Source organism: Stomoxys calcitrans, chromosome 5, assembly GCF_963082655.1.
Source record: "Stomoxys calcitrans chromosome 5, idStoCalc2.1, whole genome shotgun sequence".
In the NCBI taxonomy this organism is placed as follows: domain Eukaryota; kingdom Metazoa; phylum Arthropoda; class Insecta; order Diptera; family Muscidae; genus Stomoxys; species Stomoxys calcitrans.
In genome coordinates, this window is record NC_081556.1 from 108,393,681 (window position 1) to 108,957,700 (window position 564,020).

Below are 564,020 nucleotides of genomic sequence, written 5' to 3' on the forward strand. Positions count from 1 at the left end.
ATATTAATTATGCGATTTTGAGCTTGTTTTTTGAAGAAAAAACTTGGGAGTTGCACTAATCCGATTTTTTTGCCATAATCTTCAATACTGCATACTCAACTCGAAAAATTTTTTCGCATCAAAAATTTAAAATTTTCATAAGGGGTTAGCCTTTGCGAAAAAAATGCAAAAAAAATAAAATGTGAAATTTTATGTAATTTTGTTTATTGTACGAATCGTTTTCGAATTTCGAACTGCGGAATTGTGGAAAATGATCGAAATTCGAAAAAATGAAGGAGTTACAACGTTTTTGACTTTGAAAATGACCTTGAATTTTTACACCAAAAAAGATTTGGTTTTTGCAATGTTTTTCATAGAAAATTTTACACTATTCCTTCATGTAGCACCTCTACGGAAAGAGATTTTCCTCACGAATCCAACGGTGTCCTAAGAATTTTGAAATTCGCAAAACTAAAGATGTTACAGCAATCTCAAACTCACCTCGATTTTTTTACCATTTTTCGGATATTAATTATGCGATTTTGAGCTTGTTTTTTGAAGAAAAAACTTGGGAGTTGCACTAATCCGATTTTTTTGCCATAATCTTCAATACTGCATACTCAACTCGAAAAATTTTTTCGCATCAAAAATTGAAAATTTCATAAGGGGTTAGCCATTGCGAAAAAAATGCAAAAAAAATAAAATGTGAAATTTTATGTAATTTTGTTTATTGTACGAATCGTTTTCGAATTTCGAACTGCGGAATTGTGGAAAATGATCGAAATTCGAAAAAATGAAGGAGTTACAACGTTTTTGACCTTGAAAATGACCTTGAATTTTTACACCAAAAAAGATTTGGTTTTTGCAATGTTTTTCATAGAAAATTTTACACTATTCCTTCATGTAGCACCTCTACGGAAAGAGATTTTCCTCACGAATCCAACGGTGTCCTTAGAATTTTGAAATTCGCAAAACTAAAGATGTTACAGCAATCTCAAACTCACCTCGATTTTTTTACCATTTTTCGGATATTAATTATGCGATTTTGAGCTTGTTTTTTGAAGAAAAAACTTGGGAGTTGCACTAATCCGATTTTTTTGCCATAATCTTCAATACTGCATACTCAACTCGAAAAATTTTTTCGCATCAAAAATTGAAAATTTTCATAAGGGGTTAGCCTTTGCGAAAAAAATGCAAAAAAAATAAAATGTGAAATTTTATGTAATTTTGTTTATTGTACGAATCGTTTTCGAATTTCGAACTGCGGAATTCTGGAAAATGATCGAAATTCGAAAAAATGAAGGAGTTACAACGTTTTTGACCTTGAAAATGACCTTGAATTTTTACACCAAAAAAGATTTGGTTTTTGCAATGTTTTTCATAGAAAATTTTACACTATTCCTTCATGTAGCACCTCTACGGAAAGAGATTTTCCTCACGAATCCAACGGTGTCCTTAGAATTTTGAAATTCGCTAAACTAAAGATGTTACAGCAATCTCAAACTCACCTCGATTTTTTTACCATTTTTCGGATATTAATTATGCGATTTTGAGCTTGTTTTTTGAAGAAAAAACTTGGGAGTTGCACTAATCCGATTTTTTTGCCATAATCTTCAATACTGCATACTCAACTCGAAAAATTTTTTCGCATCAAAAATTGAAAATTTTCATAAGGGGTTAGCCTTTGCGAAAAAAATGCAAAAAAAATAAAATGTGAAATTTTATGTAATTTTGTTTATTGTACGAATCGTTTTCGAATTTCGAACTGCGGAATTGTGGAAAATGATCGAAATTCGAAAAAATTAAGGAGTTACAACGTTTTTGACCTTGAAAATGACCTTGAATTTTTACACCAAAAAAGATTTGGTTTTTGCAATGTTTTTCATAGAAAATTTTACACTATTCCTTCATGTAGCACCTCTACGGAAAGAGATTTTCCTCACGAATCCAACGGTGTCCTAAGAATTTTGAAATTCGCAAAACTAAAGATGTTACAGCAATCTCAAACTCACCTCGATTTTTTTACCATTTTTCGGATATTAATTATGCGATTTTGAGCTTGTTTTTTGAAGAAAAAACTTGGGAGTTGCACTAATCCGATTTTTTTGCCATAATCTTCAATACTGCATACTCAACTCGAAAAATTTTTTCGCATCAAAAATTTAAAATTTTCATAAGGGGTTAGCCTTTGCGAAAAAAATGCAAAAAAAAATAAAATGTGAAATTTTATGTAATTTTGTTCATTGTACGAATCGTTTTCGAATTTCGAACTGCGAAATTGTGGAAAATGATCGAAATTCGAAAAAATGAAGGAGTTACAACGTTTTTGACCTTGAAAATGACCTTGAATTTTTACACCAAAAAAGATTTGGTTTTTGCAATGTTTTTCATAGAAAATTTTACACTATTCCTTCATGTAGCACCTCTACGGAAAGAGATTTTCCTCACGAATCCAACGGTGTCCTTAGAATTTTGAAATTCGCAAAACTAAAGATGTTACAGCAATCTCAAACTCACCTCGATTTTTTTACCATTTTTCGGATATTAATTATGCGATTTTGAGCTTGTTTTTTGAAGAAAAAACTTGGGAGTTGCACTAATCCGATTTTTTTGCCATAATCTTCAATACTGCATACTCAACTCGAAAAATTTTTTCGCATCAAAAATTTAAAATTTTCATAAGGGGTTAGCCTTTGCGAAAAAAATGCAAAAAAAATAAAATGTGAAATTTTATGTAATTTTGTTTATTGTACGAATCGTTTTCGAATTTCGAACTGCGGAATTGTGGAAAATGATCGAAATTCGAAAAAATTAAGGAGTTACAACGTTTTTGACCTTGAAAATGACCTTGAATTTTTACACCAAAAAAGATTTGGTTTTTGCAATGTTTTTCATAGAAAATTTTACACTATTCCTTCATGTAGCACCTCTACGGAAAGAGATTTTCCTCACGAATCCAACGGTGTCCTTAGAATTTTGAAATTCGCAAAACTAAAGATGTTACAGCAATCTCAAACTCACCTCGATTTTTTTTACCATTTTTCGGATATTAATTATGCGATTTTGAGCTTGTTTTTTGAAGAAAAAACTTGGGAGTTGCACTAATCCGATTTTTTTGCCATAATCTTCAATACTGCATACTCAACTCGAAAAATTTTTTCGCATCAAAAATTGAAAATTTTCATAAGGGGTTAGCCTTTGCGAAAAAAATGCAAAAAAAATAAAATGTGAAATTTTATGTAATTTTGTTTATTGTACGAATCGTTTTCGAATTTCGAACTGCGGAATTGTGGAAAATGATCGAAATTCGAAAAAATGAAGGAGTTACAACGTTTTTGACCTTGAAAATGACCTTGAATTTTTACACCAAAAAAGATTTGGTTTTTGCAATGTTTTTCATAGAAAATTTTACACTATTCCTTCATGTAGCACCTCTACGGAAAGAGATTTTCCTCACGAATCCAACGGTGTCCTTAGAATTTTGAAATTCGCAAAACTAAAGATGTTACAGCAATCTCAAACTCACCTCGATTTTTTTACCATTTTTCGGATATTAATTATGCGATTTTGAGCTTGTTTTTTGAAGAAAAAACTTGGGAGTTGCACTAATCCGATTTTTTTGCCATAATCTTCAATACTGCATACTCAACTCGAAAAATTTTTTCGCATCAAAAATTGAAAATTTTCATAAGGGGTTAGCCTTTGCGAAAAAAATGCAAAAAAAATAAAATGTGAAATTTTATGTAATTTTGTTTATGTAATTTTGTTTATTGTACGAATCGTTTTCGAATTTCGAACTGCGGAATTGTGGAAAATGATCGAAATTCGAAAAAATTAAGGAGTTACAACGTTTTTGACCTTGAAAATGACCTTGAATTTTTACACCAAAAAAGATTTGGTTTTTGCAATGTTTTTCATAGAAAATTTTACACTATTCCTTCATGTAGCACCTCTACGGAAAGAGATTTTCCTCACGAATCCAACGGTGTCCTTAGAATTTTGAAATTCGCAAAACTAAAGATGTTACAGCAATCTCAAACTCACCTCGATTTTTTTTCCATTTTTCGGATATTAATTATGCGATTTTGAGCTTGTTTTTTGAAGAAAAAACTTGGGAGTTGCACTAATCCGATTTTTTTGCATAATCTTCAATACTGCATACTCAACTCGAAAAATTTTTTCGCATCAAAAATTGAAAATTTTCATAAGGGGTTAGCCTTTGCGAAAAAAATGCAAAAAAAAAATAAAATGTGAAATTTTATGTAATTTTGTTTATTGTACGAATCGTTTTCGAATTTCGAACTGCGGAATTGTGGAAAATGATCGAAATTCGAAAAAATGAAGGAGTTACAACGTTTTTGACCTTGAAAATGACCTTGAATTTTTAACCAAAAAAGATTTGGTTTTTGCAATGTTTTTCATAGAAAATTTTACACTATTCCTTCATGTAGCACCTCTACGGAAAGAGATTTTCCTCACGAATCCAACGGTGTCCTTAGAATTTTGAAATTCGCAAAACTAAAGATGTTACAGCAATCTCAAACTCACCTCGATTTTTTTACCATTTTTCGGATATTAATTATGCGATTTTGAGCTTGTTTTTTGAAGAAAAAACTTGGGAGTTGCACTAATCCGATTTTTTTGCCATAATCTTCAATACTGCATACTCAACTCGAAAAATTTTTTCGCATCAAAAATTTAAAATTTTCATAAGGGGTTAGCCTTTGCGAAAAAAATGCAAAAAAAAATAAAATGTGAAATTTTATGTAATTTTGTTCATTGTACGAATCGTTTTCGAATTTCGAACTGCGAAATTGTGGAAAATGATCGAAATTCGAAAAAATGAAGGAGTTACAACGTTTTTGACCTTGAAAATGACCTTGAATTTTTACACCAAAAAAGATTTGGTTTTTGCAATGTTTTTCATAGAAAATTTTACACTATTCCTTCATGTAGCACCTCTACGGAAAGAGATTTTCCTCACGAATCCAACGGTGTCCTTAGAATTTTGAAATTCGCAAAACTAAAGATGTTACAGCAATCTCAAACTCACCTCGATTTTTTTACCATTTTTCGGATATTAATTATGCGATTTTGAGCTTGTTTTTTGAAGAAAAAACTTGGGAGTTGCACTAATCCGATTTTTTTGCCATAATCTTCAATACTGCATACTCAACTCGAAAAATTTTTTCGCATCAAAAATTTAAAATTTTCATAAGGGGTTAGCCTTTGCGAAAAAAATGCAAAAAAAATAAAATGTGAAATTTTATGTAATTTTGTTTATTGTACGAATCGTTTTCGAATTTCGAACTGCGGAATTGTGGAAAACGATCAAAATTCGAAAAATAGAAGGAGTTACAACGTTTTTGACCTTGAAAATGACCTTGAATTTTTACACCAAAAAAGATTTGGTTTTTGCAATGTTTTTCATAGAAAATTTTACACTATTCCTTCATGTAGCACCTCTACGGAAAGAGATTTTCCTCACGAATCCAACGGTGTCCTTAGAATTTTGAAATTCGCAAAACTAAAGATGTTACAGCAATCTCAAACTCACCTCGATTTTTTTACCATTTTTCGGATATTAATTATGCGATTTTGAGCTTGTTTTTTGAAGAAAAAACTTGGGAGTTGCACTAATCCGATTTTTTTGCCATAATCTTCAATACTGCATACTCAACTCGAAAAATTTTTTCGCATCAAAAATTGAAAATTTTCATAAGGGGTTAGCCTTTGCGAAAAAAATGCAAAAAAATAAAATGTGAAATTTTATGTAATTTTGTTTATTGTACGAATCGTTTTCGAATTTCGAACTGCGGAATTGTGGAAAATGATCGAAATTCGAAAAAATGAAGGAGTTACAACGTTTTTGACCTTGAAAATGACCTTGAATTTTTACACCAAAAAAGATTTGGTTTTTGCAATGTTTTTCATAGAAAATTTTACACTATTCCTTCATGTAGCACCTCTACGGAAAGAGATTTTCCTCACGAATCCAACGGTGTCCTTAGAATTTTGAAATTCGCAAAACTAAAGATGTTACAGCAATCTCAAACTCACCTCGATTTTTTTACCATTTTTCGGATATTAATTATTATTAAAATTTTCATAAGGGGTTAGCCTTTGCGAAAAAAATGCAAAAAAAATAAAATGTGAAATTTTATGTAATTTTGTTTATTGTACGAATCGTTTTCGAATTTCGAACTGCGGAATTGTGGAAAATGATCGAAATTCGAAAAAATGAAGGAGTTACAACGTTTTTGACCTTGAAAATGACCTTGAATTTTTACACCAAAAAAGATTTGGTTTTTGCAATGTTTTTCATAGAAAATTTTACACTATTCCTTCATGTAGCACCTCTACGGAAAGAGATTTTCCTCACGAATCCAACGGTGTCCTTAGAATTTTGAAATTCGCAAAACTAAAGATGTTACAGCAATCTCAAACTCACCTCGATTTTTTTACCATTTTTCGGATATTAATTATGCGATTTTGAGCTTGTTTTTTGAAGAAAAAACTTGGGAGTTGCACTAATCCGATTTTTTTGCCATAATCTTCAATACTGCATACTCAACTCGAAAAATTTTTTCGCATCAAAAATTTAAAATTTTCATAAGGGGTTAGCCTTTGCGAAAAAAATGCAAAAAAAAATAAAATGTGAAATTTTATGTAATTTTGTTTATTGTACGAATCGTTTTCGAATTTCGAACTGCGGAATTGTGGAAAATGATCGAAATTCGAAAAAATGAAGGAGTTACAACGTTTTTGACCTTGAAAATGACCTTGAATTTTTACACCAAAAAAGATTTGGTTTTTGCAATGTTTTTCATAGAAAATTTTACACTATTCCTTCATGTAGCACCTCTACGGAAAGAGATTTTCCTCACGAATCCAACGGTGTCCTTAGAATTTTGAAATTCGCAAAACTAAAGATGTTACAGCAATCTCAAACTCACCTCGATTTTTTTACCATTTTTCGGATATTAATTATGCGATTTTGAGCTTGTTTTTTGAAGAAAAAACTTGGGAGTTGCACTAATCCGATTTTTTTGCCATAATCTTCAATACTGCATACTCAACTCGAAAAATTTTTTCGCATCAAAAATTGAAAATTTTCATAAGGGGTTAGTTAGCCTTTGCGAAAAAAATGCAAAAAAAATAAAATGTGAAATTTTATGTAATTTTGTTTATTGTACGAATCGTTTTCGAATTTCGAACTGCGGAATTCTGGAAAATGATCGAAATTCGAAAAAATGAAGGAGTTACAACGTTTTTGACCTTGAAAATGACCTTGAATTTTTACACCAAAAAAGATTTGGTTTTTGCAATGTTTTTCATAGAAAATTTTACACTATTCCTTCATGTAGCACCTCTACGGAAAGAGATTTTCCTCACGAATCCAACGGTGTCCTTAGAATTTTGAAATTCGCAAAACTAAAGATGTTACAGCAATCTCAAACTCACCTCGATTTTTTTACCATTTTTCGGATATTAATTATGCGATTTTGAGCTTGTTTTTTGAAGAAAAAACTTGGGAGTTGCACTAATCCGATTTTTTTGCCATAATCTTCAATACTGCATACTCAACTCGAAAAATTTTTTCGCATCAAAAATTGAAAATTTTCATAAGGGGTTAGCCTTTGCGAAAAAAATGCAAAAAAAATAAAATGTGAAATTTTATGTAATTTTGTTTATTGTACGAATCGTTTTCGAATTTCGAACTGCGGAATTCTGGAAAATGATCGAAATTCGAAAAAATGAAGGAGTTACAACGTTTTTGACCTTGAAAATGACCTTGAATTTTTACACCAAAAAAGATTTGGTTTTTGCAATGTTTTTCATAGAAAATTTTACACTATTCCTTCATGTAGCACCTCTACGGAAAGAGATTTTCCTCACGAATCCAACGGTGTCCTTAGAATTTTGAAATTCGCAAAACTAAAGATGTTACAGCAATCTCAAACTCACCTCGATTTTTTTACCATTTTTCGGATATTAATTATGCGATTTTGAGCTTGTTTTTTGAAGAAAAAACTTGGGAGTTGCACTAATCCGATTTTTTTTGCCATAATCTTCAATACTGCATACTCAACTCGAAAAATTTTTTCGCATCAAAAATTTAAAATTTTCATAAGGGGTTAGCCTTTGCGAAAAAAATGCAAAAAAAAATAAAATGTGAAATTTTATGTAATTTTGTTTATTGTACGAATCGTTTTCGAATTTCGAACTGCGGAATTGTGGAAAATGATCGAAATTCGAAAAAATGAAGGAGTTACAACGTTTTTGACCTTGAAAATGACCTTGAATTTTTACACCAAAAAAGATTTGGTTTTTGCAATGTTTTTCATAGAAAATTTTACACTATTCCTTCATGTAGCACCTCTACGGAAAGAGATTTTCCTCACGAATCCAACGGTGTCCTTAGAATTTTGAAATTCGCAAAACTAAAGATGTTACAGCAATCTCAAACTCACCTCGATTTTTTTACCATTTTTCGGATATTAATTATGCGATTTTGAGCTTGTTTTTTGAAGAAAAAACTTGGGAGTTGCACTAATCCGATTTTTTTGCCATAATCTTCAATACTGCATACTCAACTCGAAAAATTTTTTCGCATCAAAAATTGAAAATTTTCATAAGGGGTTAGCCTTTGCGAAAAAAATGCAAAAAAAATAAAATGTGAAATTTTATGTAATTTTGTTTATTGTACGAATCGTTTTCGAATTTCGAACTGCGGAATTCTGGAAAATGATCGAAATTCGAAAAAATGAAGGAGTTACAACGTTTTTGACCTTGAAAATGACCTTGAATTTTTACACCAAAAAAGATTTGGTTTTTGCAATGTTTTCATAGAAAATTTTACACTATTCCTTCATGTAGCACCTCTACGGAAAGAGATTTTCCTCACGAATCCAACGGTGTCCTTAGAATTTTGAAATTCGCAAAACTAAAGATGTTACAGCAATCTCAAACTCACCTCGATTTTTTTACCATTTTTCGGATATTAATTATGCGATTTTGAGCTTGTTTTTTGAAGAAAAAACTTGGGAGTTGCACTAATCCGATTTTTTTGCCATAATCTTCAATACTGCATACTCAACTCGAAAAATTTTTTCGCATCAAAAATTGAAAATTTTCATAAGGGGTTAGCCTTTGCGAAAAAAATGCAAAAAAAATAAAATGTGAAATTTTATGTAATTTTGTTTATTGTACGAATCGTTTTCGAATTTCGAACTGCGGAATTGTGGAAAATGATCGAAATTCGAAAAAATGAAGGAGTTACAACGTTTTTGACCTTGAAAATGACCTTGAATTTTTACACCAAAAAAGATTTGGTTTTTGCAATGTTTTTCATAGAAAATTTTACACTATTCCTTCATGTAGCACCTCTACGGAAAGAGATTTTCCTCACGAATCCAACGGTGTCCTTAGAATTTTGAAATTCGCAAAACTAAAGATGTTACAGCAATCTCAAACTCACCTCGATTTTTTTACCATTTTTCGGATATTAATTATGCGATTTTGAGCTTGTTTTTTGAAGAAAAAACTTGGGAGTTGCACTAATCCGATTTTTTTGCCATAATCTTCAATACTGCATACTCAACTCGAAAAATTTTTTCGCATCAAAAATTTAAAATTTTCATAAGGGGTTAGCCTTTGCGAAAAAAATGCAAAAAAAAATAAAATGTGAAATTTTATGTAATTTTGTTTATTGTACGAATCGTTTTCGAATTTCGAACTGCGGAATTGTGGAAAATGATCGAAATTCGAAAAAATGAAGGAGTTACAACGTTTTTGACCTTGAAAATGACCTTGAATTTTTACACCAAAAAAGATTTGGTTTTTGCAATGTTTTTCATAGAAAATTTTACACTATTCCTTCATGTAGCACCTTTACGGAGAGAGATTTTCCTCACGAATCCAACGGTGTCCTTAGAATTTTGAAATTCGCAAAACTAAAGATGTTACAGCAATCTCAAACTCACCTCGATTTTTTTACCATTTTTCGGATATTAATTATGCGATTTTGAGCTTGTTTTTTGAAGAAAAAACTTGGGAGTTGCACTAATCCGATTTTTTTTGCCATAATCTTCAATACTGCATACTCAACTCGAAAAATTTTTTCGCATCAAAAATTTAAAATTTTCATAGGGGTTAGCCTTTGCGAAAAAAATGCAAAAAAAAATAAAATGTGAAATTTTATGTAATTTTGTTTATTGTACGAATCGTTTTCGAATTTCGAACTGCGGAATTGTGGAAAATGATCGAAATTCGAAAAAATGAAGGAGTTACAACGTTTTTGACCTTGAAAATGACCTTGAATTTTTACACCAAAAAAGATTTGGTTTTTGCAATGTTTTTCATAGAAAATTTTACACTATTCCTTCATGTAGCACCTCTACGGAAAGAGATTTTCCTCACGAATCCAACGGTGTCCTTAGAATTTTGAAATTCGCAAAACTAAAGATGTTACAGCAATCTCAAACTCACCTCGATTTTTTTACCATTTTTCGGATATTAATTATGCGATTTTGAGCTTGTTTTTTGAAGAAAAAACTTGGGAGTTGCACTAATCCGATTTTTTTGCCATAATCTTCAATACTGCATACTCAACTCGAAAAATTTTTTCGCATCAAAAATTGAAAATTTTCATAAGGGGTTAGCCTTTGCGAAAAAAATGCAAAAAAAATAAAATGTGAAATTTTATGTAATTTTGTTTATTGTACGAATCGTTTTCGAATTTCGAACTGCGGAATTCTGGAAAATGATCGAAATTCGAAAAAATGAAGGAGTTACAACGTTTTTGACCTTGAAAATGACCTTGAATTTTTACACCAAAAAAGATTTGGTTTTTGCAATGTTTTTCATAGAAAATTTTACACTATTCCTTCATGTAGCACCTCTACGGAAAGAGATTTTCCTCACGAATCCAACGGTGTCCTTAGAATTTTGAAATTCGCAAAACTAAAGATGTTACAGCAATCTCAAACTCACCTCGATTTTTTTACCATTTTTCGGATATTAATTATGCGATTTTGAGCTTGTTTTTTGAAGAAAAAACTTGGGAGTTGCACTAATCCGATTTTTTTGCCATAATACTGCATACTCAACTCGAAAAATTTTTTCGCATCAAAAATTGAAAATTTTCATAAGGGGTTAGTTAGCCTTTGCGAAAAAAATGCAAAAAAAATAAAATGTGAAATTTTATGTAATTTTGTTTATTGTACGAATCGTTTTCGAATTTCGAACTGCGGAATTGTGGAAAATGATCGAAATTCGAAAAAATGAAGGAGTTACAACGTTTTTGACCTTGAAAATGACCTTGAATTTTTACACCAAAAAAGATTTGGTTTTTGCAATGTTTTTCATAGAAAATTTTACACTATTCCTTCATGTAGCACCTCTACGGAAAGAGATTTTCCTCACGAATCCAACGGTGTCCTTAGAATTTTGAAATTCGCAAAACTAAAGATGTTACAGCAATCTCAAACTCACCTCGATTTTTTTACCATTTTTCGGATATTAATTATGCGATTTTGAGCTTGTTTTTTGAAGAAAAAACTTGGGAGTTGCACTAATCCGATTTTTTTGCCATAATCTTCAATACTGCATACTCAACTCGAAAAATTTTTTCGCATCAAAAATTGAAAATTTTCATAAGGGGTTAGCCTTTGCGAAAAAAATGCAAAAAAATAAAATGTGAAATTTTATGTAATTTTGTTTATTGTACGAATCGTTTTCGAATTTCGAACTGCGGAATTGTGGAAAATGATCGAAATTCGAAAAAATGAAGGAGTTACAACGTTTTTGACCTTGAAAATGACCTTGAATTTTTACACCAAAAAAGATTTGGTTTTTGCAATGTTTTTCATAGAAAATTTTACACTATTCCTTCATGTAGCACCTCTACGGAAAGAGATTTTCCTCACGAATCCAAGGGTGTCCTAAGAATTTTGAAATTCGCAAAACTAAAGATGTTACAGCAATCTCAAACTCACCTCGATTTTTTTACCATTTTTCGGATATTAATTATGCGATTTTGAGCTTGTTTTTTGAAGAAAAAACTTGGGAGTTGCACTAATCCGATTTTTTTGCCATAATCTTCAATACTGCATACTCAACTCGAAAAATTTTTTCGCATCAAAAATTTAAAATTTTCATAAGGGGTTAGCCTTTGCGAAAAAAATGCAAAAAAAAATAAAATGTGAAATTTTATGTAATTTTGTTTATTGTACGAATCGTTTTCGAATTTCGAACTGCGGAATTGTGGAAAATGATCGAAATTCGAAAAAATGAAGGAGTTACAACGTTTTTGACCTTGGAAATGACCTTGAATTGTTACACCAAAAAAGATTTGGTTTTTGCAATGTTTTTCATAGAAAATTTTACACTATTCCTTCATGTAGCACCTCTACGGAAAGAGATTTTCCTCACGAATCCAACGGTGTCCTTAGAATTTTGAAATTCGCAAAACTAAAGATGTTACAGCAATCTCAAACTCACCTCGATTTTTTTACCATTTTTCGGATATTAATTATGCGATTTTGAGCTTGTTTTTTGAAGAAAAAACTTGGGAGTTGCACTAATCCGATTTTTTTGCCATAATCTTCAATACTGCATACTCAACTCGAAAAATTTTTTCGCATCAAAAATTTAAAATTTTCATAAGGGGTTAGCCTTTGCGAAAAAAATGCAAAAAAAATAAAATGTGAAATTTTATGTAATTTTGTTTATTGTACGAATCGTTTTCGAATTTCGAACTGCGGAATTGTGGAAAATGATCAAAATTCGAAAAATAGAAGGAGTTACAACGTTTTTGACCTTGAAAATGACCTTGAATTTTTACACCAAAAAAGATTTGGTTTTTGCAATGTTTTTCATAGAAAATTTTACACTATTCCTTCATGTAGCACCTCTACGGAAAGAGATTTTCCTCACGAATCCAACGGTGTCCTTAGAATTTTGAAATTCGCAAAACTAAAGATGTTACAGCAATCTCAAACTCACCTCGATTTTTTTACCATTTTTCGGATATTAATTATGCGATTTTGAGCTTGTTTTTTGAAGAAAAACTTGGGAGTTGCACTAATCCGATTTTTTTGCCATAATCTTCAATACTGCATACTCAACTCGAAAAATTTTTTCGCATCAAAAATTTAAAATTTTCATAAGGGGAAAATTTTCATAAAATGTGAAATTTTATGTAATTTTGTTTATTGTACGAATCGTTTTCGAATTTCGAACTGCGGAATTGTGGAAAATGATCGAAATTCGAAAAAATGAAGGAGTTACAACGTTTTTGACCTTGAAAATGACCTTGAATTTTTACACCAAAAAAGATTTGGTTTTTGCAATGTTTTTCATAGAAAATTTTACACTATTCCTTCATGTAGCACCTCTACGGAAAGAGATTTTCCTCACGAATCCAACGGTGTCCTTAGAATTTCGAAATTCGCAAAACTAAAGATGTTACAGCAATCTCAAACTCACCTCGATTTTTTTACCATTTTTCGGATATTAATTATGCGATTTTGAGCTTGTTTTTTGAAGAAAAAACTTGGGAGTTGCACTAATCCGATTTTTTTGCCATAATCTTCAATACTGCATACTCAACTCGAAAAATTTTTTCGCATCAAAAATTTAAAATTTTCATAAGGGGAAAATTTTCATAAAATGTGAAATTTTATGTAATTTTGTTTATTGTACGAATCGTTTTCGAATTTCGAACTGCGGAATTGTGGAAAATGATCGAAATTCGAAAAAATGAAGGAGTTACAACGTTTTTGACCTTGAAAATGACCTTGAATTTTTACACCAAAAAAGATTTGGTTTTTGCAATGTTTTTCATAGAAAATTTTACACTATTCCTTCATGTAGCACCTCTACGGAAAGAGATTTTCCTCACGAATCCAACGGTGTCCTTAGAATTTTGAAATTCGCAAAACTAAAGATGTTACAGCAATCTCAAACTCACCTCGATTTTTTTACCATTTTTCGGATATTAATTATGCGATTTTGAGCTTGTTTTTTGAAGAAAAAACTTGGGAGTTGCACTGAAAATGACCTTGAATTTTTACACCAAAAAAGATTTGGTTTTTGCAATGTTTTTCATAGAAAATTTTACACTATTCCTTCATGTAGCACCTCTACGGAAAGAGATTTTCCTCACGAATCCAACGGTGTCCTTAGAATTTTGAAATTCGCAAAACTAAAGATGTTACAGCAATCTCAAACTCACCTCGATTTTTTTACCATTTTTCGGATATTAATTATGCGATTTTGAGCTTGTTTTTTGAAGAAACAACTTGGGAGTTGCACTGAAAATGACCTTGAATTTTTACACCAAAAAAGATTTGGTTTTTGCAATGTTTTTCATAGAAAATTTTACACTATTCCTTCATGTAGCACCTCTACGGAAAGAGATTTTCCTCACGAATCCAAGGGTGTCCTAAGAATTTTGAAATTCGCAAAACTAAAGATGTTACAGCAATCTCAAACTCACCTCGATTTTTTTACCATTTTTCGGATATTAATTATGCGATTTTGAGCTTGTTTTTTGAAGAAAAAACTTGGGAGTTGCACTAATCCGATTTTTTTGCCATAATCTTCAATACTGCATACTCAACTCGAAAAATTTTTTCGCATCAAAAATTTAAAATTTTCATAAGGGGAAAATTTTCATAAAATGTGAAATTTTATGTAATTTTGTTTATTGTACGAATCGTTTTCGAATTTCGAACTGCGGAATTGTGGAAAATGATCGAAATTCGAAAAAATGAAGGAGTTACAACGTTTTTGACCTTGAAAATGACCTTGAATTTTTACACCAAAGAAGATTTGGTTTTTGCAATGTTTTTCATAGAAAATTTTACACTATTCCTTCATGTAGCACCTCTACGGAAAGAGATTTTCCTCACGAATCCAAGGGTGTCCTAAGAATTTTGAAATTCGCAAAACTAAAGATGTTACAGCAATCTCAAACTCACCTCGATTTTTTTACCATTTTTCGGATATTAATTATGCGATTTTGAGCTTGTTTTTTGAAGAAAAAACTTGGGAGTTGCACTAATCCGATTTTTTTGCCATAATCTTCAATACTGCATACTCAACTCGAAAAATTTTTTCGCATCAAAAATTGAAAATTTTCATAAGGGGTTAGCCTTTGCGAAAAAAATGCAAAAAAAATAAAATGTGAAATTTTATGTAATTTTGTTTATTGTACGAATCGTTTTCGAATTTCGAACTGCGGAATTGTGGAAAATGATCGAAATTCGAAAAAATGAAGGAGTTACAACGTTTTTGACCTTGAAAATGACCTTGAATTTTTACACCAAAAAAGATTTGGTTTTTGCAATGTTTTTCATAGAAAATTTTACACTATTCCTTCATGTAGCACCTCTACGGAAAGAGATTTTCCTCACGAATCCAACGGTGTCCTTAGAATTTTGAAATTCGCAAAACTAAAGATGTTACAGCAATCTCAAACTCACCTCGATTTTTTTTACCATTTTTCGGGTATTAATTATGCGATTTTGAGCTTGTTTTTTGAAGAAAAAACTTGGGAGTTGCACTAATCCGATTTTTTTGCCATAATCTTCAATACTGCATACTCAACTCGAAAAATTTTTTCGCATCAAAAATTGAAAATTTTCATAAGGGGTTAGCCTTTGCGAAAAAAATGCAAAAAAAATAAAATGTGAAATTTTATGTAATTTTGTTTATTGTATGAATCGTTTTCGAATTTCGAACTGCGGAATTGTGGAAAATGATCGAAATTCGAAAAAATGAAGGAGTTACAACGTTTTTGACCTTGAAAATGACCTTGAATTTTTACACCAAAAAAGATTTGGTTTTTGCAATGTTTTTCATAGAAAATTTTACACTATTCCTTCATGTAGCACCTCTACGGAAAGAGATTTTCCTCACGAATCCAACGGTGTCCTTAGAATTTTGAAATTCGCAAAACTAAAGATGTTACAGCAATCTCAAACTCACCTCGATTTTTTTACCATTTTTCGGGTATTAATTATGCGATTTTGAGCTTGTTTTTTGAAGAAAAAACTTGGGAGTTGCACTAATCCGATTTTTTTGCCATAATCTTCAATACTGCATACTCAACTCGAAAAATTTTTTCGCATCAAAAATTGAAAATTTTCATAAGGGGTAAGCCTTTGCGAAAAAAATGCAAAAAAAATAAAATGTGAAATTTTATGTAATTTTGTTTATTGTACGAATCGTTTTCGAATTTCGAACTGCGGAATTGTGGAAAATGATCGAAATTCGAAAAAATGAAGGAGTTACAACGTTTTTGACCTTGAAAATGACCTTGAATTTTTACACCAAAAAAGATTTGGTTTTTGCAATGTTTTTCATAGAAAATTTTACACTATTCCTTCATGTAGCACCTCTACGGAAAGAGGTTTTCCTCACGAATCCAACGGTGTCCTTAGAATTTTGAAATTCGCAAAACTAAAGATGTTACAGCAATCTCAAACTCACCTCGATTTTTTTACCATTTTTCGGACATTAATTATGCGATTTTGAGCTTGTTTTTTGAAGAAAAAACTTGGGAGTTGCACTAATCCGATTTTTTTGCCATAATCTTCAATACTGCATACTCAACTCGAAAAATTTTTTCGCATCAAAAATTGAAAATTTTCATAAGGGGTTAGCCTTTGCGAAAAAAATGCAAAAAAAATAAAATGTGAAATTTTATGTAATTTTGTTTATTGTACGAATCGTTTTCGAATTTCGAACTGCGGAATTCTGGAAAATGATCGAAATTCGAAAAAATGAAGGAGTTACAACGTTTTTGACCTTGAAAATGACCTTGAATTTTTACACCAAAAAAGATTTGGTTTTTGCAATGTTTTTCATAGAAAATTTTACACTATTCCTTCATGTAGCACCTCTACGGAAAGAGATTTTCCTCACGAATCCAACGGTGTCCTTAGAATTTTGAAATTCGCAAAACTAAAGATGTTACAGCAATCTCAAACTCACCTCGATTTTTTTACCATTTTTCGGATATTAATTATGCGATTTTGAGCTTGTTTTTTGAAGAAAAAACTTGGGAGTTGCACTAATCCGATTTTTTTGCCATAATCTTCAATACTGCATACTCAACTCGAAAAATTTTTTCGCATCAAAAATTGAAAATTTTCATAAGGGGTAAGCCTTTGCGAAAAAAATGCAAAAAAAATAAAATGTGAAATTTTATGTAATTTTGTTTATTGTACGAATCGTTTTCGAATTTCGAACTGCGGAATTGTGGAAAATGATCGAAATTCGAAAAAATGAAGGAGTTACAACGTTTTTGACCTTGAAAATGACCTTGAATTTTTACACCAAAAAAGATTTGGTTTTTGCAATGTTTTTCATAGAAAATTTTACACTATTCCTTCATGTAGCACCTCTACGGAAAGAGGTTTTCCTCACGAATCCAACGGTGTCCTTAGAATTTTGAAATTCGCAAAACTAAAGATGTTACAGCAATCTCAAACTCACCTCGATTTTTTACCATTTTTCGGATATTAATTATGCGATTTTGAACTTGTTTTTTGAAGAAAAAACTTGGGAGTTGCACTAATCCGATTTTTTTGCCATAATCTTCAATACTGCATACTCAACTCGAAAAATTTTTTCGCATCAAAAATTGAAAATTTTCATAAGGGGTAAGCCTTTGCGAAAAAAATGCAAAAAAAATAAAATGTGAAATTTTATGTAATTTTGTTTATTGTACGAATCGTTTTCGAATTTCGAACTGCGGAATTGTGGAAAATGATCGAAATTCGAAAAAATGAAGGAGTTACAACATTTTTGACCTTGAAAATGACCTTGAATTTTTACACCAAAAAAGATTTGGTTTTTGCAATGTTTTTCATAGAAAATTTTACACTATTCCTTCATGTAGCACATCTACGGAAAGTGATTTTCCTCACGAATCCAACGGTGTCCTTAGAATTTTGAAATTCGCAAAACTAAAGATGTTACAGCAATCTCAAACTCACCTCGATTTTTTTACCATTTTTCGGGTATTAATTATGCGATTTTGAGCTTGTTTTTTGAAGAAAAAACTTGGGAGTTGCACTAATCCGATTTTTTTGCCATAATCTTCAATATTGCATACTCAACTCGAAAAATTTTTTCGCATCAAAAATTGAAAATTTTTATAAGGGGTAAGCCTTTGCGAAAAAAATGCAAAAAAAATAAAATGTGAAATTTTATGTAATTTTGTTTATTGTACGAATCGTTTTCGAATTTCGAACTGCGGAATTGTGGAAAATGATCGAAATTCGAAAAAATGAAGGAGTTACAACGTTACAATACTGCATACTCAACTCGAAAAATTTTTTGCGAAAAAAATGCAAAAAAAATAAAATGTGAAATTTTATGTAATTTTGTTTATTGTACGAATCGTTTTCGAATTAAAGATGTTACAGCAATCTCAAACTCACCTCGATTTTTTTACCATTTTTCGGATATTAATTATGCGATTTTGAGCTTGTTTTTTGAAGAAAAAACTTGGGAGTTGCACTAATCCGATTTTTTTGCCATAATCTTCAATACTGCATACTCAACTCGAAAAATTTTTTCGCATCAAAAATTGAAAATTTTCATAAGGGGTTAGCCTTTGCGAAAAAAATGCAAAAAAAATAAAATGTGAAATTTTATGTAATTTTGTTTATTGTACGAATCGTTTTCGAATTTCGAACTGCGGAATTGTGGAAAATGATCGAAATTCGAAAAAATGAAGGAGTTACAACGTTTTTGACCTTGAAAATGACCTTGAATTTTTACACCAAAAAAGATTTGGTTTTTGCAATGTTTTTCATAGAAAATTTTACACTATTCCTTCATGTAGCACCTCTACCTTGAACCATGTAGCACCTCTACCTTGACCTTGAAAATGACCTTGAATTTTTACACCAAAAAAGATTTGGTTTTTGCAATGTTTTTCATAGAAAATTTTACACTATTCCTTCATGTAGCACCTCTACGGAAAGAGATTTTCCTCACGAATCCAACGGTGTCCTTAGAATTTTGAAATTCGCAAAACTAAAGATGTTACAGCAATCTCAAACTCACCTCGATTTTTTTTACCATTTTTCGGGTATTAATTATGCGATTTTGAGCTTGTTTTTTGAAGAAAAAACTTGGGAGTTGCACTAATCCGATTTTTTTGCCATAATCTTCAATACTGCATACTCAACTCGAAAAATTTTTTCGCATCAAAAATTGAAAATTTTCATAAGGGGTAAGTAAGCCTTTGCGAAAAAAATGCAAAAAAAATAAAATGTGAAATTTTATGTAATTTTGTTTATTGTACGAATCGTTTTCGAATTTCGAACTGCGGAATTGTGGAAAATGATCGAAATTCGAAAAAATGAAGGAGTTACAACGTTTTTGACTTTGAAAATGACCTTGAATTTTTACACCAAAAAAGATTTGGTTTTTGCAATGTTTTTCATAGAAAATTTTACATTATTCCTTCATGTAGCACCTCTACGGAAAGAGATTTTCCTCACGAATCCAACGGTGTCCTTAGAATTTTGAAATTCGCAAAACTAAAGATGTTACAGCAATCTCAAACTCACCTCGATTTTTTTACCATTTTTTGGGTATTAATTATGCGATTTTGAGCTTGTTTTTTGAAGAAAAAACTTGGGAGTTGCACTAATCCGATTTTTTTGCCATAATCTTCAATACTGCATACTCAACTCGAAAAATTTTTTCGCATCAAAAATTGAAAATTTTCATAAGGGGTAAGCCTTTGCGAAAAAAATGCAAAAAAAATAAAATGTGAAATTTTATGTAATTTTGTTTATTGTACGAATCATTTTCGAATTTCGAACTGCGGAATTGTGGAAAATGATCGAAATTCGAAAAAATGAAGGAGTTACAACGTTTTTGACCTTGAAAATGACCTTGAATTTTTACACCAAAAAAGATTTGGTTTTTGCAATGTTTTTCATAGAAAATTTTACACTATTCCTTCATGTAGCACCTCTACGGAAAGAGATTTTCCTCACGAATCCAACGGTGTCCTTAGAATTTTGAAATTCGCAAAACTAAAGATGTTACAGCAATCTCAAACTCACCTCGATTTTTTTTACCATTTTTCGGGTATAAATTATGCGATTTTGAGCTTGTTTTTTGAAGAAAAAACTTGGGAGTTGCACTAATCCGATTTTTTTTGCCATAATCTTCAATACTGCATACTCAACTCGAAAAATTTTTTCGCATCAAAAATTGAAAATTTTCATAAGGGGTCTTTGCGAAAAAAATGCAAAAAAAAATAAAATGTGAAATTTTATGTAATTTTGTTTATTGTACGAATCGTTTTCGAATTTCGAACTGCGGAATTGTGGAAAATGATCGAAATTCGAAAAAATGAAGGAGTTACAACGTTACAATACTGCATACTCAACTCGAAAAGTTTTTTGCGAAAAAAATGCAAAAAAAATAAAATGTGAAATTTTATGTAATTTTGTTTATTGTACGAATCGTTTTCGAATTTCGAACTGCGGAATTGTGGAAAATGATCGAAATTTGAAAAAATGAAGGAGTTACAACGTTTTTGACCTTGAAAATGACCTTGAATTTTTACACCAAAAAAGATTTGGTTTTTGCAATGTTTTTCATAGAAAATTTTACACTATTCCTTCATGTAGCACCTCTACGGAAAGAGATTTTCCTCACGAATCCAACGGTGTCCTTAGAATTTTGAAATTCGCAAAACTAAAGATGTTACAGCAATCTCAAACTCACCTCGATTTTTTTACCATTTTTCGGATATTAATTATGCGATTTTGAGCTTGTTTTTTGAAGAAAAAACTTAGGAGTTGCACTAATCCGATTTTTTTGCCATAATCTTCAATACTGCATACTCAACTCGAAAAATTTTTTCGCATCAAAAATTGAAAATTTTCATAAGGGGTAAGCCTTTGCGAAAAAAATGCAAAAAAAATAAAATGTGAAATTTTATGTAATTTTGTTTATTGTACGAATCATTTTCGAATTTCGAACTGCGGAATTCTGGAAAATGATCGAAATTCGAAAAAATGAAGGAGTTACAACGTTTTTGACCTTGAAAATGACCTTGAATTTTTACACCAAAAAAGATTTGGTTTTTGCAATGTTTTTCATAGAAAATTTTACACTATTCCTTCATGTAGCACCTCTACGGAAAGAGATTTTCCTCACGAATCCAACGGTGTCCTTAGAATTTTGAAATTCGCAAAACTAAAGATGTTACAGCAATCTCAAACTCACCTCGATTTTTTTTACCATTTTTCGGGTATTAATTATGCGATTTTGAGCTTGTTTTTTGAAGAAAAAACTTGGGAGTTGCACTAATCCGATTTTTTTTGCCATAATCTTCAATACTGCATACTCAACTCGAAAAATTTTTTCGCATCAAAAATTGAAAATTTTCATAAGGGGTCTTTGCGAAAAAAATGCAAAAAAAAATAAAATGTGAAATTTTATGTAATTTTGTTTATTGTACGAATCGTTTTCGAATTTCGAACTGCGGAATTGTGGAAAATGATCGAAATTCGAAAAAATGAAGGAGTTACAACGTTACAATACTGCATACTCAACTCGAAAAGTTTTTTGCGAAAAAAATGCAAAAAAAATAAAATGTGAAATTTTATGTAATTTTGTTTATTGTACGAATCGTTTTCGAATTTCGAACTGCGGAATTGTGGAAAATGATCGAAATTTGAAAAAATGAAGGAGTTACAACGTTTTTGACCTTGAAAATGACCTTGAATTTTTACACCAAAAAAGATTTGGTTTTTGCAATGTTTTTCATAGAAAATTTTACACTATTCCTTCATGTAGCACCTCTACGGAAAGAGATTTTCCTCACGAATCCAACGGTGTCCTTAGAATTTTGAAATTCGCAAAACTAAAGATGTTACAGCAATCTCAAACTCACCTCGATTTTTTTACCATTTTTCGGATATTAATTATGCGATTTTGAGCTTGTTTTTTGAAGAAAAAACTTAGGAGTTGCACTAATCCGATTTTTTTGCCATAATCTTCAATACTGCATACTCAACTCGAAAAATTTTTTCGCATCAAAAATTGAAAATTTTCATAAGGGGTTAGCCTTTGCGAAAAAAAATGCAAAAAAAATAAAATGTGAAATTTTATGTAATTTTGTTTATTGTACGAATCGTTTTCGAATTTCGAACTGCGGAATTGTGGAAAATGATCGAAATTCGAAAAAATGAAGGAGTTACAACGTTTTTGACCTTGAAAATGACCTTGAATTTTTACACCAAAAAAGATTTGGTTTTTGCAATGTTTTTCATAGAAAATTTTACACTATTCCTTCATGTAGCACCTCTACGGAAAGAGATTTTCCTCACGAATCCAACGGTGTCCTTAGAATTTTGAAATTCGCAAAACTAAAGATGTTACAGCAATCTCAAACTCACCTCAATTTTTTTACCATTTTTCGGATATTAATTATGCGATTTTGAGCTTGTTTTTTGAAGAAAAAACTTGGGAGTTGCACTAATCCGATTTTTTTGCCATAATCTTCAATACTGCATACTCAACTCGAAAAATTTTTTCGCATCAAAAATTGAAAATTTTCATAAGGGGTTAGCCTTTGCGAAAAAAATGCAAAAAAAAATAAAATGTGAAATTTTATGTAATTTTGTTTATTGTACGAATCATTTTCGAATTTCGAACTGCGGAATTGTGGAAAATGATCGAAATTCGAAAAAATGAAGGAGTTACAACGTTTTTGACCTTGAAAATGACCTTGAATTTTTACACCAAAAAAGATTTGGTTTTTGCAATGTTTTTCATAGAAAATTTTACACTATTCCTTCATGTAGCACCTCTACGGAAAGAGATTTTCCTCACGAATCCAACGGTGTCCTTAGAATTTTGAAATTCGCAAAACTAAAGATGTTACAGCAATCTCAAACTCACCTCAATTTTTTTACCATTTTTCGGATATTAATTATGCGATTTTGAGCTTGTTTTTTGAAGAAAAAACTTGGGAGTTGCACTAATCCGATTTTTTTGCCATAATCTTCAATACTGCATACTCAACTCGAAAAATTTTTTCGCATCAAAAATTGAAAATTTTCATAAGGGGCCTTGCGAAAAAAATGCAAAAAAAATAAAATGTGAAATTTTATGTAATTTTGTTTATTGTACGAATCGTTTTCGAATTTCGAACTGCGGAATTGTGGAAAATGATCGAAATTCGAAAAAATGAAGGAGTTACAACGTTTTTGACCTTGAAAATGACCTTGAATTTTTACACCAAAAAAGATTTGGTTTTTGCAATGTTTTTCATAGAAAATTTTACACTATTCCTTCATGTAGCACCTCTACGGAAAGAGATTTTCCTCACGAATCCAACGGTGTCCTTAGAATTTTGAAATTCGCAAAACTAAAGATGTTACAGCAATCTCAAACTCACCTCGATTTTTTTTACCATTTTTCGGATATTAATTATGCGATTTCGAGCTTGTTTTTTGAAGAAAAAACTTGGGAGTTGCACTAATCCGATTTTTTTGCCATAATCTTCAATACTGCATACTCAACTCGAAAAATTTTTTCGCATCAAAAATTGAAAATTTTGCGAAAAAAATGCAAAAAAAATAAAATGTGAAATTTTATGTAATTTTGTTTATTGTACGAATCGTTTTCGAATTTCGAACTGCGGAATTGTGGAAAATGATCGAAATTCGAAAAAATGAAGGAGTTACAACGTTTTTGACCTTGAAAATGACCTTGAATTTTTACACCAAAAAAGATTTGGTTTTTGCAATGTTTTTCATAGAAAATTTTACACTATTCCTTCATGTAGCACCTCTACGGAAAGAGATTTTCCTCACGAATCCAACGGTGTCCTTAGAATTTTGAAATTCGCAAAACTAAAGATGTTACAGCAATCTCAAACTCACCTCGATTTTTTTTACCATTTTTCGGATATTAATTATGCGATTTCGAGCTTGTTTTTTGAAGAAAAAACTTGGGAGTTGCACTAATCCGATTTTTTTGCCATAATCTTCAATACTGCATACTCAACTCGAAAAATTTTTTCGCATCAAAAATTGAAAATTTTCAAAAGGGGTTAGCCTTTGCGAAAAAAATGCAAAAAAAATAAAATGTGAAATTTTATGTAATTTTGTTTATTGTACGAATCGTTTTCGAATTTCGAACTGCGGAATTCTGGAAAATGATCGAAATTCGAAAAAATGAAGGAGTTACAACGTTTTTGACCTTGAAAATGACCTTGAATTTTTACACCAAAAAAGATTTGAATTTTGAAATTCGCAAAACTAAAGATGTTACAGCAATCTCAAACTCACCTCGATTTTTTTACCATTTTTCGGGTATTAATTATGCGATTTTGAGCTTGTTTTTTGAAGAAAAAACTTGGGAGTTGCACTAATCCGATTTTTTTGCCATAATCTTCAATACTGCATACTCAACTCGAAAAATTTTTTCGCATCAAAAATTGCGAAAAAAATGCAAAAAAAATAAAATGTGAAATTTTATGTAATTTTGTTTATTGTACGAATCGTTTTCGAATTTCGAACTGCGGAATTCTGGAAAATGATCGAAATTCGAAAAAATGAAGGAGTTACAACGTTTTTGACCTTGAAAATGACCTTGAATTTTTACACCAAAAAAGATTTGGTTTTTGCAATGTTTTTCATAGAAAATTTTACACTATTCCTTCAGGTAGCACCTCTACGGAAAGAGATTTTCCTCACGAATCCAACGGTGTCCTTAGAATTTTGAAATTCGCAAAACTAAAGATGTTACAGCAATCTCAAACTCACCTCGATTTTTTTTACCATTTTTCGGATATTAATTATGCGATTTTGAGCTTGTTTTTTGAAGAAAAAACTTGGGAGTTGCACTAATCCGTTTTTTTGCCATAATCTTCAATACTGCATACTCAACTCGAAAAATTTTTTCGCATCAAAAATTTTCATAAGGGGTTAGCCTTTGCGAAAAAAATGCAAAAAAAATAAAATGTGAAATTTTATGTAATTTTGTTTATTGTAGGAATCGTTTTCGAATTTCGAACTGCGGAATTCTGGAAAATGATCGAAATTCGAAAAAGTGAAGGAGTTACAATGTTTTTGACCTTGAAAATGACCTTGAATTTTTATGCCAAAAAAGATTTGGTTTTTGCAAAGTTTTTCATAGGAAACTTTACACTATTCCTTCATGCAGCACCTCTACGGAAAGAGATTTTCCTCAGATTAGCCTTTGCGAAAAAAATGCAAAAAAAATAAAATGTGAAATTTTATATAATTTTGTTTATTGTACGAATCGTTTTCGAATTTCGAACTGCGGAATTCTGGAAAATGATCGAAATTCGAAAAAATGAAGGAGTTACAACGTTTTTGACCTTGAAAATGACCTTGAATTTTTACACCAAAAAAGATTTGGTTTTTGCAATGTTTTTCATAGAAAATTTTACACTATTCCTTCATGTAGCACCTCTACGGAAAGAGATTTTCCTCACGAATCCAACGGTGTCCTTGGAATTTTGAAATTCGCAAAACTAAAGATGTTACAGCAATCTCAAACTCACCTCGATTTTTTTTACCATTTTTCGGATATTAATTATGCGATTTTGAGCTTGTTTTTTGAAGAAAAAACTTGGGAGTTGCACTAATCCGATTTTTTTGCCATAATCTTCAATACTGCATACTCAACTCGAAAAATTTTTTCGCATCAAAAATTGAAAATTTTCATAAGGGGTTAGCCTTTGCGAAAAAAATGCAAAAAAATAAAATGTGAAATTTTATGTAATTTTGTTTATTGTACGAATCGTTTTCGAATTTCGAACTGCGGAATTGTGGAAAATGATCGAGATTCGAAAAAATGAAGGAGTTACAACGTTTTTGACCTTGAAAATGACCTTGAATTTTTACACCAAAAAAGATTTGGTTTTTGCAATGTTTTTCATAGAAAATTTTACACTATTCCTTCATGTAGCACCTCTACGGAAAGAGATTTTCCTCACGAATCCAACGGTGTCCTTAGAATTTTGAAATTCGCAAAACTAAAGATGTTACAGCAATCTCAAACTCACCTCGATTTGTTTACCATTTTTCGGGTATTAATTATGCGATTTTGAGCTTGTTTTTTGAAGAAAAAACTTGGGAGTTGCACTAATCCGATTTTTTTGCCATAATCTTCAATACTGCATACTCAACTCGAAAAATTTTTTCGCATCAAAAATTGAAAATTTTCATAAAAAATGCAAATAAAATGTGAAATTTTATGTAATTTTGTTTATTGTACGAATCGTTTTCGAATTTCGAACTGCGGAATTCTGGAAAATGATCGAAATTCGAAAAAATGAAGGAGTTACAACGTTTTTGACCTTGAAAATGACCTTGAATTTTTACACCAAAAAAGATTTGGTTTTTGCAATGTTTTTCATAGAAAATTTTACACTATTCCTTCAGGTAGCACCTCTACGGAAAGAGATTTTCCTCACGAATCCAACGGTGTCCTTAGAATTTTGAAATTCGCAAAACTAAAGATGTTACAGCAATCTCAAACTCACCTCGATTTTTTTACCATTTTTCGGATATTAATTATGCGATTTTGAGCTTGTTTTTTGAAGAAAAAACTTGGGAGTTGCACTAATCCGATTTTTTTGCCATAATCTTCAATACTGCATACTCAACTCGAAAAATTTTTTCGCATCAAAAATTTTCATAAGGGGTTAGCCTTTGCGAAAAAAATGCAAAAAAAATAAAATGTGAAATTTTATATAATTTTGTTTATTGTACGAATCGTTTTCGAATTTCGAACTGCGGAATTCTGGAAAATGATCGAAATTCGAAAAAATGAAGGAGTTACAACGTTTTTTACCTTGAAAATGACCTTGAATTTTTACACCAAAAAAGATTTGGTTTTTGCAATGTTTTTCATAGAAAATTTTACACTATTCCTTCATGTAGCACCTCTACGGAAAGAGATTTTCCTCACGAATCCAACGGTGTCCTTAGAATTTTGAAATTCGCAAAACTAAAGATGTTACAGCAATCTCAAACTCACCTCGATTTGTTTACCATTTTTCGGGTATTAATTATGCGATTTTGAGCTTGTTTTTTGAAGAAAAAACTTGGGAGTTGCACTAATCCGATTTTTTTGCCATAATCTTCAATACTGCATACTCAACTCGAAAAATTTTTTCGCATCAAAAATTGAAAATTTTCATAAAAAATGCAAAAAAAAATAAAATGTGAAATTTTATGTAATTTTGTTTATTGTACGAATCGTTTTCGAATTTCGAACTGCGGAATTCTGGAAAATGATCGAAATTCGAAAAAGTGAAGGAGTTACAATGTTTTTGACCTTGAAAATGACCTTGAATTTTTATGCCAAAAAAGATTTGGTTTTTGCAAAGTTTTTCATAGGAAACTTTACACTATTCCTTCATGCAGCACCTCTACGGAAAGAGATTTTCCTTACGAATCCAACGATGTCCTTAGAATTTTGAAATTCGCAAAACTAAAGATGTTACAGCAATCTCAAACTCACCTCGATTTTTTTACCATTTTTCGGATATTAATTATGCGATTTTGAGCTTGTTTTTTGAAGAAAAAACTTGGGAGTTGCACTAATCCGATTTTTTTGCCATAATCTTCAATACTGCATACTCAGGTTAGCCTTTGCGAAAAAAATGCAAAAAAATAAAATTTGAAATTTTATGTAATTTTGTTTATTGTACGAATCGTTTTCGAATTTCGAACTGCGGAATTGTGGAAAATGATCGAGATTCGAAAAAATGAAGGAGTTACAACGTTTTTGACCTTGAAAATGACCTTGAATTTTTACACCAAAAAAGATTTGGTTTTTGCAATGTTTTTCATAGAAAATTTTACACTATTCCTTCATGTAGCACCTCTACGGAAAGAGATTTTCCTCACGAATCCAACGGTGTCCTTAGAATTTTGAAATTCGCAAAACTAAAGATGTTACAGCAATCTCAAACTCACCTCAATTTTTTTTACCATTTTTCGGATATTAATTATGCGATTTTGAGCTTGTTTTTTGAAGAAAAAACTTGGGAGTTGCACTAATCCGATTTTTTTGCCATAATCTTCAATACTGCATACTCAACTCGAAAAATTTTTTCGCATCAAAAATTGAAAATTTTCATAAGGGGTTAGCCTTTGCGAAAAAAATGCAAAAAAAATAAAATGTGAAATTTTATGTAATTTTGTTTATTGTACGAATCGTTTTCGAATTTCGAACTGCGGAATTCTGGAAAATGATCGAAATTCGAAAAAATGAAGGAGTTACAACGTTTTTGACCTTGAAAATGACCTTGAATTTTTACACCAAAAAAGATTTGGTTTTTGCAATGTTTTTCATAGAAAATTTTACACTATTCCTTCATGTAGCACCTCTACGGAAAGAGATTTTCCTCACGAATCCAACGGTGTCCTTAGAATTTTGAAATTCGCAAAACTAAAGATGTTACAGCAATCTCAAACTCACCTCGATTTGTTTACCATTTTTCGGGTATTAATTATGCGATTTTGAGCTTGTTTTTTGAAGAAAAAACTTGGGAGTTGCACTAATCCGATTTTTTTGCCATAATCTTCAATACTGCATACTCAACTCGAAAAATTTTTTCGCATCAAAAATTGAAAATTTTCATAAAAAATGCAAATAAAATGTGAAATTTTATGTAATTTTGTTTATTGTACGAATCGTTTTCGAATTTCGAACTGCGGAATTCTGGAAAATGATCGAAATTCGAAAAAATGAAGGAGTTACAACGTTTTTGACCTTGAAAATGACCTTGAATTTTTACACCAAAAAAGATTTGGTTTTTGCAATGTTTTTCATAGAAAATTTTACACTATTCCTTCAGGTAGCACCTCTACGGAAAGAGATTTTCCTCACGAATCCAACGGTGTCCTTAGAATTTTGAAATTCGCAAAACTAAAGATGTTACAGCAATCTCAAACTCACCTCGATTTTTTTACCATTTTTCGGATATTAATTATGCGATTTTGAGCTTGTTTTTTGAAGAAAAAACTTGGGAGTTGCACTAATCCGATTTTTTTGCCATAATCTTCAATACTGCATACTCAACTCGAAAAATTTTTTCGCATCAAAAATTTTCATAAGGGGTTAGCCTTTGCGAAAAAAATGCAAAAAAAATAAAATGTGAAATTTTATATAATTTTGTTTATTGTACGAATCGTTTTCGAATTTCGAACTGCGGAATTCTGGAAAATGATCGAAATTCGAAAAAATGAAGGAGTTACAACGTTTTTTACCTTGAAAATGACCTTGAATTTTTACACCAAAAAAGATTTGGTTTTTGCAATGTTTTTCATAGAAAATTTTACACTATTCCTTCATGTAGCACCTCTACGGAAAGAGATTTTCCTCACGAATCCAACGGTGTCCTTAGAATTTTGAAATTCGCAAAACTAAAGATGTTACAGCAATCTCAAACTCACCTCGATTTTTTTACCATTTTTCGGGTATTAATTATGCGATTTTGAGCTTGTTTTTTGAAGAAAAAACTTGGGAGTTGCACTAATCCGATTTTTTTGCCATAATCTTCAATACTGCATACTCAACTCGAAAAATTTTTTCGCATCAAAAATTGAAAATTTTCATAAAAAATGCAAAAAAAAATAAAATGTGAAATTTTATGTAATTTTGTTTATTGTACGAATCGTTTTCGAATTTCGAACTGCGGAATTCTGGAAAATGATCGAAATTCGAAAAAGTGAAGGAGTTACAATGTTTTTGACCTTGAAAATGACCTTGAATTTTTATGCCAAAAAAGATTTGGTTTTTGCAAAGTTTTTCATAGGAAACTTTACACTATTCCTTCATGCAGCACCTCTACGGAAAGAGATTTTCCTTACGAATCCAACGATGTCCTTAGAATTTTGAAATTCGCAAAACTAAAGATGTTACAGCAATCTCAAACTCACCTCGATTTTTTTACCATTTTTCGGATATTAATTATGCGATTTTGAGCTTGTTTTTTGAAGAAAAAACTTGGGAGTTGCACTAATCCGATTTTTTTGCCATAATCTTCAATACTGCATACTCAGGTTAGCCTTTGCGAAAAAAATGCAAAAAAATAAAATTTGAAATTTTATGTAATTTTGTTTATTGTACGAATCGTTTTCGAATTTCGAACTGCGGAATTGTGGAAAATGATCGAGATTCGAAAAAATGAAGGAGTTACAACGTTTTTGACCTTGAAAATGACCTTGAATTTTTACACCAAAAAAGATTTGGTTTTTGCAATGTTTTTCATAGAAAATTTTACACTATTCCTTCATGTAGCACCTCTACGGAAAGAGATTTTCCTCACGAATCCAACGGTGTCCTTAGAATTTTGAAATTCGCAAAACTAAAGATGTTACAGCAATCTCAAACTCACCTCAATTTTTTTACCATTTTTCGGATATTAATTATGCGATTTTGAGCTTGTTTTTTGAAGAAAAAACTTGGGAGTTGCACTAATCCGATTTTTTTTGCCATAATCTTCAATACTGCATACTCAACTCGAAAAATTTTTTCGCATCAAAAATTGAAAATTTTCATAAGGGGTTAGCCTTTGCGAAAAAAATGCAAAAAAAATAAAATGTGAAATTTTATGTAATTTTGTTTATTGTACGAATCGTTTTCGAATTTCGAACTGCGGAATTGTGGAAAATGATCGAAATTCGAAAAAATGAAGGAGTTACAACGTTTTTGACCTTGAAAATGACCTTGAATTTTTACACCAAAAAAGATTTGGTTTTTGCAATGTTTTTCATAGAAAATTTTACACTATTCCTTCATGTAGCACCTCTACGGAAAGAGATTTTCCTCACGAATCCAACGGTGTCCTTAGAATTTTGAAATTCGCAAAACTAAAGATGTTACAGCAATCTCAAACTCACCTCGATTTTTTTACCATTTTTCGGATATTAATTATGCGATTTTGAGCTTGTTTTTTGAAGAAAAAACTTGGGAGTTGCACTAATCCGATTTTTTTGCCATAATCTTCAATACTGCATACTCAACTCGAAAAATTTTTTCGCATCAAAAATTGAAAATTTTCATAAGGGGTTAGCCTTTGCGAAAAAAAATGCAAAAAAAATAAAATGTCAAATTTTATGTAATTTTGTTTATTGTACGAATCGTTTTCGAATTTCGAACTGCGGAATTCTGGAAAATGATCGAGATTCGAAAAAATGAAGGAGTTACAACGTTTTTGACCTTGAAAATGACCTTGAATTTTTACACCAAAAAAGATTTGGTTTTTGCAATGTTTTTCATAGAAAATTTTACACTATTCCTTCATGTAGCACCTCTACGGAAAGAGATTTTCCTCACGAATCCAACGGTGTCCTTAGAATTTTGAAATTCGCAAAACTGAAGATGTTACAGCAATCTCAAACTCACCTCGATTTTTTTACCATTTTTCGGATATTAATTATGCGATTTTGAGCTTGTTTTTTGAAGAAAAAACTTGGGAGTTGCACTAATCCGATTTTTTTGCCATAATCTTCAATACTGCATACTCAACTCGAAAAATTTTTTCGCATCAAAAATTGAAAATTTTCATAAGGGGTTAGCCTTTGCGAAAAAAATGCAAAAAAAAAATAAAATGTGAAATTTTATGTAATTTTGTTTATTGTACGAATCGTTTTCGAATTTCGAACTGCGGAATTGTGGAAAATGATCGAAATTCGAAAAAATGAAGGAGTTACAACGTTTTTGACCTTGAAAATGACCTTGAATTTTTATACCAAAAAAGATTTGGTTTTTGCAATGTTTTTCATAGAAAATTTTACACTATTCCTTCATGTAGCACCTCTACGGAAAGAGATTTTCCTCACGAATCCAACGGTGTCCTAAGAATTTTGAAATTCGCAAAACTAAAGATGTTACAGCAATCTCAAACTCACCTCGATTTTTTTACCATTTTTCGGATATTAATTACCATTTTTCGGATATTAATTATGCGATTTTGAGCTTGTTTTTTGAAGAAAAAACTTGGGAGTTGCACTAATCCGATTTTTTTGCCATAATCTTCAATACTGCATACTCAACTCGAAAAATTTTTTCGCATCAAAAATTGAAAATTTTGCGAAAAAAATGCAAAAAAAATAAAATGTGAAATTTTATGTAATTTTGTTTATTGTACGAATCGTTTTCGAATTTCGAACTGCGGAATTGTGGAAAATGATCGAAATTCGAAAAAATGAAGGAGTTACAACGTTTTTGACCTTGAAAATGACCTTGAATTTTTACACCAAAAAAGATTTGGTTTTTGCAATGTTTTTCATAGAAAATTTTACATTATTCCTTCATGTAGCACCTCTACGGAAAGAGATTTTCCTCACGAATCCAAGGGTGTCCTAAGAATTTTGAAATTCGCAAAACTAAAGATGTTACAGCAATCTCAAACTCACCTCGATTTTTTTACCATTTTTCGGATATTAATTATGCGATTTTGAGCTTGTTTTTTGAAGAAAAAACTTGGGAGTTGCACTAATCCGATTTTTTTGCCATAATCTTCAATACTGCATACTCAACTCGAAAAATTTTTTCGCATCAAAAATTGAAAATTTTCATAAGGGGTTAGCCTTTGCGAAAAAATGCAAAAAAAATAAAATGTGAAATTTTATGTAATTTTGTTTATTGTACGAATCGTTTTCGAATTTCGAACTGCGGAATTGTGGAAAATAATCGAAATTCGAAAAAATGAAGGAGTTACAACGTTTTTGACCTTGAAAATGACCTTGAATTTTTACACCAAAAAAGATTTGGTTTTTGCAATGTTTTTCATAGAAAATTTTACACTATTCCTTCATGTAGCACCTCTACGGAAAGAGATTTTCCTCACGAATCCAACGGTGTCCTTAGAATTTTGAAATTCGCAAAACTAAAGATGTTACAGCAATCTCAAACTCACCTCGATTTTTTTACCATTTTTCGGATATTAATTATGCGATTTTGAGCTTGTTTTTTGAAGAAAAAACTTGGGAGTTGCACTAATCCGATTTTTTTGCCATAATCTTCAATACTGCATACTCAACTCATACTCGCATCAAAAATTGAAAATTTTGCGAAAAAAATGCAAAAAAAATAAAATGTGAAATTTTATGTAATTTTGTTTATTGTACGAATCGTTTTCGAATTTCGAACTGCGGAATTGTGGAAAATGATCGAAATTCGAAAAAATGAAGGAGTTACAACGTTTTTGACTTTGAAAATGACCTTGAATTTTTACACCAAAAAAGATTTGGTTTTTGCAATGTTTTTCATAGAAAATTTTACATTATTCCTTCATGTAGCACCTCTACGGAAAGAGATTTTCCTCACGAATCCAACGGTGTCCTTAGAATTTTGAAATTCGCAAAACTAAAGATGTTACAGCAATCTCAAACTCACCTCGATTTTTTTACCATTTTTCGGATATTAATTATGCGATTTTGAGCTTGTTTTTTGAAGAAAAAACTTGGGAGTTGCACTAATCCGATTTTTTTGCCATAATCTTCAATACTGCATACTCAACTCGAAAAATTTTTTCGCATCAAAAATTGAAAATTTTCATAAGGGGTTAGCCTTTGCGAAAAAAATGCAAAAAAAATAAAATGTGAAATTTTATGTAATTTTGTTTATTGTACGAATCGTTTTCGAATTTCGAACTGCGGAATTGTAGAAAATGATCGAAATTCGAAAAAATGAAGGAGTTACAACGTTTTTGACCTTGAAAATGACCTTGAATTTTTACACCAAAAAAGATTTGGTTTTTGCAATGTTTTTCATAGAAAATTTTACACTATTCCTTCATGTAGCACCTCTACGGAAAGAGATTTTCCTCACGAATCCAACGGTGTCCTTAGAATTTTGAAATTCGCAAAACTGAAGATGTTACAGCAATCTCAAACTCACCTCGATTTTTTTACCATTTTTCGGATATTAATTATGCGATTTTGAGCTTGTTTTTTGAAGAAAAAACTTGGGAGTTGCACTAATCCGATTTTTTTGCCATAATCTTCAATACTGCATACTCAACTCGAAAAATTTTTTCGCATCAAAAATTGAAAATTTTGCGAAAAAAATGCAAAAAAAATAAAATGTGAAATTTTATGTAATTTTGTTTATTGTACGAATCGTTTTCGAATTTCGAACTGCGGAATTGTGGAAAATGATCGAAATTCGAAAAAATGAAGGAGTTACAACGTTTTTGACCTTGAAAATGACCTTGAATTTTTACACCAAAAAAGATTTGGTTTTTGCAATGTTTTTCATAGAAAATTTTACACTATTCCTTCATGTAGCACCTCTACGGAAAGAGATTTTCCTCACGAATCCAACGGTGTCCTTAGAATTTTGAAATTCGCAAAACTGAAGATGTTACAGCAATCTCAAACTCACCTCGATTTTTTTACCATTTTTCGGATATTAATTATGCGATTTTGAGCTTGTTTTTTGAAGAAAAAACTTGGGAGTTGCACTAATCCGATTTTTTTGCCATAATCTTCAATACTGCATACTCAACTCGAAAAATTTTTTCGCATCAAAAATTGAAAATTTTGCGAAAAAAATGCAAAAAAAATAAAATGTGAAATTTTATGTAATTTTGTTTATTGTACGAATCGTTTTCGAATTTCGAACTGCGGAATTGTGGAAAATGATCGAAATTCGAAAAAATGAAGGAGTTACAACGTTTTTGACCTTGAAAATGACCTTGAATTTTTACACCAAAAAAGATTTGGTTTTTGCAATGTTTTTCATAGAAAATTTTACACTATTCCTTCATGTAGCACCTCTACGGAAAGAGATTTTCCTCACGAATCCAACGGTGTCCTTAGAATTTTGAAATTCGCAAAACTAAAGATGTTACAGCAATCTCAAACTCACCTCGATTTTTTTACCATTTTTCGGATATTAATTATGCGATTTTGAGCTTGTTTTTTGAAGAAAAAACTTGGGAGTTGCACTAATCCGATTTTTTTGCCATAATCTTCAATTTTTTTTTGCCTTGCACCTCTACGGAAAGAGATTTTCCTCACGAATCCAACGGTGTCCTTAGAATTTTGAAATTCGCAAAACTAAAGATGTTACAGCAATCTCAAACTCACCTCGATTTTTTTACCATTTTTCGGATATTAATTATGCGATTTTGAGCTTGTTTTTTGAAGAATAAACTTGGGAGTTGCACTAATCCGATTTTTTTGCCATAATCTTCAATACTGCATACTCAACTCGAAAAATTTTTTCGCATCAAAAATTGAAAATTTTCATAAGGGGTTAGCCTTTGCGAAAAAAATGCAAAAAAAATAAAATGTGAAATTTTATGTAATTTTGTTTATTGTACGAATCGTTTTCGAATTTCGAACTGCGGAATTGTGGAAAATGATCGAAATTCGAAAAAATGAAGGAGTTACAACGTTTTTGACCTTGAAAATGACATTGAATTTTTACACCAAAAAAGATTTGGTTTTTGCAATGTTTTTCATAGAAAATTTTACACTATTCCTTCATGTAGCACCTCTACGGAAAGAGATTTTCCTCACGAATCCAACGGTGTCCTTAGAATTTTGAAATTCGCAAAACTAAAGATGTTACAGCAATCTCAAACTCACCTCGATTTTTTTACCATTTTTCGGATATTAATTATGCGATTTTGAGCTTGTTTTTTGAAGAAAAAACTTGGGAGTTGCACTAATCCGATTTTTTTTTGCCATAATCTTCAATACTGCATACTCAACTCGAAAAATTTTTTCGCATAAAAAGTTTAAAATTTTCATAAGGGGTTAGCCTTTTTTTTTGCAATGTTTTTCATAGAAAATTTTACACTATTCCTTCATGTAGCACCTCTACGGAAAGAGATTTTCCTCACGAATCCAACGGTGTCCTTAGAATTTTGAAATTCGCAAAACTGAAGATGTTACAGCAATCTCAAACTCACCTCGATTTTTTTACCATTTTTCGGATATTAATTATGCGATTTTGAGCTTGTTTTTTGAAGAAAAAACTTGGGAGTTGCACTAATCCGATTTTTTTGCCATAATCTTCAATACTGCATACTCAACTCGAAAAATTTTTTCGCATCAAAAATTGAAAATTTTGCGAAAAAAATGCAAAAAAAATAAAATGTGAAATTTTATGTAATTTTGTTTATTGTACGAATCGTTTTCGAATTTCGAACTGCGGAATTGTGGAAAATGATCGAAATTCGAAAAAATGAAGGAGTTACAACGTTTTTGACCTTGAAAATGACCTTGAATTTTTACACCAAAAAAGATTTGGTTTTTGCAATGTTTTTCATAGAAAATTTTACACTATTCCTTCATGTAGCACCTCTACGGAAAGAGATTTTCCTCACGAATCCAACGGTGTCCTTAGAATTTTGAAATTCGCAAAACTGAAGATGTTACAGCAATCTCAAACTCACCTCGATTTTTTTACCATTTTTCGGATATTAATTATGCGATTTTGAGCTTGTTTTTTGAAGAAAAAACTTGGGAGTTGCACTAATCCGATTTTTTTGCCATAATCTTCAATACTGCATACTCAACTCGAAAAATTTTTTCGCATCAAAAATTGAAAATTTTGCGAAAAAAATGCAAAAAAAATAAAATGTGAAATTTTATGTAATTTTGTTTATTGTACGAATCGTTTTCGAATTTCGAACTGCGGAATTGTGGAAAATGATCGAAATTCGAAAAAATGAAGGAGTTACAACGTTTTTGACCTTGAAAATGACCTTGAATTTTTACACCAAAAAAGATTTGGTTTTTGCAATGTTTTTCATAGAAAATTTTACACTATTCCTTCATGTAGCACCTCTACGGAAAGAGATTTTCCTCACGAATCCAACGGTGTCCTTAGAATTTTGAAATTCGCAAAACTAAAGATGTTACAGCAATCTCAAACTCACCTCGATTTTTTTACCATTTTTCGGATATTAATTATGCGATTTTGAGCTTGTTTTTTGAAGAAAAAACTTGGGAGTTGCACTAATCCGATTTTTTTGCCATAATCTTCAATTTTTTTTTTGCCTTGCACCTCTACGGAAAGAGATTTTCCTCACGAATCCAACGGTGTCCTTAGAATTTTGAAATTCGCAAAACTAAAGATGTTACAGCAATCTCAAACTCACCTCGATTTTTTTACCATTTTTCGGATATTAATTATGCGATTTTGAGCTTGTTTTTTGAAGAATAAACTTGGGAGTTGCACTAATCCGATTTTTTTGCCATAATCTTCAATACTGCATACTCAACTCGAAAAATTTTTTCGCATCAAAAATTGAAAATTTTCATAAGCCTTTTCATAGCCTTTGCGAAAAAAATACAAAAAAAATAAAATGTGAAATTTTATGTAATTTTGTTTATTGTACGAATCGTTTTCGAATTTCGAACTGCGGAATTCTGGAAAATGATCGAAATTCGAAAAAATGAAGGAGTTACAACGTTTTTGACCTTGAAAATGACCTTGAATTTTTACACCAAAAAAGATTTGGTTTTTGCATAGAAAATTTTACACTAGAAAATTTTACACTATTCCTTCATGTAGCACCTCTACGGAAAGAGATTTTCCTCACGAATCCAACGGTGTCCTTAGAATTTTGAAATTCGCAAAACTAAAGATGTTACAGCAATCTCAAAATCACCTCGATTTTTTTACCATTTTTCGGATATTAATTATGCGATTTTGAGCTTGTTTTTTGAAGAAAAAACTTGGGAGTTGCACTAATCCGATTTTTTTGCCATAATCTTCAATTTTTTTTTTGCCTTGCACCTCTACGGAAAGAGATTTTCCTCACGAATCCAACGGTGTCCTTAGAATTTTGAAATTCGCAAAACTAAAGATGTTACAGCAATCTCAAACTCACCTCGATTTTTTTACCATTTTTCGGATATTAATTATGCGATTTTGAGCTTGTTTTTTGAAGAATAAACTTGGGAGTTGCACTAATCCGATTTTTTTGCCATAATCTTCAATACTGCATACTCAACTCGAAAAATTTTTTCGCATCAAAAATTGAAAATTTTCATAAGCCTTTTCATAGCCTTTGCGAAAAAAATACAAAAAAAATAAAATGTGAAATTTTATGTAATTTTGTTTATTGTACGAATCGTTTTCGAATTTCGAACTGCGGAATTCTGGAAAATGATCGAAATTCGAAAAAATGAAGGAGTTACAACGTTTTTGACCTTGAAAATGACCTTGAATTTTTACACCAAAAAAGATTTGGTTTTTGCATAGAAAATTTTACACTAGAAAATTTTACACTATTCCTTCATGTAGCACCTCTACGGAAAGAGATTTTCCTCACGAATCCAACGGTGTCCTTAGAATTTTGAAATTCGCAAAACTAAAGATGTTACAGCAATCTCAAAATCACCTCGATTTTTTTACCATTTTTCGGATATTAATTATGCGATTTTGAGCTTGTTTTTTGAAGAAAAAACTTGGGAGTTGCACTAATCCGATTTTTTTGCCATAATCTTCAATACTGCATACTCAACTCGAAAAATTTTTTCGCATCAAAAATTGAAAAAAAATGCAAAAAAAATAAAATGTGAAATTTTATGTAATTTTGTTTATTGTACGAATCGTTTTCGAATTTCGAACTGCGGAATTCTGGAAAATGATCGAAATTCGAAAAAATGAAGGAGTTACAACGTTTTTGACCTTGAAAATGACCTTGAATTTTTACACCAAAAAAGATTTGGTTTTTGCAATGTTTTTCATAGAAAATTTTACACTATTCCTTCATGTAGCACCTCTACGGAAAGAGATTTTCCTCACGAATCCAAGGGTGTCCTAAGCATTTTGAAATTCGCAAAACTAAAGATGTTACAGCAATCTCAAACTCACCTCGATTTTTTTACCATTTTTCGGATATTAATTATGCGATTTTGAGCTTGTTTTTTGAAGAAAAAACTTGGGAGTTGCACTAATCCGATTTTTTTGCCATAATCTTCAATACTGCATACTCAACTCAAAAAATTTTTTCGCATCAAAAATTGAAAATTTTCATAAGGGGTAAGCCTTTGCGAAAAAAATGCAAAAAAAATAAAATGTGAAATTTTATGTAATTTTGTTTATTGTACGAATCGCTTTCGAATTTCGAACTGCGGAATTCTGGAAAATGATTGAAATTCGAAAAAATGAAAGAGTTACAACGTTTTTGACCTTGAAAATGACCTTGAATTTTTACACCAAAAAAGATTTGGTTTTTGCAATGTTTTTCATAGAAAATTTTACACTATTCCTTCATGTAGCACCTCTACGGAAAGAGATTTTCCTCACGAATCCAACGGTGTCCTTAGAATTTTGAAATTCGCAAAACTAAAGATGTTACAGCAATCTCAAACTCACCTCGATTTTTTTTACCATTTTTCGGATATTAATTATGCGATTTTGAGCTTGTTTTTTGAAGAAAAAACTTGGGAGTTGCACTAATCCGATTTTTTTGCCATAATCTTCAATACTGCATACTCAACTCGAAAAATTTTTTCGCATCAAAAATTGAAAATTTTCATAAGGGGTAAGCCTTTGCGAAAAAAATGCAAAAAAAATAAAATGTGAAATTTTATGTAATTTTGTTTATTGTACGAATCGTTTTCGAATTTCGAACTGCGGAATTGTGGAAAATGATCGAAATTCGAAAAAATGAAGGAGTTACAACGTTTTTGACCTTGAAAATGACCTTGAATTTTTACACCAAAAAAGATTTGGTTTTTGCAATGTTTTTCATAGAAAATTTTACACTATTCCTTCATGTAGCACCTCTACGGAAAGAGATTTTCCTCACGAATCCAACGGTGTCCTTAGAATTTTGAAATTCGCAAAACTAAAAATGTTACAGCAATCTCAAACTCACCTCGATTTTTTTACCATTTTTCGGATATTAATTATGCGATTTTGAGCTTGTTTTTTGAAGAAAAAACTTGGGAGTTGCACTAATCCGATCTTTTTGCCATAATCTTCAATACTGCATACTCAACTCGAAAAATTTTTTCGCATCAAAAATTGAAAATTTTCGTAAGGGGTTAGCCTTTGCGAAAAAAATGCAAAAAAAATAAAATGTGAAATTTTATGTAATTTTGTTTATTGTACGAATCGTTTTCGAATTTCGAACTGCGGAATTGTGGAAAATGATCAAAATTCGAAAAAATGAAGGAGTTACAACGTTTTTGACCTTGAAAATGACCTTGAATTTTTACACCAAAAAAGATTTGGTTTTTGCAATGTTTTTCATAGAAAATTTTACACTATTCCTTCATGTAGCACCTCTACGGAAAGAGATTTTTCTCACGAATCCAACGGTGTCCTTAGAATTTTGAAATTCGCACAATTAAAGATGTTACAGCAATCTCAAACTCACCTCGATTTTTTTACCATTTTTCGGATATTAATTATGCGATTTTGAGCTTGTTTTTTGAAGAAAAAACTTGGGAGTTGCACTAATCCGATTTTTTTGCCATAATCTTCAATACTGCATACTCAACTCGAAAAATTTTTTCGCATCAAAAATTTAAAAAAAAAATTTAAAAAATTTAAAATTTTTTTTTTTGCAATGTTTTTCATAGAAAATTTTACACTATTCCTTCATGTAGCACCTCTACGGAAAGAGATTTTCCTCACGAATCCAACGGTGTCCTTAGAATTTTGAAATTCGCAAAACTAAAGATGTTACAGCAATCTCAAACTCACCTCGATTTTTTTACCATTTTTCGGATATTAATTATGCGATTTTGAGCTTGTTTTTTGAAGAAAAAACTTGGGAGTTGCACTAATCCGATTTTTTTGCCATAATCTTCAATACTGCATACTCAACTCGAAAAATTTTTTCGCATCAAAAATTTAAAATTTTCATAAGGGGTTAGCCTTTTTTTTTTTGCAATGTTTTTCATAGAAAATTTTACACTATTCCTTCATGTAGCACCTCTACGGAAAGAGATTTTCCTCACGAATCCAAGGGTGTCCTAAAAATTTTGAAATTCGCAAAACTAAAGATGTTACAGCAATCTCAAACTCACCTCGATTTTTTTACCATTTTTCGGATATTAATTATCCGATTTTTTTGCCATAATCTGCATACTCAACTCGAAAAATTTTTTCGCATCAAAAATTGAAAATTTTCATAATGGGTAAGCCTTTGCGAAAAAAATGCAAAAAAAAATAAAATGTGAAATTTTATGTAATTTTGTTTATTGTACGAATCGTTTTCGAATTTCGAACTGCGGAATTGTGGAAAATGATCGAAATTCGAAAAAATGAAGGAGTTACAACGTTTTTGACCTTGAAAATGACCTTGAATTTTTACACCAAAAAAGATTTGGTTTTTGCAATGTTTTTCATAGAAAATTTTACACTATTCCTTCATGTAGCACCTCTACGGAAAGAGATTTTCCTCACGAATCTAACGGTGTCCTTAGAATTTTGAAATTCGCACAATTAAAGATGTTACAGCAATCTCAAACTCACCTCGATTTTTTACCATTTTTCGGATATTAATTATGCGATTTTGAGCTTGTTTTTTGAAGAAAAAACTTGGGAGTTGCACTAATCCGATTTTTTTGCCATAATCTTCAATACTGCATACTCAACTCGAAAAATTTTTTCGCATCAAAAATTTAAAATTTTCATAAGGGGTTAGCCTTTTTTTTTTGCAATGTTTTTCATAGAAAATTTTACACTATTCCTTCATGTATCACCTCTACGGAAAGAGATTTTCCTCACGAATCCAACGGTGTCCTTAGAATTTTGAAATTCGCAAAACTAAAGATGTTACAGCAATCTCAAACTCACCTCGATTTTTTTACCATTTTTCGGGTATTAATTATGCGATTTTGAGCTTGTTTTTTGAAGAAAAAACTTGGGAGTTGCACTAATCCGATTTTTTTGCCATAATCTTCAATACTGCATACTCAACTCGAAAAATTTTTTCGCATCAAAAATTGAAAATTTTCATAAGGGGTTAGCCTTTGCGAAAAAAATGCAAAAAAAATAAAATGTGAAATTTTATGTAATTTTGTTTATTGTACGAATCGTTTTCGAATTTCGAACTGCGGAATTGTGGAAAATGATCGAAATTCGAAAAAATGAAGGAGTTACAACGTTTTTGACCTTGAAAATGACCTTGAATTTTTACACCAAAAAAGATTTGGTTTTTGCAATGTTTTTCATAGAAAATTTTACACTATTCCTTCATGTAGCACCTCTACGGAAAGAGATTTTCCTCACAAATCCAACGGTGTCCTAAGAATTTTGAAATTCGCAAAACTAAAGATGTTACAGCAATCTCAAACTCACCTCGATTTTTTTACCATTTTTCGGATATTAATTATGCGATTTTGAGCTTGTTTTTTGAAGAAAAAACTTGGGAGTTGCACTAATCCGATTTTTTTGCCATAATCTTCAATACTGCATACTCAACTCGAAAAATTTTTTCGCATCAAAAATTTAAAATTTTCATAAGGGGTTAGCCTTTGCGAAAAAAAATGCAAAAAAAATAAAATGTGAAATTTTATGTAATTTTGTTTATTGTACGAATCGTTTTCGAATTTCGAACTGCGGAATTGTGGAAAATGATCGAAATTCGAAAAAATGAAGGAGTTACAACGTTTTTGACCTTGAAAATGACCTTGAATTTTTACACCAAAAAAGATTTGGTTTTTGCAATGTTTTTCATAGAAAATTTTACACTATTCCTTCATGTAGCACCTCTACGGAAAGAGATTTTCCTCACGAATCCAAGGGTGTCCTAAGAATTTTGAAATTCGCAAAACTAAAGATGTTACAGCAATCTCAAACTCACCTCGATTTTTTTACCATTTTTCGGATATTAATTATGCGATTTTGAGCTTGTTTTTTGAAGAAAAAACTTGGGAGTTGCACTAATCCGATTTTTTTGCCATAATCTTCAATACTGCATACTCAACTCGAAAAATTTTTTCGCATCAAAAATTGAAAATTTTCATAAGGGGTTAGCCTTTGCGAAAAAAAATGCAAAAAAAAATAAAATGTGAAATTTTATGTAATTTTGTTTATTGTACGAATCGTTTTCGAATTTCGAACTGCGGAATTGTGGAAAATGATCGAAATTCGAAAAAATGAAGGAGTTACAACGTTTTTGACCTTGAAAATGACCTTGAATTTTTACACCAAAAAAGATTTGGTTTTTGCAATGTTTTTCATAGAAAATTTTACACTATTCCTTCATGTAGCACCTCTACGGAAAGAGATTTTCCTCACGAATCCAACGGTGTCCTTAGAATTTTGAAATTCGCACAATTAAAGATGTTACAGCAATCTCAAACTCACCTCGATTTTTTTACCATTTTTCGGATATTAATTATGCGATTTTGAGCTTGTTTTTTGAAGAAAAAACTTGGGAGTTGCACTAATCCGATTTTTTTGCCATAATCTTCAATACTGCATACTCAACTCGAAAAATTTTTTCGCATCAAAAATTTAAAATTTTCATAAGGGGTTAGCCTTTTTTTTTTTGCAATGTTTTTCATAGAAAATTTTACACTATTCCTTCATGTATCACCTCTACGGAAAGAGATTTTCCTCACGAATCCAACGGTGTCCTTAGAATTTTGAAATTCGCAAAACTAAAGATGTTACAGCAATCTCAAACTCACCTCGATTTTTTTACCATTTTTCGGATATTAATTATGCGATTTTGAGCTTGTTTTTTGAAGAAAAAACTTGGGAGTTGCACTAATCCGATTTTTTGCCATAATCTTCAATACTGCATACTCAACTCGAAAAATTTTTTCGCATCAAAAATTGAAAATTTTTATAAGGGGTTAGCCTTTGCGAAAAAAATGCAAAAAAAATAAAATGTGAAATTTTATGTAATTTTGTTTATTGTACGAATCGTTTTCGAATTTCGAACTGCGGAATTCTGGAAAATGATCGAAATTCGAAAAAATGAAGGAGTTACAACGTTTTTGACCTTGAAAATGACCTTGAATTTTTACACCAAAAAAGATTTGGTTTTTGCAATGTTTTTCATAGAAAATTTTACACTATTCCTTCATGTAGCACCTCTACGGAAAGAGATTTTCCTCACGAATCCAAGGGTGTCCTAAGAATTTTGAAATTCGCAAAACTAAAGATGTTACAGCAATCTCAAACTCACCTCGATTTTTTTACCATTTTTCGGATATTAATTATGCGATTTTGAGCTTGTTTTTTGAAGAAAAAACTTGGGAGTTGCACTAATCCGATTTTTTTGCCATAATCTTCAATACTGCATACTCAACTCGAAAAATTTTTTCGCATCAAAAATTGAAAATTTTCATAAGGGGTTAGCCTTTGCAAAAAAAATGCAAAAAAATAAAATGTGAAATTTTATGTAATTTTGTTTATTGTACGAATCGTTTTCGAATTTCGAACTGCGGAATTGTGGAAAATGATCGAAATTCGAAAAAATGAAGGAGTTACAACGTTTTTGACCTTGAAAATGACCTTGAATTTTTACACCAAAAAAGATTTGGTTTTTGCAATGTTTTTCATAGAAAATTTTACACTATTCCTTCATGTAGCACCTCTACGGAAAGAGATTTTCCTCACGAATCCAAGGGTGTCCTAAGAATTTTGAAATTCGCAAAACTAAAGATGTTACAGCAATCTCAAACTCACCTCGATTTTTTTGCCATTTTTCGGATATTAATTATGCGATTTTGAGCTTGTTTTTTGAAGAAAAAACTTGGGAGTTGCACTAATCCGATTTTTTTGCCATAATCTTCAATACTGCATACTCAACTCGAAAAATTTTTTCGCATCAAAAATTGAAAATTTTCATAAGGGGTTAGCCTTTGCAAAAAAAATGCAAAAAAATAAAATGTGAAATTTTATGTAATTTTGTTTATTGTACGAATCGTTTTCGAATTTCGAACTGCGGAATTGTGGAAAATGATCGAAATTCGAAAAAATGAAGGAGTTACAACGTTTTTGACCTTGAAAATGACCTTGAATTTTTACACCAAAAAAGATTTGGTTTTTGCAATGTTTTTCATAGACAATTTTACACTATTCCTTCATGTAGCACCTCTACGGAAAGAGATTTTCCTCACGAATCCAACGGTGTCCTTAGAATTTTGAAATTCGCAAAACTAAAGATGTTACAGCAATCTCAAACTCACCTCGATTTTTTACCATTTTTCGGATATTAATTATGCGATTTTGAGCTTGTTTTTTGAAGAAAAAACTTGGGAGTTGCACTAATCCGATTTTTTTGCCATAATCTTCAATACTGCATACTCAACTCGAAAAATTTTTTCGCATCAAAAATTGAAAATTTTCATAAGGGGTAAGCCTTTGCGAAAAAAATGCAAAAAAAATAAAATGTGAAATTTTATGTAATTTTGTTTATTGTACGAATCGTTTTCGAATTTCGAACTGCGGAATTGTGGAAAATGATCGAAATTCGAAAAAATGAAAGAGTTACAACGTTTTTGACCTTGAAAATGACCTTGAATTTTTACACCAAAAAAGATTTGGTTTTTGCAATGTTTTTCATAGAAAATTTTACACTATTCCTTCATGTAGCACCTCTACGGAAAGAGATTTTCCTCACGAATCCAACGGTGTCCTTAGAATTTTGAAATTCGCAAAACTAAAGATGTTACAGCAATCTCAAACTCACCTCGATTTTTTTACCATTTTTCGGATATTAATTATGCGATTTTGAGCTTGTTTTTTGAAGAAAAAACTTGGGAGTTGCACTAATCCGATTTTTTTGCCATAATCTTCAATACTGCATACTCAACTCGAAAAATTTTTTGCATCAAAAATTGAAAATTTTCATAAGGGGTTAGCCTTTGCGAAAAAAATGCAAAAAAAATAAAATGTGAAATTTTATGTAATTTTGTTTATTGTACGAATCGTTTTCGAATTTCGAACTGCGGAATTCTGGAAAATGATCGAAATTCGAAAAAATGAAGGAGTTACAACGTTTTTGACCTTGAAAATGACCTTGAATTTTTACACCAAAAAAGATTTGGTTTTTGCAATGTTTTTCATAGACAATTTTACACTATTCCTTCATGTAGCACCTTTACGGAAAGAGATTTTCCTCACGAATCCAAGGGTGTCCTAAGAATTTTGAAATTCGCAAAACTAAAGATGTTACAGCAATCTCAAACTCACCTCGATTTTTTTGCCATTTTTCGGATATTAATTATGCGATTTTGAGCTTGTTTTTTGAAGAAAAAACTTGGGAGTTGCACTAATCCGATTTTTTTGCCATAATCTTCAATACTGCATACTCAACTCGAAAAATTTTTTCGCATCAAAAATTGAAAATTTTCATAAGGGGTTAGCCTTTGCAAAAAAAATGCAAAAAAAATAAAATGTGAAATTTTATGTAATTTTGTTTATTGTACGAATCGTTTTCGAATTTCGAACTGCGGAATTGTGGAAAATGATCGAAATTCGAAAAAATGAAAGAGTTACAACGTTTTTGACCTTGAAAATGACCTTGAATTTTTACACCAAAAAAGATTTGGTTTTTGCAATGTTTTTCATAGACAATTTTACACTATTCCTTCATGTAGCACCTCTACGGAAAGAGATTTTCCTCACGAATCCAACGGTGTCCTTAGAATTTTGAAATTCGCAAAACTAAAGATGTTACAGCAATCTCAAACTCACCTCGATTTTTTACCATTTTTCGGATATTAATTATGCGATTTTGAGCTTGTTTTTTGAAGAAAAAACTTGGGAGTTGCACTAATCCGATTTTTTTGCCATAATCTTCAATACTGCATACTCAACTCGAAAAATTTTTTCGCATCAAAAATTGAAAATTTTCATAAGGGGTAAGCCTTTGCGAAAAAAATGCAAAAAAAATAAAATGTGAAATTTTATGTAATTTTGTTTATTGTACGAATCGTTTTCGAATTTCGAACTGCGGAATTGTGGAAAATGATCGAAATTCGAAAAAATGAAAGAGTTACAACGTTTTTGACCTTGAAAATGACCTTGAATTTTTACACCAAAAAAGATTTGGTTTTTGCAATGTTTTTCATAGAAAATTTTACACTATTCCTTCATGTAGCACCTCTACGGAAAGAGATTTTCCTCACGAATCCAACGGTGTCCTTAGAATTTTGAAATTCGCAAAACTAAAGATGTTACAGCAATCTCAAACTCACCTCGATTTTTTTACCATTTTTCGGATATTAATTATGCGATTTTGAGCTTGTTTTTTGAAGAAAAAACTTGGGAGTTGCACTAATCCGATTTTTTTGCCATAATCTTCAATACTGCATACTCAACTCGAAAAATTTTTTGCATCAAAAATTGAAAATTTTCATAAGGGGTTAGCCTTTGCGAAAAAAATGCAAAAAAAATAAAATGTGAAATTTTATGTAATTTTGTTTATTGTACGAATCGTTTTCGAATTTCGAACTGCGGAATTCTGGAAAATGATCGAAATTCGAAAAAATGAAGGAGTTACAACGTTTTTGACCTTGAAAATGACCTTGAATTTTTACACCAAAAAAGATTTGGTTTTTGCAATGTTTTTCATAGACAATTTTACACTATTCCTTCATGTAGCACCTTTACGGAAAGAGATTTTCCTCACGAATCCAACGGTGTCCTAAGAATTTTGAAATTCGCAAAACTAAAGATGTTACAGCAATCTCAAACTCACCTCGATTTTTTTACCATTTTTCGGATATTAATTATGCGATTTTGAGCTTGTTTTTTGAAGAAAAAACTTGGGAGTTGCACTAATCCGATTTTTTTGCCATAATCTTCAATACTGCATACTCAACTCGAAAAATTTTTTCGCATCAAAAATTGAAAATTTTCATAAGGGGTAAGCCTTTGCGAAAAAAATGCAAAAAAAATAAAATGTGAAATTTTATGTAATTTTGTTTATTGTACGAATCGTTTTCGAATTTCGAACTGCGGAATTGTGGAAAATGATCGAAATTCGAAAAAATGAAAGAGTTACAACGTTTTTGACCTTGAAAATGACCTTGAATTTTTACACCAAAAAAGATTTGGTTTTTGCAATGTTTTTCATAGAAAATTTTACACTATTCCTTCATGTAGCACCTCTACGGAAAGAGATTTTCCTCACGAATCCAACGGTGTCCTTAGAATTTTGAAATTCGCAAAACTAAAGATGTTACAGCAATCTCAAACTCACCTCGATTTTTTTTACCATTTTTCGGATATTAATTATGCGATTTTGAGCTTGTTTTTTGAAGAAAAAACTTGGGAGTTGCACTAATCCGATTTTTTTGCCATAATCTTCAATACTGCATACTCAACTCGAAAAATTTTTTCGCATCAAAAATTGAAAATTTTCATAAGGGGTAAGCCTTTGCGAAAAAAATGCAAAAAAAATAAAATGTGAAATTTTATGTAATTTTGTTTATTGTACGAATCGTTTTCGAATTTCGAACTGCGGAATTGTGGAAAATGATCGAAATTCGAAAAAATGAAGGAGTTACAACGTTTTTGACCTTGAAAATGACCTTGAATTTTTACACCAAAAAAGATTTGGTTTTTGCAATGTTTTTCATAGAAAATTTTACACTATTCCTTCATGTAGCACCTCTACGGAAAGAGATTTTCCTCACGAATCCAACGGTGTCCTTAGAATTTTGAAATTCGCACAATTAAAGATGTTACAGCAATCTCAAACTCACCTCGATTTTTTTACCATTTTTCGGATATTAATTATGCGATTTTGAGCTTGTTTTTTGAAGAAAAAACTTGGGAGTTGCACTAATCCGATTTTTTTGCCATAATCTTCAATACTGCATACTCAACTCGAAAAATTTTTTCGCATCAAAAATTTAAAATTTTCATAAGGGGTTAGCCTTTTTTTTTTTGCAATGTTTTTCATAGAAAATTTTACACTATTCCTTCATGTATCACCTCTACGGAAAGAGATTTTCCTCACGAATCCAACGGTGTCCTTAGAATTTTGAAATTCGCAAAACTAAAGATGTTACAGCAATCTCAAACTCACCTCGATTTTTTTACCATTTTTCGGATATTAATTATGCGATTTTGAGCTTGTTTTTTGAAGAAAAAACTTGGGAGTTGCACTAATCCGATTTTTTTGCCATAATCTTCAATACTGCATACTCAACTCGAAAAATTTTTTCGCATCAAAAATTTAAAATTTTCGTAAGGTTAACCTTTGCGAAAAAAATGCAAAAAAAATAAAATGTGAAATTTTATGTTATTTTGTTTATTGTACGAATCGTTTTCGAATTCCGAACTGCGGAATTCTGGAAAATGATCGAAATTCGAAAAAGTGAAGGAGTTACCATGTTTTTGACCTTGAAAATGACCTTGAATTTTTACACCAAAAAAGATTTGGTTTTTGCAATGTTTTTCATAGACAATTTTACACTATTCCTTCATGTAGCACCTCTACGGAAAGAGATTTTCCTCACGAATCCAAGGGTGTCCTAAGAATTTTGAAATTCGCAAAACTAAAGATGTTACAGCAATCTCAAACTCACCTCGATTTTTTTACCATTTTTCGGATATTAATTATCCTTAGAATTTTGAAATTCGCACAATTAAAGATGTTACAGCAATCTTAAACTCACCTCGATTTTTTTACCATTTTTCGGATATTAATTATGCGATTTTGAGCTTGTTTTTTGAAGAAAAAACTTGGGAGTTGCACTAATCCGATTTTTTTGCCATAATCTTCAATACTGCATACTCAACTCGAAAAATTTTTTCGCATCAAAAATTGAAAATTTTCATAAGGGGTTAGCCTTTTTTTTTTGCAATGTTTTTCATAGAAAATTTTACACTATTCCTTCATGTAGCACCTCTACGGAAAGAGATTTTCCTCACGAATCCAACGGTGTCCTAAGAATTTTGAAATTCGCAAAACTAAAGATGTTACAGCAATCTCAAACTCACCTCGATTTTTTTACCATTTTTCGGATATTAATTATGCGATTTTGAGCTTGTTTTTTGAAGAAAAAACTTGGGAGTTGCACTAATCCGATTTTTTTGCCATAATCTTCAATACTGCATACTCAACTCGAAAAATTTTTTCGCATCAAAAATTTAAAATTTTCGTAAGGTTTGCGAAAAAAATGCAAAAAAAAATAAAATGTGAAATTTTATGTAATTTTGTTTATTGTACGAATCGTTTTCGAATTTCGAACTGCGGAATTGTGGAAAATGATCGAAATTCGAAAAAATTAAGGAGTTACAACGTTTTTGACCTTGAAAATGACCTTGAATTTTTACACCAAAAAAGATTTGGTTTTTGCAATGTTTTTCATAGACAATTTTACACTATTCCTTCATGTAGCACCTCTACGGAAAGAGATTTTCCTCACGAATCCAAGGGTGTCCTAAGAATTTTGAAATTCGCAAAACTAAAGATGTTACAGCAATCTCAAACTCACCTCGATTTTTTTACCATTTTTCGGATATTAATTATGCGATTTTGAGCTTGTTTTTTGAAGAAAAAACTTGGGAGTTGCACTAATCCGATTTTTTTGCCATAATCTTCAATACTGCATACTCAACTCGAAAAATTTTTTCGCATCAAAAATTTAAAATTTTCATAAGGGGTTAGCCTTTGCGAAAAAAATGCAAAAAAAAATAAAATGTGAAATTTTATGTAATTTTGTTTATTGTACGAATCGTTTTCGAATTTCGAACTGCGGAATTCTGGAAAATGATCGAAATTCGAAAAAATGAAGGAGTTACAACGTTTTTGACCTTGAAAATGACCTTGAATTTTTACACCAAAAAAGATTTGGTTTTTGCAATGTTTTTCATAGAAAATTTTACACTATTCCTTCATGTAGCACCTCTACGGAAAGAGATTTTCCTCACGAATCCAAGGGTGTCCTAAGAATTTTGAAATTCGCAAAACTAAAGATGTTACAGCAATCTCAAACTCACCTCGATTTTTTACCATTTTTCGGATATTAATTATGCGATTTTGAGCTTGTTTTTTGAAGAAAAAACTTGGGAGTTGCACTAATCCGATTTTTTTTTTGCCATAATCTTCAATACTGCATACTCAACTCGAAAAATTTTTTCGCATCAAAAATTGAAAATTTTCATAAGGGGTAAGCCTTTGCGAAAAAAATGCAAAAAAAATAAAATGTGAAATTTTATGTAATTTTGTTTATTGTACGAATCGTTTTCGAATTTCGAACTGCGGAATTGTGGAAAATGATCGAAATTCGAAAAAATGAAGGAGTTACAACGTTTTTGACCTTGAAAATGACCTTGAATTTTTACACCAAAAAAGATTTGGTTTTTGCAATGTTTTTCATAGAAAATTTTACACTATTCCTTCATGTAGCACCTCTACGGAAAGAGATTTTCCTCACGAATCCAAGGGTGTCCTAAGAATTTTGAAATTCGCAAAACTAAAGATGTTACAGCAATCTCAAACTCACCTCGATTTTTTTACCATTTTTCGGATATTAATTATGCGATTTTGAGCTTGTTTTTTGAAGAAAAAACTTGGGAGTTGCACTAATCCGATTTTTTTGCCATAATCTTCAATACTGCATACTCAACTCGAAAAATTTTTTCGCATCAAAAATTGAAAATTTTCATAAGGCTTTGCGAAAAAAATGCAAAAAAAATAAAATGTGAAATTTTATGTAATTTTGTTTATTGTACGAATCGTTTTCGAATTTCGAACTGCGGAATTGTGGAAAATGATCGAAATTCGAAAAAATGAAGGAGTTACAACGTTTTTGACCTTGAAAATGACCTTGAATTTTTACACCAAAAAAGATTTGGTTTTTGCAATGTTTTTCATAGAAAATTTTACACTATTCCTTCATGTAGCACCTCTACGGAAAGAGATTTTCCTCACGAATCCAAGGGTGTCCTAAGATTTTGAAATTCGCAAAACTAAAGATGTTACAGCAATCTCAAACTCACCTCGATTTTTTTACCATTTTTCGGATATTAATTATGCGATTTTGAGCTTGTTTTTTGAAGAAAAAACTTGGGAGTTGCACTAATCCGATTTTTTTGCCATAATCTTCAATACTGCATACTCAACTCGAAAAATTTTTTCGCATCAAAAATTGAAAATTTTCATAAGGGGTAAGCCTTTGCGAAAAAAATGCAAAAAAAATAAAATGTGAAATTTTATGTAATTTTGTTTATTGTACGAATCGTTTTCGAATTTCGAACTGCGCAATTGTGGAAAATGATCGAAATTCGAAAAAATTAAGGACTTACAACGTTTTTGACCTTGAAAATGACCTTGAATTTTTACACCAAAAAAAAGATTTGGTTTTTGCAATGTTTTTCATAGAAAATTTTACACTATTCCTTCATGTAGCACCTCTACGGAAAGAGATTTTCCTCACGAATCCAACGGTGTCCTTAGAATTTTGAAATTCGCAAAACTAAAGATGTTACAGCAATCTCAAACTCACCTCGATTTTTTTACCATTTTTCGGATATTAATTATGCGATTTTGAGCTTGTTTTTTGAAGAAAAAACTTGGGAGTTGCACTAATCCGATTTTTTGCCATAATCTTCAATACTGCATACTCAACTCGAAAAATTTTTTCGCATCAAAAATTGAAAATTTTCATAAGGGGTTAGCCTTTGCGAAAAAAATGCAAAAAAAATAAAATGTGAAATTTTATGTAATTTTGTTTATTGTACGAATCGTTTTCGAATTTCGAACTGCGGAATTGTGGAAAATGATCGAAATTCGAAAAAATGAAGGAGTTACAACGTTTTTGACCTTGAAAATGACCTTGAATTTTTACACCAAAAAAGATTTGGTTTTTGCAATGTTTTTCATAGAAAATTTTACACTATTCCTTCATGTAGCACCTCTACGGAAAGAGATTTTCCTCACGAATCCAACGGTGTCCTTAGAATTTTGAAATTCGCAAAACTAAAGATGTTACAGCAATCTCAAACTCACCTCGATTTTTTTACCATTTTTCGGATATTAATTATGCGATTTTGAGCTTGTTTTTTGAAGAAAAAACTTGGGAGTTGCACTAATCCGATTTTTTTGCCATAATCTTCAATACTGCATACTCAACTCGAAAAATTTTTTCGCATCAAAAATTGAAAATTTTCATAAGGGGTTAGCCTTTGCGAAAAAAATGCAAAAAAAAAATAAAATGTGAAATTTTATGTAATTTTGTTTATTGTACGAATCGTTTTCGAATTTCGAACTGCGGAATTGTGGAAAATGATCAAAATTCGAAAAATAGAAGGAGTTACAACGTTTTTGACCTTGAAAATGACCTTGAATTTTTACACCAAAAAAGATTTGGTTTTTGCAATGTTTTTCATAGAAAATTTTACACTATTCCTTCATGTAGCACCTCTACGGAAAGAGATTTTCCTCACGAATCCAACGGTGTCCTAAGAATTTTGAAATTCGCAAAACTAAAGATGTTACAGCAATCTCAAACTCACCTCGATTTTTTTACCATTTTTCGGATATTAATTATGCGATTTTGAGCTTGTTTTTTGAAGAAAAAACTTGGGAGTTGCACTAATCCGATTTTTTTGCCATAATCTTCAATACTGCATACTCAACTCGAAAAATTTTTTCGCATCAAAAATTGAAAATTTTCATAAGGGGTTAGCCTTTGCGAAAAAAATGCAAAAAAAATAAAATGTGAAATTTTATGTAATTTTGTTTATTGTACGAATCGTTTTCGAATTTCGAACTGCGGAATTGTGGAAAATGATCGAAATTCGAAAAAATGGAGGAGTTACAACATTTTTGACCTTGAAAATGACCTTGAATTTTTACACCAAAAAAGATTTGGTTTTTGCAATGTTTTTCATAGAAAATTTTACACTATTTCTTCATGTAGCACCTCTACGGAAAGAGATTTTCCTCACGAATCCAACGGTGTCCTTAGAATTTTGAAATTCGCAAAACTAAAGATGTTACAGCAATCTCAAACTCACCTCGATTTTTTTACCATTTTTCGGATATTAATTATGCGATTTTGAGCTTGTTTTTTGAAGAAAAAACTTGGGAGTTGCACTAATCCGATTTTTTTGCCATAATCTTCAATACTGCATACTCAACTCGAAAAATTTTTTCGCATCAAAAATTTAAAATTTTCATAAGGGGTTAGCCTTTGCGAAAAAAATGCAAAAAAAAATAAAATGTGAAATTTTATGTAATTTTGTTTATTGTACGAATCGTTTTCGAATTTCGAACTGCGGAATTGTGGAAAATGATCGAAATTCGAAAAAATGAAGGAGTTACAACGTTTTTGACCTTGAAAATGACCTTGAATTTTTACACCAAAAAAGATTTGGTTTTTGCAATGTTTTTCATAGAAAATTTTACACTATTCCTTCATGTAGCACCTCTACGGAAAGAGATTTTCCTCACGAATCCAACGGTGTCCTTAGAATTTTGAAATTCGCAAAACTAAAGATGTTACAGCAATCTCAAACTCACCTCGATTTTTTTACCATTTTTCGGATATTAATTATGCGATTTTGAGCTTGTTTTTTGAAGAAAAAACTTGGGAGTTGCACTAATCCGATTTTTTTGCCATAATCTTCAATACTGCATACTCAACTCGAAAAATTTTTTCGCTTCAAAAATTGAAAATTTTCATAAGGGGTTAGCCTTTGCGAAAAAAATGCAAAAAAAATAAAATGTGAAATTTTATGTAATTTTGTTTATTGTACGAATCGTTTTCGAATTTCGAACTGCGGAATTGTGGAAAATGATCGAAATTCGAAAAAATGAAGGAGTTACAACGTTTTTGACCTTGAAAATGACCTTGAATTTTTACACCAAAAAAGATTTGGTTTTTGCAATGTTTTTCATAGAAAATTTTACACTATTCCTTCATGTAGCACCTCTACGGAAAGAGATTTTCCTCACGAATCCAACGGTGTCCTAAGAATTTTGAAATTCGCAAAACTAAAGATGTTACAGCAATCTCAAACTCACCTCGATTTTTTTACCATTTTTCGGATATTAATTATGCGATTTTGAGCTTGTTTTTTGAAGAAAAAACTTGGGAGTTGCACTAATCCGATTTTTTTGCCATAATCTTCAATACTGCATACTCAACTCGAAAAATTTTTTCGCATCAAAAATTGAAAATTTTCATAAGGGGTTAGCCTTTGCGAAAAAAATGCAAAAAAAATAAAATGTGAAATTTTATGTAATTTTGTTTATTGTACGAATCGTTTTCGAATTTCGAACTGCGGAATTGTGGAAAATGATCGAAATTCGAAAAAATGAAGGAGTTACAACGTTTTTGACCTTGAAAATGACCTTGAATTTTTACACCAAAAAAGATTTGGTTTTTGCAATGTTTTTCATAGAAAATTTTACACTATTCCTTCATGTAGCACCTCTACGGAAAGAGATTTTCCTCACGAATCCAAGGGTGTCCTAAGAATTTTGAAATTCGCAAAACTAAAGATGTTACAGCAATCTCAAACTCACCTCGATTTTTTTACCATTTTTCGGATATTAATTATGCGATTTTGAGCTTGTTTTTTGAAGAAAAAACTTGGGAGTTGCACTAATCCGATTTTTTTGCCATAATCTTCAATACTGCATACTCAACTCGAAAAATTTTTTCGCATCAAAAATTGAAAATTTTCATAAGGCTTTGCGAAAAAAATGCAAAAAAAATAAAATGTGAAATTTTATGTAATTTTGTTTATTGTACGAATCGTTTTCGAATTTCGAACTGCGGAATTGTGGAAAATGATCGAAATTCGAAAAAATGAAGGAGTTACAACGTTTTTGACCTTGAAAATGACCTTGAATTTTTACACCAAAAAAGATTTGGTTTTTGCAATGTTTTTCATAGAAAATTTTACACTATTCCTTCATGTAGCACCTCTACGGAAAGAGATTTTCCTCACGAATCCAACGGTGTCCTAAGAATTTTGAAATTCGCAAAACTAAAGATGTTACAGCAATCTCAAACTCACCTCGATTTTTTTACCATTTTTCGGATATTAATTATGCGATTTTGAGCTTGTTTTTTGAAGAAAAAACTTGGGAGTTGCACTAATCCGATTTTTTTGCCATAATCTTCAATACTGCATACTCAACTCGAAAAATTTTTTCGCATCAAAAATTGAAAATTTTCATAAGGGGTTAGCCTTTGCGAAAAAAATGCAAAAAAAATAAAATGTGAAATTTTATGTAATTTTGTTTATTGTACGAATCGTTTTCGAATTTCGAACTGCGGAATTGTGGAAAATGATCGAAATTCGAAAAAATGAAGTAGTTACAACGTTTTTGACCTTGAAAATGACCTTGAATTTTTACACCAAAAAAGATTTGGTTTTTGCAATGTTTTTCATAGAAAATTTAACACTATTTCTTCATGTAGCACCTCTACGGAAAGAGATTTTCCTCACGAATCCAACGGTGTCCTTAGAATTTTGAAATTCGCAAAACTAAAGATGTTACAGCAATCTCAAACTCACCTCGATTTTTTTACCATTTTTCGGATATTAATTATGCGATTTTGAGCTTGTTTTTTGAAGAAAAAACTTGGGAGTTGCACTAATCCGATTTTTTTGCCATAATCTTCAATACTGCATACTCAACTCGAAAAATTTTTTCGCATCAAAAATTTAAAATTTTCATAAGGGGTTAGCCTTTGCGAAAAAAATGCAAAAAAAAATAAAATGTGAAATTTTATGTAATTTTGTTTATTGTACGAATCGTTTTCGAATTTCGAACTGCGGAATTGTGGAAAATGATCGAAATTCGAAAAAATGAAGGAGTTACAACGTTTTTGACCTTGAAAATGACCTTGAATTTTTACACCAAAAAAGATTTGGTTTTTGCAATGTTTTTCATAGAAAATTTTACACTATTCCTTCATGTAGCACCTCTACGGAAAGAGATTTTCCTCACGAATCCAACGGTGTCCTTAGAATTTTGAAATTCGCAAAACTAAAGATGTTACAGCAATCTCAAACTCACCTCGATTTTTTTACCATTTTTCGGATATTAATTATGCGATTTTGAGCTTGTTTTTTGAAGAAAAAACTTGGGAGTTGCACTAATCCGATTTTTTTGCCATAATCTTCAATACTGCATACTCAACTCGAAAAATTTTTTCGCTTCAAAAATTGAAAATTTTCATAAGGGGTTAGCCTTTGCGAAAAAAATGCAAAAAAAATAAAATGTGAAATTTTATGTAATTTTGTTTATTGTACGAATCGTTTTCGAATTTCGAACTGCGGAATTGTGGAAAATGATCGAAATTCGAAAAAATGAAGGAGTTACAACGTTTTTGACCTTGAAAATGACCTTGAATTTTTACACCAAAAAAGATTTGGTTTTTGCAATGTTTTTCATAGAAAATTTTACACTATTCCTTCATGTAGCACCTCTACGGAAAGAGATTTTCCTCACGAATCCAACGGTGTCCTTAGAATTTTGAAATTCGCAAAACTAAAGATGTTACAGCAATCTCAAACTCACCTCGATTTTTTTACCATTTTTCGGATATTAATTATGCGATTTTGAGCTTGTTTTTTGAAGAAAAAACTTGGGAGTTGCACTAATCCGATTTTTTTGCCATAATCTTCAATACTGCATACTCAACTCGAAAAATTTTTTCGCATCAAAAATTTAAAATTTTCATAAGGGGTTAGCCTTTGCGAAAAAAATGCAAAAAAAATAAAATGTGAAATTTTATGTAATTTTGTTTATTGTACGAATCGTTTTCGAATTTCGAACTGCGGAATTCTGGAAAATGATCGAAATTCGAAAAAATGAAGGAGTTACAACGTTTTTGACCTTGAAAATGACCTTGAATTTTTACACCAAAAAAGATTTGGTTTTTGCAATGTTTTTCATAGAAAATTTTACACTATTCCTTCATGTAGCACCTCTACGGAAAGAGATTTTCCTCACGAATCCAACAGTGTCCTTAGAATTTTGAAATTCGCAAAACTAAAGATGTTACAGCAATCTCAAACTCACCTCGATTTTTTTACCATTTTTCGGATATTAATTATGCGATTTTGAGCTTGTTTTTTGAAGAAAAAACTTGGGAGTTGCACTAATCCGATTTTTTTGCCATAATCTTCAATACTGCATACTCAACTCGAAAAATTTTTTCGCATCAAAAATTGAAAATTTTCATAAGGGGTTAGCCTTTGCGAAAAAAATGCAAAAAAAATAAAATGTGAAATTTTATGTAATTTTGTTTATTGTACGAATCGTTTTCGAATTTCGAACTGCGGAATTGTGGAAAATGATCGAAATTCGAAAAAATTAAGGAGTTACAACGTTTTTGACCTTGAAAATGACCTTGAATTTTTACACCAAAAAAGATTTGGTTTTTGCAATGTTTTTCATAGAAAATTTTACACTATTCCTTCATGTAGCACCTCTACGGAAAGAGATTTTCCTCACGAATCCAACGGTGTCCTTAGAATTTTGAAATTCGCAAAACTAAAGATGTTACAGCAATCTCAAACTCACCTCGATTTTTTTACCATTTTTCGGATATTAATTATGCGATTTTGAGCTTGTTTTTTGAAGAAAAAACTTGGGAGTTGCACTAATCCGATTTTTTTGCCATAATCTTCAATACTGCATACTCAACTCGAAAAATTTTTTCGCATCAAAAATTTAAAATTTTCATAAGGGGTTAGCCTTTGCGAAAAAAATGCAAAAAAAAATAAAATGTGAAATTTTATGTAATTTTGTTTATTGTACGAATCGTTTTCGAATTTCGAACTGCGGAATTGTGGAAAATGATCGAAATTCGAAAAAATGAAGGAGTTACAACGTTTTTGACCTTGAAAATGACCTTGAATTTTTACACCAAAAAAGATTTGGTTTTTGCAATGTTTTTCATAGAAAATTTTACACTATTCCTTCATGTAGCACCTCTACGGAAAGAGATTTTCCTCACGAATCCAACGGTGTCCTTAGAATTTTGAAATTCGCAAAACTAAAGATGTTACAGCAATCTCAAACTCACCTCGATTTTTTTACCATTTTTCGGATATTAATTATGCGATTTTGAGCTTGTTTTTTGAAGAAAAAACTTGGGAGTTGCACTAATCCGATTTTTTTGCCATAATCTTCAATACTGCATACTCAACTCGAAAAATTTTTTCGCATCAAAAATTTAAAATTTTCATAAGGGGTTAGCCTTTGCGAAAAAAATGCAAAAAAAATAAAATGTGAAATTTTATGTAATTTTGTTTATTGTACGAATCGTTTTCGAATTTCGAACTGCGGAATTGTGGAAAATGATCGAAATTCGAAAAAATTAAGGAGTTACAACGTTTTTGACCTTGAAAATGACCTTGAATTTTTACACCAAAGAAGATTTGGTTTTTGCAATGTTTTTCATAGAAAATTTTACACTATTCCTTCATGTGGCACCTCTACGGAAAGAGATTTTCCTCACGAATCCAACGGTGTCCTTAGAATTTTGAAATTCGCAAAACTAAAGATGTTACAGCAATCTCAAACTCACCTCGATTTTTTTACCATTTTTCGGATATTAATTATGCGATTTTGAGCTTGTTTTTTGAAGAAAAAACTTGGGAGTTGCACTAATCCGATTTTTTTGCCATAATCTTCAATACTGCATACTCAACTCGAAAAATTTTTTCGCATCAAAAATTGAAAATTTTCATAAGGGGAAAATTTTCATAAAATGTGAAATTTTATGTAATTTTGTTTATTGTACGAATCGTTTTCGAATTTCGAACTGCGGAATTGTGGAAAATGATCGAAATTCGAAAAAATGAAGGAGTTACAACGTTTTTGACCTTGAAAATGACCTTGAATTTTTACACCAAAGAAGATTTGGAAAGAGATTTTCCTCACGAATCCAACGGTGTCCTTAGAATTTTGAAATTCGCAAAACTAAAGATGTTACAGCAATCTCAAACTCACCTCGATTTTTTTACCATTTTTCGGATATTAATTATGCGATTTTGAGCTTGTTTTTTGAAGAAAAAACTTGGGAGTTGCACTAATCCGATTTTTTTGCCATAATCTTCAATACTGCATACTCAACTCGAAAAATTTTTTCGCATCAAAAATTTAAAATTTTCATAAGGGGTTAGCCTTTGCGAAAAAAATGCAAAAAAAAATAAAATGTGAAATTTTATGTAATTTTGTTTATTGTACGAATCGTTTTCGAATTTCGAACTGCGGAATTGTGGAAAATGATCGAAATTCGAAAAAATGAAGGAGTTACAACGTTTTTGACCTTGAAAATGACCTTGAATTTTTACACCAAAAAGATTTGGTTTTTGCAATGTTTTTCATAGAAAATTTTACACTATTCCTTCATGTAGCACCTCTACGGAAAGAGATTTTCCTCACGAATCCAACGGTGTCCTTAGAATTTTGAAATTCGCAAAACTAAAGATGTTACAGCAATCTCAAACTCACCTCGATTTTTTTACCATTTTTCGGATATTAATTATGCGATTTTGAGCTTGTTTTTTGAAGAAAAAACTTGGGAGTTGCACTAATCCGATTTTTTTGCCATAATCTTCAATACTGCATACTCAACTCGAAAAATTTTTTCGCATCAAAAATTTAAAATTTTCATAAGGGGTTAGCCTTTGCGAAAAAAAATGCAAAAAAAATAAAATGTGAAATTTTATGTAATTTTGTTTATTGTACGAATCGTTTTCGAATTTCGAACTGCGGAATTGTGGAAAATGATCGAAATTCGAAAAAATGAAGGAGTTACAACGTTTTTGACCTTGAAAATGACCTTGAATTTTTACACCAAAAAAGATTTGGTTTTTGCAATGTTTTTCATAGAAAATTTTACACTATTCCTTCATGTAGCACCTCTACGGAAAGAGATTTTCCTCACGAATCCAACGGTGTCCTTAGAATTTTGAAATTCGCAAAACTAAAGATGTTACAGCAATCTCAAACTCACCTCGATTTTTTTACCATTTTTCGGATATTAATTATGCGATTTTGAGCTTGTTTTTTGAAGAAAAAACTTGGGAGTTGCACTAATCCGATTTTTTTGCCATAATCTTCAATACTGCATACTCAACTCGAAAAATTTTTTCGCATCAAAAATTGAAAATTTCATAAGGGGTTAGCCTTTGCGAAAAAAATGCAAAAAAAAATAAAATGTGAAATTTTATGTAATTTTGTTTATTGTACGAATCGTTTTCGAATTTCGAACTGCGGAATTGTGGAAAATAATCGAAATTCGAAAAAATGAAGGAGTTACAACGTTTTTGACCTTGAAAATGACCTTGAATTTTTACACCAAAAAAGATTTGGTTTTTGCAATGTTTTTCATAGAAAATTTTACACTATTCCTTCATGTAGCACCTCTACGGAAAGAGATTTTCCTCACGAATCCAACGGTGTCCTTAGAATTTTGAAATTCGCAAAACTAAAGATGTTACAGCAATCTCAAACTCACCTCGATTTTTTTACCATTTTTCGGATATTAATTATGCGATTTTGAGCTTGTTTTTTGAAGAAAAAACTTGGGAGTTGCACTAATCCGATTTTTTTGCCATAATCTTCAATACTGCATACTCAACTCGAAAAATTTTTTCGCATCAAAAATTGAAAATTTTCATTTTTGCGAAAAAAATGCAAAAAAAATAAAATGTGAAATTTTATGTAATTTTGTTTATTGTACGAATCGTTTTCGAATTTCGAACTGCGGAATTGTGGAAAATGATCGAAATTCGAAAAAATTAAGGAGTTACAACGTTTTTGACCTTGAAAATGACCTTGAATTTTTACACCAAAGAAGATTTGGTTTTTGCAATGTTTTTCATAGAAAATTTTACACTATTCCTTCATGTAGCACCTCTACGGAAAGAGATTTTCCTCACGAATCCAACGGTGTCCTTAGAATTTTGAAATTCGCAAAACTAAAGATGTTACAGCAATCTCAAACTCACCTCGATTTTTTTACCATTTTTCGGATATTAATTATGCGATTTTGAGCTTGTTTTTTGAAGAAAAAACTTGGGAGTTGCACTAATCCGATTTTTTTGCCATAATCTTCAATACTGCATACTCAACTCGAAAAATTTTTTCGCTTCAAAAATTGAAAATTTTCATAAGGGGTTAGCCTTTGCGAAAAAAAATGCAAAAAAATAAAATGTGAAATTTTATGTAATTTTGTTTATTGTACGAATCGTTTTCGAATTTCGAACTGCGGAATTGTGGAAAATGATCGAAATTCGAAAAAATGAAGGAGTTACAACGTTTTTGACCTTGAAAATGACCTTGAATTTTTACACCAAAAAAGATTTGGTTTTTGCAATGTTTTTCATAGAAAATTTTACACTATTCCTTCATGTAGCACCTCTACGGAAAGAGATTTTCCTCACGAATCCAACGGTGTCCTTAGAATTTTGAAATTCGCAAAACTAAAGATGTTACAGCAATCTCAAACTCACCTCGATTTTTTTACCATTTTTCGGATATTAATTATGCGATTTTGAGCTTGTTTTTTGAAGAAAAAACTTGGGAGTTGCACTAATCCGATTTTTTTGCCATAATCTTCAATACTGCATACTCAACTCGAAAAATTTTTTCGCATCAAAAATTGAAAATTTTCATAAGGGGTTAGTTAGCCTTTGCGAAAAAAATGCAAAAAAAATAAAATGTGAAATTTTATGTAATTTTGTTTATTGTACGAATCGTTTTCGAATTTCGAACTGCGGAATTGTGGAAAATGATCGAAATTCGAAAAAATGAAGGAGTTACAGCGTTTTTGACCTTGAAAATGACCTTGAATTTTTACACCAAAAAAGATTTGGTTTTTGCAATGTTTTTCATAGAAAATTTTACACTATTCCTTCATGTAGCACCTCTACGGAAAGAGATTTTCCTCACGAATCCAACGGTGTCCTTAGAATTTTGAAATTCGCAAAACTAAAGATGTTACAGCAATCTCAAACTCACCTCGATTTTTTTACCATTTTTCGGATATTAATTATGCGATTTTGAGCTTGTTTTTTGAAGAAAAAACTTGGGAGTTGCACTAATCCGATTTTTTTGCCATAATCTTCAATACTGCATACTCAACTCGAAAAATTTTTTCGCACCAAAAATTGAAAATTTTCATAAGGGGTTAGCCTTTGCGAAAAAAATGCAAAAAAAATAAAATGTGAAATTTTATGTAATTTTGTTTATTGTACGAATCGTTTTCGAATTTCGAACTGCGGAATTGTGGAAAATGATCGAAATTCGAAAAAATGAAGGAGTTACAACGTTTTTGACCTTGAAAATGACCTTGAATTTTTACACCAAAAAAGATTTGGTTTTTGCAATGTTTTTCATAGAAAATTTTACACTATTCCTTCATGTAGCACCTCTACGGAAAGAGATTTTCCTCACGAATCCAACGGTGTCCTTAGAATTTTGAAATTCGCACAATTAAAGATGTTACAGCAATCTCAAACTCACCTCGATTTTTTTACCATTTTTCGGATATTAATTATGCGATTTTGAGCTTGTTTTTTGAAGAAAAAACTTGGGAGTTGCACTAATCCGATTTTTTTGCCATAATCTTCAATACTGCATACTCAACTCGAAAAATTTTTTCGCATCAAAAATTTAAAATTTTCATAAGGGGTTAGCCTTTGCGAAAAAAATGCAAAAAAAATAAAATGTGAAATTTTATGTAATTTTGTTTATTGTACGAATCGTTTTCGAATTTCGAACTGCGGAATTGTGGAAAATGATCGAAATTCGAAAAAATTAAGGAGTTACAACGTTTTTGACCTTGAAAATGACCTTGAATTTTTACACCAAAGAAGATTTGGTTTTTGCAATGTTTTTCATAGAAAATTTTACACTATTCCTTCATGTGGCACCTCTACGGAAAGAGATTTTCCTCACGAATCCAACGGTGTCCTTAGAATTTTGAAATTCGCAAAACTAAAGATGTTACAGCAATCTCAAACTCACCTCGATTTTTTTACCATTTTTCGGATATTAATTATGCGATTTTGAGCTTGTTTTTTGAAGAAAAAACTTGGGAGTTGCACTAATCCGATTTTTTTGCCATAATCTTCAATACTGCATACTCAACTCGAAAAATTTTTTCGCATCAAAAATTGAAAATTTTCATAAGGGGAAAATTTTCATAAAATGTGAAATTTTATGTAATTTTGTTTATTGTACGAATCGTTTTCGAATTTCGAACTGCGGAATTGTGGAAAATGATCGAAATTCGAAAAAATGAAGGAGTTACAACGTTTTTGACCTTGAAAATGACCTTGAATTTTTACACCAAAGAAGATTTGGAAAGAGATTTTCCTCACGAATCCAACGGTGTCCTTAGAATTTTGAAATTCGCAAAACTAAAGATGTTACAGCAATCTCAAACTCACCTCGATTTTTTTACCATTTTTCGGATATTAATTATGCGATTTTGAGCTTGTTTTTTGAAGAAAAAACTTGGGAGTTGCACTAATCCGATTTTTTTGCCATAATCTTCAATACTGCATACTCAACTCGAAAAATTTTTTCGCATCAAAAATTTAAAATTTTCATAAGGGGTTAGCCTTTGCGAAAAAAATGCAAAAAAAAATAAAATGTGAAATTTTATGTAATTTTGTTTATTGTACGAATCGTTTTCGAATTTCGAACTGCGGAATTGTGGAAAATGATCGAAATTCGAAAAAATGAAGGAGTTACAACGTTTTTGACCTTGAAAATGACCTTGAATTTTTACACCAAAAAAGATTTGGTTTTTGCAATGTTTTTCATAGAAAATTTTACACTATTCCTTCATGTAGCACCTCTACGGAAAGAGATTTTCCTCACGAATCCAACGGTGTCCTTAGAATTTTGAAATTCGCAAAACTAAAGATGTTACAGCAATCTCAAACTCACCTCGATTTTTTTACCATTTTTCGGATATTAATTATGCGATTTTGAGCTTGTTTTTTGAAGAAAAAACTTGGGAGTTGCACTAATCCGATTTTTCTGCCATAATCTTCAATACTGCATACTCAACTCGAAAAATTTTTTCGCATCAAAAATTTAAAATTTTCATAAGGGGTTAGCCTTTGCGAAAAAAAATGCAAAAAAAATAAAATGTGAAATTTTATGTAATTTTGTTTATTGTACGAATCGTTTTCGAATTTCGAACTGCGGAATTGTGGAAAATGATCGAAATTCGAAAAAATGAAGGAGTTACAACGTTTTTGACCTTGAAAATGACCTTGAATTTTTACACCAAAAAAGATTTGGTTTTTGCAATGTTTTTCATAGAAAATTTTACACTATTCCTTCATGTAGCACCTCTACGGAAAGAGATTTTCCTCACGAATCCAACGGTGTCCTTAGAATTTTGAAATTCGCAAAACTAAAGATGTTACAGCAATCTCAAACTCACCTCGATTTTTTTACCATTTTTCGGATATTAATTATGCGATTTTGAGCTTGTTTTTTGAAGAAAAAACTTGGGAGTTGCACTAATCCGATTTTTTTGCCATAATCTTCAATACTGCATACTCAACTCGAAAAATTTTTTCGCATCAAAAATTGAAAATTTTCATTTTTGCGAAAAAAATGCAAAAAAAATAAAATGTGAAATTTTATGTAATTTTGTTTATTGTACGAATCGTTTTCGAATTTCGAACTGCGGAATTGTGGAAAATGATCGAAATTCGAAAAAATTAAGGAGTTACAACGTTTTTGACCTTGAAAATGACCTTGAATTTTTACACCAAAGAAGATTTGGTTTTTGCAATGTTTTTCATAGAAAATTTTACACTATTCCTTCATGTAGCACCTCTACGGAAAGAGATTTTCCTCACGAATCCAACGGTGTCCTTAGAATTTTGAAATTCGCAAAACTAAAGATGTTACAGCAATCTCAAACTCACCTCGATTTTTTTACCATTTTTCGGATATTAATTATGCGATTTTGAGCTTGTTTTTTGAAGAAAAAACTTGGGAGTTGCACTAATCCGATTTTTTTGCCATAATCTTCAATACTGCATACTCAACTCGAAAAATTTTTTCGCTTCAAAAATTGAAAATTTTCATAAGGGGTTAGCCTTTGCGAAAAAAAATGCAAAAAAATAAAATGTGAAATTTTATGTAATTTTGTTTATTGTACGAATCGTTTTCGAATTTCGAACTGCGGAATTGTGGAAAATGATCGAAATTCGAAAAAATGAAGGAGTTACAACGTTTTTGACCTTGAAAATGACCTTGAATTTTTACACCAAAAAAGATTTGGTTTTTGCAATGTTTTTCATAGAAAATTTTACACTATTCCTTCATGTAGCACCTCTACGGAAAGAGATTTTCCTCACGAATCCAACGGTGTCCTTAGAATTTTGAAATTCGCAAAACTAAAGATGTTACAGCAATCTCAAACTCACCTCGATTTTTTTACCATTTTTCGGATATTAATTATGCGATTTTGAGCTTGTTTTTTGAAGAAAAAACTTGGGAGTTGCACTAATCCGATTTTTTTGCCATAATCTTCAATACTGCATACTCAACTCGAAAAATTTTTTCGCATCAAAAATTGAAAATTTTCATAAGGGGTTAGTTAGCCTTTGCGAAAAAAATGCAAAAAAAATAAAATGTGAAATTTTATGTAATTTTGTTTATTGTACGAATCGTTTTCGAATTTCGAACTGCGGAATTGTGGAAAATGATCGAAATTCGAAAAAATGAAGGAGTTACAGCGTTTTTGACCTTGAAAATGACCTTGAATTTTTACACCAAAAAAGATTTGGTTTTTGCAATGTTTTTCATAGAAAATTTTACACTATTCCTTCATGTAGCACCTCTACGGAAAGAGATTTTCCTTACGAATCCAACGGTGTCCTTAGAATTTTGAAATTCGCAAAACTAAAGATGTTACAGCAATCTCAAACTCACCTCGATTTTTTTACCATTTTTCGGATATTAATTATGCGATTTTGAGCTTGTTTTTTGAAGAAAAAACTTGGGAGTTGCACTAATCCGATTTTTTTGCCATAATCTTCAATACTGCATACTCAACTCGAAAAATTTTTTCGCATCAAAAATTGAAAATTTTCATAAGGGGTTAGCCTTTGCGAAAAAAATGCAAAAAAAATAAAATGTGAAATTTTATGTAATTTTGTTTATTGTACGAATCGTTTTCGAATTTCGAACTGCGGAATTGTGGAAAATGATCGAAATTCGAAAAAATGAAGGAGTTACAACGTTTTTGACCTTGAAAATGACATTGAATTTTTACACCAAAAAAGATTTGGTTTTTGCAATGTTTTTCATAGAAAATTTTACACTATTCCTTCATGTAGCACCTCTACGGAAAGAGATTTTCCTCACGAATCCAACGGTGTCCTTAGAATTTTGAAATTCGCAAAACTAAAGATGTTACAGCAATCTCAAACTCACCTCGATTTTTTTACCATTTTTCGGATATTAATTATGCGATTTTGAGCTTGTTTTTTGAAGAAAAAACTTGGGAGTTGCACTAATCCGATTTTTTTTGCCATAATCTTCAATACTGCATACTCAACTCGAAAAATTTTTTCGCATAAAAAGTTTAAAATTTTCATAAGGGGTTAGCCTTTTTTTTTTGCAATGTTTCTCATAGAAAATTTTACACTATTCCTTCATGTAGCACCTCTACGGAAAGAGATTTTCCTCACGAATCCAACGGAGTCCTTAGAATTTTGAAATTCGCAAAACTAAAGATGTTACAGCAATCTCAAACTCACCTCGATTTTTTTACCATTTTTCGGATATTAATTATGCGATTTTGAGCTTGTTTTTTGAAGAAAAAACTTGGGAGTTGCACTAATCCGATTTTTTTGCCATAATCTTCAATACTGCATACTCAACTCGAAAAATTTTTTCGCATCAAAAATTGAAAATTTTTATAAGGGGTTAGCCTTTGCGAAAAAAATGCAAAAAAAATAAAATGTGAAATTTTATGTAATTTTGTTTATTGTACGAATCGTTTTCGAATTTCGAACTGCGGAATTGTGGAAAATGATCGAAATTCGAAAAAATGAAGGAGTTACAACGTTTTTGACCTTGAAAATGACCTTGAATTTTTACACCAAAAAAGATTTGGTTTTTGCAATGTTTTTCATAGAAAATTTTACACTATTCCTTCATGTAGCACCTCTACGGAAAGAGATTTTCCTCACGAATCCAACGGTGTCCTTAGAATTTTGAAATTCGCAAAACTAAAGATGTTACAGCAATCTCAAACTCACCTCGATTTTTTTACCATTTTTCGGATATTAATTATGCGATTTTGAGCTTGTTTTTTGAAGAAAAAACTTGGGAGTTGCACTAATCCGATTTTTTTGCCATAATCTTCAATACTGCATACTCAACTCGAAAAATTTTTTCGCATCAAAAATTGAAAATTTTCATAAGGGGTTAGCCTTTGCGAAAAAAATGCAAAAAAAATAAAATGTGAAATTTTATGTAATTTTGTTTATTGTACGAATCGTTTTCGAATTTCGAACTGCGGAATTGTGGAAAATGATCGAAATTCGAAAAAATGAAGGAGTTACAACGTTTTTGACCTTGAAAATGACCTTGAATTTTTATACCAAAAAAGATTTGGTTTTTGCAATGTTTTTCATAGAAAATTTTACACTATTCCTTCATGTAGCACCTCTACGGAAAGAGATTTTCCTCACGAATCCAACGGTGTCCTTAGAATTTTGAAATTCGCAAAACTAAAGATGTTACAGCAATCTCAAACTCACCTCGATTTTTTTACCATTTTTCGGATATTAATTATGCGATTTTGAGCTTGTTTTTTGAAGAAAAAACTTGGGAGTTGCACTAATCCGATTTTTTTGCCATAATCTTCAATACTGCATACTCAACTCGAAAAATTTTTTCGCATCAAAAATTGAAAATTTTCATAAGGGGTTAGCCTTTGCGAAAAAAATGCAAAAAAAATAAAATGTGAAATTTTATGTAATTTTGTTTATTGTACGAATCGTTTTCGAATTTCGAACTGCGGAATTTTGGAAAATGATCAAAATTCGAAAAATAGAAGGAGTTACAACGTTTTTGACCTTGAAAATGACCTTGAATTTTTACACCAAAAAAGATTTGGTTTTTGCAATGTTTTTCATAGAAAATTTTACACTATTCCTTCATGTAGCACCTCTACGGAAAGAGATTTTCCTCACGAATCCAACGGTGTCCTTAGAATTTTGAAATTCGCAAAACTAAAGATGTTACAGCAATCTCAAACTCACCTCGATTTTTTTACCATTTTTCGGATATTAATTATGCGATTTTGAGCTTGTTTTTTGAAGAAAAAACTTGGGAGTTGCACTAATCCGATTTTTTTGCCATAATCTTCAATACTGCATACTCAACTCGAAAAATTTTTTCGCATCAAAAATTGAAAATTTTCATAAGGCCTTTGCCTTTGCGAAAAAAATGCAAAAAAAATAAAATGTGAAATTTTATGTAATTTTGTTTATTGTACGAATCGTTTTCGAATTTCGAACTGCGGAATTGTGGAAAATGATCGAAATTCGAAAAAATGAAGGAGTTACAACGTTTTTGACCTTGAAAATGACCTTGAATTTTTACACCAAAAAAGCTTGTTTTTTGAAGAAAAAACTTGGGAGTTGCACTAATCCGATTTTTTTGCCATAATCTTCAATACTGCATACTCAACTCGAAAAATTTTTTCGCATCAAAAATTGAAAATTTTCATAAGGCCTTTGCCTTTGCGAAAAAAATGCAAAAAAAATAAAATGTGAAATTTTATGTAATTTTGTTTATTGTACGAATCGTTTTCGAATTTCGAACTGCGGAATTGTGGAAAATGATCGAAATTCGAAAAAATGAAGGAGTTACAACGTTTTTGACCTTGAAAATGACCTTGAATTTTTACACCAAAAAAGATTTGGTTTTTGCAATGTTTTTCATAGAAAATTTTACACTATTCCTTCATGTAGCACCTCTACGGAAAGAGATTTTCCTCACGAATCCAACGGTGTCCTTAGAATTTTGAAATTCGCAAAACTAAAGATGTTACAGCAATCTCAAACTCACCTCGATTTTTTTACCATTTTTCGGATATTAATTATGCGATTTTGAGCTTGTTTTTTGAAGAAAAAACTTGGGAGTTGCACTAATCCGATTTTTTTGCCATAATCTTCAATACTGCATACTCAACTCGAAAAATTTTTTCGCATCAAAAATTGAAAATTTTCATAAGGGGTTAGCCTTTGCGAAAAAAATGCAAAAAAAATAAAATGTGAAATTTTATGTAATTTTGTATATTGTACGAATCGTTTTCGAATTTCGAACTGCGGAATTGTGGAAAATGATCGAAATTCGAAAAAATGAAGGAGTTACAACGTTTTTGACCTTGAAAATGACCTTGAATTTTTACACCAAAAAAGATTTGGTTTTTGCAATGTTTTTCATAGAAAATTTTACACTATTTCTTCATGTAGCACCTCTACGGAAAGAGATTTTCCTCACGAATCCAACGGTGTCCTTAGAATTTTGAAATTCGCAAAACTAAAGATGTTACAGCAATCTCAAACTCACCTCGATTTTTTTACCATTTTTCGGATATTAATTATGCGATTTTGAGCTTGTTTTTTGAAGAAAAAACTTGGGAGTTGCACTAATCCGATTTTTTTGCCATAATCTTCAATACTGCATACTCAACTCGAAAAATTTTTTCGCATCAAAAATTGAAAATTTTCATAAGGGGTTAGCCTTTGCGAAAAAAATGCAAAAAAAATAAAATGTGAAATTTTATGTAATTTTGTTTATTGTAAGAATCGTTTTCGAATTTCGAACTGCGGAATTCTGGAAAATGATCGAAATTCGAAAAATGAAGGAGTTACAACGTTTTTGACCTTGAAAATGACCTTGAATTTTTACACCAAAAAAGATTTGGTTTTTGCAATGTTTTTCATAGAAAATTTTACACTATTCCTTCATGTAGCACCTCTACGGAAAGAGATTTTCCTCACGAATCCAACGGTGTCCTTAGAATTTTGAAATTCGCAAAACTAAAGATGTTACAGCAATCTCAAACTCACCTCGATTTTTTTACCATTTTTCGGATATTAATTATGCGATTTTGAGCTTGTTTTTTGAAGAAAAAACTTGGGAGTTGCACTAATCCGATTTTTTTGCCATAATCTTCAATACTGCATATTCAACTCGAAAAATTTTTTCGCATCAAAAATTTAAAATTTTCATAAGGGGTTAGCCTTTGCGAAAAAAATGCAAAAAAATAAAATGTGAAATTTTATGTAATTTTGTTTATTGTAAGAATCGTTTTCGAATTTCGAACTGCGGAATTCTGGAAAATGATCGAAATTCGAAAAAATGAAGGAGTTACAACGTTTTTGACCTTGAAAATGACCTTGAATTTTTACACCAAAAAAGATTTGGTTTTTGCAATGTTTTTCATAGAAAATTTTACACTATTCCTTCATGTAGCACCTCTACGGAAAGAGATTTTCCTCACGAATCCAACGGTGTCCTTAGAATTTTGAAATTCGCAAAACTAAAGATGTTACAGCAATCTCAAACTCACCTCGATTTTTTTACCATTTTTCGGATATTAATTATGCGATTTTGAGCTTGTTTTTTGAAGAAAAAACTTGGGAGTTGCACTAATCCGATTTTTTTGCCATAATCTTCAATACTGCATACTCAACTCGAAAAATTTGTTCGCATCAAAAATTGAAAATTTTCATAAGGGGTTAGCCTTTGCGAAAAAAATGCAAAAAAAATAAAATGTGAAATTTTATGTAATTTTGTTTATTGTACGAATCGTTTTCGAATTTCGAACTGCGGAATTGTGGAAAATGATCGAAATTCGAAAAAATGAAGGAGTTACAACGTTTTTGACCTTGAAAATGACCTTGAATTTTTACACCAAAAAAGATTTGGTATTTGCAATGTTTTTCATAGAAAATTTTACACTATTCCTTCATGTAGCACCTCTACGGAAAGAGATTTTCCTCACGAATCCAACGGTGTCCTTAGAATTTTGAAATTCGCAAAACTAAAGATGTTACAGCAATCTCAAACTCACCTCGATTTTTTTACCATTTTTCGGATATTAATTATGCGATTTTGAGCTTGTTTTTTGAAGAAAAAACTTGGGAGTTGCACTAATCCGATTTTTTTGCCATAATCTTCAATACTGCATACTCAACTCGAAAAATTTTTTCGCATCAAAAATTGAAAATTTTCATAGCCTTTGCGAAAAAAATGCACAAAAAATAAAATGTGAAATTTTATGTAATTTTGTTTATTGTACGAATCGTTTTCGAATTTCGAACTGCGGAATTCTGGAAAATGATCGAAATTCGAAAAAATGAAGGAGTTACAACGTTTTTGACCTTGAAAATGACCTTGAATTTTTACACCAAAAAAGATTTGGTTTTTGCAATGTTTTTCATAGAAAATTTTACACTATTCCTTCATGTAGCACCTCTACGGAAAGAGATTTTCCTCACGAATCCAACGGTGTCCTTAGAATTTTGAAATTCGCAAAACTAAAGATGTTACAGCAATCTCAAACTCACCTCGATTTTTTTACCATTTTCGGATATTAATTATGCGATTTTGAGCTTGTTTTTTGAAGAAAAAACTTGGGAGTTGCACTAATCCGATTTTTTTGCCATAATCTTCAATACTGCATACTCAACTCGAAAAATTTTTTCGCATCAAAAATTGAAAATTTTCATAGCCTTTGCGAAAAAAATGCAAAAAAAATAAAATGTGAAATTTTATGTAATTTTGTTTATTGTACGAATCGTTTTCGAATTTCGAACTGCGGAATTCTGGAAAATGATCGAAATTCGAAAAAATGAAGGAGTTACAACGTTTTTGACCTTGAAAATGACCTTGAATTTTTACACCAAAAAAGATTTGGTTTTTGCAATGTTTTTCATAGAAAATTTTACACTATTTCTTCATGTAGCACCTCTACGGAAAGAGATTTTCCTCACGAATCCAACGGTGTCCTTAGAATTTTGAAATTCGCAAAACTAAAGATGTTACAGCAATATCAAACTCACCTCGATTTTTTTACCATTTTTCGGATATTAATTATGCTATTTTGAGCTTGTTTTTTGAAGAAAAAACTTGGGAGTTGCACTAATCCGATTTTTTTGCCATAATCTTCAATACTGCATACTCAACTCGAAAAATTTTTTCGCATCAAAAATTGAAAATTTTCATAAGGAGTTGCACTAATCCGATTTTTTTGCCATAATCTTCAATACTGCATACTCAACTCGAAAAATTTTTTCGCATCAAAAATTTAAAATTTTCATAAGGGGTTAGCCTTTGCGAAAAAAATGCAAAAAAAATAAAATGTGAAATTTTATGTAATTTTGTTTATTGTACGAATCGTTTTCGAATTTCGAACTGCGGAATTGTAGAAAATGATCGAAATTCGAAAAAATTAAGGAGTTACAACGTTTTTGACCTTGAAAATGACCTTGAATTTTTACACCAAAAAAGATTTGGTTTTTGCAATGTTTTTCATAGAAAATTTTACACTATTCCTTCATGTAGCACCTCTACGGAAAGAGATTTTCCTCACGAATCCAACGGTGTCCTTAGAATTTTGAAATTCGCAAAACCAAAGATGTTACAGCAATCTCAAACTCACCTCGATTTTTTTACCATTTTTCGGATATTAATTATGCGATTTTGAGCTTGTTTTTTGAAGAAAAAACTTGGGAGTTGCACTAATCCGATTTTTTTGCCATAATCTTCAATACTGCATACTCAACTCGAAAAATTTTTTCGCATCAAAAATTTAAAATTTTCATAAGGGGTTAGCCTTTGCGAAAAAAATGCAAAAAAAATAAAATGTGAAATTTTATGTAATTTTGTTTATTGTACGAATCGTTTTCGAATTTCGAACTGCGGAATTGTGGAAAATGATCGAAATTCGAAAAAATTAAGGAGTTACAACGTTTTTGACCTTGAAAATGACTTTGAATTTTTACACCAAAAAAGATTTGGTTTTTGCAATGTTTTTCATAGAAAATTTTACACTATTCCTTCATGTAGCACCTCTACGGAAAGAGATTTTCCTCACGAATCCAACGGTGTCCTTAGAATTTTGAAATTCGCAAAACTAAAGATGTTACAGCAATCTCAAACTCACCTCGATTTTTTTACCATTTTTCGGGTATTAATTATGCGATTTTGAGCTTGTTTTTTGAAGAAAAAACTTGGGAGTTGCACTAATCCGATTTTTTTGCCATAATCTTCAATACTGCATACTCAACTCGAAAAATTTTTTCGCATCAAAAATTGAAAATTTTCATAAGGGGTTAGCCTTTGCGAAAAAAATGCAAAAAAAATAAAATGTGAAATTTTATGTAATTTTGTTTATTGTACGAATCGTTTTCGAATTTCGAACTGCGGAATTCTGGAAAATGATCGAAATTCGAAAAAATGAAGGAGTTACAACGTTTTTGACCTTGAAAATGACCTTGAATTTTTACACCAAAAAAAATTTGGTTTTTGCAATGTTTTTCATAGAAAATTTTACACTATTCCTTCATGTAGCACCTCTACGGAAAGAGATTTTCCTCACGAATCCAACGGTGTCCTTAGAATTTTGAAATTCGCAAAACTAAAGATGTTACAGCAATCTCAAACTCACCTCGATTTTTTTACCATTTTTCGGATATTAATTATGCGATTTTGAGCTTGTTTTTTGAAGAAAAAACTTGGGAGTTGCACTAATCCGATTTTTTTGCCATAATCTTCAATACTGCATACTCAACTCGAAAAATTTTTTCGCATCAAAAATTGAAAATTTTCATAAGGGGTTAGCCTTTGCGAAAAAAATGCAAAAAAAATAAAATGTGAAATTTTATGTAATTTTGTTTATTGTACGAATCGTTTTCGAATTTCGAACTGCGGAATTGTGGAAAATGATCGAAATTCGAAAAAATGAAGGAGTTACAACGTTTTTGACCTTGAAAATGACCTTAAATTTTTACACCAAAAAAGATTTGGTTTTTGCAATGTTTTTCATAGAAAATTTTACACTATTCCTTCATGTAGCACCTCTACGGAAAGAGATTTTCCTCACGAATCCAACGGTGTCCTTAGAATTTTGAAATTCGCAAAACTAAAGATGTTACAGCAATCTCAAACTCACCTCGATTTTTTTACCATTTTTCGGGTATTAATTATGCGATTTTGAGCTTGTTTTTTGAAGAAAAAACTTGGGAGTTGCACTAATCCGATTTTTTTGCCATAATCTTCAATACTGCATACTCAACTCGAAAAATTTTTTCGCATCAAAAATTGAAAATTTTCATAAGGGGTTAGCCTTTGCGAAAAAAATGCAAAAAAAATAAAATGTGAAATTTTATGTAATTTTGTTTATTGTACGAATCGTTTTCGAATTTCGAACTGCGGAATTGTGGAAAATGATCGAAATTCGAAAAAATGAAGGAGTTACAACGTTTTTGACCTTGAAAATGACCTTGAATTTTTACACCAAAAAAGATTTGGTTTTTGCAATGTTTTTCATAGAAAATTTTACACTATTCCTTCATGTAGCACCTCTACGGAAAGAGATTTTCCTCACGAATCCAACGGTGTCCTTAGAATTTTGAAATTCGCAAAACTAAAGATGTTACAGCAATCTCAAACTCACCTCGATTTTTTTACCATTTTTCGGGTATTAATTATGCGATTTTGAGCTTGTTTTTTGAAGAAAAAACTTGGGAGTTGCACTAATCCGATTTTTTTTGCCATAATCTTCAATAATGCATACTCAACTCGAAAAATTTTTTCGCATCAAAAATTGAAAATTTTCATAAGGGGTAAGCCTTTGCGAAAAAAATGCAAAAAAAATAAAATGTGAAATTTTATGTAATTTTGTTTATTGTACGAATCGTTTTCGAATTTCGAACTGCGGAATTGTGGAAAATGATCGAAATTCGAAAAAATGAAGGAGTTACAACGTTTTTGACCTTGAAAATGACCTTGAATTTTTACACCAAAAAAGATTTGGTTTTTGCAATGTTTTTCATAGAAAATTTTACACTATTCCTTCATGTAGCACCTCTACGGAAAGAGATTTTCCTCACGAATCCAACGGTGTCCTTAGAATTTTGAAATTCGCAAAACTAAAGATGTTACAGCAATCTCAAACTCACCTCGATTTTTTTACCATTTTTCGGGTATTAATTATGCGATTTTGAGCTTGTTTTTTGAAGAAAAAACTTGGGAGTTGCACTAATCCGATTTTTTTGCCATAATCTTCAATACTGCATACTCAACTCGAAAAATTTTTTCGCATCAAAAATTGAAAATTTTCATAAGGGGTTAGCCTTTGCGAAAAAAATGCAAAAAAAATAAAATGTGAAATGTTATGTAATTTTGTTTATTGTACGAATCGTTTTCGAATTTCGAACTGCGGAATTGTGGAAAATGATCGAAATTCGAAAAAATGAAGGAGTTACAACGTTTTTGACCTTGAAAATGACCTTGAATTTTTATACCAAAAAAGATTTGGTTTTTGCAATGTTTTTCATAGAAAATTTTACACTATTCCTTCATGTAGCACCTCTACGGAAAGAGATTTTCCTCACGAATCCAACGATGTCCTTAGAATTTTGAAATTCGCAAAACTAAAGATGTTACAGCAATCTCAAACTCACCTCGATTTTTTTACCATTTTTCGGATATTAATTATGCGATTTTGAGCTTTTTTTTTGAAGAAAAAACTTGGGAGTTGCACTAATCCGATTTTTTTGCCATAATCTTCAATACTGCATACTCAACTCGAAAAATTTTTTCGCATCAAAAATTGAAAATTTTCATAAGGGGTAAGCCTTTGCGAAAAAAATGCAAAAAAAATAAAATGTGAAATTTTATGTAATTTTGTTTATTGTACGAATCGTTTTCGAATTTCGAACTGCGGAATTGTGGAAAATGATCGAAATTTGAAAAAATTAAGGAGTTACAACGTTTTTGACCTTGAAAATGACCTTGAATTTTTACACCAAAAAAGATTTGGTTTTTGCAATGTTTTTCATAGAAAATTTTACACTATTCCTTCATGTAGCACCTCTACGGAAAGAGGTTTTCCTCACGAATCCAACGGTGTCCTTAGAATTTTGAAATTCGCAAAACTAAAGATGTTACAGCAATCTCAAACTCACCTCGATTTTTTTACCATTTTTCGGATATTAATTATGCGATTTTGAACTTGTTTTTTGAAGAAAAAACTTAGGAGTTGCACTAATCCGATTTTTTTGCCATAATCTTCAATACTGCATACTCAACTCGAAAAATTTTTTCGCATCAAAAATTGAAAATTTTCATAAGGGGTTAGCCTTTGCGAAAAAAATGCAAAAAAAATAAAATGTGAAATTTTATGTAATTTTGTTTATTGTACGAATCGTTTTCGAATTTCGAACTGCGGAATTGTGGAAAATGATCGAAATTCGAAAAAATGAAGGAGTTACAACGTTACAATACTGCATACTAAACTCGAAAAATTTTTTGCGAAAAAAATGCAAAAAAAATAAAATGTGAAATTTTATGTAATTTTGTTTATTGTACGAATCGTTTTCGAATTTCGAACTGCGGAATTGTGGAAAATGATCGAAATTCGAAAAAATGAAGGAGTTACAACGTTTTTGACCTTGAAAATGACCTTGAATTTTTACACCAAAAAAGATTTGGTTTTTGCAATGTTTTTCATAGAAAATTTTACACTATTCCTTCATGTAGCACCTCTACGGAAAGAGATTTTCCTCACGAATCCAACGGTGTCTTTAGAATTTTGAAATTCGCAAAACTAAAGATGTTACAGCAATCTCAAACTCACCTCGATTTTTTTACCATTTTTCGGGTATTAATTATGCGATTTTGAGCTTGTTTTTTGAAGAAAAAACTTGGGAGTTGCACTAATCCATTTTTCGGATATTAATTATGCGATTTTGAGCTTGTTTTTTGAAGAAAAAACTTAGGAGTTGCACTAATCCGATTTTTTTGCCATAATCTTCAATACTGCATACTCAACTCGAAAAATTTTTTCGCATCAAAAATTGAAAATTTTCATAAGGGGTTAGCCTTTGCGAAAAAAAATGCAAAAAAATAAAATGTGAAATTTTATGTAATTTTGTTTATTGTACGAATCGTTTTCGAATTTCGAACTGCTGAATTGTGGAAAATGATCGAAATTCGAAAAAATGAAGGAGTTACAACGTTTTTGACCTTGAAAATGACCTTGAATTTTTACACCAAAAAAGATTTGGTTTTTGCAATGTTTTTCATAGAAAATTTTACACTATTCCTTCATGTAGCACCTCTACGGAAAGAGATTTTCCTCACGAATCCAACGGTGTCCTTAGAATTGCTTGTTTTTTGAAGAAAAAACTTAGGAGTTGCACTAATCCGATTTTTTTGCCATAATCTTCAATACTGCATACTCAACTCGAAAAATTTTTTCGCATCAAAAATTGAAAATTTTCATAAGGGGTTAGCCTTTGCGAAAAAAATGCAAAAAAAAATAAAATGTGAAATTTTATGTAATTTTGTTTATTGTACGAATCGTTTTCGAATTTCGAACTGCGGAATTGTGGAAAATGATCGAAATTCGAAAAAATGAAGGAGATACAACGTTACAATACTGCATACTAAACTCGAAAAATTTTTTGCGAAAAAAATGCAAAAAAAATAAAATGTGAAATTTTATGTAATTTTGTTTATTGTACGAATCGTTTTCGAATTTCGAACTGCGGAATTGTGGAAAATGATCGAAATTCGAAAAAATGAAGGAGTTACAACGTTTTTGACCTTGAAAATGACCTTGAATTTTTACACCAAAAAAGATTTGGTTTTTGCAATGTTTTTCATAGAAAATTTTACACTATTCCTTCATGTAGCACCTCTACGGAAAGAGATTTTCCTCACGAATCCAACGGTGTCTTTAGAATTTTGAAATTCGCAAAACTAAAGATGTTACAGCAATCTCAAACTCACCTCGATTTTTTTACCATTTTTCGGGTATTAATTATGCGATTTTGAGCTTGTTTTTTGAAGAAAAAACTTGGGAGTTGCACTAATCCATTTTTCGGATATTAATTATGCGATTTTGAGCTTGTTTTTTGAAGAAAAAACTTAGGAGTTGCACTAATCCGATTTTTTTGCCATAATCTTCAATACTGCATACTCAACTCGAAAAATTTTTTCGCATCAAAAATTGAAAATTTTCATAAGGGGTTAGCCTTTGCGAAAAAAAATGCAAAAAAATAAAATGTGAAATTTTATGTAATTTTGTTTATTGTACGAATCGTTTTCGAATTTCGAACTGCTGAATTGTGGAAAATGATCGAAATTCGAAAAAATGAAGGAGTTACAACGTTTTTGACCTTGAAAATGACCTTGAATTTTTACACCAAAAAAGATTTGGTTTTTGCAATGTTTTTCATAGAAAATTTTACACTATTCCTTCATGTAGCACCTCTACGGAAAGAGATTTTCCTCACGAATCCAACGGTGTCCTTAGAATTTTGAAATTCGCAAAACTAAAGATGTTACAGCAATCTCAAACTCACCTCGATTTTTTTACCATTTTTCGGGTATTAATTATGCGATTTTGAGCTTGTTTTTTGAAGAAAAAACTTGGGAGTTGCACTAATCCGATTTTTTTGCCATAATCTTCAATACTGCATACTCAACTCGAAAAATTTTTTCGCATCAAAAATTGAAAATTTTCATAAGGGGTTAGCCTTTGCGAAAAAAATGCAAAAAAAATAAAATGTGAAATTTTATGTAATTTTGTTTATTGTATGAATCGTTTTCGAATTTCGAACTGCGGAATTGTGGAAAATGATCGAAATTCGAAAAAATGAAGGAGTTTTTCGCATCAAAAATTGAAAATTTTCATAAGGAGTAAGCCTTTGCGAAAAAAATGCAAAAAAAATAAAATGTGAAATTTTATGTAATTTTGTTTATTGTACGAATCGTTTTCGAATTTCGAACTGCGGAATTGTGGAAAATGATCGAAATTCGAAAAAATGAAGGAGTTACAACGTTTTTGACCTTGAAAATGACCTTGAATTTTTACACCAAAAAAGATTTGGTTTTTGCAATGTTTTTCATAGAAAATTTTACACTATTCCTTCATGTAGCACCTCTACGGAAAGAGATTTTCCTCACGAATCCAACGGTGTCTTTAGAATTTTGAAATTCGCAAAACTAAAGATGTTACAGCAATCTCAAACTCACCTCGATTTTTTTACCATTTTTCGGATATTAATTATGCGATTTTGAGCTTGTTTTTTGAAGAAAAAACTTGGGAGTTGCACTAATCCATTTTTCGGATATTAATTATGCGATTTTGAGCTTGTTTTTTGAAGAAAAAACTTAGGAGTTGCACTAATCCGATTTTTTTGCCATAATCTTCAATACTGCATACTCAACTCGAAAAATTTTTTCGCATCAAAAATTGAAAATTTTCATAAGGCCTTTGCCTTTGCGAAAAAAATGCAAAAAAAATAAAATGTGAAATTTTATGTAATTTTGTTTATTGTACGAATCGTTTTCGAATTTCGAACTGCTGAATTGTGGAAAATGATCGAAATTCGAAAAAATGAAGGAGTTACAACGTTTTTGACCTTGAAAATGACCTTGAATTTTTACACCAAAAAAGATTTGGTTTTTGCAATGTTTTTCATAGAAAATTTTACACTATTCCTTCATGTAGCACCTCTACGGAAAGAGATTTTCCTCACGAATCCAACGGTGTCCTTAGAATTTTGAAATTCGCAAAACTAAAGATGTTACAGCAATCTCAAACTCACCTCGATTTTTTTACCATTTTTCGGGTATTAATTATGCGATTTTGAGCTTGTTTTTTGAAGAAAAAACTTGGGAGTTGCACTAATCCGATTTTTTTGCCATAATCTTCAATACTGCATACTCAACTCGAAAAATTTTTTCGCATCAAAAATTGAAAATTTTCATAAGGGGTTAGCCTTTGCGAAAAAAATGCAAAAAAAATAAAATGTGAAATTTTATGTAATTTTGTTTATTGTACGAATCGTTTTCGAATTTCGAACTGCGGAATTGTGGAAAATGATCGAAATTCGAAAAAATGAAGGAGTTACAACGTTTTTGACCTTGAAAATGACCTTGAATTTTTACACCAAAAAAGATTTGGTTTTTGCAATGTTTTTCATAGAAAATTTTACACTATTCCTTCATGTAGCACCTCTACGGAAAGAGATTTTCCTCACGAATCCAACGGTGTCCTTAGAATTTTGAAATTCGCAAAACTAAAGATGTTACAGCAATCTCAAACTCACCTCGATTTTTTTACCATTTTTCGGGTATTAATTATGCGATTTTGAGCTTGTTTTTTGAAGAAAAAACTTGGGAGTTGCACTAATCCGATTTTTTTGCCATAATCTTCAATACTGCATACTCAACTCGAAAAATTTTTTCGCATCAAAAATTGAAAATTTTCATAAGGGGTTAGCCTTTGCGAAAAAAATGCAAAAAAAATAAAATGTGAAATTTTATGTAATTTTGTTTATTGTACGAATCGTTTTCGAATTTCGAACTGCGGAATTGTGGAAAATGATCGAAATTCGAAAAAATGAAGGAGTTACAACGTTTTTGACCTTGAAAATGACCTTGAATTTTTATACCAAAAAAGATTTGGTTTTTGCAATGTTTTTCATAGAAAATTTTACACTATTCCTTCATGTAGCACCTCTACGGAAAGAGATTTTCCTCACGAATCCAACGGTGTCCTTAGAATTTTGAAATTCGCAAAACTAAAGATGTTACAGCAATCTCAAACTCACCTCGATTTTTTTACCATTTTTCGGGTATTAATTATGCGATTTTGAGCTTTTTTTTTGAAGAAAAAACTTGGGAGTTGCACTAATCCGATTTTTTTGCCATAATCTTCAATACTGCATACTCAACTCGAAAAATTTTTTCGCATCAAAAATTGAAAATTTTCATAAGGGGTAAGCCTTTGCGAAAAAAATGCAAAAAAAATAAAATGTGAAATTTTATGTAATTTTGTTTATTGTACGAATCGTTTTCGAATTTCGAACTGCGGAATTGTGGAAAATGATCGAAATTTGAAAAAATGAAGGAGTTACAACGTTTTTGACCTTGAAAATGACCTTGAATTTTTACACCAAAAAAGATTTGGTTTTTGCAATGTTTTTCATAGAAAATTTTACACTATTCCTTCATGTAGCACCTCTACGGAAAGAGGTTTTCCTCACGAATCCAACGGTGTCCTTAGAATTTTGAAATTCGCAAAACTAAAGATGTTACAGCAATCTCAAACTCACCTCGATTTTTTTACCATTTTTCGGATATTAATTATGCGATTTTGAACTTGTTTTTTGAAGAAAAAACTTAGGAGTTGCACTAATCCGATTTTTTTGCCATAATCTTCAATACTGCATACTCAACTCGAAAAATTTTTTCGCATCAAAAATTGAAAATTTTCATAAGGGGTTAGCCTTTGCGAAAAAAATGCAAAAAAAAATAAAATGTGAAATTTTATGTAATTTTGTTTATTGTACGAATCGTTTTCGAATTTCGAACTGCGGAATTGTGGAAAATGATTGAAATTCGCAAAACTAAATATGTTACAGCAATCTCAAACTCACCTCGATTTTTTTACCATTTTTCGGATATTAATTATGCGATTTTGAACTTGTTTTTTGAAGAAAAAACTTAGGAGTTGCACTAATCCGATTTTTTTGCCATAATCTTCAATACTGCATACTCAACTCGAAAAATTTTTTCGCATCAAAAATTGAAAATTTTCATAAGGGGTTGCGAAAAAAATGCAAAAAAAAATAAAATGTGGAATTTTATGTAATTTTGTTTATTGTACGAATCGTTTTCGAATTTCGAACTGCGGAATTGTGGAAAATGATCGAAATTCGAAAAAATGAAGGAGTTACAACGTTTTTGACCTTGAAAATGACCTTGAATTTTTACACCAAAAAAGATTTGGTTTTTGCAATGTTTTTCATAGAAAATTTTACACTATTCCTTCATGTAGCACCTCTACGGAAAGAGGTTTTCCTCACGAATCCAACGGTGTCCTTAGAATTTTGAAATTCGCAAAACTAAAGATGTTACAGCAATCTCAAACTCACCTCAATTTTTTTACCATTTTTCGGATATTAATTATGCGATTTTGAGCTTGTTTTTTGAAGAAAAAACTTGGGAGTTGCACTAATCCGATTTTTTTGCCATAATCTTCAATACTGCATACTCAACTCGAAAAATTTTTTCGCATCAAAAATTGAAAATTTTCATAAGGGGTTAGCCTTTGCGAAAAAAATGCAAAAAAAAATAAAATGTGAAATTTTATGTAATTTTGTTTATTGTACGAATCGTTTTCGAATTTCGAACTGCGGAATTGTGGAAAATGATCGAAATTCGAAAAAATGAAGGAGTTACAACGTTACAATACTGCATACTCAACTCGAAAAATTTTTTGCGAAAAAAATGCAAAAAAAATAAAATGTGAAATTTTATGTAATTTTGTTTATTGTACGAATCGTTTTCGAATTTCGAACTGCGGAATTGTGGAAAATGATCGAAATTCGAAAAAATGAAGGAGTTACAACGTTTTTGACCTTGAAAATGACCTTGAATTTTTACACCAAAAAAGATTTGGTTTTTGCAATGTTTTTCATAGAAAATTTTACACTATTCCTTCATGTAGCACCTCTACGGAAAGAGATTTTCCTCACGAATCCAACGGTGTCCTTAGAATTTTGAAATTCGCAAAACTAAAGATGTTACAGCAATCTCAAACTCACCTCAATTTTTTTACCATTTTTCGGATATTAATTATGCGATTTTGAGCTTGTTTTTTGAAGAAAAAACTTGGGAGTTGCACTAATCCGATTTTTTTGCCATAATCTTCAATACTGCATACTCAACTCGAAAAATTTTTTCGCATCAAAAACTGAAAATTTTCATAAGGGGTTAGCCTTTGCGAAAAAAATGCAAAAAAAAATAAAATGTGAAATTTTATGTAATTTTGTTTATTGTACGAATCGTTTTCGAACTAAAGATGTTACAGCAATCTCAAACTCACCTCGATTTTTTTACCATTTTTCGGGTATTAATTATGCGATTTTGAGCTTGTTTTTTGAATAAAAAACTTGGGAGTTGCACTAATCCGATTTTTTTGCCATAATCTTCAATACTGCATACTCAACTCGAAAAATTTTTTCGCATCAAAAATTGAAAATTTTCATAAGGCCTTTGCGAAAAAAATGCAAAAAAAATAAAATGTGAAATTTTATGTAATTTTGTTTATTGTACGAATCGTTTTCGAATTTCGAACTGCGGAATTCTGGAAAATGATCGAAATTCGAAAAAATGAAGGAGTTACAACGTTTTTGACCTTGAAAATGACCTTGAATTTTTACACCAAAAAAGATTTGGTTTTTGCAATGTTTTTCATAGAAAATTTTACACTATTCCTTCATGTAGCACCTCTACGGAAAGAGGTTTTCCTCACGAATCCAACGGTGTCCTTAGAATTTTGAAATTCGCAAAACTAAAGATGTTACAGCAATCTCAAACTCATCTCGATTTTTTTACCATTTTTCGGATATTAATTATGCGATTTTGAGCTTGTTTTTTGAAGAAAAAACTTAGGAGTTGCACTAATCCGATTTTTTTGCCATAATCTTCAATGCCATAATACTTCATACTCAACTCGAAAAATTTTTTCGCATCAAAAATTGAAAATTTTCATAAGGGGTTAGCCTTTGCGAAAAAAAATGCAAAAAAATAAAATGTGAAATTTTATGTAATTTTGTTTATTGTACGAATCGTTTTCGAATTTCGAACTGCTGAATTGTGGAAAATGATCGAAATTCGAAAAAATGAAGGAGTTACAACGTTTTTGACCTTGAAAATGACCTTGAATTTTTACACCAAAAAAGATTTGGTTTTTGCAATGTTTTTCATAGAAAATTTTACACTATTCCTTCATGTAGCACCTCTACGGAAAGAGATTTTCCTCACGAATCCAACGGTGTCTTTAGAATTTTGAAATTCGCAAAACTAAAGATGTTACAGCAATCTCAAACTCACCTCGATTTTTTTACCATTTTTCGGATATTAATTATGCGATTTTGAGCTTGTTTTTTGAAGAAAAAACTTGGGAGTTGCACTAATCCGATTTTTTTGCCATAATCTTCAATACTGCATACTCAACTCGAAAAATTTTTTCGCATCAAAAATAGAAAATTTTCTTCCTTTGCGAAAAAAATGCAAAAAAAATAAAATGTGAAATTTTATGTAATTTTGTTTATTGTACGAATCATTTTCGAATTTCGAACTGCGGAATTGTGGAAAATGATCGAAATTCGAAAAAATGAAGGAGTTACAACGTTTTTGACCTTGAATTTTTACACCAAAAAAGATTTGGTTTTTGCAATGTTTTTCATAGAAAATTTTACACTATTCCTTCATGTAGCACCTCTACGGAAAGAGATTTTCCTCACGAATCCAACGGTGTCCTTAGAATTTTGAAATTCGCAAAACTAAAGATGTTACAGCAATCTCAAACTCACCTCAATTTTTTTACCATTTTTCGGATATTAATTATGCGATTTTGAGCTTGTTTTTTGAAGAAAAAACTTGGGAGTTGCACTAATCCGATTTTTTTGCCATAATCTTCAATACTGCATACTCAACTCGAAAAATTTTTTCGCATCAAAAACTGAAAATTTTCATAAGGGGTTAGCCTTTGCGAAAAAAATGCAAAAAAAAATAAAATGTGAAATTTTATGTAATTTTGTTTATTGTACGAATCGTTTTCGAACTAAAGATGTTACAGCAATCTCAAACTCACCTCGATTTTTTTACCATTTTTCGGGTATTAATTATGCGATTTTGAGCTTGTTTTTTGAAGAAAAAACTTGGGAGTTGCACTAATCCGATTTTTTTGCCATAATCTTCAATACTGCATACTCAACTCGAAAAATTTTTTCGCATCAAAAATTGAAAATTTTCATAAGGCCTTTGCGAAAAAAATGCAAAAAAAATAAAATGTGAAATTTTATGTAATTTTGTTTATTGTACGAATCGTTTTCGAATTTCGAACTGCGGAATTCTGGAAAATGATCGAAATTCGAAAAAATGAAGGAGTTACAACGTTTTTGACCTTGAAAATGGCCTTGAATTTTTACACCAAAAAAGATTTGGTTTTTGCAATGTTTTTCATAGAAAATTTTACACTATTCCTTCATGTAGCACCTCTACGGAAAGAGATTTTCCTCACGAATCCAACGGTGTCCTTAGAATTTTGAAATTCGCAAAACTAAAGATGTTACAGCAATCTCAAACTCACCTCGATTTTTTTACCATTTTTCGGATATTAATTATGCGATTTTGAGCTTGTTTTTTGAAGAAAAAACTTGGGAGTTGCACTAATCCGATTTTTTTGCCATAATCTTCAATACTGCATACTCAAATCGAAACATTTTTTCGCATCAAAAATTGAAAATTTTCATAAGGGGTTAGCCTTTGCGAAAAAAATGCAAAAAAAAATAAAATGTGAAATTTTATGTAATTTTGTTTATTGTACAAATCGTTTTCGAATTTCAAACTGCGGAATTGTGGAAAATGATCGAAATTCGAAAAAATGAAGGAGTTACAACGTTTTTGACCTTGAAAATGACCTTGAATTTTTACACCAAAAAAGATTTGGTTTTTGCAATGTTTTTCATAGAAAATTTTACACTATTCCTTCATGTAGCACCTCTACGGAAAGAGATTTTCCTCACGAATCCAACGGTGTCCTTAGAATTTTGAAATTCGCAAAACTAAAGATGTTACAGCAATCTCAAACTCACCTCGATTTTTTTACCATTTTTCGGGTATTAATTATGCGATTTTGAGCTTGTTTTTTGAAGAAAAAACTTGGGAGTTGCATTAATCCGATTTTTTTGCCATAATCTTCAATACTGCATACTCAACTCGAAAAATTTTTTCGCATCAAAAATTGAAAATTTTCATAAGGGGCCTTGCGAAAAAAATGCAAAAAAAATAAAATGTGAAATTTTATGTAATTTTGTTTATTGTACGAATCGTTTTCGAATTTCGAACTGCGGAATTGTGGAAAATGATCGAAATTCGAAAAAATGAAGGAGTTACAACGTTTTTGACCTTGAAAATGACCTTGAATTTTTACACCAAAAAAGATTTGGTTTTTGCAATGTTTTTCATAGAAAATTTTACACTATTCCTTCATGTAGCACCTCTACGGAAAGAGATTTTCCTCACGAATCCAACGGTGTCCTTAGAATTTTGAAATTCGCAAAACTAAAGATGTTACAGCAATCTCAAACTCACCTCAATTTTTTTTACCATTTTTCGGATATTAATTATGCGATTTTGAGCTTTTTTTTTGAAGAAAAAACTTGGGAGTTGCACTAATCCGATTTTTTTGCCATAATCTTCAATACTGCATACTCAACTCGAAAAATTTTTTCGCATCAAAAATTGAAAATTTTCATAAGGGGTTAGCCTTTGCGAAAAAAATGCAAAAAAAAATAAAATGTGGAATTTTATGTAATTTTGTTTATTGTACGAATCGTTTTCGAATTTCGAACTGCGGAATTGTGGAAAATGATCGAAATTCGAAAAAATGAAGGAGTTACAACGTTTTTGACCTTGAAAATGACCTTGAATTTTTACACCAAAAAAGATTTGGTTTTTGCAATGTTTTTCATAGAAAATTTTACACTATTCCTTCATGTAGCACCTCTACGGAAAGAGATTTTCCTCACGAATCCAACGGTGTCCTTAGAATTTTGAAATTCGCAAAACTAAAGATGTTACAGCAATCTCAAACTCACCTCAATTTTTTTACCATTTTTCGGATATTAATTATGCGATTTTGAGCTTGTTTTTTGAAGAAAAAACTTGGGAGTTGCACTAATCCGATTTTTTTGCCATAATCTTCAATACTGCATACTCAACTCGAAAAATTTTTTCGCATCAAAAATTGAAAATTTTCAAATTTGCATTTGCGAAAAAAATGCAAAAAAAATAAAATGTGAAATTTTATGTAATTTTGTTTATTGTACGAATCGTTTTCGAATTTCGAACTGCGGAATTGTGGAAAATGATCGAAATTCGAAAAAATGAAGGAGTTACAACGTTTTTGACCTTGAAAATGACCTTGAATTTTTACACCAAAAAAGATTTGGTTTTTGCAATGTTTTTCATAGAAAATTTTACACTATTCCTTCATGTAGCACCTCTACGGAAAGAGATTTTCCTCACGAATCCAACGGTGTCCTTAGAATTTTGAAATTCGCAAAACTAAAGATGTTACAGCAATCTCAAACTCACCTCGATTTTTTTTACCATTTTTCGGATATTAATTATGCGATTTCGAGCTTGTTTTTTGAAGAAAAAACTTGGGAGTTGCACTAATCCGATTTTTTTGCCATAATCTTCAATACTGCATACTCAACTCGAAAAATTTTTTCGCATCAAAAATTGAAAATTTTCATAAGGGGTTAGCCTTTGCGAAAAAAATGCAAAAAAAATAAAATGTGAAATTTTATGTAATTTTGTTTATTGTACGAATCGTTTTCGAATTTCGAACTGCGGAATTGTGGAAAATGATCGAAATTCGAAAAAATGAAGGAGTTACAACGTTTTTGACCTTGAAAATGACCTTGAATTTTTACACCAAAAAAGATTTGGTTTTTGCAATGTTTTTCATAGAAAATTTTACACTATTCCTTCATGTAGCACCTCTACAGAAAGAGATTTTCCTCACGAATCCAACGGTGTCCTTAGAATTTTGAAATTCGCAAAACTAAAGATGTTACAGCAATCTCAAACTCACCTCGATTTTTTTACCATTTTTCGGGTATTAATTATGCGATTTTGAGCTTGTTTTTTGAAGAAAAAACTTGGGAGTTGCACTAATCCGATTTTTTTGCCATAATCTTCAATACTGCATACTCAACTCGAAAAATTTTTTCGCATCAAAAATTGCGAAAAAAATGCAAAAAAAATAAAATGTGAAATTTTATGTAATTTTGTTTATTGTACGAATCGTTTTCGAATTTCGAACTGCGGAATTGTGGAAAATGATCGAAATTCGAAAAAATGAAGGAGTTACAACGTTTTTGACCTTGAAAATGACCTTGAATTTTTACACCAAAAAAGATTTGGTTTTTGCAATGTTTTTCATAGAAAATTTTACACTATTCCTTCATGTAGCACCTCTACGGAAAGAGATTTTCCTCACGAATCCAACGGTGTCCTTAGAATTTTGAAATTCGCAAAACTAAAGATGTTACAGCAATCTCAAACTCACCTCGATTTTTTTACCATTTTTCGGATATTAATTATACGATTTTGAGCTTGTTTTTTGAAGAAAAAACTTGGGAGTTGCACTAATCCGATTTTTTTGCCATAATCTTCAATACTGCATACTCAACTCGAAAAATTTTTTCGCATCAAAAATTTAAAATTTTCATAAGGGCCTTTGCGAAAAAAATGCAAAAAAAATAAAATGTGAAATTTTATGTAATTTTGTTTATTGTACGAATCGTTTTCGAATTTCGAACTGCGGAATTGTGGAAAATGATCGAAATTCGAAAAAATGAAGGAGTTACAACGTTTTTGACCTTGAAAATGATCTTGAATTTTTACACCAAAAAAGATTTGGTTTTTGCAATGTTTTTCAAAGAAAATTTCATGTAGCACCTCTACGGAAAGAGATTTTCCTCACGAATCCAACGGTGTCCTTAGAATTTTGAAATTCGCAAAACTAAAGATGTTACAGCAATCTCAAACTCACCTCAATTTTTTTACCATTTTTCGGATATTAATTATGCGATTTTGAGCTTGTTTTTTGAAGAAAAAACTTGGGAGTTGCACTAATCCGATTTTTTTGCCATAATCTTCAATACTGCATACTCAACTCGAAAAATTTTTTCGCATCAAAAATTGAAAATTTTCATAAGGGGTTAGCCTTTGCGAAAAAAATGCAAAAAAAAATAAAATGTGAGTTGCACTAATCCGATTTTTTTGCCATAATCTTCAATACTGCATACTCAACTCGAAAAATTTTTTCGCATCAAAAATTTTCATAAGGGGTTAGCCTTTGCGAAAAAAATGCAAAAAAATAAAATGTGAAATTTTATGTAATTTTGTTTATTGTAGGAATCGTTTTCGAATTTCGAACTGCGGAATTCTGGAAAATGATCGAAATTCGAAAAAGTGAAGGAGTTACAATGTTTTTGACCTTGAAAATGACCTTGAATTTTTATGCCAAAAAGATTTGGTTTTTGCAAAGTTTTTCATAGGAAACTTTACACTATTCCTTCATGCAGCACCTCTACGGAAAGAGATTTTCCTTTGCGAAAAAAATGCAAAAAAAAATAAAATGTGAAATTTTATATAATTTTGTTTATTGTACGAATCGTTTTCGAATTTCGAACTGCGGAATTCTGGAAAATGATCGAAATTCGAAAAAATGAAGGAGTTACAACGTTTTTGACTTTGAAAATGACCTTGAATTTTTACACCAAAAAAGATTTGGTTTTTGCAATGTTTTTCATAGAAAATTTTACACTATTCCTTCATGTAGCACCTCTACGGAAAGAGATTTTCCTCACGAATCCAACGGTGTCCTTAGAATTTTGAAATTCGCAAAACTAAAGATGTTACAGCAATCTCAAACTCACCTCGATTTTTTTACCATTTTTCGGGTATTAATTATGCGATTTTGAGCTTGTTTTTTGAAGAAAAAACTTGGGAGTTGCACTAATCCGATTTTTTGCCATAATCTTCAATACTGCATACTCAACTCGAAAAATTTTTTCGCATCAAAAATTGAAAATTTTCATAAAAAATGCAAAAAAAATAAAATGTGAAATTTTATGTAATTTTGTTTATTGTACGAATCGTTTTCGAATTTCGAACTGCGGAATTCTGGAAAATGATCGAAATTCGAAAAAATGAAGGAGTTACAACGTTTTTGACCTTGAAAATGACCTTGAATTTTTACACCAAAAAAGATTTGGTTTTTGCAATGTTTTTCATAGAAAATTTTACACTATTCCTTCATGTAGCACCTCTACGGAAAGAGATTTTCCTCACGAATCCAACGGTGTCCTTAGAATTTTGAAATTCGCAAAACTAAAGATGTTACAGCAATCTCAAACTCACCTCGATTTTTTTACCATTTTTTGTGTATTAATTACGCGATTTTGAGCTTGTTTTTTGAAGAAAAAACTTGGGAGTTGCACTAATCCGATTTTTTTGCCATAATCTTCAATACTGCATACTCAACTCGAAAAATTTTTTCGCATCAAAAATTGAAAATTTTCATAAGGGGTAAGCCTTTGCGAAAAAAATGCAAAAAAAATAAAATGTGAAATTTTATGTAATTTTGTTTATTGTACGAATCGTTTTCGAATTTCGAACTGCGGAATTCTGGAAAATGATCGAAATTCGAAAAAATGAAGGAGTTACAACGTTTTTGACCTTGAAAATGACCTTGAATTTTTACACCAAAAAAGATTTGGTTTTTGCAATGTTTTTCATAGAAAATTTTACACTATTCCTTCACGTAGCACCTCCACGGAAAGAGATTTTCCTCACGAATCCAACGGTGTCCTTAGAATTTTGAAATTCGCAAAACTAAAGATGTTACAGCAATCTCAAACTCACCTCGATTTTTTTACCATTTTTCGTGTATTAATTATGCGATTTTGAACTTGTTTTTTGAAGAAAAAACTTGGGAGTTGCACTAATCCGATTTTTTTGCCATAATCTTCAATACTGCATACTCAACTCGAAAAATTTTTTCGCATCAAAAATTAAAAATTTTCATAAGGGGTAAGCCTTTGCGAAAAAAATGCAAAAAAAAAATAAAATGTGAATTTTTATGTAATTTTGTTTATTGTACGAATCGTTTCGAATTTCGAACTGCGGAATTCTGGAAAATGATCGAAATTCGAAAAAATGAAGGAGTTACAACGTTTTTGACCTTTAAAATGACCTTGAATTTTTACACCAAAAAAGATTTGGTTTTTGCAATGTTTTTCATAGAAAATTTTACACTATTCCTTCATGTAGCACCTCTACGGAAAGAGCGGAAAGAGATTTTCCTCACGAATCCAACGGTGTCCTTAGAATTTTGAAATTCGCAAAACTAAAGATGTTACAGCAATCTCAAACTCACCTCGATTTTTTTACCATTTTTCGGATATTAATTATACGATTTTGAGCTTGTTTTTTGAAGAAAAAACTTGGGAGTTGCACTAATCCGATTTTTTTGCCATAATCTTCAATACTGCATACTCAACTCGAAAAATTTTTTCGCATCAAAAATTTAAAATTTTCATAAGGGGTTAGCCTTTGCGAAAAAAATGCAAAAAAAATTAAATTTGAAATTTTATGTAATTTTGTTTATTGTACGAATCGTTTTCGAATTTCGAACTGCGGAATTCTGGAAAATGATCGAAATTCGAAAAAATGAAGGAGTTACAACGTTTTTGACCTTGAAAATGACCTTGAATTTTTACACCAAAAAAGATTTGGTTTTTGCAATGTTTTTCAAAGAAAATTTTACACTATTCCTTCATGTAGCATCTCTACGGAAAGATATTTTCCTCACGAATCCAACGGTGTCCTTAGAATTTTGAAATTCGCAAAACTAAAGATGTTACAGCAATCTCAAACTTACCTCGGTTTTTTTACCATTTTTCGGATATTAATTATGCGATTTTGAGCTTGTTTTTTGAAGAAAAAACTTGGGAGTTGCACTAATCCGATTTTTTTTTGTCATAATCTTCAATACTGCATACTCAACTCGAAAAATTTTTTCGCATCAAAAATTGAAAATTTTCATAAGGACCTTTGCGAAAAAAATGCAAAAAAAATAAAATGTGAAATTTTATGTAATTTTGTTTATTGTACGAATCGTTTTCGAATTTCGAACTGCGGAATTCTGGAAAATGATCGAAATTCGAAAAAATGAAGGAGTTACAACGTTTTTGACCTTGAAAATGATCTTGAATTTTTACACCAAAAAAGATTTGGTTTTTGCAATGTTTTTCATAGAAAATTTTACACTATTCCTTCATGTAGCACCTCTACGGAAAGAGATTTTCCTCACGAATCCAACGGTGTCCTTAGAATTTTGAAATTCGCAAAACTAAAGATGTTACAGCAATCTCAAACTCACCTCAATTTTTTTACCATTTTTCGGATATTAATTATGCGATTTTGAGCTTGTTTTTTGAAGAAAAAACTTGGGAGTTGCACTAATCCGATTTTTTTGCCATAATCTTCAATACTGCATACTCAACTCGAAAAATTTTTTCGCATCAAAAATTGAAAATTTTCATAAGGGGTTAGCCTTTGCGAAAAAAATGCAAAAAAAAATAAAATGTGAGTTGCACTAATCCGATTTTTTTGCCATAATCTTCAATACTGCATACTCAACTCGAAAAATTTTTTCGCATCAAAAATTTTCATAAGGGGTTAGCCTTTGCGAAAAAAATGCAAAAAAATAAAATGTGAAATTTTATGTAATTTTGTTTATTGTAGGAATCGTTTTCGAATTTCGAACTGCGGAATTCTGGAAAATGATCGAAATTCGAAAAAGTGAAGGAGTTACAATGTTTTTGACCTTGAAAATGACCTTGAATTTTTATGCCAAAAAGATTTGGTTTTTGCAAAGTTTTTCATAGGAAACTTTACACTATTCCTTCATGCAGCACCTCTACGGAAAGAGATTTTCCTTTGCGAAAAAAATGCAAAAAAAATAAAATGTGAAATTTTATATAATTTTGTTTATTGTACGAATCGTTTTCGAATTTCGAACTGCGGAATTGTGGAAAATGATCGAAATTCGAAAAAATGAAGGAGTTACAACGTTTTTGACCTTGAAAATGACCTTGAATTTTTACACCAAAAAAGATTTGGTTTTTGCAATGTTTTTCATAGAAAATTTTACACTATTCCTTCATGTAGCACCTCTACGGAAAGAGATTTTCCTCACGAATCCAACGGTGTCCTTAGAATTTTGAAATTCGCAAAACTAAAGATGTTACAGCAATCTCAAACTCACCTCGATTTTTTTACCATTTTTCGGGTATTAATTATGCGATTTTGAGCTTGTTTTTTGAAGAAAAAACTTGGGAGTTGCACTAATCCGATTTTTTGCCATAATCTTCAATACTGCATACTCAACTCGAAAAATTTTTTCGCATCAAAAATTGAAAATTTTCATAAAAAATGCAAAAAAAATAAAATGTGAAATTTTATGTAATTTTGTTTATTGTACGAATCGTTTTCGAATTTCGAACTGCGGAATTCTGGAAAATGATCGAAATTCGAAAAAATGAAGGAGTTACAACGTTTTTGACCTTGAAAATGACCTTGAATTTTTACACCAAAAAAGATTTGGTTTTTGCAATGTTTTTCATAGAAAATTTTACACTATTCCTTCATGTAGCACCTCTACGGAAAGAGATTTTCCTCACGAATCCAACGGTGTCCTTAGAATTTTGAAATTCGCAAAACTAAAGATGTTACAGCAATCTCAAACTCACCTCGATTTTTTTACCATTTTTTGTGTATTAATTACGCGATTTTGAGCTTGTTTTTTGAAGAAAAAACTTGGGAGTTGCACTAATCCGATTTTTTTGCCATAATCTTCAATACTGCATACTCAACTCGAAAAATTTTTTCGCATCAAAAATTGAAAATTTTCATAAGGGGTAAGCCTTTGCGAAAAAAATGCAAAAAAAATAAAATGTGAAATTTTATGTAATTTTGTTTATTGTACGAATCGTTTTCGAATTTCGAACTGCGGAATTCTGGAAAATGATCGAAATTCGAAAAAATGAAGGAGTTACAACGTTTTTGACCTTGAAAATGACCTTGAATTTTTACACCAAAAAAGATTTGGTTTTTGCAATGTTTTTCATAGAAAATTTTACACTATTCCTTCATGTAGCACCTCCACGGAAAGAGATTTTCCTCACGAATCCAACGGTGTCCTTAGAATTTTGAAATTCGCAAAACTAAAGATGTTACAGCAATCTCAAACTCACCTCGATTTTTTTACCATTTTTCGTGTATTAATTATGCGATTTTGAACTTGTTTTTTGAAGAAAAAACTTGGGAGTTGCACTAATCCGATTTTTTTGCCATAATCTTCAATACTGCATACTCAACTCGAAAAATTTTTTCGCATCAAAAATTGAAAATTTTCATAAGGGGTAAGCCTTTGCGAAAAAAATGCAAAAAAAAATAAAATGTGAATTTTTATGTAATTTTGTTTATTGTACGAATCGTTTCGAATTTCGAACTGCGGAATTCTGGAAAATGATCGAAATTCGAAAAAATGAAGGAGTTACAACGTTTTTGACCTTTAAAATGACCTTGAATTTTTACACCAAAAAAGATTTGGTTTTTGCAATGTTTTTCATAGAAAATTTTACACTATTCCTTCATGTAGCACCTCTACGGAAAGAGATTTTCCTCACGAATCCAACGGTGTCCTTAGAATTTTGAAATTCGCAAAACTAAAGATGTTACAGCAATCTCAAACTCACCTCGATTTTTTTACCATTTTCGGATATTAATTAAGCGATTTTGAGCTTGTTTTTTGAAGAAAAAACTTGGGAGTTGCACTAATCCGATTTTTTTGCCATAATCTTCAATACTGCATACTCAACTCGAAAAATTTTTTCGCATCAAAAATTGAAAATTTTCATAAGGGGTAAGCCTTTGCGAAAAAAAATACAAAAAAAATAAAATGTGAATTTTTATGTAATTTTGTTTATTGTACGAATCGTTTTCGAATTTCGAACTGCGGAATTGTGGAAAATGATCGAAATTCGAAAAAATGAAGGAGTTACAACGTTTTTGACCTTGAAAATGACCTTGAATTTTTACACCAAAAAAGATTTGGTTTTTGCAATGTTTTTCATAGAAAATTTTACACTATTCCTTCATGTAGCACCTCTACGGAAAGAGATTTTCCTCACGAATCCAACGGTGTCCTTAGAATTTTGAAATTCGCAAAACTAAAGATGTTACAGCAATCTCAAACTCACCTCGATTTTTTTACCATTTTTCGGGTATTAATTATGCGATTTTGAGCTTGTTTTTTGAAGAAAAAACTTGGGAGTTGCACTAATCCGATTTTTTGCCATAATCTTCAATACTGCATACTCAACTCGAAAAATTTTTCGCATCAAAAATTGAAAATTTTCATAAGGGGTTAGCCTTTGCGAAAAAAATGCAAAAAAATAAAATGTGAAATTTTATGTAATTTTGTTTATTGTACGAATCGTTTTCGAATTTCGAACTGCGGAATTCTGGAAAATGATCGAAATTCGAAAAAGTGAAGGAGTTACAATGTTTTTGACCTTGAAAATGACCTTGAATTTTTACACCAAAAAAGATTTGGTTTTTGCAATGTTTTTCATAGAAAACTTTACACTATTCCTTCATGTAGCACCTCTACGGAAAGAGATTTTCCTCACGAATCCAACGGTGTCCTTAGAATTTTGAAATTCGCAAAACTAAAGATGTTACAGCAATCTCAAACTCATCTCGATTTTTTTACCATTTTTCGGGTATTAATTATGCGATTTTGAGCTTGTTTTTTGAAGAAAAAACTTGGGAGTTGCACTAATCCGATTTTTTTGCCATAATCTTCAATACTGCATACTCAACTCGAAAAATTTTTTCGCATCAAAAATTGAAAATTTTCATAAGGGGTTAGCCTTTGCGAAAAAAATGCAAAAAAATAAAATGTGAAATTTTATGTTATTTTGTTTATTGTACGAATCGTTTTCGAATTTCGGACTGCGGAATTCTGGAAAATGATCGAAATTCGAAAAAATGAAGGAGTTACAACGTTTTTGACCTTGAAAATGACCTTGAATTTTTACACCAAAAAAGATTTGGTTTTTGTAATGTTTTTCATACAAAATTTTACACTATTCCTTCATGTAGCACCTCTACGGAAAGAGATTTTACACTATTCCTTCATGTAGCACCTCTACGGAAAGAGATTTTCCTCACGAATCCAACGGTGTCCTTAGAATTTTGAAATTCGCAAAACTAAAGATGTTACAGCAATCTCAAACTCACCTCGATTTTTTTTACCATTTTTCGGATATTAATTATGCGATTTTGAGCTTGTTTTTTGAAGAAAAAACTTGGGAGTTGCAGTAATCCGATTTTTTTGCCATAATCTTCAATACTGCATACTCAACTCGAAAAATTTTTTCGCATCAAAAATTGAAAATTTTCATAAGGGGTTAGCCTTTGCGAAAAAAATACAAAAAAAATAAAATGTGAAATTTTATGTAATTTTGTTTATTGTACGAATCGTTTTCGAATTTCGAACTGCGGAATTGTGGAAAATGATCGAAATTCGAAAAAGTGAAGGAGTTACAATGTTTTTGACCTTGAAAATGACCTTGAATTTTTACACCAAAAAAGATTTGGTTTTTGCAATGTTTTTCATAGAAAACTTTACACTATTCCTTCATGTAGCACCTCTACGGAAAGAGATTTTCCTCACGAATCCAACGGTGTCCTTAGAATTTTGAAATTCGCAAAACTAAAGATGTTACAGCAATCTCAAACTCACCTCGATTGTTTTACCATTTTTCGGATATTAATTATGCGATTTTGAGCTTGTTTTTTGAAGAAAAAACTTGGGAGTTGCACTAATCCGATTTTTTTTGCCATAATCTTCAATACTGCATACTCAACTCGAAAAATTTTTTCGCATCAAAAATTGAAAATTTTCATAAGGGGTTAGCCTTTGCGAAAAAAATGCAAAAAAAAAATAAAATGTGAAATTTTATGTAATTTTGTTTATTGTACGAATCGTTTTCGAATTTCGAACTGCGGAATTCTGGAAAATGATCGAAATTCGAAATAATGAAGGAGTTACAACGTTTTTGACCTTGAAAATGACCTTGAATTTTTACACCAAAAAAGATTTGGTTTTTGCAATGTTTTTCATAGAAAATTTTACACTATTCCTTCATGTAGCACCTCTACGGAAAGACATTTTCCATTTTTCGGGTATTAATTATGCGATTTTGAGCTTGTTTTTTGAAGAAAAAACTTGGGAGTTGCACTAATCCGATTTTTTTGCCATAATCTTCAATACTGCATACTCAACTCGAAAAATTTTTTCGCATCAAAAATTGAAAATTTTCATAAGGGGTAAGCCTTTGCGAAAAAAATGCAAAAAAAATAAAATGTGAAATTTTATGTAATTTTGTTTATTGTACGAATCGTTTTCGAATTTCGAACTGCGGAATTCTGGAAAATTATGGAGTTACAAAATGAAGGAGTTACAACGTTTTTGACCTTGAAAATGACCTTGAATATTTATGCCAAAAAAGATTTGGTTTTTGCAATGTTTTTCATAGAAAACTTTACACTATTCCTTCATGTAGCACCTCTACGGAAAGAGATTTTCCTCACGAATCCACCGGTGTCCTAAGAATTTTGAAATTCGCAAAACTAAAGATGTTACAGCAATCTCAAACTCACCTCGGTTTTTTTACCATTTTTCGGGTATTAATTATGCGATTTGAGCTTGTTTTTTGAAGAAAAAACTTGGGAGTTGCACTAATCCGATTTTTTTGCCATAATCTTCAATACTGCATACTCAACTCGAAAAATTTTTTCGCATCAAAAATTGAAAATTTTCATAAGGGGTTAGCCTTTGCGAAAAAAATGCAAAAAAAAATAAAATGTGAAATTTTATGTAATTTTGTTTATTGTACGAATCGTTTTCGAATTTCGAACTGCGGAATTGTGGAAAATGATCGAAATTCGAAAAAGTGAAGGAGTTACAATGTTTTTGACCTTGAAAATGACCTTGAATTTTTACACCAAAAAAGATTTGGTTTTTGCAATGTTTTTCATAGAAAATTTTACACTATTCCTTCATGTAGCACCTCTACGGAAAGACATTTTCCATTTTTCGGGTATTAATTATGCGATTTTGAGCTTGTTTTTTGAAGAAAAAACTTGGGAGTTGCACTAATCCGATTTTTTTGCCATAATCTTCAATACTGCATACTCAACTCGAAAAATTTTTTCGCATCAAAAATTGAAAATTTTCATAAGGGGTAAGCCTTTGCGAAAAAAATGCAAAAAAAAATAAAATGTGAAATTTTATGTAATTTTGTTTATTGTACGAATCGTTTTCGAATTTCGAACTGCGGAATTCTGGAAAATGATCGAAATTCGAAAAAATGAAGGAGTTACAACGTTTTTGACCTTGAAAATGACCTTGAATTTTTACACCAAAAAAGATTTGGTTTTTGCAATGTTTTTCATAGAAAATTTTACACTATTCCTTCATGTAGCACCTCTACGGAAAGAGATTTTCCTCACGAATCCAACGGTGTCCTTAGAATTTTGAAATTCGCAAAACTAAAGATGTTACAGCAATCTCAAACTCACCTCGATTTTTTTACCATTGTTCGGATATTAATTATGCGATTTTGAGCTTGTTTTTTGAAGAAAAAACTTGGGAGTTGCACTAATCCGATTTTTTTGCCATAATCTTCAATACTGCATACTCAAGTCGAAAAATTTTTTCGCATCAAAAATTGAAAATTTTCATAAGGGGTTAGCCTTTGCGAAAAAAAATGCAAAAAATATAAAATGTGAAATTTTATGTAATTTTGTTTATTGTACGAATCGTTTTCGAATTTCGAACTGCGGAATTCTGGAAAATGATCGAAATTCGAAAAAGTGAAGGAGTAACAATGTTTTTGACCTTGAAAATGACCTTGAATTTTAATGCCAAAAAAGATTTGGTTTTTGCAAAGTTTTTCATAGAAAACTTTACACTATTCCTTCATGTAGCACCTCTACGGAAAGAGATTTTCCTCACGAATCCAAGGGTGTCCTTAGAATTTTGAAATTCGCAAAACTAAAGATGTTACAGCAATCTCAAACTCACCTCGATTTTTTTACCATTTTTCGGGTATTAATTATGCGATTTTGAGCTTGTTTTTTGAAGAAAAAACTTGGGAGTTGCACTAATCCGATTTTTTGCCATAATCTTCAATACTGCATACTCAACTCGAAAAATTTTTTTGCATCAAAAATTGAAAATTTTCATAGGGGGTTAGCCTTTGCGAAAAAAATGCAAAAAAAATAAAATGTGAAATTTTATGTTATTTTGTTTATTGTACGAATCGTTTTCGAATTTCGGACTGCGGAATTCTGGAAAATTATCGAAATTCGAAAAAATGAAGGAGTTACAACGTTTTTGACCTTGAAAATGACCTTGAATTTTTACACCAAAAAAGATTTGGTTTTTGCAATGTTTTTCATAGAAAACTTTACACTATTCCTTCATGTAGCACCTCTACGGAAAGAGATTTTCCTCACGAATCCAACGGTGTCCTTAGAATTTTGAAATTCGCAAAACTAAAGATGTTACAGCAATCTCAAACTCACCTCGATTTTTTTACCATTTTTCGGATATTAATTATGCGATTTTGAGCTTGTTTTTTGAAGAAAAAACTTGGGAGTTGCACTAATCCGATTTTTTGCCATAATCTTCAATAATACATACTCAACTCGAAAAATTTTTTCGCATCAAAAATTGAAAATTTTCATAAGGGGTTAGCCTTTGCGAAAAAAATGCAAAAAAAAATAAAATGTGAAATTTTATGTAATTTTGTTTATTGTACGAATCGTTTTCGAATTTCGAACTGCGGAATTCTGGAAAATGATCGAAATTCGAAATAATGAAGGAGTTACAACGTTTTTGACCTTGAAAATGACCTTGAATTTTTACACCAAAAAAGATTTGGTTTTTGCAATGTTTTTCATAGAAAATTTTACACTATTCCTTCATGTAGCACCTCTACGGAAAGAGATTTTCCATTTTTCGGGTATTAATTATGCGATTTTGAGCTTGTTTTTTGAAGAAAAAACTTGGGAGTTGCACTAATCCGATTTTTTTGCCATAATCTTCAATACTGCATACTCAACTCGAAAAATGTTTTCGCATCAAAAATTGAAAATTTTCATAAGGGGTTAGCCTTTGCGAAAAAAAATGCAAAAAATATAAAATGTGAAATTTTATGTTATTTTGTTTATTGTACGAATCGTTTTCGAATTTCGAACTGCGGAATTCTGGAAAATGATCGAAATTCGAAAAAGTGAAGGAGTTACAATGTTTTTGACCTTAAAAATGACCTTGAATTTTAATGCCAAAAAAGATTTGGTTTTGCAAAGTTTTTCATAGAAAACTTTACACTTCCTTCATGTAGCACCTCTACGGAAAGAGATTTTCCTCACGAATCCAACGGTGTCCTTAGAATTTTGAAATTCGCAAAACTAAAGATGTTACAGCAATCTCAAACTCACCTCGATTTTTTTACCATTTTTCGGATATTAATTATGCGATTTTGAGCTTGTTTTTTGATGCGAAAAAATTGAAAATTTTCATAAGGGGTTAGCCTTTGCGAAAAAAATGCAAAAAAAAATAAAATGTGAAATTTTATGTAATTTTGTTTATTGTACGAATCGTTTTCGAATTTCGAACTGCGGAATTGTGGAAAATGATCGAAATTCGAAAAAGTGAAGGAGTTACAATGTTTTTGACCTTGAAAATGACCTTGAATTTTTACACCAAAAAAGATTTGGTTTTTGCAATGTTTTTCATAGAAAATTTTACACTATTCCTTCATGTAGCACCTCTACGGAAAGAGATTTTCCATTTTTCGGGTATTAATTATGCGATTTTGAGCTTGTTTTTTGAAGAAAAAACTTGGGAGTTGCACTAATCCGATTTTTTTGCCATAATCTTCAATACTGCATACTCAACTCGAAAAATGTTTTCGCATCAAAAATTGAAAATTTTCATAAGGGGTTAGCCTTTGCGAAAAAAAATGCAAAAAATATAAAATGTGAAATTTTATGTAATTTTGTTTATTGTACGAATCGTTTTCGAATTTCGAACTGCGGAATTCTGGAAAATGATCGAAATTCGAAAAAATGAAGGAGTAACAATGTTTTTGACCTTGAAAATGACCTTGAATTTTAATGCCAAAAAAGATTTGGTTTTTGCAAAGTTTTTCATAGAAAACTTTACACTATTCCTTCATGTAGCACCTCTACGGAAAGAGATTTTCCTCACGAATCCAAGGGTGTCCTTAGAATTTTGAAATTCGCAAAACTAAAGATGTTACAGCAATCTCAAACTCACCTCGATTTTTTTACCATTTTTCGGGTATTAATTATGCGATTTTGAGCTTGTTTTTTGAAGAAAAAACTTGGGAGTTGCACTAATCCGATTTTTTGCCATAATCTTCAATACTGCATACTCAACTCGAAAAATTTTTTTACATCAAAAATTGAAAATTTTCATAAGGGGTTAGCCTTTGCGAAAAAAATGCAAAAAAAATAAAATGTGAAATTTTATGTTATTTTGTTTATTGTACGAATCGTTTTCGAATTTCGGACTGCGGAATTCTGGAAAATTATCGAAATTCGAAAAAATGAAGGAGTTACAACGTTTTTGACCTTGAAAATGACCTTGAATTTTTACACCAAAAAAGATTTGGTTTTTGCAATGTTTTTCATAGAAAACTTTACACTATTCCTTCATGTAGCACCTCTACGGAAAGAGATTTTCCTCACGAATCCAACGGTGTCCTCCGAGTTTCGAAGTTTGCAAAACTAAAGACATTACAGCAACTTTAAACTCACCTCGAATTTTTTCAATTTTTCGCATATGAATTATGCAATTGTGAGCTTGTTTTTTGCACAAAACACTTAAGAGTTGCACTAATCCGAATTTTTTGTCATTATCTTCACTACTGTATACTCAACTCGAAAAATTTTTTCGCTTCAAAAATTGGAAATTTTCATAAGAGGTTAACCTTTGCTAAAAAAATGCGAAAAAAATAGAATGTGATTTAAGTAATTCTGTTTTTATTTTATTTTTATTTTATTTTTATTTTAATTTCGAACTGCAGAATGCTTGCCAATTTTCGAAATTCGAAAAAATTACGGAATTACTGCGTTTTAAGCATTGAAAACCACTTTGAATTTTTACACGCGAAACAATTTGGATTTGGCGATGTCCCCTGCTACGCTAATGATAATTAAGCACACAACATCATATAAAATTAATTTAAATATTTTATTAAAATAATTATTTTGTTTTTGTTTAACAACAAATGCTTAAATTCCTAGGTGGGGTGAAACATACTTCATTTTTTTGTATATTTCTAGCTATATATTATATAGTATAGTATATGCATGAATTTATTTACGTATTACAAATTTTGTTGATGATTTTGTTTTTTCATAATTTTTTTGTTTGTTTTTGGTTTCTTTTCAAATATATATGGACAAAAACTGGACTCTACAATAGGACTGATTTGAATTTATTTTTGGTTCTTGTTTTTTTAGTTTTTGCAATTTCTTTTTTTTTATTTAATGTGGACAAAAAACTTGAATTTTACAATAAAAAACAAGGTGACAATTCATTTTACTACTAATTTTTTTCTATACCAATGTGAGGGGAATTGTGAAGAAAGAAAACTCTACCTATACTCTTTCAAAGGCATACACTGTGTTTTCAGTGGATTAAATAGATTTTAGTTTTATGGTATGGTATTTGTTTGCCTCTTGTTTTATTTATTTTGTAACTATTTACATTCTCTTAATATAGTCGTATAACATAATTGATTGGATTGATTTTTGTTTTGATTGGCCTCGTCTCTCATCTTAGGGATGAGGTTTTAAGTAGTTTCAAAGAAAAATTTGTTTGCAACAAAGTCAACATATTTTATGGGTCGATTATGGATTGCAGTCCAACTTCAGTTGAGTTGCCATTAGCCTTATTTATTAGAGAAATTTTTACTTCTTTATAAAATGACATCTTTCTGCAATTTACTGATATTGAATGAAGCTGACAAAAAATGTCCCATTTTGTAGTAATTTTTAATTCATGATTTTATATCCTGGCAACAACACAACTATAGATGCGCGACAATCTATAATCCACCTCCTTAATGTTATTTGTTAAAACTTATCTTAGTGTTAAATAAAAATTAAATTATTTAAAAAATAATTTCAGAACAGTTAGCCCTTTAATTTTGTTTTGAATTTGATTTCATTTGATGTCAAATATGGCTAAGATGAGCTTAAAGTCTTAAGGTGGCCAGAATACGGTAATTCTCTTGCGTATTTGGATCAAAAGCTTCATGAAGTAGAGCAAGAGGTTAAGCAATGCCAAAATTGGGCCTTAAGATCAAACTGTGTATTAGGATAGGGCATACCCTACCCCAGGGGCGTAGCCAGGGGGGGGGGGCGATTGGAGATTTTCTTTGCAAATGGAAAAGCAAAGCCAGAGATAGCAACACACACCAACCACTATGGGACGCGTTTCGCCTTTGGTTATAAGACTTTTCAACCATATAAGGTGTGATGGCTTCAAAGGCCGTGCGTTGGTATGTTGTATTTCAATTGTATTTATTGCGAAAACGCCTCTATGATACAATTTCCACATTAACCAGGCTCGACAACCCTGTCTATTGAAAATTGCAAATTTCGGCCATGAACATTCTACTAAGGAACAGGGGCAAACTTCTCACATATCAATGAGTGCAGTCCGATTCAAGTTTAAGCTCAATGATAAGAGGCCTCCTTTTTATAGCCGAGTCCGAACGGCGTGAAGTTTAACATGGCACAGCACCTCACAAATGTTACCAGCATTAGGAGGGGAAACCACCGCTGAAAATGTTTTCTGATGGTCTCGCCAGGATTCAAAACCAGATGTTCAGCGTCATAGGCGGACATGCTAACCTCTGCGCTACGGTGGCCTTCTTACTAGTAGCTGTACCTTTTCCCAATGCATATGTTCTACGTGTAATGACAGACTTTTTTTCTGCAACAATTACACTGCCACCATGGTGCACTTGATGCTGTGCATCTGTTGGAAGTTGTTTGAATGGCCTCGAATGCTAGACAACGGCAAATGCTGTTTCTGTTGCTCCGGCCGAGCTCAGCCGAATTTTTCCATTTTCAAGTTTTTTGCCTGTTAAAGCGAAGATCATAAAATTTCCCAATTTTTGTTTGTTTCTCTTTCGAGACGAGCTCAATAAATGGGGATTTTCTTTGCAAATGGAAAAGAAAAAAATGCACAACATTAGAAAGGATACCAGAAATCTCACTCCTAAGAATTTTAAGAAATAATTTCGTTTGATTTTAGGGTTATTAAAAAAATTGCAGACTTTCGAGAAGACAATTTTTCCCAAAACGTGAGGGGAAAAATTGTTGTAACTGGTTTCAGTCGTCCACTTTACGCCAAGCCAAATTTCATTACTATAGCTTTTTCCTAACTCGAGCTAGAATATTTCAAAGGCCGCTCTATTCTTGGGTATTTTTCGTCGTTAATGAGTAAAAGCAATATTTTTTAAGGACCGAATCGCAATTTCATTTTTTGAAGAAAAAAGAAAATCTTGTATTAATAGTTAATAAAAGTTTCTTGAAGCCAAAAATTTTTTTTGAATATAGCTCCCATATATATGTTCGTCCGGTTTGCAGTAGTACTGCAAAAACTGGTCATTTGTTAACCGATTCTCTTGAAATTGGCAGGAAGGATTTTCTCTTGACTGTCGACATTACTGGTGAATTACATGGAATCTGTCAACAGTTCCCACACACAATAGCGACGACAATATTAAACAACTTGTCCCGCTTCGCTGCGCTTTCTTTAACTCTCTAATATCTATTTAGGGTGGGGACACTTCGCCCTGAATGTGGATATCGTGCTACTGTAGCCTATGGCCACCTATGACGCTGAACGCTTGCGCTCGAATCCTGGTGGAACTTCGGACAAAATTTCAATCTGTGGTTATCCCCTCTTAATGCTGGTGACATTTGCGAGGTACAATACCATGCAGGGTCATGTAAAAAATTCTCCCTAAAAAAATGTCGCACTGCGGCACACCGTACGGACTCGGCTATAAAAAAGGTCCCTTATCGTTGATAAACTCAACTTGAAGCGGAAAGCACTCAATGATGTGTGGGAAGTTTGCCCCCGCTCGGTTCATGGGCAAATTTTTACTCTGCTCCCAAATGCCTTTCTTTTGAGTCCTACATTACCACCCACTTTGATAAATATTTCTTGTTTACGGGATATTTCGGGATGGGATAGCCTCCCAGACACTTGGCCCATAAAGTAAATATAAGCTTCAAGCTCCACTTTTAAATACATTTTATATGAGCCCCATATTGGCATGATCGATAAATAAGTTCCGTTTGAAGGTGGAGTGCACCCCAGGGTCTTTGTTCCAAAAATGAGTACAAATTTCGTACTCTACTCCCAAATAGCTTTTATAGATGCTATCTTGAATTGTATATCAAATTCGTTTTTTCTTCCAAGCACCTTTCGTTTGAGCCCTATATCGTCGTTATTGATCTATATATCCATTTGACGGGTTTTGGATGGCCCCCCGACCCCAAAATAGAAACCATGTTTTTTTTAAGTGAGTGCAAAAAATGCCGAACGAATCGCATTACCAATCTCCCAGATCTGGTGTTTTTGGACATACGGGTAATGAGAAGTGCTTTTTAGGGAAGGGATGGCATCTCAGACATTTCGACTCAAATGTCAGGGTTAATCACCATCTTGTAAGGTATTTAGAGTCTAATGGCCTTCTTAGCGACTAACAGTATAGATTCCGCAGAAATCGCTCTACGGGCGACCACATGGCACTTCTGTCGGAACGTTGAAGTCGCTCCAATCCATCAGTTTGGTGAGAGTAAGGTTGTGGCTCTGGATATCTCCAAGGCATTTGATAGAGTCTGGCACGGTGCACTACTATCAAAGCTTATCGCATTTGGTGTCGCTAGTGGCTTCGTTCGATTTATTTCGAGCTTTCTCAGAGATCACACTATTCGAGTCATTATAGATGGGTTCTCATCCAATGAGCACAAATTGACGGCAGGTGTACCCCAGGGCTCTGTTCTTCCTCCTTCTCTTTTTCTTATTTTCATCAACGATCTGTTGGGGCAGACATCGAATCCGATCTACTCATTTGCGGATGACAGTAATCTCTGTCATTCGTACTCATTCGACCATTGAGCCGAGTCTTCGAAAGATTGAGGAAAAGAGGCGGTTTATGGACGATACACTCTGTCAGGGTTTGCTGTCCATTTCTGAGTGGGGTCAAATGAATCGAGTAGATTTTAATGCACGGAAGACTCAGTGCAGCTTGTTGTCACACAAATCATTCGTTGACCCATTACGATCATCTTTGTCTATCAACGGTGTAGATGTTGAGCAATCAAAATGAAAAGAGGCGGTTTATGGATTTGCTGTCCATTTTTATGAGTGAGGTGAAATGAATCGAGTAGATTTTAATGCACTGAAGACTCAGTGCTGCTTGTTGTCACACAAACAATTCGTTGACCCATTACGATCATCTTTGTCTATCAACGGTCTAGATGTTGAGCAATCAGAAGCTCTTGATGTTCGTTCGGGGCATGATAATACAAAGTGATGTCCGTTGGGCTAAACATGTATTTGAAGTGTCGAAAGAAGCATTCAAGTGTTTAGGCTTCCTTAAACGGTGTAAGAATTACTTCACTCCGTCTGATCTTCTTAACACCTAGACCACTATCATAAGACCGAAAATGGAGTACAACTCACATGTATGGGCTGGAGCTTCAAAATTATCCCTGGAGCTACTGGAACGTGTACAGAGGAGAGTGATGGCGTTGATTGGGGACAGTGGGGTATCCAACTCTATTGCCTCCCTTCATCATCGTCGCAATGTGGGTAGTTTGTCGCTGTTCTATCTGTACTTTCATGGTCGTCTGATATTCGTCTTCTTGTTCCTGATGTAAGGATGTATGTCAGGGATACTAGAGATTCCAGGAACTCACACCCGTTTGTAATTGATTGGGCAGCGGAATTCTTAGTTCGCCCGAACCGTTCGTATGTGGAATCGATTTCCGGCTAATGTTTTTCCCACCCACTTTGACATCCAAAACGGGCATATTAGCCGATCATGGCTATACCATAAACTCAAATGAAAGGTATTTGAAAGTACCTTGGAGAGAACGGAGCATATCGCAATTGGCCGATAATTCACAGGGTTGTTTGCCGATGTGGCGCAGTGGCAAACTATTGCCCACTCCATGGAAAATGCCGCGAAATCCGTACTTGGGTACAGGAAGCCTCCTCCAAGAAACCCATGGTACGACCAAGAGTGTCGAGATGCTACTGAAGCCAATAATGTGGCATATAGAGCAACCCTGCAATCAGTAGCAACACGCCAGATTAAGGAGAGGTATCGGGAGAAAAGGAGAGAGGAGAAACGTCTATTTCGCAGAAAGAAGAAGGAAATGGGAAGACGTGAGTGTGAGTGAATTGAGATGTACAGAAGTCAGAATGAAGTCCGGAAATTCTACCAAAGAATTAAACATCAAACCGATGGCTTTGGTGCAGGCACATCCTCCTGCAGAGACAAAGAAGCAAATCTGGTAACTGACACAGATAACATGCTGAGGAGATGGAAAGAACATTTTAACCCAACTGCTAGTGTCCGATATTGGCGGCGAAGAGGATACCGCAGAACCAATCCATGATGATGGCATGGAATGTTTACCTCCTAGTCAGAATGAGGTCCAAGTAGCAGTGACCCGACTAAAGAACAACAAGGCAGCAGGAGCCGACGGGTTACCCGCTGAACTATTTAAGACCGAAGACGACACGCTGATTAGGCGTATGCATCAGCTTGTCTGTGCAATCTGGCTACAAGAACGCATACCCGATGATTGGAACCTCAGCATACTATATCCCGTACACAAGAAAGCAGACAAGACGGAGTGTGCCAACTGCAGAGGAAAAAGTCTCCTCCCAATCGCATACAAGATACTCTCGAGCGTACTGTGTGAAAGATTAAAACCTAAAGTCAATGAGATAATTGGGCCATATCCGCATTGGCTTCAGACCTGGTAAATCCATCCTAGACCAGATATTCACATTGCGCCAAATCCTGGAAAAGACCCGAGAAGGACAAATCAACACCTACCACCTCTTTGTTGACTACAAAGCCGCCTTCGATACTCCTTTACGTTCAAAGGTATTTCAAGCCATGTCTGAGTTTGGTATCCCTGCAAAATTAATAAGACTTGCTGATAAGTATTCCTCAGATTATTCGACATGCAGATGTGTATAGATATGGCACACTAATCACAAGAGAACACATGCTACTCGCCTATGCCGACGACATCGATATCATGGTTGGCGGTCACCGAAAGTAGTAACTGCAAGCCTTTGAAAGAATCGCAAGAGAGTCAGTGAAAATGGGTCTGGCAGTAAATGGAGATAAGACGAAATGGATGGTTTCAACTCCCAAACAGCCTTGCACAACCGAGCAGATAAAGAAAATTGAGAAAGTTGGGAACCGTAACCGAAACGAATGACACCAGTTTTGGAGATAAAGCGAAGAGTAATTTTGGCAAATTGATGCTACTTAGGCCTAAGTAAGCAGTTTAGAAACAAGGCCACCTCTCAACAGACGAAGATTACACTATACAAGACACTGATAGTACCCGTGGAGATATATGGTTCTGAGGCATGGGTACTCGTGAAAGCAGACGAGGCAGTGCTTGCAGAGTTAGAGAGAAAGATTTTTTGTAAAATATGGGGACCAGTTTGCGTTAACGGAGAATATTGGCGATGTATGAACCACGAGCTGTATGACGACTATAGCATAGTTACACGCATCAAAATACAACGGCTGCATTGGCTAGGTCATGTTGTCAAAATGGATGAAGAAGCTCCAGCAAAGAAGTATTTTGAAGGCTAAAACGGGAAGATCAAGTTGCAAACCGGAAAGATCAAACTTGGTGTCAGAGATTTTAGAATGAGCGCAGAAGATCGAGGCGCTTGGAACGCTATTCTACGTTCGGCTAGTTAAACAAATATTCTGTCATAGCCAATTAAAGTAAAGTAAGTAAGTTTGCCTCACCTTTCTTGGCCATTGGCTGAACATCCGCAGCCTTCCAATGCGCCGGGAAGACTCCTGCACGGTAGGCAAGGTTGCGTAATGGACGAGCGAGCGTCGAAGAACACTTGCGTAAGGGAAGTGTTGATATTCCATCCGGGCACGGGGATTTATTTACGCCTAGATTCTCAAGAACCCTCAACGAAACACAAGACACGCAGTAGACTATAAAAACCCTTTGTGTGGTGAATTCATTCGTTTCTGCTTGTCATCTCTGTGAGAACAGAGTGGTAGCGGCACGCACCGGTTGATTTGTTGTTTGTGGATTAATTGCAGTGTGGAGTAACTATGTTGATGATGGTGTTGTTATTGGCTTAGGATGTTATGGGTATGATTCGTTTTTTTTTTGTTATTCGCGTTTTGTAAGATATTGTTATTATTATTGTTTGATTTGTTATTATTGATCTGTTTAAATTGGCACTGTGTTATGTTTGAATTTTGTTTGATTCTGTAACGGAGGGGACACTAAATGTAGCACTGTGCTACATTTACATGTGCACACGACGACGGACAGACAAAAACTTGTATGATGCTTCTACAAGCTTCTCGATATACGTTTCAACCGTTTTATGTAAAAATTTATTAAAATATAAAATAACTGTTCTGAAATTATTACTTGTACTATTACATTTATAACATAAATAGGAATAGAAAAATACTTAACTACATCGATATATATGTACTAAACTAAAACAAACTAAAAACAAAGTAATGATAATGAAATTCTTTGAGTTGTATTGATTATCTATTCATGTGTAATTTAGTAGTATTCATATATGATTAGTACTGGTTATTTATTCATAGATTTTGATTTATGTTCTTTCTTTCTCTATAAATTTTATTCTTTGAATTTTATTTAAGGTCACCTGGTATCACTCAAAAAATTAAAATATATATTCTTCATTTTTGTTGTTCTTAATCTTCTTCGTCATCTTCTAAACAAAGATTTTGTTTACGAAGTAGCAAAATTGTGTTTGCCTGTCATTCATCAGCAGCTTTGATTTACGTTTCATGCTTTACTCCAAACCTGAAGGGTACTTAAGTTAGTTGTATTTTATTTCATTATTTTTCTCAAATTTTTTTCCTTAGTTTACTAAAAAAACATCCTGATTTTTTTTTACTTTTCAAATTTGTGGTTTGTCATTATTACACATAGAGATTTAATGCTAGAATTTTGTGTATAGATGTTGGTTTTATTTCTTTGTTTTTTTTTCTCGTAGTAGGAAATATATAATTTTATAAAAAAAAATTAAAATCAATATTTCTTTGTAGAATTTTAAATGGTTTTAAATAGACAAAACAGATTTACATATTTATATATATTTGTGTTTTTTTTTTTTGTTCATTCTCATTAAATATCTATATATGCATATGTATAAAGTATAATTTGTTTAGATATCTAGAATTTGTCTATGTATTGTGTTAATTTATGTTATGGTATGTTTATGTATTGAATATATGTTTTAATGTATGTACGTGAGTGAGTGTGCGTGCAAGTGATCCTTTGTATGTCAATGATGTTTGCAATAAGAAACTAATTTGCAGGCCAAAAAAACAACAAAATAGCAAACATTAGTTAAAAGGGAATTTTATAAAAAAAAAAAAAAAAAAAATTGCACTAAAATCATTTCAACTTAAAGCTTTTGTTTGTTATAAGTAAACCAATTTAATAGAAAAGAAATTCGATTTTTTTCAAAAGCCAGCAAACATTTTGTGGGGGAGAAGCACAACTGAAAAGAAAATACATTTTAAAGTTATTTTTACACCCACAACCATAGGATGGGGGTATACTAATCTTGTCATTCCGTTTGTAACACCTCGAAATATTCGTCTAAGACCCCATAAAATATATATATATTCTTGATCCTCTCTGATGTTCTGAGTCGATCTAGCCATGTCCGTCCGTCCGTATGTCGAAATCACGATAGAGGTCGAACGCGTAAAGCTAGCCGATTGAAATTTGCAAAGATACTAAATATCGATGTAAACCTTTGGGGATTGCAAATGGGCCATATCGTTTCGGATTTAGATATAGCTCCCATATAATCTGATCTCCCGATTTGACTTCTTCAGTCCCTGGAAGCTGCAATTTTTGTCCGATTTGGCTGAAATATTGCATGCGGTGTTCCGTTACGATTTCCAATAACTGCGCCAATTACGGCCCAAATCGGCCAAGAACCTGATACAGCTCCCATATAATCTAATCCTCCGATTTGAATTCTTCAGTCCCTGGAAGCTGCAATTTTGCCCGATTTGGCTGAAATATTGCATGCGGTGTTCTGTTACGATTTCCAATAACTGCACCAATTACGGCCCAAATCGGCCAAGAACCAGATACAGCTCCCATATAATCTGATCCCCCGATTTGACTTCTTCAACCCTTACAAGCCGCAATTTTTGTCCGATTTGGGTGAAATATTGCATGTAGTGTTCTCTTACTAATTCCAACAACTTTGCCAGGTACAATCCAAATCGGTCTATAAACTGAAATAGCTTCCATATAAACCGATCTCCCCATTTGACTTCTTCAACCCTTACAAGCCGCAATTTTTGTCCGATTTGGGTGAAATATTGCATGTAGTGTTCTGTTAAGACTTAAACAACCGTGCCTAGTACGGTCCAAATCGGTTTATAACCTGATATAGCACCCATATAAACCGATCTCCCGATTTGACTTCTTGAGCCCTTACAAGCCCCAATTTTTGTCTGATTTGGCTGAAATTGAGCATGCAATGTATTGTTATGACTTCCAACAACTGTGCCATGTACAGACCAAATCGGTCTATAACCTGATATACCTCCCATATAAACCGATCTCCCGATTTGACTTCTTGAGCCCCTTACAAGCCACCATTTTTGTCGAATTTGGGTGAAATTGAGCATGCAATGTATTGTTATGACTTCCAACAACTGTGTCAAGTACGGTCCAAATCGGTCTACAAACTGATATAGCTCCTATATAAACCGATATCCGATTTGACTTCTTAGGTCCTTGCAAGCGGCAATATTTGGCCGATTTGGCTGAAATTTTGCATTGGGGAATTCTGTTACGACTTCAAAAAACTGTGACAAATACGCTCCAAATCGGCCTATAACCTGATATTGCTCCCATATAAAGCGGTCTTCGGATCATCCTTATTCGATTCCTAGAAGCTTTAGTTTTTGCTGGTTTGACAGAACTTTGGTATGTAGAATAAAATAATGCCCTTGAACTAGATTTATTTTGTATAAATTTTTATCAGAATCCATAGTTGTGGGTTCCCAAATATTCGACCCGGCCGAAAATAGCACGCTTTTACTTGTTTTCCATAGATTAAAACTGAGCAAGAAAGTAGCAAAAAGGTAGGAGAGAGAGAGAAAAAATGTTTATACACCAGGGAAAAGAAGGATATGGAAAGCCAAAGTGTGAGTGAATCCAGATGTTCAAGAATCAAAATGACATCCAGACATTCTGCCAAAGAATTTCACATCATGCCTATGGGTTTGGTACAGAAAATCTAGTAATAGTTTGTTTACTGGTGATCTATAAAGAACAAAGATTTCCCAGCGGTTGGTATCCGATAGTGGTGGCGAAAAGTATACCAAAAATCCGATCCCTGATTAAGATATACAGTGTATACCGCAGTAGCCAGAAGTAAACTGACAGAAAAATAACAAGGCAGCAGGAGCCAATGGGTTGCGAGCTGAACTATTTGAGTGCTAGAAAAACACAAACTCGATGATGAGAGCTTAAGCACACTATATCCCATACACAAGACAGGAGATAAGACAGTATGTGCTTACTACACTGAAATAAGTCTCATTCCCATCGTATACTCCACTGTTAAATTTCGTTAAAGAACAAGGGACAATTTGGCGGCGAAGGGTATACCACAAATCCTATCCATGATGACGGTATTCAATCTATACCGCCTAGTCCAAATAAGGTTGACGTAGAACAACAAGGCAACAGGAGCCGATGGGTTGCGAGATTCTATTACTTGAGAGCTAGGAAACACATACTCAACGATGAGAGCAAGCAGTTTCCAAGTACTACTGAAGTCAAAAATGCATCATACATAGCAACCTTGTTGTAAATAGTAGAAGGTAGAAGGGGAGAGAGAGAAAAGAAATGTTTATGCCACAGGGGAAAAAAAAGAATTGAAAATACAAAAGTGTGAGTGAATCCAGATGTTCAGGAATCGGAATGGAATACGTAAATTCTGCCAAAGCCTCCTCCAATGAGCTCATGATATGACCAGCAGTGTCGAAATGCTACTGAAATCAAGAATGCATCATACATAACAACCCTGTAGTCAGTAGCAAGACTCCAGGCAAAAAAGAGGCACCGTTAGAAGGGGTGAGAGAAAGAGAATAAATGTCTATGCCACAGGGAAAAGAGACACCAGGAAAGAAAAACGTGTGAGTAAATCCAGATGTTTAAGAATCAGAATGAAATCCGGACATTCTTCCAAAGAATTTGACATCATGCCGTTAGGTTTGTGGATATTTACATTGCATATATTTTTATACCCTACACTACAGGGCGAAAGCCCCAAGGGTACTATACGATTGGGACGTCAATAAGCCTGAGCTAACCAAATACAAGGGCTAGGTGAAAAATGCTCAGTACAATTACTGGGTGGCAGCTCCGTGAAGAATACATCTGAGGCCTCTAGGCTAAGGAATATTCTGTCCTCGAGACCTATTACGGTGGGGTTTATTCAGAAGTCACAGAATGTATGGACAAAGTAGACAATATAGACATTTCCCGGAAAATTCTTCAATGGACAACGTGACGACAGAAGAGTTTGTCACTGGTATGCAGTCGTCGGAGGTTATTGGGGAAATTGTGTCTGAGCCGAAAATCCTTTGTGTGATAAGAAGTTTCGACACCTTTATGTCGCAAGGCCCTAATGATGTATCACCGGTTAAATAACAAGCTGTGCCTGATAGACTGGCCATCTTGGCTAAGGTAGATATACTCTGCTTGTATCAGCATATCATATATACATGTTGGATAGAGAAAAGAAAACCTTACCACACGAAGGGGAAAGGTTTTCGTCCTATTAGTCTGTCATCATTTATTCTAAAGAATCTCATAGAGCACAATAGAAACATATCTTAGGGCAAAGGTTCCTGGAGATCGCTTGTCTTGGCAATAGCTTACTTATAGAAAGGGCAAGTCGAGTGAAACAGCCCTTTACAACTTTGTCGGCTACACAGAGGGTTCTCTCACTATCAAGGAATACACAATGGTAGCATTTCTCGACATTGAAGATGCTTTCAGTAATGTCGTCGAGACCCCTGGAGATCGCTTGTCGCGGCAGCAGCATGCACATAGTAAAGGCAAATCCACTGAAACAGCCCTTCACGACCTAGTCGGCTATATAGAGGGTTCTCTAGCTGTCAAGGAATATACAATGTAAGCATTTCTTGACATTGAAGTTGCTTTCAATAAAGTAAAACCGACATCAATCATGAAGGAGCTGGAGTTTCTAGGCATCAACACTGCCGTAAGAAAGTATATTAATAACTTACTTAGTAAGAGATGCATTACGGCAGGCTGGGGAACAGTAGATCTAAAAGGATGGGTCAGCAGGGGAACACCTCAAGTAGGTGAACTGTCTCATCTACATTGGAATATAGCCCTTAACGATATCTTATTGTCTCTGGAAGAAAAAGGTGCTGATGACGTGGCTATTGCGGTAAGGGGAAAGTTTCCCAGCACTCTTGGAGATATACTTCAGAGGCTCTAAGTAGGAGAGGGGAGTGGGCTACTGAAAGTGGTCTAAGATTAAGTCCGTGTAAGACAGAAGTGGTTCTTTTCTCCTTGGGTTGAGAGAATGTTTCATTCACTCAAAGCGCAAAATATTTGGGTGTTTTGCTGGAAAGACAATTGAACTTCAAATCAAACATTTTGGAAAGGGAAAGAAAGACAACTCTAGTCCTATACACCTGCAAGAGAGCTATTGGCAAAAGTTGTGGGTTTAGACCGCATGTCACCGTTGCACAGAGAGCATGTCCGCCTATGACGCTGAACGCCTGGAATCGAATCCTGGCGAGATCATCAGAAAAAATTTTCAACGGTGGTTTTCCCCTCAATACGGATGGTTCCACGCTCGACGGGCATGTGCGATTTGTGGCGTACTATAAAGAACTTGGACTGATTAATTCAAAAAGATTAACCGACCACTATAGTCGTTATCAACCGAAGATCCTTGCAATTCAAGAAATAATGGATTGGCGTATACGACAGCCATTTAATCTCTGGGGAACATGTTTCTGAATTCAAAAAATAAAGGTCAATAAACTGAGAGTGCCTGCCATGACAAGTCAATGTCTAATCGGTTATATCGAGAAGGTTACCCGACCATAGAAGAATCCTTCGATGCCAAAACGTACACCCTGACGGTATGCATTGACATCGAGGGGGCTTTTAACAATGTGCGGACCGACACACTGATCCAATCCTTAGACCAGTACCGGGTGGACACGGTCCTTAGAAACTGGATAAACCATATGCTAAGCAACAGGTGGATAAATTGTGTGTCCCATGGCATAAGAGTCGTCGTCGTCAGACTATGTGACCCCCTCGACCTCACCCGTACGGCAATTTACGCAACGGCAGCATCCCAGCGCAAATATTGCCAGGCCAGTGCCGGGAAGTATATCGTTTTTGCAGTTAAACTACAACGGACTTCATGGCAAGATCGATGAGATTGTGAACTTTATGAGTCGGAAGAGCATATTGGTCGCAACAATCCACAAGACAAAGCTGACCAACACCTGCAGCTTGCACAGTTGTCAGGGTTACAATGTGCTACGTAAGGATCGCTCAAGGAATGGAGGTGGGGGATTGGTCTTCGTAATACACCATTCCATCAAATATAGACCTATCTCGCCTGCACATTGAGCTAGTGACACCTACATGGAAGCATGGGGATACCAGTCAAGTCCGGTACTACCGAGATAAAGCTATACAACGTGTACATACCGCCGGTTTGTAGCTGTGTCCCGATTAATGGCCAGGCTTACAACCTTGATATAAGTGGGTTGCTATCTGGCCATAATCGTCTGGTTCTAGGGGACTTTAATGTGCATCACACGCCATGGCATTCTCCCTTAGGTAACGACCAGATTGAAAGCTCCACGTTTTGCACGGTGAATGAGGATGCCCCCACTAGAATTACAAGGAGGTGAAGCAGCTCGCCACACATCTCCATTGTGGCTGGAACACTTGGAGCAATGTAACACTTAGGCACCGGCTGGAACACTTAGGCACCGGTGTAGGCAAACTCTGGTCTACTGTTAAGTCACTCTCGAACCCCGGTAGACGGGATGACAGGACCTCAGTCACTTTTGGCGAAATAACCATGACTGATCGGAAGAAATGAGCCAGGTTGTTCAACCGTTGTGCTCAGTGCAACCACGGTGAATGAGGTGCAGCAGCTCGCCAGACATCTCCATTGCATTCCCAGATCTCCTGAGTGACGTATCCTGGCAAGCCGTCATCTCTTTGGGGTCTGACAACCTCCCCACAATTCTCACCATCGACCGACCACCCGACTTCATAACCTCTAAGCGCCGGACGTTTATCAATCAGAAGAAGGCCGATTGGTCTGGCTTCAGAGAATATACCAATCGCCGCTTCAGTAAACTACCACCCCCCTCTGATGTGATAGTGGAGAGAAAATTCCGAGACATCATTAACGCAGAGGCCGCTCGCTTAATACCAGCCGGTCGAATATCCCAAGTGCGGCCAAATTTCCCGGCGCAAGCAGTCATACTCGCAGACAAGCGTGATGGGATTCGTGGTATGGACCCCGCTAAACCCAAAATCAGCGAGCTGAATCTGGAAATAAATAGGGTAGTCAACGAACATAAGCGGAATTTGTGGCTGGAACACCTGGAGCAATATAACTTAGGCACCGGTGTGGGCAAACTGTGGTCTACTGTTAAGTCACTCTCGAACCCCGGTAGACGGGTTGACAGGATCTCAGTCACTTTTGGCGAAATAACCGTGACTGATCCGAAGAGATCCGCCAGGTTGTTCAACTGTAGTGCTCAGTGCAACCATCAGCCAGCAGTCGCTCTGCAATTCTAATAAGCCAGTGTGAAACTGAAATTCACCATTCGGCATTTGCACTGCTCTCATACATTGAAACGCAGAGCATGGGCGAAACAAATACAGAGTGGGAGAAGTGATATCGCGGTGGTGGTTAACTTATTAATTTCGGGCAAAGATGATTTGCAAATTGGCATTGATAAGAAAACTGGTTGATGCAAGAAATCTCAAATGGCAGATATTTTATTGTTTTTTCGTTCCCAAACCACTGAGCGACTTTGATAAAGTTAACAATTACTTTGGCTAGGTCATGTTTTAAGGATGGATATAGAAACTTCATCTAAACGGTTATTTGAAAATGATCCTGTTATTTATTTAACACAGAAAGGAAAGCAAACAAAACTTCGATGGAACCTCAAGAACTATGAGAATATATGGTTAACAACGCAACGCTATGCTATTCTAAAATGCCTAAAATTAATTTGCCAAGAAAAAAACAAACAAAAATTGGCGACTTTCTCCACAAAACTGCTTGCTAGTCCTTCAGTTTGCCAAAATAAGAACTGTTTATGATTTTTTCTTCTTACTGATTAGTGTTAAAAATAATAAAAAATGCTTACTTTATCAAGTTATAGATCATTCCTAAACAATTCATATTACTGTAAGTATTATAATATCAAATATTTTGGCTTTGATTACATCGTTAAATGTTCTTCGGACAAATATAAATTCTAAACTGTTTAAAGTTAGTTTTAATATAATTATTATATTTTTTTTTTAATTTTGTTTTCATTTTCAATATAAAATAAAACAAAACTCTTGTATGTTTAACTAACAAAGTTTATACCTGTGTCGGATGTTTGTATGTGTAGTGTGGTGAGTTAGTGTATGGTTTGAATGTGTGTGATACTTAAAGAAAATATCAAATGCATTCGCCAGGATTTTGAGCACAATATTTCGGAAATATGGGTTCAGCCTTCAAACCCAATTCCACTAGACGTGTACGGAATACCGACATACGTTTGAAAACCTCTTGCGGCACTGTATCCATATCGGATACATCATCAGGATCGGCCCATAATCTAAAAGAAAACAAAAAAATATATTAAAAAGATTCATTTAAATGTAAAGACTTAAAACTGTGATAAAATGGAGAAACACCTTGATTTTGGCAACGAAATTGATTTTAAAGTTTGAGGTTCAAATAAAATGGGGAAACACTCTACCTAAAAACCACGCTATTTTGACATCTGTAGGATCTGTAGTTTGGTTATCAAATGAAATGTATTTAAAACGAGTGAAAAGGCGTTAGGTTCGGCCTAGCCCGAACCCACCACCTCTGGTATATATGTAGACCACCTTTCATCATAATCCGGTAAAAAATGCATATTTTATGCCTCCATAGCAGATATTTCAAAATATGGTCCGATTTGGACCAAATTCAGCACGGACATTGAGTGGTCTAATAAGTACAAGTCATTGTTTGTAGAGCAAAATAGTGGTATTTTTGGTAGCTATATCCAAACATAGACCGATCTCAACCATATACGACACGGATTTCGAAAAACCTAACAGGTTACATTGTCAAATTTCGTCGAAATCGGACAATAAATGCGCCTTTTATGGTCCCAAGACCTTAAATCGAGAAATCAGTCTATATGGCAGCTATATACAAATCTGGACCGACCTGAGCCAAACTACAAAAAGACGTCGAAGAGCCTAACACAAATCACAATCAAATTTCGGCGAAATCGGACAATAAATGGGCTTTTTATGGGCCTTTTATGGGCTCAAGACCTTAAATCGAGAGATCGGTCTTTATGGCAGCTATATCCCAATTTGGACCGATCTGAGTCAAATTGCAAAAAGATGTCAAAGGGCCCAACACAACTCACTCTCCCACATTGCGGCGAAATCGGACAATAAATGCGCTTTTTATAGGCTCAAGACCTTAAATCGAGAGATCGGTCTTTATGGCAGCTATATCCCAATTTGGACCGATCTGAGTCAAATTGCAAAAAGATGCCAAAGTGTCAAACACAACTCAATATCCCAAATTGCGGCGAAATGGGACAATAAATGCGCCTTTTATGGGCCCAAGACCTTGAATCGAGAGATCGGTCAATATGGCAGCTATATCCCAATCTGGACCGATCAGAGTCAAATTGCAAAAAGATGTCAAAGGGCCTAACACAACTCACTATCCCAAATTTCGGAAAAATCGGACAATAAATGAGTCTTTTATGGACTCAAGACCTTAAATCGAGAGATCGGTCTATATGGCAGCTATGTCCCAATCTGTACCGATCTGAGTAAAACTGCAAAAAGATGTCAAAGGGCCTAACACAACTCACTATCCCAAATTTCGGCAAAATCGGACAATTAATGCGCCTTTTATGGGCTCAAGACCTTAAATCCAGAGATCGGTCTATATGGCAGCTATATCCAAATTTCGACCGATCTGGGCCAAATTGAAGAAACATATCAAAGGGCCTAACACAACTCACTATCCCAAATTTCGGCAATATCGGACAATAAATGCGCCTTTTATGGGCTCAAGACCTTTAATCGAGAGATCGGTCTATATGGCAGCTATTTCCAAATCTGGACCGAAGATGTCAAAGGGCCTAACGCAACTCACTCTCCAAAATATCAGCAAAATCGAATAATAAATGTGGCTTTTATGGGCTTAAGACTCTAAATCGGCGGATCGGTCTATATGGGGGCTATATCAAGATATAGTCCGATATAGCCCTTCGTCGAACTTAAACCGCCTATGGACAAAAAAAGAATCTGTGCAAATTTTCAGCTCAATATCTCTATTTTTAAAGACTGTAGCGTGATTTTAACAGACAGGCGGACGGACATGGATAGATCGTTTTTGATTTTTACGACGATCAAGAATATATATACTTTATAGGGTCGGAAATGGATATTTCGATGTGTTGCAAACAGAATGACAAAATGAATATGCGCCCACCTTCCGGTTGTTGGAAAAAAGCCCCTTTTTTCGTCGTGGTAGAAACACATCCCAGTGTGCCTTCTCCGCACGTTTATGGGCCTTGTCGGGATTAAAAAGAATCCGGGACCTTGGTTCTGTTCGGTTTGCCAGAACCGTCTCCTTCATCGGTTAGTGTCAATGAGGGGTAACCGGTGCATGGAGTGGGTGCAGTTCCGATCTTGCTGTGGAGTTTAGCTGCACTTAATATGTTGCAAGGTATTGTGCGAACATAGACAGCAGTTGGTCACAAGTATCGTCGTCGTCACCTTCGGCGTCCCCTACGTCGAACTATGTGAACCCTTTAACCTCTCCCTTGTGGCAATATACACAACAGCAACACGCCAGCCCCAATATTGCTGGGAAGTGTATCTTTCTTCCAATGGCATTGTAATGGTCTCCGAGGCAAGATCGACGAAATAGTGGATTTTATGAGTCGGAGGATCATATTGATTTAAGCGATTGAGGAAACAAAGCTGAGCGACACCTGCATGATTCACAGTTGTCACGTATATTATGTGCTACGTAAAAAGCGCATATGGAGTGGTGGTGGGGGATTGGCCTTCGTGATACACCATTCCATGCAGTAGAGACCCATAACGCCTGCACTTGGCGCTAGTGACCTCTATATACAATGTATGGGGATAGCGGACAAGTCCGCAACTGCCGAGATAGACCTATACAGCATGTTAATACCGCTGGTTGGTAGATGTGGTCCAGTTACTGGCAAAGTTCCCGACATATGTGGGCTACTGTCTAGGCATAATCGTCTGGTTCTAGGAGACTTTTGCACAAAACATTTCATGGCATTCTCCCCGAGGTAACGACAAGCGGTGTATAGCATTGGAAGAATCGATTGAAGGCTCTACGTTGTGCACGGTGAATAAGGTTGCACCCACTAGGATTACGAGTAGGTACAGCAGCTCGCCAAACATTTCCCTTGCATTCCCTGATCTCCTGAGTGACTTATCCTGGCAAGCCGTAATTTTTTATCTTGGGATCAGACCATCTCCCTATATTACTCACCATCAAACGACCACCCGACTTCATAACCTCAGAGCACTGGATGTTTACCAATCAGAAGAATGTCGGGGCGGCTTCGGAGAGGACACCAATCGCCGCTTTAGTGAGTTGCCACCCCACTTTAATTGTGGTAGTTTCCGGGAGAAAACTCCGAGCAATTATTATCGCAGCAGTTGCCCGCTTTATAACTGCTGGCCGAATACATAAGCATTGAAAAGCCTCTAGGGGGTGGGCTTAGCATCCCCTAGAAAAGTTATAGCCCAACCCCCATGATTTAATAACTCTAAAAATTACATTGTTTTCGACAAAACTTGCTATTTTTGTTTCAGCCCTTCGCTAATGGTCGAATATGGTAACGTCAAGCTCCTGTAGGTGAGCAAGCTCGTTCCAGTTCAAAGGACCGTTCGTCGAGGGAACAGGGTAGCCATTGAGTAGCCGAGCCTTAAAGGCACTCAGTATTTGTGCAAGAGCCTTTTAATGAGACTGTCCGCTCGATACCGCTGATCGTCCGCGACTGCCGTTGCAGCTACTCCGTATGGAGCATTCCACTATCTGCAACCTGTGGATGCGCCCGATAGCTCCCAGCTAGGCTTCTCGTCACAGCAATTAATATCACACAAATTGGACCTCAGCCTCCAGCCTGTGTGGTGCTCATTTCTCTCCCGTGCCGGAATTTTATCACCATGTACCAATTTTGTCTAAGTAACTGTGATATTAGATTCTAACATAAACTTAGTAGTAATTGATAACCTCCCAAACCCCTACTCAAACATTACCTTTCTCCCAACGCTGAGGCTCTGGGCCATAACCGATTGTCTAATTGTTCCTCATCAACTTGTTCGGTCCATAGGCAAACTTCACCACCCAGCACCTGAAAATACACGCACACACACACACAAAGTTTCATATTAAAAAAGGGGTCTGTAAGGTTTTAGGCACACATGTGACGCATACTTGTTTTCTGCGGGTCTTATCCAAACGCATACGCTCCCATGGGCGATGTTTGTAAACATTTTGCCATGTTCGGTATGGAGAGCAGGCAGCATCACCTGAAAATAACAAAAATTAATAGAAATTGTAAGTAGGTGTCTATTCTATAGTACATTTTTAAGCGGTTGTCAAAGTCGTTATTTACGACAAATTCTAAGATGTTTTGCTCGAGAAATCAAGGGTCTAAAACAAAGCTCTACTTCCGGGTTTTTATGATAAAAAAAATTCGGAATGATTGCCCATTATGGCTTGGTCGTTGAACTCATATATTTTTCAAAGTAATTTCCCAAAGGGTAGAGATACGGGCTGTTTGACCATGATAATGAATATCACTAGAATGAAAGGTTTTTTTGATTACAGAAAAGAAATTGCCAGACATTAAGGCGGAATGGATACAGACAAACATCCACGGGCGGACGTTTCGGGTGTCTGGTTAGGGCCCCATTATCAGCGACGTCGTGCAAACATTAGTTGTTGTTAATGTTTCTTACTCATTGCATATATTGCAACGACATAATAGAAGAGCAGCTTTCAATAGCCACCAACATTGGAAATGAACCAATCACGTTGATGCTAGATAGACACTTACATTTACTTTAATTGGCTATGACAGAATATTTGTTCCACTAGCCAAACGTAGAATTCCAAGCGTTCCAAGCGTCTGGATCTTCTGAGCTCATTCTAAAATCTCTGACACCAAGTTTCGAGATGTCTTCCACCACTTGATCTTTTCATCGGGCTTTTGGCTTTCCCGGTTTGGGTGTACCACCGTGTTTGCCTTCAAAAGACTTCTTTGCTGTAGCCTCTTCATCCATTCTGACAACATGACCTAGCCAACGCAGTTGTCATACAGCGCATATAGTTCGTGGTTCATACGTCGCCTGTATTCTCCATTAACACAAATTGGTCCATATATTTTACGAAGAATCTTTCTCTCAAATACTCCAAGTACTGCCTCATCTGCTGTCACAAGTACCCATGCTTCAGAACCATATAACAACACGGGTAGTATCAGTGTCTTGTATAGTGTAATCTTTGTCTGTCGAGAGGTGGCCTTGTTTCTAAACTGCTTACTTAGTCCAAAGTAGCATCTGTTTGCCAGTATTATTCTTCGCTTTATCTCAAAACTGGTGTCATTTGTTTCGGTTACGGCGGTGCCAAGGTATATAAAGTTACAGACTTTCTCAAAGTTGTGGTTCCCAACTTTCTCCATTTTCTTTATCTGCTCGGTTGTACAAGACCTTTTGGGAGTTGAAACCATCCATTTCGTCTTATCTCAATTTACTGCCAGACCCATTTTCACTGACTTTCTTTCGATTCTTTCAAAGGCTGCAGTTACTACTTCCGGTGAACGACCTATGATGTAGGTGTCGTCGGCATAGGCGAGTAGCATGTGTTCTCTGGTGATTAGTATGCCATATATATTCACATCTGCAGCTCATATAATCTTCTCCAATAGGATATTAAAGAAATCACAGGATAGGCTGTCTCCTTGTCTGAAACCTCGTTTGGTATTAAATGGTTCGGAAAGATACTTTCCCATTCTCAATGAGGAACGCGTATCAGCAAGTGTCAATCTGCAGAGTCTTATTAATTTTGCAGGGATACCAAATACCTTTGAACGTAAAAGAGTATCAAAAGCGGCCTTGCAGTCTGCAAAGAGATGGTAGGTGTTGATTTGTCCTTCTCGGGTCTTCTCCAGGATTTGGCACAGTGTGAATATCTGGTCGGGGGTGGATTTACCAAGTCTAAAGTCGCATTAATAGGGCCCAATTATCTCATTGGCTTTAGGTTTTAATCTTTCACACAGTACAGGAGTCTTATTCCTCTGTAGTTGGCACATTCCGTCTTGTCTCCTTTCTTGTACGGGACATAGTATGTTGAGGTCCCAATCATCGAGTATGCGTTCTTCTAGCCTGATTGCGCAGATAAGCTGATGCATACGCCTTATCAGCGAGTCACCTCCGGTCGTAAATAGTTCAGCGGGTAACCCGTCGGCTCCTGCTGCCTTGTTGTTCTTTAGTCGGGTCACTGCTAATTGGACCTCATTCTGACTAGGAGGTAAACATTCTATACCATCATCAGGGATTGCTTCTACGATATCCTCTTCGCCGCCAACGTTGCACACTAGCAGTTGGATAAAATGTTCTTTCCATATCCTCAGCATGTTATCTGTGTCAGTTACCAGATTTGCTTCTTTGTCTCTGCAGGAGGATGTGTCTGCACCAAAGCCATCGGTTTGATGTTTAATTCTTTGGTGGAATTTTCGGACATCATTCTGACTCCTGTACATCTCAATTCGCTCACACTCACGTATTTTCATTTCCTTTTTCTTTCTGCGGAATAGACGTTTCTGCTCCCTCCATTACTCCCGATGCCTCTCCTTGCAGGGTTGCTCTATAAGCCGCATTTTTGGCTTCAGTAGCATCTCGACACTCTTGGTCGTACCATGGGTTTCTTGGAGGAGGCTTCCGGTACCCAAGTACGGATTTCGCGGCATTTTCCATGGAGTGGGCAATAGTTTGCCACTGCGCCATTATATCATCGGAACATGGAGTGCTTTCATCAAGCAGTTGGGTCAGTCGAGTGGAATATGCCATTGTTATCTGTTGTGTTTGCAGCTTTTCAATGTCCAGCTTGCGTGCAGTGTCAGATCGTACTTTCCTCCACATGCTCAAACGGGTGCAAACCTTTGCTGCAACAAGGTAATGATCCGAATCTATGTTCGCTCCACGATTGATCGTACATCTAACGCGCTGGATGAATGCCTTCCATCTATCACAACGTAATCAATTTGGTTCCTCGTGTTTTGATCTGGTGGCATCCATGTGGCCTTGTGAATATTTTTATGTTGAAATCTGGTGCGACTAACTACCACGTGTTTTGCCGAGGCGAAATCTGTCAGCCTCAACCCTTTACTGGACGTTATCTCGTGGAGGATAAACTTTCCGACTGTTGGACCAAAAATGTCTTCCTTTCCTATCTTCGCATTAAAATCTACCAGTGCGATTTTAATATCATGGGCGTGGCAGCGGTCATATTCTCTTTCTAGGCGCTCGTAGAAAATATCCTTGGTCTGCTCGTCCTTGTCTTCCGTCGGGGCATGGAAACAAATAAGGCTCATGTTGAAGAATTTGGCTTTTACGCGGATTGTGGCTAGCCTCTCATCTACCGGAGTAAAGCTGGAGACAGATGTTTCAGTCTCCGACTAACCAGAAATCCACAGCCAAATTTATGCCTCGTGTTATGGCAGCTATAGTATAGTATGTCACCGTTTGGTGTTGAAGTGACGCCATTCCCAGTTCACCGCATTTCGTATAAGGCGGCAATATCAGCCTTGTACTTCTCTAATGCATCCGCCAGCGCGTATACTGCACCTTCTCTATAAAGAGTGAGGACATTCCAGGTGCAGATCCGCAAATCATGGTCCTTTTTTCGTTTGCGTGGGCCGTCAACGTTGGGGGGTCCATTTTTACTATTCCTTTGTTTCTCATAGTTTTCCGAGGGCGAGTTACTGGTCCAGCGCCCCAACCGCATGGGTTTTGTGGGATTGCACATGTATCCCTCGTTGTGGCGAGCCGCTTGGACCAAGTTCCGACGCTCGCTCCAGCCGCCCCTAACCTGAGAACAGACGCTGATGTTGGCCATTGGTTATTTGAAGGTGCCAATAACTCGCCTCGCCTGTCATCTCGAGTACCATTGGCATTCACCTGACTCCTCACTGAGACTCTCCTCTTGAAAATCGCTGACTGCCCGTGGCAGCATTTGCAGTTACTCCGCGTAAAACCGGAGCTTTCCACATAAGTCGGAGCTCAAAGTTCCAGCCTGTGTGGTGCTCATATTCATCCCGTGTTGGCTGGGACACTAGCTCAGTCGAAAATAGCTTGGAGGTCACTAGGTGAAGAAATTGGCACATGAAGAGATGTTGTATAATAGGCAACAGTTGTTAGTTTGATGTGGTATACCAAGATGCCATATTAAATCCTCTGAGTTCTTAGCTCATAAACCAGAGACAAGCAAGCTAGGAACTGTGAGCCGGCAGAAGGGAGGCTCAGTAAACATGATGGCTCTTACCAGGCTCCCGAAAAGTATTTGTCTTTGTCCATTCCTCCTGTATATCTGACATTTTCTTTTCTGTAATCAATAAAACCTTTCATTCTTGTGATATTCATTCAAAAAGCCGTACCTCTCCCCCTTGGGGGAGAAAATCGTATTTTATCGCTTAAAACCGCAAGCTCGATTTCGATTTTAGACCTTTGGTTTCTTGAGCAACAATTCTCAGAATTAGTCGTAGATTGACAATCATTTGTTGTGTTTTTTTGACCCCTACAAATTGACCCACCCTATTATATAAGTTAAAATAAAAAACCAACCTGTTGCTCTCCAATTTCCAAAGCCACAATCCAAATACCAGGCATCCACATGCGAAAATATCACATTAAAGCCATTGTCTAGCAGATCATAGTTCTCCTGCCACGTACTGCCACCCCATACCTGTACGGCAAATTGGGATTTTGGAAGACATCGCGTGTTGGTCAAACCACTGGACCAAACTGTTACATATTTTGGCTCCACATTGTTGTTGGCGATTTTTAAGCTTTAAAAGGAATAGGAAAACAATTAAAACGTATGTTAAGTTCCGCTGAAGGCGGCAGGGCCGAACTTAATATACCTGCCACCATGTGTACTGTGCTAACAAACAGAGACCTATTAGACCCCCTGCTCTTAAGTCTTTCTGTTATGGTTTGGTAATACTATGGTGTTCAGGTTTTCGTTTTTATGAGCTCACTACACTAGTCGGCTTCTTGAAAATGTCCATATTTCGGGTTTTTGATAAATCGGTTTCATGCCAAGTTAATCGATTTCCTACCAATGGTTCATTTCTAACCATATTTTGCCATATTTATCACTTATTTCATTGAATTTTTTTTTTGTAATGAATTTCGGGCAGAATTTCTTTAAGTTTTTTGAATATCGGACCACAAATGAAGATTTGGCAGCCCAAACAAATTTTCGCAATACTGAGATGACCAACTGTAGGTGCCTGCCAAAAGGCGCTCGGACAACCTAGGGACTTGAAATCTTGCACACGATCCCGCTACCACATCAGCTCTAACCCATAAAATTGCAAAGAGATATCTTTACCCGTTCTGATATGGCATATTTTTTACTAGTTTTTCTCGATTTTCTCCCACTGTGCGGCGTTCAGAGCGTATGAATTAGGGTCCCAGATGCTTTGGATACTCAGTCACCAGTCAAACTTTATGCCCGAATCTACTGCCAATTGAACTCCTAAAAATTCCGAACTGCTATACAAATTTACCCATGAGCATTCCATAACGGAACAGGGGCAAACTCCTTTGATTCAAGTTTAAGCTCTATGATAAGGGGCTCCCATTTCATAGCCGAGTCCAAACGGCCTGCCGCAGTGTGACACCTCTTTGGGTAGAAGTTTTTACATGGCAAAGTGCCTCACAAATGTCGCCACCATTAGGAGGGGATAACGATCGCTTAGAATTTGTCTGATGTTCCTGCCAGAATTCGAACCCAGGCGTTCAGCGTCATAGGCGGACATGCTTACCTCTGCGCTACGTTGGCCCTCCTAATGGAGGGAGGGGGGAAAAACGCTGAAAATTTTTTCTAATTTTTTGGCTTCGTTGGATACGTTCAACATCATAGACTTGGCTAGCTAACCTCCGCGCATCGATGGCTTACGGTGGCGGCGAACCGCTGCCCGGCACAGAAGGAAACTATTATCTTGTTCATCTGAGAACGCATAGCCATGAGGGATACCCTTTCGCCTTTCAAAAAGGTGGCAGGCATATTTAACCCTACAAATACTTACCGAGCCATGGCATTCATCATAAAGTCACACCAGAGACCTCGCAAATCAGTGTCATTGAAATATTGGGCCCAGCATTCCAAATTCACCTCATCGCCACCAAGATGAAAATAATCCGTGGGTCCCGTCGAATTCAAAAGTTCCTCATACAATCGCTGCAGTATCAGGTAAGTGTGATTGTTCTTGGGATTCAATTGGCCACAGGGAGGCTCACCACAATAAAAACTCCAAGGCTGTTGATTTATGCACAGACTCAATTCGCCCATGCCTCGTTTAGGACCCCAGTCCCAGCCATTGCCCGCATGGGCTGGCGCATCGATTTCCGGTATAACCTGTATGCCATGCAATTTGGCATAGCCCACTATGTCACGCACATCGGCGTCTGTATAAGTCTCGCGTTCCGAATAGGCACCATGGGCTGCCAACTCCGGATAGTGTTTTGAGACATAGGGGAAACTTTGTGAATCCGTGATGTGCCAATGGAAGCGATTAAGTTTGGCATGGGACATGCCGGCGATGGTACGTTTGATGGCCTCCACAGAGAAAAAATGTCTAGAGGTATCCAACATGAGGCCACGATACCGAAACTTGGGAGCATCAATTATTATGACCTTGGAAAGCGTTCTCAAAAGATTATCCTCATCATCGAACCATATCAGTTGTTCCAAGGTGGACAGAGCATGGCGGGCTCCAAAAAACGAGTTGGCAGATATTTGCACAAAGTAGTGACCATTTTCAACTGCAAATTACAAAATTTTGATTAAAAATCCCTTTTGTTGTAGACAGGAAACTGTCCATACTTACATGTACCCGTCAGACGATAGCTTTCGTCTGTGTCAAAATTTAAATGCAGGTCTGAGAATTTATGCACTGAAACATTTATGGTAAATGTTTCGATATCACAGCGTTTGCGGGAACCTCCAAATGCATTGGCCAGTATTGAGGCTGCTCCCACATTCTCGGAACGCAATCTGTGTGATTCCGTTTGCCCAGCGTCGACATAACGTCTTTGTACATGTTTTTTAATATCATGTACATCATCCACATGACCAGGATTGGAGGCGGTGGCGGCCGATGATCCGGCTCCCACTGCTGCTGTCTCAGCAGCACCACCCATCACACCTTCACTGCTGGCATCTCGAAAATCTAGCCTTTGTATTCGCCTAAGATCTTTGAGAAAAAGCTCAAATGATTGACGGAATTGTGATTCCACCTGAGGATAGGGTGTGTCCAAACGCAATTCTATATCTTCCATGGAAAATGTTAAAGACTTAGAACTAACGCCAGATTTAATGGTGGGATGGGGCCATATATTGATATCACCACATGTCATGGAACAGCTCATAAAAGGCACTCGTTTCTCTCCCTTGGCCAAGGTTAAATAATGATAGCGAACACATTTGTCGCCCTCGCATTTGTAGGTCCAAATTTTCTCCACAGGTCTGTTGGGAAGATAAAAAAAAAAAAGGTAGAAAATGTTTATAAAGTGAAAGTTTTTTTGTCGGCAGAGCGTACGCTGCCTATTAAGCTATGATAAATGGATAAATTTATCTGCAGAGTTGGGAGTTGAATTTCGATCAAGTTGGTCAAACTTGTCAAATGCAAGAAATCACGATTCCACAAAGAGGTCCGTGTTTCTCTCATGACTTAAGTTACCCAAGTCTCGTCACAAGTAATCACTGCTCATTTCTGTGTACAAGCTTAATGTCCGCTGTTCAATGGTCCTAAAACCGTTTATTGTCCCTTATCATGCGTCCTTTTGCCTTTATCTTACTGTCACGACTCCATAAATGTAAAATCCAACGAATTAAGCGGTATCCATTATCCGAATCCATCGTTTTATTTGTCCGTCAGCATTCGTCTTACGGTCACATTATGCCAGAATCACTTCACAAGTAGTTACGTCCCCGTACCGACAATGACCAACGCATTTTCTAGTGTTCCTTAGACACAAGTGCCTCTGTTCTGCTTCTGGCCCCGATCTATCCATCTGTTCAACTAGAAATGTCATCATAACATTAGTGATGCAAATTTGCCCATGAACATTCCACCAAGGAACAGGGGATACTTGTCCCTTTGTCCACTTTGTCCAGTCAACCACTTCAGGCTTCTACACAGTTCATAACAAGTAAAAGCGTGCTAAGTTCGGCCGGGCCGAATCTTGGGAACCCACCACCATGGATTCTGCTAAAATATGGGAGCTATATCTTTAGACCGATTTGGACCAAACTTGGCACAGTTGTTGAGAGTCATAACAAAACACTATGTGCAAGATTTCAGCCAAATCGGAATTGCGGGTTCCAGGGGCTCAAGAAATCAAATCGGGAGATCGGTTTATATGGGAGCTATATCAGCTAGATAGCGGATTCCAGGAGCTCAAGAAATCAATTCGAAGGCCGGCTTTTATGGTAATAGCTCCCATATAAGCCGATCTCCCGATCGGTTCTTGACCGATTTAAACTGTACTTAGCACAAATGTTGGAAGTCATAACAGACCACTTTGTGCAAAATCTCAGTAAAATCAGACAAAAATTTGGCTTTCAGCAGCACAAGACGTCAAATCTGGAGATCAGTTTATATGGGAGCCATATGAGGTTATACACCGATTTAGACCGTGCTTGACACAATTGTTGGAAATCATAATGGAACAACATGTGCAAAATTTCAACCAAATCGGACCAAAATTACGGATTCCAGGGGCACAATTAGTCAAATCGGGAGATCGGTTTGTATGGGAGCTATATCAGGTTATAGACCGACTTAAACCGAACATAACATCGCATGCAAAATTTCAGCCAAATCGGACAAAATTTGCGGCTTTCAGCATCTCAAGAAGTCAAATCGGGAGATCGGCTTATATGGGAGCTACATCAGGTTATAGACCGATTTCGACCTTACTTAGCACAAATGCTGGAAGTCGTAACAGACCACATTGTGCAATATCTCAGCTAAATCGGATGAAAATTGAGGCTTTAAGGGGCTTAAGAATTTAAATCTGCAGATCGGTTTATATGGGAGCTATATCCGAATCCGAACCGATATGACCCATTTGAAATCCTCAACGACCTACATCAATACTAAGTATCTATGCAAAATTTCAAGAGGTTAGCTTTACGCGTTCGAGCGCTATCGCGATTTCGATAGACGGACGGACGGACATGGCTAGATCGACTCAGGATGTCGAGACGAGCAAGAATATATATACTTTATGGAGACCTAGATCAATACTTCGCAGTGTTATAAACGGAATGAGTAGATTAGTATACCCCCATCCTATAGTGGTGGGTATAATGACGAGAGGGCTAAGAGTCTGGAGGGAAATCAAGTGTTTCACACACATAATCTTCTCTTTGCGGTGCAGTAAAACAAAACGTGCTTGAATGTCTCGCACTCCTCCTCGACATCCTAGACCCTCATAACTCAACCTCCCCATTCCGTTTGTAACCCATCGAAATATTGATCTGAGACGCACGATATCAATATTTCGTCTTGACATTCTAAGTCTATTTAACCCTGTCCGTCCGTCTGTCGAAAGCACGCTAACTTTTGAAGGAATAAAGCTAGCCGCTTGAAATGTTGCACGAATATTTCCTATGAGTGTAAGTCGATTGGGATTGTAAATGAGCTGGGGCAACATCCCCTTACTTTTCATTTGAGTCCCGTATTGATAGAAACGTTGAATATATCCGTTTAGAGGAGTTTTGTGGTTGGGGCGGCCCACTGGGTACTTGGACCCAAAATTTAATACGATATTCGTTTGCTGGTCTCCAATACCTTTCATTTCATACCAATATTGTGCCAATCAGTCCACTTTTGGTTTTGGGTGGTATTTTTGGGGTAAGGGGGAGGGTCCGGCATCATCCGATATCTAAAATAATTATATAAACTATATTTCAAAAACCTACACAGTTTGTGAAAATTTAAGAAATTCGGTTCAGCCGTTTTTGAACAAACAAACAAACCAAGTCTCATATAGCCTTGATGGGTCATATTCCCATTTGGGCCGTTTTTTGCTATGGGGTTTTTGATTCTACGGAACAAACATACAAACCTGAGTCTCATATAGTCATGATGGGTCATATGCCCATTTGGGACGTTTTTTTTTTGGGTAGTTCGATCTGATTTTGTATGCCAGATTCGTAATCTACTCCCAAATACCTTTCATTTGGGCCCCATATTGATATGATTTTAGCAGTTTTGGTGATAGGGCGACTTCCTGGGTACTTGGACCCAATACCTTTCATTTGATATCCATATTGTTCTTATTGGTACACTTTTGATTTTGGGTGGTGTTTATGGGCTAATGGAGGAGGGTCCGTCCCCTTCCGATGTCAACAAATTCTATCTATTCTATCTATTCCTTCTTTCTGACTATAATCGTAATATACCTTTCATTTGAATCCCATATTTTCATGCTCGTCCAATAAACCTATTTTAGAGTGTTATGGCGTTGGGGCGGCCCCCCAATTACTTGGACCCAATTTTTAATATGAAATTCGTAGTCTACTTCTGAATACCTTTCATTTGAGTTCCATATTGTCCTGATCGGTACATTTTTATTTTTGGATCGTACTTTTGGGGTGAGAGGGAGGGTCCGCTCTCAAAAAATTATATATCCTATGTTTCCACCCAGACAAACCTACAAAACCTGTAAAAATTGCAAGGTAATCGGGTAAGCCGTTTTTGAGTCTATAAGGAACAAACAAACACAAATTCATTTTTACATTCTTAACAAGTAAAAGTGTGCTAAGTTTGGCCGGGCCGTATCTTGTATACCCTCCACCAGGAATGGCATTTGTCAAGTTCTTTGCCTCTTTACAGGCAAACAAAGAATAATTGATAAAAAATTGTATGCTATTGAAGCTATATTAGGTTAAGCATAAGGCCCAACAAGGGATGACTCTGAGCTCACCATGGGTTATAACTAGTGTTGCCACTAAAGAAAATTATTTCGTACCAAAAGTATAAGAAAAATCCTACCAAATCCGACCAAAACCTGATATATTGGGTTGCCCAAAAAGTAATTGCGGATTTTTAAAAAGAAAGTAAATGCACTTTTAATAAAACTTAGAATGAACTTTAATCAAATATACTTTTTTACACTTTTTTCTAAAGCAAGCTAAAAGTAACAGCTGATAACTGACAGAAGAAAGAATGCAATTACAGAGTCACAAGCTGTGAAAAAATTTGTCAACGCCGACTATATGAAAAATCCGCAATTACTTTTTGGGCAACCTAATAGCTCCCATACAAACCGATCTCCCGATATTTAGGTCGCAATTCTTATCCGATTTGGCCGAATACATCCCCAATCGGTTCATAAAAACAGGTATAGCCCAAATAGCGTAGCAATTGTTATCCATTATCGTTTGTTTGCCTATAAAGAGATAATCGGCCAAAGAACTTGGCAAATGCGATTCATCGTGGACGATATATACGATTCGGCCCGGCCGAACTTAGCATGCTATCACTTGTTTTACGCAGTGCATTGCGTTGGTGATTGGACAGCCAGCAGTTGGAGGGAGGGAAGAGGGAGTAGTGTTTACTAACATTTGTCTTAAAATTCTGGCCAACCTCCTTACCTCAGGGATAAGAAGACGTACCTCTGCGTAACAAGCACCATGAAAGTATCAATAAAACAGCACCACGCTGTCAACATTCCGACGGTGCTGAAGGGAAACAATAGAGTTGAATACCTTAGCATCTTCGATCAACACCATCGATCTCCTCACAACCCGGCTTTGGAATGCTTCTTCTTCTTCGAATATATGTTTTGATCAACGGACATCACATTGAATCTTTATTGAATCAAGAGCATCTGATTACTCAACATCTATACCATTAATAGATAATGACAATCGTAAAGGGTCAGTGACTCATTTATGTGACAATAATTAGCACTGGGTATTACGTGCATTAAAATCTACTCGGTTCAATCGACCCCACTCCGAAATAGCCAGCAATTCCTAGTAGACTGTATAATTAATAATCCGCCTCGGTCCACTATTTCTTGAAGACTCGGTCTATGGTCGAAAGCAAATGAATGACAGAGGTTGCTGTCATCCGCAAATGAGTAGATCGGCTTCCAAGTCTGACTCAAAAGATCGTCAATGAAAATAAGAAAAAGGGAGGGACAAAGCATCGAGCCTTGTTGTATATCTGCGGTTAATTTATATTTAATGAATTGGAACCCATCTATAACAACTCGTATAGTGCGATCTCGTAGAAAGCTCGATATAAATCGAACGAAGTGATTACCCAAACCATAACAGAGTAGCTTTGATAAGAGTGCACCGTGCCAAACCCAATTAAATGCCTTGGAGATATCCCTAAGCAGGCATGGAGCGACCACAACGAACCCAGACAGAAATGCCTTCAGGTCTCCCGTAGAGCGATTTATGAGGATCCCATACAGCCGGTCGCTTAGAATATCGTAAGCCTTTAAGTATCTCACAAGATGGTGATTAACCATTCTCTCCATATCATTGGAAAACGCGGAGCATTTCGCAATTGGTCGGTAATTTGCGGGATTGTTCGCCTCGTCCTTTTTGGGTATCGGCTGAACGTTCGCAACTTTCCAACAATGTGGGTGAACTCTCGCACGCTAAGCAATGTTGAAGATGTGGCGTAGTTGGCATACAGACAGGTGAAAACGCCTAGGAACGGGAATTGTATTCAGGGCCTCTCTCTGACAATGTTTATCTGCCCCACATATAAGCACTGCCATGGTATTCTGTGAGGATTAATAAGGATTGGCCGAACAACCGCCGTAAACAGTCAGTGCATTGTTCCCAGGATTAACCCTCAACTCCTTTTTTATCGAGTTTTGAGGGGATAGGAACGCATTCATCCCCTTTGTCATTTCTTCGGAATTCCTTCTCCAGCTTCATTCTTGTTCCAAAATCATACGCAGGTATCTGTGGGTTAATAGAGCGCGGCAGCTCTTATCCAGCCAGTACATGTCCCCTGAAAACATCCAGCTTTCTCCTCTTGGTGTAAAGTAAGACCGTTAGCTCTCGCCATCCAGACAGCTTAAATTCGGCCTTGCCGAACTTTGGATACCCACTATCATAGATGTATTCATCTACATATTTTATTACAACTCCAACACTATATCCATTGTTACATCCAAATATGGGCAGGTCTGCATTAGGTGCCGAGTACTATTTCACAAGTCACAGTTTCAGCGAAATTGGGCAATAAATCGGCTTTCATAGGATTAAGACCCTAAATTCGAAGAACAGTCTGTATGACGACCATATAAAGGATTTGTTCAGGGACGCTACATAAGTAGTCCGCCAGGCACAGCGAACGACGCCATATTTTTGCCGCTCTTTTGACATTTCTCGTCAATAAGGTTTGTCATTTCATGTTGTAGCCAACAACGAGTCGAAATTATTAAAAATTTACTACCGAAACTCAGAGTCAGTGGGCTTAACGTTAAGAGCGTTACGTCCAATTTAGCGATAAGGCTCATTTCTGGCTGAATGGCTACGTCAATAAGCCAAATATGCGTTACTGATCAGACAGGTCAGGTCATTGCATGCCAAAAAAAATTACGGTTTGGTTCGGATTATGGGCCGGCGGCGTCATTGGGGCGTACTTCTTCCGTGATGATCAAGACCGACATATTACTTTGATTGGGAATCGCTATCGTTCAATGACAACAGAATATTTTTGGCCCCAATTGAATGATATGGACTTGGATGACATGCGGTACCAACAGGTCGGTTAAACATGTTCGGCAGGGGCTAATCTTGGAAACCCACAATCATGGATTTTCCAAAAAATTGATACAAAATAAATTTGGTTATTGGGTTATTAAAGATTCTAGGAACCAAACACGGATAATTGAGAAACCAGTTTATATGGAAGCTATATCAGGTTATAGACTGATTTGGACAGTACTAGGCACAGTTGTTGGAAGTCACAACAGAGCACAATATGCAAAAATTCAGCCAAATCGGACAATAATTGAGGCTTGTAAGGACTCAAGAAATCAAATCAGAATGCTAGGTCCAAAATTTAAGCCAAATCGGACGAAAATTTATCCGGATTATGGGAGCTATATCCAAATCTGTACCGATACGGCCCATATGCAATCCCAAACGACCTACATCAATACTAAGTACTTGTGCAAAATCAAGCGGCTAACTTTACGCCATTGACCGCAATCGTCATTCCGACAGACGGACGGACGGGTATGGCTAGATCGACTTTATATCGAAGAGGCGATGGACCATGCCCCTTTGCTCCAAAAGCAACCCATGGTACGACCAAGAGTGTCCTGTTGCTACTGAAGCTAAGATTGCGGCATATAGAGCAACCCTGCAATCAGTAGCAACGCGCCAGATGAAGGAGAGGTATCGGGAGAAAAGGAGAGAGGAGAAACGTCTATTCTGCAGAAAGATAAAGAAAATTTAAAGACGTGAGTGTGAGCGAATTAAGATGTACAGGAGCCAGAATGATGTCTGAAAATTCCACCAAAGATTTAAACATCAAACCGATGGCTTTGGTGCAGGCACATCCTCCTGCAGAGACAAAGAAGGAAAACTGGTAACTGACACAGATAGTGTGTTATGGATACAAAAAAAAAAAAAAAAACATTTTACCCAACAGCTAGTGCCTGACGAAGGCGGCGAAGAGGATACCACAGAACCAATCCCTGACGATGGGAAGAACCAATCTCTGACGATGAAGTTTTCGGGAGTATCATCAAGATTTTATTCAAGTCTTATGTAATAGTAGGATAAATGTGTCCTTTAACCCGAATAATGGGGAAAAATAAAATTTAAAATGATTTTTTTTTTACTTACATTGGAAATTCACTTAACGCCTCTCTACTGCCAACGGACTTTTCATATGTATTGATGTACGATTGAGGTTTGATGCCACCTTGATTCCAATACAAGACCATCAGCACAAATATCATAGCGGTGAGGAGCATTAGCAACGCTTTACGCAATGAAACGGCCAAAGCCATTTTGAAAATGTAGCGTAACCTGCAAAACAAACAAAAGAAAGAGCAACATTAGACAAAAACAAAAAAAGACATTCAAAAGAAAGGCCCTCAAACGAAATTAAAAGTAATAATACAAACAAAAAGAAAAAGTTAATTTAAAAATTGACCTAAGACATGAAAACCGAAAGTGTAAACTGGAAGGCCATACAGACATTTGCTAAAATGCCAAATGTATGGCTAAATGGATGAAATAGAAGTTTTATTGGGTACGAGTAGAAGGAGGTTGGTGGGCGGATGGATGGCAGCAGGAAACACCATCAATTTATGGCTACAAAAACTAATGAAATTGCGTTTAACAACAACAGCATTTCGCAAACACAATACACTTAGCCACCTATTGTTGGTGTCAATGGCGCCTTTTTGGCCAAAAATAATGGCATAGAAAGAAAGACAGACGTTTTGTGTCTGTCTTTTCTAGCCTTAATTATCATCGGCTTAGCGTTTTTTAGGGCTTATCATGAATTCGGCTGAAAAAAAAACAGCGAAAAACATGCAATCCATATGCGAACACACACATATTGGCAGCAGTTGCAAAGCACAGTGGGCGATTGTATGTTTTTAATTCCATAAACTCTACTTTTATAATATAGACCAAGGTTGTTGTGGCAAATGCAAAATTTCCCCAGAAACACTAAAATAAGGAACAGGTTTTCGTTTTGACAACTGCTGTCCGATTGAAGTTTAAGCTCAACGATAAACGAGCCTCTTTTAATTGCCGACTCCGACATCTCCTTTTGAGGAGAAGTTTTTATTTGCCTTATTTCAAAAATGGAGTCATTTGTTTCGGTTACGGTTACGCTTAAAATTGTTGACTATCTCCAGTTGTAGTTGCAAACTTTCTCCATTTATATACCCACCACTGTATACATTTACTTATTCCGTTTGCAACATATTGAAATATAAATTTTCGACCCTATATAGTGTACTAGCTGACCCGGGCCCGCTCTGCTGCGCCTTCTTTTACTTTATATGGAACAAAAGTTACCTTGGAATATTTATTTTCGACAATTGAAGATCTTTTAGTGAAATACCATGCTACGAAAATAGTATATCGCATGCCTAACAGTTTAACAATATAAGTGCCTTTATCTGAATCCCATATAATCTTTATTGATCTACGAATTTAAGTTTGGATGGAAGGTGTACTCCATTGTTAAAATACGTATTCTACTCCCAAATACCTTTATTTGAGCCCCATATTGCGATGGTCACAAAAAAATTGCTGTTTTTGGGGTATTTTGGGTATCAATTCTTGCGAAAATGGGTATCAATTCTTGCTCTACCCCCAATACCTTTCATTTAAGCTCCACATTGACATGGTGGGTAAATATGCCCGATTTAGGTGTGTATTGGCGATTGGGGTGGTCCCCCAAACACTAAGCCTGGAAAATTCTCGTATATCTATTCTCATATATCTATATATCATTTATTTGAACCCCATATTGCCATTGCCCTCAAAATTGGATATCAAATTCGTTTTCTAATCTCATTTTAACTCCTTATAGCAAAAATCAGCAAATATGTCCGGTTTGGGGTATTGGCCCTAAAAACTATGAATATTTAGTTCCACTCTCTTTAAGACCTAAATTGTCTTGGTGAGCAATTACGTCCTATTTGGGGGTTGTTGATATCACATACGTGGTCTATTCCCACATACCTTCAATTTAAGCCCCATATTTCCATAGTCGGCAAACATGACCGGCTTGGGCGGTGTTTTGGGGGATGGGCGGCCACTCAGTGTGTTGGGCTTGAAAATATATATCGGATTCGTGTTCCACTTTAAAAACCCTCTTATTTGAGCCTCATATTGCAATAGTCAGAAAATACTTACTATTTGGGTGGCGTTGTGGGGGTGGCGTGGCTCCGTATACACTTTTCCCGAATATTGATATCAAATTCGTGCTTTACTCCCAAAGACCTTTCATTTGAGCCCCATATTGCCATGGTCGTAAATTTGTACCCTTTGGGGGATGTTTTTGGGGAGAGGCGGCCCCTAAAAAACTTGGTCCCATATTTGGATATTAGATTCGTATTCTTCATTCAAATTCTTGTTATTTAAGCCCCATATTCCCATGGTCCGTAAATAAGTCCTGTTTGGGGGTGTTTTGGGAAAGGGGTGGACCCCTAGAAACGTGGTCCCACATTTGGATATCAGATTCGTATTCTACTCGCAAATACCTTTCATTTGAGTCCCATATTGCCATGGTCGGTAAATATGTCTGATTTAGGGGTGTTTTGGGGCTTGGGGTGGTCCCCCTAGCACATGGTCCTACAATTGAATATCAGATACGTTTTCTTATCCGAAATACCTTTCATTTGAGTCCCATATTGTCGTGATTGGTCTAAATATATGTTTAGTAGGTTTTGGGGTGGGGCAGCCCCCCTAGTTACCCCATCCGAAATTTGGATACCAAATTTTTATTTTTAGGGTTCTATATGAGAGAACACGAAATTTTGCTTAAATCATACCTCCCATCTCCGAGATCTGGCGTTTCTGAAAATAAGGGTAAGGGGGAGGGTCCGTCCCCCCTTCAGATATCAAGAATGTAGTAACCTATATTCACCACGGGGTCATTATGCACCATCTGTGAAAATTTCAAGAAAATCGGTTCAGCCGTTTCTGAGTCTATAAGGAACACACAAACATACAAACAAATAAACCTACAAACAAACACAAATTGATTTTTATATACAAGATATATTCTTGATCAGCGTAGAAATCTAAGACGATCTAGCCATATCCTTGCGTCTGTCCGTCCGTCTGTCTGTTGAAATCACGCTACAGTCTTTAAAATGGGACAGTGAGTTGTGTAAGGCCCTTCAACATCCAATTTGGCCCAGATCGGTTTAGATTTGGATATAGCTGCCATATAGACCGATCCGCCAATTTAGGGTCTAAAGCCCCTTAACAGCAACATTTATTATTCGATTTTGCTGAAATTTAGGACAGTCAGTTGGGTTAGGCGCTTCGACATCTTTTTTCAATTTAGCCCTGATCGGTTTAGATTTGGATATAGCTGTCATATAGAACGATCTCTCGATTTAAGATTTTGCGGCCATAAAAGGCGCATTTATTGCCCGATTTCGTCGAAATTTGGGACAGTGAGTAGCGTTAGGCTCTTCGATATTTTTCTGCAATTTGGCACAGATCGGTCCAGATTTGGATACAGCTACCATATAGGGGGCTTAGCATGCCCGCTTTTGACGCTGAACGCCTGGGTTCAAATCCTGACGAAACAATTAGAACAAATTTTCAGCGGTGGCAACATTTATGAGGTACTATGCCATGTAACTCATTGATGTGTGAGAAGTTAGCCCCTGTTCCTTAGTGGAATGTTCATGGGCAAAATTTGCATTTTGCCATATAGACCGATCTCTCGATTACAGGTTTTGGACCCATAAAAGACGCATTTATTGTCCGATGTTGCCAAAATTTGGAAAACCGAGTTGTGTTAAGCCCCTCGACATACTTCTGGCACATATGGCACAGATCGGTCTAGATTTGGATATAGCTGCCATATAGACCGATCTATCGATTTAAAGTTTTGGGCCCATAAAAGGCGCATTTATTTTCCGATGTCGCCGAATTTTTGGGACAGTGAGTTGAGTTAGGCTCTTCGACATTTTTCTGCAACTTGGCTTAAATCGGTCCAGATTTGGACATAGCTGCCACATAGACCGATCTCTCGATTAAAGGTTTAGGGGCCATAAAAGGCGCATTAGTTATCCGATTTCGCCAAATTTTTGGGACAGTGAGTTGAGTAGGCTCTACGACATTTTTCTGCAATTTGACTCAAATCGGTCCAGATTTGGATATAGCTGCCATTAGACCGTATTAAAAATCCGATTTCACTGAAATTTAACACAGTGACTTATGTTAGGCTTTTCGACTTCTGCGTCATGTATGGTTGAGATCGGTTTATACACAATTGAACAATGACTTGTACTTATTAGTATTTGGTCCTAATCGGAACATATTTCGATATAGCTGCTATGGGGCATAAGGTATGCACTTTTCACCGGATTTTGACGAAAGATGATTTACATATATACCCGAGGTGGTGGGTATCCAAAGTTCGGTCCGGCCGAGCTTAACGCCTTATTACTTGTTTTAATCTGATAAGGTTTACAGGGCTTTGTGGGAGTTGAAATCATTCTCGTTATCTTATCTCAATTTACTGCCAAATACACTTTGATTGATTCTCTTTCGATACTGTCAAAGGCTGTCATTGCTTCATCCGGTGACCAACCCATAAAATCGATGTCGTCGCATATATGTTAACATCAAAGATGTTTGCTGGGATGTCAGCCAAACAAAAAATTCTTTATATTGGATTTCGATACCAAAAAATTGCTGATTCTATTGATTAATTCATTGACCGCTGTCAGTCAACATTGTCCGCCTGCAACAACAAACAGTGAACCATCATGATTTGTAAGCAACAATATGAAATGGTAATGGTAATGAAATGTAAGCATTTCTACAGCTAACGCAAGAGTCAACAATCCGTATCCACCAGTACCGCAGGTCAACAGCAAACACAGCAAAGCGGGTAACCTGACACCTCATGACGACAACAATAACAAAATCGTCAATCAGCAAGAAACCAATAGCAGCACCAGCAACAGCACCAACCAACAGCAGCAGCGCCAACAGCAGCACCAACCAACTTCAACCTAAGTTTAAGATTTTTGATTCAGTTCTGTAAAAGCACTCAAATTAATAAAAACAGAAATGTAGTAACTGTTAACTGGCGCCCAACAATCCATCAACGCACCCGGAGGCTGTGACCAAGGACCAAAAAAACACCCTAGAAGACCACAGAGGCTGTAGCTACAACTACCGGCTCAACACACGTCAACAAGTAAGCGGACGATTCTCCAGGTAGATTTAACGAAAGGACAACGAAATCGCCTCCATGGACGTATGGAAAATCTTTATAGGGATACATTTGTAAGTAGGCAGTGAACAAAAAAAAGTTGTGAATCGTAGATTTAATAATTAAGAAGAATTTAAATACAAAAGTGAAAAAAATGTGAAAACTCTGGTAGAGAAAAAATTTTGGTGAATAATTAAAGAATTTAAAAATTGTAACTTCAGGAAATAGAAAAATCAATAGAATTAAGAAAAGTTGGAAAAAGTTAGATTTAATAATTAAGAAGAATTTAAGTACAAAAGTGAAAAAAATGTGAAAACTCTGGTAGAGAAAAAAATTTTGGTGAATAATTAAAGAATTTAAAAATTGTAACTTCAGGAAATAGAAAAATCAATAGAATTAAGAAAAGTTGGAAAAAGTTAGATTTAATAATTAAGAAGAATTTAAGTACGAAAGTGAAAAAAATGTGAAAACTCTGGTAGAGAAAAAAATTTTGGTGAATAATTAAAGAATTTAAAAATTGTAACTTCAGGAAATAGAAAAATCAATAGAATTAAGAAAAGTTGGAAATGGATCGCCGGAAATCCAGATCACGACGATTTCGAGATAATAGAGCAAAAAATTAACAATGTTTTGTCAAGCAATAATAGGCAGGTTGTAATAAATAATCTGTCTCTAAAAAAAATAGATGAACTCACAGAAAATACCAACAAAATTATAAAAATTGTAAAAACCAATGAAAATTTTATAACCATGCTCAAAATGAAAATTGACCTTTTAAAGGAAGAAATTGTTAATGTAAATTATGCCATTCACTGGGCAAAGTCCGGCATAATAAATTCATTTGTATTGTCGAACACTGAAGTGAATATTGCAAAAGAGCTTTTCGAGAAAGATTCAATTCCCTTTGTAAACATAGAAGAAATATTCGAATTCTCTGAAGTAAAAATTGCATCAAATGAAAAATCACTTATTTATATTGTCAATGTACCGACTACGAATTTAGATTCCTGCAGTAAACTCTTGATTAAACCCACTAAGAGTGGGGATCTTATTAATAAAATTGATTATAATGAAATACTAGTTTGTAAAAATGAATCCTATGGGATCCTTAAACCATGTAAATCTTTCAATAATCTGACTGTTTGTAATTTAAATAATGTCAAAAGAATAGAAAAAGAAAATTGTTTGTTAAATCTTTTAAAAAGCGTAGAAGCAAACTGTACTTTATTGAGACATAGCACCACCCCTACAGTAGAGGAAGTCTTGCCTGGGATGATTCTACTAAATCAATTCGATGGTACCATTCTCATCAACGACGAGCAGTACAATCTTACGGGAACCTTCATAATCAAGTTTCAAAACGCTTCCATAACAATTGACAACGAGACATACAACTATTTCCAAACAACGTATGCCGAACCATTACCTGCAATCCTACAACCTAGATCTCCTGGATCAAAAATAGAAGAAGTAACCACTTTGGAATTTGTAAAAAGGATCCATCTAAACAATACAAAAGCGATAGAACTGTTGAACATTAAAAACAAATGGAGTGCGGCCGTGCATTTACTCACAATAGCTGCAGCTCTCATTCTGGTATTGTTCTTGATAAGAAGAAAGCAGCGCCCATTGATTGAAACCGTTAATCTAGCACCTCCCAATCAACTATCAGTTCCGACATCGAATTCAACAAACTTTCCAAGAGACGTACCAAGATTATCTCAGATACCTTACTTCTAACGGTATTACGATCGAGGACGCTCGTAACTAAGAGGGGAGGTGTTAACATCAAAGATGTTTGCTGGGATGTCAGCCAAACAAAAAATTCTTTATATTGGATTTCGATACCAAAAAATTGCTGATTCTATTGATTAATTCATTGACCGCTGTCAGTCAACATTGTCCGCCTGCAACAACAAACAGTGAACCATCATGATTTGTAAGCAACAATATGAAATGGTAATGGTAATGAAATGTAAGCATTTCTACAGCTAACGCAAGAGTCAACAATCCGTATCCACCAGTACCGCAGGTCAACAGCAAACACAGCAAAGCGGGTAACCTGACACCTCATGACGACAACAATAACAAAATCGTCAATCAGCAAGAAACCAATAGCAGCACCAGCAACAGCACCAACCAACAGCAGCAGCGCCAACAGCAGCACCAACCAACTTCAACCTAAGTTTAAGATTTTTGATTCAGTTCTGTAAAAGCACTCAAATTAATAAAAACAGAAATGTAGTAACTGTTAACTTATATTCTCTTGTGAGTAGTGTGCCTTGCCTATTCACATCTGCATCTCGTATGACCTATTCCAGCAGGATATACAATAAAAGAGATCACACGAAAGGTTGTCTCCCTGTCTGATATTGAACGGTTTGGAGAGGTTCTTTCCCTGTTTACCTGAGGAGCGTGTATCAGCAAGCATCATCCAGCAAATTCACGCAGGGGCTGAAATACCTTTGAACGTATAGGGCTGTCAAAGGCGGCTTTGTCTTTCTCGGGTCTTTTCCAGGATTTGACGCAGTGTAAATATCTGGTTTAGATCTAGAGTCACACTGGTAGGGCCCAATTATTTCGTTAACTTTAAATTTTAAACTTTCACATAGTAGGTTAGGTTGAAAAGAGGGTGCAGATATTAATCTGCCCCATGCCACTATGGACATACACCTAAGCCAGTAATCGGCTTGTAGTGCGCTCTAAAAACTGTAAAGCAGCCTCTAAAAAGAAAATTTTAAGTTAGGAATTTCGTGCTACTTACAAAATCCTTAATTGTTTTCAATATCACTCCCCTAAGTTGGTTCATGTCCGATATTGTGTCTCCACCTAAGTGCCGGTATCTGTTCGACGCTAAAGCCGAGCAATGACTTAGGAAATGCTACAACGTCTCTTCATCTTCCCCGCATGCCCTACACATGCTATTACTTGCCGCACCGATTTTATATAAGTGAGCTCATAGTCCTATGTGTCCCGTTGTGATACTAACAGCTATACTGTCCTCCTTCTTGCTTCCTTTTAGAAATAGCATCGCCTTCTCACGATCTGGATCCCCCCATAGGATTTTCGCCGTCCTACCGACCGTTTCGCTGTTCTACAACGTTGCATGCGCATTCGACGCCCACTCCCTTATGTTGGACTGCGTCGACCCGAAAGGCTTCGGGTTGACCAAGTTTATTGACAGCAGTCCTCTGGCCTTCACCGCCAAATTGTGTGCCCTTCAAATCCCCTTACTCTGTTATGGCCCGGCAGCCAAACAATGCGGATTTTGCCATCCTCAGAGAAGGTGTTAATCTCCTTCTCACACTGCAAGACTGTTTGTGACCTTAACATCCTGGTTGTTATTGCCTTTATGGCAATTTTACTGTCCATAAAAATGTTCACACTCGACGTACTCGCGTTAGCACCACACCACTTCACGCATTCCGTGATCGCCCGGATCTCCGCTTGTAGGACCGTATTACTGTATTCGTATTCCGTACCGTATTCTCAATGTAAACCCCCAGGCCCACTCAGTCCTCTAACTTTGATCCATCCGTGTAACAGGATCTTCCAGATGGCAATACTAGGGTTCGGTCAGTCCAAAACTGTGCCGATGGCAGCAGTGCCTCGCATTCGACCTCAAGGCTCATCTCAGGTATCCGATCGGAAACCTCTTCCTTTCCTTCCAGGTTTCCTATCGTCGGCTCGATTATACCACGATGGTATGAGCTGCTCCCATCCTCAATCCATTCTCCCATCGCCTTAAGTCTCATAGCCGCAGTGGCTGCCTTACACTTAATCTGTATGTCAATGGGTCAGATATCTAGTCTGATAGTCTCCTGTGCCCTAGTGGGCGTGGACCTCATCGCTCCCCCTAAGCCAAGACAACATGTTCTCTGAACCTGTTGTATGGTCCTTATGTTGCTCTGTTTCTCTATAGCAGCCCACCAAACTACTGAGGCGTAAGTAAGTATTGGTCCAATCACGCTCCTGTAGAGCCAGTGAAACCTCGAATTCAGGCCCCATTTCGAGCCTACGGCCCATCATCTGTGAGCCTTCTCAGTACGCTCCTGAATGTGACACTTCCAATTATGTTTCCTGTCTAAGATCAAACCCAAGTATTTGACCTTTGTCAGATATCGAAATCGGGTTATTAGGGAAACGTGGTGCGATAAATTGGCCCACCTTCATCTTCCTCGTGAAGAGGCCTATTTCATTCTCCTCTGGGTTAATATTGAGACCTCTGGGTCTAGCCCAGTCATATGCCATATGCAAGACCCTTTCGGCCCTTCTGCATAGCTCGTTGGGATCCGTATCCCTTATAAGTATTATAACATCATCTGCGTAGCAGACGGGTTCAAATCCCTCCTCAGTCAGCATCCATAATAGATAATTTATGGTGGTCAACCATAGCAGTGGCGATTCACATAGTAAGCTCGATAGTATCTTGTATGAGTTGGGGAGGAGGCTTATTCCTCTGTAGTTGGCACATTCCGTCTTGTCTCCTTTCTTGTGTACGGAATATAGTATTTTGAGGTTTCAATCAGCGGGTATGCGTTCTTCTAGCCAAATTGCGCAGAGCTGATACATACGCCATATCACAGTTCTGCGGGTAACCCGTCGGCTCCTGCAGCCTTGTTGTTTTTCAGTCGGGTTACTGCTACGTAAATTTCGTTTTGACTAGGTGGTACACATTCTATATCATCATCAGGGATTAATTCTGTTGTATATTCATGGCGACCATCATGGGATACTAGCAGCTGGGAAAACTGTTCTTTCCATATCCTCAGCACACTATCTGTGTCAGTTACCAGATTTCCTTTTTTATCTCTGCTGGAGAATGTGCCAGTACCAAAGCCATCGGTTTGATGTTTAATTCTTTGGTAGAATTTTTGGACTTCATTCTGGTTTCTGAACATCTCGATTCGCTCACACCCACACGTCTTTCCATTTCCTTCTTCTCTCTACGGAATAGGCGTTTCTCCTATCTCCTTTTCTCCCAATGCCTCTCCTTCATCTGGCGCGTTGCTACTGATTGCAGGTTTGATTTATATGCCTCATTCTTGGCTTCAGCGGCTTTGTGGCACTACTGGTCGTACCATGGGTTCCTTGGGAGAGGCTTTTGGTTCGCCCCTAGGATCGATTGTACATTTAACACGCTGGTTGAATGTCTTCCATCTATTACAACATGATCTATTTGGTTTCTCGTGTTTTGATCTGGTGACAGCCATGTGGCCGTATGAATCCTTCGATGCTAGAATCTGGTGCTGCAAACTGTCAAGTTTTTTGGCACGGCGTAGTCTATTACTCTTAATCCATTATCGGAAGTTTCTTCGTATAGGCTAAATTTTCCGACTGTTGGGCCTAAGAGGTCTTCCTTCCCTACTTTCGCATTAAAATCTCCCAGAACGATTCTGATATCATGAGCGTGACAGCGGTCATACGATATTCACTTTCCAGGTGCTCGTAGAAAATATCCATGGTCATAGATATGCAGCCCTGTTCTTCTCCCTTGTCGACAACTGCCATCACCAAAGAGTCCCTAGCGACATTAGCAAAGGTTCTTAGACCCATCTTACAGTTGTTCGCCCTAGTTCTTTTAGGCATGGGATGCCCTCCAGGTGACCACAGCCTTTTGGCTGACTGCGGTGCAGTTTCCGAATCTAGATGTGTAGGCTTTGGGGTAGCCTGTGCAGCGAATTCCCTAGCCTAATTTAAGGAATCTCTCTACCTATTAGTGAGAGTCTTAGGATCATTCGCACCAAGCCTCTCAATAAACCTGAGAGCGATGGGTCTTCTATTATTCCAACCACTTAAAGAGCGTGTTGTTTTGCCGGGGAAGGCCGATGGCCTAGGCAAATTATAGGCATGCGAAGAAAGAATAGGTTCGGTCTTGTCCTTGAGACTCGAACCAGGTGTCTTCGTCAAAAGCCTGGAGCAGCCGCTCCACCAGTCGAGGGTTCAGTAGCAAACAATATGCTAAGGCCTGATACCACCACCGCAGCTGTTGGGTCTTTGGCGTCCATTCTAAGCCTACTCCCGGGCTGTAGAACTGCCACTCCACTGGAAACAGACGCAGTTCATCAACCGCCTAACGGATTCCTCTATCGCAGCTATCCTTGAGTGACTTAAAATATTCTTCCAAAAATAATGACCTATTACGAGTTGCAGGAAAATTCTTGCGGAGTGAAATAACAATACGTCCGCTCCACTCAATGGGCGCAAATAAGGCTTATGTTGAAGTATTTGGTTTGTATGTAGAGAGGTTAGCCACAATCTCATCCACGGGAGTAAAGATGGCTACAAGGTATTTCAGTGTCCGACTAAGCACAAATCTACAGCTAAATTCATACCTCGTTTCATGACAGCTATAATAATACCATACGGTGTAGTTGCGGAGCCTTTCCAGAACCATCCCATCACATTTCCTGTATGCAATTTAAGATGCTAAAATTAAGAAGATCGACAAAAGAGAATACCTTTTTAAATGGTGAAGATTATCACATCGCCCACTTGCCACATCGCCCATTGTTCAATAGTTGGCCCATGAATTGGTGAGTGAATAAAATGGATTAAAAATAAGTATAACGTTGACTGTGTCAGTGGTGGTAGCCATTTCCGTTGCTTACCAAAAACCATTGAGAGCCTGAGGGGGTTGCGGTGATTTCCGAAGAAAATTAACAAACCTTAAACCCTTGGACATTGTGTGAAAATTGACAAGAACATTTAAGTTTGTCTACAAATTGTGAAACCAACAGTTTTAATGTCTATGCCATAAGATTTGCTCTTCTACTTTTTCAGTTCTTTTTTTAATTTAGTGACGCCTTTGTAAACACACCTTTATCATAGCCGCCAATGTAGTCTTCCTCATCATCAGTTTCATGTTCATATTATAGAGCTAAGGTATTCGAGAAGGAGAAACGTAAGCAAAAGGTATCCTTTGAGGCAAGGCTATCTTGAGTGAGTGAGTGAACGAATGGGATTGTTACCTGCTGAGCGTAGCAACAGCAGCAACAGAGGTTGACGTGACCCATAAAGTTGCAACAAATTAATGATGAAATTGATTTAAATCAATGGCATTCCTTATTCAATCTTATTTGCAGCAAATTTCTAGGGGTATGGAACAATAGAGAATGCTAAAGAAATGTAAAAAAAAATCTAAAAAACTCAGTTAGGTACGGTAAGATTATAGTGGCAGTCTAAATCAGACTCACTGGCATAATTTTTTGGCCATTGTAACCATACAGTAGCGACAGATCAAATTCTTTGGTAAAAGTTAACTCAAAATCTCGGCCATCCCCGTACTTATAATTTGGGCTTATTACCAACTCGGCTACCGGGACAAACAAAATTTTAAATACTGAAAAATTTTAAGAATTTGTCTATTTTTTTTTTAAAAATTTTCTACCGCAATAAAAAAACAAGTAAAAAAGCGTAAAGTTCGGCCGGGCCGAACTTTGGATACCCACCACCTCGGGTATATATGTAAACCACCTTTCATAAAAATTCGGTGAAAATTGCATATCTTATGTCACATAGCAGTTATATCGAAAAATTATCCAATTTGGACCAAATGCTGGTAAGTACAAGTCATTGTTTAATTGCGTATAACAAAATATTGGTCTTTTTAGTTGTTATATCTAAATAATAAACCGATCTGAACTACATACGACACGGATGTCGAAAAGCATAACATAAGTCAGTGTGTCAAATTTCAGTGCAATCGGATTAAAAATGCGCCTTTTATGGGGCCAAGAATTTAAATCGAGAGATCGGTCTATATGGCAGCTATATGCAAATCTTGATCGATCTAGACCAAATTGCAGAAATATGTGGAGGGGCTTAACTTAACTCTTTGTCCCAAATTTCGGCAAAATCGGACAATAAATTCGCTTTTTATGGCCCCAAAACCTAAAACCGAGAGATCGGTCTATATGGTAGCTATATCCAAATCTGGGCCGATCCAAGCCAAATTGAGGGAGAATGTTGAAGGGCCTAAGACAACTCACTGTCCCAAATTTCAGCAAATTCGGATAATAAATGTGGCTTTTATGGGCCTAAGACCCTAAATTGGAGGATCGGTCTATATGGCAGCTATATCCAAATCTGAACCGATCTGAGCCATATCGACGGAAGATGTCGAAGGGCCTAAGACAACTCACTATCCTGAATTTCAAAAAAAATCGGATAATAAATGTGGCTTTTATGGGCCTAAGACCCTAAATTGGAGGATCGGTCTATATGGCAGCTATATCCAAATCTGAACCGATCAGAGCCATATTAACGGAGGATGTCGAAGGGCCTTAGATAACGAACTATCCCGAATTTCAGCAAAATTGGATAATAAATGTGGCTTTTATGGGCCTAAGACCCTAAATTGGAGTATCGGTCTATATGGCAGCTATATCCAAATCTGAACCGATCTGACCCATATTGGCGGAAGATGTCGAAGGGCCTAAGACAACTCACTATCTTGAATTTCAGCAAAATAGGATAATAAATGTGGCTTTTATGGGCCTAAGACCCTAAATTGGAGGATCGGTCTATATGGCAGCTATATCCAAATCTGGACCGATCTGGGCCAAATTGACGGAGGATATCGAAGGGCATAACACAACTCACTGTCCCAAATTTCAGCAAATTCGGATGATAAATGTGGCTTTTATTGGCCAAAGACCCTAAATCGGCGGATCGGTCTATATGGGGGCTATATCAAGATATAGTCCGATTTAGCCCATCTTCGAACTTAACCTGCTTATGGACAAAAAAAGAGTCTGTGCAAAGTTTCAGCTCAATATCTCTATTTTTGAAGACTGTAGCGTGATTTCAACAGACAGACGGACAGACTGACAGACTGACAGACGGACAGACGGACGGACATATTTAGATCGTCTTAGATTTTTACGCTGATCAAGAATATATATACTTTATAGGGTCGGAAATGGATATTTCGATGTGTTGCAAACGGAATGACAAAATGAATATACCCCCATCCGTCGGTGGTGGGTATAACAAGTAAAAGCGTGCTAAGTTCGGCCGGGCCAAATCTCATATACCCTCCACCGTGGATCGTATTTGTCGAGTTCTAGTGGAGCTATATCAAGTTATGTCCGACTCGGACCATAATTGAATTGAATGTTAGAGACCATAAAAGAAGTCATTGTGTATAATTTCAGCCAAACCGAATAGAAATTTGCGCCCTTTAGGGGCTCAAGAAGTAAAATAGGGGGATTGGTTTATAGGGGAGTTGTATCTGGCTATAACCGATTCAGACCATATTTGAGACGTATGTTGAAGGTCATGAGAGAATTTCAGCCAAAATAATTGCGCCCTCTAGAGGCTAAAGAAGTCAAAATCCCAGATCGGTTTATATGGCCGCTATATCAGGTTATGAAACGATTTGAACCATATTTGCCACAGTTGTTGCAAGTCATAACAAAACATGTCATGCAAAATTTCAGCCAAATCGGATACAAATTGCGCCCTCTAGTGGGTGTAGAAGTCAAGACCCCAGATGAGTGTATAGGGCAGCTCTATCAGGTTATGGACCGATTTCAACCATATTTAGGACAGTTGTTGGAAGTCATAACGAAACCGGTCGTGCAAAATTTCAGCTAAATCGGATGCGTATTGCGCCCTCTAGAGGCTCCAGAAGTCAAGGCCCCAGATCGGTTTATATGACACCTATACCAGGTTATGGATCGATTTCGACCAAAATTGGCACAGTTGTTGGGTGTCGTACTAAAGCGATATGTGCAAAATTCAGCTTTATCGGATAAAAATTGCGCCCTCTAGAAGCTCAAGAAGTCAAGACCCAAGATGGGTTTATATGGCAGCTATATCAAAACATTGACCGATTTAGCCCATTTATAATTTCAACCGACCTTCACTAATAAGAAGTATTTGTGCAAAATTTCAAGCAGCTAGCTTTACCTTTTCGAAAGTTAGCGTGCTATCGACAGACAGACGGACGGACGGACGGACGAACAGACGGACAGACGGACGTACATGGCTAGATCGGCTTAAAATGTCATGGCGATCAAGAATATATATACTTTATGGGGTCTTAGACGTTACAAACAGAATGACAAAATTAGTACACCCCCATCCTATGGTGAAGGGTATAAAAAGGAGGAACTTTCTATATAAAGGAGACTTTCAGAATGCGGAAGCAAATGACGAATGGCAGTCCGTACAGGCTCTCCCTGGACTGCAATTCCACGGAATATAGGCATTCGTCTTCTATATTCAGGGGATATACGGATGCGGAGGATGTTGGCGATAGACTGGTGACTCACGAGAGTGTGCACTGGGCACTATACACTTTTGGACCGGGGCCGTATCCCGGGGCCGTACCGCATTTATCCAAAGATGCTGGAGGAAACTTTCGACTATTTATGTGATGACAGTTCGTACAGGCTCTCAGGGACACCCTGTCACATTTTCTGAGGACACATTTTTCGGACTGCAACTCCACGGAATATAAGCATTCGCTTTCTATATGCGAGGGATATACGGATGAGGAGGATGTTGGCGACAGACTGGTGACTCATGAGAGTGTGCACTGGGCACTATACACTTTTGGACCATTTAAGTCCCCGGGGCCGTATGGTATTTATCCAAAGATGCTGCAGCAAGTTTTCCCACTATTTATGTGATGAATATGTAGGAGTGTTTAGGGCATATATAAGGTTTGCCTATATTCCCACATCTTGGAGAAGAGTCAAGGTAGTTTTCATGTCGAAGGCGGGAAAGCCGCAAAATAGTTCAGCGAAGGATTTTAGGCCGATTCGTGTCTCCTCTTTTCTTGTGAAGACGCTGGAGAGGATATTAGATCTTCATATCAGAAGAGAGTTGGGAACATCTTACTTCTCTCGCTGCCAGCATGTCTATATAAAGGGCAGATCCTTGGACTCTGCATTACATCATGTGGTACATCATATTGAGAGACATAACGATTACAAGAACTACACCCTGGCGGCGTTTTTGGATATTGAGGGGGCTTTTAACAACGTGAGCTCATCTGCAATTGATGCGGCACTTAGGGGAGCGGATGTGGGGAATGGTGTAATTGTTTGGATAATCAATATGCTATGCGGCAGGGAGATAGCAGCCAGTATTGGTGTCAGAAGGGTGAGGATTAATGTCACTAGGGGAACACCTCAGGGAGGGGTAATATCACCGCTGCTCTGGATCCTCGTGATGGACCATCTTCTTGTTAGATTGGAGAGGTTGGGTGTTGGAGTTGGTTGTTGGTTGTTGGAGTCTGTGCGTACGCGGACGATCTGTTAATTCTCGTCACAGGGAAACTTTTGGACACGACTTCGCAAGGCCATCGCATTTCTAATCCTTGGGTCTTAGACAAATATTTCGAGGTGTTACAAATATTGGGTTGCCCAAAAAGTAATTGCTGATTTTTTAAAAGAAAGAAAATGCATTTTCAATAAAACTTAGAATGAACTTTAATCAAATATACTTTTTTTACACTTTTTTTCTAAAGCAAGCTAAAAGTAACAGCTGATAACTGACAGAAGAAAGAATGCAATTACAGAGTCACAAGCTGTGAAAAATTTTGTCAACGCCGACTATATGAAAAATCCGCAATTACTTTTTGGGCAACCCAATATTTTACAAAGGATTTTTCTGTCAAATACTCCAAGAACTGCCTCATCTGCTTTCACAAAAACACATGCCTCAGAGCCATGTAACAACACGGGTAGTATCCGAATCATGTTTAGTGTAATCTTCGTCTGTCGAGAGGAGGCCTTGTTTCTAAACTAATTGATTAAAGTTCATTCTAAGTTTTATTAAAAATGCATTTACTTTCTTTTAAAAATCCGCAATTACTTTTTGTGGCAACCCAATATATGGAATAGTTTATGTTAATGGCGAGTATATGCGTGGTATGAACCACGAGCTGTATGACGACGAAGGCATGGTTACACAACGGCTGCGTTGGCTAGGTCATATTGTCAGAATGGATGAAGGAGCTCCAGCAAAGAAGTCCTTTGAAGGCGACTATAAAAGAAAACGCAAAAGGGGAAGACTAAAACTGCAATGGAGTGACCAAGTGGAGAACGATATTTTGGAACTGGGTGTCAGCAATTGGAGAAAAAGCACAAAAGATCGAGGCGTTTTGGCATCTATTCTACGTTCGACTGGAGGAATAAATTTTCTGTAATGGCCAATTAAAGTAAATGAAGATAATTAAAGATCAGACTATATTTCGATATAGTTATAATAAAGGCCGATCTGCCAAATAAGTGTGTTATGCTCATCCAATACTTAATATACCCACCGCAATAGGATGTGGGGTGGGTATACTAATCTACTCATTCGATTTGTAGCACCTCGAAATGTTGATCTGCGACCCTATAAAGTACATATATTCTTGAACGTCTTGACATTCGATCTAACCGTATCTGTCCGTATATGGAAACCACGATAGCGGTAGAATACGTTAAGCTAACCGCTCAACATTTTACGCAAATACTTCTTTTTGATGTAGTAGTAGGTCGTTGGTGGCAGGAGGCCACCGTAGCGCAGAGGTTAGCCAGTCTGCCTGGGTTCGAATCCTGGCGAGAACATCAGAAAAAATTTTCACCCTTGGTTTTCCCTCCTAATGCTGACAACATTGGTGAGGTACTATGCCATGTTAAACTTCTCTCCAACGACGTGTCGCACTGCGGCACGCCGTTCGGACTCGGCTATAAAAAAGAGGCCGCTTATCATCGAGCTTAAAACTTGAATCGGACTGCCCTCCATGATGTGTTAGAAATTTGACCCTGTTTATTAGTGAAATGTTCATGGGCAAAATTTGCATTTGCAAGTTTGTAGTGCCTCGAAATATTGATATGCGATTTCATAGTAGTAAATATAATCTTGATCGTGTCGAGATTCTGAGTCGATCAATCCCTTTTCGCCCGCCCGTCTGTGGAAATCACGAAAGCGGTCGAACGCATAAAGTTTGCTGCTCATCAGTTTTACACAGATACTTCATATTGATGTAGTTGGATGTTAAGAATTGCAAATGGTCTATATTGGTTCAGACTTGGATATATGTAGCTCCCAAATAAAGTGGTCCTTTAACTTAATTTTTGAGCCACTAGAATCTGCAACTATTATCCGACTGGACTGAAATTTTGCACATAGTGGTCTGTTACGACTTCCAACGATTGTGGCAAGTATGGTCCGAATCGGGTATAACCTAATATAGTTTCCATATACACCGAACTACCGATTTGACATCTTGAGCCCCTAGAAACTGCAATTTTATCCGATTGGGCTGAAATTTTGGGCGTGGTATTCTGTTATGACTTTTAACAATCGTGATAAGTATGGTTCGAATCGGACTATAAGCTGATAAAGCTCCCATATAAACCCATCTCCTGATTTGCCATTTTGGGCCCAAATTGTTATCCGATTGGGTTGAAATTTTCCACACGGTTTTCTGTTATGACTTTCAACGATCGTGGCCCGAGTCGGTGTATAACCTGATATAGCTCTCATATAAACCAATCGGCTGCAATTTTGCATACAGTGTTTTGCTATGACTGCCAACATCCATGGTAGGTATGAAGCAAATTGGTCTTAACCAGTGATAGGCATATGCGATTGTGTGTTTTTGACCATCTATGGTCTAAAAACAGTGCCGGGCTAATACACCCACACTATTTCATAAATTCGTGTACGTGCGCAAGAACAATAGACCATGGGAGTGGAAATATTACCCACAGAACCACATGTGCCCTATACTGGTTTAAAACCATATAAATCTACCTTCCGATTAGCCTTATACGGACCCTAGAAGTCTTAGTTCTTGCCTGGTTTGACAGAAATTTGATACGTTGTACTTTACAACTATGCCCTTCAACTAATTTTTTATGGACTTTTAGTGGAAACCATGGTGATGGGCTCCCAATATTAGCACGCTTTTACTTGTTACTTATTTTTTTTTTTGTTTTTTTTTTTACCTCATCTCACTGGGGACTAACAATGGGCAAAAAATAGCCTCTACATGAATCCACCTTATAATACACAAAACAAACTTTAAGTTCAAAAATATCAAAGCTGAAACTATAGCAATGACCTAAGACATATATGACGTTATTGCGGCGTTAATGTCCTATGCTTGCTGGGATATCCTTTTATAACATAAATGGTTGTAGGGAAGGGTTGTGTTACATTAACTCTTATTCACTTTACATTATCAAATTGAAACTGAGTGACACAATCACCGACACAAGTATGTATGTTTATATTTATTGCTCTTAATTACAATGTCAACTATTTTGTTCGAAAACTTACAGAAAACCTCATTCAACTTTGTAACTGAGTAAGGTGTTCGAAAAGAGTTAGACTTGGGATAATTTATTCCAAAATTGGAAACTTTTCCTTGAAAATAGTTTCGGACTTTCTTCAAAGCAAACATAAAGAACAGTAGTGTAAAGTTTAGGGGAAAAGTGTTTGTAATGGGGAAACAAGAACTATCGGCTATAGAATTTCCCAGTTTTGGTTAAAACTTAAGCCAAGTGTTTTCTAATGTAATTTTCATAGTTTTGGTTTATAGTAATACGCCAATTGGATGAAACGACCCTGTCAAACCATAACGATTAACAAACTATCACTGCCAATATGATAAGGAGGACACCGTAGCGCAGAGGTTAGCATGTCCGCCTATGACGCTGAACGCCTGGGTTCGAATCCTGGCGAGATCATCAGAAAAAAATTTCAGCGGTGGCTCTTCCCTCCTAATGCTGGCAACATTTGTGAGGTAATATGCCATGTAAAACTTCCCTCCAAAGAGGTGTGAGAAGTGTGTCCCTGTTCCTTAGTGGAATGTTCATGGGCAAAATTTGCAATTTGCACTGCCAATATGATGTAGGTTGTGTCACTAATTGAGAATTTAATTATATACAGTACTAGCCTAACCGGGCCCAATCCGCAGCGCCTTTTAATACCCACCACCATAGGATGGGGGTATACTAATCTAGTCATTCCGTTTTGTAACCCATAATGTATATAAATTCTGGCTAGTCTCGACATTCTGATTCAATTTAGCCATGTCCGTCCGTCCGTCTGTTGAAATCATGATAGCGGTCAAACGCGTAAAGCTGGCCGCTTGAAATTTGGCACAGATACTTAGTATTGATGTAGGTCGTTGGGGATTGTAAATGGATCATATCGGTTCAGATTTAGATATAGATCCCATATAAACCGATCTCCCGATTTGACTTCTTGAGCCCTTACAAGCCTCAATTTTTGGCCGATTTGGCTAAAATTTAGCATGTGGTGTTCTGTTATGACTTCCAGGAGCCCTTACAAGCCGTAATTTTTGCCCGATTTGTCCGAAATTTTGCAAGTGGTGTTCTGTTATGACTTCCAATAATTGTGTCTAGTACGGTTCAAATCGGTCTATAACCTTATACAGCTCTCATATAAACCGATCTCCCTACAAGACGCAATTTTTGCCCGATATGTCCGAATTTTTGCATATAGTGTTCCGCTATGACCTCCAACAACTGTGTTAAGTATGGTCCAAATCGGTCTATAACCTGATATAGCTCCCACATAAACCGATCTCCTGATTTGACTTCGGGAGCCCTTACAAGCCGTAATTTTTGAGTCCTTACAAGCCGAAATTTTTGTCCGATTTGGCTGAAATTTTGCATGCGGTATTCTGTTATGACTTCCACCAACTATGCCAAATGCAGTCCAAATCAGTCTATAAGGGGGTCTCTAGATCATCTTTCTTCGGTTCCTTCCTAGAAGCTTTAATGTTTGCTGGTTTGACAGAAGTTTGGTATCTAGAATTCAACCAACTTTATTTTGTATAAACTTTTTGCAGAATCCATGTTTGTTTAACGATCCTTAGGACAAAACAGAGTGAAAAAGGCAACTATGCAAATAAATCTCATAAAAGAAACACGCTAAAGTTGAAGAATTTTCAATTTTGGCAACTGAAATCGAGCGTCAATCCGTGTTGCCATGGTTGGGTTAGGCTAGGTTTAAGTGGCGGTCTGCCATCGGACTCACTAACACGTTTTCGTCCATTACGATACCACAGGAACAGAAGAAGGAAGATGCCTTCTAAATCCTACCGTTGAACCATCCAGTTCGCTTTAAAAACCCCAACAACTTGCGAATGTTCACATCCGTTAAATCAGACAGGTTCTCAAAGAAATGAGAACCTTAAGTGGAGCTCCTTCTGACTGCTAGTGCGGGACACACAGAAGGTGTTCTAGAGTTTCTTCTTCTTCGATTTTCTCACAGTTTCTGCAAAAGTCGTTGCTGGCAATCTTCAGTCTGTCAGCATGTTTTCCGATTAGACAGTGACCTGTCATGACGGACACAATGACTGAGACGTCTGTTCTAGCCAATGACAGCAAAGCAGTAGACATCTTTAAGTCTAGATTAGGCCACATAGTTTTGGAATGCTCACAGCCCCCTTTTTGTGACCATCTCTCCTTCGTTGTCCTTTCGGCCTGGTCCTGAAAACTTAGGTTATATGTCGCTAGAGGCATACCTACAGATTCCAGTATCCCTGGAATGTGTAGCGTAGTTCCTAGACACGCAAGCTCGTCTGCTGTAGAATTTCCTGGAATATCTCTGTGGCCCATCAGATGGTGTCGTCCTCAGTGCGGTTGTGATGCACAAACAAGCGATCCTTTGGATCCAATTAAGCATTGAGCAGTAGGTGGACTTTTGAAGCGCCATCCACCAGACCACAACACCATATAGCATTATACATCTTACGACTGCAGTATATACCCAATACATGACACGCGGTCTAAACCCCCAACTTTTGCCAATGGCTCTTTTGTAAGTGTATAAGGCAAGAATTGCCTTTCCTGTCCAGCAAAACACCCAGGTATTTTGCGCTTTCTGTAAATGGAACATTCTCGCCACCCAAGGAGACAGGAGACTCAATAAATACACATGTATTACATATGAATTTTGGGGTTGATACCCATCTTTACCCATTATAGTGGGTGCTGCCTTGTTGTTCCTTAGTCGGATCACTGCTACTTGGACCTCATTCTGACTAGGAAGTAAACATTCTATACAATCATCAGAGATTGGTTCTACTGTATCCTCTTCGCCGCCAACGTTGGACACTAGCAGTTGGGTAAAATGTTCTTTCCATATACTCAGCATGTTATCTGTGTCAGTAACCAGATTTCCATCTTTGTCTCTGCAGGAGGATGGGCCTGCACCAAAGCCATCGGTTTGATGTTTAATTCTTTGGTAGAATTTCCGGACTTCATTCTGACTCCTGTACATATCAATTTGCTCACACTCACGTCTTTTCATTTCCTTTTTCTTTCTGCGGAATAGACGTTTCTCCTCTCTCCTTTTCTCCCGATACCTCTCCTTCATCTGGCGCGTTGCTACTGATAGCATCTCGACACTCATGGTTGTACCATGGGTTTCTTGGAGGAGGCTTTCGGTACCCAAGTACGAATTTCGCGGCATTTTCCATGGAGTGGGCAATAGTTTGCCACTGCGCCATTATATCATCGGAAAAAGGAGTGCTTCATCAAGTAGTTGGGTCAGTCGAGTGGAGTATGCCGCTGCCATTTGTTGTGTTTGCAGCTTTTCAATGTCCAGATTCCGTGCAGTGTCAGATCGTACTTTCCTCGCCATGTTCAAACTGGTACGAACCTTTGCTGCAACAAGGTAATGAACCGAATCTATATCCACCCTAGTAAACGTGTATGAATAGACATGTGTAACACATATGGTAAATATTTAACATAAGGACCCCCACCAAGCGGAACCCCAACCACAGCATTATTTGTCACACATAAATTCACACACACATATTTAAAAAATTCAAAGGAATTAAAAACGTATTTGTGTTGACATCTATTCTGCCATGAAATGATGGGCGATGGCCTATAGTTGGTGAAACAAAGAAAAAACCCAAGTAAGGACTGGTTAAGGTCGGGTGAAGCCGACTTTTTGATTTCCTACACCACAGTTGGTAGACAGGCTAGGTCATCGAAACTTATATCAGCATAAATAGAGAAATGCAGAAATTCGACCAAAATCCGGACATATTGTGAGAGTCAAAGAGGAAATCGTTGTGTATAATTTTAAGAAGATCGTTTGATAAATGCGTTAATCTAAGGCCCTAAAAGTGAAAATCGGAAGCTTTACGTATATGGCAGCTACATATATCTTAATCTGAACAGGTTTCTATTAACTTTATCAGTGATCAGAAGGGTCATAAGAGAAAACTTAGTGCCACAGTTTGTGAGGAGCGGCTAACAAATTACCAAATTATTTAAAATTTGGACAGATTGCAATCCATATCAGCACACAGTGAAAAAAATATCATAGAAAAAGATTTATCTACGATAACAGCGTGAATGCCGTGCTTGCAGTGCGGCCATAGTCATCTGGCTAAAGTACAAAGTTTCACTTATCCCGGGGCTGAGGAATCATAGCCTTGACTGTGGAAATGAAAACTGAAGGGTCATTGCAATTTTAAATCCATTGTGATACCACAGTAGCGACAGACAAAGGCTTCTGGCGGGAAATCGAATCCACGACCCCTGCACTGGTAATCCAAGCACGCTACCAACTCGGCTACCGGGCCGCCCAAGATCGCGCTAAAATGCCCAACAACTTGCGAATGTTCACATCCGCTAAATCAGACAAGTTCTCAATGAAATGAAGTGGAACTCCTTCTGACTGCCAGTGGGGTACACAGTAGATGTGCAAAGGTCTCTTCTTCTCAATGTCCTCACAGCTTTTGCCAAAGTCGTTACTTGTCCACCTCCATCTGTCACCGTCTTTTTTCGATCAGACAGTGATCAGTCATGACCGACACTATGGCTCAGACGTCTGCTCTAGCCAGTAGACAAGGCCACATAATTAAGGAATATTCTCAACCCCTCCTAGATGACCATCTGTCATTCGTTGCCCATAGGGACAATGATTCTGAAGAGTCACCTTGTTTGTCACTAGGGGCGTACCCACAGATTTCAGTTCCCTCTGGAATGTATAAGGTAACTAGTCTCGCATGCTCGTCTGCTTTACAATTCCCTGGAATATATCTGTGGCCCAGAACTAATGTTTTAAACCATCTCGTTGGAGATTTGTGATAGTCTAAGGCGGTTTTTGAATTCAGAAATATGTTCCCCAGAGATTTAATGGCTGCCTGAGAAGATTTTTTTGCCAATCGTCGTTATAGCATTACATCTTAGCCCTTCCATCGCTTTTTAAATTACAAGGATCTCCACTTGATACGCACTACACTGGTCGGGTTACCTTTCCGATATAACTCGTGCTAGTTTTTCAGAGTACACGCAAAAGTCCTCCTGGTCGTGTAGTTTGGAACCATCCATATAGTAAAGGGTACATTTTTAAGAGCTATAGGAAAGTTAAAAAATCACATAAAATTCAGAAAAGAAAAACGCATGAAATCAATATTTGAATCTTTAGTACGGCCCATATAACTTGATGTTTGAAGATTATTTCATGCAAATGTTGACCGTGACTGCGCCTCAGATGGTCCATCCGCTTAGTCAAAATTTGGCATACTCTTTCCTACATTTCGGCCGGTATCTCACGACTAAATGCTTCAATGGTGTCTTCCAATGCGTCAATTGAAGCGGGCTTATGTGTATAGACATGCGCTTTAACATAGCCCCACCAAAAACAGCCAAAAGGCGTTAAATCGCACGATCTAGGCGGCCAATTGATCGGTCCCGAAGGTGAAATAAAATGTTCACCGGACTCGCCTCTCAATAAGACCATTGTTATGCGTGCTGTGTGTGCATGTAGCACCGTCTTGTTGAAACCACATGCCATGCAAGTCAAGCTCTTGCATTTTGGACAAAAAAAAGTTGTATATCATCTCACGGTAGCGCTCACCATTCACAGTTACGTTACGATTTGCATCATCTTTGAAGAAGTACGGTCCAATGATGCCACCAGCCCATAAACTGCACCAAAGTGTGGATACATTGGTAGCTCTTGCAATGCTTCTGGCTGATCTTCACTCCAAAATCGACAATTCGACAATTCTGCTTATGTACATACCCATTGAGCCGAAAATGAGCTTCGTCGCTGAAGAAGAAGAAGCGTGCGATGAACTCTCTTAACAATGCGCGTATTTTGATAAAAAATTCAACCATTTACAAGCGTTGTTAGTTTCTAAGACGATTCATGGTAAAATTATAGAAATTATAGAACAAACTGAAGATGTTTAACAGTGAAACAAAACACGAAGCGTGCGTTATCAAACAAATTTGTACTTTTATCAAACAAATCAAGGATAACAGTGTCCATACACGCCGCTTAGCCAAAGATAATGATCCCTAAGCCTCAGAACAGTGATCGCAGCAATTTGTCTAGCTACAATATCCAGAGGCATTAGGTGTAACATTACATCATCATCAGATGGTGTCGTCCTCAGCGCTGCTATGATGCACAAACAAGCCATCCTTTAGATCCGGCTGACTATTCAACAATAGGTGGACTTTTTAACCGCCGTCCACCAGACCACAACACCATATAGTATTATAGATCTGTCAACTGCAGTATACAGCCAGTTAATGACACGCGGTTTCAACACCCAATTTTGCCAATGGCTCCTTTGCAGAGGTGTAGGGCAACAGTTGCCCTTCTTACCCCTTCCTAAATGCTGGATTGAAAGTTCTATTTCCTGTCCAGCAAAACAGGTATTTTGAGCTTTCAGTACATGAAACAAGGAGACAAGTCCTTATGGCGCTTTATGCAGGCACCTCATTGGCTCAATCCTGGAGGGCTTTTAACCACGGGTTGATATAATGGGTCTACCAAAATTGGGCTAAGCGGATAAACCAATTGAGGTGCAGTCACGGTCAACATTTGCATGAAAAAATCTTCCAACATTAAATTCTATTGAGAGTACTATCGATTCAAATAGAGATTTTATGAATTTTTCAGAATTTCATGTATTTTTATATTTTTGTTTTTGAATAACTTTTCAGAAGCTTTTAAAAAATCACCCTTTATATTCTTGATAGCCGCGACATTTTAAGTCCACCTAGCCATGTCCTTCAATCTGTCCGTCCATCCGTCTGTCGAAAGCACGCTAACATTCGAACGAGTAAAGCTAGGCACTTGAAATTCTGCACAAAATACTTCTTATTAGTGTAGGTCGCTTCGGATTGTTAATGGGCCATATCGGTCCATGTTTTGATACAGCTGCCATATAAACCGATCTGGGATCTTGGCTTCTTGAGCTTCTAGAGGGCGCAATTGTTCTCCGATTTGTCTAAACTTTTACAAGTGGTGTTTTGGCATCACTTTCAACAACTGTGCTAAGTATGGTTCAAATCGGTTCATGATATAGCTGTCATATAAATCGATCTCCCGATTAGACTTATTGAGCCTGTAGAGGGCGCAATTCTTAACCGATTTGGCTGAAATTTTGCACATATCACTGAGGAATAAATTTCAACAACTGTGCTAAGTACGGTGTAAATTAGTCCATAAACTGATACAGCCTCCATATAAACCGATCTGCCAATTAGACTTCTTGAGCTTCTAGAGGGCGCAATTCTTACCCGACTTTGTTGAAATTTTGCATAATTTGGTATGACTTCCAACAATTGTGGCAAGTATGGTCTTAATCGGTTGATAATCTGATATATCTGCCATATAAATCGATCTCCCAATTTGACACTCTGAGCCACTGGAGGGCGAAAGTTTTACTCGATTTGCCTGAAAATTTGAAGGTGGCCGGTTAGGTTGAAAAGAGGGTGCAGATATTAATCTGCCCCATGCCACCATAGTTATACACCTGAGCTAGTAATCGCCTTGTTGTGCACTATAAAACCTAAAAAGTAACCTTGAAAATAAATTTTAATTTAGGAAAACCGTTCTACTTACAAAATCCTTTATTGTTTTCCATGCCACTCCCCTAATTTGGTTCATGTCTGGTATCGTATCCCCACCTAAGTACCGGTGTCTGTTGGCGGCGAAACCCGGGCAATGACATAGGAAATGCTCCAACGCACAGTGGGATGGTGAAAAAAATCTGGAAATAAGTCTGCCATTTTGGAACGGATAAAGATATCGTCATGAAATTTTACGTGGTTACAGCTGAGGAGTTATAACCATGTATTCATGAAGATATCTCTATCCATTCCAAAATGGCAGACTTATTTCGACTTATTTTTTTTTCTTTCATCCCACTGTGCAACGTTTCATTATTTTCCCGCATGCTCTACATATGCTATCACTTGCCGCACCGATTTTACATAAGTGAGCTCGTAGTCCTATTTGTACCGTTAGACACCAAAAGCTATACGAACATCCTCCTTACTTCCTTTCAGTAATAGACTCGTCGTCTCATGATCCGCATCACCCCATAGGATTTTCACCGTCTTATCGACTGTTTCGCTATTCTACAGTGTTGTAGGTGGTAATTTTCTATGATTTCTAACAACAGCCATGACAATTACGGTTCATATGGGTCAACAACTTGATATGGCTTACATATATATTGACAAAGCCGTTCAAAGAGCTTGACAAATGCGATCCATGGTGGAGGGTGTATAAGTTTCGACTCGGCCGAAGTTAGTACGCTTTTAGTTGTTTTTATACCCTACACCACTACTGTGGCAAAGGGTACTATACCTTAGTGCATTTGTTTGTAACACCCAAAAGGAAGAGAGCTAGACCCACTGATAAGCATACCGATCGACTCAGAATCACTTTCTGATTCGATGTATTGTAGCTATGTCCGTGTGTCTGTCCGTCCGCCTGACCATGTTAATTTGTGTACAAACTACAGGTCGCAATTTTCATCCGATCGTCTTCAGTTTTGGCCTAGAGACGAGTTTTTCGGCATAGAGACGAAGCCTATTGAAATTGGCAAAAATCGGTTCAGATTTGGATATTGCTCCCGTATGTATGTTCGTCCGATTTGCTGTAATAATGCAATTAAATGGTCATTTGTTAACCAATTCTCTCGAAATTTGGCAGGAGGGATTTTCTTATGACTTTCGACATTACTGGTGAATTTCATAGAAATCGGTTCAGATATAGATATAGCTCTCATATATACATATCGACCGATTTTCACTCCTAAAGCCATTGCAAGCTCATTTATGAACCAATCTTCCCAAAACTTTGTACAACGCCTCCCTCGATGACCACCACAATATCTGAGAAGTTTTTTCAAAATCGGTTCAGATTTAGATATAGCTCCCATATATATGTTCGTCCGATTTGCAGTAATAATGCAATAAAATGGGCACTTGTTAACCGATTCTCTCGAAATTTGGCAGGAAGGATTTTCTTATGACTCTCGACATTACTGGTGAATTTCATAGAAATCGGTTCAGATCTAGATATAGCGCTCATATATACATATCGACCGATTTTCACTCCTAAAGCCATTGCAAGCTCATTTATGAACCAATCTTCCCAAAACTTTGTACAACGCCTTCCTCGACGACTACCACAATATCTGAGAAGTTTTTTCAAAATCGGTTCAGATTTAGATATAGCTTCCATATATATGTTCGTCCGATTTGCAGTAATAATGCAATAAAATGATCATTTGTTAACCAATTCTCTCGAAATTTGGCAGGAAGGATTTTCTTATCACTCTCGACATTACTGGTGAATTTCATAGAAATCGGTTCAGATCTAGATATAGCTCTCATATATACATATCGACCAATTTTCACTCCTAAAGCCATTGCAAGCTTATTTATGGACCAATCTTCCCAAAACTTTGTACAACGCCTTCCTCGACGACTACCACAATATCTGAGAAGTTTTTTCAAAATCGGTGCAGAATTAGATATAGCTCCCATATATATGTTCGTCCGATTTGCAGTAATAATGCAATAAAATGGGCACTTGTTAACCGATTCTCTGGAAATTTGGTAGAAAGGATTTTCTTATGACTCTCGACATTACTGGTGAATTTCATAGAAATCGGTTCAGATCTAGATAGAGCTCTCATATATACATATCAACCGATTTTCACTCCTAAAGCCATTGCAACGCATTTATGGACCAATCTTCCCAAAACTTTGTACAGCGCTTTCCCCGATGACCAACACAATATCTGCGTAGTTTGTTCCAAATCGGTTCAGATTTGGATATAGCTCCCATATATATGTTCGTCCGATTTGCAGTAATAATGCAATAAAATGGTCATTTGTTAACCAATTCTCTCGAAATTTGGCAGGAAGGATTTTCTTATGACTCTCGACATTAGTGGTGAATTTCATAGAAATCGGTTCAGATCTAGATATAGCTCTCATATATACATATCGACCGATTTTCACTCCTAAAGCCATTGCAAGCTCATTTATGAACCAATCTTCCCAAAACTTTGTACAACGCCTTCCTCGACGACTACCACAATATTTAAAAAATTTTTTTGAAATCGGTTCAGATTTAGATATAACTCCCATATATATTTGTTCGTGAGATATTCAGAAATATTCCAATAAAGTGCTCATTTGTTAACCGATTCTCTCAAAATTTGGCAAGAAGGATTTTCTTATGTCTTCTAATATTACCGGTGAATTTCAAAGAAATCGGTTCAGATTTATGTATAGCTGCCATATATGTATTTCGCTCGATTTTAATTGCTAGGTTCAAAATTGTGCACAACTCTTTAATCGATGCCCACCACAATATGTAAGAAGTTAAGCTAAAATCGGTTCTCATTTAGATGTAGCTCCCATATATATGTTCATCAGGTTTTGGGTAATTTTCGATAATGTTGTCCTTTGTCAACCGTATTTATTACAGTTTGAATATATTTGCTCCAAATTTGATACAGATTGTTGAATAACCTATCTGAAAACATCCGCCGCGGTCCATTAAAATTGGTTTAAAATTATATATAGCTCCCACTTTGTACCTATATTATAGGTGTAGGGTATTAAAAAGTCGGCATCACCCGGCTTACTGGTTTTTTAATATCTATGGTGAATGCTATACCAAAATTTCTCAGGAGCCACCCTATTATTTCGTATGTTTTATTTGTAAAAGATAAAGTAAATATTTAACAAAAGGGCCTCAGGTACATAGAACCCCAACAGTAATTCACATGCATAAATCCTTTTACAAATACACACGTACACATACACACTCAAACGTAGAATAAATAATTCAATGAAATTGTGCCAGTATTTGTGTTGACATCTATTACGGCTGGTAATGATGAGCAACGATGAATAGTAGTAAGTAAATAAACAAATAGTGTACTGATGTTGTAATGATGCTGCTGTTGACGATGATATTCATGATGATGATGATGATGATGATGATGATGGATTGTCAGATAAGTTTGCATCAACATGGGTGCTTCAGAGCTTCTTCGTTGTTATTTGTGACATATGAGTATTCGAAGGGATTGTAGAAGTCAAGGCATTCCTAAGAGTTTCCACATCAACAGACAATGTACGTGTAGCAGTTGCAATGACAATGTGTCACGCCAATTGAATTTTTCTCATTCTAGGACTGTTAATTGTCCTTTGAGATTACAACTTAGCCCCATTGTGAGCGAATGTGCAAACGACCTCAAGCTACACTGTTGCACGTGAAGTCAGTAAACAAAGGAACAACGCCACTTTAAGGCAGGCCAGCCAATATTTTCCTGTAGATATTTCTAGCATTTCTAGTTAGTTGGCTCTTTAAAATGCTATAATTCAAGCCATGGTAACTGGCAACAGACCATGGCTATGGCTATGATGGTGATAAGTGGTCGGTGGCAGTCACTGTGCTTGCACGAACAAACGCCGACAACCCTCTACTTTTTTAAGGCCAATTTAGCAGCTCAAAAAAAAAAGCCCTAGAAGAGAAGCCAATTCATCGCTTTGTTTATTCCCGCCATTGGCTTTGGCCCTTATATGGGGAGGGGAAAAACAGTCATTCTCTAATTTGTCGGCTTTGGATTACATTTTTGTTTTTCATTGTTTTGGGCATTTTAATGAGTTGTTTTGTTGCACGACCACCACCATATGTTTTGGTGTTCATAAAAACACTCAGCAACACTGCAAAAAGGATTCAAGCCATAACTTTCAAGGACGGGCGCGCGCATTGCAAAGTAAAAAACAAAATCACTCTCACATTACATTACTATGAGCTGTGAATAATTAATACGCCTACTGCCTTAATTATTTAATGTTTAAAAGGCAACAACAACTGACAAATGCGGTCCAATTAATTATGTGAAATATTTCAACTAAAGATTTTATAGTGGGCTTGAGTTTCAGACAACCGTAGTGGTGAAAGTTGTAGCATACAACCCTTGTAGGTCATAGGCGGTCAATTGTTCGCCACAGGTGTTGAAAACTCTCAGATTAGAAAAAAAAGTGAATACGAACAAGTAAAAGCGTGTAAAGATCGGCCGGGCCGAATCTTATATACCCTCCACCATGGATCGCATTTGTCAAGCTTTTTGAATGAATTTTTCAAATAGAAAAACACCACCTTCAAAATTTCAGTCAAATCGAGTAATAATTGCGCCCTCCAGAGGCTCAAAAAGCCAAACTGGGAGATCGGTTTATATGGCAGCCATATCAGGTTATATACCGATTTAGACCATACTTGAAACAGTTGTTGGAAGTCATACCAAAACGACATATGGAAAATTTCAACCATATTGGATAAGAATTGCTAGAAGCCCAAGTAGTCTAATCATGAGATTGGTTTATATGGCGGCTATGTAAGGATGTGGACTGATTTAGACCATACTTGACACAGTTGTTGAAAGTCAAAATAAAACACTTCATGCTAAATTTCGGCCAAATCGGATAAGAATTGCGCCCTCTAGAAGCTCATGAAGTCAAGACCCAAGATCGGCTTATATGACAGCTATATCCGGTTATAGACCGATTTCAACCATTCTTAGCACAATTGTTGAAAGTCATACCAGAACACTTCATGCAAAGTTTCAGCTAAATCGGATGGGAATTGTGACCTCTAGAGGCTCAAGAAGTCAAATCGGGAGATCGGTTTATCGTAGCTATATCAAAACACGGACCGATATGGCCCATTTACAATACCAAGTTATTTAGGTATTTAAGTACATTGAGATACCACAGCAAGATGAGATAGAATATGACTTTTGGTTGGTTTGTAAACAGTCTCCAATTTCAAAAAGTTCAAAAATTCTAACAAGACCGCCTCGACATTCTGAGTCGATCAACCCATGCCGAAACGTCCGTCCATCGAAATCACCATAGCGGTACTTAATATTAATGTAGATCGTTAGGTATTGCTGATGGGACATATCGGTGTAGATTTGTCTGTAGCTCCCATATAAACCGATCTCCCGATTTGACTTCTTGAAGCCGCTGTTTTTGTCTGATTTGGCTGAAATTTTGCATGTGGTGTTCTGTTAAGACTTTCAACAACTGTGCCAAGTAGGGTGAGAGGACGAGGTCATTACTGAAAGGAAGTAAGAAGGAGGTCAGTATAGCTTTTGGTGCGGCAATGGAGAGCATGTGTAGGGCATGTGGGGAAGATGACGAGATGTTGGAGCCTTTTCTTAGCCATTGAATGGCCTTCGCAGCCAACAGACACCGGTACTTAGGTGGGAACACGATACCAGACATTAGGATATTAGTGGCATGGAAAACAATTAAGGATATTGTAAGTAGCACGGAATTCCTAACTGAAAATGTTCTCGATGTTACTTTTTAGTTTTTAGAGCGCACAACAAGCCGATTACTGGCTAAGGTGTATGTCCATAGTGACATGGGGCGAATTTAAATCTGCACCCTCTTTTCAGCCTAACCTAACCCATACACCGAACTCCCGATATGACTTTCTGAGCCCTTACAAGCCAAAAATTTGATGTAACCTGATATAACTCCCATATTCAACGATCTTTCGATTTGACATCTTGAGCCTCTGTAAATCGCAATCGGTAACGATTCGTTGTCGATTCGTACATGATAAAACTTTTTGGGCTTTGGCCGTCCCCGAATATATGCATGTTACGACAACCGTGTCCACTGCGCAGTTGTGTCATCTCTCTATCCACTGAGCCTCAGTGTCCGTCCGCAGTTATTTACGTAAATGCTCATATGCCAGCCATAGTCATCCGAATATATATTTGTTCATACAAACAGACGCTGGTCTCGTTTTACTAGCACATCGTAACACACACACACACATCTTTACTCACTGACTGGCTGACAACTCAACCATCTGTACATGTGTATGTTGATATGAACACACCATTCGCGCAGATGGTGTACATTCATACACACTCGTAATAAGGGTATACGATGATGTGGGAATGGGCATTTATATCTTGGCACAGGTGATGTCGTTATTCGGCGTCTTTTTTGACAAGACAAGTGGAATATATTTCTCACTTGGTTCATTTGACAGTCTGTACTTAATGTCACAATGTCAAAGTCTGTACTTAATGTTAATGTCACACCATTCTGAGGATAGGCATGAGTCGCTCGAGTAGACGAAACCATTAGACGTGCGGCATGGTCCGCAGTCGTTCACTCCCAAGTCCTTGAGATCTCATCAGCTCGTTCGCTTCCTTGCACGATCTGTTCGCTTCCTTGCGCGATCTGTTCGCTTCCTTGCGCGATCTGTTAGCTTACTAACGTGACTCGTTCGCTTCCCCTACGCGACTCGTTCGCTTACCAACGCCACTCGTTCGCTTCGCCACGCGACTCGTTCGCCTCCTTACGCGACTCGTTCGCTTCTATTCTGACTCTGCTCTTATCTTTACAGTGCCCAGCCAGAATAGTTGTGCTGCCCGAGGTTCACGCCCAAGCCATATCCGAACCCCGATTTGGCTGGAAGTTAAGCGAATACCAGCCGAACCATCCGTCCTAGTACCGAATAAATCTATCGAATATGAAGACCACCTGAACCAGCGGCTAAACTCCCGAAATTGCCACCAATTAGCCGAAGCGCCGCACTGACTGACACCTACCAACGCAATGCAACCAAGAGCTTAGTACACCATCATAAATTCTAGTAACTGAAATATATTATCAATAAAACCTAAATTGCTTATCCCGAAAGGAATATCCAAGTGTGTTATTATTTAAGGCTTGTCGGTCCTTAAAGTTAAACCCTGGACGACTGTTGGTCTTCGCCGAAGACAAAACCACGTTACAAATTGTTATTCGATTGTGCTAAAATTTTATACGTTAGCAAAGGCCTAAAATTGAAAATCCGGAGATGAATATATATGGGAGATAAATCTAAAACTGAACAAATAACTATGAAATTCATCAACCATCAAAAGGATTATAGGAGAAACCTTCGTGCCAAATTTTGTGAAGATCCGTTAACAAATTACTAAATTATTGAGAATTATTCAAAATCGGACGATCATATGTATGGGAGCTATATCTGTATCCAAATCTCAACCGATTTCTCTTAAATTCAATAGTAATACGGGGAGTCACATGGGAATCCTTTGTGACAATTTTCGTGTAAATCGGTTAAAAAATGACCAAATTATTGCAATACCAGTCCAAATCGGACGAAGCTATATCTATATCTGAAATTAACCAATAAAATCGAGACTTATAGGAGAATAACACGTGCAAAATCAATTTACAAATCACGATATTATTGCAAATTTAGTCTAAATCGGACGAACATATATATGGAAGCTATAACTAAATCTGAATCGATTTTTTCCAATTTCACTTGACTTCGTCTCTAGGCCCAATAAAATGCTTGTGCCAAATTTGAAGACAATTGGATGAAATTGCTACCAGTACTTTGGACACAAATTAACATGAACAAACGAACATAGCTAAATCGAATCAGAAAGTGATTCTGAGTCGATCGGTACAATTATCAATGAGTCGATCTCTCTTTATTTCTTTCTTCTGGGTGTTACAAACAAATTCACTAAGTTATAATACTCTGTACCACAGTTATGGTGTATGGTATAACAATTTCAGCCAAATTGGACAAAAATTGCGGCTCGTAAAGGCTCAAGAAGTCAAATCGGGAGATCGGTCTATATGGGAGCTACATCTCCCGATTAGATTTCTTGAGCTCCTAGAGGGCGCAATTTTTATCTGAGTTGGCTGAAATTTTGCATGTGGTGTTTAACCTGCTATAGCTGTCACATAAACACATCTCCCGATAAGACTTCTTGAGCTGCACGTGGACTTATGTCTTGACTTTTTATAACTGCATGGTCTAAATCGGTCCTGAAAACTTAGCTTACATGTCGCTAGAGGCATACCTACAGATTCCAGTAGCCCTGGAATGTGTAAGGTAGTTCCTAGTCTCGCAAGCTCGTCTGCTTAAGAATTTCCTGGGATATCACTGTGGCGCGGCACGCGGAATTTTGAACTGTTCAGGCATAACGTTTTTTTTTATCAAAAAGCGGATATTGTATCAACGATAACACAGTGTCCGTAGCCGCCACATGACCAATGAAGAAGCTCCCCTAAACCTCACGGCAGTGGTCGCTGCAATTTGGGTAGCCACAATGTCCAGAGGCATAAGATGTGGCATTTAATTCAGTGCTCCAGATGGTGTTGTCCTCAGTGCGGCTGCGATGCACAAATAAGCCATCCTTTGAATACGGCGGAGTATTGAGCAGTAGGTGGACTTTTGAAGCGCCGTCCACCAGACCACAACACCATATAGCATTATAGGTCTGACAACTGCAGTAAATACCCAATGCATAACACGCGGCCTAAACCCCCAACTTTTGCCATTGGCTCTCTTGTTTGAAGTTCAATTTCCTGTCCAGCAAAATACCCAGGTATTTTGTGCTTTCTGTAAATGGATCATTCTCTCAACCCAAGGAGACAGGTTCCACTGCAGGCAACTTGTATCTCCTGCTGAAAAGACCACTTCTGATTCCACCAGGAGTTTATCTCCACAAGATTCGTTAGAACTTGTCATGATCAGCTTCCGTACTATCCTTTGAGATACTAGCTGCTAAAATATAACGAGCTATCAACAAAAATACCATCTGTGTTACCGGTAGTACAAATGTCATTACACACAACATTCGATGAAGCTCAAGAATAAGCACTTATTTGTAATAATAGAAAAAAATCATTATTAGAAATTATGCCTAACAATAATAAGTTATTAGTTTTTGAATGAATTTACCTTTCTGGTAATGAGAGTTTTTTCTGAGCTCTTATAATATATTTGAAAAAGTCATTTAAAGAACTTGCCAAATGCGGTCCATCGTGGAGGGTATATGGAATTCGACTCGGCCGAACCTAACCCGCTTTTACTTGGTGGTATTAAGTGTGCACAAGAAATCGATTCTTGACACAGATGTCAGTCTACAACGACATGGGGTGAAGCGTAATCCTCAACCTATTCTTCAACCGAACATAAGAAAATCATAGGAGTTATATTACCATATAAAGATCTGGAGTAATGGGATGTGAAGTCACGGCAACGAAGACCATATACATAGCGTACTACACTGTTGTAGAACGTATCGATCTTCCGGCTGCTTCGAGAATTGCAGTTAGCAAATAGTTCACAGCCGTTGAGAAGGCTAGGTATAATAAATGACTTTGCCAACAGTATTCTTACCCATAGAGGTGTAAATTGTTGAGTGGCCCAAAGCGAGTGAAGCTTAGAATACCCATGACCAATAGCAGCATTAATATGATCTGTCCACGACAAGATACTGTTGAATGTCACCCCAAGATCTTCGCACGAGTCACGATCTCTAATCTCTGATTAGTCACAACAACAACAGGTTCGCAAGTGTAACGTGAAACCCATTTCTTAATAACCATACACTTGGACTTTAGGGGATTAAGTCACAAACCATTAGCATTTGCCCATGCATAAATCCGAGACAGGTCATGGTTCAGCATCCCGACATGGTCTTCTAAATATTCCTTAGGACTACTTATATAGACCTGCACATCCGCATACATGTGGGCCTTGCACAATGACAGCTGGTCTGGCACGTCGTTGCTATATAAAGAAAATAGAATAAGATCCAGAATTGATCCCTGGGCCACTTCTCGAATAACAGGCAAGGGACTAGAAACAGCTGACTTCGAAACCACGGATTGGGTACGATTGGAGAGATATGACATAATTAAGCGAACAGACGAGAAACGAAACAGGTGTTTAAACTTTGCCGCCAACATATTGTGATCGACTGTATCGAATGCCTTTGAATGGCCGAGGAGAACAAGGAGGTTTAATTCGTCATTTTCCAAGTTATTTCTTATATCCTCCATGACATCTGCTGGAGCACTTATACAACTACATCCGGGTCGAAAACCTGGCTGCTTCTCATAAAACAGAGAGTTTTCATTTATATATGAAAACATCTGCCTAAACATAATTTTTTCAAATACTTTGGACAGAAAACACAAAATGGAAATGGACCGAAACTCCCTGGAATTCTTGGGTAAGGGTATAATCTCAGGGCACTTCCATGCCACCGGAAATGAACTCCTAGTTAAAATACTATTAAAAATGTGGGTAATGTGTGCGGCAAAAATATATGGCAACAGTGCCTTAAGAAATTTTGGTTCAATGCCATTGAATCCAACTGCATCTGATTTCACCATGGAGAAACCAAATACCACATCGCTTTGTTCTATACTCTGTAATAAATGATTATTTAGAGGAGTATTATTATTTATTAATCTGGTTCAAATAAGATAATAATCAGTATTTGTCCTCAGATTATTACCAGCCACTGGAGTCCCGAAGGTCAGCTAGTGTCTTGGTATTAATTTTATTTTTATGTTTAATATGATTTTATAAAAAGGAAAACAAGACGATGAAGACTTAGGTTTGCAGTCTCTTTATTTGTCAAGGTACGGTAAAGAATGACAACTTATAGCTAAATGTAATGACTTATAAAGGGACAAGTAAAATCATGAAAACAATCTAGTATCCAATGGAATTAAAATGGAACAATTTGAAACAATGAAATACAAAAGTAAAACATATTTTCTCTCAACAAAAATTACAATTTATGAGGGTAGTTGGGACAGTTAAGGAAAATATAAATTAAGTTCAAATTGTCAAACATATAATTATAATAATCAACATTCATAAAAAAATCAAGGTAAATAAATACGGCCGTTACATCCTCCCCCTCTGGTGCATTAATCGCCTCGATGATGTCACCAGGACTTTAATGGTTAGTCTTGTTCGTCAATCGTGTGGACCTTCTGGGTGTAGAAGTGTGAGTGTTGTGTTGGTTGCTTCTTCCAGTAGTGCCCGCATTCGGTTGATTGTTGTGTTGGGTTGCTGGTGTGTGCAGCCGTTGCTGATGTGCGTTTGTATTGGTTGTTGTTTTCGGACGACCTCTTTTCCGAATCGGGTAGATTGGTGCAGAAGCATCGCCTTCATATGGTGTGAGCGCTGAAACATGATGTGTTGATATTGGTGTGTTTGGGTCATCAGTCTTAGCTATTGTGTAACAAGCTGATCCTTTTTCCCCAATAATAAGATATGGCCCATCACGTCGTGGTGTAAACTTTGAAGTTAAATTTTGACTTGCTTTGCTTAAGACATGCGTTGAGACCAATACTTTGTCGCCAATTTGATAATCATTTTGAGATTTGCGTTTTCGATCAACGTTTTCTTTATTTTTGTCTTGCATTTTCTCTTGTGTTTCATTAGCGATTTCAAGGGTATCTGCTAATCTCAATAAGTGTGGTGTGATTTGCGGTATAAAGTTCTCACTTTTGATTATGGCTTTGAAGTCATAGTGCACTTCGGTAGGAGATCTCAATTCTCTTCCAAACGTAAGATATGCCGCAGTGTGCTTTGTACTATCACATTTTGCAGTGTTCATTGCGAAACGAATTGATGGCAACATTAAATTCCATTGGGTATGATCCTTGCCAACACAAATTGACAGTTGGGTTTTAAGATCCCTGTTCTTTCTTTCCACAGGATTCGCTTCTGGGTGATACACTGGAGTGAAAGTCTGCTGGATTCCCAAACAAAAAGTCAATTTTTGCATCAAGGCAGATATAAATTGAGATCCGTTATCAGTATGAATTCTGCGTGGAACGCCATATCGAAGTATGATTTCGTTCAGTAAGATTAAAGCACAATTTTCTGCCGATGCTTCTTTAAGGGCAAACAATTCCATCCATCTGCTGCAGATGTCTTCGACGGCGAGGATCCATTGATGTCCATTGCTAGTTCGTGGTAATGGTCCAAATAAGTCAACGGCTATAATTTCAAATCGCTGTCTACTACTGACGGTTTGCAACAATCCAGCTGGTTTCATATTACTCGGCTTGTACTTTTTGCATTCGTCGCATGCTTTCACATATTTCGTGATATCCGATCTAATTCCAGACCAATAAAACAATGGGGCAATACGAGCAATAGTTTTGTCTATGCCATAATGTCCTGCTGTGGCGTCTTTGTGGTATTTTTGTAAGATTTCTTCTCGTAAAGAGTTTGGTATGACAAGCTGGCCGTTTTCCGAGTCTTGTTCAGAGCAATAACGATACAGAATTCCGTCGACCATTATGTAGCCACGACTTGCGTGTCTGTATGAATTTTCATCATTTTGTTCAAATGAGTCAATGATTTTCTTGAGCTCGGGATCGTCAAGCTGGGATTTGCGAAATTCTTCGGATCCTTTTCTAGGAAAATCGATATCAATCGAGTTACATTCGCATGAAATGCAACATTGTTCGCTTTCGCATGGTGGACGAGAAAGAGTATCTGCTACGACGTTTTGCCTTCCAGGGGTATATTCGAAGCGTAGATTATAGCTTTGTAGAAATAAAGACCATCGTGCTAGTCTTCCTGTTGGAGATTTTAAAGCAAAGAGCCATTTCAGCGGCTGATGATCAGTTAAAATGGTGATTTCCGAACCTTCTACATAGCCTCTAAATTTCTGTATAGCCCAAACAACGGCTAGAGCTTCACGTTCAGTTGTTGAGTAATTGCGTTCTGCGGGTATAAGCAGACGGCTGGCGTACTCTATAGGGTGTTCTTTATCTTTCTCCCCCTGCAATAGTACAGCCCCGATCGCGTAGTTGCTCGCGTCTGTTCTAAGAAGGAATGGTGCCGATTCTTGAACTTGTTGCAATACTGGAGGAGAACTTAACAGCTGCTTTAATTTATTAAATGCCTGGTTTTCTTCGTTCCCCCAGTTCCATGTAGCTTTCTTCTTTGTCAAATTCGATAGGGGTCTGGCAACTTTGGAAAAATCGGGAATAAATCGCCTAAACCAAGAGCATGTTTGAAGAAAAGACATGAGCTGTTTCAAATTCTTCGGTTTTGGCCGATTAATTATGGCTGCAGATTTCTCTGGGTCAATTTTAATACCGCTTGTAGTCAAAATATGTCCCAAGTATTTGACCTCTGATCTGCAGAAAAAACATTTTCTGTCATTCAAATGAAAACCAAACTTTTTAAGCTTCTCGAAGGTTTGATCTAAATCAGACAAATGGGTCTCAAAATTTGGAGAGCAAATAATAATATCGTCAAGATAAGCCAGTATTAAGAGCTTTGGCAGACTTGAGCGAAACTTGTCAATTATTCTTTGAAAAGTGGCCGGAGCGTTCTTGAGTCCAAATGGCATTCGGTTAAATACGAATATACCGAATGGTGTGGTGAAAGCTGTTTTAAGCTTATCTTCTTCTGCAAGTTTTATTTGCCAGTACCCAGATTTTAAGTCTAATGTCGACATATACGGTGTTGCTTTAGCTGCATGAAGTAGGTCATCAATTCGAGGTAATGGATATGTGTCGGTGACAGTTATAGCATTTAATTTGCGATAGTCTACGCACAGTCGAATTTCATTATCCTTTTTAGGTATAAGTACCACTGGAAATGCCCAGGGAGATTCCTTTTCTTCTATGATTCCATCTTGCAACATTTTATCCAATTCTGCCTTCAACTTCACTTTCATAGCTGGTGAGATCCGGTATGGTGGATTGGCTATTGGCAGATGATTTCCGGTATTAATTTTGTGCTCAATGTTGGCTATTGGAGCAACAATATTTTCAAATATGTCGTTATGCTTATTGATAACGCTTTTCAATAAATCTTTTTGACTTTCAGTCAAATGTTCAGCTTCGTTTTCTCGAAATTCAAAATCGATCGCGTTTAATGTACCCGCTTGCGGTAAAACTTCAGTTTCCGCTTGTTTTTTCATTTTCTTCAATGGAGGGAATAAATTATTTTCATTTGGGATTTCAAAATCCTGTGGTATAGCATCAGCAAATATTTTTGTGATACCTCCTGGAGAGTAGTCGTTGGCGGGAAATTCAGCAACATTATTTGGATGTGTTGGGTCTTCTTCGCCATATGCTACAAACCATGATAAAAAATCTTGAACGTTTTCTTTCTCCCTTTCGTTTTTTGTTGTACTAGCATTCATTTGACTACGTTTTTCAATAGCCTTAGATGGCGTACATTTAAATTCAAAGATTTTGGATGGTTCGTCAACAAAATGCCAAGTCCTTTGTGCTAAATCCATAACCATTCCACATTGCTCCAGAAAATCTATACCAATTAGGGTTCGATTGTTTCTTGCCTTTGGCAAGCAAACAAAACGAATTCGTTTAAAACGTTTGCCTATCAGAATACAGGCTATGGTCGATAAGACCATTTCTTTTCTCGAACTTCCGTCAGCCAATGTCACCTCTGCAAATACTTCTTGAAATGGGACCTCCTTTTTCTTCAATAACATGAAAAGTTCGTAACCAGCTATGCTTGTCCTGGCAGCTGTGTCCAGATAAGCTTCTTGGTCCGATCCATTGACATTTATATTTATGGTTGGAACATTTCTACCAACAATTGTGGTTTGAATACTATTTAAGTTTAGTTCCTTTGGGCTTTCCATTATCTCTTTGTAGTTGCATTTTGGACAGTTTGACCTGTAAAATCCTGCAGCACCGCAGCCATAGCAGTTCAATTTTACTTCATCTTTGGTCTTTCCCCTCTTTTCGACCTCTATTCGCTTGTAACATACATCGGCTGTGTGGTTCTTTTTACGGCAGTATGAACAACGAACATTTGTCTTTTCTCGAGAAAGTTGGGGTTTAATGACAATTTCTGTCTTATTTTCAGTCATGAATAGCTCTATTTCTCGAGCGCTACTGAGAAGGTCCTGAAACGTTTTCACAGCTTCTCTTGGCACTTTCTCCCGAATGTTGACATTGATTTGATAGTAGATCATATCAATAATAGCACGCTCGGAAACTTTTTCTTTTAACAATGCAAATAACCGCCGTTTTCTGCAGATAAAACTGTCAGTGCTTTCAGTCGGTTTCTGCTTGTCCTTAAAAATTTCGGAGTAAATTCTCCAATCAGATTTGATGGGCGCAAATGCACTTCTTAACAGATTAATAGCATCCTCGAATGTGCTAGCCTCATCTTTAACTCCTTGCCACCATGATGATGCATATCCTTCTAACAAAAGGGGCATACTAATAAGAGCCAAACGATCAGAAATGTGTGTCGATTCCTTGTAGACCAGGATTGTTGCAATAAAATCCTCCACATTTTCCTTATCACTTGAGCCGTTAAAACGTGCGCTGCAAGTACTAAATGTGGCGCTAATTTGCGGTCTTACTTGGACATTACTTAACAATGATGCAATTAACTGCTCGTTTAAGTTGTTATTATTTGACGAACTCTGGCTATTCCGATCGGAAAAATCTGCGTTCAGTGCTGAATAAGCCGTACTAGCATTTGGAATATTAGATGACGATTGATGCATATTTGCTGGGGCTGAGCCTTGAAATTGGAAATTATTTTGATGTGAACTGGTCGATGGCATAGTCCTACTAGTTTCGGTATTAGCAGACTGATCAATTGCCACTTGACCCATGTTCGAATTCTGATCGTTATTTACCGTAGAAACTGCATTATTTCCATTAGAATTCATGGTGTTATTTGGGTTTTGGCTATCCACAATACCTGCGCTTAAAGAATTCATGGTTGTTCTTGGCGTTTTCTTCATTGCAAGAATTTTCTTTATTAAGGCTTGATGGTAACCCTGTTGAGTCTATCTAAGAGAATATCTTTCTCCAGAAGAGTATGTATGTATGTTCGAATCTTAAAGATTGATGGAACGTAAAACACTTCGAATTCCAGTGAGAGCAAGAGAATTTAATCGACACCAATGGGAGAAACAGCTAAAGCTTTAAGCAAGACTTACTCCAACAACAACTTGTGTGTGATGAGCGAAACCAACATATGCACAAGCACAAGTTACGAAGTGATATTGGAACAGCGGCTTGGTAGGCAATGTGTATATCTCTTGATGTGATGATCACAGCAAAGCAACAACACACTGGTAAAACGAAATGCTGGGAAGAAGAAATGTTTTCGCAACAACAAAACCCTTTGCCTAGACTGTTGATAGACTGGAGCTGAAGCAACAGCAATGAGATGTGGAGTTAAAACATGCGGGAGTCACAACAACAACAACCAACCGTGGGCGATGACTCACGTATGGTGATTCCCTTTTTGTAACAACAACAAACAACTCAACCTGATGATAGCGACGGCAACAGCAGCATAAGTGGACGGCAATTGAATAAATGCGAAACACGTTTCTTCTTTTATTTTGCGAAAATTATGTTTTGCAAAAATTTAAATATTTTATGCAAAACTGTTGTAGAATTTTCAGCAAAATATTTAAAAATTTTACGGTGGGCGCCAATTGTAATAAATGATTATTTAGAGGAATATTATTATTTATTAATCTGGTTCAAATAAGATAATAATCAGTATTTGTCCTCAGATTATTACCAGCCACTGGAGTCCCGAAGGTCAGCTAGTGTCTTGGTATTAATTTTATTTTTATGTTTAATATGATTTTATAAAAAGGAAAACAAGACGATGAAGACTTAGGTTTGCAGTCTCTTTATTTGTCAAGGTACGGTAAAGAATGACAACTTATAGCTAAATGTAATGACTTATAAAGGGACAAGTAAAATCATGAAAACAATCTAGTATCCAATGGAATTAAAATGGAACAATTTGAAACAATGAAATACAAAAGTAAAACATATTTTCTCTCAACAAAAATTACAATTTATGAGGGTAGTTGGGACAGTTAAGGAAAATATAAATTAAGTTCAAATTGTCAAACATATAATTATAATAATCAACATTCATAAAAAAATCAAGGTAAATAAATACGGCCGTTACAACTCGAGAATTCAAAACTGTCACTGTGACGAACCTCAAGAGCGAAATAAAAATCATTGAAACTAGAATCTATGGGGTTGGCTGGGATATTAGTATAGTTATCAGAGGTGAAGTTATCAGAGGATCTGCAACCGATGCCAATGGCGTGAATAGCCTTCCAAGTCTTCTTCGAACCGATCGCCGAGGTGAAACGTCTGAGATAGCAGATGACTTTGGCTGATTTTATCAACTTATTGACTCGTGCTCTGTTGGAGCGAAATTTCTCTCGTAGATGCGACATCCTAAATCGCTTCCATCTACGGTATGCAGTGTTTCGGGTCTCAATTGCAACACGATTATCTGCTGAAAACCAAGGTTTAGTCCTTGGGCAATTTCGTGTCATTCTGACCGGGAGCATAAGATCCTGGATAGCACATACATTTACAGACAAAAAGTTCACCTGATCGTCTACCGATTCCATATGGTACAATAAACTCCAATCGAAATCAGAAATTAAAGAAGGCAGGGCTTCGTGATCCAGACTACTGTAATCTCTATATGAATAAGGCTCCTCGTGTGTGGTGTATCCACATTTATTATTCTCAATCGTTTAAATTATTTATTTCTAACAAAGTAGGTTAAGTTTTTATTTTCTTTGTTAGTTTATATAACACTTTTGAGTTAAAAAAAAAATATGTTTAATTGAGTAGGCATTGGATTGTCATTTTCTTTTCATTATACAGAAAAAATTGATTCATTCGAAAAAATATAAGTGACGTGTCAGGAAGCAAAATTAAAAATATTCATAAATTTGTTAATTGTTTGCGTTTTATTTCGTTTTGCACCCGGAGTCACGTCAATTGGTGACCCCGACTACACGTTAAAGCACATAAGACAATGTTTCATTCGCCAACCGGAAACGCCAGCAGAGCCCTAGATAATCATTGGTTCATACAGCGGTCAAAAAAAGTATTCATCATTCAATGTTTTTTTTTTAATAAGTCTACAAAAGACAATTGGAATAAAAACATATTAAACTAATGATGCAGTAGTGCTTGTGTGATATATATGTACACAATTTCATTGTTTTTAAAGAAAAAAATAGTATTTATTGGAACAAAAAGGGCCATTTTACAGCTGAACACAAAAAATTAAACAAAAAAAGTATTCATCATTGCAAAAAAAAAAAATAAATAACATAATTTAAAAAATTTAATACTTTGTTATTCGACCACCGCGTCTTATAACTTCTTTTAAACGGTTTGACATCGATTGGACTAATTTAGCGGTTATATTTTGGTCTATATTAGTCCATTCCTCCATTATCACCTGTTGCATTTGACTCTTGCTCGAAAAATTGCGCGTTCTCAATTTGCGTTCGAGATGTTCCCAAAGATGTTCAATTGGGTTCAAGTCGGGACTTTGAGGAGGAGTTTTAATGACTTTGGGGCAGTTATACAGCATCCACATCTTGGTATTTAAAGCAGAATGTTTGGGGTCATTATCTTGATAATATTGAAAGTTATTACCAAGCCCAAGTTTTACAGCACTATCTTTTAAATTCCTCTTTAAAATGTCAATGTAATACTTATGATCCATTACTCCATTAATAATTTCAAGATTTCCCGCTCCTGAAGCCGCCATACACCCCCAAACCATTAAACCACCTCCACCATGTTTTACAGTAGCAACTGTGTTTCGTTCTTCAAGCTCTGTATTTGGTTTTCTGTACACTATGACCTTTCCATCGCACCCAAAAAGATTAAACTTGCTCTCGTCTGCAAAAATGACTGTTTTCCAAAATGATTCGGGCTGTTTTACATACATTTTTGCGAAGTTTAGCCTTTTCACTCGGTTTATTTTATTTATAAAGGGCTTCTTACGTGCAGTTCTTCCTCTGTAACTATGCCTTTTGAGTGTATTTCGAATTGTTTGTGTAGTAACTTCCTTCCCTAAATATTCCATAGTGTTTTTACGAAGAATGGTCGCATTTGTCTTCGGAGTTTTCTGAACTTGCCGCACTAGCCAACGCACATCTCCAACTGAAAGTGCTTTTGGTCGACCAGATCTTGGTTTATTGTCAACAGTTTTCGTTTCTGTCCACTTTCTGATGATGGATTGTATAGTAGATCGTGGTCTATTTAATATTTCACTGATAGTTTTTTGAGTTAAACCATTCCTGTGGTGTTTTATTATCAAAACTTTTACCTCATCAGAAACCTCGTTTTGCTTACGACCCATTTTGAAAAAAACTATATTTTCAATGAAATTAAATATTTGCTGTCAAGGGCAAAGCCTCCTTTACTAAATAAAACAGAAAAGGGGGATTCCCAAATAATATTTGAATTTGACTTTGATGATAGCACATCAATGATGAATACTTTTTTTGTTCTGTTTTTGGTGTTATTATATAAAATTGCATTTTTTGCGCTAATTAAATTTATTTTTTGAATTTATTTTAAAACATATTACGAAAAATAAACTATTGCATAAAACTGCATTATTTATTTACTTTAAATTTTCTTCAATTACCCAAAATAAGTGAATTTATTATCAATTTTGCTAATGATGAATACTTTTTTTGACCGCTGTAGCAATATTACGTCAAACTCTATAATGGATGACCCGCTACCAACAGGCCCTGTGGAGGTTTCAAGAGTTTCAGGGAAAATTCCACCATTCTGGCGCAACAATCCAGCATAATGGTTCAAACAGGTCGAAAGCCAATTTATAACATCAGGAATAACATCCGATTCAACCAAATTCCATACAATTGTTGGATCCATAGACGCAAGCGTTCTTTCGGAGGTAAGCGACCTTATTCTCAATCCACCACAAACAAATATGTATGAAACGCTAAAGAAGAGTCTCCAAGAGCGTTTCATGGATTCGGAAGAGAAGCGGTTGAAGCGTTTGATGCGTGAAATGGAACTTGGCGATAAAAAACCATCAAAATTGCTTCGTGAGATGATCTGTTTAGCCTCTGGTGAGGTTTCGGATGAACTTTTAAAAACTCTCTGGATGCAACGACTTCCGAAGCAAACTCAAGCAATTTTATCGGTAAGCAGTGAATCTTTAAGCAATTTGGCGGCTATGGCCGATAAGATTTCTGAAACTGCGGAATCATGGGATGTTAGTGCTATATCCTCAAGAAAACCGACAGAGTCTACACAAATTCAGGATTTAAAAGCCAAAATTGAAGAAATAATCGAGAAAATCGAGGCACTCGCAAATCAATTAAGAAGCCGTTCAAAATCAAGAGGCAGGTCACAGAGTAAGTCACGTGATAAACCTTTTTGTTGGTATCATTTTAAGTTTGGTGATCGTGCTAACAAATGTGTCCAGCCCTGCTCATTTGTGCCATATTTTTCTCCGGAAAACTAAAAGGCTCCTCATCATCGGTGACGCATGAGGACTGCCAACAGATATGTCGCCTTTTTGTTCGTGATACAAACCTAAAATATGAGTTTCTCATCGATACTGGTGCTGATGTATCTGTGTTCCCGGCTACCTCAACTGAAAAACGCCAAAATCCATCAAGTCTTGAATTAATAGCAGCTAATGAGTCCCCTTTTAAAACATTTGGTATAAAAACTCTTACCTTAACTCTTGGCCTCAACCGAAAATTTACCTGGAATTTTATAGTTGCCAGTGTTAACAGACCAATAATTGGCGCTGATTATATTAGCCATTTTGCGTTATTGGTTGATGTAAAGAACAATCGTCTGATAGATAATACGTCCAGATCAGAAAGTAAAGCAACGTTATTTTCTGGATCTTTAAATACTGCAAAATCAATTTCATAAAACTCAGAATTTTGTAAGCTTTTTCTAAAATTTCCTGAACTGACGCAAAGGACAATCGTATTTCACCAGTGAAGCATGTTATCCACACAGAAGGTCCACCGGTTCATGCAAAAGCACGAAGATTGTCGCCTGAGAAGCTCAAAATTGTAAAGCGTGAGTTTGATTTGATGCTGCAACAAGGTATATGCCGTCCTTCGAAAAGTTCCTGGGCAAGTCCGTTGCATTTAGACCCGAAGTCAAATGGAGAGTGGCGTCCATGTGGCGTCTACCGTCGTTTAAATGCTGTTACCACTCCCGACCGCTATACTGTTCCTCACATACACGATTTTGGACACATGTTAAGCGGTAAGCAAATATTTAGTAAAGTGGACCTTGTTGAAGCATATCATCAAATACCAGTTGAAGAATCTGACATTCCTAAGACTGCAATTATAACTCCATTTGGGTTATTTGAGTTTCCTCGAATGAGCTTTGGACTTTGTAATGCAGCTCAGTCTTTTCAGCGCTTCATACACGAGGTCATACAAGGTTTGGATTTCTGTTATGCCTATATAGATGATATCCTCATTGCGTCAAACAACAAAGAGGAGCACTTGGAACATCTCAGGAAATTATTTTCAAGATTTCGAGAGTTTGGTGTTACTATTAATTATTCCAAGTCGGTGCTCCGAGTTGCAGAAGTCGAATTTTTACGATATGTAGTCAATTCAGATGGTATCAAACCTCTGCCATCCCGCGTAGAAGCAATCAAAGGCTACAAGTTGCCAGGAACTGAAAAAGAGCTGCGAAGGTTTTTAGGAATGATAAATTTTTATAGACGATTTATTCCTAATGCAGCACATCAACAGTCAAACCTTGATGCAATCTGTTCTGGAAATAAAAAGGGAACGAACGCAAAGATCCAATGGACAAGGGACTTACTTTCAGCTTTCAAGGAATGCAAGAACTCATTAGCTGATGCAGCTCTACTTGTTCATCCAAAACTCAATGCTCCGACATCTTTGTGGATTGATGCATCGGATACAGGAATGGGTGGAGTTTTACAACAATTTATTGGCGGTGAGTGGAAACCCATAGCATTTTTCTCAAAGAAATTGAGCTCGTCTCAAATGAAATATAGTGCATATGACAGAGAACTTCTCGCAGCACACTCAGCACTGAAACACTTCCAATATTTTTTTTTTTTGGAAGGAAGAGAGTTCTTTATTTGCACAGACCACAAACCCCTAATATATGCATTTAAACAGAAACCGGAGAAGGCATCCCCACGGCAACTGCGACACCTTGATTACATAGGGCAGCATACTGTCGACATAAGACATATTTCCGGAAAAGATAACACAGTTGCAGGCGCATTATCTCGATTGGATGCAGTATAATTACCATTACCTTTGGATTTCAACGAATTGGCTCGTTCGCAAGAGTCCGACATAGAATTACAACAATTACTAAAAGTTAACACATCTCTTGTCTTGAAAAAAATGTTTGTCCCTGGCTCAAATGTTGAAGTTTATTGTGATGTGTCAACAAAAGCAATACGACCATATAAAGGGTGATTTTTTTGAGGTTAGGATTTTCATGCATTAGTATTTGACAGATCACGTGGGATTTCAGACATGGTGTCAAAGAGAAAGATGCTCAGTATGCTTTGACATTTCATCATGAATAGACTTACTAACGAGCAACGCTTGCAAATCATTGAATTTTATTACCAAAATCAGTGTTCGGTTCGAAATTTTGACAAATTTTGTTCAGCGATGAGGCTCATTTCTGGTTGAATGGCTACGTAAATAAGCAAAATTGCCGCATTTGGAGTGAAGAGCAACCAGAAGCCGTTCAAGAACTGCCCATGCATCCCGAAAAATGCACTGTTTGGTGTGGTTTGTACGCTGGTGGAATCATTGGACCGTATTTTTTCAAAGATGCTGTTGGACGCAACGTTACGGTGAATGAACACATTTCGAACCGAACACTGATTTTGGTAATAAAATTCAATGATTTGCAAGCGTTGCTCGTTAGTAAGTCTATTCATGATGAAATGTCAAAGCATACTGAGCATCTTTCTCTTTGACACCATGTCTGAAATCCCACGTGATCTGTCAAATACTAATGCATGAAAATCCTAACCTCAAAAAAATCACCCTTTATAACACTTTTGAGTTTTAAAAAATATGTTTAATTGAGTAGGCATTGGATTGTCATTTTCTTTTCATTGTACAGAAAAATTTGATTCATTCGAAAAAATATAAGTGACGTGTCAGGAAGCAAAATTAAAAATATTCATAAATTTGTTAATTGTTTGTGTTTTATTTCGTTTTGCACCCTTAACCACGTCACCTGATTAGAGAAGCACGATGCGGAGGAAACATTTGAAATCTCACTGACAAAGAACAAATCTAGAAAGGTGCTGAGTCGGCATGGATGTGTTGGTCGGTAATAAGCACAATGAAGGCATCTGCACGGTGAAACCTTTGTCCTGCTATGATGACATCCGAGTCTGAAGAACTGTATCATTTAACCATAACTATACCCATGCCATATTCAGAAGGTCCACTGGGCTACATATGCCCGATGTAACTTCTAAAGCTCATTTCGGATATTTCGATCAACTTTCAAACGATGAATAGTACTGGACCTTAGACTTCATAAGCACCTGAAGGGCTTTCATCATGTCTCATTTGGGAGACATGATGAAAGTTGATTTCGGTTTTGACTACAGTTGTATCGGTATATAACCCTATTTCATTCCTAAATAAACCTTCCAAAATCATCTTGAGGGCGAGCTTCTAGTAGATTTTTAGAGCTGAAATTTTATCCAGATTAGTTTCTTATTGAAAGACATATTGAGTTTCAACTTCATAATACGATAAAACATAAAAACCATATAGACAGTATAAAACTTACCATGGTGAGTTTTCCACATAGGTTTTGAGGTGCCACACATGTAAAAGCATATTCATTTTGGCTCGTATTTGTCTTGAAGGTTTCAAAAAACTTTGGTCACAATTTGAGCATTAAGAAAAAAAACCAAATGGTGTTCTGCACACCTCACTATTGTTATGCCGATATTGTCACAAAATAAAAATAGATAAACTGATATATGAGTGTGAAGGCTTTAAATTCGCCTTTCATTATCACGCACTATAATGAATTGAGTGCAAACATGGTGGCACTTCTTCTCTCAAGCAATCATATTATGACACTCATTTATGCCGGTTTCACATATTCATAGTTATCTTAAAATTAAGCTAAAGTACAGTTTGTTGGGAGAGACGCAAAAAAACAATCCTGTGTAAGCCCAAAACAAAAACAAGCAACAGCGCGCTAAGTTCAGCCGGGCCGAATCTTGTATACCCTCCACCACAGATCGCATTTGTCGAGTTCTTTTCCCGATATCTCTTTTAAGGCAAACAACGAATAAAAGAAAATAATTTCTATGATATTGAAGCCATAACAAGTTATGGTGCGATACGGACCATGTAGAAGTCATTGTGTAAAATTTCAGCCAAAATGAATTAAGAATTGCGCCTCTTAAGGGCCCAAGAAGTAAACTAGAGTGATCGGTTTATATGGGAGCTGTATCATGCTATAGACCGAATCGGTCCATATTTGTCACGCATGTTGAAAGTTATGGTGGAAGCCGCTGTACAAAATTTCAGGCAAATCGGATAATAATTGCGCGCCCTCTAGTGGCTCAAGATGTCAAGATCCGAAATCAGTTTATATGGCAGATATATCAGGTTATGGAACGATTTGAACCATACTTAGCACAGTTGCTGAAAGTCATAACGAAGCACGTCGTGCAAATCGGATAGGAATTGCGCCCATTGGAGGTTCAAGAAGTCAACATTCAAGATCGGTTTATATGACAGCTATATCATAACCCTCCACCATAGGATGGGAGTATACTGATTTCATCATTCCATTTGCAACTCCTCGAAATATTCGTCAAGACCCCATAAAGTACATATATTCTTGATTATCATGACATTTTAAGTCGATCTAGCCATGTCCGTCCGTCTGTCTGTCGAAAGCACGCTAACTTTAACTGGTTTAACAGATGACTTTAAGCCGCTTGTCTGTGGCTGCGGAGAATTCCAAGGAAAAATTGACAGTAGATTTGCTGAAGAATGTTCTACTTCAAGACGCAAAATTTGATAAAGCTTCAGAGAATGAATCAGCATTACAGTCAAAAGGTGCCAAGAAAGGTAAGAAGCCAATTCAATGTTCTAATTGCAATGGAAATGGGCACATTTCAAGAAATTGTCCTAGCAAATCGATGTCAAACAACAATGCGGTTTCCAAAAAGCATGGGAGCTCATATGTTTTGTTAGTCTATAGTAACGTTGTTAGCGCATGCGCAAAAACAACCAATGAATATTCAAGTTCAGAATCTGTAAACTCCTGGTATGTCGATAGTGGAGCAAGTAACCACATGACAAATGAGAAGAGCCATATGTATAACATCCGTGATGGTGTTAATAAAAAAGAAATTGTTGCGGATAAGGGTGAAGTTGTTGTGGAATCCATCGGAGATATTGACATTAACGTTGACTTTGGAAAAAAACAAGAGGTTTGTTACAGTCAAAGACGTGGAGTACGTGCCCAACTTATGTGCTAATTTACTTTAGATTCGACAGATGACCAAGAGTGGAAAAAAGGTATGCTTTGAAGGTGGGAAGTGCAACATTTTTGATAAAAAGGCACATTGTGTTAGCGACAGCAAGTGTTAAAAATCAATTACACCATTTGGATTGCAGATCCAATGGAGAAAAGGAAGAAGGCTTTTACACTTATTGATGATTTCAAGTTGTGGCATCGAAGGATGGCTCACATCTGTCATAAGAAATTAAGTGACGTAATAAGGGCAAATACAGGCATAAAGTTTGATCGTGAATGTCCTGGACCTTGTGTTGTATGCGTGAAAGGAAAACTAACACGAATAGTAAGCAAAGAAGTCGGAGCGCGTGCCAAAAAACTGTTGGAAATTGTCCATTCTGATGTAATTGGTCCATTGAAAGAATTTTCATTTTTTGGGGCTCGTTTTTTGCTTACTTTTGTTGATGATTGTTCAAGAAAATTGTTCGTTTATCCGATCAAGAATAAGTCTGATGTTTTTTCATTTTTTATTGAATTTAAGAAACTAATTGAAAATCAATGTTCGAAGAACATCAAAATATTGCGATCGGATAATGGAGAAGAACACACTGGGAACTATTTTTTTTTTTAAACTTTTGCAAGAAAATGGAATAGTGCATCAGAAGTCGTGTCCTTACACACCCGAACAAAATGGAGTAGCCGAACGAATAAATAGGAAAATTATAGAAAGACTAAGATGCATGTTAATTGATGGTGATCTTGATCAACGATTTTGGGCAGAAGGAAATAGGGTCTGGCCGAAAACTAAGTTTAAAACATATGAAAGTTTTCCGATGTCCAGCAATAGTTCACGTACCGAAACAAAGAAGATCTAAGCTAGATTCGAAGTCGTCAATGACGTAAACGAGATTTAGTCAGTAAAAAAAGGTTTTTTCAAATAATTTTAAAATGAAAGATATGGGAGAAGTTTCAAATGTGATTGGCATGAGAATATTTCGGAGCGAAAATGGAATTAAAATTGATCAATCGAAATATTTGTCAGACGTACTAATACGTTTAGGAATCAATGATTGTAATCCTTCATCAACACCCATGGACTATGTCCCCAAAAAGCGAAGCTGAGAAGGAGAAAATGTCGAAAATTCAATACATGGAAGCAATTGTTTGCCGCGCAGGTATCACGTCCCAACATACTTTACGCTGTGAATGTTCTGAGCCGCTACAGTACAAATCCAGATAGAGCACACTGGGAAGCTGTAAAGCTTCATGGAAAAAGGGCTGACATACAAGAAAAACGAAGATGAAGATATAACCGGATACTGCGATGCAGATTGTCTGCAGCAATTTCTTGGACTACAAAAAGCCAAAAAACTGTGGCACTGTCTTCAACTGAAGCAGTGTTTATGGCTTTCACGCAAGCAAAACAAGAATCAGTTTGGCTAAAACGTCTCGAACGAGAACTTGATCGAAATTTTAATGTCAACATGACTGTGGCTTCAAACAATAAATATTCATCAAGGACAAAGCATGTGGACTTCAAAGCCAAATTTATCAAAGAAAAAATTGACAATCGCGAAAATTCTTTGAAGTATATTTTTGAATAAAAGAAATGGTTGCCGATGTTTTCACCAAGCCAGGTACACCACAAAAACTAGAAAAATGAGGCATAGATAAATTCGTTATAAGTCATATAGAATAAAATATAGTTTTTAACGAAATATTTCATTCAGATAGAGTGTTGAGAATTGAATGAAATATGCTTAACACTTTGCTTTACTATATTACAATTTACATTTGTAAGCCTTTGTAATATAAAACCCTTTGTCAAATATGTATTACCAAATCGATCTATAACCTGATATAGCTACCATATAAACCAATCTCCCGATTTGACTTCTTAGGCCCTTACATGCCGCACTTTTGTCCGATTTGGCCGAAATTTCGCATGTGGTGTTTTGTTCTGACTTTCAACAACTGTGCCAAGTTCGGTCCAAATCGGTCTATATAGGTCCTATATAAACCGATCTCACGATTTGACGTCTTGATGCTGCTTCGTGTGCCCAGGTTTGTAGTAATGACGAAAAATACCCAAGAATAAAGCTGCCTTAGAAAAATTCTAGCTTGAGTTAGGAAAGAAGGTATGGTAATGAAATTTGTATTGGCGTAAAGTCGATGACTGAAACCAATTTTTCGCGACATGTTTTGGGGAAAATTGTCTTGTCAAAAGTCGGTGCAATTTTTTGGTACCTAAATGAACAAATTTCAAAACAATCTTCTAGTCAGCCGTTACATACTGCCAAGATGTACCTGTATTTCTGTCGTAGATGTAGCTCAGTTTGTATATAAAATACCACTTTGTACGTTTTAGTACCAAAATGAACGAATATCTAAATAATCTTCAAGTCGCTAGGTACATAGTACCTAGATGTAACTGTATTCCAAATTTCAGAGCTGTAGCTCAATCCGTAAAGAAGGTGCGTTTGAGTACCAAAATGTGCGAACATCAACAAAATCTTCTGGTCGTCCGGTACATACTATCCCAAATTTCAGATATGTAGCTCAATCTGTAAAGTACTAAATAGTAACAATTACAGCACTTAAGTACTTTTTTTTCGACTTATTGTTTGATTTTAACATTTCATAGTTGGTACAACTTATCGTATATTTGTCAAGACATCGATCGTTTTTAGCAAATTTTACCTTTCTCCGATCACTGTTTAACGAAAAATAAGCTATTTCGAACTTTTTGGTACCAGATTTGTATGATATGTTAAAAATTACTTAGTCAGCCTACATATATTTCTTAGTAGAAATTTCAAAGCTCTGGTTCAATCCGTAAAGAAAGTATGAAATGGTACCAAATACGGTACTAAAAGTAAGTTTCTTCCGTTTACATTACTATTTTTGATGTTTTTTCTATCGACCCCCTTTATTTCGCAACAACAATCATTTAAGCCAAATGTTAGAGTTCTAGCCCTACCCGTTCGCCCTATGCAAAGTTCACCTATTTCGTACTATTTTTGGAACTTTTTTGTTTCTAAATGTCCACAAACTGTTTTGGCATCCCAATTTAGGTTGCCATAGTGTACTTAAGTTTAAAAACTCAAAGCTCTAGCTCAGTTAACAAACATGGTACCAAAAAGTACCAATTGTGGTACTAAACGTACCATTTTTCCCAACCGGTACTATCTTGGGACATTTTTGTCACCAAAACTTGTTTTTTTTTTTGAGACGCTCTTTAATTTGAGCCCAAAATCATAATTCCAGCCCCATCCGTTCGCGTTGGGTAAAATATCACCATTTCGTACTTTTTAGTACCCAAACATACGAATATCACAAAACCCCATCTTAGGGCTCCCTACGACCCAAGACCTACCTGATTTTTTCCAAAATCAAAAGCGTTCGTTCGTTTGGACCAAAAAAAAGGACTTGTGCAAAATTTCATGAGAATCGGACAACAAATGCGACCTGTACCTTGATCACAAGAATACATGGACAGACAGACAGACGGACATAGCTAAACCGAATTTGAGAGTGATTCTAAGCCAATCGGTATACTTATCAGTGGGTCCAGCTCTTCTCCTTCTTGGTGTTGCAAACAAATGCACAAAGTTATAATACCCTGTACCACAGTGGTGGTGCGGTATAAAAAGGCAGATTTCTATTAGTTTTTTTTCGATTTTCTCCCACTGTGCGATGGCTGAAGTAAATTAAACATAAGATTGGATCGGATTGTCCTCAAGTCCCGAATCAGGTGTCCGTCCGTCCGCTCTGTGCATCCGCCTCTCTGTTCATCCCTTTTGTCCAGACGTCGCTCTGACCGTCCATCCATTCCACTGTATTTGTGTCCCCCCTCTCCGTCCACGCCTCTGTCTGTCCATCCCTCTATTCGTCCATATCTCTGTCCGCCCTTCGATTTAACTTCTTGAGCACCATTTAAAAAACGAGTCTTATAAAATTATTCACCTTCATCTCCCATTATCCTTTAATTTACTGGCACTTTGTAGAGCTTACACGTGAGCTTTCCTCAAAATTTTACTGCAGACTAGTGCAATATTTGCAGGATTTTGTTTTTGTTTATTTTTTTTTTTTGATTTTTTAGCTTTCTTTCTGTGTTTTTGTTTTCCACAGACCATGGAACACACACATGCGTCTGCAAGTGGGATGTTAGGTGGCAGAGCCGCAGACACTGTTGCCTAAGTTAATGTTCACACATTGTCTTCGTGGCATGTTAGGTGTAGTGGGATGGACTTCTTTACATTCGGGACACACAAGGGGAAAGCAACAACTATTTCAAAGACAAAAGACAGGAGGCGCGATGGGTTAGTGTGGCCTCAAAAAACACAACAACAACCAAAAACAGATACATCTCATTATTCACTTGCACAATAACCAAAACAAGAACAGGACGATTCACCACAAGCGCGAGTTCTCAACCCGAGTTTGAAGAGTTCACTTTTTATGCTTATCTAAGGACTAAACCGAGCCAAAGTTGCCAAGAAACAGAAGCTTTAGCAGAGAAGCCAACAACGATACAGCAATGCTTCAGCCACACGCCAAAGAACAAAAAATTGAAACCGGGGGGTACTGAGACCGAGGACGAGACCAAGTGACTGAAATGGAAAATGTAAAAAGTGCTGAAACCAGAGCAAAATAATGTTGAAATATTTGTGGGCTGCCGTTGCTCGTTGGCTGGTCGTTCGTTGATGGCAGTTGAATGTTTTTTTTTTGCTTTTGTTGTTTTTTTTTTTTTACATGTAAATCCATCCATAAACACGAAAGACGAAGTTCTGTTGTTGTTATTGTGTGTGTTGGTAAGCAGGGAGGGGGCGAAGCGAAGCTCTGTTGTAAGTGTACACGTGAGAGTGTATGTTAATATTTTGCTTCCTCTCATTATTGTGTTTACATTTAGTTTCACATGCACACTCTACACACAACAATACAAACACATACGAACACACACGTTCACATAATCATCATTGCCGGTACGCACGCCAGCCAGCCAGCCAGCCAGCCACCATACATATATTTTTTTGCAGTGAAAGGAATCACGTTGGTGTTGAAGGTTTTTGTTTTTGCTTCCACATTATTTTTGCATGACATAAAATGTTAATGACAACCAAACGACGGCAAGGAGGACCTCTTGCTTTACAACAGCAGCGATGATAACAGTTCATATTTTAGTACATTTTGGATAGCTTTTGCACTAAACCAATAGCAATGAAATCCTATTTGGCAGAAAAAGTGCTTCAACATTTTTTTTCTTCGAAAAAAAAAAATCATCCAAATGGAATAACGATTGCAACTTCCAGGGACCCATGGTCTCAACTCGGAAGATCGGTTTATATGGGAGCTTTATCAGGTTATAGACCGATTTGGAATGTACTTAGCACGGTTATTGGAAGTCATAACATGTACGGGCAAATTTTCAGCCAAATCGGATAACAATGGCGACTTACAGGGGTTCACAATCCCATGGCAGCCGGTTGTGCGCACCGTATTGAACCGATGGAATCTTTCAATGGCAAGGGCTGCCGTCTCAGTGTACGTGTTCGTCCTTTTTCGTCATGGGAGAGGTACATATCGAAGTGCCTTCTCCAGACCCTGGTTCTGTTCGGTTTGCCAGAATCGCCTCCATCATCGGTCGGTGACGGTGGGGTGTAACCGGTGCATGGAGTGGGTACATTTGCGATGTAGCTCTGGCCTGATATAAGGCCAGTACGCGAGTAACATAGGCAGCAGTGGGTCACAAGCGTCGTCGTCTTCGCCTTCTGCGTGCTTGTCGTCGGACTATGTGACCCCCCGACCTCTCCCGTGCGGCAATTTGCGCAACAGCAGCATCGCAGCCCCAATATTGCCAGGCCAGTGCCGGGAAGTGTATAATTTTTGCAATTGAATTGCAACGGTTTCTGTGGCAAGATCGATGATATTGTGGATTTTGTGTGTCGGAAGGACATATTGGTCGCTGCGATCCGGAAGACAGGAGGAAGTTGACCAACACCTGCAGCCTGCACGCTTGTCACGGATACAATGTGCTACGTAAGGATCGCTCAAGGAATGAAGGTGGGAGATTGGCTTTCGTGATACACCATTCCGTGCACTATAGAACCATCCCGTCTGCGCCAGGCGCTATTGACCCCTATATGGAGTGCATGGTGATAGCAGCCAGGTGCGTACATACCGCCGGTTGGTAGCTGTGTCCCAACTAATGGCCAAGCTTACGAACCCGCCATAAGTGGTTTACTATCAGGTCATAATCATCTGGTTCTAAGGGACTTAAATGCGCATCACATTTCATGGCGTTCTCCCCTAGGTAACGACCAGCGGTGCATAGCTTTGGCAGAGCAGATAGAAGGCTCCACGTTTTACACGGTGAATGAGGATGCCCCGCTCTAGGATTACGTGCAAGTGTAGCAGCTCGCAGGATATTTCCAATGCATTCCCTGATCTCCTGAGAGATGTATCCTGGCAAGCCGTCATTTCATTGGGATCGGACCATCTCTCCATAATTCTCACCATCTACCGACCATCCCAGTTCATAACCTTTGAGCGGCGAACGTTTATCAACCAGAAGAAGGCCGATTGGGCTAGCTTCAGAGAGTGCACCAATCGCCGCTTCAGTGAACTGCCACCCCCCTCAGATGTGCTAGTTGCCTAGAGGAAAGGCCGAGACATCATTAACGCAGCAGCCGCTAGCTTTATACCAGCCAGTTGAATGCCCCAAGTACGGCCCAATTTACCCGTGCGCAGGCAGTGGTACTTCGTTGCACGGAGTCCATTAACCCCGGAATTAGTGCTCTAAATCTGGAAAGGTATTTAAAGTACATTAGCGGAACTTGTGGCTGGAACACTTGGAGCAATACAACTTAGGTTTCGGTTTAGGCAAGCTGTGGTCTACTGTTAAGTGATGACAGGACCTCACGACGTTACTGTGACTGATCCGAAGAGATGCGCCAGGTTGTTCAACTGTCGATTTATTGTGATCTCCGTACCGATGCACAGCCATCACTATGTACCGTAGGCAAAGTTACGAATGCCATCTGTGGCGCCAAATCACCCAAGGTCTTGGGCCCCGACGGAATCTTTACACTGATGCTGAAGAATCACTATTTACCTGGAGTTGAGTACCTTACTACTGTCTTCAACCTGTCTTTGAACATTCTTATAGTTCCCAATGTCGGAAAGATGGGCAGAGTGATCGTGATACTGAAGCCTGGAAAGAATGCGAGTACTTTCACCAGTAGCCAAGACGTTTGAGGCATTACTCCTCCCGCGCCTCGTAGGAGAATTTCTATTTGTCGAGCATCAACATGGATTTCGAAGACTGCATAGCACAACTGCTTTGCATTCCATCACGGCACACATTTGCCGTGGCTTCAATCAGCCCAGACCATGTGAAAGGACGGTCCTTGTGGACCGCTAAACTATTCGAAGACATCGCCAACAAGTCCCTCCAGCCAGGCCTGAAACGCTGCGTCGGGAATTATCTGTGTGGTCGCCAGTCATGTGTGAAACAGGGAGTTCCCCAAGGTGGGGTGATATCTCTGCCACTGTTTAACCTCTACCTATCCTCCATTCCCCCGCCTTCAGACGGCATAGTGATCGTATCATATGCAGACGATTGTACGATTATGGCATCAGGCCCCCACCCTTTGATGACATCTGCAATAGGTTTAACATTTTAGCCATACTTATCGCAATTTTTGGAAGACATAATAAAACACTTCTTGCGAAATTTCAGCCAAATCGGAGGAGAATCGCGCCCTCTAGTGGCTCAAGAAGTCAAGATTCAAGTTCGGTTTATATGGCAGCTATATCAGGCAATGGACCGATTTCGACCATACTAAGCACAGTTGTTGAAAGTCAAAATTTCACCCAAATCGGATGAGAATAGCTCCCTCTAGTGGCTCAAGAATTCAAGATCTAAGATCGGTTTATGTATCAGGTTATGAATCGATTTGAACCATATTTAGCACAGTTATTGGAAGTCATAATAAAACATTTCGTGCAAAACTTCATCCAAATCGGATAAGAATTGCGCCCTCTAGAGACCTAAGAAGTCAAGATCCCAGATAAGTTTATATGGCAGCTATATCAGGTTATGGACCGATTTTGATCTACACTTTGCACAATTATTGGAAGCCATAATAAAACACCTCATGCAACATTTCACCCAAATCGGATGAGAATAGCGCCCCCTAGTGGCTCAAGAAGTCAAGATCCAAGATCGGTTTAGATGGCAGCTTTATCTGGTTATGAACCGTTTTCGACCATACTCAGCACAGTAGTTGGAAGTCATAACGAAACACTTCATGCGAAATATCACCCAAATCGGATGAGAATTGCGCCCTCTAGTGGCTGAAAAAGTCCAGATCCAGGATCTGTTTATAAGGCGGCTATATTAGGTCATGAACCCATTTGAACCATACTTAGCACTGTTGTTGGAAGTCGTAACAAATCATTTCATGCTATATTTCAACCGAATCGGAGGAGAATTGCGCCCTCTAGTGGCTCAAGAAGTCAAGATCCAGCTATATCAAAACATGGACCCCCATGGCCCATTTGGAATCCCACTGATAAGAACTATTTGTGCAAAATTTCAAGCGCTTAGCTCAACTCCTTCGAAGGTAAGCGTTCTTTCGACATACGGACGGACGGGCTAGATCGACTTAAAATGTCTTGACGATCAAGAATATATATACTTTATGGGGTCTTAGACGAATATTTTGAGGTGTTACAAACGGAATGACAAAACTAGTATACCCCCATCCTATGGTGGAGGGTATAGTAATGTTAACAATAGGCAATGCAAAATGTGTATTTTGTACCATTTTGATTGTACTTTGTCTCATCTCTGGTTTAACAATGTGCCACCGGCCCGATCATGCAACTCAACCTACCGACTGCTTGACTCGAAAACGAATACTGTGTTAAAGACACAATCACACGCACATAACGGCCACATTGAGACCGTACACCATACCATACACGCAAATTTTGCAAATACCTTCGTTTTACAACTGACACTCAGTCAGTCAGTCAAATGTTCGTTCACGTTATTGAAATAAGTTGAAGAATTGTTAAGACTAACAACAAAAATAGAATGTTACAAACGATAGTAACAACTACCAGGAGTAGTGAAAAAAGAAACAGACATAGTCACTCACACACATTTACCAAAAATTTTTGGCAGAGCTCATTTACATTTATGCCATACTTATTTATTTCGCCAAAAGCGTTGAGGGTTTGCGACAGTAGTGTTTACAAAAATTATTGAGTGGCAAACGGCTGCCATAGATTCGGCACCTTCTTGACCAACACAATTTGATTCTTTTAATGGTGTACCACATTACAGTGGTCGAAGCAAGAGGTAAATAGACATAAGGTCCTTATAATATCCATCGACGAAGGAAGGGGTTATATTCGTTTGGTCATGTCGTTTTTAACACACCGAAATATTCATTTCCGACGCCATATTCTTAGTCCTCGTAACATGTTAAGACGATCTAAGGATGTCCGTCCGCCCGTCTGTCTGTTGAAGTCTCGCTAAAGTCTTTTTAAAATTGGATATAGTGAGCTTAAACTTTGCAAGTTCAAACATAGACCATAACAGACTATGAAGATGGCACTAAAAGTAGCTGACCTGACATATAGATGGCGATAGTATTGTGGCGAATAGTAGAGAAATTCCTTCTTGAAATAAAAACAAAGCGGTTTCCACTTTACGCCCATAGCGTGATCCGAAGCATCAACACATATTGAAGTGGGAGCATTCTCTCTAGGATAACTTAATAGAACTGCATCGGTCCTTTCTTCGGTCCAATTAGTCGTTCGCTTGTCATTTTTACACCCACCACCACAGGTATACAAATCTTGTCATTCCGTTTGCAATACCTTGGAATATTGGTCTAGGACCCCATAAAGTATATATATTCTCGATCGTCTCGACAACCTGAGACGATCTATAAATGTCCGTCAGGCTGCCATATAAACCAATCTGCCGATTTGACTTCTTAAGCCCCTCGAAGCCGCAATTTTTGTCCGATTTGGCTGAAACACATGTACATAGTGTTCTGTTATAACTTCCAACAGCTGTGCCAAGTACGGTCTATATCGGCCAAGTACCAGAAATAGCTCCCATATTAACCGATCTCCCGATTGGGCTTCTTGAGCCCCTAGAAGCCTCAACCGATTAAGCTGATTGCACATAGTGTTCTGGAAGGGTAGTATTGTTACCCTTTCTCTGGAGAAGAGTAGTTTTGTTACCATTTTTCTTGGAGAAGGTCAGTTTTTTACCCTTTCTCTGGGATAAGGGTAGCTTTGTTACAGTTTCCCGTGGGGATGAGTAGTTTTGTTACCCTTTTCTTTGAGGAAGAGTTATTTTGTTGCCCTTTCCCTTGGGGAAGGATAGTTTGTTGCCCTTTCCCTTGGGTAAGGGACGTTTTGTTACCCATTCCCTTGGGAAGGTGTAGTTTTGAAACCCTTGCCCTAAGGAAAGGGTAGTTTTGTTACCCTTTCCGATGGAGAAGGGTAGTTTTGTTACCCTTTCCGATGGAGAAGGGTAGTTTTATTACCCTTTTTCTTGGCAAGGGTAGGTTGTTACCCTTTCCCTTGGGAAAGGGTAGTTTCGTCAGCCTTTCCCTTGGGGAAGGTTAGTTTGGGTACCCTTTCCCTTGAAAAAGGGTAGTTTCCTTACCATTGCCCTAAGGAAAGGGTAGTTTTGTTACCGTTTCCCATGGAGAAGGGTAGTTTTGTTACCCTTTCCCATGGAGAAGGGTAGTTTTGTTACCCTTTTTCTTGGCAGGAGTAGGTTGTTACCCATTCCCTTGGGGAAGGGTAGTTTCGTCAGCCTTTCCCTAGGATAAGGGTAGTTTTGTTACCCATTCATTAGGGGAAGGGTAGCTTTGTTACACTTTCCCTTAAGGGAAGAATTTTGTTACCCTTTTCTTTGAGGAAGAGTTGTTTTGTTGCCCTTTCCCTTGGGGAAGGGTAGTTTTGTTACCCTTTCCCTTGGGTAAGGGACGAATCGGTCTATAACCTGATAAAGCTCCCAGATAAACCGATATCCCGACTTGACTTCTTGAGCCCTTACAAGCCGTAATTTTTGCCCGATTTGGTTGAAATTTCAGGTAGTTTTGTTACCCTTTCCCTTGGGGAAGGGTAGGTTTGTTAGCCTTTCCCTTGGGGAAGGGTAGTTTTGTTACCCTTTCATTTAAGGAAGAGTAGTTTTGCTACCCTTTACCTTGGGGAAGGGTAGTTTTGTTACCCTTTCCTTTGGGAAAGGGTATTTTTATTACCCTTTCCCTTGGAGAAGAGTAGTTTTGTTACCTTTTCCCTTGGGGAAGGGAAGTTTTGTTACCATTTCCCTCGGGGAAGGGTAGTTCTGTTACCATTTTCCTTTAAGGAAGGGTAGTATTGTTACCCTTTCTCAGGGGAAGAGTAGTTTTGTTACCCTTTCATTAGGGGAAGGGCAACTTTGTTACCCTTTCCCTTGGGTAAGGGTAGTTTTGTTACCCCTTTCTTTGAGGAAGATTTGTTTTGTTGCCCTTTCCCTTGAAGAAGGGTAGTTTTGTTTCCCCTACCCTTGGGTAAGGGACATATTGTTAACCATTCCCTTGGGAAAGGGTAGTTTTGTTAACCTTGCCCCAAGGAAAGGGTAGTTTTGTTACCCTTTCCCATGGAGAAGGTAGATTTGTTACCTTTGCCCTAAAGAAAGGGTAGTTTTGTTGTCCTTTCCCATGGAGAAGGGAGATTTTGTTAACCTTTCCCATGGAGAAGGTTAGTTTTGTTACGCTTTTTCTTGGGCAGGTAGGTAGGTTTGTTACCCTTTCCCTTGGAAAAGGGTAGTTTTTTTACTTTTTCCCATGGGAAGGGTTGTCTTGTCACCCTTTTCCATGGAAAGAGTGAGGACTTTCTAAGAGCAAATTCCAAATCATGTTTCTCAATTTGTTTGCAGGTTAAGTCGACATTTAATTTATGTTTAAAGAAAGACTTGATTGGATCCTGTTTCGATTATGCCATTTTAATTGCAATTTGCATATTTTGCCCATGAACATTCCACTATGGAACAGGTGCAAACTTCTCACATTTCAATGAGTGAAGTCCGATTCAAGTTTAAGCTCAATGATAAGGGGCCTCCTTTTTTTAGCCGAGTCCGAACGGCGTGCGACACCTCGTTGGAGAGAAGTTTTACATGGAATAGTACCTCACAAATGTTGCGAGCATTAGGAGGGGAAAACCATTAGGATGGAAAATTTTTTTTTTTTTTTGATGGTCTTGTCGGGTTTTGAAACCAGGGGTTCAGCGTCATAGGCGGACATGCTAAACTCAGCGCTCAACTTTATTTTATTTTATTTTGCACAAGTACTTCATATTAGTGTAGGTCGGTTGGGATTGTTAAGGAGCCATATCGGTCAATGTTTTGATATTGCTGGCATAGGTTTTGACTTCTTTTAGCTTCTAGAGGGCGCAATTCCCTTCCGAATTTGCTGAAATTTTGCATGAAGATTTTGATTTTGACTTCCAAAAACTGATTTAAGTATGATCTAAATCGGTTAATATCCTGTTATAGCCGTCTGGTATGACCGTTTTGGTATGACTTCCAACAACGGTTGCAAGTAGGGTCTTATTCGGTTATAACCTGATATGGCTGCCATAGAAACCAATCTCCCAATTTGACTTTCTGAGCCTCTGATGGGCGCAATTATTACTCGATTTGCCTGAAAAATTTGGAGGTGGTGTTTTTCTATGACTCCTAACAGCCATGGAAAGTAGGGTCCATATCCGTTAATAACTTGATATAGCTCCCATGTATTTGAAAAAGTCATTCAAAGAACTTTGTAAATGCGATCCATGGTGGAGGGTATATAAGATTCGCCCCGCCCAAACTAAGCAGGCTTTTACTTGTTTAACAACCTGTAGTGGGTATTAAAGCAACTGCCCCAGATACCGGAAGACCACTGAGAGCAGAGGCTAGCATGTTCGCCTATGACGTTGAACGCCTGGGTTCGAAGCCTGGCGAGACCATTAGATAAAATTTTCAGCGGTGGTTATCCCCTCCTAATGCTGGCGACATTTGCGAGGTACCAGCCATTTGAAAAAATGGAATGGAAAAACTACTCTCCAACTGAGCTAAAAAGGGAGACCCGTTATCATTGAGCTTAAAACTTGAATCGAACAGTAGGCATTGATATGTGAGAAGTTTGCCCCTGTTACTTTATGAAAAGTTCATTTTCATTTCATATTTGTTTCAGATAACGACCCTTGCTAGAGACCTGAAATTTTGCATGTAAGCTGTTTAAAAGCTCGCTATTAACCACGTAAAGTGTCGTCGTGACGATTTATTTGTTCCAAAATGTGCAACATCTGGTGGTGAAGATCAAAGTAAAAACAGTTTGGGATGCGAAATCACCTTAAATTGGTTGGGATATTATTATTAGTAGTAGCCATTTGGGCTAAGGTCTAGTAGAGTTCTCGACTATTAGAGACCACTTCACATATTTAGGGTATTTTTGCAAGTGCTTAGCAATATTTATAACTGTACTCTCGTTATCAACTAACCTACATAACGAACAATTTTTGCTTTCCCGCTGTCATTTGCATTGAATGAAATGCCTCCTCAAGTATTTAATAGAATTTATCAATAATTGCATGTACATACAGTAGAAGTGATGATAGGGTTTACACTCCGAACACATCCGGTCTGCGATTGTGCACTTCTTGGTTTATTTTTAAATCGATATAAAATTTCGGTAAGAAAACAAACAACGTACCCCAAAATGATTAATTATCAGAGGAAATACTGAAAGGCATGATTAGTGAATCGCCAAATATGTTTAGCATGCATAGGGCATTGACTACACCTGCAAGTAAATTGGTATGATGGGCAGATTTGAATAGAGGGATAGATCGATTGATAAGTATGGCCATCGACCCGGAAATACTTTCTGATTCGATCTAGCTATGTGCGTCTGTCCATGTTAGATTGGAATCAATGTACAGATCGCAATGTTCATCCGACCATCTTGAAAATTTGCACCGACCTCCTCCTAAACCTATGGAATGTGGAAGAAATCGGTTCAGATATATTTTGCCATATATATGTAATAATGAGGTCATTTATTTTCAGATCCTTATTAAAATTGGCACGAATGATGGTGGATCTGTGAAAAAACGAAGAAAATTCAAACCGGATCTTCCCCATACACTATGGGCCCAATGAGGGATCATAGGAAACAGCTAGGTCTCTAAAATGTTGCCCAAGACGAGGCTGACAAAATATGAAGTCAATATGATCTATCCCACTCCTACGTTTAGCGGTGGGCGTTAAATTAAACTCCTCCAAAATGATTTAGCTGAAATTATACATACTGACCCCTTCTAACCCATGCGGTGGGGCCGCTGGGCCAGTGACCCGCTCCCGGAAATCTATGAGAATCACTATGAGAAACAAAGGAATAGTAAAAACGGACACCCCCCACGTTGACGACCCACGCAAAAGAAAAAAAGAACCATAATTTGCGGATCTGCACCTGGAATGTCTGTTCGCGCTGGCGGATGTATTAGAGAAGTACAAGGCAGATATAACCGCCTTACAGGAAGTGCGATGGACTGGGAATGGCGTCACTACAACACCAAACCGTGACCAACTATACTATAACAGCCATAACACGAGGCATGAATTTGCCTGTGGATTTGTGGTTAGTCGGAGACTGAAACACCTTGTCTCCAGCTTTACTCCGGTGGATGGGAGGCTAGCCACCATCCGCATAAAAGCCAAATTCTTCAGCATCAGCCGACGGAAGACAAAGACGAGCAAACCAAGGATATTTTCTACGAGCGCCTAGAGAGAGAATATGACCGCTGCCCCGTCCATGATATTAAAATCGTTCTGGGAGATTTTAATACGAAGATAGGGAAGGAAGACATTTTTGGTCCAACAGGAAAGTTTGGCCTGCACGAGATAACATCCAGTAATAGATAGAGGCTGATAGATTTCGCCGCGGCAAAAAACATGGTAGCATTAGTAGCACCAGATTTCAACATAAAAATATTCACAAAGCCACATGGCTGTCACCCGATCAAAACAAGAGAAACCAAACTGATGACGTTGTGATAGATGGAAGGCATTCATCCAGCGTGTTAGATGTACGATCGATCCGTGGAGCGAATATAGATTTAAGGATCATTACCTTGTTGCAGCAAAGGTTTGCACCCGTTTGAACATGGCGAGGAAAGTACGATCTGACATTGGACGGAAGCTGGACATTGAAAAGCTGCAAACACAACAAATGGCAGCGGCATACTCAACTCGACTGACCCAACTGCTTGATGAAAGCACTCCTTGTTTCGATGGTATAATGGCGCAGAGGCAAACTATTGCCCACTCCATGGAAAATGCCGCGAAATCCGTACTTGGGTACCGGAAGCCTCCTCCAAGAAACCCATGGTACGACCAAGAGTATTGAGATGCTATCAGTAGCAACGCGCCAGGTGAAGGAGAGGTATCGGGAGAAAAGGAGAGAGGAGAAACGTCTATTCCGCAGAAAGAAAAAGGAAATGGAAAGAGGTGAGTGTGAGCGAATTGATATGTACAGGAGTCAGAATGAAGTCCGGAAATTCTACCAAAAAATTAAACATCAAACCGATGGCTTTGGTACAGGCACATCCTCCTGCAGAGACAAAGATGGAAATCTGGTAACTGACACAGATAGCATGATGAGGATATGGAAACAACATTTTACCCAACTGCTAGTGTTCGACGCAGAACCAATCCCTGATGTTGGTAAAGAATGTTTACCTCCTAGTCAGAATGAGGTCCAAATAGCAGTGACCCGACTAAAGAACAACAAGGCAGCAGGAGCCGACGGGTTACCCGCTGAACTATTTAAGACCAGAGGCGACACGCTGATAAGGCGAATGCATCAACTTATCTGCGCAATCTGTCTAGAAGAACGCATACCCGATGATTGGAACCTCAGCATACTATGTCCCGTACACAAGAAAGGAGACAAGACGGAATGTACCAACTACAGAGGAATAAGTCTCCTCCCCATCGCATACAAGATACTCTCGAGCGTACCATGTGAAAGATTAAAACCTAAAGACAATGAGAAAATTGGACCGTATCAATGCTGCTTTAGACCTGATAAATCTGATACCATAGACCAGATATTCACACTGCGCCAAATCCTGGAAAAGACCCGAATGGGATGGCTATATGATAGCTGACTAAATGATCTATTCCAAATTCGTACCTTTGGGTACCAAAATTGGTACCATTTGGCACTTTTTTTACAAATAGAGCTAGCAGTCCGAAATTTGGCATGCAGATACAACTAGGAAAAATGTGATGGGTGACTATGATCTGGACCAAGTAAAAACTTATAAGTATGTGATCGGCGATGAAATGTTTTTTTTTAACAGTTTGAACTTTTTTTGCACAAAAAAAAATGGTACCATTTGGTACTTTATTTATAGATGGAGCTAGAGGTCCGAAACTTGGTATGTAGGTACAACTAGGAAATATATGATGGGTGGCTATATGATAGCTGACTAAATGATCTATTCCAAATTCGTACCTTTGGGTACCAAAATTGGTACCATTTGGCACTTTCTTTACAAATAGAGCCAGCAGTCCGAAATTTGGCATGCAGATACAACTAGAAAAAATATGATGGGTGACTATGCTAGGAAAAATATGATGGGTGACAATTCGTACAGTTTGGTACCAAAATTGGTACTATTTGGAACATTCTGTGCAGATGGAGTTAGAGGTATGAAATTTGGCATATAAGTAAAACATAGAAATATATGATAGGCGACTAAATAATTTTTTCACAATTTGAACTTTTTTGCACAAAAAAATGGTACCATTTGGTACTTTCTTTATAGATGGAGCTAGAGGTCCGAAATTTGGTATGTAGGTACAACTAGGAAATATATGATGGGTGACCATGTGGTAGGTGACTAAATGATAAATTCAAAATTGGTACATTTTGGTACCAAAATTGGTACCATTTTGTACTTTCTTTACAAATAGAGTTAGCAGCCTGAAATTTGGCATATAGATACAACTAGGAAAAATGTGATGGGTGACTATGATCTTTTTACAATTCGTACATTTTCATACCAAACTTGGTACTATTTGGTACATTCTGCTGCAGATGGAGTTAGAGGTCTGAAATTTGGCATATAAGTAAAACATAGAAATATATGATGGGCGATTAAATGCTTTTTTCACAATTTGAACTCTTTTTGAATAAAAATTGGTACCATTTTGGTACCAAAATTGGTACCATTTTGTACTTTCTTTACAAATAGAGTTAGCAGCCTGAAATTTGGCATATAGAAACAAATAGGAAAAATGTGATGGGTGACTAAATGATATAATCAAAATTCGTACATTTTCGTTCCAAAATTGGTACCATTTGGCACTTTCTTTATAATTAGAGTTAGCAGCCTGAAATTTGGCATGCAAATACAACGAGGAAATATACGATGGGTGACTATGATCTTTTTACAATTCGTACATTTTGGTACCAAAATTTTTACTATCTGGTACATTCTGTGCAGATGGAGCTAGAGTTCTAAAATTTGGCATATAAGCAAAACTTAGAAATATATGATGGGCGATTAAATGCTTTTTTCACAAATTGAACTCTTTTTGAATAAAAATTGGTACCATTTTGTACATTCTGTTCGGATGGAGCTAGAGGTCAAAAATTTGACATGTAGCTGCAACTAAGAAAAAAAATATGGATGACTAAATGATCTAAAATTCGTACATTTTGGTACAAACATTGGTACCATTTTGCACTTTATGTTCAGATGAAGCATGAAGTTTGAAATCTGGCATGTAGGTACAACTAAGAAATATATGATGGGGGCCAAATGATCTATACATCATCGCACATTTTAGTTACAAATTTGGTACTTTCTTTATCGATGGAGTTAGAGGTCCGAAATTTGGCATATAGGTACAACTAAGAAAAAAATAATGAATGACTAAATATCAGGAAATGAGGTACTAATGGGATGCGATGAGAAACCTTACCACATTTCATGGGGTAGTACCAACATCAATAAGCGGACCAAGCTCTGACACGATTCTTAAATACTAAGAACATAATAACAAATAATATTAGTGGTTTCCCTTCTAATGCTGCCAACATTTGTGAGGTACTAGGCCATGTAAAACTTCTCTCTAAAGAGGTGTCGCACTGCGGCACGCCGTAAGGACTACGCTATAAAAAGGACGCCCCTTATCATTGAGCTTAAACTTGAATCGGACTGCACTCATTGATATGTGAGAAGTTTGCCCATGTCCGTAGTGGAATGTTCATGGGCAAAATTTGCAAGAAGAAGACATTGACGAAAATTTCATAGGATAACGACTGCACTGGTGAGGTCTTTCGAAGATAGTTGCCCTCTTCGGGAAAGGAAATCAGCCCAAGAAAAACCCTGGATGACCGGGGAGATTCGCAACATTGAGAAAGAGGTCCGCAGACTTTATAACAGACCACATCGTAAAGAAGTGGAAGTATATTGGGATATGTATACCACACGACTCAGGAAAAAAATAAGATTACCAGAACGGCAAAACGTACCTCCCGGCAGAACGGCAAAACGTACATCCTGGCGGTATGCATTGACATCGAGGGGGTTTTTAACAATGTGCGGACCGACACACTGATCCAATCCTTCGACCAGTACCGGGTGTACTCGGCCCATAGAGACTGGATATATCATATGCTAAGGAACAGGCGGATAAATTGCGGGTCCCATGACATAAATATAAGGAAGAAAATGGCACTGGGAACGCCACAGGGGGGCATTTTTTGGCCACTCCTATAAGTGACCACCATAAATGACCCATTACTAATGCTGAATGAGGAGGGATTGGAACCTACCTGCTACACTGACGATGTTATACTTCTAAGCGGTAATCATCCGAACCAGCTATTCAGAAGGACCGAAAGGGCTAGACCCAGAGGTCTCAATGTTAACCCAGGGAAGGCTGAAATATGCCTGTACACGAGGAAGATGAAGACGGGCCAATTTAACGCACCATGATTCCTCAATACAACGATTTCGATAACTGACAAGGTCAAATACTTAGGTGTGATCTTGGGCAGGAAACTGAATTGGAAGTGTTACATTACATATATATCAAGGCTATATCAAGCTATGGTCCGATTCAGACCATAGTTCAACTGAATGTTTGAGACCACAGTAGAAGTCATTGTGTAAAAATTCAGCCAAATCGAATAAGAATTGCGCCTCTTAAGGGTTCAAGAAGTAAAATAGGCAAATCAGTTTATAAGGGAGCTGTATCAGACTATAGACCGATTCAGACCATATTTAACAAGTATGTTGAAGGCCATAGGAGAAGCCGTTGCAAAAAATGTCAGCCTAATCGTATAATAATTGTGCCCTCTAGAGGCTCAAGGAGTCAAGACCCAAGATTGGTTAGATATAGCTTTATCAGGTTATGAATCGATTTGAACCACACTTGGCACAGTTGTTGGGAATCACAATAAAACATGACGTGCAAAATTTCAGCCAAATCGGATAAGAATTACGCCCTTCATATAAACTTTCAGCCAAATCTGATCAAAATTGCACCCTCCAGTGGCTCAAGAAGTCAAGACCCAAGATCGGTTTATATGGCAGCTATATATATAAAATATGAACTGATATAACGCCTTTACATTCCGACAACCGACCTACACTAATAAGAAGTATTTGTTCAAAATTTCCAGCGGCTAGCTTCACTCCTTCGAGAATTAGCGTGCTTTCGACAGACAGACGGACGGACATGGCTCGATCGACTTACAATGTCATAACGATCACGAATGTATATACTTCATGAGGTCATAGACGAATATTTCGAGTAGTTACAAACAGAAAGACGAAATTAGTATACACCCATCCTAAGGTGGAGGGTAGAAAAATTCACCTTTTATGTGCCCTAAGAACTTAAATCGGGATATCAGTATATATATATATATGACAGCTATATCCAAATATAAACCGATCTGAACCATATTGAACACGAATGTCAAGGAGCCTAACACAGCCCACTGTGACAAATTGCAACAAAATCAAGTAATTAACGTGCTTTTATTGTCCCAAGAACCTTTTATGGGCCCATGACCTTAAATCGAGAGATCCGTCTATATGGCAGCTATACCCAAATTTCGACCGATCTGGGTTTAAACCAACTCACTATCCTAAATTTCAGTGAAATCGGACGATAAATGCGCCTTTTATGGGGACAAGACCTTTAATCGAGAGATCGGTCTATATGGCAGCTATATCCAAATCTAGATGGATCTGGGCCAAATTGAAGAAGGATATCGAGTGACCTAACTCTGCTGGCAACACTTGTAAGGCCCTATGCCATGTAAAAAATTTCTCTCCCCGGAGGTGTCACACTACGGCACACCATTCGGACTCGGGTTCGCCGTTCGCTCGGGCCCCTTATCATTGAGCTTAAACTTGAATCGGATTGCACTCATTGATATGTGAGAAGTTTCCCCTTGTTCCTGAGTGGAATGTGCATGGGAACTTTTTGCAATTTTTTAGGGTATTATATAGTCGGCACCGCCCAATTTTTGCCTTTTCTTGGGTTGACTGAGATAGTGACTTTCTAGCATGAAAGTGACTAATACATTTCCACCACAATGCTGGGGACACCGAAACCTAATATTTTATTTTTATATTTTATTGACGTGCTAATATTTTTGTTTATTCCTGATAATAAACGTGTTTGATAACGGAAATATGAAAGTGACTTCCAGAACACATCTTAGATAGGACTGCATTCGAATAACCTACCTGAATAAGTTTTGGAAGACTAAACACTTACCTAAAAAAAAAAGAAATAGAAATTTGTTAAAAAAAATGGCATATAGATCGAGGCATTATAAAGAAAGGGCTAATAGTTGATGGAGAAAATTTTTATATCCATCACCGAAGGATGGGGGTATATTCATTTTGTCATTCGGTATGCAACACATCGAAATATCCATCTCCGGCCCTGTAAAGTATATATATTCTTGATCAGTTTAAAAATCTAAAACGATCTAGCCATGTCCGTCCGTCTGTCTGTTGAAATCACACTAAAGTCTTAAAAAATTGACATTAAGCTGCCCCCAAGACTTCCAGGCCCACTCTGTCCTCTAGCTTTGATCCATCCGTGTAATATGATTTGATGGCAATACTAGGGTTCCATCAATCCAAGACTGTGGCGTTTACAGCAGTGCCTCGCACTCGAAATCAAGTATCGTCTCAGGTATCCGATCGAAAACCTTTTCCCTTCCTTCCAGGGGTCCTATCGACGCCCCGATTATACCGCAATGATATGAGCTGCACCTATACTCCCATCCATTCTCCCATCGCCTTAAGTCTCATAGCCGCAGTGGCTGCCTCGCACTTAATCTGTATGTCTATGAGTCGGATATCTAGAATAATCTCCATGTTCTTTGAACTTGTTGTATGGTCCTAACGTTGCACTTTTTCTCCATAGCAGTCCACCAAACTACTGAGGTGTAAGTAAGTATTGGTCTAATCACGCTGCTGTTGAGCCAGTGGTCTATATTCGGATTCGGGCCCTATTTCGAGCCTAGGGCCCATCTACGTAGTGACCAACATCTGTTAGCCTTTTCAATACGCTCCTGACACCTAAGTATTTGACCTTGTCGGATATCGAAATCGTTTCGTTGAGGAAACGTGGTGTGACAAATTGGCCCATCTTCGTCTTCCTCGTGAACAGAGAAGACTGAAGCTCTGGGTTAACATTGAGACCCTAGGGGTAGCCCAGTCATGTGCAAACTGCCAGAGCCTTTCGGCCCTTCTGCATAGCTGGTTCGGATCCTAACTCTGAATAAATCTAATGAATTTTTTAAAAGTCGGATCTCATATATACTCAACGCTCGATTTGCTACAGCTTTACGATAGCCAAAGTTTGAAATTTTCCGAAATTTGGTATGGGTTGCTTTATTTCCCATCTGAATAACTATACCAAAGCCTATCAAAACATAAAGATTGGTTAGCTGAGGAACACCACACGGAGGTGTACTGTCTCCTCTACTTTGGAATATAGCCATTAACAATATATTATTGTCTCTGGAAGAAAAAGGCCTAAAAGTGGTCGCCAATGCTGATGATGTGGCAATTACGGTGAGGGAAAAGTTTCCCTGCTCTACGTGCAACAGCAAAGTGGGCTATCGAAAGTGGTCTAGGTATAAATCCGTGCAAGACAGAGGTAGTTCCTTTCGGCACGGGATACAAGTTGCCTACAGTGGAACGTGTCTCCTTAGGTAGAGTGAATGTTCCAAAATACCTGGATGTTTTGGTGGACAGGAAATTGAACTTCAAATCCAACATTTTTGTAAGGGCAAGAAAGGCCACTCTTGCCCATACACCTGCAAGAGAGCCATTGCCACAAGTTGGGAATTTAGGCCCCGTGTCATGCATTGGGTATGTACTGCTGTTGTCAGACCTATAATGCTCTATGGTGTTGTTGTCTGGTGGACGGCGCTTCAAAAGTCCACCTACTGTTCAATAGTCAACCAGATCCAAAGGATGGCTTGTTTGTGCATCACAGCCGCGCTGAGGACGTCACCATCTGATGCACTGAATTGAATGCTACATCTTGTGTCTCTGTTCATTGTGGATAGACAAATTGCAAAAGTCCACCTACTGTTCAATAGTCAACCAGATCCAAAGGATGGCTTGTTTGTGCATCACAGCCGCACTGAGGACGACACCATCTGATGCACTGAATTTAATGCTACATCTTATGTCTCTGTGCATTGTGGATAGACAAATTGCAGCGACCACTGCCGTGAGGTTAGGGGAGCTTTCTCATTTGTCATGTGGCGGCTACGGTTACTGTGTTATCCTTGATACAATATCCGATGTTCCAGGCAGTGTGGATTACACCCTACCTGAGCCGCTTTTTGATAAAAAGTACTGTACCACTATTCCTGATGGAACCGATTGGAACTACGATATCCCTGGTAGCAGAAGTTACATTGACTTTCATACCGATGGTGCCAAACTAAACGAATAGGTGGGCTTTGGGGTGTACTCTAAAGTCATATCGAAAAGGGTACCCGACCACTGCAGTGTGCATCAAGCGGAGACCCCTGCAGTTAAGGAAGTCGTGATATGGCTAAGATTTAATGTCAGCCAGGCAGCTATTAAATCCATGGAGAACGTATTTCTGAACACAAATACCGCCCTCGACTATTGCAAATCTCCCAACGAGATGGCTGAACAGTTCTAAATTCACCTGTTCTGGTTGCCGGGCCATAGAGATATCCCAAGGTATTGTAAAGCGGACGAGCTGGCGAGACTAGGAACTACGCTACACATTCAAGGGACACTGGAATCTGTGAGTATGTCTCTAGCGACATGTAAGCTAAGTTTTCAGGACCAGGCCTGAAGGACGACGAATGATAGATGATCACAAAGAGTGGTCTGTGAGCATTCCAAAACAATGTGCCCTAATATAGACTTGAAGAGGTCTTCTGCTTTGCTGTCATTGGCTAGAACAGACGTCTCAGTCATTGTGTCCGTCATGACAGGTCACTGTCTAATCGGAAAACATGCTGACAGACTGCAGGTTGCCAGCAACGACTTTTGCAGAAGCTGTGAGGACATCGAAGAAGAAGAGACTATAGAACACCTTCTGTGTGTGTGTGACCTGCACTAGCAGTTAGAAGGAGTTCCACTAAGGGTTCCCATTTCTTTGAGAACCTGTCTGATTTAGCGGATGTCAACATTCGCAAGTTATTGGGCTTTTCAAAGTGATCCAAAAGTTGTTGGAACTAGAAGGCATCTTCCTTCTTCTTTTCCTGTGGTATCACAAGGGACGAAAACGTCTAAGTGAGTCCGATGGCAGACTGCCACCTACACCGTACCTTACCTACATATATTGTACATAGAACCATAGTAGAAGTGTAGGGTATTATATAGTCGCCACCGCCTGACTTTTGCCTCTCCTTATTTGTTGCATATATGATTTTTTTTTTTTTTTTAAATATCTCAAAATGCATTTCTCAACCACTGTTCATTGAATTAATGCCATTTTTTACTCACTATACTTCTTTAACAAAGTATAGCGGTCAGAGCCAACCTTTCAAAGGTTACAACAATCCTTTAAAGAATCAATCAAAGAATAACAGAAATGGCAAAATGAAAAACTACCACAAGCAAGTTATGGCTTCCACATAAAACTGTTTTGTGTCTTAGTGTGAGAGTCGTTGGTGTTGTTACACTCTGCGGTGTGGTTGTTATGGCAATACCATTTACCACCAACAACACTAACAACGTGTAGAACAAATAGAAACACCAGCACGAAAGGTTTCCACTAAATGTGTTTGTCTACTCTCATAGAGGAATGAGTCTAAGGGGATGGGGAGATCACAGTAAAATGAAAAACAAATCAAATTGTTTGCAATTAATTTGCAATAATCGATATCCGATTGAGTCACACAAAGAAAGGCCTAGTTGAAATGGTTCAAATGCTAAACCAAATAATTTGCATAGTTTTAATGACCAACAATGTTGGCTCTGAGATTCAAACTAGGCACAAACAAGGTCCAAAAAGTAAAGACCAATTATATTTGTGTTTTAATTAATAAAGGAAATAGTCAATCACCAAGGTAAGCTTTAAGATGAAGTGGTGACCTGCAAACAGACATTTTACTCCTTTGTCATACCACAGTAACAGAAGAAGGAAGTTGCATTCAAGTTTCGACAGTTGAATCGGCCAGTTTTTTTGTTTGTTTGTTTTAAGCCCAATAAATAACCAGACTATGCAACAGATTACAGAAAACGATTTCTGCAGACACTGCGAGGGCAATAAGGAAGAGGAAACTACAGGCAAGGAGAAGAAGTTTCACTTCAAGTTCTCCAGTTTAGCTCTTGTAAAGCAATCAGATTGGTGGAATGGTAAGAACTAGAAAAGCAGTTTTCTTATCTTGTTTTTATACTCACCACCATGGAAAGGAGACCACCGTAGCGCAGAGGTTAGCATGTCTGCCTATGAAGCTGGACGCACGAGTTCGAATCCTGGCGATACCATAAGAAAAAACATTTCAGCGGAGGTTTTCCCCTCCAAATGCTGGCACCATTTGTGAGGTACCATGCCATGTAAAATTTCTCTCCAAAGAGATGTCGCACTACGGCACGCCGTTCGGACTCGGCTATAAAAAGAAGGCCCCTTATCATTGATCAATAAAATTTGAATCGGAATGCGCTCATTGATGTGTGAGAAGTTTGCCCCTGTTTCTTAGTGGAATGTTCATGGGCAAAATTTGCAATTTGCAATTACCATAGGATGGAGGTATACTAATCTAGTTATTGCATTTGTAACACCTCGAAATATTCCTCTAAGACCCCATAAAGTATTCTTGATCGTCTCGGCGCTCTTAGTCGCGCTAGTTATGTCCGTTCGTCCGTCTGTCGAAATCAAGATTGCCATCAAACGCGTAAAGCTAGCCGCTTGAAATTTTGCACAGATACTTAATATCGATGTATGTCGTTGGGAATTGCAAATGGGCAACATCGGTTCAGATTTGGATATAGCTCCCATATAAACCAATCTCCCGATTTGATTTTTTGAACCCCTGGAAGACGCAATTTTTGACCGATTTTGCATGTAGTGTTCTGTTATGACTTCCAACAACAGAGCCAAGTACGATACAAATCGGTCCATTACCTGATATAGCTCCCATATAAACCGAAGTCCCGATTTGATTTCTTGAGCCCTTGCAGGCCACAATTTTTGCCCGATTAAGCTGTAAATTTGCATGTAGTGTTCTGTTATGACTTCAACAACTGTGCCAAGTGCGGTCCAAATCAGTCTATAACCTGATGTAGCTCCCATATAAACCAATCACCCGATTTGATTTCTTGAGCCCCTGGAAGCCAAAAATTTTGTCCGATTTGGCTGAAATTTTGCATGTAGTGTTATGTTGCGACCTCCAACAACAGAGCCAAGTACGTTACAAATCGGTCCAATACCTGATATAGCTCCCATATAAACCGAAGTCCCGATTTGACATCTCGAACCCGTGAAGCCGCAATTTTTGACCGATTTGGCTGAAATTTTGCATGTAGTGTTCTGTTATGACTTCCAACAACAGAGCTAAGTACGGTACAAATCGGTCCATTACCTGATATAGCTCCCATATAAACCGAACTCCCGATTTGACTTCTTGAGCCCTTTCAGGCCACAATTTTTGCCCGATTTGGCTGAAATTTTGCATGTAGTGTTCTGTTATGACTTCCAACAACTGTGCCAAGTACTGTCAAAGTCGGCCTATAACCTGATATAACTCCGAATTTGACTTCTTAAGTCCCTGGGCACTGAGCACGCGTTTACTTGTGTGGTACCACAATGGACTAAAATATCCAAGTGAATCGGATTGCCTACTGCCAAACAAAACCTAAACTAACCTTACTTTTAGAGCACAAATAAAAGGGCGTTAAGTTCTTGGGATACGCACCACCTCGGGTGTATATGTAAACCACCTTTCGTCATAATCCGGTGAAAAATGCATAATTTATGTCCCCATAGCAGCTATATCGAAATATGGTCCGATTTGGACCAAAATTCGGCACGGACATTGAGTGGTCTAATGAGTACAAGTCATTGCTCAACTTTGTAGAACAAAATATTGGTCTTTTTGGTAGACATATCGAAATATAGACCGATTTGAACCATATACGACACGGATGTCGAAAAGCCTAACATAAGTCACTGTGTCAAATTTCAGCGAAGTCAAATTATAAATGCGCCTTTTAGGGGCCAACACTATAAATCGAGAGATCGGTCTATATGGCAGCTATATCCACATTTGGACCGATCTTGGATAAATTGCAGAAGGATGTCGAGGGGCCTAACACAACTCACTGTCCCAAATTTTGGCAAAATCGGATAATAAATGCGCCTTTTATGGCCCTAAGACCTAAAATCGAGAAATCAGTCTATATGGCAGCGATATCAAAATCTAGACCGATCAAAGCCAAATTGAAGAAGGATGTCGAAGGGCCTAACACAACTCACTGTCCCAAATTTTGGCAAAATCGAACAATAAATGTGCCTTTTATGGCCCTAAGACCTTAAATCGAGAGATCGGTCTATATGGCAGCTATAACCAAATCTGGACGGATCTGGGCACAAATTGAAGAAGGATGCTGAAGGCCCTAACACAACTCACTGTCCCAAATTTTGGCAAAATCGGAAAATAAATATGGCTTTTATAGGCCTAAGACCTTAAATCGAGAGATCGGTCTATATGGCAGCTATAACCAAATCTGGACCGATCTGGGCCAAATTGAAGAAAGATGTCGAAGGCCCTAACACAACTTACTGTCCCAAATTTTGGCAAAATCGGATAATAAATATGGCTTTTATGGGCCTAAGACCTTAAATCCGCGGATCGGTCTATATAGGGGCAATATCAAGATATAGTCCGATGTAGCCCATCTTCGAACTTAACCTGCTTATGGATAAAAAAAAAGAATCCGTGCAAAGTTTCAGCTCAATGTCTCTATTTTTAAAGACTGTGGCGTGATTTCAACAGACAGACGGTCAGACGGACGGACAGATGGAAGAATAGACGGACGGACAGATGGAAGGACAGACGGACGGACAGACGGACGGACAGACGGACGGACAGACGGACGGACAGACGGACTGACGGACGGACAGACGGACGGATAGACGGACGGACAGACGGACGGACAGACGGACGGACAGACAGACGGACGGACAGACGGACGGGCGGAGGGATAGATGGAAGGACAGACGGACGGGCGGAGGGATAGATGGACGGACTGACAGACAGACGGACGGACGGACAGACAGACAGATGGACGGACGGACAGACGGACGAACGGACGAACAGACAGGCAGACATGGCTAGATTGTCTTAGATTTTTACGACAATTAAGAATATATATACCTTATAGGGTCGAAAATGGATATTTCGAGGTACTGCAAACGGAATGACAAAATGAATATCCTCGGTGGTGGGTATAAAACCTTCTCTGAATTATTGACTTTACACGAATTATTTTTGAATTCTTTAAATTCTTTAAACACTAGAGTTAGATCAACAAACACATTCTGTCTAAAGCAACATTCTGTCACATAACAATGAAAGGATAATGAAATATACAAATCTATCTGGCATCTTCTACAACAAGCTATTGAAGAAGGATAGAACTCTTTACCACATGAATAGGATCAGTGAGGAATATATTGGGTTGCCCAAAAAGTAATTGCGGATTTTTTAAAAGAAAGTAAATGCATTTTTAATAAAACTTAGAGTGAACTTTAATCAAATATACTTTTTTTTACACTTTTTTTCTAAAGAAAGCTAAAAGTAACAGCTGATAACTGACGGAAGAAAGAATGCAATTACAGAGTCACAAGCTGTGAAAAAATTTGTCAAAGCCGACTATATGAAAAATCCGCAATTACTTTTTGGGCAACCCAATACTATGACACAATTTTTGTAAACATCACACGATAAACCGAGCAAATTGAAACATTCCATTAAGAAACAGGGGCAAACTTCTCACATATCAATGAGTGCTGTCCGATTCAACTTTAAGCTCGCTAGCATTAGGAGGATATAACCATAGGTGAAAATTATTTTCTGATGTTCTCGCCAGGATTCGAGCCCAGGCGTTTAGCATCGTAGGCGGACATGCTTAACTCTGCGAAATGGTAGCCTCCAAAAAGCGTAGCGCATTGTTTAGTTCGTAATTAGATCTCACTAAAGGTATTCTAATTCGCACTAAAGGTCATCTAACCCGCCCGACACGGGCTACATATGAGCACCACACAGGCTGGAATTTCGAGCTCCGACTTGTGTGGCGTCCATCGTTATCACGGGAAGCTTAGCTGAAAGCTACCGGGCGCGTCCACAGGTTGCGAATGGTGGAAAGCTCCGTTTTTATGCGGAGTAGCAGCAAATGCGGCCGTGGGTATTCAGCGATTTTCGAGTGGAGAATCTCAGTGAGGAGTCAGGTGGCACTGGCTCTTAATTAAATATTGAGTGCCAATGATACTCGAGATGACAAGGCGTGTTATTGGCGCCTTCAAATAACCAATGGTCAACAACATCGTCTGTTCCCAGGTTAGGGGCGGCTGGGGGCGAACGTCGGATCTTGGAGCAAGCGGTTCGCGACTACAAGGGTACAGGTGGGATTCCACAAAACCCATGCTGTTGGGGCGCTGGGCTAGTAACTCGCCCCGGATAACTATGAGAATTCGCATAAAAGCCAAATTCTTCAACATCAGCCTTATTGGTATGTGCCCATGCCCCAAAGGAAGATAAGGACGAGCAGATACAGGATAGAACGTCCGGTAATGGGTTGAGGCTGGTAGATTTCGCCACGGCAAAAAACATGGTAGTTAAGAGAACCAGATTTCAACATACAAATATTCACAATGTCACATGGCTGTCACCCGATCAAAACACGAGGAACCAAATTGATCACGTTGTGATAGATGGAAGGCATTAATCCAGCGTGTAAGATGTACGATCAATCCATGGAGCAAACGTAAATTCGGATCATTACCTTTTTGCAGCAAAGTTTCACACCCGTTTGAACATGGCGAGAAGCTGGACATTGAAAAGCTGCAAGCACAACAGATGCCAACGGCATACTCCACTCGACTGACCCAACTGCTTGATAAGAGCACTCCCTTTTCCGATGATTTATTGGCGCAGTGGCAAACCCTACCCCACTCCATGGAAAATGCCATAAAATCCGTACTTGGGTACCGGAAGGCCTTCCCCAAAAAAACCATGGTACGACCAAGAGTGTCGATATACTACTGAAGCCAAGATCGCGGCATATAGAACAATCTGTAGCAACGCGCCTGCTGAAGGAGAGTTATCGGGAGAAAAGGAGAGTGGAGAAACGTCTATTCCGCAGAAAGAAAAAGCAAATTGAAAGACGTGAGTGTGAGCGAATTGAGATGTACATGAGTCAGAATGAAGTTCGGAAATTCTGCCAAAGAATTAAACATCAAACCGATGGTTTTGGTGCAGGCACATCCTCCTGCAGAGACAAAGAAGGAAATCTGGTAACTGACACAGATAATATGCTGAGGATATGGAAAGAACATTTTACCCAACTGCTAGTGTCCGACTTTGACGGCGAAGAGGATACCGCAGAACCAATCCCTGATGGTAGTATAGAATGTTAACCTCCTACTCAGAATGAGGTCCCCAAGTAGCCGACTAAATAACAACAAGGCAGCAGGAGCCGACGCGTTACCCGCTGAACTATTTAAGACCGGAGGCGATACGCTGATAATGCACATGCATCAGTTTTAATGCGCAATCTCTTAGGATTAAGAATAAATTTTTCAGCGTTATAAAAACAGACGGAAAGACAGAAGAATAATTTATATATTATGTAGGGTTAGGTTATTTATGCAGGATTTTTCAGTAGAGACTTAACAATGAAAATACTTTTTTTACCAAAAAACGACCAGTCTTGCAGTGTAAGAAGGATAGTAACGCCTTCTCTGAGGGTGGCAAAGTCCGTATCGTTTGGGTGCAGGACGGAGTAAGGGGAAATGAAAGGGCCGACGTTTTGGCGACGAAGTAAAGGGGACCGCCGTCAATAAACTTGGTTAACCCGAAGCCTTTCGGGTCGACGCAGTCCAACATAAGGGAGTGGGCGACAAATGCGCATGCAACATTGTGGAACACCGAAACGGTCGGTAGGACGGCGAAAATCCTATGGGGGGATCCAGATCGTGAGAAGACGAGGCTATTACTGAAAGGAAGCAAGAAGAAGGTCAGTATAGCTTTTGGACACACAGGACTTCGAGCTCACTTATGTAAAATCGGTGCGGCAAGTGATAGCATGAGTAGGGCATGCGGGGAAGATGATGAGACGTTGGAGCATTTCCTTTGTCACTGCCCGGCTTTCGCGTCCATCAGATACCGGTACTTAGATGGAGACACAATATCAGACATGAACCAACTTTGGAGAGTGGTATTGAAAACAATTAAGGATTTTGTAAGTAGCACTGAATTCCTAACTTAAAATTTTCTTTTTAGAGGTTATTTTATAGTTTTTAGAGCGCACAACAAGTCGATTACTGACTTGGGTGTATGTCCATAGTGGCATGGGGCCGATTACTATCTGCACCCTCTTTTCAACCTAACCTTACCTACGGAAAAACAAGTAAAAGCGTGCTAAGTTCGGCCGGGCCGTATCTTATATACCCTCCACCATGGATCGCATTTGTCGAGTTCTTTTTCCGGCATCTCTTCTTAGGCAAAAAAAGGATAAAAGAAAAGATTTGCACTGCTATTAGAGCGATATCAAGATATGGTCCGGTTTGGGCCACAATTAAATTATATGTTGGAGACCTGTGTAAAATGTCAGCCAATTCGAATAAGAATTGCGCCTTTTGTGGGCTCAAGAAGTAAAATAGAGAGATCGATTTATATGGGAGCTGTATCGGGCTATATACCGATTCAGAGCATAATAAACACGTATGTTAATGGTCATGAGAGAATCCGTCGTTGAAACAATCAGGCAAATCGGATAATAATTGCGACCTCTAGAGGCTCAAGAAGTCAAGATCCCAGATCGGTTTATATGGCAGCTATATCAGGTTATGAACCGATTTGAATCATATTTGGCACAGTTGTTGGATATCATAACAAAATACTACGTGCCAAAATTCATTCAAATTGGATAAGAATTGCGCCCTCTAGAGGCTCAAGAAGCCAGGCCCAAGATCGGTTTATATGGCAGCTATATCAGGTTATGGACCGATTTGAACCATACTTGGCACAGTTGTTGGATATAATAGCAAAACACGTCGTTCAAAATTTCATTTCAATCGGATAAGAATTGCGCACTCTAGAGGCTCAAGAAGTCAAGACCCAAGATCGGTTTATATGGCAGCTATATCAGGTTATGGACCGATTTGAACCATACTTGGCACAGTTGTTGGATATAATAACAAAACACGTCGTGCAAAATTTCATTCCAATCGGATAAGAATTGCGCACTCTAGAGGCTCAAGAAGTCAAAACCCCAGATCGGTGTATATGGCAGCTATATCAGGTTATGGACCGATTTGAACCATACTTGGCACAGTTGTTGGATGTAATAACAAAACACGTCGTGCAAAATTTCATTCCAATCGGATAAGAATTGCGCACTCTAGAGGCTCAAGAAGTCAAAACCCCAGATCGGTGTATATGGCAGCTATATCAGGTTATGGACCGATTTGAACCATACTTGGCACAGTTGTTGGATATAATAACAAAACAGGTCGTGCAAAATTTCATTCCAATCGGATAAGAATTGCGCACTCTAGAGGCTGAAGAAGTCAAGACCCAAGATCGGTTTATATGGCAGCTATATCAGGTTATAAACCGATTTGAACCATACTTGGCACAGTTGTTAGATGTCATAACAAAACACGTCATGCAAAATTTCATTCCAATCGGATAGGAATTGCGCACTCTAGAGGCTCAAGAAGTCAAGACCCAAGATCGGTTTATATGGCAGCTATATCAAAACATGGACCGATATGGCCCATTTACAACACCAACCGACCTACACTAATAAGAAGTATTTGTGCAAAATTTCAAGCGGCTAGTTAGCGTGCTTTCGACAGACAACGGACGGACGGACGGATATATCTTGGCTTCGTATTTTGCGGTTTAAAGTCGAAAATCCCCAAGACCAAAAGCAATATTGCAGGCATCAAGCAGACTTTGAGCTTTATCAAACAAAATAAATTTGGATATCGGATCCAACATGAAGATTTGACTGCCCTAACAAACCTTCGGAATGCAGAGGTGGCCAAATATATGGGCCTGCCAAAAGGCGCTCGGACCAAAAATGACGTTTTATTATTGCGCATGGTCTCCTTAACACCTCAGCTTTCAACATTAAGAATTTCAAAGAGATATCTCTAGCCGTTCTCTAACGGCAGATTTTTTACAAACTTTTTTCGCTTCCATCCCACTCATAAGAAGTCTCAACATGTCCCCTGTACTATTTTTGTATATTGGACATGCTTTTTTTTTAATTTATCCAATGACATATAATAAAACAGATATAAAATAAAGTTAACTTTAAAACATATGTCCCTTCTGGTTTATACCTTACAGAATGTGGCTCTTAATTCTCGTGCTACCTCAACTCTTCATGCTCTATTCAATCTATTGTTTGGTCATATTTCCCAACATAATGTGGAAGGAAAAATTATCTTCCATTTTCATTTGTAATGTAATTGAATTTCTATATCTCCTCCAGCCCACTGGCTTTTGATCCATAAATAAATTACAAGACCAAAATGAAACAAATAATTAGCTTTGAATAATATTTTAGTAGGCCTAATCGATATTCGTTTATTTTTATTATTATGTGTGACGAATGAACGAAAGTTAGTGTTATCAAAGGAGTTAACATTTCACTCCATCCATTCCTTCCATACTATCTGTGTATTCTTAATGGAAGAGAGTACTCCTTGGCGTATAAGTGATATTTAATAAAACTCATACGAAATATAAAACTCATACGTCACCATGTCCTATGGAGGCGTTTCGAAATGATTTTTAGAACTAACTCGTGCAGCTGGTTGCTTCCCATGCATGACGTAAGACATTGAATTGGAATTAATGTTAAAATAAATGATGTAGCACAGTGGCTCAAATCGTGTTAAAACTAGTTATCGAATAGGAATTGGTGAATAGTTGGGCAATAAAAATTCAAGTTTGGTTAGTATTTGTGAAACATTCTTAAACCATCCGTAAACCTTACAGTTATTACATACGAAGATTTTATTAAAAGAAAACCTAGTTAAGACTTTTACAGATTAGCCAAAGAGAGATGGATCTGTAATAACTATAACCAAATATGGTTAGATCTTAACCTCCTTCGGCTAGGATATCGAAGACCACCACCTTTAATCGGGAAATTGGTCTATAAAACATTGCGATCCAAATAGTGACTGATCAGGATTATACTCAGCATGGCTGTCAAGGTGTCCAATAAGACTCACCTTTCCAAATCGGATTAATAATAAACAAGTAAAAGCGTGCTAAGTTCGGCCGGGCCGAATCTTATATACCCTCCACCATGGATCGCATTTGTCGAGTTCTTTTCCCGGCATCTCTTCTTAGGCAAAAAAAGGATAAAAGAAAAGATTTGCACTGCTATTAGAGCGATATCAAGATATGGTCCGGTTTGGACCACAATTAAATTATATGTTGGAGACCTGTGTAAAATGTTAGCCAATTCGAATAAGAATTGCGCCCTTGAGGTAAAATATAAAGATAGATTTATATGGGAGCTGTATCAGGCTAAAGACCGATTCAGACCACATTAGACGCGTATGTTGATGGTCACGAGAGGATCCGTCGTACAAAATTTCAGTCAAATCGGATAATAATTGCGACCTCCAGAGGCTCAAGAAGTCAAGTTCCTAGATCGGTTTATATGACAGCTATATCAGGTTATGAACCGATTTGTACCTTATTTGGCACAGCTGTTGAAAGTCATAATAAAATACGTCATGCAAAATTTCAGCCAAATCGGATAGGAATTGCGCCCACTAAAAGCTGAAGAAGTCAAGACCCCAGATCGGTTTATATGACAGCTATATAAGGTTATGGACCGATTTGAACCATACTGGGCACAGTTGTTGGATATCATAACAAAATACATCGTGCAAAATTTCATTCCAATCGAATAAGAATTGCGCCCTGTAGAGGCTCAAGAAGTCAAGACCCAAGATCGGTTTATATAGCAGCTTTATCAGGTTATGGACCGATTTGAACAATACTTGGCACAGTTGTTGGATATGATAACAAAACACGTCATGCAAAATTTCTTTCTAATGGGATAAGAATTACGCCCTCTAGAGGCTCAAGAAGTCAAGACCCAAGATCGGTTTATATGGCAGCTATATCAGGTTACGGACCGATTTGAAATATACTTGGCACAGTTGTTGGATATCATAACAAAACACGTCGTGCAAAATTTAATTCCAATCGAATAAGAATTGCGCCCTCTAGAGGCTCAAGAAGTCAAGACCCATGATTAGGTTATATGACAGCTATATCAAAACATGAATCGATATGGCCTATTTACAATCCCAACCGACCTACACTAATAAGAAGTATTTGTCAAAAAATTCAAACGGCTAGCTTTAATCCTTCAAAAGTTAGCGTGATTTCGGCAGACGGACGGACGAATGGACGGACGTACGGAGGGACGGACGGACGGATGGAGGGACGGACGGACATGGCTAGATCGACACATGTCACGACGATCACGAAAACATTATGGGGTCTTAGACGAATATTTCGAGTAGTTACAAACAGAATGACGAAATTAGTATACCCCTATCCTATGGTGGATGGTATAAAAATCGGATAAATAATACGCCTGATGAACTTTCCCCATGATTCAAAGCAAATCCTTGCATCTCCTTACCAGTCTTTTTATACGTAGCTCAAAGACGGAGCCTGTTTAATGAAAGCACTCCTTGTTCCGATGATATAATGGCGCAATGGCAAACAATTGCCCACTCCATGGAAAATGCCGCGAAATCCGTACTTGGGTACCGGAAGCCTCCTCCAAGAAACCCATGGTACGACCAAGAATGTCGAAATGCTACTGAAGCCAAGAATGCGGCATATAAAGCTACCCTGCAATCAGTTGCAACGCGCCAGATGAAAGAGAGATATCGGGAGAAAAGGAGAGAGGAGAAACGTCTATTCCGCAGAAAGAAAAAGGAAATGGAAAGACGTGAATGCGAGCGAATTGAGATGTACAGGAGTCAGAATGAAGTCCGGAAATTCTACCAAAGAATTAAACACCAAACCGATGGCTTTGGCGCAGGCACATCCTCCTGCAGAGACAAAGAAGGAAATCTGGTAACTGACACAGACAACATGTTGAGGATATGGAAAGAACATTTTACCCAACTGCTAGTGTCCGATGTTGGCGGCGAAGAGAATACCGCAGAACCAATCCCTGATGATGGTATAGAATGTTTACCTCCTAGTCAGAATGAGGTCCAAGTAGCAGTAACCAGACTAAAGAATAACAAGGCAGCAGGAGCCGACGGGTTACCCGCTGAACTATTTAAGACCGGAGGCGACACGCTGATTAGGCGTATGCATCAGCTTATCAGCGCAATCTGGCTAGAAGAACGCATACCCGATGATTGGAACCTCAGCATACTATGTCCCGTACACAAGAAAGGAGACAAGACGGAATGTGCCAACTACAAAGGAATAAGTCTCCTCCCCATCGCATACAAGATACTCTCGAGCGTACCATGTGAAAGATTAAAACCTTAAGACAATGAGAAAATTGGACCGTATCAATGCGGCTTTAGACCTGATAAATCTGATACCATAGACCAGATATTCACACTGCGCCAAATCCTGGAAAAGACCCGAGAAGGACAAATCAACACCTACCACCTCTTTGTTGACTACAAAGCCGCCTTCGATACTCCTTTACGTTCAAAGGTATTTCAAGCCATGTCTGAGTTTGGTATCCCTGCAAAATTAATAAGACTCTGCAGGATGACACTTGCTGATACACGTTCCTCAGTAAGAATAGGAAAGAATCTCTCCGAACCATTTAATAACAAACGAGGTTTCAGACAAGGAGACAGCCTCTCGTGTGATCTCTTTAATATCCTGCTGGAGAAGATTATACGAGATGCAGAAGTGAATAGATATGGCACAATAATCACAAGAGAGCACAGGCTACTCGCCTATGCCGACGATATCGATATCATAGGTCGGTCACCGGGAGTAGTAACTGCAGCCTTTGAAAGAATCGAAAGAGAGTCAACGAAACGAATGACACCAGTTTTGAGATTAAGCGAAGAATAATACTGGCAAACAGATGCTACTTTGGACTAAGTAAGCAGTTTAGAAACAAGGCCACCTCTCGACAGACGAAGACTACACTTTACAAGACACTGATACTACCCGTGCTGTTATATGGTTCTGAAACATGGGTACTTGTGAAAGCAGATGAGGCAGTGCTTGGAGTATTTGAGAGAAAGATTCTTCGTAAAATATATGGATCAGTTTGCGTTAACGGAGAATATAGGCGACGTATGAACCACGAGCTGTATGACGACGATAGCATAGTTACATGCATCAAAATACAACGGCTGCGTTGGCTAGGTCATGTTGTCAGAATGGATGAAGAAGCTCCAGCAAAGAAGTCTTTTGAAGGCAAACACGGTGGTACACGCAAACCAGGAAGACCAAAAGCCCGATGGGAAGATCAAGTAGTGGGAGACACCTCGAAACTTGGTGTCAGAGATTTTAGAATGAGCGCAGAAGATCGAGGCGCTTGGAACGCTATTCTACGTTCGGCTAGTGGAAGAAATATTCTGTCATAGCCAATTAAAGTAAAGTAAGTTTATATGGTAGCTATATCAGTTTTTAGACCGATTTAAACCATATTCGATACAGTTATTAGAAGTCAACACATAACCAATCATGCGAAATTAAAGCGAAATCGGGTAAGAATTGTGCCTTCTAGAGACTCGAGAAGTCAAATATATCAAAACATGAACTGTTATGGACCATAAACAAGCCCAATCGACCTACACTAATGGGAAGTATTTGTTCAAAATTTCAAGTGACTAGCTTTACTCGTTAAAAGGTTAGCATACTTTCGACAGACGGACAGACTGATGGACAAATATACAGATGGAAGGACAGATAGACAGACAGATGAACAGGCAGACGGACAGACAGATGGAAAGACAAATGGACAGACAGATGTACAGACAAACAGATAGACGGACATGGCTAGATCGAATTTAAATATCATGGCGATCAACAATATAAAGACCCATATTTCGATGAGGGAATGACAACGTTAGTTTTCCCCCAAAGGAATGCCCATAGTTCGTAGATTGTCAGGATACCGAGTTCTTTAGCCTTAGTGATCTTACCCTTGCCGCACGTACCCCCAAAATAAAGCTGCAGGGGTATAAAATCGAGCATGGCATTTAGGGCCTCCCTCGGATCAATCAATCTCCAGAGATCAGCCCCCCAACGGCACCGACTACCCATTCAATCATCATGCAGCGCACACATCTGCTTAAATCCTGGTGTCATACCAATCCACAGATAAGAATCGCCCGAATCACCCCCGTTAATTGCTGGTTTACTGTCTTTGACCTAAAATCCAACGCCTTTCTCTGAGTTCTCTTCTGAACTTTAACTCCAATTTCCAAATCATTTTATGGTCAAGAACCACCTGGAGCTTGGCCACTGGATATTTATACAATCCTGGAGTTTACCTGAATGTGCAAATTCCTTTTCCCAAAAATGGCCTCATCCCTGTAGGCAACGACTTTCATACTTTCCGACTCCAAACTCCGCCCTATGGAGGAGTGGTAATGCAAATTGCAAATTTGCCCATGAACTTTCCATAAAGAAAACCGGTCTCGACTGTTAAGATACTTTTATCCGCAAAATTCGAAAAGAATTGTTAAGAAATTGTGCACAGGATCTCGATAACACTTCAGCTCGAGCAATTTTAAAGAGTTATCTCTGTTCGCTTTCAAATGGCATATTTTTATACCCACCACCGAAGGATGGGGGTATATTCATTTTGTCATTCCGTTTGCAACACATCAAAATATCCATTTCCGACCCTATAAAGTATATATATTCTTGATCAGCGTAAAAATCTAAGACGATCTAGGCATGTCCGTCCGTCTGTCTGTTGAAATCACGCTACAGTCTTTAAAAAAGGAGATATTGAGCTGAAATTTTGCACAGATTCTTTTTTTGTCCATAAGCAGGTTAAGTTCGAAGATGGGCCAGATCGACCTATATATTGATGTAGCCCCCATATAGACCGATCCGCCGATTTAGGGTCTTTGGCCCATAAAAGCCACATTTATTATCCGATTTCGCTGAAATTTGGGACAGTGAGTTGTGTTAGGCCCTTCGACATCCTCCGTCAATTTGGTTCAGATCGGTCAAGATTTGGATATAGCTGCCATATAGACCGATCCTCCGGTTAAGGGTTTTAGGCCCACAAAAGCCACATTTATTATCCGATTTTGATGAAATTCGGGACAGTGAATTATGTAAGGGCCATCGACATCCTTCGATAATTTGGCTCAGATCGGTCCAGATTTGGATATAGCTGCCATATAGATCGATCCTCCGATTTATGGTGTAAGGCCCATAAAAGCCACATTCATTATCCGATTTTGCTGAAATTTGGGACAGTGAGTTGTGTTAGGCCCTTTGACATATTTCTTCAATTTGGTCCAGATCGGTTCAGATTTGGATATAGCTGCCATATAGACCGATTTCTTGATTTATGGTTTTGGACCCATAAAATGAGCATTTATTGTCCGATGTCGCCGAAATTTGGAACAGTGAGTTAAGTTAAGCCCCTTGACATATATCTGCAATATCGCACAGATCGCTCCAGATTTGGATATAGCTGCCATATAGACCGATATCTAGGTTTTAGGTTTTGGAGCCATAAAAGACGCATTTATTGTCCGATGTCGCTGAAATTCGACACAGTGAGTTTGGTTAGGCTCTTCGACGTCTTTCTTGAATTTTGCCCAGATCGGTCCAGATTTGCATATAGCTGCCATATAGACCGATCTCTCGATTTAAGGTTTAGATCCTATAAAAGAGGCATTTATTGTCCGATTTCGCCGAAATTTGGGACAGTGCATTGTGTTAGGCTTTTCGACATGTTTATGCAACTTGGCCCAAATCGGTCCAGATTTGGATATAGCTGCCATGTAGACCGATATCTCGATTTAAAGTCTTGGCCCCATAAAAGGCGCATTTATAATCCGATTTCACTGAAATTTGACACAGTGACTTATGTTCGGCTGTTCGTATATAGTTCAGATCTGTATGAGGTATATGAGTATAAGGTATAAAATTTTCACCGAATTTTGATGAAAGATGGTTTACATATATACCCGAGGTGGTGGGTATCCAAAGTTCGGCCCGGCCGAACTTAACGCCTTTTTACTTGTTTACTAATTTTTTTTCCGATTTTATCCCACGGTGCGGTGGTTCAACAGATTCTCCCTTTTGAACGTTTGGTAAGACATCAGTATTAACGATACAATATAGCGGCGTTACTAGAAGGAGAAGCGCCCGAGAGAAACGCAGAAGGACTTACGCAATTGAATTCATTTGCTTCTATAAACTGAGAGGTAGGAAACCTAGCGTTACTTTAACTCTGGGCTTTCTTTTTCATTCTATTTAGAGAGTCTGTGGCTTCTTATGAACTATACATAGATTTATCACTTTATTCGAAAACCAAAAGAAATGATAACTATCTTTCATTTACACAAAAACAACACTCAGAAGGAAGTCACACTAAAAGCACAATTCTTTGGAATTGGAAAACTATGAAAATATGCAGAAAACGAGAAAAAACTAAAATTTTTCGTTTGGCCACATGCAAAAGTAAGAACAGGAGCGATATATGAATATGCGCATACGGATATGGGAATGAATAAATTGAAAAATGCACAGGCAGACAAACAGACACACAGAGAGACCGCGAGAGACGGACAAGGGAAGCCCCCACCTGGCAGCTCTGAGAGTGTAGCGAGGTAGCCATTATACTGTACACTTACCAGCAATGTCATATCGCCAAGTTGTCCAAAGCCATGCCATGAATTTTTATTCGACACACTACAAAGCCACACATCAAGCACATCAACAACAGCAACAGAATAACAACCAAAGGAAGGCAAAAAAAAAAACACAACAACGAAAAAGGAACTCAAAGGTCCTTGTACTAAACACCTACCCAACAAGCGGCCACATTTATGAGTATCACAAACCCATTTCGTGATAGTCCTACAACAGAGAGTTGTTGTACCAACAATTTATTAAAAACAATGCAAAGACCAAGGAGCAAAAAATGAAAAAAAAACCCAACGCAACAACCTAACAACAGCTTAACAGAATAAATAGATCATAGAATGTCAAGAAATGGCACAGCAACGCTGAGGAGGCCTTTACATAGGGTCAGGGTGGTATACATGAGAAGGGGTAAACAAAAATCAGCAACAAGATGATGATGATAATGAAATAAGCCAACTTCGATAGAAAGGCAAATAACAAGCAGATATTAAACAAGTAAAAGAGTGCAAAGTTCGGCCGGGCCGAATCTTGGGAACCTACCACCATGGATTCTGCTAAACATCCGAACAAGGATGATCGAGAGACCGTTTCACATGGAAACTATATCAGGTTCTTGACCGATTCGGACCGTACTTAAAACAGTTGTTTTGTTGAAAGTCATAACAGAACACTATGTGCAAAATTTCAGCCAAATCGAACAAAAATTGTGTCTTCCAGGTGCTCAAGAAGTCAAATCGGAAGATCGAGATAGGTGAGAGCTATATCAGGTATTAGACCGATTTGAACCGTACTTGGCACAGTTGTTAGAAGTCATCACAGAACACTACATGCAAAATTTCAGCCAAATCGGGCTACAATTTCGGCTTCCAGTGGCTCGAGAAGTCAACTCGGGAGATCGGTTTATATGGGAGCTATTGGGTTGCCCAAAAAGTAATTGCGGATTTTTTAAAAGAAAGTAAATACATTTTTAATAAAACTTAGAATGAACTTTAATCAAATATACTTTTTTTACATTTTTTTTCTCAGCTGACAACTGACAAAAGAAAGAATGCAATTACAGAGTCATAAGCTGTGAAAAAATTTGTCAACGCCGACTATATGAAAAATCCGCAATTACTTTTTGGGCAACCCAATATATCAGGTTATAGACCGATTTAGACTGCCTTGGCACAGTTGCTGGAAGTCATGACAGAACACCATGTAGAAAATTTCAGCCAATTTCAGACAATTTCGGTTTCCAGTGGCTCAAGAAGACAAATCGGGAGATCGGTTTATATGGGAGCTTTATCAGGTTATTGATCGATTTGAACCGTACTTGGCACAGTTGTTAGAAGTCATCACAGAACACTACATGTAAAATTTCAGCCAAATCGGCGAGAATTTCGGCTTCCAGTGGCTCAAGAAGTCAAATCGGGAGATCGGTTTATATGGGCGCTATATCTAAATCTGTGCCGATATGGCCCATTAGCAATCCCCAAGGACCTACTCCGAAACTTAGTATATGTGCAAATTTTCAAGCGGTTAGTTTTACGCGTTCGACCGCTATTGTGCTTTCGAAAGACGGGCGGCCGGTCATGGCTTGATAGACTGAGGATGTCGAGAAGATCAAGAATATAGGGTACTCCATGTATTGATATTCGAAGGGGGAGCTGACCCTCCCCCTTACCTCATCTCAGATTTCGGAGATGGGTGCACCGACTCAAGCGAAATGTTGTTTGTGCATTTATGGTTATCCAAAAATGCGAAATTGGTATAGAACTTTGGGCTCAAATAATCTGGGGGAACGCCCCACCCTAAAACCTACCCCCAAACTGACATGTTTAACGATCGGGACAATAAGAGCATCAAATTAGAGGTATTTAAGAGCAGGGTACAAATTTAAGATCAGGGTATAGAACGAAATTGGTATAGAACTTTGGGCTCAAATAATCTGGGGGAACGCCCCACCCTAAAACCTACCCAAACTGACATGTTTAACGATCGGAACAATAAGGGCATCAAATGAAAGGTATTTAAGATCAGGGTACAAATTTAAGATCAGGGTACAAATTTAAGATCAGGGTACAAATTTGACAAAATAATTTAATCCGAAGTGTCTGGAGGCCCGCCCCACTCCTAAAAACCGCCTAAAAATTACATGTTTACCGATAGGGGCAATATGTGTATCTCTGATATAGGTAATTGGAAGTGGAATACGAAAGTTTCAAATTTGAAGACAAGTCCCAGGGGGTCGGCCCAATCTAAAAACCACCCCTAAATGGACATGTAGGCCGATCAGAAGAGTGTGGGATTAAAACGCAAGGTATTTGAGAGTATAATACGAAACTTTCATAAAAATTTGGGTCAATTCCCGGGTGGGTCGTTCCACTCCAAAATTGTGCCCGAAATGAACATGTATAACAAACGGGACAATATGGGACTCAAACGAAAGGTGTTTGAGAGTATAATACGAAACTTATATACAAATTTGGGTCAATTCCCACGGGGTCGCTCCACACCAAAATTATGCCCCAAATGGATATGTATAATAAACGGGACAAAATGGGATCCTAATGAAAGGTGGCCACCGTAGAGCAGAGGTTAGCATGTCCGCCTATGACTCGGAATGCCTGGGTTCGAGTCGTGACGAGACCATCGAAACAAAATTTTTAGCGGTGGTTTTCCCCTCCTAATGGTGGCAACATTTATGAGGTATGTCCTTATAACCATTTTACTGTCCGTAAAGATGTTCACACTCGATGTCCTCGCGTAAGTACCACACCACCTCACGCATTCCGTGGTCGCCCGGATCTCTGACTGCAGGACCGCATTAAGGCCAGGCAGTCTAAAACAGATGTCAGACATTGGGTACTCAATGTATTTTTTCACGTGTAAATATGGACCGATATGATCCAATTACAAACCCAACCGACCTACATCAATAAGTATTTGTGAAAAATGTGCCTAGCTTTACTTCTTCGATTGTAAGCTTGCTTCAGACAGACGGACGGCTATGGCCAGATGGACTTAAAACCCTAAGACGATCAGAAATGTATAAATATATTTTTTTATGTACTTCGCGATGTAAAAGTAAAGGGCCAACTTTTCATCCGACACACAAGTTCTTGTTTAAACCGATTGAGTCCTATCAACAAGAAAGGAGCACAACAGTTGAAAAGAGATAGAAGTAAAGTTGAAAACAAGTAAAAGCGTGCTAAGTTCGGCCGGGCCGAATCTTGTATACCCTCCACCATGCATCGCATTTGTCGAGTTATTTTTCCGGCTTCTATTCTTAGGCAAAAAAGGATAAAAAAAGAGATTAGATCTGTTATTAGAGCGATATCAAGATTTGGTCCGGCTCGGACCACAATTAAATTATATATTAAAGACCTGTGTAAAATGTCACCCAATTCGAATAAGAATTGCGACCTTACGGGGCTCAAGAAGTAAAATAGAGAGACCGATTTATATGGGAGTTGTATCAGGCTATAGACTGATTCAGACCAAAATAAACACGTTTGTTGATGGTCAAAAGAGGATCCGTCGTACAAAAATTTCAGGCAAATTGGATAATAATTGCGACCTCTAGAGGCTCAAGAAGTCAAGATCCCAGATCGGTTTATATGGCAGCTATATCAGGTTATTGACCGATTTGAACCATACTCGGCACAGTTGTTGGATATCATAACAAAATAGTTCGTGCAAAATTTCATTAAAATTGGATAAGCATTGCGCCCTCTAGAAGCTCAAGAAGCCAAGACCCAAGATCGGTTTACATGGCAGCTATATCAGGTTAGGGACCGATTTGAACCATACTTGGCACAGTTGTTGGATATGTTAACAAAACACGTCGTGCAAAATTTCATTCCAATCGAGTACGAATTGCGCTCTCTAGAGGCTCAAGAAGTCAAGACCCCAGATCGGTTTATATGGCAGTTATATCAGGTTATTGACCGATTAATACCATACTGAGCACAGTTGTTGGAAATCATGGCAAAACACGTCATGCAAAATTTCATTCCAATCGAATACGAATTGCGCCCTCTAGAGGCTCAAGAAGTCAAGACCCCAGATCGGTTTATATGACAGCTATATCTGGTTATGAACCGATTTGAACCATACTTGGCACAGTTGTGGGCTATCATTACAAAACACGTCGTGCAAAATTTCATTCCAATCGAATACGAATTGCGCCCTCTAGAGGCTCAAGAAGTCAAGATCCAAGATCGGTTTATATGGCACCTATATCAGGTTACGGACCGATTTGAACAATACTTGGCATAATTGTTGGATATCATAACAAAACACGTCGTGCAAAATTTCATTCTAATCGGATAAGAATTGCGCCCTCTAGAGGCTCAAGAAGTCAAGATCCCAGATCGGTTTATATGGCAGCTATATCAGGTTATGAACCGATTTTAACCATACTTGGCACAGTTGTGCGCTATCATAACAAAACATGTCGTGCAAAATTTCATTCTAATCGGACAAGAATTGCCCCCTCTAGAGGCTCAAGAATTCAAGACCCAGGATCGGTTTATATAGCAGCTATATCAAAACATGGACCGATATGGCCCATTTACAATCCCAACCGACCTACACTAATCAGAAGTATTTGTGCAAAATTTCAAGCGGCTAGCTTTACTCCTTCGAAAGTAAGCGTGCTTTCGACAGACAGACGAACGGACGGACGGACATTGCTTGATCGACATAAAATGTCACGACGATCAAGATTATATATACTTTATGGGGTCTCAGACGAATATTTCGAGTAGTTACAAACAGAATGACGAAATTAGTATACCCCCATCTTATGGTGGAGGGTATAAAAAGAAGGGATTGCTCCACTGTATCAAGCTCTGATCATAAATCCTCATAAAAGTCAATTAACGCAATCACACAGCTATGTCCAGGGTGAAAGCCTCAATTCTTCGGCGAAAAAAGATAATTTTTCATCAAGTATACAGACATCTGTTTGTGCAACAATTTCTCTAAGACCTTGGAAAGAAAGGATAAAATAGGGATAAGTCGGTACTCAGACTCAGGTTATAGGAATGGGGACCACTTTGTTATGTTTGGAAAGTTTGGAAAACGAATACATGAGTTTGGAAAACGAATACAAAGTTTGGAAAACGAATACATGAGTAACATAAGGCAAATTTTAGGGAAGTTAGATTCTAACAAATCTTGGATCTATGTTGTCATAACCGATCGCGTTAGACTGAATCTAGAACTTCCTCCTGCGTAACACAGTTGAAGTCGAAGCAGCCTGCCTCTTCCATATGAGGCAAGCCTCGGGTATAATTCTCATAGAACTCAAAATCGGTCAAGGCAGGAGGCAAGTCAACAAAAGCGTTATTCAAAACATTCGCATCAATGTTACAGTTTCTCCCGTTGTTGCGGTTCTCAATGCCGATATCTTCTATTGCAGCCCATGTATCCCCAGTTGCTAATGCGGATTGAAAACGAATGTTGTAGTAAGACATCTTGGCCCGACTCAACGACTACATGGCATAGACATGCTACATGTCTATGCCATGTTAAACTTCTCTCCAAAGAGGTGTCGCACTGCGGCACGCCTTTCGGACTCGGCTATAATAAGGAGGCCCCTTATCACCGAGCTTAAACTTGAATCGGACTGCACTCATTGATATGTGAGAAGTTTGCCTCTGTTCCTTAGTGGAATGTTCATGGGCAAAATTTGCATTTACAGCTCATAGTCCTATTTGTCCTGTTATGATACCAATAATAGTAAGACAAGTAATAGCCTAGTCTTCTCATGATCTGGATCCCCCCATAGGAATATCGCCGTCCTACTGACCGTTTCGCTGTTCCACAGGGTTGCTTGCGCATTCATCGCCCACGCTCTTAACTCGGACTGCGTAGACACGAAAGGCTTCGGGGTAACCAAGATTATTGACGGAAGTCCTCTGGCCTTCACCGCCAAATCGTCTGGCCCTTTCATTCCCCCTTACTCCGTTATGACCCGGCACCCAAACGAGGCGGATTGTGACATTCTCAGAGAAGACGTTAATCTCCTTCTTACTTTTACTCTGCAAGACTGTTCGTGACCTTATCGTCCTGCTTGTTATTGCCCTTATGACAATTTTACTGTCAGTAAAGATGTTCACACCCGACGTCCTTGCGTTAGCTCCACACCTCCTCAAGCATTCCGAGATCGCTCGGATCTCCGCCTGCAGGACCGTATTATGGTCGGACAGTCTAAAACAGATCTCAGTCCCTGGGTTTTCAATGTAGAGCCTCAGGCCCACTCTTTCCCCTAGACTTGATCCATCCGTATAACATGATGAATACTAGGGTTCCGTCAATCAAAGAGTGTGCTGCTGGCAGCAGTGCCTCGCACTTGACCTCAAGGTTCATCTCAGGTATCCGATCGAAAACCTCTTCCCTTCCTTCTAGGATTCCTATCGTCGCCTGGAATATATCGTGATGGTGTGAGCTGCTCCCATCCTCAACCAATTCTCCCGTTGCCTAAAGTCTCATAGCCGCAGTGGCTGCCTCACACTTAATCTCTATGTCAATGGGTCGGATATCTAGAATAGTCTCCAGTGCCCCAGTGGGCGTGGCCAAGACAACATGTTCTTGGAACCTGTTGTATAGTCCTTATTTTGCATTTTTTCTCCATAGCAGTCCACCAAACTACTGAGGCGTAAGTAAGTATTGGTCTAATCACGCTCCTGTAGAGCCAGTGGATTATATTCGGATTCAGGCCCCATTTCTAGCCTACGGCCCGTCTACAAAGTGTCCAATATCTGTGAGCAGATGAATGTGACATTTCCTATTAAGTTTCCTATCCAAGATCACTCCTAAATATTATTTGACCTTGTCAGATATTGAAATCGTTTTGTTGAGAAAACGTGGTGCGTCACCTTCGTCTTCCTCGTGAATAGGCAGAGAAAATTTCCACGAAAAATTTTTATAAAATATTTTTAGAGAAAATTTGGGAAATTTTTTTTTCGGACCTTCTGTGCAGCTGATTTGACTCCTTACCCTTAAGAAATATTGTATCATCGTCTTGATAGCAGACGGGTTTAAATTCCTCCACAGTCATTTGTGGTGGTCAAATAAATTATGGTGGTCAAAGTAAAATGCCCCCCTGTGGCGTGCCTTGTGCCACTTGCAAATGCAAATTTTACCCATGAACATTCCACTAAGGAACAGAGGCGAACCTCTCACATATCAATGAGTGCAGTCCGATTCAAGTTTAAACTCAATGATAAGGGGCCTCCTTTTTATGCCCGAGTCCGAACTGCGTGCCGCAGTGCGACACCTCATTAGAGAGAAGTTTTACATGCCAGCATTAGCAGGGGAAAACCACCGCTGAAAATTTTTTTCTGATAGTCTAGCCAGGATTCGAACCCAGACGCTCAGCGTCATAGGCGGACATGCTTACCTCTGCGCTACGGTGGCCTCTACTTTCTCCCTTTTATTTATGTCATGGGACACACAATTTATCCACCTGTTCCTTAGTATATGGTTTACCCAGTCACTAAGAACCGGGTCCACCCGGTACAGGTCTAAGGATTTTGCCTTACTTTTGAAGGTTTTCCGCTCTGATATTTTTTGAATAGATAACATTGAGCGGAATGGTCTATAGCCGGATAATATTAAGCAAATTTAGAGACAATTTTTAAATTCATCTTTGAGCGTTGGAGTCCTAAAGCGCTTCCCTCTTACGTTTTGCCTCCCCAAGTTCCTCTTACCCATTGCCTTTCTAATATCATTACTAAATTAGGGGCGGGATCCACCCCCAACTTTCCAAGTCTCAAAAGGCATGCATATGTCGTAGAGGTACACAATTATATGCTGAAGTAAGGACAGCTGCTCATCAACTTCTTGTAACAAATAGATTTGCCCCCAGTCAATAAGATGGAAACTACGCCCAAGTATTGTCGTATTTGTGGAGAATAAGCCCAAAGAGGACATTCCATTGGTTAGCCTAGACTCTAAAAAGATATCAGAATTACAAACTTCAACTATGATAACATGACTGTACAATACTGTCCACGTGCTTAAGTTTACAGAGAAGTTATCAAATGGAACATCATTCCGCGGTCGATACACGCAACATACGAACACATTTCTCTGAGGAGCCTTCATTTCAATGTACATCATTTCGATAGACTCATTATGTTATTCGATGTTTTGTTTTGAGTGTACAACTTGCACAACACCAAACAGAATTCTCACTTGGCTTATATGACGATTGGTACTTATATGACGACTAATACAACATTTCTTGAGTTTTCTTCGTAGTTGTTATGTTTTTGATGAACAACTTATCATGATAAGCGTTTATAGATCTTCTAAGCGAATAACGCGCCACCCTTTTAGTGCAATGTTTAATCAATGTACCAAAACACTTATTTGTTACTCGTCCAGGCGAGTAATGCGCAACTCTTCTAGAAGAGTATTATATTAATCTTCCGTAACGCTCATTTGTTACTCGCCCACACGATTCTTGCTCGGTTCTAAGACCTTCCAAGACTTTGTTGACTTAAAATCTTCAACTATGATAACATGAATGTGCAATACTGTCCACGTGCTTAAGTTTACAGAGAAGTTGACAAATGGAACATCAATCCGCGATCGATACACGCAACATACAAACACATTTTTCTGAGGAGCCTTCATTTCAATGTACATCATTTCGATAGACTAACTATCTGTCGACATTGCATTAAGTTCAGTTTTAAAACATTCCTTAACATAGATAGCAATTCCACCACCCCTTTTTGGACTATCGTTTCTGAATATATCATAACAATGGAGGCTTACTCAATTGTCTGATATTGTAGGAGTAAACCAGTTCTCAGAAATGCATATCACATCAATATTAGAGTCTTCAAATATCAAACGTAATTCGTCAAACTTTGAGCGTTGTCAATTCAAATCTGCCAGTAAGACTGCCTCAAAACAAATCAATACCGCAAAAGCGGTCTGCTGCTGTAGACACCAAATGCAAATGGAGGTAAATTCGTAAAATTGGAATCAGAGATGGAATTGAACATCCAAACAATTCGCATGTTGACTTGAATGAGCCTAACAAACGTTGCGTTAATATTGAACTTGTGAAACCAATTTCGGACATATATGAACAGCTTTGCACTGCATCCATTGAGAATCCATTTACTTTCCGCTGTGTAGATGGGAATGAGGTTTTCGAAAGTATTCACAAAATTAAATTCAATGCTATGGGATTAGATGAAATTGATCCACGCTTTCTAAGGCTTACTTACTAACTTGCATTTTCAACTCCAAATTGACAAAATCGATTTTTCCTACTGAGTGGAAAATGGCAAAGATTTTTACCTATCCCTAAAGCAAACAGAGAGTACCGCTCCATAGCTATACTACCTTTCTTGTCTATAGCTTTAGAACGCATTATGTCTGATCAAATTAGTAATTTTCTGATTGAGAATGACTTACTATCTGACAGACAATCTGGATACCGGAAGAAAAGAAGCTGCTGCACAGCTCTATTAGATGTTAGTGAAAACCTTCGCCAAAACATGGATGACCAAATGGTGTCGTTCTTACTTCTTTTGGACCACAGTAAAGCATTTGATACCGTTGACCATCATATTCTGATATTAAAACTGCAAAAACTGTTTAATTTTTCTCATACCGCATGTAAACTTATGCCATTATGTATGTCACAAAGAGCACAAGCGGTAGTAACTGAAAGTCGTTGCTTCAGTCTGCTTGAACTATCCAAAGGCGTTCCCCAAGGATCCATTCTTGGCCCACTACTGTTCTCCATGTATATAAATAATCTTCCGGATGTTCTAGCTTACTGTAAAACACAAAATATAGCGATATTCAAAAATGTGTATCTGATATAAAATATGATTTGAATAAACTTTGCATAAACCCATCAAAGTCGAAACTACTTGTAATTCATAGACGTAAACTAACTATACTGGATAATTTAATTGTACATCTTAATAACACTTCAATAACACGAGTTGAAACTGCTTGTAACTTGGGTTTAACTTTTAACCGCAATTTCAACTGGACTATCGACCATAGCTACATTAGGTTTAGAAAAGCACGGCCAGCGCCGAATCCGATAAGCTTCCGGAATAAGTTGAAAACCAACTGGACAAAACTCAGAAGGCTACTCAGAAGAAGACTTATCCAAGCATAGAAGACATTGACGAAAATGTCAACAGGATTATGACTGCACTGGTGGGGTCCTTCGAAGACAGTTGTCCTCTTCGACTCTTCGAGAAAGGAAATCAGACCAAAAACACTCTGGATGACCAGGAAGATTCACAATATTGGGAAAGAGGTCCGCAGGCTTTCTAACACAGAACGTCGTAAAAAGGCGGAAGTTTATTGGGATGTGTATTACACACGGCTCAAGGAATGCAATAAGATTACCAGAGCAGCAAAACGTGCCGCCTGGAAACTTTCTGTGAACAGGTCGATAGCGTTAATGATGCTGCCAAGATAAAAAAGTTTCTCTCAAAAGCCCATGTCCAAACTGAAACCTTAGTATGCGACATGGGAGTGAGGGCAGTGACAACGGAGGACATGTTGAGGCTTTTGATGAAAACCCATTTTCCACAGGATACGAAGGGACTCACGGAGACAACGGAATCTTGGAATAATTACATTGATCGGAGGTTTATAATAACAGAATTTATGGTGAAGGAATCCTTGAGGAAAATCAAACCATTTAAGTCACCCGGACCTGATGAAATATATCCGGCATTACTACAGAAAGAGACAGACTATCGGGCGCCTCGTCTGGCCAAAATTTTCACAGCGTGCCTAGGATTTGCATATACTCCGAAAGCCTGGCAGGAGGCTAGGGTGGTGTTTTCACCCAAGCCCGGCAAGGCAAGTTATACGACACCAAAGGCCTACAGACCCATAAGCCTTACATCCATTCTACTCAAAACCATGGAACGTATTGTGGACACGATGATAAAGAGTAGGACATCCAGCGAACTGCTCAAATACAAAAAGCATGCATATGGCAAGGGAAGGAAGGAAGTATACATTGACATCGAGGGGGCTTTTAAGAATGTGCGGAGCGACACACTGATCCAATCCTTAGACCAGTATCGGGTGCAGCCGGTCCTTAGAGACTGGATAAACCATATGCTAAGGAACAGGTGGATAAATTGTGTGTCCCATGGCATACAAATAAGGGAGAAAGTGGCCCAGGGGGGGCATTTTATCGCCACTCCTAAGGGTGACCACCATAAATGACCTATTACAGATGCTGGCTGAGGTGGGATTTGAACCCGTCTACTACGCAGACGATGTTATAATACTTCTAGGGGCTAAGGATCCGAACGAGCTATGCACAAGGGCCGAAAGGGTCTTGCATAAGGCATCTTACTGGGCTAGACCCAGAGGTCTCAATGTTAACCCAGAGAAGATTGAAATATGCATGTTCACGAGGAAGACGTAGGTGGGCCAATTTAACGCACCACGTTTCCTCAATAACACGATTTCGATATCTGACAAAGGTCAAATACTTAGGTGTGATTTTGAACAGGAAACTGAATTGGAAGTGGGACATTCAGGAGCGTACAGAGAAGGCTCACAGATGTTGGGCACTATGTTGATGGGCTCGAAATGGGGCCTGAATCCGAAGATAGACCACTGGCTCTACAGGATCGTGATTAGACCAATACTTACTTACGCCTCAGTAGTTTGGTGGACTGCTATGGAGAAAAAGTGCAAAATTGAGTCCATACAACAGGTTCAGAGAACATGTTGTCTAGGCATTGGCGGAGAGATAAGGACCACGCCCACTAAGGCTCTGGAGACTATTCTAGATATGCAACCCATTGACATACAGATTAAGTGTAAGACAGCCACTGCGGCCATGAGACTTAAGGCGATGGGAGAATGGATTGAGAATGGGAGCAGCTCATACCATCGTGGTATAATCGAGGCGACGATAGGAAACCTGGAAGGAAGGGAAGAGGTTTCCGATCGGATACCTGAGATGACCCTTGAAGTCGAGTGCGAGGCACAGCTGCCATCGGCACAGTCTAGTATTGCCATATGGAAGATCATGTTACACGGATGGATCAAAGCTAGAGGACAGAGTGGGCCAGGGGGTTTACATTGAGAACCCAGGGACTGAGATTGGTTTTTAACGGCCTGACCATAATACGGTCCTGCAGGCGGAGATACGGGCGATGACGGAATGAGTGAAGTGGTGTGGTACTAACGTGGTGTGGAGGACATCGAGTGTGAACATCTTTACGGACAGTAAAATTGCCATAAGGGCTATAACACCCAGGAAGGTAAGGTCACGAACAGTCTTGCAGTGTAAGAAGGAGATTAACGCCTTCTGGGAGGATGGCAAAATCCGCATCGTTTGGTTGCCGGACCATAACGGAGTAAGGGGAAATGAAAGGACAGACGGTGAAGGCCAGGGGACTGCCGTCAATAAACTTGGTAAGCGCGGAACTTTTCGGGTCGACGCAGTCTGAGTTAACAGAATGGGCGACGAATGTGTATGCAACATTGTGGGACAGCAAAACGGTCGGTACGGCGGCGAAAATCCTATGGGGGGATCCAGATCATGAGAAGACGAGGCTATTACTGAAAGGAAGTAAGAAGGAGGTCAGTATAGCTATTGGTATCATAACAGAACACATAGGACTACGAGCTCACTTATGCAAAATCGGTGCAGCAAGTGATAGCATGTGTAGGGCATGCGGCGAAGATGATGAGACGTTGGAGCATTTCCTATGTCATTGCCCGGCTTTCGCGGCTAACAGACACCGGTGCTTAGGTGGAGACACAATACCAGAACCAACTTGGGGGAGTGGTATTGAGAACAATTTAGGATTTTGTAAGAAGCGCGGAATTCCTAACTTAAAATTTTCTATTTAGAGGTTTTTAGAGCACACAACAAGCCGATTACTGGCTTAGGTGTATATCCATAGTGCCATGGGGCGGATTAATATCTGCATCCTCTTTTCAACCTAACCTCACCTAACCTAACCTACATGTTTACTCTAGTACTTTTCATTTGAGTCCCATATTGTCATGATTCATCTATATATCAATTTGGCGGTTTTTGGGGGTTGCGAACCCTAGGCACCCCACCGAGACAAGGGATACCAAATTCTTAGGTTAAATAAGAGTGCCAAACAAATTTGGTTTGCTTGGACCACCCATCTTGAGATCTGCCGTTTTTCAATGTTAGGATAATAAGGAATTATTTTTGGGGTCGGATGGCCCCTTCGAATTTCTATCTAAGATATGGATATTAAATTCGTTATTTGCTTCCAAATAACTTAAATCTTCCAATCCACTTATTTCTTCAAAGCGTCATGTGAAGTTACGAAGAAAATCAAAAAAAAAAAAATAAGGAAGGGCAAAAGTCGGGCGGTGCTGACTGTATAATAACCTACCCCTGCCCTATAAGTACAATGTGGAAGCTATGTCCAGTTCTCAACAAATGTTGATGGATCTCGGCGAGCAAATATGTCGAAACTGTAATAACTACGTTTGACAGATGACAACATTATTGCAAATTACCCAAAATCTGACGAACATATATATGGGAGCTATAGCTAGTTCTGAACCGATTTTGAGCAAACTTCTCAGTCATCGGGAAAGCGTTGTGCAAAATTTTGGCAAGATTGGTCAAACAATGCGCTTGCAGTGGCTCTTGTTATATATGTTAATCTGGGCCGATTTCTATGAAATTCACCATTTATATCGAGAGTCATAAGATAATCCTTCCTGCAAAATTTTGAGAGAATCGGTTAAAAACTGAGCACTTTCTTGCAATATTATTCAAAATCGGACGAACATATATATGGGAGCTATGCCTAAATCTGAACCGCTTTCGAGCAACCTTCTCAGATATTGTGGTAGTCATCAGAAAAAGCGTGTTGCAAAATTTTGGCAAGATGGGTCAATTAATGCCCTTGCTGTGACTCTAGAAATTAAAATCGGGCGATATATATGTATGAGAGCTATATCTAAATCTGAACAGATTTCCATGAAACTCACCAGGGATTTCGAGAGTAAAGAGAAAATCTTTCCTGCCAAATTTCGAGAGAATCGGTTAACAAAAAACCATATTATTTCAATATTACTGCAAATCGGACGAAAATATATATATGGGAGCTATATCTAAATCTGAACCGATTTCTAGGAAATTCACCGGGAGTCATAAGAAAATCATTCCTGCCGAGTTTCAAGAGAATCTATTAACAATTTACCATTTTATTGCATTATTACTGCAAATCGGACGAACATATATATGGCAGCTATATCTTAATCTGAACCGATTTCTATAAAATTCATCTATAATGTCGAGGAGCAAGAGAAAATCCTTCCTGCCAAATTTCTGGAGAATCGGTTAACAAATGACCATTTTATTGCATTATTACTGCAAATCGGACAAAAATATATATATGAGAGCTATGTCTAAATCTGAACCGATTTCAAGCAAACTTTATAGACAATGTGAAAGTCGTCGAGGAAAGCGTTGTACAAAATTTTGGGAAAATTGGTCAAAAAATGCGCTTGCAGTGGCTCTAAAAGTGAAAATCGGGCGATATTCATATATGACAGCTATATCTAAATCTGAACCGATTACCATGAAATTCACCAGTAATGTCGAGAGTCATAAAAAAAATCTTCCTACCAAATTTCGCGAGAATCGGTCCACAAATAACCATTTTATTGCATTATTACTGAAAATCGGAGGAACATATATATGGCAGCTATATCCAAATCTGAACCGATTTTTTCCAATTTCAAAAGGCTTTGTCTCTAGGCCGAAAAACATGCCTGTACCAAATTTTAAGACTATCGGATGAATACTACGACCTGTGCTTTGTACACAAATTATTGTGGACAAACGGACACACAGACGGCCATAGCTAAATCGAATCAGAAAGTGATTCTGAGTCCTTCGGTATACTTATCTATGGGTCTGTATCTCTTCCTTTTGGGTGTTACAAACAAATGCACTAAATAATAATACCCTTTACTACAGTAGTGGTGTAGGGCAAAACTATAGTTTAGATAAGATTTGACTCTTAGACATGGATTCATATACAAATTCTGATGAAAATTTAACAAAAATTTTAAAAAAAATTTTTTACTTTTTTTTTATATTTTAGTTGAAATTTTAAAACATTAAAGCCTTAAAAAAAGGGACAAAAATAAAAAATTTACAAAAATGTTTTTTTAATCCACTTATCTAAAATTTTTTTACAAATTCTGACTTTGTTGAGCCATACCTAAGCACCTACAAGCCGTAGCATCCTTTTCCAACACTCATTTCATAACCTAAACAGATATCTTTCATATTCCGTTATTCATTCAATTATCTTAAATGGTTCACAAGAAATGATTTCTGCCACGAAAAAACTCAAAATGAGCCACTGTGAGAAGGGAAAATCGGCTACAACTCTTAAATTAGCTCGTCTGCGATCATAACCTTCATCTAAAAGATTCGTAAAATATTGTTTGGCGATAGGTAATGTTTGCAGGGACCAAAGTTATAAAATTTCCGAAATTCTGTACTACTTTGCCTTCATAATATATTTGCGTTGATTGCCTTTTAAACCACTGTATCCGCCAATGGTTCCTAACCAATTGAGGTTCATTTTCAAGTTGAGTTCACCCAATGGTTGATTATTGCTGGGATAGGCAAAGGATTTGGATATTGTGCCACGTGTTTGTAAATGTTTGTTTGCATGTGTGTGTGTGTGTGTGTGTGTGTGCGAACTTTGGCGCACGTGTAAAAAAAACGTTGTTCGTATCTATGCCACCACTACAATGTCATAGATACAACCAAAGGACTCGTGCTCACGAACAACATGCATAGCTATTGCACGACAAGAAGGCACGTTTGCCACAAACGACTACAGTGTAGGTTCAAAATATTATGATACATAGGAGGGTTTTGATGTTAAGAATCTCTTTTACAAATGAAACTTTTTTTACCATATTATAAGTAAACATATACCCCCCAGTTTCATGATGATTGGACAACAAATACGACCTGCACTTTGATTACAAGAATACATGGACTCACAGACGGACGGCCGGACAGACGGACATGGCTAAGTCGAATCAGAAAGTGATTCTGCGTCCATCGGTACACTTATCAATGGGTCTAGCTTCTCTCCTTCTTAGCGTTGCAAACAAATGGACAAACTTATCACACTCTGTATCACAGTGGTGGTGTAGGGTTTAAAAGTGTCAGCGATGGTTATACCCTCCTAATGCTGGCAACATTTGTGAGGTACTATGCCATGTAAAAACTTCTCCCCAAAGAGTTGTCGCACTGCGGCACGCCGTTAGGACTCGCCTATTAAAAGGAGGCCCCCTTATCATTGAGCTTTAAATTTGAATCGGACAACACTCAGCGATATGTGAGAAGTTTGCCTCAGCAAATTTGCATTTGCATATGCCCCTTCAGCCAAGGTATAGAAAAGGTGCAGACGTAGTCCCTCTGCAAAACAGCAAAAAGGTTGAAAAGAGGGTACAGATATTAATTCGGCCCATGCCACTATGGACATACACCTAAGCCAGTAATCGGCTTGTTGTACGATCTTAAAACAGTAAAGTATCCTTTGAAAAGAAAATTTTAAGTTAGGAATTCCGTGCCACTTACAAAATCGTTAAATGTTTTCAATACCACTCCCCTTAGTTGGTTCATGTCTGGTATTGTGTCTCCACCTAAGCGCCGGTATCTGTTAGACGCGAAAGCCAGGAAATGACAACGTCTCATCATCTTCTCCACATGCCCTACACATGCTATCACTTGCCGCAACGATTTTACATAGGTAAGCTCATTGATGTAGGCCACCGTAGCGCAGAGGTTAGCTTGTCCGCCTATTACGCTGAACGCCTGAGTTCGAACCCTGGCGAGACCATCAGAAAAAAAATTTCAGCGGTGGTTTCCCCCTCCTAATGCTGGCAACATTTGTGAGGTTCTTTGCCATGTAAACTCTCTCCAAGAGAGCTTTAACTTGAATCGGACTACACTCATTGATATGTGAGAAGTTTGCCCCTGTTCCTTAGTGGAATGTTTATGGACAAAATTTTCAATTTGCAATTGCTCATTGATCTATGTGTCCCGTTATGATACCGTTGCGACCGTTTTGATGTTCCACAATGTTGCATGCGCATTCATCGCCCACTCCCTTGACTCGGACTGTGTCGACCCGAAAGGCTTGTGGTTAACCAAGTTTATTGACGGCAGTCCTCTAGCCTTCACCTCCAAATCGTCTGCCCTTTCATTTCCCCTTACTCCGTTATGGGCCGGCACCCAAACGATGCGGATTTTGCCATCCTCAGAGAAGGCGTTAATCTCCTTCAGATACTGCAAGACTCTTCGTGACCTTATCGTCCTGGTTGTTACTGTCCTCATGGCAATTTTACTGTCGGTAAAGATGTTCACACTCGATGTCCTCGCATTAGTACCACACCACTTCACTCATTCCGCGATCGCCCGTATCCTCGCCTGCAGGACCGTATTATGATCAGGCAGTCTAAAACAGATCTCAGTCCCTGAGTTCTCAATGTAGACCCCTAGGCCCACTCTGTCCTCTAGCTTTGATCCATCCGTGTAACATGATCTTCCAGATGGCAATACTAGGGTTCCGTCAATCCAAGAGTGTGCCGATGGCAGCAGTGCCTCGCACTCGACTTCAAGGTTCATCTCAGATATTCGATCGGAAGCCTCTTCCCTTCCTACCAGGTTTCCTATCGTCGTCTCAATTAGACCGCTATGGTATGAGCTGCTTCCATCCTCAATCCATTTTCCCATCGCCTAAAGTCTCATAGCAGCAGTGGCTGCCTCACACTTAATCTGTATGTCAATGGGTCGGATATCTAGAATAGTCTCCAGTGCCGCCTGTGCTAAGACAACATGCTCTCTGAACCTGTTGTATGGTCTCAATGTTGCACTTTTTCCCCATAGCTGTTCACCAAACTACTAAGGCATAAGTAAGTTTTGGTCTAATCACGATCCTGTAGAGCCAGTGGTCTATCTTCGGATTCAGGCCCCATTTCGAGCCTACGGCCCGTCTACATAGTGCCCAATATCAGTGAGCCTTCTCTGTATGCTCCTGAATGTGCCTCTTCCAATTCAGTTTCCTGTTCAAAATTACACCTAAGTATTTGACCTTGTCAGATATCGAAATCGTCTTATTGAGGAAACGTCGTGCGTTAAATTGGCCCATCTTCGTCTTCCTCGTGAGCAGGCATATTACAGTCCTCTCTGGGTTAACATTGAGACTTCGGGGTCTAGCCCAGTCATATGCCATATGCAAGACCCTTTCGGACCTTCTGCATAGCTCATTCGGATCCGTACCCTTTGGAAGAATTATAGTATCGTCGAGTTCAAATCCCTCCTCAGTCAGCATCCGTAATAGGTCATTTATGGTGGTCACCCATAGGAGTGACGATAAAATGCCCCCTGTGGCGTGCCCTGTGCCACTTTCTCCCTTATTCGTATGCTATGGGACACACAATTTATGCACCTGTTCCTTAGCATATGGTTTATCCAGTCTCTAAGGACCGGCAGCACCCGATACTGGTCTAAGGAATGGATCAGAGTGTGGGTCCGCACATTGTTAATAGCCCCCTCGATGTCAATGCATACCGCCAATGTTTACGTTTTGGCATCGAAGGATTTTTCTATTCTATGCACAACCTCGTGCAGGGCAGTCTCCACCGACCTTCCCTTGACATAGGCATGTTGTTTGCAGTTGAGCTGTTCGCTGGATGTCCTACTCTTTATCATGTTGTCCACAATACGTTCCATGGTTGCAGTAGTAAGGAAGTAAGGCTTTTGGGTCTGTAGGCCTTTGGTGTCGCATAATTTGCCTTGCCGGGCTTGGGTATAAACACCACCCTTGCCTCCTGCCTGGCTTTCGGAGTATATATGCAAGTCCCAGGCACGCTGTAAAAATATTGGCCAAATGTCGCACCAGATTTTCAGCCTCTTTCTGTAGTAACGCCGCAAATATTCCATCAGGTCCGGGTGACTTAAATGGGTGTAAACTCCTCAAGGATTCCTTCACCATTAATTCCGTTATTATAAACCTTCGATCAATGTCGTTATTCCAAGATTCTGGTGTCTTCGTGAGTCCCTTCGTATCCTGTGGAAAAAGGGTTTTCATCAAAAGCCTCAACATGTCCTCCGTTGTCTCTGCCCTCAGTCCCATGTCGTCAACTAAAGTTTCAGTTTGGACATGGGCTTTTGAGAGAAACTTTTTTATCTTGGCGGCGTCATTACGTTTTGCCGCTCTGGTAATTTTATTGTATTCCTTGAGCCGTGTGTAATACACATCCCAATAAACTCTGTTAAAAAGTCTGTGGACCTCTTTCCCAATATTGTGAATCACCTCAGTCATCCAGGATTTTTCTTGGGCTGATTTCCTTTCCCAAAGAGGGCAACTATCTTTAAAGGACCCCACCAGTGCAGTCGTAATCCTGTTGACATTTTCGTCAATGTCTTCTATGCTTGCCCAAGTCTTCTTCTGAGTAGCCTTCCGAATTTTGTCCAGTTGGTTTTCAGCTTATTCCCAAAGCTGGCAGTGCTGTTCTCAACCTAATGTAGCGATGGTCAGAGAAAGAGTGTTCCATGGAGACCCTCCAATCCTGAACCTCATCGATTAGATTTTCCGGTTTTCCTCCTCCCTAATCCTTTTAACAAAGGTAGCGGTGTTACCAATATCAAGTGTTATTAGGTCGTTAGTATTCAAGAACTCTGCCAGGGCAGATTGGAATAAGCTTCCTCAGACACTAACACACAGCAAATATCCCTAATAGACCTGATAAGGTGGTGTAAATTGCTGAGTTCTTTGGACATGCATACTTTCGCTTAAATATGCATGTCCTACAAGCAAACCAAGGTCAAATAGATTGAGTTATTAAAATACAAAAGCCTACTGGCAAAGGAAAAATCTTTGATGAATTCCTGTGCAAGATACATCTGAGGCCTTTAGGCTATGGAAAATGCTAGCATACACACCTATTACGGTAGGGAACATTCAGAAATCAGACAGCGCATGGACAACTGAGGACAATATTAAACTACAGGTTGATACATATATCCCGGGAATCTCCCGATCTCGAAGATGGGTGCAGCGATTTAAGCAAAATTTTGTATGCTGTCTTATGGCAACCAAGAAACTCAAAATTGGTTCAAAACGTTGGGATCAAATAACCTGGGGGGACGCCCCACCCAAAACGGGCATGTAGGACCAAAATCACAAAATGGGTATCAAATAAAAGGTCTTAGGGAGTAGACTATGAATCTGGTGTACAATCATAGAATAACGATTATGGGGACCGCCCACCCACTTAATACCCTTCAGTTTGGAAGTCAACCAAGTAAAAGCGCTCTAAGTTCGGCCGAGCCGAATTTTTTATACCCTCCACCATGGATCGCATTTATCAAGTTCTTTCGCCGATATCTTTTTATAGACAAACAAAGGATAATGAATCAAAATTGCTATGCTGTTTCAGCTATACCACGTTACGAACCGATTGGGACCATACTTGGTTTTGGCTACTGGAGCCCAAAGTGGAATTTATTGTGCAAATTTTCAGCCAAATCGGATAAGAATTGCTTCCCCTAGAGGCCCCTCGCAGGCTGTGAATCGATATGGTCCATACTTGACGCAGTGGATGATAGTAATACCAAAAACTCTTGAGAGGTTGATAGAAACATAGGGCATAGATCCCTGGAGATCGCCTGTCGCGGCAGCAGCATGCATAACAAAAAGGGAAATCCACTGAAATAGCCCTAGACGACCTAGCCAGCTACATAGAAAGTTCTATCGCTGTCAAGAAATATACAATGGTAGCATTGCTTGACATTGAAGGTGCTTTAAATAATGTGAAACCGATGTCAATTATAAAGAAATTGGAGTTTCTAGGCATCAACTCTACCGTAAGAAATTTCATTAATAACTTACTTACTAAAAGAAGCACTACGGCAGGCTTGGGATCAGTGGATCTAAGAAGATGAGTCAGCAGAGGAACACCTCAAGGAGGTGGACTGTCACCTCTACTTTGGAATATAGCCATTAACAATATATTATTGTCTCTGAAAGAAAAAGGCGTAACAGTGGTCGCGCATGCTGATGAAGTGGCAATTGCTGTTAGGGGAAAGTTTCCCAGCACTCTAAGAGATATACTTCGGGAAGCACTACGTGCAACAGGAAAGTGGGTTACCGAAAGTATAAGTAGGTATAAATTCGTGCAAGATAGAAGTAGGTCTTTTTAGCAGGATAAAAAAGTTGCCTACAGTGGAATTTTTCTCCTTGGGAGGAGAGATTGTTCCTTTTACAGAAACCGCAAAATACATGAAATTGAACTTCAAATCCAACATTTTGGAAAGGGCAAAAAGGCAACTCTTGCCCTAGAGAGCTATTGGCAAAAGTTGGGGGGTTAAGACCGCGTGTCATGCATACTGCAGTTGTCAGACCTATTATGCTTTATGGTGTTGTGGTCTGGTGGACGGCGCTTCAAAAGTCCACCTACTGTTCAATACTTAACCGGATCCAAAGGATGGCTTGTTTGTGAATCACAGCCGTACTGAGGACGACACCATCTGATGCACTGAATTTAATGCTACATCTTATGCCTCTGTACGTTGTGGCTAGACAAATTGCAGCGACCACTGCCGTGAGCTTAAGGGAGCTTTCTCATTGGTCATGTGTCCGTCATGACAGATCACTAACTAATCGGAAAACATGCGGACAAACAGAAGGTTGACAGCAGCAACTTTAGCAGAAGCTGTGAGGATATCGAAGAAGAAGAGACTATAGAACACCTTCTGTGTGTGTGTGTGTGTCGTGCACTAGCAGTCAGAAGGAGTTCCACTTTAGGTTATCACGTCTTTGAAAACTTGTCTGATTTAGCGGATGTGAACATTTGCAAGATATTGGGCTTTTTAAAGGGATATGGATGGTTCAACGGTAGGAACTAGAAGGAATTTTGCTTCTTCTGTTCCTGTGGTATCACAATGGACGAAAACGTCTAAGGGAGTCTGATGGCAGACTGTCACTTAAACCTAACCTAACCGTTCCAAACACTTCATGCAAAATATCAGCCAAATCGGATAATAATTGCGCCCTCTAGCGGCTCTAGAAGTCAAGATCGGAGATCGGTTTATATGGGAGCTACATCAGGTAATGGACCGATTTGGACCATTTATCACAGAGTTATTGGAAGTTACAATGAAACACTTGGTGCAAAATTTCAGCCCAATCGGATAAGAGTTGCGCCAAATCGGATAAAAATTGCGCCCTCTAGCGGCTCTAGAAGTCAAGATCGGAGATCGGTTTATATGGGAGCTACATCAGGTAATGGACCGATTTGGACCATTTACCACAGAGTTATCGGAAGTCAAAATAAAACACTTGGTGCAAAATTCCAGCCAAATCGGATAAGAGTTGCGCCCTCTAGAGGCTCAAGAAGTCAAGATCCGAAATCCATTTATATGGAAGCTACATCAGGTTGTAAACTGATTTGGACCATACTTGGCACAGAAGTTGATGGTCAAACCAAATCACTTGGTGCAAAATTCCAGCCAAATGGGATAATAATTCCGCCCTCTATCGACTCAAGGAGTCAAGATCCGAAATCGGTTTATATGGAAGCCATATCAGGTTATAAACCGATTTGACCTATACTTGGCACAGTTGTTTGAGTTAGAACAAAACACTTCTTACAAAATCTCATAGAATTCGGATAATATTTGCGCCCTCTATCGACTCAAGAAGTCAAAATCCGAAATCGGTTTATATGGAAGCCATATCAGGTTATAAACCGATTTGACCTATACTTAGCACAGTTGTTGATGATCAAACCAAAACACTTCATGCAAAATTTCAACCATATCGTATAAGAATTGCGCCCTCTAGTGGCTCTAGAAGACAAGATCTGAGATCGGTTTATATGGGAGCTATATTAGGTTTTAACCGATTTGGACCATACATAAAACAGTTGTTGAAAGTCAAAATAAAACACTTTGTGCAAAATTTCCGCCAAATCAGTTAAGAGTTGCGACCTCTAGAGGCTTAAGAAGTCATGATCCGAAATAGGTTTATAAGGACGCTATATCAGGTTATAAACCGATTTGGACCATACATAAAAGAGATGTTAGAAGTCAAAATAAAATACTTGGTGCAAAATTTCAGCCAAATCGGAAAAGAATTCCGCCCTCTATCGGCTCCAGAAGTCCAGATTCGAAATCAGTTTATATGGGAGCTCTCTGGAGGCTCAAGAAGTATAATCTGGAGATCTGTTCGTATGGGAGTTTTATCATGTTATGGACCTATTCAAACCATGTTTGGCACGTATGTTGAAGGTCATAAAGGAGGTCGTTGTGTGAAATTTCTGCCAGATCAGACACGAACTGCGTCCTCTAGGGGCTCAAGAAGTGCATTCGGGAGATCGGTTTATATGGGAGTTATATCTAAATATGAACCGATATGGCCCATTAACAATCCCAACTGAGGGTTTATGTGGAGAGTATAAGCACAACAGACGGATAATCGGTATTGAAAGGATACATGGGTTAACCGAATTAGGAAAAATTTTTGGGTCACACCCACGGTCGTGGCGTGGAGTAGGGTTCAAGTTTTGACCACAAATGCCATATAAGCTTCATTCAAGGTTTCAAAACTGTCAACTTGATCCTCTTGAAAGTACTACATCCAATATTGGACATGGTGCCGGCACATTTGCCACAAAAATTCTCATTTATAGCGGGGGACAGACCAATCTAATCGAGTCACCGGATATTGTTTCGAAATGGGTATTCACCCAAAGACTCTGATTGTTGTTGAATGCTCCTAGCATTCAACTTCCTATTTTTAATTGCACTCAGAGAAATTTGTAAGTAAAAAAAGGTAAAATTTTTGCTACAACAGCAGAAAGTCTACTTAAAATGGGAGAGTAATAATTTTTTGCTAAAGCAGAATGTCATAATTCAACTATTTTTATACCCATCACCGAAAGATGGGGGAATATTCATTTTGTCATTCCGTTCGAAATATACCGAAATATCCATTCCCGACCCTATAAAGTATGTATATTCTTGATCAGCGTACAAATCTAAGACGATCTAGCCATGTTCGTTCGTCTGTCTGCTGAAATCACGCTACAGTCTTCAAAAATAGAGATATTGAGCTGAAACTTTGCACAGCCGAAACTTTTGTCCATATGAAGATTAAGTTCGAAGATGACCTATATTGGACTATATCTTGTTATGGCCCCCATATAGACCGATCCGGCGATTTAGGGTCTTAGGCCCATAAAAGCCACATTTACTATGCGATTTATCTTAAATTTGGGACAGTGGGTTGTGTAAGGCCCCTCGACTCCCTTCTTCAATTTGGATCAGATCGGTCCAGATTTGGATAGAGCTGCCATATAGACCGATCCGCGGATTTAAGGTCTTAGGCCCATAAAAGGCGCATTTATTGTCCGATGTCGCCGAAGTTTGTGACAAAGAGTTGTGTTAGGCCCCTCGACATTCTTCTTCAATTTGGCTCAGATCGGTCAAGATTTGGATATAGCTGCCATATAGACCGATCTCTCGATTTAAGGTTTTGGAACCATAAAAGGCGCATTTATTGTCCGATATCGCCAAAATTTCGGACAGTGAGTTGTGGTAGGCCCTTCGACATCCTCCTTCAATTTGGACCTAATCGGTCCATATTTCGATATAGCTGCCATATAGACCGATCCGCCGATTTAGGGTCTTAGGCCCATAAAAGCCACATTTATTATCCGATTTTGCTGAAATTTGGTACAATGAGTTGTGTAAGGCCCCTCGACATCCTTCTTCAATTTGGCCTAGATCGGTCCAGGTTTGAATATAGCTGCCATATAGACCGATCCGCGGATTTAAGGTCTTAGGCCCATAAAAGACGCATTTATTGTCCAATCTTGCCAAAATTTGGGACAGTGAGTTGTGTAAGGCCCCTCGACATCCTTCTTCAATTTGGCCCAGATCGGTCCACATTTGGATAGAGCTGCCACATAGACCGATCTCTCGATTTAAGGTTGTGGACCAATAAAAAGCGCATTTATTGTCCGATGTCGCCGAAGTTTGGGACAGTGAGTTGTGTTAGGCCCTTCGACATTCTTCTTCAATTTGGCTCAGATCGGTCCAGATTTGGATATAGCTGCCATATAGACCGATCTCTCGATTTAAGGTTTTGGACCCATAAAAGGCGCATTTATTGTCCGATATCGCCAAAATTTCGGACAATGAGTTGTGGTAGGCCCTTCGACATCCTCCTTCAATTTGGACCCAATCGGTCCAGATTTGGATATAGCTGCCATATAGACCGATCCGCCGATTTAGGGTCTTAGGCCTATAAAAGCCACATTTATTATCCGATTTTGCTGAAATTTGGTATAGTGAGTTGTGTAAGGCCCCTCGACTCCCTTCTTGAATTTGGATCAGATCGGTCCAGATTTGGATATAGCTGCCATATAGACCGATCCGCCGATTTAGGGTCTTAGGCCTATAAAAGCCACATTTATTATCCGATTTTGCTGAAATTTGGTACAGTGAGTTGTGTAAGGCCCCTCGACTCCCTTCTTGAATTTGGATCAGATCGGTCCAGATTTGGATATAGCTGCCATATAGACCGATCCGCCGATTTAGGGTCTTAGGCCCATAAAAGCCACATTTATTATCCGATTTTGCTGAAATTTGGTACAGTGAGTTGTGTAAGGCCCCTCGACTCCCTTCTTGAATTTGGATCAGATCGGTCCAGATTTGGATATAGCTGCCATATAGACCGATCCGCCGATTTAGGGTCTTAGGCCTATAAAAGCCACATTTATTATCCGATTTTGCTGAAATTTGGGACAGTGAGTTGTGTAAGGCCCCTCGACATCCTTCTTCAATTTGGCCCAGATCGGTCCAGGTTTGGATAGAGCTGCCACATAGACCGATCTCTCGATTTAAGGTTGTGGACCCATAAAAGGCGCATTTATTGTCCGATGTCGCCGAAGTTGAGGACAGTGAATTGTGTTAGGCCCTTCGACATTCTTCTTCAATTTGGCCTAGATCGGTCCAGATTTGGATGTAGCTGCCATATAGACCGATCTCTCGATTTAAGGTTTTATTGCCATAAAAGGCGCATTTATTGTCCGATTTCGCCGAAATTTGGGACAGTGAGTTGTGTTAGGCCCTTCGATATTCTTCTTCAATTTGGCTCAGATCGGTCCAGGTTTGAACATAGCTGCCATATAGACCGGTCTCTTGATTTAAAGCCTTGGCCCCATGAAAGACGCATTTATAATCCGATTTCACTAAAATTTGGGACAGTGAGTTGTGTTAGGCTCTTCGACATTTGGCCCAAATCCGATGCTGATGTAGGTGGTTTACATATATATCCGAGGTGATGGGGATCTAAAGTTCGGCCCGTCCGAACCTAATGCCTTTTCACTTGGTATATTCCATCTTATCTTTCAATTTTATAATCATATATCTAATGTAAAAATGTTTCCAATTTTCTACAATTTGCCAAATTTCTTAACAAATTTCCATAAAAGCAGACCAAATAACTGCTAATATTATATTTAAGCTTTTTAACAAAAAATTAAAGCCTAAACTTGAAAAAAAAATTTTAATATTTAATTTCATATCTACAGACTAATTTCTCTCTGTGTGGCACAATTATCTAATCACCGAATATTAAATACAATGTTGCACCCTTATCGACCACCGAGTAGGAAAACATTATTAATTCGTTAGCAATCCATTATAATATTCTTAGAAAATAGTCAAAATGTTCTAGTCACAATGTTTTATTGATTGTGCTCAGATCGGTCCAGGTTTGAACATAGCTGCCATATAGACCGGTCTCTTGATTTAAAGCCTTGGCCCCATGAAAGACGCATTTATAATCCGATTTCACTAAAATTTGGGACAGTGAGTTGTGTTAGGCTCTTCGACATTTGGCCCAAATCCGATGCTGATGTAGGTGGTTTACATATATATCCGAGGTGATGGGGATCTAAAGTTCGGCCCGTCCGAACCTAATGCCTTTTCACTTGGTATATTCCATCTTATCTTTCAATTTTATAATCATATATCTAATGTAAAAATGTTTCCAATTTTCTACAATTTGCCAAATTTCTTAACAAATTTCCATAAAAGCAGACCAAATAACTGCTAATATTATATTTAAGCTTTTTAACAAAAAATTAAAGCCTAAACTTGAAAAAAAAATTTTAATATTTAATTTCATATCTACAGACTAATTTCTCTCTGTGTGGCACAATTATCTAATCACCGAATATTAAATACAATGTTGCACCCTTATCGACCACCGAGTAGGAAAACATTATTAATTCGTTAGCAATCCATTATAATATTCTTAGAAAATAGTCAAAATGTTCTAGTCACAATGTTTTATTGATTGTGCAATTATTTGGGTTAGCCTGTAGCGACTGGTCATCTATTTGATAACTTTGGTTACTTTGTTTCTTTAAAGCTAGTTGAGCTAGATTACACTAAGTTAAGTTTTTTAAGAGGAAGTCTGCAATAAGTTTCACTTGGGAATTTTAGTTTATTGTTAAGTTTTACCGTTGTACGAGACCAGCCTGAAATAGTTGAATTTGCTTTAAAAAAACGTAGTAACTTTGAGTCATATATACGCATACAGTTTCCCTAGAATGTCGAAGATAGTTCCTGGTCTGAGAGGCTTGTCTGCTCTATTATATCCTGGTACTAGCTAAACCGGACCCGCTCCGCAGCGCCTTCTTTAACTCTCTAATATCCTTCGCCCTGAATGCGAATATCGAATTCGTGCCTTTGTAGCCTATGACGCTGAACGCGTTCGAATCCTGGCGAGAACATCGGACAAAGCGGTGCTTATCCCCTCTTAATGTTGGCGACATTTGCGACGTACAATGCCATGTAGGGTCATTTAAAAAATTTTCCCCTAAGAGGTGTTTTTGGCATAAGCCTCCCGCTTATGCCAACCCCCCCTTCCGATACCCAAAAATTATATAGCCAATGTTTCCCTCCAGACCAACCTACACAATATGCGAAAATATCGAAAAATCGGTTCTGCCGTTTTGCAGTCTATACGAAACAAACAAACGGCGTCCCATATATCCGTGATTGGCAAATGTGCCCATTTTGGGCCCGAATACTTTTCATTTGATACCCATATTGTCCTTATCGGTCCACTTTTGATTTTGTGTGGTGTTTTTGGGGTAACGGTGGAGGGTCCGCCCCCTTCCGTTATCAATAAATTATAAAGCCTATTCCTACTTCCTGACCATATTCGCAATCTACTCCCCTATACCTTTAATTTAAGTCCCATATTGTCATGATCGTCAAATAAACCTATTTTAAGGTGTTTTGGGGCTGGGGCGGCCCCCCAGGTACTTGGACCCAACTTTTTATTATGACATTCGTACTCTACTCTTGAATACCTTTCATTTGAATCCCATATTGCCCCAATCGGTCCACTTTTATTTTTGGGTAGTACTTTTGGGGTAAGGGGAAGTGTCCGCCCCCCTTCTGATATCAAAAAATTATATAGCCTATGTTCCCTTCTAGATCGTCAAAAAACCCTATTTTAAGGGGTTTTGGTTTAGTTGCACTGCTCTCATGCTTTGAATCGCAGAGTATGGGCAGACCAAATGTAGAATGGGAACAATAATAACAGTTGGGTGATGTGTGCCATTAACTTGCACACTCCAAGTCTCGATATACCCAGTCCGAGTTTTTATATCTCAGACATACACTACACACACGATATACACGGTGTCAGTTGTTCGAAGCACACACCAAAACCCCAAATCCAGGCAGACCACGGACAGTAAACTGGTCCTCAGGTCAATAACACACAGGACGGCAAGGTCCTAAACAGTCTTGGAGTGTACGAAGGAGATTAACGCCTTTTCTTAGGATGCCACGATCCGCATTGTTTGGTTGCCGGGCCAGGGCGGTATAAGAGGGAAAGGGAGAACAACCGATTAGGTAGTGGTAGGCCAGAGGACTGACATCAATAAACTTGGTTAACCCGAAGCCTTTCGGGTCTACACAGTTCGAGCTAAAAGGAGGAATGGCTATGCATTAATGACGCTTGCCATTAATATTTTCCCATTCTAATTCTCTGGACAATGGACTGCTAGATTCAAAAATCAAAGTCATTAAACGAAATATATGGAACAGTTAGAATTACTGTTCGAATAGAACAGACAAGCCTGTCAGACCAGGAACTACAACGGTAAAACTACCCAGCAAAAACTTTGTAAGTACATGTCATTATTTTAGGCATGTGAAATAATGAATAACTTATTATCCTTAGATTTAGTACAACAGCAATACCATCTGTGTTACCGGGAGTACCAATGTCATTACATACAACATTCCATGAAGCTCAAGAATAAGCACTTATTTTTAATAATAGATAAAAATCGTTATTCTAACATTGGTATTGACATACAAGCCATTAAGAAACTGCGGGCAAAATTATCTCACACCCATGAGTGCTGTCCGTTACAAGGTTAAGCTTAATGATAAGGGACCGGGACCTCCATTTTATTGGTGAGTCCAAATGGCTTGCGCCAAGCGACACCACTAAGTAACAACAGGAGGGAACTACTGTGTCGTTGTTAATATAAACAAAATTTTCAATTTTTCCTACTTCCCCACAAATCCGTTGATTGTTCCTCATGCCGTGGGCGTAAGTTTAAAGAAATAAAAACATTAAAAATCATTTTTTTGGTCCGAGATTTGAACCCGGGACCTTTGTATTGCAAATCATATATTGTAAATCATGGTGGGGGGGGGAGTCTATGTAGTTATTTTTTAGCAACGTTCAACTTAGATAATGTGTCATTATTTTTTGGCAACTTTTATGCTTGGGCATAAGTACTTATTTTTAAGCTATTGGTATGCTTGTGCCGAAAGACTTTCTTCCTAGGACATTGCCATGTAAAAGTAATTACAAACGATGCCTAAAAATAAGTAGGTATTAATTTTTTAATGAGCTTACTTTTCTGGTTACTTGGTAATGAGAGTTTTTGCTGGGTAAACAACGAACTAAAATTCCCAAGTGAAATTTATTGCAGACTACCTCTAAAAAACCTAACCTAGTATATTCTAGCTCGACTCGCTTTAGAGAAACAAAGTAACTAAAGTTATCGAATACATGTTCAGTCGCTTGAAGTCATAACAGAACACCATGCGCAAAATTTCAGCCAAAATTGCGGCTTCCAGGGGCCAAAGAAGTCAAATCGGGAGATCGGTTTATATGGGAGCTATATCGCGTTATAGACCGATTTGAACCGTACTCAGCACAAAAATTGCGGCTTCCAGGGGCTCAAGAAGTCAAATCGGGAGATCGGCTTATACGGGAGCTACATCAAGTTATGGACCGCTTTAGACCATACTCGGCACGGTTGTTGAAAGTCATAACAGAGCACCACATGCAAAATTTAACCCAACTGGGACAGAAATTGCGGCTTCCAGGGGCTCAGGAAGTTAAATCGGGAGTTTGGTTTATATGGGAGCTATATCAGGTTATGGACCGTTTTAGACCGTAAACTGCACAGTTGTTGAAAGTCATAACAGAACACTATGTGCAAAATTTCCGCCAAATCGGACAAAAATTTCGGCTTCCAGAGGCTCGAAGTCAAATCGGGAGTTCGGTTTATATAGGAGCTATATTAGGTTACAGACCGATTTGGACCGAACTTAGCACAGTTGTTGGAAGTCATAACAGAACACCATGTGCAAAATTTCAGCCAAATCGGACAAAAATTTCAGCTTCCATGGGCTCAAGAAGTCAAATCGGGAGATCGGTTTATATGGGAGCTATGTCAGCTTATAGACCCATTTGGACCGTGCTTAGCGCATTTGTTGAAAGTCATTGCAGAACACTATGTGCAAAATTTCAGCCAAATCGGACAAAAATGGCGACTTCCATAGGCTCAAGAAGTCAAATCGGGAGTTCGGTTTATATGGGAGCTATATCAGGTTATAAAACGATATGGACCGTACTAAGTACAAATGTTGAAAGTAATAACAGAACACTCTCTGCAAAATTTGAGCCAAGTCGGATGAAAATTGCGGCTTCCATGGGCTCAAGAAGTCTAATCATGAGATCGGTTTATATGGGAGCTATATCAGGTTATAGACGGTACTTAGCATAGTTGTTGGAAGTCATAACAGAACACTCTCTGCAAAGTTTGAGTCAAATCGAATAAATACTGCGGCTTTCAGGGGCTCAAGAAGTCAAATCGTGAGATCGGTTTATATGGGAGCTATATCAGGTTAAGGACCGTTTTCGGCCATACTCCGCACCGTTGTTGGAAGCCATAAGAGAACACCACGTGCAAAATTCAAGCCAAATCGGACGAAAATTGAGGCTTGCATGGGCTCAAACAGAAGTTATATGGGAGCTATTGGGTTGCCCAAAAAGTAATTGTCGGTAATATAGTAGTAATATAGTCGGCGTTGACAAATTTTTTCAACGGCTTGTGACTCTGTAATTGCCTTTCTTTCTTCTGTCAGTTATCAGCTGTTTTATTAAAAATGCATTTACTCTTTTAAAAAATCCGCAATTACTTTTTAGGCAACCCAATATATCCAAATCTGAACCGATATGGCCCATTTGCAATCCCCTACATCAATATTAGGTATCTGTGCAAAATTTCAAGCGGCTAGCTCTACGCGTTCGACCGCTATCGTGATTTCGACAGACGGAAGGACGGATGACTATGGCTAGATCGACTCAGAATGTCGAGACGGTCTAGAATATATATATACTTTATCCTAGATCCTAGATCAATATTTCAAGGCGTTACAAACGGAATGACTAAATGAATATACCCCCTTTTCTATGGTGATGGGTATAAAAATCAGCGGTGATTTACCCTCCTAATGCTGGCAATAGTTGTGAGGTACTGTGCCATGTAAAAACTTTTATCCAAAGAGGTGTCGCACTGTGGCATGGCGTTTTGGCTCGGCTATAAAAAGAAGGCCCCTTATCATTATGCTTAAACTAGAATCTGACTACATAAGCGGAAAGTTTGCCCCTGCTCTTTAGTGAAATGTGTGTGGGCAATATTTTAGTTATTTTGTCTGCCTTTATTGGAATTTGTTAAAAAAAAATTAGCAAATTGCAAAGCAAAGAAAATTGGAAAAATGTTTACATTTTATGATTGTAAAATTAAAAGATAAGATGGAGTATAAAGATTTTTCAAATATTTGACATTTTTAAGTTTGTTGTAAACTTTTAACCATTTGCATACAGCGAAAAATGTTGGCTGCTTTAGCAAAAAATTACTACTGTCCCATTTTCAGCAGCCTATCTGCTGTTATAGCAAACATTTTTGCTGTTTTTACTAACAATTTTCTCTGAGAACACTTAAAAAAGGACGTTTGCATATTATGAGCATATCTTTCAACGACAACAATCAAAGTCTTTGAGGGAATACCCATTTCTACAAATAAAATTTGATCTTTATGATTGAAACAACATCCGGTGACTAGATTAGACTGTCCCTAGAGAGAGAATATGACCGCTGCCCCGCCCATGAATCGTTCAAGGAGATTATAATGCGAAGAAAGGGAAGGAAGACATTTTTGGAACAACAGTCGGAAAGTTTAACTTGGCACCGATCGGTCCAGATTTGGATATAGGTGCCATATAGACCGATCACTTGATTTAAGGTCTTGGGCTCATAAAAAGTGCATTTATTGTCCAATTTTGCCACAATTTGGGACAGTGAGTTGTGTTAGGCCCTTCGACATTCTTCTGTTAATTGGCCCAAATCGGTCCATATTTGAATATAGCTGCCATATAGACCGATCTCTCGATTTAAGACCTTGGGCCCCTAAAAGGAACATTTATTGTCCGATTTCGCCAATATTTGGAACAATAAGTTGTTTAGGTCCTTAGACATTTCTATCCAATTTGGCCCATATCGGTAAAGATTTGGATATAGCTGTCATATAGACCGACCTTTCGATTTAAGGTTTTGGACCCATAAATGGCGCATTTTTTGTCCGATTTCACCAAAATTTGGGAGAGTTTTGATAGGGCCATTGACGTCCTTCTTCAATTTGGCCCAGATCGGTGCCGATTTGAATATAGCTGCCATGTAGACAGATCTCACGATTTTAGGTCTTGGGCCCATAAAAGGCGCCTTCATTGTGCGTTGTCTCCGAAATTTGGGACAGTGAGTTGTGTTAGGCCCTTCGACATTTTTCTGTAAATTGGCCCAAATCGGTCCATATTTGAATATAGCTGCCATATAGACCGATCTCTCGATTTAAGACCTTGGGCCCCTAAAAGGAACATTTATTGTCCGATTTCGCCAATATTTGGAACAATAAGTTGTTTAGGTCCTTAGACATTTCTATCCAATTTGGCCCATATCGGTAAAGATTTGGATATAGCTGTCATATAGACCGACCTTTCGATTTAAGGTTTTGGACCCATAAATGGCGCATTTTTTGTCCGATTTCACCAAAATTTGGGAGAGTTTTGATAGGGCCATTGACGTCCTTCTTCAATTTGGCCCAGATCGGTGCCGATTTGAATATAGCTGCCATGTAGACAGATCTCACGATTTTAGGTCTTGGGCCCATAAAAGGCGCCTTCATTGTGCGTTGTCTCCGAAATTTGGGACAGTGAGTTGTGTTAGGCCCTTCGACATTTTTCTGTAACTTGGCCCAAATCGGTCCATATTTGAATATAGCTGCCATATAGACCGATCTCTCGATTTAAGACCTTGGGCCCCTAAAAGGAGCATTTATTGTCCGATTTCGCCAATATTTGGAACAATAAGTTGTTTAGGTCCTTAGACATTTCTATCCAATTTGGCCCATATCGGTAAAGATTTGGATATAGCTGTCATATAGACCGACCTTCCGATCTCCCAAACCTTCCAAATATATATATACACCAATCACGACAATATGGGACTCAAATGAAAGATATTTTAGATTAGAAAACGTACATGATATCCAATTGTCAAATGAAAGATCTTTGGAAGTAAAGCAAGCTGATATCAATATACGGAAAAAGTGTCTATGGGGCCACCCCACCCCTATAACACCACCCAAATAGGAAGTATTTGCTGATCATTGCAATTTAAGGCTCAAATAAAGAGGTTTCTTAGAGTAGAACACGAATCTGACGAAACCGAATAAAGGTATTTGAAAGTAGAATACGAATCTAATATCCAAATGTGTATTTGGGACACCGCCCCTTCCTTAAAGAGTACAAACTTACCGACCATGGTATTAAGTGGCTTAAATGAAAGGTATTTGAGATTGGAAAACTAATTTCATAACCAATTGTTGGAGCCAAGTGTTTGGGGACACTTCATCCCATAAACTCCCCTTAAACCAAAGGCAATATTAGGTTTAAATGAATGGTATTTGAGAGTCAGCGTTAAATGTCAGGGGAACCACCCCATCCCCCAAAACACATCTAAATCTGACATATATATTTACCGACCATAGCAATATAGGACTCAAATTAATGGTATTTGGGAGTAGAGCACGAAATTGATACTCACTATCGGGACCACGTTTTTGGGTTTCACACTACATCCTTAACCCACCATCACCACCACCCTTGGTGCCTTCCCACCCCCAAAAACCCCATGAGAATATCGGGCTCAAATAAAGTCATTTAAGAATGGCCCTGAACCCTCCGAGCGAATTCATAGACCAATTAAGATCATATGGATTCAGAAAAAGGCAGTTATATTGTTATAAAGTTATTCAAGTGATATACCATTTTCGTAAAAGGTTCTCAATGTCGGGCTGAAAAGTTGAAATTATGCCTTTAAGAAAATTTGGTATTTTTTCGTGAAACTAAAAGTTCGAAAAGTCCAGGAATGACATTTTTAATTTACAATACTCCTAAAGGTATCTAAAAAACTTCCATTTCCGTATATGGATTCAATCACAAATACAAAATTTTAGTTATATTAAATGCCCCAGCCCATTTTCCCCAAATTATATGAATGGTATATTTTGAGTATTTATCAAGAAAATAATAATGAAATGCAAACTTATCAAATTTTGCGTTTAAGATTAGATTATTGCTCAGAATAAGGAAGATTGCATTCGAACTACATTGCAGGAAGTAAGCAATCCATTATTTTTTATTTTCTTGGTAAATACTAAAAATAAACCTTTCATAATGATTTATAGGTTGTGCAATCATTTATAGTCGTAGATATTATACCCACCAGCGAAGGATGGCGGTATATTCATTGTATCGCTCCGTTTGCAACACATCGAGTTATCCATTTCCAACCTATAAAGTATATATATATATATTCTTGATCGCCATAAAAATGTAAGACCACCTAGTCATGTTCGTCCGTCCAACTGTCTATTGAAATTAACACAATTAACTTACTGTAATTGGCTATGAAAGAACATTTGTTCCGCTAGCTGAACATAGAATTGAGTTCCAAGCGCTTTCATTTTCTAGGCTCATTCTAAAATCTCTGACACCAAATTTTGAGGTGTCTCCCACCACTTGATCTTTACATCGGGCTTTTGGTCTTCCCGCTTTGCGTGACTTCTTTGCTGAAGCTTCTTCAAACATTCATACAACATGACCTAGCCAACGCAGCCGTTGTATTTTGATGCGTGTAACTTTGCTATCGTCGTCATACAGCTCATGCAGCTAGTGATTCATGCGACGCCTATATTCTCCATTAACACAAACTGGTCCATATATATTACGAAGAATCTTTCTCTCAAATACTCCAAGTACTGCCTCATCTGCTTTCACAAATTCCCATGCCTCGGAACCATAAAACAACACGGGTAGTATCAATGTCTTGTGTAGTGTAATCTTCGTCTGTCGAGAGGTGGCCTTGTTTCTAAACTGCTTACTTAGTCCAAAGTAGCATCTGTTTGCCAGTATTATACTTCGCTTTATCTCAAAACTGTTGTCATTTGTTTCGGTTACGGCGGCGCCGAGGTAAATAAAGTTGCTGACTATCTCAAAGTTGTGGTTCTCAACTTTCTCCATTTTCTTCATCTGCTTGGTTGCACAAGGCGTTTTTAGAGTTGAAACCATCCATTTCGTCCATCTCTCCATTTAGATTAGGTAAGGTTAAGATGAAAAGAGGATGCAGATATTAATCCGCCCCATGCCACTATGGACATACACCTAAGCCAGTAATCGGCTTGTTGGGCGCTCTAAAAACTATAAAGTAACCTCTAAAAAGAAAATTTTAAGTAAGGAATTCCGTGATACTTACAAAATCTTTAATTGTTTGCAATACCACTCCCCCAAGTTGATTCATGTCTGGTATTGTGTCTCCACCGATATCTGTTGAACGCGAAAGCCGGGCAATGACAAAGAAAATGCTCCAAAGTCTCATCATCTTCCCCGTATGTCCTACACATGCTATCATAAGTGAGCTCATAGTCCTATGTGTCCCGTTGTGATACCAACAGCTATACTGTCCTCCTTCTTGCTTCCTTTCAGTAATAGCCTCGTCTTCTCACTGGATATGGATCCCCCCATAGGATTTTCGCCGCCGTACCGACCGTTTCGCTGGTTCACAATGTTGCATGCTCATTCGTCGCCCACTCCCTTAACTGGGACTACGTCGACCCGAAAGGCTTCGGGTTAACCAAGTTTATTGACGGCAGTCCTCTGGCCTTCACCACCCAAATCGTCTGCCCTTTCATTCCTGCTCACTCCATTATGGCCCGATACGGATTGTGCCATCCTAAGAAAAGACGTTAATCTCCTTCTTACACTGCAAGACTGTTCGTGGCCTTGGCCTGCTGGTTGCTATAGTCATTTTACTATCCGTAGATGTTTACACTGGACGTCCTCGCGTTTGTACCACACCATCTCACGCATTCCGTGATAGCCCGGATCTCCACCTGCAGCACCGTTTTATGGTCAGGCAGTCTAAAACAGAACTCAGTCCCTGGGTTCTCTACTCTGTCCTCTAGCTTTGATCCATCCGTTTAACGTGATCTTCCAGATGGTACTACTAGGGTTCCATCAATCCAAGACTGTGCCGCTGGCAGCAGTGCCACGCACTCAATCTCGAAGTATCGCCTCAGGTATCCAATCGGAAATTTCATCCCTTCCTTTCAAGTTTCCTACTGTCGCCTCGATTATACCGCGATGCAGCGTATACATACCACCAGTTGATAGCTGTATCCAATTAATGGCCCATATTACAAGCCCGCCATAAGTGGGTTACTATCTGACCGTAATCGTCTGGTTCTAGGCGACCTTAAAGCGCATCACATTTCATGGCATTCTCTCCTAGGTAACGACCAGCTGGGCATAGCTTTGGCAGAGCAGATCGCAGGCTCCACGTTTTGCATGGTGAATAGGGATGCCCCCACTAAGATTACGAGGAGGTGTAGCAGCTCGCCAGACATTTTCAATTCATCCCCTGATCTCCTGAGTGACGTAACCTAGCAGGCCATCATCTCTTAGAGGTTAGACCACCACCCCAAAATTCTCACCATCGATCGACCAACCGACTTCATAACCTCTTTGTGGCTGGAACACTTGGAGCAATATAACTTAGGCACCGATTTAGGCAAGCTGTGGTCTACTGCTAAGTCAATCGGGAAACCCGCTAGACGGGATGACAGGACCTCAGTCACTTTTGGCGACGTAACCGTGACTGGTTGTTCAACCGTGTGCATCCCGACAGTGACAAGGCAAGGAGGAGAGTCATTCGCCGTATCCGTGGTCTCCGAGCCGATGGACAGCCCTCACCGCGGGCGAAGTTACGAATGTCATCCGTGCGTGGTGCCAAATCACCCAAGGTGTTGGACCCCGACGGAATCTCTATATTGATGCTACAGAATCTGGATTTACGTGCAGTTGAGTACTGTCCTCAACCTGTAAATACCCAAGCGTTGGGTATTTATAATTTTGCAGTTTTCTCGGGTATAAAAAAATTTTCCAAACAATTTTCGATGATTTCGTATTCTTTGTATATTAGTCTGACCTTCTGAAGTCACAAAATAGGATTTTCGTTATATATAGCTGCTATATAAACCGATCTCCAGACTTTGGTTGGGGATATATATTGGTAATTTGTCATCCAATTTCGATGAAACTTTGTACAGTGGGTTCTGGTAGACCCCTACCAATTTCTGTGAAGTGTGGTTCAGATCGGACTTTATTTGGATATAGCTGCCCTATAGACTGATCTCCCGATATGTTGGAATGAGCCCATGAATGGAGCATTTTTCATCCTACTGCGATGAAGTTTGACACAGAGTGTTCTGGCAGACTCCTACTCATTCCTGTCAAATGTGGCCCGGATCGGACCATATTTGGATATAGCTGACATATAGACCGATCTCCCGATATAGGGTATTAAGGCCATAAAAGATCCATTTATTACCCGAATTCGATGAAGTTTGACACAGTGTGTTCTGGCAGACTCCTACTCGGACCATATTTACATATAGCTGCCATATAGACTTATCTTCCGATATAGTGTAATGAGCCCATAAAATGAGAATTTTTCATCCGATTTGGATAAAATTTTATACAGTGAGTTTTGGTAACCCTCTAAACCTTTTTGTTGGATATCGTTCACATCGGGCCACATTTGGATATAGCTGCCATATAGATAATATAAAAGGAGCATTTGTCATCCGTTTGAGATGAGATTTGAAACAGTGAGTTTTGATAGATCTCTTAAAGATTTTAAATCTGAATCTGATCGGTCTATATGGCGGCTAGATATAACTAACATCCGATTTTATGAGATGAGGTTTATATACCAAGAACACGTAATTATCAAAAATTGTTAGCAAAAATTTTTTTATACTCAAGATATCTGCAAAATTGGAAATACCCAGCTTTTGGGTATAAATGGGTAAATACTTTACCCATTACCCATATCTACCCATTACGCCTGACCCTCGAATCCGTTGTCCAAGTTGAATGAAATTTTATATATTCATAATTAAGAGATTCTTATCCAATTTAGCTGAAATTTTGTACGTACTGTTTTCGTATCACTTCAAACAACTGTGCCAAGTATGGTCGAAATCGGTGCATAACCTGATATAGCTGCTATATAAACGCATCTGGGGCCTTTAGTTCTTGAGCGACTGGAGGGCGCAATTATTATCCGATTTGGCTAAAATTTTGCATGACATGTTTCGTAATGACTTCCAACTACTGTGCTAAGTGCGGTTCAAATCGATCCAAAATCTGGGTTCTTGACTTCTTGAGCCTCTAGAGGGCGCAATTCTTATCCGATTTGGCTGAAATTTTGTACCTGGTGTTTTGGTATCACTTCCAGCAGCCATATAAACCGATCTGGGGTCTTCAGCCTCTAGAGGGCGCAATTATTATCCGATTTGGCCTGGTGTTTTGGTATCACTTCCAGCAGCCATATAAACCGATCTGGGGTCTTTAGCCTCTAGAGGGCGCAATCCGATTTGGCTGAAATTTTGCATGACGTGTTTTGTTATGACTTTCAACAACTGTGCTGAATATGCTTCAAATCGGACCAGCACTACACATAACACATTTCTATAATATTTTTCTTTTGTACTTGGCCTAATCTACCGGCCAGTCACTGTATCCCCTTGAAGCATAAACAACAGCAGGCAAAAAGACATACAACACTGCTGGCTGCCATACAGACAGACAACTATTAACGCTTTAGCTCACTCACTGGGGCGAATGTTAGACGTAGGATTTGTTTGTTAGCAGTTGCTTGAATGGTTTTGTTGTCACACTCATTCCCAACAAGTTTCAAAATATTTTGTAACACTCTGGCGAAAGGACGTCTCGGCAAAAAGTACGCGGTAAAATGGTACAACGACTACTACAACTTATAAACACACACAAAACACAAAACGTTGCGGAAGCCCAACCAAGCAAGAAAACATTTCCTACAAACTCAACAAGCTTTGCGTTGGTAAAAAGCTTCAAGTAGCGAACGGTAAAGAGCAAAGAATAGAAGGTCTGCCTTCGTTAAGCTTTAGAAGTGAACAAGTCGCTCTTGTCGAAAGCATATCCTACGAATGACATGGTTTCGTTAGTGAAAGTACATGGTACACTTATATTTGGCCAAGACTTTCACCAGCGCACAACCCTCTACAGCCGCTTGGAGGTCTAAGGATTGATTGTTTTCCTTTAGTTGTCTTCGTTTGTGTTCTGGTGGGCCGTTTCGTGAATACGTTGTTATTATACCGACTGAGCAATTACGAAAAATAGATATAATTTGGTCTGCTTTGCGGTTAATGGTGTCATTGTTCGGTATTGCAGTTGAACTTCTTTTGTTTGTTGTCCTTATTATCTTGCCATCAATGTTCGTTTCCAAGTATTGATCGTTAATAGTGCAATTACCTGAAGGAGTGCCTATGCGAGTTTTACTGTGTGTGTGTGTGTGTATGTGTGTGTGCATTTATGAGAAAGTTGGTTGTTTTGCTGGTATATGTTTTCATTTTTGTTACTATTATTTAGAGTAGGCTTTTAGGCGCAGGTCTTACTTTTAGCCTAAATATAGGACCAACGCAAGCAGACACTACCACTAAAGCACAAATGCTACCACAACAGAAACAGCACTATACCGCCACCACCTCCACTACAGCCACCGTCAATATTAGAAGCAAGAATTCCCCAATCGTCTGTGTCAAGCTGACACATTAGTACAGCACGCTTCTCGCTTGAGTTCTAAAACTATTTCCATCACAAGGCTAGTTGCCTTTAGTACGTGTTAGTAATAATTTCAAGTTAGTCAGCGAAACAGTGAAAATAGTGCTTTCGATCAAAATATCGGTTAACATAAACACCAAAGTGGCAAAATTGAAATACACAATACACTACAAAATGCAATTGCCTTGAAAATGCAATGATTATGCAATGTACTGTTAAATTATTTAAATATCAAAAAAAAAAAAATTATTAAAAAAATTATTGATGAAAGTTTTAAGAAATAATGTGTCTTATTCTCAAAAAGTATGGCTAAGTGTACTATTAACCTTTAAATGGAAAAATTTTAAATTAAATACAAAGCGCCTAAAAGTATGCAACAAAATTGTAAAACAATAAAACGCCTTCTTATATAGTTTAAAAATTCAATTTCAAGTTTTTCTTAAATAACTCAATATGGCTATAACTAAGTCGAAGGTTTAAAACTAAAAATTCAAAGTGAAAATTGTGACAGATCGAAAAACATATTCAGTTAAATAACGCTATTGCTATTACAATGGGATTGTAAAGATCTAAAAAGCACAATAAAACAACAAACATGAGAATGGCTAAAGTTACTAAATGCAACATACTAGACAAAAAAAGTCAATTAACTGAAGTAAAACAAAATAAAAGCGGGCAAAGCTCGGCCGGGCCGAATCTTTAGAACCCACCACCATGAATTCTGCTAAAATATGGGAGCTATAGACCGATTTGGACCGTACATGGCACAGTTGTTGAGAGTCATAACATAAAAGGTCAGCCAAATCGGATAAAAATCGCGACTTGTTAGAGCTCCAGAAGTCAAATCCGGCGATCGGTTTATATTGCAGCTATATCATGTTCTTGACCGTTTTGAACCGTACATGGCACAGTTGTTGGGAGTCATAACAGAAGACTATGTGCAAAATTTCAGCCATATCGGATAAAAATCGCGACTTGTAAGGGCTCGAGAAGTCAAATCGCGTGATCGGTTTATATGGGCGCAATATCAGGTTCTTCACCGATGTGTACCCTACTTCGCACCGATGTTGGAAGTGATAACAGAACACCACATGCAAAATTTAATCTTAATCGGATGAAAATTGAGACCATTAGGGGCTCAAGAAGTCATATCGGGAGGTCGGTTTATATTGGAGATATATCAGGTAATAGACCGATTCGGGCCGTACTTAGCTCAGTCGTTGGAAGTGATAACAGAACACTGTATGCAAAATTTCAGCCAAATGGGAAAAAATAGCGGATTGTAAGGGCTCAAGAATTCAAATTAGGAGATCGGTTTATATGGGAGCTATATAAGGTTCTTGACTGATTTGAACCGTACTTGACACAGTTGTTGGAAGTGATAACAGAACACCACATGCAAAATTTCAGCCAAATCGGAAAAAATTGACTCTTGTAAAGGCTCAAGAAGTCAAATCGCTTTATATAGGAGCTGTATCAGGTTATAGACCGGTTCGGACCGTACCTGGCTCAGTTTTTGGAAGTCATAACAGAACACTACATGCAGAATTGCAGCCAAATCGGATAAAAATTGCTTGCAAGGGCTCAAGAAGTCAAATCGGAGATCGGTTTATATGGGAGCTATATCAGGTTGTAGACTGAAACGGAACGTACTTGACCCAGTTCTTGGGTGTCTTAACAGAACACTACATGCAGAATTGCTTCCAAATCGGACAAAAATTGCTGTTTGTAAGGGCGGCTTGGAGACCACCGTAGGCCAGAGATTAACATGTCTGCCTATGATGCTGAACACCTAAGTTCGAACCCTGGCGAAACAATTATAAAATGTGTAGCGGTGGTTATGCTCTCCTAATGCTGGCGACATTTGTGAGGTACTATGCCATGTAAAAACTTCTCCTGAAAAGAGGTATCGCACTGCGGCATTCCCGTTCCGAAACAATTATAAAATGTGTAGCGGTGGTTATGCTCTCCTAATGCTGGCGACATTTGTGAGGTACTATGCCATGTAAAAACTTCTCCTGAAAAGAGGTATCGCACTGCGGCATTCCCGTTCCTTAGTGGAATGTTTATGAGCAATATTGCATTTTGCATTTGCAACCTCGAAAATAAAAGTCAGGAATAACGCGCTACTTACGAAATCTCTAATTGTTTTCCACACCACGCCCATTAGTTGACTAATGACTGGTATTGTGTTCCCAAATAAGAGCCGTTGTCGGTTAGCCACAACAGACGGGGAATGGCCTAGGAAACGTCTTCAATGTCGCATCATCTTCCCTTCATGCCCTACACATGCTATCACTTGCCGCAGTGATTTTTGCATCCTGTCATGGGTTCCGTTGGGATACCGAAAGCTACACTGACCTCCTTCATAGTTCCTTAAAGTAAAAGCCTAGTCTTTGGTGATCCGGATTTCCCCATAGTATTTTCGTCGTTCTACCGAGCGTTTCGGTCGCCCTCAATTCGGATTGCGTTGACCAGAATAGCTTCGGGTTAACCAAGTTTACTGAGGGCAGTCCTCTGGCCTTCACTGCCAAATCGTCTGCTCTTTCATTCTGAGGTCTCTAGGCTAAGAAAGATTCTGTACTCGAGACCTATTACGGTGGAGTTTATTCAGAAGTCCGAGTATGTATGGACAATGTCTAGCGAGGAAACACTAGAAATACTCGTTGATACACATTTCCCGGCCCGGCACAGGATGGATGTAAGCACCACACAGGCTGGAACATTTAGGTCCGATCTGTGTGAGGCTGGAGGCACACAGGCTGGAACATTTAGGTCCGATCTGTGTGAGAAGCTTAGATGCGAGCTACCGGGCGAGTCTACTGGTAGCGGATAGGGGAATACTCCAAACGGAGTGGCTGCAACTGTAGTAGCGGACAATCAGCGGAATCGAGCAGAGAGTCTCAGTGAGAGGTCGGGCGGCACCGGCTCTTGCACAAATACTGAGTGCCTTTGATGCTCGCTATGACAAGGCGAGTTATTGGCGCCTTTAAATAACCCTATTCCCGCGGAGCTTGAAGAGAATCGCTACCTCCACATGCAATGAGGCTACAACAACAACAACACATTTCCCGGGTAATTATCCAACGGATAACGTGGCGCCAGAAGAGATTGTCACTGGTATGCATTTGTCAGAGGTTATTGAGGAAATTGTGTCTGAGCCGAAAATCCTTTGGGCGAAAAAACTTTCGACTTTTTTAAGTCGCCAGGCCCTGATGATGTATCGCCGATTGAATTACAAGCTGTGTCTGATAGACTGGTTCCTTGGCTTGCGGAGATATACTCTGCTTGTACCTGCATGTCATATATACCTGTGGGATGAAGGCACACGAAGGCCACTTTCATTCCGAAAGTAGGAAAACCTTACCACACGAAGGTAAGGTCATTCCTTATATTGAAGCCTCTTGAGAGGCTTCAATGTGGATTACAACATGCCTGAGCAGCCTTTTGTGAAAAAAATACTTTACTATTATTCCTGATAGAATCGATTGGAACTACGATATCCCTGGTAATAGAAGTTACATAGACTTCTATATGAATAATTCCAAACTAGACGACCAGGTGGGCTTTGGGGTCTACTCTTAAGATCTAGAACTGCTCATATCGAAAAGGCTACCCGACCACTGAAGAGAATATCAAGCCGAGATCCTGGCATTTAAGGAAGTGGCGGAATGGCTTAGATATAATGTCATAACGACGATTGGCATAAATATCTTCTCAGACTGCTAGGCAGCCATTAAATCCCTCGAGAAAGTATTTCTGAATACAAAAACTGCCCTCGACTGTCGCAGATCTCTCAACGAGATGGCTGAACAGTTAAAAATTCAGCTGTTCTGGGTGCCGGACCACAGAGATATACCAGGGAATTGTAAGACGGACGAGCCTGCGAGACTAGGAACATTCCAGGGAAACTGGAATCTGTGGGTATGCCTCTAGCGACATGTCAGCTAAGTATTCAGGATCAGGGCCGAAGGGCAACGACTGATAGATGGTCACAAGGAGGGGGCTGTGAGCATTCCAAAACAATGTGGCCTAATCTAGACTTGAAGAGGTCTACCGCTTTGATGTCACTGGCTAGAACAGACGTCTCATTCATTGTGTCCGTCATGACAGGTCACTGTCTGATCGGAAAACATGCTGACAGACTGAAGGTTGCCAGCAACAACTATTTTTGGTCACAAGGCTAGAACAGACGTCTATGTGGCCTAATCTGTGTCCGTCATGACATGTCGCTGTCGGATCGGAAAACATGCTGACAGACTGGGGGTTGCCAGTAACGACTTTTGCAGAAGCTTTGGGGACATCGAAGATGAAGAGACTATGGAACACCTTCTATGTGTATGTCCCGCCCTGGCAGTCAGAAGGAGCTCCACTTTAGGTTTTTATTTCTTGGAGAACATGTCTGATTTAGCGCATGTGAACATTTGCAAGTTGTTGGTCTTTTTAAAGCGATCAACAGTGGGAACTAGAAGGCATTTTTCTTTTCCTGTTCCTGTGGTATCACAGTGGAAGAAGACGTGTAAGTGAGTCTGATGGCAGGCTGCCACTTAAACCTTACCTTACCTAACCTATTACTGACATAGTCTTCTAGGTTTTGTAGCCTATGATTAAATGTGGTAATTTTTTGTTCGACGAACATTAAGGAGAAAATTTTGTTTTTATGGAATTAAAATTGAATTCTCGATGCAGGTAAAATGTATTTTTTATAACATAATGTTACCTGTATTGAAATACGATAAAAAGTGTTGTTGGACATACCTAAAAATATAGAAAAAAAAAATAAATTAAGATTTAAATAAATTAATTAGTTAGGCTGACAAATCTTTATTTGTGATCCGATTGCTCAAATTGTTAGTTAGCATATGCTGTTAAAATCTCTAGTCGAATCGATGGGTGTAGTTCTTTAAAAAGGGAAGTTTTAATACCCTTTCCCTTAGGAAAAAGTAGTTTTAATACCCTTCCCCTTAGGAAGAAGTAGTTTTAATACCCTTTCCTTTAGGTAGGGTAGTTTTAATACCCTTTCCTTTGGAAAATGGTATTTTTTATACCCTCTCTCTTGGGAAAGTGTAGTTTTAGTACCCTTTTCCTCAGGGCAGGGTAGTTTTTATTGTATAACCTTTGCCTTGGGAAACGGTAGTTTTTTATATCCCTTACCTTGGGAAAGGGTTGGTATAATAACCTTCACCTTAGAAAAGGGTAGTTTCAGTACCCCTTTCCTTGGCAAAGGTTAGTTTTAATCTTAGCTCTCTACCTTAGGAAGGGGTAGCTTTAATACCCTCTACCTATGGAAGGGGTAGTTTTAATTTCCTTTTCCCTAGGAAGGAGTAGTTTTAATACCCTTTTTCTTAGCATACGGTAGTTTTAGAAATCCTTTAATACTCTTTCCCTTGAGAAAGGGTACTTCTCATACCCTTTCTCTTGAGAAAGGGTACTTCTCATGCCCTTTCTCTTGGTAAAGGGTAGTTCCAATACACTTTCCCTTGGGAAAGGGTAATTTAAATACCCTTTCCCTTGGGAAAGGGTAGTTTCAATACCCTTTCCTTGGGAAAGGGTAGTTTCAATACCCTTTCCCTTGGAAAAGGGTAGTTTCAATACCCTTAAAGTAGTATTAGTACCCTTTCCCTTGGGAAAGGGTAGTTTTAATACCCATTACCCTGGGAAAGGGTAATTTTAATGCACTGTCTATTAAAAAGGGTAGTTTTAATACCCTTTCCCTCGAGGAAGGGGTAGTTTTAATACTCTTTCCCACAAAAAAAAAGGTAGTTTTAATATCCCTTCCCTTGGGAAAGGTTAGTTTCAATACCCTTTCCATTGGGAAAGGGTAGTATTAATTTTCTTTCCCTCAAGAAATGGTAGTTTTAATACTCTTTCCCTCAAGAAAGGGTAGTTTTAATACCCTTTCCCTCAAGAAAAGGTAGTTTTAATACCCTTCCCTGGGAAATTGTAGTATTGGTACCATTTCCCTTGGGAAAGGATAGTTTTAAACTCCATCCCCCTGGGAAAGGGTAATTCAAATACCCTGTCCCTTGGAAAAGGGTAGTTTTAATACCCTGTCCCTTGGAAAAGGGTAGTTTTAATACCCTTTCTCTTAAGAAAGGGTAGTTTTAATACTCTTTCCCTCAAGAAAGTGTAGTTTTAATACACTTTCCCTCAGGAAAGGGCAATTTCAATGTCCTTTCCCTCAAGAAATGGTAGTTTTAATACTCTCTCCCTCAAGAAAGGGTAGTTTTAACACCCGTTTTCCTTGGGAAAGTGTAGTTTTAATACCGTTTGTGAGGTACTTTGCAATGTAAAACTTCTCCCCTACAACAATTTGTGAAATCCCTTAACAACTTTAAACATTTTCAGTGACGAAGCTCATTTTTGGCGTAATGTGTTCGTCAATAAGCAAATTTAGCGTTATTGGTATTGGTGAAAATCCCCATGTGTATCACGAATCAACTCTTCATCGAAAAGAAATAACTTTTTGAGGGGGGTTGCATGCCGGCGGTGTCATTGGGTCATACTTCTTCGTCGATGATGCCAATCGGCATGTGACGTTAGTGGACTACGCTACGACACCACACTCACTGACTATTTTTGGCCTGAATTGGAACATAAGGCTGTGAACGGCATGTTGTTTCAACAGGACGGTGCCACGAGCACAGCACAGCACTCGTAACAATCGATTTATTGAAGAGTAAGTTACATGTGCCTGTTTTCTCAAGAAATGGTCCTGTCTATTGGCTGCCTCGTTCGTGCAATTTGACTCTTCTAGACTATTTGCATTGGGGCTACGTCAAGTCATTGGTCTATGCCAACAAACTAAGGGTGTTGAAAGAGCTCAGAGCAAACATTGAAAGGAATATAGCGATTGTTTCGGCTGAAATGTGTGGCCGAGTCAACTAGAATTGGATCCAACCTATAGAGAGATGAAAACGTGCCTACGGGGGGCATATGAATAAAGTCGAGTTCCTTTCATAAATATTTTTATTGTACTTCAAGCTGATAATAATGTTTTTGAAATATTTCGAATGGTTTACGTTTTATTTAGTTTAGGTTAGGTTGAAAAGAGAGGGCGGATATTAATCCGCCCCGCTTTAAATACAAAAAAGTAACCTCGAAAAAGAAAATCTTAGATAGGATTTACGTGCTATTTACAAAATCCTTAATTGTTTTCCATGCCACGTTCTATTTCAAAACAAGAAAAAAAGGGTGCTAAGTTAGGCTGGACCGAATCTTAGGAACCATGGATTTTGCTAAATTTTTATTCAAACTAAATTTAGTTGAAGGGCATAATTTTATTCTACATACCAAAATACTGTCAATCCAAGCATTTGCACAAAGACTTTTAATTTGACCTTTGAAATACTTACAAAGTATGGTCTGAATCGTCCATAACCTGGTATAGCTCCCATATAAGCCGACCTCCGGATTTTTCTTCTTGAGCCCCTGAAGGGCGCAATTCTTGCTGAAATGGCTAAAATTTTGCAAACAGGTTTCTACAACGATCTCTAACATCCAAGCCAAATATGACCTTAATCGATCTTTAACCCGTTATAGCTCCCATAGGTGTCGCTCTGCGGCACACCGTTCGGACTCGGCTATAAAAAGGAGGCCCCGTATCATTGAGCTTAAACTTGAATCGGGCTGCACTCATTGATATGAGAGAAGTTAGCCACTGTTCCTTGGTGGAAGGGTCATGGGCAAAATTTGCATTTGTCATATAAACTATCTTGACTTCTTGAACCTCCAGAGGACGTAATTCTTATCTCATTTGTCTGAAATCTTGCAAAGGTATTTTGGGGGCGGAATTTTGAGAGGGCGCTATTTCTATCATAATTCGTTGAAATTTTGAAAGCGCTTTTTTGTGAGACTCGTGGCAGCCATGACTAGTACGGTACATATCAGATCATTACTTGACAAAGCTCATATATATTTGAAAAAGTCATTCAAAGATCCTATCCCTTGCCATTCATGGTGTAGGGTTTATAGGATTCCACCTGACCGAACTTAACGTGCTACTACAAATTTTGTTTTTTTTTTCGTTATTTGGTAGTAATTTCATAAAACTTTGTGTTTTTTTCTGCAGCAAAAATGCAATTTTCAAAATGGTATTAAATTTTAAGTGGCACTTGTATTGCTTGCCTAAATATATGCAATACAAATAATGATGAACATGAAAAGTATGCTACTTAAAAAACTACAAAAAATCTACGGAAGAGTTAACATACCCACAAACGAATTTAAGTGATTTTTCCATTCCATCAGTAAAAGGATAATCTCATAAAACAACAACATATCATTAAATGAATCATAAAAACGACAAGAGGAAATAATATTGAAAATATAAAACTTTGAAAAATCTGCAGTTAACAAACATCATAAAAAAATAAAATGTCACTTAAAGGTTATGCCATGTTGGCGGCCATTTATCACAATCATCACAGCAGCAATAGCAACAGTAAAAACAGCAATGTAAGTCACAATGGCAACAATAGCACCTCCAACTACAACTACAGCACTAACAACACTCAAAGTACAACTGAAGCAACAGTGCCCACAGCATCGTCAAACGCAACCTTAGGCACCGAAAAGGCGCTCGCAATATATCCTTTTGTCAAAAGCAACAAATCAACAAAGCAGCAAAAACAATCAGAGGCCAGGATGACAAGGACGACAAGGACGATAACAAATGCCACAGCCACAGCCTCAGCAACACCAACAACAGCTTCAGCAAACAAGCGAACGGTAACAGCGACAGCATTGTCATCTGTTGCAAAGGCAACAACAGCGACATCAGCTAAAAATGTTACTCAAGAGGTACGGCTGAATCCTTACCACCGCAATAGCCTCAACAGTGATCGTTTGGAGCCTTTAGATGGTAATGCTATTGGTGCTGAACATCATCAGCAGCATCAGCACCAAACTTCATTGCATCATCGTCCTCATCGTCATTTTCAACTGCCTCAGAGCCCGCAGCAACAACATCAAACGAATAGTAATAGCGGCAACATTTATGCAGACAGTGTTGAAGATGAATCGGCCGAGGATGAGGACGCCGAAGAGGATAATGCCACTGCCGATAGCCGCGATGAACTAAATGGCCGCCAAAGACCCGTCAACACTTTCTATGGCAGTGGCTTTGGCATTTTCCATCAACAACGTTCCAACATGGGTGGAGCTGGGGGCAATGGTGGTATAGCTCTGATAACCGGCAGTAGCAGTTCTGGCCTGGGCAATGGTTCCTTCTCGAATAGCATTAATACGAATGTGAATCTTCTATTGGGCGGGTAAGTATTTTTCTCAAATTGCATGAAATAAAAATTTATAAAATTCCCTAAAGGCTTCAGGACAACATAAATCGAAATATCACAAAAGTCATGAGACAACATACTCCTAGGGATGGGCAAAGGGATGAATGCTCAAAGGAGTACATGCATATGCATGTATGTAACAAAAAGTAGATGACTACACCACTACTGTGGTACAGGGTATTATAACTCAGTGAATTAGTTTGTAACACCCAAAAGGAAGAGAGATAGACCCATTGATAAGTATACCGATCGACTCAGAATCACTTTCTGATTCGATTTAGCTATGTCCGTCTGTTCGTCTGTCGATGTTAATTTGCGTACAAATATCAGGTCACAATTTTCATCGAAATTTGGCAGGAAGGATTTTCTTATGACCCACGACCATACAGGTGAATTTCATAGAAATCGGTTCAGATTTGGATATAGCTTCCATATATATGTTCGTCCGATTTGCAGTAATAATGCAATCAAATGGTCATTTGTTAACCGATTCTCTTGAAATTTAGCAGGAAGGATTTTCTTATGACTCCCGACATTACAGGTGAATTTCATAGAAATCGGTTCAGAGTTGGATATAGCTCCCATATATATTTTCGCTCGATTTGCAGTAATAATGCAATAAAATGGTCACGTGTTAACTGATTTTCTCGAAATTTGGCAGGAAGGATTTTCCTATGACTCCCGACATTACAGGTGAATTTCATAGAAATCGGTTCAGATTTGGATATAGCTCACATATATATGTTCGTCCGATTTGCAGTAATACTGCAATAAAATGGTCATTTGTCAACCGATTCTCTCGAAATATGGCAGGAAGGCTTTTCTCTTGCTTCTCGACATTATAGATGAATTTTATAGACATCGATTCAGATTTGGATATAGCTCCCATATATATGTTCATCCGATTTGTAGTAATACTGCAATAAAATGGTCACTTGTCAACCGATTCTCTTGAAATTTGACAGGAAGGATTTTCTTGTGACTCCCGACATTAAAGATGAATTTCATAGAAATCGGTTCAGATTTGGATATAGCTCCCATATATATGTTCGTCAGATTTTGGCTAATTTACAACCGTAGCGCTGGGATTAGCATGTCCGCCTATGACGCTGAAAGCCTGGGTTCGATTCCTGGCGAGACCATCAGAAAAAATTTTCAGCGGTGGTTTTCCCCTAATGCTGGCAACATTTGTGAGGTACCATGCCATGTAAAACATCTCTCCAAAGAGGTGTCGCACTGCGGCACGCCGTTCGGACTCATTGAGTTTAAACTTGAATCGCACTGCACTCATTGATGTGTGAGAAGTTTGCCCCTGTTCCTTAGTGGAATGTTCATGGGCAAAATTTGCATTTGTAGTTATTACAGTTTGAACATATCTGCTCGCGAAGCTGCATAAAAATTGGTTCAGAATTGGATATAGCTCCCACAATGTACTTATAGGGTAGGTGAAGGGTATTGTACAGTCGGCACCGCCCATTAACGAGGAATTGGAAGAAAAATAGCCGAGAATAGAGATGTTCTAGAAAAATTCTAGCTCAAGTTAGGAAACAGCTACTCAATATCGAAATATGGATCTGAGACCCTACAAAGTGTAAATAGTTTTGATCGTCTTGACAATGTGGACATACCAAGTCGATTAAGCCTTGTACACCTGTACATCTGTCCGTCAATCTGTCAGTCGAAAGCACGCACACAGTGCAAGTTCTTTTTTTACTTCAAAGGGTGTCAAAATAGGCTACTTTCCCACAAAGTCTCCAACATTCTAAGGATTATGACTTTTGATCTTTCTTTCTATGTGCAAATCGGCAATAGCAATTCCAACAATAATCACATATGAAAAGTGCCCATTTAGAAAAAAATAGAAATGTTTGAATATCATGTGAGCAGAATGTGAATAAACAAAAATGCTTCCTAAGTAGTACTTTAAACTCCTTTGGTGCTTTATTTCGTCCTTCATATTGCCGGTCGTGTCTAACGCTCATTAATCAATCTTAGCAGTGCACCAACAAAGCGAACGTATGTTAGAAAATGTTTTGTTTTAGAATGAGAATAAGAATTTCAATATGGAAATGTCAAGGTTGTTTCGCGAAAAGAACTAAAAAAGTTTCACGCATATTTAATTTAGAGAAACACATTAGCTCGTGTACAAAATGGATTTTTGAAGGTCGGATGGGGGTACCCAAACTTCATCCTGCAGTACCTAAAACCTTGAGATGTTCATCTTAGACGTAGAAACTACACAAATATATTTTTAATCCATATGATACTTTATGTTTATGAAGCTTGCCTACCCCATCATATGGAGTAGAATTAGTCTAAATCAGTTGGGTTTGTCAGTGGGTCATATCGGTCCATGTTTTAATGAAGCTGCCATATGAACCGATCTTGTATCTTGAATTCTTGAGCCTCTAGACGAGGAAATTCCTACCCGACCTTGTCCGGCTAACTCGGGATAACTATGACCACCAAACAGGCTGCAACTTTGAGCTTCGACTTGTGTGGTATCCATCGTTATAACGGGAAGCTTAGCTGAAAGCTACCGGGCGCGTCCACAGGTTGCGAATGGTGGAAAGTTCCGGTTCAAATGTGGCCGCAGGCAGTCATCGATTTTCGAGAGGAGAGTCTCAGTGAGCAGGCAGTTGGCACTGGCTCCTAATTAAATACTGAGTGCCAATAATACTCGAGAGGACAAGGCGAGTTATTGGCGCCTTCAAATACCCAATGGCCAACATCAGCGTCTGTTCCCAGGTTAGGGGCGGCTGGCGGCTGGCGTCGAGCGTCGGATCTTGGAGCTAGCGGCTCGCGACACCCAAGGATACAAATGCGATCCCACAAAACCCAGGCAGTTGAGGCGCTGGGCCAGTAACCCGGCCCCACCAGGAAACTATAAAACAAAGGAATAGTAAAAACCGACCCCCCATCAACTTTGACGACTCACGCAAACGAAAACAGAACCATAACCTGCGGATCTGCACCTAAAATGTCAGCACTCTCTATAGAGAAGGTGCAGTATACGCGCTGGCAGATGTATAAGAGAAGTGCAAGGCAGATATTACCGCCTTACAGGAAGTGCGATGGACTGGGAATGGCGTCAAAACAACTTCAAAGGGTGACGAACTATGCTATAGTTGCCATAAGTTAGGTTAGGTTGAAAAGAGGTTGCACATATCAATCCGCCCCATGACACTATGGACACCTAAGTCAGTAATCGGCTTGTTGTGCACTTTAAAAACTATAAAGTAACCTCTAAAAAGAAAATTTTAAGTTAGGAATTCCATGCTAATTACAAAATCCATAATTGTTTTCAATACTACTCCCCCAAGTTGGTTTATGTCTGGTGTTGTGTCTCCACCTAAGTGGTGGTATGTGTTTGACGCGAAAGCCGGACAATGACAAAGGAAATGCTGCAACGTCTCATCATCTTTCCCGCATGCCCTACACATGCTATCACTTGCTGCACCGAGTTTACATAAGTGAGCTCGTAGTCCTATGTGTCCCGTAATGATACTAAAAGCTATACTGATCTCCTTCTTACTTCCTATTAGTGATAGCCTAGTCTGCTCACAATCTGGATCCCCCCCCCATAAGATTTTTGCCGTCCTACCGACCGTTTCGCCGTTCCACAATGTTGCATGCGCATTCGTCGCCCACTCCCTTAACTCGGACTGGGTCGATCCGAAAGGCATCGGGTTAACTATGTTTATTGACGGCAGTCAATAATACCCCCTTCCTTGGGAAAAGGTGGTTTTAATACCCTTTCCCATCGGAGAGTGTAGTTTAAATACACTTCCCCTTTTGGAAAGGGTAGTTTTATTACCCTTTCCCTTGGGAATGGGTAGTTTTAATACCCTTTTCCTTGGGAATGGGTAGTTTTAATACCCTTTTCCTTGGGAAAGTTTTGTGTTTATACCTTTCCCTTGGAAAAGGGTACTTTTAATATCCCCTTCCTTGGGAAAAGGTGGTTTTAATACCCCCTTCCTTGGGAAAGGGTGGTTTTAACACCCTTTCCCATCGGAAAGAGTAGTTTCAATACACTTTTTCTTGGCAAAGTGTTGTCTTAATACCCTTTCCCCTGGGAAAGGGTAGATTTAATACCCTTTCCCGTGAGAAAGGGTAGTTTTAATACTTTTTTCACATGGGAAAGGGTATTTTTAATACCTTTTCCCTTTGGAAAGGGTACTTTTAATACCCCCTTCCTAGGGAAAGAGTGGTTTTAATACCCTTTCCCTTGGGAATGGGTAGTTTTAATACCTTTTCCCGTGAGAAAGGGTAGTTTTAATACCTTTTCCCTTGGGAAAGGGTAGTTTTAATACCTTTTACCTTGGAAAAGGGTAGATTTAATACGCCTTCCCTTGGGAAAGGGTGGTTTTAATACCGCTTACTTTGGGAAAGGGTAGATTTAATACCATTTCCTTTGGGAAAGGATAGTTTTAATACCCTTTTCCTTGGCAAAGGGTAGTTTTAATACCCTTTACCTTGGGAAAGGGTAGATTTAATACGCCTTCCCTTGGAAAACGGTGGTTTTAATACCGTTTACTTTGGGAAAGGGTAGATTTAATACCATTTCCTTTGGGAAAGGGTACTTTTAATACGCTTTTCCTTGGCAAAGGGTAGTTTTAAAACCCTTTCCCTTCGGAAGGGGTAGTTTTAATACTCCTTCCCTTGGGAAAGGGCAGTTCTAATACCCTTTCCCTTGGGAAAGGGCAGTTCTAATACCCATTCCCCTGGGAAATGGTAGTTTTAATACCCTTTTCCTTGGGAAAGGGTAGTTTTGATACCCTTTTCCTTGGAAAAAGGGAACTTTTAATACTTTTAATACCCTTAATACCCTTTCCATTGGGAAAGCGTAGGGTGGTTTTAACACCGAAAGGGTTTTAACACCCTTTACCTTGGGAAAGGGTAGATTTAATACCCTTTCACTTGGGAAAGGGTAGTTTTAATAACCTTTTCCTTGGGAAAGTGTTGTTTTTATATATTTTTCCTTGGGAAAGGGTATTTTAATACCATTTTACTTGGGAAAGGGTGGTTTTATCCTCTCTCTTGCGAAAGGGTAGTTTTAATACCTTTTCCCTTGGCAAAGGGCAGTTCTAATACCATTTCCCTTGGGAAAGTGTTGTTTTAATACCCTTTCCCTTGGGAAATGGTAGTTTTAATACCCTTTTCCTTGGAAAAGGGTAGATTTAATACCCTTTCCCGTGAGAAAGGGTAGTTTTAATACATTTTTCACTTGGGAAAGGGTAGTTTTAATAACCTTTTCCTTGGGAAAGTGTTGTTTTAATATCTTTTTCCTTGAAAAAATGTACTTTTAATACCCTTTTCCTTGGGAAAGGGTGGTTTTATCCTCTCTCTTGCGAAAGAGTAGTTTTAATACCTTTTCCCTTGGAAAAGGGCAGTTCTAATACCCTTTCCCTTGGGAAATGGTAGTTTTAATACCCTTTTCCTTGGGAAAGGGTAGATTTAATACCCTTTCCCGTGAGAAAGGGTAGTTTTAATACTTTTTTCACTTGGGAAAGGGTAGTTTTAATAACCCTTTCCTTGGGAAAGTGTTGTTTTAATATATTTTTCCTTGAGAAAAGGTACTTTTAATACTCTTTTCCTTGGAAAAGGGTGGTTTTATCCGCGTGGTTTTACCTGTTCCTTGGAAAAGTGTAGTTTTGATACCCTTTCCCCTGGAAAAGCGTAGTTTTAATACCCTTTCCCTTGGGATAGGGTAGTTTTAATATCCTCTCCATTGGGAAAGGGTAGTTTTAAAACCCTTTCCGTTGGGAAAGGTACGTTTTAATACCCTTTCCCAAGGGAAAGGTTTGTTTTAATACCCTTTCCTTTGCGGTAGTTTTATTACCCTCTTCCTTGGCAAAGGGTAGTTTTAATACCCGTTCTCTTGGAAAAGCGTGGTTTTAATACCCCTTCCCTTGGAAAAGGCAGTGTTAATACCCTTACCCTTGGGAAAGTGTTGTTTTAACACACTTTCCCCTGTAAAAGGGTAATATGAATAACCTTTCCATTAGGAAAGTGTTGTGTTATTTCCCAAGGGAAAGAGTATTTTTAATAATGTATAAGCCCACTGGTTGAGAATGAATGTCAAGTTCTGCTCCTGGCCAAATTTTACCTGAGAGCGAGGCGCCTTTTTTACTTTCCCTTTGGTTTTGTCACATGAAGCAAATGGCATGATTGTATGGTCTTGTCATTAAGACCTGAACCAGGTGTCCTTGTCAGAAGGCACTGCAAAAGAATCGCTACTATGAAGTCTACAAAATAAAACAAAATCCATAAACTCCTAGAAATATGCTTTAGAAATTTCGTTTCTCTTTAAAGTATGCTTTGGAAAGCGTTTTTTGTTTTGTTTTGCTATTGATTGACATTTATGGAAAATTCTAACACTTCTATTTTAAGGCTTTTGTTAGGTATTCTGAATAGAGCCGTAAGTGTTTAGCCGACTTAGAAAATGAATAAGAAAGTTCGATTGCATGACAAGACAATTACTCACTATTATATTTGTCATGTCTTGTGTGCCCTTGGTGTGTCCTCAACGAGTGTGGTACTTATCGCTGTTGTGGTTGTTTTCTTTTCTATATTATAGTACAATTGTTATATTTGGCTTGTTTTCCCTTCATTTAAACGCCACTATTTCACTTTTTTTTTACTATGTTTCAGTGCTATGTTAACATTGATTACCACCATTTTGTGTGTAGTTTGCTATTGTTGCCATCGCAACATAAAGAAACGCACCGAAGCTGCCTATCGCCAACAGCGGCAATGGCTGGAAAACGATCCAAATATGGAAATCTATAGTGTGGAACAGGTGAGTAATGACCACTAGTTGTATGTATATGCCAATAGCTTTTGTAGCTGTACATATGTATTAAACATGTTTATAAATAATTTCTAAAGACAAAATTTCAATGAATAATTTTCCGGCGGGGTTTTCTGTATAAAAAGAATACAAGACTCAAATATTGGCGAAAGAAATAAAACAAAATTTTGAGCAAGTACTTATCCCATGTGTCTAAAAATAAGCATTTACAAGAGAAGCACTGGTCCAAGCACAGTGTATGTGCGCTACTGGGATCAAGCAACCAGAGAACGTGCAGGCCAAAAACCTCATTCAAACAGACACATTCATCGATTGACAAAATATGGCGGGTAGTAAAGCTGGTCTGGTTTACATCCCAAAGGCGGGAAACCGAATCACTTTCTGCTCAAGCACTACAGGGCCAATCAGTCTCTCATCTTTCTTATTGAAGACTCTGAAGAGACCTTTTGAGATTTGTATTAGGGACCATCTCGACTCATAACTGGTATGCGGTTATCAGCATTCGCTTACACTAAGGGTCGGTCGGTTGACATTGCACTTCATAATGTGGTCGGCTGCATTGAAGGAAATTTGGGTTTTTGGGCGACTAACTTTGGTGTACTTCTTGAATAAATGAGGGCCCTTTAAGAACATGAATCTGGAGTTCATCCAGTCTTTTGGTGAATTTGGTTTAAACAATGCTGACATTATGCCCCATTATCAAGACATCTCTAGCGAAGGACTTGATTGGGAAGATTGTTAGCAGAGAAGCTCTGCAAGTGGGAGTTTTAACCCATATTTTGTGGCTTCTGGTTATCAATGATATTCTTTGGAGGAGGTGAGGTGGCAGGTCGTTGTCGTTATAATGGGTGGCCGTTTTGTCTCTACTACTACAGATCACGTTCAAGGATTGTTGATGAAGCTGTCTGAAATGTTGAGTGCCAACGGGCTGGTCATAAACCCCTGAAAGACTGAGCTGGTTATATTCACTAAGGGTAGGAAGCTGGATGATTCCGGGGGACCTGCCCCAAATGGGGTAGACGGACCGTATCCTTGAGAGGCCAAGTGTTGGAGCATGATTATTGACCAGAATCTAAGCTGTAGAAGGAATGTTGGGCAAAGAGTTCGAAGGGGACTGAGTACGGTCTACTCCTGTCGCAACTCTTTAGGAAGGAGAACCGTCCCCGGCGCTTACACTAAGGGTCGGTCGGTTCACTGTACGTTTAAGGTGGTTGTTTTGACAATTCTCACCTATGGTTGTCTGCTGTGTCATCAGACTTTGGACAACAGTGCCTTACGCAGCATGACCATGTTGTGGGTAGAGTGTAATGCAGCGATGCTGATCTCTGCAGCAACAAGGAGTACCCTATATAAGGCGCTTAATGCCACTCTCGAACTTAGGCTTTCTATATGTTGGGTGTGTGGCAATGAATATAGCCCTAAAACTGAGCGAGTCAATAACATGGCGCTCTTTAAACTTTGGGCATTATTTTGTGTTGCTGGAGGATGGAAATGCAAAATGGCCGCAAGCTATATGCGGCACGACAGATTATAAATCAGAGTAGTGCTTCCTTGATGACGGGTTGGATGTCATTTTCCGAAAAGCACAAGGGGAACTCCCCTTACCGGGAACCTATAAACAAGAATGGACCTTAACTAGAAGGAGACACTGGGGCAGAAGTCTTCATTGAATGTAGGCTTTTGAAAGGATGCGGAGTCTTTCAGGCGAAAGACTTCCCGGTCCTGAAGACACTGGGGGCGATGTCGATGCGGAAGCTGCAGCCCCATCCGAATGCCAGTCAGTTGGCGCTGAAGGCTCTGGAATTAAGAATTAAGCATGAGCTGGAACATTAGATTACAGGATGGTAAAGACCCTGTGGCTGAGTTTTTTGTGGCACAGGTCGAGAGGTTAAGATACCTGTAGTGCCAGAGTAAGCCCTTCTCTGTGCGTCCCCAAAAATTAAGCTGTAACTTTGGATTGCAGGATGGTAAAGACCCTGTGGCTGAGTATATCGTGGAACAGTTGAAGAGCTTTAAAGGACTGTAATGCCATACACTACTTTTCTTTCAACGGTAAGAATTTCTTCACGGTCCCCCGGAGAGGGGCATAACCTCCCCCTACCACAATTTTCAAAAACGTCAGATCTCGGATATGCTTGCACTGATTTAAGCGAAATTTTGTATGCCACCTCATGGCATCCCAAAAACACGAAATTGGCATACAATTTTGGGGTCAACTAATCTAGGGGGACGCCCCATCTCAAAACCCACCCGAACGGACATGTTTACCGACTGGGACAATATGGGTATCAAATTAAAGGTATTTGAGAGTAGAGTATGAACTTGGCATAAAAATTTCACCCTTAGCGGGACTGCAGCTCAAAAAAATTGAAAGAGCTTATTTCAATCATGGGAGAAGCTGTCAGCGTCTGCCGGGTCCAGGTCTTAATCAGTTCATAACCTGATATAACTGTCATATAAACCGATCTTGAGTCTTGAGTTCTTGAGCTTCAAGAGGGCGCAATTCTTATCCGAATTGAATGAAATTTTGCAAGAAGTTTTTTGTTATGACTTCCAAAAACTTCCAATAAAATTTTGCATGAGGAGTTTTGTTATGACTTCCAACAACTGTGCTAAGTATGGTCCAATTCGGTTTATAACTTGATATAGTTGCCATATAAACCGATCTTGGATCTTAACGTCTTCAGCCACTAGAGGGCGCAAGTGTTTTTCGATTTGACAGGAATTTTAAAAGAAGTTTTTTGTTATGGCTTCCATTAACTGGTTCAAATCGGTCAATAAGATGATATAGCTCCAATATAAACCGATCTTGACTCTTATCTTCTTGAGCCACTAGAGGGCACAATTCTTATTCGATTTGGCTGAAATTTTGCCAGAAGTTTTTTGTTATGACTTCCAATAACTGTGCTAAGCACAATTCAAATCGGTCAATAAGATGATATAGCTGCCATATAAACCGATCTTGGGTCTTGACTTCTTGAGCTTCTAGAGGGCGCTATTCTTATCCGATTTGGCTAAAATTTTGAACGAAGTGTTTTGTTTTGACTTCGAACAACTGTGCTTAGAATGGTTCAAATCGTTTCATAATCTGATAGAGCTGCCATATAAACCGATCTTGGGTCTTGACTTCTTGAGCCACTAGAGGGCACTATTCCTATCCGATTTGGCTAAAATTTTGCAAGAAGTTTTTTGTTACGTCTTCCAACAACTTTTCTTAGAATGGTTCAAATCGTTCCATAATCTGATATAGTTGCCATATAAACCGATCTTGGGTCTTCACTTCTTGAGCTTCTAGAGGGCGCTATTTCTATCCGATTTGTCTAAAATTTTGCACGAAGTGTTTTGTTTGGACTTCGAACAACTGTGCTCAGAATGGTTCAAATCGTTCCATAATCTGATATAGTTGCCATATAAACCGATCTTGGATCTTAAAGTCTTCAGCCACTAGAGGGCGCAAGTCTTTTCCGATTTGGCTGGAATTTTAGTAGAAGTTTTTTGTTATGGCTTCCAGTAACTGTGCTAAGCATAATTCAAATCGTTTCATTATCTGATAGAGCTGCCATATAAACCGATCTCGGATCTTGACTTCTTAAGCCACTAGAGGGCGGTATTCCTATCCGATTTGGCTAAAATTTTGCACCAAGTGTTTTGTTACAACTTCGAACAACTGTGTTTAGTATGGTTCAAATCGGTCAATAAGATGATATAGCTCCAATATAAACCGATCTTGATTCTTATCTTCTTGAGCCACTAGAGGGCGCATTATTATTATCTGATTTGGCTGAAATTCCCATTACCTTCAACATACGTGTCCAATATGGTCTGAATCGATCTATAGCCTGATACAGCTCCCATCGGTTCGGTTTATATCATCCGATTATGCTTCTTGAGCATCTACAAGCCGCAATTTTTATTCAAATGGACTGAAATATTACCCAATGACTTCTGCTGCCCCAATACCATAACAATTCTTATCCATTATTCTTTGTTTGCCTTAAAAGAGATACCGCGCGAAGAACTCGACAAATGCGATCCGGGGTGGAGGGTACATAAGATTCGGCACGGCCGAACTTACTTCGTCTTTATTCAATGACATTTTTCTTAATTCAATGTATTTTCTCTTCTTCAATAATTTGTTTAAATTTTTTGCTTTAATTTAAATAAAATTTTTACTTATTTCAATAAAATTCTTGCTATAAAATTGTTTTTTTTTTTTAACAAAAATTTTTATGATTTTTTTTATGTCATATTCCTAAAACCGTACAGTAACTCTAGGGCTCAAAAGGCAAGTACTTACAAATTTTTGGCAACTCTCCTTAATGAATAGCTTAGGAAACTTATAAGACTCTCCGCTGTATAATCTTACCTGAAATGAGAGAAGAAAAACATTATAAAACCTTATGCCAAACCTTAAATTGTTGAAAAACAAAAAGTTTTTAGATTAATATTTCAACTGCTTCCATAAGCGAAACTGGCATATCCATAAAGTTAGCCAACGTATTGCGCATATTCTTTACATTTTATGCCTTAGGAACTTCAACACATAAATTAATTTATTAACACTGAAATGCGTTGACACTCTGCTTTCAGGATAATAAATCCCTATGAAGTTCTTAGTGTCAACAAGTCCGGCCGCAAAAGGGGACCAAAAGGTGAATGTTTGTGACAAAATTAGGACAGACTATTCTCGAAAACGTTTTCTGTTAATTTGTAAAGCATGAACCCAGACGCGTTTGCCGACAAACGTTGGCAATCAATTGTTCTTTAAATGATAAGATTTAAGAATATTTCTGATATACTTTTCGCCACCACTTGATGCTATGCCCTTAACTGACAAACTGGCTGACACCTTGCACGAGTCATGTGTTGTTTGGCAAAGAGAAAGCAAGAAATGAAAAAGAACATCATACAAAGATGATAGGAAGAAGAATCAAGATATTTACAAAGTTCTAAGGTAGGCAAGATAAGAGCAGTAGTGGGCACACTAACATATGCGCTTATGTTCTTGCCTACGCTTTAAATAAGGTGCCACAATGTGTGTGGGTGTAGTTACCCATCGTTAAACTAGAGCAGTGTGCATGGTCAAACTAACGTGCTTGTGTGAGTATCATCATACATCAACTAAATGACATAGCTTTGAAATAGAGTCAGCCGAACGAAGCCACACGAAGTTGTTTACACTATCTGTGTGCCACTGTTCGGATTAGAGCATAAGCTGCATGACAGACAACCAAAACTTCAAATGGACATGAACAAGTAACGAGAAAATTTGGCAATAATTTCGGCCGGGCCGAACTTTGTATACCCACCACCACCTCGGGTATGTATGCAAACCCCCTTTCGTCACAATCCGATGAAAATTGGATAACTTATGTACCCAAATTCGGCAAGGACATTGAGTGGTCTAACAACTATCAGTCACTGCTCAATTTTGTAGAACAAACTATGAGTCTTTTTCGCCGCTATTTTCAAATATAAACCGATCTGAACCATATAGGACACGGATGTCGAAAAGCCTTACATAAGTCACTGCGTCAAATTTCAACGAAATCGTTTAATAAATGCGCTTTTTATAGGGCCAAGACTTTAAATCGAGAGATCGTTCTATATGGCACCTATAACCAAATCTGGACCGATCTGGATCAAATTAAGCAAGGATATAATAATCATCCACTACTATATCCGTAGTTATATCTTAATAGGGGCTGGTCTCGATCACATTTTATTCAGGTCCCGAGAACTTATATAAAAGACCCTTAAACGGCAGATCGGTCTATATGGCAGCTATATCTGAATGAAGACCGATCTGAACCATATTTAGGTCGAATGTCTAAGCTGAACTATATTTGGGTCAGATGTCGGGAGGCCTAAAACCACTCACTGCTACAAATTTCAGCGAAATCGGGTAACAAATAAAGGTTTTAAGGGTTTCAGACCCTTTATGGGGAGATCGGTCTTTATGGCAGCTATATCTAAATATAGTCTGATCTGAACCATATTTGGGTCAGATGTCGGGAGGCCTAAAACCACTCACTGCTTCAAATTTCAGCGAAATCGCGTAATAAATAAAAGTTTTAAGGGTTTCAGATCCTTTATCGGCAGTTCGGTCTATAGGACAGCTATATCTAAATATAGTCCGATCTAAACCATATTTGGGTGAGATGTCGGGAGGCCTAAAACCACTCACTGCTTCAAATTTTAGCGAAATCGGATAATAAATAAAGCTTTTATGGGCATTAGACAATTTATCGTCAGATCGGTTTATATGACAGCTATATCTAAATATAGTCCGATCTAAACCATATTTGGGTGAGATGTCGGGAGGCCTAAAACCACTCACTGCTACAAATTTCAGCGAAATCGGGTAACAAATAAAGGTTTTAAGGGTTTCAGACCCTTTATGGGGAGATCGGTCTTTACGGCAGCTATATCAAAATATAGTCTGATCTGAACCATATTTGGGTCAGATGTCGGGAGGCCTAAAACCACTCACTGCTTCAAATTTCAGCGAAATCGGGTAAAAAATAAAGGTTTTAAGGGTTTCAGACCCTTTATCGGCAGTTCGGTCTATATGACAGCTATATCTAAATATAGTCCGATCTAAACCATATTTGGGTCAGATGTCGGGAGGCCCAAAACCACTCACTGCTTCAAATTTCAGCGAAATCGGATAATAAATAAAGCTTTTATGGGCATTAGACCATTTATCGGCAGATCGGTCTATATGACAGCTATATCTATCTATAGTCCGATCTGAACCATATTTAGGTCAGATGCCGGGAGGCCTAAAACCACTCACTGTTTCAAATTTCAGCAAAATCGGATAAAAAATAAAGCATTTATGGGCATTAGACCCTTTGTCGGCAGATCGGTCTATATAGCAGCTATATCCAAATATGGTCCGATGTGGCCCGTTCAAGAACTTCACCAGCGTGCCTCAAAAAGACATAGGTTAGGTTAGGTTAGGTTGAAAAGGAGGTGCAGATATTAATCCGCCCCATGCCACTATGGGCATACATCTAAGCCAGTAATCGGCTTGTTGTGCGCTCTAAAAACTATAAAGTAACCTCTAAACAGAAAATTTTAAGTTAGGAATTCCGTGCTACTTCCAAAATCCTTAAATGTTTTCAATACCACTCCCCTAAGTTAGTTCATGTCTGTTATTGTAACCCCACCTAAGTGCTGGTGTCTGTTAGACGCGAAACGTCTCATCATCTTCCCCGCATGCCCTACACACGCTATCACTTGCCGCACCTATTTTACATAAGTGAGCTGATAGTCCTATGTGTCCCGCTATATAATACCAATAGCGATACTGACCTCCTTTTTACTTCCTTTCAGTAATAGCCTCGCCTTCTCTCGATCTGGATCCCCCCATAGGATTCTCGCCGTCCTACCGACCGTTTCGCTATTCCACAATGTTGCATGCGCATTCGTCGCCCACTCTCTTAACTCGGACTGCGTCGACCCGAAAAGCTTCGGGTTAACCAAGTTTATTGACGGCCCTTTTATTCCCCCTTACTCTGATATGGTCCGGCACCCAAACGATGCGTATTTTGCCATCCTCAGAGAAGGTGTTAATCTCCTTTTTACACTGCAAGAAAGTTCGTGACAATACCCTCCTGGTTGTTATTGCCTTTATGTCAATTTTACTGCCGATAAAGATATTCACACTCGACGTCCTCGCCTTAGCACCACACCACTTTACGCATTCCGTGATCGCCCAGATCTCCACCTGCAGGACCGTATTATGGTCAGGCAGTCTAAAACAGATCTCAGTCCCTGGGTTCTCAATGTAGAACCCCAGGCGCCCACTCTGTCCTCTAGCTTTGATCCATTCGTGTAACATGATCTTCCAGATGACAACACCAGGGTTCCATCAATCCAAGACTCTGCCGATGGCAGCAGTGCCTCGAAGTCGACCTCAAGGTCCATCTCAGGTATCCGATCGGAAACCTCTTTCCTTCCTTCCAGTTTTCCTATCGTCACCTCGATTGTACTGCGATGGTATGAGCTGCTCCCATCCTCAATCCATTCTCCCATCGCCTTAAGTCTCATAGCCGCAGTTGCTAGATCACACTAAATCTGTATGCCGATGGGTCGGATATCTAGAATAGTGTCCAGTGCCCTAATGGGCATGGTCCTCATCGCTCCGCCTATACCAAGACAACATGTTCTCTGAACTTGTTGTATGGTCCTTATGTTGCACTTTTTCTCCATAGCAGTCCACCAAACTACTAGTATTGGTCAGTATTGGTCAAATCACACTTCTGCAGAGCCAGTGGAATATGCTCGGATCCAGGCCCCAAATAGGGCCTACGGCACGTCTACATAGTGCACAACATCTGTGAGCCTTCTCAGTACGCTCCTGAATGTGACACTTCCAATTAAGTTTCCTATCCAAGATCACACCTTAGTATTTGACCTTGTCAGATATCGAAATCGTTTTGCTGAGGAAACGTGGTGCGTTATATTGGCCCACCTTCATCTTCCTCGTGAACAGGCATAATACAGTCTTCTTTGGATCCGAACCAGCTATGCAGAAAGGCTGAAAGGGTCTGGCACATGGCTTATGACTAGCCTAGACCCAGAGGTCTCAATGTTGAACCTCTGGGTCTAGGCTAGTCATATGCCATGTGCCAGACCCTTTCAGCCTTTCTGCATAGCTGGTTCGGATCCTTACCCCTGAGAAGTATTGTAACATCACCTGCATAGCAGATGGGTTTAAATCCCTCCTCAGTCAGCATCTGTAATTGGTTATTTATAATGGTCACCCAAAGGAGTGGCGATGAAATGCCGACCTGTAGCGTGCTCTGTGCCATTTTCTCCCTTATATTTATGGGACCCGCCATACATCCACCTGTTCCTTAGCATATGGTTTAGCCAATCTGTAAGGACCGGGGCCACCCGGAACTGGCCTAAGGATTGGATCAATGTGTCGGTCCGCACATTATTAAACGCACCCTTGATGTCAATGCAAACCGCCAAAGTGTACGTCTTGGCATCGAAGAATTGTTTTATGTTATGCACGATCTCGTGCAGGGCAGTCTCCATCGACCTTCCCTTGACATTGGCATGCTGTTTGTGTTTGCGCAGTTCGCTGGATGTCCTATTCTTTATCATGGTGTCCACAATGCGTTCCATGGTTTTGAGTAGAAAGGACGTAAGGCTTTTGGGACTGTAGGCCTTGCCGGGCTTGGGTATAAACACCACCCTTGCCTCCTGCCAGGCTTTTGGAGTATATGCAAATCGTAGGCACGCTGTGAAAATAGTGGTCAGGTGAGGCGCCAGATAGTGGGCCTCCTTTTGTTTGAAGCTCCTCAAGGCTTCCTTGACCATAAATCCCGTTTTGATAAACCTTCGATCAGTCTCATTATTCCCAGATGTGGAAAATGGGTTTTCATCAAAAGTCTCAATATGTCCTCCGTTGTTTCTGCTCTCACTGCCATGTCGTCCGCTATTATTTCGGTTTGTCCAAGGGTTTTGAGAGAAACCTTTTTATCTTGGCGTCGTCATAAATGTTATGGTAATCTTATTGTATTCCTTGAACAGTAGGAGGCCACCGTAGCGCAGAGGTTAGCATGTCCGCCCATGACGCTGAACGCCTGGGTTCGAATCCTGGCGAGACCATCAGAAAAAATTTTCACCGGTGGTTTTCCCCTTCTAATGCTGGCAACATTTCTAAGGTACTATGCCATGTAAAACTTCTCTCCAAAGAGGTGTCGCACTGCGGCACGCCGTTCGGACTCGGCTATAAAAAGGAGGCCCCTTATCATTGAGCTTAAAACTTGAATCGGACTGCGCTCATTTATATGTGAGAAATTTTCTCCTGATCCTTAGTGGAATGTTCATGGGCAAAATGTGCTCTGTTATAAAGTCTACGGACCTCTTCCCCCATATTGCGAAGCTCTCCGGTCATATCGAGAATTTCTTGGACTGACTATCTTCTAAAGACTCCAGTCTTGTGGACGTTTTCGTCAATGTCTTCTATGCTTCGACAACCTTAATTATCTTGCCCAAGTCTTCTTCTGAGTAGTCTTCCGAATTTTGCCCAGTTGGGTTTCAACTTATTACGAAAGCTTATCGGATACGGTGCTGGCCGTGCTATTCTAAACCTAATGTAGCTATGGTTTGAGAAGGCATGCTCAATGGAGACCCTCCAATCCTGAACCTCATCGATTAGATCTTCCGAGCATATTGTCATTTCTAAAAACTCCTTCCTAATCCTATTAACAAATAACGCAGGTCCTCGGCCGAGAGCCAGTGTTAGCATAGAATAATAGGTAGTTGATATGGTTCAGTCCAGAAACTTTGTCCCGGGTCGTCCATGGCTCCTGGATTGAGGCAATATGAATCTTGCCCTTGCTGATTTTCGCCATCAGAACGTCAGTAGTTGTCTCGCTCCGGTGGAGGTTTATCTGGATGACCTCAACGATTGGTCCTCCATTAGATGGGCTTCTTGGGAGCAGGTTATGGTCGCATCGTCGGCTCCCTGTATGTTAGGCGGCATTGAGATCTGAGTCACTGCACTGCCTGATGTTTCAGCATTAGGATCTTTATCCATATTAGTCTTCCTAATCTCGAGAATGTCGTTGATGGTTCCGTCGTCTGCTCCCTGTTCTTAAGGCTGCATTGAGTTTGCCGTCACTGCACTGCCTGTTGTTTTAATAATAGGATTTTTGCATATCCTAGTCCTCCGAATCTTGAGAAAGTCGGTAATGGTTCCATCATCGGTTCCCTGTTCGTTGCGTTGTACTGAGTCCCTGCACTGCCTGATGTTCCAATATTGGGACCTTTGCCTATACTAGTCTTCCAAATCTTGAGTTAATGGGCTTCTTGGGAGCAGGTTATGGTCGCTTTGTCGGCTCCCTGTATGTTAGGCAGCATTGAGTTCTCTGTCACTGCACTGCCTGATGTTTCAGCACTAGGATCTTTATCCATACTAGTCTTCCTAATCTCGAGGATGTCGTTGATGGTTCCGTCGTCGGGTCCCTGTCTGTTAGACTGTATTGGGTCTCTTGTCCCTGCACTGCCTAATGTTTAAGTATTAGGATCTTTGCTTATCCTAATCTTCCCAATATTGAGAGCGTCGGTAATAATCTCGTCATCGGTGCCCCACCACTGCACCACCGCCTAATGGCTCAATATGAGGATATTTGCCTATCCGTCTTCCATATGGCCATAGCCCCATAGTACCCCATGCCTTAAGTCTTAACCAAACTTGTCACGGAGACTTGATCAATGCCCACCACAAGGAGAGTTCCGTCCTCCTTCTCCTCCCTGTGGAAAACCTGCCATTTCTCCACGGCCAACTCTTGGTTTAGCTTGTTTAAGACTTCCATCATGCGTTCGGTCGCAATTTCGCCGCCTACACCCCTGATGAATATCGTCGCCTTTGTGAGCTGAGGGATGTCCCTTTTTCTCACCAGGTCGGGCTTTGCGCCCCAGGGAGTGTGGATACTTTCAACGAGCTTTTTTATAGGTTTTAATACATTCCGCTGAAGCAAAGCACAGCGTTAAGATGTCCTGTCTATACTCAAAGCTCATAATTCGTAGTGGCACGGATCGTTTACCAAATGCCTCACCTGGGACCGACGATCTGGTGGAATCCTACCGGATTCTGTTGTGCTTCTTCGCCACTTCGGCGTACGAGTAAAGAGCGGGATGACGGCAGTGATGAGCGATGGCTTTGCTAAGCTCACTAGCAGATCGGGAAAGCGATCCGGTGCACGACGAAGGAGACAGAGGAGTATATACCGGCAGCGCAAACGGGCGAAAGGGCAGGATGCTGAAAGCTGGCATTCCAGGATCTAAGAAAATTGGAAAGAGAATCAGATGTCCCGACGAGCATAACGCTGCTAAAATAAAAAGAGCTGCACGCTTCCAAATACTCTGGGAAGACTAAGCCAGCCTCCCTGACACCAGAGACACCAGACGTTGTCCTGTGGAGGGAGACAAAGCCGGCCTCTGAGTCTTAATGGAGGACTGGTAAGGAGCCTTACCTTTCTCAACGACCATCGTCCCCTTCCGTGATGGCTGTGGCATCCTTTTGGAAAACACAGTCCTCCATGAAAACTCAGTGGCCGACTTTGTCTCCCTCCACAGGACAACGTGTGGTGTATCCATTGTGGGGAGACTAGCTTGGTCTTCCCAGAGTATTTGAAAACGTACATCTCTTTTTCTTGTTGAGCATTTTGGCAGTGTTATGCTCGTCGGGACATCTGATTTTCTTACCAATTCCCTTAGAAGAGCTTGGAATGTCAGTTCTATCCCTTTCAGGATCCTGCACTTTCGCCCGATTGCGCTGCCAGTACATACTCCTCTGTCTCCTTAGTCGTGCACCGGATCGCTTTCTCGATCTGCTTGTGAGCTTAGCAAATCTATCGCTCATTTCTGCCACCATCCCGCTGCCCACATTTCTCGATTCGGCTGCGATGAATGTTTCATTGACATAGTCGCTGTCTAAATCCGAGTCGGAAACACCACCTTTACTTAAAGGTTGAGGACGAACTGTGCATCTCTCTGGTTTATCCGTCTCTTCCGCAATAATTAGACTGATGACTAGTGGTGCGCTACAAGGATTACTCCCGACAGGTCCCAAGGCACCCACACCTATAGAAGGGGAGGACCACAATGCTGCGCCACCAACGCAACTTTGGGTCTTTGGAGTTCATTTTGAACCTCTTTCAAAAAGGCTTTAAAATTATTTCGTAATAGGTAGTACCTATTCCGAGAAATGGAAATTTTTCTTTGAGGAGCGAAATGAAAACACGTCCGCTTCACTCAACGGCTACTTTACTAAATTGGCAATTTTTCTCATGATCTCGCCACGATTCGAACCCAAGCGTTCAGTGTCCCATAGGCGAACATGCTAACCTCTACTATACGGTGGCCTCCACTCGAAGGTGTAGGGTATTATATGTTAAGCTCCGCCTGACTTTTGCCTTTCATTATTTCCTGCTTGAAACTGCTTTTTAATGTAATTTTTTGATTTCATTACAGTGCTACGAGACATCTGGCCTCTTTGTTGGAGATTCCATGGACGGTTTGGCCACCATACCTGCCCTGCATCATGAGCCACCGCCCTCGTATGATGCTGTTGTGGCAATGCAAGAACAGCAACAAATGTTATTGCAGCAACAACAGCATTTGTTAATGCAACAATTACAAAATAATTCCCCCCCACCGGGCTATAGGTCGTCGCTGGATGTCAGCTGTATATTGGCGGCTCGGGCTGCAGCCCTTACCCCAGCTGTGCTGGGCATGGGTTCGAGCGACACCAATTCCCTAACAGCATCCTCTGTCAATGTGCGAACGACAAACACCCATACAGGTCGAACGCCGCCCGATGGCACTGACTGCAATGGCAATCATTCAGATCTTAGCTCGATAATGCCCACAACTTCGGCAGCTGGCCACCAAATGCAGCAGCAAAATTTTTTACGTGTCGCCGCCAACAATAAGCAGAGACAACGCAATCTGCCCACAGCTAATCTGGCGAATTTCAATATGAAAAAGGTGCTGCAGGCCCAGTCGTGCTGTTCCCTGCAAAGGGCCGAAGTGGAAAATATGTGGAATGCTGCAGCCGCTGCACTGGCAGCCCGATCCAATCACATAGCCAATGATGCACGAGGCACTGCCTCCACCAGCTCGCCCACTTTGGTGATGCAGAATCGCAAGTTATCCACTACCCAGGCGAATTCCCAGACACCGGAAACCTTTGGCAGCCGTTATTTGAAACAACAGAGAAATTATTACAGACGTGGCTGTCCTTTGTGCGGCAAGTTTCGCTACGATAACGAATCGAACCTTTCCATATCGATTGAGAGCGATTTGGATACAATGGCCCCAAGTGGAAGCAGTACCGAGGCAGGAGATTCAAATCGCAACAACAATCTAGGCGATCCTTGTGATAGAGATGATAATCTTGATTGTCCCTTGACGAGGGACAACGCAGCCGATGATGGTTGTGAGGACGGCGAGGATGATGAGTGTTCATGTTTAAATGGGAATCGAAGGCATTTGAGGCAGCAGACAGCTAGAAATTCGGAGGCCTTAGCAGTGGCCATAGTCAATCCCAATGGCAATGCAAACAACAACAACAATACAACACAACTAGGCAATACCAATGATGACAAGGAAGATGACTCTGAAGACATTGAGCTAATGTCAGCATCGGATATAAATGCCAATCGAACTGAAGCCAAGGCAAATTCGAATCCCTCGAATGCTAATGTCATGGGCCACAACAACAACTATGGCCCTGAGGAACCCTCATGTTCCAATAGCCTTATGCTACATGCCAAATCCACAAACCCATCTACAGAGGCAGAGGCGGCTGCAAGTACGACGGCGAACACAACGCCAGCCACGACCATAGATCTGGATTGCATCAATGAGAATGGCATCATTAGCTTGGACATGAGCAAAATTATCGATAAAACCGGTTTACCCACCTACGATGCAGCCTTAAAACTGGAATCCAGCGGCTATGTTTGATTTTAAGCAGCGCTCAGAGGCCTACAACCATTTTGAGCAGCATTCCAACAGTGTCTCCAATTTGATTTTTTTTTCTCCCTCCCTCACACAAAATGTCAGAAAATGAAAAACACAAAGAAAACCCCTACACAAAGTGCTTTATAGTATTAAAACAAAGACAAAAATGTATACAAAATTAAATTTAAATCACATTGAGTTTTCTTTAAGCTGCTGCTGCAATGAGGCTAGGATCATAGAATCATGCCTTAGGAACCTGATTCAGTTCCAATCCGGTACTGAGTCACCACTGTGGGCTATAGAGATGGGACAACCCTCAGGCACTTGGCTTCCAAATCAGATGTTAGTGGATTGAGTTTGGACCATGCCGCCTAACACTTGGCCCTCAAACAAAAATGCTAGGTTGGTGCAACATATTCGGCCGGACCGTACACCATATACCCACCAACATGCATTTAATTCTGGTATAGTCCGATTTGCATTACATCGGGCAAGGGAGTCGAAAAGTCTAAAGTATACTAGGAGTATACTAATTTCGTCATTCTGTTTGCAACTCCTCGAAATATTCGCCTTAGACCCCATCCCCATATAGTCTAGATCGGGATGACATTTAAAGTCGATCTAGCCATGTTCGACCGTCTGTCCGTCCGTCTTTCGAAGGAGTAAAGCTAGTCGCTTGAAATTTTGCACAAATGCTTGTTATTAGTGTAGGTCGGTTGGGATTGTAAATGGGCTATATCGGTCCATGTTTTAATATAGCTGCCATATAACCCAATCTTGGGTCTTGACTTCTTGAGCTGCTAGAGGAAGCAATTCTCATCCGATTTGGCTGAAATTTTGCATAAAGTGTTTTGCTATAACTTCCAACAACTGGGCCAAGTTTGGTCCAAATCAGTTCATAACCTGATATAGCTGTCATATAATACCACCTTGGGTCTTGACTTCTTGAGCTTCCAGAGAGCGCAATTCTTATCCGATTTGGCTGAAATTTGCACGAATTGTTCTGGTATAACTCCTAATAACTGTGCCAAGTATAGTCTAAATCAGTCCATAGCCGCCATATAAACCGATCTCCCGAATAGACTTCTTAAGCCTCTAGAGGGCGCAATTCCTATCGCATTTGGCTAAAATCTTGCATGACGTATTTCGTTATGACTTCCAATAACTGTTCTAAGCATGGTTCAAATCGGTCCATAACCTGATTAAACTGCCACATTAACCGAACTTGGGTCTTGATTTTTTGAGCTTCTAAAGAGCATAATTCTTATCCCATTTGGCCGAAATTTTGCGTGAAGTGTCTATTTTGACTTCCAACAACTGTGTTGAGTATGGTATAAATCAGTGCATATCCTGAAATAGCCGCCATATAAACCGATCTCCCGATTACACTTCTTGGGCTCCCAGAGGGCGCATTTCTTATCCTATATGGTTGACATTTTGCATATGTCGTTTTGGTATGACTTCCAACAACTGTTCTAAGTATGGTCTAAATCGGTAAATAACCTGATAAAGCTGCCATATAAACCGATCTTCGAGTTTTGATTTTTTGAGCCCCTGGAGGGCGCCTCGATTTGCCTGAAATTTTGCAGGCGGTGTTTTTCTATGACTGGTGTTTTTCTATTCGAAAAAATCATTCTACCACTTCCTTAATTGTAAGGATCTCTGCTTGATGTACACTGCAGTGGTCGGGTAATCTGTTCGATATGACGAGTTCTAGATCTTTAGAGTACACCCCAAAGATCGATTAGTTTGGAACCATGCGTATAGCAGTCTATGTAACTTCAGTTACCAGGGATATCGTAGTTCCAATCGGTTCTATCAGGAATAGTGGTACAGTACTTTTTATGAAAAAGCGGCTCAGGTAGGGTGTAATCCACACTGAACATCGGAAATTGTATCGTGAATAACACAGTGTCCGTAGCCCCCACATGCCCAATAAGAAAGCTCCCTTAACCTCACGGCAGTGGTCGCTGCAATTTGGGTAGCCACAATGGTCAGAGACATAAGATGTACCATTAAATTCAGTGCATCAGATGGTGTCGTCCTCAGAGCGGCTGTGATGCACAAACAAGCCATCCTTTGCTTCCGGTTGAGTACTCAACAGTAGGTGGACTTTTGAAGTGCCGTCCACCAGACCACAACACCATATAGCATTATAGGTCTGACAACTGCGGTATATACCCATGACACGCATGACACGCGGCCTCAACTTTTGCCAATGGATTGCAGGTGTATAGGCCAAGAGTTGCCCTTTTTGCCCTTTCCAAAATGTTGGATTTGAAGAGCAATTTCCTCTCCAGCCAAACACCCAGGTATTTGCCGCTTTCTGTAAATGGAACATTCTCTTCATTCAAGGAGACACGTTCCACTGTAGACAACTTGTATCTCCTGCTGAAAAGAACAACTTCTCTCTTACACGGATTTATACCTAGACCAGTTTCGGTAGCCCACTTTGCTGTTGCACGTAGAGCTTCCTGAAGTATATCTCTTAGAGTGCTGGGTAACTTTGCCCGTATCGCAATTGCCACGTCATCAGCATACGCGACCACTTTTACACCTTTTTCTTCCAGGGGCAATAATATATTGTTAATGGCTATACTCCAAAGTAGAGGAGACAATACACCTCCTTAAGGTGTTCCTCTGCTGATCCATCTTTTTAGATCCACAGATCCCAAGCCTGCCGTGATGCAACTTTTAGTAAGAAAGTTGTTAATAAACTTTCTTACGGTAGAGTTGATGCCTAGAAACTCCAACTCCTTCATGATTGATGTAGGGTTTTACACTATTGAAAGCACCTCCAATGTCAAGAAATCCTACCATTGTATATTCCTTGACATGCTGCTGCCGCGACAGGCGATCTTCAGGGAACTTTGTCCTGAGACAGGTTCCTATCAACATCTCAAGAGTCTTCAGCTTAAAGAATGACAGACTAGGACGAAGACGAAAATCTTTCGACTTCGTGTGGTAGGTTTTTTCAGTTTTCCAGGCAATGAATTACACCCTACCTGAGCCGCTTTTTGATAGAAGTACTGTCCCACTAATCCTGATAGAACCGATTGCAACTACGATATCCCTGGTAACAGAAGTTACTTAGACTTCTATACGAATGGTTCGAGACTAAACGACCAGGTGGGCTTTGGGGTTTACTCTAACGATCTAGAACTGGTGATATTGAAAAGGTTACCCAACCACTGCAGTGTGTATCAAGCAGAGATCCTTGCAATTAAGGAAGTGTCGAAATAGCTAAGATATAATGTTATTACGGCGATTGGCATTAAATCCCTGGAGAACGTATTTCTGAATACAAAAACCGCCCTCGACTCAGATTTCTCAACGACATGGCTGAACCTTTCAAAACTCACCTGTTGTGGGTGCCGGGCCACAGAGACTAGGAACTACCTTACACACTCCAGGGACACCGGAAATTGTCGATATGCCTCTAGCTACATGTAAGCTCAGTTTTCAGCACCAGACCCGAAGTACAACGAATGATATATGGTTGGACGGACAAAAGGGGGCTGTGAGCATTCCAAAACTATGTGGCCTAATCTAGGTATGAAGAGGTCTACTGCTTTGCTGTCATTGGCTAGAACAGACGTCTCAGTCATTGTCTCCGTCATGACAAGACACTGTCTATTTGGAAAACTGGCAGACTAAAGGTTGCCAGCAACGACTTTTGCAGAATCTGTAAGGACATCGAAAAAGAAGAGACTATAGAAAAACTTCTAGCAATCAGAAAGAGTTCCACTAAAGGTTCTCAATTCTTTGAGAACCTGTCTGATTTAGCGGATGTGAACATTCGCAAGTTATTGGGCTTTTTTAAGCGATCTGGATGGTTCAACGGTAGGAACTAGATAAGGCCATCCATGTGGCCTAATCTAGACTTGAAGAGGTCTACTGCTTTGCTGTCTTTGACTAGAACAGACATCTCAGTCATTGTCTCCGTCATGACAAGTCACTGTCTATGTGGAAAACTGGCAGACTAAAGGTTGCCAGCAACGACTTTTGCAGAAGCTGTGAGGAAATCGAAGAAGAAGTGACTATAGAACACCTTTTGTGTGTGTGACCTGGACTAGCACTCAGAAGGAGTTCCACTTTAGAACCTGTTTGACTTAGCCCATGGGAACATTCACAAGTTATTGGGCTTTTTAAAGCGATCTGGATGGTTCAACGGTAGAAACTAGAAGGCATCTTCCTTCTTCTGTTCCTGTGGTATCGCAATGGACGAAAACGTCTAAGTTAGACTGATGGCAGACTGCATCATAAACCTAACCTAACCTAACCTTGTGGACAATGTAGACGACTGCATAAGTAAACTTAACGTGGACCTACTTGGCGTTTATGACTGGGCGATTGCAAATGGTTTGTTGTTAAATCCAAGTAAGGCCAAATGTTTGGTTGTTCACATAAACAAGAATTTCAACATGCGACAACCGGATATTAACCTAAAGATTAATCGATCGATTCTCAGATAGATCTATTATATCTTTCAGTTGATTAAATTGATAACATAGGTGCCGAAAAGGATCATTATTGGCATAGTTGGTTTTATAATAAGAATTGTTCAAAAGATCACAATATCTGGTAGGTCTGATAGGACGTTAAAGAAAATTCGACTCAAAAGAAAGCAGGAATCTACTTCTACGACTTTTTAATGTAGGAAACTTTACAAGATTTAATTGGTACTCATACGAAGGAAATGAACTTCTGTCCCACCCATTTCGACGGAGACAAAATAATAGGAATTGTTTTTGAACCGATTCAGAATGAATATTGTAGTACGGATCCCATACCACTGAACCATACTCGAGATTACTTCTGACTAGCAAAGTATACAAGTTTTTCGTCGCAGTCTATCATCAAGTTCTTTACTCCAGCGTTTCATGAAGCCAAGAGCAATACGTGCTTTGTTTACAACCATTGAGATGTGTTGATGGTCTAGAAGAAATCCAAGATCTATAGACTACTTCAAGTTGATTGGAACCCAAAAGTGGCCAGTTTTAAGAGAGGTTATTCTTGATTATACGTAAAGAGTATCAAGGTCCTACTGAAGATAACACTGTTCATCAGAGTCTCTAGTTGATCTGAAGATCTTAACATCATCTGCATACATCAAAATATTCGAGTGCTTTAAAGTAAAAAGGGGATCGTTTTGTGAACAAACAAAAGAGCACAGGGCCAAGATGACTACCCTGTGGAACACCTGAAGAGACAACAATTGATTTGGAAACTACAATACCAAATTTAACTCTTCGAGTACCTCCAGTCAGATATGATTTGATCCACTTTAGTAAAGATGGACTGAAACCAATAAGATGTATTTTTCTTAACAGAAGGATGTGGTTGACTTTATCAAATGCTTTACTAAAATCGTTATATATAGTATCCGTTTGGTAGCGATCCCTAAAGCCATCGTTGACCAAACATCGTTATCGTCGATTTCGATTTCCGCAACCCATATTGGTAGGCAGACAATATAAAAGAGACTTGAAATAGTGGCAGTCAGAAACTTCCCTAATAGCCTCGGAATAGCATTCAAAATTGAAATGCCCCGGTAATTAGAGAAACCTCATTACGATTTCCCGATTTAAATAACGGTCTTACAGAAGATTGCTTCCAAAATTCCGGCAAATATCCATGCTTTAATGAACTGTTGAAAAGTGTACAAAGGGGGGAGGGGGATACGAAAGTTCGAGAGCGTAATACTTTAAAATGTTCGATGGAATACCATCTGGACCGGGATTAAAAGTTATCTTCTTACTTAACTTTACTTTAATTGGCTGTGACAGAATATGTGTACCACTATCCGAACGTAGAATAGCATTCCAAGCGCCTCAATCTTCTGCGCTCATTCTAAAATCTCTGACACCAAGTTTCGAGGTGTCTCCCACAACTTGATCTTTCCCACGGGGCTTGTGGTCTTCCCGGTTTGCGTGTACCACCGTGTTTGCCTTCAAAAGACTTATTTGCTGGAGCTTCTTCATCCATTCTGACAACATGACCTAGGCAACGCAGCCGTGGTATTTTGATGCGTGTAACTATGCTATCGTCGTCATACAGCTCGTGGTTCATACGTCGCCTATATTCTCCATTAACGCAAACTGGTTCATATATTTTACGCAGAATCTTTCTCTCAAATACTCCAATCACTGTCTCATCTGCTTTCACAAGTACCCATGCTTCAGAACCATATAACAGCGCGGGTAGTATCAGTGTCTTTCATAGTGTAATCTTCATCTGTCAAGAGGTGGCCTTGTTTCTAAACTGCTTACTTAGTCCAAAGTAGCATCTGTTTGCCAGTATTATTCTTCGCTTAATCTCAAAACCGGTGTCATTCGTTTTGGTTACGGCGGTGCCGAGGTAGATAAAGTTACTGACTGTCTTAAAGTTGTGGTTCCCAACTTTCTCCATTTTATTTATCCGCTCGGTTGTATTACGCGTTTTGGGAGTTGAAACCACCCATTTCGTCTGATCTCCATTTAGTGCCAGACCCATTTTCACTGACTCTCTTTCGATGCTTTCAAAGCCCGCAGTTACTATTTCCGGTGACCGACCTATGATATCGATGTCATCGGCATAGGCGAGTTGCATGTGTTCTCTTGTGAGAAGTGTGTCATATCCATTCACAATCTTCTCCAACAGTATATTAAAGAGAGCACACGTTAGGCTGTCTCCTTGTCTGAAACCTCGTTTGGTATTAAATTGTTCGGAGAGATTCTTTCCTATTCTTACTGAGGAACGCGTATCAGCAAGTGTCATCCTGCCGAGTCTTATTAATTTTGCAGGGATACCAAACTCAGACATGGCTTGAAAGCGGCTTTGTATTCAACAAAGAGATGGTAGGTGTTGATTTGTCCTTCTCGGGTCTTTTCCAGGTTTTGACGCAGTGTGAATATCTGATCCAGGGTGGATTTACCAGGTCTAAAGCCGCATTGACTTTTTATAGAAAAAGAAAAAAACAAGTAAAAGCATGCTTAGTTCGGCCGGGCCGAATCTTATATACTCTCCACCATGGATCGCATCTGTCTAGCTCTTATCCCGGTATCCCCTTTTAGGGGATACCGTGTAAAATGTCAGCCAAATCGGATTATAATTGTGACCTCTAGAGGCTCCAGAAGTCAAGATCCCAAATCGGTTTATATGGCAGCTATATTAGGTTATGAACCAATTAAAACCATATTTGGCACAACTGTTGAAAGTCATAACAAAACACCTCATGCAAAATTTCAGCCAAATCGGATAGGAATTGCGCCCTCTAGAGGCTCAAGAAGTCAAGATCCCAAATCGGTTTATATGGCAGCTACATCAGGTTATGCACCGATTAAAAACATATTTGGCACAACTGTTGAAAGTCATAACAAAACACTACGTGCAAAATTTCAGCCAAATCGGATGGGAATTGCGCCCTCAAGAGGCTCAAGAAGTCAAGACCCCACATCGGTTTATATGGCAGCTATATCAGGTAATGGACCGATTTGAACCACACTCAGCACAGTCATTGGAAATGATAACAAAACCCCTCATGCTAAATTTCAGTCAAATCGGGTGAGAATTGCGCCCTCTAGTGCCTCAAGAAGTCAAGATCCCAGATCGGTTTATATGACAGCTATATTAGGTTATAGACCGATTTGAACCACACTTAGCACAGTCATTGGAAATGATAACAAAACACCTCATGCTAAATTTCAGCCAAATCGGGTGAGAATTGCGCCCTCTAGTGCCTCAAGAAGTTAAGATCCAAGATCGGTTTATATGGTAGCTATATTAAAACATGGCCCGATATGGCCCATTTACAATCCCTACATTAATAAGAAGTATTCGTGCAGAGTTTCAAGGGGCTAGCTTTACTCCTTCGGAAGTTAACATAATTTGGAAAGACAGACGGACGGACAGAAGGATAGGATTTGCGTCCTCTAGAGGCTCAAGAAGTCAAGATCCCAGATCGGTTTATATGACAGCTATATCAGGTTATGTACCGATTTAAACCACACTTAGCACATTCATTGGAAATGATAACAAAATACCTCAGGCTAAATTTCAGTCAAATTGCGTGAGAATTGCGCCATCAAGAGGCTCAAGAAGTTACGATCCAAGATCGGGCGGCTATATCAAAATATGGTCCGATATGGCCCATTTACAATCCCAACCGAAGCATCGTTGCAAAATTTCTAGGGGCTAGCTTTACTCCTTCGGAAGTTAGCGTAATTTCGACAGACAGACGGACGAACATGGCTAGATCGACTTAAAATGTCATGACGATCAAGAATATATATACTTTATGGGGTCTCAGAGGAATATTTCGAGGAGTTACAAACAGTATGACGAAATTAGTATGACCCCCATCCTATGGGGGAGGGTATAATAAGTAAAAGCATGATATGTTCGGTAGCGACGAATCTTGGTACCCACCACCATGGAATCTGCTAAAAAATTATAAAACCTTAAATTAGTTAAAGGCTATAGTTTTATTCCTAAGGGTGATTTTTTAAGAGCTATAGGAAAGTTTATAACCCCAAATATGCATGAAATCTTTATTTGAATCGATAGTACGCGGTCCTTACAATTTAGCGTTTGAAGATTATTTCATGCAAATGTTGACCGTGACTGCGCCTCAAATGGTCCATCCGCTTAGTCAAAATTTGGCATACTCTTTCCAACGTTTTGACCGGTATCTCACGAATAAATGCTGCAATGTGATTTTCTATATAGACTTAAGCTTTAACATAGCCCCAAAAAAAAATAGTCTACAGGCGTTAAAACGCACCACCAAGGCGGCCAATTGGCGAACGTGAAATAAAATGTTCACCCAACTCGCCTTTAAATAAGTCCGTTGTTGCTCATGCTGTGTGGCATATGGCACCGTCTTGTTGAAACCACATGTCATGTAAGTCAAGCTCTTGCAGTTTGGGCAAAAAAAAAAACGTTGGATATCATCTCACGGTAGCGCTCACCATTCACAGTTACGTTGTGATTCGCATGGTCTTTGAAGAAGTACGGTCCAATGATGCCACCAGCCCATAAACTGCACCAAAGTGTGACTTTTTCTGGATGCATTAGTAGCTCTTGCAATGCTTTCGGGCTAATCTTCACTCCATAATCGACAATTCTGCTTATTTACGTACCCATTGAGCCAAAAATGAGCTTCGTCATAAAATGGAGGAAGCGCGCGATGAACTATCTTAACAGAGCACGAAATTTTGATAATAAAATTGAATAACTTGCTAGCGTTCTTCATTTGCAAGACGATTCATTGGTTAAATTATAGACCAAACTGAAGATGTTTACCAGTAAAACAAAAGACGAAACGTGTGTGAGCTGTTTAAACCAGTGATGCCAAAAAGATAATAGCTAAACAAACATCTGTCAAACCATCAAAAATTAAAGCTTCTAGGAACCGAACAGGGATAATCGAGGGACCGGTTTATATGACCAGTGATGCCAAAAATATAATAGCTAAACAAACATCTGTCAAACCATCAAAAATTAAAGCTTCTAGGAACCGAACAGGGATAATCGAGGGACCGGTTTATATGGCAGTTATATGAGGTTAAAGACCGAAAAGACTAAGAATTTATCGGTTAAACCAAAAAAAAAAAAAAAATTGGTTTAACCGGGCGTGCAGAAATGCTGTCAGATCAAAAGAAGATGCATTTAGAACTTGGCGTCTGAACAAAAATGCCTATACCGAAGTGCTGCGCAAACAGGCAAGAACTTCGTAAAAGAGTAAATGGCAACCCATCGGCAATCCCAACTCTTGTTAAGGATGATCAGGTATTCACTGACCCAGTTGATAAGGCTAATCTACTGGCTGAAATGTTTGCAGGAAATTCTTCCTTGCCGTTTAGCAATCAACCACTCCCCGTGCCTCAGATATCTCTCGAACACGTGGAGTTAAAAAGGTCCTTGCGGATCTCGACGTTAATAAATCTCCGGGCCCGGACGGTATATCAACACTTGTCCTTTGTAAGTGTTCTTCGACGCTTGCTCGTCCACTACGCAACCTTTCCAACCTTGCTTACCCCGTGAGGGAGTAAGGTTGCGAACGTTCAGCCCATCCCTAAAAGAGTTGGGACGAACAACCCTGAGAACCATCATCTTGTCAGATACTTACGAGTCCAAAGGCCTTCTTAGCGACAGACAGTATGGATTCCGCAAAAATCGCTCTACGGCAGACCTAATTGCTGTCATTTTTGTCTGAACCATGGACAAAAAACATTTCTGCGCTTTCCAAGGTTATGGAGAGTATGGCTAACCATCATCTTGTCAGATACTTACAAGTCCAAAGGCCTTCTTAGCGACAGATAGTAAGGGTTCCGCAGAAACCACTCTACGGCAGACCTAATGGCTGGCATTTTTGTCGGAACAGATTGAAGGCTCCACGTTATGCACGGTGAATGAGGATGCCCCCACTAGGATAACGTGGAAGTGTAGCAGCTTGCCAGTCATTTTCATTGCATACTCTGATCTCTTGAGTGGCATATCTTGGCAAGCCATCATCGACCAACTTCATAACCTCTGAGCGCCGGACCTTTATCAATCAGAAGAACGCCGATTGGGCTGGCTTCAGAGAGTACACCAATCGCCGCTTCAGTGAACAGCCACCCCCATCGGATGTGCCAGTTGCCGAAAGCAAATTCCGAGACATCATTAACACAGCAGCCGCTCGCTTTATACCAGCCGGTCGAATACCCTAAGTGCGGCGCAATTTCCCGGCGCAGGCAGCGGCACTCACAGACGAGCGTGATGGGATTCGTTGTACGGACCCCACTAACCCCAGAATAAACGAGCTCAATCGGGAAATAAACAGCGTAGTCAACGAACATAGGCGGAATTTGTGGCTGGAAAATTTGCAGTAATGTAACTTAGGTACCGGTTTAGGCAAGCTGCGGTCTATTGTTAAATTACTCTGGAACACCGCCAAACGGGATGACAGGACCTCAGCCACTTTGGGCGACGTAACCGTGACTGATTCGAAGAGATGCGCCAGGTTGTTCAATCGTCAATTTATTGTGCATCCCGAGAGTGACAGAGCAAGGAGGAGAGCCATTTGACGTATCCGTGGTCTCCCAGCCGATGGACAGCGAATGTCATACGTGGAGCCAAATCGTCAAAGGCGTTGGGCCCCAATGGAATTTCTACACTGATGCTGAAGAATCTGGATTTACCTGGAGTTGAGTACCTTACTACTGTCCTCTATCTGTCTTTGAGCACTCTTATAGTTCCCAATGTCGAGAAGATGGGCAGAGTGATCCCGCTACTGAAGTCTGGAAAGCACCCGAGTTTCGGGGAGTCGTACAGACCGATCTCCCTTCTCTCATCAGTAGCAAAGACGCGAGCCTCGTAGGAGAATTGCCATTCGCCGAGCATCACCATGGATTTCGAAGACTTACAGGAAGTGCGATGGACTGGGAATGCCGTCACTACAACACCAAACGGTGACCAACTATACTATAGCTGCCATAACACGAAGCATGAATTTGGCTATGGATTTGTGGTTAGTCGGAGACTGAAACACTTTATCTCCAGCTTTACTCCGGTGGGTGAAAGGCTATCCACAATCCGCATAAAAGCCAAATTCTTCAACATCAGCCTTATTTGTGCCCATGACCCGACGGAAGACAATGACGAGCAGACCAAGTATATTTTCTACGAGCGCCTAGAGAGAATATGACCGCTGCCCCGCCCATGTCATTAAAGTCCTTCTGGGAGATTATAATGCGAAGATAGGGAAGGAAAATATCTTTGGTCCAATAGTCGGAAAGTTTAGCCTCCACAAGATAACGTCCAGTAATGGGTTGAAGCTGATAGATTTCGCCGCGGCAAAAAACATGGTAGTTAGTAGCACCAGATTTCAACATAAAATATTCACAAAATCACATGTCTGTCACCCGATCAAAACACGAGGAATCAAATTGATGACGTTGTGATAGATGAAAGGCATTCATCCAGCGTGTTAGATGTACGATCGATCGGTGGAGCGAATATAGATTCGGATCATTACTTTGTTGCAGCAAAGGTTCACATCCGTTTGAACATGGCGAGGAAAGTGCGATCTGACACTGCACGGAAGCTGGATATTGAAAAGCTGCAAACACAACAGATGGCAGTGGCAATCTCCATTCGACTAACCCAACTGCTTGATGAACTAACCCAACTGCTTGTTCCGATGATATAATGGCGCAGTGGCAAACAATTGCCCACTCCATGGAAAATGCCGCGAAATCCGTACTTGGGTACCGGAAGCCTCCTCCAAGAAACCCATGGTACGACCAAGAGTGTCGAGATGCTACTGAAGCCAAGAATGCGGCATGTAGAGCAACCCTGCAATCAGTAGCAACACGCCAGATGAAGGAGAGGTATCGAGAGAAAAGGAGAGAGGAGAAACGTCTATTCCGCAGAACGAAAAAGGAAATGGAAAGACATGAGTGCGAGCGAATTGAGATGTACAGGAGTCAGAATGAAGTCCGGAAATTCTACCAATGAATTAAACATCACACCCAAGGCTTTGGTGCTGGCACATCCTACTGCAGAGACAAAGAAGGAAATCTGGTAACTGACACAGATAACATGCTGACGATATGAAAAGAACATTTTACCCAACTGCTAGTGTCCGACGTTGGCGGCGAAGAGGTTACCGCAGAACCAAACCCTTATGATGGTATAGAATGTTTACCTTCTAGTCAAAATGAGGTCGAAGTAGCAGTGACCCGACTAAAGAACAACAAGGCAGCAGGAGCCGACGGGTTACCCGCTGAACTATTTAAGACCGGAGGCGACACGCTGATAAGGCGTATGCATCAGCTTATCTTCACAATCTGGCTAGAAGATCGCATACCCGATGATTGGAACCTACTATGTGTACATACTATGTCCCGTACACAAGAAAGGAGACAAGACCGAATGTGCCAACTACAGAGGCATACAAGAAACTCTCGAGTGTTCTGTGTGAAAGATTAAAAGCTAAAGTCAATGAGATAATTGGGCCCTATCAATGCGGCATTAGACCTGGTAAATCCACCCTGGACCAGATATTCACACTGCGCCAAAACATAGACAAGACCCGAGATGAACAAATTAACACCTACCATCCCTATGTTGACTACAAACCCGACTTCGATACTCCTTTACGTTCAAAGGTATTTCCAGCCATGTCTGAGTTTGGTATCCCTGCACAATTAATAAGACTCGGCAGGATGACACTTGCGAATACGCGTTCCTCAATAAGAATAGGAAAGAATCTCTCCGAACCATTTAATCTCTTTAATATCCTGCTGGAGAAGATTATACAAGATGCAGATGTGCATAGATATGGCACACTAATCACAAGAGAACACATGCTACTCGCCTATGCCGACGACATCGATATCATAGGTCGGTCGCCGGAAGTAGTAACTGCAGCCTTTAAAAGAATCGAAAGAGAGTCAGTGAAAATGGATCTGGCAGTAAATGGAGATAAGACGAGACTCCCAAAAAGCCTTGCACAACCGAGCAGATAAAGAAAATGGAGAAAGTTGGGAATCACAACTTTGAGACAGTCAATAACTTTATCTACCTCGGTACCGCCGTAAACGAAACGAATGACACCAGTTTTGAGGTTAAGCGAAGAATAATACTGGCAAACAGATGCTACTTTGGAGTTTAGTTTAGAAACAAGGCCTCCTCTTGACCGACAAAGATTACACTATACAAGACACTGATACTACCCGCGATGTTATATGGTTCTGAAGCATGGGTACTTGTGAAAGCAGATGAGCCAGTACTTGGAGTATTTGAGAGAAAGATTCTTCGTAAAATGTGTGGACGAGTTTGCGTTAATAGAGAATATAGGCGACATATGAAGCACGAGCTGTATGAGCTGTATGACAACGATAGCATAGTTACAAGCCTCAAAATACAACGGCTGCGTTGGCTAGGCCATGTTGTCAGAATGGATGAAGAAGCTCCAGCAAAGAAGTCTTTTGAGGGCAAACACCGTGGTACACAAGTGGTGGGAGCCACCTCGAAACTTGGTGTCAGAGATTTTAGAATGAGCGCAGAAGATCGAGGCGCTTGGAACGCTATTCTACGTTCGGCCAATGGAACAAATATTCTGTCATAGCCAACTACAGTAAAGTAAAGTAAGTAAAGTAGTAAAGTAGAAACAAGGTAAACAAGTCACTTGCCGGCAGCACTAGAGGTGCAGACAAAGAAACATTGTTGACCACGTTTAAAGTAATTGGCCAGTCTGTGGTAAGTTATGCAACGCCAGTGTAGTCTCGTCAACTTTGTGACACGCAGTGGAATAATATTCAGTTCTGTCAGAATGCCGCCCTCTGAACTGCGACGGGCTGTCTTCTCAGTTCTCATGAGGACCACCTCCATCAGGTGACAAAGATCCTATCCCAGCGCGAAGACATAACGGCATGCTGTCTAAGCAATAGTTTTTGGACTGTTATCACAGAGATCATGCAAATCATCATCTGGTGGATAGATATCTACCGCCCAAAAGTCTTAAGGTCATCGCCGTCATGATCTAGAGCGTGCGGTTCAGCGCTGCAAGAGAGAATCTCTAGATCCAGACAACATTCATGCAGACACGGTAGCAGATGTGGTAAATAGCTACCGGCTGAATATGGTCCCGCCACCCATTGCACCTGAAGAAATTGACCTCCCCCCGCAAACCAGAGTAGTTCTGGCTCAATTACCTTCCGACAGATGCAGCCGCCTCAACTCCTACAGAGCAACAATTGATGCCGATTGATGCTAGATGTATGTCCCGATTGTGACCAGGGACCACACGATACACGTCACCTGTTTTAACTGCCCAGCCAGACCCACTCGACGCAGATCCAGATCCCTGTGGACGCACCCCATCTTAGTTGCAGAGCTCCTGCATCTTGACACTCAACAGAATCAAGCAGACGAAAGATAGAACACAACAAACTGCTCTACAACAACAACAACAACAACAACATGTCGTGTTATTGTACCTTTATCAATCTGTCTATTCGCTCTGTTCCTTGTCCAGTACCACAGTAGCGATCAATCAAAGTAGGTATTTGTCAAATGCAATCCTTTGTGAAGCGTATATAAGATTCGTTCAGGCTGAACTTAACTTAACAACTACCAGTTTTCCTATTTTTCAATAACTTAATAAAACCCTCCTCTCCCTGTCTTTGTATGCAGAATTGAATTCATTGTTATGCCAAAATATTTAACACTTTTAATTTTTCCAAGAAAAACATTAGAAACTACGCACTCTCACTGTGGTTTCTAATCTCTGCACGGGTGTGTGTGTGTGAAAGTAAGCCAACTGCTGAGCTAAACGATAAAAAGCAGCAGTTGTGCCCAACTCTTTAATACAGCATTGACGGCATGCCATAAGCATGATTATGCTCTTTGTTTCAGTCGTTGTTGGGACAGCAACTATTAAACATGTACAGGGGTATGTGCTCCAGTAGTCGGCACTTTTGTTTTTATACCCTCCACCCTATGGTGAGGGGTACATTCATTTAGTCATTCCGTTTGCAACGCATCGAAATATCCATTTCCGACCCTATAAAGTATATAAGTTTCGGATCGTCGAAAAATTCGAAGGCGATTTAAGGATGTCAGTGTGCCTGCCTGTCCGTCCGTCAGTTGTAATCACTTTACAGTCTTTAAGAATTGAGATATTGAGGCGAAATTTTGCACAGACTTGTATTTCTTCTGGGTCGAATCTGACTAGTTTTGTATAAAGATGCCATATAGACCGATCAGTCGATTTGGGGTCTTAAGCCCGTAACAGGCGCATTTATTATACGATTTCGATGAAACTATAAACAGCGAGTTGTTTTAAGCATCCCAATATCCGACACAAATATGGATATATCGGACTATATTTAGATAAAGCTGTCACCGATTTACTTTAAGGGTAAGGGCAAGCGTCCTTCCCGATATCAAAGAAGTAAAAAGGCTTTAAGTTCGGCCGGACCGAACTTTGGATACCCACCACCTCGGGTATATATGTAAACCACTTTTCGGCATAATCCGGTGAAAACTGCATAATTTTTGCCCCCATAGCAGCATTATCGAAATATGATCCGATTTGGACCACATTTGACACGGATATCTTGTTAAATTTTTTAGAACAAAATATTGCTCTTTTTCGTAACCATATCCAAATATAGACCGATCTGAACCATATAGGGCACGGATGTCGAATAGCCTAACACAATAAATGCGACTTTTATGGGCAAAAAACCTTAAATTGAGAGATCGGTCTATATGGCAGCTATATTCAAATCTGGACCAATCTGAGCCAAATTGAAAAGGAATGTCGAAGGGCCTAACACAACTCACTCTCCTAAATTTTGGGGACAACGGACAATAAATGCGCCTTTTATGCGCCCAAGACCTTAAACCGAGAGATCGGTCTATATGACAGATATATCCAAATCTGGACCGATCTTGACCAAATTGCAGAAATATGTCGAAGGGCCTTACAGAACTCACTGTCCCAAATTTTGGCGAAATCGGACAATAAATGTGCCTTTTATGGGCAATAAACCTTAAATCGAGAGATCGGTCTATATGGCAGCTATATCCAAATCTAAACCGATCTGAGCCAAATTGAAAAAGAATGTCGAAGGGCCTAACACAACTCACTCTCCTAAATTTTGGGGACAACGGACAATAAATGCGCCTTTTATGGGCCCAAGACCTTAAACCGAGAGATCGGTCTATATGACAGATATATCCAAATCTGGACCGATCTTGACCAAATTGCAGAAATATGTCGAAGGGCCTTACAGAACTCACTGTCCCAAATTTTGGCGAAATCGGACAATAAATGTGCCTTTTATGGGCAATAAACCTTAAATCGAGAGATCGGTCTATATGGCAGCTATATCCAAATCTAAACCGATCAGAGCCAAATTGACGAAGAATGTTGAAGGGCCTAACACAACTCACTGTCCCAAATTTCGGCGAAATCGGACAATAAATGCGCCTTTTATCTTCCTAATACTTTGTACAACGCCTTCTTCGACGACTACCACAATATCGGAGAAGTTTGTTCAAAATCGGTTCAGATGTGGATATAGCTCCCATATATATGTTCGTCCGATTTGCAGTAATAGTGCAATAAAATGGTCATTTGTTAAGCGATTCTCTCGAAATTTGGCAGGTAGGATTTACTTATGACTATCGACGTTACTGGAGAATTTCATAGAAATCGGTTCAGATCTAGATATAGCTCCCATATATATATATATATCGCCCGATTTTCACTTCTATGGTCACTGCAAGCACATTCATTGACCAATCTTGCCAAAACTTTGTACAGCGCTTTTCCCGATGACCAACACAATGTCTGAGAAGTTTGTTCAAAATCGGTTCAGATGTGAATATAACTCCCATATATATGTTCGTCCGATTTGCAGTAATAGTGCAATAAAATGGTCATTTGTTAACCGATTCTCTCGAAATTTGACAGGAAGGATTTTTTTATGTCTTCTAATATACTGGAGAATTTAAAAGAAATCGGTTCAGTACTAGATATAGCTCTCATATATATATATCGCCCGATTTTCACTTCTATGGTCACTGCAAGCACATTCATTGACCAATCTTGCCAAAACTTTGTACAGCGCTTTTCCCGATGACCAACACAAACGATCGGATGAAAATTGTGACCAGTAATTCGAACACAAATTCACATGGACAGACGGACAGACAGGCGGACTTTGCTAAATCGAATCAGAAAGTGATTCTGAATCGATCGGTTTGATATCTCTCCCTTTTCGGTGTTACAAACAAATGCACGAAGTTATAATACCCTGTACCACAGTAGTTGTGTAGGGTATTAAAAGTATTTAGGTTCTCTTATTTTATGCAAACCTCCTATCATTTAGTCCAAAAACTGATTTCCTTAATATTGAGAGAGTTAAAAATACACAGAGAACTTTACTTTTCACACACACACACACATACACACACACATTTTTTATTTTAGACATCACTCATATAAATCGATTCACTTTTATTGGCTTCAGTTAAACAGTGTCGCTTCTAGCATACAGTAGTGTTCATTTCAGCGGGCATTTGTTTACAAAAATAATTCCAACCGCAAAAAAATACGGAAATATATAAAACTATAACAATGAACCAACGAAATAGTGAACTCACAACATTATTTATTGCCAGACAACCAAAGCAAAATTTTCACTATCGCTATTTGAGCGAATTGGGCGAAAACCATGGAGTTTTAACTGGACAAGAGCAAGAACCAGGAACATCCACCACCTGGCCGGAAATTTCTTTGAAACTGCCATCGAATGGATATATGGAACATGAACATAACAAAATCTATTACGTCTTATGTTCGTTGCACAGCTATTTGGACAAGCGACCTTCTGCACTGTCATCGCATCAGCTAATGCCCAAAGGGCAAGTGGCAAATCACAATTTGATATTCCAACAAATGGAGCAGAAGCAGGATAGTTGGCATTGGAAACTGAAAGATTATATAATAGCGCGTCTTAAATACGGAGGCACAACAAAAAATAAAAAATATCAAATCTTCAGAGATTCGCTAAAACATAAAATGGTTTATTTCAACAACTTGCAACTGCAAGGCTTAACATTTGATGAACTGAATTGCAATGCGGATATCAACGATGCAAAAGTTTTAGAGAAAAGTGTAATTTTAAACGTAAGTACAACAATTCGCTAAAGCGAGAAGCTCATACCGCAAATGTTATATTTTTTGCGGTTGCACGACGAAATTTCCCAAAATTTTTGAACATTTTTTGGAAATATTTGGCTAAGGTCGTTGAGAGTCATAAGAAAATACTGCGTACAAGTTTTCAGCCAAATTGGATAAGAACTGAGCCCCCTAAGGACTCAAGAAGCCAAATTTATATAGGTTAGGTGGAGTGGAGTGGAGCCGAGCGGAGTGGAGCAGAGCGGAGTGGAGCCGAGCGGAGTGGAGCAGAGCGGAGTGGAGCAGAGCGGAGTGGAGCAGAGCGGAGTGGAGCAGAGCGGAGTGGAGCAGAGCGGAGTGGAGCAGAGCGGAGTGGAGCAGAGCGGAGTGGAGCAGAGCGGAGTGGAGCAGAGCGGAGTGGAGCAGAGCGGAGTGGAGCAGAGCGGAGTGGAGCAGAGCGGAGTGGAGCAGAGCGGAGTGGAGCAGAGCGGAGTGGAGCAGAGCGGAGTGGAGCAGAGCGGAGTGGAGCAGAGCGGAGTGGAGCAGAGCGGAGTGGAGCAGAGCGGAGTGGAGCAGAGCAGAGCGGAGTGGAGCAGAGCAGAGCGGAGTGGAGCAGAGCAGAGCGGAGTGGAGCAGAGCAGAGCGGAGTGGAGCAGAGCAGAGCGGAGTGGAGCAGAGCAGAGCGGAGTGGAGCAGAGCAGAGCGGAGTGGAGCAGAGCAGAGCGGAGTGGAGCAGAGCGGAGTAAAGCAGAGCGGAGTGGAGCAGAGCGGAGTGGAGCAGAGCGGAGTGGAGCGGAGCAGAGCGGAGCAGAGCGGAGCAGGCCTATTTTTGCCGAAGCGGGAGCGAAATTTTTTGAACACAGAGCGGCTGCCAATCTAAAAATCCGGCCTATTTTTGCGTTTTTTAAAAATGGTTTTGGATTAAATAGATTAATCCAAAACCGTATGTTGATAACATAAAATGGTTGTTTCGGAGATAAGACTCCGTCTTCTAAAAGGTATTAACTTTCTACCTCTATATTACTTTACTTTAATTGCCTATGACAGAATATTTGTTCCACTAGCCGAACGTAGAATAGCATTCCAAGCGACTCGATCTTCTGCGCTCATCCTAAGATCTCTGACACCAAGTTTCGAGGTGTCTCCCACAACTTGATCTTGACATCGGGCTTTTGATCTTCCCGGTTTGCGTGTACCACCGTGTTTGCCTTCAAAAGACTTCTTTGCTGGAGCTTCTTCATCTATTCTGACAATATGACCTAGCCAACGCAGCCGTTGTATTTTGATGCGTGTAACTATGCTATCGTCGTCTTACAGCTCATACAGCTCGTGGTACATACGTCGCCTATATTCTCCATTGTCGCAAACTGGTCCATATATTTTACGAAAAATCTTTCTCTCAAATACTCAAAGCACTGCCTCACCTGCTTTCACAAGTACCCATGCTTCAGAACCGTATAACAACACGGGTAGTGTCAGTGTATTGTATAGTGTAATCTTCATCTGTCGAGAGGTGGCCTTGCTTCTAAACTGCTTACTAAGTCCAAAGTAGCATCTGTTTGCCAGTGTTATTCTTCGCTTAATCTCAAAACCGGTGTCATTCGTTTCGGTTACGGCGGTGCCTAGGTATATAAAGTTACTGACTGTCTCAAAGTTGTGGTTCCCAACTTTCTCCATGTTCTTTATCTGCATGTCGTATAATCTGAGGAATGCTTATCAGCAAGTCTTATTAATTTTGCAAGGATACCAAACTCAGACATGGCTTGAAATACCTTTGAACGTAAAGGAGTATCGAAGGCGGCTTTGTAGTCAACAAAGAGGTGGTAGGTGTTGATTTGTCCTTCTCGGGTCTTTTCCAGGATTTGGCGCAATGTGAATATCTGGTCTAGGGTGGATTTACCAGGTCTGAAGCCAATGCGTATATGGCCCAATTATCTCATTGACTTTAGGTTTTAATCTTTCACACAGTACGCTCGAGAATATCTTTTATGCGATTGGGAGGAGACTTATTCCTCTGTAGTTGGCATATTCCGTCTTGTCTCCTTTCTTGTGTACGCGACATAGTATGCTGAGGTTCCAATCATCGGGTATGCGTTCTTCTAGCAAGATTGTGCAGATAAGCTGATGCATACGCCTTATCAGCGTGTCGCCTCCGGTCTTAAATAGTTCAGCGGGTAACCCGTCGGCTCCTGCTGCCTTGTTGTTCTTTAGTCGGGTCACTGCTACTTCGACCTCATTCTGACTAGGAGGTAAACATTCTATACCATCATCAGGGATTGGTTTCGCGGTATCCTCGTCACCGCCAACGTCGGACACTAGCAGTTGGGTAAAATGTTATTTTCATATCATCAGCATGTTATCTGCGTCAGTTACCAGATTACCTTCTTTGTCTCTGCAGGAGTGTGTGCCTGCACCAAAGCCATCGGTTTGATGTTTAATTCTTTGGTAGAATTTCCGGACTTCATTCTGACCCCTGAACATCTCAATTTGCTCACACGCATGTCTTTCCATTTCCTTTTTCTTTCTGCGGAATAGACGTTTCTCCTCTCTCCTTTTCTCCCGATACCTCTCCATGATCTGGCGCGTTGCTACTGATTGCAGGGTTTCTCTATATGCCGCATTCTTGGCTTTAGCAGCATCTCGACACTCTTGGTCGTACCATGGGTTTCTTGGAGGAGGCTTCCGGTACCCAAGTACGGATTTCGCGGCATTTTCCATGGAGTGGGCAATAGCTTACCACTGCGCCATTATACCATCGAAACAAGGAGTGCTTTCATCAAGCAGTTGGTTCAGTCGAGTGGAGTATTCCGCTGCCATTTGTTGTGTTTGCAGCTTTTCAATATCCAGCTTCCGTGCAGTGTCAGATCGTACTTTCCTCGCCATGTTCAAACGGGTGTGAACCTTTGCTGCAACAAGGTAATGATCCGAATCTATATTCGCTCCACGGATCGATCGTACATCTAACACGCTGGATGAATGCCTTCCATCTATCACAACGTGATCAATTTGGTTTCTCGTGTTTTGATCGGGTGACAGCCATGTGGCTTTGTGAATATTTTTATGTTGAAATCTGGTGCTACTAATGGTACCATGTGTTTTGCCGCGGCGAAATCTATCAGCCTGAACCCATTACTGGACGTTATCTCGTGGAGGCTAAACTTTCCGACTGTTGGACCAAAAATGTCTTCCTTCCCTTTTTTTGTGTATTAAAATCTCCCAGAACGACTTTAATATCATGGGCGGGGCAGCGATCATACTCTCTCTAGGTGCTCGTAGAAAATATCCTTGGTCTGCTCGTCTTTGTCTTCCTTCGGGGCATGGGCACAAATTAGGCTGATGTTGAAGAATTTGGCTTTGATGCGGATTGTGGCTAGCCTCCCATTCACCGGAGTAAAGCTGGAGACAAGGTGTTTCAGTCTCCGACTAACCACAAATCCACAGCCAAATTCATGCCTCGTGTTATGGCAGCTATAGTATAGTTGGTCACCGTTTGGTGTTGTAGTGACGCCATTCCCAGTCCATCGCACTTTCTTTAAGGCGGTAATATCTGCCTTGTACTTCTCTAATACATTCCGCCAGCGCGTATACTGCACCTTCTCTATGAAGAGTGCTGACATTCCAGGTGCAGATCCGCAAATCATGGTCCTTTTTTCGTTTGCGTGGGTCGTCAACATTGGGGAGGTCCGTTTTTTACTATTCCTTTGTTTCTCATAGTAGTTCTCAATTTTCCGGGGGCGGGTTACTGGCCCAGCGCCCCAACCGCATGGGTTTTGTAGGATTGGACATGTATTCCTCGTTGTGGCGAGCCGCTTGCTCCAAGATCCGACGCTCGCCGCCAGCCGCCCCTAACCTGGGAACAGACGCTTATGTTGGCCATTGGTTATTTGAAGGTACATTCAATTTTCGGAGGCTCGAAGAATCACAGTTCGAAAAAAGTTAACAACCATATATCAAACCTGGAACTAGGAATATTTTCCCCTGAAGATTTCGAATATTTACGGGTGTAAAAGAGTGTGTGATCCATAAAGCACGAAGCTTTGCAAAGAATTGTTAAAAATCACGCCTAAATTCTTCGCACTGGATACAACTATCTATCATCATCAGCGTAAACGTAAATATTCTTGTTTTTGTGAACAACCAAACATTTGGACTTACTTGGATTTAACAACAAACCATTTGCAGTCGCCCAGTCATAAACGCGATGTAGGTCCGCGTTAAGTTTACTTATGCTGTCGTCTACATTATGCACAAAGCCGCTATGAAAAATCTGCACGTCATCAGCATACATACATCATAATCTGACCGTGTGCTAGTTGACGAGGCAAGTCGTTCGCATATAATGAAAAAAAGAAGAGGACCTTTAATAGAGCCTTGGGGATGCCCTTAGGTACAAACCAGGGGTTAGATAATATATTCCCTGCTTGGTTAGATAATATATTCAGACTTGTTGCCGTTGATGTGAAGTTAAGTTTCATGCACAAATTCAGGTGATCAACCGTATTGAAAGCTTTGGATTGATCCAAAAGAACCAGAAAGCCAATTTTGTTCTCATCAATTTCATTTCTCAACGATTCAGCCACCTCGACCATTGTAATGTAATGCAACTATGATCAGAACGGAAGCCGGACTGTCTTTCTGACAACAGGGACTCTTGGTGAAGATATAACGACATTTGTCCATGAAGGATTTTCTCGAAAACCTTAGAGAGATAGCATAGAATTGATATCGGCCAATAATCAACGTTGGATTTGGGAATGGAGATAAAATTGCATGCTTCCAAATAATAGGATACACACTGGTGTTCAAAATTGAAATAAACAGGTACGTAAAGTACGGTACGAGATAGGGGAGTAACATTCGTACAAATCTCGGATCAAAGCCGTCCAAGGCAATTGCATTTGACTTAACACGGACAAAACTCTCATAAACTTCCTCATGGGTAACACATCTAAACTCAAAAGGATTGCATGCATGAAAAACGAAAGCCGGACCATCATCTTCACTGTAAAATTGCGTGTCCGTTTGTATATCGGGACAGGCGTACTTGCACTGATGACAATCCGGATGCCCTTTATCAATTATTCGTCAATGCTTCCGCAAATATTCAAGACGTCGTAGCGTTTTGTCTAACCCTCAGCAGCAGTACCACCTTATCCTCAATCTTCAGAATTTGAATTTTTCTGCGTGACACCACAGGATGTCGTTGAATGTTTTTTTTTTATCTGTAAAGTCTAATGCGGTTGGCTTGGACTCAATTCATACCACATTTTTAAAAATTATACTGCCAGATATTATGTCATGTTTGACATATCTTTTTAACAACAAGCCAGTATCGCATAGTTCACAAACAAATGCAAGGATACATAGATGAGCATTGCCTACTCTCGGACAAGCAGTCAGGCTTTAGAGCCACATAGTTGTGTTACAGCTATGATGGATGTCATTTAGGACCTAAGATCTGGCACTGACGATGGACTTGCAGCCTGTTTGGTACTACTAGACCATTCAAAAGCCTTCGATTATGTTGACCACGATATTCTCTGCCTAAAATTAAAAAAAAAAAAAACTATTTCCCTTTTGTCCAGCACAGCTATCGCACCAATATCGAACTACCAACGAGATAGAACTCAATCAGTTATAATTGGTAATTGCAGGTCAGCGTCCTTAGCAATGAATAGAGGTGTGCCTCAAGGTGCCTAAGGCTTCGCTTCTAGGCTGAAAACATGCCTTTCTAAATTTTAAGACGATCGGATAAAAACTGCGAGCTGTACTTTGTACACAAATGAACATGGACAGACGGAAAGTGATTCTGAGTCGATCGCAATACTTATCAATGGATCTATCTCTCTTCCTTCCTTCTGGGTGTTATAAACAACTTATTCATATAGAGACCATGATTTTTTGCTTTCGAGTGCTGTGCTTATCGTCTGGGATCTGATATTTCGTATGGAAACTATCGATGAACAAACTGACTTTCTACGGAGGAATATCCGTGACCTACAGGAACTTACGGTTCCACTCAAGACTAGAGAAGTGTCCTGCAGATCGAAACCGTGGTTCTCCCGGGATATTCGTTCGGCTATTCACAAGAGGAATATGTCGCAAAGCAGGTGGAGACGTTTCAGGACGCCTGAGTTACATAACGCCTTTCGCTCAGCAAGACACCACGTCAATAAGTTAATTAAGATAGCCAAGAAAGACTACCATCATAGACGCTTTACTTCTGCAATAGGCTCCAAGAGAACTTGGAAGGTTATTCGAGACATAGGAATTGGAAAAGATACTAATAGATGTTCAACAAACTTGGACATCAATGGGCTTAATAATGCTTTTGTTAATGTCCCACAGATCCCAGTTGATCCCATTGGGAAAACATGCTTACAGACTGAAGATTGTCAGCAACGACTTTTGCAGAAGCTGTTAGACTATAGAACATCTGATGTGTGTTTGTCTCACACTGGCAGTCAGAAGGAGTTCCGGTTTAGGTTCTCATTTTCTTGAGAAACTGTCTGCTTTAGCGGATGTAAACATTCGCAAGTTTGTGGGCTTTTTAAAGCGATCTGGATGGTTCAACGATAGGGTTTAGAAGGCATCTTCCTTCTTCTGTTCCATTGAGATGGACGCAAATGTCTAAGTGAGTCTGATGGCAGACAGCAGCCATTTAAACCTAACCTAAAGGGTCATTGTGTGGTTCGGTGGCATCAAACCTACAAAAGTATTAACTGACAAGTTGATCGTTTGGAACAATATAAATGTGGAAAGGTGTTCGGAACTGAAATCCGAATCTGGTTAATAAATTTGGTCCCAATTGTTGGGGGGCCTGACCCCTGGAAATCTTCTAAACGGGAATATAGAGCAATTGCGATTCCTTGTTACTTGTCAAAGGTCTTTGAGAAATTGCTGTATTTGCAAATGTCGTCTCTCTGTCAACGAGAACTCTTTGTTATATGTGAGACAATCCGGGTTTCGTCGTAACCACAGCTGCGTAACTGCCTTGGCAGGGGTCACTGAGAGGATCAGGGTCAATTTGGAGAATGACAAGATAAATTTCCTTGTTCTCCTTGACCATTCTAAGGCATTTGACACTGTGCATCATTCCTTGTAATGTGATAAGATGAGACATCTTTAAAATTTTTCTTCTACGTCCGTTCGTCTTATTTTGTCGTACCTGTCACACCGCACTCAGTCAATCAGTTATAGGTCTTCTGTAGCGTCGCCACTGCTTGTTTTAAAAGGTGTTCCTCAGGGATCAATTCTGGGTGCTCTTCTCTTTTCATTGTACCGTTACGACTTGGCGAGTCAATTGTCTTATTGTGAGGTACATATGTACGCTGACGATGTACAGATATATATCGGCAGTCCGAGGGATGAGATTGCTGAAAACACTGCTGTCTGATTAAAGTTCAAGTGTGTTGTTATCAGAAAGAGGCTGTTTTAACGACGCTTGATTGGAAATCGTTCCTCATGCAAAGAACTTGGGCGTGCTTATTAATAGCACTCTGCGTTGGAGTAATCATATCGACTCTGTCGTTGGTCAGGGATATTCAAAATTACATGCTCTCTGGGCCACTCAATCGGTTATTCCGCTGCGGGTTAGGCCTCTCTTGACAAAGACTTATCTTGTTCCTGGCATTCTCTACGGCTGTGAGTTGTTTGCTAATTGCGACTCGGTAAACACCTTTTTTAATAGCGTTGCTCGTTATGCATTTGGCTTGAGACGGCGCGACTCCATCTCTGAATACACTTTATCCCTGTATGGCGTCTCCTTACACAGCACTTGTTGTACTTGAGGTCACTTACTTTCCTGCAGAAACTGATCTACACCCAGGCGCCACGATATCTGTATGAACTCATTGATTTCGCCAGATCTATTAGAGGTAAAAAAAATCATTCCCAAAATCCATCGGAGGCTTGTTTCTGCATGGCAAATGTTCATATTCGCTGTACGTCTCTGGAACTCACTTCCTAACGATCTGCAGTTACTCAATAACTCGGCAACATTTAAAACCAGACTTTGGAAACATTTTACTGCATTAAGTTGATGAATGTTAAGACTCATTTATTGATTTATTTCTATTCTTGTATCAACTAAGTCTCTTAATTCCTCTTGTAAGGGATGGGTCCTCCTGGACAGGATAATTGTCCGACCACCTTAGTTTTTAAATAATTTAGATTTTTTTTTTATTTTAAATTTATTCCTAGACAAGAATAAGGCAATACTGCCCAGTATTCGTACTAGGAATTCGCTAGCCACGGTAGTCTTAAGACCTTCCCAAGTCTTGGCGAATATTTTGGGTTTTATAAAGAAGTTATGTTTTTTTTTAGCCTTCTATGTTTAGGCGATTTTATTTTTCAACAGTCAGACAAGAATGACCATTTTGCTTCACATGTACATAACTATTAAGACTTTTACAGAATCACTTTAACCGTCTAGAGTGAACACCAAATTCAAAGAATAACAAAAACAATTATCCTTAACCATCGAAGTTCTGAGCAAACAGGAGTGCATAAAATTAGATCATATTGAGCTTTGACAAGAGAGTATAGGAGTATAGGAACATTGGCAAGAGCTTTTATTATGTTATATGTTAATTTTTTTTTTTAACATTGAGATGTAATAAGTTTTTGAGGGCAATATTGAGCTGTCACAACCTCCCCCTCTGTTGCATTAATCGCCACGATGATGGTGATCGCACTTCTCTAATGTGGAATCCTTGTTGGTTACCCTGTTGTTGTTGACTATATTGGTAATGTTGTTGTTGTTTATGTGGTTGACGATGCTGCTGTTCATGTTGCTGACGATTCTGATCGTGTTATTGCTGTTTATGATGTTGACGAAGCTGTTCATGTCGCTGACAATGCTGCTGGTGTTGCTCACCATGCTGCTCGCGTTGTTGTCGTTTATGTTGTTCCATTTCATCGCCTTCATATGGTGTTAATGCTGACGAATGGTAGATTAGGTTCATTAGTAGCCGCAATACTAAAGCAATTACCCATCGGACCCATCATTCCTTGGAACGAACTTTGAGGTTATGCCATCTTTAGCTTTGCTTCATATATGAGTTGCTGCCAAAACTTTACAGCCGACTTGAAAGTCTGGCTGGGTTTTACGCTTAAGATCGACATCAACTTCTTATTTTTGTACTGCATTTTAATTTGAATAACATTGGCGATTTCCAAAGTATCGTTTAGTTTTAACAAATATGGTGTGATTTGTGGAACAAAATGTTCAGTCTTTACTATAGCCTTAAAGTCATAATGCATTTCCGTTGGTGTTCGAAACTCTCTTCCGTATGTAAGATACGCTGGTGTTTGTCCCGTACTGACGCATTTTGCAGTATTCATTGCAAACCTTATGGCTGGTAGCATTATATTCCATTTTGTATGGTCTGTACCTACGCATATGGAAAGTTAAGCTTTCAAATCGCAATTTTGCCTTTCCACCGGGTTCGATTGCGGATCATAGATAGGGGTAAGCGTTGTTTGTTTAATTCCCAAACAAAATGTTAGTTTCTGCATTAATGCCGCTATAAATTGGATGCCATTGTCTGTGTGTATTCTACGAGGAACCCCATACTTCCGCAGTGGCATCCTTAAGAGCAAATAGCTCTACCCATCTACTGCATATATCTTCTACGATTAACCACCATTGATATCCTTCTCCTTTTAAATTCAAATCCACAAAGCCCCAAATGTTAGTTCTTTTTTCCGTTAGTAAATTATTCATTCAAAATCTGTGATGTATGGTATAGCTATTGATTCTTGCTTTTAAGTGTTTACTATGTACAATTGTTGATGACATTACCCGCACTTTAATTAGAAGAATTTTATATTCTTGCTGCGCGGGTGTAAATAAATAAATCCCAAATTACAAACAAATGCACTAAGTCATAATACCATGTGCCACCGTAGTGTTATAATGGTGTAGGGTATAAATATATGTATTGCTAAGTTCAAGGGAACTTGGAAATTCTGCTAATGTAAAGTGTGAATTAAACTTGCTTATTGCATCCTGTAAATAGATTGCAAATAAAAGGAGATTTATACAAAAAAAAAAACAAAATATTTTACTTTTGTTATGTTTTCTCTTGTAGGTTTGCTTGGGTTTTACGATTTTCGAAAAAACCAACAACTCATCAACCTATAAACTAACTCACAAGACTATATACTCCGATAACATTTATGATGGTGATGATTTAAAAATCATCAAGCTGTGCAATACAACGGGCAGTCTAAGCGGCGGTTTAGATGTAACATTTCTGATGAATGGCCATGGTGCACACAAATACAATGTGCATATGTGGTACTGGAACGAGAAAAAAAACCAAATCGTTTGGGAAAAGAAAATTGCCATACAGAAAAAGGACATTGTTAAAAATGTCGCATATTCTTTTGATTCGCCCGATGGGAGAGAACTAAGAAACTGGATGTCAGGGGCTAACGAAATCGAAGTTAAGCTGCAGGTTCAAGTTGATCAAAGTACGTACAAAAGTAATGCGGTAGGATTCAAATATCGGAATAATGATGCTGCCGGGGAAGAACCGCAACGCAAAAATCCTCGTAATGCTGCTGAAGCCAACAACCAAGTTAGTCAAGCAACTTCTGAAGCTGCGGTATCCGTTGTCAGTGGCCCTGCAGAGAATCAAGGCAGCAACTATAATGCGAATGTACCCAACGTAACTTCTCAACCATGCTATGAGTATTCTAACCAGACTTACCCCATCGCAGATCAAGCCAACGGCAGTAGTTATCAAACTAGTCAAACAAATAATGAAGCTGTGAGCAGCAGTTATAGCAATGCAAATGATGGAGAAGCGTTGCATATGGAAAACACCACAGGAAATCTACATGCAGCACTTTTAGAAACAAATTTGCCATCCATATGGGTCGTTAATCCCAACGAAATTCATTCATCCACAAACGCCAACACCAACAACTATACACAGCAACCAACTGAAATGGACACCAACCAAGCTAGGTGCTTTTTGGATAGCATTGCAACGAATCAATGCTTTGCATCGGGACCTACGAATGCAAATTATAATAATCAGCATGTGGAGCAAGGGTGGGGCAAAGGATATTGGACTTCCGATTACTGGAAATCGTCTGGGAATGAATTTGAAACTGATGGCATCAGCGACAATGAACAAATTGAAGAAACTGTCTACGTCTCACGCAATGGCATTTTTGCTGAAAAACCGACATCTCCAGAACCGGTTAAGAAACCCCAACAAAAGCGCGATATTGACGTGGCAACAAAGAAACTAAAGGAGCTGGAAACCATGGGATGTAAGTTATAATTGAAATTTTAACTCCTTTTAGTTGTTTCTAATCAAAAAATATATGCATTTTTGCAGCTGATAACAACATCTTGGATGAAATCATTACGAATGAGGAATTGCTTTTGGCTGTCTGTAGGAAAACGAAAGATTCCACCACAAATAAAGAACTCGTTCTCAGGGTCCATAACAAGATCCAACAGAATCTATTACATCGCGCCTGCTTTCGTAACAGAGCAAATGCTATAAAACCCTTAGTGGGCATGGGATTTGGTCTACACGAACAAGATGTAGAAGGTCGCACACCTCTTCATTTGGCCCTGGAGTATGGTCACACTGAATGCATTTCGCAGTTGCAGCTTCTAATGAAGAAGGAGAATTACACAAAGTATTCTGAGGATGTGCTAAGGACGATGATAAAAATGTTCCAAGTCCATGATAATTATGGTCGCACCGTACTTCATGCAGCGGTTAGGGCAAATAATTTTGATCTTTTTGAGACTATGTTGACATTTGGCCACCACAATGTTGTGGACATTGCCCGCTATGAAGTTCTGGGCACTGGAAAATCTGTGGTCCATTTGATAGCAGAGCAAAATTTGTTAGATTGGATTCCATTGGTCCGCAAATACATTCCCCGGTATTTGGAATTGGAAAATTATGCTGGCAACACTGTCTTAGATCTACAGGATTTAACTATGGAAATAAAGAAAGCCTTGACTGAAAGATGCCGAAGCAAGTGAAATAGAGCAGCTAAGCGAAAAACTGGAATCATTGAAAAAAAGAACTCAGAATAACGTAGAGCATAATAGGACAGAAAGTTAAGAAAACAAAAAATAAAGTAAAGTGTAGTCATTTCCCTTGTAGCAAATTTTTCGCTTTTTTGATCTTTTTGATAATTTTTAAATGAGTTTAATCGAGGCCTCATAATTATGGAAGTTAACATTCACTAAACATTCACTAGCTGACTATGTGAAAATACCCTGTGCGTGGAAATAGGATACATTTGTTTTGTATTTGTTGTACTTAGCTATTCAGCATTGTATGGATTTAGGATTTTAAGCATGTATCAGGTATTAAAGTTTGTTTGCAAGTAAAATAAATTGAGTTCTTTTTCAACCCTAACGGAGACACTTCAGATTTCCCTGCACACTTTTCGATGTGCAGCAATTAAGCGCTGCACATAGTCAATGCCATGATGAAGGTAAAAGTTAGCGTGCATTTGACATACAGACGGACGGACGGACATGTCCGTTGAAAGCACGCTAACATTCGAAGGAGTAAAGCTGGGCGCTTAAATTTTGCACATATACTTCTTATTAGTGTAGGTTGGGTGGGATTGTAAATGGGCCAAATCGGTCCATGGTTTGTTTTAGCTGCCACATAAGCCGATGTTGGGTCTTGACTCCATAACCTGATATAGCTTCTAGAGGGCGCAATTCTACCAGATTTTATCGGTCCCAAGTGGAGAATCTGGTTAGCGAGCGAATTTTCGAACATGTGCGGAACACTGTAGAGGGTCCACCCATACGAATTATGAGCTGAGAGTATAGAGGGGCCATTTTTACGCTGCGTTTTGCATTGGTGGAATGTATTGATATCGTCAAAAAGCTCGCCGAAGATATCCCCGCTCCTTGCGAGGGCGCAAACCTCGACCTGGTGAGAAAGATGGACATCCCCCAGCTCACAAATGCGACGGTGTTCATAAAGAACAGAGAGCCGACGATGGCAGCATCACCTACTGCCAAGAAGCCTCTTTACTTTGGAAGACTAAGATAGGCAAAGATCCTAGTATTGAAACGTCAGGTAGTACAGGGAACGGAAACTCAATATAGCCTAATGAACAGGCACCCGACGATGGAACCATTACCGACTTAATAAAGATTCGGAAGACTAGGATAGGCAAAGAAACTAATACGATGACATCAGTCAGTGCAGTGAGAGGAAATTCAATACAGGCTAAAGAACGGGGAGCAGACGATGAGACCATCACCCCCTCCCAAGAAGCCCATTTACTGGAGGACCAATGATTGAGGTAATCCAGAAAAACCTCCACCGGATCGAGACAGTTACTCACGCTCTGATGGAGAAAATCGGCAAGGGCAAGATACATATTGCCTTAATTCAGGAGCCATGGACGACCCGGAACAAAGTTTCTGGACTGAACCATATCAACTACCAATTATTTTATGCTTACACAGGTACTCCACCGAGGACCTGCGTTATTTGTCAAAAAAAAAAAAAATTTTAATTATATATTTTCCCCAGAGTTGTCAATGTCACGTTATCTGCCTTTCGACTCTCCGACACCGCCACCCACTTCGGAGCTGTAACCGTTCCTGAGGTAAGCACAACAGACAGGAAACGAGTTACTAAAAGGGTGCAATGCGAACTCTCACCACATTTCGTGGTGTAGTACCAACACTAATATGCGGGACCAAGCCCTGGCAAAATTCTGGAATACTAACGACCTAATATCACTTAATATTGGTAACACCGCTACCTTTGTTAATAGGATTAGGGAAGAGATACTAGATGTGACGATATATTCGGAAAATCTAATCGATGAGGTTCAGCATTGAAGGATCTCCATGGAACACTCTTTCTCTGACCATCGCTACATTAGGTTTAGAATAGCATGGCCAGCACCGAATCTGAAGAAGCGGAAGACTACTCAGAAGAAGACTTGGGCAAGATAATTTAGATTGTCCAAGCATAGAAGACATTGACGAAAATGTCATCAGGTTTACGACTGCACTGGTGGGATCCTTCGAAGATAGTTGTCCTCTTCGGGAAAGGAAATTAGCCCGAGAAAAACCCTGGATGACCGGGGAGATTCGCAATATTGGGAAAGAGGTCCACAGACTTTTTAACAGAGCACGTCGCAAAAAATCGGAAGTTAATTGGGATGTTTATTACACACGGCTCAAGGAAAGCAATAAAATTACAAGAGCGGTCGTGTCTCCTGGAAGTTTTTCTGCGAACAGATCGATATCGTCAAGTTTCTCTCAAAAACCCATGACCAAACTGAAATGTTAGTAGACGACATGGGAGTGAGAGCAGAGACAACGGAGGACATGTTGAGGCACATGAGAGACACCGGAATCTTGGAATAATGGTGTTGATCGAAGGTTTATCATAACAGAAGTAATGGTCAAGGAAGCCTTGAGGAGCTTCAGTTAAGTCACCCGGACCTAATGGAATATTTCCGGCGTTACTACCGAAAGAGGCAGTCTATTTGGCGCCCCGCCGGGCCAATATCTTCACAGCGTGCCTGGGACTGGCATATACTCCAAAATCCTGGCAGTAGGCAAGAGTGGTATTTATACCTAAGCCCGGCAAGGCAAGTTAGGCGACACCTAAGGCCCACACACCTATAAGCCGTACGTCCTTTCTACTCAAAACCATGGAATGTATTGTGGACACCAGCGAACAGCTCAAATACTGCGTCAAGGGAAGGTCGGTGGAGACTGCCCTGAACGAGGTTGTGCATAAAATAGAAGAATCCTTCGATGCCTACACGTACACACTGGCGGTATGCATTGACATCGACACCTATGTGCGGACCGACGCACTCAGCCAATCCTTAAACCACTACCGGTTGGACCCGGTTCTTAGAGACTGGATTAACCATATGCTAAGGAACAGGTGGATAAATTGTGTGTCCCATGACATACAAATAATGGAGAAAGTGGCACAAGGCACGCCACAGGGGGACATTTTATCGCCACTCCTATAGTTGAGCACCATAAATGACCTATTACGGATGCTGACTGAGGAGGGATTTAAACCCATCTGCTATGCAGACGATGTTATTTTACTTCTAAGGGATAAGGATACGAAACAGCTATGCAGAAGAGCCGAAAGGGTCTTGCATATGACATATGACTGGGCTAGTCTTAAAAGTCTCAATGTTAACCTAGAGAAGACTGAAATATGCCCCTTCGCGAGGAGGACGAAGGTGAGCCAATTTAACGCACCACGTTTCCGCAATAAGACGATTTCGATATCTGACAAGGTCAAATGCTTAGGTGTGATCTTGGACAGGAAACTGAATTGGAGGTATCACATTCAGGAGCGTACTGAGAAAGCTCACATGATGTCTTGACGTAGGCGGAACGATGAGGACCACGCCCACTAGGGCACTGGAGACTATTCTAGATATCCGACCCATTGACATATAGATTAAGCTTGAGGCAGCCACTGCGGCTATGAGACTTAAGGCGATAGGAGAATGGATTGAGGATGGGAGCAGGTCATACCATCGCGGCGACGATAGGAAACCTAGAAGGAAGGGAAGAGGTTTCCGATTGGGTGTCTGAGACGATGCTTCGAGGTTGAGTGCGACTGTTGACTGCCAGCGGCACACTCTTGGATTGCAGGAACCCTAGTATTGCCATGTCTCTGGAAGAAAGAGGCGTAAAAGTGCGGTTAGGGGGAAGATTCCCATCTCTTTAAGAGATATTCTTCAGGAAGCTCTACGTGCAACAACAAAGTGGGCTACCGACAGTGGTCTAGGTATAAATCTGTGCAAAACAGAATAAGTATTTTTCAGCAGGAGTTACAAGTTGCCTACATTGGAACCTGTCTCCTTGGGTGGAGAGAATGTTCCATTTACAGAAAGCGCAAAATACCTGAGTGTTTTGCTAGACCGGAAATAAAACTTCAAATCCGACATTTTGGAAAGGCATCTTCCTTTTTCTGTTTCTGTGGTATTACAATGGACAAAAACGTCTAAGTGAGTCTGATGGCAGACTGCCACTTAAACCTAACCTAACCTACAAGCCGCAATTTTTGTCCGATTTGGCTAAAGCGGTGTTCTGTTCCATCCGTATAACATGGAAGATCGTGTTATGCGGATGGATCAAAGCTAGAGGACAGAGTGGGCCTGGGGTCTACATTGAGAACCCAGGGAGTGAGATCTGTTTTAGACTGCCTGACCATAATACGGGCCTACAGGTGGAGAGCCGGGCCATCATCTTGAATGCATGAGGTGGTGTGCTGCTAATGCGAAGACCTCAAGTGTGAACATCTTTACGGACAGTAAATTAAAAATTACCATTAGGGCAATAACAACCAGTACGGTAAGGTCACACGCAGTCTTACGGTGTAAGAAGGAGATTAACGCCTTCTCTGGGGATGGCAAAATCCGATCAGGATCCAGATTGTAAGAAAACGAGGTTATTACTGAAGGGATATAAGAAGGAGGTCAGTATAGCTTGGTAGGGTGTGATTAGAGTTTCTGTCCCTCCACTTTGCACTTGACACGAATTAGAAATTCATACGTCCCAAACTCAATATAACGATATACTGCAAATAGATTGGAAATTTTTTGATTCACTCCCAGCACGTATACAAAGCTCAACAACTGAAATGTTAATATGAAAAAATTTTACAAAGATGAAAAGCGTGTATGAGGGAATTAATCACAACCTAAAAATGTGAAGAAAAGCTGATTTATTTATGCGTAAAAACTTTTGAAATTCTGAGAAAGCTGGTTATATTGTAAATTTGATAGAACAAATATGAGGTTGTTTTCATTCGACTGTAAGACAAAACCAACTGATTTCTTTATGATTTTATCAGAAGAAATAGAGCACAGTCTAACTCGGAAGAAAAAAACATGTGCTATTTTGAAAAGTGATTTTCATATGTAAGTATTATTTGTATCACACGACATGTACAAATTTGACATGCCGCCCAATAGAGCCTAAAGTAGTTCCATCTTACTGCATAACACACTTGGAATATATCAAACTGAACAATGGTAGAGATATATATCCGCCGAAAAAAATAATTAAAAAGGCATTAAGTTCGGCCGAGCCAAACTTTGGATACCCACCACCTCGGGTATATATGTAAACCCCATTTCGTAACAATCTGGTGAAAATTGGATGACTTCAGCAACCAAATTCGGCACCGGCATTGAGTGGTCTAATATATATGTCACTATTCAATTTTGTAGAGCAAAATATTGGTCTTTTTGGCAGATATATCCAATTATAAACCGATCTGAACCATATTAAGGCCGGATATAGTGAGGCTAAGAAAAACTCACTGTTTAAAATTTTAGCGAAAAAATAAAGCTTTTAAGGGGGTCAGACCCTCTATCGGCACATCGGTCTATATGGCAGCTATATCTAAATATAGTCTGATCTGAACCATATTTGCATCGGATGTTGGGAGGCTTAAAATAACCCTCTGTTTTAAATTTCAACGAAATCGGGTAGTAAAAAAAGCTTTTATGGCCTTCAGACCCTTCATCATCTATATGGCAGCTATATCTAAATATTGTCCGATCTTTACCATATTCAGGTCGGATATTGGGAGGCTAAAAATAACCCACCGATTTCAATTTCAGCGAAATCGGTAAAAAAAAATAAAGCTTTTATGGTCTTCAGACCCTTTATCGGGAGATCGGTCTATATGGCAGGTATATCTAAATATGGACCGATCTAATCTATATTTAGGTCAGATATCGGGAGGCTTAAAATAACCCACTGTTTTAAATTTCAACGAAATCGGGTAATAAATAAAGTTTGTATGGCCTTCAGACCCTTAATCGGGAGATCGGTCTATATGGAAGCTATATCTAAATATGGACCGATCTATACCACACTTAGGACAGATATCAGGAGGCTTAAAATAACCCACCGATTTAAATTTCAGCGAAATCGGTAAAAAAAAATAAAGCTTGTATGGCCTTCAGACCCTTTATCGAGAGATCGATCTATATGGCAGCTATATCTAAATATACTCCGATCTGAACCACATTCAGGTTGAGTGTCAGAAGGCTAAAAATAACTCACTGTTTAAAATTTTAGCGAAATCGGTTAAGAAATAAAGCAAAAAGACGTATCTGTGCCACATTTCGGCTCAATATCTCTATTTTTTAAGGCTCTAGAGTGACCACAACAGACGGACGGACAGATGGACGGACTGACACACGGACATGGTTAAATCGTCTTAGAATTGTAGGACAATCCGAAATAAATATACTTTGTAGGTTCGAAAATTGATATTTCGATGTGTTGCACACGGAATCACTAAATGAATATACCGCCTATCCTACGGTGATGGGCATAAAAAGTTATATCAGAGAGCGCCGGGAATTGCCCGGTTAACAAGTTGTTTGTAGATGACGCATACAATGGGATTGACACATGGCGAACACTTTCAATACTCGTACAGGAGCCGATTTGAACAGCCGAATTGTAGAATTGAATGCCAATCTGATAACAACGTTAGCACGGGAACTGCCCTCGACTAATAAAGTGCAGATAACACAGAAATAACACGGCAAATGAAAAGTTAAACTTGTTAACTTCAGTTGTTTTATAGTATTTGAATTAAACGGTACTGCGTAAGCCGGCTACATCAGAATTGTTCTTTAGTTCACCAGCGTAGAATGGAACAGAATTTAAGCAACACCTTAAGAATTACCATACAACCAAAGCAAAATTTTCATTTTCGCTACCTGCGTGAACTGAAAGACTCTCATGGTGTTTTAATTGGACAAAAACCACTGAGTTCGGGGCATCAGCGTGGAACAACCAAATCTTCAGAGGAGTGTGATCCCTCACCCACCATTAAGTTACAACTGCCAGCCAATGCCTATCTGGACGATAATCGAAATAAACGCGACTTCTATGTGCTGTGCTCACTTCACAGTTATTTTAATAATGAACCCCACTCACTCTCGCCCCATTTGCTGATTAAAAAGGGACAGACAGAGAAAATCCATGAATTCATATTCGTCAAAATGGAAGAGAATCCCTCGGATCCATGCGAGAGAACATGGCAATTAAAGAGTTACGTTATTTTCCGTCTTAAAATTGTTAAACAATTTGAGAACTACAAAAAATCGTTGCGGCAGAAGCAAAATCATTATCAAAGTTTGCAACTCCCATTGGATTTTGATGAACTTAAAGGAAAATTGGACATTAATGACCCGGAAAGCCTTAAAATTAGTGGCGTTTTAAATGTAAGTTACGGGAAAAGTTAAGGAAGCATTAACTTTTTGAATGGCACACCACAAAACAAGTAAAAGTTCATAACCATGAATCGCATCTGACAAGTTATTTAAAGGACTTCATCGACGAAGGAGTTCGGTTTATATAGGAGTTGCATCAAGTTTGGGGTGATATTCCACTCACTCTCACACAGGCTCATACTAACCATGTTCGTCACCCTACCTGCTAGCTGTTCGTTTGCATTGTGTGTTGTAGTGGCAGACCTTATTTCTCCTCAGCTAGTCCATTCCGCCTGCATGTCTGGCGATTTCTTTACTGTAATCAATCAGAACCCTTAATTCTAGTGACATACGAGGCATTCTCCGAAAAAACAAGCCACTTTAAAACAAGTAAAAGCGTGCTAAGTTCCGCCGGACCGAATCTTATATCTTATCTTTCCCGGTATCTCTTCTTAGATAAACGATGGATAAAAGAAAAAAATTGCTTTGCTAATTGAGTTGAATGTTGGGGACCACACTGGAAGTCTATGTGTAAAATTTCAGCCAAATCGAATAACAATTGGGCCTTTTAGAGGGTCAAGAAGTAAAATAGGGAGATCGGTTTATAGGGGAGCCGTATCAGGCTAAAGACCGATTCAGACCATATTTGACACGTAGGTTGGAGGTCATGGAAGAAGCCGTTGTACACAATTTCATCCAAATCGGATAATAACTAGGCCTTCTTGAGGCTCAAGAAGACAAAATCCTAGATCGGCCCATAGGGCAGCTATATCAGGTTAAAGACCGATTTGAATCATATTTGGCACAGTTGTTGGAAGTCATAATAAAACAACTCGTGCAAAATTTCAGCCAAATCGCATAGGAATTGCGCCCTCTAGTGGATAAAGCTGTCTACATTCAAGATCGGTTTATATGGCAGCTATATCAGATTATGGGCCGATTTAAACCATACTCAACATCATGCAAAATTTCAGCCAAATCGGATAGGAATTGCGCCCTATAGAGTCAAGACTCAAGAAGTCAAGACCCCAGATCCGTTTATATGGCAGCTATATCAGGTTATGGACCGATTTGAATCATACTCAATATAGTTGTTGGAAATCATAACAAAACACATCATGCAAAATTTCAGCCAAATCGGATAGGAATTGCGCCCTATAGAGTCAAGACTCAAGAAGTCAAGACCCCAGATCGGTTTATATGACAGCTACATCAGGTTATGGACCGATTTGAACCATACTCAATACTCATAACAAAACACATCATGCAAAATTTCAGCCAAATCGGATTAGAATTGCGTCCTCTAGTGGCTCAAGAAGTCAAAATCCCAGATCGGTTTATATGGCAGCTATATCAAAATATAGACCGATATGATCCATTTACAATCCCAACTGACCTACACTAATAAGAAGTATTTGTGCAAAATTTCCAGCGGGTAGCTTTACTTCTTCGAAAGTTAGCGTGCTTTCGACAGACAGACGGACGGACAGACGAACGGACATGGCTAGATCGACTTAAAATGTCATGACGATAAAGAATATATATAACTTATGGGATCTTAGACGAATATTTCAAGGAGTTACAAACAGAATGACGAATTTAGTATACCCCCTATGATCCTATGGCGCTGCAAACAAACCCTCTACTACAGTGGTGGTGTAGGGTATACAAATTGGACATATATGTCCCATTCGTCCCCAATGGTTTAATCAAAATTTTATTTTGTTACATTTGGTATTTTTTATGGTTTTATTTTTGGTTATGTTTTCTCTTGTAGGTTTGCTTGGGTTTTACGATTTTCGAAAAAACCAACAACTTATCAACCTATAAACTAACTCACAAGACTATATACTCCGATAACATTTATTATGGTGATGATTTGAAAATCATCAAGCTGTGCAATACAACGGGCGGTCTAAGCGGCGGTTTAGATGTAACATTTCTGATGAATGGCCATGGCGCACACAATTACAATGTGCATATGTGGTACTGGAACGAGAAAAAAAACCAAATCGTTTGGGAAAAGGAAATTGCCATACAGAAAAAGGACATTGTTAAAAATGTCGCATATTCTTTTGATTCGCCCGATGGGAGAGAACTAAGAAACTGGATGTCAGGGGCTAACGAAATCAAAGTTATGCTGCAGGTTCAAGTTGATCAAAGTACGTACAAAAGTAATGCGGTAGGATTCAAATATCGGAATAATGATGCTGCCGGGGAAGAACCGCAACGCAAAATTCCTCGTAATGCTGCTGAAGCCAACAACCAAGTTAGTCAAGCAACTTCTGAAGCTGCGGTATCCGTTGTCAGTGGCCCTGCAGAGAATCTAGGCAGCAACTATAATGCGAATGTACCCAACGTAACTTCTCAACCATGCTATGAGTATTCTAACCAGACTTACCCCATCGCAGATCAAGCCAACGGCAGTAGTTATCAAACTAGTCAAACAAATAATGAAGCTGTGAGCAGCAGTTATAGCAATGCAAATGATGGAGAAGCGTTGCATATGGAAAACACCACAGGAAATCTACATGCAGCACTTTTAGAAACAAATTTGCCACCCATATGGGTCGTTAATCCCAACGAAATTCATTCATCCACAAACGCCAACACCAACAACTATACACAGCAACCAACTGAAATGGACACCAACCAAGCTAGGTGCTTTTTGGATAGCATTGCAACGAATCAATGCTTTGCATCGGGACCTACGAATGCAAATTATAATAATCAGCATGTGGAGCAAGGATGGGGCAAAGGATATTCGATTTCCGATTACTGGAAATCGTCTGGGAATGAATTTGAAACTGATGGCATCAGCGACAATGAACAAATTGAAGAAACTGTCTACGTCTCACGCGATGGCATTTCTGCTGAAAAACCGACATCTCCAGAACCGGTTAAGAAACCCCAACAAAAGCGTGATATTGACGTGGCAACAAAGAAACTGAAAGAGCTGGAAACCATGGGATGTAAGTTATAATTGAAATTTTAACTCCTTTTAGTTCTTTCTAATCAAAAAATGTATGCATTTTTGCAGCTGATAACAACATCTTGGATGAAATCATTACGAATGAGGAATTGCTTTTGGCTGTCTGTAGGAAAACGAAAGATTCCACCACAAATAAAGAACTCGTTCTCAGGGTCCATAACAAGATCCAACAGAATCTATTACATCGCGCCTGCTTTCGTAACAGAGCAAATGCTATAAAACCCTTAGTGGGCATGGGATTTGGTCTACACGAACAAGATGTAGAAGGTCGCACACCTCTTCATTTGGCCCTGGAGTATGGTCACACTGAATGCATTTCGCAGTTGCAGCTTCTAATGAAGAAGGAGAATTACACAAAGTATTCTGAGGATGTGCTAAGGACGATGATAAAAATGTTCCAAGTCCATGATAATTATGGTCGCACCGTACTTCATGCAGCGGTTAGGGCAAATAATTTTGATCTTTTTGAGACTATGTTGACATTTGGCCACCACAATGTTGTGGACATTGCCCGCTATGAAGTTCTGGGCACTGGAAAATCTGTGGTCCATTTGATAGCAGAGCAAAATTTGTTAGATTGGATTCCGTTGGTCCGCAAATACATTCCCCGGTATTTGGAATTGGAAAATTATGCCGGCAACACTGTCTTAGATCTACAGGATTTAACTATGGAAATGAAGAAAGCCTTGACACCAGAGGGACTGAAAGATGACGAAGCAAGTAAAATAGAGCAGCTAAGCGAAAAACTGGAATCATTGAAAACGAATTCAGAATAATGTGGCATAAAAAGTAGAGAAAAAAAATTCACCCTATACGCCGCTTATTCTTATTCTAAAATTTTTAAAACATTTTTATTTATCTTAAAATTCTGTATTCTATAGTACTATTTTATACCCAACTCTATTGGATGGGGATATCCTATTCAAGTCATTCCGTTTGTTACACCTATTAATATTGATCTAAGACCCCACTAAATATATATATTCTTGATCGTCTCGACATTCTGAGTCGAACTAGCCATGTCCGTCCGTCCATCCGTCTGTCCACATCACGATAGCGCTTGATATTTTGCACAGATATTTTATATTGATGTAGGTCTTTGGGGATTTCAAATGGGCCATATCGGTTCAGATTTGGATATTGCTCCCATATAAATCGATCTTCCGATTTGACTTCTTGAGTCCCTGCAAGCCGCAATTTTTGTCCGATTTGGCATTTGGAATTTTGCATGTAGTGTCCTATTGTGACTTCTAACTACTATGCCAAGAACGGTCCAAATCGGTTTTAGCTCCCACATAAACCGATGTCCCGATTTGACTTCTTGAGCCCCTGGAAGTTGCAATTTTCATCCGATGTGGCTGAAATTTTGCACATACCATTCTGTTATAAACTCCAACAAGTGTGCCAAATACGGCCCAAATCGTTCTATATAGCTCCTTTTATAGCTCCCATATAAACCTATCTTACTATTTGACTTCTCAAGCCCCCGGAAGTCGCAATTTTCATCATATGGTGAATATAGTAAAAGTTTGATGAAAAAATTGTTTTTATTTCTTATCCAACCGACTTGTCACACCACCTGTTATATTCATAGTGGTGGGTAACTTCCCTTCCACCACACTTACAAAACTCAACAGATGAACTGTAAATAAGACATAAAAGTTCAAACATGAAGAGTGTTTATGAGGGAATTTACCTACGTTTGGAACAATAACAAGATATGCATACAAAGTAACAGTCGCATGGGGGATCGTGCTAACAGATTTTGCCTCAATACTTTAAACACTAAGCAATAAATGGGAAAGAAATAGACATAAAGAGAAAAAGTGAGAGTGAGAGGATGGGTGAGAGCTGGGATGCCATATTTGCCGATTTTTTGCCAATATGTAGCTTCAAAAAAAAAAGCAAAGTGGTGATTTTCGGATTTTTACTCTAAAATGCAGATTTTATTAAAAATTTTAAAAATTAATTTTTGTTTTTAATTTTTATACGCAAAACATAAAGTTGTATATCCGTGCCTTCAAGTGACACACGTCCTTAGTCGGTTTGGCTGTCAATAGAAAATATGTTTGTCCAAAAATAAATTGCATTTTTATGCCCACCACCATACTAATCTAGTCATTCCGTTTGTAGCACCTCGAAATATTGATCTAGGACCACATATAAAGTATATATATTCTGGATCGTCTCGACAGTCTGAGTCGAACCAGCCATGTCCGCTCGTCTATCGAAATCACGTTAGTGGTAGAATGCGTAGAGATAGCCGCTTAAAATTTTGCACAGATACTTAGTATTGCTGTAGGTCGTTGGGGATTGCAAATGGGCCATATCGGTTTAGATTTGGATATAAACCGATCTCCTGATTTGACTTCTTGAGCCCCTGGAAGCCTTGAACAACTGTGCCAAGTATGTTTCGAATCGGTCTATAACCTGATAGCTCCCATATAAACCGATCGCCCGATTTGATTCTTTAGCACTTACAAGCCGCAAGTTTTGTCCGATTTGGCTGAAATTTTGCATGTGGTGTTTTGTTATGACTTCCAATAACTGTGATAAGTATGGTCCGAATCGGTCTATAACCTGATATAACTTCCACATAAACCGATCTATCGATTTGACTTCTTGAGCCGATACAAGCCGCAATTTTTGTCCGATTTGGCTAAAATTTTGCATGTAGTCTTTTGTTATGACTTCCAACAGTACGGTCCTAATAGGTCTATAACCTGATATAGGTCACTTATCAACCGATCGTCCGATTCGACTTTTTGAGCTCCAATTTTTGTCCGATTTGGCTGAAATTTTGCACATAATGTTCTGTTATAATTTCCAAGGAGCGTGCCAAGTAAGGTCCAAATCGGTCTATAACCTGATATAGCTCCCATATAAACCGATCGACCGATTTGACTACCTGAGCCCCTGTAAGCCGCAATTTTTGTCCGATTTGGCTGAAATTTTCCACATACTGTTCTGTTATATTGTGTTGCTCAAAAAGTAATTGCGGATTTTTCATATAGTCGGCGTTGACAAATTTTTTCACAGCTTGTGACTCTGTAATTGCATTCTTTCTTCTGTCAGTTATCACCTGTTACTTTTAGCTTGCTTTAGAAAAAAAGTGTAAAAAAAGTATAGTTGATTAAAGTTCATTCTAAGTTTTATTAAAAATATATTTACTTTCTTTTAAAAAATCTGCAATTACTTTTTGGACAACCCAATAACTTCCAACAAGTGTACCAGGTACGGTCGAAATCGTTCTATAACCTGATATAGCTCCCATATAAACCGGTCGCACGTTTTGACTTCTTGAGCCCCTGGAAGCCGGAATTTTTGTGATTTTTTTTTTCAATATACTCTACGTCATACTTGAAAAAATCCATTTTTTTTTCCGATTTTCAAAATTGAAGTGCCAAAAATGCCCACTTTTTCTATAAAAGTACAGATTTTTCACCAAACCAATCTGGCAGCCCTGCAACGTTGAAGAGAGTTAATGAGGGAATTTACCTATGACGGCATCAGAGATGGAAAATACAACATTTTAAATAGTACTGAAAAGGTACTTTTTCGACCGAGTGCAGAAATCAAACTTTACTTCTGGAAAAACGCTGCCTTATCGATTTCTGATTACACTGTACAATGGCCTCTTGTATACAACCGTATCCGAAGACGAAAGGTCCCAATCTTGTTCTATACTTGCGAATTACATAGCAGCTATGGGTGAACCGGTTTATTTGAATTTTTGATTGTAACCTAAAAATGGATATCAGATATTCAAATTTTGAGGCAAGTACCTAGGGGGAACGCCCCAAACTTAAAACCCTACAAACCGACTAAAATACCATTATGGGACCTAAAAGAAAGGAATTCGGGAAAAGAACACGATTCTCATGCTGAAATCGGGTGTCAAGTGTCAGAGACCTTTCCCAATCCCAAAGGCTTCTAGAATCCCAATAAGTCATATAAGGCGGCTCGTGCATAAGGATTTTTTTTTGTGTATCCCAAACGACCAGCATACAGCAATTGCAGCAGTTGGGCGGACATAGAATCGATAGAATGACTAACAAGCGAATATCCCCATTTTAGCGTGATGAATTTCCTAAATAAAGAACTACCTGTCAGTTAACACAAAATAAATACTCGAAAACATACGAATACTTAAAAAAATTCTAAGTGAATAAAAAGGGTACTAAATCGGTCACGGGGTACCACGGTACCCTTTGGTTGGAAAAAGTACTAAAGTTTCAACTTTTCCATCCCTGATATGCATACACAGAAACAGCCGCATGGGAGATCATGCTAACGATTTTTGCCTCAATGCTTTAAACCATTGGCGGGCAAATATACATAGGCTATTACACATTTTTGTGTAAGTGTACAAGAACATGAGCATATGAGCTTGAAATATTACACTGAACAATAGCCCAGTGGCAAAATATAAGAGGCTTTCTCATTATCAGGCCTGTTTAATGCCATAAAGAGCAATGCGTTCCTTTTATAAGACCTTTAGGAACTCAAGAAGTAAAATAGAGAGATCGGTTTATATGGGAGCTGTATATGGTCTGGTAGAACGATTCAGACCATATTTGACACGTATGTTGAAGGTCATGGGAGAAGCCGTTGCCAAATCGGATAATAACTGCGCCCTCTGGAGGCTCAATAAGTCAAAACGTCAGATCGGTTTATGTGGTAGCTATATCAGGTTATAGACCGATTTGCACCATATTTGGCACAAATGGTGAAAGCCATAACAAAACATCTCATCCAAAACTTCAGCTAAATCGGATAAGAATTGCGCCCTCTATTTGCTCAAGAATTCAAGATACAAGATCGGTTTCTATGGCAGCTATATCAGTTTATGGAGTGATTTAAAGCATACTTAGCACAGTTGTTGGAAGTCATAATAAAACACTGCATGCAAAAATTTCAGTCAAATCGGATAAGATTTGTCCCTCGAGTGGCTCATGGAGTCAAGATCCCAGATCGGTTTATAGGGCAGCTATATAAGGTTACAGACCGAACTGAACCATATTTGGCACAGTTGTCGAAAGTCATAACAAAACACCTCATGCAAATCGGATAACAATTGCGCCCTCTAGTGCGTAAAGAAGTCCAGATTGAAGATCGGTTTATATGGCAGCTACATATATCAGTTTATAGACCGATTTGAATTTTGTTGGAAGTCATAACAATCCACCACACGCAAAGTCCAGACTGAAGATCGGTTTATATGGCAGCTATATCAGTTTATAGACCGATTTGAATTTTGTTGGAAGCCATAACAAACCACCACACGCAAAGTCCAGATTGAAGATCGGTTTATATGGCAGCTATATCAGCTTATGGACCGATTTGAATTTTGTTGGAAGTCATAACAAACCACCTAACGCAAAATTTCAGCCAAATCGGATAAAACTGCGCCCTCTAGTGGGTAAAGAAGTCAAGATCCCAGATCGGTTTATATGACAGCTATATCAGGTTATGGACCGATTTAAACCACAATAGGCACAGAGAATTCAAGATCGCAGATCGGTTTATATGGCAGCTATATGAAAACATGGACCGATATGGCCCATTTACATTCCCATATTTGTGCAAAATTTCAAGCGGATAGCTTTACTCCTTCGAAAGTTAGTTCGCTTTAAAAAGCCGAAAAAATTGCGAATGTTCACATCCGCTATATCAGACAGGTTCTCAAAGAAATGAGAACCAAAAGTGGAACTCCTTCTGACTGCTAGTGCGGGACATACACACAGAAGGTGTTCTATAGTCTCTTCTTCATCGATGTCCTCACAGCTTCTGCAAAAGTCGTTGCTGGCAACATTCAGTCTGTCAGCATGTTTTTCGTTTAGAAAGTGACCTGTAATGACGGACACAATGACTGTGACGTCTGTTCTAGCCAATGACAGCAAAGCAGTAGATCTCTTCAAGTCTAGATTAGGCCACATAGTTTTGGAATGCTCACAGCCCCCTCTTGTCCGTCCAACCATCTATCATTCGTTGTCCTTCGGGCCAGGTCCTGAAAACTTAGCTTACATGCCACTAAAGGCATATCCATAGATGGATGGAATGTATAGGGTGGTTCATAGTCTCGTAAGCTCGTCCGCTTTGTAATACCCTGAGATATCTCTGAGGCCGGCACCCAAAACAGGTGAATTTTGAACTGTTCAGCCATCTCGTTGGGAGATTTGCAATAGTCGAGGGCGGTATTTGTGTTCAGAAATACGTTCTCCATGGATTTAATGGCTGCCTGGCTGTCGGAGAAGATATTTTTGCCAATCATCGTTCGTAATGATCTTAGCCACTCCACCACTTCCGTAATGGCAAGGATCTCTGCTTGATACAAAATGCAGTGGTCGGGTAATCTGTTCGATATGACCAGTTCTAGATCTTTAGAGTACACCCCAAAGCCCAACTGGTCGTTTAGTTTGGAACCATCCGTATAGAAGTCTATGTAACTTCTTTTACCAGGGATATCGTAATTCCAATCGGTTCTAACAGGAATAGTGGTATTGTAATTGTTATCAAAAAGCCTGTGATACATCGGATATTGTATGAAGGACAACACAGTGTCCGTAGCCGCCACATGACCAATGAGAAAGCACTTAACCCTTAACCTCACCGCAGTGTTCGCTGCAATTTGTCTATCCACAATCAACAGAGACATAAGATGTAGCAATAAATTCAGTGCATCAGATGGTGTCGTCCTCAGTGCGGCTATGATGGACAAACAAGCCATCCTTTGTATCCGATTAAGTATTGAAAAGTAGGTGGATTTTTGAAGCGCCGTACACCAGACCACAACACCATATAGCATTATAGGTCTGACAACTGCAGTATAAACCCAATGCATGACACGGGGCCTAAATTCCCAACTTATGCCAATGGCTCTCTTGCAGGTGTATAGGGCAAGAGTGGCCTTACTTGCCCTTTCCAAAATGTTGGATTTGAAGTTCAATTTCCTGTCCAGTAAAACACCCAGGTATTTTGCGCTTTCTGTTAATGGAACTGGCACTGTAGGCAACTTGTATCTCCTGCTGGAAATAACTACTATTCCTTGCACAGATTTAAGTCTAGACCACTTTCGGTAGCCCACTGCGCTTCCTGAAGTGTATCTCTTAGAGTGCTGGGAAACTTTCCCCTAAGCGCAGTTGCCACGTCATCAGCATACGCGACCACTTTTACGCATTTTTCCTCCAGAAACAAACAAGGTAGAGGAGACAGTACACCTCCTGGAGGTGTTCCTCTGCTGACCCATCTTTTTAGATCCATAGATCCCAAGCCTGCCGTAATGCATCGTTTAGTAAGTAAGTTATTGATCAACTTTCTTACGGTAGAGTTAATTCCTAGAAACTCCAACTCCTTCATGATTGACATTGGTTTTACATTATTGAAAGCACCTTCAATGCCAAGAAATGCTACCATTACATATTCCTTGACAGCGAGATAACCCTTTATGTAGGTCGTGAAGTGCTATTTCAGTGGATTTGCCTTTACTATCAACCTCTCAAGAGTCTTCAGCATAAAGGATGACAGATTAATAGGACGAGAATCTTTTGCCTTCGTGTGGTAGGGTTTTCCTGCTTTCGAAATAAGATGACCTTCGTGTCCCTCCATCCCACAGGTATATATGACATTCTGATACAAGCACAGTATATTTCCCTTAGCCAAGGAACCAGTCTATGAGACATAGCTTGTAATTCGACCGGTGATATATCATCAGGGCCTGGCGAAAATTTTTAACGCACAAAGGATTTTCGACTCAGACATAATTTAATTAAATAACCTCCGATGAAAGCTTACCAATGACAACCTTTTCTGGCGCCACGTTGTCCGTTGGAGAATTTCCCAGGAAATGTGTATCAACGAGTAGTTCTAGTGTTTCCTCACTAGCCTTTGTACATCCATTCTCTGACTTCTGAATATACCCCACCGTTATAGGTCTTGAGGACAGAATTTTCCTTAGCCTAAAGGCCTCAGATGTATCCTCCACGGAGCTGCAGAATTCTACCTCGGATTTGTTCTGAGCCTTTCGCAGCTTGCCCTTTACCACCTTAGCTCAGCTTTATAGATGTGCCAATCGTGTGGTGCTCTTGTGGTGTTTGCTCTGTTGAAGAGTTTTCTGCAGTCCTTCCTTAGACCAACCAGCTCTGAGGTCCACCATGGCGGTCGCTGTTTGCCCCTTGGCTTGGCACTAGGGCATGCTGGCACAATAAAAGGGTGCAGATATCAAATTAGTGGTCCACTCCCGAAGTACCATTCATTTGAGCCCCATATTTCCATAGTCGGCAAATATGACCGCTTTTGGGGCTGTTTTGGGAGAAGGGGTGGTCACTCTGTGACTTGGTCTGTTTTAATCATATGTGAGTAACTGCTTTTTTAGAAATGTTTTCTTAAGGCCTTGATAAAAAAAATTACAAGGAAGGCCACGCAATATTAAATGGAAACAAGGAAGGAACGTGAACAGAAGGCCTCCAGCACCACTAATAAGGCCTCATATAAGGCCTTATAGGTCATGCATTTTGCCGCTGGGTGATAGGAGAGAAATACACAGAAAAAGTGAGAGCGAGAGTGCAAATGAGAGAAAGAGTGAGAATGAGAGCTTATGGCGGGAATTGCCCTAGCAGTGTTGCCAGTATTGGGGATTTCTCCCCAATATGGGGATTTATTTTCGAAAATGGAGACTAAATTTTTGACTTAGGGATTTAATTAGGATTCGTAAAAAAATTGAGGATTTTTTGGGTAGGAAATTTCGGTTCAAAATTTTTTCTTTTATCTTTATTATTTTTATAGCCTATAACATAGGATGGTGGTATACTAAATTCGACATTTCGTTCGAAACACATCGAAATATTGCTCTGAAACTCAACAAAGTCTATATATTCTTGATCATTTTGACATTCAAAGTCGATTTAGTCGATGTCCGTTCGTCTGTCGAAAGAAAGCTAACTTTTGAAGGAATAAAGATAGGCGCTTGAAATTTTCACGAATACTTTCTATTAGTGAGACTCGTTTGGGATTGTAAATTGGCAACTGTGCCAAGTATCGATCCAATTGATTCATAACCTTATATAAATTCCATATAAACCAATCTCGGATGTTGACTTTTTTCGCCATTAGAGGGCGCAATTATTATGCGATTTGGCTGAAATTTGAAATGAAGCGGTTTGTTTTGACTTCTAATAACTGTGCCAAGTTTGGTTCATAACCTGATGTAGCTCCCATAAAAAGCAATCTCGGGTCTTGACTTCTTGAGCCGCCAGAGGGCACAATTATTAAACGATTTGGCTGAAATTTGACATGAAGTGTTTTGGTATGACCATCAACAACAGTGCCAAGTATGGTCTAAATTGGTTCATAACCTGATATAGCTTCCATATAAACCGATCTCAGATCTTGACTTCTTGAGCCGCTAGAGGGCGCAATTATTTAACAATTTGGCTGAAAATTTGCATGAATTGATTTGTTTTGACTTCCAATAACTGTGCCAAGTATGATCCAAATTGGTTCATAACCTGATTTAGCTCCCATATTATCCGATCTCGGATCTTCACTACTTGAGCCGCCAGAGGTCGCTATTATTATGCGATTTGGCTGAAATTTGACATGAAGTGTTTTGGTATGACCATCAAAAACAGTGCCAAGCATGGTGTAAACCGGTTCATAACCTGATATACCTCCCATATCATCCGATCTCGGGTCTTCACTTCTTGAGCCGCTATAGGGCTCAATTATTAAACGATTTGGATGAAATTTGACATGAAGTGTTTTGTTTTGACTTCCAACATCTATGTCAAGTAAAGCCAAAATCGGTTCATTACCGGATATAGGTCCCACATAATCCTATCTCGGATCTTCACTTCTTGAGCCACTAGAGGGCGCAATTTTAAAATTGTTTGGCTGAAAATTTGCATAAATTTGGTTTCTTTTGACTTCCAAATATTGTGCCAAGTATGGTCATAATCGGTTTACAATCAGATATAGCTTTCCCGATTTTATTTCTTAAGGCCTCTATAGGACTTTAGGGCGTTATTCTTATCCGATTTGGCTGAAGTTTTGCACAAGGAATTCTGCTTTGGTCTTCAAAAGCCAAAGCAAGTACGGCCCCAATTGGTCCATTTTCTGATAGCTCCAATAGCATAACAATTCTTATCTATTATCCTTTGATAATGGTAATGCTGCCGACATTTGCGAGGTACCATGCCATGACCATGCATGTAAAAAGAGGTCCCTTTTCATTGAGTCCCATATTGACATAATGGATCATTTCACTTTTTCACATATTTTAAGGAGGAAAAGCGCCACCTAGACTTGAACGCAAAGTTCAATGTCATATTCGTAATGTTCTCCCAAATATCTTTCGTTTGAATCACGTATAGCCATGGTAGGCTGATATGCCTATTTGGGGGTATTTGGGAACGGAGCAACCTCCCATTACTATGACCTAATTTTTTATGCCGTATTTGTAATCTACTGACAAATACTTTTCATTTGAGTCCCATATTGATGGGAACGTCGAAAATAGTTTAGATGAGTTTTGGGGTTTGGGGCGGCCCGCTGGGTACTTTGACCCAAAATTTAATACGATATTCGCTTTCTCGTCTCCTATATCTATCATTTGATGCCCATATTGTGCCAATCAGTCCATTTTTGGTTTTGGGTGGCATTTTTGGGGCAAGGGGTAGGGTCCGCCACCATCCGATATTTAAAAATTATATAACCTGTTTCCTTACACAAAAACCTAGACAAACTGTGAAAATTTTAAGAAAATCGTTTTGATCCTACGGAACAAACAAACAAACACAGTCTCATATAGCCATGATGGGTCATATCACGTATAGCCATGGTCGACTGATATGCCCATTTGGGGATACTTGGAGATGGGGCGACCTCCCATTACTATGCCCAATTTTGTATGCCGTATTTGTAATCTACTGCGGAATACTTTTCATTGGAGTCCCATATTGATGGGTATGTCGAATACATTTTAAGAAAATCGGTTCAGCCGTTTTTGATTCTACGGAACAAACAAATAAACACAGTCTCATATGGTCATAATGGGTCATATGCCCATTTGGGGCGTTTTTGGGGGGTGAGGTTTATACCCTACACTTCGACCTGATTTTGTATGCCAGATTCGTAATCTACTCCCGAATACCTTTCAGTTGAGCCCCATATTGATATGGACATTTAATTTGTCTGCTTTTAGAAGTTTTGGGATTAGGGCGACTTCCTGGGTAATTGAACAATTTTTAATGCCATATTCGTATTCTACTCTTCAATAAATTTTATTTGATATTTATATTATCCTTATCGGTCCACTTTTGATTTTGGTAGGTTTTTTTGGGGGGTAACGGGGGCGAGTCCGCCACCTTCCGATATCAACAAATCATAAAGCCTTAATTCCTAAAAGCCAGAAATTCGTACTCTACTCCTGAATGCCTTTCATTTGAGTATTGTCATATTGTCCTGATCGATGCACTTTTATTTTTGGGTAGTACTTTTGGGGTAAGGGGAAGGGTTCGCCCCCTTTCGGATATCAAACAAGTAAAAAGGCGTTAAGTTCGGCCGGGCCGAACTTTGGATACCCACCACCTCGGCTATATATGTAAACCACCTTTCGTCAAAATCCGGTGCAAAACTCATAACTGATATCCCATAGCAGAAATATGTGGAGGGGCTTAACTTAACTCTTTGTCCCATATTTCGGCAACATCGGACAATAAATGCGTTTTTTATGGCCCCAAAACCTAAAACCGAGAGATCGGTCTATATGGCAGCTATATACAAATCTGGACCGAACAGTGCGATAATGCAGAAGTATGTCAAGGGGCTTAACTTCACTCACTGTCCCAAATTTCGGCGACATCGGACAATAAATGCGTGTTTTATGGGCCTAAGACCCTAAATCGGAGGATCGGTCTATATGGCAGCTATATCTAAGTCAGGACCGATCTGAGCCAAATTCACAGAGGACGTCGGAGGGCCTAAGACAACGCACTGTCCCAAATTTCAGCAAAATCGGATAATAAATGTGGCTTTTATGGTCCTAAGACCCTAAATCGGCCGATCGGTCTATATGGGGGCTATATCAAGATATAGTCCGATATAGCCCATCTTCGAACTTAACCTGCTTATGGACAAAAAAAGAATCTGTGCAAAGTTTCAGCTCAATATCTCAATTTTTAAAGGCTGTAGCGTGATTTCAACAGACAGACGGACAGACGGACGGACATGTCTAGATCGTCTTAGATTTTTACGCTGATCAAGAATATATATACTTTATAGGGTCGGAAATTGATATTTCGATGTGTTGCAAACGGAATGACAAAATGAATATACCCCCATCCTTCGGTGATGGGTATGAAAATTATAAAGTCTAATTCTTCTTCCCGACTATATTCGTAATCTACTCCCGAATAACTTTCATTTGAGTACCATATCGTCATACTCGTCCAATAAACCTATTTTGGGGACTTTTTGGGTTTGGGGCGGCCCCCTAGTTATTTGGAACCAATTTTCATTATGAAATTCATACTCTACTCCCGAAAACCTTTCATTTGAGTCCCATCTTGTCCTGTCGATGCACTTTTATTTTTGGGTAGTACTTTTGGGGTATGGGGGAGGCTCCGTCCCCCTTCGGATATCAAAAAATTATAAAGCCTATTAGTTTTTGCTGAATATATTCGTAATCTACTCTCGACTACCTTTCATTTCAATACCATATCGTCATGCTCGCCTAATAAACCTTTTTTTGGGGGGAGTTTTTGGGTTTGGGGCGGCCCCCTAGTTATTTGGAACCAATTTTCATTATGAAATTCATACTCTACTCCCGAAAACCTTTCATTTGAGTCCCATCTTGTCCTGTCGATGCACTTTTATTTTTGGGTGGTACTTTTGGGGTAAGGGGGATGGTCCGCTCCTCCCCCCCTCCGATATCCTTCCACACATTCACATTCTGTGAAAATTTCAAGGTAATCGGTTTAGCCTTTTTTGAGTCTATACGGAACAAACCGACAATTAAAACACAATTTAATTTTTATATACAAGAAGATATTCACTTGTGTTCGGGGATTTTTGGGGACAAAAGTTTCAAAATTTGGGGAAAAGGCAGGTTAAATACTGGCAACTCGGTGCCCTATGCACAAGTAAGCTAGTTATGCATGCACTATCTAAAGACGACGCATGCAATGGGGTTTTTCCCAAAGCTCTCTTGGACGCATACAATTTTGAGAGAATTTCATTGGGTTTGCAGCTGAATTTTGGAATTGAATGTTAGTCTGGCTACAACGTTTGCATGGGAACAGCCCTCGATGTAGTAAATAGTTGATAACAAGTCATTTAAAACTGAGCAACATCTAATTGGAATTCAGTTGCTTTCGTCTATTTCAGTTGAACGGTGTATGCGTGCGGCTTCATCAGAATTTTGAAAAATAAACCACTTTCAAAAAAATAACAAACAATGGCCAATACTTTAAGTATTGCCATACAACCAAAGCAAAATTTTCATTTTCGCTACCTGAAAGAACTGGAAAACACTCATGGTGTTTTAATTGGACAACAACCGCAGAGCACAGCGCTTCAGGTTGGAAAAACTAAATCTTCAATGGAGTGTGGTTGCTCACCCACCATTAAGTTACAACTGCCAGCCAATGCCCATCTGGACGACTATCAGAATAAACGCGACTTCTATGTGCTGTGCTCACTTCACAGTTATGCAAACAATGAACTCTACTCACTCTCACCACATTTGCTGATGCCAAAAGGAGAGACAGAGGAAAGCTATGGTTTTATATTCGCCAAAATGGATGAGAATCCCTTGGATCCATGCGAGAGAACCTGGCAATTACAGGATTACGTTATTGTCCGCCTTAAAACGGGTAACAAATTTGAGAATTACGAAAAATCGTTGCTCCAGAAGAAAAATCATTATGAAAATTTGCAACTCCCAATGGGTTTTGATAAACTTATGGGAAAAGTGAACATGGGAAACAAGGAAAGTCTTAAATCGAGTGGCGGTTTGAACGTAAGTAATAGCAGAATTAGGGCCCCGGGCAGAATCCTATATATACCCTCCACCATGGATCGTACTTTTCAAGTTCTTTGCCCGATATCTCTATAAAGGCAAACAAAGGATAATGGATAAAAATTGCCATGCTATTGGAGCCATATCCGTTTATGTAGCGTTTAAAACCAATCTTGGTTTAAATATTGAAGACCATACCAGAAGTCTTTGTGCAAAATTTTAGCCAAATCGGCTAAGAATTGCGTCCTATAGTTGCTCAAGAATAGTAGAAGTCTTTGTGCACAATTTTAGCCAAATCGGCTAAGAATTGCGTCCTATAGGTGCTCAAGAACTATCTATCGGGTGATCGGTTTTTATGGGAGCTGTATCAGTTTGTGGACTCATTCAGATCACGCATGTTGAAGGTCATAGGAGAAGTTGTTGTACACAATTCCAGCCAAAACGTATGAGAATGGCACCTTCCAGAGGCTTAAGAAGTATAATCGGGAGATCGGTTTATATGGGAGCTATATCCGGTTATAAACCGATTTAGACCATACTTGGCATATTTGTTGCTAGACGAAACAAAATACATTACGCAATATTTCAGCCAAATTGGATAATAATTGTGCCGTCTAGAGGTTCAAGAAGTCAAGATCCCAGATCGCTTTATATGACAGTCATATCAGGTTATCGATCGATTGAAATCATACTTAGCACAGTTGTTGGTAGTCATGACAAAACGGAGCGTGCAAAATTTCAGACGAATCGAATAGAAATTGCGTCCTCCAGAAGTTCAAGAAGTCAAGGCCCAAGATCGGTTTATATGGCAGCCCATTTACATTTCCAACCGACCTAGACTAATAGGAAGTATTTGTGCGAAATTTCAAGCGCCTACCTTTATTCCTTCGAAAGTTAGCGAGCTATTGACAGTCAGACGGATGGACGGACAGACGGTTCCTCTTAGACGAATATTTCGAGGGGATCCGGCGATCGGTTTAAATGTGGGCTATATCGAAGGTCATAACCCAAGACTTTTTTTAAAATTTCAGCCAACTAGGATGAAAATTGAGGTTCCAGGGGTTCAAGAAGTCAAATCTGGGGATAGGTTTATATGGGGGCTATATTTGTTTATAGACCGATTCGGATCATACTTGGCATGGATATTGAAAGTCATAACTGTAGTCTTTGATCCAAATTTCCGCAAAATCGGATGAAAATTGAGGCTTCTAGGGGCTCAAGAAGTCAAATCCGGGGATCGGTTTATATGGGGGCTATATTTGTTTATAGACCGATTCGGATCGTACTTGGCATGGATGTGGAAAGTCATAACTCAAGTCTTTGTGCTAAATTTCAGCCAAATCGGATGAAAATGGAGGCTTCTAAGGGCTCAAAAAGTCAAATCCGGGCATAGGTTTATATGGGGGCTATATTTGTTTATAGACCGATTCAGATCATACTTGGCATGGATGTTGAAGGTCATAACTCAAGTCTTTTTTTAAATTTCAGCCAACTCGGATGAAAATTGAGGCTTCTAGGGACTCAAGAAGTCAAATCCGGGAATCGGTTTATATGGGGGCCATATCTGATTATCCAAATATAGACCGATCTGAACCATATACGACACGGATGTCGAAGAGCCTAACACAAATCACAGTGTCAAATTTCAGCGAAATCGGATAATAAATGCGCCTTTTATTGGCCCAAGGCCTTAATCGAGAGATCGGTCTATATGGAAGCTATATCCAAATCTGGACCGATTTGTGCCAAATTGACGAAGAATGTTGAAGGCCCCAACACAACCCATTGTCCCAAATTTCGGCGACATCGGACAATAAATGCGACTTTTACGAGCCCAAAAGCTTAAATCGAGAGATCGGTCTATATGGCAGCTATATCCAAATCTAGACCGATTTGAACCAAATTGACGAAGAATGTCTAAGGCTCCAACACAACTCAATATCCCAAACTTCGGCAAAATCGGACAATAAATGCGCCTTTTACGAGCCCAAAAGCTTAAATCGAGAGATCGGTCTATATGGCAGCTATATCCAAATCTGGACCGATTTGAACCAAATTGACGAAGAATGTCTAAGGCTCCAAAACAACTCAATATCCCAAACTTCGGCAAAATTGGACAATAAATGCGCCTTTTATGTGCCCAAGACCTTAAATCTAGAGATCGGTCTATATGGCAGCTATGTCCAAGGATTTAAGTCAAATTAAAGAAGGATATCGAAGGGCTTAACTCATCTCACTGTCCCAAATTTCGGCTAAATTGGACAATAATTGCCCCTTTTATGGGCCCAAGACCCTGAATCGAGAGATCGGTCTATATCGCAGCTATATTCAAATTTGGATCGATCTGGGCAAAATTGAAGAAGGATGTCGAAGGGCCTAACACAACTCAATGTCCCAAATCTAGAAATCGGTCCATAGGGCAGCTATACCCAAATATAGTCCGATCTGAACCAAATTCAGGTCGGATACGGGAGGCTCCAAATAACTCACTATTTTAAATTTCAGTGAAATCGGATAAAAAATAAAGGTTTTATGGGCTTCAAACCCCCTTATCGGCAGATCGGTCTATCTATTTCAAATTTCAGCGAAATCGGATAATAAATAAAGCTTTTATGGGGTTCAGACCCTTTAGCGGCAGATCGGTCTATATGGCAGCTATATCTAAATATAGTCCGATCTGAACCATAATTGGGTCAGATGTCGGCATGCCTAAAACTACTCACCATTTCAAATTTCAGCGAAATCGGATAATAAATAAAGCTTTTATGGGGTTCAGACCTTTTAGCGGCAGATCGGTCTATATTGCAGCTATATCTAAATATAGTCCGATCTGAACCATAATTGGGTCGGATGTCGGGAGGCATAAAACTTCTCACTGGTTCACATTTCAGCGAAATCGGATAATAAATAAAGCTTTTATGCACTTCAGACCCTATAGCGGCAGATCGGTCTATATGGCAGCTATCTCTAAATAAAGTCCGACCTGAATGGTTCAGGTCATTTAGGTCAGATGTCGGGAGGCATAAAACTACTCACTGTTTCACATTTCAGCGAAATCGGACGAACAAAATATATTTTTTATGGGCTTCAGGCCCTTTATCGGCAGATCGATCTATATAGCAGCTATATTTAAATATGGTCCGATTTGGCTCGTTCAAGAACTTAACCAGCGTGCATCTAAAAAACGTATCTCTGCCAAATTTCACCTCAATATCAAGGAAGTAGAGTGATTACAACAGACGGACGGTTAGACGAACGGACGAATAGACGGACAGACACATGGACATCGTTAAATTGTCTTAGAATTTTATGACGATCCGAAATCTATATACCTTGTAGGGTCGGAAATCGATATTGCGATGTGTTGCAAACGGAATGACCAAACGACTCTATCCTAAGGTGGTGGGTATAAAAATGTATCGTATGAAACTTCGACTTGACACTCAACAATTCATGCAGAACATTTTGCACAACTTTCCAAAAAACTTTGTATTGACAACAATTTTCAAAAAAAAGGGTCCTATTAAATCTTTTATATATAGAATTTTTCTTCAAACTAATCTTATTGAGTTTCTTTGATTTTAGGTGTGCTTGGGTTTCACCATTTTCGAAAAGGACTTCTATCAAAACAGCTACAGTCTGTACAAGGAGACTATCTACTCGCATAACATCTTTCATGGCGATGACTTGAACATTCATCATTTGTGCAATACCAAGGGTAGTGTTGGCGGTGGTCTTGTCGTAACACTTCTCATGAAACTCTATGCGGGCTACGATTACAATATACACATGGTGTATCTGGACCCGATAAATGGAGCAATCAGCTGGGAGCATACACAACCCGTAAATCCCAAGAAAATATTTAGCAATGCAGCCATAACATTCGAGTTGCCCACGGGTCCCCACGTACCTGATATCGAAGAATTCAAAGTGCATTTGGAGGTGGTGGTGGGCCAGAGTACCTACAAAAGTCAAGCGGTAGAATTTTGGTATCAAAATAGTAGCGAAAATGCTTTGTGGCGCAAACGGCCACGTTTGGTGGTCGACAATAATGAAACAATTGCCACGTTGGATATGGAGGATGCACAGTCTCTCGCAATGGCTGCAATCAATCCTCGTGAAATGCATGATTTAAATTATAATCCCAATATTTGTGCACAATTAGGATTTGACTGTTTGATTAGCGATTCTGCAGTTTATGTATCACGTGACTGCATGAATGGTGCAGACAAAAATCCAAAGCCTTTGAAAAGAGTGCCTAAAACAGACACAAAAAATATTTTGCACATTATTTTACAAGAACTTGAAGACTATTTCACAAAATTCAAAAGAACTAAAGAAATTCCGCTCATCAAGGAATGCGACAAATGTAAGTCCAATTAAGAACGCCAGCCAAATCATTTTCTATGGCAATTTTCTTAAATATTTTAATTGCAGTTGACAACACCATCTTTCATGCGGCCATTATGGATGAAAAGTCACTATTGGTCTTCTATCGTCATATGAAGGATTCGACCCCACCTAAAGAGATACTCAAAGTTCGCAACCGTTTCCGCCACAATCTGTTGCACTATGCCTGCATTCGCAATAAGGCCAATGCCATCAAGCCTTTGGTGGGAATCGGATGTGATCTTCAGCAACAGGATTGGCAAGGACGCACACCTTTACATTTGGCCATTGAAAATGCTCACAAGGAATGCATTTCAAAGTTTGAACATTTGCTAGAAATTTATCACCAATATCCCGAGGAGGTGCAAGAGAAGTTCATCAAAATGTTCAATGTGTACGACCATCTGGGCCATACCATAGTGCATTCGGCGGTCAAGGCAGGGCTAACGACACTCTTCGAAGCCATGCTGAAATTTTGTCAAGCCCACAACATGGACATAACACGGCATGAGATTTTGGGCAGTGGCGATTCTGTCATACATTTGATTGCAAAAGGAAATTTAATAGACATGCTACCACTGGTGAAGGAGTACATACCCAACTATTTAACCATACAAAACTATGCAGGAGAAACAGCCCCGGATTTGGAGGACTTATGCCAGAACATGTCCGAATTATTGAAAATAAATTGACAAAAAAAGTATAGGATAATATAATTTTTTAATTTTTATTTTGAACTTATTATACCCACCACCACCACCACAGGATGGGGGCATACTGATTTCGTCATTCTGTTTGTAACTCCTCGAAGTATTCGTATAAGACCCCATATTCTTAAGCGTCATGACATGGCTAGTCGAACTAGCCATGTCCGACCGTGTGCCCGTCTGTCTGTCCGTCCGTCTGTTGAAAGCACGCTAGCTTTCAAAGGATTTCAAGCTAGTCGCTTGAAATTTTGCACAAATACTTCTTGAAATCCCAACCGACCTACACTAGTCGGTGATAGATCCCACATAAACTGATCTGCCTTCTTGAGCCCTTAAAAGCGGCATTTTTTGTTCGATGTGGCTGAATAGTTATAGTTTGGTGCTATAACTTCCAATAACTGAGCCAACTACGATCCGAATCGGTCTATAACCTGATATATACCCCGATCTCCCGATTTGACTTCTTGAGCCCTTACAAGCCGCAATTGTTGTCCGATTTGGCTGAAATTTTGCCTATGGTGTTCCGTACCAAGTATGGTTCGAATCGGTCTATAACCTGATATAGATGCCATATAAACCGATCTCTCGATTTGAGGTCCCAAACTCTAAACCAAATGTGTTTACCAGATTTGGGGTCAACACCCAAAGACCTTTCATGCATCAGACCCGTTTTATGATGTTGGGCATTTGGGGTTGGGAAGGCCCCATAGTGTTTTTTCCCAATCGGTAAATATGTCCTATTGAGGGGCGGGTCGCCTCAGACACCAAAGAACACATTTTTATGTCGCATTTGTACTCTACTTTGCAATACCTTTTATTTGATATCCATATCCTGGAATTGAGTACCTTACTACTGTCCTCAACCTGTCTTTGGACACTCTTATAGTTCCCGATGTCTGGAAATGGGCAGAGTGATTTCGCTACTGAAGCCTGGAAAGGACCCAAGTTTCGGGGAGTCGTACAGAACGATTTCCCTTCTCTCACCACTGGCAAAGACGCTTGAGGCATTACTCCTCCCGAGCCTCGTAGGAGAATTTCCCTATCCCCGAGCATCAATATGGATTTCCAAGACTGCATAGCACAACAACAGCTTTGCATGACATCACCGCACACATTTGCCATGGCTTCAATCAGCCCAGGACATGTGATAGGACGGTCCTCGTGGCACTGGACCTATCGAAGGCGTTCGACGTTCAGCCATGCCAAATTAATTGAGGACATCGCCAACACGTCCCTTCAGCCAGGCTTGAAACGCTGGGTCGCGAATTATCTGTGTGGTCGCCAGTCATTTGTGGAGTTTAGGGATAAGAAGTCGAAGCACCGTAGAGTGAAACAGGGAGTTCCTCAAGGTGGGGTGATATCTCCGGCACTGTTCAACCTCTACTTATCCACCATTCCATACCCTCAGACGGCATAGAAATCGTAGCATATGCGGACAATTGTGCGATCATGGCATCAGGGCCCCCGCCCATTGTTGACATCATCGAACTTGCCTCATATTGCGCTGCAAGAATTATGAAGATATCTGCCACCAAATCTTCATCCACATTGTTCACTACAAATACGCGTGAGGTGAATACTGAGCTGACTGTGATGGTCGATGGAGAAATAATTCCGACCATCAAGTGTCCCAAAATACTTGACGTTACATTTGACAGTTCTTATACATTCTCCCCACATGCCACAGCAATTTGCGATTAAGTCAAAAGTAGAAACAAGGCCCTCAAGTCACTTGCTGGCAGCACTTGGGATGAGTAATGCAGCGCCAGTGTGGTCTCGTCAACTTTGTGACACGCAGTGAAATGATATTCAGATCTATCCGAATGCCGCCCTACGAACTGCGTCTCCTCAGACCACCTCCATCAGGAGACAAAGATCCTACCAGTGCGAACTACATGCTGTCTAAGCAATACCTTTTGGGCTGATACCGCAAAGACCATCCAATCATCATAATATTCAGATCTGTTCGAATGCCGCCTACGAACTGGCTGTCTCCTCAGTTCTCATGTAGACCACCTCCATCAGGAGACAAAGATCCTACCAGTGCGAAGACATATCTACATGCTGTCTAAGCAATACTTTTTGGGCTGTTATCGCAGAGACCATCCAAATCATCATCTTGTGGATAGATATTCACCGCCCAGAAGCCTTAAGGTAGATCAACATGATCTAGAGCATAAGGTTCAGCGCTACAAGAGAGAACCTCTAGATCAAGCAGCATATCAAGCAGTTGAAGACAACATTCATGCAGACATGGTAGCAGATGCGGTAAATGGCTGCCGGGTGAATGTAATCCTTGGAGAACGACCACCTCCCATTGCACCTGAAGAAATTGACCACATCCGGCAAACCAGAGTAGTTCTGGCACAATTATGTTTCGGCAGATGCAGCCGCCTCAACTCCTACAGAGCAAGGGTACAGGGACAGCAAGATACACGTCACCTGTTTAACTGCCCGGCCAGACCCACTCGACTCAGACCCAGATCCCTGTGGATGTACCCCATCTTAGTCGCAGAGTTCCTGGGTCTTGACACTCAACAAAATCAAGCAGACGAGAGATAGAACACAATAATCTGCTACAGCAACAACAACAACAACAACAACATTGGCATAAATATCTTCTCAGACAGCCAGGTAGACATTAAATCCCTGGAGAGTTCTGCCATTAAATCGACTGTCGCAGATCTCTCAACGAGATGGCTGAATAGTTTAAAATTCACCTGTTCTGGGTGCCGGGCCACAGAGATATCCCAGGGAATTCTAAAGTGGACAAGCTTGCAAGACTACGAAATACCTTACACATACCAGGGAAACTGGAATGTGTGGTTATGACCCTAGCGACATGTTATCTAAGTTTTCAGGACCAGGCCCGAAGAACAACGAACAATAGATGGTCGCAAAGCGGGAGCTGTGACCATTCCAGAACTATGTGGCCTAATCTAGACTTGAAGAGGTCTACCACATTGCTGTCACTGGCTAGAACAGATATCTCAGTCATTGTGTCCCTCATGACAGGTCACTGTATAATCGGAAAACATGCTGACAGACTAAAGGTTGCCAGCAACAACTTTCGCAGAAGCTGTGAGGACATCGAAGAAGAAGAGACTATAGAACACCTGCCTTGTGCGTGTTCCGCGCTAGAAGTCAGAAGGAGGTCCACTCATTTCTTTGAGAACTTGTCTGATTTAGAGGATAAGAACTTTCGCAAGTTGTTGGGCCTTTTAAAGCGATCTGGATGGTTCAACGAGGAACAAAAAGGAAAATGCCATAGGCATCTTCCTTCTTCTTTTCATGTGGTATCACAATGGACGAAAAGGTCTATATGAGTCTGATGACAGACTACACTTAAATCTAACCTAGACCTAATCTAAACCTAACCTAACCTACGTTTTTGATGAACAACTCATCTAGATATGCGTGTTTAGACGTTCGAAGCGAATAACGCTCATCCTTTTCAGAGAAATATTTAATAAATATTCCAAAACAGTTATTTGTTACTCGTCCAGGCGAGTAATACGCAACTCCTCTAGAAGAGTATTTTATTAATCTTCCAAACCAATCATTTGTCACTCGGCAACACGATTCTGGGACGATTCTAAGATCTCCCTAATACTCTTCTAACTTACTCTTAAGCAACTCAAACAGAAGATTCACAGAAGATTGTTTGGCAATCAAAAATGTTTGCAGGGATGCCTGCTATAAAGTTATGCATACCAAGAAACAGCCGCATGGCGAAAAGTACTTAGAGTTTTTGTTTTTGTATCAATGCTTTAATATCGCAATAAACAAAAGGTGTGAGAGAAATACGCACAAAGAGAAACAAGTAAAAGCGTACTAAGTACGGCCGGGCCGAATTTTATATACCCTCCACCATGGATGGCATTTGTCGAATTCTTTCCCCGTTATCTCTTGTTAGGCAAACAAAGGATACAAGAAAATAATTGCTATGCTATTAGAGCTATAGCACGTTTTTATGGTTCCGATTGGAACCATAAATGAATTGAATGTTGAATTGAGATCATGGTAGAAGTGACTGTGTACAATTTCAGCCAATTCGAGTAAGAATTGCGCCTTGTAGGGGCTCAAGTAGCATAGATCAATTCAGATCATATTTGACAAGTATGTTGAAGGTCATGGGAGAAGCCGTTGCACAAAATTTCAACAAAATTGGATAAGAATTGCGCCCTCTATAGGCTCAAGAAGTCAAGATCCAAAATCGGTTTATATGACAGCTATATCAGGTTATGGACCGAATTCAACCACACTTAGCAGATGTGTTGGAAATTATAACAAAACACCTCAAGCAAAATTTCAGCTAAATCAGATAAGAATTGCGCCCTCTGGCGGTTCAAGAAGTCAAGACCCAAGATCGATTTATAAGGCAGCTATATCAGGTTATGGACCGATTTGAACCATACTTAGCACAGTTGTTGGAAGTCATAGCGAAACACGTCGTGCAAAATTTCATTCCAATCGGATAAGCATTGCGTCCTCTAGAGGCTCAAGAAGTCAAGACCCAAGATCGGTTTTTATGGCAGCTATACCAGGTTATGAACCGATTTGAACCATACTCAGCACAGTTGTTGGAAGTCATAACGAAACACCACCTGCAAATTTACAGCCAAATCGGATAAGAATTGCGCCCTCTAGAGGCTCAAGAAGTCAAGATCCAAAATCGGTTTATATGACAGCTATATCAGGTTATGGACCGATTTCAACCATACTTAGCAGATGTGTTGGAAATCATAACAAAATACATCATGCAAAATTTCAGCCAAATCGCATAAGAATTGCGCCCTCTAGTGGCTCAAGAAGTCAAGATCCCAGATCGGTTTATATGGCAGCTATATGAAAACATGGACCGGTATGGCCCATTTAAAAACCCTAAAAACCCTGGCCTACGCTAATAAAAAGTTAGCGTGCTTTCGACAGACAGACGGACGGACAAACAGAGGGCCATACGGACGTACGGATGGACAGACGAACGGACGGACGGACAGACGGACTAGACCGACTTAAAATGTCATGACGATCAAGAATAAATATACTTTATGGGGTCTTAGACAAATATTTCGAGGTGTTACAAACGGAATGACTTGTTTAGTTTACCCCCATCCTATCGTGGTAGGTATGAAATTGATAGTGAGAGTACGAGTACGAGTAAAAGGCGAGAATTGCCCTGTGCTAGTCAGCCAATCGTTTATAAACAATCTAAACATACACAAGCAATGGGCTTACCACATGGCGAATAGTTTTTATGGGATTTCAAAAAGCTCTCTTCTCGCAAGTAGCTGGCGACAGTTTTGGGGGAATTTGATTGTGTTAGCGACTGTATTGAGGAATTTAATGCTAGTCTGGCAACAGCGTTCGCACGGGAACAGACCGTGATTAAGTGTTGATAGCAAATCATACAACAATGAGCAATATCGAATGAATTGAAATTCAGTTGCTTTTGGGTATATGAATGAAACGTTGTGGTATCAGAGCGGATACATTAAATTTGTCAAAAAAAAAAAAAATTCTAAAAAAATAACAGAATGGAATGGTTAAGAAACACTTTATGTATTGCCGTACAACCCAAACAGAATTTTCATTTTCGTTACCTGAGTGAACTGAAAAGCACCCATGGTGCTCTAATTGGACAACAACCACAGAGTATAGCGCATCAGGATCGAACAAGCACAACTCCCCTTGGGAGTGATCTTTCACCCACCATTAGGTTACAACTGCCAGCCAATGCCCATCTGGACGACTATCAGAATAAACGCGACTTCTATGTGCTGTGCTCACTTCACAGTTATGCAAACAATGAACCCTACTCACTCTCACCACATTTGCTGATGCCAAAAGGAGAGACAGAGGAAAGCTATGATTTTATATTCGCCAAAATGGATGAGAATCCCTTGGATCCATGCGAAAGAACCTGGCAATTAAAGGATTACGTAATTGTCCGGCTTAAAACGGGTAACAATTTTGAGAACTATGAAAAATCGTTGCTCCAGAAGAAAACTCATTATGAAGATTTGCATCTCCCAATGGTTTTTGATGGACTTAATGGAAATATGGACATGAATGACAAGCGAAGCGTTAAATTAAGTGGCGTTTTAAATGTAAGTAAGAGTAAATTTAAGAAAAACCAAGCCCAACCAAGCGCATTTCGCTGTGCCCTCGTTAACAAAGGACACAACCAGAAAAATTAATCTGCTGATATCAGCAAACACTGTCTGCTGATATACAAAATAAACAAGTAAGAGCGTGCTAAATTCGGCCGGGCCGAAACTTATATACCCTCCACCATGGTCGCATCTGTTGAGTTCTTTGCGCAGTATCTGTTTTTAGCCAAACAAAGTATAATGAATAAGGACGGAGGAGCAGCTATATCAAGTTATAGTCCGATTCGGGGCTCATGAAGCGAAATAGGGAGATCGGTTTATATGGGAGCTGTATCAAGCTATAGATCGATTCTGACCATATTGCACACGTATGTTGAAGGCCATGAAAGGAGCCGTTGAACAAAATTTGTGCCAAATCGGATGAGAATTGCGCCCTCTAGAGGCTCAAGAAGTCAAAACCGAAGATCGGTTTATATGGCAGCTATATCAGGTTATGAACCGATTAGGACCATACTTCGCACAGTTATTGGAAGTAATATGAAACCACTACGCGCACAATTTCAGTCAAATCGGACGAGAATTGCGCTCTCTAGAGGCTCAAGAAGTCAAGACCCAAGATCGGTTTATGTGGCAGCTATATCAGGTTATGGACCGATTAGGACCATGCTTCGCACAGTTGTTGGAAGTGATATCAAAACATTATGCGCAAAATTTCAGTCAAATCGGACGAGAATTGCGCCCTCTAGAGGCTCAAGAAATCAAGACCCAAGATCGGTTTATGTGGCAGCTATATCAGGTTATGGAGCGATTAGGACCATACTTCGCACAGTTTTTGGAAGTAATATGAAACCACTATGTGCACAATTTCTGTCAAATCGGACGAGAATTGCGCCCTCTAGAGGCTCAAGAAGTCAAGACCCAAGATCGGTTTATATGGCAGCTATATCAGGTTATGGACCGATTAGGGCCATACTTCGCAAAGTTATTGGAAGTAATATGTAACCACTATGTGCAAAATTTCAGTCAAATCGAACGAGAATTGCGCCCCCTAGAGGCTCAAGAAGTCAAGACCAAAGATCGGTTTGTATGGCAGGAAGGGAAGAGGTTTCCGATCGGATACCTGAGATGAACCTTGAAGTCGAGTGCGAGGCACTGCTACCAGAGGCACAGTCTTAGATTGACGAAACCCAAGTATTGCCATCTGAAAGATCATGTTACACGAATGGATCAAAGCTAGAGAACAGAGTGGGCCTGGGAGTCTACATTGAGATCTGTTTTAGACTGCCTGACCATAATTACGGTCCTGCAGACGGAGATCCGGGCGATCAGGGAATGCGAGGACGTCAAGTGTGAACATCTTTACCGACAGTAAAATTGTTGCCATAAGGCCAATAATAACCAGGGCGGTAAGGTCAAGAACAGTCTTGCAGTGTAAGAAGGAGATTAACGCCTTCTCTGAGGATGGCAAAATCCGTATCGTTTGAGTGCTGGGCCATGACGGACCATGAGAGACATTGGAGCATTTCCTTTGTGAATGCCTGGCTTTCGCGTACAACAGATACCGGTACTTAGGTGGAGGCACAATATCAGACCTGAACTAACTTAGGGGAGTGGTATTGAAAACAATTAAGGATTATGTAAATAGCACGGAATTCCTAACGTAAAATTTTCTTTTTTGAGGTTACTTTTTAGTTTTTAGAGCGCACAACAAACCAACTACTGGCTTAGGTGTATGTTCATAATGGCATGGGGCGGATTAATATCTGCACCCTCTTTTCAACCTAACCTAACCTTTTCAAAATATTCCCCAGAGACAGGACCCCTTTCGAGTTCTACTAATATGCGCCGGATACATTTCTTCAGCAGGTCCTTAAACTTTTCCATTTTATTTGTTGCTACGAGAATCTATTCCCGTGGCGTTCCGTAGGTCCATTATTATACCTCTGCACAAGAAAGGCGACGCGATGTAGGTCTGCGTTAAGTTTTCCTATGCAGTCGTCTACATTGTCCACAAAGCCGCTTTGAAAAAGCTGCACGTCATCAGCATACATCATAATCTGACCGTGTGCTAGTTGACGAGGCAAGTGGTTCGCATATAATGAAAAAAAGAAGTGGACCTTTAATAGAGCCTTGGGGATCCCCCTTAGGTACAAACCAGGGGTTAGATAATATATTCCCTGCGCATACAGACTGCCGTCTATCGCTCAGATACGACATAATCAGACTCGTTGTCGTTGATGCAAAATTAAAAAAAATTCCATAGTTTCATGCGTAAATTCAGGTGATCAACCGTGTCGAAGACTGTTCGTTACCTTACCGTCCTGGTTGTTATTGCCCTTATGGCAATTTTACTGTCGGTAAAGATGTTCACACTCAAAGTTCTTGCGTTAGCACCGCGCGATCTCCGCCTGCAGGACCGTATTATGGTCAGGCAGTCTAAAACAGATCTCAGTCCCTGGGTTCTCAATGTAGACCCCTAGGCCCACTCTGTCCTTTAGCTTTGATTCATCCGTGTAACATGATCTTCCAGATGGCAATACTAGGGATCCGTCAATCCAAGACTGTGCCGCTGGCAGCAGTGCCTCGCACTCGACTTCAAGATTCATCTCAAGTATGCGATCGGAAACCTCTCCACTTCCTTCCAGGTTTCCTATCGTCGCCTCGATTATACCGCGATGGTATGAGCTGCTCCCATCCTCAATACATTCTCCCATCGTCTTAAATCTCATAGCCGCAGTGGCTGCCTCACACTTAATCTGTATGTCAATGGGTCGGATATCTAGAATAGTCTCCAGTGCCCTAGTGGGTGTGGTCCTCATCGCTTCGCCTATGCCTAGGCAAATATTTTTCACCAAGGAAGCCCGGCACAGGCTGCAACTTTGAGCTTTAATCTGTGAGCTACTGGTTGCAGATAGTGGAATGCTCCATACGGAGTAGCTGCAATGGACAATCAGCGATATCGAGCGGAGAGTCTCAGCAAGAGACCGGGCGGCACTGACTCTTGTAAAAATACTGAGTGCCTATAATGCCCGATATGACAAGGCGAGATATTGGCGCCTTTAAATAAACAATGGCCACCCTGTTCCCAGTGCAGGATTTACCCATATGAAGCTCAATATGAGCAATTTTTTATAGAAAAATTGGAAAAAACCCCTCGAGTTCTCAAAACGCAAAGTCCTGAACCCCATTTGGATAAAATTTGTTTGCATCAAACCATATTTTTAGCCTCCATAGCCAATTTACTTAAAAATGGTGATGTGAAAACTACCTTTGCCCGAAATGGGTATTTTGGGTATTTACTTAAATATTTCGGAGACGGAACGTGTTTCCGTGCCCAACGTTTAGATTTGTACACATAAAATCGGGCATTACCATAAAAACTCAAAAGGCAAAGACATACTTACCATTTTTTTTTTAAGATAACTCTCCTTAATAAATGGAAAACTTACCTGAAATGGAAGAAGACAAAGTATTAAGAATTAGTAAACTTTAAATTAAGATTAAGCGAAGAATAATACTGGCAAAGAGATGCTACTTTGGACTAAGTAAGCAGTTTAGAAACAAAGCCACCACTCGACAGATAAAAATTACACAATACAAGACACTGATACTACCCGTGCTGTTATAGGGTTCTGAAGCATGGGTACTTGTGAAAGCATATGAGGTAGTACTTGGAGTATTTGAGAGAAAGATTCTTTGTAAAATGTATGGACCAGTTTGCGTTAACGGAGAATATAGGCGACATATGAACCACGAGCTGTATGAGCTGTATGACGACGATAGCATAGTTACACGCATCAAAATACAACGGCTGCTTTGCCTAGGTCATGTTGTCAGAATGGATGAAGAAGCTCCAATATTTTGATGTATGCAGATGATGTAAAGATCTTCAGAACAACTAGAGACTCTGATGAACAGTGTTATCTTCAGTAGGACCTTGATACTCTTTACGAATAATCAAGAATAACCTCTCTTAAAACTAGCCACTTTTTGGGTTCCAATCAACTTGAAGTAGTCTATAGCCTTAAAGACCTTGGATTTCTTCGGTCTACAACGCTTAAACTTCCATCAACACATCTCAATGGTTGTAAAAGCACAAAGCACGTAGTGCTCCTGGCTTCATGAAACGCTGCAGTAAAGAGTTCAAGCGCCTTACTTTACTCCTTCAAAAGTTAGCGTGCTTCGACAGACAGACGGACGGACAGGGCTAGATCGACTGACGATCAAGAATATATAGACCTTATGGGGTCTTAGACGCATATTTTGAGGTGTTACAAACAGAATGACGAAACTATTAGTATACCCCCATCCTTAATATGCAGGAAAATATTTTTCACCAAAGAGAAAGTTTCCTTAAAAAGTTGGCAAGTTTATCATTTTTAAACTTGGTTTGCTAATCTTTGGCTCGAAACTTTAAAATTCGGACACAATTTTTTTGAGTGTGTAGAAAAATTACATCGGAATACTTTAATACATGGAATTTTTTTCTCCAACAAATCCAATTGGATTCCTTTGATTTTAGGTCTGCTTGGGTTTCACCATTTTCGAAAAGGACTTCTATCAAAACAGCTACAGTCTGTACAAGGAGACTATCTATTCGCATAACATCTTTCATGGCGATGACTTGAACATTCATCATTTGTGCAATACCAAGGGTTCAGTTAGCGGTGGTCTCAACGTAACACTTCTCATGAAACTCTATTCGGGCTATGATTACAATATACACATGGTGTATCTGGATCCGATAACTGGAGCTACCATCTGGGAGCATACACAACCCGTAAATCCCGAGAAAATATTTAGCAATGCAGCCATAACATTCGAGTTGCCCACGGGTCCCGACGTACCTGATGTCGAAGAATTCAAAGTGCATTTGGAGGTTGTGGTGGGCCAGAGTACCTATAAAAGTCAAGCGGTACCATTTTTCTATCAAAATATTAACGAATATGGTCCGTCCCGCAAACGGCAACGCTTGGACAACGATTATGACATCACGACAAACACGGAAATTTCATTTGATCTCTCATTTCTCGATGATATCATGCCCAATACAAGTCGCAGTCAAAGTCAACATGCGGAGTCAGATAATGGAATTTATGTGTCACGTGACTGCGTGCCCAGGCCATTGGATAAAGAGGTCAGCAAATGCCCAGAGAATATTTCGCAAACAATTTCACAAAGAGAAATAAAAGTAGGAATATCACAAGTAATTGAGGCCTTTTTCAAGAGCGCCAAAAGAACTAAAGAAATTCCGCTCATCAAGGAATGCGACAAATGTAAGTCCAATTAAGAACGCCAGCCAAATCCTTTCCTATACAAATTTTCCCATATTTTTCATTTCAGTTGGAAACACCATCTTTCATGCGGCCATTATGGATGAAAAGTCACTATTGGTCTTCTATCGTCATATGAAGGATTCGACCCCACATAAAGAGATACTCAAAGTTCGCAACCATTTCCGCCACAATCTGTTGCACTATGCCTGCATTCGCAATAAGGCCAATGCCATCAAGCCTTTGGTGGGAATCGGATGTGATCTTCAGCAACAGGATTGGCAAGGACGCACACCTTTACATTTGGCCATTGAAAATGCTCACAAGGAATGCATTTCAAAGTTTGAACATTTGCTAGAAATTTATCACCAATATCCCGAAGAGGTGCAAGAGAAGTTCATCAAAATGTTCAATGTGTACGACCATCTAGGCCATACCATAGTGCATTCGGCGGTCAAGGCAGGGCTAACGACACTCTTCGAAGCCATGCTGAAATTTTGTCAAGCCCACAACATGGACATAACACGGCATGAGATTTTGGGCAGTGGCGATTCTGTCATACATTTGATTGCAAAAGGAAATTTAATAGACATGGTACCACTGGTGAAGCAGTACATTCCCAACTATTTAACCATACAAAACTATGCAGGAGAAAACGTGCCGAATTTAGTGGATTTATCGCAGATGTCTGAATTATTGAAAGTTGATTGAAGAAGCAAAAAAAAAAATTTTTTTATTTTCTTGAATGTTATGTAGCAGTACAGAAACTAAAATCGCAGCAACTGCTTTTTTGTTTTTTTAACTAAAAGCGTTATTATGTAGCCTTTCTGCAAACCAAAACCTTTTTACACAGAAAAAAAATATTCAATTAAAATTTTAACTGAAAATAAAAATGTATTATTTCATAAAAACTAGTTTACTCTTATTGTACTCGTCGCGTAACGCCTGGGTTCGAATCCTGGCGAGACCATCAGAAAACATTTTCAGCGGTGGCAACATTTGTGAGGTAATATGCCATGTAAAACTTCTCTCCAAAGAGGTGTCGCTCTGCGGCACGCCGATCGGGCTCGGCTCTATAAAAAGGAGGCCCCGTATCATTGAGCTTAAACATGAATCGGACTACACTTATTGGTAGGTGAGAAGTTTGCCTATGTTCCTTAGTGGAATGGTCATGGGCAAAATTTGCAATTTAGTTGAAATTTAGCAAAAATTTATTTATTGGGTTGCCCAAAAAGTAATTGCGGATTTTTTAAAAGAAAGTAAATGCATTTTTAATAAAACTTAGAATGAACTTTAATCAAATATACTTTTTTTACACTTTTTTTCTAAAGCAAGCTAAAAGTAACAGCTGATAACTGACAGAAGAAAGAATGCAATTACAGAGTCACAACGCCGACTATTGAAAAATCCGCAATTACTTTTTGGGCAACCCTAGTTATTAGTGTAGGTCGGCTGGAATTGTAAATGGGCCATTCGCTCCATGTTTTGATATAGCTGCCATATAAACCGATGTTGAATTTTAACTTTTTGAGCCTCTTAAGGCTCAAGCCGTTGTACAAAATTTCAGACAAATAATTACGCCCCCTAGAGGCTCAAGAAGTCAAGACCCCAGATCGGTTTATATAACAGCTATATCATGTTTTACACCGATTTGAACCATACTTAGCACAGTTCTTGGAAGTTATAACGAAACACGTCATACCGAATTTCAACCAAATCGGATGAGAATTGCGACCTCTAGAAGCTCAAGAAGTCAAGATTCAAGATCGATTTAAATGGCATCTATATCAGGTTATGGACCGTTTTGAACCATACTTGGCACATTTGCTGGAAGTCATAACAAAACACTTTATGCTAAATTTCAGCCAAATCGTAAGAGAATTGCGCCTTCTAGTGGCTTAAGAAGTCAAGACCCCAAATCGGTTTATGAGGCAGCTATATCATGTTATACACCGATTTTAACCATACTTGGCAGTTGTTGGTGGTCATAACAAAACACTTCATGCTAAATTTCAGCCAAATCGTATGAGAATTGCGCCCTCTAGTGGCTCAAGAAGTCAAGATTCAAGATCGATTTAAACGGCTGCTATATCAGGTTATGGACCGATTTGAACCGCATTTGGCACAGTTGTTGGAAGTGGTAACAGAACGCCACATGGCATATTTCAGCGAAATCGGACATAAATTGCAGCTCGTAAGGGCTCAAGAAGGCAAATCGGGAAATCTGTTTATATGGCAGCTATATCCAAATCTGAACCGATATGGCCCATTAGCAATCCCCAATCCGACCTACATCAATATTAAGTATCTGTGCAAAATTTCAAGCGTCTGGCTTCACCCGTTCGACCACTATCGTGATTTCGACAGGCGGACGGACGGTTGGACATGGCAAGATCGACTCAGGATGTCAAGACGATCAAGAATATATTCACCCAAATGGGGTCCTAGATCATTATTTCGAGGTGTTACAAACGGAATGGTAGCATTTCTTGACATTGAAAGTGCTTTCGGTAATGTAAAACCGACGTCAATCATGAAAGAGTTGGAGGGTCTAGGCTTTAACTCTACCGTAAGAAAGTTTATTAATGACTTACTTACTAAAAGATGCATTACGGCAGGCTTGATATCTGTGGATCTAAAAAGATGGGTCAGCGAGAAATACCTCAAGTAGATGTACTGTCTGCTCTACTTTGGAATATAGCCATTAACAATATATTATTGTCTTTGGAAGAAAATGGTGAGAAAGTGATCACGTATGCTGATGACTTCGCTAATGCGGTTAGGGGAAAGTTTCCCAGCGCTCTAAGAGATAGAGACTTCGGAAAGCTCTACGTGCGTAAATCCGTGCAAGACAGAAGTAGTTTTTTTTCAGCAGGAGATACAGGTTGCCTACAGTGGCACCTGCCTCCTTTGGAGCAGAGAATGTTCCATTTACATAAAACGCAAAATACCTGGGTGTTTTGTTGGGCGGGAAATATAACTTTAAATTCAACATTTTGGAAAGGGCAAGAAAGGCAACTCTTGCCCTATACACCTCCAAGAGAGCCATTGGCAAAAGTGGGGGGTTTAGAGTACGCGTCATACACTGGGTATACATTGCAGTTGTTAGACCTGCATGTGGAGGTGGCGATCCTTCTGTATGTGAGGAAGCTCGTTCCGGTCCAAAGGACCGATCGCAATCGGAACAGGGTGGCCATTGGTTATTTTAAGGCGCCAATAATCCGCCTTGTCGTATCGAACATCATAGGTACTCAGTACTTGTGCAACAGCCGGTGCCCCCCCTCCTCTCACTGAGACTCTCCGCTCGATACCGTATGGATACCGATACCATATGGAGCAATCCACTATCCGCAACCTGTGGACGCGTCCGGTAGCTCGCATCTAAGCTTCTCGTGAGAGCAATGAGCACCACACAGATTGATTCCAGCCTGTGTGGTGCTCACAGCTATCCCTTGCCGGGATGCTATATGGTGCTGTGGTCTGGTGGACGGCTCTTTAAAAGTCTGATAACTATTTTTATAGCGTGCCTAGGACTTGCATATACTCCGAAAATATGGCAGGAGGCCAGGCAAGGTGGTGTTTATACCCAAGCCCAGCAAGGTAAGTTATGCTACACCAAAGGTGTACGGGCATTCTAGATACCATGATAAAGAGTAGGACATTCAGCGAACTGCTTATATGCAAACATCATGCCTATGCCTAGATAAAAGTCGATGGAGACTGCCCTGCACGAGGTTTTGCAAAAAATAGAAGAATCCTTCGATGCCAAAACGTACACACTGGCGATATGCATTGACATCGAGGGGCCTTTTAACAATGTGCAGACCGACACACTGATCCAATCCTTAGACCAGCATCGGGTGGACCCGGTCCTTAGGGGCTGGATAAACCATATGCTAAGGAACAGGTGGATATATGGCGGGTCCCATGGCATAAACATAAGGGAGAAAGTGGCACAGGGCACGCAACAGGTCGGTATTTCATCGCCACTGCTTTGGGTGAGCATTATAAATAACCCATTATGGATGCTGACTGAGGAGGGATTTGAGCCCGTCTATTATGCAGACGATGTTATATTACTTCTAAGGGCTAAGGATCCGAACCAGCTATGCAGAAGGGTCAAAAGGGTCTTGCATATGGCATATGACTGGGCTAGACCCAGAGGTCTCAATGTTAACCCAGAGAAGACAGAAATATGCCTGTTCACAAGAAAGACGAAGGTGGGCCAATTTAACGCACCACGTTTCCTCAACGAAACGATTTCGATATCTGACAAGGTCAAATACTTAGGTGTGATCTTGGACAGGAAACTGAATTGAATTGGTCACATTCAGGAGCGTACTGAGAAGGCTAATAGATTTCGAGCCCGTAGGCTCGAAATGAGGCCTGAATCTGAACACAGTCCACTGGCTCTACAGCAGCGTGATTAGACCAATACTTACTTACGCCTCAGTAGTTTGGTGAACTGCTATGGAGGAAAAGGTCAACATAAGGATCATACAACAGCTTCAGAGAACATGTTGTCATGGCATAGGCGAAGCGATGAGGACCACGCCCACTAGGGCACTGAAGACTAATCTATAGATCCGACCCATTGACATACAGATTAAGTGTGAGGCAGCCACTACGGCTATGAGACTTAAGGCGATGGGAGAATGGATGGAGGATGGGAGGATGGAGCTCATACCATCGCAGTATAATCGAGACGACGATAGGAAACCTGGAAGGAAGTGGAGAGGTTTCCAATCGGATACCTGGGATGAACCTTGAGGTCGAATGCGAGGCGCTGCTGCCAGCGACACAGTCTTTAATTGACGGAACCCTAGTATTGAGAGATCGGGAGATCGGTCTATATAACAGCTATATTCAAATATGGTCCGATTTGGCCCGTTCAAGAACTTAACCAGCGTGCATCAAAAAGACGTATCTGTGCCACATTTCGGTTCAATATCTCAATTTTTGAAGGCTCAAGAGTGATTACAACAGACGGACGGACAGACACACGGACATGGTTAAATCGTCTTAGAATTGTAGGACAATCCGAAATAAATATACTTTGTAGGTTCGAAAATTGATATTTCGATGTGTTGCACACGGAATCACTAAATGAATATACCGCCTATCCTACGGTGATGGGCATAAAAAGTTATATCAGAGAGCGCCGGGAATTGCCCGGTTAACAAGTTGTTTGTAGATGACGCATACAATGGGATTGACACATGGCGAACACTTTCAATACTCGTACAGGAGCCGATTTGAACAGCCGAATTGTAGAACTGAATGCCAATCTGACAGCAACGTTCGCACGGGAACTGCCCTCGACTAATAAAGTGCAGATAACACAAAAATAACACACACAATGTATAACACAACAGCAAATGAAAAGTTATACATTTCAACTTCAGTTATCTTATAGTATTTGAATTAAACGGTACTGCGTAAACCGGCTACATCAGAATTATTCTTTAGTTCACTAGCGGAGAATGGAACCGTTTTTAGGCAACACATTAAGAATTACCATACAACCAAAGCAAAATTTTCATTTTCGCTACCTGCGTGAACTGAAAGACTCTCATGGTGTTTTAATTGGACAAGAACCACTGAGTTCAGGGCTTCAGTGTGGAACAACCAAATCTTCAATTGAGTGTGATCCCTCACCCACCATTAAGTTACAACTGCCAGCCAATGCCTATCTGGACGATAATCGAAATAAACGCGACTTCTATGTGCTGTGCTCACTTCACAGTTATTTTAATAATGAACCCCACTCACTCTCGCCCCATTTGCTGATTAAAAAGGGGCAGACAGAGAAAATCCATGAATTCATATTCGTCAAAATGGAAGAGAATCCCTCGGATCCATGCGAGAGAACATGCCAATTAAAGAATTACGTTATTCTCCGTCCTAAAATGGGTAAAAAATTTGAGAACTACAAAAAATCGTTGCGGCAGAAGCAAAATCATTATCAAAGTTTGCAACTCCCATTGGATTTTGATGGACTTAAAGGAAAATTGGACATAAATGACCCGGAAAGCCTTAAAATTAGTGGCGTTTTAAATGTAAGTTACGGGAAAAGTTAAGGAAGCATTCGCTTTTTGAATGGCATAGATAAGCCAAACCACAAAACTAGTAAAAGTTCATAACCATAGAGGCTCAAGTAGCCAAATTAGGTGATCGGTAATTGACCGAGCTATACCTCTGCAATTTTGATGATTTGCGTAACTGCACCACAAATGCCCAGACTCTATACAGAGAAGGTACACTAAGGATGTGTGAAAAGACGGACTTGGTTAAGCCGAATCAGTGGGAATTTCTAAGGCGAGCTATACGTAAACCGAACGCCATAGTACTTTGAATTAGAGATGTGAGCGTGAGTGATTTTCTACTCACACCCACGCAGGCTCACGACAAAAATCTTACTCACGCACGACTTTTTTATGTCGACTCAGGCTCACGATGCAATAATTTTACTCTCGAAACATTCACGGGTCACGATTGATTGCGAAAATACTTTTGCATGAAGCAAATAACATTTTTATACCCTCCACCATAGGATGGGGGGTATACTAATTTCGTCATTCTGTTTGTAACTACTCGAAATATTCGTCTGAGACCCCATAAAGTATTGGGTTGCCTAAAAAGTAATTGCGGATTTTTCAAAAGATGTGTGCGGTCTAGCGTTGTCCTGGTGGAATATGACACCTTTACGATTGACCAATTCTGGTCGCTTCTCCTTGATGGCTGTATTCAATTTGTCCAATTGTTGACAGTAAACATCCGAATTAATCGTTTGATTCCTTGGAAGCAGCTCAAAATATACCACACCCTTCCAATCCCACCAGACAGACAGCATAACCTTCTTTTGGTGGATATCAGCCTTTGAAGTGGTTTGAGCTGGTTCACCATGCTTGGACCAAGATCGTTTTCGACTAACGTTGTTGTAAACAATCCATTTTTCATCTCCAGTTATGATTCGTTTTAAAAACGGATCGAAGTCATTGCGTTTAAGGTGCATATCACAAGCGTTGATTCGGTTTGTTAAATGAATTTCTTTCAATACATGTGGTACCCATATTAAAATTGACGCCAAACAAATAAATGTAAAAAAAATTTCGCGCACTTTTTTTCTAATGCAAGCTAAAAGTAACAGCTGATAACTGACAGAAGAAAGAATGCAATTACAGAGTCACAAGCCGTTGAAAAAATTTGTCAACGCCGACTATATTACTACTATATTACCGACAATTACTTTTTGGGCAACCCAATATATATATTCTTGATCGTCGCGAGATTTTTGTCGATCTAGCTATGTCCGTCCGTCTGTCCGTCCGTCCATCCGTCTGTCTGTCGAAAGCACGCTAACTTCCGAAGGAGTAAAGGTAGCCGCTTGAAATTTTGCAAATGGGCCATATCGGTCCATGTTTTGATATAGCTGCCATATAAACCGATCTGAGGTCATGACTTCTTGAGCCTTTAGAGTGCGCAATTCTTATCCGATTGGAATGAAATTTGGCACGACTTGTTTTGTTATGATATCCAACAACTGTGCCAAGTGTGGTTTAAATCGGTCCATAACCTGATATATCTGCCATATAAACCGATCTTGGGTCTTGACTTCTTGAGCTTTTAGAGTGCGCAATTCTTATTCGATTGGAATGAAATTTGGCACGACTTGTTTTATTATGATATCCAACAACTGTGCCGAGTATGGTTTAAATCGGTTAATAACCTGATATAGCTGTCATATAAACCGATCTTGGGTCTTGACTTCTTGAGCCTTCAACATACGTGTGCAATATGGTATGAATCGATCTATAGCTTGACACAGCTCCCATATAAACCGATCTCCCGATTTTGCTTCTTGAGCCCCGAATTGGACTATAATTTGATAAAGCTCCACCTCCTCCTCCGCCTATATTCATTATTCTTTGTTTGCCTAAAAAGAGATACTGCGCAAAGAACTCGACAGATGCGATCCATGGTGGAGGGTATATAAGATTCGGCCCGGCCGAACTTAGCACGCTCTTGTTTGTTTTTTTTTTTTTTTCATTTCTATTTCTCTTCCGAGACGAGCTAAACGATCGAAGAATTTTCTCTATGCAAAGGAAAAGTAAAGCTAGAAGATAAAACCACACCAACCTTGGTGTAACGCATTTCGACCTCTTGGTCGAACGTTGGTATGTTGTACTTGTATCGAATTCATTGCGAAACCACCTCTATGAGTACCAAGCTTATCACCCTGTCTGCTAGTTCTGTTCTTTTTCCAATGCATGTGCTTATGTGCTGTAGTGGCTGACTTTATTTCTACTCAACTAGCTAAACGTCCGCCAGTGGTCTGATGTCTGTGTCCATTCCGCCTGTATGTCTGGCGATTTCTTTTCTGTAATGAATTAAAACCTTTCATTCCAATGATATGTATTCACATGGTTTCCCCTTGGGGGAGATTAATGAAGAAAAAATTTTGTTTTTATTTCAACTCAACTAGCGAAACGTTCACCAGTGGTGTGTTGTCTATGTCCATTCCGCGTGTATGTCTGGCGATTTCTTTTCTGTAATCAATTAAAATCTTTTATTCCAGTGATATACATTCTCATGGTCAACAGCCCGTATCTCACCCCTTTGGGCGATTAATGACGACAACATTTTGTTGTTGGTTATTTTTTGTTTTTACCGTTTTTCATGATTTTCTCGTGTGTCGTAAGAATCTCATGAGTCCTGAGTGTCTCGTGAGCCGAGAGCTGTGAGTGTCTTGTGATTTTCTATTGAGTCGTGATAAGAGTTGAGAGCATGAGTTCACTTACTTAAGCTCATGCGCGAAGAATTTAAGTTGGATTACATTCACGTATGATCAAGTGATTGGATTTGTATCCCATTCGCGAATCGCGTGACACGACAACTCACGACTCATGTGCACAGCTCTACTATTTTGGAGGGAATATTTGAAAAAAAGCAAGTAAAAAGGCATTAAGTTCGGCCAGGCCGAACATTGGATACCCACCACCTCGGGTATATATGTAAACCCTCTTTCGTCACAATCCGTTGAAAATTGGATAACTTATGCACCCAAAGTCGGCACGGACATTGGGAGGTCTAATTAATATAAATCATTGTTGAATTTTGTGGTTGGTTGGGAAAGTTGTGGCTCCCAACTTTCTCCATTTTCTTTATCTGCTCGGTTGTACCACGCGTTTGGGGAGTTGAAACCATCCATTTCGTTTTATCTCTATTTATTGCCAGACCCACTATCACTGACTCTCTTTCGATTCATTCAAAGGCTGCAGTTACTATTTTCGGTGACCGACCCATGATATCGATGTCGTCGGCATAGGCGAGTAGCATGTGTTCTCTTGTGATTAGTGTGCCATATCTATTCACATCTGCATCTCGTATAATCTTCTCCAGGAGGATATTAAAGAGATCATACGATAGCCTGTCTCCTTGTCTGAAACCTCGTTTGGTATTAAATGGTTCGGAGAGATTTTTTCCTATTCTTATTGAGGAACGCGTATTCGCAAGTGTCATCCTGCCGAGTCTTATTAATTTTGCAGGGATACCAAACTCAGACATGGCTGGAAATACCTTGGAACGTAAAGGAGAAGCGAAGGTGGCTTTGTAGTCAACAAAGAGATGGTAGGTGTTGATTTGTCCTTCTTGGGTCTTGTTCAGGTTTTTGGCGCAGTGTGAATATCAGGTCCAGGGTGGATTTACCAGGTCTAAAGCCACATTGATAGGGCCCAATTATCTCATTGACTTTAGATTTTAATCTTTCACACGGTACGCTCGAGAGTATCTTGTATGCGATGGGGAGGAGACTTATTCCTCTGTAGTTGGCACATTTGGTCTTGTCTACTTTCTTGTTTACGCAACATAGTATGCTGAGGTTCCAATCATCAGGTATGCGTTCTTAAGATGACGCAGTTAAGTTGATGCATATGCCTAATCAGCGTGTTACCTCCGGTCTTAAATAGTTCAGCGGGTAACCCGTCGGCTCCAGCTGCCTTGTTGTTTTTTAGTCGGGTCACTGCTATTTGGACCTCATTGTGACTAGGAGGTAAACATTCTATACCATCATCATGGATTGGTTCCGCGGTATCCTCTTCGCCGCCAACATCGGACACTAGCTGTTGGGTAAAATGTTCTTTCCATATTCTCAGCATGTTATATGTGTCAGTTACCAGATTTCCTTCTTTGTCTCTGCAGGAGGATATGCCTGCACCAAAGCCATCGGTTTGATGTTTGATTCTTTGGCAGAATTTCTGGACTTCGTTCTGACTCCTGTACACCTCAGTTCGCGCACACTCACGTCTTTCCATTTCCTTTTTCGTTCTGCGGAATAGACGTTTCTCCTCTCTCCTTTTCTCCCGATACCTCTCCTTCATCTGGCGTGTTGCTACTGATTGCAGGGTTGCTTTATATGCCGCATTCTAGGCTTCAGTAGCATCTCGACTCTCTTGGTCGTACCATGGGTTTCTTGGAGGAGGCTTCCGGTACCGAAGTAGGGATTTCACATTAAAATCTCCAGAACGATTTTAATATCATGGGCGGGGCAGTGGTCATATTCTCTCTAGAAAATTTTCTTGGCCTGCTCGTCCTTGCACAAATAAGGCTGATGTTAAAGAATTTGGCTTTTGTGCGCATTGTGATTAGCCTCTCATGCACCGGAGTAAAGCTGTAGACAAGGTGTTTCAGTCTCCGACTAACCACAAATCCACAGCCGAATTCATGCCTTGTGTTATGGCAGCTATAGCATAGTTTGTCACCGTTTGGTGTTGTTGTGACGCCATTCCCAGTCCATCGAACTTCCTGTAAGGCGGTTATGTCTGCCTTGTACTTCTCTAATACATCCGCCAGCTCGTATGCTACACCTTCTCCATAAAGAGTGCGGACATTCCAAGTGCAGATCCGCAAATCGTGGTCCTTTTTTCGTTTGCGCAGGTTGGGGGTGTCCGTTTTTACTATTCCTTTGTTTTTCATAGTAGTTCTATGTTTTCCGGGGCGGGTTACTGGCCCAGCGCCCCAACCGCATGGGTTTTGTGGGATCGCACATGTATCCCTCGTTGTGGCGAGCCGCGTGCTCAAAGATCCGAAGCTCCCCTCCAGCCGCCCCTAACCTGGGAACAGACGCTGATATTGGCCATTGGCTATTTGAATGCGCCAATAACTCGCCTTGTCCTCTCGAGTATTATTGGCACTCAGTATTTAAATAGGAGCCAGTGCCACCTGACTCCTCACTGAGACTCTCCTCTCGAAAATCGCTGACTGCCCGCGGCCGCATTTGCAGCTACTCCGCATAAAAACGGTGCTTTTCGTCATACGCAACCTGTGGAAGCGCCCGGTAGCTTTCATTTGAGCTTCCCGTGGCCCGTTCAAGAACTTAACCTGTGTGTAGTGGAAATACGAGTCTGTGCAAAATTTTAACTCAATATCTTAATTTTTAAAGACTGTAGCGTGATTACAACCGACGGTCAGACGGAAGGGCAGATGGTCAGACTAACATGTCTAGATCGACTTAAAATGTCATGACGATCGCAAATATATTCACTTTATGGGGTTTTAGAAGAAGTAAAGCTAGGCGCTTCTTCTTCTTACTAGTGTAGGTCGTCAAATTGGTGCATGTTTTGATATAGCTGCCATATAAAACGATCTTAGGTCTTGACTTCTTGAGATTCTAGAAGAAGCAATAGGTATCCGCTTTGGCTGGAATTATGCACGTAGCGTTTCGCTATGACTTCCAACAACTGTGCCAAGTATGGTTCAAAACGGTTCATAACCTGATATAGATGCCATATAAACTGATCTCGGATTTTGATTTCTTAAGCCCCTAGAAGTCGCCTCTAGAAGGCGTAATTATTATCCGGTTTTGCTCAATTTTTTACAAAATGTTTTGCTTTGACTTTCCATAACTGTACCAAGTATGGTCTAAATCGGCTGATAACCTGATATAGCTGCCATATAAACCGATCTCCCAATTTGACTTTCTGAGCCTCTAGAAGGCGCAATTATTTCTCGATTTGCTTGAAATTTTGGAGGTGATATTTTTCTATGACTTCTAACACCCATGACAAGTACGGTCCATATCGACATGCATGACAATGCGATCCATGGTGGAGGGTATATAAGATTCAGCCCAGCCGAACTTGTAACGCTTCTACTTGTTTTACCATAAGCGGATTGAGGTCGAAGATGGGCAAAATCGTACTATACGCCACATTCGTCATATGAGCAAATAGAAAGCTCCCTTAGCCTCACTGCAGTTGTCGCAGCAATTTGTCTAGCCACAATGTCCAGCGGCATTAGATGTAGCATTAAATTCAATGCATTAGATGGTGTCGCCCTCAGTGCGGCTGTGATGCACAAACAAGCCATCCTTTGGATCCGGTTGCGTATTGAACAATAGGTGGACTTTTGAAGTGCCGTCCACCACACCACAACACCATATAGCATTATAGGTCTGACAACTGCAGTATATACCCAGTGCATAACGCACAGGTGTATAGGGCAAGAGTGGCCTTTCTTGCCCTTTCCAAAATGTTGGATTTGAAATCCAATTTCCTGTCCAACAAAACACCCAGGTATTTTCCGCTTTCTGTAAATGGAACATTCTCTCCTGCCAAGGTGACAAGTGCCACTGTGGGCAACTTATATCTCCTGCTGAAGAGAATTACTTCTGTGTTGCACGAATTTACATCTAGACCACATTCTGTAGCCCATTTTGCTGTTGCACGTAGATCATCTTGAAGTATTGGGTTGCCCAAAAAGTAATTGCGGATTTTTTAAAAGAAAGTAAATGCATTTTTAATAAAACTTAGAATGAACTTTAATCAAATATACTTTTTTTACACTTTTTTTCTAAAGCAAGCTAAAAGTAACAGCTGATAACTGACAGAAGAAAGAATGCAATTACAGAGTCACAAGCTGTGAAAAAATTTGTCAGCGCCAACTATATGAAAAATCCGCAATTACTTTTTGTGCAACCCAATATATCTCTTAGAGTGCTGGGAAACTTTTCCCTAACCGCAATTGCCACGTCATCAGCATACGCGACCACTTTTACACCTTTTTTCTTCCAGAGACTATAATTATTAATGGCTATATTCCATAGTAGAGGAGACACTACACCTCCTCCTACGCCGGGGAACCAGTCTATCAGGTACAGCTTGTAATTTAACCAGTGATACATCATCAGGACCTGGCGACTTTAAGGAGTCGAAACTTCTTATCGCTCAAAGGATTTTCGGCTCCCACACAATTTTCCTAATAACCTCCGACGAATACAACCGACAGTGGCAACCTTTTCCGGCACCACGTTGTCCGTTGGAGAATTTCCCGGGAAATGGGTATCAACGAGTAGTGTTTCCTCATTGGACATTGTCCATACATTCTCTGACTTCTGAATATAATAGGTCTCGAGGACAGAATCTTCCTTAGCCTAGAGGCCTCAGATGTATCCTCCACGGAGCTGCAGAATTCTATCCAGGATTTGTTCAGAGCCTTTCTCAGCTCGCCCTTATATTTTCTAAGCTCAGCCTTATAGATGTCTCAATGGTGTGGTGCTCTGGTGGCTTTTGCTTTGTTGGAGGGTTTTCTGCAGTCCTTCCTTAGACCATCCAGCTCTGGGGTCCCTGTTTGCCCCTTGGCTTATCACTAGGACATGCTGACACAAGCGAGTCATTCAGGATCTTTGTGCTCCGCTTGACCACTATGTCTATATCCTCTGTAATTTCGTCATTCTTTTCTGGTATAGAAGGGATAGACGTGCAGAATTTGTGTCGAAATTTATCCCAACCCGACTTTCTACTGTTTAGCCGAGGAACCACTTCTGCAGTATTTTCGCTAAGGCTGAAACTAATATAACGATGATCAGAGAAGCTGTGGTCATCCAACACTTCCCAGTCGCATATTCTTCCACTGATATCTTCCGATACAAAGCTAATATCTAGTTCCTGGTAATAAAGGTGTCGGTTGCTCTACTGTGGCTCTACTTCCCTACAGAAGCGGCTTCAACCAGCGACTTAAGGTTTGAAGGTGGCATCTCTGGATCGTGTGCCATGTATAGGGAAGCCAGCCAGTAATGAGACTTGTTTCTTTCAAGGCTGCCTTCCACTAAATCTTCAGTGCTTCGCGACGGAAGAAGAAAAACATTTAGACTACTGTTTGCAAGAATACAGGCTCTGCGTCTCCCATTCACCGTACCCATGAGAAGTTTAAATTCCGGAACCGTTCCTCCACACAGCCATGGTTACTGGATAAGAACCACGTCAAATCTCCGAGCCATCAGGAGGACCTTTTGTGCCGCCGAAGCGGCCTTACAATGGTAGAGATTTATCTGTAGAAACCGCACCATAGTCAGGATTCAGAATTTCCACCACTGTTGTGGTAGCCTCGTCTTCTGACCCCACCAGGAGTTCATCCTCACAAGATTCGTTAGAACTTCCGTACGCATCCAGGGGCAGCTGAGAAAGCTGTGGAACCACTCTTCCTCAGGACACTGGGCACTTGCGGTGTAGACGATTTCTCCTTAGATTCTTCACTAACAGCTGCTGTCGAAGTACTTTCTAAGTTCCGTGCTTCCCCGCAGGCGCGCACTTCTGTTTGTAACTCCTCGAAATATTCCCCATAAAGTACATATATTCTTGATCGTCATGACATTTGAAGTTGATCCACTAGAGGACGCAATTCTGAAATTTTGAGTGACTTGTTTCGTTATGACTTGCAACAACTGTGCCTAGTATGGTTTAAATTGGTTCATAACCTGATATAGCTGCCATCTATATAGCGATCTTGAATCTTGACTTCTTGACCCACTAGAGGTCGCAATTCCTATCCGATTTGGCTGAAATTTTGCATGAGGTGTTTTGTTACGACTTCCAAACAACTGTGCCACATATGGTTCAAATCGGTCTATAACCTGATTTAGCTGCCAGATAAACCGATCTTGAATCTTGACTTCTTGAGCCTCAAGAGGGCCTAATATTTAGCCGATTTGGCTGCAATTTTGTGCAACGGTCTGAAGCGGTATTTAGCCTGTTACAGCTCCCCTATAAACCGATCTCCCCATTTCACTTCTTGAGGACCTAAAAGGCCCAATTCTTATTCGATTTGGCTGAAATTTTACACATAGACCTCCAGTGTGGTCTCCAATATTCAATTCAATTAGCAAAGCAATTCGTTTTTTTTCATCCTTTGTTTATCTAAAAAGAGATGTCGGGAAAGAACTCGACAAATGCGATCCATGGTGGTGGGTATATAAGATTCGGCTCGGCCAAACTTTGCATGCTTCTACATGTTAAACTTAGTTTGCACCTCTTTGGCTCGAATCTTTGAAATTCGGACACAAATTTTTTGAGTGTGTAAAAAATTACATCTGAGTACTGAATTTTTCTCTCAAACAAATCTAATTGGATTCCTTTGATTTTAGGTCTGCTTGGGTTTCACCATTTTCGAAAAGGACTTCTATCAAAGCAGCTACAGTCTGTACAAAGAGACTATCCATTCGCATAACATCTTTCATGGCGATGACTTGAACATTCATCGTTTGTGCAATACCAAGGGTAAAGTTAGCGGTGGTCTCGACGTAACACTTCTCATGAAACTCTCTTCGGGCTATAATTACAATATACACATGGTGTACATGGATCCGAAAACTGGAGCTACCATCTGGGAGCATACACAACCCGTAAATCCTAAGAATATATTTTGTAATGCAGCCTTAACGTTCGAGTTGCCCAAGGGCCCCCACGTGCCAGGAGTCAAAGAATTCGAAGTGAAATTGGAAATTGTGGTGGGCACGAGTACCTATAAAAGTCAATCGGTACCGTTTAGTTACATAAACATTAGGGAAAACTTTTTATCGCTTAGACGGCGACATTGGGTCGACAATAATGAAACATTTGCAACGAAAGCCACGAACGGTTCTTTCTTATTTAATGCTATGAATCCTCCATATGGATGCCGTTTAATTTCTGACTCTAATTATATCAATGAGGAGTTTGACTATGCCCTTAACACTTATGCATCACGGGATACCGTGATTAAGAAGACAAAAACACTGAAAGTGCCCAACGGAGAATCAAACAAAGAAATTTCGATCAATAAAGACGTTGAATGTAAGTTTTCAAAAGAAAGAAAAGGCGTTTCTACTGCAAATTTTCCAAAATTTGTCATTTCAGTTGAAAACACCAGCTTTCATGAAGCCATTATGGATGAAATGCTAGAATGGGCTATCATCTATCATCATATGAAGAGACATACACAAAAGGAAGTGCTGCTTAAAGTTCGAAACGAATTGCGCTACAATCTGCTGCATTATGCCTGTTTTCACAATAAGGCCATCGCCATCAAGCCTTTGGTGGAATTGGGATGTGGTCTACAGGAGCAAGATTTGGAAGGACGCACACCCTTACATTTGGCCATTGAATATGCTCGCAAGGAATGTATTTTAGAGTTTGAACATTTGCTGGAAAATTATCAACAATATCCCAAGGCGGTGGTAAAGAAGTTAATCGAAATGTTCTATGTGTATGACAATCTGGGCCATACCATAGTACATGCAGCGGTCATGGCACGGCTGACGACACTCTTCGAAGCCATGCTGAAATTTTGTCACTCGCACTGCATGAACATAACACGGTGTGGGATTTTGGGCAATGGCGATTCTGTCATACATTTGATTGTGAAACGAAATTTGATAGACATGGCACCCCTGTTGAAGGAGTACATACCCACGTTTTTAACCATAAAAAACTATGCAGGGCAAACCGCCTTGGATCTTGACGATTTATCCATGCAAATGTTTGAACTATTGCATGATGAAATAACGAAAAAAAAGAAAAACTAAAAAAAAAAAAAATAATAAATAAACGAGTGTTAAGTTCTTGAGAATCCACCCACAAATGCAAAATAGTTTAAATGCATACTCAGACAAAAAAAAACAAGTAAATGAGTGCTAAGTACTGCCGGGCAGAATCTTACATACCCTTCACCATGGATCGCATTTGTCTAGTTCTTTTCCCGGTATCTCCTTCTAGGCAAACATATGATAAAAGCAAAGAATTGCTAAGACATTGGAGCTGTAATTTCAAGTTATCGTCCGATTCGGACCATAATTGAACTGAAGAAGTCGTTGTGTAAAATTTCAGCCCATTCGAATAAAAATTAAGCCCTTTAGGGGCTCAAGATGTAAAATCGGGAGAATGGTTTAGATGGGAGCTGTATCAGGCTATAGACCGATTGTTAAAAATTTCAGCCAAATCGGATAAGAATTGCGCCATTTAGTGACTCAAGAAGTCAAGATCCAAGATCGGTTTATATGGCAGCTATATCAGTTTATAGACCGATTTGAATCATACTAAGCATGGTTGTTGGAAGTCATAACAAAACATGTCATGCTAAATTTCAGTCAAATCGTATACGAATGGAGCCCTCTAGAGACCCAAAAAGTCAAGACCCCAGATCGGTTTATATGGCAGCTATGTCAGGTTATGAACCGATTTGAACCATACTAAGCATGGTTGTTGAAATTCATAACAAAACAAGTCACGCTAAATTTCAGCCAAATATTATATAATTGCGACCTCCGGAGGCTCAAGAAGTCAATATTCAAGATCGGTTTATATGACAGCTATATCAGGTATTAGACCGATTTGAATCATACTAAGCATGGTTGTTGGAAGTCATAACAAAACACCTCATGCTAAATTTCAGCCAAACCGGATAATAATTGCGACCTCCGGAGGCTCAAGAAGTCAATATTCAAGATCGGTTTATATGACAGCTATATCAGTTTATAGACCGATTTGAACCATATTTGGCACAGTTGTTGGAAGTCATAACAAAACACCTCATGCAACATTTCAGCCAAATCAGATAAGAATTGCGACCTCCAGAGGCCCAAAAAGTCAAGACCCCAGATCGGTTTATATGGCAGCTATATCAGTTTATAGACCGATTTGAATCATACTAAGCATGGTTGTTGGAAGTCATAACAAAACATATCATGCTAAATTTCAGCCAAATCGTATACGAATGGAGCCCTCTAGAGACCCAAAAAGTCAAGACCCCAGATCGGTTTATATGACAGCTATATCAGGTTATGAACCGATTTGAACCATACTAAGCATGGTTGTTGGAATTCATAACAAAACAAGTCACGCTAAATTTCAGCCAAATCGGATAATAATTGCGACCTCCAGAGGCTCAAGAAGTCAATATTCAAGATCGGTTTATATGACAGCTATATCAGGTATTAGACCGATTTGAATCATACTAAGCATGGTTGTTGGAAGTCAAAACAAAACTCGTCATGCTAAATTTCAGCCAAATCGGATAATAATTGCGACCTCCAGAGGCTCAAGAATTCAAGATTCAAGATCGGTTTATATGACAGCTATATCAGTTTATAGACCGATTTAAACCATATTTGGCACAGTTGTTGGAAGTCATAACAAAACACCTCATGCAACATTTCAGCCAAATCAGATAAGAATTGCGACCTCCAGAGGCCCAAAAAGTCAAGACCCCAGATCGGTTTATATGGCAGCTATATCAGGTTATGGACCGATTTGAATCATATTAAGCATGGTTGTTGGAAGTCATAACAAAACACGTGATGCTAAAATTTCAGCCAAATCGGATACGATGGAGCCCTCTAGAGACCCAAAAAGTCAAGACCCCAGATCTGTTTATATGACAGCTATATCAGGTATTAGACCGATTTGAATTATACTAAGCATGGTTGTTGGAAGTCATAACAAAACACCTCATGCAAAATTTCAGCAAAATCGGATTAGAATTGCGCCCTTTAGTGACTCAAGAAGTCAAGATCCAAGATCGGTTTATTTGGCAGCTATATCAAAACATATATCGATATGGCCCATTTACTGTCCCAACCGACCTACATTTTTAAGAAGTAATCGTTATGGGTTGAAGGGGGGAAAGAGTGAGTATTGTTTATTGATATTAATCTCAAATTTCTGAACGTCAATGTCGGTGGGAAAGACATTAGCCGGAAGGCGATTCCACATACGAATGGTTCGGGCGAAAAATTAATTTTCTCGGTAATGCATTGTCCGGTCGACTGTCCAATCGATTACAAACGGGTGTGAGTTCCTGGCTAGTATTGTATTCCTGGTGAACATCATAACGTCAGGGATAAGAAGACGAATATCCCAGGAACACACGCCATGAAAATAACGATAGAGCAATACAACGCTAACCACATTCCGACGATGTTCAAGCTAAGCAATAGAGTTGGACATTCTACTGTCCCCAATCAACACCATCGCTCTCCGTTGAACCCGCTCAAGTAGCTCCAAGGATGATTTTGGAGCTCCTGCCCATATATGAGAGTTATATTCCATATTGAAAAGATCACAAGAGGTGAAATATTTCTTGCACCGCTTAAGAAACCCCAAACACTAGAATGCTTCTTTCGACACTTCGAATACGTGTTTTGATCAACGGACATCACATTGTATCTTCATACTTAGAACATCTAGAGCATCTGACTGTTCAATATCTATACCGTCGATAGATATCCACGATGGAAGTGGGTCAGTGAATCACTTGTGAGACCAGAAACAGCACTGCGTCTTCTGTGCGTTAAAGTCTACTCTGTTTGTTCTGCCCCACTCGGAAACGGCCAACAAATCCTGGCAGAGCGTCTCATCCATAATGCGTCTCCTGTCCACAATTTCTTGAGAACTGGGCCTATGGTCGAATGAATATGAATGACACAGACTATTGTCATCGGCAAATGAGTAGACTGGATTCGAAGTCTGACCCAATAGATCGTCAATGAAAATAAGAAAAAGAGAAGGGGAAAGGACAGAGCCTTGTGGCACACCTGCGGTCAATGTATAGTCATCTGATGAGAACCCATCTACAACAACTCCTATAGTGCGATCTCTGAGAAAGCTCGATATAAATCGAACAAAGTTATTTTTTCGACTCCAAAAGAGACAAGCTTTGATAAAAGTGCACCGTGCCAGACCCTATCAAATGCGTTGGAGATATCCAGAGCCACGACCTTACTCTCAACAAACTGGTGGATAGAGCGACTCCATTGTTCCGACAAAAATCCCATTAGGTCTGCCGTAGAGCGATTTCTGCGGAACCCATACAGACAGTATGGGTTCCGCAGAAATCGCTCTAAGGAGGCCATTCGACTCTAAGCATCTGACAAGATGATGGTTAACCATACTCTCTATAACCTTGGAGAGCGCAGAGCATATCGCAATTGGCCGGTAATTCGCCCCACCTTTCTTGAGGATGGGATGAACGTTCGCAACCTTCCAAAGCGCTGGGAAAACGCGCGCACGATAAGCAAGGTTGCAAAGGTTGCATAGTGGACGAGCAAGCGTCCAAGAACACTTACAAAGGACAAGTGTTGATATACCGTCCGGGCCCGGAGATTTATTAACGTCGAGATCGGCAAGGACCCTTTTAACTCCACGTGTTCGAAAGAATATCTGAGGCATCGAACTAGGTACACTATCAATCACGGGTAATGGTTGATAGCTAAACGGCAAGGATTTTTTTTAAGTGGTTTAAAACTTATTGCGTTGTTTCATCATAAGAAAGATGATGTCGGTAGACTACTAAACTAAACTAAACATGAGATCATGTGTTCAATCCTCTGCGGCACCAAAATTATTAAAATTTATATTTAAGGGTAATAGTAGAGAGAGTGACGGAGAACAACCTGAGAGCAGCAGTAACGAGACAAGCAGCGCGAGCCGAACACAGTAAATAAAAATACCGCCATCCGAAGCAAAGTACATGTGGGTGCATGTTTAAATGGTTTTTAATCTGGCTTATGGATATATTGTTGTTATTGTGATATGTTGGTTTGCAAAGAGTGTCGTTCAACAATAAATTTGCATTTGCCGCCGCTGAAATTCAAAATAATTGTTGCAGGAAAATTAACAAATTTCGTCGCCGCTTTTTTGACAAAAGTTGTTGTCTCAAAACTGTTATACCCTTCACCACCACTGTGGTACCAGGTATTATAACAAAGTGCATTTTTTTGGTGATACCTAGAAGGAAAACAGTTAGACCCATTGGTAAGTAAACCGATCGATTCAGAATCACTTTCTGATTCGATTTAGTTATGTCCGTCAGTCCATGTTAATTTGTGTACAAAGTACACGTCGCAATTTTCACCCGATAGTCTTCAAATTTGGCACAATTATATTCTTGGATCAAGAGACTAACCCTTTTGAAATTGGAAAAAAAATCGGTTTAGATTTGGATATAGCTTCCATATATATTTTCGTCCGATTTTTGAAATTATATTCACTCCTGGAGCAAAGAGTGTCATTCAACAATTAATTTGTATTAAATTTGTTGCAGGAAAATTAACAAATTTCAACGTCGCTATTTCGACAAAAGTTGTTGTTTTTCAAAATTATTATATTCTACACTACTTCTGTGGCACTGGTCATTATAAATTACTGAAATTTTTTGTGACACCTAAAAGGAAAAGCTTTAGACCCATTGATAAGTATACTCGACTCAGAATCACATTCTGATTCAGCTATGTCAGTCTGTCCGTCCGTCCATGTTAATTTGTGTACAAAGTAAACGTCGCAATTTTCATATTTCGCACATAGTCTTAAAATTTGGCACAATTATTTTCCAGGGTCAAGAGACGAAGCCTTTTGAAATTGGAAAAAAATCGGTTCAGCTTTGGATATAGCTTCCATATATATTTTCGTCCGATTTTTGAAATTATAGTCACTCCTGTTGCAGGAAAATTAAAAAATTTCATCGTCGCTTTTTCGACAAAAGTTGTTGTTTTTCAAAATTATTATACCCTACACCACTTCTGTTATACTGGTCATTATAAATTACTGAATTTTTTTTTGTGACACCTAGAAGGAAAAGTGTTAGACCCATTGGAATCACATTATGATTTGATTTAGCTTTAAACGGACATGTCCGTCCATGTTAATTTGTGTACAAAGCACACGTCGCAATTTTAACCGATCGTCTTCAAATTTGGCACAATTATTTTCTTGGTGCAAGAGACGAAGCCTTTTGAAATTGGAAAAAATTAGTTCAGATTTAGGAAATACTTTCCTATGACTTTTAATATTACTAGTTAGTTTCATAGAAACCGATTTAGATTTAGATAGCGCTATATATATATATATATATCGCCCGATTTTCACTTCTAGAGCCACTGCAAGCGCATTTATTGACCACTCGTCCCCAAATTTTGCACAACGCCTTCCTCGAACGCCTTCACAATATCTAAGATGTTTGTTCGAAATCGGTTCAGATTTAGATATAGCTCCCATTTATATGTTTGTCCGATTTTGAGAAATATTGCAATAAAGTGCTAATTTCTTAACAAATTCTCTAGAAATTTGGCAGGAAAGACTTTCTTATGACTCTTAACATTAGTGCTGAATTTCATAGAAATCGGTTCAGATTAAGATATAGCTCCCATATATATGTATTGCCCGATTTTCACTTCTAAAGCATTTGCAAGCGTATTTATCACACGATCTTCTCAAAAGCTTGCAATGCGCTTTCTTCTGCGGCAACTACAAGACGTGCGAGTTTTGGTCAAAATCAGTTTAGGTTTGGGTACAGCTCCCATATATTAGGACTAATTTTTATACCCTCCACCATAAGATGGGGGGTATACTAATTTCGTCATTCTGTTTGTAACTACTCGAAATATTCGTCTGAGACCCCATAAAGTATATATATTCTTGATCGTCGCGACATTTTATGTCGATCTAGCCATGTCCGTCCGTCCGTCTGTCTGTCGAAAGCACGCTAACTTACGAAGGAGTAAAGCTAGCCGCTTGAAATTTTGCACAAATACTTCTTATTAGTGTAGGTCGGTTGGGATTGTAAATGGGCCATATCGGTCCATGTTTTGATATAGCTGCCATATAAACCGATCTTGGGTCTTGACTTCTTGAGCCTCTAGAGTGCGCAATTCTTATCCGATTGGAATGAAATTTTGCACGACGTGTTTTGCTATGATATCCAACTACTGTGCCAAGTATAGTTCAAATCGGTCTATAATCTGATATAGCTGCCATATAAACCGATCTTGGGTCTTGACTTCTTGAGCCTCTAGAGTGCGTAATTCTTATCCGATTGGAATGAAATTTTGCACGACGTGTTTTGCTATGATATCCAACTACTGTGCCAAGTATAGTTCAAATCGGTCTATAACCTGATATAGCTGCCATATAAACCGATCTTGGGTCTTGACTTCTTGAGCCTCTAGAGTGCGCAATTCTTATCCGATTGGAATGAAATTTTACACGATGTGTTTTGCTATGATATCCAACTACTGTGCCAAGTATAGTTCAAATCGGTCTATAACCTGATATAGCTGCCATATAAACCGATCTTGGGTCTTGACTTCTTGAGCCTCTAGCGTGCGCAATTCTTATCCGATCAGAATGAAATTTTGCACGACGTGTTTTGCTATGATATCCAACTACTGTGCCAAGTATAGTTCAAATCGGTCTATAACCTGATATAGCTGCCATATAAACCGATCTTGGGTCTTGACTTCTTGAGCCTCTAGAGGGCACAATCCTTATCCGATTTGAATGAATTTTTGCAATTGAATTTTGGGTCTTGACTTCTTGAGCCTCTAGCGTGCGCAATTCTTATCCGATCAGAATGAAATTTTGCACGACGTGTTTTGCTATTATATCCAACAACTGTGCCAAGTATGGTTCAAATCGGTTCATAACCTGATATAGCTGCCATATAAACCGATCTTGGGTCTTGACTTCTTGAGCCTCTAGAGGGCACAATCCTTATCCGATTTGAATGAATTTTTGCACGAAGTATTTCGTCATGATATCCAACAACTGTGCCAAGTATGGTATAAATCGGTTAATAACCTGATATAGCTGTCATATAAACAGATCTGGGGATTTGACTTCTTGAGCTTCTAGAGGGCGCAATTCCTATCCGATTTGGCTGAAATTTTGCATGACGTATTTTATTTTTACTTTCAACAACTGTGTCAAGTAAGGTTCAAATCGGTTCATAACCTGATATAGCTGCCATATAAACCGATCTTGGGTCTTGACTTCTTGAGCCTCTAGAGAGTGCAATTCTTATCCGATTGGAATGAAATTTCGCACGACGTGTTTTGTTATGATATCCAACAACTGTGCCAAGTATGGTTCAAATCGGTCCATACATATAAACCGATCGCTGACATATAAACCGATCTGGGATCTTGATGTGCCGATGATGTGAATTTTGTACGACGGATCCTCTCATGACCATCAACAAACGTGTTTATTATGTTCTGAATCGGTCTATAGCTCGATACAGATCCCATATAAATCGTTCTCTCTATTTTACTTCGTGAGCCCCAATGGGCGCTATTCTTATACGAATTGGCTGACATTTTACACAGGTCTCCAACATATAATTTAATTGTGGTCCGAACCGGACCGGATCTTGATATAATTTTAATAGCAGAGCAACTCTTTTCTTATATCCTTTTTAGCCTAAGAAGAGATGCCGGGAAAACAACTCGACAAATGCGATCCATGGTGGAGGGTATATAAGATTCGGCCCGGCCGAACTTAGCACGCTTTTACTTGTTTAATAATGTGTTAATTTGTTAACCGATTCACACGAACTTTGGCACAAAGGATTCCCTTAGAACTCTTTTGATCACCGACGAATTTCATCAAAATCTGTACAAATTTAGATATAGCTCCCATGTATATGTATGTATCTCCGGATTTTCACTTTCACCATAGCTGTTGAATTTCAAAGAAATCGGTTAAGATTGAGACATAACTCACATATATAAATGTTGATTTTTCAAGAGCTATAGCAAAGTTTTTAAAAAAGAAAGGCATAAAATTCAGAAAAATGCATGAAATATTAATTTGAATCTATAGTGCGGTCCATATAGTGTAACGAGTCAATTTCGACTCGTACATGAATACTATTCTTCTCACTGTGCCAAGTGATCAGATCATCACCCAATAACGTTGATAGGCCTATATATATTTATTTTTTTATGTAAAGTGGTCAATTACCCTTTCCGTTCCTGGCCACTGTGCTATTGTTATGTTGCTATCCACTGTGCCATGTTAACCGTCCGCTTATGTTAATCCGCATGGGCCACACAACCATCCATACAACACACGATAGTTAGTCATGACCAACTGGCATGCTGGACACATTTTATTTACATGTGTATGGCAAGCTTGCTGACTGGCCGGTTGGTTGTGTGGCCGGGCCATGCGTAGGCCACACAACCAACCGGCCAGTCAGCAAGCTTGCCATACACATTTATATACATAAATACGCATAGCCCGGCTTTACAGTCATCCATACGTATATCAGTTTCAGTACAAGTGATGAACATTCACACACACCAATGTAAAGGGCATACGGTCGGGAATGGAAATTGACATTTTTGCTTGTTGGCACAGAAGCTCACACGGATAGTCGTTATTCGACGTCTATTTTAACAAGACCAGTGGGATATAATTCTCACTTGGTTGATGTAGCACCTGCTACTTAATGTCACGTTTTCTTGGGCTGGTCATGAGTCGTTGAGCAGACAGCATAGTAAGACGAGTGGTATGGTCCGAAACTAGTTCGCATCCTAACGCAACTGGGCAACTGGTTCGCATCCTAACGCTGATTCGTTCGCATCCTTACGCTAGGCAAACTAGTTCCGGTTCGCATCCTAATGCATCTAGGAAACTAGTTCGCATCCTAAAGCGACTGTGCAACTAGTCCGCTTCCTAACGGGACTAGGAAACTAGCTCGCATCCTAACGCAACTGGTTCGCATCCAAACTAGGCAACTAATTCGCATCCTAACGACTGGGCAACTAGTTCGCATTTTAACGTTGATTCGTTCGCATCCTAACGCGACTAGGAAACTAGTTCACATCCTGACGCGTCTGGGCAACTAGTTCGCATCCTAACGGGACTGGGCGACTGGTTCGCATTGTAACGCGACTTGGAAATTAGTTCGCATCCGTACTGTGTTGCACACCCCTTTATCCCTAACTATACTTTTGTCTTTCCGGACTCCTATCCAAGCTAGCCGTGATACCTACAGTGCGCGCATAAGCCAATTCTAAGCGGCAAATGAGCTCATCGCATGAAGACAACCGAATATTGCAAATTTTGTCCATGAACATTCCACTAAGGAACAGGGGCAAACTTCTCACATATCAATGAGTGCAGACCGATTCAAGTTTTTAAGCTCAATGATAAGGGGTCTCCTTTTTATAGCCCAGTCCGAACGGCGTGCCGCATAGTACCTCACAAATGTTGCCAGCATTAGGAGGGGAAAATCAACGCTGAAAATTTTTTCCGATGGTCTCGCCAGGATTCGAACCCAGGCGTTCAGCGTCATAGGCGAACGTGCTAACCTCTGCGATACGGTGGTCTCCAAATATTGAACAATCCAAATACAAGGCGACTCCGCGACAACCACCGGATAACGCAACCAGACCAAGGCGTCCGAATACCGAAGAAACCGATTGAATACTGAATCTACCCACCCGCTACATCAAGCACCTGTCGGCTAAAGTGCCACCCGGATCGACACCAACCAACACCCTGCACCAAAGAGAGTGATTTATTAAACTAAAGTGTGTAATTATTTAAGGTTTGTGGGTCCTTAAAAGTAAACCCTGGACGACTGCTGCCCTACCTCAGTCGTAGATTAAACCACGTTACAATAGTTTAATGTTTAAAGATTATTTCATGCAAATGTTGGCCGTGGCGGCGCCTAAAATGGTCCATCCGCTTAGTCCAATTTTGGCATACTCTTTCCAACTTTTCGGCCGGTATCTCACGAATAAATACTTCAATGTTGTCATCCAAGGCGTCAATTGAAGCGGGCTGGTTTGTATAGACATGAGCTTTAACATAGTCCCACAAAAAATAGTGACCAATTGACCGGTACCGACTTCCAAACTGTAGAACTAGTAACTGAATAGTCAGATGTAGACACTTTTTGCCCCAAAGTAATTGTTAATTTTGTCACGAATCCAAAGCGAACCACAAATGCCTTCGCGAATTGCACATGACGAAGCTAATCTCGGCCAAAATTTCAACAAATAAAAATTAAAACTCATATATCCCAGAAACCAGTGGAGATATTGTAGATCTTAAACGGACTTACCTGTATGGATATTTGAGCGCTATGCAGCAAAAAAAAAAAAGAATGTTTAAATTGGACCTCAAATGAAGTGCCAAGGTGACCAGCTTTAGGGGCCAGTCGAGTGGCGCCCGAACCACCTAGGGCTTTGATATTTCGCACACAACCTCGATAACATCTCAGCTCTAAATTTCAAAGAGATTTCTCTACCCAATCTCACACGGCATATTTTTTTAATAGTTATTTTTGGTATTTTGATTTTCTCCCACTGTGCATCGGCAGTTGCATGAAACAGTTAATGGCCTAACGATTTCGAATAACTCGCTGGATATGTCGGCGAAAGCGAGGATTGATTGATGAAAACGAGAGCCATCGATAGGTCTAGATCACAAGGACCATCCTATGACACGACTTGACATTGAAGAGGTTCATTGCTTTGCTGTCCTTGGCTATAGTATAAGGAAACAACTTATTTATCGTATTCCTCATGGTTGACTATAGATTGCAAATGACGATTTAAGAGGATGGCTCGTATTGATCCCGAATGAAGTATAACCAACCTGCTTAATAAGTGACCGCTCGCATTCATTTCTTTGAAAACTTTGCGAAGTTTTAGACTTTCCAAAGTGATATGGTCGAAACTATTAGACACCTGGCTTTTCTTGTTCCTCCACCATAGGATAGTGGTATATTAATTCCATCTCTCCGTTTGTAACACATCGAAGTATTGATCGAACATCTTAAACGTCCCGACACTCCGCTTGAAAATTTGCCCGAATACTTCCTATTAGAGTAGGTCGGTTGGGATTGTAAGTGGATCAAATCGGTCCATGTTTTGAAATAACTGCCATATAAACCGATCTTGGGTCTTGAGCCTCTAGAGGGCGCAATTTGTGTGATAAGTATGGCGTGTGATAAGTATGGCGTAAATCGGTGTAGAACCCGACTTCTGGAGCCTCTAGAGGGGAATTGCGACCTCTAGAGGCGCTGAAATTTTGTACAACGGCTTCTCTCATGACCTTCAACATACGTGTCTAATATGGTCTGAATCGATCAAAAGCTTGATACAGCTCACATGTAAACCTATCTCCCGATTTTGCTGCTTGAGCCTCTACCAGGCGTAATTCTTATCCGAATGAACTGAAATATTACACAATGACTTCTACAATGTTCAGCATATAGCTCCAATAGCACAACAGTTCTTATCCAATTTTCTTTGTTTGCCGAAAAAGAGGTTCCGCGCATAGAACTCGACAAATGCGATCCATAATGTAGGGTATATAAGATTCGGTCCGGCCGAACTTAGCACGCTCTTACTTGTTTTAATTTAGCCCCGTCCCTTCTGTCTGTCGAAAGCACGCTAACTGTCGAAAGAGTAAAGCTAGGCGCCTGAAATTATGCACAAATACTTCTTACAAGTGTAGGTCGGTTGGGATTGTAAATGGGCAATATCGGTTCATCTTTAAATATAGCTGCCATATAAACCGATCCTAGATCTTGACTTTTTGAGTTTATATAGGGCGCAATTCTTATACGATTTGGCTGAAATTTCACACGAAGTACCTGTTTTGACTTTCAACAACTTTACCACGTATGGTCTAAATCGGTTCATAACCTGATATATTGGTTGCCCAAAAAGTAATTGCGGATTTTTTAAAAGAAAGTAAATGCATTTTTAACAAAACTTAGAATGAACTTTAATCAAATATACTTTTTTTACAATTTTTTTTTTAAACAAGTTAAAAGTCACAGCTGATAATTGACAGAAGAAAGAATGCAATTACAGAGTCACAAGCTGTGAAAAAATTTGTCAACGACGACTATATGAAAAATCCGCAATTACTTTTTGGGCAACCCAATAAGTCTCATATAAACCGATCCCGAATCTTGACTTTTTGGTCCTCTAGAGGGCGCAATTTTTGTACGATTTGGCTAAAAATTATGAGACAGGTAGGGTCAAAATCGTTTTATAACCAGATATAGCTGCCATATAAACATATGGTGGATATTGATTTCTTGCACCTCTAGGGGGCGCAATTCCTCTCCGATTCGGCTGAAATTTTGCACAACAACCTCTTCTATGACCATAAGCATAGGAGTTAAATATTGTCCGAATCGGTTTATAACCTGATATAGCTCCCATATACACAGATATCCCTATTTTGTTTCCTGACTTATATTATTTGGCTGAAATTTTGCATAGTGACTTCCATTTTGGTCTTCTTGTTAAATGCGATCCATGGTGGATATAAGATGCGGCCTGGCCAAACTTAGTACGCTTTTCCATGTTTAAGTAAATCTAATATTTACACTGACACGGCTATTTGTGATTTATTAAAATCTGCTTTCTCAAACGTCCTAAAACATGCAACCATCTGGTCGCGCATGGAATGCCACCGACATGCTCGCTCCGCAAACTTTTGAATACTAAATATATAAATGAGAAATGATAGAATGTATATACGAACATATGCATGTTACTGACGTTTTCCGGGCAATTCCCTAGCCTGCATGTTATATGACATTTATCTGAAATGCATTTTTTGAATAAAGGAACTTGCCCGAATTTTCCTATTTATCAAGACAGCAAAGACACATGACAAAGATATTTGTCATACCACTGAAGTCAGGGGATAGATATATCAAATACACCCTATACGACTGTTGTGCTGCAAGATATTAAAACGTAGCACATTTGTTTTGTACACAATGCCCAGAAAGAAGGAAGATAGATCCATCGATAAATAGGCAGTTCGACACGGAATCACTTTCTGCTCCCATTTAGACATATCCGACTGTCTTTTTATACCCTCCACCATAGGATGGGGGCATACTAATTTCGTCATTCTGTTTGTAACTACTCGAAATATTCGTCTGAGACCCCATAAAGTATATATGTTCTTGATCGTCGTGACATGTTATGTCGATCTAGCCATGTCCGTCTGTCAAAAGCACGCTAACTTTCGAAGCAGTAAAGCTAGCCGCTTGACATTTTGCAAAAATACTTCTTGTTAGTGTAGATCGGTTGGGATTGTAAATGGGCCATATCGGTCCATGTTTTGATATTGCTGCCATATAACCCGATCTTGGGTCTTGACTTCTTGAGCCTCTGGAGTGCGCAATTCTTATCCGATTGGAATGAAATTTTGCACGACGTGTTTTGTTATGTCTTCCAACAACTGTGCCAAGTATGGTTCAAATCGGTCCATAACCATTATATAACTGCCATTTAAACCGATCTTGGGTCTTGACTTCTTGAGCCTCTAGAGTGCGCAATTCTTATCCGATTGGAATGAATTTTTGCACGAAATATTTTGTTATGATATCCAAGCATCCATGGTTCAAATCGGTTCATAACCTGATTTCAGTGGACCTAAAAACCTACTTCAGTGGACTTGCATTTGCCATAGGTGGTGTTGTCAGGCGATTCTTATGAATCTTTGCCTGACACATTAATGGGATAAAATTCTTTTGCTTTCATCCTGTTATATTTTGTTGATTTCGAAATGACAATGACTTTCTTTTCCCTTGAGCCTATAGGAAGAAATATAAGGAAGGCCTATCCAAGCAAAGTAGATCTCCACAAGCCAGGGAGATGAACACAGTTTGTAATTTAACTCTTAAAACATTATCTAGACCTGACAACTTAAACGAGTCCAAATTTGAGATCATCCTCATGGGATTTCTTCGAAAACCCATGAGGAATGCCTGTTGAAATTTTCCGGGAAATGTGTATTATGGCATCTGATCAATGAAAGAAATCACCCGTGTTGTGGGAAGATATGATTACAATGAATTCTTTGGCCGTACAAAGGTTCTTTTATATGTTTATCAGTCTTTTAAGGCCACCGTAGCGCAGAGGCTAGCATGTCTGCCTATGACGCTGAAAGCCTGGGTTCGAAACCTGACGAGAAAAAATTTTCATCAGTGGTTTTCTCCTCCAAATGCTGGCAACATTTGTGAGGTACTACTATGCCATGTAAAACTTCTCTCCAAAGAGGTGATGCGCTGCGCCGTTCCGACTCGGCTATAAAAAGGAGGCCCCTTATCATTCAGCTTAAACTTGAATCGGACTGCACTCATTGATATGTGAGAAGTTTGCCCCTGCTTCTTAGAGGAATGTTCATGGGCAAAATTAGCATTTTTCGCAAAATTTCAAGCGGTAAGATTTTACGAGTTCGACCGCTTTCGTGATTTCGACAAACGGACGGATGAACATGACTAGATCGACTCAGAATGTCGAGACGTTCCAAAATATTTATACTTTATGGGGTCGCAGATCAATATTTCGAGGTTTTACAACAGGAATGACTAGTTTAGTGTACCCCCATCCTTTGGTGGTGAGTATAAAAAGCGCATTTTACAGCCTAAAGACCCGAAATCGGGAGATCGTTCTACATGGCAGCTATATGCAAATAGGGTCCGATCTGGACCAGTTTTGGTTCAGACATCTAGTGTTACTCACTTTTTCCAATTTCAGCGAAATAGGAAAATTAATGCGCTTTTTATGGGCTTATGACCCCAAACCCAGAGATCGGTCTATATAATAGCTATATCCAAATATGAGCTGATCTGGATTATTTTTGGTTCGAATGACGAGGTTACTCACTGCTTCATATTTCAGCGAAATAGCCACTAAATGGCACTTTTATGAGATTAATTGGTCTTCCGGATTATATTTGGCCTATGAAGTCGAGTGGCCTAACAAATTTATAAAATTTAATTAAATTTCAGTTAAATCGTGTAATATATGTGTGTCTAACAGGGTAAAGGCCTTAAATCGGAAGATCGATATATCCACATATGGTAAGATCTCTGTACGGATATTGAGAGGTCGAATACAACTCAATGTTCCAAAGTGTATACCACCCATTTTGCCCCCTCGACATACATACCTGCCTAACATGTTCTAGGACATACCATGTTTGCCATATACATCGATAGAATCGATTACGAGGAAATTTAGATGGCAATTTCGTTATGAATTCGCACGCAGCCGAACTTCATTCGTCTATGGCTAATCGTTGATAGAAATAAAGGGAATGTACCTCTAAACGTAATGGCAGATTTTATAAAATGCAGAGAAAAACTCAGCAGTATATCAATACGTGTTATATCGCCAAGAGAATTTCAATTTCAAGACTACAAAACAAACATGGTAAGATTTTCAAACGTAATCATTGAAAAACTTGCATGACAACTTGATTCAAAGTGAGTCCTAGCAAACTAGTCCACCTTCCAGTTTGGACAATATAAAAGTTTCCCTCTTAAATACATACATTGTCCGTTGTCCATTCCAATCTAATCTAAATCTTCTCACTTCAATTATCTCTCTTTCAGACTACATTAACTTCTTTGGTGCGGGAGTTTTACTTTGATATAATGCAGCAAGGACTCAATCCGCAACGTGAAAATCTTCTACATTGCATCTGTCGTCGCAATCAATATGAACTCTTTGCACAACTTGTGCTTGATGGTAATAGCCTTTGCCAGCAGGACATTGAAGGTAGAACTCCCATACATGTGGCCATTGAAAGAGCTCACCACAAGTGTTTACTGTGCTTTTGCAAACTGCTACAAGATTATGACCAACTAGATGAGAGCATACAAAAGGATCTGTGTCGCGCATTTCATGCTTATAACAACAATGGTCATACCATACTCCAGGAAGCTGTACTCCATGATATGCAAGATCTTGTAAGGGATATTTTAAGTTTTTGCCAAAAGTATAATGTGCAGATTATCGAGAAGGAGGTACTCGGTTGTGGAGATAGCCTGCTACATCTTATTGTGAAGAAAAATTTAATACAGATGGCCAAAATTGTTTGTGACTTCTTTCCAGAGTTGAAGATGTACGAAAACTATGCAGGAATACTTCCTCAAAATTTAAGCGAAATTACCCAAGAAATGGCTGAAGTGCTACAAAACGTATATAATGTCAAATAAAAAGGCTTAGAGTTACTTAAAAAAAAAAATTAGAAACATATCGATGAACAGAAAAACTATGCGAATTGTAAACAAGTAAAAACATGTTATGTTCGGCCGTGCCAAACTTTGGATACCCACCACCATGGATAAATTAACCATCCCCTTTACTAACAACCCCACTACCGCACCCATAGTAATATCCAAATGGGGGCTGCTCTGGATAATATTTGATTCAGATCCCGAGGAGTTTTATACAAGTCACAGTTTCAGCGAAATCGGCCAAAAAATTCGCTTTTTATGGGAATATGACCCTAAATCGGTCTATATGACAGCCATATCTGAATAAAGACCGATCTGAACCATGTTTGAGTTGGATAACGGGAAGCTTTATTCCACTCACCTTTTAAAATTTCAGCGAAATCGGATAATAATTGCGGCTTTTATGGGCGCAAGACCCTTAATCGACAGATCAGTCTACATGACAGCTATATCTGAATATAGACCGATCTGAACCGTATTTGAGTCGCATTTCAGGAGGCTTTAATTAAATCACTATTTCAAATTTCAGCGAAATCACATAAAAATTGCCGATTTTATGGGCTTAAGACCCTTTATCGGCAGATCGGTCTATATGGCCGCTATATCTGAATATGGTCCGATCTGAACCATATTTGGGTCGGATGTCGGAAGTCTTAATGCAACCCACTGATAAAAATTTCAACAAAATCGGGTGATAAATGCAGCTTTTATGAGCTTAAGACCCTAAATCGGCAGATCGGTCTATATGACAGCTATATCTGAATAAAGACCGATATGAACCATGTTTGAGTCGCATATCGGGAGGCTTTAATCCACTCACTTTTTAAAATTTCAGCGAAATCGGATACTAATTGCGGCTTTTATGGGCTTAAGATCCCAAATCGGCAGATCGGTCTATATGACAGCTATATCTGAATAAGGTCCGATTTGAACCATATTTTGGTCGGATGTCGGGAGTCTTAATACAACCCACAGTATCTAATATGAGCGAAATCGGGTTATTAATGCAGCTTTAATGGGCTTAAGACCCTAAATCGGCAGATCGGTCTATATGGCGGCTATATCTAAGTATAGTCCGATCTGAACCATATTTGGGTTGGATTTCGGGAGTCTTAATACAACACGTAGCGTTTTGTTATGACTTCCTACAACTGTGCTAAGTATGGTTCAAAACGGTTTCTAACCTGATATAGCTGCCATATAAACCGATCTCGGATTTTGATTTCTAGAGCCTCTTGAAAGCGATTCTTGAGCCTCTAGAACGCGCAATTATTATCCGATTTTGCTGAAATTTTTCACAAAGTGTTTTGCTTGGACTTTCCATAACTGTACCAAGTATGGTCTAAATCGGTGCTAAACCTGATAAAGCTCCCATATAACCCGGTGCACCAATTATACATCTTGAACCTCTATAGGGGTTCACACCGCTGTGTCAAGTATGGCCTAAATCAGTCCACAACCTGATATAGCTGGCATATAAACCCATCTCTCGATTTGACTTCTTGAGCTTCTAGAGTGCCGATTTGGTTGGAATCTTCAATATGAAGCTTTGATATGACTTCCAATAACTGTGCCAAGTATGATCTAAATCGGCTGATAACCTGATATAGCTGCCATATAAACTGAACTCCCAACTTGACTTTCTGAGCCTCTAGAAGGCGCAATTATTACTCGAATTGCTTGAAATTTTGGAGGTGGTATTTTTCTATGACTTCTAACACCCATGACAAGTACGGTCCATATTGACATCCATGACAATGCGGTCCATTGTGGAGGGTATATAAGATTCAGCCCAGCCGAACATAGCACGCTTCTACTTGTTTTACCATTAGCGGATTAAGGTCGAAGATGAGCAAAATCGTACTATACATCACATTTGCCACATGAGCAGAGGGAAGCTCTCTTAGCCTCACGGCAGTGGTCGCAGCAATTTGTCTAGCCACAATGTCCAGCGGCCTTAGATGTAGCATTAAATTCAATGCATTAGATGGTGTCGCCCTCAGTGCGGCTGTGATGCACAAACAAGCCATCCTTTGAATCCAGTTGAGTATTGAACAGTAGGTGGACTTTTGAAGCGCCGTCCACCACGCCACAACACCATATATTATTATAGGTCTGACAACTGCAGTATATACCCAGTGCCTAACGCACAGGTGTATAGGGCAAGAGTGGCATTTCTTGCCCTTTCCAAAATGTTGGATTTGAAGTTCAATTTCCTGTCCAGCAAAATAGCCAAGTATTTTGCGCTTTCTGTAAACGGAACATTCTCTCCTCCCAAGGATGCAGGTTCCACTGTAGGCAACTTGTATCTCCTGCTGAAAAGAACTACTTCTGTCTTGCACGGATTTACACCTAGACTACATTTTGTAGCCCACTTTGATGTTGCACCTAGAGCTTCCTGAAGTATATCTGGGCCACTTTCCCCTCACCGCAATAGCCACGTCACTTTTACATCTTTTTTCTTCCAGAGACTATAATTATTAATGGCTATATTCCATAGTAGAGGAGACACTACACCTCCTCCTACGCCAGGGAACCAGCTTATCAGACACAGCTTGTAATTCCACCACAGTGATACATCATCAGGCCCTGGCGACTTTAAGGAGTCGAAACTTTTTATTGCACAAAGGATTTTCGGCTCCCACACAATTTTCCTAATAACCTCCGACGAATACATACCAGTGACAACCTCTTCTGGCGCCACGTTGTCCGTTGGAGAATTTCCCGGGAAATGTGTATCAACGAGTAGTTCTAGAGGGGAAACCCTCTAGATATTGTCCATACATTCTCTGACTTCTGAATATACCCAACCATAATAGGTCTCGAGGACAGAATTTTCCTTAGCCTAGGGGCCTCAGATGTATTCTCCACGGAGCTGCAGAATTGTACCCAGGATTTGTTCTGAGCCTTTCTCAGCTCAGATGTTCCAATGGTGTGGTGCTCTGGTGGCTTCTGCTTTGTTGAAGGGGTTTCTGCAGCACTTCCTTAGACCAACCAGCTCTGGGGTCCACCATTGCGGTGGCTGTTTGCCCCTTGGCTTATTTCTAGGATATGCTGACACAAGCGAGTCATTCAGGACCTTAGTGATCCGCTTGACCACTATGTCTATATCCTCCTTTTTTTCGGTTTATCACCTTTACTACAACTTATAATATATTCGATAAGCAGCTCAACCCTTTCGTTGACATCCGAACTTTCCCATATCTGGTGATGTGCATTAGCATCACTTCCTACAATGAGGCTCTACTTCCCTACAGAAGCGGCTTCAGCCAGCGACTTAAGGTTTGAAGGCGGCATCTCTGAATCGTGTGCCATATATAGGGAAGCCAGCCAGTAACGAGACTTGTTTATTTCTAGGCTGGCTACTACCAAATCTTCAGTGCTTCGCGACGGAAGAAAAAACATTTAGACTACTCTTTGCAAGAATACAGGCTCTGTGTCTCCCATTCACCGTACCGTTGAGAAGTTTAAATACCCGAATTCTTAGTCCACGTACCATTCCTACACACACACCCATGGTTTCTGAATTTGAACCACGTCAAATCCGCTTGCCATCAGGAGGACCTTTAGTGCCGTCGAAGTGGCCTTACAATGGTGGAGATTTATCTGTAGAAACCGGACCATAGTCAGGATTTAGAACTTCCACCACTGTTGTGTTAGCCTCGTCTTCTGATTCCACCAGGAGTTCATCTTTACAAGATTCGTTAGATCTTGTCATGATGAGCTTCCGTGCGCATCCAGGGGCAGTTGAGAAAGCTGTGGAACCACTCTTCCTCGGAACACTGAATACTTGCGGTGTGGACGATTCCTTCTTAGATGCTTCACTAGATGCTGCTGTAGAAGTACATTTTGAGTTCCGTGATTCCACGCTGGCGAAAACACCGGTCCATCCGGATGACCCACCCACACAGGGCTTGTCGGGTCCCGTTTCAATTGTGGCAGGGGGATTTTCAGTCTCCTGCAATTCGCCGGACTTTAGCGATTTGGTCGATAGTTCCTCAGGCAAGTGTTCAGCAACAACTGCTGAGTCGTCTCCTGATTCCCCAACCCCATCGCTTCTATAGACCTCCAGTTTCAACTTGTTGAATCCCTTCAGAATTGTTGAGGTCTGCGAGACTGCCGGAGTTTAGTAGGAATACTGCATGTCTCCGGTCACCATCAGCCTCATCCAATCTTCCAGTAGGTGATTGAAAGATTGGGATTAAATTCCCAAATTCCCGCTTCAGGATCTGAGGGGATCCTTGGTATTCAAGCATGAGCTGTTGGTTGCGAAGGAATACCCTCTTTCTTGACTAAAACTAGTGCTGCACCTGGCCAGATCTCACCAATCTTTTTAGCGCACAACGATACATTTCAATTGAGCGTTGATCGCCTAAAGCAATTAGTCTGTATCGGCCTCGATACCAGCCTGCATCGTCACAAACAGAAGGATACCCAGGAAATTCCGTAAGGACATCGGAGTATACTGATGACAGTTACATTGACTATCCCACTCCAATTATACCTAGGTATGCAACCCTGTTCTTCTCCCATGTCGACAGCTGCCTTCACCAAACTGTCCCTGGCGACATTAGCAAAGTTTCTTGGACCCATCTTACTATTGTTCACCAGAGTTCTTTTAGGCACGGGAAGCCCTCCAGATGACCGCAGCCTTTTGACTGACTGCGGGGCAGTTTGGGTCTTAAACAGAGCGGAGCTCGATATTTATAGTTTTTAGGGCCCACATCCCAAACCGGACATATTTACTGACTTTTGCAATTAAGAGCTTACATGAAAGGTATTTGAGATTAGAAAACAAATTTAATATCCAATTTTAAGGCCGATGGCTATATGGGCTAAGTGTTTGGGGGACCACCCCACTCCCCAATATATACCTAAATCGGACATATTTACCGACGAGGTCTGTGTGGGACTCAAATGAAATGTACTGAGGAGTAGAGCATGAAATTATTACCCACTTCGAAACCAATTTTCTGGGGGTCTACCCCTTCCCCAAAATAAACAACAATTATTACTTACTATAGCAATATGGGGCTTAAATAAACGTTTTTGGGAGTAGAATGCGAATCTGATATCCAAATGTGAGACCATGTATATGGGGCACCGCCCCTTCCCCAAGACCCCCACAAAGAGTACAAATTTACCGACCATGGCAATATATGGCTCAAATGAAAGGTATTTGAGATTAGAAAACGAATTCGATAACCTATTTATAATCTCAAGCTTTACTCCGGTGGATGAGAGGCTAACCACAATCCGCATAAAAGCCAAATTCATCAACATCAGCCTTATTTGTGCCCATGCCCCGACGGAAGTAGACCAAGGATATTTTCTAGAGGGGAAACCCTCTAGATATTGTCCATACATTCTCTGACTTCTGAATATACCCAGAATTGTACCCAGGATTTGTTCTGAGCCTTTCTCAGCTCAGATGTCCCAATGGTGTGGTGCTCTGGTGGCTTCTGCTTTGTTGAAGGGATTTCTGCAGTCCTTCCTTAGACCAACCAGCTCTGGGGTCCACCATTGCGGTGGCTGTTTGCCCCTTGGCTTATTTCTAGGACATTTTCTACGAGCGCCTAGAGAGAAAATATGACCGCTGCCCCGCTCGGAGATTTTAATGCGAAGATATGGAAGGAAGACATTTTTGGTCCAACAGTCGGAAAGTTTAGCCTCCACGAGATAACGTCCAGTAATGGGTTGAGGCTGATAGATTTCGCCGCGGCAAAAAACATGGTAGCATTAGTAGCACCAGATTTCAACATAAAAATATTCATAAAGCCACATGGCTGTCACACGTTCAAAATACGAGAAACCAAATTTATCACGTTGTGATAGATGGAAGGCATTCATCCAGCGTGTTAGATGTACGATCGATCCGTGGAGCGAATATAGATTCGGATCATTACCTTGTTGCAGCAAAGATTCGCACCCGTTTGAACATGGCGAGGAAAGTACGCTCTGACACTGCACGGAACCTGGACATTGAAAAGCTGCAAACACAACAATGGCAGCGGCATACTCCACTCGACTGAACCAACTGCTTGATGAGCACTTATTGTTCCGATGATATAAATGCCTCGAAATCCGTACTTGGGTACCGGAAGCCTCCTCCAAGAAACCCATGGTACGACGAAGCGTGTCGAGATGCTACTGAAACCAAAAATGCGGCTTATAGAGCAACCCTGCAATCAGTGGCAACGCGCCAGATGAAGGAGTGGTTTTGGGAAAAAAGGAGAGAGGAGAAACGTCTATTCCGCAGAAAGAAAAAGGGAATAAAAAGACGTACGTGTGAGCGAATTGAGAATTAAACAACCAGAGAAAAAGAAGCAAATCTGGTAATTGACACAGATAACATGCTGAGGATATAGAAAGAACATTTTACCCAATTGCCAGTATCCGACGTTGGCGGCGAAGAGGATACCGCAGAACCAATCCCTAATGATAGTATAGAATGTTAACCTACTAGTCAGAATGAGATCCATGTAGCAGTGACCCTACTAAAAAACAACAACAATGCAACAGGAGCCGATGGGTTACCCGTTGAACTATTTAAGACCGGAGACCACACGCTGATAAGGCGTATGCATCAGCTTATCTGCGCAATCTGGCTAGAAGAACGCATACCCGATGATTGGAACCTCAGCATACTATGTCCCGTACACAAGAAATGAGACAAGACGGAAAATGCCAACTACAGAGGAATAAGTCTCCTCCCCATCGCATACAAGATACTCTCGAACGCACCGTGTGAAAGATTAAAAACTAAAGTCAATGAGATAATTGGGCCCTTTCAATGCGGCTTTAGACCTGGTAAATCTACCCTGGACCAGATATTCACACTGCGCCAAATCCTGAAAAAGACCCGAGAAGGACAAATCAACACCTACCTTCTCTTTGTTGACTACAAAGCCACCTTCGATAATTCTTTCCGTTCAAAGGTATTTCGAGCCATGTCAGAGTTTGGTATCCCTGCAAAATTAATAAGACTCGGCAGGATGACACTTGTTGATACGCGTTCCTCAGTAAGAATAGGAAACAATCTCTCCGAACCATTTAATACCAAACGAGGTTTCAGACAAGAAGACAGCCTATCGTATGATCTCTTTAATATCCTCCTGGAGAAGATTATACGAGATGCAGATGTGAATAGATTTGGCACATACTAATCACAAGAGAACACATGCTACTCGCCTATACCGACGACATCGACATCACAGGTCGATCACCGGAAGTAGTAACTGCAGCCTTTAAATGAATCGAAAGAGAGTCAGTGAAAATGGGTCTGGCAGTAATTGGAGATAAAACGAAATGGATGGTTTCAACTCCCAAAAAGCCTTGCACAACCGAGCAGATAAAGAAAATGGAGAAAGTTGTGAACCACAACTTTGAGACAGTCAATCACTTTATCTACCTCGGCACCGCCGTAACCGAAACGAATGACACCAGTTTTGAGATTGGCAAACAGATGCTACTTTGGACTAAGTAAGCAGTTTAGAAACACGGCCACCTCTCGACAGACGTAGATTACACTATACAAAACACTGATACTACCCGTGCTGTTATATGGTTCTAAAGCATGGATACTTGTGAAAACAGATTAGGCAGTCTTTGGAATTTTTGAAAGAAAGATTCTTCGTAAAATATATGGACCAGTTTGCGTTAATGGAGAATATAGGCAACATATGAACCAAGAGCTGTATGACGACAATAACATAGTTACACGCATCAAAATATTCGTACTCTACTCTTAAATAGCTTTCATTTGATACCCATATTGTCCCAGTCGGTAAACATGTCCGTTCGGGTGGGTTTTGAGATAGGGCGTCCCCCCAGGGCTAGTTGACCCAAAAATTGTATATCAATTTCGTGTTCTTGGGGTACCATGAAGTGGCATACAAAATTTCGCTTAAATCGGTGCACGCATCGCCGAGATCTGGCGTTTCTGAAAATTGGGGTAAGGGGGAGGGTCCACACCCCCGGGCAGATATCAAAAAACGATGTACCCTAGTTTTCAACGGAGGCTCAAACTCTACCATCTGTGAAAATTTCATGAATATCGGTTTAGCCGTTTTTGAGTCTATACGGAACTGACAAACAAACTAACAAACAAACTAACAAACAAACTAACAAACAAACTAACAAACAAATAAACAAACAAAGCGCAACAATTTCAATTTTATATAATAGAACAAGAAGAGGATACTTGAAATAAGGGGTTTCACCCATATTTGCCTTGTATTAGTCATTATTTAATTGTTGTAACATCCAACAGATAAATCTCATAAATATATTAAACTAGCAGAACTGGGCCCGCTCTGCTGCGCCTTCTTCAACTCTCTAATATCTTTTTGGGGTGGGGACATTTCGCCCTGAATGCGGATATCGAATTCGTGCCATTGTAGCCTATGACGCTGAATGTGTTCGAATCCTGGAGAGAACATCGGACAAAGCGGTGTTTATCCCCTCTTAATGCTGGCGACATTTGCGAGGTGCGATGCCATGCATGGTCATTTAAAACATTTTCCCCAAAGAGGTGTCGCACTGCGGGACGCCGTTCGGACTCGGCTGTAAAAAAGGTCCCTTATCATTGAGTTTAAACTTGAATCGAAAAGCATTCATTGCTGTGTGAATTCTCGGTTCATGGTGGTAATGTTCTTCCTTAGGGTAGGGATGGCAACTCAGACATTTCGACTCAAATATGGATATCAAATTCGTGCCGCACTTCCAAATCCTTTTAATTTGAGCCCCATATTGCCATGGCCGGTAATTATGAACCGTCTGGAAGGTGTTTTGGGGCTGGGGCGACCACCGGCTCTTTGCACTGAAATTAGATATCAAATTCGTTTTTTATTCCAAACGAAAATGAAGTTCAGTTTAGTGATGCTTTAGGGCGTACCCCAAAACACTTGACTCCAAAATTGGATATCAAATTGGTTTTCTACTCTCAAATACCTTTCATTTGAGTCCCATATCGTCATAATGGGTAAAATAACCCATTTGACGTATATTTAGGAGAAAAAACGCCACCTAGACTTCAACACAAATTTTAATGTCATATTCGTAATATACTCCCAAATACCTTTCATTTGAGTCCCGTAAATCCATGGTCGGCTAATATGCCCATTTGAGGGTTTTTGGGGTTGGGCGACCTCCCATTACTTGGACCAAATGTTTTAAACCATATTTGTAATCTATATATATCGGATATGGATATGGGTGGCGTTTTTTGGGGTAAGGGGCAGGGTCCGCCTCCATATATCTATCTAAAAATTATAAAGCTTATGTTTCCTTGCAGACCAACCTACAAAATCTATGAAAAATTTAAGAAAATCGGTTCAGCCAAATCTCATATGGTCATAATGGGTCCAATAGCATTTTTGATGGGTGGCGGTGCCTTATACTTCGATATGAATTTTATGCCAGATTCGAAATCTACTTCCGAATACCTTTCATTTAAGTCCCATATTGACATGAACGTCCAATATGTCTGTTTGGGGAGTTATTGGGGTTTGGGGCGAGCCGTTGGATACTTAGTATTTTGTATTTTGTTCCCCCATTACCTTTTATGATATCTATATTGTCCCAATCGGTTCACTTTTGATTTTGAGTGGTGTTTTTGGTATAAGGGGGAGGGTCTGTCCCCCTTCCGATACCGAAAAATTATATAGCCTATGTTTCCCTCCAGACCAACCTACACAATATGCGCAAATTTCGCGAAAATCGGTTCTGCCGTTTTTCAGTCTATACGGAACAAACAAACCGAGTTCCATATATCCGTGATTGGCTAATGTGCCCATTTTGGGCGTTTTTGTGGGGATGGGGTGAGCCCCTATACTTTGACATCCATTTGCATGCCAGATTCGTTATCTACTCCCGCATACTTTCATTTGATATCCATATTCTATTAATCGGTCAACTTTTGATTTTGGATGGTATTTTTGGGGTAACGGTGGAGGGTCCGCCCCCTTCCGGTATCAATAAATTGTAAAGCCTATTCCTACTTCCTGACCATATTCGTAATCTACTCCCGATTACCTTTCATATGAGTCCCATATTGTCATGAGCGTCAAATAAACCTATTTTAAGGAGTTTTGGGGCTGGGGCGGCCCCCAGGTACTTGAACCCAACTTTTATTATGAAATTCGTACTCTACTCTTGAATATCTTTCAGCTGAATCCCATATTGTCCCGATCGCTCCACTTTTATTTTTGGGTAGTACTTTTGGGGTAAGGGGGAGGGTCCGCCCCTCTTCTGATATCAAAATATTATATAGCCTATGTTTTCTTCCAACCAACACAATCTGTGAAAATGTTAAGGCAATCGGTTCAGCCGTTTTTGAGTCTATACGGAACAAACAAATTAACCGACAAACAAACAAACATAGAAACAACATACAAACAAACACAAATTGAATCTATTGGGTTGCCCTAAAAAGTAATTGCGGATTTTTTAAAAGAAAGTAAATGCATTTTTAATAAATCTTAGAATGAACTTTAATCAAATATACTTTTTTTACACTTTTTTTCTAAAGCAAGCTAAAAGTAACAGCTGATAACTGACAGAAGAAAGAATGCAATTACAGAGTCACAAGCTGTGCAACGCCGACTATATGAAAAATCCGCAATTACTTTTTGGGCAACCCAATATATATATAAAAATTAATTTGTGTTTGTAGGTTTGTGTGTTCCTTATAGACTCAGAAACGCTGAACCGATTTTCTTGAAATTTTCACCGATGATGCATAATGATCCCGTGCTGAAAATAGGGTACTACATCTTTTGATATCTGAAGGGGGGCGGACCCTCCCCTTTACCCTAATTTTCAGAAACACGAGATCTCGGAGATGGGTGGTGCGATTTAAGCGAAATTTTGTATCCTCTCATATATTACCCTAAAAATAAAAAGTTGGTATCCAAATTTCGGATGGGGTACCTAGGGGGGCTGCCCCACCCTAAAACCTACCAAACATATATTTAGACCAATCACGACAATATGGGACTCAAATGAAAGATATTTAGGATAATAAAACGTATCTGATATCCAATTGTCGGACCAAGTGTTAGGGGGACGACCTCAACCCCCAAAACACCCCTAAATCGGACATATTTACCGACCATGTCAATATGGGACTCAAATGAAAGGTATTTGCGAGTAGAATACGAATCTTGTATCCAAATGTGGGACCACGTTTCCAGGGGTTCACACCTTCCCCAAAACACCCCCCAAACAGGACTTATTTACTGACCATGGGAAAATTGAGCTTATATAAAAGGTATTTAAGTGTAGAATTCGAAACTGATATCCAAATATGGGACCAAGTGTTTGGGGGCCGCCTCTCCCCAAAAACATCCCCCCAAGGGGACAAATTTACGATCATAGGAATATGGGGCTCAAATGAAAGGTCTTTGGTAGTAAAGCACGAATCTGATATCAATATTCGGGAAAAGTGTCTATGGGGCCAACCAACCCCACAACACTGCCCAAATAGGAAATATTTGCTGACTTTTGCAATATGGGGCTCAAATAAGAGGGTTTTTAGTCCGATATATATTTTCAAGGCCAAATCACTGAGTGGCCGCCCATCCCCCAAAACAACCCCCAAGCCGGTCATGTTTGCCGACTATGCAAATATGGGGCTCAAATTAAAGGTATTTGGGAGTAGACCACGTATCTGTTATCAACATTAGGAGCCAACTGTTCATTGGGGGACGTCCCACCACCATCTTAAAGAGAGTGGAACTAAATATTTATAGTTTTTGGGGTCAATACCCCAAACCAGATGAATAAAAAAAAATTTAATTGAACATTTCTATAGTTTTAACGTTTTAGGTGATTTGTGGCTGCAAGTAGTTGGAGTTTCCATACTACGTGTTTTGTGCGTAATTGGGGAGGACACCGCAATTTTTTTTTGTATATTTTTAATGCTCTGCATTGTTGTTGTTAGTTTGTTTTGAACTATTAATGTTCTTATGAACATAATTTGATGATAAAGATTCTTCCACGAATCGTTCAAAATGTGCTTATCTTTCTGAATATATTCGCTTTATAGCGATAGTTTCGGTGAATCAGCTTCAGAATTCTGATGAAATCTTGCGCTAACTTTAATTTGCCCTCAAACTTGTTTTATGATATGAATAGGTTATTGTTTGTGTCGGTCAATTGGTTTTAAACGGCTTCTATTTCCATAGAATTTAAAAAAAAAAAAACGAGTTATGGTTCATAATTGAACTGAATATTGGATACCATAGTAGAAGTCATTGTGTAAAATTTCAGCCAAATCTAGTACGAATTGTGCACTTTAGGGGCTGAAGAGGTAAAATAGGGAGATCGGTTTATAGGGGAGCTGTATTAGGCTATAAACCGATTCATGCCATATTCGACACATATGTTAATGGTCATGAGAGAAGCCGTTGTACAAAATTTCAGCCAAATCGGATAATACTTGCACACTTTAGAGGCTCAACAAGTGAAGATTCCATATCGGTTTATATGGCAGCTATATCAGGTTATGGACCGATTTGAACCATACTTAGCATAGTTGTTGAAAGAGAAAACAAAACATGTCATGCAAAATTTCAGCCAAATCGAATAATAACTGTGCCCTCTAGAGGCTCAAGAAGTCAAGACCCCAGATCGCTTTACATGGCAGCTATATCAGGTTATGGACCGATTTGAACTATTCTTAACACAGTTGTTGGAAGTCATAACAAAACATGTCATACAAAATTTCAGCTAAATCGGATAATAACTATGCCCTCTAGAGGCTCAAGAAGTCAAGTCCCCAGCTCGGTTTACATGGCAGCTATATCAGGTTATGGACCAATTCAAACCATACTAGGTTCAGTTGCTGGATATCATAACAAAACAAGTCGGGCAAAATTTCATTCCAATCGGATAAGAATTGCGCCCTCTAGAGGCTCAAGAAGTCAAGACCCAAGATCGGTTTATATGGCAGCTATATCAAAACATGGACCGATATGGCCCATTTACAATTTGTTTAAAATTTCAAGCGGCTAGCTTTACTCCTTCGAAAGTTAGCGTACTTTCGACAGACAGCCGGACGGACGGACATGGCTAGATCGACTTAAAATGTCATGACGATCAAGAATATATATACATTGGGGGGTCTTAGACGAATATTTCGAGGAGTTACAAACAGAATGACGAAATTAGTATACCCCCATCCTATGGTGGAGGGTATAAAAAGGTGAACGAAAGTTGTTTGCGGTTTACCCAACACTGTAAGTGAAATGAATGAATTTGGCTGTGGATTTGTGGTTAGTCGGAGACTGAAACACCTTGTCTCCAGCTTTACTCCGGTGGATGAGAGGCTAGCCACAATCCGCATAAAGGCCAAATTCATCAACATCAGCCTTATTTGTGCCCATACCCCGAAGACAAAGACGAGCAGACCAAGGATATTTTCTACGAGCACCTAGAAGGAGAATATGACCGCTGCCCGCCCATGATATTAAAATCGTTCTGGGAGATTTTAAAGCGAAGATAGGGAAGGAAGACATTTTTGGTCCAGCAGTCGGAAATTTTAGCCTCCACGAGATAAAGTCCAAAGTTGCAGCAAAGGTTCGCACCCGTTTGAACATGGCGAGGAAAGTACGATCTGACACTGCACGGAAGCTGGACATTGACAAATGGCAGTGGCATACTCCACTCGACTCACCCAACTGCTTGATGAGAGCACTTCTTGTTCCGATGATATCATGGCGCAGTGGCAAACCATTGATCACTCCATGGAAAATGCCGCAAAATCCGTACTTGGGTACAGAAAGCCTCCCCCAAAGAACCCAAGGTATGACCAAGTGTGTCGAGATGCCACTGAAGCCAAGAGTGCGGCATATAGAGCAACCCTGCAATCTGTAGCAACGCGCCAGATGAAGGAGAGGTATCGGGAGAAAAGGAGAGAGGAGAAACGTCTATTCCGCAGAAAGAAAAAGGAAATGGAAAGACGTAAGTGTGAGCGAATTGAGACGTACAGGAGTCAGAATGAAGTCCGGAAATTCTGCCAAAGAATTAAACATCAAACCGATGGCCTTGGTGCTGAAACATACTCCTGCAGAGACAAACAAGGAAATCTGGTAACTAACACAGATAACATGCTGAGGATATGGAAAGAACATTTTACCCAACTGCTAGTGTCCAAAGTTGGCGGCGAAGAGGATAACGCAGAACTAATCACTGATGGTAGTATAGAATGTTAACCTCCTAGTCAGAATGAGGTCCAAGTAGCAGTGACCCGACTAAAGAACAACAAGGAAGCAGGAGCCGATGGGTTACCCGTTGAACCATTTAAGACCGGAGGCGACACGCTGATAAGGCTATGCATCAGCTTATCTGCGCAATATGGCAAGAAGAACGCATACCCGATGATTGGAACGTCAGCATGCTATGTCCCGTACGCAAGAAAGGAGATAAGACGGAATGTGCCAACTACAGAGGAATAAGTCTCCTCCCGATCGATTACAAGATACTCTTGAGCGAAAAGAAGGAAAGATTAAAATCTAAACTCAATGAGATAATTGGGCCCTAACAATGTGGCTTTAGACCTGGTAAATCCACCCTAGACCAGATATTCACACTGCGCCAAATCCTGGAAAAGACCCGAGAAGGACAAATCAACAAATACCACCTCTTTGTTGACTACAAAGCCGCCTTCGATACTCCTTTACGTCCAAAGGTATTTCAAGCTATGTCTGAGTTTGGAATCCCCTGCAAAATCAATAAGACCCTGCAGGATGACACTTGCTGATACGCGTTCCTCAGTAAGAATAGGAAAGAATCTCTCCGAACCATTTAATAACAAACGAGGTTTTAGACAAGGAGACAGCATATCGTGTGATCTCTTTAATATCCTGCTGGAGAAGATTATACGAAATGCAGATGTGTATAGATATGGTACACTAATTACAAGAGAGCACATGCTACTCGCCTATGCCGACCATATCGATATCATAGGTCGGTCACCGGAAGTAGTAACTGCAGCCTTTAAAAGAATCGTAAGAGAGTCAGTGAAAATGGGCCTGGCAGTAAATGGAGATAAGACGAAATGAATGGTTTCAACTCCCAAAAAGCCTTGCACAACCGAGCAGATAAAGAAAATGGAGAAAGTTGGGAACCACAACTTTGAGATAGTCAGTAACTTTATCTACCTCGGCACCTCCTTAACCGAAACGAATGACACCAGTTTTGAAATTAAGCGAAGAATAATACTGGCAAGCAGATGTTAATTTGGATTAAGTAAGCAGTTTAGAAACAAGGGCCCCTTTCGACAGACGAAGATTACACTATCCTTGTATAGTGTAATCTTCGTCTGTCTGATACTACCCATGTTGTTATATGGTTCTGAAGCAGGGATACTTGTGAAAGCATATGAGGCAGTGCCCCTGTTCCTTAGTGGAATGTTCATGGGCAAAATTTGCAATTTGCAAAGTAAGTAAGTGAAGTAGGCGTAAAAGTGGGCGGATCACGACCATTTTTGTTTTGACTTTTTAACATAGCCCCTAAGGGTATATATGCCAAATTTCAATAGTGTAGCCTCTTCCACATAGGAGTTATTAATTTTGGCATTCCGAAAGTGGACAAAGTCACACTGTGCGACCTATGGTGGAGGGTATAAAAATGCAGAAAGTTGGAAACTACATCTTTGAGATAGCCTGCGCCGAGTTATAAATAAAACAAAGGGTAATATTGGCTAGCAGGTGCTATATTGGACTGAGCAGACAGATGAGGAGCAAAGTTACCTCACGACAGACAAAAATTACACTATACAAGACAACTACGTCTTGAATGTAATGGCCAATTGAAATAAAAAGTAAGTCATAATAAGTGAAACCCCGAAATGAGAATACTGATAAATATTCAGGATTCTCATATTATTTATTATTAAATAAAACCATTTCCTTTGTTTCATGGAATTCCACAATTAGCAACACAATCACTCGTAGGGATTAGACGTCTAAACCTATCAGCTGATTGATAGCAGCCCGCTCCACATTTCTTCAATATCGAATAATTCTTGTGATACCCTACATTTTTGATGAAACTTTGTGTTTCGCTCTAATTTTGATTTTCTTTCTGATGATTTCAACAAACTTAATTCCACAAATTTCATTAAAGGCTTTCATGCGTAACACTTAAGGAAATCATTATTCGCAAAATCTTTTCATTGCAACAACGACTTTCTTGGAAGAATATCTCATTGTACCTAAATCTACGTCAAAGCCAGCAAAACTGATAAATTCCTACAATAATCAACGCTGCTTGCTATTGACCGATTGATTGATTTCGAACCTTCATCACTATGAGTTCCGTATCAATTGCCTTAAATACAGTATTGTGAATAAAATACAGTGTTCTGAATTATGAAATTCCCAGAAAAAAATAAAATAATTTCATTTAAAATATTTAAACTTATAAATTTTTTTTATAATTATTAAAATTTTTCAAAATTGTGTTTTTTAGCCTTTGCATTTTCGTCTTTACTTTACTTTAATTGGCTATGACAGAATATTTGTTCCCCTTGCCGAACGTAGAATAGCCTTCCAAGCGACTCGATCTTCTGCGCTCATTCTAAAATCTCATTGACTCCAAGTTTCGAGGTGTCTCCCACAACTTGATCTTTCCATCGGGCTCTTGGTCTTCCCGGTTTGTGTGAACCACCGTGTTTGCCTTCAAAAGACTTCTTTGCTGGAGCTTCTTCATTCATTCTGACAACATGACCTAGCCAACGCAGCCGTTGTATTTTGATGCGTGTAACTATGATATCGTCGTCATACAGCTCGTGTATATTCTCCGTTAACGCAAACTTGTCCATATATTTTACGAAGAATCTTTCTCTCAAATACTCCAAGTACTACCTCATATGCTTTCATAAGTACTCATGCTTCAGAACCATATAACAGCACAGCATAACAGTATCAGTGTCTTGAATAGTGTAATCTTTTTTTTTTTTGTCTCTACAGATTAAATTGCAATACAATTAAGGAAAAATTCATATAGAACTATGACTTACAAAAGAAAGGGAAGAGGTTTCCGATCGGATACCTGAGATGAACCTTCAAGTGGAGTGCGAGGTACTGCTGCCATCGGCATAGTCTTGGATTGACGGAACCCTAGTATTGCCATGTGGAAGATCATGTTACACGGATGGATCAAAGCTAGAGGACAGAGTGAGCCTGGGGGTTTACATTGAGAACCAGGGGACTGAGATCTGTTTTAGACTGTCTGACCATAATACGGTCCTGCAGGCGGGGATCCGGACGAGTTCGAACATCTTTACCGACAGTTAAATTGCCATAAGGGCAATAACAACCAGGACGGTAAGGTTACGAACAGACTTGCAGTGTAAGAAAGAGGTTAACGACTTCTCTGGGGATGGCAAAATCCGCATCGTTTGGCTGCCGGGCCATAACGGAGTAAGGGGAAATGAAAGGGCAGACGATTTGGTGATGAAGGCCAGAGGACTGCCGCAAATAAACTTCGTTAACCCGAAACCTTTCGGGTCGACGCAGTCCGAGTTAAGGGAGTGGGAGACAAATGCGCATGCAACATTGTGGAATAGCCAAACGGTCGGAAGGACGGCGAAAATCCTATGGGGCGGGGTCCAGATCGTGCGAAGACAAGGCTATAATTGAATGTAAGCAAGAAGGAGGTCAGTATAGCTCTCGGTATCATAACGGAACACATAGGACTACGAGCTTTCTTATGTAAAATCGGTGCGGCAAGTGATTGCATGTGTAGGGCATGTGGAAAAGATGATGAGACGTTGAAGCATTTCCTTTGTCATTGCCCGGCTTTCGCGTCTAACAGATACCGGCACTTAGGTGGAGACACAATACCAGACATGAACCAACTTAGGGGAGTGGTATTGAAAACAATTAGGAATTTTGTAACTAGCACGGAATTCCTAACTTAAAAAGTTTCTTTTTCGATGTTACTTTATAGTTTTTAGAGCGCACAACAAGCCGATTACTGGCTTAGGTGTATGTCCATAGTGGCATGGGACGGATTAATATCTGCACCCTCTTTTCAACCACACCTAACTATATGCCTTACAGAAATTTGTTCAATGTGCCTTTGGGAACACTATTTTTTTGGGAAAAGTTTTTTGGAAAAATTTCCATAAAGATTTTGGCCTAAAGAAATATCTTTGTTTGTTTCTCTTTCGAGACGAGCTCAATAATCGGAGATGCAAATGGAAAAGCAAAGCCAAAGATAGCAACACACACCAACAACTATGGGACACGTTTCGTCTTTGGTTAGGAGACTTTTCAACCATATTAGGTGTGATGGCCGTGCATTGGTATGTTGTATTTGAAAGAAAAGAAAAATTTTATAATTTTTTTTTTATTTAAGATCATACCATAAGATCATACTTTTGAAAAAATGTTAGGAAAATTTTATCGTTTGAAAGATGTTATTGAAATTTTGTTAAAATCTATCTTTAAGAAAAATTATTTCGAGAAAGGCCAGGCCTGAGCAACATTTGGCCTCTAGACAATATTTCATTTAAATGTTTTCTGCAGAAAATATGTGGTTGACAAATTGAAAAAGAAAAATTTTGAAATTTTGTCTACAGAAAAGTACATTGAAATTAAACCTTTAGAAAAAAAGTTCATTAAAATGTTTTCTTTAGAAAAAAGTCTTTGAAGTGTTATCTTTACATAGAAAGAAATTTCAATTTGTTATGGGAATTATGTGCATATTACACCAATGGCTTTTGTTTCTTTCTTTATTTTAAATAGAAATGCAAAAAAAGAAAAGATTTAAAAAAAGTTAGGGCAAAATGTGGTGTCGCAAAATGCTTTTTTTTTAACCCACCTCCATAGGAATGGGATATACAAATCTAGTCATTCAGTTTGTAACACCTCGAAATATTGGTCTTCGATCCCATTAAGCATATATATCGTTTCGACATTCGGAGCCGATTTTGCCATGTCCGTCCGTCCGTCTGTCGAAATCATGAAAGCGAACGCGTAAAGCTAGCCGCTTGAAATTTTTGCACAAATCCTAACTATCGATGTAGGTCGTTGGAGATTGCAAATGGGCCATATCAGTTCAGATTTGGATATAGCTCCCATATAAACCAATCTCCCTGTTGAATGGACTGACCTTCCAGCCACATCGTTTGTTGTTGAATAGACTTATCCCAGCAATTTTGAATTTATATTAAGATCTCAATGAAGTATTTGAACTATGATTAATCGTAAGAAACCGTTAATGAGTAATAGATTAGTATGTTCCAATGTAATGGATTAAAAGATAGATTGGAATTGATTAAATAAGAAACCGGTACTTGTAATGATGAGTGGCAACACTTCTTTGGAATATGGAGGTAGCCTGCGAGCTACGAGCCGAGTTTCTTTTTTTTTTGGTTAGCAACCGTCATCGACTAGACATCTCGCAAGAAAATAAAACCGCTCATGAAGAAGAATTCTACATTTTGTTGTTTTGTTTCCACTACTACCCAGCTTCTGTAAGTATACCGGAACGGGAATAGTTTCAAGAAGTGAACCTGAGTTTCACCAAATCCAATTCACATCAACGGAACCTGAGTTCTCAATTATATTCAACAAACATCGTTTAAGAGCCTTAGTTCAAAACAGAATAAGATTAAATACTCCCGATATGACTTCTTGAGCCCTTACAAGCCTCAATTTTTGTGCGATTTGAATAAAATTTTGCACATAGTGTTTTCCTATGACTTCCAACAGCTGTGTCAAGTACGGTTCGGATCGGTCTATAACCTGATATAGCTTCCATATAAACCGATCTCCCGATTTGACTTCTTGAGCCCTTACAAGCCGCAATTTTGGCTGATTTGGTTGAAATCTTGCACATAGTGTTCTGTTGCGTCTTCCAACAACTTGGCCAAGTACGGTTGAAATCGGTCCATAATTTGACACATAAACCGATCTGCCGATTTGACTTTTTGAGCCCCTGGAAGCGCCAATTTTCGTCCGATTTTACTGAAATTTTGCACATATTGTTCTGTTGCAACTTTCAACAGCAGTGCCGAGTACGGTTGAAATCGGTCTATAACCTGATATAGCTCCCATATAAACCGATTTGCCAATTTGATTTTTGAGCCAAGCCGCAATTTTTGTTCGATTTGGCTAACATCTTCCAAGCGGTGTTCTGTTGCGACTTCCAACAACTGTTCCAAGTACAGTTAAAATCGGTCTATAACCTGATATAGCTCCCATATAAACCGACCTCCCGATTTGACTTCTTGAGCCCTTACGATTCGCAATTTTTGTCCGATTTGGCTAAAATCTTGCAAGCGGTGTTCTGTTGCGACTTTCAACAACTGTTCCAAGTACGGCTAAAATCGGTCTATAACCTGATATAGCTCCCATATAAACCGATCTCCCGATTTGACTTCTTGAGCTCTTACGAGCCGAAATTTTTGTCCGATTTGGCTAAAATTTTGCAAGCGGTGTTCTGTTGCGACTTCCAACAACTGTTCCAAGTACTGCTAAAATCGGTCTTTAACCTGATATAGCTGCCATATAAACCGACCTCCCGATTTGACTTCTTGAACCCTTACGAGCCTCCATTTTCGTCCGATTTGGCTAAAATTTGGCATGCGATATTCTGTTGCGACTTCCAAAAACTGTGCCAAGTACAGTCCAAATCAGTCTATAACCTGATATAGCTCCTATATAAACCAGTCTCTCGATTAGCTTTGTTCGTTTCCTAGAAGCTTTAATTTTTGCTGGTTTGACTGAAGTTTGGTATGTAGAATAAAATTATGCCCTTCAACTAAAATTTATTTTGTATAAATATTTAACAAAATCTATGGTGGTGGGTTCCCAAGATTCGGTGCGGCCGAACTTAGTACGCTTTTACTTGTTGTTTACCTTTATCACATGATGCGAACCCAACTTCTTGGTAAAATAAAACTAAAAACTTACCGCCATATTCACAAAACTTACAATAGTTTTGAAAAAAGGTTTATTTGACAGATTTTCTTTATAGAACTGTCAAATAAACTGTAGTAGATCCGATGTTCACTAATTCCAAAGTGATTTCCAAAGCCTTTTTAATATTCTATACCGTTTCAAAATTCGCGTATAGAGCCCGTATAGATATGTAGGTCTCCATATTTCTGTTGTCCGCTAATGTTTTTGCAAATAAATATGGGAATTTCAAAACAGGCAGGGAAATAAAACAATTAAAAACGCATTAAGTTCAGCCAGGTCGAACTTTGGATACCCACCATCTTTCATCATAATATGGGCCTATTATTTATGCACCCATAGTAGCTATATCGAGATATGATCCGATTTGAATCAAATTGGTCAAGCACATTGAGGGGTCTAATAAATACAAATCACTGTTCAATTTTAATGAACAGACTATTGGTCTTTTTGGCAGCTATATTCAAATATTGACCGATCTGAATCATATAGGACTATGGGATGTCCAATATAAGTCACGGTGTCAAAAATTGGATAATAAATGCACATTTTATGGGCCCAAGACCTTAAATCGAGAGATCGGAGTATCTGGACGATCTGGGTCGTCTTAAAGAAGGATATCGAGGAGCCTAACACAACTCCCTGTACTAAATTTGAGCGAAATCGGGCAATAAATGCGAGTTTTATGGGCCTAAAACCAGAAATCGTGAGATCGGACTATATGACAGCTATATCCAAATCTGGACCTATCTGGGCCAAATTTAACAATGAGTTCCAGAGTCCTAACACAATTCACTGTCCTAAATTTCAGCGAAATCGTACAAAAAATGCGCGTTTTATGGACCCAAGACCTTAAATGAAGAGATCGGACTATATGGCAGCTATATCCCAATCTGGCCGTATCTGGGCCAAATTAAACAATGAGGTCGAGAGTTCTAGCACAACTCACTGTCCCGAATTGCGGCGAAATCGTACAATAAATGCGACTTTTTTGGACCCAAGACCTTAAATGGAGAGATCGGATAATATGGCAGCTATATCAAAACCTGGACCGAACTGAGCCAAATTGAACAATGAGGTCAAGAGTCCTAACACAACTCATTGTCCTAAATTTCAGCGAAATCGGACAATAAATGCGACTTTTATGGGCCCTATATCCAGCTATATCCAAATCTGGACCGATCTGGGCCGTCTTGAAGAAGAATATCGAGGAGCCTAACACAACTCACTGACCTAAATTTCAGCGAAATCGAACAATAAATTAGACTTTTATGGGCCTAAAATCGGAAATCGTGAGATCGGACTACATGACAGCTATATCCAAATCTGGACCGATTGAACAAGGAGGTTGAGAGTTCTAACACAATTCACTGTCCTTAATTTCAGCGAAATCGTACAAAAAATGCGCCTTTTTCGGACCCAAGACCCTAAATGGAGAGGTCGGACTATATAGCAGCTATATCAAAATCTGCACCGAACTGAGCCAAATTGAACAATGAGTTCCAGAGTCCTAACACAATTCACTGTCCTAAATTTCAGCGAAATCGTACAATAAATGCGACTTTTATGGGCCCCAGACTTTATATATGGCAGCTATATCTAAATCTGGAGCGATCCGGGCCATATTGAACAAGGAGGTTGAGAGTCCTAACACAACTCACTGTCCCAAATTTCAACGACATGGGATAATAAATGTGACTTTAATGGGCTTTAGACCCTAAATCGTCAGATCGGTTTTTATGGGTGCTATATCCATCTCCGGACTTAACCTGCCTATGGACAAAGAAAGAATCACTGCAAAGTTTCGGCTCAATAGCTCTATTTCTAAAGACTGTGGCGTGACTTCAATAGACAGATAGACGGACGGACGGACATGGCTAGATCGGAAATGGATATTTCAATGTGTTGCAAACGGAATGGCAAAATGAATATACCCCCATCCTTAGGGGGTGGGTATTATAATTTGTTTTATTTTGGCTTTTCTTTTCAGCCGAAGATGGATGGAAACAAACAGTAGGAGCTTGCCCCTACTTTGCTGTAAAATTAGTGTGCAACAAAATTACTCTTATGGGGGTTTTCCCAATGTTTCGAGTTTTTGTATATAAAACTGGCATTCGTTGCCACCACAGCGAACAGTTTTTGTCGACAGTCATAACAAGCATTAAAGCAATAGCAGATAAATAATTTGTGGCTTTCAATCGTGCAATAAGGTGAAAAAAGTAAAAAATACAAATAAAATGGTGAGAAGAAAATCCTTGATATTAAAAACTAAATAGCCAAAAAAACAGTAAAAGCGTGCTAAGTTCGGCTGTGCCGAATCTTATATACCCTCCACCATGGATAGCATTTGTCAAGTTCTTTGCTCGGTATAAAGGCGAGCAAAGAATAATGAATAAGAATTGCTAAGCTATTGGAGCTATACCAGCTTATGGAGCAATTCAGGCTATACATGGTTTGGTTGATGGAGATTGCAGAGGGAAGTCATTGTGCAAAATTTCATGTTAACCCTATTGGGGGTCAAGAAGAAAAATCCTAAGATCGCTTTAAATGGGAGCTATAGCAGACTATAAGACTCTTGTTTGAACCTTTTGAGTGGAGCGCTATCTCGTAATTGGTGGTTATTTTCGCAGAAGTTCGGAAAAGTCACCCAGGAAAAGCCACGGTAGTGTCATCCTTTAGGCGGTTTATGACCTGCCTCTGTTTCCAGTGTGGTGGCAGATCTAGAGCTCGAGAGTAGGCTTAGAATGGACTCCAAAGACCCAACAGCTGCGGTGGTGGTGTCAGGTCAAAGCATGCTATCTGCTACTGAAACTTCGACTGGTGCAGCGGCTGCTGCAGGCTTCACTAGCTGACAGGGGCTTTTGACGAAAACACCTGGTTCGAGGCTTAAGGACAAGGCCGAACCTATTCTTTCTTTGCATGCTTATAATTTGCTTATAATTTGCCTAGACCATCGGCCTTTCCGCCATGCCAACACCATCTTTAAGAGGTTGGAATAATAGAAGACGCATCGCTCTTAGGTTTATTGAGAGGCTTAGTGCGAATGATCTTAAGACTCTCACTGATAGGATGATAGACTCCCTAAATTGAGCTCGGGGATTCGCTGTACAGGCTACCCCAAAGACTACATTCGGAAACTGCACCGCAGACAGCCATAAGGCTGCGTTCACCTGGAGGGCATCCCATGCCTAAAGAACTAGGGCGTACAACAGTAAGACGGGTCCAAGAACCTTTGCTAATGTCGCTAGGGACAGTCTGGTGATGGCAGTAGTCGACAAGGGAGTAGAACAGGGCTGCATAACCAGAAATAATTAGAGTGGGATAGTCAATGGACTGTCATCAGTATACTACGATGTCTTTGCGGAATTTCCTGGGTCTACTTCAGTTTGTAGGCTGGTATTGAGGCCTATACAGACTCTAGGCTAAGGAAGATCCTATCCTCAAGACTCAAGAATGTATGGACAATGTCTAGTGGGGAAACACTAGAACTTATCGTTGACAAACATTTCCCGGAAAACTCTCCAACAAACAAGGTGGCTCTAGAAGAGGTTGTCATTGGTGTTGGTATGTGGGATACATTCAGAACATTCAGGGATACACTAGAACTTATCGTTGACACACATATCCCGGAAAATTCTCCAATGAACAACGTGGATCTAGCAGCGGTTGTCATTGCTATTTCTTTCTGGAAGGTTATTGGGGAAATTGTGACTGAGCGGAAAATTCTTTGGGCGTTAAAAAGTTTCGACCCCCTTAAGCCGCCAGTCCCTGATGATATATCAACGGTTGAATTACAAGCTGAGTCTGATAGACTGGTTCCTCGGCTTAGAGAGATATATTCTGCTTGTATCAGCATGTCATATATAGCTGTGGAAAAGAGGGACACAAAGGCCATTTTCATTCTGAACAGAGAAAAACCTTGCCAAACGTAGGTGAAAGATTTTCGTCCTATTAGTCTGTCATCCTTTGCCACACGAAGGCGAAATATTTTCATCCTATTAGTCTGTCATCCTTTACCACACGAAGGTGAAAGATTTTCGTCCTATTAGTCTGTCATCCTTTAAGCTGAAGACTCTTGAGAGGTTGATAGATTCATATCTTAGGGCAAAGATCCCTGGAGATCGCCTGTCGCGGCAGCAGCATGCATACAGTAAAGGCAAATCCACTGAAACGGTCCTTCACTACCTAGTCGGCTACTAGAGGGTTCTCTCGCTGTCAAGGAATATGCAAGTGTAGCATTTCTTTACATCGAAGGTGCTTTCAAAAATGAAAAACCGACGTCGATCATGAAAGAGTTGGAGTTTCTAGGCATCAACTCGACCGTAAGAAAGATGGGTGAGCAGAGGAACACCTCAAGGAGGTGTACTGTCTCCTCTACTTTGGAATATAGCCATTAACAGTATATTATTGTCTCTGGAAGAAACATGTGTAAAAGTGGTCGCGTATGCTGATGACCTGGCTATTGGGGTTAGGGGAAAGTTACCCAACACTCTTAGAGATACACTTCAGGAAGCTCTACGTGCGAAAGTGGGCTACCGAAATTGGTCTAGGCGTAAATCCGAGCAAGACAGAAGTAATTCATTCCAGCAGGAGATACCTGTCTCATTGGGAGGAGAGAATGTTCCATTTATAGAAAGCGCAAAATACCTGGGTGTTTTGCTGGACAGGAAATTGAACTTGAAATTCAACATTTTGGAAAGGGCAAGAAAGGCAATTCGTGCCCTACACACCTGCAAGAGAGCCATTGGAAAAAGTTGAGGGTTTAGACTGCGTGTGAATTGGGTATATATTGCAGTTGTCAGACCGGAGGCCACCGTACCACAGAGATTAGCATGTCCGCCTATGACACTGAACGCCTGGGCTCAAATCCTGGCGAGACCATCAGAATAATTTTCAGCGGTGGTTTTCCCCTCCTAATGCTGGCAACATTTGTGAGGTACTATGCCATGTAAAACTTCTCTCCTAAGAGGTGTCGCACTCTGGCACGCCGATCGAATCGGCTATAAAAAATAGGCCCATTATCATTGAGCTTAAAACTTGAATTGGACTACACGCATTGATATGTGAGAAGTTTGCCCCTGTTCCTCAGTGTTCATGGGCAAAATTTGCATTTTGTCAGAATTGTAATGCTATATGGTGTTGTGGTCTGGTGGACGGAGCTTCAAATGTCCACCTACTCTTCAATATTCAACTGGATCCAAAGGAGGGATTGGGAATTTGCATCCTCCAGAATTGTTTTGTTTTGTTTTTTTTTTTTTTTGTTTTCCAAGTCTTCATTAAAATACATCTCAAATTTCTGCAGCTAACATTCATTCAGGCAACCAGCCAATTTTGCCAAAATTAAACAATTATTCGCCATCAATTAATGCCATAAGGATTTTGTAAAACAGGGAATATTGTAAATTTTGCCTTTTTTTTGCTTTAATTCTCGAAAATATATTGTCGGAAACCAATCCAATGACCGGAAGCTCTTAAAATTTGCATTGAAGCCCAATTAATCGTCAGATATTTATGGCAGAAGATATTGGGTTGCCCAAAAAGTAATTGCGGATTTTTCATATAGTCGGCGTTGACAAATTTTTTCACAGCTTGTGACTGTAATTGCCTCCCCCTTACCCCAATTTTCAGAAACGCCAGATCTCGGAGATGTGTGGTGTGATTTAAGCGAAATTTTGTGACCTCTTTTATAGTACACTAAAAATAAAAATTTGGTATCCAAATTTTGGATGGGGTACCGCCCCATCCTAAAACCAACTAAATATATATTCAGACCAATCACAACAATATAAGAGACTCAAATGAAAGATATTTAGGATAAGAAACCGTATCTGATATCCAATTGCGCGGACCAAGTGTTAGGGGGACCACCCCAACCCCCAAAACCTACCCACCATGACAATATGGGACTCAAATGAAATGTATTTGCGAGTAGAATACGAATCTGATATCCAAATGTGGAACCAAGTTCCTGGGGGTCCACCCCTTCCCCAAAACCCCCCAAACAGGACTTATTTACTGACCATGGCAATATGGGGCTTAGATAAAAGATATTCAAGTGTAGAATACAAATCTGATATCCAAATGTGGGGCCAAGTGGGGCCTCCCAAAAACACCCCAAAAGAGTATAAATTTACGACCATAGCAATATGGGGCTCAAATGAAAGGTCTTTGGGAGTAAAGCAGCAATCTGATATCAATATTCAAGAAAAAGCGTCTATGGGGCCACCCATATAAATAGGCATATAGGACGTATTTGCTGACCAATCCAATATGGGGCTGTAATAGGAGGTATTTTAGAGTAGAACACGAATCTGATATATAATTTCAAATCCGCCCCATCCTCCAAAACACTCCCCAAGCCGATCATGTTTGCGACAATGGAAATATGGGGGGTCAAATGAACGGCATTTGGGAGTAAATGACGAATCTGATATCAAAATTCGGGGCCAACTGCCTAGGGGACGTCCCAGCCCCATAGCAACCCCCAAATGGGACGGATTTGGTCATCATGACAATTTGGGTATTAAAGGTAGGGGATCTCGATAGACATATTTGCTGACTTTTGCAATAAGGGGTTAAATGAAAGGTATTTTGGATTTGAAAACTAATTTGATATCCAATTTTGAGGCCAATGCCAATATGGGGTTCAAATAAATGATATTTGAGAGTAGAGGACGATGCTGATATATCTTCGGGGCTAAGAGTTTGGGGGAGCACCCCACTCCCCAAAACACCCCTAAATCGAGCATATTTACCGACCATGTCGATGTGGGGCTCAAATAAAGGTATTTGGGAATAGAAAACGAATCTGATATCCAAATGCGGGACCGACCATGTATTTGGGGCACAGCTTCTTTTCCAAAACACCCCCCCCCCCCCCCCAAAGAGAACAAATTTGGGGGCCAAGTGTTTGAAGTCGCCCCATCTCCCTCTTAAACCAATGGCAATATGGAGTTTAAATAAATGGTATTTGATTACGATGCTTACGATATTTTTTCAGGGCCAAGTGTCTAGGGGACCACCTCACCCCCGAAAATCCCCCAAATCGGACATCATGACAATATCCGTCTGAAATAAAGACTATTGAGAATAGAGTATATCAAACACCTAAACGTTAATAACCCTTAACCCTCCGAGCGAATTCATAGACCAATACAAATCATATAGGATTCAGACAAAGGCATTTATATTTTTATACTGGTAGTCAAGCGATAAACATAAACTATTTTTGTAGCATGGTATTTTACTAAAGGCTCTTTAATTGTCGAAAATTCAAAGTAGAAAAAGGCGCAACGAAATTTCATTGAGATTCCATTGCAGGATATTGTCCTTTTGGGCCATTGTTTAAAGCTTTCTATTCAAAGAATAGTATAGCAAAAAACCTTTAAAAGTCAGCAAAGAGTGTGTTGTTGCTAGAAGCATTTTACTGAAATTAAATTTTCACCAAATTTTCTATAGAAAAAAATTGAACAAAATTTCCCATAGAAATAAAAATTTTTGAAAAAAAATTCCCGTGGCTATAAAATCAACGCTTTTTATTTTTATTGAGATCTAAACATTTTCCGTCATTAATAAAAAAATTTTTTTTTTTTTTCAAGTCCACCATTATTTGTCAAACAATCGAAAGTTTCTACTTGGATGCTTTGATGCAAGGACGTAATGCCCAACGCGAAAATCTCCTGCATTATGTCTGTCGTCGCAATCAATATGAACTATTTATACCGTTAGTGCGCCAGGGTTACCATCTTTACGAACAGGACATAGAAGGAAGAACTCCCATACATGTGGCCATTGAAAGATCTCACCATGAGTGTTTACTGAGCTTTCGCAAACTGTTACAACATTATGACACACTGCATGAAAGCATACAAAAGGATCTGTGTCGCACATTTCGTCCTTACAACGACAATGGCTATACCATAATCCATGAAGCTGTACGCCGCAACATGCAAGATTTGGTAAAGGATATTTTAAACTTTTGCCTGCAGAATAATGTGCAGATTATCGATATGGAGGTACTTGGTTGTGGAGACAGCCTACTACACATAGTAGTGAAAAAAAATTTAATTGAAATGGCCAAAATTGTTTGTAATGCCTTGCCCGATTTGAAGTTCTATGAAAATTATGCAGGTATCATGCCCATGGATTTGTGCTGTATTACCAAGGAAATGCGAGAAGTGCTAACAGGGGAACGAACCTAAATTATAGTAAATAACAACTTTTAGCCAATTATTGAAATTAGTTATAAATATTTATGAATATATGTATATGAGTATGTTAGAGTGTCCCAAAAGTTTTGAACCCCTGGAGGGTTGCTGGCTCTTTGAATGTCGATTGTATCGCGAGATGGAAAAGAAGATAATTTATTTATTTATTATTCCTGCAGGATCCTACAGGATTTTAAATTTAAGTATATAGCCGTCTTAATCTAGTACATGAATCAAATTAACTAAAATATAATGATTAAAATTGAGAGATTATAAAAGTTAAATCTTATGTATAAAAATCAATTTGTGTTTGTTTGTTGGAAGCTGGAAGCCTCCTCTAAAATACCCATGGTACGACCAAGAGTGTCGAGATGCTACTGAAGCCAAGAATGCGGCATATAGAGCAACCCTGCAATCAGTAGCAACGCAGAAAGAAAAAGGAAATAGAAAGACATGAGTGTGAGCGAATTGAGATGTACAGGAGTCAGAATGAAGTCCGGAAATTCTACCCAAGAATTAAACATCAAACCGATGGCTTTGGTGTAGGCACACACTCCTGCAGAGACAAAGAAGGAAATCTGGTAACTGACACAGATAACATGCTGAGAATATGGAAAGAACATTTTACCCAATTGCTAGTGTCCGACGTTGGCGGCGAAGAGGATACCGCAGAACCAATCCCTGATGAGTCAGAATGCGGTCCTAGTCAGAATGAGGTCCAAGTAGCAGTGACCCTACTAAGGAACAACAACAATGCAGCAGGAGCCGACGGGTTACCAGCTGAACTATTTAAGACCGGAGGCGACACGCTGATAAGGCATCAGTTTATCTGCGCAATCTGGCTAGAAGAACGCATACCCAATGATTGGAACCTCAGCATACTATGTCCCGTACACAAGAAAGGAGACAAGGAATAAGTTTCCTCCCCATCGCATACAAGATACTCTCGAGCGTACTGTGTGAAAGATTAAAACCTAAAGTCAATGAGATAATTGGGCCCTATCAATGCGGCTTTAGACCTGATAAATCCACCCTAGACCAGATACTCACACTGCGCCAAATCCTGGAAAAGACCCGAAAAGGACAAATTAACACCTACCATCTCTTTGTTGACTACAAAGCCGCCTTCGATACTCCTTTACGTTCAAAGGTATTTCAAGCCATGTCTGAGTTTGGTATCCCCGCAAAATTAATAAGACACTGCAGGATGACACTTGATGATACGCGTTCCTCAGTAAGAATAGGAAAGAATCTCTCCGAACCATTTAATACCAAACGAGGTTTCAGACAAGGAGACAGCCTATGGTGAGATCTTTTTAATATACTGCTGGAGAAGATTATACGAGATGCAGACGTGAATAGATATGGCACACTAATCACATGCTACTCGCCTATGCCGACGACATCGATATCATAGGTCGGTCACCGGAAGTATTGGGTTGCCCAAAAAGTAATTGCGGATTTTTTAAAAGAAAGTAAATGCAGTAAATGCAAAACTTAGAATGAACTTTAATCAAATATTATTTTTTTTCACTTTTTTTCTAAAGCAAGCTAAAAGTAACAGCTGATTACTGACAGAAGAAAGAATGCAATTACAGAGTCACAAGCTGTGAAAAAATTTGTCAACGCCAACTATATGAAAAATCCGCAATTACTTTTTGGGCAACCCAATAGTAACTGCAGCCTTTGAAAGAATCGAAAGAGAGTCAGTGAAAATGGGTCTGGCAGTAAATTGAGATAAGACGAAATGGATGGTTTCAACTCCCAAAAAGCCTTGCACAACCGAGCAGATAAAGAAAATGAATAAAGTTGGGAACCACAACTTTGAGATAGTCAGTAACTTTATCTACCTCGGCACCGCCGTAACCGAAACGAAAGACACCAGTTTTGAGAGTAAGCGAAGAATAATACTGGCAAACAGATGCTACTTTGGACTAAGTAAGCAGTTTAGAAACAATGCCACCTCTCGACAGACGAAGACTACACTTTACAAGACACTGATGCTACCCGTGTTGTTATATGGTTCTGAAGCATGGATACTTGTGACAGCAGATGAGGCAGTGCTTGGAGTATTTGAGAGAAAGATTCTTCGTAAAATATATGGACCGGTGCGCGTTAATGGAGAATATAGACGACGTATGAACCTCGAGCTGTATGAGCTGTATGACGACGATAGCATAGTTACACGCATCAAAATACAACGGCTGCGTTGGCTTGGTCATATTGTCAGAATGGATGAAGAAGCTCCTGCAAAGAGGTCTTTTGAAGGCAAACACGGTGGTACACGCAAACCGGGAAGACCAAAAGCCCGATGGAAAGATCAAGTGGTGGGAGACACCTCGAAACTTGGTGTCAGAGATTTTAGAATGAGCGCAGAAGATCGAGGCGCTTGGAACGCTATTCTACGTTCGGCTAGTGGAACAAATATTCTGTCATAGCCAATTAAAGTAAAGTAAGTTTGTTTGTTGGTTTGTCTGTTCCGCATAGTCTTAACAAGGCCCGAATCACCCACCACCATGGATTCCGCTAAAAATGTATACAAAATAAATTCAGTTGAAGGACATAATTTAATTCTACATATCAAACTTCTGTCAAACAAGCAAAAATTAAAGCTTCTAGGAATCGAATATTGATGATCGATACCAGATACCAGATTATAGACTGATTTGGACCGTATTTGGCACAGTTGCAAAATTTCAGCCAAATCGGACAAAAATTGCGGCTTGTACGGGGTCAAGAAGTCAAATCGGAAGATCGGTTTATATGGGAGCTATATCAGGTTATAGACCGATTTGGACCGTACTTGACACAGTTGCTGGAAGTCATGACAGAACACTACATGAAAAAATTCAGCCAAATCAAACAAAAATTGCGGCTTGTACGGGGTCAAGAAGTCAAATCGGAAGATCGGTTTATATGGGAGCTATATCAGGTTATAGACCGATATGGACCGTCCTCGGCACTGTTGTTGGAAGTTATGACGGAACATCACATGCAAAATTTTAGCCAAATCGGACAAAAATTGCGGCTTTCAGGAGCTCAAGAAGTCAAATCGGGAAATCGGTTTATATGGTAGCCATATCCAGTTATAGACCGATTCGGACCGAACTTGGCACAGTTGTTGAAAGTCTTAACAGAACACTACACGCAAAATTTCAGCCAAATGGAACGAAAATTGTGGCTTGTAAGAGCTCAAGAAGTCAAATCTGGAGATCGGTTTGTGTGGGAGCTATATCCAGTTATAGGCCGATTCGGAACGTTCGCGGCTTGGAAAAGCTCAAGAAGTCAAATCGGAAGATCGGTTTATATGGAAGCTATATTAGGTCATAGACCAATTCGGAACATACTTGGCACAGTTGTTGGAAGTCATAGCGGAACTCCACATGCAAAATTTCAGCCAAAACAGACAAAAATTGCGACGGGCGAAAGGGCTCAAGAAGTCAAATCGGGAGACGGTTTATATGGGAGCTATATCAAGTTATAGACCACAGTTGTTGAAAGTTTTAACAGAACACTACATTGGAAATTTCAAATCCAAATCGGATAAAATATGCGGTTTCCGCAGGCTTAAGAAGTCAAATCGGGAGATCGGTTTATATGGGAAGTACATCTTAATCTGAACCGATATGGCCCATTTGCCATCCTCACCGAGCTACATCAACATTAATTATCTGTGCAAAATTTCAAGTGGCTAACTCGACGCTTTCGACCGCTATCGTGATTTCGACAAACGAACGGTCGAACGGACATGGCTAGATCGACTCAGAACGTCGTGCCGATCAAGAATATATATACTTTTCAAGGTGTTACAAACGGAATGACTAGATTAGTACATTAGCCACCCATCCTATGGTGGTGGCTATAAAAACGGCCAAACCGATTTTCTTGAAATTTGTACAGATGACTCATAATTATCCCGTGGTGAAAATAGGGTACTATTTACATTTGTTGATATCGACAGGAGTGGGGGGGGGGGGGGTGAACGTACTCTCCAGAGTTCAGAAACGCCAAATTTCAGAGATGGGAGTTGAAATTTAAGCGAAATTGTCTGCCCCCTTATGGTAACCTAAAAACAAAAAATTTGTAACCAAATTTTAGATGGGGAGCCTAGGGCGACCGACCCCACTCCCTAAACCCACCAAATATATAAATAAACCAATCACGACAATATAAAACTCAAATTATAGCATTTAAGTAGAGAAATCGTATCCGATATCCAATTTTAGGATATCCGATTTAGATTTAGGGGGACAAATTTACCAACCGTAGCAAAATGGGGCTCAACTGAAAGGTCTTTGGGAGTAGAGCACGAACCTGATATCAACATTCGGGAAAAAGTGTCTATGGGGCCTCCCCAAACCCATAACACACCCCAAATAGGACGTACTTGCTGACCATTGTAATGCTCAAATAAAAGGTACACGAGTCTGATATATATTTTCAGGGCCAAGTCAATCAGTGACAGCCCTATCCCTCAAAACACCCCCAAACCGGACATGATTGCGGACTATGGTTATACGGGACTCAAATTATAGATATTTGGGAGTAGAGCATGAATCTGATATCAGCATTCGGGACCAACTGCCCCGGGGGACGTCCCACGCCTATAATAACCCCCGAATAGGACGTGATTGCACACCATGACAATTTGGGGCTCAAAGAGAGTAGAGCACAATGTTGCAGGTTTTTAGACCCCACCCACCAAACCGTACATATTTGCTGGCAATTGCAAGAAGGTGCCCAAATGAAAGTTATTTGTGATTACAAAATGAATTTGATAACCGATTTCGGACTCAAGTATTAAGTAGAGCATGATGCTGATATCGGACATACTTCCGACTATGGCAATATGGGACTCAAATGAAATGTTTTGGGGAGTAGAGCACGAAATTGATACCCACTTTCGGGAGCAAGTTTCTGGGGGTCCACTCCTTCAGCAAAACACCGCCCAAACAGGACTAATTTACAGGCCATGGCAATATGGGGCTCAAATACAAAGTATTTGGGAGTAGAAATCGAACCCGATATCCAAATTTGGGATTGTAATCTACCATATAAAGCGATCTCGCGATTATACTTCGTGAGTATCTAGAAAGCGCAATTTCTATGCGATTTGGCCAAAATATTGTACCGTGATTTTTTCATTCAACAGATGCGGCGAATATGTTTCGAATCGGTCTAAAACTCGATGTAGATTTTACATGGAATCTCCCGTTTGTACTTCTTGAGCCTCAAAAAGGCGTAATTCTTAACCGATTTGGCTGACATTTTACACAGTGACCCACAAAATACGTGTCAAGTATTGTATAGTGTGTTTATCTTATATGACCATCAACATAGCATAGCGTGTCTTCCCTTTTGTTTACAAAAATGCACTCAAATATATGACTCATAAGTCATAAAGTATTTTCCCTTTTGTTATGACATACTAGTGGTATGGAATCAGTTCCGAAGTTCAATTGGAACTCACAAGTAATATGAAACCATGAGCATGAACCATGTGTGTGTGTAAACATTGCAGATGGCAACATACTTGCTGTCACTGACCGTCTCAATACACTTTAGGCAACGCTTGCATTTTTGGGCAACTTTCGATTGACACGAAATTACAATATTTGGTAGTTTTCGATGCATTTTTAGACCACACAGCAATATTAACAATAGGATAAGAACATATTATAGTGACTAGTATTCTAGTATAAATAGCTGTAAGATTTGAAATAAAGACTACACTGATGTTGTCATTAAACTCAAGCGGTTTCATTTCTATTTTCTCATTGAGCACCCTAAAAAGTGATTGATGGATTTAAACCTATCGGCAACTTAATGCTGATTTCAGAAAATCTTAGTAACGCTACACATTACACCATAATGACATGAGTCGGTCTAAAATCTGACATAGCTTGCATTTAAACCAATCTCCCGATTGCACTTCTTGAGCCCTCAAAAATCTTAGTAACGCTACACTTTACACTATAATGACATGAGCCGGTCTAAAATCTGATATAGCTTGCATTTAAACCAATCCCGATTGCACTCCTTGAGCCCTTAGAGGGCGCAGCTCTTACCCGATTTGGCTGAAATTTTGCGGCAGACGTACGAAGTATGGTTGGAATCGGTCCAAAACCTGATATAGCTCCCAAATAAACCGATCTCGCGATTGTACTTCTTGAACCCCTAGAGGGCGCAGCTCTTATCTGATTTGGCTGAAATTTTGCATGATCCCTTTTTTCAAGACCTCTAACACATGTACTAAGTATAGTTAGAACTGGTTTAAAACCTAATGCAGCTCCCATATAAGCCCCGATCTCCCGAATATGCTTCTTGAGCCTCTAGATATATCGCCTAGAGGGCGCAGCTCTTACCCGATTTGGCTGAAATTTTGCGTCATCACTTTCTCCAATAGATGTATGAAGTATGTTTGGAATCAGTTCAAAACCTGATATAGCTCCCAAATAAACCGATCTCCCGATTGTACTTCTTGAACCCCTAGAGGGCGCAGTTCTTATCTGATTTGGCTGACATTTTGCATGATCACTTTTTTCAAGACCTCTAACACATGTACTAAGTATAGTTAGAACTGGTTTAAAACCTAATATAGCTCCCATATAAGCCCCGATCTCCCGAATATACTTCTTGAGCCTCTAGAGGGCGCAGCTCTTACCCGATTTGGCTGAAATTTTGCGTCATCACTTTCTCCAACAGATGTACGAAGTATGGTTGGAATCGGTTCAAAACCTGACATAGTTCCCAAATAAACTGATCTCCCGATTGTAATTCTTGAACCCCTAGAGGGTTCTTATTTGATTTGGCTGACAATTTGCATGATCACTTTTTTTCAAGACCTCTAGACGTACTAAGTATAGTTAAAACTGGTTTAAAACTTAATATAGCTGCCATATAAGCCCCGACCTCCCGAATATAATTCTTGAACATCTAGATATATCGCCTAGAGGGCTCAGCTCTTACCCGATTTGGCTGAAATTTTGTGTCATCACTTTCTCCAACAGATGTAGGAAGTTGGAATCGGTTCAAAACCTGATATAGCTCCCAAATAAACCGATCTACCGATTGTATTTCTTGAACCCCTAGAAGGCGCAGTTCTTATCTGATTTGGCTGACATTTGCATGATCACTTTGTTCAAGACCTCTAACACATGTACTAAGTATAGTTAGAACTGATTTAAAAACTAATATAGCTCCCATATAAGCCCCGATCTCCTGAATATACTTTTTGAGCCTCTAGATATATCTCCCTAAAAGGCGCAGCTCTTACCCGATTTGGCTGAAATTTTGCGTCATCACTTTCTCCAACAGATGTACGAAGTTGGAATCGGTTCAAAACCTGATATAGCTCCCAAATAAACCGATCTACCGATTGTATTTCTTGAACCTGTTTAGAACTGGTTTAAAAACTAATATAGCTCCCATATAAGTCCCGATCTCACGAATATACTTCTTGAGTCTCTAGAGGCTGCAACTCTTATCCGATTTGGGTGAAATTTTGACCTCCAATAGATGTACCAAGTATGGTCCTGATATAGCTTCCATATGAACCGATTTCCCGTATATAGTTATTCAGCCTGTAGAGGGGGCAATTCTTATCTGATTTAAAGGGTGATTTTTTTGAGGTTAGGATTTTCATGCATTAGTATTTGACAGATCACGTGGGATTTCAGACATGGTGTCAAAGAGAAAGATGCTCAGTATGCTTTGACATTTCATCATGAATAGACTTACTAACGAGCAACGCTTGCAAATCATTGAATTTTATTACCAAAATCAGTGTTCGGTTCGAAATGTGTTCATTCACCGTAACGTTGCGTCCAACAGCATCTTTGAAAAAATACGGTCCAATGATTCCACCAGCGTACAAACCACACCAAACAGTGCATTTTTCGGGATGCATGGGCAGTTCTTGAACGGCTTCTGGTTGCTCTTCACTCCAAATGCGGCAATTTTGCTTATTTACGTAGCCATTCAACCAGAAATGAGCCTCATCGCTGAACAAAATTTGTCAAAATTTGAACACATTTCGAACCGAACACTGATTTTGGTAATAAAATTCAATGATTTGCAAGCGTTGCTCGTTAGTAAGTCTATTCATGATGAAATGTCAAAGCATACTGAGCATCTTTCTCTTTGACACCATGTCTGAAATCCCACGTGATCTGTCAAATACTAATGCATGAAAATCCTAACCTCAAAAAAATCACCCTTTAGCTGAAGTTTTGCACGAGGATTTTTCCTACTACCTCCAACAAATGTACCAAGCATGGTTCTACTCGGTTCAAAACCTGAAATAGCTAACCGCTCTCCCGAATATATGTACTTCTTGAGCCTCTAGGGAGCACATGCATAATATTTTTATAGTTTCTGCCTATTAAAAGATACCGTCCAAAGAACCTGACAAATGCGATCCATGGTGGAGAGTATCAAAGATTAGCCCAGCATTCGAACGCGACTAAAAAAAGGAGGTACCATATCAATGAGCCACCGTTACGCAGAAGTTACATGTTCGCCTATAGCACTGATTGCCTAAGCTCGAATCCTGGCGATTTCTCAGCGTTGGTTATCCCCGCCTAATGCTGCCGATATTTGTGAGGTACTACGTATGCCATGTACAGACTTCTTTCCAAAAAAAGGTATTGCCCTTAGGCTGGCCGTTCGGACTCGGCATTTAAAAGGAGGTCACTTATCATTGAGCTTAGAAACTTGAATCAGGCAGCACTCATTGATATGTGAAAAGTTTGGCCCTGTTCCTTAAAGGAATGTTCATGGACACATTTGCAATTCGAAGTTACTGGATATTCTGCGCTTCTTTTATAGCTTATGTACTAATAATTCAGAACTCTATCAGCTTTTATAAGTAAAACTAATTGCTAGGAACAATTTGTAAGAATGAAACGATGTAAATGCTATTTAAATCATCAAATTACTTACTTGCATATTTTCCTCAGAACATTTTGTTATGGAATCTTAAATACGGGTTCAACAATGAAGACTCCTTTACGCAATATTGGGATACTTAAAAAATTTATCTTACCTGAAAGTATAGGAAAACACAAAACAGATTTGTTATAATCTAGAGAATATGACTGAAGAATATGGCGGAAGAATATGACAGCAAATACATGCTGCCATTGAGTTGAGCTTTTTGCTACCCTGACAGAGTTGGAGCAAGCCTTTAAACACTTCTTCTAAATGTAAACATCAGTTTGAAATTTGTGGTCCTCATATTGTGGATCAATCAGACGCTAAGCTGATAACAAATACGACCTACGTTCGGCCGAGCGGAATCTTGGGAACCCACCATCAAGAAATTTACTACAAAATAACAACAAAAAAGGGGTGCTAAATTCGGCCGGGCCGAATCTTATATACCCTCCACCATGAATCGCATTTGTCAAATTCAAAGCCCGTTCTCTTTATAGGCAAACAAAGGATAATGGATAAGACTTGCTATGCTGTTGGAGTTATACCAAGTTACGAACTGATTGGGGTCATACTCGATATGGCTGTTGCAGACCCAAGTGGAAGTCATTGTGAAAAATTTCAACGAAATCGGATGAAAATTGCGCCCTACGGTTAGGTTAGGTTCAAGGATAATGGATAAGAGTTGCTATGCTGTTGGAGTTATACTAAGTTACGAACCGATTGGGGTCATACTCGATATGGCTGTTGCAGACCCAGGCCTTCTAGATCCTACCGTTGAACGATCCAGAAAGCCCAACAACTTGCGAATGTGCAAATGCAAATTTTGTCCATGAACATTCCACTAAGGAACAGGGGCAAACTCCTCACATATCAATGAGTGCAGTCCGATTCAAGTTTAAGCTCAATGATAACGGGCCTCCTTTTTATAGCCGAGTCCGAACGGCGTGCCACAGTGCGATACCTCTTTGGAGAGAAGTTTTACATGGCATAGTACCTCCCAAATGTTGTCAGCATTAGGAGAGGGAAAACCACCGCTGAAATTTTTTTTCTGATGGTCTCACCAGGACTCGAACCCAGGCGTTCAGCGTCATAGGCGGACATGCGCTACGGTGGCCTCGAATGTTCACATCCGCTAAATCAGATAGGTTCTCAATGAAATGAGAACCTTAAATGGAACTCCTTTTGACTGCCACTGCAGTACACACACACAGAAGGTGTTCTATAGTCACTTCTTCTTCGATGTCGTCACAGCTTCTGCAAAAGTCGTTACTGGCAACCTTCAGTCTGTCTGCATGTTTTCTGTGACCTGTCATGACGGACACAATGACTGAGAAGTCTGTTCTAGCCAGTGACAGCAAAGCAGTAGACCGCTTCAAGTCTCACAGCTCACAGCTATCCCGAGCAGCACACAGGCTGGAACATTGACGTCCGATCTGTATGGTGTTCATTGATGTTACGAGAAGCTTAGCTGCGAGCTATCGGGCGTATCCACAGGTTACGGATAATGGAATGCTCCATACGGAGTAGCTGCAACGGCAGTCGCGGACACTCAGCGGTATCGAGCGTAGAGTCTCAGCAGAGGCCGGGCGGCACCGCCTCTTGGACAAATACTGAGTGCCTATGATGCTCGATATGATAAGACGGGTTATTGGCGCCTTTAAAAAACCAAAGGGGCCCTTTGTTCCCGCGCCGATCGGTCCTTCGGACCGGAACAATTTTACTCATCTACAGGAGCATGACGAGGATCACCACCTTACAAATATGGTTACAACAACAACAGCAACAACCTTAGGCTACAGAGTTTGGGAATACCTACAGCCCCCTCCTTGTGACCATCTATCATTCGTTGTCCTTGGGGCATGGTCCTGAAAACTAAGCTTACATGTCGCTAGAGGCATAAATTCCAGTTTCCATGAAATGTGTAAGGTAGATCCTAGTCTCGCAAGCTCGTCCGCTTTACAATTCCCTGGGATATCTCTGTGGCCCGGCACCCAGAACAGGTGAATTTTGAACTTTTCAGCCATCTCGTTAAGAGATCTGCGACAGTCAAGGGCGGTTTTTGTGTTCATTAATACGTTCTCCCGGGATTTAATGACTGCCTGGCAGTCTGAGAAGATATTTATGCCAATCGTCGTTATGAAATTATATCTCAGCCATTTCACCACTTCCTTAAATGAAAAGATCTCCGCTTGATACACACTACAGTGGTCGGGCAACCTTTTCGATGCAACCAATTCTAGATCTTTGGAATATACCCCAAAGCCCACCTGGTCGCTTAGTTTGGAACCATCCGTATAAAAGTCTATGTAACTTCTATTAACAGGGATATCGTAGTTCCAATCGGTTCTATTAGGAATAGTGGTATAGTACTTTTTATCAAAAAGCGGCTCAGGTAGGATGTAATCCACACTGCCTCGAACATCGGACATTGCATCAAGGATAACACAGTGTCCGTAGCCGCTACATGAACAAAGAGAAAGCTCCCTTAGCCTCACGGCAGTTGTCGCTGCAATTTGTCCAGCCACAATGTGCAGAGGCATTAGAAGTAGCATTAAATTCAGTGCATCAGATGGTGTCGTCCTCAGTGAGGTTGTGATGCACAAACAAGCCATCCTTTGGATGCGGTTAAGTATTGAGAACTAGGTGGATTTCTGAAGAGCCGTCCACCAGACCACAACACCATATAGCATTATAGGTCTGACAACTGCAATATATACCCAATGCATTCTAAACCCCCAACTTTTACCAATGACTCTCTTGCAGGTATATAGGGCAAGAGTGGCAGAATCAAGGCTTGTGTCAGTATGTCCTAGTGCCAAGCCAAGGGGCATACAGCGACCGGAACTGGTTGGTCGAAGGAAGGGCTGCAAAAAACTCTTCAACAGGGCGAAAGCTACAAGGGCATCACACGATTTAGAGATCAAAAGGCTGTGCTAAGAAAATACAAGAGCGAGCTGAGACAAGCTCAGAACAAATCCTGGGTGAAATTCTGCAGCTCCTTAGAGGATTCATCTGAGGCCTCTAGGCTAAGAAAGATCCCATCCTCGAAGCTTATTACGGTGAGATACATTCAGAAGAATGTTTGGACAATGTCTAGTGAAGAAACACTAGAACTACTCGTTGAAACACATTTCCCTGAAATCTCTCCTAGCCCTAGGACTACTCGCTGACACACATTTGCCGGGAAACTCTCCAACAGACAATCCCACGATTTGGACGTCTATAGGACTGAGCTAAGAAAAAAGAAGGGTGAGCTGAGAAAGGCTCAGAACAAATCCTGGGTGGAATTCTGCACCTCCGTGGAGGATACATCTAAGGCCTCTAGACTAAGAAAGATTCCATCCTCGAAGCTTATTACGGAGAGATACATTCAGAAGAATGTTTGGACAATGTCTAGTGACGAAACACTAGAACTACTCGTTGAAACACATTTCCCTGAAATCTCTCCAATGGAAAACGTGGCGATAGAAGTGGTGGTCACTGAGACTATTTGCAGAATTGTGGCTGAGTTTAGATTCCTTCGGGCGATTAAAAGTTTGGACTTCTTTAAGATTCCAGGCCTTGATAATGTATCACCGGTTGATTTCCAAGCTGTGTCCGCTAGACTTGCTCTTTGGCTGAAGAAGATATAATATGCAAATATAATGCAGGACAATTGAGCAGTCTGAGCCCTTGAATTGAAACACTTTTAGAGTTTTCTAGGCATCAACACTACCGTAACTTACTTACTAAAAGATGCATTACGGCAGGCTTGCATCTGTAGATCTAACAAGATGGGTCAGCGGAGGGAAACCCCATGGAGGTGTTCTGTCTCCTGTACTTTATATTATTGTCTATGCTGGTGACGTGGTTATTGCGTTTAGGGAAAAGTTTCCCAGCACTCTTAGAGATATACTTAAGGAACCTCTAAGTGCGACAGCGAAGAAGTCTTCCGGAATTAGGCTAAACGTTAATCCGTCTAAGACACCAGATATCATGTTGCTTTGGGATTTTCCTTAACAATTGATCTCCTGGGTACGACAGTGCTGTTTAACTGATGTATGACAGATTAGTGCTGTTTATTGGTTGGAATGGATTGGTAGACGGTAAGGAGGTGCATGGATGGTAAGAAGAAGATGGAAGATAAGGAGGTGAAGGACGGTAAGGAAGTGATGGACGGTTGAAGCGAAGTAGTTGGACTACCAGAGTGCTTAATCTGGTACCACGGGAGTCAGGAGCCCCAGCCTGAATATGGTGAAGCCCTTGTTGGGAGCAATGTGGTGGATGTGGTTTAGACCTAAAATCGCGGGAAGCTCAGTTTTTGCTCGTTGTGGTTTTGTATGTAATCAACCGGATTCTGTGACCCAGAGATTGGAAGGAGTTTTAGATGGTGCTCCGCTCCTAACCAGAGAGGGGAAGATCACTTTCAAACAACGTGGAATCGAATTGATACTCATGCTGGCTTCGGTCATGTATGGGGGGCGTAGGCAGACACATTATATTCAACCCAAGGTTAAAAGCCTTGCAGGATTAAGCCAACTCAGCAGATGCTTGCATAAAACCACATTAGAACTTGTCACCTTAGAGGAGAGACTGTTCCAATTGCTGCAAGGGGGTGAACACTCCAAAACTAAAAGGGGTCTACCGTTTTGCTGTCGCTGACTATTGTGACCGTCATGGCAGGTCACAGTATGATCGGAAAACACGCTGACAGACTGAAGGTTGCAGGTAGAAGGGACTGTAGAAATTCTTCTGTGTGTATGTCCCGCAGAGGCAGCACCTTCTGACTGCCAGTGCGGGACACTGTAGGTTCTCGTTTCTTTGAAAACTTGGTTGATTTTGCTGATGTGGACATTCGCAAGTTGCCTAAAGCGATCTGGATGGTTCAACGGTAGGAACTAGAAGGCATCTTTCTTCTCCTTTACCTGTGGTATCACAATGGACGATAACGTCTAAATAAGATTAATGGCAGACTGCCACCTACCTAAGTCGTTCGCGTATAATGAAGAGAGAAGTGGGCCTAAACGAGCCTTCAGTTAGTTAGCAATAAGAGGTTAGCTAATATATTCCCCGCGCATACGGACTACCGTCTATGGCTCAGATACGACACGATCAAACCCGTTGCGTTTGCTCTAAAGCCGTAGTTTCATACATAAATTCAGATGATCAACCGTGTCAAAATCTTTAGAGAGATCCATAAAACCCAAAAAGCAAACTTTATTCTCATCAATGTCATTTCTGATTAATTCATCCACATCATTCAATATAGCAATGAAACTATGATCTGAAGGGAAGCCGGAATGTCTTTTTGACAATAAGGACCCTAGGTGAAGATATTCTGACATCTTTTTATGCAGGATTTTCTCAAAAACCTTAGAGAGATAACATAGATTTGATATCGGCCACCAATCACCGTTGGATTTGGGTATAGAGATAACCTTTGCATATGCAAATTTGCCCATGAAAATTCCATTAAAAATCTGGGACAAACTTCTCGCTAATCAATGAGTGCTGTCCGATTCAATTTTAAGCTCAATGATAGGGGACCTCCTTTTTATAGCCGAGTCCGAACGGCCTGCCAACACCTCTTTGGGGAGAAGTGGATAGCATAGATTTGATATCGGCCACCAATCAACGTTGGATTTGGGTATAGGGATGACCTTTGCATATGCAAATTTGCCCATGAACATTCCATTAAAAATCTGGTACAAATTTCTCGCAAATCAATGAATGCTGTCCGATTCAATTTTAAGCTCAATGATAGGGGACCTCCTTTTTATAGCCGAGTCCGAACAGCCTACCGCAGAGCAACTCCTCTATGAGAAGAAGTTTTTACATAGCAAAGTACCCCACAAATGTCGCCAGCTTTAGGTGGGGATAATCGAACCCAGGCGTTCAGCGTCATACGCGGACAAGCTAACCTTTGCGCTACGGTAGCCTCCAACCTTTGCATATACTACTTCCAAATAGATCGTAGTTGACTTGTATATACCTGAAACAATAAATTGAATAAACAAAACGGGAGAAAGTCTTTGGCGCCAAATCGTGACCGATAATACTACGATTTAGTTAATTTTTCCTCAATTTGGGGTCACTTTTCTTTATGAGTATATATGGCAAAATTTTTATAGAAATAAAATTTTGACAAAATTTTGTATAGAAATAAAATTTTAACAAAATTTTCTATAGTGGCCGTGGCCGATTTTACTATGATTTAGTTAATTTTTCCTCAATTTGGGGTCATTTTTCTTTTTGAGTAAATATGACAAAACTTTTTATAGAAATAAAATTTTGACAAAATTTTGTATAGAAATAAAATTTTAACAAAATTGTCTATAGTGGCCGTGGCCGATTTTACTACGATTTAGTTAATTTTCCTCAATTTGGGGTCACTTTTCTTTTTGAGTAAATATGACAGAATTTTTTATAGAAATCAAATTTTGACAAAATTTTGTATAGAAATAAAATTTTAACAAAATTGTCTTTAGTGGCCGTGGCCGAATTTACTACGATTTAGTTAATTTTTCCTCAATTTGGGGTCACTTTTCTTTTTGAGTATATATGGCAAAACTTTGTATAGAAATAAGATTTTAACAAAATTTTCTATAGAAATTCAAGTGGAAACAAAAACTATTGAGATTTTCTCTTTCACATTTCTAAGATTAAATATTGAGCAATGTCAGCAACGTGTTTGTATCATGTCTCCGTTTGCTGGGGCCATATGACACTGAGAAGCATTGGTTAAATGACCGTAATTTCCAATCGATTGAACATAAGAACATAAGATTCTCTTAAATGCCTATCATTTTGTTAGTCTCTGAATGGCTTGCAAGCAGCAGTGACACAGATAATGTTGCAGTAGCACTTTGTGTGACGTATTTATTGATTTTCTGCTTTGGCAAATTCAATGACAAAAGAAAATGTAAATGGAGGCATAGTTGTAATCCATGTAATACAATTCATTTTGTTGCTTAAACACGCAAAAAGAAATGTTTTCAATGTTTTTGTTAAGTAACGGATGATGGAGTGGGGTTTAAATTTTAGACAAATTGCATAAAAATTCATTGGCCTTCCCCTCTCATACGTAAGGACTTCTGTGAATGAATGTGCTTTAGTGTTTCCCAAACATCCCATTGCGGAACAAATTAGAGGGTAACTAACTTCTCACAATATCAATTGAGTGCTGCCCGATTCAAGTTTAAGCTCAATGATAAGGGGACCTCCTGTTCTATGCCGAGTCCGAACGGCGTGTCACTGAAATGTGACATCTCTTGGTTGAGAAGTTGTACATGGCTGAAATACTCACAAATGTCGCCAGCATTTGGTGAGGGGATAACCACCGCTGAAAATGTTTTATAATGTCCTCGGCGGCAGGATTTGAACCCGGGCTCTTGGGCACGATAGGCGGGCATGTTAACCTATGCACCACGGTGGCTCTGTGAATGAATACCGAACTTAAACATCCTGGACAATGGATCGGATTTGACCAGTCATTCGAATGACATTTTCAAGTGAAGAGATCGGTGAGGTTGTGGGTCCACAACCCCACCTAATGGACTGTATCTGAATAATAATTGAACCTCGAATAATAATTACACCTTCTTAAGAAGTCAAATCGAATTATCGGCTTATATGGAAACTTTATAAGGTTATAAACCTAGCATGAATATTGAATGCCGTAAAAAAAAACATGCGTCTTCTAGAGGCTCAAGAAATATAATCGGGCGATCGGTTTATATGGCAGCTATATTAGACCATACTTAGCCCGGTTGTTGGAAGTCTTAATGAAACATCTCATAAAAATTTTTAGCCAAATCGGATAATAATTGCGCCCTCAAGAGGCTCCAGAACTATAATCGGGAAATCAGTTTATATAACACCTATATTAAGTTTTAAACCGATTTGAACCATACTTAGCACTTAACGAAACATCTCGGATAATAAATGCGCCATCTAAAGGTTCACGAAGTATAATTGGGAGATCGGTTTATATGGCGATTTTGATCATACGTAGCATAGTTGTTGGAAGTCAAAACGAAACACCTCATGCAAAATTTCAGCCAAATCGGATTAAAATTGCGCACTCTAGAGACTCAAGAACTAAGATCTGAGATGGACGACCTCACTAATAGGAGATCTTACTTTCTTTAGTTGGCTATGACAGAATATTTGTTCCATTAGCCGAACGTAGAATAGCTTTCCAAGCGCCTCGATCTTCTGCGCTCATTCTAAAATCTCTGACACCAAGGTACCTCCCACCACTTGATCTTTCCATCGGGCTTTTGATCGTCCCGGTTTGCGTATACCACGGTGTTTGCCTTCAAAAGACTTATTCAGAGCTTCTTCATCTATGACCTAGCCAACGCGGCCGTTGTATTTTGATACTTGCAACTATGCTATCGTCCTATTAGTCTGTCATCCTGAATGTTGAACACATTTGAGAGGCTAAAAATTCGACATTCTGTTCAATACTCAACCGGATCCAAAGGATGGCTTGTTTGCGCATCACAGGCGCACTGAGGACGACACCATCTGATACACTGAATTTAATGCTACATCTTATGCCTCTGGATATTGTGGCTACCCAAATTGCAGCGACCACTGCCGTGAGGTAACGAGAGCTTTCTTCCTGTGGTATCACAATGCCACCTTAACCGAACCTAACCTAACTATACTATCGTCGGCGTACAGCTCGTGGTACATACGACGCCTATATTCTCCATTAACGCAAACTGGTCCATATATTTTACGAAGAATCTTTCTCTCAAACACTCCAAGCACTGCCTCGTCTGCTTTCACAAGTATCCATGCCTTAGTACCATAGAACAACACGGTATTGCCAGTATTATTCTTACCTTTGAACATACAGGGCTATCGAAAGCGACTTTGTAGTCAACAAAGAGATGGTAGGGGTTGATTTGTCCTTCTCGGGTCTTTCCAGGACTTGGGGCAGTGTGAATATCTGGTCTAGGCTGGATTTACCAGGTCTAAAGCCCCATTAATAGGGCTCAATTATCTCATTGGCTTTAGGTTTTAATCTTCGCACAGTACACTCGAGAGTATTTGGTTTGCTTAGGGGAGGAGACTTATTTCTCTGTAGCTGACTCTTGTCTCCTTTCTTGTGTACGGGACATAGTATGCTGAGGTTTCAATCATCGGGTATGCGTTCTTCTAGCCAGATTGCGAATACAAGCTGATGCATACGCCTAATCAGCGTGTCGCCTCCAGTCTTAAATAGTGCAGCGGGTAACCCGTCGGCTCCTGCTGCTTTGTTGTTCTTCAGGCGGGTCACTGCTACTTGGACCTCATTCTGACTAGGGGGGTAAACATTCTATACCATCATCAGGGATTAGTTCTGCGGTATCCTCTTGGCCGCCATCGTTGGGTAAAATATTATTTCTATATCCTCAGCAAGCTATCTGTATCAGTTACCAGGTTTTCTTCTTTGCCTCTGTAGGAGGATGTGCCTGCACCAAAGCCATCGGTTTGATGTTTAATTCTTTGGTAGAATTTCCGGACTTCATTCTGACTTCTGTACATCTCAATTCGCTCACACTCACGTCTTTCCATTTCCTTTTTCTTTCTGCAGAATAGACGTTTCTCCTCTCTCCTTTCTCCCGATACTTCTCCTCCATCTGGCGCGTTGCTACTGATGGCAGGGTTGCTCTGTATGTCTCATTCTTGGCTTCAGTAACATCTCCACACTCTAGGTCGTCCCATGGGTTTCTTGGGTGGGAATTCAGGTACCCAAGTACAAATTTCGCTGCATTATCCATGGAGTGGGAAATGGTTTACCACTGCACCATTATATCATCGGAACAAGAAGTGCTCTCATCGAGCAGTCAGAGGTTAGCATGTCCGTTTATAACGCTGAACGCCTGGGTTCGAATCCTGGCAGGAACATACGAAAAACTTTCAGCGGAGGTTATCCCCTCCTAATGCTGGCGACATTTGCCATTTAAAAACTTCTCCCCAAAGAGGTGTCGCTCTGCCGCACACCGTTCGGACTCGGCTATAAAAATGAGGTCCCTTATCATTGAGCCTACAATTTAATCGGACACCACTCATTGATTTGTGATAAATTTCCCCCGGTCCCTAATGGAATGTTCATGGGCAAGTTTGCATTTTTGCAATCTGGTTCCGCTAACTACCATGTTTTTTGGCGCGGCAAAATCTATTAGCCCCAACCCGTTATCGAACTTTATCTCGTGGAGGCTAAACTTTGCGACTGTTGCACCAATAATGTCTTCCTTCCCTATATTCGCATTTAAATCTCCCAGAACGATTTTAATATCATGGGCGGAACAGTGGTCATATTCTCTCTCTAGGTGCTCGTAGAAAATATCCTTGGTCTGCTCTTCCTTGTCTTCCGTCGGGGCATGGGCGCAAATAGGGCTGATGTTGAAGAATTTGGCTTTTATGCGGATTGTGGCTCGCCTCTCATCCACCGGAGTAAAGCTTGAGACAAGGTGTTTCAGTCGCCGACTAACCACAAATCCACAGCCAAATTCATGCCTCGTGTTATGGCAGCTATTGTAAGTTCGTCACCGTTTGGTGTTGTTGTGACGCCATTCCCGGTCCGTCGCACTTCCTGTAAAGCGGTAATATCTGCCTTGTACTTCTCTAATACATCCGCCAGTGCGAATATTCCAGTTGCAGATCCGCTAATCACTTTCCTTTTTTCGTTTGCGTGAGCCATCAACGTAAGTGGGGGCCCGTTTTTTACCCTCCATCATAGGATGGGGTATCCAAGTTTCGAAATCCTCGAAATATTCGTCAAAGACCCCATAAAGGTTATATATTCTTGATCGTCATGACATTTTAAGTCGATCTAGCCACGTCCGTCCATCCGTCTGTCTGTCGAAAGAACGCTAACTTTCGAAGGAGTAAAGCTAGCCGCTTGAAATTTTGCACAAATACTTCTTATTAGTTTAGGTCGGTTGGGATTGTAAATGGGGGATATAGGTCCATGTTTTGATATAGCTGCCATATAAACCGAACTTGGATCTTGACTTCTTGAGCCACTAGAGGGGGCAATTCTTATCCGATTTGGCTGAAATTTTGCACGAGGTGTTTTGCTATAACTTCCAAATACTGTACTAAGTATGGTTGAAATCGGTCTATAACCTGATATAGCTGTCATATAAACCGATCTGGGGTCTTGACTTCTTGAGGTACTAGAGGGCGCAATTCTTATCCGATTTGGCTAAAATTTTGCATGAAGTGTTTTTGCCAAGTATGGTTCAAATCGCTCACCAACCTGTTATAGCTGCCATATAAACGGATCTTGAATCTTGACTTCATTAGCCACTAGAGGGCGAAATTATTAACCGATTTGGCTGAAATTTTCCATGAGGTGTTTTGTTATGACTTCCAGTAACTGTGTCAAACATGGTTTTTATCGGTCCATAACGAATCGGACCATACTTGGTTTATATCGGTCCATAACCTGATATAGCTGCCATATAAACCAATCTTGAATCTTGACTTCATTAGCCACTAGAGGGCGCAATTATTAACCGACTTGGCTGAAATTTTGCATGAGGTATTTTGTTATGACTTCCAGTAACTCAGCCAAACATGGTTTTTATCGATTCATAACGAATCGGACCATAACTTGATATAGCTTCAATAGCATAGCAATTCTTTTCTTTTATCCTTTGTTTGCCGAAGATGAGATACCGGGAAAAGAACTGGACAATGCGATCCATGGTGGAGGGTATATAAGATTGATTTTTTATAGGTTTCCGGAGGCGGGTTACTGGTTCAGCGCCCACACCGCAAGGGTTTTGTGGGATCCCTCGATGTCGCAAACCGAATGCTCCAAAATCTGGCACTCGCCTTCAGCCGCCCTTTACCTGGAAGTAGACGATGATGTTGGCCATTGGTTATTTGGCATCTCGAGTATCATTGGCACTCAATATTTAATTAAGAGCCAGTGCCACCTGACTCATCACTGAGACTCTCCTCGCGAAAATCGCTGACTGCCCGCGGCCGCATTTGCAGCTAGTCCGCATAAAAACGTAGCTTTCCACCATCCGCAATCTGTGGACGCGCCCGGTAGCTTTCAGCTAAGCTTCCCTTGATAAGGATGGACACAAGTCGGAGATCAAAGTTCCAGCCTGTGTGGTGCTCATAGTTATCCCGTATCGGCCGGGCACTAATAGGAGATATTTGTGCAAAATTTCAAGCCCCTTACTTTATTCCTTCGAAAGTTAGTGTGCTTACGACAGACATATGGACGGACTACGGACAGGCTTGGAATTTCGAGACGATAAAGCATATATATATACTTTGTTGGGTCTCAGATCAATATTTCGATGTGTTACAAAAGGAATAACGATATAAGTATGCCCCCAATTTTTTGGTGGGGAGTATAGTAAATGTTTTTCGGAATTCATATGTGATACAACTTTATAAAAATTTTCAGCTATTTTTGCATTCCAGAACTTTTAATCAATTAATAAATATGTTGCGAATTTGTCTTGCAGAAATTATCTTTCAGATTGAATGATGACACCATATGTTTTCCATTTTACTCGCTTACTAACCAAGTCATTAATAACCGGCAAGCATAGACGGGGATAAGATAAGCCGCATAGTTAGAATTTTTCTCCATACCAAGCGATAAAATCCGCTTAGAATATCAAAGTGATAAAGAATACATATATAGATTAGGGTGTCAATTTGTAAGTTTGATCGAAAAAATACACACCAAACAGTAATCAGAATCGTTATCACCGACAAATACTAAGAAGTTTTGCCCACACTGAAAAAATGTTTATTCTAATTGTAAAGAACATAGTTGTCCACGGCACTGGATAAGGCCTACAGACCTATAAGCCTTACGTCCTTTCTACTTAAAACCATGGAATATATTGTGAACACCGTGATATGATGTAGGACATCCAGCGAACTGCTCAAATACAAACAGCATGCCTATGTCAAGCGAAAGTTGGTAGGGGACTGCCCTGCACGAGGTTGTGCATAAAATAGAAGGATCATTCGATGCCAAAACATACACCCTGGCGGTATGCATTGACATCGAGGGGGCTTTTAACAATGTGCGGACCGAAACACTGATCCAATCCTTAGACCAGTACCGGGAGGACCCGGTCCTTAGAGACTGGATAAACCATATGCTAAGGAAAAGGTGGACAAATTGTGTGTCCCATGGCATAAATATGCGGAAGAAAGTGGCACAAGGCACGCCTCAGGGGGGCAATTGTATCGCCACTTCAATGGGTGACCACCATAAATGACCTATTACGGATGTTGACTGAGGATGACCTATTACGGATGTTGACTGAGGATGACTTATTACGGATGTTGACTGAGGATGACATATTACAGATGTTGACTGAGGATGACCTATTACGGAGGTTGACTGCTACGCGGACGATGTCATAACACTACTTAGCGGTAAGGATCCGAACCAGCTATGTAGAAGGCCCGAAAGGGTCTTGCATATGGCATATGACTGGGCTAGAACCAGAAATCTCAATGTTAACCCAGAAAAGTCTGAAATATGCCTGTTCACGAGGAAGACGAAGGTGGACCAATTTAACGCGCCATGTTTCCTCTAGGAAACGATTTCGATATCTGGCAAGGTCAAATACTTAGGTGTGATCTTGGACAGGAAACTGAATTGTCACATTCATGAGAGTACTGAGAAAGCTCACAGATGTTAAGCACTATGTAGACGGGTCTTAGGCTCGATATGAGGCCTGAATCCGACGATAGTCTACTGGCTCTACAGGAGCGTGATTGGGCCAATACTTACTTACGCCTCAGTAGTTTGGTGGACTGCTATGGAGAAAAAGTGCAACCTAGAGACCATACAACAGGTTCAGAGAACATGTTGTCTTGGAATAGGCGGAGCCATGAGGACCACGCCCACTAGGGCACTGGAGACTATTGTAGATATCCGTCGCATTGTCATACAGATCAAGTGTGAGGCAGCCACTGCGGCTATGAGACTTAAGACGGTGGAAGAATGGATTGAGTATAGGAGCAGCTCATACATGCGCGGTATAATCGAGGCGACGATAGGAAAACTTGAAGGAAGGGAAGAGGTTTCCGATCGGATACCTGAGATGAATCTTGTGGTCGAGTCCGAGGCACTGCTGCCAGCGGCACAGTCTGGGATTGACGGAACCCTAGTATAGCCATCTGACGGATCATGTTACACAGATGGATCAAAGCTAGAGGACAGAGTGGGCCTGAGAACTTAGGGACTGAGATCTGTTTTAGACTGCCTGACCATAATACGGTCCTGCAGGCGGAAATTGAGGGGATCACAGAAAGCGTGGTTTAGTGCTAACGCGAGAACGTCTAGTGTGAACATCTTTACGGACAGTAAAATTGCCATAAGGGCAATAACAACCAGTGTAAGAAGATTAATGCCTTCTTTAAGGGTGACAAAATCCGCATCGTTTGGGTGTCGGGCCATAACGGAGTAAGGGTGAATGAAATGGCAGACGATTTGGCGATGAGGGCCAGAGGACTGCCATCAATAAACTTGGTTAACCCGAAGACTTTCGGGTCGACGCAGTCCGAGTTAAGGGCGTGGGCGACGAATGCGCTTGCAACCCTGTGGAGCAGTGAAACGGTCGATAGGAAGGCGACAATCCTATGGGGGGTTCCAGATTGTGAGAAGACGAGGCTATTACTGTATGTAAAATCACTTATGTAAAATCGGTGCGGCAATTGAGAGCATGTATAGGGCATGTGGGGAATTTGATGAGACGTTGAAGCATTTCCTTTGCCATTGCCCGGCTTTCGCGTCCAACAGATACCGGCACAATACCAGACATGAACCAATTTAGGGACGTGGCATGGAATACAATTAAAGATTTTGTAATTAGCAGGGAATTCCTAACATAGATTTTCTTTTTCGAGGTTACTTTTTTTATTATTATTTTTTTAATTTATAGCGCACAACAAGCCAATTACTGGCTTAGGTTTATAGTGGCATGGGGTGGATTGACATGCGCACCCTTTTTTCAACCTCACCAAGGTTAGGTTAAGTAAGAGTGACAGTCCTTTACAGACTCACTTAAACAATTTTAAGTCCATTGTGATACCACAGTAGCGACAGACCAAGGCTTCTGGCGGGAATGGAACCCACGACCACTGCACTGATAATCCAAGCTCGCTACCAACTCGGCTACCGGGTTGCCCAACCTAACCTTACCTAATTATATCCATGGTGGTGGATATTCAATGTTCAGCAAGGCCGAAATTAATGCGTTATCTTTTTTTCAAATGTTTATACCTCACCATTACATCCTTAAAACGTTTATGCCACTCATAAAATAATAATTTCAACCGACTTAAAACGGTATACATGGTATCCAAATAAGATAAAACAGCATGGCTTATCAATTCAAAGTGTCACCTTGATTGTGAAATGCCCTTGTCGATCTTGAAAATGCTATCTTTGCACTCGTAAGAAAAATATTTTTTATATTTAAAAAATGGCCTTTAATAATACTTTGGAACAACAAACATAAAGCTTATGCGTCAGCTTGTCTGCTCAATTTGGCTAAAAGAATGCATACCCGATGATTGGAACCTCAGCATACTATGTCCCGTACACAAGAAAGGAGAAATGATGGAATGTGCCAACTACAGAGGAATAAGTCTCCTCCCCAAGGCAAACAAGATATTCTCGAGTGTACTGTGTGAAGATTAAAACCTACAGTCAATGAGATAATTGGGCCCTATCAATGTGGCTTTAGACCTGGTGAATCTACCCCAGACCAGATATTTACACTGCGCCAAATCTAACATGAAGGTTAAAATATCACCAAAAGTTAGGAAATTGACCTTTGGACAAAACACCAGAAAACCGTAGTTAAAGACGGAAAATAGCCTTGCAAATAGGAACGTCTTTAAATGTTTAATTTTTTATAATCACCACCATAGGATTGGCATATACTACTCTAGTCATTTCATTTGTAACACTACGAAATATATATATCTAAGACCCCATAAAGTATATAAAGGATAATTTTTATATGAGTGCAGTCCGATACAAGTTTAAGCTCAATGATAAGGGGCCTCCTTTTTGTAGCCGAGTCCGAACGGCGTGCCACAGTGCGACACCTCTTTGGGGAGAAGTTTTACATGGCATAGTACCTCACAAATGTTGCCAGCATTAGGAGGGGAAAACCACCGCCAGGATTCAAACCCAGGCGTTCAGCGTCATAGGCGGACATGCTAACCTCTGCGCTACGGTGGCCCCTGGGACCACTAGGGCCCTGACATTGCATATAAACTGGATAACACCTCGGCTATAACCATGTTCAATTTGAAGGTATCTCTATCCGTTTCAAAATGGCATACTTATTTTCACTTATTTTTGTACCCATCCCACTGTGCAATGCTTGCAAATTATTGAATTTTATTGGGTTTTTTCCCAGCTTGTCACTCTGTAACTGCATTCTTTCTTCTGTCAGTTATCAGCTGTTACTTTTTATTTGCTTTAGAAAAAAAGTGTAAAAAAAGTATATTTGATTAAAGTTCATTCTAAGTTTTATTAAAAATGCATTTACTTTCTTTTAAAAAATCCGCAATTACTTTTTGGGCAACCCAATATTTTCAAAATTCGTGCTCTGTTTAGAAAGTTCATCGCGCGCGCATTTTTGCTCATTATACCCTCCACCATTGGATAATAATTTCGTCATTCCGTTTGTAACACCTCGAAATATTCGTCTAAGGCCCCATTAAGTACATATATACTTGATCGTCATGACATTTAAAGTCGATCTAGCCACGATAACTTTCGAAGGAGTAAGCGTTTGAAATTTTGCACAAATACTTTGTCGGTTGGCATTGTTAATGGGGGATATCGGTCTATGTTTTGATATAGTTGCCATATAAACCGATCTTGGATGTTGACTTCTTGAGCCACTAGAGGGCACAATTCTCGTCCGATTAGTCTGAAATTTTACATGAAGTTTTGTTATGACTTCCAACAACTGTACCAAGTATGGTTCATATCGGTTTATAACCTGATATAGCTGCCATATAAACCGATTTTGGATCTTTACGTCTTAAGCCTCTAGAGGGCGCAATTCTCATCCAATTTGGGTGAAATTTAGCATGAAGTGTTTTGTTATGACTTTTAACAACTGTGCCAAGTATGGTTCAAATCAGTTTATAACTTGATATAGCTACCATATAAACCGAACTGGGATTTTGACTTCTTAAGCCTCTAGAGGACGTATTCTTATCCGATTTGGATAAAATTTTGTACAACGGCGTCTCCCATGATTTTCAACATACGTGTCCAATATGGTCCGAATCGATCTATAGCCTGATACAGCTGTCATGTTAACCGATCCCCCCATTATGCTTCTTGAGCCCCTACAAGGCGCAATTCTTATCCGAATGGACTGACATATTATCCAATGACTTTTACTATGATCTTCAACATTCAATTCGTTTATGGTCCGAATCGCACTATAACTTGATAAAGCTCCAATAGCATAACAATTATTATCCATTATTCTTTGTTTGCCTCAAATAAGATGCCGCGCAAAGAACTCGATAAATGTGATCTATGGTGAAGATGCGGCCCGGTCGAGATTAGCACGCTCTTACTTAGTTTTTTTCTTATTTTTGGCTCAATGGGTATGTAGATAAGCTGAATTTTCAATTTTGGTCAGCCAGAAGCATTACAAGAGAATGCATCTAGAAAAAGCCACAGTTTGATGCGGTTTATGGGCTGGTGGCATCATTGGACCGTACTTCTTCAAAGATAATGCGAATCGTTACCATTGTTGCCTCTCAAAATTGTTCCTACCAAAATTTTGAGAAAAATCCTACCAAACCCGACCAAAACCCTATAAAATGTTCTACAAGCCAATAATTGGGTATATGTTTTTATACCCAAACCCGACCAAAACCTATAAAATGTTCTACAAGCCAATAATTGGGTATATGTTTTTATACCCACCACCGAAGAGTTGGCCATTTTGCCTGTCCATTTGGAACACATTAAATTATACATTGTCAACGCTACAAAGTACGAGATTGTCGTTATTCAAACAGGATCTGGTCCAGTCCGTCCGTCTGTTTGTTGAAATCACTCTACAGCCGTAATTTCAAAGAAGGCCTATATCTTGATATAGCACCCTTTATAACGGTCTCCCGACTAGAAATCTTGAGTTCGTATTTTTGCCCCGATTTCAATGAACAACATTGAATGCACAAAAGCCGCATTTCCTATCCAAAATTTACGAAGTTCTGAAGAGGTTCCCTTACAATCGCACCAGGCAGTTACGGGCAATATCAGAACTTACGCCCTTTTTCCTGAAATTTGAAGCAATGTGACTTCTTGCAGCATCCTTGCGCACTTGCCCTCCTTGGCTAATTTCTGCATATTTAAAGAATACATAGAAACGATAAGAAGTGAATTAATTCTGAGTCATCCCCGCCGATTTTTTCAAAAATTAACTTAATAATTATGTTTATTTAGTGTTCTATTACGACTGCAAATAACTGTACAAAGTACGGTCCAAATCGGTTTATAACCTGGCATAGCTCCCATGTAAACCGATCTGCCGAATGGATTTCTTCGGTCTCCGATCTCTCTCCTTTTTCGGTTCCTAGAAGCTTTAATTGTTATGGGTTGCCAGAAGTTTGGTATATAGAATAAAATTATGCCCTTCAATTAAATTAAGTCAAAAAATAATAATTGGGCAGTGAACTATGAAGTAAAGTGAGACACAATTAGCGACTTAAATTTTAAACAGATGGTCATGTCCGTAAGTAAGTAGGAAATTAAATTTAAAGATAGCATCCTTATTTTTCATTGCTGAAATCCTGCGAATAATAAAAATTTTTAAATTTTGGGCCATTTTTTTTTTTCAGTGTACGAGATGCAGACGAGAATAGACATGGCACAAGAAAACACATGCTATGCCGATAACATCGATATCATGATTAGGTCACCGGAAGTAGTAACTGCAGCCTTTGAAAGAATCGAAAGAGAATCAGTGAAAGTGAGTTTGGCAGTAAATGGAGATAAGACCAAATATATGGTATCAACCCCCACCTTGTACACCCGAGCAGATAAAGAAAATGGAGAAAGCTGTGAACCACAACTTTAAGATAGTCAGCAACTTTATCTACCTCGGCATTGACGTAACCGAAACGAATGACACCAGCTTTGAAAGAAATCGAAGAATAATACTGGCAAACAGATGCTACTTTGGATTAAGCAAGCAGTTGAGAAACAAGGCCTCCCCTCGACAAGGCCTCCCACTGATACTGATACATGTGAAAGCAGTGTTTGGAGTGTTTGAGAGAATGTTTCTTCGTAAAACTTTATGAGCTGTGTAACGACGTTAGCGTAGTTGCGTTGGCTAGATCATGTTGTCAGAATGTCCAGCGAAGAAGTCTTTTGAAGGCCATCACTGTGGTACACGCAAACCGGGACGACCAAAATCCCGATGGAATTATAAGGTGGTTAAAGACATCTCGAAACTTGGTGTAAGAGATTTTAGAAGCAGCGCAGAATATCGAGGCACTTGGAAAGCTATTCTAAGTTTGGCTAATAGGACAAATGTTCTGACATAGCCAATTAACAAATCATATTTTGCTGTAAACGAGACATTTTTGGCTTAACCCTGGAAAGTCATCCTTATTATACCCACCACCGAAGGATGGGGGTATATTCATTTTTTCATTCCGTTTGCAACACATCGAAATATCCATTCCCCACGCTATAAAGTATATATTTGATGGTAGTAAAAATCTAAGACGATCTGGCCATGTCCGTCCGTCTGTCTGTTGAAATCACGCTACAGGATTTAAAAATAGAGATATTGGGCTGAAACTTTGCACAGATTCTTTGTTCTTTGTCTGTAAGCAGGTTAAGTTCGAAGATGGGCTATATCGGACTATATCTTGATATAGCCCCCATATAGAACGATCCGCCGATTTAGGTTCTTAGGCCCATAAAAGCCACATTTATTATGCGATTTTGCTCAAATTTGGGAAAGTGACCAGTCGACATCCTTCTTCAATTTGGCTCCGAATGGTCCAGATTTGGATATATAGATGCCATATAGACCGATCTCTCGATTTAAGGTCTTGGGCCCATAAAAGGCGCAGTTATTATCCGATTTTGATCAAATTTGAGACAGTGAGTTGTGTTAGGCCCTTCGACATCCTTCTTCAATTTGGTCCAGATCGGTCCAGATTTCGATATAGCTGCCATATAGACCGATCACTCGATTTAAGGTCTTGGGCCCATAAAAGGCACATTTATTATCCGATTTCGTCGAAATTTGAAACAGTGAGTTGTGTTAGGCCCTTTGACATCCCCTTTCAATTTGGTCCAGATTTGGATATAGCTGCCATATTGACCGATCCGCCGATTTAAGGTCTTGGGCCCATAAATGGCGCATTTATTGTCCGATTTCGTCGAAATTTGGGACAGTGAGTTGAGTAAGGCCGTTCAACATTCTTCTTCAATTTGGTACAGATTTGGATATAGCTGCCATATAGACCGATCTCTCGATTTAAGGTTTTAGGCCCATCAAAGGCACATTTATTGTCCGATGTCGTCGAAATTTGGAACAGTGAGTTTTGTTAGGCCTTTCAACATTTTCTTCACTTTGGCTCAGATCGGTCCAAATTTGGATATAGCTGCCATATAGACCGATCCCTCGATATAAGGTTTTGGGCCCATAAAAAGCGCATTTATTGTGCGATGTCGCCGAAATTTGGGACAGTGAGTGGTGTTAGGCCCTTCGACATCCGTCTTGAATTTGGCCTAGATCGGTCTAGATTTGGATATAGCTGCCATATAGACCGATCTCTCTGTCTTTATGTGCCCCATAGAAGGCACATTTATAATCCGATTTTGCTGACTTATCTTAGGTTTTTCGACATACGTGTCTTATATGGTTCAGATCGTTCTATATTTGGATGTGGCTAACAAAAAGGCCAATATTTTGTTCTACAAAATTAAACAATGACTTGTACTAAATGTCAGTGCCGAATTTGGTCCAAATCGGATTATATTTCTATAAAGCTGCTATGGGGGCATAAATAATTAATTTTTAACCGGATTATGTCGAAAGGTGGTTTATATTGGGTTGCCCAAAAAGTAATTGCGGATTTTTCATATAGTCGGCGTTGACAAATTTTTTCACAGCTTGTGACTCTGTAATTGCATTCTTTCTTCTGTCAGTTATCAGCTGCTACATTTAGTTTGCTTTAGAAAAAAAGTGTAAAAAAGTATATTTGATTAAAGTTCATTCTAAGTTTTATTAAAAATGCATTTACTTTCTTTTAAAAAATCCGCAATTACTTTTTGGGCAACCCAATATATATACCCGAGGTGGTGGGTATCCAAAGTTCGGCCCGGCCGAACTTAACACTTTTTTGTTTGTTTTTTTTACGCTTACGTCATACTTCGTTTCAGCTTAACACTCTGCCAAATGAAAGTGACACAAGTACAAACAAAACCAACACGAATTATTGTATCGTGTAAAAAATCATATTATGCTGTAAATGAAGCATTTTTGCTTAAAAGAATCTTTGAATTTTCGCGTAAAGAGGAAGTTCCTAAAAGTATTACAATAACCGAAGTGACTTTTACATTAAAATGTGACTTTTACATTAAACGACCAAAGTTCAACAGTGGAGGGAAATGTAGCAGAGTTGCTATAAGATTTGTTTCTCGCAAAGATATTCCACTCTTATCCTTACAATAAACCCATGCTACAGCTACCAATTTCCAGGAAGATAAAACATTTTATATTTCTCAAGGCTTTTAGTTGCCGGCAAAATTTCCTCGAAAAAATTAAAACACATGATAATGCTCTATGGCAAAATAAATTTACAAACCACTCGTACCGTCGCAATTTAGGCATTTAATTCTATTTTTATACAGCTTCAGCTAAAATTCCTTTGCAAAATCTTTATTGCCCAGTATAGAATTGTGTTTTTACGTGTTTCGCTTTTTTGCCACTAATTTATTTAATTATCATTGCTGCGTGCAATATCCTCTTTTTTAAATGTCAAAATCTTAACGGAAATCAAAGAGTACGAACGAACGAAGGAAAGATGAGCGTAAATATGGGTAAACACCGCAAGCCCCGGTCTTAACAAATGTAAAAATGCAACTGAGTACGTAGTCCCATCCATCTATGCACATGAATGGTGAAAAAATTGAGACACAATTAAGCACTACAAAAATAAAAGCCAATGAATTCAAAGCATGTAGACAGGCAACTAATAAGATAAAGATGGACAAGAGACGAAACCCTTCTTCGGCAACCCACTCCGATGGGCAATCATTAGCATAGAATATCTATAATGTAATTACGCGTACATTTGCACAAACATGTACTCACATACATATGTATATTAGGGTGGGCCGATTATAATGGGAGGCAAAAAATTTTAGTGGACCCTTTGCGGTTCTGATTCTTGGGATTGTACTGGGCAAAAATGTCCACTGGGTCATATCGTACGTCTACGGTGAAAATCGAGCCTCCAGATTTTGACTAGCAGTTTTTTCTCAGCCTTTGGTCAAGTTTTTTGAATATTTTGGCCTATAACAGCTAAACCATCAAAATTTTCGATCTAATACTTAGGCAAAAATTGTAGCCTAGACAATAGTTAAGAACTCTCTAGAACATCGCAAAACCATTGGAATGCACCTTCAGGCGGTTTTGCCCTTGTCAAAGTGCCAGTTGTTCATAGAAATTTAAAAATATTTTCACGAAAAATTTGCACTTCCACAAGACCAAAACTGCCTGAAGGAGCGTTCCAATGCTTTTGCAATGTACTAGAGAGTTCTTAACTATCGCCTTGGCTACAATTTTTGCCTTAGTATTGGATCGAAAATCTCAATGGTTTGGCTGTTATAGGCCAAAATATCCAAAACAAGTAAGGACTGGCCAAAGTCTGGCGAAGCCGACTTTTTGATATCCTACACCACAGGCTAAGTCGTCGAATTTTAAATTTAAAATGTAGAAAACCGATAAAAATGCGTGCATATTATAGGGGCCATAGAGTGAATCGTTGTGCAAATTTTTGAGTATATCGATTGATAAATGGGTTAGCAAAGGCCTTAAAAGTGAAAATCGGAAGACGCATATATATGGGACGTATATCTAAAACTGAACAAATTTCTATGAAATTCATCAGTCATCAGAAGCATTATAAGAGAAACCTTCGTGAAACCTTCAGAGTTATAAGAGAAACCTTCGTTAAACCTTCAGAGTTGTAAGAGAAACCTTCGTGCCAAATTTTGTGAAGATCGGATAACAAATTACTAAATTATTGAGTATTATTCACAATCGGACGAAATTATATATGAGAGCTATATCTAAATCTGAACCGATTTCTATTAAATTCAATAGCAATACGGGGAGTCATAAGATAATCCTGTGTGCCAATTATCGTGTGAATCGGTTAACAAATGACCAAATTATTGCAATACTAGTCCAAATCGGACGAACATATATATGGGAGCTATATCTAAATCTGAACCGATTTTCGTGAAATTCGCCAATAATTTCGAGACTTATAAGAAAATCCCTCGAGCAAAATTTCGTGAAAATCGGTTTACAAATGACGATTTAATTGCAATTTTAGTCCAAATCGGACAAACATATATATGGGAGCTATATCTAAATCTCAACCGATTTCTATGAAATTCGCTAATAATGTCGAGGCTCTTAAGAGAATCGCTAGTGCAAAATTTCGTGAGAATCGGGTTTCAAATTACGATTTAATTGCAATTTTAGTCCAAATTGGACGAACATATATATGGGAGCTATATCTAAATCTGAACCGATTTATATGAAGTTCACCAATAGTGTCGAGACTTATAAGAGAATCACTGGTGCAAAATTTCATGAGAATCGGTTTACAAATGACGATGTAATTGCAGTTTTAGTCCAAATCGGACGAACATATATATATATATATATATATATGGGAGCTATTTCTAAATCTGAACCGATTTCTAGGAAATTCACCAATAATGTCGAGACTTATAAAAGAACCCTCCGTACAAAATTTTATGAGAATCGGTTTACAAATGACGACATAATTGCAGTTTTAGTCCAAAACGGGCGAACATATATATGGGAGCTAAATCTTAACCGATTTCTATGAAAATCACCAATAATGTCGAGACTTATAAGAGAACGCACCGTGAAAAATTTCGGGAGAAATGGCTTACAAATGACGATATAATTACAATTTTAGTCCAAATCGGACGAACATATATATGGGAGCTATATCCAAATCTGAACCGATTTTTTGCAATTTTAATAGGATTCGTCTCAAGGCTCAAGCAAATGCTTGCGCCAAATTCGAAGACGATCGGATGAAAATTGCTACCTGTTCTTTGTACGCAAATTAATATGGACAGACGGACAGACAGATGGACAGAGCTAATCGAATCAGCAAGTGATTCTGAGTCCTTCTGGGTGTTACAAACAAATTCACTAAGTTATAATACCCTATACCAGAGTAGTGGTAAAATGCAATTTTTGCCCATGAACATTCCACTAAGGAACTGGGGCAAACTTCTTACATATCAATGAATGCAGTCCGATTCAAATTTTAGCTCAATGATAAGGGGCCTCCTTTTTATAGCCGAGTCCGAACGGCGTGCCGCAGTGCGACATCTCTTTGGAGAGAAGTTTAACATGGCATAGTACCTCACAAATATTGCCAGGATTAGGAGGGGAAAACCAACGCTGAAAATTTTTTCTGATGGTCTCGCCAGGATTCGAACCCAGGCGTTCAGCGTCAAAGGCGGACATGCTAACCTCTGCGCTACGGTGGCCACCAAAGTAGTGGTGAAGGGTATAACAACGTGACTAAAATCAGAGAAAAAACTGCAAGTCAAAATCGGAAGGCTCCGTTTTCACTGTATACGTATGATCCAGTGGAATTTTTTTGCTCAATACAATCCCGAGAATCGAATACGAGAAGGGCCTCTAAAGATGTTCAAATCGCCCCACCCTAATGTACATACATCCATACATTATGCAAGGTATTGTTTTCTATGCGAATTAGGGTTGCCAGAGGTGCAATTTATACAGACGTACACAAAAGACCTTTCCAGCTTTTGTTTTTATCCACCCACCACCATAGGATGGGGGTATGCTAATCTAGTTATTACTTTTAAAGCACTTGGAAATACAAACCCTATAAAGTGTATACAGGTTAGTTGACACAAAGTGTTACCAATTGAAACGACAACATATTTAGTATACCACCACCATAGGATGGTGGTATACTAATCTAGTCATTCTGTTTGTAACACCTTGAAATATTCGTCTAAGACCACATAAAGTATATATATTCTTGATCGTCTCGTCTTTCTGAACCATGTCCATCCGTCCATCTAACCATGTCCGTCCGTCCAAACATTCGTTCCACCATACGACCATCCGTTCCTCTGTCGAAATCACGATAGAGGTCGAACGCGTAAAGCCAGCCGCTTGAAATTTTGCATAGATAATTAATATCGATGTAGATCGATGGGGTTTGCAATTGGGACATATCGGTTCAGATTTACATATAGCTCTCATATAAACCGATCTCCAGATTTGACTTCTTGAGCCCATGAAAGCCGTAATTTTTGTCCGATTTGGCTGAAATTTTACATGCAGTGATCCGTTATAATTTTCAACAACTGTGTCAACTACGGTTCAAATCGGTCTATAACCTGGTATAGCTCCCGTATAAACCAATCGGCCGATTTGACTTCCTGAGCCTTTACAAGCAGAAATTTTTGTCCGATTTGGCTGAAATTTTGCCTATAACCGTTTTTACTTCTTTAGCCCCTAGAAGCCGCAATTTTTGTACGATTTGGCTGAAATTTTGCATGTAGTGTTTTGTTATGACTTCCAATAACGGTCCAAATCGGTCCATAACCTGATATACCTCCTATATAAACCGATCTCCCGATTTGATTTCTTGAGCCCCTGAAAGCCGCAATTTTTGTCCGATCTGGCTAAAATTTTGCATGTAGTGTTTTGTTATTACTTCCAAGAACTATGCCAAGTACGTCCAAAATCAGTCTATAACCTGATATAGTTCCCATGTAAACCGGTCTCTCGATCATCCTTGTTCGGTTCCTAGAAGCTTAAATTGTTGCTGGTTTGACAGAAGTTTGGTATGTAGAATAAATTTTTAGCAGAATCCATGGTGGTGGGTTTCCAAGATTCGGCCCGGCCGAACTTAGCACGTTTTTACTTGTTTAAGTTACTACTGCGATTGATTTTATATACCGAAACGATCCAGCCTTCACGGAGCTGGTCTGGAAACGCTACACCCCTTCCACACGCATATATCAGGATTTAATTTTTTGTGTTTCGGAGTTGGACAACAACCATCCACTAACTCCCATCCCACTAATACATTCAGTGTTGGATTGCTTATTTTTGTTTAGTTTTCCAAAAAAATTTACTATTGCGATAGTATCCATCGGAAAAATATCAATCGATTTTCATTCAAAATTTTAAATATCGATAGTGCCATCGATATTTTGCCAGCTCTAGTCGTGCCGTCTTGATAAAAGAACCGACAAGTCAAGAATCGACCTCCACCTACATCTTCTTCACAACCGACACGACAAACACCGCATCGGCAAACTCACCAACACCGTCTCCTCCACTCACACCATCTTCTTCACGACTATATTCACTACCTCAGCTAACACAACAAACACCACCTAATGCCTCTCCACCACAGGTAACACAAAGCCGGAATTTGACAACACACGTCAACGTCCCTGCCCAGAATGACATTCATTTAATGCAATTCAACTTTAACGACCTCCGGAATTAGATAACGGAGATAAAGGCCTTCATACGCAGGCACGATTGCTGCAATCAAAGAGACGGAGTTAAACAGCAACTCCAGACTTCACAGCTGTAACGACTACAACGTCATATGAAGAGATCGAGTGTGAAATGGGCATTGCCACCGAACAGTACAATACAGGACGACTGAACCCGACCAGAGGTTAGGTAAGGTTAGATTGAATGGGTCGCCCATCAAAGGTGAGTTCACTCGGAGGCCAGTTTGGGCCATTGTGGTACCCTGGAGAGAGAAAAAGGGAAGAAAAAGAAAATCTGAAATCCGTACTAGAGGTTATACACGAATAAAAGAAAAAGACAGGAGGAGTGGAGAAACCCGAGCGGCGGGTGAAGAACCGCCAGTCCCTACTCAAGCACGGATCTACCTACGCCGGAACTTGTGGCACCCCCCATCGGAGCCAACCTGTTCCCTCGACAAACCTCAGGAGAGAGAGAACGTTTGCAAGTTCATTCAGATCACAGAAGCAACGGCTCCCCAGAAAGGAGATCCTACGTCTCTGCAGACCCGGACAGGAACACAGCAAGTACACAATAGTCTCCTTCCCATCCTCATCGAGGCAACTCCTACAGAAGTCATTGTGCGGTATCTCCATGCTCGCCGCCATGCGGCCTATGGCACAGTGTCCGGTTATGACCGGACTCATCGACCTCTTATCGAACGCCAGCAATTCCCTCGTCCTCCTCCGGTCGATGACCGGCCATAGCGCCTTCGCAGTCCGGCAAACATCTGCCGAGTCCCACCTCGCCACCGACGCCGCCCTGGCCATCCCTGTGTTCAGTAGCTCGTGTTCAGTAGCTCGACAAATGGCACATAGGCAACACCGAAAACTGATCCGCCCGCCGCAGACGAACGTCCCCTGGTGCACTCGTGCGCCGTCTCATTCCCTGGAATTCCCTCATGGCCAGGAACCCATGTCAGCGCCACATCGTGGGCCCGGAGCCTATCCTGGGATTCCAAACAATCCGCCACGCATCTCGACCCCACCATACTCGGCCCCAAGGCCTTGAGCGCCGCCATACTGTTCACATAAATTCTGAGTTTCTCAGGGCGGTAAGTCCCTTGCCAGAATTTCTCTGGCGGCCACTGCAATGGCACAGAACTCTGTCTGAAAGACCGTACACTCGTCCGGCAGTCTCAGAGATATACTGATATTGAGTGCATCAGAGTAGACCCCCAATCCAGTCCCTGACTCCATCTTGGAGCCATCTGTGTAGATTGAGACCGACCAGAGGTTACAGGATGAACATCTCGAATCGTACGAGATCACCGTCAAATCACGCAACACCGTGTTAGAACTATTTAGCGTGTTCATTCGCCCTCCCTTCAGAAAACGTGGAGGCCGCCGTAGCGCAGAGGTTAGCATGTCCGTCTATGACGCTAAACGCCTGGGTTCGAATCCTGGCGTAAACATCAAATGTTGGAGCGTTGCTCGTGGGCGAGAACCGCATAATCATGGCAGCCTTCCGTTCACCATGAATTCTGGCTCTCTGACCATGTGGTAGACCAGAGAGGTACGTATCTGGATCGGGCAAAACGCATAGACAACTCCCCGATCTGCACCATAAACGACGACGCTCAAACCAGGATTATGGCAAATTGCTCTAGTTCACCAGACATTACGATTGTCAGCGCAAATCTGATAGACCCGGCGACATGGGGAATAATCGCAATCCTCGCCTCAGACCACATGGAGGCCATGGCGTGAACATCAGCTAAGGTCCTGATGTTGGAGCATTGCTCGTGGGCGAGAATCATGGGAGACTTTAACGTCCACCATGGAATGTGGCACTTCGGCCATGTGGAAAAATAGAGAGGCACGAATCTGGATCTCCCTTCAGAAAACGTGGAGGCCACCGTAGCGCAGAGGTTAGCATGTCCGTCTATGACGCTAAACGCCTGGGTTCGAATCCTGGCGTAAACATCAAATGTTGGAGCGTTGCTCGTGGGCGAGAACCGCATAATCATGGCAGCCTTCCGTTCACCATGAATTCTGGCTCTCTGACCATGTGGTAGACCAGAGAGGTACGTATCTGGATCGGGCGAAACGCATAGACAACTCCCCGATCTGCACCATAAACGACGACGCTCAAACCAGGATTATGGCAAATTGCTCTAGTTCACCAGACATTACGATTGTCAGCGCAAATCTGATAGACCCGGCGACATGGCGAATAATCGCAATCCTCGCCACAGACCACATGGAGGCCATGGCGTGAACATCAGCTAAGGTCCTGATGTTGGAGCATTGCTCGTGGGCGAGAATCATGGGAGACTTTAACGTCCACCATGGAATGTGGCACTTCAGCCATGTGGAAAAATAGAGAGGCACGAATCTGGATCAGGCGGACCGTATACACAACTCGCTGTTCTGCACGATAAACGATGATGCCTTAACCAGGGTTGTGGCAAATTGCTATCACAAGATAGCATTGTCACCCTCACTTCAGACCACGTTAAGTCCACCGTAACGCAGAGGTTAGCTTGTCTACCTATGAGGCTAAACGCCTGGGTTCGAATTTTGCGTGAGCATCAGATGTTGGAGCACTGCACGTGGGCGAGAACCGCATAATCGTGGAAAAATTTAACGGCACTCGGAAAATGTGGAAAATCAGAGATATACGGATCTGGATCTGGCGGAATGTATAGACAACTCCCCGATCTGCACGATTAACGACGATTCTTAGACCAGGATTGTGGCAAATTGCTCTATTTCACCAGACTTTACGATAGGCAGCGCAAATCTGATAGACCTGACGTCATGGCGAATAATTGTCACCCTCGCCTCAGACCACATGGAGGCCACTGTAGCACAGAGGTTAGCATGTCCGCCTATAACGCTAAACGTCTGGGTTCGAATCCTGGTTTGAACAGTAGAAAAAATGTTCATCGGTTTTTATCCCCTCTTAATGCTGGCGACATTTTTGAGGAACTATGCCATTTGAAAAATGGTATGGCAGCCATGTAAAAAAAATAGTATGGCTGCCATGTAAAAAAATGGTATGGCTGAAGAAGAGGTGTCGCACTGCGGCACGCCATTCGGACTAGGCTATAAAAAGGAGGACCCTTCTCCAAACCATTCCAATTTCTGTCAGGCGGTGAAGTCGGTCAAGTTCTTTTCTTGTATATGCGTCATTGCGTATGCTTCACCATGTTGTCGAATAAAATCACAATGGCAACTCTAATGTAATTTTCTTTGCCCTCTCTTGCTCTCGCTCTCACTGCCACTCTCACTATCACGGCCCTAAATACCTCTCTAAATAGTTTGTCAACAAAGGTGAATAGAGCTAAGTGCAAAATTGACTGTAAAACGAAACACATGTGAGATAAAGAAATACAACAACAAAAACTACTAGAAAACTTAATCATAAAAGCAAAAAAAAAAAAAAAAAAACAGAACTTAACAAAACAAACAACGCATACACCGGCCGGCATTAAATCTTGTTAATTGGTTTACTCAATCGTCAAGAAAGTTGGCGGAGGGGTATCGCAGACCAACAGCTGATCAAAACAGCATGGTATTTATATTTATTTATTAAAAAAAAAGACCAGCACGTCAATGCCAACTAAAATAGATAAGACAAGATATGAGGGAGGGAAAACATCTTATAAAGTTGATAAAAAGTAAAACAAATCGAACCAATGTTTCATGCATATGCATGACCTACATCAACATTCATACATATGAGGTAGGCGAAAACAAAAGAAAGTCCAAATTGAAGGTGAGGTGAGCGAAATAAATGAAATAAGTAAAAACGTGGTAAGTTCGGCCGAGCCGAATCTTGGGAACCCACCATTAGGCAAAAGTTTAAACTTTTAGAGGCCGTTGAAGGCTAAGGAGAGATCGGCTTACATGGAAGCTACATCAGATTATAGACCGATTTAGGCAATACTTACCATGGATGTTGGAAGTCATAACAGAACACTATGTGTCAAATTTCGGATAAATCGGGCAAAAATTGCAGTTTCAAGGGGTTAAGAAATCAGGGCCCGCTCCGCTGCGCCTTCTTTAACTCTCTAATATCTATTTAGAGTGGGGACACTTCGCCCTGAATGTGGATATCGTGCTACTGTAGCCTATGTCCGCCTATGACGCTGAACGCCTGCGTTCGAATCTCGGGGGAACTTCGGACAAATCTTAAAGCGTTGGTTTTCCCCCCCTAATACTGGCAACATTTGTGAGGTACTATGCCATGTAAAACTTATCTCCAAAGAGGTGTCGCACTGCGGCACGCCGTTCGGACTCGTCTATAAAAAAGAGGTCCCTTATCATTGAGCTTAAACTTGAATCGGACTGCACTCATTGATATGTGAGGAGTTTGCCCCTGTTCCTTAGTGAAATGTTCATGGGCAAAATTTGCAATTTGGTTATCCCCTCTTAATGTTGGCGACATTTGCGAGGTACCATGCATGGTCATGTAAAAAATTCTCCTCAAAGAGGTGTCGCATTGCGGCACACCGTACGGGCTCGGCTTTAAAAAAGGTCCGTTATTGTTGATAAACTCAACTTTAATCGAAAAGCACTCATTGATGTATGAAAAGTTTGCCCCTGCTCGGTTCCTGGGCAAATTTTTAGTTTACTCCCAAATGCCTTTTCTTTGAGTCCCATATGACTGTATTGGTAAATATTTCGGGTTTAGGGGGTATTTCGGGGGTGGTCACAATGGCCATCGCGCTCTACTTTCAGAAACATTTCGTAAGAGTCCCATAATGGCACGATTGGTAAATAAGTTGTGTTAGAAGGTGGGGTGGACCCCAGGGTCTTTGTCCCGAAATGACTGTATTGGTAAATATTTCGGGTTTAGGGGGTATTTCGGGGGTGGTCACAATGGCCATCGCGCTCTACTTTCAGAAACATTTCGTAAGAGTCCCATAATGGCACGATCGGTAAATAAGTTGTGTTTGAAGGTGGGGTGGACCCCAGGGTCTTTGTCCCGAAAATCAACAAATATCCACTCCAAATAGCTTTTATATAATAGGGATGTATTTTGGGATGGGGCGGCTCCGCGCTCTACTTTCAGAAACATTTCGAAAGAGTCCCATAATGGCACGATCGGTAAATAAGTTGTGTTTGAAGGTGGGGTGGACCCCAGGGTCTTTGTCCCGAAAATGAATATAAATTTGGGGCGGCTCCCCAAACACATGGCTCTATATTGCTGTGATTGGTCTATATATCCATTTGGCGGGTTTTGGGCTGTCCCCGCGGCACCCGTCCCCAACAATAGAAACCATGTTGTGATTGTTAGAGTGCAAAAAATTTGGAACTAATCGCATTACCAATCTCCGCGACCTGGTATTTTTGAAATTAGGGTAATAAGAAGTGCTTTTGAGGGGAAACATTTCGACTCAAATATGCTCCATATTGCTATAGTCCGAAATAAAATTCAGTATAAGGGGTGAATTAGGGCGTACCCCCAAAATTGGATATTAAATTCGTTTCCTACCTTCAAATACCTTTCATTTGAGTTCCATATTCCCATAATGGGTCAATTAAACTATTTGACGTATTTTTAGGAGGAAAAGCGACACCTGGACTTGAACGCAAATTTTAATGTCATATTGTTATCTACTCCCGAATACCTTTCATTTGAGTGTCATACAGCCATGGTCGGCTTATATGCCCATTTTGGGGTATTTGGGGGTGGGGCGACCTCCCATTACTTGGTCCTAATTTTGTATGTCATATTTGTAATCTACTCCGGGATGCTTTTCATTTGAGTCCTATATTAGAGGAGGTTTTGGGTTGTAACGGCCCGCCAGGTACCTGGACCCAAAATTTAATATGATTTTCATTTTCCAGTCTCCAATACCATTCATTAGATACCCATATTGGGCTCATCAGTCCCCTTTTGGTTTTGGGTGGCGTTTTTGGTGTAAGGGGGGGGGGGGGGGGGGGATCAGCCACCATCCGATATCTAAAAATTATATAACCTATGTTTCCTTTTTTTGATTCTACGGAACAAACAAACAAACCGAGTCCCATATAGTAATGATGGGTCATATGCCCATTTGGGGAGTTTTTGGAGGGTGGGGTGACCCTAATATATTTCGATCTGATTTTGTATGCCAGATTCGTAATCTACTCCCGAATACCTTTAATTTAAGCCCCATACTGATATGGAAGACCAATTTGTTTGTTTTTAAAAATTTTGGAGTTAGGGCAACTTTTTGGGTACATGAACCCAACTTTTAATACCATATTCGTATTCTACTCTTTAATACCTTTCATTTGATATCCATATTGTCTTTATCGCTCCACTTGTGATTTTGGGTGGTAATTTTAGGGTAACGGGAAAGGTCCGCCCCCTTCCGATATCCTGAAATTATAAAGCATATTTCTTCTTTCTGACCATATCGTAATCTATTCCCGAACACCTTTCATATGAGTCCAATATTTTCATGAGCGTCAAATAAACCTATTTGAAGGGGTTTTGGGGCTGGGGCGGCCCCCAGGTTCTTGGACCCTACTTTTATTATAAAATTTATACTCTACTCTTGAATACCTTTCATTTGAATCCCATATTTTCCCGATCGGTCTACTTTTATTTTTGGGTAGTATTTTGGGTTTAGGGGGAGAGCCCACCCCCGAGCGTCCCCTAAACACTTGCCTATAAAACAAATATTTGATACCTGCTTTACCCGCAAATTCCTTCATTTGAGTCGCTTATTGCCATAGTCGACAAATATACCGGCACCGTGCTTTACTCTTTACTCAACAAATACATCCTATTTGGGGGGTATTATAGGGGTTGGGTCAGCCCGAATGTTGATGACATTTGGGTCCCATACTGCCATAGACGGTAAATATTTCCGGTTTGGAGGGTTTTTAGAAGGTAGGGTGGTCAACCAGACAACCTTAAAAATACCTTTCATTTGAGTCCCATATTGCCATAGTCGGTAAATACGCCCTAATAGAGGGCTGCTTTGGATATCATATCCGGTTTCTACTCTAAAATACCTTTCGTTTGTATCCAATATTGTCATGATAGGTCGATTCGTCCACATGAAGGGCATTTGGAATGGGTGCCCCTATTAGTCATTCCAGCCCAAATTGGATACCAAATTTATGTTTTTAGGTAATTATTAGAGTGCAAACAAAATTTCGATTAAACCGCTCTAGGTATCTCCCAGATCTGGCGCTTCCCTCCGCCTAACCAAAATTTTCAAAAACATCAGATCTCGGAGATCGGTGCACGGATTTAAGCACAATTTTGTATGCCACCTTTAGGTACCCCAAAAATTACGAAATAGGGATACAATTTTCAAATAACGTGGGGGGACGCCCTATCCCAAAACCCACCCGAACGGGCATGTTTTCCGACTGGGACAATATGGGTATCAAATGAAAGGTATTTAAGAGTAGAGTACGAACTTGGTATACAAAATTTCAACCTAAGTGTTCGGGGGGCCCTCACCCCCCAACAGGACACTTTCACCGCTTTGGGCAATAGAGTACAAGTCTGATATAAAAATTTATTCCTTGGTGCCTGAAGGGCCTCCCTACCCCCAAAACCGCCCAGCAGGATATATTTACCAATTGGGACAGTATGGACATCAAATGAAAGGTATTTAAAAGTAGAGTAAGAATCTGATATTATAATTTATTCCTTGGTGTCTGAGGCGCCGCCCCAACCCCCTAAACCTCTCAGCAGGATATATTTACCGATTTGCGCAATATGGGTATCAAATGAAAGGTATTTGGAAGTTGAGTGCATATTTGTTAAAACAATTTGATCCAAGGTGTCTACGGGGCCTCCCCAACCCCCAAAAACTGGCAACGTCACAAAATGGGTATATCCATTTGGCAGAATCTGAACCTGCCCACCCACTAAATAACCTTCAATAGGACGTGTAGTTCCATCGGGATAATATGGGAATTAAAAGAAAGGTCTATGACAGTAGAGTTAGAATCTAAAGGACATGTGGATCCAAGTATCTGGATCCACATGTCCTGCCCTTCGGCAAACCATGTGGATCGCAACAATAAAAAACATAAATAAATGGTCTTTTGGGTGTTAGCGTCGGGGGGAGCGACCCTCTGCTTCCAATATAAAAACCACCAAACTAAACTGTCATATAGTACGACTGAGAGCATAATGTACACAAATGAAAGGACGTGTTGACTTCTTCAGCCTCAGGAAGACGCAATTCTAAACCGATTTGGCTGAAATTTTACACGTGGTGTTTTTATACGACTTCTTACATTTGGCTTAAATCGGTTCATAGCCTTATATAGCAGCCATATAAAACGATCTCTGGAGTTGGATTCTTGAGCTTCTGCAGTGCGCAATTCCCACCCGATTTGGTCGAAATTTTGCACGTGGTCTTTTGTTTCAACAACTGTGCTAAGTCTGGTTCAAATCGGTTCATAACCTTATTTAGCAGCCATATAAAACCATATCTCTATTAGACTTATTGATCTTCTAGAGAGCATTTTGGTATAACTCCCAAAAAATGTGCCTAGTATGGTTCAAATCGGTTCATAACCTGATGTAGCTGCGATATAACCTGATCTCCCGATTTGATTTCTTAAACTCCTAGCGGGGGCAAATCTTTTACGATTTGCACGTGGTTTTTTGGTATGGCTTTTAACAACAGTGTCAAGTGCTTTCTAAATCAGTCCATAACTTGATATAGCTGCCATGTTAACTGATTTCCCGTTTTGACTTCTTGAACCCCTGGAGGGTGCAATTCTTAACCGATTTGGCTGAAACATTGCACATGGTGCTTTGGTATGACATCCAACAAATATGCCAAGTATGGTTTAAATCGGTTTATAACCTGATATAGCTGTCATATAAACCTACCTCTCGAATAGTCTTATTGAGCTTCTAGAGTACGCAATTCTCGTCTGATTTTGCTAAAATTGTTCATGGGTCGTTTACTGGCTGAAATTTTGCACGTGGTGTTCTGTTTTGGCTTCCAACAGCTGTGCCAAGTACGGTCCAAATCGGCTTATAACCTGGCATAGCTCCCATATAAACCGATCTCCCGATTTGAGTTCTTGAGCTCCTGGAAGCCAAAATTTTTGTCCGATGTGGCTGAAATTGAGCATGCGGTGTTTTGTTATGAATTCCAATAAATGTGCCAAATACGATCCAAATCGGTGGATAACCTGATATAGCTCCCTTATAAACCGATCTCTCGATTTGACTTCTTGAGCCCCTGGAAACCGCAATTGTTGTCCGATTTCGCTGAAATTATAGCGTTATGTTATGACTTCCAGCAACAGCGCCAATTGCGGTCCAAATCGGTCTATAACCTGCTATAGTTCCCATATAAACCGATCTCCTGATTTGACTTCTTGAGCCCACGGAAGCCGTCTGTCCTTTCGTCCGTCCGTCTGTCCGTCGATAGCGCGGTAACTTTCGAAGGAGTAAAGCTAGCCGCTTCAAAATTTATTAGTGTAGGTCGGTTGGGATTGTAAATGGCCAAATCGGTCCATGTTTTGATATAGCTGCCGTATAAACCGATCTTGGGTCTTGACTTCTTGTCTTTTTGAGCCTAGCTAGCCGCTTGAAATTTATTAGTGTAGGTCGGTTAGGATTGTAAATGGGCCAAATCTCGTCCATGTTTTGATATAGCTGCCATATAAACCGATCTTGGGTCTTGACTTCCTGAGCCTCTAGAGGGCGCAATTCTCGACCGATTTGACTGAAATTTAGTAAGTGGTGTTTTGGTATCACTTCCAACAACTGCGGTAAGTATGATTCAAATCGGTCCATGTTTTGATATAGGTGCCATATGAACCGATCTTGGGTCTTGACTTCTTGAACCTCTAGAGGGCGCTATTCTCATCCGATTTGATTGAAATTTTGCTCGTAGTGTTGTAGAATTACTTCCAACATCTGTGCTAAGCATGATCAAATCGGTTCATAATCTGGTATAACTGTCATATAAACCGATCTTCACTTCTTGAGCCAATAGAGCGCGCAATTCTCAACCGATTTGGCTGAAATTTTGCATGAGGTGTTTTGTTATGACTTCCAATAACTGTGCAAAGTATGGCGCAAATCGGCACATAACCTGATATAGCTACCATATAAACCGTTCTGGGATCTAGCTTCTTGAGCCTCTAGAGGGCGCAATTGTCATCCGATTTGGCAGAAATTTTGTACAACGGCTTCTCTCATGACCTTCAACATACGTGTCTAATATGGTTTGAATCGATCAACAGCTTGATACAGCTCCCATATAAACCTATATCCCCATTTTGCTTCTTGAGCCTCTACAAGGCGCAATTCTTATCCGAATGAACTGAAATAATGCACAATGACTTGTACAATGTTCAGCATTCGTTTACGGTCCGAATTAGACTATAACTTGACATAGCTTCAATAGCATAACAGTTCTTATTCAATATTCTATGTTGCGCATAGAACTCGACAAATGGGATCCATGGTGGAGGGTATATAAAATTCGGCCCGGCCGAACTTAGCACGGTCTTACTTGTTATTTTTCAAAAGCTTGATGCAATACTGTATTTCAATTTGTTTTGTATGATTGTTTCTACTCATAACTCAATGCCAACCACTGTGCTAAAGATTTATAAATAGCAATATTTCTATAACTACAGAATTGAATTACCCGGTTTGATTAAAAGAGCATCGGTCAAAATATTTATCGCTGAATTTGTATGCAAAACACGTTTCACATTTCCATTATTTTTTTGGACCACAACGGAAGCAAAGTAAAAAAAATCAAAAGAACAACTATAAACAACATTTTTTTACGTAGACATTTTGATTTTGCATCAAATTAGGTTTTGATTTTTAGGAAGACTAACTCAAACCGCTCCGCTGTCATTTTGTTTTGTATTCAAAAAAAAAAGTTAACAAATTTAGCGAGTTCTAATTTTTTTATATGTTTTGCCTTATCGTGGTCTTACAAAAAAATGATTTTAAGCTTCGCATTGATGTGATCGAGATATATGTTGGTTTTGTGTAAAAGAAGCAACATTTTGTTTGTTATGATTGGTCTAGACATGGGAATTTTAGGGTTGTGTTTTAAAAACACAACCACAAATTTGTATGAATAAGATCACGTCTTAATTGGATCACATTACCGATTAGTAACAATACGATGACAGCAGGTTCTACGTACCGGATTGACCCGATGGAGTCCTTCATCGGAGTGTTCGTGCTTTTTTCGTCATGGGAGAGACACAAACCAAAGCACACTCCGTGCCGGAATTGGATAAGAGCCCCGGACCCTGGTTCTGTTCGGTTTGCTAGAACGGCCTCCAACATCGGCCAGTGTTGGTGAGGTGTTACTGGCGCATGGTGTGGTCGCATTTCTGATCTTGCTCACGCCTTACGTCAGTACGGCCGTATAGTTTACACTGTTTAACCTCTACTTGTCCTTCATTCCACCCCCTCAGACGGCATAGAGATCGTATCATATGCGGACGAATGAACGATCATGGCATCAGGCCCCTGACCCAGTCTACATCAACAAACTTCCCTCATATTTCGCTTCAGCCACATTGTTCACTACAAATTCGCTTGAGGTTAATACTGAGCTGAAAGTGGTAATCGATAGAGAAATGATTCCCACAACAACATTCTCCGCACATGCCACATCAATTTTCGATAAAATCAAAAGTAAAAATAAAGTCCTCAAGTCACTTGCCGGCAGCACCTAGGGTGCAGACAAAGAAACCTTATTGCCCACGTACAAAGCAATTGGTCGGTCTGTGGTAACTTAGGCAGCGCCAGTGTGGTCTCGTCAGCTCTGTGACACCCAGTGGAATAATATTCAATCTGCCAGAATGCCTCCCTTCGAACTGCGACGGGTTATCTCCTCAATTCTCATGTGGACCATGTCCATCAGGAGACAAAGATACCTACCTACATGCTGTCTAAGCAACACGTTTTGGGCTGTTATCGCAGAGACCTTCCAAATCATCATCTTGTGAAAAGGTATCCACCACCCAGAAGCCTTAAGGTAGATCTAAATGATCTAGAGCGTGAGATTCAGCGTCACAAGAGAGAACCTCTAGACCAAGCAGATCTAGACAAGATTCATGCAGACATGGTAGCAGATGCGGTAAATATCTCCCGGATGAACGTAGTCCTTGGAGAACGACCGCCTGTCATTGCAACTGAAGAAATTGACCGACAGATCCAGCCGCCTCAATTTCTACAGAGCAAGGATTGATGCAAGAGTAAAAGATGTATCTCCCGATTTTGAACAGGGACCACACGACACACGCCACCTGTTTAACTGCCCAGCCAGATCCATCTTAGTCACAGAGTTCCTGGATCTGGACACTCAACAGAATCAAGCAGACGAAAGATAAAACACAACAAACTGTTACAGCAACAACAGGAGTATAGTCGTCATATAGCGTCCTCGTCGTTGTTGTTGTAGCAGTCCGTTATACACTGAGGCGATAGCCCTTGCCGATGAAGAACACCATCGGGTCAATACGTTACGTACAACCGGATGTTATGGGATTGTATCCTCGTCGTCGTCGGACTATGTGACCCTTCCTGCCTCAATACCATGGCATCCGGTTGTACGCACCGGAATGACTCAATGCTGTTCTTCATGGGCAAGGGATACCGCCTCTGTGTACAACACAACATCAACCCTTTTGGCCTCTCAACAGCATCCCAACCCCAATATTGCCGGGCCAGTGCCAGGAAGTGTATCTTAGGTTAGGTAAGAGTGACAGTCCTTTACAGACTCACTTAGACAATTTGAAGTCCATTGTGATACCAAAGTAGCAACAAACCAAGGTTACTGACGTCCGATCTGTGTGGTGTTCGTTGCTGTTATGAAATGCTTAGATGCGACCTACCACAGTTTGCGGATAGTGGAATGCTTTATACGGAGTAGCTGCAACGGCAGTCTAGGACAATCAGCGGTATCGAACAGAGAATCTCAGTGGGAGGTTGGGTGGCACCGCCATTTGCACATATAGTGAGTGCCTACGATGCTCGATATGACAAGGCGAGTTATTGGCGCCTTTAAATAACCAATGGCCACTCTGGTCTCGCGGCGAACGGTCTCTTGGAACGGAACGGACTTGCACACCTACAGGAGCTTAACGAGGATCGCCACCTTTACATGAAAATGTGGTTACAACAACAACAATAGTAGCTTGCATAGTTGTCACGGATATAATGTGCTATATAAGGATCGCATACGGAGTGAAGGTGAGTGATTGGCCTTCGTGGTACACCATTCCGTGCAGTAGGGATCAATCTCGCCTGCGCCTGTCGCTAGTGTTCTCTACATGGTATGCATGGGGATAAAAGACAAGTCCGGTACTGCCGAGATAGAGCTATGCAGCGTGTACATACCGCCGGTTGATTGTTGTGTTCCAGCTAATGGCCAAGTTCACGGGCCCGAACTTAGTGGCCTACTGTTGCGTGTCATGGCAGTCTCCCCTAGGTAAGGACTAGCAGAACATAGCTTTGGCAGAGCTTATTGAAGGCTCCACATTCTGCATGGTGAATGAGTGTGTCCCCACTATAATAACGAGGAGTTGCAGCAGCTCACCAGACATTTTCATTGCATCCCCTGATCGCCTGAGTGACTTATTCTGGCCAGCCGTCATTTCTTTGGGATCAGACCACCTCCCCACCAACACTCACCATCGACCGACAAACCGACGTAATAACCTTTGAGCGCCAGACGTTTATCAATCAAAAGAAGGCCGCTTTGATCGGCTTCAGAGATTTGCAGAATTTCCGTTCGCCGAGTATCAGCATAGATTTCGAAGACTCTACAGCACAACAACTGCTTGGCATTCCATCACCGCACACATTTGACGGGACTTCAATCAGCACAAGCCATGTAAAAGGATGATCCTCGTAGCACAGGAACTATCGAAAACTTTCGACACGGTCAGCCATGCCAAACTATTTAAGGACATAGCCCATGCGTCCCTCCAGCGAGGCCTGAAACTCTGGGTTACGAATTATCTGTAGAATTTAGGGATAAGAAATCGAAACACCGCAGAGTGAAACGGGAGTTCCCCATAGCGGGGTGATATCTACGGCACTGTTTAACTTCTACCTATTCTGCTGCTCTACGAACTGCTACAAGCAGCCTGCACAGTTTTCTATCAAAGATCCTACCTGGGAGAATTAGCGTAACTAGCCCTTGTTCTGGGTGGTTTGGGAACATTTCTGGCACTTACAAAATATCCAGATGTTTAGGGGGTTAAAGGTAACCATACTCTTCAGTGTCTCCTCTTTGACTTAATCGGCAACCTTAGTTGTGATGCATGAAATTGTAGAAACGTCAGCAAGACAGTGCTGCAAATTAACGTGTCTCCGCAAAAGTGAGCAACAATTATATGGAGCCCCCAAGTTTTACAACAAAATAGCCAAGTATCAACACTTTACAAAGGAAATATACTTCCCTTCAGCCTGCGTTTTATGATTATTTTTAACCGGCCTCATTCGCAAGTGTTCCAACTCATGCAATTGAAAATCAGTTGGAATTCATGGGCCACAACATACACACTTACCTTACTATAATGCTGATTCAACTCCAACTTGTTTCAATAATTTGCATGCCCAAATATTTGAGCAACTGGATGAAGACCAACAATTTGCAGCTTTTCAATTGGGATGCAAGGAACCGCTTATAAATTTGCTTTGGTGTTGTTGTCGCCACCAATTTATAAATCACACAGCAAGCAGGCTTTCGTTTTTATTTATATTTTTTCTAGTTGTTATTGTTGCTGGCGTTTCACAACTGACACACACACCAATTAGAAAATTATTTTTTTTTGTATATAAATTTTTTCCCCGATAACCTTGCTTCGTATTAGCAAAAAATTTCTACGACCGAATTAACCACAATTTTTCTTTTTCTATTTTATTTTTATCACTTGAACGTTAATTTCGCGCATTTAGAACATATTCCCGAGCCGAAAAAACTTCACTAACATGTAAATTTCTTGTTGGAAACATTGTTTTACAACAAACAAACAAAAAATTTATTTCTTATTGGAAACATTGTTTTACAACAAACAAACAAATTGAATTGATAACCCCGAGATAACCAATTGACATATGTCAAAATTGGCAGGCATGTTTCAAAGCTCTCACAGTGCGACCAAACATAAAAGCGTTTTGATGATTTGTAAACTAGTTTACATAGTGGGGGAAAACCGCGGTAGTAAACCCTTTTTTGTTTGGCATGCTTAAAAACCATGACATAATTGCCAGGTAGTGTGCCGTAAACAGCTGCGATTTTTACTCGCGAAGTGCAGTAACTGTCACAGAGTTATGGTTATGCGTGTGTATTATAATAATCCTGAAGAAAGTTTGGAGTAAATTAATCCCTATTAACACAAATTACCAGTCATTCCAGTCCATTGCGTGGCTGCTTTGGCTTATTTTTCTTCTCACAGAATAAACCGGCGAATACACCCGCTTAAATGTGTCTATTAACACAAATTATCGGTCATATAATCAGTCATTTTAGTCCATTGCTTGGCTACTTTTGCGTTTTCTCTTTTCACAGAATAAACCGGTGCAACATTGTGAAACAGCGAAACGATCGGTAGGACGGCGAAAATCCTATGGGGGAATCCAGATCGTGAGAAGTCGAGGCTATTGCTGAAAGAAAGCAAGAAGGAGGTCAGTATAGCTATTGGTATCATAACGGGACACATAGGACTACGAGCTCACTTATGTAAATTCGGTGCGGCAAGTGATAGCATGTGTAGGGCATGCGGAGAAGATGATGAGAAGTCGGAGCATTTCCTTTGCCATTGCCCGGCTTTCGCGTCCAACAGATACCGGTACTTAGGTGGAGACACAATATCAGACATGAACCAACTTAGGGAGTGGTATTGAAAATAATTAAGGGTTTTGTAAGTAGCACGGAATTCCTAACTTAAAATTTTCTTTTTATAGGTTACTTTATAGTTTTTAGAGCGCACAGCCAACCAGTTTTTCTTATTGTACACACATCGTATAAAAAATGTGTTTATTGTTCACACAATGTACGAAAAGAAAACACTTTTTTCTGATTGTGAGTTTTAAAATATCAAAAATATTTTTTTTGTTTTGATATGTTTTTCTTTTTTAATTAATTTTAAGTTATTTTGCTTTCTTTATATTCAAAATTGGATTGGAAAATGGATCAAAAACCATTAAACTAATCAAAAATTTTCAAACGTCGGTTTATTTTGTGAGAAGAAAAATAAGCCAAAGCAGCCACGCAATGGTAATTTGTGTTATTAAGTGTTAATTTACCCTAAACTCTCTGCAGGGTTACTATAATACACACGCACAACCATAACTCTATGACAGATACTGCACTTCACGAGTAAAAATTGCTTTCCGCTGTCGACGGTACTCTACCTGATGATGATGATGATGTTATGGTTTTTAACCATGCCAAACAAAATAGGGTTTTCTACCGTGTTATCCCACACTATGTAAAATGGTTCACAAATCGTTAAAACGCTTTTATGTTTGGTCGCACTTTGAGAGCTTTGGAACATGCCTGCCAATTATGACACATGTCAATTGGTTATCTTAAACATTAAAATACAAAAAAAATGATTAATGATAAAATAAAAAATGTAAATGAATGAATGTTATAAAATATTAGATTTTTTTTAGCAGGGAAAATGACTGATTTTTCAAACCAGTGAAATGACCGACTTTTTCAAACCGGTGAAATTATTAGGTTGCCCAAAAAGTAATTGCGGTTTTTTCATATAGTCGGCATTGACAAAATTTTTCACAGCTTGTGACTCTGTAATTGCATTCTTTCTTCTGTCAGATATCAGCTGTTACTTTTAGCTTGCTTTAGAAAAAAAGTGTAAAAAAAGTATATTTGATTAAAGTTCATTCTAAGATTTATTAAAAATGCATTTACTTTCTTTTAAAAAATCCGCAATTACTTTTTGGGCAACCCAATACTTATATTTCAAACCAGTCAAATGACTGATTTTTTTTTACCGGTGATATGACCAATATTTTAAACCGATAAAGGGACCTGGCCTAAATTATTGACCACTTCCGGTGACATGTGCATGTTAAAATCGCCGATACACCTAAGCAAGTAATCGGTCTGTTGTGCGCGTCCTACCGACTGTTTCGCTGTTCCACAGTGTTACATGCGTTCGTCGCCCTCCCCTTAACTCGGATAGCTTCGGGTTAACCAAGTTCATCAACAGCAGACCTCTGGCCTTCACCGCCAAATTGTCTGCCCTTTCATTTCCCCTAACTCCGTTATGGCCTGGGAACCAAACGATGGTGATTTTGCCATCCTCAGAGAAGTCATTTATCTCCTTCTTACACTGCAAGACTGTTCATGTCCTTACCGTCCTGGTTGTTATTGCCCTTATGGCAAATTTTTTGTGATCAGACTATATGTTCTTGTCCGGGCAATGACATAGGACATGCATCACTTAACGCACCGATTTTGCATATGTGAGCTCGTATTCCTATGCGTGCCGTTATGATACCAAAAACTATAACTTCTTACATATTTTCAGTAATAGCCTCGTTCTCTCACGATCCGGATCACTCCATAGGATTTTCGCGGTCCTACCGACAGTTTCGCTGTTCCACAGTGTTACATACGTATTCGCTGCCCACTCCCTTAACTCGGGCCACGTCGACCCGAAACGCTTCGGGTTTCGCAAGTTCATTGACGGCAGTCCTCTGGCCTTTATTGACAAATTGTCAGCCCTTTCATTTCCCCTTTCTCCGTTACGACCTCTTAAATCATAATCGTAGAAAAGGCATTTATTTATTTCACATGTTTTTAGCTTATACGTTTTTTAAAATGGAGCTGCCAACCCATAATGCACTTCATAAGAAAAAATTGTAAACAACTGCTTCCTGTACACTACCAGTGTTAATATGTCTTGGCTTAGACTCAGGCTTTCGGCGTAAAATTATTGCTCAGATTTATTGACGCGTTGCTTAGATTGACTTTGTACTCTAACCTCATTCAAACACAGATAACCATAATCGATTAATCCAAAATCGACTTTTAGATTCCTAACATAAACACTTTTTAATCTAATGTTTTTTTTGATAGATTTGCACAAATCGTTTTTTGTTGTAGAAATTGTTTATAATATCGTTTGTAAATTACTTTTGTAAATGCTAACATGACGTCGCCTTCTTGTACGACTGTTAAACGCCCAGGGAAAACATCCAAAAGGCCTGTACAAAATAGGACAGAAGAACAGCAACAATTGCCAATGCCTCCTAAAAGGCAGAAAAGTAAGTGACTACACGTTGAATGTTAAATTAAATTTAACAAACTTGTTTTATTTTCAACAGTAGAGGGATGTGGAGAAAATAATGCCGGCCTGGAGTCCCGGCCGTCTGATGCAAATGGAAATTTTCCTCAAGGACAACAAAAACAAGGTAATGAGCAAAAGTCAAACAGATCTAATAATGGTGACCATTGATAAATTTTCTTGCTTGAGTAATTTAGAGTAGTGTTTTAAGCGTTTCAGTCGAAAGAGAGATCATTAGTCGTGTGAATAACCATTAATGTTGTTGTAACCACATATTTCCATGTTGATATAGCGATCCTCGTCATGCTCCAATAGTTGAGCAAAATCGTCAATAATTCGATTATCATAGGCATTCTGTATTTAAGCAAAAGCCGGTATATCTCTCCAATCATCCGCGACTGCAGTGGCCGCTAGTGGAGCATTCCACAATCCGCAACCTGTGGACGCGCCCGGTACGTTAAGCTAATCTCATAATACTTACTTTACTTTAATTGGCTATGACAGAGTATTTGTTCCAATAGCCGAACGTAGAATAGCGTTCCAAGCGCCTCGATCTTCTGCGCTCATTCTAAAATCTCTGACACCAAGTTTCGAGGTGTTTCGCACCACTTGATCTTTCCATCGGGCTTGTGGTCTTCCCGGTTTGCGTGTACCACCGTGTTTGCCTTCAAAAGACTTCTTTGCTGGAGCTTCTTCATCCATTCTGACAACATGACCTAGCCAACGCAGCCGTTGTATTTTGAGGCGTGTAACTATGCTATCGTCGTCATACAGCTCGTGGTTCATACGTCGCCATATTCACGTATAATCTTCTCCAACAGCATATTAAAGAGATCACACGATAGGCTGTCTCCTTGTCTGAAACCTCGTTTGGTATTAAATGGTTCGGAGAGATTCTTTCCTATTCTTATTGAGGAACGCGCATCAGCAAGGGTCATCCTGTAGTCTTATTAATTTTTCAGGGATTCCAAACTCAGACATGGCTTGAAATACCTTTGAACGTAAAGGAGTATCGAAGGCGGCTTTGTAGTCAACAAAGAGATGGTAGGCGTTGATTTGTCCTTCTCAGGTCTTTTCCAGGATTTGGTGCATTGTAGATATCTGGTCTAGGGTGGATTTACCAGATCTAAAGCCGCATTGATAGGGCCCAATTATCTCATTGACTATAGGTTTTAATCTTTCACACAGTACACTCGAGAGTATCTTGTATGCGATGGGGAGGAGACTTTTTCCTCTGCGGTTGGCACATTCCGTCTTGTCTCCTTTCTTGTGTACGGGACATAGTATGCTGAGGTTCCAATCATTGGGTATGCGTTTCTCTAGCCAGATTGCGCAGATAAGCTGAAGCATACGTCTTATCAGCGTGTCGCCTTCGGTCTTAAATAGTTCAGAGGGTAACCCATCGGCTCTTGCTGCCTTGTTATTCTTCAGTCGGGTTCGATACCATCATCAAGGATTGGTTCTGCGGTATCCTCTTCGCCGCCAACGTCGGATTCTAGCAGTTGGTTAAAATGTTCTTTTCACATCCTCACCATGTTATCTGTGTCAGTTACCAGATTTCCTTTTTTGTCTCTGCAGGAGGATGTGCCTGCACCAAAGTCATCAGTAAATGCAAATTTTGCAAATGTAGCCCATGAACATTCCACTAAGGAACAGGGGCAAACCTCTTACATATCAATGAGTGAAGTCCGATTTAAGTTTAACCTCAATGATAAGGGTCTTCCTTTTTATAGCCGACGTGCCACTGTGCGACACCTCTTTGGCAAAAAGTTTTTCAATGGCATAGTACTTCACAAATGTTGCCAGCATTAGGGGGGGAAACCCACCTCTGTAAATTTTTTCTGATGGTTCCGCCAGTTTTCGAATCCAAGCGTTCAGCGTCATTGGCGGACATGTTAATCTCTGCTCCACGTTGGCTTCCAGCCATCGGTTTGATGTTTAATTCTTAGGTTGAATTTCCGGACTTCATTGTGACTCCTGTACATCTCAATTCGCTCACACTAACGTCTTTCCATTTCCTTTTTCTTTCTGCGGAATAGACGTTTCTCCTCTCCCGATACCTCTCCTTCATCTGGCGCATTGCTACTGATCGCAGGGTTGCTCTGTATGCCGCTTCTTGGCTTCAGTAGCATCTCGACACTCTTGGTCGTACCATGGGTTTCTTGGAGGAGGCTTGCGGTACCCAAGTACGGATTTCGCGGCATTTTCCATGAAGTGGGCAATAGTTTGCCACTGCGCCATTATATCATCGGAACAAAGAGTGCTTTCATCTAGCAGTTGGTTCAGTCGAGTGGAGTATGTTCAGCTTCCGTGCAGTGTTAGATCGTACTTTCCTCGCCATGTTCAATACTTCTCATAATATGAACAAAAACTACAAATCGGAGCCCAAAGTTGTTGTTGTTGTAGCAGTGTGTTATACACTGAGGCGGCAGCCCTTGCCGATGAAGCACTCCATCGGGTCAATCCGGTACGTACAACCGGCTGCCATGGAATTGGGTAGGAGCCCAAAGTTGCACACAGCTTGCAACTTTAAGCTCCGATGCTCCGGTGCCCAAAGTTAGGTAGTACCGGGACTAAAAATTAATCGATAGAATAAGAATCTTTAGGAAACCAAAAATGAAGAGCTTGTTCAGGCATGATATCCAAGGATTAAGTGTTGGGTTAAAATGAAAACTGGATAAATTTTAGCGAATATTGCATGGAAGCTCCATATGCTACGGTTTGTTAGCTTTCATTTGCCACTTTCTGTATTTTAGCCTCGACAAATATTTCTGCGGTCGGTTTAGAGGATGGATTTTGAGTGCTGTATTTTTCCCCTAGATTTGTTCTAAAGTTTATATTTTTAACGTGTAATTTTTTATTTTTTACAGAGCAAACCAAACCAACTGCAAAGGTTAAACAACAAACATCCATCCGTTTTCAACATTTGTATGCTATGGCTCACCTTTGTCCTATAACAATAACAGAATTTAAGACACACACCAATGTCGACGAATTGGTCAGCAACATGTGTCAAAAGCTGTACGGCGACCCAAGCACCAATGCATCTGCCCAACTCAAACGTTTATATATATTCTTTTATTTGAAACCAAACAGTCGCAAGTCATATCCCTTGTCCCGTTTAAAAATGTTGCCCACTTGTCCGGAGAATCTTCGGAAAAAGATTCTAGAAATACCACAATTGGAACCGGAATCTACTACGGATGTGCCAAATTTGAACAAAGTTCACAATCAAATGGATCCAACAAATGCCTGCAGTGAGAATACAAATGTTAACGGAACTTTAAATAGAGAGGGCTCATCCAAATTGGTAAATAATCCATTATTAGACAGATTACCAGATGCAACTGAAACTGGTAACTTTTTTTCGGAAACACAATCCCAGCAAAATGGTAAATCGAATAGCCTTAGAAACCCCTAAATGGTACTACAAGAACTAAATTTTAAAACTTTTTTACAGAAATTGGTGAGACAAATATTATTCTGCCAAGTCCTAATTCCTCCAGTACTACCATAGCAAAGAAAATCTCTGCCAACAGAGTTGAAATTTTGGAAAATATTTTAATACCATCTAATTACCCACGGGTGGGGTCTAAGGTTCCTCATAACAGGTAAGTTTTAAAAAAGGCTTTCATTTATGAAGACAAAGATGACACAAGTTTTGCTATATTAATAGCCAACACCATTGTTGTGGTGCAGGTTATTTAATTATTGGGTTGCCCAAAAAGTAATTGCGGATTTTTTAAAAGAAAGTAAATGCATTTTTAATAAAACTTAGAATGAACTTTAATCAAATATACTTTTTTTACACTTTTTTTCTGAAGCAAGCTAAAAGCAACAGCTGATAACTGACAGAAGAAAGAATGCAAATACAGAGTCACAAGCTGTGAAAAAATTTGTCAACGCCGACTATATGAAAAATCCGCAATTACTTTTTGGGCAACCCAATATTTAGTTTTGTAGAAAGATAGACCCATTATTAAACATACTGACTGACACAGAATCCTTTGAAGACCTCTTCGTCTGATATACTCTGTAATTCCAGTTTAACTTGTATAGAAACTATTTTTGTTTCTTTTTTCTTAAAATTTGGCACATTTTTCGACCTAGAGAAAGTCTATTTGAGAGAAATCATAGTTGAGTCGAAGGTATACTTCTTGCAACCTCTATAAGTATTCGCTTACTCGGAAACCTTAGCTTCAATGTGTTCTCCCTAGAAAATAAGAAAGTATAAGAAAGTGTGGAAGCATACTCGTGCAGATTAAGTGTACACCATGGGTATTATCTGTCAAATTCTAAGGACAATTTCTATTTACAATAGAAAGCAACTCTGTTTAGAGCTTCACTCTCCAGTTATGCAAATTAGATTATCAGTGTTTATGGCAGACAGCGATTACTAATTTCTATCCCAGCACGGCGGCACGGGATAACTATGAGCACCACACAGGCTGGAACTTTGAGTTCCGATCTGTTTGGTGTTCATTGTTATCAAGAGAAGCTTGGCTGCGAGCTTCCGGTCACGTCCACAGGTTGCGGATAATGGAATGATCCATACAGAGTAGCTGCAGTCGCGGACAATCAGCGGTATCGAGCGGAGAGTCTCAGTGACAGGCTGGGTGGGGCCGGCTCTTGCATAAATACTGAGTGCCTATGATGTTCGATATGACAAGGCGAGTTGTTGGCGCCTTTAAATAACCAATGGCCATGATGTCCTCACGGCGATTGGTCCTTTGGACCCGTCAAGGGATAGCTGTGAGCACCTTACAAGCTGAAGCTTTGAGTTCCGATCTGTGTGGTGTTCTTTGCTGTCCTTTGGACCCTGGCGATCGGTCCCTTGGACCCTTCACGGGATAGCTGTGAGCACCATACAAGCTGGAACTTTGAAGTCCGATCTGTGTGGTGTTCTTTGCTGTCGCGGAAGCTTAGCTGCGTGCTACCGAGCGCGTCTACAGGTTGCGGATAGTAGAATGATCCATACAGAGTAGCTGCAGTCGCGGACAATTAGCGGTATCGAGCGGAGAGTCTCAGTGACAGGCCGGGTGGGGCCGGCTCTTGCATAAATACTGAGTGCCTATGATGCTCGATATGACAAGGCGAGTTGTTGGCGCCTTTAAATAACCAATGGTCATGATGTCCCCGCGGCGATCGGTCCTTTGGACCCGTCACGGGATAGCTGTGATCACCACATAGGCTGGAACTTTGAGCTCCGATCTGTGTGGTGTTCTTTGCTAGGGGAAAGGATAGGGAAATGATCCATACAGAGTAGCTGCAGTCGCATACAAACAGCGGTATGGAGCGGAGAGTCTCAGTGAGAGGCCGGGTGGCGCCTTATGACCGGAACGAACTTGCTCATATACAGGAGCTTGATGAGGATCGCTACCTCCATAGATGTTGTTGCAGCAGTTTGTTGTGTTCTATCTTTCGTCTGCTTGATTCTGTTGAGTGTCAAGACTCAGGAACTCTGCGACTAAGATGGGGAACGTCCGCAGGGATCTGGGTCTGCGTCGAGTGGATCTGCATGGGGAGTTGAAAAGGTGGTATGTATCGTGCGGTCTCCGGTTACAATCGGGACATACATCTTCCAGGTCGGCATTAATCCTTGCTCTGTAGGAGTTGAGGCGGCGGCATCTGCCGGATCGAAGTTGGGCCAGAACTACTCTGGTTTGCCGGGGGAGATTAATTTCTTCAGCCGGTAGCTATTTACCGAATCTCCTGCCGTGTCTACATGAATGTTGTCTAGACCTGTTTGATATGCCGCTTGATCTAGAGGTTCTCTATTGTAGCGCTGAACCTCACGCTCTAGATCACGTAGATCTACCTTAAGGCTTCTGGGCGGTGGATATCTATCCACAAGATGATGATTTGGATGGTCTCTGCGATAACAGTCCAAAAGGTATTGCTTAGACAGCATGTAGTTATGCCTTCGCTATGTTAAGCTCTATGTCTCCCGATGGAGGTGGTCCACATGGAAACTAAGGAGACAGCCCGTCGGAGGGCGGTATTCTGACAGATCTGAACGTCATGATCGTACAATCGTCCGCATATCTCTCTGCCGTGTATGCCGTCTGGAGGGGGTGGAATGGGTGGTAGGTAGTGGTTAGAGGTGCCGGAGATATCATCCCACCTTGGGGAACTCCCGGTTTCACTCTACGGTGCTTCGACTTCTTATTCCTAAATTCCACAAATGACTGGCGACCACACAGATAATTCCCCAGCGTTTCAGGCCTGACTGGAGGGACGTGTTGGCGATGTCCTCAAATAGTTTGGCATGGCTGACCGTGTCGAATGCTTTCGATAGGTCCGGTGCCACGAGGACCGTCCTATCACATGGCCTGGGTTGATTGAAGCCACGGCATATGATACGATCTCTATGCCGTCTGGAGGTGGTGAAATGGAAGATACGTAGAGGTTAAACAGTGCCGGAGATATCACCCCACCTTGGGGAACTCCCTGTTTTACTCTAGAGTGCTTCAACTTCATATCCCTAAATTATCCCAAATGTGTGCGGTGGTTACATGCAAAACAGTCGTTGTGATATGCAGTCTTCTAAATCCTCGGCGAATGAAAGTTCTACTACGAGGCTCGGGAGAAGTAGTGCCTTAAGCGTCTTGCCTTAAGCGACGGAACTCCCTACTTGAAAGAAGGGAGTTCCGTCTGTACGACTCCCCCAAACTCGGGTCCTTTCCAGACTTCAGTTGCGGGATCCCTCTGCCCATCTTTCAGACATTGGGAACTATAAGAGTGTTCAAAGACAGGTTGAGGACAGTAGTAAGGTACTCAACTCCAGGTAGATCCAAATTCTTCAGAATCAGTTTAGAGATTCCGTCGGGGCCCAACGCTTTGGATGATTTGGCGCCACGGATGACAATTGTAACTTCGCCCACGGTAAATTGTGATGGCTGTTTATGGGCTCGGAGACCACGGATACAACTCGTGGCTCTCCTCCTAGCCCTGTCACTCTCGGGATGCACAATAAATTGACGGTTGAACAAACTGACGCATTTGTTCGCCAAAAGTGACAGAGGTAGTGTCATACCGTCTACCGGGGTTCGAGAGTGACTTAACAGTAGACCACAGCTTGCCTAAACCGCTGCCTAAGTTCCATTGCTCCAAGGGTTCCAGCCACAAATGTTCACAACTTATGTTCGTTGACTACCCTGTTTATTTCCACATTCAGCTCGTTGACTCTGGGGTTAGTGGGGTCCATACAACGAATCCCATCACGCTCGTCTGCGAGTACCACTGCTTGCACCGGGAAATTGGGCCGCACATGGGGTATTCGACCGGCTGGTATAAAGCGAGCGGCTGCTGCGTTAATGATGTCTCGGAATTTCCTCTCGGCCACTAGCATACCCGAGGCGGTTGGCAGTTCACTGAAGCGGCGATTGGTATACTCTGTAAAGCCGGCCCAATCGGCCTTCTTCTGATTGATAAACGTCCGGCGCTAAGAGGTTATGAAGTCGGGAGGTCGGTAGATGGTGGGAATTATGGGGAGGTGATCTGACCCCAATGAGATGACGGCTTTCCAGGATATATCACTCAAGGGATCAGGGGATGCAATGGAAATGTCTGGCGAGCTGCTGCACCTCCTCGTAATCCTAGCGGGGGCACCCCCTTTTCACCGTGCAAAACGTGAACCCTTCAATCTGCTCTGTCAAAGCTATGCCACGCTGGTCGCTACCTAGGGGAGAATGCCATGAAGTGTAATGCGCATTAAAGTCCCCTAGAATCAGACGATTATGACCAGATAGTAACCCACTTATGTTGGGGTTGTAAGCTTGGCCATTAATTGTGACACAGCTACCAACCGGCGGTATGTTCACGTTGTATAGCTCTATCCCGTCAGTAACGGACTTGGCTACTATCCTCACGCACTCCCGGTAGGGGTCACTAGCGCCTGCCGCAGGCGAGATGGGTCTATATTGCACGGAATGGTGTATTACAAAGGCCAATCCCCTACCTCCAGACCACCGGACTAGAAACGTGCGGAGAAGACACTCCGGGATGTGCCTCTCTCATGACGAAAAAAAGACGAACACGTTCACTGAGGCGGCAGCCGTTGCCGATGAGGGTTCCATCGGGTCAATCCGGTGCGTACAACCGGCTGCCATGGGGTAGCGGTCATAAATAGATGACACAAGTGTGTGTTCGCGGACTCAGTGGCTCTAATGTCTGATGGATAAAGGCGAGGTGTTGGCTATGGGCATCTCGGTGGCGTGATTTAATCACGGCGTGGGTACAGCACTAAATTACAGAATGGCGTTCGCAGACAGATAGCAAGAGTGTGTGTTCTCAGACTCAGCGACTCTTATTTCGGAAGGACAAAGGCGATGTGCTTGCTATGTGGATCTCGGTGACGTGATTTACTCACGACGTGGATACGGTACTAATTCACGGGGTGGTGGTCGTAGACTACTGACACGCTGGGTGTATTCGCGGGCTCAACGAAACATATGGCTGAAGGAAAAAGGTGAGGAGCCAGAACTAAATCACGGAGTGATGGTTATGGACAGATGACACGTGGGTGTATTCGCGGGCTCAGCGCCTCTTATGTCTGAAGGACAAAGGCGAGTTACTGACTTCGTTGGTCTCAGATACTTGGTTTTTTCATGATGTGGATATGGCACTAAATCACGGTGTGGTGGACGTGGACAGATGGCACGTGGGTGTGTTCGCGGACTCAGCGGCTTATATGTCTCAAGGCCAAAGGCGAGATGCTGGCTACGTGTGATCGGTGACGTGATTAACTCACGGCGTGGGTATGGCACTAAATCACATTCTCACGTTCGCAGACAGATAACACGCGTGAACCCACACGCGCGCTCAGCGGCTCGTATTTCTGAAGGACAAAGGCGAAGTACTGGCTACGTGTAACTCGTTGACATAATTTACTCACGACGTGGTTCGGCCACAGGGTGGCTATCGTTGAAGGCGGGTCGCGTGTTTACTGGCTCAGCTGTCTAGTGTCTAGTGGACACTGGGCAAAACGCTGGCTCTGATACTCAGGCTCAGTATCCACTTACCTGGATACTGGATACTTCACTTCACACTTGACTTCCCTTTTCAAGCTGGCCTTGCCTATTTTATACTCTTTTGGGAAAACGGTAACTTGTTTACACAAATTCCCTCTGTTCCTTAGGCCAGTGTTTATTTGTTGTACTCGTTGGACCATGCTGAAATTCACTCTTGTGTGGTGTTGTTGGCTATATTCACGTTGACACAACACCAATGGTGTTTTGTTGTTGGCAGACGATGCATATAACAATTGTGGGCAGGAAAACGAGCATCTCAATCACATTATGAACATGCAAAAAAGCAAAAAAATAGCTTTCAAAAATTCCCTCGAGGAATTTCATGGCATAAAGATTGGCATAAAACGGCAGTTAATATGTCATTCCCTCCGGTTTACTTGCTCTTAAAGGGTCTTGGTGTAGCTAGAAGTCTCGTTCACCCACTCTATTGAGATGAACAAATATAACTATGGGCATGACTTGGTTCGAGACTTTCTGTACCAGTCTACACGAAGTTCGATGTCTGACTAGGCTTCCTGAAGTGTCTGTTCCACCAAACAGGCTGCGATATCTTATTGGTTAAGGTTAGAGGACAGTTTGCTCTGAAAACTATTTAAGATCTATGACATAACTCTAGATTACTATAAAGAAAGTTTACAACTCTTGAAACTTCTGCTAGTAAGGGTAAGTTTGCAACCGATTGACTGTTATTTTCAGTATCTTTTAGAAACCGGTCTCTTATTTTCTAATCATTTTTATCGTATATTTGCAGATCATTTCACCACAACGATTGCCGTTCGTGCAATCTCACTCTGAATGAGTTTCAAAAGCACTCAAATGTTCTTAGCGTCGTAGACCACAGCAAATATGGTAGTACTAAAGACGAAGCTGTTTTCAATATATATCAGCTATTCTTAAAAGACGATGATGCGATACTGGAAATCAATCCTCCATTGTCTGTTGAGGTTGCTTTCTGGAAGAAACTTGCAAAATTTAAAATCTTTTGTGAACAGTGTAGGGTGAAGTTGGAATCAAAATCCACTGAGAGTCAGCATATTGTAGCAAATGAGGACAATGTGCCGCAGCCACAGAACACAGTACAACCCGAAGAAATACTTTTCAACCAATTTCAGCATATTGCTTCAAATGAGAGCAGTGTGCCGCAACCTGAAGAAATATTGTCGAACCAAGTTCAACATAATAAAGAAACGCTTGAAATATCCATTGGAAACCCTCTGATATCGCAAGAAGTACAGGAGCAAAATTTAGCTGCTGCGTCACAACCCACAGAGAAGTTCAACCAAGTTCAACCAAATCTAAATTCTTCTACTTTAAGGGAAACGGAAAATTTACCATTGTCCATAAACCAATCTACCACCATTGCTGCTGTTGATAAGGAGATACAAGGAGTACCACCCAATGTCGCTTTACCCAGTTTGATGGAAGCACAAGATATGCTGTCGTCCATAAACCAATCTTCTAACTCAATTGCTGCTGTAGCAAAGGAGAGGCGAGAAGAAATATCAAACGTTGCTGTTCCCGCTTTTATAGAAACAGAAGACTTGCCATCCATCTCAATTCAAACTGTTGCTGTTGAAAAGGAAAAGCAAGAAGCAGTACTAAGTGTTGCAAGCAAAGCGAAAACGAAAATTCTACAGGAAAAGTAAGTAAATTTGTTCTGCCAAATACACACATGGAAAAAAATCCAAACATGGCGTTGAAAAGTTGACCACAATCTTATATAAAAAAATCAATTTGTGTTTGTTTGTAGGTTTGTTTGTGTGTTCCTTATAGACTCAGAAACGGCTGAACCGATTTTCACAGATGGTGCATAACGATCCCGTGGTGAAAATAGGGTACTACATTTTTTGATATCTGAAGGGGGGGCGGACGCTCCCCCTTACCCTATTTTTCAGAAACGCTAAATATCGGAGATGGGTGGTGCGATTTAAGCGAAATTTTGTGTGCTCTCATAAAGTACCCTAAAAATAAAATTTTGTATCCAAATTTCGGACGGGGTACCTAGGGGGGCCGCCCCATCATAAAACCTACCAAACATATATTTAGACCAATCACGACAATATGGGACTCAAATGAAAGTTATTTAGGATAAGAAAACGTTTCTGATATCCAATTGTCGGACCAAGTGTTAGGGGGACTACCCCAAAACACCCCTAAATTGGACATATTTACCGGCCATGGCAATATGGGACTCAAATGAAAGGTATTTGCTAGTAGAATACCAATCTTACATCAAATGTGGGACCAAGTTTCTAGGGGTCCACCCCTTCCCCAAAACACCCCCCAAACAGGACTTATTTACTGACCATGGCATTATGGGGTTTAAATAAAAGGTATTTAAGTATAGAATTCGAATCTGATATCCAAATATGTGTTTGGGGGGCCGCCTCCCCAAAAACATCCCCCAAGGGGACAAATTTATGACCATAGAAATATGGGGCTCAAATGAAAGGTCTTTGGGAGTAAAGCACGAATCTGATATCAAAACCACCCAAATAGCAAGTATTTGCTGGCCATTGCAATATGAGGCTGAAATAAGAGGGTTTTTAGAGTTGAACACGAATCCGATATATATTTTCAAGGCCAACTCACTGAGTGGCTACCCATCCCCCAAAAAACACCTCCCAAGCCGGTCATGTTTGCCGACTATAGAACTATGGGGTTCAAATTAAAGGTATTTGGGAGTAGACCACGTATCTGATATCAACATTATGGGCCAACTGTCTAGGGGACGTCCCACCACCATAACAACCCTCAAATAGGACGTATTTGGGTGTAAAGAGAGTGGAACTTGTATTTTTTAGGGTTAATACCCCAAACCGGACATATTTGCTGACTTTTGCAATGAGGATTTAAAATGAGATTAGAAAATGAATTTAATACCAAATTTTGAGGCCAATGACAATATGGGGTTCAAATAAATGATATATAGATATATGAGAATAGAGCACGTTGCTGATATATTTTAAGGGCATGGGGATTTTCCCAATCCCCAAAACACCCCTAAATCGGGAATATTTACCGACCATGTCAATGTGGAGCTTAAATGAAAGGTTTTGGGGTGTAGAGCAAGAATTGATAACCACTTTCGATACCAATTTTCTGGGGGTCTACCCCTTTCCCAAAATACCCCACATACTGCAATTTTTTAGTGACCATCGCAATATGGGGCTCAAATAAAAGTATTTGGGAGTAGAAAACGAATTTGATATCAAAATGTAGGACCTTGTATTTAGGGCATCACCCCTTCCCCAAAAAGTACAAATTTTTCGACCATGGCGAAAATAAATATTCCAAGGAAACTTTTGTTCCATATAAAATAAAAGAAGGCGCAGCGGAGAGGGCCCGGGTCAGCTAGTGGTTCATAAAAATGAATCAACACGCAGATGTTATCAGATCATCCACAAATGTACTTAAATCAGCAAAAATTTTTGCGAACGAAACGTCCACAGGCGTTCACATTCTGTCATCGTGTAGTGCACAGGTTTTCCTTCAAAAAATGCAAAATGATTTCGTGAGCTGCTGGGAATCGAACCTGTGTTCTATTCATTCTATTTTATAAGGATGTTGTTTACAACAGTCGGTGCCTGAAACATCAACGGGCGTACACAAAATAAACCCCACATGTTAACAATATTTGCAAAAACGCCTATGTATGATATTAACACCATTGATGCATGAAATTGCTTCGTCTTTTTTCTATCAGTTCATAGTTAGGCCACCGTAGCGCAGAGATTAGTATGTCTGCCTATGACGCTGAACGTCTGAATTCGAATCCTGGTGAGACCATCAGAAAAATTTTCAGCGGTGGTTTTCCCCTCCTAATGCTGGCAACATTTGTGAGGTACTATGCCATGTAAAACTTCTCTCCAAAGAGGTGTCGCACTGCGGTTCGCCGTTCGGACTTGCCTATAAAAAGGAGGCCCCTTATCATTGAGCTTAAATTTGAATCATTGATATATGAGAAGTTTGCCCCTGTGCCTTAGTGGAATGTTCATGGGTAAAATTTGCATTGTATAATTAGAGATAATTTGAATTTCTAGCCACGCTTAGAACAAATCTCCAAGAGTTTCAATCCAAACTATACCAATCCATTTACACAGCCTATGATTCATATGACGCCGATAATTCCCATCATCACAGACTGGCCCCAAAATTTTTTCGAAAAATCTTTCTTTTAAACACTCCAAGTACTACCTCGTCTATTTTCGTATTTCGCTCGGAGTAAAAAATGTCAAACTAAAGAAAATTTCTGTATCTTCTTAGTTCTTATTAATAAAACCCTTAAATCAAGTTACCTTTACGATCACTAATTAATTAATTTGTTTTTATGATTTTAGAATATCTGAAAAAGATACAGCAATTAATTCCCAAACTTTTCGTAATCAGCCACAAGACAAAACTGAGCCAACCTTTGAGAATATATTAAACCAAATTTCTATCAATCAGAAGTAAGTTAAAGTTTCGTATAAATATATTTTCTTTGTCTTATTTATTTTATCCATTTAACTGTCTTCCTTTTCAGATGGTTTTCGGAATTCAAGTCTGTTTTACTGAAAAGAATTAATAGCAAGTTAATTGATAGCAGTGTGCCAACAATGCCCTTGCCTTTGAAAACATTTAAAATATTGTCTTACTACCACTTACCAGTGAAAAATATTTTATCCGATTTTTGTGGAAACAATGAAGAGCTAAAGGCATTTCTGGAAAACGACCAGGAATTATTTGCTGGCCTAGTTTCTCTCTACTACAACAAATATTTTACAAATCCCAAGTTTCGTGATAAATATCCCCTTAGGATCAAATCATGTCCTAGTTGTATGCAAAAGAAAATGTTAAGTTTTGTCGAAAATCGCATCAATGACAAGAAAGAAGCCCAAAAAGGTAAGAAATTGTAAGAGACTTCAAATTGAAAAAAAAACAATTATTTTTTTGAAACAAAACAACTTCTGAAGTGTTAACAGATGGCGAATTGGTTATCCTCCACCAACCCTATGGTGGAGGATAACCAATTCGCCATTTGTAAAAACTCGAAATATTGATCTTTGATAATATGAAGCATACATATTCAAAAAAGACGTAACATGCATGCCAAGGTAAATGTTACTAACGAAAGGTAACAGCTACCAAACAGGTACCCTACGATACCAAAATGTACTAAAACTACTCTTTCCGAAGATAAAAGGTACTAAAACTACTCCTCCCAAGTTGTGGGAGACACCTCGAAAATTGGTGTCAGAAGATCGAGGCGCTTGGAACGCTATTCTACGTTCGGCTAGTGGAAGAAATATTCTGCAATAGCCAATTAAAGTAAGTAAAGTAAAATAAAACTACGCTTCCCAAAGATAACAGTTATTAAAACTACCCTTCCCGAAGATACAATGTACAAAAACTACCCTTCCCGAAGGTAACAGATACTAAAACTACCCATCGCGGTACGGGATAACTACGAGCATCACACAGGCTGGAACTTTGAGCTCCAATATGTGTGGTGTTCTTTTTTTTGTCACGAGAAGCTTAGCTGAGCGCTACCGGGTGCGTCCACAGATTGAGGATAGTGGAATGCTCCAATCAGTGGTATCGAGTGGAGAGTTTCAGTCAGAGGACGGATGGCACCGGCTCTTGCTTAAATACTAAGTGCCTATGAAGTTCGATACGACAAGGCGAGATATTGTCTTTAAATAACCAGTGGCCATCAATGTTCCCACGGCGATCGGTCGTATAAACCGGAACAAGCTTGCTCGCCTATAAGAGCTTGACGAGTATCGTCACCTGTACATGCAAATATGGCTACAATAATAACAACCCATTGCGGTGGTAATGGGTAGGTACCCTTCCCAATGGTAAAGGGTAATAAAACTACCCTCCCGAAAGTTAAAGGGTATTAAAACTATCCTTCCCGAAAGGTAAAGAGTTACTAAAAGTACACTTATTCGAGGTGAAGGGTACTAAAAGTACCCTCTTTCAAGGTAAAGGGTACTTAAAGTACCCTTCGAGGTGAAGGGTACTAAAAGTACCCTTCTTCAAGGTCAAGGGTACTAAAAGTACCCTTTATTGGGGTGAAGGGTACTAAAAGTATCCTTGCTCGAGGTGAAGGGTACTTAAAGTACCCTTCTTCGAGGTCAAGGGTACTAAAAGACCCTTGCTCGAGGTGAAGGGTACTTAAAGTACCTTTCTTCAAGGTGAAGTTGAGGAGTACTAAAAGTACCCTTGTTCCAGGTGAAGGCTACTTAGCGGACCCGTCTTTGGGGTGAAAGGTACTACAGGTACAGTTTTTCAAGGTAAAGGGTACTAAACCTACCTTTTCCAAAAGTAAAAGGTTTTAAAACTACCTTTTCCAAAGGTAACGTGTATTAAAACTACCCTTTCCAAAGGTAAAGAGTATTAAAATCTCCATTTCCGAAGGTAGAGGGTATTAAAACTACTATTTTCGAAAGTAAAGGGTATTAAAACAACCCTTTTCGAAGGTAAAGGATATTAAGAGTAGCCTTTCCGAAGGTAAAGGGTATTATGACCACCATTCCCGGCGGTAAAGGGCACTAAAAGTACCGCTTCCAAAGCTATCCGCTATTTAAACTACCCTTCCCGAAAGTAATGGGTACTAAAACTACCCTTCCCGAAGGTGTAAAGGGTACTAAAACTACCCTTTCCGAAGGCAAAGGGTACTAAAACTACCCTTTCCGAAGGCAAAAGGTACTAAAACTACCCTTACCGAAGCTATAGGGTACTCAAACTACCCTTCCTGAAGGTTAAGTGTACTAAAATATCCTTTTCGAAGGTAAAGGGTACTAAAACTTCCCTTCCCGAAGCTATAGAGTACTTAAACTACCCTTCCCGAAGGTAAAGGGTACTAAAACTACCCTTCCTGAAGGTAAAGGGTACTAAAACTGCCCTTCCCGAAGACAAAAGGTACTAAAACTACACTTACCGAAGGTAAAGGGTATTAAAACTACGCTTTCCGAAGGTAAAGGGTAATAAAACTACTCTTCGAAAGTAAAGGGTATTAAAACTACCCTATCCAAAGGTAAAGGGTATTAAATCTACCGAAAGTAAAGGGTACTAAAACTATTTTCTCCGAAGGTAAAGGGTACAAAAACTATCCTTCCCGAAAGGTAAAAGGTACTAAAAGTACCCTTCCCGAGGTTAAAGGGTATTAAAACTATACTTTCCGAAGGTAAAGGGTACTAAAAGTACCCTTCCCAAGTTTAAAGGATACTAAAAGTACCCCTCCCTAGTATAAAGGATACTGAAAGTACCCTTTCCGAATTAAAAGGGCGCAAAAATACCCTTCCAGAAGTTAAAGGTTACTAAAACTACCCTTCATGATGTTAAAGGTACTAAAATTACCCTTCCCGATGGTAAGGAGTACTAAATGTACCTTCCCGAAGGTAAAGGGTATTAAAACTACCCTTCCCAAAGGTAAAGGGTACTAAAAGTACCCTTCCCAAAGGTAAAGGGTACTAAAAATACGCTTCCCGAAGGTAAAGGGTACTAAAACTACGCCTTCCGAAGGCAAAGGGTACTAAAACTACCCTTCCTGAAGGTAAAGGGTACTAAAACTAACCTTCCCGAAGGTAAAGGGTATTAAAACTACCCTTCCCAAAGGTTAAGGGTACTAAAACTATCCATCCCGTAGGTAAGGTTTACTAAAACTACCCTTCCCGAAGTTAAAGGGTACTAAACCAATCCTTCCCGAAGGTAAGGGTACTAAAACTAACCTTCCCGAAGGTAAGGGGTACTAAAACTACCCTTCCCGAAGGTAAGGGGTACTAAAACTACCCTTCCCGAAGGTAAATGGTACAAAAACTAACCTTCCCGAAGCTATAGAGTACTTAAACTACCCTTCCCGAAAGTAAAGGGTATTAAACCTACGCTGTAGGTAAAGTTTACTAAAATTACCCTTCCCGAAGTTAAAGGCTACTAAAACTATTCATCCCGTAAGTAAAGTTTACTAAAACTACCCTTCCCGAGATTAAAGGGTACTAAACCAATCCTTCCCGAAGGTAAGGGGTACTAAAACTACTCTTCCCAAAGGTAAGGGGTACTAAAACTACCCTTCCCAAAGGTAAGGGGTACTAAAACTACCCTTCCCGAAGTAAACGGGTTCTAAAACTATCCATCCCGAAAGTAAAGGGAACTAAAATTACCCTTCCCCAAGGTAAAGGGTACTAAAACTACCCTCCCCAAAGCTAAAGGGTGCCAAAATTAGCCATACCGAAGGATACTAAATCTATCCCTTCCGAAGGGTGCTGAAACTACCGTAAGGGTATTAAAACTATGGAAATGGGCTTAAGAACTCTATTCTTCTGCAAGGGAAAGGGTTATAAAACTAGCCTTCCGCAAGAGAAGGCTAGTTATGAATTTAAGTATATTATGCACTTAATAGGAATTTAAATCAATATTTCGTGGTGTTCCAAGCGCAAAGACGAATTCGGTCCAACCCCCCATTAGACTTCTCATTAGGAATGGGGTATTATAACCATAAAATTTTGCTTATAATTTCCAATTTTCTTTAACATTTCAAGGACACAGTGTTGATGCAACAACCGCCTTGGAAAAAACAGCTGCCAGCAATCCCCATAATCCGTCATCTGAAGTAGCACATCAAACTCCCTGTGTTCCTAATGATCCCCAATCATATGCCATCAGCGCGGATAGCTTGCGTAAACCGACAACAATTATTGAAAGAAATCTTATGAATAGCATACCGCCAATTTTAGTATCGGAGGAAAAATTGCGTAAATTAAACATGAGACTTAAGGGTGGTCCACAATGTAAAAATAGGTTAAAAATCGATAAAAACTTGTTTCCAAATAATAATGAAACATGTGAGCAAACTGTTGAAGATGACTCAGTCCTGCTTAGCCAACAACAAGAGCAAGATCATCAAGAAAATTCCCAATCAACTTCGAAAGACTCTATAAGCACAAAATCAGTTGAACAAAATATTATGAAGGATGCCTTGCAAAATGAAAGAATAATTAACGAGGATGGTTTGCAACTAAACCATTCAGCTGTTAAGACTTTTTTCACCGTGCAAACTAAAGAGACAACAAAAAACAACTTGAATATTGAGTGTACCAAAAAGAAAGGGTCAACTGTGGAAACAAACTCTTCAAGCACATCCTTTAGAAGCGCAGCTCAAGAACACAGCGAAACTTCCAAATCCAACAAAACATCAAAAACCATTACAAAGGAGGGATCAAGGACTGAAGTTAGTCAATTATCGGCTGCTGCAGAGCCAAAAGACTTGACCAAGAATTCAAAAGCCGATAAAAACTTTTTGCAAAATAAAAGCCAAACAAGTGATCAAAATGTTTCCGATGATACAATCTTGCTAAGCCAACAAAAAGAGCAGTCTCATGAAAATTCCAAGTCAACACCGAAAGACTCAACAAGCCCAAAATCCGTTCAGCAAAGTGATATCAGAAAAAATTTGCAGAATGAAACAATCATCAGTATTAAGGCATCGGAACCAAAACAATCAACTGCTAGAGGCCGTCCAAAAAGTTTATCCGCCTTACAAACCAAAGAGACAACGAAAAAGTCAACGATGGTAATAAAAACTTCAGGCACATCCCTGAGTAGTGGGGCTACTCAACACTGCGGAATTTCTAAATCCAATAGAACAACAAAAACCGCTACAAAAGAAGGGATTGAAGTTAAGCAACTTTCTGCTGCTGCAAATTCCAACATGGTAGAGAATATCATATCGTTTGACAAGCAGAATGTAAAACAAACATCGAAGGATAGTGCATCGCAAGAATTAGATGCAAATATGGAGCAAGTCAAAGCTACAATCTTTAAATATTATACCAAAGTAAGTTTTAACTTGATGCTATTAAGAAAGTAATACTTAAGTATTGATCACGCTTAAATGTGATATACTCCTCAGCGTCCCAATGAACAATTGTCTATGTTCAGTTAAAGTAAATCTTTTCGAAAGTTTGAGGAACTAGTTCGGTGTGTTGACATTTTTCAGTACAATTTACACAATAACAAAATTTCAATGAAATTACGACAAACTTTCGGAGAAATTTTTTCTGAAGGCAAAAATTTCCTCTAAAGCAAAAATTTTTGAGAAATTTTCTCTAAAGACAACATTTCTGGGAAATTTTCTTTAAAGACAAAATTTATGGGCAATTTTTTCTAAAGACAAAATTTCTGGGAAATTTTCTCTAAAGACAAAATTTCTGGGAAATTTTCTCTAAAGACAAAATTTCTGGGAAATTTTCTCTAAAGACAAAATTTCTGGGAAATTTTCTCTAACGACAAAATTTCTGGGAAATTTTCTCTAACGACAAAATTTCTGGGAAATTTTCTCTAACGACAAAATTTCTGGGAAATTTTCTCTAACGACAAAATTTCTGGGAAATTTTCTCTAACGACAAAATTTCTGGAAAATTTTCTCTAAAGACGAAATTTCTGGGAAATTTTCTCTAAAGACAAAATTTCTGGGAAATTTTCTCTAAAGACAAAATTTCTGGGAAATTTTCTTTAAAGACAAAATTTGTGAGAAATTTTCTCTTAAGATAAAATTTTTGGGAAATTTTTCTCTAGACATAATTTTTGGAAAATTTTCTTTAAAGACAAAATTTGTGAGAAATTTTCTCTTAAGATAAAATTTCTGGAAATTTTCTCTAAAGACAAAATTTCTGGGAAAATTTCTCTAAACACAAAATTTCTCGGAAATTTTCTCTAAAGACAAAATTTCTGGGAAATTTTCTCTAAAGACAAAATTTCTGGGAAATTTTCTCTAAATACAAAATTTCTGGGAAATTTTCTTTAAAGACAAAATTTGTGAGAAATTTTCTCTTAAGATAAAATTTTTGGGAAATTTTTCTCTAGTCATAATTTTTGGAAAATTTTCTTTAAAGACAAAATTTGTGAGAAATTTTCTCTTAAGATAAAATTTCTGGAAATTTTCTCTAAAGACAAAATTTCTGGGAAAATCTTCTCTAAAGACAAAATTTCTCGGAAATTTTCTCTAAAGACAAAATTTCAGTGAAATTTTCTCTTAAGATAAAATTTCTGGGAAATTTTCTCTTAAGATAAAATTTCTGGGAAATTTTCTCTAAAGACAAAATTTCTGGGAAATTTTCTCTAAAGACAAAATTTCTGGGAAATTTTCTCTAAAGACAAAATTTCTGGGAAATTTTCTCTAAAGACAAAATTTCTGGGAAATTTTCTCTAAAGACAAAATTTCTGGGAAATTTTCTCTAAAGACAAAATTTCTGGGAAATGTTCTCTAAAGACAAAATTTCTGGAAAATTTTTTCTAAAGACAAAATTTTTGGGAAATTTACTCTTAAGAAAAAATTCATCTTATATATAAAAATAGATTTGGGTTTGTTTGTTCCGTATAGACTCAAAAACAGCTGAACCAATTAGAGTACTTAATTTCTTGATATCGGAAGGGGGGTCGGACCCTCCCCCTTACCCTATTTTTCAGAAACGCCAGATCTCGGAGGTGGGTGGTGCGATTTAAGCGAAATTTTGTGTGCCCTATTACAGAAATCTGGAAATAAAAACTTGGTATCCATATTTCGGGTGGGGCGCCTAGGGGGTCCGCCCCACCCCCAAAACCCACCAAATAAATATATTTAGACTAATCACGACAATATTGGATTCAAACTAATGTTATTTAAAAATTTGGTATCCATATTTCATATTTCGGTTGGGGTGTGTAGGGGGGCCGCCAATTCCCAAAACGCACCAAATATATATATAGACCAATCACAACAATATGGGACTTAAATGGATGGTATTTGGTTGAAAACGTATCCAATAGCCAATTTTAGGACCAAGTGTTAGAGGACCACCCCAGGACCCAAAACAACCCTAAATCGGACATATATATCGACCATGACAATAGGGGGCTCAAATAAAAGATATTTGAGAGTAGGATACTAATCTGATGTCCAAATTTGGGAACAAGGTTTTGGACATCAGATTAACTCCCCCAAAGAGGACAAATTTACCGACCATAGCAATATGGGGCTCAAATGAAAGGTCTTTGGCAGTAGAACACGAATCTGATATCAACATTAGGGGAAAAGAGTCTATGGGGCCTCCCCATCCCCATAACAACTGCCTAGGCGGCATCTCAACCCCATAACAACCCCAAAGTAGGACGTATTTGCTTGTCATGACAATAAAGGGCTCAAAGAGAGTGGAAGACGATACTGGTAGTTTTTAGGCCCCACCCCCAAAGCTGGACATATTTGCAGACTATTACAATAAGGTTCTCAAATGAAAGGTATTTGTGAACAGAAAACTAATCTGATAATCTATTTTGGGGCCAAGTATTTGGGAGTCGCCTCATCCCATAAACTCCCCTTAAACTAATGGCAATATAGGGTTTAAACTAATGGTATTTGAGACCAGAGCACGATGCTCATACTTTTTCAGGGCTAAGTGCCTAGGGGACCACCCCACCCTCCCAAAACACCCCCAAATCGGAAAAACATACGACAATATGGGACTCAAAGGAAAAGTATTTGGGAGTAGAGCATGACATTGATACCCACATTCGGGATCACGTTCCTGGCGTTCCATATCACCTCTTAAACCCACAAACCACCACCATGAGGCCCTTCTCGCTCCCAAAATCCCCAAGAGAATGTCGGATTCTTATATAATCCTTTAAGAATGGAGTACATCCCATGTTCCTAAGTGGAATGTTCATGGGCAAAATTTGCAATTTTACATCCCACATAGAAACTTTAATGACCCTAAACCTTCCGAGCGCATTCATACACCAATAAAGATCATATGGGAGTCACATAAAGGCATGGTATTTCACTAAATTCACACTCTTTAATCGGCCCCGGTTCAGCTAGTTTCCTATAATAACAAGTTAAAATCTCACTTTTCTCCTGTTTTATTATTCTCTTTTTTCTCTTTCCCTTATAAAGGACTATTCGCTGCCTTATATGCTACGTACATCCTTTGGCCTTAAGCAGAAAATAACACAAATGATACAAGATCTGGATTTCAAAACTTTTAGCAAGATAACACACATCTACAAGGGAGCGAAACTCTTCGATGATACCGCTATGCTGAAGCACATCTACGACTACGCTGTGAAATCCCCCGGCATATGGTCAAAGAATCTTTTCATAAAATTGCCTGATTTTTGCAAGCTGTTGCAGGCGAATGGTACGGGCTTCTCTGAAGCTGAAAGAATAAAACTGCTCGAATATATTTCTCCACGATTTTTGCACTGGTCCGAGTTAAAAACCAATACAAATTTTGTAGAAATGGTTCGAAAAAATTATTTTAAAGAAAATTTTCAAAATTTGAATGATGCGGATGAGGTTGTCAAGAAGGCATGTAGCGAGTATTACAGTCAATGTTGGGTGCTGGATAAATGGATAGAAAATGTTCCCCTTGTGGACGAGAACATTTTGAAAGAGGTTCCGTTATCAGGTAAATTTGCCAAATTACCAAAAATGTGTTTATAAGTCTAACTAAATTTTATTTAAACTTGTTTTATAAATGGATAGAAAATGTTCCCCTTGTGGACGAGAACATTTTGAAAGAGGTTCCGTTATCAGGTAAATTTGCCAAATTACCAAAAATGTGTTTATAAGTCTAACTAAATTTTATTTAAACTTGTTTTAGGCAAAGAGACAGCACAATCTGTTTTAAAAACTCCTCCCTTTGCAAAAGTGATTACGAAAATGTCTGAGAATATCACAAACACCAGAGACAAGTCGAAGAGCCAAGCCATTAAGACTAAGAAAAATGTGGACAAGCAAAATCTGATTAATGAAGGTAAGTGGTTTTAACTTTTCATGTAAATTTGGTCTAAGGAAATTTTCTTGGAAGTGCTGTTTTAAGAGAAAATTTCATAAAAACTTGGGATTTTTCTTTAGGGAAAAAAGAAATTGTGGTTTTAGAGAAAATTTTATGGAATTTTTGTCTTCAGAAAAAATTTCTTGAAAATTGTATTGGAAGAAAAATTCGAGAAAACTTTGTTTTGAGATTGGGCAATTCATTGTTTGGTCTTTAGATAATACTAGCTGAACCGGAATTGAATTCGCTTGGAGGGTTTAGGGTCATTTAAGTTTGGATGTTTGATGTACTTCATTCTCAAAAGATTTTATTTGATCCCGATATTTTCATAATGTCCGATTTAGGGTTATTTTTGGAGATTCGGGAATCTTCCCCCAAACACTTACCCTCCAAATTGGTTATCAAATTCGTTTTCTAATCTCAAATACCTTTCATACGAGGCATATATTGTCATGGTCGGTTAATTTGTACACTTTGGGGGTGTTTTGTGGGGAAGGGCGGTGCCCCAAACTCATTGTCCCACATTTGAATATCAAATACCTTTATTTGAGGCCCATATTGCGATGGTCAGTTAAAAATTTCTGTTTGTGGGGTGCTTTGAGGAAGTGGTAGACCCCCAGTAAATTGGTCCCGAAAGTGAGTATCAATATCGTGCTCTACTGCCCAATACTTTTCATTTGAGCCCCACTTTGACATGGACGGTAAATATGTTCGATTTAGGCAGAAGGGTGGTCCCCCAAACACTTAGCCCTCAAAATATATCATCATCATGCTCTACTCTCAAATATCATTTATTTGAAGCCCATATTGCCATTGGCCTCAAAATTGGAAATCAAATTCGTTTTCTAATCTCAAATACATTTCATTCAAATCCCTTATTGCAAATGTCAGCAGTAATGTCCGGTTTGGGGTATGGGCGTTTTGGGGGTGTTTTGGGGGATGGGGCAGTCACTCAGTGACTTGGCCCTGAAAATATATATCAGATTCATGCTCTACTCTAAAATACCTCTAATTTGATCCCCATATTGAAATGGTCAGCAAATACGTCCTATTTGGGTGGTGTTATGGGGTGACGTGGCCCCACAGAAGCCTTTTCCCGCAAATTAACATCAGATTCGGGCTTTACTCCCAAAGACCTATCATTTGAGCCCCATATTGCTACGATCGCAAATTTGTCCTCTTTGGAGGTGTTTTTGGGGAGGGGCGGCCCTCCAAACACTTGGCCCCACATTTGGATGCCAGATTCGTATTCTACACTCAAATACCATTTATTTGAGCCCCATATTGCCATGGTCAGTAAAAAAGTCCTGTTTCGGGGGGTGTTTGGGGAGAAGGGTGGACCCCCAGAAACTTGGTCTCACATTTGGATACCAGATTCGTATTCTACTCGCAAATACCTTTCATTTGAATCTCATATTGCCATAAATATGTCCGATTAAGGGGTGTTTTGGGGGTTAGGGGGCGGTCCCCCACACACTTTGTCCGACAATTGGATGTCACATTCGTTTGCTAATCTTAAATACCTTTCATTTGAGTCCCATATTGTCGTGATTGGTCTATATGTATATTTGGTATGTTGTGGGGTGGGGGGGCCCCCTGGGTACCCCATCTGAAATTTAGATACCAAACTTTTGTTTCTAGGTTAGCATAAGTGAGCACACAAAATTTCGCTTAAATCGCATCACCCCTCTCCGAGATCTGGCGCTTCTGATAATTAAAGTAAGGAGGAGGGTCCGATGAAGTTGTATCTTAAGAGCAAATTTCATGGCAATTTTGTTGTTCTGACTTGACTTTTGAAGCACCTAAAAGTTGCGGATCTCAAACAATAGGAATAAATTTTACATATTTCGTTTTATTCATTTGATATCCTTTTATTTGTTTTATTGAAGTGCTTTCATAAAATCTAATATTTTAATATTTCTAGCTGAACAATCCACAATCTCTGGTCCTTTTTCAAGTGGAAATAAAAAGATACCACCTGAACCCTTCACAATTGTCCATTGTAAAGTGGCATCATCAGCTGCATTGACTAGTAGCACCAACGTAGACATGGAAAATCTCACACTACCCACAGATCCGTGCACTTCTAAACCACCCACCGAATGTCCAACTGTTACAGGGAACAACGATATGACCAGCGTCTTAAACCCGGACATTATGTCTTCGCCTAATGCAATAACGGTTATTGCAAGTAAAGTGGTTATATCAGATATATTACCTAGTAACAACAACGAAGACTTGAAAAACACCACACAACCCACAGACCCTCGTACTTACAGTGCTTTAAAAAAGGATGTTGTCCAAACGACTGATGTAACAATGCTTCCACCGAGCACTATGAACACTCCATTTGAAGTTGACAAACAAGAAAGTGCTGCAATGGAAAATATTGATGATCCTTCATCGGCTAATGTTACAACGTTCACAGAGCAACAAATCGATTTGCCAAACACGGAAACACAAATGAGCCAAACACTGGCGGATCCATTGCTGGCTTTTATGGAGACACAGCACACATTATTCGAAGCCAATGATGCAGAGAATTCCAACGATAGTGGTAAGTCAACATTGTAAATTATTACTGAAGTTATGTCTACCTTCAAGACTTTAGAAAAAAATATGGAAATTTTGCAAAAAGTTTGTCTTGAGGGGAAATTTCCTACAAATTTTGTACTTAGGGTGAATTTCCCAGAAATGTTTTCCCAAAATTTTGTGTTCAGGATGAATTTCTGCGAAATTTTGTGGTTAGAAAATTTAGAAATTTTATCTTTAGAGAAAATTGCGTAACATTTTTGCATTAAAGAAAATTTTCTAAAAATGTTGTCTTTGAGAAAATTTCTCAAAAATTTAGCCTAGGGAAAATTTCCTAAAAATTTTGTCTTTAGGCAAAATTTCCTAAAAAAATGTTTATGCCAAATTTCCTAGAAATTTTGTCTTAAGGAAAAATTTCCAAGAAATTTTGTCTTTAGGGAAAATTTCCTAGAAATTTTGTCTTTGGGAAAAATTTCCTAGAAATATTGTCTTTAGGGGATATTTCCTAGAAATGTTGTCTTACTAGAAATTTTGTCTTTAGGGAAAATTTCCTAGAAATTTTGTTTTTAGGGAAACTTTCCTAGAAATTTTGTCCTTAGGAAAAATTTCCTAGAAATTTTGTCTTTAGAATAAATTTCCTAGAAATTTTGTCTTTGGGGAAAATTTCCTAGAAATTTCCTAGAAATGTAGTCTGGGAAAAATTTCCTAGAAATTTTGTATTTAGGGAAAATTTCTTAGAAATTTTGTCTTTGGGGAAAATTTCATAGAAGTTATGTCTTTAGGGAAAATTTCATAGAAATTTTGTCTTTAGGGAAAATTTCATAGAAATTTTGTCTTTAGGGAAAATTTCATAGAAATTTTGTCTTTAGGGAAAATTTCATAGAAATTTTGTCTTTAGGGAAAATTTCATAGAAATTTTGTCTTTAAGGAAAATTTCGTAGAAAATTTGTCTTTAGGGAAAATTTCCTAGAAATTTTGTATTGAGGGAAAATTTCTTAGAAATTTTGTCTTTAGGGAAATTTTCATAGACATTTTGCCTTTAGGGAAAATTTCTTAGGAATTTTGTCTTTAGGGAAAATTTCTTAGACAATTTGTCTTTAGGGAAAATTTCCTATCAATTTTTTCTTTAAGGAAAATTTCCTAGAAATTGTGTCTTTAGGGAAAATTTCCTAGAAATTTTGTCTTTAGGAAAAATTTTCTAGAAGTTTTGTCTTTAGGGAAAATTTGCTAGAAAATTTGTCTTTAGGGAAAATTTCATAGACATTTTGCCTTTAGGAAAAATTTCTAAGAAAGATAAAATTTCCTAGAAATTTTGTCTTTAAGAAAAATTTTCTAAAAAAGTGTCTTTAGTCAAAATTTTCTAGAAATTTTGGCTTTGGGGAATATTTCCTAGAAATTTTGTCTTAAGGGAAAATTTCCTAAAAATTTTGTTTTTTGGAAAAATTTCCTATAAATTTTGTCTTTAGGAAAATTTTCAAGAATTTTTGTCTCTAAGAAAAATTTCCTAAAAATTTTGTCTTTAAGGAAAATTTCCTAGAAATTTTGTCTTTAAGGAAAATTTCCTAGAAATTTTGTCTTTAGGGAAATTTACCTAGAAATTTTGTCTTAAGGGAAAATTTTTTAAATATGACTTAAGGGAAATTTCTTAAAAACTTGGCCTTGAAGTGAAAATTTCCAAGAAATGTTGTCTATAGGTAAAAATTCTAAAAAATTTTGTCTTAAGGGAAATTTTTCTAAATATGACTTGAGGGAAATTTCTTAAAAGCTTGGTCTTGAATAAATATTTTCGAACATCATAGGCACTCAGCATTTATGCAAGAGCCCGTTCTCTCACTGAGACTCTCCGCTCGATACCGCTGATTGTCGGCGACAGCAGTTCCAGATACTCCATATGAAGCATACCACTATCCGCAATCTGTGGAAGCTCCAGCGAAGTCTCTAGTGGCAGCGATGAAAACCACACAGATAGGAGCTCAAAGTTCCAACCTGTGTGGTGTTGGATCTCAAAGGGCTGCGTTCAATCTGTAGCTCTGTAGCTACCTGCTTGATTGCTATCTAGACCCGACAGAAACGTCGCCTCATCTAGAGGTTCTCTCTTATAGCGCTGATTTGTCTGTTGGTTCTGGTGGTGGCGGTGGTTCGTCTGTAATGTTCGAAGGGTGATGTAGAGGCTGGAGGATGCTACGGTGGTGCTGAATTCTGGATTCATGGGATAAGAAAATCATATAAGATCGAGAGGGATGTAATGTCTTTTATGTGTTGTTCTTCGCGGTCCTGAAGGCTGTGGAGGCTTCAAAGCAGGAGCGTCTGTTCGATTGAACAGTCACGGTATTCGTGGACAGTCTGGCGGAGCTGAAGACTGGTATCGGGCCATATGAAGTCCAGGCTGGTTAAAAGAAGCTTCTTCGAATCATGGGGAAGACTGTAAGGCTCTGCTGGGTCCCGGATCATCAAGGGGGCGGGGAACAAGGCTGTAGACGATCTGGATACAAATGGATTGCTAATGAGCGCCGAGCATGCGGTCTTTGTAAGATGGTCTATAGTGGGATACCACTAACTATCAGTTACCCTGTATTTCTATATAGCATTCCACTATCCGCAAAATGTGGACGCGGCTGGTAGCTCCCAGCTGAGCTCATTATAAGCATGAGCATCACAAAAGTGGGGGCTCAAAGTTACAATCTAAGCGGTGCTCATGGCTATCCCGTGCTTGGGTTGGTTGGTCAGCTGAACATGTGACGCGTTTCATGTGGCCCCGGGTTACTAGTGGGATTCACATCCAACACGTAGCCAACAACCTTAGCTCCGAAGGAATTGAGGTGATAGCTATTGCCAAAATTCAATTGAGCCAAAATTACTCTGGTTTTGTCGAAGGGGGTTAACTTTTTCAAGCGGTTGATTTTACCGCTGAAACGATACTTGATCTTCTCTGTAGCGCTAAGCAAGAGCCGGAGCCACTCTCTCTCTCTGAGACTCTTTACTCGATACCGGTAACTGTCCGCGACTACTGTTGCAGAGCTCAAAGTTCCTATGCGTTGTTCCCAGTAAAGAGCCTTGCAACCTTGGTTGCTGTTGTTGTTGTAGCAAAGTTTTGTATATTCGTTCATTATGTTAGTTTAGGTTGAAGGGCATGCGATTAGCAACCTCGGTTACTAGCCACTTGACTCGTCTTTCCTCGCCTTGGGCAACTCCCTGTTTCACTCTACGGTGCTTCGACTTCTTATCCCTAGATTTCACAAATGACTGGCGGCCACACAGATAATTCGCGACCCAGACATAAAGGCATGGCTGGAGGGACGTGTTGGCGATGTCCTCAAATAGTTTGGCATGGGTCATGCATGTCGAATGCCTTCGATAGGTCCAGTGGCACGAGGACCGAACTATCACATGGCCTGGGCTGATTGAAGACTCGCCAAATGTGTGCGGGAATGGCATGCGAAGCAGTTGTTGTGCTATGCAGTGTTTGAAATCCATTCTGATGCTCGGCGAATGGAAATTCTCCTACGAGGCTCGGGAGGAGTAATGCCTCAAGCGTCAACGGCTACTGGCGAGAGAAGAAACTCGGGTCTATTCCAGGCTTCAGCAGCGGGATCACTCTGCCCATTTCCAGACATCGGGAACTATAAGAGTGTTCAAAGATAGAATCAGGACAGTAGTGAGGTACTCAACTCCAGGTAGATCCAGATTCTTCAGCATCAGTGTAGAGATTCCGTCGGGGTCTAATGCCTTGGATAATTTTGCGCCACGGATGACATTCGTAACTTCGCCCATAATAAATTGTGATGACTGTCCATAGGCTCGGAGACCACGGATACGACGAATGGCTCTCCTCCTTGCACTGTCACTCTGGGCATGCACAATAAATTGACGGTTGACGGATCAGTCACGCTTACGGTTACGGCCAAAAGTGAATGAGGTTCTATCATTCCGTCTACCGGGGTTCAAGAGTGACTTAACAGTAGATTACAGCTTGTCTAAACTGGTGCCTAAGTTACATTGTCCCAAGTGTTCCAGCCACAAATTCCGCTTATGTTCGTTGACTACCCTGTTTATTTCCAAATTCAGCTTGCTGATTCTGGGTTTAGTGGGGTCCCGTGTACGGACCCCATCACGCTCGTCTGCGAGTACCAATGCCTGTGTCGGGAAATTGGGCCGCACTTGGGGTTTTCGACCGGTTGGTATAAAGCGCCCGGCTGGTGGGTTAATTATGTCTTGGAATTTCTAGCGCATTCGAGGGGTGTGGCAGTTCACTGAAGCGGCGATTGGTATACTCTCTGAAGCCAGTCCAATCGGCCTTCTTTTGATTGATAAACGTCCGGCGCTCAGAGGTTATGAAGTCGGGTGGTCGGTCGATGGTAAGAATTATGGGGAGGTGGTCTGGCCCCAAAGAGATGACGGATTGCCAAGATACGTCACTCAGGAGATCAGGGGATGCAATGGAAATGACTGGCGTGCTGCTGCAACTCCTCGTAATCCTAGTGGGGGCATTCTCATTCACCGTGCAGAACGTGGAGCCTCCAATCTGCTCTGCCACAGCCATGCCACGCTGGTCGTTTCCTAGGGGAGAATACCATGAAGTGTGATGAGCATTAAAGTCTCCTAGAACCAGACGATTAGTAACCCACTTATGTCGGTTTGTAAGCTTGGCCATTAATTGGGACACAGCTACCAACCGGCGGTATGTACACGTTGTATAGCTCTATCTCGGCAGTAACGGACTTGATTGCTATCGCCATGCACTCCATGTTGGGGTCACAAGCACCAGGCGCAAGCGAGATAGTCTATACTATAGGCCCTTAAGCGATCCTTACGTAGCACATTGTATCCGTGGCGGCTGTACAAGCTGCAGGCGTTGGTCAGCTTTTTCTCGTGGATCGCCGCAACCAATAAGCCCTTCCGACTCATAAAATCTACCACCTCGTCGATCTTGCCTCGGAGACCTTTGCAAAAAATAAATACTTCCCGGCTCTGGCCTGGCAATATTTGGGCTGGGATGGTGTTGTTGCGTATATTGCCGCACGGGAGAGGTTCGGGAGGGTCACATAGTCCGACGACGAGGACGCCGAAGTCGTCGATGACGACGCTTTTGACCCACTGCTGTCGATGTTCGTTCCCGTAGTGACGTAAGGCCAGAGCAAGATCGTAAATGTACCCACTCCATGCACCGGTTATACCTCACCGACGTCGACTTATGATGGAGACGATTCTGGCAAACCGAACAGAACCAGGGTGTGGGGTTCTTTTCAATACCGGCACGGACAAGAAGCCTGCCGGATGTGCCTCTTCCATGACGAAGAATGGACGAACACGTACACTGTGGCGGCAGCCCTTGCCGATGAGGATTCCATCGGGTCAGTCCGGTGCGTACAACCGACTGCCATGGGATTGACAAATTGGTCTCACTTATTAATTAATAAATTAAATACCTACTCCGAAAATATTGGGTTGCCCAAAAAGTAATTGCGGATTTTTTAAAAGAAAGTAAATGCATTTTTAATAAAACTTAGAATGAACTTTAATCAAATATACTTTTTTACACTTTTTTCTAAAGCAAGCTAAAAGTAACAGCTGATAACCGATAGAAGAAAGAATGCAATTACAGAGTCACAAGCTGTAAAAAAATTTATCAACGCCGACTATATGAAAAATCCGCAATTACTTTTTGGGCAACCCAATATTATAATATTAACGTTTATTCTTGTGTCGCAGGCGATTTTGGTATTTTCAGGGAGATGTTAAATTATTATCTTGAACGATTTTAAAAGCAAATCCCATGATGTTTTTCACTAAACGCCAAAAGTTTCAATAATACAAAGTTGATGATCAAACAGTCTTCACAACGAGAATGCAAGCAAATATTGGGGTGAGTTACTGTTGACAATAATTGTATTTTAATTTAGTTTTCTGTTTTAGTAAATATACGGTAATATAGAGGAGCGTTCGAAGCCATCAATACAACTTCCTACAGATGCACAGAATCTTGTGCGTACCATGGAAGTGGTGTAATTTGTGCAAACAGAAAATTTGCTATTACATAAAAACACATGCATTGGGAAAAGTACAGCTAATAGACAGGGTTGTCGAGCGTGGTTAATGTGGTATTTGTTTCATAGAGGCGTTTTCGCAATATATTCGGTACATGTACAACATACCAACGTACGGCCCTTGAAACCTTCACACCTAATATGGCTGATGAGTAATTGTAACCAAATTACAAAACGCGTCCCATAGTGGTTGGTGTGTGTTGTTATCTCTGGCTTTCCTTTTCCACTTGCAAGAAAAATCTCCGATCTTTGAGCTCGCCTCGAAAGAGAAACCAACAAAAATTGAAAAGTAATGCAAGCGAGTCTTGGTTGACCACTTGATCATAATTTTATTCGCTTTAGTTGTGCAAAATATCTGTTTAAGTGAATAAAGAAATTGTACAGACGAGCCTTGCTTGAAATTTACTCAATACCAAATTTACTCCAAAATTGCTATGAAATCCTCTCTTAAGGCAAAATTGTTTTGACTTTTTGTTTTTTTCAAACAACATCTATATGAAATTGTTGTCTAAACTTCTTTTTGCTATTTGCTAACAATTTCCTCATCATTCTACTTATTGTTTCAGTTATGCTGGTCCTTCCCAATGTCACAATAAAACAGGAAAATGTCAGTGAAAAGTTGTTGAGAAACATTCAATTTGAACTTGATGAAAACGATAATATGACTTGCTCCCGCCTCAGTGAAGAGGTGGTCGATCTTGATCAGAGCAGTACTTCAACAGCAAATGACGAAGATGAAGCCTTGCCCCCCTCTCAGATCGATTTTGACATCGGCATGATCTGCCTTTCGAACAGTGAGACCATGGCCGAACTTGAGAAGAACGTTAAATTAAATACATTTGCTGAAAATGAAGCCTTAGCCGCCTGTCAAATAGATTTTGGCAATGAAACGGTTGCATCACCTTCCCCTTTGCAAGAAACCCAGAATCCCATGCCACTTAGTGCAGATCTATTGAGTAGTGGCAATAGCAGTTCTATTTTAAATCTTGCACAGCGTTTACCCAGTTTGTGTGATTCAAACGAAACGTTAAGTCAAAGTCAACAAAGCCAGCCTACCGTAGACGCTGTACAATTTATACAATCACTTAATGTCAATGTGGCAAGCAGTGATAGTCAGTCATCGTCAGTGCAAGCTACGCCAGAAAATAAGCAGCCATCATCATCATCACCTAAGGAAAGGGTGACTATCTTGGAAGAAGGTAAAGAAGATTCGTATATACCTAATGCCCAACGTTTACCCAGCATTTTGGAAGCAACCATACCGAAGGCTTCTATAAAACCTATTCAAATATCTAAGGCTGCAAATAAACAAAGGCCCAAAAAGACTCTGGCTTCCTTGGATAAGCAAAAAAAGCAAACGAAAAATACAAAAATAGATCAAGTGCCACAGTTGGTACACGCTCTACGTGCCCTTCCCATTAAAGCGGTAAATAGCAATGCAGCCATCGACACCGTTACACATAAAGAGAGCCAGCCAAGTCCTGAAGAGACTTCAAAATCTCAAGAACTTGTGATTCCTGATATCCTTAATGAGGGAGCCACAAATTCTCAAACCGAGCAACCGCCGACTGATATTAGAGAATCTCAAATTTTATTCCCATCCTCAAGCTCCCAAGAATTTGTGACTCCTGATCTCTTCAATCCAGAAACCACTTCTACACAAACGAAGCAACAGCATGCAAATGAAGCCGAACCTCAAGTTATATTCTCCCCTGTGGATAATCCTCATGCTTTGCGTGTATCCCAAGAACTCTCAAGCGACAAAACTCTTTTTAACAATACCTCATTGCTCAGGCTGGTGGATCACAATTACCATAAAAATTTTCAAAATGCAGAGCAAACTGATAAGGCACCCTCAGTTCCCATTGCAACAGACACTCTTTCAAAGGTAACAAATGATATTGCCACACAACATGTTCCACTTCCTCAAACCATGCCCAGGGTAATAAGGAAAGATTTTTTATATCGTTCTCTATTAGAATTGCATTACTTTCAAAATCTAACTTCTGCCAATGTGGCAAAGTATCAGCTGCCGACTGTCAACTATGGTGAACCCTATATGGAAGCCACCATATTGTGTGGTGGATTAAAGACAAAAATTTCAAACCCTTCTCTAGTTTCATTATTTCCTCAGGCCCTGTCGTCTCCTTCATCTTTGCACAAAGACATTCTAACAATACTCTGTGATTTAAAAGAATACCACTTCTCGGTATTTCAAAGTTCCTCTTCTAGTACTACTGATTTGCGCATTGAGACTCTCAATGCATTTTTTCGCAATGCTTCTCCCTTTTTTAGGGTCCAGCTACAATATGAGGAACATAATTCGGAATTTTCGTTGTGCAAGTCCATGTGGAAAACATGTAACTGTGCTTCGCATTTAAAAAAACCCTTTCAACCCTTAACAATGGCCCTTACGGCGAATATCTTAAAGAGAATCAAGACTGTGAAAAATGATTTGAAAAAATAACATTATCTGGAAAAATAGCTGTAGGTTGTTTTTGTTAAAATTTTATTAAATTTATTTAACTATTTATTAATATGTAAATTATATTTGTTGAAATAAACAGCTTGTTGTTGTCAAAACTAATAAAAGTACTGTTTTTATTCTACTTCGTATAATTTCAGGGAGCCAACGTCGTTGCCGGAAATAGTGTTTGTAGGTAAGAATGTCTCTATTCTTATATAGTAATGGCAGTGATGTTTTGTACAACTCTTTTTTTTTATAACGTGATATTTGGAATATATAAAAAAACTATAAAAGCATGTTGGCAAATGCAAACGTTCCATTAATCTTTTTTTTTATTTTAAGGGAAGCCTATTCACTTACTTTGTTGGCTATATAAATCAGGCGATAATTTGAGGAGTTACAAGCGTTTAAGTTAAAATAAAGTTTTGGTGGAATTTTCTTCGACAAGAAACACATTTTCACAAACTTGGAGTGAAAAGAATAATTTTAAGGAAATTTAAAACCACCCATACCAAATAGAACCAGTTGGAGTATTACAAGTAAGGATATATATCAAACACTTCGCTTGATCATAGGAGATAGAGAGATATAATATTCTCTCCTAGAAAGCGATCTCCTAGAAAGCGCAAAACACGTGAATAAAAAACGATGGTTTTGACCGAACGAAAGATACCTCCATCAGTGTGTACAACACGCTGCTACAACAACAACAATTGAGTCCTATTCGCTATCGAGCGTGATAGTGTTCGTCATTCCAATGTTGTTTTTGTATCCACATTCTCATGTGGAGGTGGTAGTCCTCGTCAAGCTCCCGTAGGTTATTTAAAGGATTCCATTCAACAAACAAACAAATAATCCTATGGAAGCCGGTTGCACGCACCGGATTGAGCCAATGGAATGCTTCATCGGCAAGGGCTGCCGCCTCAGTGTACGTGTTCGTCGTTTTTCGTCATGGGGGAGGCACATCCCGGAGTGCCTTTTCCGCAAGCTTCTGGTTCGTGCCGGGATTGAAAAGATCCCGGACCCTGATTCTGTTCGGTTTGCCAGAATCCCCTCCATCATCGGTCGGTGTCGGTGTGGTGTAACCGTTGCATGGAGTGGGTACATTTATGATCTTGCTCTGGCCTCACTTCACGACGGGAATATAGTCACACTGAATATGTTGCAAGATGCTGTACGAACATAGCCAGCAGCGGGTCACAAGTGTCCGCGTCATCGGACTATGTGACTCCCAGACCTTTCCCGTGCGGCAACAGCAGCATCCCAACACCAATATTGCCAGGCCAGTGCCGGGAAGTGCATCATTTTTGCAACTGTTTCCGTAACAAGATCGATGAGATTGTGGATTTTTTGAGTCGGAAGTACATATTTGTCGCAGCGATCCAGGAGACAAAACTGATCAACACCTGCAGCTTGCACAGTTGTCACGGATACAATGGGTTACGTAAAGATCGCTCAAGGAATGGAGGTGGGGGATTGGCCTTCGTAATACACCATTCCATGCCATCTCGCCTGTCCTGGTGCTGGTGACCCCTACATAGAGTGCATGCGGAAAGCAGTCAGGTCCGGTACTGCCGAGATAGAGCTATACAGCGTGTACATACAGCCGGTTGGTAGTTGTGTCCCAATTATTGGCCAAGCGTACAACTCTGACATAAGTGGGTTTCTATTTGGCCATAATCGTCTAGCTCCAGGGGATTTTAATGTGCATCACATTTCATGACATTCTCTGAAGACTCCACGTTTTGCATGGTGAATGAGGATGCCCCCACTAGGATAACGAGGATTTGCAGCAGCTTGCCAGACATTTCCATTTTATCGCCTGATCTCCTGAGTAATGTATCCTGGCAAGCCGTCGACTCTTTGGGGTCAGATCATCTCCCCATAATTCTCACAATCGACCGACCACCCGACTTCATAACCTCTGAGCTCCGGACGTTTATCGATCAGAAGAAGGCCGATAGGGCGGGCTTCAGAGAGTATACCAATCGCCGTTTCAGTGAACTGCCACCCCCCTCGGATGTGCTAGTTGCCGAGAGAAAATTCCGGGACATCATTAACGCAGCAGCCGCACGCTTTATACCAGCCGGTCGAATACCCCGAGTGCGGCCCAATGACCCGGCGCAGGCAGTGGTACTCGCAGACGAGCTTGATGGGATTCGTTGTATGGGCCCCACTAATCCCAGAATCAGTGAGCTGTATCTGGAAAAATACAGGGAAGTCAACGAACATAAGCGGAATTTGTGACTGGAACACTTGGAGCAATGTAACTTAGGCCTGGAAAGGACCTGAGTTTGGGGGAGTTGTACAGACTGATCTCCCTTCTCTCACCAGTGGCAAAGACGCTTGAGGCATTACTCCTCCCGAGCCTCGCAGGAGAATTGCCATTCGCCGAGCATTAGCATGGATTTCGATGTGTTAACGAAGAGCACCGCATGGATTGGTGCTCAAAGTTCCAACCTGTCTGATGCGCATTATTATCTCGTGTGAGTGTGACTATATTCCCGTATTAACGTAAGGCCAGAGCAAGATAGGAAATACACCCTCTCCATGCAACGGTAACCCCTCATCGACATCGATCGGGAAAGGCACACTCATGACAAAAAAAGGATGTACACGTGCACTGAGGCGGTAGCCATTGCCGATGAAGGACTCCAGAGAGTCAATCCGGTACATGGGATTTATATAAGAGCTGCCATGGGATTGTATAAGGGCCAACGAACGTAAGCCAAATTTAGAGCTGGGGCTCTTGAAACACTATATCTTTGGGGAGAAGTTTTTACATGGCTTGTATCGTGGCTATGCATGACATAGATCCTCACAAGTATCCCCAGCATTAGCGTCATAGGCGGACATGCTGACCTCAACGCTATAGAGAGGATACTTCTCTCAATTACTGACACCACCTAGTGGAGAAGTAAGTTAACACGACTTATTAACCAAGTTAAATACCTCACAAGTATCGCCAGCACTAGGAGGGGATAGGCACAGCTGTCTTTTGATGTTTTTTGACCACCGGCGTTCAGGGTCAATGGCGGACATGCTAACCTGAGAACTATGGTGGCCCCAAACTTCATTATAACTGGGTTAAACAAAATGATTAATCTGAAAAGGCTTTGACCCTTTTTTTAAATACCCTTTTGGTGAACATTTCTTTCAAAAAATACCCTTTTTACATTTTTCAACAAATCTCAACTTAAACCCCGTTTACACTGCTCTTTTGATGGCTCCATCATGTGTTTTTCCTTTATAAAACAGCCGACGAGAGCCTTTAATCTGGATATATTGAGCAGTGTATGCGGACTTTAAAACCCTGGTATTTCTATGTATGTCTTAACTTCCCCCTTAAGCTGAGTATTCTGTTAAGCTTATCGAGCGGAATGCTGTCAAACTCCATATAAAAAAACGCCGGCAAAACATTGGCTAAAAATATTTTAGCCAATGTTTATTTATTTGAGAAAAAATATATAAAATAGAGAAAACAATAAGTGCCGATAAAGAATCGTGTTTTAGTATGGAAACAAAAACATTCGATTGCTTTAAAATTTCGCTCGCGGAACAATTCGAAATTTCAGCGGCTTTTCCGAAAGCAGAATAGAATATCTACCCTCAACTAGCCGTCAATTTTTTGCCGTTTAATTGTCTGGCAACCCCATTGTGATTTCTCTTACCTGATAGAGAGTTTAATTTTTGCCAACCCGAATAAGTCCTCCTAAGTGATCGTCGCGTTAAACACGTATTTGCAAAGAACGGAAATTAGAAATAAAATTTGTGAATTTATTGAAAAAATACATGGTGTTTCGAATAACACTCTAAAAGAATGCTCACTAGCATTGTGTTTTACATATAAAAAAGCTAAGTTGAAGAAAATGTATGTGCTCAGTATTCGGTTTTATTTGTCAAGTGCTCAAATAGAGGGAGTCAAGTGTTAAGTTCAAACAAATAGGAAAGCAATCTTAACCTACTAAGCAGTGGTAAAAATCCTATTACCAATCCAATAAGATATCAAAAAGAACTCCACGCACAGCTTGGTTAGAAAAACAATGGCAAAGCTGCCAATTTCCCCATCCCTTTTCTATTGCGACTAAATGAGAGAGTATGTGTGAGGTGCATTGCATTGGAAAAGAAATGTTTACCATCTCTGTTTTAAACGTTCTCGGCAATTTCTTGACAATGTGTTGCAGGCAGAGATGTTCGTGTATCGCATGATCCGTTTGTTGCCAAGAGCAGCAGGAGTTTACTTAAAGCCACCAAGAAGTTACGGGGTTTTATAAAAACCAAAAAAAAAAACGACATTTAGTCTTCGTTGTAAAAGGTTGTTAAGCTTCCATATAGGAATAAAAGAATAAATAAAAAGAAAGAAATAAGTGACACAAAACATGCGAATAAAAAACATTTTCGGTTACTCGACTTACTCTGCCGGCAGAGGCCAAGTACTCTGCCGCAGAGTAAGTCGACCAGGATTTGACTATTACATATCATATTTTGATAGTTGTGTATAGTGTGCTAATCAAACCGAAAATTTTCACAGAAATTTCGCATTAAGAAAACATTTTTTGAAAAAAAAAACAATGAACACACACTTAACTTAATAAGAGTTCTTATATTTGGAAAGATTTCGTTAAAACTAAAATGTTAAGTAAATTAAACAATATGCCACTAGTGAATTCTGCGAAAGCTTTATGAGTGTTCCGGTTATTTTGTTAGTTCTGCCGGCAGAGCAAGTCGCACCGTGTTTAACTATCGTCGTGTTTCGATCGTTGTGTGAAGTGTTCAGCAAGCAAATGGCGAACTAAGCAGTGGTGGAAATGCATTGATTAATTTCTATAGGAATGCCCAAAAATCCAATAAGATACCATAATGAAATCCATGCAAACCTTGCCTAGAATATCAAATACAAAGATTTAGCTGCCAAATTCCAGTTCCCTTTTTATTGTGAATCGTAGTGTGTGTGTTAGTTGCATTGCATTAAGAAAGAAATGGGATGAGGAAGACATAATTGGGATGGATACAGGGATGGCAACTCGGCAACTTTGTTGGTTCTGCCGCCAGAGGCTTTCGTATAATGTATGCTCTAGTTGTAGTTCGTTCGTTAGCAAGAGCAACAGTCGTTCACTTAAGGCCTCCTATAAGTAAAGGGATTTTATAAAGACTAAAATGTTAAACGTTTAGATAATTTATTAACATTAGCAAAAAGTGTAAAACTTCCATATAGAAATAAAAAATAAGAAAGAGAACTTAGTGCCGCAAAATATGTGAACAAAAAACAATTTCGGTTATTACGTGGACTCTGCCGGCAGAGGAGAACTTAGTGCCGCAAAATATGTGAACAAAAAACAATTTCGGTTATTACGTGGACTCTGCCGGCAGAGGAAGTCGCGCGGTGTTTGACTATCATCGTATTTCGATCATTGTGTGTAGCATGTTTATAAAGACAGGAAGAATGCAAAGATTAAAATGATAAGTAAACTTAATAACTGTGAAATATGTAAAACTTCTTTGAAAATAATAAAAAAGACATTTACAGTTATTTCGTTGGCTCTTTCGGCAGAGCAAGTCGCGCCGCGGCTGAGTATCGTCGCGCTTCGATCGTTGTGTGTAGTGCAAAAAATGGTGAACTAATAATTGCATATTCACCAATTATAAATTCATATAAGTTTGCAAAATTGCGAAAAAAAATCCAATAAGACATTGCAAAGAAAACCACGCGAAGCTTGGTCAGAAAATCACAGACAAAGATTAACTGTCAAATTCCCCTTCCCTTTTTTATTGTGAATTGTTGTGAGTAAATGGGAGAGTATGTGTCAGTTGCATTGCATTAAGAAATAAATGGGTTGAGAAAGACACATTTGTTTGCCATCCCTGTTTTAAGCGTTCTTGGCAACATTGTTCCCGCCGGCAGATATGTTCGTGTAGTACGGGCAATAGTTGTGATCCGTTTGTTAACAAAGCAGCAGCAACAGTTTACTTAAAGCCTCCAAAAAGTTACGGGATTTTATAAAGACAAAAATTTCAAACGTTTTAAAAAATTAATTAACATTAGCCAATAGCATAAGGCTTGTATGTGGTAATAAAAGAATAAAATGGAGAAATAAGTGGCGCAAAACATGTGAAAGAAAAAATGTTAGGTAATTATGTTGGCTCTGCCGGCAGAGCAAGTCACGCGGCGTTTGGCTATCATAGTGTTTCGATTTTCGTGTAGCGTGTTAATCAAATCGGAAAGAATTGATTGATAAATTGATCAATTGTATTACGAGAAAATTAACAACAAGTTTTGCAATAAGAAAACATAATGAATGAAAAAAAAACAATGAAACACACTCAATTCAATATGAGTTCTTTTATGTGGAAAAAAATTCCTAAAACTTAAATATTAAGTAAAATTAACAACTTAATAACAGCGAAATATTTAAAAGTTCTTTGAAAAAAAAAAAACATTTACGGTTATTTCGTTAGCTCTGCCGGCAGAGCAAATCGCGCCGTGGTTGATTATCGTCGGGTTTCGATCGTTGTGTGAAGTATTTAGTAAAAAAATGGCTAACTATGCAGTGTTTTAAATGCAATCATAAATTCATAAGTTTGCCAATTTGCAAAAAAAAAAAATCCAATCAGATATCACAAAGAAAACTACATAAAGCTTGCATAGGAAATCAAAGGCAAATATTTGGTTGCAAAATTCCCCTTCCCTTTTTATTGTGAATTGTTATGAGTAAATGGGAGAGTGTATGTGTCAGTTGCATAGGATTAAAAAAAAAATGTGTTGAGAAAGATACATTTGTTTGCCATCCCTGTTTTAAGCGTTCTTGGCAACATTGTTGGATCCCGCCGGCAGACATGTTCGTGGACAGTAGTTGTGATCCGTTTGTTAACAACAGCAGCAGTTTACAAAAAGCCTAAAAGAAGTTACAGGATATTATAAAGACAAACATATTAAACTTTATAAAAAATTTATGAACGTAAGCAAAATAGTGTTAAAACTTCCCAATGGATATAAAAGAAAAAACAAAAAAGAGAAATAAGTGGAGCAAAACATGAGAATGAAAAAATTGTCGGTTATTATGTTGGCTCTGCCGGCAGAGCAAGTCACGCGACGTTTGACTACCTTAGCGTTTCAATTTTGTGAAGCGTGTTAATCAAAATGGAAAGAATGCATTGATAAATAGTATTACCAGAAAATTACCGAGATGTTTTGCAATAAGAGAAGCTAATGTTTTAAAAAAACAATGACTAAAATATTAAGTAAAATGAAGAACTTAATACCAGTAAAATATGTAAAGTTCTTTGAAAATGAAAACAAATATTTACGGTTATTTCGCTGGCTCTGTCTGCAGAGCAAATCGCGTCGTGGTTGACTATCGTCAGGTTTCGATCTTTGTGTGTAGCAAAAAAAAAAAAAAAAACAAAAATGGTGAACGAAGCAGTGGTGGAAATGTAATAATAAATTCATATAAGTTTGCCAAAAAAACTTTTTCGGTTATTTCGTTAGCTCTGCCAGTAGAGCAAGTCGCGTCGTGTTCGACTATCCTTGTACATAGTTGGGTGTAGTGTTTGCTAAAAAAAACAAAAATAAAGTAAATACAATTATAAACTACAAATTTGATACTTGCTCTCAGCAGCCAATAAGGGTGTTTTGTGAAGTGCGGTGCTTTATGGTTCTGCCGGCAGAGCTGTTCGCGCAGTATTTAATTATTGTCGACTATACGTGCAAAAATTGAAGATTTACTCTCAGCAGCCAATAAGAGTGTTTTGTGGTGTGCATTGCTTTATGGCTCTGTCGGCAGAGCTGTTCGCGCAGTTCGTGTATGTTACTCTAGCACGGAAATATTGGTGTTGTGGGAAATCAAGGAAGAAGAAAAATTGTGAAAAAACCTCCAAGAGAGCAGTCGTGTTTTTTGTGGCTCTGTATTGAAATAATTCAAAAAAATATTCCTAAAGGAAATGTGTTTTTAAAAGTGTACTATTTTAATCGCATCACAACGTCGCATTCGGCCATATATTTGCACGGTTAAAACAAGCACTTACAATCGCAAAAATAAACTAAAATAATAGGCCCGACAGTGGCAGCATTTGTGTTAGAACATAAACTTAAACACAAAAAGTCAATAAGAAAACAGAAAAGCAATAAGCATTAAGAACAAGCACCATACCATTTCGCTCACAGTTTCAGCCGCGCCAATCTAAAACAATGACAGACACTAGTTTTGATTTCTCGCAAAATAACATCAGTGAGAGTGTTGCACCACCGCAGGCGCCAAAACGAATGAGAGAAATAATGCAAGCATCATATATAGAAAGCACTTGCAAAACACCTAGACTCTCTAACTACGAATCACCTCAGCGACTTGTTATGCTCATCGATAAACGGTTTGAAAAACAAAACGAACTTATCCAAACACTAATAAAAGAGAGTGAAACCCGTTTGTTACATGAACTTGATAAGAGAATCAGTGACTTTCAAAGTGAAATTACATCTCTTAAAGAACGTATTGTCAATATGGAAACAGTCGCAGACAAAATAAATGTGATTGAAAAAGATATTTTTGAACTTAAATCGCAAAAGATGGTATATCCACAAAATAGTGAGCTTGAAAATGAAATTAAAATCCTTAAAGCACAGCTAGCAAAGCAAGAAAACTTTCATGTAGCTTCTGAATTAAGAATAAACGGTATTCCTTCGTACAACGGCGAAAACTTAAACATATTATTCAGTAATATTTGCAATTGTTTTAATATTCCTACACCCACAGTAAAATCAATATACCGTTTAAAAAATAAAATACGTCAAAACAATGATGCAACAATTATTGTGGACTTAATGTCATCTTATGATAAAAATTATATCTTGAAATCGATGGCTTTTTTCAAACGCACGAATAAAACCCCTCTCCTATTAAACCATATTGGGTTCGATTCAAATTATGTCGTTCACATCAATGAAAATTTGACAGCAGCGAACTACAAAATATTACAGAGCGCACTTAAACTTAAAAGGCAGAAATATGTGGATTCTGCATACTCTTTTCGTGGACTAATTTATGTTAAAAAAATGAGATCTGATCCCCCGCAACAAATTGATGACATCGAGCAGTTAAATAAATTTTTTCGTCAATCCGATGAAATACCTGAACAAACTTCCAACATTTCTTCAATCGTCACAGATCCATAGCACTGTTTCTTTATTTTTTGCAATTATTCACCTAAAATACACTTATATATTTTTAATGTTATCAATTTATTTTTTACTAAAATTTTTTATTATAATTTATTCATGCTCAATTATCTACATAATAGTCTCAAGCTTTCTAATCTATTTCATCAATCTACAAACTTCAGAAGCATTGCTAACACCTGAAATTCTTGATGAGTAACAACGCTTATAGTTCCAAAGCCAGCCTTAACTGTATGATTAAAATAATGGCAAAACAAAAACCTGGTTTACGTGTGGTACACATCAACGCGCAAAGTCTAAATAACAAAATTGATGAGTTCAGATATGTTTTCTGCAACTCTGGAGTGGACATTATTTGTGTATCTGAGACTTGGTTTCAGCCCACAATATGCGACAGTATCTACAATGTCAATGGATACAAACTCTTAAGAGCTGATAGACAGTCGAATGCTGGCGGAGTAGCTATATATATAAAACTTGGATTACGTTTTACCCTTAAGCTTCGGTCCAATAATGACTCTAGTATGGAGTATCTTTTTATTGAAGTTAGCATGCAAAATAAGGAAACAATTTTGCTAGGTTGTGTTTATAGGCCGAACAACCACGTCGATATCGAACCCGTTAGAAATGTTATTGAAAACTTATCACTCTGCTACAATGATATAATCATCGCAGGCGACTTTAACAGCAACTTGCTACTGGACAACAACATTTCTAACATCATGCAAACACTTGGATTATTCTCCTTTAACACAAGTGTTCCTACTCATTTTACCAACACAAATGCAAGCTTATTGGATTTAGTATTCGTTAACAACTATTCTAAAATACTTTTGTACGATCAGCTGTGTGCTCCTGGTTTTTCGAAACACGATCTTTTATTTTTTATCTATGATGTGCATGTTAATACCACGCCTACAAGTTACACCTACCGGGATTTTAAAAACATCGATCTCAATCTGGTAAACAGTTGCCTTGATAAAATCAATTGGAATTTCATTTATGCACTGAGTAGTGTCGATGACCAACTAACGTTTCTGCAAAACAACCTTCTTTTTCTATATAACTACTGTGTTCCTGTTAAAACCAAGGTGGTGAATCACAATCAGCAACCCTGGTTTAATAATAATATTAAAATTTTAATCAAACAGAGAGACCTGGCTTATCAAAGATGGCAACGTTTTAAAACATCGTATCTACATGATATTTTTAAGCATGCCCGGCGTGCAGTTGTAAGAAGCATTAATGCGGCTAAATACGAGTATTACAGCAGGAAGTTTAAATGTGCTGTGGACAGCAAATCAAAATGGAAAACTATTCGCGATATCGGTATTGGCACTATGCAATGCAATACAACTAACGTTAATTTAAATCAATTAAATGAGCTATTTACAAAAGTGGGTAATTCTAGCACCTCTAACGATTTTTATTCATGTCTCCAGACGGTTCCCATTGAACATGATTTTTCATTTCAATGCGTCAATAGTACTGATGTCATGAAAAGTATCACTTCAATTAAGTCCAACGCTGTGGGTACTGATGACGTTAGCCCAATTTTTATTAAACTTTTGATGCCTCAGCTATTACCGTACATTACGTATCTAATTAACAGCATAATTACAAAATCCACGTTTCCCCAGAAGTGGAAACAAGCTAAGATAATACCAATACTGAAAGCAAACAACGAATTTAGACCAATAGCAATTTTACCTTTTCTATCAAAAGTTTTGGAAAATTTGTTAAGTTCCCAGATAACAGCGTTTCTTGAAAATGAGAAACTGTTGACTGAGCACCAGTCTGGGTTCAGGAAAAAAAGAAGCTGCACAACAACTCTTATTGGTGTCGTCGAAGACCTTCGTAAAAAACAGGATAAAAATATGATATCCATGCTCGTCCTGTTGGACCATAGTAAGGCGTTTGACACAGTAAATCATGATATCTTGTGTTCAAAACTCAATAAGCTGTTTTATTTCTCCGATACCGCCTGCAATCTTATTGCGTCTTATTTGTCAAATCGTTCCCAGTGTGTTGTCCTAAATGAACAAAAGTCGAACGTATTGGATATATCGCGAGGTGTGCCTCAGGGCTCTATTCTTGGTCCTTTATTGTTTACCCTATATATAAATGACCTTCCTGACGTCCCTGAGACATGCAGTATACAAATGTATGCGGATGACGTACAACTATATGCTAGTACAAAAGTCGAAGATATCAATAGCTGTATCTCAAAATTCAATAAAGACTTGCAAGCAATCAGCGAATGGGCATGTACAAATTGTTTAAACATAAATCCATCGAAATCTAAACTAATAATTATTGGCAAGACTCCAGCCTCTCAACCCGATATTAACTTAAGAATTTCAGACTCAACTATTCAGCGAGTGGAGTCATCTAGCAATTTGGGTTTGACTTTTAACACCAAGTTGAATTGGACTAACCACATAAATCGAGCTTCCGGCAAAATTCATGGCATGTTGAGAAACCTATGGAAATTACGTACATCGACTCCTCAAGATATTCGCTTATTGCTTGCTAAAACGTATTTAATCCCAACGCTTCTCTATGGATGTGAAGTTTTTGCATGCTGCGGTTATAATGACACAAGGACACTTAATGTTGCCTATAATAATATTGCAAGATATGTCTTTAACAAAGGAAGAAGGGAAAGAATTTCGGAGTTTTCATACCAAATTTTTAATGTCCAATTTGACAACTATCTTAAAATCAAATGTCTATTACAACTGCATAAAATAATTTATACACAAGTACCTCCTTATCTGTACAATCGTTTACAGTTCGCAAGATCCAATAGAGGAAAAAAACTAATTCTACCCAGATTTAGAAAACTTTCTTCAGAACGACAATTCTACATAGGCACACCACGTCTTTGGAACTCGCTCCCCAATAATATTCAATTGCTAAGCAATGCTTCCGCCTTTAAAACTGAACTTTTTAAATTTTATGCTTGATTTATATAATCGTTTTTCATATTCAACCTATATAATGTTAATTCTTACCATAATTACTCTATAATTATTCTTTAAGTATCGTTTGCATTTTTTGTGTGTTCACTTTTAATTCTAGTACAGTCAATTATAAGATATTTCATCTTGTTGTACTAGTAATGTCAATAAATAAATCAAATCAAATCAAATCAAGAAAAAAGAAACGCGGGGTTGTATTTTTCTGGCGGAAAATACATGATAAATGTGCTAAAATAATAATATAAAATACTGTGAAAATACCATAAGAATATAGAAACAATGCCATAAGAATATAGAAACAACTATGAAATTGAGAGTCACGTTTTTCGGATAGGACCACAACAAATGAACTCCAATCAATTGTCTATAGCCGATGGTACAGGAATTGGTCGTAAAGGTAAGTCTTTTATTTGGTTTTTAATATTTATGAATTTTATCTATTTTTTTTAAATTTATTACTTTTGTCTGAATGTAACTGTATACTGTACAGTTGGGGTAGAGTCAAGTGAATGCCACTTTCGTATAAATACCTTTTTTTTTTTTTTGCAATCCAAAAGCGCCCCGGCAGCTGAGTTGGTAGTGTGTGCGTGTGTCGTAGTTTCGATTTCCACCAGAGGTCTCTTCTGTCGTTACTGCGGTATCACACTACAGAATAAAATTGACTTAGTGAGTCTGTTAAGGCAAATGGCTAATGACCTCTCATTGTGAAAATCGATTAAGAGAAAATTAACATTTTATTCAAATTTCGCCAATCGTGTTTCCGGAAAGATCGTGTTTCCGGAAAGATTCAAAAGATCCTAAAAGGAAAATATGTATAAATGATTTTTAAGAATTCCCATAAAACTTATAGCTTAGGTAAGATTAGCTTGAAAACGGGGTGCGGATATGCCACTATGGACATACACCTATGCCAGTAATCGGCTTTTTGTGCGCTATGAATACTGATAAGTAAACTTGAAAAAGAAAATCGAGGTCAAGAATTCTGTGCTATCACTTGCCGCACCTACTTTGTATAAGGGCACAGAAAAAAGTTGTCCCATATTTAAAGGAGGTCCCTTATCATTGAGCTTAAAATTGAATCGGACAGAACACATTGACTTGTGAGAAGTTTGCCCCAGTTTCTTAATGGCAAATTTGCAAATATGTTCACACTCGACGTCCTTGTGTTAACCACCACACGAATTCACGCGTTCCATGATCGCTCGGATCTCTGACTACAAGACCGTATAAAAAGGAGGTCCCTTATCATTGAGCTTCAAATCGAATCGAACAGAATTCATTGACTTGTGAGAAGTTTGCCCCAGTTTCTTAATGGCAAATTTGCAAATATGTTCACACTCGACGTCCTCGTGTTAATCACCACACGAATTCACGCATTTCATGATCGCTCGGATCTCCGACTACAAGACCGTATTATTGCCAGGCAGTCTAAAATTGATTTCAGTTCCTGGATTCTCAATGTCGACCCCCAGCCCCACTCTGTTCTCTAGCTTTAATCCATCCGTGTAACATGATCTTCCAGACGGCAATACTTGTGTTCCGTCAATCCAAGAGTGTGCCGCTGGCAGCAGTGCCTCGCACTCGACCTCAAGAGTCGTCTCAGGTATCCGATCGAAAACCTTAAACCGTGATAGTGTGGCCTGCTTCTAACCCTATCCGTTCTCCTATCGCCTTTAGACTCATAGCCGCAATGGCTGTCTCAAACTTAATCTGTATGTCTATGAATCGGATATCTAAAATAGTCTACAGTGCCCTAGTGGACGTGGTCCTCATCGCTTCGCCTATGCTAAGGCCTCTGAACCTGTTGTATTACCTTTACGTCGCACTTTTTCTTCATCGCAGTCCACCGAACTACTCAGGCGTTAATAAGTCTTTGTCTATCACGCTCTTGTAGAGCCAGTGGATTATTCAGGCACCATTTCGAGCCTACGGCCCGTCTACGTAGTGTCTAACATCTATGAACCTTCTCGGTACGCTCTTGATTTAGTTTGCTGTCCAAGATCATCCCCAAATCTTTGACTTTGTCCGATATCGAAATCGTTCTATTGAGGAAACGTGGGCGTCAAATTGGTCCAACTTCATCTTCCTCGTGACCAGGCAGATTTCAGTCTTCTCTGGATTAACATTGAGAAACTTAGGCCTAGGCCAGTCCTATCCCATCTGCTAGGCCTTTCGGCGCTTCTTTATAGCTGATTCGGATCCTTACGTCTTAGAAGTATTATAACAGCGTTTGCAGTTTAGCAGACGGGTCCAAATCCCTCCTGAGTTAGTATCTGTAATAGGTTATTGATGGTGGACACCCATGGTTAGGTAAAGTTTAAGTGGCTGTCTGCCAATAGACTCACTTAGACGTTTTCGTCCATTGTGATGCCCCAGCAACTGTAGAAGGAAGATTCCTTCTAGTTCCTAATGTTGTACCGTCCAAATACCTTTAACAACTTGTGAATGTTTACATCCGCTAAATCCGACAAGTTGTCAAAGAAATGAGAGCTTAAAGTGAAACCTCCTTCTGACTGACAGAGCGGGATACACACATAGAAGGTGTTCTATTGTCTCTTCTTCTTCGATGTCCTCACAGCTCCAGCAAAAGTCGTTGTTGGCAACTTTTAGTCTGCCATCATGTTTTCCGACCAAACAATGACTTATCATGACAGACACAATGTCTGAAACATCCGTTCTACAGGGTGGCTGATGAATATTGCTACAATGATGAATATTGCTACATTTTTTTTTCGGTGTATGGAATACATTTTTCTTTTATTCATGTTAAATTAAATTATTAAATTAATTATTAAATTATTATTAATTAAATTAATTAATTAATTAATTAAATTAATTATTAAATTATTATTATTAAATAGAAAAAAAGTTATTACATTTTTTTTTGGTAGCGGCTTTCATCAGCCACCCTGTACAATAGCTAGCGACAACAAAGCGGAAGATCTCTTTAAGTCTAGACCAGGCCATTTGCAATTTTGGAAGGCCCACAACCCCCACTTTTTGACCATCTATCATCCATTGCCCTTCGGTCCTGATCCTGAAGACTTAGCGTATATGCTGCTAGAGGCATATCCATAGATTAGAGTCCCCCTGGACTGCGTAAGGTAGTTCCTATTATTTTAGAGTACACCCCAAAGCTCACCTGGTCGTCTAGTTTGGAACCATCCGTGTTCAATTCTGTTTACTTCTATTACTAGGAAAATCTTTTTTCCACTCGGTTCTATCCGCACTGCTTGGGATATCAGGCATTGTATGAAGGATAACACAGTGTCCGTAGGCACTGCATGATCAAATGAAAAGCTCCATTAGCATTAGGAGTGGCGATTAAATGCCCACCTATAGCGTGCCCTGTGCTACTTTCTCCTAGCATTGCCAGCCTGAGGTAGAAATACCTCCTGCCAGGCTTTCGGAAAGTCCCAAGCTCGCTGTGAAAATAGGGCCCGAATGGGGCGCTAGATAGTCCACCTGTTTCAGTAGTAACGCCGGAAATTTTCCTTCAGGTCCGGGTGACTTACATTTTTTGAAGCTCTTCAGGGCTCCCTTTACCATGAATTCTGTAATGATAAGCCTTCGATCAATTTCATTATTCCAAGATTCCCGTGTCTCCGTGAGACCCGTCGTATGCTGTGTAAAATACGTTTTCACCAAAAGCTTCAACATGTTATCCGGTTGCGGATGAGCTAAAAGAAATGGTCAACGGAGGGGCCATTCATCTTAGTATCACTATTACAGAAGCATCAACAAGAAATAATGGGACTGACTATCCCCCGATGACGACCTATGGATTCATGATTGGAATATGGAACGTCAGAATTCTCTCAGAAGCATCGCGACTTTACCAAGTCCAGAACGAGATGTCAAACTACAACCTAGACATCCTCGGTTTAAGTGAAGTACGATGGCCGAAATCCGGAAATATGGATCATCAAGGTAGCTACCACTTAATTTTTTCAGGCAATGATATCCACCGAATAAACGGGGACGGTCTTCTCTTCTGTCGTCGAAAGCAAAAAAAAAACTTCTATCACACGCACCGTGACGGCAAGATTTAATTCAAAATTCCTCAAAATATCAAGTGTGCAATGCTACGAGCCAACTGAACTCGTTGAAGACAAAACAAAGGATCAGTTCTGTTCCCAACTTGACTCAGTGACGCGCTCTCTACCAAAAGGAGACATTAAAATTGTTATGGGAGATTTTAAAGCCAAGGTGGGCGATAGCAATGCCAAGGTGGGCCAAGGTGGTTTCTTCTGTGCAAGAAACCTGCTCTTTTTTGGAGGCATAAAATTCCCCATAAAATATGTACACAAATATACTTGGGAATCCCCAGATGGAAACATCCGCAATCAAATCGACCACGAACTTATCACCAAACTCTTTCTGGGTTCGCTGATGGATGTAAAAACTAGACGAGAAGCCAACATCGACACCGCATGCTCTTAGTGGCCACTCTACGTCTACGCCAAGCCGTCGTGAAAAGGACTCAAGCAAAAAGCACAAAGTTTAACCTCTTAAACCTGAAAGACCCCGAAACAGCGCGCGAATATAAGACAAAATTAACGGAGAATCTGCAAAATACCACGGAGATGACCACATCTACAAAAGGCTTTGCTCGACGATCCCAAAAACCATGGATAAGCAGCGAAACTATAGAATAAATAAAACACCGGAAACGTCTACGCAACGCTCTGCTACGGGCAAAATCAAGTGTAACAAAAACCGCAGCCAGGACTGAATAACGCGCCTCCGCCTCGCTTGTCAAACGCCTAGTTCGCAGAGATAAGCGAATACATTTTAATATGCTGGCAGAGCACAAGACAATAAAACAAATGAGCGGCAACAATATAAGACCAACCGCAATTATAAAAGATGAGGACGGAGAACGGATGGCGCGGTTTCTTCAGCTCCGAAGGACCAGCAACAGAGGACGCGAAATCCGACCCTCCTAATTCCCATGTGCGCCGAAATCCATACAGGGATATATCTACAGCCCCACCCAACTGCGAAGAAATTGGGCCGTTCTGTTCTCACTCGAAAACGGCAAATCAGTAGGCCCTGATAACGTACCTTCTGAAATGTTGCGGTATGGGACACATTGCTCAATCGATCACCCTAATAATTAGTGAGGCCTGGGATGCAAATGTTATTTCCTCAGAATAGAAAAGGAGAATCATGGTCACAATCTCAAAGAAGGGTGACCTCACCCATTGTAAAAATTGGAGGGGGATTACATTTTTGAACGCGATAAAAAAGTAATGTCAGCGTATTTCGGCTGACGAGATTACGAGAACTTCAATGTAGAATACGCTGTTGAATAAGCGCACCCCTGAAAAGATCTTGACACTAATTAGGGAGCTGTATAGGAATGCTCAAGTTTCAGTCCGCTTCAATGGAAAATAGAGCCGACCTTTTGGGATCGATAAAGGAGTGAAGCAGGGTTGCATTCTATCGCCGACGCTATTTTTAATTTGATTGGACTCCGTATTAGAAGCAGTTAATTCTGAGGCACCATATGGCATACGCTGGGGCATAAACGACTTCCTTGGAGATGGCGACTACACGGATGACATATGCCTCTTAGCATATAGCTTTGAGCACATAAAGGCCAAACTGGAACGACCGAATGAAAATACCTTCCAAAGTAGGCCTGAGGATAAACATAGCAAAGACCAAACTGATGAGGATAGGAACATCAAATCTGATAGCGCTCACATTAAATGACCATATCATTGAACACATTGACAACTTCTCTTATCTTGGCAGCAAAATAACACAGGATGGAGGATCAGAGGCAGGCATACGCGTACGTATTAACAAGGCTAGAAGCTTCTTCAACAAAGTTTGGAGATTCAGTGACATCTCACACAATACAAAAGTCAGGATCTTCAACAGTAGTGTTAAATCTATGTCATTATATGGTTGTACAACTTGGAGCTTGAAACAAGCGACTACCCGCAAAACCCAAGTTTTTATAAATCGCTGCCTGCGACAAATAGTTTGAGTTTTCTGGCCAAATCGTATTTCAAAGAGGAATTGCAAATAAGAACAAACATTTCCCTTGTCGATATAGAAATCCGGAAGAGAAAATGGACTTGGCTGAGTCATATCCTACGCCGACCTGGCGATGATATAGCGAGAAGTGTCCTGGACTGGAATCCGCAAACACAGCAAAAGAGGGGACGCCCGTAAAACATATGGATCCGCTGCACGAAAACAGAGTTAGAATCAACCCATATATAGTGGAATCAGGTTATGGCTTTGGCCAACGATAGAGCTAGATGGAGAGAGATTGTTGATGCCCTATGTTCAAACTAAACAGTGTACTATTGGTTATATATTATATGAAATGCTCTTTTAATTATTACTATTGCCATTTGGAATATCAACCAGTATTTCTCTTTCCATTTCGAACTTTACACATTCACTTTGAATTATTGAGGTCATATGTTACAATTACCTGTCTCTGATGCCACCTTATCGATAAGACCTCTATCTAAAAGCGTAAATTTAAGATTCTATCACATACATTATATATTACGAGTATTATGGTCTATATTGAAATCAAGCGTACGGTTGTGTTGAAGGTGTGAGGAGAGAGCTATGCTTCTTGCTTCTTGTGCTTATAAACTTAATCCTCTTATTAAGTTATAAAGGGTGATTTTTTTGAGGTTAGGATTTTCATGCATTAGTATTTGACAGATCACGTGGGATTTCAGACATGGTGTCAAAGAGAAAGATGCTCAGTATGCTTTGACATTTCATCATGAATAGACTTACTAACGAGCAACGCTTGCAAATCATTGAATTTTATTACCAAAATCAGTGTTCGGTTCGAAATGTGTTCATTCACCGTAACGTTGCGTCCAACAGCATCTTTGAAAAAATACGGTCCAATGATTCCACCAGCGTACAAACCACACCAAACAGTGCATTTTTCGGGATGCATGGGCAGTTCTTGAACGGCTTCTGGTTGCTCTTCACTCCAAATGCGGCAATTTTGCTTATTTACGTAGCCATTCAACCAGAAATGAGCCTCATCGCTGAACGGTGAATGAACACATTTCGAACCGAACACTGATTTTGGTAATAAAATTCAATGATTTGCAAGCGTTGCTCGTTAGTAAGTCTATTCATGATGAAATGTCAAAGCATACTGAGCATCTTTCTCTTTGACACCATGTCTGAAATCCCACGTGATCTGTCAAATACTAATGCATGAAAATCCTAACCTCAAAAAAATCACCCTTTAATACAAATTACCAAGATATTAACGTTAATGTCGAGGAACTTTGACTGTGTCACAACATGGAACATTACAAGAACTATGCCGCAGCTTCGAATGACAGCAAACACTGAATGCTGTAATGCCACAGCTGGGATAAGGAGCCAACAGAGCAGGAGAACTAACTATGAAAGAACACAAGGATTTGTTTATCACTTCAAGTACTTGCAAGGCAGCACTGTGCACAAATTTCGACAAACTGATAAGCATCCTAAACACTACGCAATCTGACACAAGACAGAAATTAAGTGTTAACGTAGGTGGGGTGAAGAGTTATAAGCGACGAATATAAAGAGGGAAATGAATGCATTCCAGCATTGAATATGAAGAGGGCCAAGAATGCAATCCACTTGAGAACGAATTTTTCTGAGAAAAAATTTTATTTTCGGCCTTTTAGGTCAGGACAAAGACATAATGCCAAGAATTTACTCCAAATAAGATTTGCTGGTATTTTTTCTGGTTTGTTAATGGTATAGTTGACCTTTTTTATATTTTTACCAGTTGACCCGAGACCGCTCCGCTGCGCATTCTTTTACAATACATGGAACAAAATTATCCTTTGAGTTTGAATATTTTCAACGATTAAAAAGCTTTGAGTGAAATACCATGCTACGAAATAGGGATATGTATTTCTGATTTAGAGAATATATAACAACATAAATGCATTTGTGTAAATCCCATATGATTTTTTTTTTTGAATTCACTCGGAGGGTTTAGGATCATTTAAGTTTGGATCTTGGATGTACTCTATTCTTAGCACTTAATTAGAACCCGATACATGTTCGGTTTAGAGGTGTTTTAGAGGGTGGGGTAGTCTCCGAGACACTTAGTCCTGAAATAGTATCAGCATCGTGCTCTAGTCTCAAATAAAATATATTTAAACAACATATTGTCATTGGTTTAAGGGGAGTTTAAACCAATGACAATATGGCTATAAGGGTCCGTTATAATTGAGTTTAAACTTGAATTTGAAAGCTTTGCCCCTTCTCGATTTCTGGCGGTAATGTTCTTCCTTAGGGTATTCTCATTAGAGGAGGGATGGCACCTCAGACATTTTGACTGGATATCAAATTCGTGCTGCACTTCCAAATCCCTTTAATTTGAGCCCCATATTGCCATGGCCGGTAAATATGAACCGTATCTCGGGTATTTTGGGGCTAGGGCGGCCACCGACGCTTTGCACTGAAAATAGATATCAAATTCGTTCTATATTCTCAACGGCAATAAAGTTCAGTTTAAAGGGTGCTTTTGGGCGTACCCCAAAACACTTGGCTCCAAAATTGAATATCAAATTCGTTTTCTACTCTCAAATACCTTTCTTTTGAGTCCCATATTGTCATAATGGGTCAAATAACCCATTTGATATATCTTTAGTAGGAAAAGTGCCACCTAGATTTGAACGCAAATTTTAATGTCCTATACGTAATCTACTCCCTAATACCTTTCATTTGAGTCCCATATAGTCATGGTCGGCTAATATGCCCATCTGGGGGGTGTTTGGGGTGGGCGACCTCCCATTACTTAGAATTTTTGTTTTATGCCATATTTGTAATCTATTGCCTAATTCTTTTCATTTGAGTCCCATATTGACATGAACATAGAATATATCTGTTTAGAGAAGTTTTGGGGTTAAGGGGGCCCGCTTGGTATTTGGACCCAAATTTTAATACCATATTCTTTTTCTGGTCTCCAATATTTTTCATTTGATACCCTTATTGTGACCAGCGAACCACTTTCGGATATGGATGACGGTTTTTGGGGTAAGGGGGAGGGTCCACCTCCACCCGATATCTAAAAATGATATAGCCTATGCTTCCTGCCGGACAAACGTATACAATCTATGAAAATTTTAAGAAAATCGGTTCAGCGAAGTATCATATGTCATAATGGGTCTAATGGCGTTTTTGACCCCCTATACATCGATCTGATTTTGAATGGTAGATTCGAAATCTACTCCGAATAACTTTCATTTGAGCCCCATATTGATATGAACGTCCAATATGTCTGTTTGGGGGAGTTTTGGGGTTGGGGCGGCCTGATGAGTACTTAGACTCAAATTTTAATACCATATTCAAATATGTTGTCCCGATCGGTCCACTTTTGATTTTAGGTTGTGTTTTTGGCGTAAGGGGGAGGGTCTGTCCCCTTTCCGATCCCGATTATATTATATAGCCTATGTTTCCTTCCAGACCAACCTACATAATATGCGAATATTTCGAGAAAATCGGTTCTGGCCTTTTTCAGTCTATACGGAACAAACAAACCGAGTCCCACATATCCGTGATTTTGTGTGCTAGATTTGTTATCTATTCCCGCATACTTTTCATTTGATACCCATATTGTCCTTATCGATCCACTTTTGATTTTGGATGGTGTTTTAAGGGAAACGGTGGAGGGTCCGCCCCCTTCCGTTATCAATAAATTATAAAGCCTATTCCTACTTCCTGACCATATTCGTAATCTACTCCCGAATACCTTTAATTTGAGTCCCATGTTGTCATGATCGTCAAATAAACCTATTTAAAGGGGTTTTGGGGCTGGGGCGCCCCCCCAAGTACTTGGACCCAACTTTTATTACAAAATACATACTCTACTCTTAAATACCTTTCTTTTATTTTTGGGTAGTACTTTTGGGGTAAGGGGGAGGGTCCGCCCCCCTCCCGATATCAAAAAATTATATAGCCTATATTTCCTTCCAGATCAACCTACACAATATGTGACAATTTCAAGTCGTTTTGAGTAAGGGGGAGGGTCCGCCCCCCTCCCGATATCAAAAAATTATATAGCCTATGTTTCCTTCCAGATCAACCTACACAATATGTGGCAATTTCAAGTCGTTTTTGAGTCTATACGAAAAAAACATGGAAACAAACGCAAATTGAATTTTATATAAAGGGTGATTTTTTTGAGGTTAGGATTTTCATGCATTAGTATTTGACAGATCACGTGGGATTTCAGACATGGTGTCAAAGAGAAAGATGCTCAGTATGCTTTGACATTTCATCATGAATAGACTTACTAACGAGCAACGCTTGCAAATCATTGAATTTTATTACCAAAATCAGTGTTCGGTTCGAAATGTGTTCATTCACCGTAACGTTGCGTCCAACAGCATCTTTGAAAAAATACGGTCCAATGATTCCACCAGCGTACAAACCACACCAAACAGTGCATTGGGATGCATGGGCAGTTCTTGAACGGCTTCTGGTTGCTCTTCACTCCAAATGCGGCAATTTTGCTTATTTACGTAGCCATTCAACCAGAAATGAGCCTCATCGCTGAACGGTGAATGAACACATTTCGAACCGAACACTGATTTTGGTAATAAAATTCAATGATTTGCAAGCGTTGCTCGTTAGTAAGTCTATTCATGATGAAATGTCAAAGCATACTGAGCATCTTTCTCTTTGACACCATGTCTGAAATCCCACGTGATCTGTCAAATACTAATGCATGAAAATCCTAACCTCAAAAAAATCACCCATTATAAGATGATCGGCTCTGCTGGCGTCTTTCGATGGTTCCCCAAAATCAATATTTTCAATACACCTACGACTAATACATACAAATATCTCTAACATCTAAGTCTTTGTTCAAAATATGCATCTAGTGCATTTATGGAGTCCATTTCCTTATAAGGTCAATGCCTTTGCATTCTCCCGAAAAGTGCATAAGAATTTTAGCAATATCATCGTAAAGAGTTTAGCGGCCATGACAGTGAAAAGAGTTCACTGGCAACCATGCTGAAGCATTTTCGTATTGCTGTTTATGTTTAGGAGGCCACCGTAGCACAAAGGTTAGCATATCCGCCTATGACGCTGAACGCCTGGGTTCGAATCCTGGGAGGACCATCAGAAAAATTTTCAACGGTGGTTATCCCCTCCTAATGCTGGCGACATTTGTGAGGTACTTTGCCATGTAAAAACTTCTCCCCAAGGAGGTGTCGCTCCGCGGCACGCCGTTCGGACTCGGCTATAAAAAGGAGGTCCCTTATCATTGAGCTTAAAATTGAATTGGACAGCACTTATTGATTTGTGAGAAGTTTGCCCCAGTTCCTTAATGGAATGTTCATGGGCAACTTTGCATTTGTTTATGCGTAGCTACCGTTTGGGCATTCACTCATGTTGGATGTTGCTTTGTGTAATTTGACACTCTCTTTGAACCATTCTTGTTGGTTATGACATTGATTCCATGATATGAGTACGTTACAAGTAACATTGATTCTATGGTATGAATGAGCATGAGTACTCTAAAGGTCCCCCAAATACTTGGTCCTAAAATAGTGAATACGTTTTCTACTCTTAAATACCTTTCATTTGAGTCCCACATTGTCGTGATGGTTCTACAATATATATATATATTTGGTAGGTTTTGGGTATGGGACTTCTCCCCTAGGCACCCCATCCGAAATTTGGATACCAGATTTTAGGTTTTAGGTTACTATAAGAGTACATACAAAATTTCGCTTAAAACGCACCACCGTTTCTGAAATTTAGGGTAAGAGGGTCGGTCCGCCCCTCTTCCGACATCAGAAACTGTAGTACCCTATTTTCAACACGGGATCATTATGGGATCATCTGTGAAAATTTAAAGAAAATCGGTTCAAAATTTTAGCATATCTCCTTTGGAGTAAATTTTGTGGCATTTTGTCTATGAGAACAATTTCCCAAAAATTTTGTTGAAAATAAAAATTACATCAAAAATTTCCCCTAAAAAATTATTTTCATTGAAATAGTTTAAAAATTTCTCACTCAACCATCGTATAAAAAACAACAGTCCTCCTTTTTGAGACAAAATCTACATAAATATGCTTATGTACTTGTATGAGTGTAAGTGTTCATAAAATGAGCACACATTATAATTAAGTAGTAGAAAAAGTAAGCTTAAGCCTAAGAAAAGTAAGACCACCATCAACTACAGCCTCAACATAAACAAGAGCATAAACTTAATTTAACAAGTAAATACGACCACAAGCAAAGGCATAACTATGTATGTAGTGTGAGGCAATGACAAACATGGAGCCCCCTCCTATGCCCACTTACACATTTATACGCACACATTTGCACATTTTGTGTATGTGGGCTAAACATATATGCATTTATGGTTTGGGTTAAAGGTAAGTAAATATTGGCCCATTTAAAAAGTTCTCTGACCGGTATGTTGATATAATAGGGTGGGGTGTTTACCTTCATTGAAAGTAAATGATTGTCTGAAAAAATTGATTTTATGTTTCAATTCTGGAAACACTTGAACTCCAATTTTTAGTGTGGCCTTAGAATTTTTCAGGTATTCTGTTTTTATATCCTTAATTGTTGCATCACGCCGTCCTTTTGCTTAAATTGCAGGGGTGAAGAAATAAACAAGCAAAAGCGTGCTAAGTTCGGCCGGGGCGTACTTGGCACAGTTGTTGGAAGTAATAACAGAACACCATGCGCAAAATTTCAACCAAATCGGATGAAAATTGTGACTTCCAGGGGCCCAAAAAGTCAAATCGGGAGATAGGTTTATATGGGTGCAAATCGGTTTATAACCGATTTGGACCGTACTTGGCACAGTTGTTAGAAGTCATAAGAGAACATCATGCCCAAAATTTCAGCCAAATCGGATGAAAATTGCGGCTTCCAGGGGCTCAAGAAGTCAAATCGGGAGATTGGTTTATATGGGAGCTATCACCGGTTTATAACCGATTTGGACCGTACTTGGCACAGTTGTTAGAAGTCATAATAGAGAACAATGTGCAAAATTTCAGCCAAATCGGATGAAAATTGCGGCTTCCAGGGGTTCACGAAGTTAAATCGGGAGATGGGTTTATATGGGAGCTATATCCAAATCTAAACCGATATGGCCCATTTGCTATCCCAAACGACCTTCATCAATATTAAATATCTATGCAAAATTTCAAGCGGGTAGCATTAGGCGTTCGACCGCTATCGTGATTTTTGAAGATGGACGGACGGACGGACGGACGTGGCTAGATCGAATCAGAATGTAGAGAGGATCCACAATTTTATGGGGTCGCAGATCAATTTTTCAAGGTGTTACAAACGGAATGACTAGATGAGTATAGCCCCATCCTATGGTGGTGGGTGTAATAAAAAGGCATAAGGCATCTGGTATTCCTTTTGGCTATAAAATTACATACGAAAAAAAAAGACTGTGAGCAAGTGCATTGCTGTGATGCATAAGTTTTTTAAAGTTGAGAAAACCTTTAAGGAGTTACACGGGATAGCTGTGAGCACCACACAGGCTGGAAAATTGAGTCCGATCTGTGGGGTGTTCATTGCTGTCACGAGAAGCTTAGCTGCGAGCTACCGGGCGCGCCCACAGGTTGCGGATAGTGGAATGCTCCATACGGAGTAGCTTCAACGGCAGTCGCGGACAATCAGCGGTATTGAGCGGAGAGTTTCACTGAGAGACCGGGCGGCATCGGCTTTTGCATAACTACTGAGTATCTATGATGCGAACGAACGAACTTCCTTACCTACAGAAGTTTGACGAAGATCGTCACCTCCATATGAAAATGTGGCTACAACAACAGCAAGCTCCCTCCAACTAGCTCTATCGTTGGCCAAAGCCTTAGCCTGGTTACAAGTATTTTAAGTTTAAAAGCTAGTTTACGACTACGGAGAGTACCTTTAAGGAGTTATTACAAGCATTTTAGGTTTTAAAACTAGATTATGGTTATGGATTTCAATGGGTAATCCTGCTTCGAGACAAGTTTACTTACAGTCGAGTTTGGTTAATTGTAATACCCAAATTTCGCTCCAAACTCATCTATTTGTCTACCCCTTAGAGGTGTGTGAGAACCAGAGCCTATCACGCAGTCCCATGATTCCTGCTTTAGTACGCAGTGAGCTCATGGGGGAAAACAAGCAGCTCATCTATCCTTTTTCAGTTAACGGCGGACCAGAGCTCACAAGAACAGATTATTTCCTTGCCATCGCTTTCAAACTGGCCATTGCTTCTACTAGGTTTTGTGGCTAAACCAATGGCTCCTAAGAGAGAGTAACATTAGATTATCCCGTGGCTAAGTAGCCCTTTCTGGCACATTTGTTGTCTTCTCTTTTCCCCGGAATAGCGCTGCGTCCGGGAACCTCTGCCATATTTTATAAGCTTGGAGTTTTTTTGAATTCTATACAACACACTGTCTTCGACCTGATGGCCTTGAACATATTCTCAACATCAATCCTTAGTTTCGAGGATGGTAGATCTCATCCAAGAAACTCGATTGAAGCTATCACACCTCTTGATCTTGGAGCCATAAATGACTATCGAAGTCTCAGCTTCCTCAAACACAGTAACCGCCATCCAATCTTTCCTTCAAGTAAAGCGAATCCTAAAGATTCTTTCACGAATTGATCTTGATGCCAGGTAGCCTGAGATATTCCTCAAGTTTGCCTCTGCTTTCATAACACCCAGAATAGAATTGTGGCAATATTATCGAGTTTAACTTTACAGCAATCTTAGGAGATCAGTTCCGAATTTTATTATCAATAAGCTGCATATTCAAAGCAGCCTTCGGTGTGGATCTTAGCGATGCTGTGATTTCGATGCAGGACCTTCTTGAACTCAAAAGTAGTACACAGTAAAAAATAGCTCTTAGAAAAAACCAACTACCAAATTTGTATGTGAAACTTTAAATTCACAACAGACTTTAGCATTGAATCGATTGTTGAAGTGCGTAAGTAAGTGAAGTACGGAAGTAAGTCTCCACAAGAGACTTGCCAGCGAAGTTGTTCAAATTTTGTGGACTTTAAATAAAAACTTTAGTTGAGGTAGTTGTTAAAATAGGCGTACTACCATGTAGCGCACAAAACTACCATGGCATTCATGACTTGCAAACACAGGTTCGAGTCCCCCGGTCGGTCAAAACAAATTTTATTTTTTTTCCATTAAACTTATTTTGGAAAATTCGGCATAGAAAAATATGAGTTTCGATTTCAGAAAAAAATTTTAGAGTGGTTTTTACATTTTTTTTTATTTTAATTACTTGAGACACTTATTACTTTGCAGTAGTACTTATTGAGTTATTTCATCATTAAGAAGATGATGTCGGTAGGCTAGTGGATGTGTGCAAGACTATCAAACATGAGATCATGAGTTCAATCCTCTGCGGCACCAAAATTATTTAAATTTGTTTTTAAGGGTAATAGCATCGCGAGCCGGGCAAAGAAAATAAAAACACCACCAGCCGAAGCAAAGCACATGCGGCGGGCTGGTAGATGGTTTATTGCCTTGCTTATGGATATATTGTTGTTGTTGTTATATGTTGGCTTGTAAAGAGTGTCTTTCAAGAACAAATGTGTTCTTTGGGTTGATAAGATTCAAAATAAATTTTTGCAGGAAAACTAACAACTTCCGTAGTTGTTTTATCATCCAAAGTTGTTGTTTTTCAAAATTATTTTAATCTGTGTAGTCAAGGCCTTGAGTGGTGTCACATATATCCTAAGTTTCGAGGATGGTAGAACCCTTTGGTACGAACTCGATTGCAGCTATTTGTGCCCGAAGCACCTGAAGTGTCTCGTTATGATATCAAAAGCAATACTGATCTCCTTTTCACTTCCTTACAGCAGTAGTCTCGTCTTCTTATGATCCGTATCTCCCCATAAGATTTTCCTAGTCTTACCGACCTTTATCTGTTCCACAGGGCTACATGCGTATTAGTTGCCCACGCCATCAACTCGGACCTTCACGGCCAAATCGTCTATATTTTCATTCCCCCTTACTTCGCTTTGGCCTGGCACCCAAACCTAGTGGATCGTGCCATCCTCAGAGAGGGCGGTTATCTTCTCTTTGCACTCCAAGACTGTTCGTGACCTTACCGTCCTGGTTGTTCCAGCTCGGATGACAAGTTTATTTACCGTAACGATATTCACACTGGACGCCGTCACGTTGACACCACCTCAACTCACGTCACCCGTATATGCACCTTCAGGACCGTATTATGGTCGGAAACATATTTAAGTGTCTGAGTCCTCAATGTAGACCCCCCAATTCCCACTTACTCGTCTAGCTTTGATCCATTCTTGTAGCACGGATTTTCTAGATGTCAATACCAGACTTTCGTCAATCCATGACAGTGTCGCTGGCATCAGTGCCTCGCACTTGACCTCAAGTGTCGTTTCAGGCAGCCGATCGGAAATCTCTTCCATTCCTTCCAGGTTTCCTATCGTCGCCTCAATTATACCTCTCTTATCCTCTATCCAATCTCCCATCGCCTTAATTCTGATAGCCGCTAGTATGAGGCTAAGCGTATCTGTATGTCTATGGATCGGATATCTAGAATAGTCTTCAGTAACATTGTAGGCGTGGTATCGCAGCGTTAGTTTACTTTCCTTAAATCCCAGTATTTCGCCTTCTTCGACAATTTCAGAGTTACCCAGTCCAGGGTTCCATTCCAGTTTCATGGGTTTATTCTTCCTTCCATTTCTTATCAGTCTATCATAAGCAGGAATCGCATGGGCGATTAATTTAGCATGTCCGCCTATGACGCCGAACGCCTGGTTCCAAATCCCGGCGTGAACATAAGAAAACTGTCGGCAAAAAAAGGACCCTTATCATTGAGCTTAGATTTTAATCTGATTGATTCATTGATATCAGACAAGTATCCCCCGTTCCTTAATGAAATGTTCATGGGAAATTTAGTAATTGAGTAGAGAGTGAAAGAAGGCGCATCGGAGCGAGCTCGTTTTTCTAGAAACGTTTCTTAAATTTCGATTTTCATAGAACAAAACTGGAGGCATTTCGACTTCATAACAATTGTGGCCAAAGTTTAACTTTCATATAAAGTTTAGAAGTTTTATATCCTACACCATTACATTTGTATGTAACACCCAGAAGGGAAAGAGATAAACCCATCGATAAGTAAACGGATTGACTCATAATAAGTTTCTGATTCGATTTAGCTATATCCGTCTGTCGTCTGATAGTCTTCAAATTTGCCACAGGTATCTTTTTTGATTTAGTGATGAAAAAAGTCTCTAGGTCAGATATGGATATAGCTCCCATATATATACCAGGTGAACTGGGATGACATATTTACACTTTTAACTGACGATCAGCAGACGGTTTTCATGACGGATAACATTTTATGTCTCTATGATGCAACAGTTCTAATGGTTCAATTCAAGAATCAAGGCGCTTATCGAGGATAGCGCCTTGATTCTTGATAGTGCTTACCATTGATGAAAGCGTTTCAAGTCTCCAGAGCTGAAAGAAGAATTCCGTGAAGCCAGGACGAAAGTTAACGGTTTTATTAATGCGGCTAATATGGAGTATTATTCTTCAAGATATGATTGCGCAGTGGGCCCGAAGAGTAAGTGGAAGGTGATACATGACATCGGAGTGGGTAAACCCAAGTCAAACACTCGATACCATGGGGATCTAGATGAACTCTACAGGACCTTCGTAAGCATACCCGATATACAAACGGACACGCAATTTTACAGTGATGATGATGGGCCGGCTTTCGTTTTTGATGCCCGTAGTCCTTTTGAGTTTAGATGTGTTAGCCATGAGAGAGTTTTGTCCGTGTTAAGTCAAATGCAATTGGCTTGGACGGAGTTGATCCGAGATTTGTACGAATGTTACTTCCATATCTCCTACTGCACTTTACGTACCTGCAAAGATTATCCCCATTCCCAAATCCAACGTTGATTATCGGCCGATATCAATTTTATGCTATCTCTCTAAGGTTTTCGAGAACATTCTTCATAGACAGATGTCGGTATATCTTCACCAAGAGTCCCTGTTGTGAGAAAGACATTACATTACAATGGTTGAGGTGGCTGAATCGTTGAAAAATGAAATTGATGAGAACAAAATTGGCTTTCTGGTTCTTTTGGATTAATCCAAAGCTTTCAACACGGTTGATCACCTGAATTTGTGCATGAAACTACGGAATTTTTTTAACTTCACATCAACGGCAACGAGTCTGATTATATCGTATCTGAGCGATAGACGGCAGTCTGTATGCGCTGGGAATATATTATCTAACCCCTGGTTTGTACCTAAGGGGGATCCCCAAGGCTCTATTATAGGTCCACTTCTTTTTTTCATTATATGCGAACAACTTGCCTCGTCAACTAGCACGCGGTCAGATTATGATGTATACTGATGACGTGCAGATTTTTCAAAGCGGCTTTGTGGACAATGGACGGACCTACATCGCGTTTAGGACTGGGCGAATGCAAATGGTTTGTTGTTAAATCCAAGTAAGTCTAAATGTTTGGTTGTCCACAAAAACAAAAATTTCAACATTATGTTAATGGTCAGAGGATTGATATTGTATCTAGTGCGAAGAATTTAGACGAGGTTTTTGACAGTTCTTTGAGCTGGTCCGATCATGCTAACTTTGCTTATGTTATGCAAAGCTTCGTGCTTTAGGGATCACACACTCTTTTACACCAATAAATATCCGAATTCTTTGGGCGAAAACATCCCTAGTTCCAGGTTTGATATATGGTTGTGAACTTTTTTCGAATAGTGATTCTTCGAGCCTCCGAAAATTGAATGTAGCTTTTAACAGCATAGTCCTTTATGTGTATGGTTTCAAAAGGAGTCAGCATGTTTCACAATATGTAGATTCTCTATTTGGACTTCAACAATCTTCTAAATACCAGATCATTTTTATTTTTACATAGGATTATTGTGGAAACGAAACCCAGATATTTGTTTGAGAGACTGAGATATGCCCAATCTGATAGAAGAGGAAAGGATTTTCTTTTGACTCTCGATATTGCTTGTGAATTACATAGAAATCGGTTCAGATTTAGATAAAGCTCCCATATATATGTACGTGTCATTGGACTTGCACTTTTAGAGCATTTGGCAGGGTATTTCTTAACAGATTTTCTCAAACTCAAAGTTTTGCACAATGTCTGCTTTTATGACTTTTACTACGTGTACCGATTTCGATTGAAATTGGTTCAGATTTATTTTGATCTGATTCTGAATAAAAGTGTAAATATTTGGACATTTGTAAAGCGACACACACAATTTAGCACGAAAGTGTCTCTTATGTCTTTTAAAAACATTTGTAAATTACATAGAAAGAGCGTTTGCAAGCACATTCATCCATCGATTTTCTCAAAATTTTGCACAACGGTTTCCTCTATGACTCTCACAATATGTACCGAAGAGATTTTGGTCGAAATTCTCACTTAAAAACTTGGTTTGCATACCCAGTGTTGTGTAGGGTATAAAAAGGTCGGCTTTGACCAACTTTATCCCCTCCTTACTTATTTTAAAATTATGTTATTTTCATAAAATTTTTAGTAAATTAAATTTCTATAGAGACTTTGTTTCTTTTACCTTAGAAATTTATAAATGTAAAAGTTTTGCGATTATTTTCGACTCACCTCACTGTTTGGCCATGGCTAATAATTACACTCTAGTTTTTCTCGTGTGAGTGCGTAAGGACTTTGAAGTTCATAACATGAAGTTCACAATATGAAAACCTTTACCCGTAAAACCACAGAAAGTCCACCATTATAATGTGGTAAAAGAAGAATCAAACAAAATTTAACAAGGAATTAAGGAGAAAGGAGGGTGGAGAGAAAAAAAAAAACAAGTATGTGCCAAAAATTAGGTTAGGAATTTAGCATACTTATGAATTAGGTTCGGAATTTAGCATACTTCTTACACTGCAGGACTGTTCGTGACCTTACCGTCCTGATTGTAATTGTCCTTATGGCAATTTTACTGTTAGTAAAGATGTTCACATTCGATGACCTCGCTTTAGCACCACACCACTTCACGCATTCCGTGATCGCCCGGATCTCCGCCTGTAGTATAGATCTCAGTCCCTGGGTTCTTAATGTAGACCCCTAGGCCCACTCTGTCCTCTAGCTTTGATCCATCCGTGTAACATGATCTTCCAGATGGCAATACTAGGGTTCCGTCAATCCAAGACTTTGCCGATGGCAGTAGTGCCTCGCACTCGATTTCACTGCTGCCTGACCATAATACGGTCCTACAGGTGGAGATCAGGGCGATCAAGCAATGCGTGATGTGGGGTGGTGCTAACGCGAGGACGTCGGGAGTGAACATTTTTACGGACAGTAAAATTGACATAAGGGCAATAAAAACCAGGACGGTAAGGTCACGAACTGTCTTGCAGTGTAAGAAGGAGATTAACGCCTTCTCTGAGGATGGCAAAACCCGCATCGTTTGGGTGCCGGGCCATAACGGAGTAAGGGGAAATGAAAGGGCAGACGATTTGGCGGTGAAGGCCAGAGGACTGCCATGTCAATAAACTTGGTTAACCCGAATCCTTTCGGGTCGACGCAGTCCGAGTTAAGGGAGTGGTCGACGAATGAGCATGCAACATTGTGGAACAGCTAAACGGTCGGTAGGACGGCGAAAATCCTATGGGGGATCCAGATCGTGAGAAGACGAGGCTACTACTGAAAGGAATCAAGAAGTAGGACAGTATAGCTATTGGTATCATAACGGGACAAATAGGACTACGAGCTCACTTATGTAAAATCGGTGCGGCAAGTGATAACATGTGTAGGGCATGCGGGGAGGATAATGAGACGTTGAAGCATTTCCTTTGTGATTGCCCGGCTTTCACGCCTAACAGATACCGCTGCTTAGGTGGGGACACGATACCGGACATGACCCAACTGAACAAAGGGGAGTGGTATGGAAAACAATTAAAAATTTTGTAAGAAAAACTTGATACCTAACTTAGATTTTCTTTTTCGAGGTTACTTTTTAGTTTTTAGAGCGCACAACAGGCCGATTACTGGCTTAGGTGTATGTCTGTAGTGGCATGGGGCAGATTAATATCTGCACCCTCTTTTCAACCTAACCTAACTTAACGGCACAACATCTAACTAAACTTCCATGCTGTTTGTAAGTCATTAGAGGTCATGGTTCTAACGATTTGCCTTTTCATTAGGTTCCACTGTCCATAAAATGTATTTTTTTTTTTGGTGATGTTGTTGTTGTGGTGTATAAATATATGCCCATCAACTTGCATGGTAATTTAGCGCCGAGTCAAAAAGCCTTTCCATTACCGGCTCATTTTGTGGTTGGGCTATTTGATGGTGGTAGTTAATCCCATGAAACTATTAACTCATACAACTTTTACGTTCACTTTCACTTTTACAGCAGCTCATTTGCTGCTGACTGCTCCTTCTGGTCCTGTGCAATGTGTGTGGGACCAGAGTTGTTTTGTAATTTGTTTATGCCACATGAAGAGGGTTCACAGGGTTTTAACTAAAATTAAGTCAAGCTGTTTATAACACCCCCTCCCTGTGCATCGTCCCCACTGTATGCGTCGCAATTAAGTTGGGATTATTTATAATGAAATATGAGTTTGAGGAGCTCGTCACTCACTCGCTTATTCACCCACTGGTTTTGACTTTTACGTTGCCATAAGTGACAGATTAATTTAATTTAGTATTTATTTTTGACATGTGTATAAAGGTTCAGATTTCAGTTAAGGGATTTTTTTTTCCAAGGAAAAAGAAACAGGATATCAAATTTGCTAATTTGGCAGGCATATTATGGGAGAAGGTGTGAAGTTTGGTAGGGAATGATCGTGCAATCGTCGGCCTATATACGTCTGGCGAGGGTGGAATGGAGGATAGGCAGAGGTTAAACAGTGCCCGAGATATCACCGCGCCTTAGGGAACTCCCTGTTTCATTCTACAGTGTTTCGAATTCTTATCCCTAAATTCCACAAATGACTGGCGACCACATAGATAATTCACCATTCATCATTTCAGGCCTGATATCACTGACCGTGTCGAATGCTTTCGATAGGTCCAGTACCACGACGGCCGTGTTATCACATGACTTGGGCTGATGTGTGCGGTGATGGCATGCAAAGCAGTTGTTGTGCTAAGCAGTCTTCGAAATCCATGTTGATGCTCGGCGAATGGAAATTCTCCTACGAGACTCGGGAGGAGTAATGCCTCAAGCATCTTTGCTACTGGTGAGAGAAGGGATATCGGCCTGTACGACTCCCTTAAACTCGGGTCCTTTCCCGGCTTCAGTAGCAGGATCACTCTGCCCATTTTCCAGACATTGGGAACTATAAGAGTGTTCAAAGACAGATTAAGGACAGTTGTAAAGTACTCAACTCCAGGTAAATCCATATTCTTCAGCATCAGTGTAGAGATTCCGTCGGGGCTCCATACCTAGAATGACTTGGCGGCACGAATGACATTCGTAACTTTGTCCACGGTAATTTGTGGTGACTGTCCATCGGCTCAGAGAAGACGGATACGACGAGTGGATCTCCTAGCCTTGTAACTCTCGGCAAATAGGCGGTCGATCAACCTGGCGCATCTCTTCGGGCCAGTCACAGTTACTTTGTCAATAGTGACTGAAATCCTGTCATCCCTTCTACCGGGGTTCGAGAGTGACTTAACAGTAGAGCACAGCTTGCCTAATCCGGTACCTAAGTTACATATCTCCAAGTGTTCCAGCCACAAATTCCGTCTATGTTCGTTGACTACCCTGTTTATTTGCAGATTCAGCTCGCTGTTTCTGGGGTTATTGGGGTCCGTGCAACGTAGCCCATCACGCTCGTCTGCGAGTACCACTGCCGGCACTTGGGGTGTTTTACCGTTTGGTATAAAGCAAACGACTGCCTGTGCGCAAGGTGTGCGCAAGGCGAGCGGTACCCTTTTGTGGTTCTGACCTCTGGAACAAGTATGAGTACCCGGAGTGATATGCTGAATTCCATTCCATATCCTAGGTCTTTGCATTTGTATGTAGGTTCTGTGGCAACGAAAACCGACTAAAGACTAACTACGTGGTCTAAGGTATATGACACTCCTTAAATTTTAGGGCATCCTTCTGTTCTGCTGGGGCAAGTATATGCGGCGCAACTAATTAAGTACCAAGGGAGTCCTTCCTTGTCGGTGGTTTGAACGTCGTTCTCCCGAAAATGGATCTGTGGGCTGGGGATTCCCCACGTTTGGGACCTTATGTACTCGGTTGGGTCTAAGTTCGATTGGAACTCCGGAACAGAAGTCTTCATTGAATTCCTTGGAATCAGCGGATCTTCAGTTGCTCCTGAGGGCATTAAAGACATTGTCAATGCGTCAGAGGCGGCCCGATTAGACTGTCACGATGTATGTGGATAGTCAGGGGGTGCTAAACGATTTGGCGTTGGGCCGTGTGAGGTCCAGACAGGTTCGAAGGTGCAAAAAGGCTTCTTCGAAAGGCGGGAAACGAAGCGCCGACAAGCTGGCCCGAATGGATTGCACATTAGAACATATCGTTCCACAGTATCAGCGAGCGCTTCTGTGTGCGAGCTTCTGGATAGGGTGGACGCCATGTGGGTCATGGGCCATGTTAGGTCCAGATAGGTTAGAAGATGCAAAAAACTTCTTCGAACTGTGAAAAAGGCTATCAGGTTCTGAAGAGTCAAGAAGGGTGGTGGAAAATGAAGCGGACGACGAGCCAGTCGGGAATAGATCGCGGTTTAGAATATATCGGGCTACAAAATCAGTGAGCTGTCCCCTGTGTGATCTTCTTGATAGGGTAGACGCATTCAACGATGACGAAAGAGGCATAAGCAGATGCCGTGGGTTGCAGAGTGTCAAAGGCCCCGTGATCGAGTATAATTCCGGAGCTGGGAAAGCAAGACTTAAGATAGGAGTTTACAGGAGTCTTGACTTGTCATTGCAACGTCGGGTTCTTTATGTCTCGCTAGACGTATAAAGTGGCAGACTTCTGCAGGGTATTGGGCTCGGGGAAAAATGGCTGGTCAGGCTACCCCGGTTGATCCATGTTCTAATTCGCCAACGGTTATCTATAAGACTGCATGTAAGCTGTTGAATACTACATCCCCCAGAGAATGAAGGAAAACTGGTGTAGGGCTGCGTACTTAGGTGTACTTGAAATATGATAGCCGATGAATTGTCATCGGTATACACCAAGGACATGCAAATGGGATTTAAATATAGGTCCATGTTATGATATAGCTGCCATGTAAACCGATCTTTGATTTTGACTTTTTGAGCCTCTAGTTGGCGCAATTATTTTCCGATTTGAATGAAATTTTGCATGAATTTTTCCATAAAGAATTGCCAGAACCTTCTGCAGATAGTGCTAAAGACTTGTCTGAGGAACTACCGCCCATATGGCTAACGGTGCGTACAGAGTGGGCGCTGATACCGAGAGGAGTCGGTGAAGAAAATTTGTCTATAATACAGTGAATGCGAGAATCAGCGCTGATCGGTGTTAAAATTCTGTTCATTCCATGGGTTTGTTTGTTTATTCCACGGGTGTGTTTTCATAATATTGTTTGACAGGGAAATGGAGTGTTGGGGAAAACTAAGTGTAGGAGAAAGCTTCAAGATTGGACCCAACAAGCCCTGCGTGATAAGGTTTAAAGTGTAGGGTAACGGTTATGTAGGAAACTCAGAAGTACTTCGACAGCAGCAGCTGGGGAAGCAATTGAGAGGAAAACTTTATGCCTCTACCACCTCTCCACCAGCTCTCTGTAAAATAGTGGTGCCATTGTTCTCTTAACTGCGCCTGGATGCGTAAGGAAGCTCATTATGACAACATAAAGCGAATCTTGTGAGGATGAATTTTAGTGGGGTAAAGAAGATGAGGCTAATGCAACAGTGTTAAAAATCCGAATACTGACCATGTCCACGTGTCTAGAGATACGTCTGCAAGTGTTCCAAGATCGGAGAAAAACCGACAAATGCCATTCATGCACAACCGTTGGTCGGTTCATTCTCCGCAGAAGTGTTCTAACTGACATATGCATCCGCTTTCTGATGCGCCTCCCGTCACTTGGGGTTGAATTGTTATATCAAGTTTGCATTCTACTCTTGCATACCTTTCATTTGATACCCATATTGCCGCAATAGGTAAACATGTCCGTTTGGGTTGGTTTTAGGGTGGGGCGTTCCCTCAGATTAGTTGAATCCAAAGTTTTATACAAATTTAGTGTTTGTGGGTTACCATAAGCGTTCAAACCAACTGCTTAAATCGGTCTACCCATCTCCGAGATCTGGCGTTTTTGAGGATTGTTTGTTTGTAAGGGGGAGGGTCCGCTCCCCCTTCGGACATCAAAAAATGGGTTATCCTATATCTATCGGGGGGCAATCTCTACCGTTTTTAGCCGTTTTTGAGTCTACGGCTAAACTCTTTCATTATACCCTCCTCCATAGGAAGCGAGTATACTAATTACGTCATTCCGTTTGTAACACATAGAAATATTGATCTAAGACCCAAGAAAGTATATATTCTTGAACGTCTTGACATTCTGAGTCGATCTAGTCATGTCCGTCCGTCCATCTGTCTGTCTATCTGTCTGTCAATCTGTCTGCATGTATTTCTGTCGAAAGCACGCTAACTTTTGAACGAGTTAAGCTACGCACTTGAAATTTTGCACAAATACTTCTTGTTAGTGTAGGACCATTGTACAATCGGTCCGGATTGTAAATGGGTCAAATCGGTTCCAGTTTTGATATTGCTGCTATATAAACCGGTCTTTGATATTGAATTCTTGAGCCACTAGAGGGTGCATTTCTTATCCGATTTGGCTGAAATTTTGCATAAGGTTTTTTGTTATGACTTCCAACAACTGTGCTAAGATTGTCCATATGTAGCTGTCATATAAACCGATCTGGGATCTTGACTTCTTTAGCAAAGGCGCAATTCTAACCGATGTGGCTGAAATTTGGCATGAACTCTTTTGTTTTGACTACCAAGAAGTAAAGCTACGCACTTGAAAGTTTGTGCAAATATTTGTTATTAATGTATGTCGGTTGGGACGGTAAATGGGACAAATCGGTAAATTTTTTGATACTCCTGCTATAAAAATCGATCTTGGATCTTGATTTCTTGAGCCGTTAGAGGGCGCATTTCTTATCGGATTTGGCTGAAATTTTGCATGAGGTGTTTTGTTATGACTTTCAACAACTGGGATATGTATTGTCCATATCGGTCTATAACCTGATAGATGCCATATTAACCGATCTCCCGATTATACTTCTTGAGCCTATAGAGGGCTTAATTCTTGTCCGATTTAGCTGAAATTCTACAATGGTCTGCAACATCCAAACCAAGTATGGTCCGAATCGGTCCATACCTAATATGGCTCCAATAGCATGGCGGGCAAAGATCTTGACAAATGCGACCCATGGTAGAGGGTGTATAAGATTCATTACAATAGCAAAATTTCAAAATTTTATTTCTAGAGAAAATTTTATTAAAAATTTTATTTTCATAGAAAATTTGCTTAAAATCTTCTTCTTAATCTTGTCTTCATTCCTCATTTTTAAATGTCCTGTCATTATTGCATATCTCTGTGTTTACTTCCTTTTTTTGATTGCATGTTTCATCGAATTGTCTTGTTAAAAAATATTTCATATGAAATATATAAGAGTATATGTGTGCTAGAGTTTTTTGTGTGTCATTCCGTGCGAATGCTAACTAAGCTACAAGGTGTTGAATTTAAATTGTCATGTACAAATGCCGCAAGATGATGTTGCAACATTTGCAACACCATGCGGCTATGCCCAACTCTTCTTTGACATACCACTAATGGTGTTTGTGTTACCACACAAACCAAACAAAAACAAAAAACCAACAGAAACAAACCAAAGTTTGCTAACCAGGCAAAAGAAAACTTTGCAGTAACTGCAAATGCGACACATTTGGAGATAAGAAACAAGTACCAGTATTTCTACAAAGGGGTGAACTCTTGCCTGGCCTAATTTTGTATACTCTTTGCTATGGAATTTTGTGATTTTTATTATACACTCCACCATAGGATGGAGTACACTAATATTGTCATTCTCTTTGTAACCCTCGAAATATTGATCTAAGACCCAACAAAGTAAAGGGTTATTTTTTTGAGAGCTCTAGGAAAGGTACTCAAAAACAAAAAACGCATAAAATTCAGAAAAATGCATGAAATCTTTCTTTAAATCGATAGTACGGTCCATATAATTTTTTGTTTCAAGATTATGGTCCATGGTCCATCTGCTTAGTCCAATTTTGGCATACTCTTTCCAACATTTCGGTCGGTATCTCCCGAATAAATGCTTCAATGTTGTCTTCCAATGCGCCAATTGAAGCGGGCTTGTCTGTATAGACGTGATCTTTAACATAGCCCCACAAAAAATAGTCTTAAGGCGTTAAATCGCATGATCAAGGCGACCAATTGACCGGTTCCGAAAGTGAAATAAAATGTTTACCGAACTCGCCTCTCAATAAGTCCATTGTTGAAGTTGAAGCCTCTCAATAAGTCCATTGTTACGTGTGCTGTGTGGCATGTGACACCGTCTAGTTGAAACCACATGTCATGCAAGTCAAGCTCTTGCATTTTGGGCAAAAAAAAAGTTGGATATCATCTCACGAAAGCGCTCACCATTCACAGTTACGTTACGAATCGCATCATCTTTGAAGAAGTACGGTCCAATGATGCCACCAGCCCATGAACGCACTAAACTGTGACTTTTTCTCGATGCATTGATAGCTCTTGCAATGCTTTTGTCTGATCTTCACTCCAAAATCGACAATTCTGCTTATTTACGTGCCCATTGAATAGAAGAATAGAAGAAGAGCACGCATATATTATATAACCAGTTAGGAAAGGCAAAAGTCAGGTGGAGTCGAATATATAATACCCTACACCTACCCT

General features: G+C 39.1%; 10 protein-coding genes across 15 annotated transcripts in view; 9 read left to right on the forward strand and 1 right to left on the reverse strand.

Annotated features, from left to right (window-relative positions):
• Positions 1–118,911: 118,911 nt before the first annotated feature.
• On the reverse strand, positions 118,912–486,808 carry LOC106082749 (probable beta-hexosaminidase fdl). 3 transcript variants are annotated; one of them, XM_013245468.2, is made up of 8 exons: positions 486,327–486,808; positions 137,835–138,020; positions 129,823–130,460; positions 129,022–129,757; positions 127,550–127,773; positions 123,141–123,235; positions 122,963–123,057; positions 118,912–119,247 (listed from the first exon to the last, which is right to left on the reverse strand). In XM_013245468.2, the coding sequence occupies exons 2-8, from the start codon at positions 137,999–138,001 to the stop codon at positions 119,088–119,090; spliced, it is 2,115 nt and encodes a 704-aa protein (XP_013100922.1). In that variant the 5' UTR covers positions 138,002–138,020; positions 486,327–486,808; the 3' UTR covers positions 118,912–119,087. The 3 variants fall into 3 exon arrangements, with proteins under 3 accessions (XP_013100922.1, XP_059226423.1, XP_013100920.1); XM_059370440.1 differs by lacking the exon at positions 486,327–486,808 and adding an exon at positions 466,847–467,065; XM_013245466.2 differs by lacking the exon at positions 486,327–486,808 and adding an exon at positions 188,715–188,781.
• LOC106082747 (uncharacterized protein DDB_G0283357) lies at positions 270,911–302,589 on the forward strand. Of its 4 annotated transcripts, none has more exons than XM_013245462.2 (4): positions 270,911–270,934; positions 279,866–281,066; positions 287,745–287,892; positions 300,907–302,589. In XM_013245462.2, the coding sequence occupies exons 2-4, from the start codon at positions 280,171–280,173 to the stop codon at positions 302,401–302,403; spliced, it is 2,541 nt and encodes an 846-aa protein (XP_013100916.2). In that variant the 5' UTR covers positions 270,911–270,934; positions 279,866–280,170; the 3' UTR covers positions 302,404–302,589. The 4 variants fall into 4 exon arrangements, with proteins under 4 accessions (XP_013100916.2, XP_013100915.2, XP_013100917.2 ...); XM_013245461.2 differs by lacking the exon at positions 270,911–270,934 and adding an exon at positions 271,747–272,097; XM_013245463.2 differs by lacking the exon at positions 270,911–270,934 and adding an exon at positions 271,747–272,097 and having other exon boundaries at positions 280,045–281,066.
• LOC106082748 (uncharacterized) lies at positions 320,430–333,412 on the forward strand. The gene is made up of 3 exons (XM_013245465.2): positions 320,430–321,073; positions 331,159–332,353; positions 332,422–333,412. The coding sequence occupies exons 1-3, from the start codon at positions 320,522–320,524 to the stop codon at positions 333,084–333,086; spliced, it is 2,412 nt and encodes an 803-aa protein (XP_013100919.2). The 5' UTR covers positions 320,430–320,521; the 3' UTR covers positions 333,087–333,412.
• On the forward strand, positions 339,752–344,207 carry LOC106082752 (uncharacterized). Its single transcript, XM_013245471.2, has 3 exons — positions 339,752–340,327; positions 342,093–343,287; positions 343,356–344,207. The coding sequence occupies exons 1-3, from the start codon at positions 339,752–339,754 to the stop codon at positions 344,081–344,083; spliced, it is 2,499 nt and encodes an 832-aa protein (XP_013100925.2). The 3' UTR covers positions 344,084–344,207.
• Positions 356,575–362,429, forward strand: LOC106082750 (nuclear factor NF-kappa-B p110 subunit). Its single transcript, XM_013245469.2, has 4 exons — positions 356,575–356,616; positions 356,672–357,324; positions 360,910–361,693; positions 361,762–362,429. Exons 2-4 carry the CDS (start codon positions 356,761–356,763, stop codon positions 362,403–362,405), a joined length of 1,992 nt encoding a protein of 663 aa, XP_013100923.2. The 5' UTR covers positions 356,575–356,616; positions 356,672–356,760; the 3' UTR covers positions 362,406–362,429.
• On the forward strand, positions 367,860–374,720 carry LOC106082751 (nuclear factor NF-kappa-B p110 subunit). Its single transcript, XM_013245470.2, has 3 exons — positions 367,860–368,530; positions 373,056–373,809; positions 373,877–374,720. The coding sequence occupies exons 1-3, from the start codon at positions 367,958–367,960 to the stop codon at positions 374,515–374,517; spliced, it is 1,968 nt and encodes a 655-aa protein (XP_013100924.2). The 5' UTR covers positions 367,860–367,957; the 3' UTR covers positions 374,518–374,720.
• On the forward strand, positions 429,998–436,220 carry LOC106082755 (E3 ubiquitin-protein ligase HACE1). Its single transcript, XM_013245474.2, has 2 exons — positions 429,998–430,084; positions 435,443–436,220. Exons 1-2 carry the CDS (start codon positions 430,082–430,084, stop codon positions 436,043–436,045), a joined length of 606 nt encoding a protein of 201 aa, XP_013100928.1. The 5' UTR covers positions 429,998–430,081; the 3' UTR covers positions 436,046–436,220.
• A 3,008-nt stretch (positions 486,809–489,816) lies between the features above and the next one.
• LOC106082757 (uncharacterized) lies at positions 489,817–512,576 on the forward strand. Its single transcript, XM_059369898.1, has 9 exons — positions 489,817–490,059; positions 490,120–490,206; positions 492,950–493,471; positions 493,540–493,690; positions 499,863–500,753; positions 503,452–503,562; positions 503,637–503,995; positions 507,637–508,931; positions 512,028–512,576. The coding sequence occupies exons 1-9, from the start codon at positions 489,945–489,947 to the stop codon at positions 512,574–512,576; spliced, it is 4,080 nt and encodes a 1,359-aa protein (XP_059225881.1). The 5' UTR covers positions 489,817–489,944.
• A 307-nt stretch (positions 512,577–512,883) lies between these two features.
• LOC131997966 (uncharacterized) lies at positions 512,884–524,276 on the forward strand. The gene is made up of 4 exons (XM_059369899.1): positions 512,884–512,911; positions 514,835–515,467; positions 522,053–523,973; positions 524,112–524,276. The coding sequence occupies exons 1-3, from the start codon at positions 512,884–512,886 to the stop codon at positions 523,951–523,953; spliced, it is 2,562 nt and encodes an 853-aa protein (XP_059225882.1). The 3' UTR covers positions 523,954–523,973; positions 524,112–524,276.
• A 12,013-nt stretch (positions 524,277–536,289) lies between these two features.
• Positions 536,290–564,020, forward strand: part of LOC106082758 (beta-galactoside alpha-2,6-sialyltransferase 1) — an 82,214-nt gene continuing 54,483 nt past the window's right edge. Inside the window, exon 1 of the mRNA XM_013245479.2 lies at positions 536,290–536,503. The gene's annotated coding sequence lies outside the window, so the exon portion shown is untranslated. The remainder of the gene's footprint in view (positions 536,504–564,020) is intronic.

Bases quoted from the DNA above. Each gene is read 5' to 3' on its own strand.
- LOC106082747 (XM_013245462.2), top strand. From the start codon at position 280,171: ATGTCACTTAAAGGTTATGCCATGTTGGCGGCCATTTATCACAATCAT. The intron at 281,067-287,744 runs GTAAGTATTTTT...ACTATGTTTCAG, and splicing joins GTGAATCTTCTATTGGGCGG to TGCTATGTTAACATTGATTA. The intron at 287,893-300,906 runs GTGAGTAATGAC...ATTTCATTACAG, and splicing joins AAATCTATAGTGTGGAACAG to TGCTACGAGACATCTGGCCT.
- LOC131997966 (XM_059369899.1), top strand. From the start codon at position 512,884: ATGAAGGTAAGTGGTTTTAACTTTTCAT. The intron at 512,912-514,834 runs GTAAATTTGGTC...TAATATTTCTAG, and splicing joins AAGTGGTTTTAACTTTTCAT to CTGAACAATCCACAATCTCT. The intron at 515,468-522,052 runs GTAAGTCAACAT...TTATTGTTTCAG, and splicing joins AGAGAATTCCAACGATAGTG to TTATGCTGGTCCTTCCCAAT.
- LOC106082752 (XM_013245471.2), top strand. From the start codon at position 339,752: ATGGAACAGAATTTAAGCAACACCTTAAGAATTACCATACAACCAAAG. The intron at 340,328-342,092 runs GTAAGTTACGGG...TTTCTCTTGTAG, and splicing joins AAATTAGTGGCGTTTTAAAT to GTTTGCTTGGGTTTTACGAT. The intron at 343,288-343,355 runs GTAAGTTATAAT...GCATTTTTGCAG, and splicing joins AGAGCTGGAAACCATGGGAT to CTGATAACAACATCTTGGAT.
- LOC106082748 (XM_013245465.2), top strand. From the start codon at position 320,522: ATGAACCAACGAAATAGTGAACTCACAACATTATTTATTGCCAGACAA. The intron at 321,074-331,158 runs GTAAGTACAACA...TTTCTCTTGTAG, and splicing joins AGAAAAGTGTAATTTTAAAC to GTTTGCTTGGGTTTTACGAT. The intron at 332,354-332,421 runs GTAAGTTATAAT...GCATTTTTGCAG, and splicing joins GGAGCTGGAAACCATGGGAT to CTGATAACAACATCTTGGAT.
- LOC106082757 (XM_059369898.1), top strand. From the start codon at position 489,945: ATGACGTCGCCTTCTTGTACGACTGTTAAACGCCCAGGGAAAACATCC. The intron at 490,060-490,119 runs GTAAGTGACTAC...TATTTTCAACAG, and splicing joins GCCTCCTAAAAGGCAGAAAA to TAGAGGGATGTGGAGAAAAT. The intron at 503,996-507,636 runs GTAAGAAATTGT...TAACATTTCAAG, and splicing joins CAAGAAAGAAGCCCAAAAAG to GACACAGTGTTGATGCAACA.
- LOC106082749 (XM_013245466.2), bottom strand. From the start codon at position 188,770: ATGAATATGCTTTTACATGTGTGGCACCTCAAAACCTATGTGGAAAAC. The intron at 130,461-137,834 runs GTAAGTAAAAAA...TCTTCCCAACAG, and splicing joins GCGTTAAGTGAATTTCCAAT to ACCTGTGGAGAAAATTTGGA. The intron at 129,758-129,822 runs GTAAGTATGGAC...TGTAATTTGCAG, and splicing joins CTATCGTCTGACGGGTACAT to TTGAAAATGGTCACTACTTT.
- LOC106082750 (XM_013245469.2), top strand. From the start codon at position 356,761: ATGGCCAATACTTTAAGTATTGCCATACAACCAAAGCAAAATTTTCAT. The intron at 357,325-360,909 runs GTAAGTAATAGC...CTTTGATTTTAG, and splicing joins AATCGAGTGGCGGTTTGAAC to GTGTGCTTGGGTTTCACCAT. The intron at 361,694-361,761 runs GTAAGTCCAATT...TTTTAATTGCAG, and splicing joins CATCAAGGAATGCGACAAAT to TTGACAACACCATCTTTCAT.
- LOC106082751 (XM_013245470.2), top strand. From the start codon at position 367,958: ATGGAATGGTTAAGAAACACTTTATGTATTGCCGTACAACCCAAACAG. The intron at 368,531-373,055 runs GTAAGTAAGAGT...CTTTGATTTTAG, and splicing joins AATTAAGTGGCGTTTTAAAT to GTCTGCTTGGGTTTCACCAT. The intron at 373,810-373,876 runs GTAAGTCCAATT...TTTTCATTTCAG, and splicing joins CATCAAGGAATGCGACAAAT to TTGGAAACACCATCTTTCAT.